The 495,183-nt window shown below is 46.0% G+C and overlaps 32 protein-coding genes and 2 long non-coding RNA genes across 71 annotated transcripts; 9 read left to right on the top strand and 25 right to left on the bottom strand.

The window, feature by feature from the left end:
* Positions 1 to 63,129: 63,129 nt before the first annotated feature.
* LOC121596698 lies at positions 63,130 to 86,060 on the bottom strand. 3 transcript variants are annotated; one of them, XM_041921863.1, is made up of 16 exons: positions 85,816 to 86,060; positions 78,441 to 79,100; positions 74,262 to 74,391; positions 71,604 to 71,718; positions 71,372 to 71,465; positions 71,061 to 71,174; positions 69,059 to 69,262; positions 68,175 to 68,465; positions 67,953 to 68,083; positions 66,804 to 66,966; positions 66,409 to 66,508; positions 66,059 to 66,252; positions 65,532 to 65,670; positions 65,064 to 65,451; positions 64,879 to 64,989; positions 63,130 to 64,619 (listed from the first exon to the last, which is right to left on the bottom strand). In XM_041921863.1, the coding sequence occupies exons 2-16, from the start codon at positions 78,709 to 78,711 to the stop codon at positions 64,317 to 64,319; spliced, it is 2,748 nt and encodes a 915-aa protein (XP_041777797.1). In that variant the 5' UTR covers positions 78,712 to 79,100; positions 85,816 to 86,060; the 3' UTR covers positions 63,130 to 64,316. The 3 variants fall into 3 exon arrangements, with proteins under 3 accessions (XP_041777797.1, XP_041777798.1, XP_041777799.1); XM_041921864.1 differs by having other exon boundaries at positions 85,850 to 86,060; XM_041921865.1 differs by having other exon boundaries at positions 85,944 to 86,060.
* A 51,076-nt stretch (positions 86,061 to 137,136) lies between these two features.
* Positions 137,137 to 139,138, bottom strand: LOC121597252 (vascular endothelial growth factor receptor 1-like). 3 transcript variants are annotated; one of them, XM_041922885.1, is made up of 5 exons: positions 138,818 to 139,138; positions 138,186 to 138,762; positions 138,014 to 138,107; positions 137,409 to 137,949; positions 137,137 to 137,338 (listed from the first exon to the last, which is right to left on the bottom strand). In XM_041922885.1, exons 1-5 carry the CDS (start codon positions 139,136 to 139,138, stop codon positions 137,276 to 137,278), a joined length of 1,596 nt encoding a protein of 531 aa, XP_041778819.1. In that variant the 3' UTR covers positions 137,137 to 137,275. The 3 variants fall into 3 exon arrangements, with proteins under 3 accessions (XP_041778819.1, XP_041778818.1, XP_041778817.1); XM_041922884.1 differs by having other exon boundaries at positions 137,138 to 137,338; positions 137,409 to 137,946; positions 138,014 to 138,128; XM_041922883.1 differs by having other exon boundaries at positions 137,139 to 137,338; positions 138,014 to 138,128.
* A 187-nt stretch (positions 139,139 to 139,325) lies between these two features.
* On the bottom strand, positions 139,326 to 140,635 carry LOC121595457 (outer dense fiber protein 3-like; the record flags this gene model as incomplete). Its single annotated transcript, XM_041919461.1, has 2 exons — positions 139,326 to 139,793; positions 140,303 to 140,635. Coding segments are annotated over 2 exons (438 nt in total), but the record flags the coding sequence as incomplete, so codon positions are not given.
* On the bottom strand, positions 140,625 to 155,463 carry LOC121597250 (proline-rich extensin-like protein EPR1). 4 transcript variants are annotated; one of them, XM_041922870.1, is made up of 12 exons: positions 155,388 to 155,463; positions 155,049 to 155,151; positions 147,463 to 147,604; positions 147,142 to 147,367; positions 145,948 to 146,250; positions 145,008 to 145,106; positions 144,832 to 144,930; positions 144,544 to 144,744; positions 142,055 to 144,331; positions 141,772 to 141,870; positions 141,599 to 141,700; positions 140,625 to 141,369 (listed from the first exon to the last, which is right to left on the bottom strand). In XM_041922870.1, exons 3-12 carry the CDS (start codon positions 147,463 to 147,465, stop codon positions 141,020 to 141,022), a joined length of 3,759 nt encoding a protein of 1,252 aa, XP_041778804.1. In that variant the 5' UTR covers positions 147,466 to 147,604; positions 155,049 to 155,151; positions 155,388 to 155,463; the 3' UTR covers positions 140,625 to 141,019. The 4 variants fall into 4 exon arrangements, with proteins under 4 accessions (XP_041778804.1, XP_041778806.1, XP_041778807.1 ...); XM_041922872.1 differs by having other exon boundaries at positions 140,625 to 141,366; XM_041922873.1 differs by lacking the exon at positions 147,463 to 147,604.
* LOC121597253 lies at positions 154,358 to 173,482 on the top strand. The gene is made up of 3 exons (XR_006005396.1): positions 154,358 to 154,547; positions 155,916 to 155,969; positions 172,720 to 173,482. It is a non-coding gene; the product is annotated as an uncharacterized LOC121597253 (long non-coding RNA).
* Positions 157,688 to 230,091, bottom strand: LOC121597251 (tyrosine-protein kinase Btk29A). Of its 9 annotated transcripts, none has more exons than XM_041922876.1 (15): positions 229,898 to 230,091; positions 226,726 to 227,258; positions 214,866 to 214,961; positions 214,644 to 214,776; positions 214,408 to 214,551; positions 165,534 to 165,964; positions 163,327 to 163,455; positions 162,250 to 162,330; positions 161,922 to 162,181; positions 161,636 to 161,829; positions 161,394 to 161,565; positions 161,152 to 161,320; positions 160,837 to 161,074; positions 160,625 to 160,758; positions 157,688 to 160,551 (listed from the first exon to the last, which is right to left on the bottom strand). In XM_041922876.1, the coding sequence occupies exons 2-15, from the start codon at positions 226,879 to 226,881 to the stop codon at positions 160,453 to 160,455; spliced, it is 2,436 nt and encodes an 811-aa protein (XP_041778810.1). In that variant the 5' UTR covers positions 226,882 to 227,258; positions 229,898 to 230,091; the 3' UTR covers positions 157,688 to 160,452. The 9 variants fall into 9 exon arrangements, with proteins under 9 accessions (XP_041778810.1, XP_041778809.1, XP_041778814.1 ...); XM_041922875.1 differs by having other exon boundaries at positions 226,726 to 227,244; XM_041922880.1 differs by having other exon boundaries at positions 226,726 to 227,244; positions 229,981 to 230,076.
* Positions 230,092 to 230,331: 240 nt separating this feature from the next.
* Positions 230,332 to 231,826, bottom strand: LOC121596053 (dolichyl-phosphate beta-glucosyltransferase). The gene is made up of 3 exons (XM_041920647.1): positions 231,542 to 231,826; positions 231,303 to 231,477; positions 230,332 to 231,230 (listed from the first exon to the last, which is right to left on the bottom strand). The coding sequence occupies exons 1-3, from the start codon at positions 231,611 to 231,613 to the stop codon at positions 230,494 to 230,496; spliced, it is 984 nt and encodes a 327-aa protein (XP_041776581.1). The 5' UTR covers positions 231,614 to 231,826; the 3' UTR covers positions 230,332 to 230,493.
* A 957-nt stretch (positions 231,827 to 232,783) lies between these two features.
* On the bottom strand, positions 232,784 to 237,347 carry LOC121596365 (putative RNA-binding protein Luc7-like 2). 3 transcript variants are annotated; one of them, XM_041921238.1, is made up of 6 exons: positions 237,150 to 237,347; positions 236,883 to 236,977; positions 234,147 to 234,245; positions 233,491 to 234,071; positions 233,380 to 233,424; positions 232,784 to 233,310 (listed from the first exon to the last, which is right to left on the bottom strand). In XM_041921238.1, exons 1-6 carry the CDS (start codon positions 237,208 to 237,210, stop codon positions 233,142 to 233,144), a joined length of 1,050 nt encoding a protein of 349 aa, XP_041777172.1. In that variant the 5' UTR covers positions 237,211 to 237,347; the 3' UTR covers positions 232,784 to 233,141. The 3 variants fall into 3 exon arrangements, with proteins under 3 accessions (XP_041777172.1, XP_041777173.1, XP_041777174.1); XM_041921239.1 differs by lacking the exon at positions 237,150 to 237,347 and having other exon boundaries at positions 234,147 to 236,508; positions 236,883 to 236,976; XM_041921240.1 differs by lacking the exon at positions 237,150 to 237,347 and having other exon boundaries at positions 234,147 to 235,891; positions 235,957 to 236,971.
* Positions 237,348 to 237,616: 269 nt separating this feature from the next.
* LOC121595596 lies at positions 237,617 to 238,590 on the top strand. The gene is made up of 2 exons (XM_041919678.1): positions 237,617 to 237,739; positions 237,819 to 238,590. Exon 2 carries the CDS (start codon positions 237,873 to 237,875, stop codon positions 238,398 to 238,400), a length of 528 nt encoding a protein of 175 aa, XP_041775612.1. The 5' UTR covers positions 237,617 to 237,739; positions 237,819 to 237,872; the 3' UTR covers positions 238,401 to 238,590.
* Positions 238,591 to 238,739: 149 nt separating this feature from the next.
* LOC121595592 (TBC1 domain family member 20) lies at positions 238,740 to 242,024 on the top strand. The gene is made up of 7 exons (XM_041919668.1): positions 238,740 to 239,663; positions 239,751 to 239,870; positions 240,242 to 240,486; positions 240,553 to 240,746; positions 240,816 to 241,032; positions 241,106 to 241,215; positions 241,293 to 242,024. Exons 1-7 carry the CDS (start codon positions 239,252 to 239,254, stop codon positions 241,507 to 241,509), a joined length of 1,515 nt encoding a protein of 504 aa, XP_041775602.1. The 5' UTR covers positions 238,740 to 239,251; the 3' UTR covers positions 241,510 to 242,024.
* A 276-nt stretch (positions 242,025 to 242,300) lies between these two features.
* Positions 242,301 to 300,607, top strand: LOC121595590 (phosphoglucomutase-2). Of its 4 annotated transcripts, XM_041919664.1 has the most exons (9): positions 242,301 to 242,606; positions 242,777 to 242,805; positions 294,759 to 295,138; positions 295,259 to 295,521; positions 296,149 to 296,394; positions 298,073 to 298,483; positions 298,586 to 298,791; positions 299,063 to 299,609; positions 299,775 to 300,607. In XM_041919664.1, the coding sequence occupies exons 3-9, from the start codon at positions 295,073 to 295,075 to the stop codon at positions 299,875 to 299,877; spliced, it is 1,842 nt and encodes a 613-aa protein (XP_041775598.1). In that variant the 5' UTR covers positions 242,301 to 242,606; positions 242,777 to 242,805; positions 294,759 to 295,072; the 3' UTR covers positions 299,878 to 300,607. The 4 variants fall into 4 exon arrangements, with proteins under 4 accessions (XP_041775598.1, XP_041775600.1, XP_041775599.1 ...); XM_041919666.1 differs by lacking the exon at positions 242,777 to 242,805; XM_041919665.1 differs by lacking the exons at positions 242,301 to 242,606; positions 242,777 to 242,805 and adding an exon at positions 288,448 to 288,544.
* LOC121595600 (acylphosphatase-2) lies at positions 242,608 to 246,823 on the bottom strand. Its single transcript, XM_041919681.1, has 3 exons — positions 246,446 to 246,823; positions 244,641 to 244,767; positions 242,608 to 243,397 (listed from the first exon to the last, which is right to left on the bottom strand). Exons 1-3 carry the CDS (start codon positions 246,513 to 246,515, stop codon positions 243,283 to 243,285), a joined length of 312 nt encoding a protein of 103 aa, XP_041775615.1. The 5' UTR covers positions 246,516 to 246,823; the 3' UTR covers positions 242,608 to 243,282.
* On the bottom strand, positions 251,217 to 265,625 carry LOC121595593. Of its 5 annotated transcripts, none has more exons than XM_041919669.1 (5): positions 264,459 to 265,625; positions 262,801 to 262,955; positions 253,050 to 253,202; positions 252,502 to 252,685; positions 251,217 to 252,401 (listed from the first exon to the last, which is right to left on the bottom strand). In XM_041919669.1, exons 1-5 carry the CDS (start codon positions 264,907 to 264,909, stop codon positions 251,953 to 251,955), a joined length of 1,392 nt encoding a protein of 463 aa, XP_041775603.1. In that variant the 5' UTR covers positions 264,910 to 265,625; the 3' UTR covers positions 251,217 to 251,952. The 5 variants fall into 5 exon arrangements, with proteins under 5 accessions (XP_041775603.1, XP_041775604.1, XP_041775606.1 ...); XM_041919670.1 differs by lacking the exons at positions 262,801 to 262,955; positions 264,459 to 265,625 and adding exons at positions 254,149 to 255,212; positions 256,048 to 257,272; XM_041919672.1 differs by lacking the exons at positions 262,801 to 262,955; positions 264,459 to 265,625 and adding exons at positions 254,149 to 255,212; positions 256,107 to 257,272.
* Positions 266,828 to 287,698, bottom strand: LOC121595594 (START domain-containing protein 10-like). The gene is made up of 5 exons (XM_041919675.1): positions 286,584 to 287,698; positions 277,849 to 278,155; positions 269,924 to 270,062; positions 269,536 to 269,806; positions 266,828 to 269,457 (listed from the first exon to the last, which is right to left on the bottom strand). Exons 2-5 carry the CDS (start codon positions 278,138 to 278,140, stop codon positions 268,957 to 268,959), a joined length of 1,203 nt encoding a protein of 400 aa, XP_041775609.1. The 5' UTR covers positions 278,141 to 278,155; positions 286,584 to 287,698; the 3' UTR covers positions 266,828 to 268,956.
* Positions 291,705 to 292,220, bottom strand: LOC121595602. Its single transcript, XM_041919685.1, has 2 exons — positions 292,088 to 292,220; positions 291,705 to 292,018 (listed from the first exon to the last, which is right to left on the bottom strand). The coding sequence occupies exons 1-2, from the start codon at positions 292,158 to 292,160 to the stop codon at positions 291,819 to 291,821; spliced, it is 273 nt and encodes a 90-aa protein (XP_041775619.1). The 5' UTR covers positions 292,161 to 292,220; the 3' UTR covers positions 291,705 to 291,818.
* On the bottom strand, positions 293,302 to 294,238 carry LOC121595601. Its single transcript, XM_041919682.1, has 3 exons — positions 294,149 to 294,238; positions 293,683 to 293,911; positions 293,302 to 293,594 (listed from the first exon to the last, which is right to left on the bottom strand). The coding sequence occupies exons 2-3, from the start codon at positions 293,747 to 293,749 to the stop codon at positions 293,386 to 293,388; spliced, it is 276 nt and encodes a 91-aa protein (XP_041775616.1). The 5' UTR covers positions 293,750 to 293,911; positions 294,149 to 294,238; the 3' UTR covers positions 293,302 to 293,385.
* A 369-nt stretch (positions 300,608 to 300,976) lies between the features above and the next one.
* LOC121595589 (cGMP-dependent 3',5'-cyclic phosphodiesterase-like) lies at positions 300,977 to 344,174 on the bottom strand. 4 transcript variants are annotated; one of them, XM_041919660.1, is made up of 12 exons: positions 342,315 to 344,174; positions 340,251 to 340,367; positions 328,659 to 328,754; positions 321,327 to 321,586; positions 321,102 to 321,211; positions 310,530 to 310,660; positions 308,933 to 309,075; positions 307,790 to 307,856; positions 302,898 to 303,056; positions 302,483 to 302,817; positions 301,991 to 302,408; positions 300,977 to 301,918 (listed from the first exon to the last, which is right to left on the bottom strand). In XM_041919660.1, exons 1-12 carry the CDS (start codon positions 342,624 to 342,626, stop codon positions 301,565 to 301,567), a joined length of 2,502 nt encoding a protein of 833 aa, XP_041775594.1. In that variant the 5' UTR covers positions 342,627 to 344,174; the 3' UTR covers positions 300,977 to 301,564. The 4 variants fall into 4 exon arrangements, with proteins under 4 accessions (XP_041775594.1, XP_041775596.1, XP_041775597.1 ...); XM_041919662.1 differs by lacking the exon at positions 342,315 to 344,174 and adding an exon at positions 340,464 to 340,732; XM_041919663.1 differs by lacking the exon at positions 342,315 to 344,174 and adding an exon at positions 340,531 to 340,731.
* LOC121595603 lies at positions 303,138 to 316,948 on the top strand. 4 transcript variants are annotated; one of them, XR_006005191.1, is made up of 5 exons: positions 303,138 to 303,415; positions 303,492 to 303,620; positions 304,232 to 304,454; positions 315,776 to 316,069; positions 316,171 to 316,948. It is a non-coding gene; the product is annotated as an uncharacterized LOC121595603 (long non-coding RNA). The 4 variants fall into 4 exon arrangements; XR_006005194.1 differs by lacking the exons at positions 315,776 to 316,069; positions 316,171 to 316,948 and adding an exon at positions 315,738 to 315,770 and having other exon boundaries at positions 303,140 to 303,415; XR_006005193.1 differs by lacking the exons at positions 315,776 to 316,069; positions 316,171 to 316,948 and adding an exon at positions 313,077 to 313,198 and having other exon boundaries at positions 303,140 to 303,415.
* Positions 344,175 to 345,009: 835 nt separating the features above from the next.
* Positions 345,010 to 349,658, top strand: LOC121595595 (serine/arginine-rich splicing factor 7). Of its 2 annotated transcripts, none has more exons than XM_041919676.1 (3): positions 345,010 to 345,342; positions 345,588 to 345,991; positions 347,986 to 349,658. In XM_041919676.1, exons 1-3 carry the CDS (start codon positions 345,340 to 345,342, stop codon positions 348,272 to 348,274), a joined length of 696 nt encoding a protein of 231 aa, XP_041775610.1. In that variant the 5' UTR covers positions 345,010 to 345,339; the 3' UTR covers positions 348,275 to 349,658. The 2 variants fall into 2 exon arrangements, with proteins under 2 accessions (XP_041775610.1, XP_041775611.1); XM_041919677.1 differs by having other exon boundaries at positions 345,011 to 345,342; positions 345,466 to 345,991.
* Positions 349,659 to 349,729: 71 nt separating this feature from the next.
* Positions 349,730 to 350,860, bottom strand: LOC121595597 (thyrostimulin beta-5 subunit). Its single transcript, XM_041919679.1, has 2 exons — positions 350,168 to 350,860; positions 349,730 to 350,083 (listed from the first exon to the last, which is right to left on the bottom strand). Exons 1-2 carry the CDS (start codon positions 350,570 to 350,572, stop codon positions 349,973 to 349,975), a joined length of 516 nt encoding a protein of 171 aa, XP_041775613.1. The 5' UTR covers positions 350,573 to 350,860; the 3' UTR covers positions 349,730 to 349,972.
* Positions 350,861 to 352,193: 1,333 nt separating this feature from the next.
* On the top strand, positions 352,194 to 353,150 carry LOC121595599 (thyrostimulin alpha-2 subunit). The gene is made up of 2 exons (XM_041919680.1): positions 352,194 to 352,537; positions 352,619 to 353,150. The coding sequence occupies exons 1-2, from the start codon at positions 352,444 to 352,446 to the stop codon at positions 352,888 to 352,890; spliced, it is 366 nt and encodes a 121-aa protein (XP_041775614.1). The 5' UTR covers positions 352,194 to 352,443; the 3' UTR covers positions 352,891 to 353,150.
* Positions 353,151 to 353,348: 198 nt separating this feature from the next.
* LOC121597200 (elongator complex protein 3) lies at positions 353,349 to 355,249 on the top strand. Its single transcript, XM_041922790.1, has 3 exons — positions 353,349 to 353,442; positions 353,506 to 353,747; positions 353,817 to 355,249. Exons 1-3 carry the CDS (start codon positions 353,421 to 353,423, stop codon positions 355,197 to 355,199), a joined length of 1,647 nt encoding a protein of 548 aa, XP_041778724.1. The 5' UTR covers positions 353,349 to 353,420; the 3' UTR covers positions 355,200 to 355,249.
* Positions 355,250 to 355,252: 3 nt separating this feature from the next.
* LOC121597201 lies at positions 355,253 to 356,604 on the bottom strand. Its single transcript, XM_041922791.1, has 2 exons — positions 355,925 to 356,604; positions 355,253 to 355,842 (listed from the first exon to the last, which is right to left on the bottom strand). Exons 1-2 carry the CDS (start codon positions 356,560 to 356,562, stop codon positions 355,353 to 355,355), a joined length of 1,128 nt encoding a protein of 375 aa, XP_041778725.1. The 5' UTR covers positions 356,563 to 356,604; the 3' UTR covers positions 355,253 to 355,352.
* A 3,883-nt stretch (positions 356,605 to 360,487) lies between these two features.
* Positions 360,488 to 450,178, bottom strand: LOC121596473 (mucin-5AC). Of its 6 annotated transcripts, none has more exons than XM_041921461.1 (7): positions 450,118 to 450,178; positions 448,497 to 449,231; positions 405,836 to 405,879; positions 374,547 to 375,009; positions 371,358 to 371,697; positions 370,162 to 370,611; positions 360,488 to 370,074 (listed from the first exon to the last, which is right to left on the bottom strand). In XM_041921461.1, the coding sequence occupies exons 4-7, from the start codon at positions 374,990 to 374,992 to the stop codon at positions 368,428 to 368,430; spliced, it is 2,883 nt and encodes a 960-aa protein (XP_041777395.1). In that variant the 5' UTR covers positions 374,993 to 375,009; positions 405,836 to 405,879; positions 448,497 to 449,231; positions 450,118 to 450,178; the 3' UTR covers positions 360,488 to 368,427. The 6 variants fall into 6 exon arrangements, with proteins under 6 accessions (XP_041777395.1, XP_041777400.1, XP_041777397.1 ...); XM_041921466.1 differs by having other exon boundaries at positions 371,358 to 371,529; XM_041921463.1 differs by lacking the exon at positions 450,118 to 450,178 and adding an exon at positions 449,746 to 450,103.
* A 7,968-nt stretch (positions 450,179 to 458,146) lies between these two features.
* LOC121596368 (thioredoxin-like protein 4A) lies at positions 458,147 to 458,875 on the bottom strand. Its single transcript, XM_041921244.1, has 2 exons — positions 458,684 to 458,875; positions 458,147 to 458,576 (listed from the first exon to the last, which is right to left on the bottom strand). Exons 1-2 carry the CDS (start codon positions 458,759 to 458,761, stop codon positions 458,226 to 458,228), a joined length of 429 nt encoding a protein of 142 aa, XP_041777178.1. The 5' UTR covers positions 458,762 to 458,875; the 3' UTR covers positions 458,147 to 458,225.
* Positions 458,876 to 459,194: 319 nt separating this feature from the next.
* LOC121596194 (leucine--tRNA ligase, cytoplasmic) lies at positions 459,195 to 463,149 on the bottom strand. The gene is made up of 3 exons (XM_041920917.1): positions 463,041 to 463,149; positions 459,573 to 462,936; positions 459,195 to 459,501 (listed from the first exon to the last, which is right to left on the bottom strand). Exons 1-3 carry the CDS (start codon positions 463,053 to 463,055, stop codon positions 459,293 to 459,295), a joined length of 3,588 nt encoding a protein of 1,195 aa, XP_041776851.1. The 5' UTR covers positions 463,056 to 463,149; the 3' UTR covers positions 459,195 to 459,292.
* A 357-nt stretch (positions 463,150 to 463,506) lies between these two features.
* On the bottom strand, positions 463,507 to 464,469 carry LOC121596196 (trypsin-1). The gene has a single exon (XM_041920919.1). The coding sequence runs from the start codon at positions 464,423 to 464,425 to the stop codon at positions 463,601 to 463,603; it is 825 nt and encodes a 274-aa protein (XP_041776853.1). The 5' UTR covers positions 464,426 to 464,469; the 3' UTR covers positions 463,507 to 463,600.
* A 983-nt stretch (positions 464,470 to 465,452) lies between these two features.
* On the bottom strand, positions 465,453 to 466,373 carry LOC121596195 (trypsin-2). Its single transcript, XM_041920918.1, has one exon. The coding sequence runs from the start codon at positions 466,351 to 466,353 to the stop codon at positions 465,520 to 465,522; it is 834 nt and encodes a 277-aa protein (XP_041776852.1). The 5' UTR covers positions 466,354 to 466,373; the 3' UTR covers positions 465,453 to 465,519.
* Positions 466,374 to 467,425: 1,052 nt separating this feature from the next.
* LOC121596346 (trypsin-3) lies at positions 467,426 to 468,338 on the bottom strand. Its single transcript, XM_041921200.1, has one exon. The coding sequence runs from the start codon at positions 468,319 to 468,321 to the stop codon at positions 467,497 to 467,499; it is 825 nt and encodes a 274-aa protein (XP_041777134.1). The 5' UTR covers positions 468,322 to 468,338; the 3' UTR covers positions 467,426 to 467,496.
* Positions 468,339 to 468,881: 543 nt separating this feature from the next.
* Positions 468,882 to 469,721, top strand: LOC121597404 (trypsin-7). Its single transcript, XM_041923137.1, has one exon. The coding sequence runs from the start codon at positions 468,882 to 468,884 to the stop codon at positions 469,683 to 469,685; it is 804 nt and encodes a 267-aa protein (XP_041779071.1). The 3' UTR covers positions 469,686 to 469,721.
* A 619-nt stretch (positions 469,722 to 470,340) lies between these two features.
* Positions 470,341 to 471,267, bottom strand: LOC121597401 (trypsin-4). Its single transcript, XM_041923133.1, has one exon. The coding sequence runs from the start codon at positions 471,263 to 471,265 to the stop codon at positions 470,438 to 470,440; it is 828 nt and encodes a 275-aa protein (XP_041779067.1). The 5' UTR covers positions 471,266 to 471,267; the 3' UTR covers positions 470,341 to 470,437.
* A 945-nt stretch (positions 471,268 to 472,212) lies between these two features.
* Positions 472,213 to 473,200, bottom strand: LOC121597402 (trypsin-5). Its single transcript, XM_041923135.1, has one exon. The coding sequence runs from the start codon at positions 473,198 to 473,200 to the stop codon at positions 472,379 to 472,381; it is 822 nt and encodes a 273-aa protein (XP_041779069.1). The 3' UTR covers positions 472,213 to 472,378.
* A 350-nt stretch (positions 473,201 to 473,550) lies between these two features.
* LOC121597403 (trypsin-6) lies at positions 473,551 to 474,372 on the bottom strand. Its single transcript, XM_041923136.1, has one exon. The coding sequence runs from the start codon at positions 474,370 to 474,372 to the stop codon at positions 473,551 to 473,553; it is 822 nt and encodes a 273-aa protein (XP_041779070.1).
* A 718-nt stretch (positions 474,373 to 475,090) lies between these two features.
* On the bottom strand, positions 475,091 to 483,785 carry LOC121597400. Of its 2 annotated transcripts, none has more exons than XM_041923131.1 (2): positions 483,268 to 483,785; positions 475,091 to 476,369 (listed from the first exon to the last, which is right to left on the bottom strand). In XM_041923131.1, the coding sequence occupies exons 1-2, from the start codon at positions 483,268 to 483,270 to the stop codon at positions 475,467 to 475,469; spliced, it is 906 nt and encodes a 301-aa protein (XP_041779065.1). In that variant the 5' UTR covers positions 483,271 to 483,785; the 3' UTR covers positions 475,091 to 475,466. The 2 variants fall into 2 exon arrangements, with proteins under 2 accessions (XP_041779065.1, XP_041779066.1); XM_041923132.1 differs by having other exon boundaries at positions 475,091 to 476,366.
* Positions 483,786 to 495,183: the final 11,398 nt, after the last annotated feature.

Below are 495,183 nucleotides of genomic sequence, written 5' to 3'. Positions count from 1 at the left end.
TTGTTTATGAAATCTGTTGTAGCATTTCATTGAATTTTATATGTTATGCGAGAAATAAAAAATTAGAAGTGTATGTGAAAGCGATGTGTTTGGTTGCTGTAAGCTTTTGGGTGGACATGGTGATATTTAGATGTTTGAAGACTGTACTGGTTGAGTAGCACTGGTTGACAGCGCCATCTATCAAACTTCCCTGGACACAAACCAAACGCCTGATTGCATGCAATTTATCATATTCGGTGTACGCCCTTGGACAGTTTCCGTTGACGTAAATTTAAATTTGTTGAAGGATTAGATTAATTTATATTTTTTTAAACGGGCTCAAGAGTTTTTTTCTTATAAGATTTGTTAAATCACCATTTAGTGGTTGCCTACTAAGAAGATTTATTGCATTTTTACGCTTCATTTGTTCAATGATGCAACCATTTCCAGGGTTCGTTGTACTGAACTGCTTAAAGTATTGATTTAAAAAATTCCCACATGCCACACATTCAATTCAATGCTAGACCACTCTCAACAAACAAGTTCATCGCCACTAGCCACTACACACACACACACCCACTCTGGGCAACCAAATTGACTCAATCAGCTCTTCCATCGAACCGGCGCAACCATACCAAAATTCGCTGATTATCCGGTCCGGCCAAGGGCTCCGGGTTCGGGTTCCGATGGGGCTCGTTGTGATAATTAAAGCAATCGATAAATTGAATCGGCATTCAGGTTGCCGGTTCACCGAGCAACCGTAGTTGCAGGAGGATAATTTCAAGAACTTAATTAGAATCCACTTGTTAGTGCTTTGAGACTGGCTGGCCGAGGCCGGGGTTGGAATTTCACGGTCATATGCGAGCTGTGCGTGTTCGTATGGTGTTTGTCTTGCAGCTCTATTGATAATATTAAAGCAACTAAAGATCAATCGCTCATCTTGGGAGTAAATTGTGAGAGCGGGGATTTATGGAATTAAACCAAGCACTGCGCGTTGTGTGGCGGTGATGTGAGCTTAATTGGCAATAAGCTTTTGCATAATGCAATAAGGTACGTACAGCGCAGCGCTACGGCGTATCTGTAGGGAATGCAGCAAAGACAAAAAAGGCAGGATGCTCAAAGTGCGACGGCACCGGGATTTGAAGCGATTCGATCCGGAACCGTTTTTAATCAATTAGCAATCTAATGACACTATAATTTGAGCATGCACTAATGAAACGTGTTCCAGCAGTCCCCGGGGGTACGATCGTGACTGCAATCGGGGTTTCGGGTTGAAATTTCAGTTCCAGTCTTCTAGTTAGAGAACCGAGGCGAGAGAAAGAGCGAATGATTGTGTGGAAAAAATCCACATATTACTCTGCCACTACGGTTGAATATTGAACCAATTTAAACCCCGAAAACAGCGAACCAACCCGTTTGTCCTGCGGCTAGCAAATGTGTCATTTAAACTGTGCTGCCCAGGCAGTGCGACGTTCGGCATTCTCATTGCTCACATATGCGCACGTTCCCATCCGCAACGGGGTTGTATCCATTTCATTGCTCATCTAACGATGAGCGTGTTTTAAAAACGGGCGTTTTTGTTTTGTTTTCCCGAGCTGCAAGATCCGGTTTGCATCACAGCGCAGCACGTATGACATTCCACGTCCAAAGGGGCTCGTGCTCGTTGCAATGATGCTCCTGCAGGGGTGCTACCGACCCGCAGAAAAAAGAAAACCTTTTCCGACACTATTAATTCCCTTTTTCTTGGCACTGGGGGGGTTTTTTGTCCTCTCCCAGCACGGGGTGCAAATGGTACCCGGAAGGGGGGGGGGGAGAAGAAAAGGTTTTCACGGTTCAGACCGCAAAGAGCGAAAGTTGAGAGGTTGCCAGATGACGTCCTCATCACCGGGATGAGGACAAATTCCAAGTGGAACATGAACTCGTCATAGACCGCCTTCCAAGCGAGCGTTTGCGCCTCCTGCTCCCCTCTGTCCGGGATGTCACACCGCGGGGTTTAAGAGGCGTACACCGAGGCGTACCGGCCAAGACCAATGCGATATTTGCTCTAACGCTTTGTTTTGCTCGTTGCGTTTCATGTTTCGTTTCTATGTTTTTCCTTGCCCATTCTCAAGCCTCCGCCGTGCCGCTAGCCTCCGTGCTCTTCTGGCGTCTACCTGGTCATTTTCGCTTGCTCACTTTTTACCCAGGGTGCGCACTTTTATATCATCTAGAGTTTGTGATGGAATTTGGACGGCACGGGACTTTTGAGATGGAAGGTGTTTTTCTTTTTGCCGCTACCGCTCTACCACGGGTGAAGCTCTATAATACGAAACGGGAGTACAGGGTCGGTGCGGAGGCATGGAAAACAAACGGTAGCTTGTTAAGGGTGGGTAAGCGGTAAGTGTGAGTGATGCAAGAGAAAGAGGAGTCAAATGGCTCAATGTCATCACCGACCGAGGGGAACACGGACTATGACGTTCATATCCTGCAGTTGACAGATGAAAGACATCCCGGGACCCGGGTTGGCACCACTTGTGTCGAGCAAAAAAATAGAAAAAAGAGCTCGCAAAAGCTTGAAAAGATGAATTTGAGTGCTGAGAATGTGGCGCGTTCGTTGTGCGTCCTTTTTTTTGTCTATGCTGTTGCTTTGTGGTTTTGCTTGAGCGCGCTCTCCTGCTCTCGGCGGAATGCTTTCAGGTCGCAGAAGGTCTTAATGTCTTGACGATTTCTGTCTATCCTGTGGGAAGGCGTTCAAATTAAGCCCCAGATGTGATGGAGGTGATGGTTTTGTTTTTTTCTCTCTCTCTCTCTCTCTTTCTCTGGGATGAACAGTGAAAAAAAATCGTTCACATTATTAGTAGCGATCGAGCGATTGGCACACAATGAAAAGTCCATTAACGCGGGTGGGAAGAATGTTAAAATTGAGCAGGAGAAAATTGAAATGCTTGACACACGTGTGGATTGTTTGGTTTGCTGTCAAAATGTAAGCAATTGTTCACATCCATTGAGAACAAATGAACAGAAAGTGATTAAATAGCTACTGGAAGTGTAGCGCCTGAAGGTATGCAATATGTTCTTTTTTAAACGTTGACACGATTTTGCGGTGAGCAATGTGACTCAAATTTTAATATTATTTATTGATTAGTTTGTCAAGTATTCTGAACATTAACATGGAAAAGAATTTCAATCATTTCGCAATAAATGGCTATTGTTTTCGAAAACACTCGACTTGACGGTTAATATGTATTTTGTTGTATCGTGTTGTACAGAGAAGAAAGAAGATCCAATCCATTAGCAAACCCTTCCCTAAAACTGTTGTTCAAGCATTAAGAGTAGCTTGTAAAATGTCTACTTAATTCAATTGACAACAAAGAGGCGAGGCTTTTGGACAGCCGATTGCTCTCCGTTTGGTGAAAATGCAAGGAAGCCTTTCACAAATTTAATGAAACGTGAGAGATTTTCTAAGGACTATAGGGACTATAGTATAGAACAGAATTTTAAACTAACACAATCGAAATGCCATTTGAACGAGCTTCAACATTGCAAATAAGACATTGCTCGACATCCAACAGATTTAGAACAAAAATACGCGCAATTAGGAAAAGAGAGTATTCAACCTATATTTATGAGTATCCTTCCGAACAACGGTTTAGCATTTTATCGTCATTCCCATTCCACAATGCCGGAAAACACGTAAATTGTGCAATTTGCATGGTTTTGAATTAATTAGATCTCATTATCATGCCATTTATCTTTGCCCATATCTCTTCGGCGGTAACATTTTGGGCCACGATTTCTTCTGCGCTTAAAGAAGAGCTTTACAACTCCCTTACCTTCTTCTTTGTTTTGTTTGCGGCGCTGTGTTGGGAGAACACAGTTTTTGCCCCGGTTAGGTTTTTGTAGGGAAATAAAACGAAAAGAAAACATGACAACCAGTTTCGGTACCAGTTTCGTAACAGTTTGCTCCAGGGGTTTCCAGCTCCTTCGGTGCAATTATCTTGAGAGCTGCTTGCCGATGACGTGAAAGATGTAGTAATATCTTCGCAGAACAAATGCGAAACGGTGGAAAAGTTCAGCCCGGTTCGGCTGGCTGCGCGGCCACCTCCAAGAAGGGAACGTTCGAACGCTCGATAATAGTCTTTAGTTTCGAGCGACTTCACAAGCGTAAGCGGCTGTACCACGAACCAAGTGCAGGGTAGATTCTTCGTTTGACTTTGAAATCATTTTGTTGTTGCAATCGATGAGGATGGGAAGACTTCATTGGTGCGCGGTCCAGGGTCTAGACAGACACAGTGTGGGTGTTAATTGTGAACCATTGAAGCGTTGCGGTTCACATTTTCCACCCCGCCTAGCAGTGGGGTGGAAACATGGAGTAGATTGAAAAATAAAACCTTTTTTCAATTGTGCTTGAAAGATTGGCAGCAAGTCGGTTGCAGTTTGCTGAAGTTTTCGTGAGTTTTGAAAGCTTTTGTGCAGTCAAGCGATTGCTGGGAAGAGGGCAACCTACAAGGGCTTTTCAGTGGTTGAGTGCACTTACAGCAAGTTCGATCGGAAGTTCGATTTTTGATAAAGTTGCTATGAGATTCTTCATGTAACCTTACATTTGATACACTTATGGGGATCAAATTATTTGCTTCATTTTCTCAGTACGGCACATAACAAACAATCACATCACATTCATTGACATCGGAGAAGTATGATAAATGGGAGCTTTCTTAATTAAGGATTTGCTACGCCACCTTTGATTTCGTTCCGCTCCACAAGCAGCATACTTCACTCGGGTCAAATGCAAGGAATACAAGACGCCATTTGAATATCGCACATAAAAATGATCGCAAAAAAGATGGACGGAGCCGGGATGAGAGAAGATAATAAATTTCAACACCCGATCATCAATCTTCAACCCATCCGAGTAAGACATCTCCACCAATCTCCACCACCCATCCAGGAGGTGGTGGTAGTTCGATTATCCACACCGGCAACGGTTGCAGATTGTTCGAGGTTTCCGGAGGGCGCTTTTCCCAAAAGGCAACCTATCCATTCGTCACCATCAATAATGATATAAATGAATGGTAGGGTAACAATTGGTCGATGGAAGAAAAATGATCTTTACTGTCTGGCAGGGTTTCCGTGATGATGATGATGAGGATGATGGTGGTAGGCAAGGCTTGGGGGAAGTATGCTGCTCGCAATGCTTGGAAACTCGGATTTGGTTCGTTGTCTAGCTGATGGGTTGAGCAGGGTTAGAGGGTTTTCGGTCTAAATTGAGGATTTTGTGGCCCCGAAATTCCCACTTTATTAAATGGCGTTTGTGATGGGATGTGCATGAGAATGGATAGCTTTGGCGGGAGTATATTATTCAACATGACCGGGGGGTCCCTTGTCATTGATAGCAAATTGTCCCAATTTTGGATTGTTTCGATTAAGGACCATGAAGGCTTAAAGGGAGAAAACTTGTCTGAGAATAAAAAGCACATTCAGCTTTCATGCTAGTAATTCACTGTCAATGCCATCGCAAAATGACACCGCAGGAGATTGTTTTCATATTGCTTGAAAATGCTCCCACTGCATCAAGCACTGACTGCGGGAGCCTATTATTCTCCTGGGATCAAACGGCACACGATTCATACGCTTATGGCTGGAACAGTAGGTTTTGGGAGTCGCTCCCTCTGCCCGTCCGAATTATTGCTGAACCCTTCAAATGAACAGTCGAGTCATAATTTGAACGAACTGAAATACCACCCCGGTGCATGGTATTTGAGCAGGAATTTGCAATAAACAGTGCTAGTGGGAAGTACAAAAAAGTACGTGTTATGTTATGGTTGATTAATTCGATGATATTGGCCAACAAAATGGGATGATGAAAATTTAATCTATATTTTGTTGGTTGCACTATATGAACAGCTGAAATGATTTAGTTATGATTAGAAATAGTTGAATCAACTTTACTGCATTAGTATGAATTTTAACTCAAAAAGCTATATTCTATATTTGAGTTTTGTACGCCGAAATGATAAACTGCACCAGCCGTCAAATTTGTGGTGCCTAAATAGCATGCACACAGCAGCGATCCACACGAATTCCTATCCTCAAAAGCATGCATCTATTGGTGCGCTGTTACGCGGTGCAACCATGTCGTGTTGTTTTGGTGGTGAGTCGAACGCTTTCACGGTTAATGCAACCAGCAAGAATGCTCGGAAGATCGGAACATTGCCGGTATAATACCATTTCCAGTAAGATAGAATTGGTTCGCCGAGTTCGAGCGAATTAGTAAGAGCGCATCGGGTGGAACAGTAGAATCGCTAACTAACACCGGTGCGACTCGTGTTAGCAGCAGAAGAGCAAAGCTTTCCCCGTTTTCACAGCACAGTTTCATTGGAATTGGTTTTGTTTGTCGGTAATTTACTAGCAACGGGCAACGCTTCTCGTGTGAGTGTATGTGTGTGTCTGTGTGATGCCCAAACCCCGGAAAGCTCGAATTGGAATTAATGATGCAGTTAAGTTGGCATTTTGGAGTTGGTCGCCAACGGTCGAGTTGGAATATCAGCTTAACCGACGCGGGCTATCAAGTTGATGGGTGTGCCGTTTCCGTGAAGTGAGAAACGCTATCGACGGGTTGTGTTCCGAGGTAACTATTACCGCTCAGACATGGTAAAGTTCTGCGAACTGTGGGGGAACTAAGCTGCACAGCCTGAGTGGTGAATTACATTTCGGTGTTGGGGACGCATATTTGAGTAATTTAGTTGATTGAGAATTCGTGGTGAGTTTTGTCGGTGCACGAAGGCCGCTTTTCAGAGAATGGTACGAAAATCACCTAGATGTGAAAATTTGGACCGTTTTTAACAGTTTTTGATTTGTTGTTGTTTACTTGTTTTAAGTACTCTTCACTCAACAGCAAGTGGCTGTCACTTCAAGTAGCGTTTGTAAACACAGAAAAGAGTGTTTTGAGGTGTATTTCGTGCCATACAACGATAAAACGATTTAATAGTTGAGACATTTCGATTCAGTTTCACGAAATTTTAACGAAATTTAATATGAAGCCATTTTGACATAAACGAGCAGGGATATAAAAGGTTCTGCAATTACGAGACGCAATCTATCAACATGATTAAACACAGCAAATATAACCAGTGACCATCGGTTGGCTTTATCGCTGGTGAAACAATCTCTGACTTTTGTACGGTGATCAAAACCCGCACCGTTGCGTGAAACAATGAGGCGATTAAGTTATGACTGTTTGCCACACTGCAACACATTCCTTCATATTGGAACACCAGCAAACAGCAAAAAACTGGGCCAAAAATGCGCCATTACCCCCAATCGCAATTGACACGGCACCGTTCGGATTGATGTGAAATCAATTTTTATCGATGCCGATCACCGTGATCGCACAACATGAATCATCGATTATTCAGTTAATTGCATAAACCCATTAATGTTCGGTTGACACCAATCGTGACCGATGGTGGGCCGTGCAAAAAGTTTGAACCTTCGTGCAATTAAACAGTGTTCATGATTTGTGACGTGTTTGGGGTGTTTTTTTCTTCCTCTTCGTTGGTTCGCTTCTGTTGATGCAAAAGCGGTCATCAGCATTGCCTGGTAGTTGTAAAGTCAATTGTAAAGTCAATCGGCAGTTCCATCTTAACCTGACAGCAGCTTTCTAATTAATTCCAGCGTCAAGCGGGAAAGTGAAACGTATACAAAAGCTTGCTCGGGAATAAAAATGCGCGGTTTTATTTGTGAATGCTTTCAAGCCCCTGCTAGTCCGTTTCAATGATGAAGTCGTCCGATTTGAACATTGGGGCTTTGACGCTTATCTTTCCAAACGGAAGATTACTTATTGATGTGCTGTCAACGCTGTCACGCGCTGGTCGCGTTGGCTGTGAGAAAAGTTTGTGAGAAAAGGCGCAATCTGTCAGGGTTGCCATGGTAAGGAATGACCTATTTTGGGGTGTTAATCACTGACTGACGCAGAGTGTGGCGGGCGGCCGTTTGGTGATTGAGTTTCCAGTTCGCCCTGGTTGGGGAAGGGATGGGACACAGCAGCCGCAGCTGAGACAAGGGAAAAAGCTCATTATTTCTCGTGTATATAGTGCTAAAAGCGAAGCGTTGAAGTAACGAGCTCATTTAGCACACATTTAGAGTAATAGCTTGGGGAACGGGCGCCCGCCCGCTCTCTGTTTGTTTCGCAACGAAATGAATTAAGCAAACTCTCGTTTACGGTCGAAGCGCGCGAAGAGCGGTGGAGTAAAGAAATTGGAAAGTTTGGGGCGAACGGTCCGCCGTTACTTGGAGGGCTGGCGGTGTAGCACTGTTTGCGCGCGCTAAACAATGCATGAGCTGTACAACCATGCGCCGAGTTGGTTGTGTTGGTCTATTTACGTGCGGAAATTAAATTGTTACTGAAACGAAGGGGGTTTCTTTTTCAGCGAAAAGAGCCGTTTGTACCGTGCGCGTAGCTGGAAGCTATTCGAGATGGGGCTGCATCCGGTTGTGTGTGCGGCTGGAACGAATATGATTGGTCCGAGCAAAAAAAGGGGTATGGAGACGCCTAGTAGTTGGTGAAGATAAGTAACAAATACGATTTTACAGCGAAACGGAAACCACCCATCAGGACGCGCAAAGTTAATACAGTTTGTTGTCAGTTTAGAAAACGCTTTAAGTCAGTTCAGTCACCCGGGCACCGTATCTCGCACGAACAGCAGCACAGTACTTTGCTAGAGTGGCTCTCTGTTGCCTCGCCGTAGAGTGGCTGGATACGCAAGGTAGCCTCGTGTGCGGGTGACAATGTAGCGCGATGCAACCGTCAACCGTCATATTTCATTTTTATGGATGCTACTTCGGAGCACGGTATCACGTGGTCTGGTGCCCTGCTGGAAGCAGATTGCCGCCCGGGTTCACCGTGCACCGGTGTACTAGTGCTGGGGTTGGGAAACAGTGTCTTCACGGTTCACATCGGTTGCATCACGTCGGAGTGTAGATATGAGTGATTGTTACGATTGTAACCAAAGTGTCCTTTGCCAAGCGGGAAAGGGAGCATTTTTCCTGACGTTGGGCATACTGTTGTTTGTTTATTGCTGGACGTGCGTTGTGGGATGGTTGTTTTTTGGATAAGGAACGAAGTGATTTTGAGCTTATTTTTAGCCAAACATAAATGTTGTTGGTATTATTTCCCAAAAAGTATACGTGGAAATAAAGTAGAAATTTGAATCACACAACTGAGTGCACATGGAGCTTTGTATTTAATTCTTTTGAATGTGTTTTTTTGTATTTAATTCTCTTTTCATTGGTTGCTATTTTACCTTTTTTTAAATTGTAATTAACATTCTCTGGTTTATGAGGTTTCACATTCACGTGTACGGTTTATTTTATTCCACCTTTTCTTTCCTCGTGGCTGGTACTGCTTGTTTTTTTTGTTGTTTTATCTTTGGGGAAAATCAATTAGCAAAAAGATAGCAGCTACATCTGTTACCAACAGACGTCCGAGCGTATTACGTTTCAATGCTTTTTGTTCCATCGAGCATTGTTTTACAATTTGTATAGCGGGTTATTTTAATGGTTGTGTAAACTGTTCACTCGTTTTTGTGACTGCTTTTAGTATTGATTTTTGTTTGATTTGTTATTTGTTTTGTTTTCACCAATCGTGTTTAATCGTGCAACAAAACAAGCTCACATGTTATTGTACTTTTGCAAAACAAACATAAAAAAAACTGTTGTTCTAGTGTACCGATGTTGATGTATGCAGCAAAAAAGTATGTACCAGTTATTCAATTTCCTCGCTAATTCCTCGCTTTTTGATGCGTATGTCTGCTGTATGATTATTTGCACTGTTGTATTCCTCGTTGTTTTATCGATCGCTAAGAAAAAAAGCTCAATTGTCTGGATTAGAACGTTAGTAGCAGTATCAATAATCTTTTTCACAAAATATTTAATCTCCTATTTTATGCTATGGAATGAAAATAATGCTAATATCACAATCGTAAAGTATTGCTCAATTGGCGAAAGCTTCTGCAAGCCTCGTTCGCCCTTTCCGAGCTGTGCTGAATTTTATTTAAATGGGTCATTTCTGTTTTTTTGTTGTTTTTGCTATCCCATCCATCCCAAACAAATCAATTCAAGCAAAAAGACAGAACATATTAAAACATTGCTCGGTTCAGATAAAATGAATTTATTGCAACACAAACTATCACGATAGGCTCGTTCCCCACACTGCTGCCTGCAGCCCTCACTCTCTCACTTTGCTTGATCTGAATGCCACAGGAACGATTTTGGTCACTTTTTCACCCCACCACTTCCACCCCCCATTTGAAACATAACATTGCGTATTGGAACATGTTAGAAAGGTGCGGTTCGGTGCCGATGCCTACATTGGTCACGTACCGTGTGATGATGAATAGTTATTGCACTTGCTGATGTTGCGAGTGTGCGACTGGGAATGTTTTATTGATATCAATTAATTCCACAAATGTTTAGCTGTGTGCGTTTTCTTTTTCAATTGGCTGGTAGGAGGGGAAAAAAGTTGCATAAAACAAGCTGGAGTTTAGTTGTTCGATTGTATGGTTGGCTTAGCACAGTTCCCACCGCGTGAGTTTGTATGATATTTTTTGTTTGTGTTTAATAAATAATACATGGACAAATCGATTTTTGGTTGCATGGGAAAGTAAGGAAAATCGTGTCTGCACACATTTCCGACGAATCATTTTACTAGATTATACGGCCCAGCCTCATCCACAGCTCCAAACGAAGAAGCAGAATGCCGGCTCGAAGCAGGGCGAGAGTAAATTCTCGGAAATGTACATGTCACCCGAAGCGCCCTATGCCATCTGTGCCCGAGAAAGGGCAACATACTACACACAGAAAAAAAGCGTAAGAGCAAATTGCAAACGCATTAAAACCGATCGCATGTTTCGAAAATAGAACCAGCGCCTGTGCCTGACACTTTTCATACAACGCTCCAGCACGGTGGCGAGGTGGGGATGGGGCTGTGCGGGAGAGCCAGGGGAGTGCGATGTCGTCGGTGGACCGTTTTCTCACCAATTCAATTGAAAATGTGCCTTATTGAACTCGCGACATTCAATTAGTTTCGTCAAAATGGCCCTCCGGTACGAAATGAGCACAACACGCGCTGCGCAACGAAGGGAAGGGTCTCTCTCTTCATCGCGCCTAAACGGGCACCAGAACCGCTCGCCAGACATTCGATCCCGCTGGAAGGCAACGCACCGCTTCCGGGCCTTTCCGCGTTGAAGGCAGACCGAACGGGCAAGTTAATTGAATTTTACGAACCGTCACGACAAATCCGTGACGAGCACATGAAAGAGGATCTTTTGCCCCGTGCCCCTGGCATCGATGGCTCGCGGGGGCTGGGGGGAACGGGGACGAGTTTTGATTGTATCTCTCGCAATAGCGCACGCAGGGCTGCTGCTTCACGGCATTCCTGGTCTGCGTACATTGTTGCGATGTTGGCAAGAACGCGACGGTCAATATCAGCGTACCGTCAGCTGGTTTCAGTTACCGCTACCGAGGAGGTAGAGAGAGAGAGAGAGGGAGAGAGAGATAGAGGACAGGGAGTGTTACGGGGAAAACCGATGCTTCTCACCCGAAAACAGACACTGTGAATGATTTAATGAGAAAATTAATCGCGATCAGATGAATTACCACGGAAAGGTGAGACGATGGTTTTGGTTGTTTGTGTTTTTTTTGCTTCTTTCGTATTCGATTCGTTGCGTGTTTTCTGATGACGTTAAATGAGAAGCGATGCTGCAGGCTTGGAACGAGCTGGCCCGGAGTTACTTCAACGGGGATGAATGAGGTTACCGGTCCATCTTCAAGGATGGATGGGTGGATGGTGGGCTTTTTGTTTGCGTTGATCGGTGGCAGCCTGAAAGATGAGCCTGTGCAAATGGAGACGAGTGAATGGGAATCGAAACGAATTGAATCGTACCTGCAACGCGAGATTCATTACAAAGGAAACAAAAGCGGGCTGCCGGTGGATCGATCCGATAGATAATTAATGAAAAATGGTGAGTAATGTGAGATGAAGCATGTTTGTGGCATGCACTGTATGGAAGGTAAGTGAAGGTTTGGGCCATTTTTTTTTCTTTCTGAAATTCGAAAGCAATGAAACTGTCACTCTTTTTATTTGTAGAAAGTATCTTTTATTTAAGCAATTATAGTTTAGACTTTTAAAGGGTTCGTTTTGGAGTTGGAATGCTTATGTACAGATATAATACAATATCAACAACAGGATCTAGAACTGATTGCAGGCACTACACATTTTCACATGATTCAACTAGCAATTAAGCAATCATTTGACATCTATATTTAAGCGTCACCATTTATCGTTTGATTGTTAAACCGTTGTGAAAGCCACTTGCGACGACCAGCCGACCAGCTAGCTCCACCGCACAAATCTCAGCCGCACCCAACCACCGTCGCCATCGTAAGGGCGCGCGCAATCTGTGCGAAGCACAATAAAATTCATAGCAAAGCTTAATTGAGTGTTAATTTTTCAAACTGAAAATTGCATTTGGCCAGCACTGAAATGTTCGCTCAGCGCTCAGCTGGTACCCAGTGGCCGCAAAAGCTTGTACCGGACTCGCTCGGACTCGCATACCGGCGCGTATCCGTACGTAGTAATTGCAATGTGGTGTATACGTTACATCCATTTCACTTCCCATTTTTGCCTGGCCAGGCATCGCCGGACGGATGTTGGGGTATTCTTTTTCTTTTTTTTTTTTAAACAACAGTGCGGTTGTTGAGCACGTACGCCGTGGCGCTCGTGGTTTTTGTTTTGGCTTTGTTGCACAGTGGGAAGGAGAAGCAAAGCACAGCGGGCAAAAGGTACTAAACAAAAAGGGGGAAAAATGGGGGCTATAAATTGTTTCTTCGTGTGGAAACTATGAAAGTATGATGCTGGGTTTGGCGCACCACTACTGTGATCATGTTGCTCGGCAGCGTTACGGTCGTACGTGCGGTGGAGAGATAATGTAATTGGTAATTATTTTTGAACCGATTTGCACCGATAGGGTATGCAGGCACAACATTGCGTCTTACGGCAGACGTTGGTTTTATGGGGAGAACCAACCACTCAGCTTCGGCCGTGCATGCTGACATGCAACATCTTACAAAACCTTTAGAGCGTTGTATAGTTTGTTATTTGAACATGAAACTTTATCCAAAAAAGAACCACACCGTACAGCTGTGAGAGGAAAGTTTGTGCGAAACATGTTTAATTACATCAAAACCTTTCCGATTGCTGCAGACCCGATGAAGTGTAGGGAATGTGAGATCCCGAAGCTAGATTGACGGGAATGCCAAAAGTACAGCGCAGAAATAAGGTCTACCAAATAGTTTCGAAAAGGAAAGTTTTGAGGCTGCATAAGATAACTACAGCATCCACTGCACAGCAAAAGATAGCAGCTAAGGGTAAAGAATGTTATAACGTGACGTTTGCTCATGCAAAACCAAGAACATGCTGTTCGAAAACTGGGTGAAAAGTTCTGTCAGTACAAAACCACAGACTTTGTGTTGCAGATTTGAATGGATTTAAGACGTGCAACGTGTCTGTTCGTTTGCAGTTCAGGCAGAAGATTCAAAAGTATAAACAATCTGGGTGGAGTGGTTGGTATAAGTTTCAGTCCTATCTGCATGATGTGGGTTGAATGGGGAAGCTTTGGAGATGCAACGCAAACAATTGACCTGTGGTTTGATTTCATTCTACGTTTCATTAGTCTAAGTGTGAAGTTATAGTACAAAGATGCTACATAGCTTAAGTTTGGAATCGAACTAAAACTTTGTAGTGTAGATTGCTCTAGAAGGATATCCGATATTGGGGCCCTTTCCGTTTTAAGTTCGTAGGATGAAATTCCAGTCTGTCAGTTGCTTGCATTGTATAGCAGTTTTCGAGCAGCTCTCTGAGGACGTGACGTAGGACTGACTATCCTGCTATGGTAACAATAAGTCACTGAAAGCCAAGCTCACTTTACCAGTGGGTACAGGCAGGCCTTGACCGACAACGGTTGTTGTGCCAAAGAAGAAGAAGAAGATCTGAGTGGGTATAATATACAGGTGGTCTTATCCCAAAGTGTATGTTTTTAGAAGGCTGATTTTTAATGTTTCTGCTTCTGAATAAAGATTTTAAGAGTGTTTTGTGCATTTGTCAAGCCTCCAGGAAGCCTATTTGAGCAAAAGTTTTCACCCATCCTGTTAAAAATTGATGTTCAAATTTAGTTATAAAAACATGGTATAAGACCACCTGGATTACATACACTTTGATCCTAGATCCCAACACCTAATTTCTTAAATGCGCCTTGGGCTAAATGAAAACACCACCTTGTTTTGCCATTTTTTTTCGAGCAGGTGCTCGAATCTAATTCTAGTTTTGAGGCTGAAGACTGAAAATCGCATGCTAGATTTGTTAGTGGTTTTGTAAGGAGTGTTTACTTGATTTCAGTCTCCAACTGTCAAACTCCATGTAAAAAAAAAAGCTGACTAGAATCGTGAAGGGCCCCATTATTTCACTTAAAACTTAAACTGTTGATGCAATGCTGCGTGTCACTTTAATATTTTGCTTTGTCACGTGGAATCATGCAACAACAACAACAAAATGCTAAAAATAACAAATAATGTCAAAGCCGAAATTGAAACCTTCGCTAATCGGTACCGTGAAGCTGCTTACCGAAGATTTCAATTAGTTTTTCTTAAGCTCCGTAATTTAAATGTAAAAGTAGCCATTAAATGCGACTTATTGTATTCATTCCAAGCCAACGCGGGTGGGTTAAATTTGCTGTTCACAGGCAAGTAGAGAAATTAATTCCAGCTCCATGTTTTCCTAATCTCGGGCCCGGCCTCGGAAGGCTTTACTTTCGCACTGCTTAATGTAAAAGGTTCCGGGAAAGTGGCTACCGGCTAGCTTAAGCTACTCCCTTTTAAATCCATCCAGTCCCCCCCGCCCCCCCCTTGTGCCCCGCTGTTGGGTGGTCAAGTATTTGTCCTGCCCTTAATCCGGACTTCATACAAACACACAGACCCTCTCGGATAAAACACCCGGCTACAAACAACGGAACGGAAAACGGTGGCTTTCTTAACGCTCCAATCTCCACGAACAGCGGCACTGGTCCTATTTATTAATCAGAGTTTGCATTTACATCCGACGCATGATGGCGTCTAGGTAGGGCCAAGCTTTCACCCACCCACCCACTCGGCACGTATCCAGAAAAGGGCATGTGTGTGTGAGAGTGTGTGTAAGTGTCACGGAGCCTACATAAATGTGGTGGCGTGCTTGTGCTCACGTTTGACCCGGCGAATGTGGGAACATACACGCCCGCGCAAGACTCGCCGACTCGCTCGGAATGAAAGTCGGATGAAAAACGGGACTCACATTTTCACGGGCGCACCGGAATGGAGGGGGGAGAGGGAGGGGGAGCATTATTTATTCATGCCCAGTATAAATATGGTTCCATATTCACGTCCGACACCTACGTCAGGAAGCTGAATGGAGCAAAAGACCGGAAAACTGAGCGAGGGAGTTTTCACCTTTTGTTAGGCGTACGCAAACAACGGGGACACGGGGGGGGGGGGGGGGAGGGGAATTCGAAAAAAGGAGGGAAGAAGAAAACAATATTTTCTTTTTAGCGTAGTAGATTAAACGAGCGGGTGTGTTTGTGTGTGTGTTTTCCTACATACCAGTCGTCATGGGTTTGTTTGGTGCAGTGTTCGTTCATTTTTTTTGCCTAAAAATGTCTCCTTTGAATGTGTGGGCTCGTTTGTACGTGTCGTTTTTATGGTGTATTATCAATTCTAAAATGGTTTCTTGTTTTGGTGGTGTTTTTGTGCGTTAGTAAGCCGATTAGTGTACGGTGGTGACGCGTAAATACGACGAAAGAATGGAGTTAATTCTTCCTTTCTTTCTTTAAAAATGAAAGAGAAGCCCTCAAATGGAATGCCGGAGAAGGAAAGGCAAAAACAGATCAAATGCAAACGAGAGGGCATCACCATAACCAGGACCATCGTTGACTGTATGTCTTCCTCATACTCCTATCTCTTAATTGAAAAGCCATGGAAAAATGTCGACCGCTTTTCCATTTCCGGAAGAACAAAGATAGTAACAAAGGAAAGAGCTTTCAAAGGGTTAGCAGAGGCAATGATTGGATTTAGATAAAGTAGTAAAACCCCCCTTGCACTGAACGCTGTGAGAATCCATCACGCTGTCGTTTAATTAGAAATTTGGAGCACTTTAACCCGGCTCAAAAGAGAGCCTGTTTCCGCTTTTCCAAAGCGTACAATCCAGCCGAAAACTGGCAGCTATCCAGCTGCTTTACACACGCGCCAGCTTGATCTACGTGGAACGAGCCAACACACAACTTTGATTTCCCGTGTTCGTGTTCGTAATCCATTATGAAGAGCCAGCCGGGAAAGTTCCGGGATTGTGTTCGCGGTTGCCGGTTGATTGACTGATGCGGATGGGCGGGCGGTGGAAGCTGTTGCATTATTTGAAACCATCACCGTAATTGTTCGCAGGAAGGGTTGCGATGCTGCTGCTGCTGCTGCTGCACACGATGCGGTGTTATGAGAAGATCTCGCAAGCTGCTACCGCTGAATCGGTCTCAAGAGCCGAGTTCATCTTCAGACAAACTTTGGACGGAACTCTTTCAACTGTCACCGGTGTCACGGGCGGAGGCGCCCGACGCGCAAGTTGACATTTATGAGCAGATGAAGATGCTTTAGAATTGCAGCTGGAACGAGCAGAAAGATCGAGCTGGACTGAAAATCGTCCGGATGACTGGTTTGCGTTGGTTTATTGAATCCTAAAATAAGGAACCATCGTGCCAGTAATGTTCCATATCCCACCCCTAAAAGACGACTCTTAACATTTAAGTGCAGTTTGTACAGTTGCTCTGAAAGTAATTAGCAGCCGTAAAAAGGGGGTTTGGCCCATTACGGGAAGGTTCGTCTTTATCAGCAGCTCTAATTGATTGTGATAATCCTAGTTTTGCATAATGGAGGTACTTTTTGTACCGGGGGCAAGGAAAATGATCTTCACTCTGAGTGCCATGGCCGTGGTGTTGCTAGCGATGACCAACTAATCATAGCGTATTATCATAATGTTCCCACTGTCCAACTTATTGTCCGTTGTATACAACTGAACCTTTAATTCTGACCTCCTCCATTCAGCCGAGAATGGGCCAGTCACTTTGCTTGGGGCTTTTCTGTGCCACACAAAGGAGGGAGGTGGTGCAAAACTTTTAGGCAATTAACATTAATTTCGGTTTGACCAAGGCCCGGTATACCACGATGACAGGGCGTGTGTAGCACAGTTCTTACTGTGTCTCTTTTCCTGTAGTTGGTAAGAACTTTCCTCCTCCACTAAGGATAGCTCTATGTGCTACGATTAGGGATAGCAAAAGCGACAAAGCAGAGCAACGTTTGAAAGCGCCTCACAACGTGAGACTTTTCGTCGGTATCTTCTCGGCTACTTCGATCCCGTCTTGCAGGCTCAAAGCAGCAAAGTAGAGGAGACAGCTCTTTAGCCCACAGAACAATTGGCCACTGTTTTGTACAGCTCGTTTGAAAGCCATTTTAGACCAGGTGTGATATCTCAGTGGATATTCTAACGCAATGTACTGCACGGTAAAAATCCTGTACGCACAACTTTATTGGTTGCGACTTAACTCCTTCGCGTATTTCATCAGACTGACCCACTCCACTCGGTCACAAAATAAGTTCACAATTCCCTCTCTCATTCTCTCCTTCTCTTCTTCCCTCTCTTTTACCCCTTAACTTGGTCCGGCGAACAGCAACACGCTTTGCATCGCTTCTCTGGTCCGTCCGACCACACAAGCCGCCCGCTTGCATTTAACGGTGGGTTTCGCGGAATTCTGGCCGGTGTCGATGTGGTTGAACAATGATTGCTGGTGCCGCCTTTCCAAACAATCGTCGCCAAACCAGAAGCCACTCGGACAGCCTTCCGTTCGTTCCTCAGCCCGCCCTTCTCGCTCGTTCCTCAGACCGCACATCTCGCTCGTTCCATCGGAATGGAACATCCTCCCGGCCAGGTTGATGCTACGAATCTATAACTGGAAGAAGAGCTAATTTATGCACAGGTCGTTTAAACTCACCACCCCTTGTCTTCACATCCGCTACTCGGATCAATCCGTCCTCGCCCGGGAACATCCTTGTAATGCGTCCCAGCTTCCACAATTGCGGGGGCGTGTTATCCTCCTTCATTAGAACCAATGCTCCCTCCTTTACGTTGTCCTTTATTTTGGTCCACTTGTATCTGGTTTGCAGTTCGCACAAATACTCCCTTTGCCATCTGTTCCAGAATTGCTGCCGCAGTTGTTGAATTCTCTGCCATTTATTTAAGCGACCTTCAGGCATATCTAAATATGATGGTTCTGCAACTCCAATCAAGGGACGATCAATTGTAAAGTGAGCTGGAGTAAGGCATTCCAAATCGTTAGGATCATTTGAGTGAGCATACAATGGCCTTGAGTTTAAGATGGCTTCAATTTGACATAGAAGCGTGCTGAAATCAGTTATTGTTAGAGATGCAGATTTATAAATCTTCTTCAGTACACGCTTAACACTCTTGACCCCTGCCTCCCAGATTCCTCCAAAGTGAGGGACAGCAGGTGGTATCATTTTCCATACGATCTCCCTTTCTTGGCAAAACTGGAAAATGCCTTGGCCTGTCGCCTCCTTCCTAAACATCTCATACAGCTCTCGTAGTTCATTTTTTGCTCCAACAAAATTTGTCGCATTATCACTGAAGATTTCTTCAGGTATTCCTCTTCTTGATACAAATCGTCTCAAAGCTGAGAGAAAGGCACCAGTTGATAAGTCCTCTACTGCTTCCAAATGGATCGCTTTTGTCACCATACACACGAATACACATATGTATCCCTTTATTGCCGTAACACGACGTATACCGGATTTCAGCATAATTGGCCCAGCAAAGTCAAGCCCAACTCGTTGAAAGGTAGGAGCAGCTGTTACGCGGTAGCTAGGAAGATCACCCATCTGTTGTTCCAAAGTAGTTGGTTTGCTTCGGAAACAGGTAATGCATTTATGCAGAACCATTCGAACCGTTGATCGCGCATTCACAATCCAAAATTGCTGACGAAGAATCGCAATCACTCCAGATGGCCCGACGTGCAAATTTTCACGGTGAATTGTTGCAATTAAACGATGTGTAATTACATTTCGATTTGGAAGAAGAAGTTGGTGCTTGTTTCCAAAAGCTAGATTTGCGTTTCTTATACGACCTCCTACCCGCAGTAAATCACCGTCCAAAAAAAGGTTAAGGTCTTGATAACGTGGCAACGGTTTGCTATTTTTTACGGCCGACACTACTTCCGGTAACTCTTGATGCTGAATTGCTCTAACTATCCAACGCATCGATTCTCGCAATTCGGGGATAGTAGGATTTGGATCATTAATGCGTTCGCCCTTACGACGCTTTGTGTTTTGTTTGAACCGCACGATGTAAGCAAGTATTCTTTGTGTCCTTCTAAAAGACTCAAATTTCTCCAAAATCGGAAGAACTTTCAGCGGTACGATAACATTGCAGATAACCTCGTTGCGCAATTCCGGAATTTCATCATCATTTAGTTCATCGATGCAAACATTTGGTATCTCACAATTACGTAAAAACTCCGGACCATTCCACCACATATCATTTGAAACCAGTAGCGACGCCGATTGACCCCTTGATATTACATCCGCAGGGTTTTGATGTGTCCGAACATAACGCCAAATGAATGCTCGGTTCTCGTTGATCTCGGCTACACGATTTCGCACAAAAACATTCAGACGATCCATCGGTTTTTTCAACCATGCCAGAACTACTTGGCTATCCGACCACAAGTTTATCGTTTCGAAATTAGAATCCTTTAATGCATCCAGTACCTTTTTCACAAGACGACAAAGCAATAACGCTGCAAGCAGTTCCATTCTTGGAATTGTCACGTTTGATAAAGGGGCAACCCGAGATTTGCTGATCACTAATCTCAATTGCGCTTCACCATTCCTCTTTATTGTTCTTATATAGACGCAGGCTCCATATGCCTTCAAAGAAGCATCCGCAAATCCATGAATCTCTAAGCAAACTGCATCTGTACTCACTATATGTCGAGGAATTCGAACTTGATTTTCTGTTGGTAATGCTTCCAAAAAAGTATCCCATTCCTCTATCAACGGCTCAGAAATTTGATCATCACAGTCCAACTTTGCTAACCACAGCTTTTGCATCAAAATTTTTGCCAACACAACCACTGGAAAAATAAGCCCCAATGGGTCGAATATTTTTGCAATTGCTGACAGGACCTCTCGTTTTGTAGGTATTCTGCCCTTAGACGGTACCTTTGTCAAAAATATAAATTCATCATTCATCGGATTCCACATCAAACCTAACGTTTTGATGATTTCGTTAACTTCACAATCGCCGATTTTTGTTAGAGCATCCCGATCTTCAAATGGTATCGATTTCAAAAGCCTTTCATCATTCGCTGACCATTTATGAAGTGTCATACCTGCCTTTCTAAACACCTCAATGAGTTGCGCTTGCGCAGCATGGACAGTCTCGATATCATTTGCTCCAAACAATCCATCGTCGACATAAAAGTTCTCTTCAATAATGCGACTGGCTAAGGGAAAACCTTCTCGTTCATCTCTCGCTAGCTGCAACAACGTTCGCGTCGCTAGAAAAGGTGCTGCTGCCGTTCCGTAGGTCACCGTGGTAAGCTCAAGCACACGCAGTTGCTCATTCGGCGAAGTTCTCCAAAATACTCGTTGTAGCGGGCTGTCGCAGGGATCCACCTTTATCTGTCGAAACATTTTAGATATATCGGCACTTACCACATATCGAGGCATTCTAAAACGCAGCTTGATGGAAAGTAAGTCGGGTTGTACCTTAGGGCCGGTCATCATAACGTCGTTCAGAGACAAGCCGTTTACTTTCGCCGAAGCATCGAACACCACACGGCACTTGGTAGTGTTCTTGGCCGGGTTCAATACAGCATGATGCGGCAAATACCACCCTTTCACGGAACCATCGTCCTCACTTTCATCAACCACTCTACAATGCCCTAACTCCTCGTATTCACTCATAAACGCTTGATATTGTTCACGTAACGATGGATTTTTCAACAGTTTTGTTTCCAACAAATAAAACCTACGCAGCGCTACACTTCGCGAACAACACAATTGGCTTCTCGATTCCCTTAAAGGCAACTGCACAACATACCTGCCACTGGATTCACGATAATGTGTCTTCACAAAATGTTCTTCACATATCTCGTCTTCCACTTTCACAGAACGCTCACTTGTCACGTCTTCAACTTCCCAAAACCTTTGCACTATTGTTTCCAAATTTTCCTTTGTCACCACATTTGTGTACACCTCACGCTCTTTGTGTATTTCCGCAACACGTCCACCTATCACCCATCCGAACTGAGTGTCTGTCATCATGGGAAGTGTTTTTGCCAATTTCACTGAACCAGATACCATTATTTCCGAAAGACAATCCATTCCCAATAAAATGTCCACACAACTTGGATTGTTGAAATATGGATCGGCCAACATCGATTTATCCGGCAAATTCCACTTCGACGTATCGAAATACACAGAGGGTATTCTTCCCGTTATTTCACGATACACAAAACATGTGACGTCCATAGCAAAGTCACTACACCGAGATTTCACTGTAAAAGTACACTTTTTCTTCACCGAAGATTCAACGTTGCCAATCCCCTTAACCGGTACGTTCACGTTTACCAAATTTACGCCTAATTTCGTTGCAAGCGCTTCAGTCACACAACTGATTTGCGATCCACTGTCCAACATCGCACGACACAACAACACCTCTTTGTTCGGTAATTCCGCGTAAAGCAAGACGGTTTGCAAGAGAACAATACTTCCCGCCGCATCCGTATTGTTCACATGCTGGCTCGCACTCACTTGTTCGGGTTCCCTTGAAACCGGTTCTGGACCGTTGTCCCAATGCAATACCGTGTTGTGTGGTCCGTGGCACGTATTACACTTCAAATGCGATTTGCAACGATTTCGCCAATGTCCCGGTTTTAGGCAAATTAAGCAAAGACGCTTCGATCTAATACAATTTTCCCGATCCTTTCCATGCAGTCGCATCAATTCAGAGCACTTGAACGTTTCATGGGCACCCTTACACAATTCACACACAACTACACTGCACACGGTTGTAGCTGCATTCGATCTCATAGGCGTAACACCACTTGAGCTGGGCCCTTTCGAAACAAAACGTCCCCTTTGCCCCGCTGCAACATTTCCTTGGCACCTTTCTAGAACCGACACTCTTTCTTTTAGGAAGCACAAGGTTTTTTCATAACACGGAAGTTCGTTTCTAGGGACACTCGCTTCCCATAGCTTCTTCGTTTCAATATCTAACGCATTCGCTATCAAATGTATCACCATCGCACACGACAAACCGGTAAACTTTTCACCTAAATATTTTAGATTTTCCACGTGACTTTCAACCGATTCAACCAAACCGCGCAAACCTACATAACTTTCTTCATTCACTTTTTTCAAATTGAAAAGTCCACTAATATGTAAGTCTACCATACGCCGTTTGTTATCATAACGCTCGGATAACAGTTGCCACGCACGTTCGTAATTACCGTCGTTAATCGTTTTCTCATCTATTACCTTGGCAGCCTCACCACTCAAGGCCTTTTCAAGATGATACAACTTGATACGCGAATCTTCATTACTTTTGTCCACAATATCTTTGAATATTGTTTTAAACCGCGCCCACTCCTCATACTTGCCACTGAACGAAGGTATTGGCCGAGGAAGCGGAGCATTTACAATCACTGACGAAACGCTAGGAGCAGGTATCAATGCCCTTGGTGAAATGGACTGTGCCACAAGGGCTTCAGATGCACTTTCTATTTCCAACATCACCTCTTCATGCAATTTCACTGTCTCCTTAAACTTGGCGTCATGCACTTCACTTTCGTCATGTTTTATGATTTCACCATAATGTTTGTTGTGTTCTTCTAAAGCACTATCTGCCTTCTTCCCGAACACTTTGCACTGTACCGCGGTCAGCGCCTTTCCCTCTTCCTTCGCCTGCACAATGTTGTCCCTTATGCGAATCAATTCACCATACGCAAGGTCACGCATGTGTATGTGTGGTCTTACAGCAACAATTACATCCACCCAACCGGGTTGTGACGCCGGCTTTACGGTTGGAGTGCGAGGCGTCCGAGGCGTTCGAGTCATGATGACGCGATTTTTACCGATATCCACAGCACAAAGGGTCAATATCCGAAGTTCGAAGGACCAATGTGATATCTCAGTGGATATTCTAACGCAATGTACTGCACGGTAAAAATCCTGTACGCACAACTTTATTGGTTGCGACTTAACTCCTTCGCGTATTTCATCAGACTGACCCACTCCACTCGGTCACAAAATAAGTTCACAATTCCCTCTCTCATTCTCTCCTTCTCTTCTTCCCTCTCTTTTACCCCTTAACTTGGTCCGGCGAACAGCAACACGCTTTGCATCGCTTCTCTGGTCCGTCCGACCACACAAGCCGCCCGCTTGCATTTAACGGTGGGTTTCGCGGAATTCTGGCCGGTGTCGATGTGGTTGAACAATGATTGCTGGTGCCGCCTTTCCAAACAATCGTCGCCAAACCAGATGCCACTCGGACAGCCTTCCGTTCGTTCCTCAGCCCGCCCTTCTCGCTCGTTCCTCAGACCGCACATCTCGCTCGTTCCATCGGAATGGAACACCAGGGGAAAGGGGAAGGAGGGCAGCAAAGCACCAACCCGCCCAACAAGTACGGTGCGGGCGGCAATGGAATCGACCTAATTTTGTGCAGCGCCCACCTTAGCTCAAACAAGGAGATCAAAGTTTTAACAAAGTTATTCAATTTCATTTTCGGGCACATTCTGCACGCAGACAGGAACGGGAATTTTGGGGGAGGGATGTTCTTAGTCCGCTAACGTGAAAAGGGATAAGAAGTGAAACGATAAAAAAAACTTTTAAGGAAGCAGCATTTAAAGGAACAACGTTTTCCGGTCGGGTAGGTGGAAAGGTACACACGTATACACATACCCATGCTCCGGTTTGCTCAGCTCTTCTCCCAGGTGGACAACACCTTTCTGCAGCCGCTCCGAACGGTGGGCGAACTTTTTCCGTTCCCTTTTACCGCACGTGCACGATCCGGAGATGCTGTCCTTTTTTGTTACTAGCTCGTAGGTTGATGGGCAAAGTTTGATAAAATTTATGACAAAACCCATCGTGTGCGAGTGGTTGTGCGGAAGTATTTCTCAATAAAAGTTTGGTGCCGCGTGAGAGCTTTGTGGCCAGTGTTTTGTGCCAGCGTTCTGTACACGGCGATGTACCGTGGGCTTGGGGCTTTCTGCGTGATCAGTATCGTTTAATGGTGTCTCCGAAATCGCTTAACGGTTAGGAAAAATTAGCGGTGGCTGAATTTGAGGTAGATAGTTTAGTTGGAATTTTCCTTGTCATAGATAATGTGCATGAAATATTCGAAGGTTTTACGTATAGATTATTCGTTTTCTTCTTAATTGAAAACTTCCAGGATAAACATGTTTGGGGGAGGAAAACAATACCTCTTTCCCACATTTTTACGACCACAAGGAAAGATCTAGGTGAAAGACGTGTTCGACTATATTTTAAAACTCACTTTAGCAAACATCAATAATGTAATCACTAGCAGCAGGTGTGAAATAGGAAATTGATCTTAAAAATGGTGATAAACAGGTGGTTTTATCTTCAAAAGTCTAGGGATCATTTTAATTTACTTCTGTTTTTATTAGGACTGTAGCAACTATACTTTGAAAAATGTTGTTTGATGTGTTTGATAAAAATGACGAAAATAAAAAATCAGAAAACGTATCTTTGTAGAAAAGCGATGAAAATGTACTTTAAACTAATGATTTATGGTCAGAGAATTAAGTCATCCTCCTTTTAAGGCTCCCCCCCCGCAAACAATTCGCAGTTAATGAAGTCTAAAATGTAATAAACGATGTGAAGATTTATGAATTTATTAAATTACACTTGAGCGTCCTCTCCGGTTGATCTTGATTTGTGGTCAAAACCAAGACGTACTTGTGGACAGCATGAATATTAATAGCGCTTGAGCGTGAGCATTACGAAACAATAACGGATGCGCACAGTCTGTTTCTTCATCTTTTCAAATGTAATTTGTTTTGGTCCTGTTGTGCTCGTCTCTCTCTCTCTCTCTCTCTCTCTCTCTCTCTCTCTCTGTCTGCTTGCGGCTTTGCATTGTTCTTATAGCGCACACTGGGCCAAATTTAATGTCTACCACTGTCTTGCTGGTAGGCAATGCGAACGATTTGCGACGACTATAAACAAGAAATTATGCCCCGCCTTGGCAGGGTGAATGATAAATCCTTATCCCATTTGATTTCCATTTCCGCCCATTTCCTTACGGTCCGGGTCGGTGGGGACGTTACAATAAACAGCTCACCCAAAGCACGCGAAAGTACAAGGGACATCCTCAGCAATGGTGATAACGATGAATTGTCCCACCGTTTTCGGCGGGTCCTGGTCGTAAGCAAAAGTAGGTCCAACAGGTTCGCTGCGATCATGCTCTCTCTTGGTTATATTAATTCATAAATTACTTGATGGCTTGCACAGGGTGCGGGTGTGGGCAGCACAGTACAGGGAAGGGAGGACAATGTCTGACACTGATGAAGGCGGGCTTCAAACAGTCCCATGTGGTGCACTTTTCTGGTCCTGTTAGGTGACAGAAATGGACGGCGGGCACACACACACACACACACAAACACAGGGCGGAACTCCCAAAATAGCACTTCAGCGTGACCGCTTGAAAAAGTGCGAAGAAGTTAAATAAGCTATAAGTTTTCATCAAAAAAGTGTCCTGGGAGAAAAACGCGACGATGCTGATGGACGGAAATGACTGCTTCTTGAGTGAGGTGGGAAGGCTCCGGGGTTGCTGGAGGGAGGGGTAGTTCCCCAGTTCAACGAGTGTGAGGGCTTGGGCGGGAACCGATGGGAAACTTTTTTATGTGCGCTTTGAAAAGTTTTCCATTTGTGGCCCTGGGAGAGCTGGCGAACATGGCCGGGCCATGTCCCATTCGTTCCCAATTTCGGTGGTCGTAATTCACTTGAAACTTGTTTGGAAGCCCATTTCAGGCTGCGGTCACTAAAAGTGCCACCGGTAAAGTGAAAGTGGAAGCTGTGGGTTCGGTGTGTAGTTTTTCCTAAAAAGGGGACAAACATACGAATGGCTGTTTTGTTGGTTAATGGGACGGGATCTTGGTGGGCCAGCGGGGATGGGGGATGGCTTTCACTTTTAATCGAATAAATCGTAATGGGATAGGCTTGGTGAGTCTTTTGTAAGGTGGTTAGTGTTGGTTGTCAATGGAGTAGTCTTTTAGGGACTTATATTTGGCTTTTTTTTGCAAAAGAGTCTATAATTTACAAAAATAATATAGATAACTGGATTATACAAAAGAAAACATCACATTATATGAGGTGATATAGATTGATTACTTTGTGTCATATTATTGGGATCATATTTGAGTAATGACGCCTTGCAGTTGACAATGTTTGATCCGTATCTGTATAACGCATTGCACTGAAACCCGTTAGTAAACAGCTTTTTGTGTTTGTGTTTACAAAACACGCTTAAGAGTAAGGACCGTTTCTCTACCATTGCTTTTCTTGTCAGATTGTTTGCTTTTTTTCAACATTTGTGTTGACATGAATGTCATCAATCTGCAAGTGACAGTGGAAAAGAACACACAAAGGGGGGAACAAAAAGTTAGCAATAAACCTGGGATAAAAGATCTTTTCTGTCAACAGGAACGACAATAGATTATGATAGTTTTCCAGCAGTGGCACATCTCACTCCCTATCTCTTTTCCCTTTCGTTTCTTTGTCAAACAAACTGTCTCTCTCTCTCTCTCTCCCTCTCTATCTATCTTGTGCTAGAATTAGAAAAGTCTTCATTTCCAATCCATTCCGCCCGAGCCGGAGCCAATCGAAACAGGCGGCTTCCGGCTGCATGGTGGCGTTATTGGATCGACCGGATACATTCCTCCGGGGAATTTGTGCAGCATCCTACTTCCGGCGCTCGAGCTATCTTCTTAGCCAACTTTATCAGAAGCGATTGCTGCAAGTTAAGTACCTCATGCAGAGCGAATCGGAAACGACCGAGAAAAACGAGTCCATTTTTGCCACCGCGTCTTTTCCCGCTTTTCCCCCACCCTATTCCTATGTGAGTAAGCAGTACTTTTGGATTGAGTGAGAGAAGGAGAAAGAGAGAGAGAGAGAGAGAGGGAGGTAGAAAAAAACGGTGGCGACTAAAAAAGGTGAAGATTTATGATTCGAACGCAAACGCGAACGTTGGGAGCTCGGTATAAGTGTATCTCGATTTGATTTATTGATTGGATTTCTCCGGTGGGGCTTGGCTGTTTAGATTGCTACTTCCCTTTTGTTGGGCCAGAACACACACACTCGCACACAGACGCCGATTTGCCACGAGGCGTGCTGAGATTGATTGGTGCGCCCGGATAAGAGGACGCGGGAGCACCTGGGAGCGCAAAAGTTTGCTCGAAGTTCGATTGTTCGCTGCTTATCTGGCAGCGCATTTCATTGCAATAAAGTCGTGGGAAAATTCTGGGAAGTGCGGGTAATTTGATGATGCTTGATTTGGGGTGATTGTTTGGTATGATATTATGGCGCCGATGTGCGTAACGAATGCGATGGTGGGTGTGGGATGGGAAAGCTCAAGGAAAGACAAAACGCCCATACGATTATGATAGCAATGCAATAAAATATACTTACCGATAAAGAAGCAATATAGCTCGAGAGGTGTGTTTGATTTATGTGATTTGCGTAAAGTGAAAGAGCACGGCAGTAAGAGTTTATGCCAAGGGTTTAAAGGGTTGCAGGGATAAGAAATGTTCTATAATGGTTGAAAATGTCCGTTTTGCTATTTGAATTATTTATTAAAGCATATTTAAGCTTATGTTGAGAGATAGGATAAAGCATAAATCATTCTGTAATGGCTTTATATCTCATAGCGTAGTGTTAAGCTGACAGATAAAATATGAGAAAAATACAAAAAGATCTTTATTTTAAATAAAATTACTGTTCAGGTCTTGAAACGAGTCTGTACTTTCCATTCCAACGACTCCCAATTCCTAGATAAACTCTGACACCTCGGTGAAAAGAATAATATTGCCAAAAAAAAAAGCTTTTACCAACACAAAGCTCATTGTCACCAGTCAAACCAAATAATGCTGATGCTTTCGTTTCGTTTCGAATCCATTGGCTGCAGACCCGAAGCACCCGAGATAATCCCTGAGTCTGAAGCTAAGCTGCAGCAGCTCGGAAAGCCAAGCCCCTGTTTAATCATTGCCAGCGGTCATACGCTGCAAAGCTGATTGACTATCTCTGTTCCATGCGCATAGGATGGACACGCATTGCTGCAGTGCAGCCCAGTGGCAGCAGTCTGGTGTGCAGAACGGTCTGCTGATAGGGGATAATGGTTGACCTGGGGGTTAGCAAATGCTCCAAAGCCCAGCGTCAGAGTGTGTGGTCAACTGAAAAGCAATGACTTTGGCAGACTTTGGATTATTGTCTGGTGAAGAAAAGAACTGTCGGTCCTGCAGACGACAAAGGTAGTTAGTTTTTAGTTAAATGGGCGAAGGGTTTGTTTTGTTTGTATAAATATCTTTTGTCTTGTGTGCTGAAAGACACGATAGCTTTAAATAGGACGTTGCATAAATAGGATGCTTTTGTAAGATAAAAAAAACTGTGGCAATGTTTCATGTAATAAAATAATAAAAAACGCCTTCATGCACGTGTCAGAATACAATGGATGAATGTACGGAATTTCATAATAATAGCGCCTATGCTCATTAGCAACAAGTAGGAGTTTAGCTTCGTTCATTAAGTGTGTTTATTTTATATACCAATGCGTATCTTTCAATCCGCTTAAGAAAATGTTAGAAATGTCTACCGATCAGTCGGAAGTGGAAGCGTCTGGTGTTGTGTAAGGAATGTATGACTATGGACCATACATTCCTTTAATGAGAAGGACTGTAGTACGATTCATGAAATATGCACTAAATGTTTCACATACTTTTCAGAATAGCTGCATCACTTAATGTCCGCACATGGTTGGTATGATTAATTTCAATGGTTTAAGCCTCTAGTAATAGTTCAAGCATCCACCTTCCTTCCTTGCTCTTTAAACAAAGATTATTATTATTATTTTTTTTTCTTTTGGCTCAACAACCGTTGCCGGTCAAGGCCTGCCTGCACCACTTGTGGGTTTGGCTTTCAGTGACTAATTGATTTCCTCCCATAGCAGGATAGTCATTCCTACGTATGGCGGCACGGTCCATTTGGGGATTGAACCCATGACGGGCATGTTGTTAAGTCGCACGAGTTGACGACTGTACTACGAGACCGGCCTGATTATTTACTCCTAAAAAAACTCTGTATGTTGTTTTGCCGACATCTATGCAGCCTTTCCTATGAAAATTCTTGTTGAAAGGATCATCTTGTCATCTTGTGATAAAGAAGGATTAAAAGTGTTGCTATGGTATAGAGCACTATTGATCGGTTCCTCTTAAGGGGTTAAGCCTTTCAGTGTTGGGTGTCGTTACAAACTGCTTGTGGGTGTTGATAGGTTCCATCACCTTTACGTCACCTTCAAAATCCTCTCCATGATAAGATATTGTTCTGGGGAATAATGTTACGATTACGATTTTTGGTAAGATTTTATGCGGCTCCTAACCTGCTTTGTGTTTGATGTAAGCAACATGTTCCCAGAAGCGTGTCCAAGTAAAAGGTTTCTATGAATTTTATCTGGTAATTAAAGTAAAGACATAACCAACCAACCCCAACCCATCATCTTAGGCTTTCCGAGATCTCAGGAACCGAACGAGCGAAGCCGAATGAGTGAAGCCTGCAAAACGAAATATTATAAGGATTAAGTCGTAACGTACCGGCCAGGGGTTGGCAGAAAAACGTGTCCCCAAGTCGAACAGTAACAGTGGCAAATGTCATTATGCGATAATGTGCGTCCATCTTCAGACGGAATAATTAATCTCTGCCTCACGTGCGAGAATGGGAGCATCCGTTTATGTGATTACATTTCAACGAGGCAAAACACAGCCAAAAAGCATTTTTGTGTACTTGGTATCGGTGTGGGATGGGGGGTGGAGTGGCTGCTGATATTTAATTTGTCCGGGAAAAGGACACAACGTGTGCACACGAGTGTCGTGTGGAATTAAGCGTAGCACGTGAGAAGATGCAAACAGAATGCAAACAGGGTGTGCGGTACGCGGAGGTCCACAAAATGCTATCCCGTGTTGCACTGTGCCACTGAGGGCGGTAGGATGCTCGGCTTGGCTGGTAATGTTATAATATTCCCGGTAATCAAAAGTGACACACATCGATGCAAAACCCGTTGGTGCTGTAGTGCAGCGAGCGCGAGCGAGTTTGATTCGGGCTGTGCTGACAGGCAGCAGTGCCGAAAGCGAGAAACGCACAAAACATTGGCTTCATAATGAATTTATAGCCTGACACCTGACGTTGAGGTGAGCTTGTTGCTGACGGCTGCTGACGGTGGCAGTGTGGTACGGCAAATGGTACGAAACGTGTTGATTATTGAACGCACGCATCGTACGTAAATAATGCTGTGCGTGTGTATATGGATTTATTTGCGTATCAGGGGCCATAAGCTAAAGCTTTCCAACTTTCGAACTGAATGTTATGAGTAGTAACACATTGGAAGAAAATATCTCGTACAGTATAGTGTTTGTAATAGTTTAATAAATTCAGTATTAAAAACCACTCTGCTACAGTAAGTTCGAGGTTTGTTTTGGAGTGGTTTAGCTTTAAAAGGGCACTCAGTGTAGCGTACATTAAAAGCAATGCCAAATTGAATTCAACTAATTAACATAAACAAGTTTGACAACATTCACTGTCTGACTGTTTGCCAGCATCAGCTCTGCTCTAGTTTCAAGACGATCTTCTGCGCTAACTTTAATAGCATAATAAATAGTTTAGATCCTTCCACTAGCACCGCTTTCTCCCAAGTTCTACCAACCGATTCTTGGCAGAGGTTGTTTTGAAGAGAAACATTTGTGTTGCACCTGTCTAATGGTCGACACTCCTCGGTGCCTCATTCCATCTGGAATACATTCCACCTTCCACTGCCAGTGATTACGAGCAAGCAAAGATGTAGTACACTTCTCCCCACTCACACTCCAATCCCGGGGGTGAGGTTGCAAATGGCTGGTTTTGGGCAATGCGCTCTGCAGAAGGTTGACTTTGGTGAGAAATGTTCACATCACCCGTCATACACTCGTGGTACACTGAACTTAAGCTTTCAGGGAGAGATTTTCGAAACGAAGGAGCAGCAATGATTTGCCCCTTTTTCTTCAGTAGCTGCAGTAACTTGCCCGACCGTTCCCGGTGCTGGATGATGGACACTTTTGTACACAGCGTCTGACGGTGCAAAGTAGTAAACACGTTTCGGCTCCATCAATCAAGAACGGCTACATGTGTGTGTGTGTGTGTGTGTTACTGAGGCTGCTGAATGAGACTCGTTGCCAGTGCTCGGCTGTATTTTGTACAGTCTGACCGTCGTTTTGTGTACGTCGTTGCTTTTAGCGAATGAAAAGAGATTACCCTTGCAGTAGGGGGGGGGGGGGGGGGGGGAGCGAAGAGGGTACAAAAACCGAACGGGTTAAACCTTAGTGAGTTAAATCTTTGTACGGTGCAGCGAAGAGCTACCCAGCGTACGATGGATCATGGTAATGGGTAGAAATGCATAAGTGCAATGCCGTTTTGGGGTTGTGTTCAATTTGATAAATTGATTCCCATTCAGATTTCTGGGAAAGGGGAGGCAATGTAAAGGTAAAGTTTGCATGATTCATGTAAAGAGCATTGAGCTTGACGGCATCTGGATTCGGCAAATCAGCCCACATGTTCGATCTTTTCCATTGAATTGATAATACTGCAATCGACATGTAAAACGAGGTAACGATAATGTAACGTTTGTACTAACTTCTTGGAATGAAATGGTATGAATAGACGGGAGTTGGATTGGATTAATGCGGTGCAACGTTTTAAGTGAGGTTTTGTAGCTCATTTTTGTTTCAAAAATTAGAGCTCAGTTTATATTTGCAGTTAATTGCAGCCCTATTAATAGTAAAAAATGATGATCTCTATCATGAAAAAAACAGTAAAGTGATCCCCAAAGCCAACGGAAAGTTAACGGGAAACGCATAAGCTAAACTCATTCCCTTTTTAATGAACAATCTATGATGATCCGCCGCCCGTAAACTGTTATCATCGGCAGGGTTTCGATGTTTATGCACCTTTTTGCTGCGGGCACTGGTCCCATATTTTCATTAAAAGTGTGCGAGTAAAAGGTTGCCCCAAAGCAGAGGCGAAGAAAGTAATCCAACCAAAACGGTGTTTTACGGCTATATCGACCAGGGACTAGAGTTATTATTTTTTGCTGTTTTTGTTTGCCATCAGGGAAAGCATCTTCACCCGAAGGCACACCTGCCGCCCATCAAAGGCCACGTGGCACAAGTTAACGGGTGAAGAAACAATGGTGCCAGTTTTCGCGGGACTGCGTTGACGGGACGGCGGGTGCGTAACTAGATCACCATCGGAACACTGGAACACCCGGAACACGTTAAATAACGCACCGAAACGACGGACGGACGACACTTTCCCATCAATTAGGTTTAATTGTGATCGAAGATGATGGTGTTGCTTCCAGGAAGGCTCAAGGATATCAGGTGTGATAGGATGACCGTGCTAATGGATAGAGCGACGGGGGCGATTTGGGATGGGAGAAGTTCGGAAGTGAGGTTAATGAAAGGAGAGCTTTTGTTGATGGTGTGAACTAGTCGGACGGCTGAAGCGAGTGAGAGTGAGATAAACGAAACACGAACGAGATGACAAGATGTTCCTTGAGAAAGGATGAGAAGATGCAGCAGCTCCGCATCCGTGCGATGGTGGTCTTGAAGTGGCAAGTGATTAAAAGTTAGTCGCCCGGTACGAGTTATTATTAAGTTCATTAAAGTTTGTTATGGAGTCACTCTTCAAAGGGAAAGGAGATCCATCGGGTCTTTTTTTTTTTTTCGTTACCGTTCGTTCGATTGAAGAAGAAGGGTCGAAAAGACGGAAATAAAACCATCGCATTTTATCACAAGGCAAGAATCATAGGCTTGTATGATGTTTTTATCCTTTATTGATGGATAGTAAACTGGGACGGGGTTACAAAATCGTTCAAATAATACGTAAAAAATAATGGGAAAATGATATAAGATGGCACAGCACAATTTATCAGAATAATTCATCTGCATACTTTAGACCGAAAGCAATGCAAGTAAATTGAAGGGATTGAAAAGAAACATCACAGATTTGACTCATTCTTGTAAAACGAAAACAAAACTGGAATGGCCGATTGATAAATGATCTGGTGGATTATTCAAGTGAAAACGAAAATCCAAATACGTGTGAACATACAATCACACGCAATCCGAACACAGGTTAATGGCTTGGAATGGGTTTTGTTCGGAACGATTTTTCAGTCAACGTTTGAAATAATACACTGTGATGTTATCATGTTGAAACGAAACGCGCATTATTTCCACGTTGCGTATTATTTCATTCCAAATTCCATTTTCATCATCTTTTGACCTTAAAAAATGAGTAATAAAATGTTGTCTGCAATGTTAAACCTTTAAATGGTAGTGAATCCTACTCCTGAGAATTACCTTAAACGAGATATTCACTTAACACACATACGGTTTACGGCTGCAGGGCATGATTTACCTTCGAATTCAATCTGCCCTTCCCCGGAACGTTCTATGCGATGACAAAAAAGTATTATTGAATTCAGAGGGTCATCTAAGCCTATGAGCGTGGGTAAGGCTTTAGTTCGGGGCTTTGTTTGCTGGTGCTGGTTGGAATGATGATGATCGCTCAAATATTTACCCTACGCTCTTTAAGGGCCGGGATGGAATGGGCAAACATTGTGCCTGGGATGTGAATATGATTTTCGCTCCCGACTGGATGTTGATCTGGTCGATATTTTGGTGTGACTTTCCATTTATGCTTCATCCTACCACAGGATAGCATTTCGGTACGATTCGGAAAATACATTCCTTACTGCTGGTGCTGGTGAGGTTTTGCGATACTGTACAAGGGAAGGTTTCGTAACAGGTTGCAGGGGTATCATGGAGATGGGATACCGCCCGAGTGTAACTTTGGCACCCTTAGTTTGTTTACTCTCAACGCCATACACCACATTCACGATCCCGTCTTAGCCTCTTCAAATGTTAGATGTTAGATTAAAGTGGAATGGCTTCCGCAGCCACTTTCGATTTAAGCTGTAACAGTACCACATTGCTTGAATTTAAATCATTCCAATGGAGCTCGATCGGCGCAACCATGCAGCCACCAAAGAGCGGGCCGTAAATGAATTCCTTAGATAATCCTCATTCCTGTATGTACGTCCACACAAGGCAGCCAGTGTTTAGTATTCAACCCAGTGCAAAGAACCACATGAAAAATACCACAAGCAAAACGTGCTTTGGTAGGAAAAGGTTCTTGCAAATACCACCGGACTGTGTACACCACCGGACGAAGGTGAAGCCATTCAACAAGTTTGAAGTCTTTCATCAAATCCGATTGATGCTCTTGACATTGGCAAATCTATTGAATCATCAACTCACTTCATCTTTCCTTTGCTTTTTTGGCGCCGCAAGTTCAACCGGTGGTTTGTGAAGATGCCAGGGTCTGAACTTTTGTTACGTGACTTGGCTGAGTGATGCTGTTTGGAGCGCTTTTGAAACCAGCGCTTGTTGTATTTATTATTCAAAAACACTATCGATGACAGCAATGGGATTTTGGAGTAAAAAGTGATGTAACCTCAATAAGTTCATCTTCAAATCAAACAGCTAATCTCAAAAGTTGCAGAAACTGGTTTTGTTTGTTTCAAGTTTTTAACGTGACATCAATCATTTCAATGCTTCAAAAATACAACAATCATACCGGTCACACGCGGCACGTTTATTGCTATTGTGCGCAGCATCATTCCGCAACGAGTACAAATAAATGGCAAGGTAATGTGTAGGGTGATTGGGCCGTACGCAAGAGCTACTGTTACAGTTACTTCCTCCTCATCCAAGCATGCCATGGATGCAAGATCATTCATCCATGTGTCCCACACGGGGGAAAGCCACTCAAGAGCAGGAAATGAAATCCTTCGGCACGGTGATGGATTTGAGAGTTTATCGGTTGTGAGGCTGTACTGGTGGAAAGTAAGAAAAGTAAGGCTGTGATGGTTGCGAGATCATCTTTCACGACGGTATCCGTGTCGTGTCATCTGTCGACCGTGACAGGTTGTGGTGACGTGTGGGAAGAAAAAGAAAAAGGTAAGACACCAGTCGATATACAGACACATACACATTAATAGAGTCAGTTACCGTTTCCGTTTTCCAGTGCTTGTTGGTGTGAATCGAAAATGAAGAGGACGGAAATCGGAAGTTCACCAAGAAATCGTTAACTTGTCGCTTCATTCTGGTAGAGACAGGGGGAGGGCTGCTGTGGGAGCTTGCAGGTGGGTTGAAAGCTCAGTCAGTGACACCCGGAAGTAATACGAACGGTGAGCAGTTGATCTAGCAGACACCTTTCGGTGAATGGAGCAAATGTTCGAAATCAATTTCCTTCAAATTAGATTGGATCTGATTGGAGCAAGGAGGAGTTCTGTTTCACACAGTCACGAGCAATGATGGCACATGGCTACAAAAGAGAAGTAATAGTGAAGGTTTATTTACCGTTTTCTGAATCACTTTAAAGCTGAACATGAAATTCATACTATTTCTTGACTTTCGTTTTCTTTTAAACCTTAAACCATTGATGATAATTGATGAGTTTTTTTACGCAAGTACAAATAGTACCCTACCGAATGCTTCTTAGAAACGCATTATAATTCAACGTAATTTTGAAATGGATGAAACGCCTGGAAAGTGAAGCGTGAAGTCGGTAAAGAAATCAATCGAAATAATTAGAGCGTAACAGACAGGGATATGTTTTTGCTACGGCCGTTTATTTGGCCGTTTGATGTCTTTTTAACGAGAAAGTAATTACATGATTGTTTTTCGAGTTGCTTTTCTGTTTTGTTGTACCTTTTAATTAATTGAGTTGTTATTGACAGGGGATCAAGGGAGATAGCAAGCGCTGTTAGAGTTTAAAACATAAAAATGAACAAAAAGTACAAAGTATAGCGTAGCAATGAGTAAGCAACAATTTACCGTGCTGTAAGTCAGTTGTTTGAGCCATACATTTGCTGAGCTATGTTAAAAATGTTATATTGAAACGTTGCGATCCATAGAAATGTGCAGGCTTCAAAGATAAATTACAATAGGTTTGTCGTTTAAAAAATCCTCTTTCAGTTCCTTTCAAGCAAATACGCAAGCGGATTTCTTTTATCTTCTCTGTGCGAAGGAAGCATCGGTGCCACCGTCTTTGCCCGTCCAAGGCACCTGGAGAAAAGCTTAAGAAGTTTTATTTTACTTCTCGTTCCTGGAACCAACGTCGTCTCGTCGTCTTGCATACGTTCTATCAATATGGCACTTATATTTCGCTTCCATTATGCGTTTCCGAGAAACGGTGCCGCTTTTCAATCAGTCTAGGATTTGTGTGTAGATTGATTTCGTTTAAATTTGCATTTGCTTAGCTTCGCGAGTTTGACGCACTTGCGTTTGCAAAAGAAGCTGGAGCATTATTTTTGAAAGGTTCTTTGAAAGTGTAAAATAATTATCTTTGGAAATTGTGATGCAAGAATAGATATGTGTAATATTGTACGCATTTTTTCTCTTATTACAAGGTGCAGTTCTTAGGCGTGTTTAGCAGAATTGCAATATAAGTTAATAAATTACTGTACTGATTGATTGAAATCTTTTTCTTAAAATCCGTATTTTTGTTATGCAACACTCACGAACAAGAGTCTGAAACACGAGCCAGATGTATGAAAAGTGAAAAATGACTCACTTCACATTTAAAGCTTTCGCTTACTCGCATACGACTCGCCTTAGCGGAGGTAAACGGCTCAAATGATCCTTCAGTACGATGTTTCCCTCCTCCCTTCCTACTTGCTTCATCCTTACACCATGTGCCTTTTCTGTTATTGCAGACGGTTTCAAGACGTTTACAGCTTTTAGCTTCCCAGTGACCCGTGCATACAAAAAATACGCCCTTATGGCGAGAGCGACGAGACGGCAAGATTGGCTTTAGCCGTAATCTTCCCACCCGTAACATGGTCGTCAAGTATTTGGTCGGCCCTCCCTCTAAACCGGGGGAGTGATGTGGGGATGGAGCTCAAAAAAAAAAAAAGAGAGTGAAAGAAAATATAGAAATATCAGTGTTTTATGGTTACATTTTAGCACCATTCCCTCCCCGAGATGGGAAATGGTTCTGGGCGGCCTTTAAAGGTGCTCGATTGGCAAGCGAATGTTTGCGTGGACTGGCTTGGCCATTCGAGGTCAGATCGGTATGACCGACACCGGGATTAGTGGTGGAACATGGTTTTTCAATTTAATAGACACTTTATAGGGAGATTCGTTTATGGCACGGTTCCTCTTTATTTATGACCCTGGGTCGGTGTTAATTCACCAGCTTTGCCGGGCTGGATGTGTAGCACCATATTGGGACTTTATTTCTGATTGTTTTAAGCACAAATGTTGTTTTGCAGCATTAAAAATTGTTATCGATTTCGGGAAGATCATCAAGGAAAAACATTCATAAAGAGAAATGGTATGGTTTGGGTAATATAAGTGAAATCCATGCAAATATATTCATAGCTCGCAGGAAATGTGCTTGAAATAAAATGTCATGTACCACTTGGGACACACAGGACAGTTTGCTGAATCCATCTTTAATATCATACATTGAAATCAGTTCCACTGAAACACATCCAACAGGTAAGAAAATCAATAAACTACACATTCACGATGATGGTGAAAGCATTGGTACAAGCGTTGATGATGTCCATCAGGATGACGACGAGTGATTTGGGATGCTTAATGATAGTCATGATAGCGTTGGCACCATCTGCAGACCCATGCTGATTTCGTTTTATTAGTTTAATACATGGAGACGTGATATTATTCACATTAAAAGCACATATTTGTGTGTAAGAGCGAAGCGTGATGTAAATCTGACAGCAATCCATGAAACGATAGAGCGATCATAGCCATTTTTTTTATCGAAATATGCGTTGAGATGAGCAGAAAGTGTATGAAAAATGCTTCTAGCATCGTCACATTTAATACCGATTTAACTGGAAACATGTTATGAATGATCAAAGCGTCATCATTTTGTCAGTTTAATTACCGTTTCCGACGTCCTACGCTCGTATTGCTTGAAAGTCCAAATGCTTGTTTTACCAAAAACACAGTGCAAAGATACATTCCCTAAAAAGAAAGTCCTTTCGTTTGATCCATCCTAACCCGTTAGTGTGTAATCTGTTAGGGGAATGTTACGAGATTACTGAGTTAATGAACACGTTGTAATGTGTTTCATCTGGACACGACAAAACGCATGGGCCCGAGGGAACGGTTCCAACGCGGATTTGTTATTGAATAATTGATTATGAGCCAATTTGATTTCTTTTAAGTACACCCGAGTGTTGATTGTTTAAAAACAATTACCCTACAGCGCACCGGGAATATCCATTGGCGAGTGCATTGATTGACATCAATAAACTCGATAAGCCTATGTAATTAGCGAATGCTCGCGTGATTGCTCTGAGCAGGCGCAAATGAGGGCGCAAAGGTGTAACCGATTCCTGGATTATCAGGGTGCGCGTTGGAGGTTGATAATACTGTTAATTATCTCGTTCGATATCAAAGTGTTGTCTATTGTGTGAAACAAAAAAAAATGAAGCGAATTGGATTGATTCGCCCTTATCTCTGAAGTTAATTTGATTTCTACTCTGATCTATTCATGGAGAAATCGGAGAACTTTCATTTAAAAAGGATTTTTTGAAACTAATTTTAAACTTCCAAGCACATGTCACATGGGACTGTTAAGTGTTCAGTCTTTTCTGTTCTTTTCAGTCTCGATTGTGCGGCAATCTCCCTTTGTGTCCCGCTCTTTCTTTTTGAAACTCTTACTCTTCTCCTTATCACTCACAAACACGTACACATGTGCACATTACATTACCGGAAAGGTATTTTGATTGGATTCTGTATCTTCAAAGGAAGCATGGAGCAGAACGAGCAAAGCTCTATTTGCTGGAAAATGTAACGCAATAAAACATACGTTATCGCAAGGACGCACCGGAAGGGCGCATTGATGAAGATGAAACGAGCATATGTTCACTTGACGGGTCATGCCACAAGGGACATCAAGGGATTAGAAGTTGTTAGCAGCTGTCGAGCGTACAACTCAAGGGACACTGATAAAGGTCGAAACGGGACCGCACGGAAGCAAAAGAAAAGTCCCAAAGAATGTGTGGGTGTGTGTGTGTGTGTGTGTGTGTGTGTTCGTGAGTTTTCTTGTCCTTTTTCCTCAATTTGGTAGAAAACACAATTCTGATTCAGTGCACAGTAATGCCACAGAGATGAGGGTAAACGTGTGAGGGATTTGCGACGGAGCGAACTGGACAAAGATGTTAAGTGGTTGATATAAATCAAGGAAATGTTGTGCAGTTAAATAAAAAAAGAAATATACAAAATTAGGAAATGATTATTCAAATGAAAGATTTTTCTGTAAGCTGATTTTTGAATTCATAAGACTCTGGTTAAATTATTGGCTTCGTTATGGTATCATTTTAATTACGTTTGAAACTTGGTCAACCGCAGTGGTGTCAGTTCTGTGTCTGCCCCTCTATTACCTGAAACTGGTGCCATATTATGGCCATGGCCAGGGGGAAAAAATATGTTAAATTAAATCCAACAGGTGGAAATCGTACCATCGGACGTCAGCCCTTGGATTGCTTCCCATTTTTAGGCCTACTCGCCCACCTTATTAGGGATGGAAATATGGTAATTAAATACAGTTTGAAAATCGTTTGCAAAAAGCCGCCGTGGCCGTCGCCCAGAGGTTGGCCGCGCTTACCGATACGCCGATGGCCGATGGTTAACATCGAAATGTAAATGATTTGCCTTGGAAAACGTGCGTCCATTGGGCGGAGATCGGTGACAGGTAGCCAGCGTCGTTTAGCCAGCTGTGTTACAAGCTTGGACAAGCTTGTCTCATTTTTATGCACGGCACACGGCGCCGCGATGGTGTGAAGTTGGTCTTGCGTTCGCATTCGGCCGTGCTGATTGTTGATGTTAAGGTTTTTATTAAAATGCAAAGAAGGGCGTATCGTAAACTTTGCCAATGACAGTCTTGGTGAAGCCCGGTTTTAAAATGATCCTGCTGTTGTTACGAATGATAAACTTTGCTGCCAATCATATGGATCATGATGGATTATTATCGTTCAAGATGGAGCAGGTGGAAGATCAGTTCAAGGCTTAGTTTACTGTTAATTGAATTAAACATCTGCTCGTGCCTCCCTGCTCCAAGGCACCACTGTCTCCACAGGTGCTAAAAACATCCACGCCCCAGCTCTTGCGAATCTAATTTGCAATTTAAAATGATTAAAATCAACCATGTCATCACCACTGCCCTGCAACTGCCCTGTGTTGCAACAAATGCATCACCAGATGATGGTGCAAGTTTTTCGTTGTCCGTTTTGCATCGCTTCTTATTGTACAGAAAGTGTTGGCCGATCACGTGCAGTGATGAGGGTTGCATTTTAAGGGCGAAATAAATGCTGGAAAATACTTCCGGGCGGTTTAGACATTCTGGGATGTAATCATTATACGCGACACGGACCTGTTCAAAACAGTTTTGAATTAAAACACAGAACAGATTACGTCAGTCGACGAAACAGCTTGAGACACTTCATGTTGTGTGACACATGCAATGCGCTGAAAAAATGCCACTGAGTAAGTCAACGAATGGATTTCTTTTTGATGCATTATCATAGAGATAAATACAAGCATGACAGGAATTATGCATAGCTGTAAGATAAGATTTATGATACAGATGCATTTAATAATGGTGATTAATTTCAGAATCTGCGTAAACGAAGAAAAAAACACCATAATATCATCCCAGAAATATGCATCAAAAGCTCCTAAAAGATAAGACTTGTGACCTCAAAACATTCCTCCTTGCAAACAAACACGTTCTTTTGCTTTCACATGATTCAAAACATTCCCTCTACAACGCACCGAACGATGATAAGCATGCTCCTCTCTTGAAGTATTAGAAAATTGAATAAATAAACCCTCTGAGCCGAAAGTGCAACCCACTCGTTAAGTGCGTTTGCTTTCTACCTGTTATTTTTCGGTTGGCCTCGACTCTGGGGCTTGGCGTACTCGTTTGCACACCGTTGCATTAACGCTACCAAGAACTGAAGCTGGGTAGACGCTGTAATGCTGCCGAAAAACATCGGAAAGCAATTTCATGCTCCAGTTGTTTGTGGGTCTCGTTGATTAGTCAGTGAGCGAAGGCAAAGCAAAGGCTTTCATCGGTACGAGTAGTCGGAGATTGTTACCGTCTGCTTCTTTTTTGTTGTTGGTTGGTTGGTAAATTTCCAGCACCGCATCAAGCCCAATCAAGATGAAGCACCAAACGCAATTTTCAGCAGTTTGCTGCAAGGCACAGGCTGGTTGGAAATGATATCGAAGACAGCCCATTATTTATGCATAACTTAAACAAGATGATCGAACCACCTGCTGCTGGTGATAGACTGATAGCGCTATGAGAGTATGTAAACGGTTGAATAATAATACAATATCTGAAACATCTTCTTTAAAGATCTTGGAGAAGAAATTTGGATGTCGTTAAGGGTTCTTGGAAACTGTTTAGATGTCTGGAAGTATTTTGTTATATGACAAAAACACTCCAACTTAGATTTGTTGCTTTTCCTGTGTATGGCTTAGATTTGCTCTTTTTGTGTGTTCATTTCGAAATTCATCGTTGCATTACACGTTCATCCCATGCTCATTCACTACTCAACTGTCACTACAACCCAACGATGAACCTTTCAAATCGACGAACCCATTCGGTTCATTCCGAGCAGTGGAACAGCTGAGAGCATCTCCAACACGAAGGCATTCATCCTTTCGTGCCTTCGCTTTGAAATCGATGAAACTGAGAGCAAAACACAGCACCTTCCGAGTGGCCGGATCCTTCTCAAAACGTTTCCTTGCGCTCCGCGGTAACCTTTCGAATCAGTCCGATGGAATACGCCCGCGTGGTTGGTTGTGGTCGGTGCACGGAGACAACGTTGAACCTTCCCTGAGTGATTGATTTAGTTGCTCGGAGGGTTCCTCTAAGGGGTTTGCTTGTTTGCTGAGGGAGAGGTAGAAGAAATAGAGCTAGAGAAATCACACTGTGCGACACTTTCATTCCCCGCCGAACCCGTCATTAACCGTCAATGGCAGCGACGACCAGTTAGTGAGTAGTGCGGTTGAAGCGAGCTCTTTGACAGGTGAAGCAAATTGTTCGCACGGGTTGGGATTTTTTCTTCACCACGTCGCGCTCGATATTCCAAAGGATTACGCGAATCATACGGTTGCATGGTTTCGTCAATGCAGGAGAGTCAATTGTAGGAGAGAGAACCGGAGGAAGAACTGTAGAAGAAAGAAGAGTGTGGTGTGAAATTATTCAGCCACAATACGCCTCCGTTTGAGACGGATACTTTGACCCTGCTAGGCATGGGGGAAAACATAATAATCCACTGGAAACGGAATGTTTTTCTAGCACGCTTTGCTACGTACATTTTATCGGGATTTTGATCAAGATTTTGTAAAGTTTCATAGTTGATTTCAAGAGAGAAATTATTGGAATACTAGGACATAAGGTACGCTTAAGTAAACTTGTGAAAAGCTGACTAGCTAAAATCTTGATCGCTTGCTTACGTTTAAATATCTCTTCCATGAGAATTTATGCAAGGCTGATGCCATTTTCTTGGATTTAGAGATCCTTGGTGACCAACAATAAACATCGCTGGACGTGATAAATAAACTGCCATGCTCTAAGGCATAATGTGTGGAAAAAAAAGATTTCTTCAAATTGTTTGGGCTTCTCTCTTGAAGGTGTAGGTTTCAATATGGAAATTCTACAAATATAGATTGCAGAAGCAAAACACTTTGGATGAGCAAATATTGGTTGGTCCTTTTTTCTAAAGAAATATTGGGTAAAATTCCTGAAACTTTCCGCTGCCTATTTATTAGAAATGGATATTTTGAATGCCAGAAACATTGTTGTGGCCGTGAAACTATGATATTCTGGGAAATTTATTTTAACATGTTATATTCTAGTATCAATGATGATCCAAGAAATTTTATAATAATAATGCGAGAAGCTGCAAATAAACCCTTAAACTGATAAATTTAACAGCAAATACGGTAGAAATTATCTAAGCAGACCTAATTTGTGCATTTCAAGCCGTCCGAAGCAGACTATCACGTTAAGCAATGCAGACATATCCATAACCATAACCATATGCCTGTCTCTACTACCGTACCTGAAGCACCTTCCAGAAACACACCGAAATCGTGATAAAATAGCATTATTTTGTCATAAGCACCTCCTTTCAACGGCAATCTGGGTAGTATGTTGCCTAATTTTCCGCAGTCCGTTTTAAGTCCTTTGAGAGATTAGGAAACAGCTTAGAACTGGGCGGCAGGCCTACCCTATGCTGGGGGCCACCCTTAACTGAGCACACAGTTTTCATGCCGGTTCGGGCTGTGTTTCGGTTCATTTGAGGCTCGCACTTGAGATAGAGGATAGAGAGTGGGGTAATCATTTTTCTTTTCATGAAGCCCTATTCCACAGACCCAACGGTACCCACCGCCATGTTGTGTTCGTTTGACATGGGGGCGGGGGGGGGGGAGGCAACACCGACCGGAACTTTCACTCACTCTTTCATTCGCAGTCGTAAAGTTTTGTTTTGTTTTTGTTCTGTTTTGCATGGAAAGGAAACAAGGATGAGCTAAGCTGAGGTTCGTGGATAGAAGGAGTTTGAATTAATTTCCCATAACAGACCACTCGATGTCGATTCGATGAGTGGTGGCGATGAGCTAGCCTTGCAGGCTAGCCATAAACCGAAGGTTGTATAAAACTAGTTTAAAGGGCAGTACTTTCGCCGTCTGACCTGCAGGATGGATGATGAAATGAGCATTTTCCTTCAGTTTTATGGACTATGATTGGTTCTTGTGTTTGCATTTAAGAGGAGTGGTATTTATTACTCTAAAGCGTTTATAGCGCAGAATGGGTGTTTACACAATAAAGCTCGACGAAGCTTGATCAATACATCGTTATGATGGAGTGGAATAAACTTGCCCATAATTAATATGCAAATTTACAGATTTTTTGAGACAACGAACAAAACATGCAACCGTTTTACATCAACCTATAGCTCCTTTTTCTGTTTCTTTAACCACGCAAACAAATCACACTGCTGCTGTGGCCGTTTAATTTATAATTAATTTGATACGATAATAAGTGTAACAAAAACAATGCTACGGGTGGTATGAAACCCCCTCGCAGTACGTGTTCATTCACCTCCCGGTTGGTGAGAAAGCAACACGGATCCTAATTGACCCTATTACGGCTGGTTTGTATTTTTTTTCCAACACCGTTTTTGATGCTCGCTTCGCGTTCGGCTTACAACGCTCCGGATCATCCTATATTTTTTCCTCATTATGTGCGGAAGTTGTATCTTTTGTTTTTTTTCCGTGTTATGTTTCTGGGAAAATACTCTCCCCTTTTGAACACACGTGCGTACAAGTGTTGTCTTGTTTGGTGGGCGATGGCCCAGCAGTTAGGAAAATCTGGAGTTTTGTTTTTTTCTTCTCTGGTTTGGGGACTGAAAAACAATCTACCTCATCTGCATCATTATTTCATCGGGCGTAGCTGGGTCGAAACCAATTGGGAAATTGATGGAGTTTTCATGAGGTTAATTTTGTACCTTGCGAAGCAAATGAGACCGGTTCGGCGGTGTATGCACGTGGCCAGCTGTGTTGCGGGCAACAGCGATGCGGATCTTTAAAAGTACACAGCACACACCAACGGAACAAAGGGTTAATGTGGAATGAAAACATTGGGGAAAAATAATGCTGGGCAAAAGGAGGAAAAGTCCTGCGTTGGACCTCGTGTTGGGCACACACGGCCGCCAAGTGGACCGTTTTACGAGGTATGTTTTGGCGAGGAAGGCAAGAAAAACACTACAAACACAAATTGTGTCGTCCTGATTCGGTTGACAAGGGTCTATTGCCCGACAAAAAAGGGAGAAAACTTGAAAAAAGCAACAATACAATCTTTTGCAAGACAGTGATGTGTTTTTGAGTTCACGAGGGTCAAAAATAATTTTGATTGGGACAGGCCTGCCAGTGTGATTTGACATTTGATCAATAGCTTAGAATGGCATTTTAGACCAATAAGACCCTTGTATTGTTGGTTTCCATTAATATTTTATATTATTTATACGCTTTTCTCAATTTACTTCTGAAAGTGCACTTTAAACTCTTACTTTTCACCTACATATTTCACCGGATGGTGCATATATTGCGGCAAAAAAGTGGCATAAAATATGAACAATTACACCGAACGTCACTCATAAATCATATCATAAGCATTTTCTTTCATCCCGCTTTCATTTTCTATCGCGCTTTGTCCATCTAAGCGAACACGGAGGCAAGCAGAGCCATAAATTTTATCTTCCAGCAGCAGCAGCAGCGGTTTCGGCAGCGGTTGTGCTCGCTCGCGCTGCTTCAACCATGTTCGTTCGGTGCGCTGTCGACGGCGCTTTCGACGTCCAGAAATAACATCAGCAGACAGAAACCAACATCAGCAGTGAAGGTGGACAATGAATAACGATGACATATTACCTGGTATAGAGCATGGGTGCTTTGTTGTGAGAGTGGTGGTGCTGCTGCTGCTGCTGTGGTGCAGAAGATCTGAGCTTTCCACAAAACCTTTCCGTACGATTCTGGTACGGCAACGGTTCTTGGCATGCCCGCATGCTGGGCTGAACCTTTTCCGAACTAAGCTCGACCTGGAGCACCTGCTGTCAGTCGACTGGTAGGGTGCCATTATGAAAACAAGATAAAAAGGAGATTGCTCCCACTCCACTAATGATACAATCTATCTGATAGCGTTTGATGAAAGGGAAGGGATCCAAAATTGAATGTTGCGATTAAACAATGACAAAACTGCTGCAGCATGTGTGAGGTGGGAAACAATACAGGACGCTGGAAAAGAAATAACATTAAAATTAAATGCTTATAACACTTACATAAGGAAAAGTTTCGTTGCACAAACAAATATAAGCCAAACAGTAAGCACACCTTATCACACCGAAGAGCAATAACATTCCTCCACAACCGGATAGCTTAACTAGGAAAGTTCAAAAGCTCAAAGGCTGCGTTACAAAGCCCACAAAAATACTTTTTGGTCGATTATCGGCAAGCAACATAAGGACAAGTTTTAAACAACTTCCTCCTGCCGGATGTACCACTACTGTTTGCTTCGCCCTCACTTCGATAGCGGTGGTTGTGGTTGACGGATAATAATTGCTTTTCATCAACCTTAACTCGACGCCGAAACATAACAACAGACTGTAAGATGGGGCGGTGGAGTGGAGTGTGGGTGTTAATTTCGTCAAATTTTGTTTGAAAGTTTGCGATGGTGTCGAAAGGATGATAAATTGGCGCTGATTAGAGTTGACTCGGATGGAAGCGATTGAACGGAGCGTTTCGCACGCCAAACGCGCAAATAGTGTTACATACCGATGCGTGGAGGTATTTCCGCTCTATTTACTTGGAAGATACGGGTAGTCATCACTGTTTATCACAGAAATAGTAAAATAAGTTTGTTGTCAGCTACGTGTAATCAACTGTGGCAAGGCAAGTGTAACGATCAGCAGTTATGCAAATTACATGAGTTGTTATGTTCCATTAGTTTGCGATGAAAAGTTTCGCCCCTCTACCTCCGAAAAGCGAGCCGCCTGGTCGTGAGTAATGCAGTACGTGAAAAACTGAATCTTTCAAATCATTTTTCTTTCGTAAGAAGGTAAACACATTCCTCTCATTCTACTCTTACTGGAACGAGTGAGTGAAACGGCACAACAAACTGCTGCAAAGGAATGATCGAAAAACGCAGCACGCTAATAATTCAGGTTGCGTGTTTGTGATTTATTTTCGGTCCCACCGAATTGCGTCCGCAGGGAACCGTGGTGGAACACGGTGGTAACTGCGGTGACAAAACCTTCTTTTGCCCTTACCCCCATACAATGCTGGACGCCGGTTTGTTTGTCTGGGGATTTGTAGCAGTTTTTCTCGCCAATCATCGACAAGTCATTGGAATAGCGCTGATGATGGGGATTCCTTTTGTCTGCCCTTTAAAGTCACTTCTGGGCAGGCAAATGACCATCATCATCATCATCATCATCAAAGTGTGGATCTAAACAGGTAAAGGTTGTGCACGATGGTCCATCAAATGAAACATTTCTTTTCACACACAAGCAAAGCTAGACGAGAAATCCCAACATCAAACCGTGCCATAGACGCACGGACGAGCATAGAACAAACATGAAACACAATCAATATCCAGACGTGCCGACTCATTCCATTCCATGGCATATCATTCTTCGGTATGATTCGGCGGGTTGCCCAAGGTCCCGGCAGCATGGAAAGTCATTAGATAATCGTAAAGCAAGATTACATTCCCATTATGTCTTTATGATACATTTTTATGCTAATGACTTATCATTGGTGATTGTTGCGGCTTGTTGTTTGATTCCAAGCATACGGAGCAAGGTCAGTGGAAGGTTTTCCGAGAAAAAGGAAATGATTATTCCTGCAAGCAGACAATACTCCGAGCTGTTCGAGGTTGATGTTTCGCTGGAAGTATAATTATGCTTCTAGAATTTCGAGCCCTGGGTGCCGGGATTCGATACGTTTCGTTAAAATGTCTGTGTTATGGCTTTAATATGAACGATACAGGTACTGACTGTCTCAAGAAAATTTGTTTTGCAAATTTACAGCACCTGTATTTGCATACCAAGAGGCAAACATAAATAGAGTGCAATTCATCTCTCTGTCACGCCATGCAAGTACTCGTCGTGACATCTACGCAAACAATGTCATCTTGTGTAGTCTGGTTCAGACTTTACTTCTACTGGTTCGTCACACAACAACATCAATAACAACGACCTTCTTCTTCATTTGTCCCACAGCAAGGAAATCTGTGCCCTGGCAGTCTGAGGCGCTTCTCTTGTATTGAGCTCACGTACACGAAGCAAAGAGCCTAAAGGAGATATCGAACGCAGCCGATCTCTAAAGGAACTGTTCATATTTCACTTTTTACACAAACTTTCCATCACAACATAGAGATAGAGCGTGTCCTATCTCTGCGTGAATGCCACTACTTCTTGGACATGCAAACTGAGACCCCATTGTAATGCCTTTTTCCAACAAACTGTGCACATGGTGTTCAGTTTTCTTGAGGCACTATCGAACGATAAGCTTAAGCCTGCCTTCCGCTCTCGAGCTCCTACCACTTCCCTTGTCACTGTCATTCTTCAATGTTCAATGTTACTGCCATCCTTTCTCCGTCGAAGTGCATAGACCAATCGCCCACGGACACCCACTCGCCGGTTGTTAACGAACGTGTTTACAAAGATGTTGATCGAATGAATACATCCTCACGATATGAATACCGGCAAGAGCTGTCTCGTAGAAATGCAGCGGATGGAAGAAAAAACAAGAAGAGCCCTTTAGAAAGAATAACGTCAACCACAAGACAGAGGAGCGATAAAATGCATACACTGAATGATGGGGCTTACTCCCCGCCTTTCAGGACGTTCCATTGACGCTGCAACGTCAGGTAGGTGGTTTCAATTTGTCACCAACGTCAGTCTAGCCATCCCTGCGCTTCCCTGGTTGGTGGTGAAGGTGGTTATTTGCGTAAAATCTCGCATGAATGAGCCTGAATGCATGGTGCCAGGGGATGTCTTATATGCACAGATGGCTATTAAAAATAGAATGCGGAATGTGTTGAGGCTTTCGCACGATCAGGGGATAACGTTTCAGAGATAGTGATGTGTGTGAGAGACGCCATGTACTGTGTAGATGGCATCAGTGCATTCAATCATTCAAAAGGGGCCATTCAGTTGGTGTTATAATGAATAGTTGCTTATGACCGATTAAAGTAGCAGGTATACAACATACAGCTTAGTTTCTACGTATCTCTAAAATACCTGGATAGGAAAATCAATGTAGTTAATCTTACGTGTAGATTGAATGAAGATCATGGACAAAATTGTCACATTTTTTATAAATACATATGCTACTCTTACTATGTTGTAATTTCGCATATTGAATATTAAGTTCTTCGTATGTTGCCACCATTTCTGAACATTAAAACTTTCCTTTCTTGAGGCCTATTTCGCTTGAGGTCCATCTGTTCCACTGTCTACTCATTTCTAAAGTGCTTTTTCCTCTTTCATTAAGCGCCCGAGTACTTCGTCATACATAAATATTTCCCAACATGTTTTCTCGTATTACTTGCTGTTTATCTTTGTCTTTGGCCCTCCACAAGGAGCAGCGGTAGCAGCAGAACCGAACCGAGCTACCGAACAGGAGAAAAGAATAACAACCTGCGGTGAAAGCGGAGCAAAAACAACTCCGCTCCATGTTCCCATTTCCTTACAATTCTGTCAGGCTTTTTTTCTTACGTTCACTTACTATTACGCTAACAACTCCTTTCGAACGGAAAGGAATAACTCAACATAATAGCTGCAGGAAATAAGGACCTTTCCTTCATGAAGCATGATGCCAGTTTTGTTACATTCTGCCATTCTGTCCTTAACCTTGTCGGTGTGATTACAGAGTCGTTAGGAGGTGAATGCGTCTGTGGCTGAAGTAAAAAAGAAAATGCTAACAGGCAAGGAGTTGGTTAGCTGAAATGGTTGAAGTTGCTTCGCAGTCGTGGGATGTCTTCGCTCACCTCGAGGTTTGCCGCGGGGAGGAGGTAAAGAAAATAATAATATAATAAAAGCAATATTGATTAGGATGGTGGAAAATGTCAACATTTGCGTAGAAGCGAGCGCGTTGTTGGAGGGGTAGGTTACGCATGAGTAGCGCTACAATCATTAGAGAAGTATTTGGCGATGTGTGCAATACAAAGAGCAGGTAATGGAGCAAGCAACCGCAAACACAAGTAACATTCTTATCCTTTTGAATGCTACCTATTCATTTCCTCAAATGTAAGTACAGTGCTCACACTCAAAAAACTTCAAATAATCTCTTCGAGCTCGTGCGCAATGCCGTTGCTGGTGCGCTATTAAAGGTTGTCGAAAATTGCGTTCGATTAATCGATTATAATTTTGAACGGCATACCCGTGGGTGAATGGGGGTGCCATTAGCGCCTAATGTTTGCCGTTGATTACATTTGCATAAACATACGCTCGGGCGCAAACATTACTTTCGCGGCTAGCATTCGCCAGAAATAATTCGTGTGAAACCCATAATGGGTTTTTACGTTTGACGCTCTGGCTACAAGCTGTGCGTGTGTGTGGTACGGTTATCACACTTTCTAAATTTGTTGAACCGAGACTTGATGGATTAGATCGGATAAGTCGTTAGCAGAGCATAAATATTGCACATTAGGGACTGTTATCTGTTTTCATCGTTGTGTTTGTGTGTTCCATTTTGCAAATGCGATGTTTTTCCTTTTCCCTTTTATGAGTCTTCATTGGTAGGAAAAACCGTGCTACTGAACCTGAAGTTGTATACTGTTGGCGTACGTTATTTTTTTAACGTGAAAATCCTACGGCAGATTGCAGTGGTGCGGAATATTTAACGAATTCCAAGAATACAGTCTGGAGTGGGCGCGTAGCTGCCGGTGTACACTTTTGGGCACGATTATTCTCGCTAAACGCTGGCTAAACAAAGGCCCCAGACAACAACTGGCTAATCAAAACAAACTCCTGTCTGAAGGCCTTTCGGTCTGCATTGATGAGAAATAAACAGCACGAAGATGTTAAGGTCAAACCAATGCGAAGTTCATCGTAAGGAAGGTTGGAGATGTGAAGCAGCTTTACCAACGTCGTTAATCAACATCAACACGGCGAAGAGCGCTTAAAAATTATAATTATGCTGATGTATAAAGTTGAGCATTGTTGAACACATAAACAATCGATCAATAATAGCAAACTTCAAGACGTGTAACCGACGCGACCCACGTAAGTAGTGACACGACTCGACTGCATGAATTTTAATGCAGCTAAACCGCGTCATACCCCGTCACTTGCTTGTGTGTGTGTGTGTGTGTGTGTGTGTGTGTGTGTGTGTGTGAGTAGGAAGACGATAATCTTAAAGTTAACGTTTACCGTGGCACGAACAATCCTTTAGCCAACCATTTACCGTACCGTACCGCGTTGCCATCACCCTGTGGTAAAAGCTCGTCGAGATGCTTTGATCGTAAAATAATATAGCACACCGGAAACGTGTTCGCACCGTACACGATGCTGTTCGTGTTGTGCCTATGGTTTCCGTAGTAATTTATGTGCCCACGAGCACACGAGAGTCGCCCTTCTGCTCAAACACGGACGGGCAATCTGTTCGTTTGTGTGTGTGTGTGTGGGGTGTTGCGATAGGATGTAGATTTTACAGTTTTCTATAAATATTTTATGATAATGATGGATTGGAAGGATGGATGCTGGAAAATTGCGATCGCTGCAGAAAGGGTTTTTAGCATATTCGGTTTTGTGTGGCTTTCGCGTGATGGAAATCGGTGTAATGCGATCTAAGGGGTATTGATTTTTTGTTCAGTTCAATGGTTTACAGTGTGATGGAGAAAGGATAAATGAAAGTGTTAAACGACATATTTGAAAGCAAGCGTCTGCTTTTTTAAAATAAATCCTAAATTAATCAACAATATGGTAAGATGATTCTCTACTCATAAAAACCTTAACCGGTTGTTAATGTGTCGTAAAGTGGATAAAATACACTGAAATGAGTTCTCTAAACCCACGCTAACGAACTTATAAAATCCAATTAAATACTCATCAACGTTCAAACAACTTTGCTTTACATTGTGGCATTATGGTAATGTAACGGAACGGCTCTAACATAACTCATTCCTCGCACGATTGTGAATGTACGGAAATTTACCATTAAAACCACGCACATTGCTTGTAATTAGATTTTGTTTTCGGCCCACACATGGTTCTTGGGTGGTAAAACGATCGTTCAAACTGAGCGAAGTGGGAAAAGATTGGATTTTGAGTGGTTTTGATGTTAGGAGGATGTAAACGTTGTGCAAAGATGACTATAAAGATGAGTTGGATTTGGGTTATTCTTAAAAGATGTCTACTTACACGTTGTTCATTGAAAAGCTTCTTTTAGCACCTTGTACCGGTATGTATTACTTTCAAGCCAGCATAATTGGTACATAGAAAGAATGCTATCAATGTCAAACATCAATACGAAGATCGTCTTTTTCCGCAAAGTTAGGAACATAACAAAAAAGCTCAAAACAGCAAAGGTCTCAAAATCACAAAAGAATACCTCAGTTGGTCTCCAAAGCTTCACGCACTTCAACCTGCCGAACCGTGTAATACGCTGAAACTCACATTTCTCTGCTGCTGCTCGCTTTCGCCGAATCTTGTGTGCGGAAAAATAAGCCCGAACCAGAAGCAAATGTGCCCTTAAGCACGGCTTTTGTGGCACACATCGTATTTGTGTTCTCGTTTCTTTGCACGCCCAAGTCCCAGGACACAATCACACTGATACCGGCGCCGTGTGCCGCCACACACCATCGTCACATTCTTTGCATGTTTGTTTTTTTTGTTGTTGTTAGTAGAAAGATCCCCTTAGTAGTGATAGGATTTTGGGAGGATATTGAGTCAGAAGGTGTTTTATTTCTGGCATCGTATGGATGTGTGTGTGTGGGTAGGTTTTTTGTCCTGCTGGTGTATGTTTGCCAGCAAGCATCTCTCTGGTAGCCACTGATGGTATATAGGGCAGATCATTTCCTGTGGCTGACAGATGAAAGGCATTCCAGTCGGTGACTTATGAGATGCCACCAGTGTACGCTGTGTTTGTGTGTGTGTGCTGTTGCGACCCGCTTTGCGGTTTGTTTGAATGTTTTGGTGTTGATTTTGTGAGAGATGGTTTTAATGTCAATAGTACGGCCAATCTCTTGAAAGGTTACATGCTCGCGAGTGAAGCAAAGATTTGTGTTGACCTAACTCTAAAGGTTGGATTGCACGATGAGATAGTCAGGGAAGTTTAAATACTGTTATGGAAGCCTAACTGACAAGCTATTATTTATTATAAGTAAATTATTTGAGTACTACATAACCATACTACACCGTAGTGTAAGTAAAAACGGGAAAATAAATCAAAAGATTATTCATAACGTTTTACGTTAGTTTACAGCAAGAATCATAGCAAAAGCAAACACATTACATACCACATACGATGAGGTGCTAAGTGTAATGAACAGCAGTTCAGAATGGTAAGTAAGTTTGCTGCTTGATTACCAACCACAGAACGTGCATCCAAAGAACTTTGGTCGTCTCATTTGCAATGTAACCTCGTACCGGAAAATTCTCAGAATCTTCAAGGATGTGGTTGTATCGTTTTTGCGGTTCGTTCGTGTGTTTGCCATGGGATGTAGCATAACGAATGCAATAAACGATGCATCTATTTAAGCAGTTTGATCACGTAGTAGGAACGATTTTTTTCTGTATAAAATGTATTTGTTAAGAGCAAACTTTAAGGTTGATATTTTGTTATTGCAGTAGCTAAACTAATAAGAATCTATATTTTAAAATTCGTTATATACTAGCCTTTTTATGTGTAACCTTTCAAATGAGTACATCTCTTTCTTCTGCGAATGTTCATCCACATGAGTTTCGGATGCATTTTACGAGTGACTTCACTAGTACCACTATCGTGGGCAAACCGCTCCATCGCAACAATCAAGTAAACGAACCGTGATTTCCCAAGGCATGGAAATCACCATAAATGTCAAACCAGGACTGCTCACCAGGACACCAAAAACTGCTCGGTACGGTTCGCGTTGCTGCTTTCTAGGGGCTTTGTGTTGGGCCGAGTCAGGAGTAGTTGCGCTCGTCATCGGATGAGTTATGATTTTAATAACCATAATTCATGCAAGTAAAGCAACACAACACAACGCATCCTAGTGGAACCATTTTTGTGCAGAGGTCGCTGGAGTCAGAGGGACATCGGGAGCTAGGAGCGAGCCAGAGTGTTGGTTTGAACGATTGCTGGTACTCCGACACGTCAGAAGATGTGACACAGCACTGGAAAGATTTCATAAAAAAGTGTTTATTGTTCGTAATGAAGAGATGTAATAATGAATTATAGTGGTTTGCATAGTATAACAAAATCCTCTGCATCGAGCGTGATTCATGAGGATTCATGTTGTCGAAGGAAATATCAAATGACAAATAATGAACATGTGGAAACAATGAAATTCAATACATTCATTAAAACATCTCCTCGTAGCCTCCACGCACTGAGCGATCGTAAGCATTCTCAAATTAGTTATATCTTTTGTATACACCCCTGTACACATCCTGATATTGATCTGCCTACTGGAGCCTGCACGCCTGTGCAAACAACAACCTGCCAGGAAAGCCACACTAATTAACCGACGCTTTAGCCACAAGACATCCGGGGCCATGACTGTCAGCCCCAACGGTAACCGCAACACTGCCTCGCAACCCTTTCCACGAATCACACACACACACACACACACACATTGTCCAGATTTCGTAACACGAGCGTGTGTGCTTTGGAAGTTTGTTTTTGCAGTTTTCCGGCAGCTAAAACAAGGTCTTGTCTATCGGAGGAGCATATTAGTATGCTAGAAAGGGCTAGAAGCTATTAGAATATAATAGTAACGGTGAAACACTGAGCTGAATAGAAATTGCTCAGAGCACGTACGAAATCCCGATTGTATCTACCGCTGACCCCGCTGTACCAGTCCCCGGATGTCTCGCCGCACAGGTACGCTCTGTCGACGTTGTCCGAACACTCATCTACCGTAGCACGTAAAACAAGCGCGCACAAGTCCGAACAGCTGCTTTTGTAGCGTAGTATGTTTGATTTTGACCAACGGCTATGCTGTAATGTGATAGAACTGCTGCAGCCAGGAAATGCTAGCATCCCTTTGCGGTAGAGCGGTACGAGGAAACAAAGCTCCTATGTCGAGTGGTTCAGTGGTGCACAAATGCAAAAAAAGAAGTAAAACTTTTGTCACACATACCTTTCGTTTTGTGGATGAAACCACGCCCCACACGTACAGGGCGCGCGTGAGCGTATTGCCCAGCGGGCGGGAGATGCAGAAAAATGAAACATATTTGTTGACAAAAATGGGTGAAGCACTCGCCGGAAGGTAGCGCGTACCGCGCGTGGCTGCACCGTAAAGCTGTCAGCAACAAATGCTGCACGGTAGCGGCGTTACACGTGAAGCTGCAATCCTTTGTATGCCAGATGCATGTGAAAGTCACCGGCAAGCTAATGTGCTAGCTTTTCGTGTGCACGCTTTGAGCACATTTTGACTTCCTTGCATTTGCTTTGCACGGTAAGTGCAACGCTGCCAGCTTGAGTGAGTGAGCAAAGTATCGATTTCCGTTATCAATCGTTCACACGTTTCTCATTTCATCGCACAATAGCATGCGACGGCCGTGCGATGCATTTCGCTCCCCGATCTACTACTACTACTACTGCCCACTCAACACAGCTGTCAGTTGGAGTAGCGTATGTAAACACAGGTATGATTGAAACGCGCTCTTTCAAATAGGCAATCGCGAACCGCTTTCGAACCGGGGCCGTTGAGCCGTGTATTGGCGTGGCGTGGAGTTCGGTGTTTGTGATTGAGTTCGTTGGCGGAAATTGAAAATGTAGCCACATTCGGTAGTGATAGGTGTTTGTGGCAAAATGGGAGAGAGAGAGAGAGAACAATTCAACACGCTAGTAGGTGGCGATGGATGCACCTTTTGCCAAATATGTGCTTCCAGCACGAGTCGGAGGGAAGGTGATTTAAAATGATTGATAGAATGGATTGAGAGTTGAAAAGAGAGAGAGAAAAAAAGCTTTCGCGAAAGTGTTTGCAGAAATGATTTGGCGCGGCGACAGGTATGATTTCAATCGGCCGAACCATGACAGGAAATGGATGCAATTTTGAAACAAAACGGTAGGTGCTTCTTGCATCGACAATGACATTTGGATTGCATTATCGTTTTGAACAACACTTTTTTATCGCGTACATGATTGAATGTTTTATGATATCGATGCTTAGATTATAGTTCGCAGCACTTTTAAAATACACAGAAATCGATACTGAAAATACACTTCCTTAAAGTCGGTTTCTAGCAGCAAACCTCATGAAAGCAGACAGTAAAATTCGACAAACCCCTCAGCGGAAGGAAAAAGTTTTGCGCAACGCTTCACAGCTTTCGCCGGAGCGTATGAAATAAAATCCAATGCATCGCAAGCGACGTAGCTACTCGGAAAAGAATCATCCAACGTGACGTGGAGTTTTGTGGAACTGTTGAAGTCAACCTTGTCTAAAAAACACTCGAAAGTGAAAAAGTTGTACAATCGTACGTTGTTTGGCGTAGATTTTGATGCAAAAGAAAGGTTGAAGAAAGATTGTTTGTACTGTTGAAACTCACCCATGGGAGTTTTCGGGAAGGAAATGGCAGGAGCAAGTTTTGTGGATCAAAAACAATAGAAAAAAGTTCTGTAAAGGGTTTGGATAGAAAGTCGAGCTGCATACGAGTCATTCTCATTTTTGATTGTTGGTTGGTAGTGATTCTTCAATACAACTTCAAACAAACTTGTGTCGATGCAGTGTATTTCAAACAACTGCCTCCCAAATGCACCCATAGCAACTAACCCGATTGGTCAAGGTTTTAATTTGAATATCAGCTCTGCTTTCTATCTCCATCCATCTTACCGAAAGGCCGGGGTGCATCCTTAATAACCCTACCGAAGCATGAATCATGACTCGGCACATTCATGTGGCACATAAATCAAATGATAATCTCAGCCTACGACAAGGAAATTGAATGTGCACCAGATAGGTCCGGTGGATTAATCTCCCTTGTTGCAATCTGTTTTCGGGTGCGGTGCGAGCGAAGGTGCGAGCTGAGATGAATTATGAGGCAGTCAGCGTACAGTTGCAGGTAGAAGCATCAGCTTGTCTGGCTGCCATACCGTGCGTGTCAGCATGACGCCGATCTGATGCTAAATACATTTGCCAAAGGTCGGCTGGAAATAGATTTGTCTGCTGATGGAGGAAGGAGGGAGAAAGGAAGAGATAGGTTTGAATTAAATGTAGCATTAGTTGCAAATCTAGACGGGACAAATGGGAGTTCGGTATGCAGTGGCTTTTGCAAGTGCATAGCAGCCAGTGACAGGTGTAGACAGATGAGAAGATGTGTACGCCTATCGATGGTTTGTGCGGAAATGTAGCCGTGGAAGGTTGATGGCAGCAAATTAATTTCATTTGAAGGAGCACATTGTTGTGTCTTTCTGGGTTTGATGTTTATCACTTATCAACAGTGTTGATGTTAAGTTTAGGAAGACTGCTAAGTTTTGAAATAAATTAACTCGTTTCAAATGTTGAGATCATCTTTAAAATTATATTGTATCTACTTTAGCAACATTCAATGCATGTTAATAACCAACGCAGGATGATTTATAACATATTTCAATGTACAATAATGCCGCTCCTCAGACGGCATAATGAAAATTCTTGAATCATATTTTACATTTTATGTTTATCCCTGTTAACGTTTTGAAGTAGTTGATAATGTCATTCTTCTCGTGGAGTAAAAGATGCTCATGATTGATAGCACAACCGGTCCGAGGGTAAATTAACAAAGTTTAAACATGCAATGATTTAGGAGCGGTATGAACCTGCCGAGTTGTGTTTATTCTAAATGAACCATTATTTGTGTCATTAGCGTTGTGTTAGGGGAAAACTTTGCTCATAATTCATTCAAATTCCAAATGGTGATGGTTTCATACGCTTGGGATAAACATGATAAACATTCTTTTGATCCAATACACTACTAAAATGTGAACAAAAATTCGCTGAAAATACCATTTTACGTACGTACGCGCTTCGTGAAAGTGTTTCAGTTATATTGAAACTGTAAACACACGTACGAAACGCGTCAAAATCAAACGTGACGATCCGTATCGATTTTACACCTTCACACTACCAGCATATGGCATTGTATCGCAAACGGCATTCTCGCAAAGGCCAATGGCAAAGATCAATAACGATGTCGAAATATGAGTGTTAATGTCAATTGGATGAAATGGATTCACGCGAAACATAATAGCATGAAGGGAATGTAGCAGCGTGCGGTAGTTCAATTTTTGTGTTCAATTTTAATGGGAAAATCATTGCGGTTTGTATTGGACTGAAACGTGAGACTCTCGCTATACAAGTATGTGCCATTGGAAGGCATTTAATTTTGTTGATTTGCACGAATAGATTCTTAAATAAAAAAAGCTGTACAAGACGATACACAGATGTTCTGTGTTCACCTTCCCCACGTCATCAGAGATTTGATTAATATTTTCAGTAGCCGTTTGCTTTCCCACGGTAGTTCTAATTGTTGTCAAGGAAAGAATGCAAGCAGCCCCACTGGAAGCCGGAAGCTGCAATAAATACGGATAAAAGCTGCTTTATGCTAACAACAATACGCTTGCAGATTATGATACTTTCACCAAGCACCACTGCTAGACGTCAACTGTTTTGCCTCCGTTCACGGGTTTCCACCGTCCAACACTCATTTCCACAACGCAGTGCCTGCAGTGTTTACATCGCTTCAGCACTTTGGGTTCCGGTTCGTTCGCCGGCGTCATTGGCTGGCGCGGAAGCTCTTCCGGGGAATTATATCTCTACTGCTTCATAAAAAAATAAACAGGAGACAGTGAGCAATACGATACGAGAGTGGTGTGAGATGAGTGCCCATTGAACAAAACGACTGACAATTCCCTTTGTGCTGTTTGCAACGCCCTTTGGTGGAAAAAAGGAGACGCCTGGTGGCGTGTGAAAAAGTAAGATTTATTAAGAGTGCAGGTTGTGGTTAGGGTCTTGTTTGGGGCGAGACAGCAAGCCGGGTAGAACAGAGCTCGATTTGTTGTATTGATTGGACATCTTCGTTGGATTATTGACGCATCGGGTTTGCTGCTATCGTGGTGTAACATTTGTCAAAAATAATAAGATTGATAGCGGCGCTACCTTCGGAGGCAGAGTGAATTGGATGGCGTTATTACTTTGACATGAATTGTACTTCTTTTTAGGAGTAATTTTGAGTCATTGATTTAGTTGGTTTTGATTAGTTGAATGGTGTAAATCGTAAATTAAAGCATCACTTATTTCCCCCGTGCGTTCTGTATTTGCTTCCTTCACTACGGCGAAAATAATTCAATAAAGCTGGAGCTTAATTCCACCGAACAATCCTCCAGCAAATCATCATCCATCTGAATGCCTCTCTGCTAGTTACAGGCATGTACAAATTAGCTACCTCATGTAAGCATTATCAGCCCGGCAAAGCTCTTCGACTACCATGTCGGCCATATCTCAAGGTAATCGTATCTCGGCGTGGTAATTAAAGTCAAGCTTTACCATTCATCATCTTCCCCGAGCTCGACACTGAATCTTCCTCCCAGCTGGAAGTGTTCACGAGATCCATTAAGATAAGGGGAACAGCGGAGGGAGCTGCAGAGCAAGGCACACCAAAAGCGCGAGGTGACATGGTTTGATCTGCTCTGTCGCCTTGATGAATTTCGCAAATTCAACTGTGGCTGCGGTAAATGTCATTAAGAGATAATGTGCGTTCGGCTACAGACGGAATAATTAATCTCTCTGTCGTGCGCGCGTCCCCTGTTCTCTTTCATGTGGCTGGGAGGAATATTCGTTTATGCGATTACATTTCAACCGAAAGCAAAACAACCAAAAGCAACCGTTTTTCGTGCGTGTGAGTAGTGGTGCGTTCGGGAGCGGTGATCGCGAACCAGAGATACTAGAACCCGAGAGTGCAGTGGGTGGAATATGTTTTATCTCGTCGCGGGCTGGAACGGGGTACGTGTTTTGCCGGGTGCCATGAAGTGAAGTGTACTGGAACACGCTCGTTTTCGACACACATACCCGTACACACCTGCTCTAGCAAACATTCACGGTGCACACAGTGTTAGAGCGTGGTTGGAGTGTTCGCGAAATGATGCTGCCCAGCTAATCAAAAGCATCATGCTTCGGTGCACTTAGCTTGCAAGCGAATGGAGAGCAGTTCACTATCCGCACTGTGAAGAAGCTATCAGCACGCGACTGACCCCGAAACGCGCGTGAAAGCTCGGCTCAGATTGACTTCATTATGAATTTATATCAGGCCCGGCTCGGCTTTCAATGTGTTGCTTTGGTTGTCGATTTTACGCGAGCGAGTTGCAGCAGCGGCCGCTGGGAACGTGGATAGTGGGTAGTTGACGAACGGGTATGACGTCACGCGGCAGGTGTTGTACATTAAGCACACATCATGCATTAATCATTTTATGTGCTGATTTCGCACCTCGCACGTATTCGGGTGGGGGCAACGGATATGATGGGATAGTTACAGCTAGGATAGCGCACAATAGCGCACGTTAGCGTAATGTGAGAAACTGTGCAGCCAATGTTACATGATAAGAAGAGTATCATATGACGTCATATGCCGCATTATACGTTGAAGAATATTAGAAAATGGTTTTTTGTTTATTTCTATGCGGTGAGAGCTTTAAGATTGGAAGAAAGTAAGCAGCATGAAGATGAAATCATCTGACATGTTCCTATTTTCGCAGGAAATAAGTTGACAATGTGTTTCTAGGATGATATTCTACGCCATATCGTTTCCTTTCTTACCAAGTAAATGATCTTGATTTTGCAATCTTGCACATTTCCTGGAAGGTCATCGCTTCGCAATCATCTCGGGTGCTGTTTCATCGTACCGCCCTTTGCTGCGTTTCGTTCGTTATCCTGCTTCGCCAAACATTTGCCTTACTTTATTCCTGTTTATTTGATGAATACTAAAGAACGAGAACGACATCCGGACATCCCACGCAACATAACGGATGCTGCCCACAGCATCAACCAGAACACAGCCACAGCCAGGCTTGTTCTCAATCAACAACTTTCGGTGTGAAGGTGAAAGGAATCAACACGTCGCCCACAGCACCCCGAGGCGGTAGGATCGATATCCCCATCTGGTGCTTTAGCCGATCCCTAAATGTTAGCCTAAAAGCTTGTTGAATTAAAATCCCGAAGCAGCAGCAGCAGCAGCAGCAGCAGCAGCATCAGCCCGGTGACAGTGTTTGCCATCAGGGGTCAGTCCTGCTGGAAATGATGGTCAGTCAAATATTTACCCAAATCGTTTGCCCGCAGGACTCGCTCTGGTGGGCAGGATGTGCATATGACTGGGTCGCTTCCGGATCGTGTTGATTCGGAGTGGGTAGATGAGGATAGTGAGCACGAGGGTCGAATATTGCAAAGTGACTTCCCGTTTACGTGGGTGCTATCGCACCATTCACAGTCACTCGGCAATCGTTTGCTTGCAATGGGGGAAAAAAGCACGATGATATCGATATTGTAATGAAGGTGTGATGGGGATGGCCTGAAGGTACCATTTTTTGTGTCACTGTCTTCTCTCTTAGGCAGTTTCCTTTTTCCTGTTGTTTTCTTATTCAAGCATTCTATGCCCAAGGGGCAGATAAGAAGAGGGTTTTGCATGGGGTGGATGAAAATGATCGTATTAATAAATAAAACATGCAATGGCGCTTGGAAGGCAGAAAAGCATAATCGATAAAGCGTTACAATTTGAAGCAGCGTAATGTGAGAACTTTTCACACGATTGAAAAAGAAGGAAACACCTTTTTGGAATTCAATTTGCAGACATTTTTTGTGACACTTGGAATTGGTTCTGTTGGGTGAGAAGTTGCTCAACACTCTCGTCGGTATCAACGATTTTCGTCATGTTGCGAGATATTTACTATGAAGTTATAGTAAACCTATTGTTGCTAAAAAATAATAGCCTTTTCAGATACATTGTTTGAAAAACTACTTTAAAAAATTAGCTCCGACTGAAGAGATAGCGCTCGAATATGATTGGCTTATTTTCAATCGCTTTAGGAATCCTACTTCCGATAGAAAGTACGGGTCTACGGCATTATCTTCCTATCCTTAAGATTTATGTAATTGGGGTATGCGCCGAGGCCCAAACCAACCTCAAAACCCATCCCCACCTATTTACAATAAAGGTAAGCCAACAGAATTGTTTGCCGATTGAATGAGGGTATGTAGAACAAAATAAGCAAATAACCCATAACGTGATCGAGAGTATCCCCCTCTGGTCCCTTGCTTATCCTTTCCCACAATCAACAGGTTCCGGGGGATACCTCTTGCTGAGCAGGGTGTGTTTATGTCTCAAATATCTCCGCTCGCTTTAAGATAATGGAAGGTAAAGTAATGGGACGGACTGCAAACACTTTGCAGGAACAACAAAAATAAAAGGAATAAAAGGTTAGAAATTGGAAAACGATGAGGACGGAAAGTCTGAGTCAAAAGAAAGCGTTCTTGGGAGCTCGAATGAAATGAGTGTGTGGAGAGAGAGGAGAAAGGGTTCACGTTTAAAAAGTTTCCGGGCTTTTGAACTTCTGCGCAAAAGGATACGCAAAGGGTTGCCGTAGGGAATGTCACCTTTTTTGCTCAAGTGCCGTCACTTGCGCTCCAGTCGATCGATAATTTATGGGTTGCGTTTTACGCATGAATTGCAAAGAGGTCGTATGGTTTGGTTGTTTTCCATTAGAGCGCTGTGTTCAGTGCTGAACAAAGTGTGCAATGCTTGGTTAAAATTGTCTCATGTTCATGAACCAATGGAAGTTTAATTAATCGTTGAATAAATGTGATATGATCGTAAATTTTCATTATTTAAGAAAGTTGACTCCATGCACCGGTGTTTTTTTATTGAAAAATTCTTTATTTTACAAACAATGTCACGATACCGCCGTTTTCCTTTCATTACAATAATACAATATTTAGAATATGACCAATAAAAGTAAACATAATAATGAGTTCATCCAGTTCATGAGTTCAATAATGAGTCAATAATGAGTTCATCCACCGCATCCACTCAGTGCTCATTTGTCGCTCCGTAACGAAACTTAACGTTTCAAGCCTAGTTAGGTACACGTCCATATTGTGTTAGAGCTTGTATTAGTTAAGGGATGAACATTATTCTTTCCTCCACATCTATGCCTTACGCTAAACACATTTTTAGTTGGCGCATTATGCTCCATTTCATTCCCCCAAAACGATCGTTTTCGTTGTTTCGAGTCCAACATTGAGTTCAGTTTGCAAAACACGTTGCTTCCGGTTTGCAGCTTAAAGATGCGCTTATTTTTTAGCTACACAGTTTTTGGTTGTTTGCGTTGGATTTCTTTTATACATTGAAGGGTTCCAAGATTATTATTATTATGTATCCAGCTACTGGGAGCTTCGAACACTCCGAGCTCCTACTTAATAGGGAGGGGGTTTGTTGTAAGTTTGTAAGCTTGAACATGAATAGTCACCGAGCGAGCGCTCACACTATTCCTATTCCCCGCTGCTTACGAATCCGATTTGTACAGCTTTAAAAACGGAGAAAGCAATAATCGTTGATTTTTGTTGCAAATTTGTATTTCTTTTTCTGCCCTTGCCTCACTTTTCTCAACTTCCCTAACTCGAGTACTACGAACCATAGGGAAGTGCTTTTACTTTTAGCTACACTCCACTCAGCAACAATCCACAGTGGAGAAAATGAAGAGGAGTTTTGCAAATAACTTTTTGATTTAATGCACTGCCAGTTTGCCCGAAGTTGGTTCGAAACTTTCCCCACTACGGTGGGGGGAAAAAGAGCGATACAACTGCGTACGAAATGAACAACTCCCCACCCAGACAACACACGTACAAAACTGACAAAAAAAAAACAGGAATGATAGACAGCACAAATTGAATCAATCCGAAAACGTACAAAGACGACACTAACTCAGCACCGATTGTGGGAGTGGTTCAGAGACGTCTTTTCTAACTGACCAACACGAGTAGGGAAGGAAATGGCCCTTGCCGTTTCATACAGCAGCTCCCCACCGAACCCTAGCGAACGTCGATCGATATCACACACAGCTTTCCGGCACTCGGTTTGTCATTAGGAAGTCTTCAATTCCTTTCAGGTTGATTTCCGCCTCGGAGATCTCCTCGTCCCGGTACGTCCCGGCGCCCGTCCTGACGGACTGGTGCCCGTGCGGATGGTGGTTGGCCTGATGGTAGAACCGATCCGGACCCTTCTCCCGGCCCGCCTTATCCAGCTCCAGCTCCTGGGGCGAATGGGCGAGCTGCTGGTGCTTGATGGCAAATGCTGAGCTGGTCGAGTTAATCGGAATCAGCTCTTCCTGGTGGATGTCCGTCAGCCGAGGATACTGATTGGTTGGGCGGGGAGAGAAGATAGAGGGGAGAAAACGCAAAGCATACATGTTTTGGGTGGGAAAAGTTTTTCACCAACAGCGTGCAGAATAGGAGCAGGAATAAGGAAATACGGTTTGATAAAAAGCATCGCTCCTGTCAAACAGATATCGGTACCAGCGGGCATGACAGTTTTGGGGCGAAGCCAGCACCAGCCGGTTCACCTAACTTCAACGGAAAACTTTGTACCGTTTGTGCCGGTAGCCCTCTACTTACCGGTATCAGATCGGGATCCTGCTCGTCGTCGATAGTTTCTACCTTGGTTTTCGTCTTGATGCTGCTGCCGACGTTGTTCATCCATTTGGTGGTTTTCGTGGGTTTGTCCTTCTGCAGACAAAACTTCTCATTAGCACACAAACAATCGGTTTTGTGGAAGCGGAAGCGCTCCGGGCGTCCCTTACCTTCGCTATGTCAACCAGCAGAAGCGTATTCTTTGACTCCTCCGTGTATCGCTTTTCTTTATTAATATTTTGTTTAAGTCTTTTCGATTTCAGATAAATTCTAACGATGATGATGACGATGATCAGCAGGATGGTTAGGAACAGACCGATCAGGATGGGCGTCAGCAGGTTGGACTTGGGATCGGGCGACGGAGCCGCCACCTCCGGTGCAGCCGGTATGAGCAGATCGGCGATGAAGATACGTGGACTGTGGCCCTTCTGGTTGACCGAGTAGACGTACAGCTTGAGCGAGTCCGGCTTGTGGTGGCCGGCCGGGGGGAGCTGCTGCCGGAGCTGGTCGAACGATGTGATGCTGAAGATGGGCTCCTCCGCGTTGGTAAGGTTGATGCTGCGGTGTGTGAGAGGGAATTGTGTGCACAGTTCAGTGGAAATTTTCTTCATGAATGGGAACGCGCCTTTTTCCCTTACCTGTGCCCTGGGTAACGGCTGGAAAGCATCTCCAGCACGAACGATTGCTTCAGTCCCCCATCGTAGCCCTGGTGGCAGTTGACCTCGAACGAGTTGGTAAAGTTGCGCCACGAGCAATTGATGACCGAGGTGGGCAAACCTGGTGGCAGGAAAACGGAAACAAAACCCCCCCCCGAACACATCACAATCGAACGGATGGAAATTATCATGAAATTTGCATGATGCAAACAACGCGTAATTTATCGTAACTCTTCCTTCCCCGCTATTATCCCACTTTCTTCTCGCGCAAATGAGGCCAATCAAGCACGTGGACCCTTATTCTACCAATAAAAATGAAGGGAAAATATACGCAAAAAAGCAGATCCCATCCAGTGCGAGCTGCAGTTTTCCTTTCATTATTCATGAGATGCAAACTTGGTGCTGGTACGGAGCGAGTACAGCCAAATAAGGGGAAAAGGGGGAAGCCGGAAGAGCCACACATAACAAAAACAAAACAGTCAAACCGAACTAAGTGGTTGCATCCGTACCGGCAGCAATCAGGTGGAAAATGCACGGTTCCGCCATTGTTCCGATCTCGTTGGTGCCCCAGCAGGACAGGGTGCCGTAGTCCTGTTCGCTCGCGGGCGTGTAGTGCAGCTGGCTCGATGAACCGTTGCTGGAAAATCGATGCTGCTCGATTTCCAGCACCTCTTCCGAGTTTTCAAAGCGCCAGTAGAACTTGCTGCAGGAGAGCGAGAAATCGATGGACAGTGGTGTAGTGGTTGCATCAGGTCCGGGTAGATTGCGTGGAATTGTATCGGTGGGAATGTAGTGTAATGTGTGCGTGTGTTTGCTTCGTGTATGGTCTGTAAGAGTAAGCGCAACACTTCTTACTTACCTCGCTAGTGGGTGTGTGATGATATCACAGCTTACGGTAATCGTTTCGTCCAGCGAGACACCGATGCTGACAATCTTATCCGTTGCACAGAGAGGAACATCTGCAAGTGGTAGAACAGATACATACAACATTTTAAAATTTATGTTAAAGTTCATATTACGATATTGCGAAAAACAAATAAATATGAATAAAGTTTAATAATAGCGCCCTCTAGTTGCAATCATGAAGAAGCTTTTGACAGCTGTCAATGACAATTTGAAGTAGTATTTTTTGCAATGAGCACTCATTCAACACGTTCAAGGTTCTTATCATTAAATGCATAATTGCAAACGGACAGTAAATAGCAAAACCATAAAAAACACATACCACCGTCCAAACAAAACAAATCCACTTACATTTGATGTTGAGCACAATCTCGTTGCTAAGCGTTTCACCCTCCGAGTTGAGTGCGCCACACTGGTACGAACCGCTCGAGTATCGCGTCACCTTCTGTATGACCAGACTCTGGTTCGATCGAACGATTTTGGTCGACGACGAGTTCTGAGGTAGCTGCACTCCCTGGTGATTAAATTGATTAAACAGAAAACGGTTGGCTCATGATGATGATGAAGCTGGTGTTACTGCTGCTGATGGTTTGTAAAATTGATTGGATGGGTGTGTGTGTGTGCGTTGTGTCAACCCCTATCGGCCCCCGACCGATCGATCGATACGTACGCGAAGGGACGGATCGTACCTAGTATCAAGGGGAGACCCAATACTATTCGGAGATAAAACTGTATCCGGAGCAAATTAGTAACTGCACCGCAAAACCCCGGTCGTACATATCGGTACGTAATTGAGACCGGCGGCCAGCCGCCGCTTCAAAACCGCTCTAAGCTCCGATAGCATGACGGGGGGGGGGGGGGGGGGGGGGTGAAGCCACATTCCGGCACAAATCATCACTGTCGATGTTAAGGGCCAGCGGCGAGCTTTGGTGGGCAAAGGCGATAGCGATCGTTTAGTGTACCAGACCGAACCGGTTCGCCAATAAATTTATGCAAATTTGAGCTGTAATTGAGGTTGTTGCGCGATGGGACAGACCTTGGCACGGGTTGTCGTTATGTTTGCTCTTCGGCAAAAAGGGTTTTGCCGGTTGGGGCAACGCTCGATGATCGAGAGCGGAGGGATAGGTGATGGATTGGGATATGTGCTGGAATTCATTCGGAAATTTGTTCGGAAGGAATGTCCACCAGCCAAAGGCAATGGCTTCGGATGGGTATTAGTTGGGCAGAATGATGCGACGAACGTGAGCGAACACAATAATGACCCGTAATTCCCGTAACGACAAGAAGCGAGCAAGGCTTCTTCTTAAAAAGTGCTCCAAAGAGCCCCACTGCTCAATGTACGCAGAGCGATTGCAAAGGAATTCAACATCATTGTCATCAAATTGAATGGATCCGATGATGTGGGATGGTGGGGGGTAGGGCAAACATGGACAATATTTGCGGAAACATTGGAATGCGTCCAATGTGCGGCATCGCCAACCCGGAACCGGGTGTACTTACATTGTGTAACCAGGTTAACCTTCTCCATGACGGGTTGGATTGTATCTTGCACTCGAAGTAGATGTCGTCACCCTCCTTGATATCGTCCATCGCGAGCGTGGAGCCGAGCTGCAGCACCACCACCGGCGGATCTGTTACGGGAATTCATCAAAGAAATAGAAATCATCGTCCGGAGGTAGAGAAGAAGTCCAAAGCAGCCGTCCCGCACAACTCAAAACCTACAGTGTACGCTGATGTTTTGGAAGTGTTCCAGGAACAGGCCCGCCACCTTCGGGTTCTGGGCCCGGCAACCGAGCAGCCGGCCGTCGTCCTCGACCGTCGGCACGAACGTCAGCACCGAGTAGGTGGTGTTGCGGACTGCGTGCTCCTTGACGCGCTTCAGCGTCTTCTTGCCCTTGGTCCACTGGATGACCGCGTTCGGGCGCGCCCCAGTAGACTGACAGACGATCTGGTACTCCTTGTGGGCGGCAAGCGATTCCGTTGCGTTGAGAATGTTCACCGCCAACGGTTTTACTGGGGTATTTGTGTGAGTGTGTGTTTTTGTTGCGTTCAAAGAGAGAGAGAGATGGAAATGCATTTGCGGTTACAGAACTGGAGAAGAGTTATGGCCGGAGCCGTTTTATTCGTTCGTTTGGGTCGTTGGGTTGTGGTTTGCGCTGATGATAAGACAGTTGAAGGGTTGCGTGATTTGAGAAATTTTGATTCTAAATGGAGGGACCTGGTACCATTCCCGGTGGATTGGACGGGTATTTCATCATTCTGACAGTAGAAAGAGCCTAATATGTGGTTCGAGTAACGAGCTGTTATCAGAAGAAAGCGTTTTAATTTTAAAGAGAATCTGAACGAATCTTTAACCTCTGCACAAGGCGCTTCGTCCAGAACGGAGAAGAATGATGAAGATATTCCATTCCTTGTTGCAAATTGCAAACACACATTTTCCGACACATTCAATCATGCGAAAATGTGGCGAACGAAATGTGATCAGTTTCCTGTAGCCGATCAGAGGACTCTTTCCTAGCGCTGGGTGCGTTTACGCTTCCTAGCCAGCCCTAGACGGTGCTGCGGTGGAATTGTCGACCGTCGGCTCGCTTCTCCCTAACACTTACGGTACATATCGAGCACAAACTTGCTCGTCCGGGGCTGCATCAGCTTCGTGTTGGACGCCTGGCAGGTGAAGACCGAGTGCAGATGGTGCCGCTGGACGGATGTCCACAGCAGACGATTCTCGATAATGTTTCCGGTGTTCTGCTCGATCTGATTATCCACTAGATTATCGTTGATGAACCAGAGCACATCGGGCTGCGGTCTGCCTGGGAACGGGCGATAACGTTGTAGCGTGATAATGAGCGTTGTTTGAAGAAAGCGGAAGCACGTGAGAGGAAGAGAAAAAGTGTTGGAGAGTACGATAAGGATGGAGTAATACCAACTCTGACACAGACATTGCACACAAAACAAAAAAAAGATTGATACATTTTGGAGCAAATAGATAGGAAAACCCCCATTGCTGGGCTGTTTTGTGTGAAGCGTGTGCGAAATGGATTGGGAAATGAAATGACTTTCTTTGCCTTGCTTAGTATGTTGCTTTTGCTGATTTTTTGTGTACCAATAGCACGCATTTGTTGAAGTAATGAAATTTAAAATCTATATATTTTTAAATGAAATAAATTCTGTCTCTCTTTTCCCGTTCTTGTGCATAGAAGCACAAGGAAGCACTTTGAACCGTTGCTTCCGTTTCCACTTTCCAGTGATTCATTTTATTCACCGCTGTGTTTTTACCACCGTGTCACTCTTCGTTCGCAACACACCCGTTTTGCTACATTCAATCAATGCTGAATTTGTATGCAAATCCATTGCAGCGTTTAAATTCACATTTCCTGCTTCCGGGAACGTGGGCGAGGGTTTACGCTCCGTACGAAAGATGCATCTTCAATAGAATTATAAAATCGTTAGCATGGTAGTATGTGAGCAGAATTTTACCAACCATGCATACCTTTCGCATCGCTTGCCATCGCTTGCCATTGAACTAGTTCAATAAAGATTTTCCCCTACTGCAGGTGCAAGGAAGGGATGGGTTGTAATAGTTTAAAGTCAGTGCGAGCTTTGCCATTTCTTTCGGTGCCAGTTCAAGCACGAATAGTTACCCACAATTTATCCAGCAGTTTGACGGTAGTTTTTCCACGTAAAAACTCACCAGAAATCCGTACTCAGAGCTGGAATTGAGCAGGAGTACACCTTGCATGCTCACGTGAAACCTTGTGGACTTTTCCACTGCCGCGCTGATATGCAGCGATGGCGCATGGCAACGCGCAAAGCTCAGCTTCGTCCCGTTGGCGTTCGGTGAGAAATATTTCCTGGAACGCACCCTGCACCCACCTCCCCACCTGATTCCACTTGTCGGCCTGAAATAATAGTCAAACAAATATCAGCGAAAGCTTGCCAGACCGTGAAACATCTGCAGTCGACTTTAAACTTTTAAGTACGCTCCAATGAGTACGGGAAAAAGCTCCCCTTCGGGGGACCAGCTTCAGCTGGTGCCAGATCAACTTTTCATTTTACTTTTTGTGTGTGTGTGAGCGCACTTCGGGTTTTTTTATGTATGCCCTATGTGCGCTCTTGCTCAATTTTTATGTTTATGTTTGAAATGAACGGGGTGTAGGAAGATGAGAAGTACAAAAAAAAATCCTAAAGCAGCTTTGCTTTGCTCTATGGGAAGCTTTTCTTCCGTTTCTCTTTGCGCACATTTGACGTCTTGCGGCACTTTTGTGCTCAATTAAAGTTTATCATTTGCTTCACTTTCGCCCTAGATCGGATCTGAGGGCTTTGGGTAAAAGCTGGTTTTTAAGTGATATGTTGACAAAGCCAATTTTATAGTTTAGTTTGCAAGGGATTGTTTAATTGTTTGCTGGACACTTGAGCGGGTTGTGTTGGTTTTGATAAGTAAAAAGTTAAATTAACTTTGCTTTAGCACGACGCCAGTCACTGTATGAACAGTAAGTATGGAAAGAGATTAAGTTTAAAAGGTGAAAAGACAATGACAGAAAGGCATTTATTATTAAAACATAATTGAAGCGGTGCAAAGAGAAGGGTGTGCAAATTAACACAAATTACCTCCAACTACACGGCAGGTCAGCAGTATATCATCTCCTTCCTCCTTTGGTCCTATTATTGTACTATTTATGACACGTCCCCAGCGATCTAGAACTACGGGTTGCGATGGCGGTACTGCAAAAGTTTGTGTGAGACAACAAAGAGAAAGGTAATGTGAAGTACATGGCAATGTGACAGAGAAATGTTGAAAGTTGCCCAGCAGTTAAATGTAGCAGTAGTTGGAACATTTTCTTTTGGTTTATAACAAAAAAAAACATGAAATTTTAGCTCCACTTCAGCTGGCTGATTGTTTTATTGCTTTTAATACTTACTAATCACGGTGAGATTGAAGCGGAAGCTTTGCGTTTGGCTGTTCTGGAAGTCAACTCGACAGCGATAAATTCCCTGATCGTGACGTTTAATTTCCTGTGCAAAGCATACAATGTCATCGTCACGTTAAGGCCAGCATCGATTGCGCAATCGAGATTCCAGTTATGGGGTTACATTTACGCAATAACAGTGTGGGGAGTGGTGACACCCCCAAATGACGGCAAACCTACTTACGTTCAATTCCAAATACGCTGGATCACTTTCGATCACGTAACGGGCACGTGGACCAAACACCTGCGGCGCGGACCAATGTTGAGCATCGTTGAGCGATTTTCCACGTACATCGAGGCTGTTACGTTTGGCAAAGGGGGAAGGGAAAACAGAGGCGGGTAAGATGATAACCAAAAGCTATTACTGGAGGAAAATCGAACCCCTAATGGTACAGGTAGTACGTAACGGTTAACGGATGTTTTAAACCCTTTGCAGTTAATTCTTACGAGCTGGCAGCTTTTTTAAACGCTTCAAATCACATTTGCACCATCTTTAAATACACACACCCTGTTGGCATTAGTTTATCTCGGCAGGGCTGTATCACTCTCAGATGATAATTACTTTCAAAAGGATTGTTCCTCGGTGTCAAAAGGTTCTTTTTTGTGTCTATCTTTAATGCCCTCAATATCGTTTGTTTTGATACGGCGAGCCAATAGAAAATACGTCCAGAGCTTAGCGCTTGATGCGCACATTCACACCGACGATCGTTTTGAAGTTCGGCCACAAAAAGCCACCAACATCTAGATAGCTCCGTTCATGCCCGGATACAACTGCAGGCATCCATATCCGCCTCACTGCCGTGTGTGCGACCATGAGACGAAAGAGATTTACCCCAAACAATGGAGCGCTGGGAAGGAAATGGACGAAAAAAATCTCATTTCTGACTGTCTCATCCACCGTATACGGTCGGTCAGGATATCCCGCCGATAAGCTCGGGGTGATGGCTTCTGAACAATGAAATAATCCCAGTACCAGTTGATAGAGGAGAAAAATATTCTCTGCTGCCTTCAATTGGAATGGGGGAGGGGCGACACTTTATTCGTATCAGCTTGCCCCGGCTCCAAATCAAGCAGAATTCGTTTCAGCAAATGCTATTGTCACAGTAATCTCCGCTCGGTAAGTGACCCAGAACCGTACTACGGCGGCCAGTGCCGGCGGAGTGTCAGTAATAGGTTGCTGACCAAACCCCATTACAGAACCCTTCATATTCTTCTTTTTGCTGCAACCAAACACACACAGACAAAAAACCAGCTCTTTCTTTCAAGCAATCTGCAGATTGCTCAACCAAACACACGCCCTGTAAGTATCATCCTGGGCAATATTTCCCTCCACATGGTCATTCAACCAATCGAGATGCTTACGGGATGGTTATTTCTACACTGCTCTGTGTACCAACCGGAACCGGAGCCCGGATGTAGGAGATGTGGATACACAGGGAGAATCGTTTCTATGCTGCTGGACGGGTTCTAGTGGCCGGACACAGTGCCCGAAACCCCCCCGGTTCGAGCGGTTCTATAACTTCTATCAAGGTTGGTTCGCTTTCGGAATCGTTTCAGGGGGTTCGTTGCAGGAAATCCGAGTGGGAAATTGCGTCCAAGTGATTTTATATAAATTGTTATCTTTTTTATTGTCTCTTCCGCTTACGGGTTTCTGCACGTTGTCGTTGGTCTGCTATCAGATATCGAAATGGGCCAGCAGTGTAAGAGTAAAAGCGTTAATCGTTCTCCCTTGATATGAGCATTTTTTCTGCTATTGCTATAAACTGATAAGGATAACTTGAGTTATAGTTTTTAATATGAAACATTTTATATTTTTTTAAAATTATATAAATCGGTTTATTCCTTAAACAAATTGTCAAAAGGACACTAGTGAAAACATTGACCCAATCGAACGACTTATACACACATGCTATCTTGAGGTTTGTGTACCGATTTGTCGTCAATTTGTTAGCTGGAAGCATTACAAATTGCATACTCAACTATTGCCTGTCCGGGCTATCAATTTTCCATCTTACAGCCGCTGCATTGCTGATGCACGAATGCAAAACGTACCCGGCGGAAGTCACAAAAAGCTTCCCGGGCCTGCTCTGGGTGGTGCTGGAAAATCTTCCTCAAGCTCAACCGAACCGGTCCCTTCGCTTGGTGCACAGGGATGCATTCCACAACTGCATTGCTGAACCGTTCATCCAGGAAAAGAGGCAAAATGAAACTCGAGCGCTAGTGGGAATATTTATGTTCCGTGTATCCCCATCTTCACTCACACACATACATACAGACACTCCAACACTCAACCCATCTCCCGTCGACTGTAAGACATCGGCTAGGGGGTTTTGAAGAGGATTTGCTCTGCCGGGCGTCCCAGTTTTCTTGTGCAGTGCAGTCTCCGTTTTATATTTCATGAAGTGTAAAATGAGGTTCGTTCGCCGCATAATAAAAGAGCAGCGCCGTAAACCCGGGCCCACTGCAGGCTGAAGGATTAGTGCAGGGGACGTTGCATTGAGCGGGCAGCTTTTTCGATTGATTTTCACCCCGAACGGGGGTTGTATTTCAAGGGATAAGAGAGCAGATGGAGCGCTGCACAACAAAGTCAACAAACCGAGGCTGCCATTCGGCCATCAGCGAATCAGCCACTTGCAGGTGATGGGAAAATATTTTTCCCACTCACACCGTGCAACAGAATGCACAGCGACTTCACATTGGACGGCTTTGATCGATGCAGTGCCCCCCCCTACTGGGTGAAGGTGGGAGCGAGCGTTATATTGCAGCGATATTGCATTCTTGAACATAAATAGCTGGATTAGAAAATGGAGCAACTCCAGATGGGCGGAGGGATATCACTTACCTGTACAAAGGAATTCCAGCGTTGTCACGAAACCACAGCACCATATTGATTTTGTCGCGGTTGGACGCTAGAAGCGGACAGTACAGTACAGCTTGCTGGTCCTCGATTGCTTCCACGTCGGTGGTTTTAACTGTGAAGTGGAGGGGCGTTTACATTTAAGGTGAGCAGAATACACAAAACATGTTGAGGTGTCGTTTATCGTTACAATTCGCTTAGCAAAAGATCGCTTTCGTTCGAGCTGTAGGGGTGTAGGTGAGCATTTCGATGCTCATTCTAACAGTAAGCAGTAATTCAATACAGGGGGGGGGGGAAAGCAGTAATTAAAATTCCAATCCACCCGAAGCACCTTTGCCATTGTGCCTGCGTTTGCAGATGTAAATTTTCATCACCATATAAGTCTTACTTTATAAGCATTAAAGTTTATACGGCACAATAAAACATTTTAGGTTGCCCGTGAAGCGACCGTAACTGATGCTGGCGCTGCTTCGCAAGGTAAATAAGTGCAAGGTGGTGTACGGTCTTGGGGGCAAATGGTTCTTCTTCCTCTTAAACACGCTTCAAAAGAACTCCAATGCTCGAGAAACGCAAACGCCCACTGGCTTCCATTCCGTTTTGGCCGGATGGTTAGCGATCTAAATGGGCCGCCGGTCCTGTTTCCGTGACGCCCCTTGTTTCCCGTTGGTCTCGTGTTATTGCTACCCCGCTTTTTTTTAAGACGTTTACGCCTGGTTTCCCAGTTTCTGCAGAACGAAATACGCCGTTTCAGATTGACTTTTAGCGGTAGTAATCTGATGGCCCGACACTGGTCGTCAAGTATTTCTGTCCAGGGGCGACTCGGGACGCAGTGCGTTTGGCTGTGCACGGGGCTGGCAATGCAAAGAAGTCAAAATATAGAAATATCACAGTTTTATGGCCGCCCGGTTTTATTGGTGTTTTGCTTCTGTCCCGGGGGTTGCGACTGGACAGCCCGGCGGCTTACGGTTTTATGTGTGTGTGTCTGTGTTTGCTTACTGGCGGGCGTTTAGGCGTGATGAGCCGGTCAAATCCCTGGACGGGTGTTGGAGCATGATTTTTCAATTTAATAGACTTGAGCGTGGGAAAGCTTTGTGTTTTCCGCCGTATTTTGAGAGTACAAGCAAATTTGATGTTTAAATTTACAGGGGCATGTCGTGTTTATTACACAACCAAAGCCAATGTTAGCGCAGAAATAGTTATGTTATCATACTAAGTATTATCAGTATTATCCTCCGAGTGATTGGACATAGTATAAATTCGATTTATTTACTGCTAAAATCCATTTCATTTGTTTCAGTGCTGCGATGCCTTTCGCTACGGTTGAATTCACTCCATCCGGTACGCCACCAGCAGCGTACAACTGTCACGAGCAAACGCCGCTTTTCCGCTGGCGAAATGCAATTTAATTTGCTTCCATTATTATTATCCACCGCTCCCACAAAGCAGGGAGCTGCTACCCAAATTGTTGCAATTGTTCGTTTAATTTGTAGACCGTTCTGAAAATCCTGGCGAGAAAGTCCCACACTCCCACATCCCAGCGCTGGGGCCGGTTCGAGCCTTCGAGCGGTTTGTTGAAGCAGAAGCGACTTGGTGAAACATATTTTAGGCCCAGGACACGGCGCAGAAGATAGTCGGGCAGGGGGGAGAGAGGGGGTGTAGGGTTTGGGTTGGTTTTAATTTAATTTTTTCCACAAATTCTTCTACGGCCACATCCTTGCGGCTATCCAGCAAAGGAGCAAGGATAGCCAAGAAGCTTCACAGCCTGTCTAAAGTTCGGGGTTTTTCCAGCGAGCCAGCGAAACTTTTGTGGACACGATGTGGCACGCGGTCGCGGTGGATTATGCCTGCAGGGGCTCCGGTGTCTATTCAGCTCACCAGAACGAGGCTTAAAAGTTGCACCCGAAACCGTCCGTGGCACGGGGTTCGATTCCGTTAGATGTGGCGTGTTGCGCGAAGACGAAGTTTTCTTTTTGGGTAGCTTTAGATTGGGTGGCAGAACTTTAAATAAATCGTGATTGCGTAACTTTATGGGGATAATTGAAACCGCGAAAACCATCATCGCGATAAGCGTGGAATGGTCGCTTGATCGGGAGGGTTTTTGTTTTCGTTTTTTTGCTGCACCGAGCCGTCTTTATTGATTAAACTGGGTACGGTTAAAGCAATAGTATTTAATTAAATACATTTCCATCAACTACAATTAGGTAGAGATTAAAAGAAAGCGAAACATTCCACGGTAAGCGTTTGCTCGCTTTGGGAAGCTTTTGATGAAACGCACCGGCGTGAATGCTGTTGATAGTAATAAAACCGTGTAAAGAACGTGATGAAAAACTTTCCCTCGAGTACATGTGCACCTTTCTTGCGAATGATGGATGAACCGTTCTTTCTCAGTGCACAGTACACAGTGGTTCTTACAGTGGTTCTTACTTTCTGCTGCTGCTATTGCTGTTATGATAAAATGTACGGGTTTCTTGCTTTGCCCATGCTCGGGTGGATTGTGCAATCGACAATTAGAATAGAACGGTTTAATTAAACCTGATCATACTGGTAGCGGGGAGGTTTTGATGTTTACAAATTAAACTTCATCAAAGAAACGGGAGCGGAAGAAGCGCAAGCAACAAATTCTAAGCACATGAAGGATAACAAGATTAAAAGTTCTGTGTGGAAGAATTGAAAAAGTTGATTATGAGGTAATATCTTAAGCTTTATCCATAATTTCAAAACTTCTTTAAATTATACCGTTTTCCTAAGTAACAAAATTTAAGTTAGTCTAACACCACTCTGTAAAATAACTAAACTCATATCACACTGTGCAGTCACTTGAACGAAACAATTAAAACTCGTTTACCAAGAAACTAAAACTTCAGCAAGAATCACCCCTCGAATTTCATCACGCCCGCCCAGAAGAGAGCAAGACAACCGCACCGCCAAGTGGCAATAATGTACAGGCGAAGCGAAGCCGTCATGGAGTAGATGAGTGTTCGGTGTGCAAAAAAGCGCACAGTAAAACACACTTTATCATGAGAATCCTTTGAAGTATGGCAACATAAAACACTGCCAGCATCGTACTCGTATGTGGGCAATGTGGGGAATCCCGTTGCCCACGTTTGAGCTCACGCGTCGAAGCGCCATTTTGCCAGCGCTCCGCTTCGCTTCGCTCCATCATGACACAGCTCTCTGCTCATGTAGCGTCAGAAGACGTAGTAGCAAAAATGTTGTTCGGTTGTAATTACAGTGCTCATGACTGTTTTTTCTTCTTCTTTTTCTGCTTTTTTGTTCAGTATGAAGTCAAAAAAGGGAAGCATTTCTTCGGTTGAAACACCGTACGACAGTGCAAGCAGCACTTGGAAGCAGCCGGGAAACCTTATCCGGTGTCGTCCGGGAGAGTTTATTAGATTGAAGTTCATTACCATGGTTGCTAATTCTTATTAAATCATTTTTCTCGTTCACAACTCATTTCCAGCTTTGGTGCTTTGTGCTGGTGGTGGTGGTGATGCAACTTAATGCTAGCGTGAAATTGCTTCCTCTTTGACGGTCGGTGCTCTCGGGAGCGAGTTGAGATCAAGCGCAAATGAGTGGAAGGACTAATGCTTTAGGAATACTTCTGTGCTTATTATTGGATGGAAGGACAATTGTTTGTTTCAAATATGATTTATTTTATATAAAGCTTCCTTTTGGTAGCTTTAACATTATGACCTTTTCTCATGGAAAATGGTCGTTGGAAGAATTTCATGTCTTGTTGAGGTATTTTAAGCAACTTTACCATAAATTACCATTTTTTAACCGTATGGCGTTATGAAGAATCTGAAACTATAATATTTTTTTATTCATTCAGGAGGAGAAACTATAATAATGACATCTGATAAAAGAAAGGAAGGAAAAAAATTATAACTAAAAATATGAGACAAACAAACTAATGAACGGAGCATAAAGAAGGTCACCCAGGACACGGGCACTTTGTGCATATTTTTTTCCATAAAACCTCTTAGTGTGGCGGAAGAAAAGCGAAAAGCAAAACATAATATCCCAAGCACTAACAACCACTCGAAGACACTTTCTAAGTCATTATCATTATCTTGCATCACAACACAATTGCGCTGCCCGCTATCTACCCGGCGCATCGCCTCACCCATCTGTAATAACCGTTATGAAATCTCAATTACTTACCAAAGTTTTCCTTCTCATTGCGTGGATGCGACCGGACAGGGCCGGCAAGCGAACAGAGATGCAGCAGAAAAAGCACAAAAGCAAACGACAACCGGTATTGGTGCCGGAGGGAGTGCAGCCCACCCTGCTGCTGGTGCTGCTGCTGCTGCAGCCGGAACAGACGGTTTCCGGTGCGGGTCGTGTCGTCGTCCTCGTCGTCACAGGCGCTGGCTAGTACCGGTACCGTTGCAGGATGTTGCTGAACATCGCACGCCGGTCGATTAATGGTCATTGTTGGCGCGCTCGGTCATGTTTGCCTTTGTCCTGCAGTCGGTTCAGCATACATTTCGTTGGCTTGGTGAACGGTTCCGGCACTGATTCGGGTGCGTTTCGACGCTGCCGTCCGCTTGTATGGAAGGACATTGATTCGGGTGCATTGTACTAGGCTGCTTTTGATTTAACCTAACTGGGGCGTCGGTGTGGGGTACGGGGGGGAGAATGGGTTGCTTTTCGTGAGCAAATTGAACACTATCTACGTGTAGTCAAACTTTAGCTAAACACTGTCACTGCACTGGATTGAATGCGCGGGATGTTTTATCGTCGTTTCATTCCCACTACACTTAGGTGACTGTTTCACTACACAAACACACATTAGGATGCTTCATAGTTGAACGCTAAGCACTGCCAAAAAAAAAACAACATGCACAAGATTTTATAAATATGGCACTAAACACAAGGAATCACTTTGAAACACTTCAAAAAATTCTCTTTTTTTGCACAACTTCTATTTTTTACGACTTTTTTAACATTGCATTTTGTTTCACATGTGGAAAAACATTTTCTTCGTGTTTTTTTTGTTTTCTATTGAGTTGACGACACTGTTGACGTAAACGGTGAGTTTGTTTTGGTTCGCGAGCTTTCGTCCTGATCTTCGTTCCCACTCCTAGTTATGGCGTTGTTTTGGTAACATTCTGAGAATTCACAAACAGAAATGTCGTCGACTACACACTACCACACTGGCCTTTTTCCTCGAACATTATGAATATTTTATTTCACTTCCTACGGGCGGGATGTTCTGTTTCGTGAACTGCAAAAGAAAAAGAAAAACAACATGTCACAAACATCAATTCTATTACGTAGTACAGTGGAGAGGATTGAAAATAAGTAGTGAATATTTTCCAGTATTAATGTTAGCTAAACGTTCTGCAAATAAAGTTAAGGTTCAATAGAATTTCAAGGAACGAAAGGCTCTGGGTGATTCATTTTTTAGAATCAAGACCATTTCGTGCTGGAGTTCTCTTAACAGCACAGTCGCATTCGCCGGTAACAACATCGACAAGGTTAAGGACAGAGCAGAACGTCCAGCAGAGAGAAGCATCGTGCTTCATGAAGGAAAGGTTCTTATTTCCTGCAGCTATTATGTTGAGTTATTCTCTTCCGTTCGGAAGGAGCTGTTAGCGTAGAGCAAGTGAATAAAAAAGCCTGACAGAATTGTAAGGAAATAAGAGCATCGTGCGGCGTTGTTTTTGCTCCACTTTCACCGCAGGTTGTTATTCTTTCGGTGTTTGAAAGTTCGTTCAGTTCTGCTGCTGCTCGGTTCTGGGGGTCCAAAGATATAGACAAACAGCAAGTAAGCAGGGAACTCACATTTGGACATATTTATGTACGATGAAGTACTTAAGCGCTTGCTGATTGAGGCAGGACTACTTCACAAACGAGTAACCACAACAGATCAAGTGAAAAGGAATGATGCATAGTTGAGAGATTGGATAATATTGGGAGAGTCGATTATTTTGGATTTCAACATAATTAGTTAGCGTAAAACTTTGTATAAAGTTAATCCAAAACCTTAACAACATAAGAACTGTGTTTCGAAAGTCTGTTCCAGATTTCCTGTTTGGTTATTTCTAGTCATAGGCAACTCTTAATACGCACACCTGTGTGGACCATTGTGGACTTTTCTGCCTCGAGGGTCTTTTCATTATGACACCAACTGAATGATTGAATGCACTGATGCCATCTGCAATATGTAGCTCTACTCTTATCCTAGCAATCCATTCCCTTCCATCGTGCGAAAGCCTCGACACATTCCACATTCTATTTTTAATAGCCATCTGTGCATATAAGACATCCCCTGGCACCATGCATTCAGGCTCATTCATGCGAGATTTTACGCAAATAACCACCTTCACCACCAACCAGGGAAGCGCAGGGATGGCTAGACTGACGTTGGTGACAAATTGAAACCACCTACCTGACGTTGCAGCGTCAATGGAACGTCCTGAAAGGCGGGGAGTAAGCCCCATCATTCAGTGTATGCATTTTATCGCTCCTCTGTCTTGTGGTTGACGTTATTCTTTCTAAAGGGCTCTTCTTGTTTTTTCTTCCATCCGCTGCATTTCTACGAGACAGCTCTTGCCGGTATTCATATCGTGAGGATGTATTCATTCGATCAACATCTTTGTAAACACGTTCGTTAACAACCGGCGAGTGGGTGTCCGTGGGCGATTGGTCTATGTACTTCGACGGAGAAAGGATGGCAGTAACATTGAACATTGAAGAATGACAGTGACAAGGAACGTGGTAGGAGCTCGCGAGCGGAAAGCAAGCTTAAGCTTAACGTTCGATAGTGCCTCAAGAAAATTGAACAACATGTGCACAGTTTGTTGGAAAAAGGCATTACATTGGGGTCTCAGTTTGCATGCCTAAGAAGTAGTGGCATTCACGCAGAGATAGGACACGCTCTATCTCTATGTTGTGATGGAAAGTTTGTGTAAAAAGTGAAATATGAACAGTTCCTTTAGAGATCGGCTGCGTTCGATATCTCCTTTAGGCTCTTTGCTTCGTGTACGTGAGCTCAATACAAGAGAAGCTCCTCAGACAACCAGGACACAGATTTCCTTGCTGTGGGACAAATGAAGAAGAAGGTCGTTGTTATTGATGTTGTTGTGTGACGAACCAGTAGAAGTAAAGTCTGAACCAGACTACACAAGATGACATTGTTTGCGTAGATGTCACGACGAGCACTTGCATGGCGTGACAGAGAGATGAATTGCACTCTATTTACGTTTGCCTCATGGTATGCAAATACAGGTGCTGTAAATTTGCAAAACTAATTTTCTTGAGATAGTACCTGTATCGTTCATATTAAAGCTTGGACGGATACATTATAACGAATCATATCGAATCCCGGCACCCAGGGCTCGAAATTCTAGAAGCATAATTATACTTCCAGCAAAACATCCAGCTGTAACAGCTCGGAGTATTGTCTGCTTGCAGGAAAAATTATTTCGTTTTTCTCGGAAAACCTTCCACTGACCTTGCTCCGTATGCTTGGAATCAAACAACAAGCCGCAACAATCGCCAATGATAAGTCATTAGCATAAAAATGTATCATAAAGACATAATGGGAATGTAATCTTGCTTTACGATTATCTAATGACTTTCCATGCTGCCGGGACTTTGGGCAACCCGCCGAATCATACCGAAGAATGATATGGCATGGAATGGAATGAGTCGGCACGTCTGGATATTGATTGTGTTTCATGTTTGTTCTATGCTCGTCCGTGCGTCTATGGCACGGTTTGATGTTGGGATTTCTCTTCTAGCTTTGCTTGTGTGTGAAAAGAAATGTTTCATTTGATGGACCATCGTGCACAGCCTTTACCTGTTTAGATCCACACTTTGATGACGATGATGATGATGATGGTCATTTCCTTACCCAGAAGTGACTTTAAAGGGCAGAAAAAATGAATCCCCATCATCAGCGCTATTCCAATGACTTGTCGATGATTGGCGAGAAAAACTGCTACAAATCCCCAGACAAACAAACCAGCGACAACACCTGGCGTCCAGCATTGTATGGGGGTAAGGGCAAAAGAAGGTTTTGTCACCGCAGTTACCACCGTGTTCCACCACGGTTCCCTGCGGACGCAATTCGGTGGGACCGAAAATAAATCACAAACACGCAACCTGAATTATTAGCGTGCTGCGTTTTTCGATCATTCCTTTGCAGCAGTTTGTTGTTCCGTTTCACTCACTCGTTTCGGTAAGAGTAGAATGAGAGTAATGTGTTTACCTTCTTACGAAAGAAAAATGATTTGAAAGATTCAGTTTTTCCCGTACTGCATTACTCACGACCGGGCGGCTCGTTTTTCGGTAGGTAGGGAGCGAAACTTTTCATCGCAAACTAATGGAACATAACAACTCATGTAATTTGCATAACTGCTGATCGTTACACTTGCCTTGCCACAGTTGATTACGTACGTGAGGGATTTGAAATTGAAATGGGAGTATGGTGACCTATGCCCTGGTTTAGGTTATGAGGAATGTATTTGTGTGAGCAAAACTGCACGATCGATACGGCTTTAAGAAGCATGGCATTGTAGCATTGCATGATGTTTGCATGAAGTGTGGCAAAGTTTGTTGAAAGTGATTTATTAGAAACACTATTTGCAATCATCAAGCTAGTACATTTTATCACACTAGTTGCATTTTTAAACACTGAAAGGAATGGAAATTCATCATCAAACTAACTAAAAAATAAACCTCAATCATAGTTGATGGCAGAGAAATTTAAATTTGAGTGAGATTCATTTGCATTGTAAAATACATGCTTGAAATACTAAGTACATGTTACAAGCAAGCGGAACCAGCTCCCACAGGAAGGACGATATTTTGAAAGTTTCGCCCCACTGTAAGCTGCCGAAGCAAACGCAAAGAGCAAAAAACATACGCCAGCGAAACGCCAGTGAAACCCGTGCAGGTGTTTATCTAGGTGCATCAGGATTTATTGTCCTAATGTAAAATTACTTCCTGCAGGGAAGCTGAAACTGTACTTGGTACCGGAGCTAACGAAAATTGAGTAGTTGGTGCATGCAGCGCAAGGTAGGAAGGTGTTTTCGTATTTGCAGCTAGCAAAGTGTGCTTCACGAAGACAGTTCATTGTGGGAATGAAATGCACATACACACCCACTAGCCAAAAGCCAACGTGCCGTAAATCAAATGGCTTGTGCGGGTGGTTTGCTTTAAGTGTGGCTTAGCAGCTTATTTTAAAGCACATTCACAGCGGTAGGTGCATGATGGGCCCTGTTTAAAAGGTTGTACATGTTTGGCAAAGGTATGCAAAAACGTACCGCAGACCACAACAACTCTGAATAAAACACACACACACAAAAGTAGACAGCGTATACATCATTAACAAAGCATGGACCGCTATTATTTTTGAATCCCTGCCCAACATGTCAACCGCCCTCGAGGCCGGTGGTACTCTAACAAGCCCATTGTTCAAGCGCTTGCCACGAGGAAAAGGAACGTGAACGCCACTAGCTTAAACAACAGCAACGTAAACTTCCTTCCCAGAAGCTCTTGCCCATACCCTTGCTAACCAAATCAAGACAACATAATTCCCCGAACTCGACTTCCCCACATGCTCAATCGCTCGTAAAAGGTTTACATGACCCTGTTGTTATCAACATCAACAAGAGGCATGCATGTACCATCGAGTGCCGGTGATCGAATGTTTTTGTTCTTGGGGTTTGTGTAACCGCCTGTTTTTACCCTTTTTTTTTGGTTGATGTTTTGTAAAATCTTGACGCAGCATCATGAACGTAACCCTTTCGGCGGGTGTTTTTTCCACCCGTTTTGCTCGTTGATGATGTCCATAAATTTGACGTCAACGTGTATGGCGTTTGGTAAATATTTTTGTCATGCCAAACGGTGGGGAAAACAAAACGTGCACAAACATACACACTGGAGAGGGGCTTTTTTTAACGACGCTTGGGATGCATGTAAGTTTGTGTGTGAAGATAAAAAAAATGCCCATAGAAGAAAGAGGAATTAACTTCATGTAAAACTCAATCAACTTCAATGTCACAGTGAGTTCCGTGATATGACATGGTTGTGTGAGGTTGTTTTTTGTATAGAATTTTTTGAATGAACTTTTCAATGATTTACATCGAGAACAAACCCAAAATGTCCTTCTGTACTCACTTACAATCAACAAAAAGTCATCCTATACTTTAACTAGCTCTAAGTGATTATTCAACTACATCTGACAGCCCGAACAGAACGTATGTTCTAGTTCTATCTTACATCAATCCTTCATTTTAACAGCCTCTGTGCAACTCAATCACTTCACATTGTTTGTGTAGGATGAATTGTTTCTACCTCTGCTAAGCATCACCGTAAGCTTCCAGACAAGTTGAGCCTCAGCTAGGTCTAGGTCAAGCAGCCATACATCATGCGTACCAATGGAGGAAGATAAGGCCTGTAGGCTGTATAGAAGACCATCGCGATCTATCATGAAGTTTATTTAGGAGAAAACTATGGCAACAAGCGTAAACGACACCTACGCCATCTAGGCAGTCCTTCACTTTGACTTCTGCAGCGAAGGCGTTACGACTTAAAGGTATATGCCACGGCATTCACAAACTTATGTTATCTCTTAAAGATGATAATCATGAGCTTTTGAATAACTTTGTTTTCGTAAATTGTCACAAATTAGCAATTAATTTGTGACAATTTACGAAAACAAATTTGAACACAAAACTAGATAAAGTAACCTACAATAAACTTACGTCATACCTTTCTTCCACTCAACGCATTTTATCCTTCTAGTCTATGAAACCATTCAGCAATTGTGTCGCGCTCACACTCATATACACTTTCACACACTGCGCATAAACTTGATATCATTCTCCAGTGGAAGGCTCCACTTACACCTGTGTATAGCGAAACACTTTCGATGATGAATGAGCCGCCATGTCATCGAATCACCTTCCTGGCTGATGATTTATTGTGATTACTGATAATCTTTTGCGAGAAGCCTATCGCCTTCTCATCTTGAATTTTACGCTTTCATCAAATGGTTTCACAATTTTCGTTCACATCTTTTTATGTTTTTCTTCGTTTTTGTGCCATTGGAAACACTTTGGCGCTCGCCGGTTTAATTATTTTCAGCATTACTCGGAATTGTGATTATTTACAACTTTTTTACGATTTTTGAACATCTTTCTTTTTTTGATATCAACCGAAAATTACAGCACATAGCTACACTCACAAGCACACGCCACCAAACCACCGCGGCTATACTAAACGTGGACAGCGAACCGTGTAAAAAGAAATTTCCATTTCCAGTGGATTATACTACGTTTTCTTTCGCTTTTCACCACTTCTTGAAGGAGGGCGGAAGCAAACGGGTCGCACAGACGATGTTATGCGGGTTGAATAATTTCACACCATTCTCCTCTTTCTCCGATCATTCTTCAGCCGGTCCTCTCCACTGTAATACCGCATTGACGAAACCATGCAACGGTATGATTCGCGTAATCCTTTGGAACATCGAGCGCGACGTGGTGAAGGAAAAATCCCAACCCGTGCGAACAATTTGCTTCACCTGTCAAAGTGCTCGTTTCAACCGCACTACTCACTAACTGGTCGTCGCTGCCATTGACGGTTAATGACGGGTTCGACGGGGAATGAAAGTGTCGCACAGTGTGATTTCTCTAGCTCTATTTCTTCTACCTCTCCCTCGGCAAACAAGCGAACCCCTTAGAGGAACCCTCCGAGCAACTAAATCAATCACTCTGGGAAGGTTCAATGTTGTCTCCGTGCACCGACCACAACCAACCACGCGGGCGTATTCCATCGGACTGATTCGAAAGGTTGCCACGGAGCGCAAGGAAACGTTTTGAGAAGGAACCGGCCACTCGGAAGGTGCTGTGTTTTGCTCTCAGTTTCATCGATTTCAAAGCGAAGGCACGAAAGGATGAATGCCTTCGTGTTGGAGATGCTCTCAGCTGTTCCACTGCTCGGAATGAACCGAATTCGTTCGTCGATTTGAAAGGTTCATCGTTGGGTTGTAGTGACAGTTGAGTAGTGAATGAGCATGGGATGAACGTGTAATGCAACGATGAATTTCAAAATGAACACACAAAAAGAGCAAATCTAACCCATACACAGCAAAAGCAACAAATCTATGTTGGAGTGTTTTTGTCGTATAAACAAGTACTTTCAGACACCTCAATAGTTTCCAAGAATCCCTAGGGACATCCAAATTTCTTCTCCAAGATTTTAAAGAAGATGTTTCAGATATTGTATTATTATTCAACCGTTTACATACTCTCATAGCGCTATCAGTCTATCACCAGCAGCAGGTGGTTCGATCATCTTGTTTAAGTTATGCATAAATAATGGGCTGTCTTCGATATCATTTCCAACCAGCCCGTGCCTTGCAGCAAACTGTTGAAAATTGCGTTTGGTGCTTCATCTTGATTGGGCTTGATGCGGTGCTGGAAATTTACCAACCAACCAACAACAAAAAAAGAAGCAGACGGTAACAATCTCCGACTACTCGTACCGATGAAGGCCTTTGCTTTGCCTTCGCTCACTGACTAATCAACGAGACCCACAAACAACTGGAGCATGAAATTGCTTTCCGATGTTTTTCGGCAGCATTACAGCGTCTACCCAGCTTCAGCTCTTGGTAGCGTTAATGCAACGGTGTGCAAACGAGTACGCCAAGCCCCAGAGTCGAGGCCAACCAAAAAATAACAGGTAGAAAGCAAACGCACTCAACGAGTGGGTTGCACTTTCGGCTCAGAGGGTTTATTTATTCAATTTTCTAATACTTCAAGAGAGGAGCATGCTTATCTTCGTTGTAGAGGGAATGTTTTGAATCATGTCACAGGCACAGGAGCGTGTTTGTTCGGAAGAAGATAGGGCTATAGAACGGATTTTAGGAGCGCTTTGAGACCACAAGCTGTACAGTGTACCGGTAGGATGTTTTATGAGCTTTATGAAATGCTTTTTGAAGGAAAAAATCCTTCATTTGTTTTATGTATTCTGTAAAAGATTGTGTTTAGAAGCAAACCTTAATGTTTAACAGGTTTTATCTTTTTTAAATTAATAGCGTTTAACAAATTCGGACAATTTGAAGTATTTAAGCAGCTGCTTCCGTTTCTGAACTCATATGCTTTTATTGAAGCTTTCAATAGGCTGTTGATTAAAACTATCATCCTTCCGTTGACTAACCCAAGCATCGTTTCCAGCACATTTTGTGTGTCAAATACCGTACGCTTTTCAAGTGATCATCTGCCGGTTTCGTGTTCTAATGCGAAGCAGTCACAAAAATGCTTCCGCTAAACTGCCAGCGGCATCTCGCGCAGAACATTTTTGACAAACGCTCCGAGCCATACATAAACCCACCCAGTACGTGTTTCGTATAATGATTATGTCTAAAAGGTCTAAAATACGACCGTAAGAGAGAGAGAGAGAGAGAGAGAGAGAGAGAGAGAGAGAGAGAGAAAAGCAAAGTTTTTTCTACCATTTATTTTACCCCCGAAATGGAAACTCTTCGCCACGCAAACGTGATTGCGAGTGGAAGCGATTTGCGAAATGGAAACGGAAAAAGTTGCACCATCATCCCTGCACCTGGCGATGCATGTGTTGCAACGCGGTGGCAGCGGTGGCGTGGTAGATTTTAATCATTTTAAATTGCAAATTAGATCCACGATAGTGGACGTGTTTTGGCACCTGTGGAGACATCGGTGCTATCGCGGCACCGGCATGTTGCTGGTGCTTAATTAAATCAAGAAATTGATGGCTAAATATCACGTCTTGATGCGTCAGTTTGATGCGATGATACGGAGCACCCGGACACGTGCCTTTTGCGCTTAATGGTTCTGACGGGTTAAACGTTGTGTAAAATGGTACAGAAATGATGGAGGAAAAGTGGAGCTGTTGCAATAATCTGTTCATTTGTTGATACTATTATAATCTTTGAAAAAATGTCCCTTTTTACAAGGATACGATTGCATCAGATAAAGCGGCTCCAACAAATGATCAAATTATTTTTCAATTATTCTGTTCACTTATGCTTCATTTTCTTCATTTTTTAGCATGTCTGAGGGACTTCGAACGATCGTGAAATACGAAGGAAACCACACATTCTGCACTTACTCATATTACGGGCGAACACGGTACCCAACCAAGGCACCGCAATTCAGTTCAACGCCTTCATCGAAAGGATCAACTTTCATCCTTTGCCCGCCCATCAACCATCCCCCCTCTGCACCGTCGCCCTCCCTCACCGCATCCCATTAAAATATCTCCTTTTCCCTCTCGGTAGGGCGAACAAGTGCCACGGCTCAATTTGTCACCATCGAACATGTCGAACACGCTGTCATCGTTCAAACATCCCGGAATGCGTTGCACCTTTCCTTGCAGACGCCAATATGCCGCTTCCGGTCCCTCGGACCCGGATAAACGCGCTCGCGCGCGCGCCCGTGTCCTTCCGTGTTGCTCGGGCAGGGCGGATTTTCAATTTATGTAAATTTAATTTGCCCTAATTGAGTTGGTAGTGCTTTAGTTTTTGGTGGTTTCGTCGCAATTTTCTCACCCGAGCGGGCGCAGCTGCGCCTGGCTCAACAACGGTGCCATTCCGACGCCCAAAACCCGTATCCCATTCATTTCCCCGCGCGAATGACGGTGACGCTCGTTAGACGGGACCGGTTGCGGTGCGATTCGGATGAACCTGACTAAATGGCAAACAATCTGGCACTGGTGCTCGCTCGGTGCGTGTTTGTGAAAGTTTTGTTTGAGCGGTAGTTTTGCATAAAATATTGAAACTGCATACAAGCGTGAGCATCCCGATTGTTGGCCGCAATTTCAATGCGAAAATCCGCGTTCAGCGGAAGTTGGAGCGGAAAATACATCGACGAAAGCATCGAAAGCAGCCATTCGGGCAAACTTTTGTTTGCCATCATTAAACACCGTGTGTGTGTTTGCATTGGGATGCAAAATGCATCTAGTTCTGTTGCACATTTTCCACTAACTTTTGTTGTGCTGACTGGACTGATACAGTTTCCTTGCTGCAAGCTGCTTTACAGCATAATATTCTGATTATCAGCCCCTGCCCGAAGCCCCAAAGCAGTCTTACGAGGGATGAGCCGTTTTGGGTGTGTACAACCTACGGGCTCGTGTTCTTCCCACACATCTAATGGTTTGCTGGATTCCCTGCGCTGGAAAGATCTTTTCCCAAATCTCTGTGACAGGTGTCTGACAACGACAGGGTCGTCTGATGGGCGTACAGAAAAGATCTTAAGTTGTCCACCTTTCTGTGAGCAGACATTCTCAGCTGCTTACCGTGACGTTTCAAGCACGAGATTAATGCTTTTTCACACGTTTTGATAAGCGATGGCGGGTTCACAGTGTAGGAGAGCCAAGGCGAAGGACAGCTTCGAGGGGCTGTCTGAATTCAATCCGTCCTTAATAGCATCATGAATAAATAAACGCATTTATCATACTCATTGTGATTTTTGTGAAGTAAAATATGATATCCAAAGGAGAACTAAAGGTGTCTGTTATTTGAAAGAGATTTAAGAAATTGGATAGAACTTGTATGCTAAAGGACACTTTAATGTTTGTTGATTTACCCATTAACTTCAATCATTCCCAGTTGCGCTCCATTTTCTCTAAACATTCCGAGAATATGCCTACCGTGCCGCATTGATGATTCTCCCACGACTTCTCAGCAGTCCGATTGATTTTCACTTCACGCCAACCATTCGAATCAATCCATCCACACATACACAGACACACACACTGGTCCACACACTTTTCCAAACGATCACCCAGCGTACGGCTGGCACGAACCGTAACCCATAAATTATCGAACGATAAGTGGATGGGAAGCGATGCCGCTCGAACGCAAACGGCCACAAACCTTCCAAACCCCTTTTGCCCCGGCAACCTGTGCTCAAATGGCTGGAAACTTTCAGAGTGTACAATTCGTTCCTCCGTTTTTTTTTTTTTTGCTTTTCTCAATCACCACTTCCGGCCCACCCAAATAGATTGAGCAAAAACACCTTGTACAATTCACGTGCAGCCCCTTTACTTTCAGCCTGGGCCTTTCCGTTTTCCCTTCCACGCTCTGCAAAGTGGCGCTCTTTTTACTCACTCCGCAGTTTTCCTTCTACATTTCGTTACATCAAAATGGGATATTCCGAGCCGCTAAGCCTATCCAGCTCATCTCACCCCGAACCTGTTGATTGGGGCAGAAGTGTTTTGGGATCAACTTAAAGGGGTTGCCTGGGCTTGTTTTCGATATTGAATGTGCTAGGGCTTCTCGCACTATTTCCTAGATTTGCTATTCATTGCGAAATTGAAAGTAGAGCACTGTGAAGCTACTTCCAGTAAATGGGCGCTCTATTTTAATTCATTAGTGTGAGCAGGGGAGAGGATGTGATTGAAATAAAACACACAAAATGTTAGTTCTACTGTATATAGCAACTGGAGTTGATGTAGTGACTAAAAAGGTTCAATAATTGACACTTTGAAAACTGTAATGATTCTGTTGTCAAGCATCAAACTTTTATCTGTAATCATTTCTATTACTTGAAACCATATCTTTCAGACACTATGTCTCAAAAAATCATGTGTTCCGACACCTTATCACAGTAGCTGCTGGCAGCAATCAATTGAGATATTTGGGGCACATCGTTGGAACGGCCTTGTGGGCAATCTTCTAGCCTTCTTTTGCTATAAAATTTCCTATCACTTCCAGCTTCCCTTTCCGAACCCTCCGATGCGACATGCGACTCGACTGATATCCGGTGAAAGATGATCCACTCACAAACCAGGAGGAGGCGGCATTCAGGTTCCAATTTCAACCTATACGGTGCTCTCTTAATCCATCACGTATAGGAAGAGGATTTTATTTCCTCCTATTGAGTGGCTTTCCACGCCACGGTGGGAAAGAAAGCATCCATTGAATACTGTTGTAAAAAAAAATCAAAAGAAAAGCACGTTATTCACTTATTCAATAGGGCCGCAAAGAAAGCAGACAACAAAGCAAAGCAAAAAAAGCTCAAAGAAAAACACACGATAGGTGGTTATGCTGGGATGGAATTGTTTACGCCACCACCGCTTGCCATTATTACAAATGATGCGCAATAATGATGTGCGTAACAACAATAAACACACACACACACCCGTGTGTGGAGCGCAGCGTCGACGGTCGTGGTAAATCTAGCCACGTGTACTGACAAACCCCCCCCCCCCCCATCCGAATCACGCTTTCCCGGTGCCTCATGTTTTATGGATGGCATATGATGGATGCTTTTCCGCAAGCAAACAAACAACGTTTAGTAGATTTGTTTGGCTGCACGGAGCCGGCGTGACGTGTACGATAAGAAAACATAAATAGCCATCGATACAGCACCGCGGGATTGGAGGGAAGTTTTGCAAGTTTTGTGGCACATTAGCTTTCTGGAGCACTGGAGCAAATACAACTTTCATAATAGCTCGTAATACGTCCTTGGGTAGGGCTTAACTTTACTTAAACGCATTCAAATGTGTGCGTGTATGTGTTTTATTGCTCGTATTTTTTACACGATTGTGAGCCTACCTTCTTATCCAAATAAATCCTCTCCATTCCTCCCGAGGCAGGGTGTTTTCTATCCCATTTGTAAAATGGTTTGTAAGGCTCGGCGGTCCCTTCTGCAGAAACGATTTCACTTTAATCTGCCCTCAAGCGACGACCTGGGAATGGAAAAGGTAGCCGCCACAGGAATGTTAGTATGCGAGTAAACATTGACCAGCGCAGGCGGGCGTCAATAAGAGCCCATCGAACATTCCTTCCCAGTGTGGCTCAATTTCCATACCCCGATGGTACCCGTCTCTGTAGAGTCCGTGGAGATGGTATGAAAAGAATGTGTTTTATGGTTGGAAAGTAACGCCCACGTTCTCAAACCGATCGAACACTATTTTTGGCAGCAGTTAGGAAAATATTCACTTTTGTCCAGTACAAATGGGATCATTGATTTGCCCGCATGGGTCTTGTTGTGGGTCTTTGCGCAAATATTTCAAACGAACTCATTGCCTCTGAACGAAGTTAAAGCTTTTCCGCTCTGATTTAAGCAGGTTTACTACAATTGCAATGAACTTCTTCCCTCCAAACAAGCTACAAAGCATAATTCTCCTCTTAAAATGGCGTTTCTACAGCCCGTTAGCAGGTGTCAAAATTGGTGCCACAGCACACTGTCCCGTCTTCGGTTGGCTCGCGCTGGCTAATGAACGCTCTACTGCTCACCCTTTTCACGCCACACCTCATCAGTGATCAGATCGGACTGGGCACTCTTTGTTTCGGCTCACTGCGCCCGGGACTATATGGCGTGTAAAATTGTTTTTCACAACCCTTTTTCGTGCCTTGTTTTAAACGCTCCTTCCTTCCTATCAGCGGCGAAAGGGCTTTGCAAGAGTCGTTTTTTTTTTTAATTTATATGATTCGTTTTATCTTTCACTTACGGGAAGTAAGAAAAAAGAAACAAAAAATCGGAAAACGAATTGTTTTCGGTGTTGGTTTTTGTTTATGTTTAAGCCCAGCTTTTTTACAGCTTAGCATCTTTTTGCCCCCTTTCCATCCAGCATCCATTACCGGGGCTTTCACTTTGCAGTTTTCATCTTTTGCATATATTTCAACACTCTTCTCGCTCTTCTTCTTCTGCCCACTGTTCCACTGCCATATGAAAAGTAAATAATCCACCGCTCAGTGGCTCCCTCTGGCTGCCGCTTTTTGCTCTGTGTTATTTTGTTGCGCTACAAAACAACTGTCGCAAAAATGTTTGCTGCCGGGTTTTTGTTTTATACGGAACTGAGCAAAACTGTTTTATTCCGTTTAATATGGCTTTCACATAGTTGTGCTTCTTCACTATTTTAGCGGGGTTTATGCTATTATCCATTGCCTCATCACGACTGTTACCCGTTTGGCAATGCAGTGCGAAGGTATTTTACGTTCACCTTGTTTTTTTGTGTTGTTGCTCAGCTCGCTTTTTTTTTTTGTAGCAACCAAACCGATGTGGAAATTCTTCTGAAAAGTTAAGCCACAACAAATTCAATTTAGCGATAGTGTGTGTGTATGTGAGCGGACCCCCGTTTTTTTTTTGTGTGCGTGAGTGTGTGCACATGTAAGAGCGAGACGCTTGTTCAAACAAATTCAACGCAGCCCACTTTTCGGTGGCCAGAGCTCGTTCAATATTTCACCGATTATCACCGAGCGATTAAGTTCCTTTTGATGCTGAATAATTTACGCACCGTACGCACCGGTGGTGTGCTGGTTGGCATTCCAGCGCCGAATGAATGTGTGGAATTGCTTTTGCTCATGCCACCGCGGCCTGTGTCTGTGCCCATCAAGCGTGGGAGCGTGTTGTCGGGCAGGGGACGGCCGTCAGGTGTGCTAGGCTGGGTGGATTTATGTTCGCTGTTGTTTTGCTGAGCACAAATATTTTCCTGTCCGATCAGCGATCAGCGGGCGCCATTGTTTGAATCCTTTATGTGTTGCATTAAAATTCATTTCATTGTCCATTACGTTGATATGACGCATGGTAAATTGTATTATATTTTATGTTTACACTATAGCGATGGTAGTGAGAATGTTGAAACAGTATTTTTTGGAATTATTATTTGATCGGAGATTGCATGATTCGATCGATTTACAGGACATTTTTTCTCTCTAAACTAGCTTGTTTACTAGTAAGTAAGGCTTTGTTCTTCTTTCCCAGAAAACCCAATCTCCAGAAACCAGGGGGAAAATCCCCTTAAAGCCTACACCTTCTTGCAACGACATATTTTCATAAGTCGAATTATCTTGGATTATTCTTACGAACTGCGCACAAAGCAAACCGTACCGATACCCAAATAAATTGCAAATAAAAGACCTTTCATTACCCAAAACCCATCCCTAAAACGGTATCGCTTAGGCAAACATCCCTTCCCCAAACACATCCACTTGCCCGTAAAACCTAGACAAATAATCCAGCCACCCTAAGAGTCTCTCACTTAAAATACAATCACATAAAGCCCCTGTCGGGCCTCCCATCCCCGGAACCGCTGAACGAACGTCTGCCGACTGAACCGACTGCCATGGCCTGCACACACGGCTCCCCGATAAAGGCGTTGGCTTTTAATTGACCCGAACCGGGGCCGGCCGACGTTTTGCGGGCTTATAGTATTTTCTCGCCTCCAGGTTGACCATAAAGCAGTGGCAGTGGCAGTAGAAGGCTTTGGCAATTCTTATATGCAGCTGCCGGTTCAATTTAGAAGCGGTGCGGGATACTCAATCAGTTTTGTAGCGATTCCCACTGGCAATGATTAAAAGTACCCATCCTTGGAGCTTTCGAGCAGTGGCACCAGCAGCAGCAGCAGCAGCAGCAGTCGGCAGGAGCTGTGGCTGTAGATCGAGCTATCGAGCAGTCGATTATCGGTCCCCCGGGTGGCATCTGGCAGTGCGGTGTGCAGTCGAGTCAATCTATGCTACTACGAGCTTCAGCCGAAACCTCTGGGAAACCTCTAAGGCGGTACAGGAAAAGAAGTAGCACGAGCTTAGACAAGAGCTTGTACTCGTTCTTTCGCTCACACACCGTGGCGCAGTAATCCCAGAAGGTGCGAAGCGAACAAGATGCTTCATAACCAGTACATCATCGGGCTCAATTTGGTCTGATATTATTTTTGAACCATTCGGTGAGCTTTTTTTTTGGGGTGGGCGTCTGAAGTGAAGGAAAATTTATGACCGAATGACTGCAGAGCCAATTGTTTCAACATGTGCAACAAATAACTTGGGGTTTTAAATTATTCTAAATTGCGCTGGCAATTGAATTGGTTTAATGGCTGCGTTTAAACGTTGATTTTATGCGAAGAACGTGCAGTGGGAGCGATGAATCATTCCCAGTGTTTAGGTGAGGATATTAGTATTTGAGGAAGCTTATATGGAAGATAACAATTGAATATTGGACTGTTTGAGCAATTGAAACTCATTTGCCATCATCTAATGTTGACAAAGCAATAAAAAAGAACAATAATCTTGCACGTCACTTGCTTTGATATTTGTTTTCTGGGGAAGCAATGTGAAAAGAAACAACTCTAAGCAATTTCATCTTACAAGAGTTGATTTTGGCTAACGAAGGAGAATAATGCAACAACAGGCCACTAACGACAAAAAGAACATACACTATCCTCTCCCCCTCCATGTGAGTCTGCTTGCGCATTACATACATTACCAACTGTTCAAACATTAAGCTTGTGCATGTAGTCTTAGTCTACAATTGTTTCTTGCATTCGCATCGTTTGTCTTTTCTTGCATGTTTTTTTCTGCTTCTGTAGCTCCTCGCTTACTGCCACCACTTCTACTACAATTCAGCTGTGGTTGTTATGGCAGCTGATGCATCCTCTTGGCTGCTTTTTATCTGCTTCCAAGCACTGCTTGCTGAGATTGTGTACCGAGTCAAGTAGTATACCAAACGAGCCCCGGAACCCGGAACCCGTTGCAGCTGTGGAAATCTGAATGCGATTAAGCCAAACGCCACGGCAAATGGTTGAAAGAAACGCTACGGAAGGGCACCGAACAGCACTGGCAAGATGACGCATCGCGCAGAAAAATTCAAAGCTTTTTAAGTGATTGTACAGTCCACCCGGCTGCGGTTGCGGCGGAACGAAAACCTTGGGACGAAACAATGCCACAGCCAAAACGGGGCAACGGCAAATAAACTGAGTTACAGCAAAATATCGCTTTGGAAATAAAAACCAAAGCCAGGCAACAACGATCCCGCCAGCTGGTCCGGTTCGGAACCGGATGAATATTCAAAAAACTGATGATGATGCAAGATGAATAATGTTTTTCTGTGAATCTGCAGTATTGCGCTGGCAATGGTGTTGTTGTAGGTCAAACTGTACGGGAGGTTGGACGACTGAATTGTTTGCTAACGAGTCGGAGCTTTAATGCAATGTCATATGTTTTCGTCTTGAGGGTTTTTTAGAGGAAGGAAATAAAAACAAAGGATGTGTGTGAGTGAAATAAACAAAACAGAAACATCATTAGGGAGTTGAAACATTTCAGGTGAAATCAATCTTGACATTTCGCACAAATGTTAAACCACGATAGTAGCTGAACTGCCTTTCCTCCCAGAGGGCAAGCCCAATCAAAAAATCAAATCGATACCTGTTTTCTCTACCTATGCATTGCTTTGAATCTTACGCTGTTCACCCCGTTTCGTAAATCTTGCTTTCCTTTCTGGTAAACACAAAGCACCATGCGTCTCCATTCCACGAAGCCGCACAAAGCACTGGGCGTCCATTCCAGCTCCTTTTTTTTATCCCGTTCTTCCCAGAACACAAAATGGAAAGGCGAAATCGATTCGCATTACTAGCCATTTCCGATTTCCTCCTCGTTCATGAGGTGCTAAGCCCCGGGCAACAGTTTCACGATAACAAACGGTGAAAACGGAAACGGAAAAAACCCCGGAATGGAAACGAAAGCATAATTCCCACAGAGACAGAGCGAAAAGGCTTCCGGTGGCGGGGGGCTAATACCGTGGCACAAATCGGAATTTATTCGAATGCGAGGTAAACAAGGCTGGATGAGAAACAGCACGGAAAGAGAATCGCTCTCACCAGCACCAGCCCACCGACGGGTATCGATGACGGGCAGCACGCGAATATTGAGCAAGTATCATAATCTATAAGCGTGTTTGTTGGCATTAAAGCATCTTTTATCCGTATTTATTGCAGCTTCTGGTTTTCAGTGTGTGTGTGAAATTTACACAACGCTGGTTGTGTGAAGTTTTCAGCAGCTCAGCTTTGTTTTTTATAGCAAACGGGCAATGTGAAGAGTTTGCGAGCGCAATAAATCTTTGGTACAATTTTCCGTACGCCTGGCAGGAGAGTGGCGCATGTTCATGAAGTGAGATAAATTGAGTTTATTACTTTTCAATTCCTGTAACGAATGATGATTTTTTGCATTGTTTTAACATGATTTTTAAAATATTGTGCTTAATACACCTCTTCTAAGATCGATACACATTTGAATGATATTAAATTTCAACAAAAAACACCACTTCTATCGATGCGCACGATAACGTTTCAAATCACATTCCCTTCTCATCGTGCTATGTCATCAGACAATAAAGTAATCGTTTCGCATTTCAAACGTCGCCAATACGTCCACCATCGCCGCAGATCGTGATTCTTGCAAAACAGATTCCAAAACGATAACCCCTGCGCCCAGCGTACAATCATCATCCCGCAGGGCACGGGGCCCGTACGTCACAACAGAAACCGTTCCATTATGTTGCGTATGAACCATTTGCCTGATTGACATCAACACCCGCTGCTCTGCAAACGTTGGTCTTCGGCCATCACCCGGACGGCTCGCTCACCTCGTACGCTCGAAGGTTTCGTTTTGCAACGGGCATAATATATCCCTGTTTGTGTAGGGCAGACCACACATCTACCACGGTGCGCAGCAAGCATGACGCGCGAAATCAACGCAAAACGCACACGCAATCGAACGAACGCGCCGTGGCCCGTGCTCTGCGGCAAGCGAGAAGAGTTCAGTGTCCGCTGCTTTGTTTCCTGCTGGACACAGACTGAAAATGGACTCCCGAAAAGTTGATTATCATTTCGGACACCGCTTCGAACACACACACACACACACACACACACACACACGGCCTAACTCGCACACAACAGACAAGCGAGCCCATGCATGAATGCTTCCATTAACCGACTCGTATGGCCAGCTGCCAGCGTTTGCTGCTGCGAAGATATTGGACCCCTTTTGCGTACTATCGTCCTGCCCATGGGGCTTTTCTAATTTATCTTGCTGCTAGGAGTGGGGTATAGTGAAACAAAACCAAAAACCAAAAAAAACCTTGCTCCCCGTGCATTATCTAGCACGCTGAGTTGCGCAGCGTGGACCTTAGTTCGCTCTTTTGGAGAGTTTTAAACGTTTTCGATCCACAATCGTACACCGTGTGCATCTGTTTCCAGCGGTCGGAACTCGGCACCGTCGACTGTCCAGCGGGCGAGGCTGTCCACAGAAACAAACAATAAACAAAAACTGTATACACAAAACCTTTCCACAAACCTCGGCTAACTAAACGGGGCCTACATAAGTGAAACTTTACCGTATGCAGATCGCAGTATCTACACACACATACACTTTTACGAGAGATAATCTGCATTCCGACCAAGAGGTCCGGTCAGGTCTTTTGTGTGCTTTCGGGTGCATTCAGAAGCGTTTCCCATTTCCCGTACAGTTGGCATTGAAAGACATGCTCACTGTATGTGTGTGTGTCCGTACATTGAAAGGCTAGTGCTATCTCGCTACAGCGCTATCTTGGTTACGGACCGCGTGGTCAATGGAAACCATCAACCATCTGCCGCAGCGTCCGATTGCAAACATGAGTGAAAGCACATGTCCAGACCATTAAGCCTATGGCTCGTTGCTGTTAGCTTATTGCCAAAGGGTCAATGCTATGGCTAAGGGCGCTCTAGAGCTGCACCACTTGAAGCATTTTTTTCCTAGAGCCAGTTTAGATTTTGATACAGTAACAGTACTTCATTTTAAATGTTTTTGTTTTGAAACCATCTTGGATGTGGTGTTAGGTATTCGGAAGTATTTTTGGTAGTTATGTATGTATATTAACTCACTTTTGCTGTGAAAATTGCATAAATTTAGGGGGCTTTGATTGACTGGCTGCAAATCTCGCAATGCATTTCACTAATCAAATTACCTTTCAATTTGTCACTCGAAATTACAATGCATATTATTCAACCGACCCGGACATGAAAGACATCAATCGCACGGCAACGGGGATTCCTAAGAATGAAATATTAATGGTCATCCATTAACGCTCTTGAGGGCTGTATCACTTCACCAACTAACCACTGCCACACTTCTCCTAATTAGTGTGATTGTGGCGTAAATCAACTCGACTCGGGGCAGCGTCCATCATCGAAACAACAACGCTCGAAGGATAGCAATTGGGAAAGAGTTAGGCACCAAACTTTCCCATCGCTAGCCTAACGAGCCCCGAACTAGACGCTAATTAAATTTCAATTTAATAAATGCGATGCAATTTCTTGGACTTTTCAATTGATTCTAAGCCCTTCCGTGATGATCATCAATTACTCGTTCTGGGCGTGCTTCTTCTGTGCGTCTTTTGTTATGTGTGTGTGCGCGCGTTTGTGGGGAGCGTTCGTTATGCGCGAACTGAATGCTGATGAGTATCGATGAAGACTAGATCTAGCCATGTTCGAGTGGATATTGTGAGCAAGTTGTCTAATTAAAAGTTTTTAAGTGTCTTACTCGGGCTGGTTATTATGGAATGGATAGCATCACGGGGCCCGTCAGCAAAAGGGGTGGCGTGGTTGGGCAGTAAATCTTACCTTCGCAAGCGGCGCTAAGTGTAGCGTTGCACAATATCAATTGCTCAAGGTTCACCTCAAAATAAGTGCCCCTTTAATACACAACTATCGTCGAAGGGCCGGCCAATCAGGACGATTTCAAGTGGAACCCCGGCAAAGTACAACTCAAACAACCTGTTCACTTACTGGAAATAGGCAACAACCATCCTACCTTGCCTTTTCATTGGCCTTTTAGCCTGAAAATCTATTGCATTCATTCCAAACCGCATTCCTAGCAACGACCACATCGAGAGGCAGAATTTTCAGCAAAAAAGTTCACGAAAAAATAGTAAAAACTCACCAACAACAAAAACATCCTGCGCCGAAAACTATACCAACTTTCACAATACGAACTGTCGAAGTGACCAACCACTCGACTCCTCGCACTTTTCTTACTTTCTCTCTCTTTCTCTCTTTCTTTCTCTCTCGGTACTTCTTTTCAAAGCTAGTGCTTCCCAGTCGATCTCGTAATGGTGAACTTGGAAATAACTTTCAAGTCAATTACGTGTGGAGCCCAAATTGAGCAGCCAACGTAAGGAGAAACAACGAGAAAAGGTGGGAGGGGAACAACTTTCTTTCCCGTGTGTAAAACTTCCCTGCCGGTGGTGGTCACCATCTTTGGGGCCGCAGCCAGTAAGTGGCATTCGACATTCTTCCACCCCGTGTGGCCGAAGTGGCTTCATTTCCGGCCGCACACTGTTCACTTTTATTCCGTTTAGTTTTGCCGTTCGTTATTCGTTTGTTTGATGAAAACATAGTGCTTTCATAACTTTATCCTTGCGTCTGATGCTCTGTTTGATGGCGTCTTTTCGTTAGCCCAATAAAAAGTTGCCATATCACATCATTCCATAACAGATTAAAGGCTTCCCAACACCCAGGTTGCCCGGTTGGGAAGGGTTTAATCTCTTTAAATTTTTTAGTTTTTTCCCCCTGTTTTCGTAATCGATTTTCGCCAGCTTCTCACCAGTTTGTGTATCCTGCTAGCAAGCAATTCACCTTTCACCAGTAGCGCAGCTGGTTCGCATTTAGAGCGACCGTTTAAAGCGTAACACATATCTGTCACTCGTGCGCTCTGCTTTTGAAGCAACAAGGCGGGAACATGCGGGGCTGAACGCACATGTGCCGGAGACACACCTCTTGTCACAAACTTATGAATAAAAAATAAATTTTCGAACCGAATTTCATGAATATCAAATGCATTTTATGCAAATTGTGAACCGCGCAAGACCTGGCTGTGGGGTGTGTGTGTGTGTGCTACAACATCACTCGATGGCTTCACGAACGAAAAAGTGAGTGAAGAAATTGTGAAAATCATTTATGGTTAATAACCGTTTTGGAGCGCTTCATGTCTTGAAGGCCGGCGCGGACTGCAAGACACCTTTCAAGCGGAAACACAGTAGCTGGAACATACTTTAATTGAAGTTTCTGTGGGAAGAAAAGATGAAGGAAATGGTAAAAGTAGGACAGGAAATGAAAATCCTTCCATTTTGCTGGCCGAAAAGTTCGCTCGAACTGCACCTGCAAGAATATTCCTTTCTGGAAGAAAAAAGATGCTCAAATTTCTCGCACTGAAAGTCTTTTATCGTTTGATCCCTCCTTATTTATCTTGTATAAAACACCTCATTTTGAATGTTTCACCTTTTTGATTCCCCTTTTCTTTAATCAAATATATTTTGAAGAGCATTATAATAAACAGATCATTTCTTTTGCTGAGGTTTTGTGTTAAAATCAGGTCAATCCTGGCAATGTCTTCTCTTGCTTTTCTTTGTTTCTCAGTAATTCAAATAAATCTTACAGTGAATGCAAATAAGCTTCTAACTTGAACAACACTTCCAAGTTGATTTCGCTTAAAGCTACTTCCAAATCCAGCGATATGCCGACAACCATGCCAAGAATGCTCTACCAAACGTACAACTATTTCCAACAGGGGTTGTTTCACCACGGAGAAGCGGTAATAGATGTAAATTGCCAAAAGTTTGACAACTCCACACTCTTCAACTCAAACTCTTATCTGCTGTGTAGAGGTATGAATGGAAGTTGGACTTTCAGAAAGAACTTTTCGACAACTCGGACATTTTCAGAAGATTTGGTGTTTGTAGGTCAATTCCTTGACATGAACAAAGCTCTAGTATTATCTACTTAGCGCTGGCAATAACAAGCTTTAACAGTGTTATGAAATAATTATCAAATACTTTAACATTGCTCTCAAAAACTTACACACTCTCATAACTCATAACTCATAACAAAAACTCCCCTTCTTTGCAAAGCAATTACAGATATTAAAACTTTTTGGCAAACAATAAAAACCGGCGGTAATAGAAAGATACTGAAGCAGCTCAAACCAGCCAGAATGAACCGTCCCGGTGCTTGAAAACTTTTACAACTGTTTTGAATTTCTAATTAAATTGTTCCGTTTAGAGCAAACGCTTTCCCGCACACATCCGGTTGAGAGTTTAAAGCAGGGCATTTGTTTAATCTTTGCGCAACGGTCGCTAGCTTTCTTCTATCAGATTCACAATCAATAACTTTCGCTTATCGTTTGCAATTTGACCTTAATTTCTTTTTTGGTGGATATTTTGGACCCTTGAAGGCGTTCGAATGGAAATCCTTTTCTTCAACACTTCACCGGAACTTTGCTCCAGCGAGAAGTGCGTTGTAATTTTAAAGCTTCCGTTTTGTGGCACAAGCACTCACTTTAAGATTACTGGCGAAGCTCAACGTGAGCCAATCAATAGCGTATGTTGATGCCAAGGCACCACGCAACAAACACCTTCCCACGAGCCCTTCCAACTCATCAAAAATCAAAATTTTCATTTGATTAATTGCAGTAATTACACCGCTGTGCGCAGTGTGCTTCAGCCGTACGGCACAGCACACAAGCGCCCTTTTGTGGCACTCTCAAAATGGGCCCAGGAATTTCGAGCAGGGAAGGGTCGTAGTGAGGGCAACACAAAATGTGAAAACACGAGCAATGTGACTCCCAAACAGCCAACACCCAGTACTCGCTCCCCACCCGCGCGCATGTCGGAAGTGAAAGAAACCACATTTATACGTGCATGAATAAATTATGCAGCTTCCGTAGCCCGTAGTTTCATATAAATATCGGCCCCATTTTTCATCCATCTTGCCACCTTTTCCACAGTAGTAGCAGTAGTAGTAGTAGCAGTGCTTGGCGCAGCAGTTTGCGTTACGTGTATCACGTAACGGATGAAACGTGAGCAGTGGGAATGGGTTGGCAGGGTGGCCTTCTCGCTAAGGTTGTAAATGCAAACACTGATTAATAAATAGAGCGCACCCAGTACTCAGTGCTTTCGAAAGGTTCTGATCCCCGGTACAACCCTTTCGCCGGCCGGTTTGTGGGTCGGAACGCAAACGGGACTTGATTCAAATTAAGATTAACAAGCAAATACTACTAGCAAAAGGCAAACAGGGGGGGTGTGCGGTGTGATTATTTCCCCCAGAACAGAAGCAAAGGTTGTGCGAGCAGAAGCGATAGGCCAACGATAGAGAAACGATGTTTTCGACCATAATCTTGAGGTGTACCGGAAATGATGCTGATAAGCTCAAATATGTACGGGGAAGCTTAACATTAATTTTACACGATTTTGTTCGCGGCAACGGGCAGCGAGCGAAAGCCAATGAGCTAACGAAACAATTCAATTAATTACATTTAAAGAATGAATTGTACTTCTGCTGCGTTTAATGTGCTTAACTGTTCGGAAATAAAACTGGGCTTGAGAGACGGAAAGAGAGAGAGAGAGGATTACAAAACCCAAATCTATAGAGGCGGAGTATAATCCCAAACACAGACACAGCGTAAACAGGACACGTGTACCACAACCTGAGCGAAGATCGGAGCAATCCGGTTAGTCTTTTCCAGGAATGCCACCGATGCCTCATCTAATTCATGCCTCTTGTGGAGGGAACAACGTAGGTCACATCAACTTATGTGCGTCCTTAGTAGCTTGATTCCGATTCAATAAGCGCAATTTGCTTCATTTATGGCTGTTTTCACTCCGATATGATGTTGTTGCTGATAAGGCAGGCAAGATTAATCCACCCATCACCCGTGCCCGTCGAGATTGAATTTCCCTGTCATAAACTGAGATTATCTTTGATTTATGCATCACATTCACTGTCATCAACCATGACCATGGCTGCCGGCATCGAACGGAAACGGAACGGAGGCATGCTTAAGACGGTAAGATTAGACTGCAGCCTGAGACACTTCAATGAAACCCCGTACGCTTAATGGCTGGCTGAGAATGGTCGAGTAAATAGATTGATTTAAAGGAAATAGAATGCTTCTCGAGCTGAAAGTTATAATTTTAATATTGTTCGACATTAATAAGCTTTAAAACATCCTGGTGGAAACATGCAAAACTGTCATGGAAACAGTTTTTTTCGGAAATTCAAACACACAAATCATGCATGAAACATGTATTGCACTTTTTGTGAGTGTGTGTGTGTGTGCATGTGCATTTTTCCTGCTTCATCTTTATGCGCAAAAGTTGCAATCAAACTTGTGTCAAAAACCATCCAACCAGTTCACCGTCATGCATCAGCAAACTTATTCTAATAAGTGCCGGTAGTACGTACGTTTTCTCCCCTGGAAGAAAACTCACCGTTCCATGCAGCAGCCAGCGAAACAATCACTAGGCAACTGGGGGAGATGAAACCAGCGCCAGCTTCGTTGCCGTTTTGCGTAGCTGCGTTGTGGGAAAAATTGTTCCCGGAACACGAGGAGCGTCACATTGCACGGTTACGGAACGGGTGGGCAGGGTTTCATAGCTCGTTTTGGAGGGCGTTTCACCGTTCACCGACACATGCTGTGCTGTCATTCAAGGCTGCTGTCGAGCGGAGCCTGCGAAACTTTCGACCGGAGTGTATGAAATGCAATGCAATGTTTTGTAGATATTTTTACTAGCAACCTGTGCATGCCGTCAAGGGAACGAACATGTTTCCACTTCATCGAGTGGAGCAAAAATTATGGAAAATCATTTTTAATCTAAGTGTGCTCCGCTTTCTCTTTTCTTGCACAGTTTTTCCCCAATCTAAATTCCATATGTTGCTGCATGATGAATCCTTTTCAATCTTGCGGCAGAAGAGCAGAAAGAACACAGCTGCTTATAGCGCAATTACACGTCATTTTCTAGCGCGTCTCGATCCATTCCCTTCCATGTTTTTCCTATTGGATCGAGCCATTTCCCGTTTTATCGAATCGTCACCCAGTTCCCGTCATGGTACAGGGCACAAAAAATTCAATTAACACGTGTCTTTGGGCTTCGGTTCGGGCGCGGAAGTGACACATGCCTTCGATATCAGTTGTCAGCAGCAATATCCGGTGCTCCGTTCCTGGCCCCGATGCACAGTTGCGTCATGACGGTGATGACGTGGCAAGCGTTTTCATTGGCGCGAAGCAGTTTGCTGTGGCTTATTAATTTACAAACTGCTTTGTGAGTGTATAATCGTTTACACGTATATTTAATTAAGGTTGAAAAAGAAGTCAACATTTCCTGTGTTAAAAGTGTAATTTTACGAGTACGATTACATTTCAATATTGCTTCATTTTAACCACTGTAGGAACAAACCGGCAGCATTTTTTAATGGTATAGTAAAACAGACTCCTACTCATAATATCATCATCATGACCATCATCCCCATCGTCATCGGTGTGATCTGTGTGATGGCAATAACAATTCATTGCCATTGGCAGCGTGATCGATTGCCGATCAAACGGTGTCGACGTAATGTTTTGCATTCAGTCGGGACTTTGTATAATCCAAACGCGTCTCATACCATAGCCCAGCAAAGTGGGTCAAAGCAGCGGCTGCGAAAGACTCACATTTTGATAGTAGAGCACTGGAAATAAATTCAATGTATCAGCTAACGCGGGCTATATTGTTTTTGTGAGGCTTGAATCAAACTCGTTTGCTGGAGCAGAAGGGCAGCACAAGCGTGTGGGGGTAATGGGAGGTGGTTAAATCAAATTTTGAAACAGAGCAACATTTTTCATGACAGATACATTCATGTTGCTGCTTTTCTGACAACATTTCCGTTATTTTTTGTTGCTATTTTTATCACCAGCTGGGTGGTACGGACGAAATATGAATTATTTTCTGCGAGCCAATTGGGTTAGAGAGTGTGTGCGTATTGTAGCGCAAGCAATTTTCATAGATGAAGGGAAAAATCTAATAAAACCAAATCATGTATTTCATAAAGCTTTATCGCCGCTAGCAATGGTTAATTATTGCATTGCAATGTTTCAAATGGTTTTAAATGAAACGGTCAGTCATTTGTAAGTTGCATGAATAATGTTTTCAGCTTTCAAACATTTCTTTTGCTAACGATTGACAATAGAAATTAGTACAATAAAGGCAATATTTTTTACTGTCAAACAACAGTTCAATAATGATGTTAAACTCATAACACAACATGCTGAATTGTATTTATGAACACCCTCAAAACTAACATTCGATTTACCATTAGATTCGCTTGATAAGACATCCTATCAAAATGATCCTGCCCGGTCTCTCCGAGCGCCACTGTTGCACCCAATAAATAAAGCATAAACAAACAACATTACACCCTCCGTCACGAATTACACCACCACTCGCTTGGAGGGGCACTCCAGCTACAATCATAACAATCATTCATATCTACACCCATACGTGCTCCCGTGTGCGAAAAAGGCACTCTTAGAAGCGAGCCCACACTATTGCAATGTTTTCTCAAGTGTGTGCCCTTTGCGCGCAACGAGATAGGGCAACGTTGTAGCGTTGTGAGCGTTTCTAGTAGCGATTTACTTCCGAACGGTGGCAGCATAACATAACTACTGTGTGTGTGAGATGCTTCGTGCCGCAAAGAGGAGAGGCACATCCATAAAAATGAAATATGACGGTTGACGGTTGCATCCCTGGCCTGTATTACACCCGATACGTTTCGACTTGCCTCGCCCCGTGTACCAAGAAGCAACAGGACACTCGAGCCAAGACACCTTTGTAAGCCTGTGTGAAGTGTCTTATCGTGAAGGGTTGAGAGGTGAGCGTGGCGAGAGGGGAAAAAATGCTGACGTCAGGCCAGTGCGAGGTTGTTATGATTTTATCCTGTTTCATGCGCATCCATGAGTGAAACGAGTAAGATTTCAATTGTAGATTTGCATGCTTGGAACCAGAATGAGGATGGCGAGAAATGTGCAGAGATTGATTAAAATAGCTCCATTTTGGAACTAGCTAGCAGGCGTAAACATGGCGTCTTGTAGACTTACTCACTTAAAGTAAATTCGTATGCTTTAAACCAAATTTCCTTCGTTCAATCAACAAAACAACCGTCCCACTGTACTGTACTGTACCCCCACAATGTGACCGTATCAGCTCATGTAAAACTTTTTCAATACCGAGAGCTTTCCCTTTTTTTTTGTTTTTTACTTTCTGCTGATGTGCTCAACTTGTTGCCTTGGTTTCGTGTCCCACGCGGTTACGTTTGGCCTTGGGGAGAGAAAGAATTTACGATTACCGATGTCCTCCCGGCAGCCGTACCTTTTATGATTAAACTCTTTAATAATGCAATCGGGCAAAACAAAGGATAGATTGGTTCAAGGAAAACGAATGCGCCAGCTAATTTCTGTTGTTTGCTTTCTTCGTTTCGTTTTTAATACACTCCGGGGATGGATTCAAACAGCTGGGCATGTTTGTTAGATAGGGCGCTAAAGGAAAAAGATAGGATGTTTAACAATTTGAATTTTTATAGCCGTAAGGAACAGACCCAACACTTCATAAGAATGGAAATGTGTATTAGCTTGAAAAAAAAGTGAATAAATTACGATTAGTAGTAGTTCCGTTTAGTCGTAAATTTTAGTCACGAAAGTGTTCTAAAGTCATCTTACACAGAGTTCAGCAAAAACAAGACCGCAGCAGTGGAATTGCGTGACAAAATTAATAGTTTTACAGAATGCCATGTAGTAAAACGCTTAAATAGCTTAACATTGACATTCATTTTGACATCTGCCTATTCGTGCTTGAAGAAGTGTTCGCTACAGATTACAGCAAGTCGCAATGGGGAGCTTTCATGATTTTGTCTACCAATTAAATACCATCAATTAAAGCGGAAAACAAACACAAAGAGATTGGTTTGCCGTTCTTCATTGAAGTCAGCAACGGAGAAGTACCTCAAAAGCTCACATAGCTTCCGGCAACTTGACCGTTTATTTATGATCATTTCTTTCACCCTGTGGATAAGCCATTCTCTTGCCACGAGCTAGGGAGTGAATCGATATTTAAGTGTAAATAACTACCGACTCATCATTCAGTTGCCGGTTTTTCATTCACCTCTGGCGAGCGGGCGTTTTGGGTCAAAAATGGGAAAGCATTAAATTAATCAAATTAGTGATAGTACGATCGAATGTCCCAGCGCCATTGATTGCTTTAGCGCAATTAACTAAATAATCGTTTGCAACGAGAAAGAATAGAGCTGATCGGTGAAATTGATTTGCATGCATTTGTTTTGTTTTTTTTTGTTCTTTTTTCACTGAATTTCTCTAATGTGATTGACGAGCCTATGCACAAGGCTTTTCCGATAGCTTTCCTGCATCAAATGATGACCGTGCGTAAATAATTGCTGCAAATTGGAGAATGCACATAGCAAAAATCCATTAGCAGCCATTAGTCGAGACGAGATGGTGGTAAATTGGTTATGTATACCCAGGTTCTCCAGGTCTCAATTAGACATCCATTTTACCTTTTTATATGCAGCTGCGTGAATGGCAATTCACTGTTTTCAACCCCATCTAAAACGGTTTGTTTCAGCATGAAAAGACTTTCTAAATTATTTAAAAAATGTGTTTGAATAATTCATCCTTCAATAGGTGAAATAAAATGTATTCATTGCAAATTTCACCTACCGTGTGTCTATTTGTCGATATGATATTGCTTGTAGATTGCGTTCAAGTATCACAAGCACCTCCAAACAACCCCGCGTACTGGTTCATGCATTTTCTTTCCCATATTTGAATATTTTCGCAATAAAAGTTTGCATTTCCAATTGTCACTATCGCTGCACTTCCGAATTGCATCCATTTCCTGGCACTACCCTACCATCGAATACGATCTACCCGGCAGGGGGGGGGGGGGGGGAGGGAAAAGCACTACGGCAAACACACTCCCGAAAAGCTTCTGCCACACGCGTTCGCTGACTATCAGCGTTCTATCAATCATTCCGATTTCGACATCACCAACGGCTCGTCGTGGAAGCACATGCTTGGCAAAAGGTGCATCCAACGGCATGTTCAGCCACCTTCCGGAGACACTGGCCCGGGGAAAAGGGCCCTTCAAAACACTCCGCGCGCTTACCGAATGTGGCTACATTTTCAATTTCCGCCAACGAACTCAATCACAAACACCGAACTCTACGCCACGCCAATACACGGCTCAACGGCCCCGGTTCGAAAGCGGTTCGCGATTGCCTATTTGAAAGAGCGCGTTTCAATCATACCTGTGTTTACATACGCTACTCCAACTGACAGCTGTGTTGAGTGGGTAGTAGTACTAGATCGGAGAGTGAATTGCATCGCGCGACCATCGCTTGCTATGATGATATGAAACGTGTGGGTACGATTGGATAGAGGCAATCGATGCTTTACTCGCCAAACAGGAAGTGCTGCACTTACTGTAAGTAAATAAAAGTAGATCTAAATGCATTCTACTCCATCTGTATCCATGTTAGCTTTTCTTAGAAGGTAGAATGTTGGTTTTCCTTGTCACTTTTCGATGCAATTGACATTGTGATAAGAATTAATCCGCATAACAATCGAGTTTATATGTAAAACATAATTGCCTGTAACATGGATCAATTTTTAAACATAATAATCCAACTCCTGTTTTCCTTCCTCCCCACCCTGTTCCGGCAACCAATCGCCCCAAAGTGGATTATTTATGATGCAGAACTTTTGTACCAATCAGCAAACCAACATGCTCGAACAATCAGATGAAGAGCAATTTTCGCACACTCCGCTGCATCATTAAAAGTACTGCCCAAACACAACCCCGGAACTCCCCCGGTTCCTCCCTCCCGTGTTACACACACACACACACACACCTCCGTTCGCCTCTGCCGCCACTTCAATAACTCCAAACACCAAAAAACAATACCTTCAATAACGGTGCCTCGATATAATGCACTTTTCGGCAATGAACGCAATGAAAAGCAATAAAAGGAATGAAAAATGGCCAAACCGGGGTGGAGGAGAAAACAGTAGAGGAACCGAGAAAATTTAAATTGCTGCACGATTGAATCCATTCTTGCTTGTTTTCTGCTGGTTTTTTCTCTCTATTTTTCTTCATCTCTCTCTCTCTCTTACTTAGCAGGAAGTGTTGGTTGGGGCGTGAACGTGGACGGAGCCAGCGCAAGCAACACAATCATGAATCATGCGCTTAATGCAGAGGTATTGTTCAAACAAAACGATGGGCATTAACAGCTGGGCGCACTAACGAGTGAACAAGTGAAACGAGACTTCCACTTTAAACTGTGCCTCGATAAATCTGGCCAAACAAGCCAAATTCGCGCACTCGAGGCTCAATAAACCCTTGAAACGACAACAACAACAACAACAGCAGCAAACAGATGTTTGTTGCGAGTAAAATATGACGCGCAATCAGTGGGCTTCTTTTGAATTAACCACCCAAATGGTGATAAATTGTGGCCGGAGCGCATAAGAAGGCTGGATTAAAATTCATCAAATTAAGTCAAGCTTTTCTTGATAAAAAGGGGGATTATTAACAACAGCACCAAGGGAAGCAACCCGAAAAAAACTCGACTCTCAAGCACCCAGCAGTGTCCAGCAGTGCTTAAACCACAGTTGACATTATTTCATCGCTTCATTACGGGGATTATCCTCGGGTTTTTTTTTTATTAAATCTTCACACTGCCCTTGCTTGTCGCATCTTGTGACGTTTCTGGTAGACCAGCAATCATTCAAACCGACACCGACGGTAACGTGCGGGGCCATCCATGCGGGTCCCAAGCGCTTCATCCAACGATCCGACGCTCGCCAAAATCCCACTCCTCCTAGGATGTGTTGTGTGTTGTGTTGCTTTGCTTCATGAATTATGGTTATTAAAATCATAACTCATCCGCTGACGAGCGAAACTACTTCCGACCCCTTAGCAGCTCCCTACCACACTGGCCCATCAGACACCGCCTCGCTAACGAAACGAGCATTGCCGGGAAGCCCTTTGCTGGCTGTGGTTTGACATTTATGGTGACTCCCGTGCCCTGGGAAATCACGGTTCGTTTACTTGATTGTTGTAATGGTGCGGTTGGAAGTGGTGATGCTGGGTGTAGCTGTCTGGCTGTGGCTGTGTCAAGTAAAGTCATCCGGAAAATGCATCCAAAAACGCAACTCATTTGGATGTGGATTTGTGGCCTGGTACGCTGAAACGACCCGTGAAAGCTGTGGCTCCCTGTTTCATCCCTTCAACCCTTCGAAGCCTCATTTTGAGGGGGGGCAAGTAGATACGCTGCTTTAAAGCGTGTAAAAGTTAATGTAAAATATTCATTTCACATGCAACGGCTAACAGCTACCAAAACAATAAAACAGCGCAAAGCTGACTTCAATGAGATCTCTCTCTAACCATTCCCGGTACACTTCCACACTGCATTACACGATAAAACTTCATTACATTTGTTCGGGCGAGCTGTTCAAATGGCTCAGCCGTTCCGCGCGCCGTCAGCGCATCTTTCCACAATCCTTTGCAGCTCAGCGGGAATTAACATGGCTTACCCGCCGTTACAGCTACATCATCATTATGCAACGTGATGCTGCTGCACCTTGGAATGACGCTCACCCTACCGACACTTGCACATTGCACATTGCACCGATATGCTGCCAACCATCCTTAAACTTCACCAACACACTACACCGTCTGCGTGATCACATTACTTAATGAGCTGCAGCAACCAAAGGGGCTCGGATCACTCCGGATCCGGTGGTCGGTTTCCCTTCGGGTGTGCAATGATATACACGCAACTGGTATCGCATCGGGCATCGTTATGAAGGGCAGGGAAGATGAGCAGAATGCAATTAGAAAAAATGGGGGACAGAAAAGAGCGAGAGAGGACAGGAATAATCAAACCTTCCTTTTACCGGATAAGATGCACACCCCGGGCCCAGGAAGATATGGGCAACAGAGAGAAAAAATGAAGCACGATACATGTTTCCGTTGCTCGTTTTGGGAAGGGAAAATGAAGGCCTTGATGGGATGTCCGTGGCCCTTCTATGCAGGATGATCTCGTCACGTCGTTACGTGCAGTGGGTCACTGGTTTTTTGTGTCGTTCTCTGCTCTCTCTCTCTCTTCTCATTATCTCTTCCAATCTGGGTGCCTTTTTAATCACAGCACGGTGCAAGCTGTTGCAACCTTTCTACTCTTCTATATTGCACCTAGTTTTTGTTTTTTCTTCGCCTCACCTGCCAACGAGCAAAACATCAACTGCATATTAAAAGATTACTTTTGTGGCATGGTTATGTGCAGTACAGGTTCAAACGACGCCACTAGGAATAAGTTGTAAATGGAGCCAAGCAGGTGTGCGAGTATGTAATAATATCCACCTAATAAAAGCAAGTGCACTGTCAAAGCTAGCACTTCACAATGCTTAAAATGACATTCAAATTCACCCCCTTGTAAAACCAGATTTTACCGAACTTTACTACCTTCGGGTTGTTAATAGTCACCCCGGAAAACATACGCCAATTACATCCAACACTACACAGAAACCTCACCTCACCCATCGAGCTGTGGGTCCGATCGGTTAAGCTGATTCACACTCGCCCAACACAAACGGCGACCAATTCTAAAAACCCTAGCCACCAAAATGCACTCACAAAACGCCAGCTTAACTGCATCATTAATTCCAATTCGAGAGCTTTCCGGGGCTAGGACACGCTGTTGCACCTGGTGCTGGTGGTGGTGGTGGTGGTGGTGGTGGTGGTGGTGGTAGTCGCGTTGCTAGTAATTTTCCGACAAACAAAACCCATTCATACGAAACAAACCCGAGCAAAGCTTCGTTCGTTCATCCATAACCCTAGCCACATGGTGTCGGTCGCCAGCATTCTACTGTTACGCCCCATTGCGTTCTTACTAATTCACCTCCCCAAAACTCCAAAACCACTGGGCACCTTACCTTACCGTGGGAACGTATTGTACCTGACGATGCTATTGCTGTTATTGTTCGGCCCCATTCTTTGCATCCTAGTAGGCCGGTGCACCGCACCGCAGACCCGTTCATCCCCGATGCGTACGTTCGATACGCATTCGATTTTCCAAAAACGTGGAGGGAAAACACAACACGCTACGCACCAGGGTACACGGTGGCTACTGCGTAACAGAGCAGCGAGCAGACGCATACGTTTGCGGGTATTGGAATTTCGAACGCTGCATCGTTGCGGCGTGAATGCAATTTGCGCACCACAAATCCGGCGAGCTTTCGGGTGCTGCGTTTCGACATGTGCGCCCACCGGTGTCGCGTGAGGTTGAGCCGGGCCAGTGGTTCGCTTTCGGTACGGCAGCGAGGGAAATGGCGTGCGAACAAATGAACGAATGGAACCTGGTACGAGGTAGTGGGATTTAAGCTGGTGTGGAGCAAGTATTTGAAGCTGTATTGTTTTGTGTGTTTTTAGTGGAACAAAATTGAACTAAACATTGATTTTGGTTTTTTTTAATTTGTTAAAAATTATTTCACTTTAAATTCTTAGTGTCTAACAGTTTAAAATACGTATACATTTTTGCCAAGAACTGTGAAAGCAAATTGATGAGGTTTGTATGTTATAAACCTCTTGCTCACAATCTCATTTGAATGGTAAAATTTTACAATGGCCAAACAGAACCAGTATAGGGAAGGCGAACAGTCGTTTAAACTTTTCCTATTGCATCATCATCGTATTCAAAGCTACTCTTGATGCACTATGACTGCAAACAAAAGCATTCTGTTGATGTTATTTACAGGCAAAATTACAGTTCAATTTTAATCATTATATATTAGCAAATGATTTATATTTTTCCTCAACCTGTAATATATTAAACAACGCTTCCAATCACCACTTCTTTGGCCTGCCAATTCATTCCACTGTTTTATTTATCCCCCAGTCCAATAATATGCTATAATCGATTGATTCATTTGCTCTTGAACACAAGACAGGCATGCTTTCAAATCAGGCTGCGGTTTACATTCCCAATCGCAACTATTATCGAACCACACACAAACACACATACACAGCCAAGCGCAAATAAAGCCACACCACAACCGGAACACTTTCTAGCTCATGTGTACGCCCTGCGCCCGCACCAAGCGAAGGGTTAGAGCCCCATCGCCACATCACCGGCACCCAGGTAGCCAAGCGCCCGGGCACGCCGGCAAACACGATCCGATTTATTTCGTGCGCCTGTTAACACGTTACACAAATAGACAGGCACGTATAAAACCGACCAAACAAAACAAAACCGACCGGTCAAGCCGTTCACTAATGAATGTTGTTTTCCTTGCGGTGAATTGCTCTGTCCGTGGCCGGTGTGGTTTTGTGCCGTTACAGTAGGACGCATCACAACACTGTGTTGTTTCTTTTGCCCTGCGCAATGCATTAATGCTTGCACTAAGCAGTGGATTAAATGGAATGCACAGTGCACCGATTTCAGTGCGGAATGGACTGGTTAGAAAAATGCACTTTCCTGCAAAACAATTGCCTCAAAGTGAGAAAGCATTTTAATCAGTCAGTCGAGAAAGTGGCATGATTTGAACCGCATCTTGAGGCGGAAATTTGAGGTTACGGTTAGAGTTCTGCTCTCCTGGCAGTCCCTTCCCAAAATGATGACGGCCTCAGGTTCAGGAAATGATGATGGGTTGTAAACATGTGACATGGTTGACAGTCCCCCGTACATGGGGAATAGGTCAAGCAATCACTCTAATTACCACGACACGTCAACCACAAACCCATTTCCATTTGCCAGGCTGACCTTTTCGAATTGTAAACGCACCTTGATTGTGGAAAGCATTTCCGTTTGATGCTTGTTTTTTGTTTATAGAATTTCCATTTCCTCTCAGCAGTCATTCTAATGCATTAGCAAGATAAGGTCAAACTGACAGGTATGCAAAACAACCACCGCCTGAAGAGCGTTGCCAAAGGTCAGATACAAAACAGTATGTCGTAGAGTAACAGAAGAGTACTTCATGCATTAAGCTTACGGTTACTTGAATCGTGCTATCTCTTGTGCAATTTAGATACAAAGATATTTACATTTCACTTAATTTAGACAAAAATATATTCAGTTATAAATATATCAGTTCATATTTAGGACTCCAATCAAAGCAATAAACCCTTATCTTACCAACCCATTTCCTATAAACCTAACCCACTTTTCCATAAATTAAATCTTCCCTTCAGTTCCAATTGTTTTCCATCGACCTGGAGATTTCTCCCCAAAAGGCGCGCCCCGCCTCCATCGTTTACTGCCAGATGGACTGTTGGACGTAATGATCTTTGGCCGGGTTGACTTCCAGACAGGCACAACACCGATTATAGCTTCGCATTCCGATCGACCGAGAATTGCAATCGAACCATGACAACTTTACCACCCATATGTGGGATTTAATTAAGCACTTTGCTGTTTACCTATGCAACAAAACACAAACACACACAGTTGTGTGTGCGTGTGGCTGTGTGGAAATTCAATTTATCGAGGCGCTCAATTAGCACAACGAAACGATTGGTGGTTGTCGGAATGGATAATTAGAACATTCTGTCGTAGGTTGGCCAAACGTACACAATCCAGTTGCACATACTCTGGCTGCCTGGAGGTGGAACGAGGTGGAATTGATTGAACCAATATGAATCATTTGTGGGTGTTTAATTGTTCGTGCTGGTTGTTGGCTTTTTTTTGTGCTGGATGTTTGCCCTTTTATCGATGAATATTAGTACCTTAAGGATGAGGAAATGAATTTCCGTTCCAAAAGATATATTCCTGTTTCTATTTAACATGTTTTAATTGCCTTTAAATATACTTCAAATCTAAAGTTGAATGTGAGGTTATTTTTTTACATTACACAGTACTCGCAGCCATTGCCTCTTAGTCGAACTTGCATGTGGAACTTTAATTACATCCCCTTAGAGTAGTGGGTAAAGTTTGGTTGAACTTTTCAATCCCGACGCCCTGTATTTCATTACCGCTGACTGTTTTCCCAAGTCAAATTAAGGTTAATGCATAACTCCACCTCAAACTACAGGTGCAAGAGTTGGGCAGAGTGTAATGATGCTTCACTCAATCACACCCGATGTGTGCCAACCGAACGAGCAGCCATATTAATGAAATGTGGAGAGCAACATAAATTACTTGACGTTGCATGCGAACGTTTGAACGTTATTTGTGTTGACATTATTCCTTCATTTATTTTAAATTAGTTTGAAAGTAATGCAGTAAAGGCATAAGAGTCCTAAAAGGCTATTTTTAACCTCTGCAAGCATGTGTCACTCAAATGTGTCAATCGTAGGATGAACTGATGTGATAAGTGTGAGCATACCTCCATTATGAATTGCGTCAACTGAATGTGTCATTTTGAGCTCTTTGTGCCACAATACAAGAGCCAACCCACTTGTTCGTATTTTTAAATAATGGAGCCTTTGGAAATCAAACACAATTCTAAACAAAACGCCTATTTTGAAAAGGGGAAATGATTGAGGCTGTTGATTGAAACAATGGCTTCCTTTTGTTACGGGTGAATGCAGCTGAAAAAGCGATAAGAATGTTTGCATCACAACCATTCCATCCATTGTCTATTTCACCTCCATACCATACATCTACTAATGAGTGTGGCCCTCGTCGAGCGGAACTCCCGCCGTCAATGCTTTCCGTCCGGAAACTCCAGCGCAAATGTTGACATTCTCCACCATCGTAATCAATATTGCTTTTATTATATTATTATTTTCTTTTCCGCCTTTTGCTCCCAGGCCCCAGGCACTTACAATCCTGCGACAATCCTGCAAGTGAGCGACGGCATCCCACATTCAACGTTGAACCATTTTATCTTACCCAAGTCGTCCTTACCTTTGTTTCCCCCGGTACATTCACTTTCTAACGATTCTGTAATCACACCGACAAGGTTAAGGGCAGAATGGCAGGAAAGTGGAACGAGCGCGAGGCATCATACTTCACGAAGGAAAGGTTCTTATTTCCTGCAGCTATTATGTTGAGTTATTCCTTTCCGTTCCAAAAGGAGTTGTTAGCGTAGTAGTAAGTGAAGAGAAGACACAAAAAACTGCCTGCCAGAACGGTACGTGGGACATGGGAACATGGGAGCGGAGTTGTTTTTGCATCGCTTGTACCGCAGGTTGTTATTCTTTTCGCTGTTCGGTAGCTCGGTTCGGTTCTGCTGCTGCTGCTGCTGCTGCTGCTGCTGCTACTTCTGGAGGGCCAAAGACAAAGATAAACAGCAAGTAATACGAGAAAGCATGTCGGGAAATATTTATGCACGACGAATCACTCGGGCGCAGTGCTGAGCAAAGCAAACGGAAGGGAGCAATACTTTGCAAGTGAGTAGGCCCGAAACACTGTACGTCTCATGTAAGGCGAAGAAACACACTGTATGCCTTGTTTTGGTTGTGCTGCTGAAAGGGAAAGGTGGACAAATAAATAACTCTTTTTACAACTATATTACCAGGAAGCGGGAAGTACTCGATCGGAAATTTGGGGTTTCGTTTCCGGTGTTATTTATCGAAGCATTGTTGGCTTTCGTAATTGTTTTTTCTTCTCCTATCGATGTTCATGTTAAGGTCAAATTGAATTTTGCTTACCATAAATACTGTTACTCTCTATGATAATCTTAAGATGGAAATTACTTTATTTAGTTTTAACACCAAAAAATATACAAAACTTCCTTAATTCCCTTTTTCTTTATAATGGTAAGACAATAATCTAATCGCTCGAAGTTATATCCCATCGGCAACTTTCCATTGAAATATGAATGCATTCAATGTGTCTTCACCCCAGCTTACGGAAAAGAGGCTCGTCCAATGAGTAGATTTGGCATTTGCTTCCGAAACACTAACAACGCACAACCATTGTTGATGTTTTGTAACGCGAGAGCTCCACAGAATAGCACCGAGAATGGCAGTGTTTGCGCTGGCTTTATCGAGTGCACTTGTATCAAGTGACAGGAACAACCGAGCGTGATTGCTTTCTCACCAGTCTTAAGCTATCCTTCGATGGGGAGTAATCGCTTTCGATAGCACCAGAGAAGCTTGTGGTGAATAGCTTCTGCAGACGAAAAAACCGAGGAGAAAGGAAAATGGGGTCATCCATGACAGATGATGGATTGAGATGACACCAAAATACAAGTATTGAAGGAGCTTCATCGATCGAAAGAAGGATCATGGCTACCTTGACCAAAGAACTTAGCTTACTGAGTTGGATGAGCATGATGTTTGTGGTAGTGTTGAAGTTTTCTCGTACTGTTCTAATATGATTTTTAACATAAAAAGTATTTCTTATTGGATTTACTTTTTATGCCTTGTCAACGACAGAAAACCTGTGCTTTAATAAGTTTTAAATGGTTCTCCGACCAACAGAACAACACACCTGGCGATAGCGTACGTAAAGGGAAAAGCAACAAATGAAAATAATACCGGAACGCAACGGGTAATGAAACATTAAACACAACCGGCACCTAAACTACACCATAGGTCAAACGTCATCCGGTGCTGATGGCCACTTGCCAAGCCACAAACCTAAACTCACCGTTCACAAACAATAATCGTTGGAATGACATTTCAACAGCACTTCCTACGTGGTCACCGGTGCAAAATATGTGTTGAAATTCCCCCCATTAGACCAAAACCGGCTCTACGTCAACAGCCGGGCTCAGCTCGGACCTAGGAAAAACAAAAAAGATTGAAGGAAAATTGAAATGACCTATTTTTCCAAACCACTTTTCTTGATCGAGCTGAGACAGAACGACAAACAAACCCAAAAAAAACCCCCACTCAACACGTAACCTTAATTATCAGTTCGCCGTGGATCAGTCAGTTGTGACGTGTTTGGGGACATTCTTGCGTTGACGTGACGTGATTTTTTTTCCTTCCATTTACGGGTTTGGGTTTTGTTCTACCCTTAGCCCTTTGCTTTTTTTAATATTTATGATGTTTTTAACCCGCCTTGCTCCATTGACCTTTGCTAACCTGTCATTCGGTGCGACACAGGAGGCTTCCGCGTGGGATGACGTCTGTCCGATACCTTTTCCTCTTTAAATATGCATGCTTCATCATATGTATGGAGATTTCCTGATTGGTTTTGTCGTTGATGGCGTCAAAACAATTATGTTTTAATATTGTTTGAATGCCGGATAAGTGCAGTTGAGCTATTTTTTGTTCTTTCATGACAGGTTAGCTCAAACAATATCTTTAACATAATTCAATAACTCCACATAAAAGTGCAAATTCAAGATAGTAAACTAAGCATGTAAAGTCTTAGGCAAGTTTAGTGGGTAATGTCCTCTTGTACCTTGCGCTGCTACCTCACCAAACACAGCGCCAAATGCCTATTCCCTACACCATGAAGGTGTTTATCGTTGCATCTAGATTTATTGTGTGAATGCTAAATTACTTCCTGCAAACCAACACACAGGGTACAGTGTAGCAGCAGCAGCGCTCTGCTGGGTGTGTCGGCTGGTCCGAGAGGTCACCGGGTGCGAATAGTTGAGCCTTCAAGTCACGTTGGGCAATTGAAACAAATGAAGCAAGTTGAACGTGTGTTGCACATAGTTTCGGGTATGAAATATAACCCGATCGAGTTCATTATGGCCCGCTGCCGTAAACTATAGCCATAAATCAAAGCCCACTCGCCGAGCGGTGGTGCGCTAGCGGTGATGCGGAGGAACACATTCGTGTTCGGAAGGAAGTTTCCATTTGTGTGTTTTGTACCGTGCTGGAAGGGATGTAGCAGCTTATGACCTTTTTTTTGTTGTTGTTGTATTACCCCACGTACATTGCCAGTGAGGTATCGGCGGGAAAGCTGAAAAGCTTGTTTTTAATTCCAGTGGAAGTTGAAACTTTTAAAATAGAGTATCTGGTATTTTAAATATTTAGAACAAAGCAACAACTTCGACACAAAATAGGGTGTTTTTTTTAATAGCAGTCCTTCACACACTAGAAAAAACCATTGGTAGAAGGAACGAATGCAAGGATTATCATTTTTATAAAAAGGGAAAAATATCCTTCAAAACCAGCTGCTGTATTTTAACAACTAAGCGCTACTGCAAGCGCCAGCGCTCTGTACTGTCCTCTACTCTCGTATAATAGATTGGTAGCAAAATTGCGAAAAATGCTAAAAATAAGCAACAGCAGTAGAATCGCCTGCATGTTCATGGTTCAACATTGTGCTGCTTTTGTTGCAAGCAAAGACAGTGTGCGTTTGATGCTTCGTTCGTAGATGAGATGATTAATGAACCATTCGTCCATGGCTTAAGCGATGGAGCCGCCCAGTGTTTTTCACAATAAACTACCGTGCGTCTCCATTTATTATCATGATATTCCCTCAATTGGGCCGTTACTTGTTACAGGTAGAAGCATTTGAATTAAATAATGATTTTAATGTACAAAAAATTCATCCAAATTTGAATCCAAAATAAAGCAAATTTGTTGTATACCACCATCATGTGTGCAATTTCTCGTCAAGAAAAAAAAGCCTTCCCACAACACTGCACCAGTTCATTCCACCCAACCCGATACCGACCGGGAGGGTGCTTGTGCGAAAAGGATACCATACATGTTAACCACCCCGAAGGCCACTCGTTAACGAGTGCGTTGTTGAGCCGCTACTTGAAAAGGAAAGCTTCAAAATCTCCCAAAACCGGCGAGCGGTGCCGTGCATGTTTTTGCGCGTTGCCATGGCCTTTCTGCCCGCACATTCCCCTTTGCGGACCCTTGTCAACCGAATCAAGACAACATAATTTGTGTCGGTACTCTTTTCCACCCATTTCGTGCGCTTCACCACACACGATCATGGCCCCTTGCATAAACGTTCCGCTAAACGGTTTGGCCTGGCCGTACGCTTCATCACTATGTGTACACCACCGCAGCAATGTGTGCAGGGAAAGCCTGACCTCGCTTCGACTGTTTTTGTTTCCCTTTTCGGCAATGGCACGGTTCGAGGAAAGTGGAGGAGCGGGGCTCGTTGGCCCCTGTTTTTTCTCGTGTCGTGTTCTCCCCGAAATGATGTATCTTCTGTCCGGGTAACGCAGCTCACCGGAACCCTTTTTGCAGCAGCTCTCACACGACCTTCCGCTTACACGCTAGCGACGCAGAATGAAAACCAATACGGCGCTCACTAAAGCGCTCACATTTAACGTCATGCTAACCCCCGGTTTTGTACACACACACACACACATACTTCAAGACTCCCACGGCTGGCGACGGCTTCGGGATGGGTGGGAATTAACCTTAGGAAACAGTTCATCAATTCCCCATCGGCTTGCACACCAAACCGTGTCTCCCGCAATGGAATAATGATGTAGATTAGGTTGATCGTCCACAAACAAGGTTGGTGGAGAGTTTTCGTTGGTAAATGGCGTTGAACCATCCCGAGGGAAACTGGGTGGATAATAGGTTGAGGAAAATTTGGCAAAAATTAATATTCGGTCAGTGGAGTGGTTTAAAGCTGTAGCTGACAGAAATGAGAAAAGAAATTTAAAAAAATAAACAAGGCAGTTCATATTATATTTAAACAATTTAAAATATTGAAATCATCCTTCTTTTCATACAATGTCATTATGAAATAAATGTAAATAAATAAACTTCTAATTGACATATATTCCAATAATAAATAAAAATGAAAGCTTCTTTTCGGACACATTCAAACAGTTCCTTTCCATTTCAATACATCGCCCAACTCACCCCTTCAATCGTATGCAAACGAAAGCTTTCAACCATCTTCCCTTAGGCATAACAAATGCACCAATCGCAATCGAGACCGCCCACCACGCACCGAAACCCTTTCAACTTACTATCAATAAATAATAGCCAATTTCGACTTCAACTGCCCCTAGCTTGCCCCTAATAAAACAGCCGACTCTCCCATACCCGCACCACCTGCTCCGGAGCCACCTTTCGCTTTGGTTGTTTATTAATAGCTTTACGCTAACTCATCGCCATCACACACCGCGTTTTGGCCACTTTCGGACCCTCCCTTTGAGTGGTGGTTCTGTGTGATGGGAAATTAATTCAAACGTTTCCTTACCACGTAAAAACTAGCCGAGTCTGTGCTTCATACACACTAGCTTCAAGCTTTTTTCCCCCCTTCCCCCCCCCCTCCCCCACGGGAAACACAACCGCAGCGGGTAAAAGCGAAAGCCAACATGCCGGGGCCAGTATTATTGCTCAGCCGAAAGATAAACGAAACTAACAAAGTGGTTAGCGTAAGTTTCCGCGCGCCTACTTCAAGCTTTTCCAACGCACACCCCTTTTACTCTTTAACGCTGGTCACCCTGCTCCCCCCCCCCTTGTCCCCCTGTATGGAGCGGACCAGTAGCACAGTCACAAAACCGGAACCCCGTGTCGGGAATGTGTGTATGTGTGTGTGTGTGTACGCTAAAAACGGAGGGGCGTAATGTGTTGAGCTGGAGCCCTTTAAACACAACGGACAGCGGTTGGACGGCGAGAAGGGTGAACGGGGGCTGCGAGGAATAATTCCCTGCAGACAAATGGGGCAAATGGGCGATGGGAAAATTAGACGACGTGTACCGTATTACCACCGGAAAAGCGAGGTGCTCATGAAAAGCTAATGCTTCGCTGGCACAGGGCCGTTGTTCGCATGCAAAACCGAGAGGGAGCGATAGAGCAAGCGAGACACCCAGACTCAGGTAAGCTTTCTTTTATGTGCTTTTTTTCTATTAATTTTTCTCGGCCTATTCGAAGCGGGGGGTGGGGGGTGGGGAGGGGGTTAGAAAAAGTTTTTGCAAAGTTTTGTGCCCCGTTGTGTGTTGTGCTGCGTGTAAACATGTACAACGCAGGTGTGTCGAGGTGTGCTGAACGCGTAGCGGTTGGTTGCTTTGTCCGGCAACGGCAGGTCAACGGGGCCTGACCGGCTGACCTTTGAACCCGGAGCTTAATTTTCACCACCATGTTGGCATTCGGCACTGTTCGTAGCACGAAATATTAGATGAATGTTGTTATACAGCAGTGTGAAGCTGTATGTGTTTGTCTGCGTGTGTTGGTATGCGTAAACTCTTTTGATCGATTGTTTTTCGCACATTCACGCCATGATTTGGTGTTAACTGCCAGTGGGAGAACGTTAACAGAACGAATAAATGGACCGAAGATAATTGCGTTTAGATTAGAAAGCATTTTCTTGCAGGAATGCCGAACTGCGATGTGTGATAATAGAGAAGCAAAAAGCTAACTACATCACAACAAAAACGGGGTTCAATCGCAATTCAAACTTACTCTGCACTGATTCGTCTATCACCTTTAAAAAGCTCCCCATCCCAACCCCATTCCCATCCCAAAACGCACCCGCAATAATCCTCCTAATTTACGCCTTTTTTCCTAACACACGTCCACACACTCACGCTCGCTCGCTTGCAGCCCCGGAACCGCCAGCTCAGGGCAGCTAATCGAAACATGGTGATAATCCCGACCGCTTACCAGCAGGACACGTGTCGCTGATTTGATGATTATGTTCCAAGGGAGGAAGTCGGTTAAGCAATAAAGTAAACACCGAGCGCCAGCTCATAAATTATGCAACTCTAACTGCGGGCCAGCGATCCCGCAAGCCAGCGGGCAGCGTAATGATAATGATTAATAAAGCTTTTTTTGTCTGTTTGTTTGTGTGCATAAGTGTCTCGAGGGGGGCGACTGATTTAATCGTCACACATGGTTATTGTTTGTGTTGAAGGTTGGTGGCAAGCATTGACCTACAATTAGGCTTTCAGCTTTTCAATCAATAGGGTGTAAAACGAAGTCGTATTTCGCTGTTGTGATTCGTAAGTAACTCGAAGTAACAGCAACAAACCACACATTCTCACACCTGCCCAACACATTCACCCTCCCGCTTACACATACCACAAACAGGCAGGGTACACATTCCTACGAACTTCATTACACCGCTAGCCCGGTTCCCCTTAAGCTTCCCAGCTGGATGGCCATTGAATTATTACCACTGGGATTCTGGGATGAAGTTAGTCGGTGCCTCGTGTTCCGTGTATCCCTCAAAGGATCGCTATATTCTCCCCCTCTCCTGCTACGGCATGGAATCCAGAGGCACAGAAAGGTTGCGTCCATCCAACCAGCCACCACCAACGCAACAACAACAGGTAGCGGTAGAGGAATGGAAACAATTTTCTCCCCGGGACTCTGGGGCTCCGGGTTGAATCGAATATTCCAAGGTTACTCTCACCTCAAGGCTTCGCGTTCGGCTACATTTTGAACCTTCCCGGTCCGGCAGCTAAGTAAGTAAGTGGTAAAATGAAGAAAGAGACTTCATTTAAAGGCTTACTTTTTCCCCCGCTTTGTGGTGTGAGCAGCTTTGATGAAAGCAACCAGACGGAAGACGGACTATAAAAACGGCGGTAAAGATAGTATCAGCGAACGAGAGACCGGGGCCGGGCTTGAGCAAAAGATGGGATAGCGTCTTTGTGTCGCTTGCCTGTTACATTTGCATAGGAGCGTGCAAGGAAATAGCAAACGGAAGTGCTACGAACGGGCTTGGGTTTCGTTTGAGCGGAAGAAAAAGAAGGCTTTAATTAGATGGGAGAAATGAGTCGCTTAAAGCTGTTTTATACATAGTGAGGAACCAATATTTAAAGTGCAGCTTTTTTACTTTAATATTATCTGTTTTTGCTAAGCAATTTCTCCTTTCATACATGTTGTACGATCATGATTGAAACGTAATGACTTCATCAATTACTTTATTAAACTATCATTACAATGATACGTGCATCGTTTCGGTCTGCTGCAATACCGTGCGCCCGATGCGCATCATCTAATTGGGCCAATTAACATGCCATTTGCCTTGAGCGCCCTTGACCTACCTTCACATGACCGTCTGACCCTGTCTCACTCTACTCATTGCTACTCTGGTCAATCGAGGGAGCATTTTACTAGCTCCTTTTTATACGCTCATATATTTCCATCCAACTGCAATCAATACAAACTGCTCTCGCGAAGCGTTTCGATTAGAGGGAATTAAATGCAACAAACTATGAGACAGCTGTCTATCCCGTGCTAGCTTCCAGCTAGAATTAAGCAAATTACGCTCAATCCACCTCTTAAATTTACTTTTCGTTTCTGGGAAGCTAAACTTTTTCACAACCATCACCTCACCTGAAAGGTAAAATGAGGCAATAAAGTCACACAAAACTACAAAACAATAGAAACGATGTCGTGCTTTTGCTTCACGCGGCATGCCCGTACCGCACAACTGGCAACACACAAATGAGCTTTATCGAACTCAACGACCAGTCAGGATTGCTGTGCCGAGTGCACCAAAATGCTCTTGGGTAAAGAGAGCCAAAAATGCTCTCACACACCGAGAGATGCTGCTGAGAGGCTGCTGAGACAGAGAATCGTTGCTGGGGGAGCTCTCTCTTTCCCGGAGCACGTGAGAGTGAACCCGTTTCGTCGATTTAGTCGAGTGAACCTTCGCCGTTGATGAGCGAATGAACTCATGCGAATGAACAAGGAAGTGTCTTTTGAGGTGGTTGGTTAACTGCTTTTTCTGTCATTTCCTTTGTCGCTAAATAGTTCAAATTCTACTGTTAATGTAAAAAAAACAGGGGAAAAGAAAAAAATCTTTATTATTAAAAGTACATAAAAGATTAAGGGTACTTCGCCTTCTCCTTTTCTATCCCTGCTTTAGCCCCACTGTTCCACGAATCTCTCCACACAATACCAACTCTTGTCCCACGTCTTTATAATTAACAAAAGACGCCTTATTATTTGAGGCTATACGATTTACTCCCTTCGCTTTCACTAGCCACCACCGGCATTGGCATTACAATGGCCACCCCACGATGAGGTCACATTTATGGGTCCCAGCGCTCACATTCCACTACTGGCAGCGTTCTAGTGTTCACGTACCGCAAACCCTTTTTTTTCGTTTGTGCAAAAGTTTCCCAAATTCAGGGTACTTTTCATCAACTCACCAGTCAGCATCAAATGCCGTGGCACACCGGAGTAACAGCGTGGCTATGGAGGCATTGTTTCTGTAAGCCCTAGTCGTTGGTTGGTTAGAGTATGAAGGGAGAGTGGTAGCTCGGTAGAAATGCTCACTAATTAACGCACGCTAGAGCTTCACTATCGAGAGAATATTCGGTGGTGGTGGTGCGTTGTAGGAAGAGCGCTAAAACAATGGAACAGGGAAGAGCGTGCAAGCGTTATTTAGCTTGAGTGATGCGTTGGTTATGAATAGAAGTAGGGAAGCAGTATGGTGAATCGAAAAATGCACTCATTTATGCCGGAACATTAACCAAAAGTATATGCCGAAGTTTAGAACTGAACTCCAACATCGAAACCATGTTGAAAGAACAGCCTTTTTTTAGCATTGAGAAAAGGAGGAATTGAACATGATGCTTCTATTGTGTTGTTTAAGTTCCGCCTAAATAAAGGGCTGTCGTCGCATTCTAAAGGCCGGGCTACATTGATCGTACTCGCAAGTGTAATTTTGATTTTCACTAGCGCATCTGGCGGCGGCTGGTGGAAGCTTTTTTTGGTCGTCGAGGGAATGGTCATGCCGGATCTCAAAATTAAGTAGTTTTTTCATCGTTTTTTGATTCGAAAATGGCTGAAATACTTGCAAAATATGTTTATCTATCAATTACAAAGCTTTCCCAGTCCAGTTAAAGTGAAAAACATGGAAAATAACGTATTTTCTCGAGCAGTCCTAAATTGTTTGGCAAAATGCTTCGGTCAGCCGCCGCCAGATGCGCTAGTGAAAATCGAAATTACACCAGAGAGTACGATCAATGTAGCCCGGCCTTAACAAAAACGCTGAAAATTGCGTTTCGTCCTGCTCGAAGCTTTTCGCTGTAAAAAGCTCACTCCGTGCTTCCCCGTACTGACTAATCAACGAGACCGACAAACAACCGGAGCATGAAATTGCTTTCCGATGCTTTTCGGCAGCGTTACAGCGTCTGCAATGTTCGCTAATGAGCGGTACGATGGTCCCTGCATCGTGCCCCCCCCCCCCACCCCAAACAGGTAAAAAGCAAACGCACCCCAAAGCAAACGGAACGAACGGTGGTGTATTTTCGGTATTTTCAGTTCACGGGGTTTATTTATTCAATTTTCTAATACTTCAAACCGGTTGTGCGCGTCTTATCGTGCGAGGGTTACGATGTGCAGGCGCTGCAAATTGATGCGCCGAGAGTGCAACACATTTCGATGTTTAATGAGTGTTTAATGCAGTCTCGGAGAGGGATTAATTTGCAATTATAACCCCGAGTTGTGCTCTGTGGGGCATTGGAATAGAGGCACGGTGAGAGTTGCCCTTAAGCTTTGGGGTGCAAAACATTGACGATCGTGAACGGATGGATGTGTTTTTCTGCCATTATTGTAAGCGGATTAAAGGCGGAGGACTTGCAACAATTTATAGGAGAGAAGCTGTTTTCGTCTCCTTGCGAAAGGTGTTCTTTCAAGAAACGAAACAATTAAAGTAAAGACAGTAAGAGTAGAGCGGTAGGAGCAAGACGCATTCTAGAGCATAAAAAGTACCGCTTAGTTGCTTCGTGTATACACATATTGCATTGAAAACAAGCTTAATCAATTGCCTTTCCAATAAGAGCTTACAGTGAACAACGTAAATTACTGTTGTACCTAGAATGCAATAAGAAAACAATACAATTACAATCTAACAAGAAAAAATGATGCTTTGAACGCAAGAGCTGCAAGAGCTGTATCTAATTGGGAAATTATTGCTTGAAAGTGTTTTGAAACAATCTGAGGTGATCTGTTTCCAATCTCTAAAACACTCCGGCCAGCTTTACTTCTTTTCAATTATAAACAGAAATAAATAAGTGTATAATCCTTTCCCGGTAGCCGAAAGATGGCCCAATGGCTCTCACTAACATCGGAATGGTTTTATTCGATAGCAAATAATACCAGATACTCACAATAAATTCCGCAGCAACTTTATTCTCCTTCTGCTACTCATAATTTCCTTTTGCTGCGGAGTATTCTGGATTATGTTTATCCTTCTAGTGAACCGAGTGCCGTGCTGCAGCCTTTCTCTCACTCCCGTAAAACTTCTATTGCTTTATCACGGTGGAGTTGCGTTTGCACCGGCCAGCTTTATCACTTTCCGCTCCACCGAAGGTTGCTGCTGGTGGTCGTGCTAGTGCTGCTGCTGCCGGTTATCATCCCGAAGCCATTAGAACCGTTTTATGTTTTCGTTTCGTGGAATTTGCATTTACATTGGCCAGCACTATTTTGTTCCATCGTTTAGCCCCGGGAGCTTGGTCGGGATGGTAGGTGCAGTTATAGTTATTGTACTGTTAATTCTAATGAATTTAACTCTACACTACAGCGGTGGCAAATGGTTTCGTTTTCAATGGAAGAATAAAATACAAAACATGAAAAGGTAAACAGGAACATTTATGATAAATCTGACCTAAAACGGGAACGTTGTCATAATGAAACAAAATAGGCTAAAAATACACTCTCCCTCCAAAACTTTTGCATACATATATACATCAACTGAGCGTTGTTTTGTAATTCGATAACCAGATGGTGATCAAACGGGGGCTCCTCAACCTGTCAACGATCCAAAAAGGGAAAAAGTTTATCATTTTGTAGAGCCAAATAATTTACATCATAGATGGGTGGTATCGACAAACATCGAACATCGGCATCGGCAGAAGCTGGTCAACCTGCTGATACCTGAACGACACCGGCAACCAGTTTTGCCAGCAGCTGAATTTCATTTCCATATTTCCATTCGAAATTGGAGCAAAAATAGAGCCGGACGAACAGGATGGGAGCATTTTGCCAACCTGTTGTTGGATCGTCGCTTCAAATTATGCCAAAGAGTTTGTTGTGAGAAAATGATTTACAATCAGCAGGAGGAAAAGGAATCGAAACAGAGAAACTTTTAATCCTATTTACACCGACAGAAAGATTTGCAACGTTGCTGCTTGCTTGAGGGAAATAAATATAAATAAAAAACGCTCCCCTTTTCCCTTTCGTTTGATCGTTGCGTCACATTGCGTCACGGCTCTTGGTAGGGATCATCAAAGAAGGGAAAGAAAACCGGCCATCATGTGGGTAGCTGCTGATAAATAGCTTCCCATTGCCAACGCAATCCTCCCCACCAAACTCACCTTAATTCGACAGCAGCCGTACGACACCTGGCCGGATTTTGTCTAGCTGCTTCCGATCGCACATTCTAATTCCCGTTGGCGACATGTGAACCGTGACGTGAGCGAGCATGCGGTGCTGCCGCTACATTCCTCCACGCTTCCCAATCATCAACGCGCGCCGAGGGTAAACTTTCCGGCCGGTATGTTTTATGATGTTGCTACATCTATTTCCTCACCTCCATCTGGCTGCACCTTCCAAAGGTTTATTGCCACTGTGCAGCAGAAGCGTACGGAGCCGGCGTTTCCAATCAAAATACCTTTCCACCTTTCATTTGTGTGTTTCGGGGGAGGTTAAAAACATCTCCAAAAACGTGCACACACGTCAAAACAGGGAAACACGTAGAAAAGGGTTCTCCAAGCATGCTCTGTCTCTCGCTCGTTCCCTCCATATCAATGTCTAGACGGAGACCATTAATAATTGAGAGGAAAAGCTCGTGGTGCAGGTGGCAAAACACTAGATTGTGTGACCTTTTTGCGTGGGGGGGGGGGGGGAAGCGAATAAATGAAAGACAGAAATTGGAGAACGGAAAATCTTTTGCTCTTTTGGATGATTGCTCCACTGTGACTGTGTCCGTACGTGTTGTGCCGTTGCAAAACGGAATTGACTGTTTGCCCTTTCTGCACAGCGGCACATTGGAACGCATGATTGAGACATTAAATCATGTAGGAGGTTGAAAAGAAACCTCGCCCATTTTTGGCGCTTGAACGGGGACCGGCTATAATTGAATTAACGGGAGGTTGCCTTCTCTTCTTCCCTCGATCGGGATGTTTTATGGATAGGGTAACATTAACCTTGGAATGTGTGCTATTTTTCAGCATCAGCAAAATAGGTGCCAGAAGTCGTTTCGCTCTATTTAAGAAACCTCCTTTACTCATTAAAACAAATATTTTTGCGGCAAAGCTTGCGCGACTCATCAAAAGCTCAGCAAAGCGTGCGGCAGCAAAGCCGTATCAACACACCACTAATCCTTTCCGCAACGCACATAAAAGTCATCAAAAATGAGGATCAAAAAGGTTTATTGCAAGCAGTAGTCTGTAGATTTGGCGCTTTTTTTCTACTTCTTGTACTACTAGCACGTAACAGCACGTCGTTCGGTTCTAATGACGAAAGACCACGCTGCGCCCGTGCAACGCGCACACACTGGGAACACACTTCATCAAAGGAACCTCTCACGGCGGAAAATGGGTTGCTGCGATGCGGCAGGGTTTGCTCGTGTTCATTATTTTTGCCTGCCCAAGTCTGCCAGCTTAGGACGGCGTGTCCCGAAAAGATCGGCCCATTTCGTGTTCCCAGTGTTACGTTTTTTTTCCCCTTTTTCTATGTCGAATCTCTTTCCGGCGCTCTATCTCGTAAACGTTTTTAAGCCCAAATTCAGCAAAAGATCAAATGTCGAATTGGAGTTCGCATTAAAAGAAGCATCCGCTCGAGAGATTGGATTAGGCGAATAGTGGCGGCAAACGCTTCGCTTTGAACTCTTTTATGCAGCAGCAGTCCCGAGCGTGCCTGAATGCTGTATTATGGTTGCGGCTCCTAACGGTCGAACGGATATTGGAGGCGATTATCTCGCTTCAAACACAGGGCCGGTTGCGCCGTTCGCCTGTGTTGCGTTAAGAAATGGCAGGAACAGAAAATTAAATAAACAGACCTCTACACTTATCAGTGTTATCGAGCAAACAAAAAAGCGATTCGAAATCGCTTAATTTTACACACAGCGCTGCAAAAAAAAGTACCGCCACAGCATAACATCTAGCCCGAAGTAGTACATCGCAGTCGCATTCAGATGAGCGTGCGTCACCGACAGTAATTAAAATGTCACCACATACGTAATCAACGCTTGCTTTGATGTTGTGCTGCGCGACATCTCTATTTAGACAGAAATCATACGTCGTCACAGTGACAGCGCTTCGAGGCATGTGGTATTTTGAACGGCTGTTGTGAGCTTTTTTGCCGACTGCTGTATAAGCGCTATAATACAATAATATAAAAATGTAAAACAAACGTCCATCCTCCACCTCTTCCATCTACATTATTTAAGCAGCGAATTGCTTTAACTACAATCTCTGAAGATAATTAAATTATGTTTTAATTAAACCGTGCAAGGATGTCGTCAGTTTTCCCCCTTTTTGCCAGCACAAATCACTGTCCCAAGTACTAGCCCCCTCACACTATAGGGTCTTGCCTGCTTGTAGTGATGTGTACGACAACGACAGCATTCACTTATTCATAGCAAGACGAAACACACGCTCGGCATATCTTCTTCATTACCGACCTTCGCTTTATCTAAATCGGAGCCGATATCACATCCTGCTTTTCGTCGTGGCCAAACCGTGGCGCTTCAAACGCTCCCTTCCCGTCAGCGCTTTCGGTCGCGCGGATGTGGCAACAGCAGCTCAATTTGTCACCATCGAACGTAGTCGAACCATCGTGTCTTCGGGCATGCATGAATCCGGAGGCAAGCCCGGTAAGCTATCAGCCAGCGGTGAAGGATTTTCAATTTATGTAAATTAAATTTTCCCACTAATTGAGTTGATAGTGTTTTTTCGGAGAGACGAGAGAGCCAGAGAGCAAGAGAGTTTGAGCGGTTATGGGCTCAATTTTCACAACTAAACCACAACTATTTAAATTTTCTGAAACCGTATAAACTACATTAAAGGGATTAAAACTCTCCTATGTAAAAGGAAAACCAAAATTACTACACGCCACTACAATACAGTCGATTAACAAGTTACTCACTTTGGAATGATAACAAAAAGCATCAACTGCAAGCCTTTTATTCCTTTTCCCAACGATCAACGTTGTACAATTGCTGCCGAAAGTTCCCAGAACGGACAGCGTCCAGCTCCACTTCCACAGAACGCTTTTATTCGCCCGAATAGTTTGCTTTCCAACATTTTATTGCCACTTGTTCATCGCTTGATCGCATCAGCTGCCCTCACCCGAGATTAACCGAGCGCATTAAGCTCTCCAAACGCGCTCACACCCGAGCCGAATAGCTGGGAACAATCCCGCTTCATCCCGCTTCCCAGCGAAGCGGCGAAGAATTTTACACAGCCACTTACACCCTCCTGCGGAACGATCTGCCCGCGTCTCCTCAGCAGCAGCCGGAGCTTCATTCCTTCGCACAAAACACGCACGCAACTAATTCCCATCAACCGGTTTTGCAAAACCACCGTGAAAATGTTTCCACCGGCCTGCCCGGTTCCGTGACTGAAATACGGAGAATTTAATACACGGCATATCTCGCGGAACAGCCACACGGGGCGGGGAGGGAGCAGCCAAGGGCATCGAAGAGTGGGTGTGGGCATGATATTGTAACTTCACCAGCAGAAGCAACAAATGGCGCAACTGTTGTAGAAATTCCCCCGGCTTTCCCAAGCCTTAAATCCTTTTTTTTTTTTTTGCTCTCTCTCGGAAGGGGTTTTTGCGTTACTTCACAGTGCCAAAATCCCAACACCCCTCCTCAAAACGGTATAATGTTTCCTTTATCACCGTGTACGCCACCGTCTGGGGGACGGTGTTTGTGGGAAAACGGGTAGGTATGTGTGTCATTTTTCACACAGCTTGCGTAATTAAATTTCCACCTTCTCGGGTGGGAGGCAGCATTTTTCCCAGCACAAATGGCTGCCACTTTTTCTGGCTCGTTGAGCCACCGTACCGGAAAAGAGGAGTACGGGGAGTCGCCAAAAGAATCCTTTTTAAGCTTTCCGAGAGAGAGCGTGCACTGTGTTCGAGAGTGTAGCGATTTTAAGGTGCAAGTGGCGGTATTCTGTTACATTTGGGTGTTAGCGGGTGTGTGTGTGAGTGGGTAATAAAAGCTGACGGGGTGGGGATACCTTACTTTGGCCATGACCGTGCCGTGATTTCGGTGGGCTGCCCGTTTCACCGCGTAAAGGGTAAATTTTACACTTTTTCCGAGAATAGCGGGGGAGACTCTCAAATGCAAATCATTTGAAGATTATTCCGACACATTTTCATTACGGTATGTTAATTTGATAAAGCTAATTCAATTGCAGGAGAACACTGAGCGCCATTTTAGTGTGGGAAAGCATCATAAAAAAAAGGGATCGTGATGGCCACTGTCCATTGGCCGCAGTGCAGAGAGAGTGCAATTATCGTTTGGCAACATTAACAACTCGAACGACTGTCAATGATCGCTGGTCGCTGATCGTCATCTTTAACCCTTTTAAGACATTTTTGTGGATTTTTTTGGCTGAGTGTCTTTGGGTAAATTCCTGACGATTGATTTTAATTGTTAAACTAAATATTATTCTTAAAAAAGCGTCAATTTCCACTCACCACACTACTGGTCTGCAAGTTTGCAAACGAAAACCACACGCTCACACCAATGCGCCAATGCGCAACTTTTTCAATTAATTTTCAAAACCCGGGTTCGCCCGCTTCTCCTCCCACCCAAACCCGGTGCTTACTCGCAGGATTATCGGCTTTTGAAGTTTAACAGGTGTCCAACAATGCCGCACAAATGCTACGCCAGCAAAAGTAAAGTTTCGCCCGGTGGCCACTGCTCTCCCAAGCCTTCTCCCGTACACACACACACACACACACGCACAGAAGGTTTGGAAGGCTCTGGTGAACGAGTGAACGAACCGACACCTTGTTACAAAGCGTCGTCACTGTACACTGTTGTAATCGACTGCCTCTACCCGCCGCCGGGCCAATGGTTGAGGCAGTGCAGCGCGAAGAAAAAGGTCGTTAAAATGTTTACCTAGCCACAAAGTGCGTTTTATGAGGCACAGGGCGTTCGCTCGGCAACAACTTTTCGGCCCAAAAACCACGCACCGTCGACGGTTGACGGCGACGATGATGATCATGGCGACGGTTGCCGTCTCACGGCATTCTTCGATGAAGTGCGTTTGTTAGCAAAAGCAATGTTTGGTGGTGGTTTTTCCCGTGACAAAATACAAAGCGTGGCACGAAGGGAAGGAAAATAGGGTGTTTGTTTTGGTCGTGCTTTATGGCTTAAAGGTGTAGCGACAAATCGATGCGCCAGGAGACTAATAAAGTAACTCAAAAGTCAAACTTCATCCACCACACATTGTAACAAGTGTAGCCAACGAAAACGTTGAATACTGTGATTTAAAAATTACAATAAAAAGCGTGATATCAGTTGGGAAAAGGAAGTTAAATTACACATCGTTACAACACACGTACATGTCATTACTTTATGCTAATTCTTCACCATCGATGGCACACAAAAAAACAACGGCACAATCCGTTCGTTGATATAAACAATTCCGCCTGTCCGTGCCAGGACAGCCACGGCCACTGTAGTGCGGTGGAAAGTGGAAAATTAATATTCCAAACACTTTCCATCGATGCATGCTGCTGCTCGAGATGCTCGTTCCATGGACACGGAGACGCCCATGGTACCCTGTACGTGAGTATGTTGTTTATTTTCCCTCGCACATCCACACGATTGGACGCCCGTTTGTAAGGAACAAATGTGCAATTATACAGTGTTTTTATTCCGTGAAACGTATTGTTGGTTAGCCGTCTTTGTATGGCGATTAGTTTTACGCTTCGCACGAGGCGGCTAATGGACGTGTGCGCACAGTGAAGGCAAAATATAACACAGGATGTAACTAAACATCCCATGGCCGGGCTAATAAAACCTACCAAGCACAAACGGATGCTTGCTGTTCACAAAAAAAAAAAACAAAAAACGATGCAACAATTTTTCACTCCCACAAACTTCCTTCGCATCGTCGAAGGATGCCGGATGTAGAAGCTGTACGTCCGGGTAAAAAGTAACAGGACTTGAACTAGTGTTGGCCGTTCCGGTCCGAACCTAGTAAAAAAGTTCCGTTCTTTATGTAGGCCGTTCCGTTCCGATCCTTTATACAAAATCGTTCCGTTCCGTTCATTCCGTTCTTTCCGTTCATTCCGTTCCGTTCATTCCGTTCATTCCGTTCATTCCGTTCCGTTCCGTTCCGTTCATTCCGTTCATTCCGTTCCGTTCCGTTCATTTCGGTCTTTCCGTTCTTTCCGTTCATTCCGTTCCGTTCAATTCGTTCTTTCCGTTCACTCCGGTCTTTGCCGCTTCAATATTGTTAGCAAGGTGCTATCGTTCGTGCGTTCCGTTCTTTGAAAAAACCGGCTTTGGCCGGCTGTTGCTTGCTGCATGCAAGATACTTGTTCACTCTTTCTCGCACACAGTATGTGTTGCCTGTGCACTCTCCCATGCTCACAGGAATATTCATCGCACTTCGTCGCGTATCGTTTATAAAAATCGTGATAAGCGAAACCAAAAATGGTGTTGCATTTGGTATTATGGTGCAATTTGTAACATCTATTATACTTTTTGTTATAATTTAGCTTATCTTAACTAGACAAATAATTATTATAAAATTTAAATCTGTACTCATATGGCAGAACTGGTTGGAAAAAATGTATTATAATATGTGAGTATGAACAACGAAGAATAAAATGTATTTATTTTTTATGCCACGATATCCACTTGATCCATGATTCCAATATTTAGCCATTCGATTCTAAGCATTCTGTTCCATTCGACAACCGTTTGAGTGCCGTGATGTTGTAAACGATTTATGTAAAAACAAAAACTATTTGTTTTAAGTAGTAAGTGAAATTCAAATAATTAGTCAATCTCGTGATACAATCGTCAACTCGGACCACTCAATAACTTCGGCATGGGTAAAATCCTCGAATGGATCGTGCCCCCATACGCTGGGATGATTATCCTGCTATGGGCATTTAAGTTACTGATTGCCAAGCCTATCAGTGGTACAGGAAGGCTTTGATCGAAAATGGTCGTCGCATCTAAAAAGTTAAAAAATGCTAGATAATAAATGCATGCTTTATATTAGCACAGCTGGTACAGCTTACTGGACATAGATTGAACCCATCTAGATTTGGTGTCAGATATGATTTCAGATTGAAGAAACGCCTTTTTATATCCTGTAACAATTAACAACCCCCCCCCCCCCCCCCCCCCGGGTGACAGTTTGGCTTCTAAGCTCTGGGTCGGTACTTTTGCACCCCAGGTTCACGTTCCGTTCTTTTTGAAAAATGAACTAGTTCCGTTCCGTTCCTTTTTTTAACGAAATTCCCAACACTAACTTGAACCGACACGCTTATAGATACACAAACAAATTTAGGGAACATTCTCGAGCGTCATAATACAGGACAAGTCGTACGCACAACAATTTTCCGGTAAGAATTTCTCAGCATTTTCTAACCGTCTTGGTGATGCATCGAAAAAGCTACAGCCAAATTAATTGCTTCAGTTAACAAATTAACAAACAAAACCCGGCAATAAAAGCGACGGTCCCTTTCGGCAGAAACATAACGCCACGTGTTTCACATTCCGCTTGTGGCATTTGTTCGCGGTACGATTATAAACAATTATCCCCGTCAGCCCGTCACGCGTGGTGGGTAACACGTTTTCAGCCCGGCAGAAGTATTGAGGCAATTTAAAACTTTTATCAATTATCATCCATTCAGATCGGGTCGAATTTTTGCACGGCTGCCCCACCACTGTTCCTTCCCCTCGCACCGTTTGATCTAATGCGTTCCTAAGCGAGTAAAGTCAACTTTTCCCGGAGCGATTAGCGCTGAACGCAAATGAATGTCGGATGCTTATTGTCAACTCCAACCGTTTCAACTCCATTAGCGACGGTCCTAGGGGAAAGAGTATTTTATGAGGAAAGGACAGAAATAGATGTTAAAGCAGGGAAACATAAAATTGACGATCGCTGCGAACAATCATTTAACGTGAGTTGAAAATGAAAGGGAAATTAGTTGTGCTGAGGAAACCCTGTATTGTGTGAATGACAGGATGTTTTGTGAAACATATGTTTTGGGGTCACATTTAAATTCCATTTGAACAAAACATGTAAAAAATAAAATAAAAACAAGCACACAATTTTCCAACAACAACAAAAAACGAATATTAAAGCCCAGCATGCTATAAAATAAAAGCTACCATAAAATTATTACTAGCAAGCCATAATTTCAAAATTTTCTGTGGTGCTCAACTTATTTTGAAACATTATAGCAAAATAATTGCACTTTTTTTTAGTTAAAAATTTTATTTTGTAAATGTGATTTACAACAAATGCATTATTTACTATGATTAAAAGTTGCAAAAACTACTCGTAATGAAAGAAAATACAAATTTGTGGTTATTAAATTTACTTTTCTGGGTAGGTTTCTATCAAATATGTTTCAATATTAATATTCTGTTGAAATAATTTATAAAACTGATTTATGCACTGCATTTATACACGAGTAAAGAAGTTTCAATTCCTCGTAGCTCTGAAAAACAAAGTCAAAGCGATTAATTTTCTTTAATAAAATTAAGCTAACACATACTATACAAACATACCTTCAACATGCTCCTCGGGATCAAACAGTTCAATCGAGAACACAGCTCCACAAAGCTCGGCCTCTCCTGAGGTTCTTGCTTCCAGCAGTGCCGCATAATTTGGTACACTTCATCGTTGGCGTACTTCGGTGTGGGCAGCGTACTCACACACTCAAAACTATCAGCAAACCGCCCGTGTGGTATCAATCCCCAGCAAGGATCACAGCCCAACGAAAACAGCTCCCAGAGTAGTACACCATAAGACCATACGTCTGAGCTGCTAGTGAATGTTCCATCGCTTTGCAAGCATTCTGGTGCTATTCGTTCTAGCGATAGGATGCTTTGCGGAGTCAGCTTATTGAACAGTTGCAGTCGGCAAGGTGATCCAAAGCCACTGAGCTTCACGATGTTGCCCTCACCGAGCAGTACATGGCGAGTGGAGAGATTGCCGTAGACAAAGTCACGAGAAGCGAGGTATTGCAAGCCCCATGCGATCTGGTATGACCAGTAGAGCAAGTCTATTTTACCAAAGGTGTATCGTTGAGGACGTAATCTAACCCTACTGAGAAGGATGAAAGATAATCAAAGAAAGAGTGGAGAAGCTCGGTTGTGTGGCTTAAACTTACCCAATGTTTTCTGCAATTTCATCATCACCTTCCTCACGGTAAGCGTGTCGATGTTTGAGCAAAAAGTCTTTCAAATTACCAAACCGACAGTATTCTGTTATCACAAAGAACTCGCCTAGAAATAAACAACATCAGTGCTTTGATGTAAGACATCAACACCAACATTCCTTACCATGTACCATGTTTTCCGTAACAATCCCAAGAAAATTTAAAACATTCACATGATGCCCCACCTGTACGTAAATCTTGAGCTCTTCCAAAAGATCTTGCGTATCAAAGCGCTTTACTGCTTCCTTCGCCATCACTTGAATTTCCAACGCCGGATCGCCAGCAACTCCCGTTACGATCGCTTTCCAATAGACACCATATTCACCCTGCCGGAGCCTTTCGACAAGTTGTACCTTCTCTCTCGGAAAGTGATGCACTTTTGCTGTCATGTCTGATGTCTTAGGACCCCCATTCGCACTACTGCCGCTGGGAATGGTCTTCCCTTCCCACGATCGTTTATACGCGTGTGCGACGCAAATCACGATCATGAGCACTAAACATATGATGCCAACAACTGTAATGAGCATCATGGCTAGGGTTTTCCTCTGATAATCACTGTACTCTAGATGTTGCAGTGAAATCGCGGTCGATCTGTTGCCTTGATCCGACCAAACATCACAGACAAGTATACCGGGCGCCTTCAGAATCGTGTTCAACCATTGCTTCTTTTCGTCATCTCGCACAATGTCGCTTTCCCCTGCCTGCAAATAATCGTATCGTAAGCAACCATTTCACACAACAAAGCACATGCGTTACAATTTCCAGCCTCAGCTTGACGTTGCTCGTACGACACTCGTTCCACCGTTGCGTTTCACATGGTATGAAGGAAAGGTTAAACTTTGGATTTTCTAGCCCTTCGCCTGCCTGACACAACAACTGCAGGAAGTTCATGTCCTGCTGCAGCTTTGCAACGGTGCTGCAAAGCCCGCTCCCTAAATGACTGCAATTTGCCCACTTTCTTCGTGAATTCGTGCACTGGCTATGTGCATCTTGCGAGGCAGCAATGGAAACTAGCACACCCTGGTGCAATTCGTAAGCACAATTCGTTACCCGTTTTTCGACACGCCAAACCGACATGCAACAACTACAAACGTTCCATTACATCTGTGAGGGTAATTCAAATTGTTATAATGTACACACTATCGATATCAAGATCTTTCTACGCTCACACACACTCAACGTTCAGGCTCACTTACCTCTCATTATCTCAATTTTCGCTTCGTTTCGGATGTCGCATACAACTTTCACACACACATTCTGCAAATACATTTGCTGCATTTTGTGTTGCTCGTTTTCTTCATTCTTTCTTGGAAAATTAGTCATAGTACATCGAACGATTTTAATGCTTGCTCTTTTTTAATAATAATGCTATCGCTACTGGTTCGGCCTGGCAGCGGTTTCGTTAGTGTGTTGTTGTTGTTGTTGCTGTTTGTTGTTTTCTGTCGCGGAAAGGCATTTTGCAACTGTTGTTGGCTTCTCGCCCGCTGGAGCAAGAGCACCAAACGCGGTGTCACAGAGCGATTAGTGTTACGGCAAGGTTGCATTCTTTGTGCATTTCCCAGTGGACGGACGTTACACATTGGCGTTACAGAAGCTTGGAGAATGGGGGAGGAGTTTGTGTGCACGCTTAAATCACCAGCTGGTTGCGGTATCGGGGTGGTTCCGGAAAATCGCCCAAGTATTCCGAGTGCTTGATGCCAAAGCTGTAGGCCGGCACGTGGCCAAGGTTAATCTGTCGATCGTGATGGGAATGTGCATGCAGTATGATGCAGCAAGGATGAGATGATGGCGTCGATGATGATGACGATGATGATGGCCCACATCATCCCCCCGGGGAGCATGTCGTCGAAGCACGTTCGAAGATGAATAAAACAGAACCATGGACAAAAATACCACATGTAGAAAAAGACAATTATAATTGAATGTTCACAGCTAAGTATAGAAAAGCTTGGCGTCTTCTTCACGTCCAAAAGCATGTTTTCAAACTGTTCACATATTTGGGAGCTTTCTGTGCCACATAGTTGGAGTGCCGAATGGAAAAGGAATAGGCAGGTACTTTTTGAAACAGATTCAAAACCTGGGACAAAATAACCAACAACAAAAATCAGTAATTAAAATCATAATGAACAATGAGACAACAAAATCATACATTCGTGAGGAACGCATTGTAGGAGGAAAACAAAAGGGTTGCACAGTTAAAACCAAGGACCTGCTGCGGCACCGAACACAAACGTGGCCTACCTTTTCCGGATAGTGTGCCGCCGGGCCCGGCTTGAGCGCTTCGTCCGTCGGCCGCCGGAACCGGGTGGCCATCGAGAACATGGGCGCCCGTCTTACCAGCGGATCGATCTTCGCATCATAGTGACCGGGACCGGGGAACCCAATGCACTCAGGAAGGGTCTGCTTCTGTCGCCCGGTGATTGTGTAGGCTGGCGCCGAACGGATCGGCCCTTCCTTGCTCGAACCGAGCACGTTCGGGATGTGGTATTCGTTTGGAGCTGTTGGCACCGCCGATGATCGTATTCCGTTCAGTCCGCGGGCAAAGCAAGATGGAAAGAGTCGGAACGAAACGGGTCACGAAATGGGGAAGCTTTACACCGTACCATGGGAGGTCTAGAGGGAATCATGAGATTGAAGACCCCTGGAGGGCTCGTTTCCTCCACACAGTAAGCCAGTAGGATGGGGGGGGGGGAGTATTTTGAGAACTAGACCAACACAGGAAGATGCCGGTGACGGTACCACGATGCACGTAAACATAACTCGGGGTAGCACAGAAAGCGATTAGGAACAAACGAAAGCACAAACTACCTACAGGCAACTTTGCCCTTAAAACACTATCAACGGCAGCGCTACTAACTAAATATGCAAACGACACACGACACTACTGTAACAGGATCGGGCCCACAGTGTGCCCGTAGACATCCCTGGGGAGATACAACATGGGTGGGGGCTTCGGTCCTAGGCCCGGAAGTGACCGGTGCACACCATGCGCTGGTGCTGCACATTGGCCAGCTGCTTCACACCGGCAATGCAGTTCGGTACGAGTCCTTCGCCGATCGCCTCCACCGAAGCGGATGAGTGCTCCTCCGTGGTGGTCTTTCGTTCGCGGACCATCTTCATCGAACCGCCCGCTGTTCTCGTGGTGGTAACGGTCGTGAACGTACTGCCGTCCTGTCCGTTCTGCACCACGGTGGAGCTGGTGGTGGCGTTCTTGCTTTCGCTACGATTGTCAACCGTCGAGCTGGCACCGTTTGTGATCACCATCGCTTTCATGGCGGCTACAGCGGTCGCTTCATCACTCGTCACTACTGTACACGCGCGTGACATGCAACATGCACAGAAACAGAAAGCGTACACAGGGTTCGAATACAAACCAACAGGGAACAACAACGGGAAAAGAAGAAGAAGAAGAAAAAAAACAGATACGAGTATTCGATAACGGTTCATGCAGAGATGAAGGTAACGTGTAGTAACGTAACAATTCGCATGCGCAACACAACGCAACGGATGGGAGAGAAAAGCGCAAAAAAGCATTACCTGGACCGTCGTGAGTGATCGTTTCGTGATTTACCTTCACGCCAAAGCTGTACGCTGGAGAGCAGTCGTTTTTACACTTTTCCGGTTGGTAGGCCGATGGTGCTGGAAGAGGAGCAGAGTTTGAAGATGGTGTCAGATGCAATGGACAAAGCGTTGGTCTTTTGTAGCCTTACCCGGTGTATCTCTCATCGTTTCGCCTTTATGTTTGATGCCAAACGTGTACGCTGGTGAGTGATCAAGCTTCACCTTATCCGGGTTGTAGGAACCGGGTGCTGTGGAGTGTAAAAACAGAGTCATTAAATCATGCTCAGGGACAGTTTAGTAAATGCTGTGCTTGTTACTATAGCTATTCTTAACCACATGAAACTCCTACAATATGAAGCTTGTAGCGATACGTTTAACAAAGAACCCATATTTCTTAAAAGAACTCCTATCTAATCAACCTCAGCAACTTACCTGGGACATCATTCGGCTTCTCGCGGTTCACCTTGATTCCGAACGGATACGCCGGCGAATGGTCCAGCTTTACCTTTTCCACCGAGTACGTGCCCGGGGCAGGCGTCAAGTCCACCTTATCGATCACAGGCTTCACACCGAACGTGTAGGCCGGGCTACTGTCCAGCTTGGCCGCCTCCGGGTTGTACGCTCCGGGCGCGGGAATAATATCAATCTTGTCAATGTGTGGCTTCACACCGAACGTATAGGCCGGATGGTGGATGATGTACTTCTCCGGCGAGTATGCGCCCGGGGCCGGCGTTGGATTCACCTTCGTCGTCTGCGGCTTCACACCGAACGTATAGGCCGGCGTGTGCGAATCGTGCACCTTCTCCGTATCGTACGCTCCCGGGCCCGGTATGATGCTGGGCCTCTCCACATTCGTCTTAATGCCGAAGGAGTACGCTGGGCAGGATGTCTTGTCGATCACTTTGTCCGCATCGTACGCACCCGGTCCGGGAACAATGTGAGGCTTCTCCAGGCTGTGCTTAACGCCGAACGAGTACGCGGGCGAAGATTTGTCGATCACCTTATCCGCATCGTACGCACCCGGTCCCGGGATGATGCTGGGCTTTTCGACGTTCGTTTTAACTCCAAACGAGTACGCGGGCGACGACTTATCAATCGCTTTGTCCGCATCGTACGCGCCCGGTCCGGGAATGATGCTCGGTTTCTCTACGTTCGTCTTCACGCCGAAAGAGTACGCCGGCGAAGACTTGTCATGCAGCTTATCAGCGTCATAAGCCCCTGGTCCAGGAATTGCATTGGGCTTCTCAAGGTTAGGCTTCACTCCAAAGGAATACGCTGGAGTCGATTTGTCGTGCACTTTGTCCGCATCGTACGCTCCAGGTCCGGGAATAGTATTAGGCTTTTCCACATTTGTCTTCACACCGAACGAGTATGCAGGGGAAGACTTATCAATCACTTTTTCGGCATCGTACGCCCCAGGTCCAGGAATGGAGTTCGGCTTCTCGAGGTTAGGCTTCACTCCGAACGAGTACGCGGGAGTAGTTTTGTCGTTCACTTTGTCCGCATCGTACGCTCCAGGGCCGGGAATAGTGTTAGGCTTTTCCACATTCGCCTTCACGCCGAATGAGTACGCTGGGGAAGACTTGTCAATCACTTTGTCAGCGTCATACGCTCCCGGTCCCGGGATGGCGCTGGGTTTCTCCAAATTCGTCTTTACTCCGAACGAGTACGCTGGAGATGATTTGTCGTTCGCTTTGTCGGAATCGTAAGCACCCGGTCCGGGAACAGCATTGGGCTTGTCCGGCATGTGCTTCACTCCGAACGAGTACGCTGGAGTTGATTTGTCGTGCACTTTATCCGCATCGTACGCCCCAGGGCCTGGGATTGCGTTCGGTTTCTCCAAGTTTGTCTTAACTCCAAACGAATAGGCTGGAGACGACTTGTCGTTCACCTTGTCGGAATCGTACGCTCCCGGTCCTGGAACAACGCTAGGCTTATCCACATTCGTCCTTGCACCGAACGAGTACGCCGGTGCGGACTTATCAATAACTTTATCCGCATCGTAGGCTCCAGGGCCAGGAATAGCGTTAGGCTTTTCAGCGTTGCCCTTCACACCGAAGGAATAGGCCGGAGATGATTTGTCGTGCACTTTATCGGCATCGTATGCACCCGGACCGGGCACAAGATTCGGTTTCTGCACGTTGGCCTTCACACCGAACGAGTACGACGGCGTTGCATGATCAACCCGATCCGCATTGTACGCTCCAGGCCCCGGGACTTGGTTCGGTTTAGCAACGTCCGGTCGCAGCCCAAACGAGTACGCCGGGGACTTCCCATCCACCTTGTCTGCATCGTACGCTCCCGGACCAGGATTGGCACTTGGTTTGTCTTGCTTGGTGCGCGAGCCGAAGCTGTACGCAGGGCTACTATCTACTTTGGCCTTCTCGGGAGAGTAAGCACCGGGCGCGGGCACGTTGTCCGGTTTATCGATTGTCGGTCGGATGCCAAAGCTGTACTTCGGCGTTGAGTCTAGGTTTGCCTTCTCCGGGCAGTAGGCGCCGGGCGCCGGCGTCACATTCGGCTTCGCCACCTTCGTGCGCATGCCGAAGCTGTACGCCGGCTGATGGTCCAGGTTCACCTTCTCCACCTGGTAGGCGGACGGGCCGGGCGTATTGTTCGGTTTGTCATGGTTGATGCGCATGCCGAATGCAAATGCGGGTGAGTGATCGATCAGCTTCTTCGCCTTTTCCGGCTCGTAAGCGCCCGGTGCTGTTGAGTGCGGCGATGATGAAACGTGTGCGATGTGATGCGGATGAACGTGCCAAGAGCAAACCAGACCAGCAGGTAATAGGATAGGCAGCCAACAATGGGGATGCAAATGAAACAACAAACGCACGGAAAAGAGGTTCGTTAAGCAATGGTTTCGTACTAGTGCTATGATTTGCAGCTTTGCAACAGTGTGGGTCGTCACCCTTACGTACCAGGATTGGAGTTGGGCTTCTCGATCGCGGGCCGAATGCCGAAGCTGTACGCAGGGGTTGTGTTTAGCTTTACTTTCTCCGGCTCGTATGCACCAGGGGCGGGCGTGTTGTTCGGCTTCTCGACGATCGTCTTCAGGCCGAAACTGTACGCCGGTTTCTTATCCAGCGCGAGTGCCTTTTCCGGCTGGTACGCTCCGGGAGCTGGAAGAAGGAAAAGGATACGATCATGGGGATATTAACACACCTACTTCAGAGTTGCAAAGGCACTACCCACTCGAGGCCACTTACCCGGCGTTTCTTCAATCTTTTCCGGTATAACTTTCAGTCCGAAGCTATACTTGGGTGATTTGTCTTTCAATACTTTCTCCGGTGAGTAGGTACCGGGTGCTGGAGAAGAACAAACACACGCAAAACATCTTCAACTGTTGCCGAAACGAGGACAAGTTCTTCAACCCAAAACTTACCCGGTGTATCGTTGCGGATTTTGCTCTCGGTTTTGATGCCAAAGGAAAACTTCGGGGTGCTATCTAATGCTACACGTTCGGGCTTATAGTCTCCGGGAGCTAAAAAGTATATATGGCACGGCGGGAAGGGCATTTTTCGTGGGTGGGTTTTCATTCTTCTTGCATTTTCTTAACCAAACAAACCAGCAGCTTGGTCGGTTTGAAAAGTTTCTTTGATGGGGTTAGCGCGGTTCTTACGAGCGGTGATGATACGATGGGATGAGAGAGGTTTAGTTTTCATGATTCAGGCTAAGCTACAACCCACAAAACGCTACTCAACACTCTACACTACTCTCCTGTGCCAAAACAAACCGCACACCAATCGCACAAACGAAAAAGGTGCAAAACTCATACACACTACGTTTTGGTTTTGATTTTTCGAACGGGTTAAGGGAACTACACGCTACGGAGATGCAAGCAAAAAGCTGACGACACAAGCCCAAGGAATAGTTCGCATCTGCCTCCTCATCGAGCGGCCCCTTGTGTTAGTTCTAGTTCTCTGTGACTAAAGGCTTATTGTGTGGCAAGAAAGACCTTCGTGGCGTATGAATGATGAGGCGGTGACGCATGAAGATGTTTGATGAGCCTCTCGGATGTGTTTGTATGAGTATGGTCTGATCTATGAAGCAATGAGAGAACATGAAAGCGCTTCTTGGGGATGCACTAAGGTAATGAAGAATGAGATTGATGAAACATGATCAGTATGTAAGTGTGACCCCTGCCGCTGTTGCCCTGCTTTCCAATCGGACCAGTGTGTGTGGATGACCTTTCCGGGATGATAATGATGCGGCATAATGTCAGTTCCCTCTATACCCCCTCACATATACCCCCCCCCCCCTCCCCGGCACGGAAGCAACAAGTGAAGGATGGAAGCAGTCGCTCCTCTCCCCAAGTACGCTACCTGGTGTTTGGCTGGTCGGGTTGGGCGGTTTCTTCACGCCGAACGTGTACTTCGGTGCCGATTTGACCAGCATTTTGTCCGCCTTCTCGATGTTGTACTCGCCCGGCGCCGGCGTCAGATACTTCGGTATCTCTTTCGGGCGGCTCTGCAAGCAGTAGGCCGGCGGTGCATCCTTCCCTTTGCACCCGAGCCCGGTGATGTTGTACAGTGGGCCCGGGCTGAACGACTCCGTGCGGGGTTTGTGTCGCTGGCCGAAGCTGTAGGCGGGTGCGGCTTGCCGTTTCGAGTCTACCACTTTCGTACCTAAAATGGAAGAACCGAAAATGAAGCGGACCGAGTTAGAAACGTTAGCTATAAAACGGGCGGGTTCTCTTTTGGGCCATTCGGGCCGGCTAATCTGGCTCAAAATAACGTTTCGCAAGCAGGCTTTGCCTTTCATGTGTGTGTATCTCGCGGTTGCTATTAAATCTCGCAGCTAATTATTCAATCTTTAGTGCTTTTTTAAGTTTTCTCACTGTGGCACACTCGTAACAGCTGTGTGGGTGCACCGGTTCGCCCGTTAGTCGCACCTAGTTTCACTATTTCCATTAAGTGGTTGATAATTTCACGCAAAACATTCCCCGATCGTTTGCTTTTTTGCCATGCCTCTGTGTATGAATATGGTAGCAAAATAAATATTTATTACCAAATGACCATATAGACAGGAAGCGGGGTGGACGGGCGACGCTGTAAGCCGAAACCGAGATGGGTCACATTGCGTGTGACGCGGTTCTCTTCCGTCGTCGCTCATCGCCTTATAAGGCAATGTGGAACTTTTTTGTCGAGATTGTCGAGATACTGTGGCCGTGCCCGAGAGCGGTATTATTGCGCACTTGTTTGCTTTTTTCAATCAACAACAACAACAACAACAGCCGAGCGCTCCGGTGGCTTCCACACGCTCAGTTCAACGCCCACCAGAACGCTCCGCTCCGAGGTTCCGTTTGCAGTTTGACGCTCAAGAGCACGCGGCCTTCACGTTGCTGCCTCCTGGGTGAGCACAGATTGAAACGCACGGTTTGATCTTAATTCGATCGGACATTACACACCGAGAGAGGCTCCCCACGGTGGCAGACAGCCAACTGGGAGACGCGAAGAAGATGACGGCGAACCCGGTACGAAGCCCACGCATTCCCAACCCTGTTGCCCGTGACTCACCGAGCAGTTGTGGTAGCAGATACTGTGGCCCTGGGCCACGGTGCTCCGCCGCGATCGGTCCCCGCCGCTTCGTCGGCGTCCAGGGGCGCTGCTCGAACCCACCCATCACGCGGTAGGAGGAATCACGATAGTGCCGCTTGATGGTAGTGCTCTTGTGCCGGTAGGTGGTGCTGCTGCTGCTGCTGCTCGCTGTCGTCGACAGATGTTTCGTACTGGCTAGCACAACCTGGTGAAATAGGGCAAAAGGGCGCATTTAGAAATGATGTGCTTCAAAATGTTGTTTGCAGAAATACACGCTCCACATTCACTGCTGTCCATTACCATCTTGCTTGGAACACACGGCACTAATAGGGGGAAAAACACACAATTTTCACCAAAAACCAAATCCTACTGGAATTTCACCCTTTTTCGAATTATAAAAGTGGCTGCAATGAGTTCAAACGGTTGAAATTTCATCAAAAACCTGAAAATGAAATTTTACGAACAGAGAAACGGCGTTATTTTCTTCGCCAAAAACACATCTCCACGCTTCCTGCCCACGTTCAGATTACAGCAAAGTAAGGGCACGAACGGGAGCTGTCAAACGCGCGGGCGCATGGCTTGCTGCGCTATTGTTTGCCAAGTTTAGTCAAAAATCATTTACAGCTTTTGCTTTTGTTATTTATTATTTGTTAAAGCTCCGGCCAGCATTTCGCATTTCCTCGCGGAAGATGATGTTAATAAATGGGTGCAAGCAATGTACGGGGCTCTCGCACTGCAATCAGCCCACAAATCACACAAAAAAAAGGCACGAGGCAAGGGGTTAAATGGATGAAGTTATAATTATGGGAAACAGACGACGGGAAACGGGCCAGGTTTATTGCTTCCTTTGCCCGGAAGAAAGTCCAACGCCGCCCAACTGCTGTGGCCGAAGAGTGTGCATGCACACTCGGGCTGGAAAAACTTTTGCTACGCTACCCCGCTACCACACTCCAACCCGACAGCTCTGATGCTTTCAAGGATATTTAGCCCCTCGCGTAAAAGAAAGCTCCATCATGCAACTCCGTGAACAAGTGCAATGATTAGTGTGTGTGTGTGTGCCGGCGTGCACACGAACTGTCCACGGGCACGAAAGCTGCAGCTATTTGTAGAATGAAGCATTGCTGTCTTGGGTGTTATTATTTCCGAACCGTGCTAAAAACGTAGTTTCTTTGTTTCGAGAGCGTTTTTTGAGCGAACAAAAAAACCAGACCACACGCTGATTGCACCTCATTGCGTTATCTCCAAAGCAGCAGCGAATTCTTGACATTCCAGCCGTATCTGCTTGCAAAGGCCGTGATTTTTCACATGTTTTTAATTAGCAACAGCTCAGCTCATTCCGCACTGCTTGGAGCTTGGTAGTGTATGAATGCATTCGATTATGGCACAGGGGCGGACGACCATCAATAAATAGGTCGCGCAGCGTCGTCTCGCCGTTTGCAAAAGATGCCCTTTTTGCGTGGCGTCACGTCCGTTGCACGTCTTCTGACACGTTTTTTTCTGTACATTTCATACGGAACTGATCCAATCTGACGTGTGCGCATGCGTACTTACGATCAATCTTGCCCCGATGCTTCCCTGCCACTACCTTGGGACTTTGGCTTTGGGTGAATAAATTATTGCACTCTCAGCATAAGATGCAGAGGACGACCGCGTGTTCATGTTTCATGTCGAACGTTGCTGCTGTTGCTGCTGCTGCTGCTGCTTGGGCTATTGATTATGTCACCTTTTCGCGTCTGTTTTCGAACCACCGCACCGGGAGTCTCACCGCGCTCTTGTACACGATCTGGTGGTGGCTGGGAATGAACCCGAACGCGCGTGCTCGGGCATGGACAGAACAGGTCTCGCGATCTGTTCATCTACGTGCACGCAGAGAGGGAGAGATCACCAGCGATCGCCGGCGTTTGTCGGCGTTTGCCCTTCTGCTGGTTCCATAAATGGCGCTACAGCGCGTCGTCGGCCAGCGACTCACCCTCGCTCACACACGCCCCGGCGTGTCCACAATCACTTGGACACAGGCTGTGTCATACGTCCGCACCTTTTGGTCGGGCCCCAAGAGCGTGTGTTTGCGTTGTGTTGCGCTGCTCTTTTGATCTCTTTTCGAGGTTATTCTTGAGCTATTCCTATTTATTCGATATTCTTTCCTTGTACGGCTACGGCAATCCCAGGCTGCAAATAATGGATACCAGCAGCCGAATATAGGCGGTGTGGGTTGCCAGGGTGGTGTTTTATAAATACAAATTCGAAAAGGTTGTTAAAACACAAAGATCATCCCAAAAACAGTAAAAGGTTACAAGCAGCTGCTCGACCGGTGCTGCATGATAAATGGAAGTCAAAAATGGTAAATAAAAGATAGTGGAAAACAAGCAGCCGAGCAACGAGTTGATGAGCAGCGAAGGCAATGAAGACATCTTGAACGAAGTAGTGAAACATTATACTTCTTTTAGTCATCAAATGTATTCTCAACTTCTTCAAACTTGATCCTTCTACCCGTAGTTCTCACGCTCATTGCTTGCATAACACCCAATCCATCCAATTGCATCGATCACAAGACGGCAAGCAAACGCGGCAGTAAAAAGGAAATTCTTCGTACCTCAGATGTGTGCGTGCTGCTTTTGGTGCGTTGATTTTTGATTGAACAACAGCGAACCCCAACGTCCACTGCTTTTCCCCAGGGAACGGGTTGGCTACCCCAAAATGGGCCAAAAGCAATTACCTGGGCGAGAAACAGGTTGCGAGGTATTCTACTCTACTCTGCACCGTTCCATTTCTCTACCCACAAGGCGATCGTGTGTTGCAATCAGTCCAAAAAACGCAACCGACTCAATCTCTCGCCGCCTCACTCACGCCCTGAGGTGGTACAACTCTTTTAGCTTTGCAGGCTTATCAGCAAAGTTTGGGAAGGGTTGTGTGTAAAAATGCTTTTGTGAATGGTTTATTTACAGTATTTCGAAGAAAACAGCCTATTTCAAAATGGCTCTATCTTGCGTTTCAGTGCAAGCTGAAAGCTCGAAAGGAGCTATTTCGATTGCATGGCGACATCTCTTTTATTGGGTAATTACAACGACACATTAGCGGTTGAGTGCGTGTGTCTTATACGCCATAAAAGGAGAAAAGCAATTGAAGACGGGTTGGACACTGTAAAAAAAACCCCGCACCTTTCTTACCGAACGATCCACTGATTATGTTTGCCAGTTTTCTTCGTGCCAAGGTGGCCTATTTCTGGAGGGGAGGACCCCACAGCTCCATACATACAAGTGCTCCCGCCACCGAAGGCCGCCTTGTTTGAGGGCCGAGAAAAGCATTCGCGTTCGGTTTAACAAGCCAGTGCCATTTTCTGGTGCAGTGGAACAAACGGCCCTCCGTGCCCTTACGTATGCACATACGACACTCTGTGTGTATATGCCCCCCCTCAAGCAAGCCCCAAGAAGTCCCAGGTGTTTATTTATGTAAATGAAAACGCTACTCCACTGCTGAGAGGAGGTGAAATACGGCAAGCAAGGAAAAAACAAAGCGAAAGAGAGAGAGCTTTTTTAAACCGAAAGTCCTTGATTGCAGGTCCTTTGGCCGTGGAAAGGCAAAAGGATGGGGGGGGGGAACAAACAAACACACAGGCAGGTTCAATGTCGGGCGTGAAAACAATGCAACCGCACCCCGGCAAGGTTGACGGCGCTGCAGAACCGGAAGCGGGTAATTTATGCCGGGTCCATCGCATAGCCCCGTAACAAAACCACTGCCTACAATGTTCTGTTGGCAAAGGAAGGACATTTGTGGTTTTCCCATTGCGAGGAGAGATTCATAAAATCATAAAGCAACTAGAAACAAGAAAGTAATTGATCTTTGACGTGTGCAAAGCGCAAAGAAAGCTCCGCCCGTGCGTGCCATCGCGGTTAAAAGCCTGCGTTTTTGCGGTGACTTTACGGCCGTCTTCGTGAATCAATTACATCAGTGTTTCTTTTTTTTTTCTTTTGTTTTTTTGGTACATATATACAGCGCCCACCAGCAGCAAAAAACCGAACGAACACGCATGTCGAGGGCGAGCACGACAGATGTTTAGCACGTTTCGGGACCTGGCTGGCAGGCAGGCAGACTGGGTTTTACTTCCCTTTCAGCGATTATTTGCTTACACATTGAACGAATCCATTAAAGCCCACGCAATCGGCCCGGCTGCCTGCGTCCGTCCAGCACACAAACCGTCTGCTAATTACATGGGTTTGTGCTTCCCCAACCAATTCACCACAATTCTCAACCAACCTCCCACAACGCAGGTGGGGAAGCGATGCCGAACCACCAATTTACTCCTTCTTGCTTGCTTACTTTGCAGATTAGTCAATCGAAATTAGTCTCCTTGCCGGATCAGGAACTTCCGCAATGCAGTGGAAGGTACTGGCAGCGATCCTGGTCGTGTGGGCTCACTGCTGCTGTTGTGGCCGGGTTGGACTGTTGTGGGTGGTCAGTTAGCATAAGCACAGGGTTTGGGGGGGGGGGGGTTTGACGACGACGACGACGACGTTGACGCCAACCTGCGCCCACCACCGGGTAACAGAAACGGCTGACATTGATCTTGACGGGCAGGCAGTGCACAATTGCGTGACGGTCGTGCATGTTTGCCATTTTTTTGTTTCGTCTTCCTTACCTCACTTCACTTCGACGGATCCACGGGTGCGATTGGATGGATTTGCTTGATTGCAAATTGATCGGTTGCATTGCAGTGGTTATGAGATGCGTGATCAGGGACGAACGCTTTCCCAACGCTTCGAAAACGGTTTATGTAAATGTGTGGGTTATTTAACAGAGCTGGTGGAGCGGGTGCTAGTCGTGCAACAAAAAATGTCTCAAAAAAGCAAGTTTTACATGTGTCCAGGCTTCATACGACGCCGTGAGAATGTTCTGACCTCTTTAATTGAAACGGCCGGTGGAGCTTTCGGGTGGAGTCGTTACTTAGTTGCAGACGCAAAAGCTGCACGCATGTTTTTATTGCCCACAACGCTCCCACACTGGTACGCCAAACCAGGCGTTTAAAAAGAAGGGAACTCACTCGATAGCCACATGTTAGCAAACGTTTGCCATGTGGCGCAAATTGTGGCACATTAAGCCAGTCTGTCGCTCTCCTTAATGCAATGATTTATTCATATCACGGGTGTGGTGTGGAAGAAATGTGTCACACGTCGAAAGTGCTTTTTTTCGTTCGCTCTCTATATATGATACAAATTTTAAATATAAAAAAGGGCTGACTCCTTAACAGAGATAAATCCATGATACACGTGTGTCGTGAAAGGGGGGCAAAAAATCAAAACAACTATTACACGGAGAGTTCGTTGCTTTAACCGTCGTTGCAGTCATTCGGTCGAAAATCTCGCACGTCGAGAACGATTTACATATTCCACACTCTGTGTTTGTGTGTCTCGCCGTCGCTAGAAGGGTTAATTGGAAACTGGAACTTGTTGTTGTGCGTTAGCGGAACTGGTTTCCACCGCCGCCACTCACTACCGGCCCCAGCAGGAGTGGAGAAACGGTGTCCAATTCTAGAGCAAAACCCACTCCAATGTTTCGAGCGTTCTAGCGTTCTTCCACCCGTTATGCGTAGTTTAAGTCGAAAGGAGCTATCACCCTATCGAGTCTCGTTAGCATCGAGCGATACGAACGAATCGGGGTTTACATTCATTTAGCGTTTGTTTTGTGCTAAAGTATCATCGTGCCCGATTTTTACATGGTTAAAACTTTGTCTAAAAGAGTCCTGTTTTTAAATGCTTTCCACACACAACCTACAGGATGCAGGAGCGCCGGGATTTCACCCAACAAATAAACAAACAAGCACCAAACTTCCCTTCTTTTCTCTTCTTCCCCCGGTGTGCTTATCGGGCAAATATGTTGCGTAGGTTTGCCGTAGGTATCGGTGACCCAGTTTCCCCCCTCTATTCCACCGTGTGCAAAGTGCAAAGACTAACCAGACCGGAAATCGGGAATCCGCAATACCGAAGGTCGGATTGCTTCGGAGCCATCGAGCAGCAAGCGGCCGCCGGAATGGGCAGGATGTCAGGGAAACGGCTGGTAAACAAACAGCAAAGGGGCAGACAAGAAGAGCTCCCCCCAACCCCCCACCCGGTATTATTGAAATGAACCCGAAAGGGTCGACTGAAAGTTGTCTGGTACGCATTTCCATACGAGCAAACTAACTGAAGCAGAGGAGCAAAAATACCAATTGGGGGCTGTAAGACACATTTGCATCTGCTTCTCTGGACAAGCGAAACGCACCAGCGGAAAAGGCAAACCGGTCGCAATAAAACCCCTTTGAAATACGGGGTGAATATTTGCCAAAATTTTAACCAAAAAAAGCAAGGGCTTTGTGGCATTTTTCGGCATTTTTTTTTCTAATTAACCAAACCTGTTCTGAGGAGTGGTCGGACAACTTCATTTGCGGGGCCCAACACGGCCTTTAAAATGTTTATCATATTTATCAACCGATTTGTTTGTTTGCTGCTTTTATTTCATATCACTTTGCATATGCTTGGCTCTTCGCTTTCCTCGCCGTGAGAATCAGTGAGAATCACCAAACGAAAAAAAGCTTATTTTCTGATCACAATCTTCCTTCCTTCGGCAAGGTTAATCGCATCACACGGGTGTCACGGTACACCGTTTGCTGCGAATAAATTGGATTAAGTAACGTTTTATGACACAGCCAAAGAGTCCTGATTGCCAAACGGTCCTCTGCTTGTCGTTCTGGGGAAGGTTTTTTTAGTGTAGCCTTCCCTAATAGCCGTGTTTATAGCACAGCACGCCGGAACGCGTGTTGAGCCACGGTTTAGATCGGTATCATTTTGCATGGGAAATGAGAAAGCTTCGGCAGGCGACTACTTACTTTCACAAGGAAGTAAATAAAGTGGTCAGGGGAAGGAAATTATTCTTTAAAAGTCCCATTAATTATAAAAAAGCAAGAAGCGAGGCTCAAAAATTATAAACCCAGCGATGAAATCGAAACCAAAGTCAGACGGACGACTATGGTCCTCACCATAGTTAAGGTCTTCACCATAGTCGCTCCCCAATAAATAAGGACGCCACTACTAGAACGAACCAAAACGAACCCCACCAACAAACTCCCACTCTACTCTACCCCCAACCCGAAGGTCTGAGAAAGTTCGCGCATTGTAGTAGACTGTGGGTTCCTTTTTTTTGCTCATCAATGTTCCGCTGTCCTAGCAACACGCAGGACGTCTCGGTGTTTTTTCGCCTCACCAGCAGCAGTAGGCCTCGATTTCGTGAGTTTTGGTTTATTTGTGTGTTTGCCGTTTGCTGTTCTGGTGTGTTATTTTTTTTTGCATTAAGCTCGTGTTCCTGTATCCGTGACATCAAGATAAATCGATACGGAATTCCGTTGGTGGAAATGCAGGGTGAGTGTGCAAGGCGGAGTGGTACGGCTATACGGGAATTTCTTTGCCTGCTCGGCAATGTCTCTGCAGGGGGTGTTGGGGCACAAAACTGCACGCAGAGAGTTTTTGAAAGAGAGGGGAGGAAACCACCATTCATTCCTCGTTGCGTGAAAAATGCCTCCAGTTTCATAAGGGGTAGTGCATCAGAATGTGCAACTGTTGGAGGGTGTTTGGTCGTGTTAGGGAAGAGCAGTCCGTGTGAAATCGCGTTGCAGGCGATGTTTTTGGTTAACAATTTGTTGAACACAACAGTAGTAGTAGTAGTAGTAGCACACGAAGGTTTATGGGCAGCTGTTTTGTTACCAGACACGATACTACTGCGCGCCCGCGTTTGCAAGCAAGATGATGATGGTAGAGGTTTTGTTTTAGCAACACACACACAAGTCAGTAAATGGGAAAGATGATGGAAAAGCCTTTCTTTAGTTTTTTATCCTTTTCTTCTAAACACTTGTACACACTTACCGCACTTGATTGCGTTGCGTTTTGGGCAGTTCGTTTCCTTTTCGCTAAAGTTGTGCTTTATTTTCTCAATATTTTGTTCCAACACTTTCACACGTTGCACACTCTGTAAAACGAAAAGCAAGCCATGATCACAAATTAGTAAGCAGCAATTTGACACTGAGCACTTCGAGTCCCTTTTTTTCATCAGTCTTGTTGGAGACTCTTTTCGCAAAACAGTCCCGTTAAAACTATCTTTTAAAATGCACACTATTTTCACTGTTTTTTACACCCTGTATTCCATTAAAAGCATCACACACACACAGCGCTTCTGATATTTCTGATTCAAACCCGTTTACTAACCGTCAGCAACTGGAGCAGCGCGCGGCCGTCTCCGTTCGATTCGTTCGTTTCTGTTCGCTGTTTATTCCGTGAATGAATCGAGGCGACGGTCGGTTGGGTACTAATATACCCTCCCAAGTGAGTGGGTCTCCCCCCTATGTGGGGGGGGGGGGGGATAGCGTGTGTTCATTTTCGGATGAACATTCGGTTGATTTTACCTCCACAGCTGCTTATTTTTTGTTATAAGAATTTGAAGGTGACATATTTTAAAAATAATTTTAATGTTTTTTAGCGATTGTTGCACAGTTATGGCAAATTTTATCGAATTAATTTAAAACCAAATTAAAATGATGGAGTCTCAGGTAGAAACGTAGAATGAAAAAGACTATGGTTGCGAGTGAATGGCTCCCCAGTTTGGCACACGCGTGGTATTGAGTGCCTCGAGCAAAGCGAATGGGTGGATCCAAACGGTCCGGGGTTGTAGTTTTTTTTTTGCTTTCATTATTTATTTATTTTAATTTTTAACTTATTTATCTTTTATGTTTTTAGTGGTAGCCATGGACAATTGTTGTTGTATTAAATAAAGCTAATAGAGAATGTTGGGTAAGTTGTGCAAAAAAAAACAAAATTATTTTGATTTATGTATTATTACTAACGTTTATGTATTCATTTATTATTATAATACTTTTAATGTACCATACTTAATCTAAAAATTACCTGGGCAAGAATGTACCTAATCCAACTAAACTATTCAATCTTAGCCAAAAGCTACACTTGAAACAAATAATAGCTGCTTTACGATCAATCCATAATTCAAGACGGAACACGAAAAATCCCCAAAAAAGTATATATTGTTTGACAGTTAGTAAACTGCTGTACGCTTCCGAAATGGACTCGTTTTTATCTAATCTTAATAATATTTTCGCATTTTGCGGACTTCGAAAGCAAACGGCAGGCTTCCTCACCTAAATAAGTGTGACATTTGAATTGTCATTCTTCAAACCACTCTCTGTATCTTACCTTTTACTTACCGTTAATCCACTCACATTGCGGTCCACTAACTTGTCCACCTTTTAAATTTGTTCTTTTACCGTTTATGGCAAACGTTTCCTAAGTTTCCGATGTTCCAAAACCTTCCCGATTTTGACTATTAAGTGTAGCTCTCTCGTTCTTCCCCCCGAGGCAAGATCGTTTGTTTTGTACCATCGAAGGCAAATGCTGCTTTATGGACACTTCCTACCTCGTCACACCTACACAACCGGGCTAGGCAATAGAACACCTTGAGCACGACGACGACGATGAGTGAAACGAAAAGTTGCCCTGCTGTGTAACGCGATTGAAGTTGATTTAATGATCAAGCGACGACGACGGCGACGACTACCAGTACAACTACCAAAACCGTGTGACACATCCATCGCGCGAGGGTATGCCCGCGGTCAGCAACCCGCTCGGGTCGGGCCGTGTGTATGCAAAAACACCGACACCGTTCCAAGGCACTTCCTTACCCCCGCAGGGTCTCTGTATTCCATCACGTTAAGCGCGGGCGTAGGTGGAGACAATCCGCGGACATACTCACTCGGTTCGCCTACTACTACCGCGCCTAGACGGCGGTGGCCTCCTTCTTCACGCCGCAATTTATACGAGCTGCCCCAATCCAACGGGGTAACGAAGTGCAAACTGGGTAAGCTTTTACGATAATATGGTAGGGTGGATGCTTGCGGGCGCTTCCAGTCATCCCCCAAAATGGATCATCACTGTGAAACTCGATCACGGGACTCAAAACGGACCTCGGATGGGGGTCGGTCGGGAACACCGATTTCTAACCATTTTCGGCAATTCGTTCGATATCCGTAAATCCGTTACATCTCCCGAGTCGTTTCGCAGCAAGAAGAGAGTTGAATTAGAAGCATGATGTCACGCACGTGTGTCGTTGTTTGTGTCGCTCGGGTGCATCCAAAGGGAAACACACAGACGCCTCTGCATCAGACAGGTTCATCTTCCCACTGCTTCGCGTTACACATCATCAGCCTTTGGTGAAGGTTCCGCCTGGTTCCTGGTTAATTGAGCACGGGTGTAGCAAGTATCGGTCGGCGGGTCGATTAAGGTGTGTACTGTACAGAGCTGGCTCTTGGTACATCGTATCTCTTGCCAATACCACCAGCTGGTTGGAGCTTTCTACAAATGGACAGACAATAAATCACTTTCATTAAACCATTTTTCGCGCTGACACACTTACCGATAGAGTTTTAATTGTTTTACGACGCACATCTATTGTGATATTACAACTGTTTCGTTGCTAGTCCAATACAAACACCTTCCTCTTCATTTCATACAAGACATTTTGCTGTTTTGTTTATTTGTAGTGTAAAAAAAATGGATCGACATCTATCCAATAAGATTTCCATCGGTATTCGGCCATATTGCCTGTATCGTTCGCTTACTTCCGTTTTAATGCTTTCGCATTTTTTTTAGCAAATGGAAATGCGCCAAATGTGTCTGGCACTGTGTTGCACTGTTTTGTGCCAGAAATTAACCGTCACAATACACCGAACGACAAACCAGGCGATCAGTCATGTTATTGTTGTGAACGTTCTTATGCGCGCGCCTCCCATTTCTTGGGTTCATTTTTAATCACTCGAATAATTAGATTAGCGTTTTGTTTGTTTGTTTGTTTGCTTGTTTGCTTGTTTTGTTGATATACTTAATCCACTGCATATGTTATGTTTGACCGTTTCTGCCTACCTGCACGAGCTTTGTTCCGGTACACTAACCTCAAAAGAAAACGATTTAACGACTAATTAGCTGATTAGCTGATTTCACGGAAATGTGTTTTTCTTGCTGTTATTGTATTCTTGTGTGTTTTCGACACGTATGCTCGGACATATTTTGATATCTATGCTAACTGTAGTTATTACTACTTTATTCACCAAACCGCGCTTGCACGCTCCATTATTGGGTTTGTTTTGCATTTTCATTGCGCATCGATAATGCTCACTCGGTCTCACACTATTCCAACCGGGTGAATCTGGTTAAATCTTGTACGATTTGCATTTTGATTTCAAATCCATTAAACAACCACATCAGCGGACGTAAGATATATATGTGTGTGTATTTGTGTGTGTATATATACCATTAGATGGATCGTTTGCAGCATACGATTCCTTAGCAGATTCCTTGTTTGACCGCTGCAGATGTATCCTTCCCCCACACTACTGCGCGCGGTCGTGGTCGACATCGGGGACATTTGACTTGAGTTGCATTCTTAATTTGTTGGAAAATAAAATAAAAAACACAAAACCAATGGCATTTGCTGTCGTTCCTCGCGCACGTTCGTTTGATTTGAGATATTAACGCCTTTGCTTAGGTAGTAAAGGTAATAGTAGTTGTAGTAGTTCATAGTAATAGTATCAGTAGAAGCTGAGCTTGCCACTATATCTGCCAGCTACGCAGTAAGATCGTCCATCCACCCACCCATCGCTACTAGTTGAGTTTCATCGGTAATTCGTATCATTCGTTATTCAGGCAAACTGTTGTGAAGCACAGCGTTCGCTTCTAATACGATCGGTTACGGTTAAATAATAAAACATAATGCTATCTATGGTAGTACTACGTGCCATCCTGTTTCGTGGCGCCAAATGTTTGCAAACCTGCCACACAGTTTTTTCCCCTATCGTCTCGACTGATCCGACTCAGGAAGAGTACAATTCACTACAACGGTTCGGTTGAGACACGCACAGAGTGCGGTCACTGCGTTCCGAACAAACAAAAAAAAACCGTCTGCATTAACTAAGTCTGAGGACGAGAAACGGATCCCACTCGATTGGAGTTGCATTATTCGAAAAATAAGAAACTATGTACAATAAAGCAAGGGAAGGATGGGACCGATCCCGTCCAATCCTTCCCAACGTAAAGCGCGCTCACGCAAGGGTTGAGATGGTATTGAGAACGAGAAAAGCAAAACGCGCAACCGGTCTTTAACAGGGAACGTGCGTGTCAATATAATCTTAAATATCACTTAAATACTTTCTCTACCAGATGTTCCCATTGCAGCAGCATTTGTGACGACGCTGCCTTGTCGTTAGTACAATAATCTAACTTAGATTGTACGGCCGCTCACATCCATCTGCAGAGGGAGTAGAGTGCCGTACGTTTTGAATTTATTCGTTCGTAAGATTTCCATGCTTTTGTTTAGCTATAAGAGAACTGGTATGTTACGATAGATTTGTGTATATCGTCTGTGTGTATGTTTATTAGTATGCCTGCATAATCTAATACCACAACGGTTTTGAGGAGGGGGTATTTGGAATGATCGCAGCACGTGATTTAAACCGTGCTCACTTCGCATCACCTTTTATCACTAGCGATATTCCGAAAATGCACTCTGTTCCGTCGTACCATGGGTTTCTGCAGTTTGCTGTTGTTAAATTGTGTTATCGATAGTAGTATTTACCATAGACTTTACGATACAATGATAGTAATGTATGACGGCGCTGCTACTGCTGCACAGGAAGCAAATATTCGCACACGCGGTTTATTGTTACTTTGCTATCGCCTTCGATCGCATCCTCCCTCAATCAAGCGGCAAGCTCTTTGCTTCACTCAGTCCGTTCAATGGTTGCAAGCTTCCCGAATCAACGTTTCGCTTGCCGTCACACCCGATACCGTCGTCACCCGTACAAAACGGAACCCAAACGTATACTAGAACATATAAATCTGGCACTCTGTCTTCTGTGTGTTTTTTTTTCTTCTTCTATCTCTGATCGTGTGTTTCAATTCCTCCACATTCCTCTGCAGAATGGTTCGCTTCAATGTGGCAACTGTAAACTTGCTACATGAAGATTGTTACAACAAAAACCTACCACAAAAATTACCTTACCGGAAAGGAAAAGACAATAAAATATTTCATAATAAAAGTCGGAAGATTTTTGAGAGGAGATTTACACTTGCCATCCGCTAACCCTATCGATTCAGACCGTTTCGAGTGTACGAGAGTTTATCAACTTAGCCTTATACTAATATGCATCATCGTCATCATCGAGAGAAATGTAAAATGCCACTCAATCAAATCAGGAACGACCGAGTTCGTCTAATCGGTGAGTCCTTGGGCGACGGCAGCCAGTTGATCCTTCAGTATTCGGAATCCGGGACGGTCCTCGGGACTGTGGGACCAGCACTTCTTCATGACCTGAAGCAGGGAAAAAGCAATGTAAAAATTAAATGCATTTATTGCAGCAATTATTTGAGCCCAAATAGCTTACATCATAAATTTCCTTTGCGCACGCTTTGGGCTTCTCCAGAATGATTCCCCGCTGGACGCGCTCAACGACTTCGGTATTTTTTAGACGACCGTACGGCATCTTGCCACACGTGAACACTTCCCACATCAATACACCTGTGTAAGCAAATGCAGATATTTGATGTTTAGATATAGATGTAGATAATTGAATCTTCACTAGCCAACCGCTCTTACCGTATGCCCAAACATCGCTTTTGGAGGAGAATCGCGTGTAGTTCAGCACCTCCGGTGGGGCCCATTTGATGGGGAACTTGGTACCGCCGGAGCTGGTGTACTGATCGTCCAGCACGTACCGTGCCAAACCGAAGTCCGCCACCTTGACTGTGTTTTCCGAACCGACCAGACAGTTGCGGGCGGCCAAATCGCGATGAATGTAGTTGTGACGCTCCAGGTAGGACATACCCTTGCAGACCTGCCGATGAGGATGATGGTGATTCTTTAGTGTCCATTCGTTTCCATGAACAATGTCGGTTCAAACCGCATACTTACCTGTATGCACATATCCAGGAGAAGTCCCATGTTGCCAATCAGCGACTGCTCGTGCCTTCGCAGGTAGTTCAACAACGATCCGTGCTTCATGTACTCGGTGATGATGTAGATGGGGCGATGCTTCGAGCAGACACCGTACAGCTGCACCAGATTGGGATGTTGAAGTTTACTGGAATGACAAAAAGGAACAGTCTTTTTTTTCTGTTCTTGCAATGTAACGCGAAGCATTCTCAACGACTTACGTCATCACTTTCGCTTCCTCGATGAAATCATCCTCGGACATGGTGCCAACCTTCATCATCTTGACCGCGGTGTCGATCGATCCACGCCATTTGGCACGCCGTACCACACCGAACTGGCCCGAGCCGAGCTCCTCCAGGATCATCAGCTCCGAGGGATGAATTTCCCATTTGTCTGTAAGAGTGTTATCGGTTAGCTTGGGAACGCTTTGCCACTTGCATGCGCCATGGATTCGATCACCTACCATGAGATAAACCGGCCGTCGGTGGCACTGGACGGTCGCACGGCGACGTCTTAAGGCGACAGGCAAGCCCACCGGAGTTATGGCGATGGTAGTTTATCAAATCCGGAATCGTTTCACAGCAGTGCTTCTCGGACAGGTAAAACTCACTGCGAGCATTCTGTTTGATATGGTAGTGCTTCACGTGCGACTGTGGTCTGTTGTGGGGGGGGGGGGGGGGGGTGGGGAAAATATGGGTTTGAGTATTTTGCGCCGATGTAAATTGCAATGCCTGTACGGCTATACGTACACTTTGGTATGTAGCGATAGTGTGTAGAGACCCTTGGTGGACGATTTGCGCACCACAAAGCAGCCTTCCTTGTCGTTTTGCTTGAGGAGTGACTCGGCACGCTGCCGGGACATGTCGCCCACGTACCAGTCGTACTTCTGCAGTCCCAGCAGCTCCTTCTCCTTGACGTAGTTGCTCGGAATGTAGCCGATCGTACCATGCTGGTCCTTTACCTTCCACCAGTGCTCCTGTGAATCGTCGATCACCTCATATTCGGCATTCTGGAAATACCGGGTTGTTAAGATTAGTACTCGGTGGGCTCTTATATCTTTTGTACTAGTGAAATCACCTTTTCTAGCGAAAGGTCACCACTTTCGATTGCCTTGAAGGGGTAGAGCGCGACGACGATCTTCACCCGTGGTGATACATCCTGTTGAAGAATTCAAATAAGGGCAAATTAAAGAAAGATGTTAATTGTAAAAACCAAAGAAAAACCCCAAACCCACACAATAATCTCATTTCCAGTTGCAGCGCATTAATTGCGCTAAGTAGTGTATCCGGTTGCATAAAAGTCAAGCCTAACGAATTGTTCCGAAACCCGAGAGTGTGTTGAACGGCAAGCGTCTTAAAATGCACGGTTTCGGCCTTGCCACAGGAAATTGCAAATAACGAACGATTAATTAGGAGCCTGAAATTGTTCTTTTTTTTGCTAACGCGCGCTCGTGTTATTTCATCGCAATCTCCTTTTGCATCAACGCAACAACAAAAAAACTGCATCTTAAAAACGGCGCACCCAGAAAAGTTTCGCATCGCAGCCGAAACCGAAACAAGAAAAGGGCATTGGTCGGTGGCGTAAAACTGCACCGTCAGACACGCGTGACGCGATGATGATAGGTCCCCCCCACCCTCCTGCCCCCTTGTCTGTCTTAAAAATGGAAGATGATGATGACAGCCGATAGATGGACATCTTTGGCCAAAAACCTCGGCTCGCGCGCCGCGTTACGTTTGCCGAACCGTGTCCGATTGGGCGTCAGCGTGAGAATCTTCTCATCCGCGCACGAAGTCAATTCAAATGCACATTTTATTTTGCACTAATCTCTAACGCCTTCTTCCTTTTTGCGAAAACAACAAATGGCAAGATCGTTGACTCGCGATAAAGAAGACTTTTTAGAGAGTTGCAAAGCTGTTAACGATGAGAAACTCTTTGTGATGCAAAGAAGCTGAGGGCGTGCCCCAGCGTTGGAGTTTGGAGGACCTCATGTCATGAGGCTGGATCCTGCATTAGGTTGAAAATGTATCACCACCATCACCACCAAACGTCTCGCTGCATGCATATCGCGTGAGTCGTGAAATTGAGACCGGAAATGGATGACTCGCTCGCTCGCAGCAACCGGTCAGTCAGGCATCCCGCTGCTTGCCTACTTACCTTTGCCTTTGTGTTCGGTGTCCCGGGCGTTACCGTTGGACCACCGGGCATATTTAAATCCCCTCCTCCGTTCACGTGCAAACCAACACCGTTGAGGGACGCCGTTTTAAAGGAATTCACAGTCGGAGACTATGGCGCGTATGGAACGAGAAGGGAAAAGAATGAAAACATGAAATGTTAGAATTTAAGAAAAGGGAAGTTTCAAAAACATGTACGATGTGCTCCCCCCGTACTCTCGTGTTCGTTTAGACAACCCCGGTGATTATGAACTTAACCCATCCAACATTAAGCATTTTTCCCACTGGAATATCACAAACACAAAGCCCATTATTTTGTCACTGTGTTTCGGCCTCTGTTCGAAACTATCATCATCTTCGGATGGACGAGATTCGTGCAAGTCACACAACCCGAGCTATCTAACTGCTCCTCTTCACGAACCTGCTCCAGCGGATCAGGCTTTCTCGGCGTGGATGCCACCATAATTGTTACGGTCGGTGCACACAATTTGGGTACGCATATTTGCCGGGACTTTCAACAGCGATAATCGGTGCTAATGGACGTGCCTGGTATGGGTGCGGCGGGGTGCACTACGTATGCGCGTTTGGCTAATTGAAATGGAAGCCAATCGATGATGCAATTCGTATCGAAAAGATAGCATAAAATTAGGCTTAGAAGTGGGGTAAAACACAATTATTAATAATTGGTGGCATTTTCAGTCCATTTAGACCGCTCACGCGAAACTCTTCCTCGCCGCGAAAACGGTTCGGTGACCCAAAACTATTAAACCGACACTTGAAACTGTCGAAACTAATATAATTTCGAATAATAATATTCATCCCCTCCCCACGAAGGACGATATCATTAGAATAAAGAGGAATAATTGAACGTTTTACGATTTGGGCAGTAAAAAAAGGGCTCAATTTTCTTCACTGTGTCTGGTTTTTTGCTAAGAGGTTGTGGGGTAGCAGCAACACACACACACACACACACAATCCCACAACAAAGCGAAGCGATCGAATTAGCGTGGCAGCAGCAGCACCAGCAGCGAGCGAACGCTTCCCATTAAAGGCAGCGAAAAGGCAACGAGTCCCCCAATCGGACGGGAAATAATTTCAAGAGTGTTTCGGTTGCATCGATGCGTGCGATAAAACCATAAGTCATTCTACCAAATTTCCAAATCCCCCCCCCCCCACCCCCCCTCCGCCAACACCAAAAGGGATTTCAAAACGAAGCAAAAAGGCATTAAAGACACGGTATTCTCCCTCCTGCCTGGGTGCGCGCGCGGGAGACCGTCGCGACAAAATGATGGTACAAACAACAGCAACAGCCCGGGCAAAACGGCCCAGCCACTAATAAAATCGTGAGAAAATATTTCCCCCTTCCCGGAGTCTCCCGCGTCCCCCAGCAGAGACCCCGGCAGAGGCCGTTCAAGAAGCGAAAGGGAGAAAATGCGCGACGCAAAAGACGCTCTCGAATTTAACGAATTTAATAACAGAACCTAACCATCTTCGTTTCTCCTGCTGGAAGGAGGGCTCGGCGGAGGGCCAGTCACTGCAAAGGGATGTATTATTTTTTTGTTTTGTTTTGGCTGTAGATTTTTATTGTCTGTCCATCTTTTTTTTAAATTCTTCTTTCAGCAGGAAAGCAGGGGAAACGAACATCACTCCGATTGAAGAATGTAAACACATCAGAACACAGGGCAGAAAGGGGGCACACATGGGCACAAATCTGTATCAGTTTGATGATGGCACGATTGTGCCCGGGCACAAATCGACTGCAATTCAGTGGCCACTCCTACTCCGTTATTTTGTTTTTTGTTTTTTTATGTATCTTCACTCGGGAAATTAGGAGCCTGACTGAATGAGGAATGGCGTGGAAAATCAATCCCAAAAGAACGAGATCGAACAAAGAGGGGACAAGATAACGATCGGGCACATATTGCCCATCCACCACGCTCCGGTTGTTGTGTTGTGTGCGTGTGTATCAAATATCGCCATAAACCCTTTCCGGTGCTTTACTACACAGACACAGCGCAAAAGAAAGAAGGGAAGATGAGCAACCCCGCAACCGTAAGATCATTTGTGATCGTCTAATAACGCGTTCCCGCAACTCCAGCGTCGGTTTATTTTCGCATACGAAGCAGGAATCGCATTATTATTTTAGTAAATGCGCGCCCTGGCACGGGTCCTCGGGGCATCCGAACCTACCTGTGGCTGTGCAACGAAGGTGGGCGTAATGTTGCCTAAGCTGCTCGAGCTGCTATTAAGATGATGGGATGACTGTTGCGATGTTTGCTGCTGCAGTAGGGGCGGTTGCTGCTGCTGCTGGAGGGCCGCCTGCAGGGCGGCCTGTTGCTGCTGAAGGTGCACTTGCTGCTGGGATGCCGCCGGATGCTGCAGCGAGGGCGAATGGGACTGGGAATGCTGCTGCGGTGGGTGCTGCGTGGGCTGGGGTTGCTGCTGCTGCTGCTGGTGCGCCTGTAGCACCGGCACCGTACCGGAGTGGTGCTGCAGTTGCTGCTGCTGTGGCTGCTGCTGGGGATGGACCTGCGATTGCTGCTGGGGCAACGGCAGGTGACCGTTCGGTACGTTGGGGCTGGTACTTCGGGTAGAATTTTGGGCAGGAGAGCTTCCAGTACCTAAAACGAGATACAGAGAGAGAGAAAGGGAAAGCGTGATGTGAATAAGCAGCACACTGTTGATGTTGCATTTTTACGGACTAAACGAAATTAAGCTCTTGCGAGCCCACCGAACGGTTAAATAATTACTCGCTGCACCGCCGTGAAGGTCCATCATCTCGCTAGCAAGCAGCTTCTCAATCGTTTGATGCAGATTTTATGGGTGCAAAATGAAGGGGATGCATGCCACAAAAAAAGGAGAGCCCCAAAGGCACAACACCACGGGAAGACCGATTAATGCTCTTGGTAAAAGTCTGGAATGTTTTAAGTGGCACCTCGTAAAGGCTCGGGAGCAGCAGCAGCAAGGGTATCATAATTCACGATTAGGAAAAGACGGACGTTCCTTCTTACACATCCTGTGCTTCTTCTGTTTGGGTCCATTCATTGCACGTTCATTCATTTCTGTCTCGATTCGGTACTGCAAACCCGAAACGTAGATGTCCCGAGAATGGAGAGCGCGGGAGAAGAAAAGCAATGCAAAAGAAATGTTTAATGCCCGGCGGCAGTGTACAGTTATTGCGCGCTCTTTGCTGCCTGCCTGCCGGGACAGAAGAAGGAAGTTCTTTGTCCGTCGTGATTCCGAGGCACAAATCCGAGGGATTTTTCATTCAGATTTTTACTGCACCACACCGGTAAGCATCCCATTAACCCTCCCTCCCTGCCTCTGCTCCATGTGTGTGCCCAGCCTCACCGTGGGAAGGAGAGGGCGTGGCACACGTTACGCTCCCGTGTTCAATTCCTTCGCGATTTGCGATATGGAAACATTGCCAACAAGCGGTGGACGGTCGTCTTCAGTCGATGCGTAATTGCGTGTGGAATGTTTTGCGGAACACACAAACCCTTGCGGACGGTGATGCTCTTGGCATTTTGTACGTGAGGCAATAGACTCCCGGAGGGCAGGTGTGATTGATCACTCACCAAGCACTCCACTCCAGATACACTGGAACCTGATCGAAGGTTTCACCCTGAACAGGATGAGTCACACACAACGGTGCATCCCTCCAGGGCACTCTCATGGACCCTGTCCGTCCGTACGCAATTGCAATGTCCAGTGCAAATAACGGACCCGCTCACGGCATGCTCGGGAAGAAATCACCCTTTGTGCGTCAGGTCCGTCAGACTCATCGCACCTGAGCGGGCAAGATCCTTCTACACCGAACCCCAGAAGGAAATGCCGGTGCAATTGCATAGTTTTTAAAATAATTGTACACACACACACAGCTCCACGGCTCTACTGGAATGGCACGCAATAACCCTAGTTCTTTGCGAAGAATCTCTTCTCCAAAGCAGCCGCCCCAGGCTGGTTGTTTTGGTCAGCGGGCAATTAAGATCTAATTTATTATCCGCAGGGGCCGAGCAAGAATGTCCACCAGCGCGGTAGTTGAGCGCGTGGGAATATTTCCTCTTCGCTTACCGACTTGCACACCTAGAACAATGACGCTGCGGGGTCGTCGTTTTGGACGGAGCAGTGTGTTCAAACATTGGAGTTAGGTAGCACGCGCTAAGGAACCGCTATGACAAGAAAGGCTCGTTTAGGTGTGATGGATATTTCTCATAAACACCTACGAAGCGATAAACCTAAGCGCGGTAGTTTATCATCCGCCGGTTGTAATAAAGATTGCATTATAAATTTCACCATATATCTTGAAGATCCATAAAAGGGTTGGGTTTTGGAGCGCGAAGCGTTCGTCGACTTTGTTCGCCGAACAGCAGAACTATCGCAATCGGTAAACATTCCGAATTAATGTACCGTGTGCAGTTTCTCGCAAGCAGAAGGCCTCGTTGCCTAAACGGTGCCCTCGGAACTTGCCCCGTTACTGGCAGTAATAGCTGATGCATACCCTGGTGGAATGAATATTCTTGCACGACACCTAGAAAGCAGTACCACCCCGGTCGTCCCACTGTGTCCAACCTGACATGGGGTTCGTCAAACTTTGGTTGAGAAACTAGACGAAGCCTTCCCAACCGGTCAAGAGTAGCAGCGCATATTATTGCTCAAAGTGTACCGACGTTGAAATCACACCGCTTGGGGCTAAACAACACACCAAGTGACTAACCCAAGAAGGTTGGTGTGTGTGTGTGTGTGTGTGTGTGTGTGTGGATGCATTGAAGCATACTAAAACGGGCCCACACCCTTCCTGTGGCTGTCGTGGCTGTTTCTTTGTGAAATGGCTTCGAAACGAAATCGAAGTAAGTGTACTATTCCTACACGCAAGGAGGAAAAAGCCTAAGCGCCACAGAATGAGGCGTTCTCGTCGTGATCGTAACCGATGCAACATCCGCCGCCGGTGTGTCACGTTGATGACCGGATATGTCAAATGGTTTGCAGTGGATGTGTGCGAGCGCGCGCGCGCGCGCATCGAAACTCATTTCTATTTTCACCGAATGGCCTCGTGATTGCTGGTGGTGCACCAATAGGCGCACCGAAGACTCTGTTCATGCATACCGCGACAGAGAGAGGCTTTGAATGAGCAATGGCGTGTTTCCTGCAAAATAGAATCCACACAGAGCACACGCTGCATAATCACGCACCGTGCGCGCATCGTAAATCGACCGTGGCTTCCTGTCGGAAATTGGGCGTACTAAGGCATCGGCGTGCGTTCGAGGCCTATTCTGGCGGAGGTGTGTCACAAGACAAGAATAATATTATTCAATTTAGATGCAAAAAAAAACAAAACAAAAGACAGTTTAAAAATCACTTCGACGAAGCAAGAAGTTGACAAGATGATCGTTAAAAGTGAATTTAATGCCTTATGATTCTTGGAGCGAAGACCATGCCAGGTTAATGATTCTGAACAATTGGAACTTCTTGCTTGCTTGTTTCATGTTTAGCAGCTTTAATATAGCAACGCATTAAGATATCTTGCGCCTGTCATCCATTTCATCCAACGATCTTCAGTGAATTTGAAACATTCACACCTTGCATTTACTCCATGACAAAGAGACAAAGCTACCAAAACTCCCTCCTCATCGCATCTGCCATTTGTACAATCTAACATCCGCTAACAGAAATGCGACCCAAAACAAATACAACTTCCCCAGCGGTAGCGCATCCCTCCGCCGTCCAGGTGACGGTAGACAAAATTGGTTTTAATTGTTTTTTGATTGCATCGGGGGCACCTTCGCTTGGGTCAGACATGCGGGCGTTAATAAATACAGCCACGGCTCGGTGACGCCGGAGAGCTGTGAAAATCTCCCATGGCTAAACAAAAACCCAAACTACACCAAAAACAAAAAAAAAACAGCCAGACACGATCGGAATGCTTGCGGAGCAACTAGAACACCTTTCAAAGGTGACCGTACACAAAAAATGCGAAAGAAAATCCAACAACCAGCGAAGACCCACGACGAAATGAAATAGAATAAACAAAATAAAAAATAAAATCGTCCCGGTTTGCTAGTGGCAACAGCAAACACGAGGATCGTGGATCGCAAGTTAGACGTTTTTGTTGTCATATGCGGATGAATGCCGCGTCTGCAAGATGTCGGGACAACAAAAAACGGAGGTGCAGCCCCGAGACCTGAACCACTGAAGAGACAGAATGGTAATTAAGCTATTGATGGCCGGAAACTGCTATCGCGATGGTTTGATCTTCAAAATTCATTTGTTTCTAATAACGCAACGAAGCGGGAAGACGACTTTGGAACGGAATGTACCGCCGCCACCACCACCACCACCACGAGGTACGTTGTTTTCGGCGATGAGTTTTTGAAATATAGTTTTTCCTCTCGGCCTCACATCCAGAGAGCGGGCGAGCGCGCGGTAGTTTTGATGAAAGCTTCTAAGAATGCCATAAGAAAGTGGGTATTTTAAGGGGAGAGTAACCGAAAAAAAAGAACACGAACGAAGGATAAAACCATCACCCCGTAACCAAATGTCCAATTTCGTAGAGTCGATGAGAAAGTAGCGAAGGACCCGTTCTTTTCGAAAGGGGAAGGCGAATTTAAATGAGCACGATTAGATATGCAACCATTTTTATGCCATGTCGTCACAGGCTGGACAACAAAAGGCGCACTGGTACCAAAACAAAATGAAGCAATTCGGGTGCGCCCCTCCTGGGAATGCTCCGGGTGTGGGTAGAGCCTGATAATTTGAACATCTCTTCATTTAATGCAATGTTTTGGGTATTTCATTTTTTATTAACAAACAGTTCACATGGCGGTGTGGTTTTTACGACAATCTTACAGGCACCAAATCGTTCGTTCCGGGCGAGCGCTTCTGTTTAAGGGGGTGTGTATTTTTTATGAAAATTTCTAACACACAAAAGAAGGCAGATAATTTAAAATGCACTTAAGAAGATCCACACATCCATGACGAAAAGTGGCGGCTATGTTAATCTTGCCTTTTTTTATTTAAAAAACAAATCCTCTCGCTAATCCTCACATGCAGCTCTACCTCAATGTATGTTGACAAGGGTCGAGGGTGCTGGAGGAATTCTTCGTTTTTACAACCCAGCGCAAAGCAGAGGTTGCCAATTTGTCGCAGTGGCAAACGGCTGGGCTGAACCTTTCTGACCCTTGCAAGGGCCATGGTAGAGTGTAAGGTGTGAAACCTTCTGCTACCTTCACACGACAGCAAACGAAGCGCAACCTTGGGTCGTAAAATCACGGCGCACAGGAAACATGACGGACACTCCCTTCTGCCTTTTGCGCGTAGGATTAAAATACCGCTTTCAAAAGATTGCACATTACGATCATTTGTTTCATAATTAAAATTCATACCAGCTGGCACGAACGAGACTGAACGAGCGTCGACCCACTGGGTCGTCACGGGAATACGACCGAAAGAAGTTTACGTTCTTAAATTTCAACAAAAGAATGGAAAACGATCATTTCTTGCACCGCGCATTGAAATGTGTGCCCTCGGTTCGGAGAAATAAATGTGTACGCCGATAATTAACCGAGGCTGGGCAGTGAAAGGGAAATGTGACTGCAGAACAGAGAAGAACAAAAAAACAGAACCCTTTACAAAAACCAAACGCAGGGAAACACACACGAACACGACACACGGTGGCGAGAGATAATTGGTCTGGCACGGTTTCGGTTGGGCGAGAAAGTGAACCACCAAGAGGAGGTTATCCTTGGACAAGTGGCACCAACCCCAACCCCGCGAGGCACCAATGTGGCTGCCGGGTGGGTCTTGCCCAAAAGGCTTGGCAGGTTGGGGCGAATGTAATCATGCAACATCTGAACTCCATCTGCACTCCACTACACAAACGTGTTGTGACACATTAAGCACCCTGAGCGACCGCATTCATCATAGGAAGATCCTGTTTCGGTGGAGAAACTTGTTTGGCTGTGGCACAAAATGGCAAAGGGTGCTGCCGGCTGGCGCATTTCGCGCACTAGATAATCCACCTCTGCCTACTACCCTGGTTCGATCGTTTATTGCAGCCGGTTAACCTCCCATCGATGTGCGGAGTTGGTTGTAAAAAAGGCTAATTCCTGACCATTTCCTTTAGGCTCCCCGGGGGTGGGCATCTCGAAGGAAGATTGCTTCATAAAAACGATGCTTAAGCCATTCAAGGTGATCGTACCGATGCGTGGTACGCAGTTAGATTTCAAACCCTCTTCAATCAATATGCAGCGCATTGAGCGCGGTCTATAGGTTTGAGCCGATTTCAGGGACACGTCAGAATGACACTCATAATTATGCGTTACTACCGTGTGCGGCAACCCAGCCAACCGACGCACGGTGTTGCGCGCTGCAAGATGCAACCTTCGCCACCGGTGATCGTGGTGGCGGTGCTGTTACATTCTAATTTAATACCGTGACGCAAGTGAGACGTGCCAGCAGACAAACCGGTGGCACAAGCACAGCCGAAAAGCTCATGCTACCAGCAAGCAGCAAGAAACCATTCAACAAACAAAGCGGCTAAGATCGGCCGCAGATACAGTAAGTTCTTGATCCTCCCCCCTCTCCTTGAGGCGAGGGTTTGATCGGATATACATGCCTAGTAGCGGTGTAGCGGCTACATTTATTGCCTTCTTAATTGGGATCAGTCTGTTTTTACGATCGTTTTTTTGTGACGTGTTTGTGATCCACAGTACCATCTAGCACTAGGATGATGGTGGGTACGATCTATTGCTTGTGCTAACGAGTTATGTCTTCTTTTCTGGCAAGTTCCAATATTACAGCCTTTCCTTTAAGGCCTCAGGGACAGGACAGTTTGTCTGTTGAGTAGCGCACAATGACGCAACCAATAAACACCAACCTGTCTGGCTCTGGGTTTTGGTGCCTAAAGAAGGTTTAAGGGAGTAAAGTGTGACATTATTTCTTGCATTCTTGACTAAAGTGTGACTGTTATACAACAGTAAACAAATGCTGGAATTCACAGTATAGAACTACTAGATATATAACACCCCCTTTTATCCAGTGTCTTCGTAGCGCCGTGGTAAGACCGCAACCCCGCACAACACCGGCAATGCGATCGAATCCTCTTCAGATCTCTAGAGATCCCTTTTGAATTCTTTTCGGAGATAAGTTACTATAGTATAGTACTATAGTATAACAGTAGCTATAGCAAGCAAGCAGATATGGCAAACGATACTAGTTCTATCCCAACAATCCCAAGTCAATTTTGAGTTGTGTGTTTTTATCATTGAATGATAATCAAATTAATCTCAGCTTCCATACAAAAGCACCTATCAATCGCACGTTTTGTGTATGATGCGTATTTGCATCAATTATATCACAACTCATTTACTTTTTACAGCTCTACCAGCAACAAAAAAAACACTGAAACAAGACGTTATCGATTGTGTTCAAGCGAACCAAGCTAATAAAACTCAAATATCAAAGGTACGGCAGCAACACCACCTGTGTTTTGGCATTATAATTTTTACTGCCCCACAATCAACCGGATCGAAATGTCAGACGGTCATACGGCTGAAGCTTTCCCAACGCCACGCCGCCTGCGCGGTTCAATTCTTCCCGGAATGTGTCACGGACGGATCGGACCGAAGCTGAACCAACTCCGCACACACACTAACCTTAAAAATTAACTAACCGTAATAAAATCGAAAACTATGAAGAAAATGTTGCTCTAATAAGACAGCGGTAAAAAAAGCACCCGCTAGACTTTCTTCCAGCTCGATAAAGCAAGCAACAGCAGCAACCGGCTGGAAGCTACCGTAAACAAACCGCGTCCACTTTACGATTATGTGCGATAATCATTATGCCGAAAAAAAAGACCCTCAGTGGCCGGCTCGTAAAGGTGGCGGGCGTGGTACGTGTGTACGAGCTACCCGGGGGAGCCACATCCGAAGGGCATATCGTACCGTAGAGGCTGAAGGTGACCAGACCTCGCTCGGCATTTACACCAAACCGTTGGAGGCGGGCTTGGGGAGAGAAAAGGAAATCCTTTCCACGAAACGAGCCCACAGTAATCCGCTTAGGCATGGATGGTGTGTGTCAGGGAAGGTGTTGGAAATTTGTTCCCTAAACCTAACGGCACATACTCCTTCATCTTGCGGAGACGTCAGAGCTCACCAGGGCGGCACACATTTGGGAGCGCAGCGTATTTTACAACCGTGGGAATGCAACCGCGTCCGGGTGTTGGTTCCACCTTCAACGGTCTCTGCTGCACTGCAGGGAAGATGCGCTGCCTCGCCCACGGAATTGAGGAATGATTTATCATCCTTACTGTGTTATTGGACAGTAAATAGCTTTACAGAATTGGTTTGCACTCGTTTTTAGCTCGAAAGTGTTGTACAGTTACGGTTTCAATTCGCTTAAAACGAACAGCAGTTTTAGAATTATGTTTGAAAACGCGATCGATATGCAAATTATTGTTTACCTCATTCGTTTACCGTATTTTAGCAAACAAAATTACCCATTCCGACGCCACCATCGCCGAATTAATCCAATTCAATTCACATTGATTGCGTGCTGCGCTAAATTACCATTACACCCCTTACGCCTGCACGTGCCGCAATCGCATTACACAAACATATTAATACCGCGTGCATTGCCAAATCACCGCGTAGGTCAGCTGGAGGTCAGACCCACCTCCGAGAGGGGTACGGCCCCCCGTGCAGAAGGCGGGAACCCACACACACACACACACACATCCACCCCAAACCAAGCCGGAGCGAATTTTCCACCACTTCATTCAATGTAAATGAAAAGCTAAAGCGGCCCCGTCAAGCGAAACCGATACCGAAAGCACACGAGAGAGCCGGGCTGAAAACGGCACACTTAAACTTTAGCAACACCTCCCTTTTTTTAAGCACCTTCGATGGCGTGCTTCTTTAGCATTAACTTTGCCACCATTCAGCTTTGCTGAAGGTCTTCACTGCCGTCCACCGTCACAACAACAAAAAACGCACACACACAAGTGGTTTGGAGTGTTGAATTTTGGAGCTTAATAAAGCGTTTAAAAAGTCCACTCGAAGCCGCCCATTAAAAAAGGACGTCCTTCTGTCCTATCAGCTGGCGATGCACGAGCCGATGGCAGCAGCACAACCAAAGCTGCTGCCCAAGTGTACAGTAGCTCAGGCATGGTGCAAAGAGCTTAACGCTTTATCGCGGACCACTCCGACGGACGGTTTCCTAATGTCCCTGATTTTGTGGCCGATGAGCTCGCGAAGAGAGGAGGGCCCTTCTCACCCGTGGAAGGAAAGTGAGAACTTTCGCAAACATCGCCACCCGGAGCCGCCACCCAGCTAGTGTTAGCGCACGTGTGTGCAGTAGGGGGCCACTTGTTGAAGAGAGCGATGGAATTAAGAGCGGAGAAGTGCACGGCGAGACCAAGCTTAATTCGCGATCGCGCAGGGCGCCGCACCACAGTACTACTTATCGTGATGTGAAAAATGATAATCCAACCGGTTTAAATGAGTACGCAATCGAGCGACGGCATGGACAGGGTGGACATTGTATCGGGTATCTCGAGGTGCTGGAGGGAAAGACGACCCTAAAACTGTGGATGTTACATCACGGCGCGTCTGACGTCACTGGGAAAGGGTGCAGAAAATGGTAATGTTAAACCATCGGGTAACAACCGATGGAGGCTTTGCGGGCTCTAGTTTCGCGAATTTCCCTAATTTTACTACATTAAAACATGACATTAGTACAACTCTCTTGAACATGATTTATATTTTCACCTCATATTCGCCCTCATATATGTGTTAGCAACTACCACAATGATGATGTTAAATGTTAACACGAGCTGCACACGTTGTACTTTTCTAGCAAGCAACATTAAATGTTTGTTTTCTACTGCAATTGGTAGACCGCTGGTGGTTGCAAACATTCCCACATCACTCTGTAGTACAACTTTGGTAGAGCTTGGGGGTTTTGATTCGCATCGCCTGCAACTCAAATGGACGCCACCACCACAGGCAGGTATTCGATTTCGAACCGTTTGGGCGTAAAGTGTTATGTTGGGTGAAAGTGAAAATTAAATGCCACAAAGAGAAGTGGTGAGGTTATGCGTGTGTACTCGCGGCGGCATCCCCTCGGACGCTGTGTGATGCCGGTCAATGCTGGCTGGTTCACCTCCCCGTGGTATCAGGCAATAAACAAACACACCATAAGACCAGCGTCGATCAAACCAGCCACCGCACCCGCCGTTCGGACGCATGAATGAGTAAAAAATTGGAATCAATTTTCCAATGGAAAATTTCTCCCGCCGTTCCGATAGTGACTTTTCTCCCATCCCAAGATGCCAAGACCCGTGATGAACAAGCGGCAGAGAGTGAGAGTGTTGGAGGGAGGAAGAAATCAATTGTTTTCTCCACTCGATCATTCATCCGGATCCGTGCGTGGCTGTGTGATGGATGTTACATGAAATTAACACAACAAGACATTAAACAGCGCACTGCATACAAACGGGACCTCCACAAAGGTGATGTTGTGTTGTAATTGATGCTATCATTATAATGCGGGCGGTATCAAAAGTACCATTTTGCCGACCCCAAAAGCTTCGCAAGCCTTCCCCCTTTTATTACCAGAAGTTAGAATCGTTTAGCAAACACATACAACCCGCGAATTGTAGGCTTCTCTTTCTGATGCGGATTGGCGGACTATACCGCCTAATGCAACACGGTTGGTAGCTACTTATGGCCCCACCTCAACCACATGCGCGGTACATGCGGGAGGGTGTTAGACACACCCGGCCCCCCCACGACTAAACGATGTCACATTATCCTATTATTATTGTGTGTCAGTCACCGGTGTAGCCGTGCGCATTACCGCGGAAACAGCTTCCATTTGTCAGCAATGGCACACCCGAGGTGTATGCAACGAGCCGCGCGGCTCACTTGTCACACTGCTCATTAAGCCAAATTGAATTAATTGTCCGGTCGGTGGTAATGCCCGGGTGCTCCATAAAAGATTCTCTCACCTGCTTTGCCACAACACAGCTGAGCTGCAGCATGATCATGGATGGAGCACAAGGGGAGCGTTTGCACCGCGGCCGGACAGGAGATTAGTTTGGACAGCAAACGTTCGTCGCCTTTTAAGTACAAACCGAACCAAAAACGCGACAAGGACATCGGCATTGGCTGCATCGCTTGGTTGACAGGTGTGTTTTTTTTTTTTTTTATATTCTTCACAGTATCCATCTCCGATCGAGGATCGTTGTTTTGCATCGACAGCATACAGAGCAAGTGTTCGTGTACAAAAGCGAGGATTAACTGTGTTTATGTTGCTCTGTCCTGCGCGACGGGCACTAATTGCTCGTCGTCTCGAAGGTTTCAGGAAGTGTAGGGAGTAAAAAAACACGATCATTAAAACTTGTAGCTGGTGTACAGAAAGGTGCATCACATTCTGAGAGACACCCCAGAGTCGTATGCTCTGAAGGCATTTGCTTCTCCGTGCAGTGTCGCTTTGTTTAACAATTATTTTTCAATCATTAGCACATTGGCAAACGCTTTTTTGCTTTGCTCATAATATTTACCATACCCCATCTCTCATACACAGAGCGAGAGCTTAAATAAACTGCCGCTTACCCGCTACTATTGACCGCGGTTAAGTGTTTCGCTATTGTTGGCGGCCCTTCCTTCCCCAAAGAGGCCCACAATAAATCTTGCATCGCCAACCGATTACCGGAGCCCTTAAAAAGTATCAAACAACCGCTAACGAGACGTGATGGACAGAATCAATTAGGGTAAATTGCACTTCATTAGCCCCGAGAAGAGAGAGAGAGAGAGAGAGAGCGAGAGGGCATAAGTAGAGGGATCGGGCTCACCTCGTGAACCGTACAGATTGATTTACGTAGAGGAGCCGTACCTTACAACAACAACAACAGTATAAAAACCTACACGACACCACCACACCAACATCAATCGAACGGAAAGTGAAACAAACCTAAAATGCCTGCTCGCAAGAAGGCACACTACACTACGTCAGCCGCAACAGCATAACAAATGGGGTGGGTGAACGTTGATGAAATTGCTGGATTTACGGAGATCGTCCAAGACGGCACGAACAAAAAAACAAAGGTTACCAACCACCGTTTCACGTGTACCATCATCATCATCATCGCCGTATGTCGATCGATGCTCGCACAGATCAAACTAGCGGCGCTTAATTTCTCTCTCTCCACGCTGAAAGTGAACCGTTCATCGGGTACGATCTCATGACCCTTACGATCCATCTCTTTCACTAGTGTACACTGGAGCACGATCACGATGATGATGGTGATGAAGCTCTGCCACCAAACGGAAAGGGAACACTCAAAGGGACAGGGAGGAGAAGCAATGATTTTGACCCCACAAAACGCTGGGGTTAGATCAACCGTAGCACAGAGTGCAGTGGGAGGTTCAGAAATTGGCACACTCATAAATCCTATCGAATCTTGAACGACGCGTGTGTAGCGTATGTGTATGTGTGTGTGTAGTACACACGCTCAAAATCTCGGCCACGGAGGACACATCGCAATCGTACAAAGATCGAACAGAGACGAACCCACGACGCGTTAGCCCATCGGAGGTCAAATCGTGGTGGCGATTGCGATGGACTCTGCCTGATGACTTGTGGTCCCCCCGAGAGAGGATCGAGTGGAAGAGGAAGAGACGAAAGGGACACTACTCTTGCCCCGCCGCTGCCTTCTGTGTCGATGATCGGTGTGCAAACATCGCCGATCGAAGGGAGATTATGAAACCACTCGGCTCAACGTAGAGTTGCGGAGTGTATGGTCGAGCAGCGAAGCGAAGTTGTCGTTTTGGCGCTCCGGTCGCGTACAGCGGCTAGAATGAAACTCCACTGCCGCTGTTGCTGGAGAACGAGAGCAGGGCATGCAAAAGGTTAATTCGTGATTTTGGTTGCTCCCCACCTACCTCCCCCGGGGCGCTGGACATCTCTGGAGACGAATGGTTGGAGCGACACTCCTTTACAAAAAAAGTCCGCCAGAGATGAAGCAAAAAAGCTCCCTCCGCTACGCTTGGTGGCAAGAAGTTACCTGCCAGTGGCACCACACGCCACCGTGCACTGAACGTGACGCGTCAAGGACTTTGTGTGTAATTGTGTATGTGTGTGTGAGTGTGTGTGTTTGTGTGCACCCAACATGAACAGGTTGTAAGTTGACTCCTCGTGCTCGTCGTGGGTCTCGCCGTGTACCAACGACACCTTGTGTCGGTTTACACGTTCCGAGATGATGATACCACCCCAAAGCCAGTGCAACGCCAAGTCCAAGGGTTCCCCCGCCGTAGAAGGCTTCGTTCGTGTCAAATGCGGATCGCCGTGAGATCGAGGTGCGACACACAGAGGTTGACATTTTCCTCCCAAAACCTCCTCCCCGTCCGTAAACTGCACCGTAAAACGCTCGAAACAATGGGTCGCGGGCGCAAGTGTCGCTCCCAAAGTTAGGTCCGCCGCCGTGAGGCGTGAAACACCGATCAGTGGAGTACAACAGCGAGCTTTTGTTGGCGAAATTGGTAACATTGTTGCCAATAATAAAACCGACAAAACTGGACACCCTTTTCCATTAGCTGGGGTTTGATGTGGAACGGGCATGAGTGTAGGACTGAGGTGGACTACTGAGCGGTGAGAACCTGTGCTGTGGATACATTTGCATTAATTCGATTTCGAAAACGGCTCGCGGCGGCGGCGAGTATGACATTATGAAGTACTACACCATCTTGCGCCACACACGCCACTCTTACCTAGTCTCCAGACCGACAGTAGCGTCATTGCTTCGTCGAACGCTCCGTGCGCGTTCACGGTGGTTACGCTTGAGCACTAGAGGGCGCCTTCTTGTTCGCCAACGCCGCGGAATCCACCAGCCGGTGTCCTAGTGCCAACGAGACGCGGAACTTCTTCTTCTCCGGTGTGGTTGGGCACAACACCCTCGAGACACACTGCAGAATCGCTTGAATGTTGATATTGCAACAGCACACTACAGTACACCGTTCCACCCTTCACCCAAAAACAAGTCGACGACCACCCACTTTCACAACGTATGTAACTATGTGTGAGGGCTGGCTGTTGTATTCGAAGAGATAAATATAGCACCCACAGACGATTGGACCCAGCTGCCCAAGAATAATGACACCAATAGCATCAATAGCACCACAAACACAAACACTGTTAGGCCCACTTCACTACTGGAGACCTAGGTGTCGGTAATAGAGACCTCCGTCTAGCCGTTATGGTCACGATAATGATTGCCCCGAGGTTGTTGGTGCTGCGGGTGTCTTATCAGTTTGCACCAATTCCTACGGCCGATGTCTAGCAGAGAGAGAGCACTATGTATCTATCGCACGACAGGTGACAACACCAGCTATTGAGGTGCTGAGGAGTTCACAAAACCCTGGGACTAACTTTCCCAATAAAGAATCGCACCATGCAGCACTACTACCGGAACTCGCACACACGCGATGTGTAAACCTAGTAGTACACCAGACGACTAATTTCCGATCTCTGCGAACACACGCTGTTGAACTCCACACACCGTGTTCCAGACCGAGGGGAGGGAGCCTTCATTAGAACATCATCCACACATAGACTGCACACTAAACGGTGATCCCCTTCACTTTTTGAGACGTTCACAGAGACCATCTAACTGGCAGGTTTGGAGTTGGGGAGCTGTTGTGTCTGTTGCACTGGGCACTGCAGGTGTAACAACGCGTGTGCCTCACTGTTCCAATCTCTCTTGAACACCTGATGATGACGTACAACCGTTCAAGAACTTTTATGACATTGTTTTACACAAGCCTCGCTCTCTCTCTCTCGCACACATATATCATGAAGGGGTTATATGAGGAAAATTCTTCCACTCCCTCTAGAAGGCAGCGTGCAATGGCAGCCCAAGGGTAGCAAGTCACCAGCGGGTGACACTGGGCGATCATCTAGGACGGACGGTGCGCGATCGCGAATCGAGATCAATATCTAGATCACTTTCCGGCTTAGAAAAACACGCACACACACACAGACAGAAACTGATACACTAATCAAAACAGTGTACGGAACCAGTTGCTGGAAAAATCTAAACAAAATCACACAGAACACCACGAGAGATAGACCGCACGGTGGAGTCGCTCGATGGAAACTGGCCGACCGTTCGCTCACCCGCTTTTACTTTTCGTCAAGGCATTGTTTCACTCAAACACCCACCCCCACCAACCTCGCAGGGCACCGGAGTTTTCTAGGCTGTCGGGCGCCTGGCTAGATATCTCTCTCTCTTGAGTAGGCGCTTGCCACTCATTCGGTTCCACCACCACCACCACCACCACCTCCATCGCTCCAACGATCACGCGACGCGGCGCGCATCCAAAGTGCAAGATTTGGTTGGAAAATGCTCCAACCGCGGGCGAGTGCGCGCGCGCGCTCGAGCTCACCCGCCGTGTTGTTATGTGTTGTTTCCCTTTCTTGATAGAGGAAGGGGGCGGTGGAGGGGCCCGAAATGTTGCGCACACGGTGCTAACACCACTACAAACAATCGCAACATGAGCGCAACACAATAAGACACACAAGCGAAGAAGAAGAGGAAGAAAACATGCATTGAACAGTCCAAACAGATCGTGATGAGAAAATATCGTGCATTTTTGCGTGGTACAGAGGGGATGGAGACAGTCGTGGGGGGAGGGGGGATAGTAGTGGGTGAGCCAATGCGGGAAGAGGCGAAAACACAACACCCACACTGGATGCATCCATCTGCAGTTCAAGCGCAAACGAATCGAACAACCGCGACTGTTCGGCTGGGAGCTTGAAATAGAGAGCAGTGAGGCTAAAATGATGCCATTAGTATTGGTGGGGCCAGCTACAAGAATAGATTCGATGTTATTGAAATGGGGGGGTTCGCCTTCTGTAATGGTGGTAATGGTAGCGCCATGTTCGTTTAGCGATTCATTTCTTGCGCCGCTGCTGCTGCTACTGCTGCAGAAGATAAGTCATTCGGTAGCGAAATATGGCGCCACATCTCACAAAGTGAAGCAGGGCGGGGGGCTGTGCAATTCCGCGCGGAGATGCGGGTGGGTGGCACTCAGCCAATAGATACACATCGAGTGGGTATTGAACTGAGTGAGTGCGCGCTCGCCCGCATTGCTTCGACAGGGGAGATATGTATGCAAAGCAAACGAAGGTACGGGCCGCTTGAATAGGATGCGACAGCCGCTATCTCCAGCAAATAGACACATATTTGCACACAGACACACTCTGTATGGGTGACGAAAAGGGCACAGACATTTGAGATATCTCGTAGACACGTTGAGTATGCGAGCTGGTGCTAGTGAGGCTTGAGTAGTGGAGGAGTTTTGGAGAGTTTAAATCAAACGGAAATTCAACACTATTTCCTGCTTGCTTCTTCCAGCTTGTTCTCGAGAGAAGATTGTCGAGTGTAGCCCGTCCGTTACTTGCATCGCATTCGATTTCTTTTAAATCGAATTAAAGTATATTAAAGATGCAGCAATCGACCTGTTTCTTCACTAAGGTGTACTAAATTATACTACACGCTGCCTCATCCCATTTTTTCGATCCCATTGCGGATACGGACGCGCGTATACATTGTATCGTTTGACTCTTTTATTTCTGCGAAGCCCACCATCACCACTCTCAGGGGACGGCAGATAAATATCTGCAAACTACACGGCCAATCAAGGGGCCGCAAGGGGTTGAATAAAATACTATTACACACTGGTCTGTTCTCTTCGTTCACAAGTTCTTCCCCTTATCATCACGATCATCACGGGGTACGGTACATCTACTATACAGCAAGATGCAGGTTGTCCGGAAACAGATGGAGAATAAAGGATTCCCGTTTTTTGTTGCCTTCTGATATGCATCACCGTTGGATGGAACGTTACTGGGTGGAAATAATTAAGGCATGCCCTTTTTTCTATGTGTATGTGAGTGTGTTCTTCATATTGTCTGCTAAGGGTGTCTCGTACAAATTGCACTCTCGTTAGGCATTATGATGCACTTGTGCGGGCAACTCATGACCTCAGGAAAGTATGTCACACGTCCACTTGCAAGGGGTTTTTGTTGTTGTTTGAGATGAAGTACGAAGGGATAAAGCAGAATTGAACCACTAGTAACAGCATGGCAGTTATATAGGTCATATTTGCTGATTCATTTCATTGCGACTGAGAAGCTTAGACGCAATTAAATTCCCCAAACGGCTATGTTATGCGCATTAAACTTGGCCTTGTGCAAACAAGACACACTAATGTTTGCGTCGCAGTAAAAACCCGAATAAAAACGCGATATACACATGCTCCACTAATGATACTGCGAAATAGGATTTTCCTTACACGCTGATGAATGTAACCGCCATAGATATGATAAGCGTGACGCAAGACTCCCCACACTTTTCAATTGCTAAACTGTGTGGTGTTTGTGGAAACCGGTGACCCAAAATGAAGGGAAAACACATGCGCGAAAAAAAAACATCCGCCAAACACAACCCCAGCACCCTATAATCATCACTTTCCAGCGCAACATGGAGCACACCAAAATGCTGAAATCCTCCAGCCACCACACAACTTTCCCTTTCATCCATCATGCTCTCTTCCTCGCCAGTTTTTTGGTGGATTTATATGCCAACCGTGAAATCCGACAACAACAACCAAAAGTGCTTCAAATATAGGCTCACATCAGGGGAGAAAAACCTGCCGTGACAGCAGAAGAGAGTTTGGGTAGAAAATTGGCATAAATGAACCGCCACCACCCCACCGCCCACCCCTCGCCTGGGGAGAGATCAAAAGCCTGCATTATCAACCGAATGTCGAAGGCACGGTGACGACGTGCTCCGAAGCTCGTACCAATTTCTGCCCCCAAAACCATCACCATCACACACGACGTTCACACCTCTTCAGAAGAGAGTGTGAGCGCTAATTGGTATCTCGAGTGGGGAGAAGAGTGGGGTCTGTTGGTTTGGTCAAAATGTTTGTTGCTAAACGGTAAAATCGGATCGACCAGTTCATCACCTCCGGATCACGCGGAGTGCAGGCAACCAAGAAAGCAACCAACTCCACACAGCAGCAGCGAGTTCCATCATCGAACGCAAGAGGCAGCTCACCTCGGGGTGAGAAGTGGCTTGTTGTTCAGGTTGCGTTTTTGTTTGGACGCTCGCTGTGTGTTCACGCAACACGACGCGATGCTTTTTTTTGTTCGGTTTGGTTTTGGAGCTCCCGTGAGATGATAATCACCACCCCGAAAGCCCACGAAGTCGACTGCGCGTTGGCCAGAGGTACGACACATGGACACAATGGTCCGAATAGAAGTTACAACACGCTGTGTGCATGGGTGAGTGGTGTATGCCGAGATGCACCCACCAAGGGAGGGGTGTTATCGCTACAGCAATCGAATTTGCAATCAGCATCCATCAACTGTCAATTTAAAGTTTATAAGTCACAAGTGCATGAAAAAAGGTAAGCAAAAGAGAAACTATCACTCAATTACGCGCACATACACACAAGAGGCAGGCTCCTCCAGCGCAAGAGGATTTCATCTTCCAAACACATTACCGTCAATTGACGCGCACAAATGGATCTCGCCGAATGGTGCCTAAACGTCAGCTTTATCCAATCCTAATGCCCCTCACACCGGAGCAGTGCGACCTCCGAAAAGTGCTCGAAGAAATGGCAATGTTAATGTGTGTTTGTGTGCTTGTGCCTTCCCTCTACCTTCTGGCACAGCGCATTGCACTGCAGCACAGATTGCTTACAAATTGAACACCACGAACTCATTTGCGCCTATCAATCTAAATTGCTTCTTTACTGCAGTGCACAGGCAGCCCACAGCCACCCCGGCGGGACAGAGTGCTTCTTCACCACTCGCTGATTCGAATCTGCAATGTGAGAACTGTGTCGCGAACAAGCGGTCGCTTCTTCTCCCCTTCTCATTTGATTGCAATCAGACAACATTACGGATGTTGTGATAACGCGCCGCGCGGGTGCGTCCACCGCCGTGTCATTAGATTCAAATGGTAATTTTCTGCTCAAATTTACTTCAAACTGGTTGGGTGCGGAGGGTTACGCGATACGGGGGATGCTGGTATAGAAGGCGAAGGCGTGGAAAAGAATGTCGCCAGATGAAGATCGATCTTGGCACGGCTCTTATTATGCCCCTAATAGGGGTGCGACCACATAAACCGGGACACCCACCACATTCCAGCGCCCGATGCATTACAAATGACCTAGTCGGATGCATCTAGAACGTAACAGGATTTCGGGGGTGAAACCAGATCCATGTCGAGAACAAATTACCCACTACACTCTTGAATGGGGAAGTTCCTCCGGGTCAGCGAATGAAATCGTCCGGGTAGATAATAATAATTCAAATCCAATTCTGAAATGACGACGCAGTGTGTTGCTTCTTCCGCTCGTCAGCTGTCATCTTGGGGTTGAAATACATTCTTCGTCCTTAAAACATTCACTTCTGAAATCTTCCGAGTTCGTTCTTATGTCTTTCGTTTGTTCCTGGTTTCCATACCGTCTCTATCGTGCATTCGATCCGCCTCACAAATATTGAGGTTGTTCGCTTGCTTCAAGTTAAGCTGACCTTTACACATCAACCTCTGCCCACAAAAAAAAAAACAACAACAACAGCAAGGGCCAGAACGGCAAAGATACATGCTGCTCCGTCCGTCCGTCTGTGCGCGTTTTATGTTACCTCTCCAATTGGAACCGAAAAAGATTCCAAGAACCCGAACCGTCTTCGGATTTCTTCCCGCGATGCATCCATCCCTCGCCGGCCGTATGCGTGTTTGTGTGTGCGTTAATGCCTTTCGGTGTCTGAGATGCGAGACAAGATTGCATCCGCGCTTTCGTTGCGTCCAACGGGCTTTTGTTTGGATTATGCGGAGATAGCTCATATAGCTTCTTTTTAACAACCGCTTTCTTTCACCACCACCACCACCACCACCACCGTTTGTCTGCCGTTTTGTTGCCCACACATTGGCTCACAGCGAAACGCTAACTGCTGTAGCGACGCATTTTATTTTCCATTTCCCAACAGCCGTCACAGATTGAAAGGTGTCGATATCGATCGACCCCGGAGAAGAAGAACGGTGCGCGATCGGGCGACAGGGTGAGAACGAGGGCCCCAATTTTCCACCACCGCTTGGTGAACGCGCACTATCGAACACATGCAGTTGGCGCTGCAGGCGCGTCCGATCGCATCGTTTTACTCACGCTCTGCCTGCGCTACACACGAACCGAAACCCGATGGTCGATGATTGATGGATGAATGGGGTGGTGTTGTTAAATCGAGCACACGGCGCAAAAGGAGGGCAAACCGGGAAGAAGACGTACAATCTGAAACCATTCCTTCATCTCATTTCCGACACGGGGCATTTCTTTTGTGCCCTTCAGCGGGGCTGTTCTTCCAAGCCGAGCGCGTACAGGAGAGGTCAATGCTTGTTCTATGAATTACACGATACTACACGCTTTCGTTGCGAGATTATGAATGATGCAGCCGAGGGAAAGGATACTCTGGCTGACAGACACGAAAAAAGTAGAATATTACAGGACGTTTTCTTTTGTGTTCGGTAGTTCGGGTTCGGTTCCTTTTCCCTTTCGCGGCAAACAATCGGCGACGAAACTAGAGCCTACCCGGCTAGAATGGCATCTCCGACAGCTCGATCTATCCTATCCGGTCAGCTTCTCTTTTAGAGTTCTTTCGCGCGCGTTATATAGATTTTGAAATATCATCATCATTCGAAAGCTCGGAAGAAAGAGCTACACAAAATGGTACATCAAAATTGCAATAAGAAAGGTATAACGCTTCACAAAAAAAACCCTTTCCTATCTTCATTGACTCCGACTGGTACCAACTAAAGACCAATAAATCTCTTCAAATCACTCCACACAATCAACACACAAAAAAAATCAAAAACAAACGATACCGATGTATAAAGTGATAGCCGAACCAGCAAACGTTACATTAGCGCCATACACCACACGGTGCCGTAAAATGATCGATTTATGGTTTTATTGGACGCTTCACCGTCCACGAAACGCTGCTTCGCACACGAAGCCCCCCTCCCATGCTTTTTGAGCCCTCCTGTTGTTATCACGGGTACTTCATCATCATCGTACCACACGACAGCGTACCGGTGTAGGGTGTGGATGTAACTTCACTCAACAAGTCAATCAAAAAATCACCGATTTTACAGTGCCACACGTTCCCTTCAAATCGGAACCGCTTCCGATCAACCGACCCGTCATGCGTATGCACCCACAAAAAGCGGGGTCGGACTCCCTCGTTCGTCATTCAATCCGACGACCCACAACTGTGCCGTCGTGGTACACAAAAACGCTTGCACGGTGTGACATTTTTATTGCTTGCGCAAACGAAGGGGAAGGTTCGTCGCTTCGCTTTTGTTTAATGGAGGGTGAGGCGCGTACCACCACCTGCATGCGTACTGGATGTGGCGTGTGGTAGGTGTCGCTACAGGTGCCACAACCGACAGACACCTGCTAACCACCGTTTGATTGGATTTGCTTCACGCTGCTGTAGGCAGGCAGGTGCAAAAACCCACCAAAACGAAGCCCATGCACGAAAACGGTGCCTACATTTGGGCGTTTTTCACCACACGTCGGTTGGTTGCATCGAAATTTTCACCGATCGGCGGCACCTCACGACGCGTTAGACGCACACACGGACTCATCGTGGTCTGACGTTTGGAATCGCTTGAGGTGGTGGGGCAGAGTGAAGAAATGAAGTGCCACCATGTTCGGCACACGATGTGAACGTTTCAATCGTCTTCACCAAGTGGCGGTGTATGGGGCACCGATTTTTTTACAGCGGTATTGAAAATGCATGGAAACACACAAGCTCTAACGAGCCGGCAAGCATATCACACGAAACGGGTCGGGTCTCCGGACCCCTGGTCTGTGTCATCTATCATACTTGTCCGTCTTGACATATACAGCGCCATTAACAGTAATTACGCGACGAGGCGAATCGGGAATGAACCGATGATAAAAGCGAGCCATTTTACGACCCACCCGGCAGGCGCGCGATCAACCAGCTCATCCTTTCATATTCTTCCGACGCAATATTCCGTTGCATACCATTTTTAGAGAGGGAAGGAAGAAGCGGCTCTCTAGTGAGTTTGGACGCCGGACATTCGGACACTTACCTAAAAAGAGAAAGATCAATAAAAAATAGCGTTAGTAGAGAAGACAACAACAACTTCGTACGGCTATATTGACGTTCAGTTTGATGCCCGCAGTTTCCCAAATGCCCTCCCAAGGCTCTACACTGACTAACATCGTTAAGAACTAATGCCTGCTAACGAGAAGCGCGATGAGCTTCGGGCACGCGCAGATCCCCACGGGCACGAGGATCGTCTGCATACATTAAAAGCTGCGACCCGCAGCCCTTCGCCGATGCAGATGGGAAGTGGAGCCCGTCATTAACCTCACACGTGAAACGTGACAACTGCAAAATGATTCTGCTTTTCCGAGAGCTGCGATCATCTCGCGTTCGTCTGGAGAGCTCTCTTTCTCTCTCTCTCCTGCGTTGCCTTGTCATTTCGATGCGCTGGGACGTGCCAAGCGTTGCTGATTGTACTCTTCATTCACATTTGCATATCTTTGCCGTTGATCCCTCTCCCCGCCCCAAGATAGTAGAGACCGACCGCAAGACAAACCCTAGGGGCGATCTCCTAATGCGATCGATACACCTTTCTCTCTCTCGCGCGCGGGAATGGTGTTGTTAAGTGGTGTGTGCTGGTTAAAAAATAGACACTTCACACCGCAGGTGCATGCATCCAGAGTGGCAATGGAGGGTGCCGGTTGGCCCGCGGGATAAGATGATGGGTGCGATAAATTTACAGCGATTCATAAACCGAACCTAAGCAGCAAATGAATGGCGTTGGGACGCATGTGGGAATCTTTCGGCTTCTGCCGTAGCCCTTCGGATCATAAACGTATCGTCGCCCATACAGGGGGGAGAGAACCTGCACCATCCGAGATTAAGCAGCCTCAATCAAGCTCTCTATTCAAATGAAGTAAGCAGCACACGCTCCACCGTTCTCCAGCACCTCGAAGACACACCAACCTGTCATGGGAAATGAGTTAATTTGCAGTTTGCGCTCTCTTGTGGCTTCTTACAGAGCCGGATCACGATTGCTCGATGTGATTCTTTATTTGTTAACGCACACGCACACACCACCACTCGGTTCAATATTTAATTTTAATGCCACTTCCAAGAACAAGGTTAAAGAACGCTACGCCAAAGCCTGGAACTAATCGTAACACTTCAACCCCCTTTTTTCTTTGCCATACAAACAACGCACACACACACACACACCTGTGCATATCTGGTGAGTTGGCAGGATATGGGAGTGAGCTAGCGCTATCGATTAAACATCGTTTAGCCGGCATTCCAAGCCCTCAGCACTACAGTGGCCTTCCCGTCTGTGTATGAGTAAAGAAAGGAAGGCGCACGCCACGGACATGGTTTTAGGGTTTTGGGAGCAGAAGCACCATCCAACCAACCATCATCAAGGCAAAACGTTCCAAATTGAACCAATTCCACGGGCGTAGGAGCAGACGAAGCTAGGCAAAAGTGCTCCCTATGCCACGCCAGTCGCATGATGACAGGGCATGTTTTAACCTTTACCTCGTTACCAATATGTGCCCCCGTCATTCATTCAACCGAACCGGCCATACACGCTCTCCAGGTACGTTTCCGGTTCTAAGCAGACAGATACTCACACACACACACACCTTCTAATAGCTTTACATTAAGTGGAAATTGTTCTACATTTTGGTTCCGCTACCGGAATCGCTTTAGATACGGGGAATCGATAAAGTTTCACTGGAACAGAATGACTGGTAGTTTATGAAGATCATCCAATCACGTCACGATCTGCTGGAAAATAGAGAGATCTTCATTTTGTGCTCACTGTTCAAGATGAATACAGTTCGTCTAATTTACGTCTTTTTTGAGACAAATTTGAATTATGCTAAAATCAAATGAGTTCTAATTTATCAAAGAGTCCACTTTCTTCATCTTCATCGAGGATCGCTTCTTCGCTTCCCCACCAAAGGTTCATTCCAGTGTCAACCCACTGCAATAACACTTTCCACCTTTCGCACTTCATCGTACGGCGCCATTTGTGCCTAGTGAAGAAATAAAGAAGGGCGAGAACCGATCAACCGAAGCTACACACCACCATTGCGGCCGCGCGCACACAATTCTCCACGGTTCATCGATCGCCGGTGTGGTGTCCGGCCCGACCGGGCGATAGTACCGTTAGCAGGGCCACGATTATGCAAAACATGCCCTCTCAGTCCGGTGCTCATCCGACCAACAGCACCGAATGTGTTTGTGTCAGCTATTAGACAAGACAACAGACGCCCGCCGACAGATTCCGCCAGCACAGGAATATACATATATCTTACCCCATTCGAGGCCTGTACGAGCGCGTCCCGATTCGCCACCATCTAATCTGCCAGGCTCCCTTCTCCATTCTTTCCCTTAGGTCCCGCGGTGTACAGCGAGTGAATCGAATCGACCACCGAGGCACCACTCTCTACACACAGGCCCAGATGTGTACCCCCTGCTTCCATCGATGTGTACCCTACAGAGAGTGTTGTGCCTTAGCGCTCGCCGACCCGATGAAATCGTAAACCATGTTTCCCGATGTCCGCATCGTGAGCATGGGTAATTGATTTCAGATAATTAATGACTGCATCGCACCTCCCCGCCCCGACCTGGCCGCCCGCACGGAGGACCCACGCCGAAGGGCTTACGCCCATGGCTTAACGGGCGTCCAAAAATGGGGCGCGCGACTGGCGGGCGAGGAGGAGAGTTCACTCTACAAACCGAACCTCGTGAAAGATCGATTCGCTTGCGCAATGCAAAGATCGATGAGGAGGATTGAGCAAAAAAAGACATAAACGGAAGGCAGCAAAAAGCGGGCCAGTCTTTCGCCGCAAAAGCTCCCGCAGTTTATGCACTAGCAGGATCGCCCCCCGTTTGGAGCTAGGCGCAATGGTGGGATACACACAAACACTCACTTCATCAGGGCTATTAATATCAGCAATGGTATTTATTTTCTTCCCGTCGATAATTGAAGTTCGCCCGCCGGCGGAGACCCTCGGCGACGGCTGATTCTAAACAGCGGCTTCAGAAGCACATTAAATTAATCCACAATTACCACAGCCGATATGATGATGGTGGGGAGGGAAATGTGCACGTTTATTTTATTGAACGTTCGAACCCATTACTGGACGCGATTATCGCGATTGGCCTAGAATTTGCTGATTCCCGCTCTGGAGCTTAAATAGCGCGTCTTCGCCGCGCGTTATTAAAATCTTTAAAGCGTTCAAACTTCCGCGTTAGAGAATCCCGGGGAGGAACACTTACCCTTATTACTACCGAAGTTCAGCGTTACATTGTTCCAGAAATTCAAGCGACACCCGAACACGCGCATCTCTTTAACGCGTTCTTTCATATTCCCAAGGACACTGCTTTCCGTGAGACTCACGCACGGAATCATCGGAAGTGGGAGTCGGAGTTGCTGCTACTGCTGCTGCGGGTGCCCACAAGACCGCCCGGAGGGCCACACTAAAACAAAGCCACAGCTACAACACAGCTGCTGCTGCTGCAGACTGTAAAACGCACTTTTCAAAAAGCAGATTCCCACTGAAGGTTTTAATGGAAGCTTTCTTGCCACAGCAGAACACACACTTTTCCTCTACGTCCTTCCACACATGCACGATCGTTTCACACGGCACCACTAAACACAAAGTACACAAACACACATACACAATGTGGACACTTTATCCTTCGAAAGCTGCTGCCTATTCCTCTGCAAAAACAAAGCACAAGACGATCAATTCCATGCACCGGCACACAAGAGAAACGGCAAACGGCGAAGTCAGCGAGCGTCAGTTCCTCCGTACGATCTTCCACTTGAGAATTAATGGCCAAAGGAGATCACATGAGGTGCTCCGATTTGGCCACTTATCCTCCGGAGGTGAAGCAGTAGCGTCGTTTCTTCATTCACAGGTCACCGATGTACCCGCACAGATGCACACACACACACGATCACCGCATATAAAACTAGTTTCACGATCGGTCCAAGACACTCCGAGCGAAAAGAGTGGCACACAGCACAGCAAGGAATTGGGCGTCCTTCAGCGCATCATTAACACATTCTCACCGTCTTCGTCGCCGTCGTCGTCACGGTTATTTCGCGCAAAGTTCTTCCGAGCAGCCACCAAGAAAAGGAACAGTGTAGGGAGTGAACGCTCCCGATTTCGCGCGAGTTGCACACGCTAATTATGCGGATGGCGAAACCTAAAACCAGGGGAGAACCAGGCGCACAGAACGTCCACACAACAGTACGGCGAAGGAATACGACCGAGAGGGAAAGGTTTCGGAAAACTGGTTTTACAAAAATTGCTTAATCTGGCAAGCCTTTTCTGCTCCCACTCCACACACATACACGGTACGGTGATCCCGGCGTGACGAAAAGAAGAAGTTGTAATATTGTTTTCCTTTCCACGGGCCACGATCACAACGAGACCTGAGACCTGAACGAGATCGGATCGTATTTTTCTTCTTCTTGTTCTTCTTCTTGCCGAGAGGACGCAAGGAGAGCTCGGGAGCATATCTGTGAAACCACCTTTCACAAATCTCGATCGCCTTGAGAGCGCTTTTGATCCACGGAATCGCTGGACACAGGAGGGTTGTGCGCCTCACCGAACATCGATCGACACCGATCGGGGGATCCGGTTCGATATTCTCTGAACATTTGCTCCACTTGCGATGGTTATGCCCGTCTTAGTGCCCGAACCTCAACTAACAAAACCACCAGCAGCAGAACACACTGCTCGGAAGCTTCCGAGCCGCCCATGGAGTTCTGGAGATCTGTTGCTGCTGCACTGCCAGCTCAATCTAACAAGAAAAAGCGCATTAGGGAGCACACGTTGGCATCAGCTCTCCCCATTCGACATGGAGCTTAAGTGTGCTCCGCTTGCGCCTGCTGTCTCGCTGGCGGGCGGGATTCTAATGATAATGCCCGCACTTCGCACTTCAGTTCAAGCCCTTCTTGACGAAGATGGATTGGATCGCGAGCGGAGGCCCACAGCCACAGCCAACCAGCACCCATCTCGAGTGCCCGCGTGGAGACGCACATGTGGAGCGGATTGCGCGTGCTGCATCACTTCACGCGTGGTGTTTCTATTAGTTCCACATTTCTCGACTTAGTGCGGTCATTAGCTCGTTCAACCGTAGTGCCAGCCAGCAGGGAGTGCAAACAGGCACACAGTGGATGTTGGGAGACGAAAGGGGCAAAAAATACTTGGGACCTAGCGCACGCGATTAGGTTAAACGCTCTTGTGGTTTAGCGGTGACAACCATCGCCCAAGTTCCATTCCGTACCATCCCGAGAGTGTGAATCTATCACCGTTGAAGCTTGGCATGCCCCGAAGCACGAGCCGTACAGAAAGCTATTAGGGCGTAATTTAGGTGGAGTGTTCCGTGTGAATAATGTTTTATTTTTACGTAACGCTTAACACATTACACCAGGTACACCAGAGCTGACGGTACTACACCGGTTGGTTGGTCGATGTGTAGCATGTAAAGATTTAAAGATTGTCTCTCCGAAGGAACATTCCTAATGCTTGTGTTACAGTTATGCAGGCCCCAGCAAGGTGGCAATTAAAAGCTCGTATACGGCTTGCTGGATGATAAGATTGGAGAGAAAGAGAGAAGGAGAGAGCAAGAATGCATGCAAACATTATGTTTTCCACCAAAAAAAAGTGGAGCACTTGGGCAAACATTTCTTATCGAGCAATGACATTTCTGGGCGAGGTCGTTAAATCCCAAAGGAAACATTAAACAACACGTCTGTAAAAGACTAAAACATAGCGATTATGTTCGTGAGGTATATGCACCTGCTGCAAGATCTTTACAAACGAAAGTCACTCCCTTTGCGGTGTGCCGCTCCAGCTGCAATGTATCTTGAAGTCTTCAACATTCTATTACACACTTTTCTAATGAAACGGGCAGGTGGTTTGAAAAAAGGTCAGTCATATACAAAACCATTGCACCATGTTGGAGGTGACGCAGGTGTACCTAGCCGCTTAAGAACACATTTCATCGACGATTATAGTTTGCAGGACGTCTTGCGACAAAACGCGCCAACGAATAACGTACCATGAAACTATCCACCTCTCCCCCACCGAAGAATAATGAATCGCTTTAACCCTGATCGTCAGAGCTGGCCAGTTAAAAAACTTTTCCCACACGACATAATCAAACGGTACATAGCTGCAGATCAATCATTGCAGTTCGCGTCCTGCACCTTCTGAACGTACCCTCGGGGAGTAATCACGAGCGCTTCGTCGTACACCGGGCGGGCACCGGAGCATCCGCCAGCAGCAGCAGCAGCAGCAGCAGCAGAAGTCCAGGCAAGCACCAAGCTTCATTCCCTGTTGAAGTGGGGAGGGACTGTGTTTGTGCCTCACACAGCACTCATCTTGCAGGCGGCCACTCCCCCGTGTAGAGGTGGGCCTGCGATCGTAACCGGTGGCCTACTTTCGGGTCGATCTTCCTAACAAACCCAACCTTCTCTCAGCACGCCGGTACCGGTTTCCGTGCTTCACTGTTGGATTAACCGTTTGCGTGCGTGTGCACGTAGTATACACTGCAGGCGACACGTTGGCGCAGACGTCCTCCAAAGACTCCAAACACCTTCAGCGCACCACACGGTATAATAATAGTAATGATAATTATATTCATTACCCATTAGCTAGCTCCACGGAGCACCCACTCTACCCGAAGCCGAATGTGGCTAACTTTGGAAGCAACACACCAGGCATATGAGACCGTACTGAGGTTCCCAACCCACCCCTCGAAGCCTCGAAGCCAGCAAAACGGCGGTCCGCCGATAGGGCAGCACCACCCGGCCAACTCGGCGACTGCGTAACAGCACCCGCAAGACCTATGTGTGTGTTTGGCGAGACTAGGCCTAATGTCGGCGCAAAAGTTTCGCCTTGGCACGGGGTGCGTAAATTAGTATGCACCGAGAGAGCTGAAGTTGAAGTGAATTATTGACTCTAGCCGCCGGCAGTGTCTCGAGCACAAGCTGGTGGTGATAAAAAAAGAACGATCCGCGTCTTTATCGAGAAGCAGCAGCAGCTGGGTCGCCTATCTTGAAGATTTTAATAGCAAACATGCACGCGCGTTCGCTGCAGGCATCAAGATCGATAGAGTCCGCTTGTAAAACAAGATCTATCTTAACAGCCAATCAAGCGCACCGAAGACTCGGTAGGAAGTTGGTTTTCAAGAACGTAATCTCATCTAACGGGGGAACGGGTGTTGTTGCGGTTTGATGATCTTTGCTTGGAGTTGTTTCCATCTGTTTTACGACAGTTAAAATGCACAAGATGTGCACCATATCTCTAGCGGACTATTATGTGGATCAGTTAAACTCACAAATCATGGCTCTGATTTGGTTCTTTATGGCGTTCTGATGTTCTTGTATGATATGAAATGAAAGACCGTTTTACCCCCCCCCCCCCCCGCCTTTAGAGCAGCTTCCAAAACTAAGTTATGCAAACACCGGTTTTGAGAAAAGGGAGATTTTGTGATGAATGGTAGCTTACATTGTGTGCATAAGCCACAGCTCAGAAAGAGAAATACAAGAAGCACCGGGGAATTAGTGAACGTGATCGAGCAATTATGAAGCGCGTGGTCGACAGTCTGTTGGCCAGTGTCTCAGGGCACAACGATACCGATCACGCACCGAAGAAGCCGGTTTTATTAGACGTCTTTCTCTCTATACCCACATCCATACATCCAGTTCAACTCCTCCGCTCGTGCTCATTTATTTCGAGTCAGAAGCCCCCGTGTGCCATAAAGAACGCACCAGTGCACGCGCGTGCGCGCGCTCGTCGGTTGCATCATCGCATCATCATCGGCGTCACGCGCACAGCATCTAACAACTGCGCTTACTGTGGGCTTGTGGTACGACCCAGTGCTACCTCCAGAGACCGGTGGTCTCATAAAGCCGACGCAATCTTAATTGGAAAGCTCTCGCGGCGAGGCGCGTTTGGGGAGTTTTTATTCCCGCGCACGCCGTCCTGCCCAGCTCTCTTGTCAACACAAAAATCCGCGCGATCAGAGCAAGAATTGTGGCCGAAGGATGCAAGCTCCCTTTAATGCACCACGAATATTTATTACCCTTCACCAAATCGCATTTGCAGTGGTGCCCCTTTTCGTGCACAGCACAGTGCGCTAAAGCAGTACTTCGGTGAGTGTTTTTATTTCAACCGCTTCACCTTTAATCGGCGGGGAGATTTCGCGAGATCTCGCGACAACAACCACCGTTCTTCACCGTCACCATCATTCATCACCGCCAGGGCGCAAGAGTGTGGCTGTGCAAGACAAACGCATGGCTGCAAATAGGGGGTTTTGCTAGATACTGATCAGTTTGTTGCTTCGTTGCGAGTTGGTGAAATGACTTTTCACCAGCCACGAACAAGGGGGGGAGTGATGAGATTGGATCGCGATTACTTCCCAATGAATAATGGGACACGAGGTGCTGTTGCAACATTGTACCGGCAGGCTGATGTTGGTTGAATGCGCGAACAAGGAAGGATGCAATTATGATCGAATTTCTAATTAATCCGTTCTCATTCAGCTCGAATGGTGCAATTAAAGCAAGTGAGGAATGGTTCAATTTGATAATTATACCGCATCCAGTATTGGAAGAACTCTAAAGAGCGACCCTAGACGGGGTGTCGAGTATCATCTGACAGACGGGATTGTGCTTAACAATGACAGACTTAATGCGTCTTAAAAGGGAGTGGCTTTCTTGCAGCTCAAAACCACAAACCATTGGAGTCCTTTTTTTCCACTACATCAACCGCAGTACAGCAACCCGGCCCCATATGGACCCCCGGGTGGTGTGCAATTTACACGCAACTAGCGTATCCTTTCGCACAATGCAATTTAACGATCCGTTTTGCTCTTTACGCCTTTCGTTTCTCTCTGTTTGTTTACAAGTCCAGCCAGCCAGCCAGACCACAACAAAAGAAAACCGCAGAAAACGCACATACATTCAAATTACAGGTTGCATTAACACTCGCTGCCATCGATACTTGATCTCCATTAGGCCAGACCGAACGAGCCGAGGGGTGGGGGATGGGTTCTGGCTTACCACCACCAGGCCACCAGTAATAACCCTTTCGGTGCGATCGCATTTCCGCCACCAAGGTCAAGTGACGCGCGAGCGAATCGATCGGTACGCCGTGCGTACAACGCTCTTGGTCGGGGTACGCAAAAATATTGTTATTATTCTTTCGCATATTTGCTGCTTCACCTTGTATGATCGGTCATGATCCGTCGGTACACAAGACCGCCGCCACACAAGACCGCGCGCCACACAAGCCAGCCTGCCAGCTGCTGCACTTTAACGCCAAAGCATTGCGCCACACACGGTTTTGGTTCTTGTCTGTTTGAGCGGAGCCATCAACAACGAACGAACGTCACTCATCTCAGAACCCGAAGGCTAAATGGGGCGAGGAAAGCACACCAACATCATCATCATCCGAACGTGTGGACGCGCCGAAGGACAAGTGGAACGAATTCTAGTTGCCGCAAAGGAAGAAAGAAACATGCACCAGACACTTCATCATAATGATAGACCCAGCGGCCAATCCCGGGGCCAATGAGACAACGTGGGCCACAAGGTACAACACACAATGCACAATTTTCAAAACGTTCCCTTTTTTGAGAGCGAATTGCAGAGCAGAGGCGCTCTCGAACGAATCCGAGCCAGGTCCGATTGCGAAGGTCGACGGTGCGTTGGTTGGCGTCAGATGTCACGCCAAAACAAAAGACTGCAGATCGGATTTGTGGCGTGCATTTCCGAATCAAACTGAAAGGAAGTACTTATTTGCATACCAGACTTTTGTTCTTTCATGTATGTAACGAGTCTTGGAACGTTTTCTTTTTTTTAATCCCAGCGCAAACAACACACCCAGTAACACTCGTCCCATACATTACATTTCTCACCGAAAATGAAAAACTTGCACTTCACTCCATTAGCCCAAAATAAACAACCGAAGCTAGTCGGGCTAGTCCATAACGACACACCGACACCAAACCTAATCTTCTGTTCCACGAGACGCCTGGTGCCGATGTAAACAAAAATCGCGGACAAAACGACAGAAGGAGAAAGCCGAACAGACGCCATTTCCTTGACGAACTTTCTTTCGATGACGGTTGGGAATTGAAAACGTAAATTACTTTTACTTTCCTTCCTTCCTCCCGTGTCGTTTTTGCGCGGTGCGTTGATACTTCCCCGTACTATTCTTCTTCCCACAACAAACCGAACAGACACAGATCACTACCACCACCATCATCATCATCATCATCATCAACAACATCGGTGTGATTAAGGTGGATCGAACGATCTACCACCGGAATTAGCAAATCCACTAAATCGCCTCCACCCGATTTAGAGTGATACCCGTGGGGATCGGAGCTTTTAGGGGGGTGGCTTTCAATGTAGAAGGGAGTTCAATGTACCTTCCACTGACACTGGCGGAGGCGTTGGCGGAATCGATTTGTGGCCGAGTCTAATTTCCCATCTAATCGCTGTGGTACAACAGAGCGGAAGGGGACGAGTTTGAGAGAGAAACCACGCGAAACGAATTTTTTGGAGCTCCAAAATTAACTCCACCTTCTCCGTCACACTGTGGGCCATCAAATGTGTGGAAAATCCGTAAAATACCCAACTCGGTAGAATTAGCAGCAGAAAAAAACAACAACTAGTCCGGGACGGTGTCGCTTTCGAACCAGTGAAATAGAGAGAAGGGGGAAAAAACTATCCCCAATGGATAGTTGAATGAACGGCGTCGTTGGCCCTGTTTTTCGTGTGTTTTACTTCAGAAGCAATTTTCCATCCCATTCAATGTTTGTATGAACACGCTTTTGCGTTGTTGCGTTGTTTGTTACCGCCAACGCCAAGGTGAATATCCACAGCAACGACCCACTTTAGGGTCGTCAGGAAGGCGAATATCCCCACCCACCCCCCTCTTTCGACATTCTGGCTATCTGGAGCAACAGACAGACAGCAGCAGCACAGGGGGTAGAAGGGTTCCCGAAAACGAAAAATGTGCAACGACCACAGGGGAAGACATTCGGGTCGGGAAGACCACAACTACCTCAACATAAAAGTCCCCCAACAGATTGGAGGACGGTTGAAGAAGTATGATGGAAGTTACTGCAAAAAGAACCTTAATCCCCCTTACCCGTTTCGAAACGGAGAGAGACAAGACAAGTTGTTTAGTCAATGTAGGCACACCACACCACACTTTCGAGTTCGATTCGTTGCAGCGAATATTCGCATGTGTGTACGTAAGCTTCTTTCACCTCGAGATTGCTACTTGAAGGCTTGCTAGAAGCTCCAAAAATCATGTCTCGAAGACACAAAGCCAGAAGACCCAATAGGCTTATAGACACACAAAACACACATACACTGAAGCGGAGGAGGGTTGGTTTTTTTAAGACCTCCGAATCACTGTGCAGAAACCGTTCCACTGTGTAGGAACTGACGACTGGTATTAAAAAAAATCCAAATCGGGTTTCAGGTTTGCGACTCAGCTCCATTGAATTTTGTCAGCCAAGAAATGGGGTCAACAGACATCATTCGGTGAAGACAGTTGGTAGGGATGATTTGATTCTCTCTTTCTCTATTCCTCTCTCTCCCTCTTCTTGCTATTCAATCGTGAAGAACAGTTGGTTCCTTGCAATAATCCACCACTTTATAGCCTTTTAGCGTGTTTATCAATTGCTGGTTTCGCCATTCTCGCGACTTCCTGCGTCCTATCATTGCTACAACTTGAAACTCTGCCGCACTGTCTTGATGCGGTCATCGTTGCTGTGTTTGCTACCACGCTGGCTGTGTGTAACAACTTTCTCTCACTTCCACACGAACGCAAAAACCCCAAAATCCCCCAGAAACCTGAAAGCGACAGTGTCCCAAAAGCGTTGCGGAATGAATGATATGGTGCACCCCCCAAAGAAAAAAGATGCAATCAAAGTCACGCCAAAAAGCGAACCCCCCCCCCCCCCAAATTGCAGCACACAAACAAACCAACTACTTCCGACGAACGGCACAACATCCGCGTAATGTTGATGGTGGTGGCGTGTGTTGTGGTAAACCAGCAAAGTGTGCAGAAAAATCCAATTCCCCAAACGTCATTGGCAAAGCAATGGGGTGGGAGGTAAGTAAGCGATGATAATAGTCCGTGAAGCGTGTCCTATTTTTATCTCCCCTCCCCTCAAAAGCTGCAAGCTTTTCACTCTGTTCACCCTTTCCCATCGCAAAGCCGCTTCCTCGGTTGGTATGATTTTTCATCAAAACAAAACAAACTACCGAATATGAGAAGGCAGTAGCAGCATCGAAGGCTTGCGAAGAGCGCCAACAGGGAGGAACATTTAAAGATTGAGGTTGAATTAAACATGATCGAAACAATCGAAAGTGATTTTCCGCCAAATGTGGTCCACAAAATTACAGCGAGGAAATAAAACCTCGAGCCCGGGCGTATCGGAAGCGAAACAACGGAGGCAGCAAAAACGGGCGAATGATGAAAGCAAAGCTTGTGAGAGTGAGATATGGAATAATTTTTCCAACTTTTCCAACGCACCGCACATCAAGGATAGGAATGGGGGAATTTAGCAAACTGGAAACACGCATCGTGACCGGGGGCCATTTTTAATTTCCACGTGTGCAAACAAACGCTGTTCGCTGATCGCTGTTAATTTCTTCTTATTAAGATGAGTTGTTCGGTACGATTCGGTGGATGTGTTTTACTTTCCTTTTGCTGTGCCAACCCGTTATAAATGAAGTTTCGTTTTCAATTACCCATCCCGGGCTTGCATCATACGAAAGTTTTCGGCGTTTTGTAACGCCAAATTGCTCTTAAACTTAAACTCTTTCCTCCGAGGAGTTGGAGATCGAGAGACGCCAGTCAGCAGCCAGCCAAGCCTAACGAGCCCCACACGACTGGCTAATGACCTTCAGATTTTGCGCATCTACAACGCATCTTCCACTGCCAGAACACAACCAGTTTTCCAATATCGTTATCGAGCAAAATACAGTTTATTTTTTATTTTTTGGTTTGCGTCGTCCAATCGTTGAATGACCGGTTTGGCGAGACATTCGAGAAGATCCACTGGCGAGAAGCGTTGGTTGGCCGCGCAGTTTAGTTTTTTGGAACGTAAAACCTGTCGCACATGTGCCACGCTCGACCAGTTGGTGTTGTTGTTGTTGTGTTTTGGATGCTGCCGTGAAGACGACGCGTGTGGAACGCTTTTTTGCTCAGCATCATCGCAGTCATAAGGTGCGTGACCTTCACACCAAACCACCGGCTTGTGGAGTACGTGATTGGCATCTCGAGGTGAACGAAGGATGGGATTTCCATACGAATAAATCCAATCCAATCCACCAAGCGTACCAAGAGGGTGTCTGGCGTTGGAATGGGTCGGTCAATGAATTGTTAGGTGCGAGATGATCAACACACTATTCCAATAGTTCTTGTATCTCCAAATAGGATGGTGCGTACGGTGATCCAACAGAAGAAAAAAAGTTCAACATTCAGATTCTTCTTGAAGTTTTTTTTTGTGGGGTTAGCTGAGTTTATTGCAACATTCTTCCACCGGACATCAATAACCATACAAATCCAAGGTGACCAGCGTTGAAAGCGAGTTTATTGAAAGCATCTCACCCGTCTCCAGGAGTGCTGCAACCTCACTCCAATAATTCCATCCATTTGCTTATCTCAAAATCGAACTGGACCTACGCTTACTTACGGTGCAATTCGTATCAAAGCTGTCCAAGCACTGACCCTCCTTTCGATCAATTATTGCACCCCGCCCGCGTGCACCACAATCATCCGCCAAATGTCTCGATAAAGTCCACTTGCGTTTGTGGTGTGCACAGAAGAAGAAAAAACGCGACACCTTCGAATGCACTACCCCTGTCTGCACACAGCGCCAAGATATCTCCGCTGGCCACACATTGCTTTATATTGCAGATCGAATCGCAACACACCAACAAAAAAGCACCTTCAATGCTGCACAGCTGGACCCGAACGCAATGTGTCGTACGCAAAACGCCTCCCCCCCACCCACCGCTCTGTTGCAAGGTAGCTCTCGGCCCCTTCTAAGAGCCCGTTAAGGTTTGTCATAGGCTCGGTGGTAAAACTTACGATCGCCGGCGGCAAGATCATTGCTCAAACGAGATATCACACACTGCCCAGCTACGAAGGGAAGGGGAAACTCAACCAGCTCGCCCAGACAGGCTCCTTGCAACAAAAGTGCGCATTGTTTGCCTTCTCGCTAGTTGTCCAGCGCGAAGTGCTGCCCGGGCGTAGTGCTTGGATCATTTCTCAAACACTGCAACCCGCCCGTTGGGTCTCCGGGCAATTGGCACACGAGGGGTAGGCAAAGCAGGGGGAGCAGGGTTCGGTGTAGAAAGAAAGACACCGACGTTAAATGTGCGACACGTACACGTCCACCGGTGCCACGATCTACGGAATCGTTAATCGTCTTATAACCTGCGGAGATCGCGCAATCCAAGGGAATGGTGGAGGAGCACACGGGGAGGTTGGTTTTGCTTACCAGGACAGGAGAAGAAGAAGAAGAGAAACACTCGTATATCTATACTGCATTCGCCACGCTGCACAAAACAAACCACACCAAACCAACAAAAAATGGCACCGACCCATGGGCACCGCTTTTTGCACCCAAGATCACCTCCAATTCCTTCGACAACTCGAAGTTCGAAGTCTGTCAGTGTGTCCAGAAATTGAAACCGCTTCGCGTAACGAAACGGCCGAAAAATGGTAACAAAAACACCAACAAAAAGACACCTTTTAGTCTGCTTGCCCTGGTGGTGGTCAATACGAGCTGACAATTATGAACTGCTACCTACTGCTGCAGCGGTGCACACCATTGCATAATGCAGGCGTAGCTGCTGCTGTGGAGTTGTTTTGCACACACACTTCAACTGCACCTTCGCCGCCACGGCATGGTGTACAGGGGGGATGTGCAAAGCCTTATCACAACGCCCCGTGTCCTCTCTGTTTTGCGACAGCGCCTTATGACATTTTGCCAAAGATCATGCTGTGTGCCGCTGCGTTTGCACGCTGCTTTGGCAAATTTGCATACAGAACTTAGGTACTGTCAACCGGTCTTCCCGCCTATCGGTGGGGCGTGTGCGAGCCTTCGTGTCTAATGCCTTCTTCTTTGGATGCGCTTCGGAAGCGTGTTGTGAGGTGAAGAGAAAAACAGGTAAGGTGGTGTCGATGGCGTGCTTAACTGCGCAACGCAGTGGAGACAGCCATTTGCCTACCAGCGCAGGGACAGCAATCGTACTTATAGATTAACCGGTTTTGTTCTTTTCGATCTTTTTTTGCCAAGCGATGTGAGAGGCAGAGGAGCTCGTGTTCAAATGGAGGAGAGAACGTTGAAGAAGGCTAGAAGTAGGTAGGAAGTGATTGCATTAATAATGCTAATGTAAGCTAGAATAGAAAAACGGTGCTTTGCCTTTCTATTTTTCGTCTTTTTTGTTGTTGTTGAAGAAAGTCGTATGTATCCCCTCATGTTGTTCTTATTCTTCTTATTCCACAAAAAGCTATGAGTTACAGTATGCAACCATTGCCATACAGTAGGTACTAAAACCCCTGCACCAACATCATTTTGTTCGTCACTCAATTTAATGTGATGTGAACAACAGCTGCTCAACTAGAAGATTAATTGCCGGATCTAGTCCGTAGGTACATCGAACCTTGCGACTGATCAGCAAGGATGAAGATAATTAGATACGCGCGAAGAGGAAGCACAGCAACTCCTCTTCTGATGGTAATTACCGTACAGCCGTGTAGGATCAAAGTGCTACAAAGTGGTGCTTTAATTACCCGTATCCACTCTTCTTGCAATTATTTGTCTAACAATACATTCGGCAATAGATATGTATACATTTAGCGCCAGTTCCAAAAATACACGCACAAAATACACTTGTCATAGGAAGCGGACGGGTGACGGTGCGCGTTCCGCTTCTTCTAAACCGCACAGAAACGAAGGAAAGCATTAAAAACAAAACAAAGACGAGTTGACCTGCTGAGAAAACCTGTCCCTGCCTGCGTGTCGATCGAGGGCTGGTGCACTAGGTACACGATGCAGCAGGCCCCGCGCACGCATATCTAACTCACACCAGACACACACACATTCACACCAAAAACCGGCCGTGAAGTGGCTGTGGCATGGCTATACTGCACACATACAACAACAACCCCTTCGTCTCGATCGGAGACAAGTTTTGAAGATCGAACAGCAAGCAACGAACCCCAAAGGCAACACAAAATGAAGAAAACTCAGCGCCCCGGAGTTTGGGTCCTTCTTGAAGTTGGTTTGAAAGGTGGCACAGATAAGCACAGCCAGCGGCGGTAGAATTAGAAACAGTCTCACTCCTCTGGAATACACATACACACACAGAGTGAGGGACACCACACGCAACGCACACTCTTTTCGCTCGGTCACTCGGTTGTACTCGGGCCCGTGATGTCCGCGCACACCGAAAACGAACACCAAACACTACACCGCGACCACTTTCATCTTGAAGAGCGCGCGCGCGCGCGTTTGCACTTTCGAGCCCCTTTTCGCACAACCCTGCAATTAGCTCGCACGGGAAGGAACGACGACTTCAACGCTGCAGCAAGCGACGAAAGCTACCTTGCTCTCTCGCTTCCCCGTTTTCGCGACCGCGTGCACTTGCACGAATGAGGGCGTACCGCGAGATGATCACAATCTCACGCGAATTCAATCTTTCTGTTGCTGCTTCCCGCTTGGGCTTGGAACTTGGCTGCCTTTGTTATGTGACACTGCCTTTTCACTGCGGAACACACGGGAAGGGAAGTAACACTGCGAAGCGAACGAGGGACGGAGGAGATGATGATCAGTCTGTTGTGGCGATCTTAACTTTCGAAATCGAATCCCCAAATTGACCATCTCGCTTCGGGAACACAACTGGGCAGGTGGTGATCAGTCACGATCGAACTCTCCGTTTTACGCTCAATCTACTTTTCTCTGTCCCTCACATGTAATTGCTTGACGTGTCACTGAATTTTACGTGTCACAAGCACACTGTTTGCTTGCTCGTAATAAACGTCAAAACGGTCATTCAATTTTCTTCATGTTTCCACAGTTTTGCAAATGGTTCCTAATACATTCAAAACACACACACATATGCGCACAAACACTGCCAAACACTAACCAAAGTGGGAACAGGACCACCAAACGAAGGGAGAAACACACAACCACGGGTCCGACAAAACTGAACGGTTCACGCGGACGGTACAAACTGTACGTCCGAAGTGTACGACAGAAACGCAACAACTAAGCCCTCCACATCCGAAACCTGTGCCATCAAAACATGGGCACTCTCGCTCGCCTTTTTTCTCTCTCTCTCTCTCTCTCTCTCTCTCTCTCTCTCTCTCTCTCTCTCTCTCTCTCTCTCTCTCTCGCTCGCTCTTACGCTCTCATGCTGGTTCCGTTTCGATCATGCTCGAACATGAACGCGTGCGAACCACGCACACAGCCACAGAGCCGGAGAGCATAAAGATGGTTGGCAACTTCACAACCACAAGCCCGCCGTTGCAGCGACAACAGCCGCAGTCAGATCAACACGGGAGCGAAGAGAGCGATCATCATACTTCCAAAAGTTAAGCTTCTGAAGAGGGTGAACACACCACCAACCAAAGGCAGCAGCAGCTCAACTTCAGACGAACTCCCCGAAGTTCCCGAACTCCAGAGAAGAGAGCTCTTGGGAGGATCAAGAATCGAGACAAATCTCCTGACCCCTCCGCAGCTCGAAGAATCAACTCTTCCTCCTTCGCCGCAACGTCCCGCAGGCTGCAGGTCAGATTAAGGCCCTCCGTCTTGAACAAGTCTTGCTCGATCAAGTCTGATCGTGTGCAGCGTTCGTCTTCTTGGTGGGATATATGTAGCAAAAGGGGATGCTCTCTTTGTCCGCGTGTGAACGACCAGGCAATACACACAACAGGTCGATCGTACCGTTCCCGAAGAGGGTGGCAGTGTTTGGTGCGGCCTAAAGAGGTGCACCAAACACGGCACAGGGTGGCGCGTTCTACCCCTACTACCGCGGGGGATAGGAGGTTTCACCTTCGCACAAACCAAGTAGCTGTAGGCGCAGAAACGGGAGAAAGAGCGAGCGAATGACCGAACTTTACATACGAGTTGGTGAGCTTTGCTCTCGGCTTTTGGAGCAGGCAGCTGGTGTATGCGTGTCTCCGCGGTACTATCTATACCACTTCAAATGGTTTCTCTTCCCCAGCCCGCAGTGCGCACGGTTCCAGTGCTCCCGGGAGCGCATGCTACGAACACATGCAAACGACCCCCACTGGGAACAGGTCTTCTCGAGATGGGCGATGGAAAGCCGCATAAAGAAAAGGTGACGGGAGGCAGCAAGCGAGGACTTGCAGGAAGGGAAATAAAAACCATTCCCCCTATCTCTTTTTCGCATCCGTACCCGTTCGTTTGAGCGCACATTCGTACACAGGGCCACTACCCACCAAAAGGGGGTTTGGTACTTGAGGGAAAGATTACAATAAAAACATGATCTTTCATTGTTGTTACCGCTTACAAACGGAGAACTAAGCGCTTTGCGTAGTTAAGTGTGTGGTACACAAGCATGATTAAGTGATTGTCACAAAAAAAGTGATCATAAGATCAGACGAAAGAGGGAGTTGGGGATGGAAACTAGACACAGAAAGATAAATAGAAGAGCTGGCGGAACGTAGAGTTGAGGGTGGAACCTTCATGATCCATTTATCTTTTTTGTGTGTGTGTATCTTTTTTTTTAGCATGTTGGGGGATTGGACTCAGCTTCAGAAAGGGGTCACTGCACTCCACGCATTAAAGGTGTACAAAACGATCAATGAGTACTATTCCCACCGGAGATTTCGATTACGGTTTTTGTAAGGATTTAATCAGGGGGAATTAACTTACACACTACAACAGAGCTCCCAATGATTTCCATTCGACTTACCTGGAAAGAGATCAAGAACAAGGAAATACATTAATATTATTGAGGAACTCATATAGGAAACGATACTTCTAGAAAGATTATGAAATAAACCACTAAAATGATGCAATCCGATCCCATTTCTCAATGTTGAAAGGCACAAATAGCCGCGAAAAAAAGGGTTCCATCCTTTTTGCCATTTTCTTTGTGTCTGGAGCCAGCAAAACATTCCGTCTGCGAGACAGGCCATTGAACCGATCACAACAACACAAAACCCGCACTCGCTCGCTTGCAGATACATTTGGTTTTAGTTTATTTCCTTTCTTAACACGCTCTTCGCCATAAAAAAACGGAACCCAAATGTGCAAATATTATCAACCCCCGGTACAGCTCCAGAAGGTTCACCGTAAACACACATTCATCCCGATGATCCCGAAACGGTCGCAGTGATTGTTGTTATTAGTACGGGCATCGGTTGGTCCGTGTGAAATGATGACGTGCTGCATAATAAATAATCTTCACCCGTTTTATGCACTGGCTATGACATCTTTACCAAAAATGTTGCCTTTCTGCGAGCAGCGGTGCTGGGCAGGGTATTTTATTAGCACATAAAATTGGATGACATTAAGTCAGTGGAAGTTGTTCATATGTACGATAAGATTAATTTTAAATGAATAGGAGTATATGTGGCTTTAGTGGATGAGTCAAAATCAAACTTGAAGCCATTCTAAGCCATATTTTAACCTTTCACCATGTACAAAGTTCGTTCTTGCTTGTATGTTCTGATGAATTTGCCCACTACTGAGCGACCCAAACGCAGTATGAACACCTGGGCAGGAACTAAGCGCCAAGTTGCACCGCCCGGACCAACCAAAACCGCCAGCAAATCCCATTTCAGTGCCTAACAGCAACATGGAAAACAACCACCAACTGTACCAGCAGGAATTACTCAAACCTAATGACTTGTTGTCTCCTCCAAGGGTGGCTGCCAGCACATACTCCAGAAAGGTTTACAATTCTTTACTTTCAGCTTTCAAGCCTGGGCACCGCGAGAGCTCGCTGCAAAAACAAGCTAAGTAAATTGTTATGAGCTGCTAATTGGGAAGCCAACTGCAGCAAGCAAGCAGACCCGACCACTGAACCCCGCCGGGCGTGATCGCGATGATAAGCCACTTAACGAAAGGGTGGGGTAGGATCAGGAAGGAACTGGACGGTCAACGGTTGATGCAATAATGGTTGCGGCGGAACTGACACAACAACAAAGCATTTGCGGGGTAGATATGGTTTAGTTGCCAGCGCAGCAAACGGCGGAGTTTATAAAGAGATCGGACCCGACCCTGCGAGTGAGATAAGTGCGGCAACACAACCAATGTGTCATAGGTTTTGGTGGTGAAGGGTGGTGATCGTTCTTACGGGCTCACAAAACCTCACCAGCAGGCAGACTATGCCTACAGGAGGTATTTTAATAAAGGTATGGTATTAAGTTAATTAAAAAAGCGTACTCTCGGTATGATTTAATAGTTCGTTCTTACGAAAAGAAAGGTAATTGGAGCTGTGCTGGAACGAATAAGGCGTAGCTAATTATGTGCATGGGTAGCAATGTACTTTCTTTTAGCAGAAACATAAGTTATTACCTTCTCAGAATGTTTTTTTGCGATCAACAACGAATTCTTTTGTAAGTGCTACATTCACTTGTTTGTGTCGCTCGTAAAATCTTCATTGTTATAAGCATCTTTATTGCTGCTTATCGAGGCAAAGGCTACGACGTACCCAACCATAAGAAGTTCTGTATGCATACAATTTAAACATCAGCAAAACCTCGCTGCTTCTTTCTCCTGCTGAACTTCTTGCCCGGTGCACAGAGTTTGCAGCAAACCAACCACTTCACACACAAAATCCTGTTGCTGGCTGACGTCAATATTCAATACACCTTTGCGAACTGCGACAGTCTGGGTAGCCCTTTTGCCTTGGTTCTCTCTCTCTCTCTCTCTCTCTCTCTCTCTCTCTCTCTCTCTCTCTCTCTCTCTCTCTCTCTCTCTCTCTCTCTCTCTCTCTCTCTCTCTGTCCCCTACCCTACCATTCACCTCAAACCGGGTCGCACCAGAAGAACCGGACCGGGAACATCACGACCTCAGCATCTCGGTCGAACCGCTCGGAACTCTCGCAGCATATCTCGGAGAAAAGGAGTATTGGATGATCATTTGAATAATTTATTGAAATTGATTTCACAACACCTTGGGTTCGGGGGAGTTCGGTGCACTGGGTCCCACGCCTTATTGCTATGTGCGCAAAAATGGCACCGAAATGGTTTTGCAGTTTTGTGCCGGGTATCGTGCAAAAGTGCCGCAGGAAGGGAAAGACAAAAAGCATGGCAAACGGCACAATTTTCTCGTCCCAAAGGCTGGAAGGGGGCTTTGATCAAGAAATGGGTTAGTCCCAGGGTTCAGGTTACTCCAAACATTGAGCTAATCTTTATAGATGATGTTCAGAGAATGAGCTTATCGACTTTAGAGCAATTGTAGCAATTTGTTGAATAACTCCAACAATCCAGAACATATCGTCATTTTATTCCAGACACACGAAATCCAAGAAACTTTAAACAAATCGAATGATAAAAGTAGGGAAAAACTGGGAACGACAAGAGGAATAAATTATTTCGAATTCGTCTCTAATTACGCCTATTCACCGAGAACAAGGTCAACGCACCAAGCGAACGACATATGGCTCACACGTGCATTAGAAATAAACTTCATTTCGATTCGTCGGAAATGTCGGTTTCCCTGGTTCGTTGAAAACCAAACAAAAAACGAACGAAGGAAAAAGGTCTCACACGTAAAAGAACAATTTCCATACAGCTTTATTTCACCTCGGTTTCGTTTTGGGGGCAAACTCCCAAAAGCCCAAGGGACGAGACAGACAAAGACGCTTCATCCAGTCCCGAGCGAAGAGTATTCGCCCAACAAAAAGAACCATAAATGTCGATCTTCTTCGATGATGCTGATGATGATGCGCAAGAATGAACTTTCTTCCCCCGATTCGTCAACGCTCTTTTCCGCTCCATCATCTATCATTCTGCTGCTTCTCACTGTGCCGAACGAACTGATAATAATCTTACACCACCACAGTGCCCAGCACCAGAGCTCGAAAAGCTCGACCAATAAAACTTTGCGATGCGTCCGTACCACCGGTGAGTGTGGAATTATCCTCACCAAACAAATCAACTCACCCTCGAAAACGAAACGTGGAGCGAGGAGGTCTTCCGGATAAACGCGCCACCCCGCCAGCAGCTGGGCGCATTTGGCCTTTTGCGGAAGAGGGCAGCAGACAACTCATCAAATATCTGCCCCGATTATGCTCCGTCAGCGAGCTCGAATGGTTCGAGACGGAAAAGTACGCCAAAGCGCGTCACAGCATGCAGCCGGAGCAGGAGTCCTTCAGATTAAACCCTTGGGGAAAGGAACGAAATATGCGTACTGTCTCTCTACTGCTGCTGCCGTTGCTGCTCGTTTTCGTGCAAACCGCAGTGCAAGAGGAGAAAGAATAAAATATATTACCACCGTAAAACGTCTGTTTTCCGCCCCTCTTCCCTGGAGGAGGTATGTAAAAAATAAAGAGGAACAAAGTTAAGAGACCTCAACATTGACCCGTAGAACAATAAATTTAAACGCATGCATCAGCGACGAACCCATCGCCGTAGAAAACGTATACGGGGCGCGCACAACCACAAACGACAGCCGACGGTAGTAAAACTCATCGCATTTAAAATTTTCAATTCCATCACCCACTTCGGCCCCCATCCGGCAGCCGTGAGAGGGGGGCACCTGAACCATCGGCGCGTCCGAAATTCATCGCATTTATGGTCGCACCAGAAAGGTTTCTACCGTTTTTCTCGGAATGATTTTCATGTTTCAATTCCATAAAATACGACACGAAGCGGGAGGGCATCGTGCTGAACTTTGGTACAGCGATCAAGATATCTCCCGATCACGGGTAGAGACACAGCGCACACACAAAAAAAGGTCCAGATTGATTAATAAAAAGCAAAAGGAGAAACATCTGTTATTCTAATAGGGTTTGATTTAGAAGCGATATAAAACTGTGAATGAATGTTAATAATATGCAAATCGTTTACAAATTCATAGAAAATAAATGTAGTTTACAGAGATGGTAGATAAGTTGGCTTCGCAAGGTCTCTCACTTCGGCAACGCAAGCACAAAGCACGGCGCGTAAGCATTGAGCCCTCCTCCAATTACTTCGTCCACAGTACAATTTGCAAACAAATTAACCAAAAACACATAAACACAAGTCAGTGAAGGACATGCTTCATTTGTGCGCTGCATTTAGGGACCGGACGCGTGTCGCGCAAAGTTCGAACCAAATTAACTTCCCAAAAACTCGTTGCTTCCGCCGTCGTATGCGCAAAGCTTCAGAGGAAAAATACTAATTGAAACAACAGGTGCACCTTCTCAAAACTGAAAAAAACACACACACACACACAAACAACATTTCCGGTGGTAAACATTCATCCACGGTCACGGCAAAAGGAACTGGCGGCAGGCGGAAAGGTACCTTTTGCCCGTTCTTTCCCTTTCGCAAATCTCTGCAGCAACGCTGCTGCTCTGTTCTGCATATTTGTCTGACAAAAATAGACATCAACATCAACACATCGCACTGTCCATGATCATTAGACGCGCCGACGGCAGCGGCAGCAGCAGCAGCGTCGAACCTGCGCGCATGGAGGAATCGTTTGTTCGCAAAAGGCTAATGACGCTAATTAGAAACCATGTGGCAGGAGACAGTGTGTTTTTGGCACACGACCCCTTTCCGGTTTTTTTCCCCCGTTCGGTGCTGCTTTTGCATATGCGTCTGCTAAGCACGGTTCCTATCTTACAACGCTTGGAAGGTTTCATGGACGAGGTTAAACTCGTTACGGTTTTTATGGGAGAGAGAGGGAGAGAGAAAGAATGCAATCTACGATAATCGATCGTCCCTTGAAGCTCGAATCGTTTGGCTTCCGCAACTTGATGATCTTGGGGATGTAGTTTTTGTTGTTTGTAATTGTTATTATTTATTATTCTTTCTATCTGTTATAACATAACCCTCTGCACAATGATTAACCAGATCGAAACCAGCTCAGCTCGCGATGAATCACCGCGCATTGCGAAATGTTGAATGAAAGGCACAAACCGAGATAGAAAAGAAAGCAGCAAAAACAAACACTTTCGCCTTTCTCGGCATTGATGTAACGTGCACCTAATCAACAACGCACGCTGATGACTTCCTCTCACGACTCTGCAGCTGACCTGCTTAGCAGACACGGTACGGATTATTATGCCTGTTTTGCTGCCCTCGTCGTCCACTGCCGAAGTTCGAAAGGATATGGCTGATGCACACGATTAAGCTGCAAATTACTGTTCATCGTCGATAAACTACCTATACAGTGCAGTGAGGAGCGAATGATTGGGTGCTGCAGTACTCGCACAGCTCAAACTACTTCCCACTGCCACAAGCGGGGCACGTGTGCGCCCCGTGCGGATCGTGAGTCATTAAGAGGTGCGAACAGAAAGAAAAGAGCACACACAAATGATATTACAAACTCTGGCTGTAGATCAAACTGTGCGAGCTGTACTCGTGCCGAGTGGGAAAGGAGAGACAGAAAGGCTTCAGACTCATCACGAACCAGCCGGAAAATGTGGCATGACGCAGTGGAACATCAGAAAAAAAACAGGTACGAGGAAGAGGAAGTTGCGTCTGGGGCCGTTTTGTTTCAGCCCTCGGCGGCACATTGCATGATGGTGAACAATTTTAAAAAATGTGTGCCATTTTTAGATCCGCACACAGTCCGACTCATCGTTCGTTGATGACGGGGGGTGAGAACACTCTCGCGCACAAGGTTTTGCGGGGCACCGGTTGCATTGTTTTGCCCCGGTACATTATCAATGCAAATGGCGAAGATACGTTAAGTGGTTTATCAGATCGCACGGAATGGTTCTTGATTAGTGAAATGAATATTTCATTCACTGGCTAATGAAAGCAAATGGAATTGTAGCTTCCACAATTATCTTGTTACAGTTTTTCAACTCCATTTGAGCCGTCCGTGTGTTGAGGAATTCTCCCGCTGTGGGCTCTGGGCCCAACGCCACACCCTTATTATCCGCATTCCAGCACTGCATCGTAAAGAAGGACTTTTTTTGTTTGAAAAAGGCACCACCGATTACCATGCAGAATTGAGTTATTCTTCACATTTTCCTCAACACAAAGCCCATCAGCGCAAACAAGCACTCTCCTAAAGCGAAAAAGTAACGAAACGAAATTAGTAATTGATAACACATATGGCTTACAAACCCTGGTCCCAGGATCGCCCTAACCATTTAAAAGAAATTGTTATTTGGGTAACACATTTGTCACGGATCCTCCCCGGGATCTCATTGCAGGTTTGGTGGCATTTCATTAACGAAAAATTAGTTCCGCCTTGGGCGCACAAAACCTACCCACAGTCATTGTACGCCCGAGAGCGGATGGAAAGGAATGCTACAAAGGAATGCATTCTCAGTTGCATTCTATTCCTCAGAGACAACACTGCCTTGTGTGTGTGTGTGTGCCTGTAGCAAAGGCCATTAAAATAAGCTTTCCTTTCACAGCCGAACAAAGCAGCAAAACGGAGGCTGAAAGGATTTCCTACCTGCCCGGGATAAGCGGTTGCAATTGCCGTACGCTGTCCTGAAGCCAGTGCGGCGCAAAAGCTGCCTGTCAGCACAGGCTGCCACCTCCAACCTGCTCACCTGCTGCCCCGTTGACCGATATCCTTCCAGCAGGAAAGTTTTGCCCCGTCAAGAAAGGTGCAGATAAGAAGTCCCGAGTCTAATCCACACCACCCAAACACCGAGAAGCGCCAATGCGGTAAGAAGGCCTACAGCGGATGCCTCCTACTTGAGCACGGTTGCAGCCCGAGAACATCCGGTTAAGTTGCAGTCGTTGCCGAGCAGGGAGCAGGGACACTTTCCTTCCTACTCTAACACACATACAACCATAGCAAGAACCGTTGTGCCACACATAAATTAATCCCTCTCCAGGATGACTGGAAGGCACTAGTAGAGGTATACACAAACACACACACACACTTGGTCTATGGCATACGAAAGGCAAAAAAGGTTTCACAAATAGAAAAGGCAAACAGCTTCTGAAGGCACAAATAAAAAAAAGGGCAACTACGCTTTGAAAGCGGGACAAAACGGGCAATGAAGGGCAGGTAAATGCTGTCATCATAACGCCACCGCCACCAACAAACAAACTGCACACACAAGCACACACAGAGTGTAATAAGGAATTAACCTGTCTTCTTAAAGGTTCCCTTTCCTGCTAACCTTCAAACCATAGCGTTCCATTTTCATATTGGACTGCCCATAAAGCGAGCTTATATCGTACGGGAATGCTTATCTCACTGCAATGACCTTGGGGACAGGTTACACAGGAGGATAGGGATAGCTTGTGGCTTAAAAAAACTAATCTCAGGCAAGCACTTAACAGGTGCTAAAGCAATAGAAACGTCAATTGGATGCAATGCTAGGTGAAAAGAGTAAGAGCTTTAGCGTCCTTAGACTTTCAATTTGTGTACAAAGAACATAAAACGATTCTAGGGGACCTTACCGAGCAAAAAAAAAAGGGCAAGTCATTTGTAGTAATAAAAGACTGTAGGACAGCTTCACTTGCTGCCCTGAAATATTTCCAAGATTCAATAATAAAAAATAATAAATGGCATAGAAACAAGTGTCCACATCTTCTTCTAGTTTCTTTTCTTTTTAGCTGTTGCAAGGTACATCATCTTGAGGTCGCTTTACGAAGTCTAATCGGATCACCACTGACTTCTATACGCTGAAAGAAACCCGTCCCAGTCCCAGACTGGAACCAGTTGGATCCTTTGCCTGGAGCTTACTTACTTGGATTATTGTTGTACTCGGGCCATATCGTTGCCAGCTGACAGCCAAGCGCACGGCGATTCAAACTTCTGCAGCAGGACCACTTCCGGCCCAACCAAAGGCCCAGATGGTAGCTGAACGATTTCGGACTATACTCTTCGCAGACTGTTTGGAGAGAGGAAAGAAAAACATAACATGAAATCGTAACGTCAAACCACTTGACAAGGATGCTCCCGGCCCTCTCCCTCCCTTCCTACCTTTCCGAATCGAGGAGATCCACTCGGTACGTTCCTTCTCGCTGTCCGCCACTAGATACAGAGTGTACTGGGGCAGTGTCGTACCCGGGTAGATGCCGTCACTTTCGCAGTATCCTACTTGAAACGGATAGCCCTGGATGGTGGGAGAAAAAAAGAAACGACGATAGTAAAGAGATGGATGTGCGCTGGTGGTGTGCAGTGTCCCGCCGCCTGAGAACTTACATCCGGTGCCGCTGCATCACCGCCCTCGCCGTGCAGAAGCGCTGGTTCGACGAGCCGCACTCCCTTCACACTGATCCTGCCGCGCTCGCGTCGTTTCTGTGGATGTGGACGCCGGCGGAGCAGAAACCGGGGGAAAAAATAGGACAGAATGGTTTGGTTGAGCAACACAATTAGTAAAAGTTTTTGGTGTAAAAGTTTTGAGCTTTCCTCCACTTCATAATGACGTGCAGCCCATTCCCGTTCCACCCACAGAGACCACAGAAAATGTGTGCAGCATGGTGATATGAAGCGAGCGATACAGACAGACAGAGAGAGAGATTAGCAAAAGTGTTATTTAAAGTGTAAGTGTGAGACGTGCTGGGTTGAGTTTTATTTTATAAGTTGACGTGAGAAGCAGAAAAGTGCAGCATTTGAGGGAAATGATGAAAGTGATGCAAATGCTTGTGGTTCCCCTCTCATAAGTTGCTGATCGGTGCGAAGCAGAACGAGAAGCACGACGATAGAAAACAAACAGCAAAAGCGACCGAATCAAAACAGAGGAAGGCGAAAGTGTAAATAGAGTGTGCTTTTTCAAGTGATGTAAAGAAGAAACAGTTTAAGAACATTTGAACAGGGGAAATAATCATAGAGAAGACACTTACACTTAGTGCAACGAAGGATAATGAGGATGGAAGAAATAGAACAAACAATTTTAGTAGTAAAAACACATGCAGAAGCTCTTTGATTAGATTAGAATAAGTTCATGCAAATTTAAAGCACAAGCAAGGTGAATAAAGGAAGCTACAAATCTAATAAGAATAAGCTGATTTCAAACTACTTTTCCAAAGAAAATCTTGCTTCTGGGAAATATATTACCATATCCTTCCCAAAACACGGACACATCCTGAAATCGCAATGGCGTATTGACGGAGGGGAAATATAGAACCTCCCCCGTGTGCCGGAAATATCACTTTTCTGCAGCGTGCTCGAGCACAACCGATGCCTTATTTCCTGTGGTTCTTCCCAATGTACCCCACCCCAAATGCATGTTGCACTGAGTGATGACGTCCCGTGTGCATTCCCTTTGCGGTCCCATAAGGAGGTGAAGCTTACAGGATGATGGCCGAGGGAGGTGAAAAGCTTCATCATATTTGTAACAAACGATGTACGTCACGTTCCTGCCCTGGTGGCTGTTGCTACTGCTGCTACTCCCATCATCAGCAGCCCGTGTGTTTCGGGTGGAACGAATAAGGTAATATTTTAAACCGCAGCCGCAACACACTATCCGTTCCGGGCAATCTATCTAAATTATTCACCGTGCATAAGGATTAGCGCGCGGGCCCGTACGATGACCTTTTGCCAACGCGTTCATCACATTCCAAAATGTGGTGACCGGGATATTATGGGATGTTTCTGGGAGCTTTACGGCCTGCTGTGCCGCCCTGTCCTGTCTGTTGCATCTTTCCCAGCGTCGGGTCATCAAAAGGCGTATTAATTATGCTGGAAGTACTTCGGCGGTGACCTTTGGAGCTCGAGCGAGCAATATTGGAGCTCCTAGTTATCCCAAAAACCTCAATTTGTCACTCAAAAAGGGGTTTGTGAAGGGGGAGAGAGCTTCTTGTTTGTGCCTGTGTATCCCTTTTGGCCTGTGTACAAGGAAGCTCATAACACATATTCACAAAAATGCTCAATTTCATCACAATCAACCCCTAGAATGCGACAAATACTCGTCATCGTTTCTATTACACCACGAGAAAGATGCATCATTTTACAAAACATAGCGTCCTGTAAAGAAGTCTTCAAGAACTACAAAACATCCCAAATGAAAAGTAAACCTCGTCGTAACAATAGCGTTCTAAATTCAAACTCCAAACAAGAGGGCCCAAGGGTTGACCTCTTCTGCAGGAGCTGCATCACCGTACAAGGGCACACACAATGGACAAGGGGATGTGTCTTGAGAAATGGGACAGACACAAATAAAACGCCGAGGATCGATCGGGACATACTTCGTAGGCTGGTTTTAGTGTTCTCACTTCGCCCATTGAAAGATTAAATTGAAACCGTCCGCGTTTCCTCGCGCTCCTCTGCTAACCCTTTTTCTACAGCAACCGGGGGCCGGTCTCTCTATCAACTTCTATTACATTGTCAAACACACATCCCCCCAAGATTTGTAGCGTTCTATAAATCATCATCCTGCTGCTGCAGTAGTCTTCGTTTACGTCCAACATCCCGGGTCGACCAAACAACGACCCTACTCTACCTCCTACAAAACGCAGTGTCGTGTTACGGACGTACCAATCCCATCGATGTCCAAAAGCTTTCAAGGGTTCCGGCATGGAGGGAGGTGATCGCTTGAGTTTGCTTTCAAAAGACTTGCAGCATTCGACTTGCGCTACCGGCCCGCGAACTTCACCCCGCGACTAGAAGAGACAGTGCGAGAGAGAGAGAGAGAGAGAGAGAGAGAGAGAGAGAGTGTATTGTCAAGGGAAAACTAGGTCCTCACCGAGATGAAGCCATTCAGGAGTCTCGGAGGAAGTTTCTATGTCCAAAAGGAGGGTGAGAAAGAACTTCTGAAGGCTGAATAATGCTGCTGCAACGGCAGCGTCTACTCCCGCCGCTTGTCTACTCCCAGCTGATAGCTGATTTATGTCCGTTCGGTACCATCGGGTCCGGACGAAAGTGGGCCGACAACGGCTACTTTCGATTTCCGATCAAAACTCGACAGTACACTGTCTCACTCGATTTGTTGAGGTTTTTTTTTGTGTGTTTATTGGGGCAGCACAGCATTCAATTAATGCGGCACAGCATCAAACAGGCAGCAGAATGGGTTTGGTAGGAGCTAACTTTCCCTACCGTGTGCGCAAGAAGACGTGTGTACAGTGTACCGGATGCACAATGAGTTCCACTTTCAACTGCAGAAACTGTGATCAACGCACTGCAAGTAACTTGATCAACTCTATACGAAATGACCCAAAAGGAAGTTAGCTGTTTAAAGCAATAGTTTAAAACGTTTAAACACAAATACCCATAATCCCTAAACTATCGATGCTAATGCAGTTTTAAATAACATCTACGGCACATATTGCCCCTTCACACGACACCGTATCTGGGTCGGTGGTCGTCGTTGCTACTCAAAAACACGTCCAAGGTTCTCCGGGTTTTCGGTCGAAACCCCGAGTTCCCCTTGGCTAGCTGCCAAAAAATTCATGAACATTCAGCGAGAGAGAAAGAGAGAGAGAGAGAGAGAGAGACGGAGGAAAAAAAACGAATAGATCTAGTATCTCCCGGCAATATTGGGGTTGGGCAAGTGCAAGCTGCAAACTAAATTATTTGCCTCCCTTTAGGCGGTAGTACGCTTACGAAGCGATCAAAAAAATGTGCCCAGAAGAAGCAAATACAATCCGGAAGCTAAAATATAAATTCAACCGATAAAATAGCATTTAAAGCAGAGATGCTCAGCGAGATGAATTCTCTTTAAGCTGTACAATGATGAATTTAATTCTAGCGAAATTATGCAATAATTGAACAGAAAAATATTTATAAAAAACAAACACAAAGTACATACAAAGCTGTTTTAAATTATTGAACACTGATTTTAAATTTCGCAAACAAATGTTCTTTAGCTTTAATTTAATTAACACGTGACACGTTTTTTTGACGCTCCACGAAGCACCTAACCTACCTCTTCAAAATCCCACGTCTAATCAAGTGCCACCGGAGCACGCCAGGCACGCTCCGTCAACAGTATCCGCCCGTCCCTGTCTTAATCCAAAACTCCTGCGTGTTCTTCCAATCAGGGCGGAGAGGGTTCGTCAAACACGCTTCAAACGCTCAGTGTGTCTAGCCGGTCAAAGACAAACACAAACACGCACACACATACACATACACACGCACTACACTGCCATAATCGGATAGCCGGGGACAGGGGTTGTGTTTGGGCAGGGCTGTCAAAAGGGATTTTTGTATGTCCAGCCAAACAGACACAGCCACACCAACAATACTACTCGCGATGGTCAACACACGCACACGCAAACGATGATTTTTTGCGTTGCGTTCCGAGGGGATGAAACACACGAACGCATGCACGCACGCACGACCACACAAAGGCTAAGCCCCGTCAATCCTGTCAAGCCTTCCGTGGCGTTAGATTCTTTCTTTTTTTTCTCGCGATAAACCGCTTTAGCAAAGACAAGCACGTAGAGGGACGAGAATGCACTGCGTGATGCAAATTTTGCAAAAAACCCACTGCTTCTTCACTTTTATACTTGCGAGTAGCTCATTCATTAAGCATGAGGGGCGAGACGACCATATAACACACCCTTTCCGAATGCTTCCTTCGCAAACATCTGGATTCAATGGGGGGGAAATATGGGAAGCAAAACAGGCTTTTCCACTCCACAAGATACACTTCTTTTAAGAAGAAATTTTCTCTTCCGCTACAGACACAACACACCCACGACGTTTGCCTTTTTCACGGCACACAATTTGCACGCTACCAGACCACCACCTTCACCGGAAAAGCGCACCCCGAAAAGGGCAATTTGCAACCTACGCACTTGCCGCAAATTTGTCGCAACCGTTTTTCCTCGAAGCTCGGCCACAAATTAACGCAACTCTCGATAATGCGTGCACATTAACCTTTCAGATTGTAGCAAATTTTATCAATCGGCTGCGGTACTGCGGTATGTCTGTGTCTACTAGCGCGACGGACCGAACGCGTGTCCTATTCCTTCCCGTGTCAAGCGCAAAAACAGGATTGGGCGGCTCCTTGCTGCGAGCCTGTGCGGTACACGAACATTTTCCGCTGACAAACACACACCACACCAACACCACTGTTCGAACGGACGCAAAAAGGTTTTTCCTCCATGCTGCCCGCGCCACCCTTAAAAAGGAAAATCGGTGCGGAGGCGCGACCGTTACCAATACACTGGCGCTGTACGCTTACGCTGTACTGCAGCACAGCAGCCAGCTGATATGGCACCAATACAAGCGCACGGGCGATAATAGGAGGAGTGTCCCGAAAGACGGATGTGAGCGTGTATGTGTGATGGGTGAGTTTTCCGACCCCGATTGAAAACCCTTAAGGGGTACGGGCCACACAGGGAAAGGAACATTTCGACACGTTCTATCGGAGGGTTTGAGCCTTGCGCCATGCAACAAGGGTTAGCAGAGATAAGTGAAGGTGTGGAAAAGGGGTTGTTTCCATGAAGCATTGAAAAGCAAATAAATTAATTAAAACATTAAAACCACAGTTTTTTAACGAGAGTTACTCTGAGTTTGTTCAATAGGAATTAATTTCAACAATCAAAACAAGAAGCTCTTTGGCTTAAAGGAAAATTTTCCAAATACATTGCCGAAAGGTAAAACAAAACCCAGTAGGGGAAATGATGCTTCCGTTTAGGCTATACCTTTTTGGCCGAAGGGTGTGGTGTGAATCCTAGCGAACCGGCGGCACCATTAATCCCTTACATCAACAATGACGCGCGCTCGCTTGTTCAATCCAGTGGTGCCGCATCCTTAATCAAATTCAGTCACCCTTCGTCGGCGTGGTAGTAGTGGTACTGCCAGTGGCACTCACACATCACATACAAACACACACACATAGACAGTGTGCAGCCCATTTGAAGGTGTAGATAAAGCATACAACATCCCACTGCCACTGCCTATCGTCACCCATATATGGATTGGTACGTGAGTATCCTCTATTGGTAGCGAAAGGATGCGCAATAGTTTAGGTTCGCGTTAGCCGCACGAAATAGGACAAGTGGAAAATCATTGATATAGCTTTCGGAGAGTTTTCCGTTGTTGTGTTTGTAGTTATTTTCTATTACTTTCCAATTGATTCAAGAAAACAAATGAAAAATGATCCTTTTCGCTGTTTTATTTATTTCTTTATTAAATAAAAACTGCTTCTTTTATGAAGTTATTAAACATTAATTTGTAGTCATATTGATACCCATGAGTTTATGAGTTTTGTAACTTTAAAGTGTTGCTATTCTGCAACACCCCCAAGCCCGAACGATCCGTAAAGCAATGCAAAGAATTCCCTTCTTCCTGATGGTGCACTTCCCTGTCCCACTTTCTTCCAAACACCCACCCCCACCCGGCTGATGGGGTGCACAGGGGGATGGGAACACTTCCTTCGCACCTTCACACACTGCAGCACACGGGGTGTGCTGTTGTGTGTGTGTCTTTTATGCTACGCGTTCCCACTGCGCCCTTTTAGCTTGCGCGTCCTCTCGCGCCGTATTGTTTTGTTAGTTTCGTTATGTACGCCACAAACACGGGGGGCGGGGTAGAAGCAGCGAGAGATGGAAACAAGTATGCGACACCTCCCACCATCGCCCTGCCGGCGTCGGCATAAAGACTGTCGACCTCATTTCATTTCGCCTGGTGGACCTGGTGGCTGGTGGAGATAGCTTCCTGGTTGTGCGAACCTGGCCGCGCACCAACCGGCCAAAAAGGGACGACCACTTATCGCATAAATTGCGCAGCCGAGTGTGCCAGCCGCTATTACTGCGGGGGGCTGATGCCGAGGGCGCTTGGGTTTGACGGACTAGCGCCCTGTCACTGTCCCTCCCCCTCCCCCCCCCACCTTCCGATGGGTCGTGGAAATAATGAACAGCGGCACAACAACATTGTGGCGAAGGCACACATTTAACACCCCTTGCCGCCTTGCCGAATGCGCACAGAAAAATTGCGCGCACGCGGTAGGTCAGAAAACGAACGCATTAGTGCGAAAGAATAGATGTTTTCTGTGCGAGTGTTTGAGAACCAAAGTCCGCCTGAGGGCTGACGATGAGAAAGGTGGGAAGATTTTTTTTTTGTTATTCAGGGGGAACGGTCCAAAAAGCCGAAATGCTTAATGGGAAGATTTTGTTATGAAGAGGAAGTACCAGTTGAATAAAATATGAAAGAGGTGAGAAAATAAAATAAAATAAGTTTACATTGTAATAGCCATAAAATTACAAAATAATATAATTACTAAACGCAACAAATAAGCTCACAATACCATGCAATTATTCTACGAACGTATAAAAACGATCATGAAGTCACCAGAAGACATTCTCAGTACCGTCAATCGCATTAACTTTGGAATTAAAAAATGATGTTTTTCTGTTGTTTCTGTTTTTTTATACTTTCCATGAGCATTCTTCAAAAGTTCATGTTTTAATATTTAGTTGCAAAAATAAATCAACGACCTTGCGAGCTGCCGTACACTAGTTATCCGAAATTTGGGTCATGGACCCCCATTCCGCCAGGGCCATGGATGAAGATATGCGTGCAGGCATGATTTTAACATCTATCTCAATTTTTATCAGTTACTCCTCGGGTTTTGCGACAAAATTGTAGGAGTAGAGCTTTTGCATCATGCTGATCTAGAAAATTTCGATAGAACGCAGCTGAGGGATGTTGGAACGGTTCGGGTACTAGGGTATCATATCTAAATACAGCAGAAATTCGCTTGAAATGATCGAAATGATTACTGGCGTTGCTTGAAGCCAATGGACGCGAATTCTGCTTCCTGATATGTTTGTTCATATTCCCCAGGAACTGTTTAACTGTTTAGCCAGTTGCAGTGAATTCCTAGCCCAGCTAACTCAGCAATGTAGCGACATGTCTCTCGGTCTTCATTTTCAGCTCAAATCGCTCGGTGTCGTCACCCATTTAGAACTAGCCCTTCTTCCGATGCTCTGATTGTTGTCTAACAGTTCCAAGATGTTTAAGATGTCGGAACAGACTTATATGACGTCCACAAACTGCCGCACGGTGTCCATTTTAGACACTACCATTTCGGCCATCACGGTAAGAGTTCGTCTGAAAGAGGTCTCAAATTTTGTCTACTGACTCATGGGATACTATTACTATTAATCCATGAAAAATAGACCATTTTTACATATTTTTTTTAATGCAAACGTTAGTACCGAAACTGCAATTTAAATTACAACATGTCCATTAAACATACCCATTACTGATTGGGAAGAGTAAAGCAAACATTGTAAGTGTTTCTATCCCAACATTCAACAAATTTTGCCAAGCTTTAACATGTGATAATGACTGACTCCTTAACTTTATTGGACGACGAAATCTTTTTAATATTATTAACTCCAATTTTCTTAAACTGCATTTAAGTTCCCATAAATCAATGTTTTTTTTGTGACATCATCTGGAACGATTTATAATACATCAAAGCGAACACAATCAATGCGGTTCTTTCAAAAAATGAAAAAAAAACCCAATACAATGCATCATAAATCATTGACCATTTCTCGCTAAAACAACCCTAAAATACTAATTAAATCAAGTTTCGAGAAAATCGCATCAACAAACGCCACATCTTCTTACAGCAAGGCATGTCGTCGGTCGCGGTACCATAAATATTACTAAAATGACATCTCGCTTCCCTATTGTTCCCGACGAAACAATTAAACTCGAGTATGTTAATTAAATTTGCATCGCGTCGTCCACCATCACCCAAACCATTCAAATGAGCTGGCTTGGCTCGTGTGACAATAAACATGTCCACCACATGGCGGGGACCATCATCATCGCACAACACAAAACGCGCAGATGAATCATGGCGGAAGATTCGTAGAAAACTCTCGCCCAACTTCAGCGATGCATTCCCGATGTCTCTCTAACACGTACCCTCCGGCCACGCCGATCATCACACGCCCGCGTAGCGAAACGATCGTAAAAGTCGATCGATGCCGCGGCTTCTTGCTCGCTCGATTCGTGGGAATTTGAACTCGGGATCGAAGCGAAAAGATGACCGATGCTAATGTATCACACCCTAAACGAGACACACGCGCGAGATACTGTTTGAGGAGTGTGTGCTTGATGTCCTTTTGTCCATCCAGTTCAGTTTGCACCGCCAAAAGACAAATGCTTGCAATATATATGTAAAAAAAACATCTAAATTCTTCAATGCAGAAACAATAACAACACAAAAAAGCACGCTTCTTTCTCATTAACTTCTACCTATCGTTCGCCAGAATTATAGAATACAAACTCCCATTTCGTTGGGCGGCAAAAGACAAACGCACGGACAAAGCGAACCGAACAAACCGAACCAAGGCAAAGCGGCATCCGCTAAAATATAATCATCGCTGACACGTTAGATTTGGACCACCGGCGGAACGGAACCGTCAGCAGGATCAGCGAGCAAACGACTCGGCTCGGTTTCCTTTACCTTTTTATCGGTGCGTTACGATCACCGATCATTGGGGAGGTAAATATCAAATTTATTAAGCCGCACTTTTCACAGGCCGGCGCGTCGGTTTTGGCGAATCTTAGCAAGACCCTGGGCGCGTATCAAGATGAATCATTACGCGCCAACAAGGGGGTGCCAACCCAAAGACAGCACACCGAATTTGCAGATTTTGAAGGCAAGGGAGGGAGATGGTTTACCCAAACTCATCACACACATGAAGTAACGTACACAGGGAGGAGGGTTGCATCGATAGTGTGTAGTGTGCTTTGTGCGTGTACGATCAAACGTGCCTGGTTCTCACTGAATGCGGACAACACTGGCGGAAGACGCCAAGTGATCGAAAATGTGTGGATTTCGTTTCGTTGCTGCCCCTCCCCGTCCGTTCATTGGAATAATGTGAATGATTTGTTTGTTTGTTACACGGGGTGTAGAGGTTCGGTTTTGCGCGCCCTAGAGGTACGCGCAGAAGAAAAAAAAAAAGCGAAAACAGTACAACAGCAAACAAAAAATATGCCAACAACGTCAAACGTCTTGTTGTGCGGCGTCTTTAATCAGCTTGTTATAAAGAGCGCACACGCTACTACGCCGCCGGGTGGTCGGCAGTGGCGGCGGTTGCGCGGCGACCGACGGCGTCCGCGATCTATGGGAACCTCCTATCGCGCATTTGTCGGATTGGCTTATTATAAGGCAGGGCATCCGCTTCGCTGATAGGTTGTGGTGGTGTAGGTAGCCGGGCAGAGGCAGCAGCAACATGTGCTAAATTTATTCTCATATGCTTTTAGAAGCGATCGGAGAAAATCCGTAACATAATACTTAGGCGGCGGCGAGCGAGCGATCGATGATAAACTCATCTCTGGAGCCGGAGCGGGGGGGGGGGGGGGCATATTAAAAATCGGACCGAAACCAGAACCGACCAGAAAGAGAAGATGTGGGTCATCTTCAAAGGCGGGAGGGATTTAAATTATTATACGATTAAAGGAATGATATGATATTTTAAAATGAATAATTTGCATGAAATGTGCAAGTATTAAAAGGAGCATTTGAAAAATATATAAACATTCAAACTACATCAAACATGCAGCAAACAATAAAAAACAAACAAAAGAAGACACTCAACAGCCGCCAAACAGTTTCACTAATTTCGATATCATAATTTCAGTTCCTAATTTTAGTCCTTCGAACCGGATCAGACGAACGGAACGTTGTTTGCTGGCAATGATCAGTACAACACAAATCAGTATTAGTGTTACATACCTTAGTAAAACATATCCACAAAAGGGGCTACTTTTGTTAAATCTATTTCTCTATTTCTATTTTCTTGTTTGTATTTTCTCCTTTTGGGAATTTTATTCTCGCAATGCATGCATCTTTTAGCTTTGTTTCATTCACATTCAACACACACGCAGGGACTGTAGAGATGGAAAAATCACTTAAAGTTGTATTGTATTTATTTGCAAAAAGTTCTAAAATTCACTCAAAACATACATAAAACGAAACATAATTACATAACAGTTTCATAACATCTATGGCTGTAGATAAATCTCTAAAAAAATCGGTGTGTTTGGAATGTAACGAACGGCGATGGTTTGCGAATAAACTTGAGGATGAAACAAGGAATGGAAAACAAAAACACGCGACCCGAAAGTAGGAATGCTTTCGGTGCAGTTTTATCTGCGTTTGCGTGTCTCTCCCTTTGCTCCCGACACTCCCGGCGGAAACGTTTGTTTGCAATGGTTTTAGGAAAGAAGAAAAAACACTATCTAGGAAAAAGAAAACACACCAAACAAGCAAACCGCGACGATCCTCCTCAATGACACTGATTGATGACGGTCGGTAGTGTATGGGGTTTTTTTTGTATTCTTCTATAAGTTGAGGCGCTAGGGTGTGCTTATCGGAGATTTAATGTGTATTAGTGAGTGCCAGATTTTCGTCTGCCTCTCTTCTTCCGGTCCAGCGAAACACACAATACCAAAAGCCATAAAGAAGGGAAGGAAGCTTCTTTATGCAGCTCCCCGGCACTTCCAGCACCAATGCGGTAACACTAAACAACACAGCTAGAAACACCAACACACTACTCGCAGGGGTTAATTGAACGGCGACGACATGATTGTTTCCACTGCCGATGACAATGATCGATGGAAAAGCCACCACGAAAAGGGCTGAGAGAGAGAGAGAGCATGATCGCCTGCTATGAGGGTATGGTCAAGCGATTAGTGACGATTTTGGCGGACGATGAGCTTTTGTAGATGATGAAGCGTGATGATGATGATGATGTCAGCAAGCATGATGTGTTGAGTTTGATCGCTCGTGTCTCGTTTGTTGTGTTTTAATTTGTTATAATATGTAGCAATTAGCGTCCAGAACCGCTTGCGTACACTAAAAGGCGCAGTCACTGTAATGTGTAATGTCTATTAGTACTGTTCAACTCGCATGTTAATCGCACACACACACACACACACACACACACACACACACACACACACACACACACACACACACACACACACACACACACACACACACACACAACAAAACGATCACCAGAGTACAGCAGACGCGCACTTCGCTTCGGTTAATATTGTTAGCGTTACATCGGCAACCTGCCAAAGAGCACACATTTGCCTGCGTACCTGAGGCCTGGTGCGCAGCAGCCACCAACCAACTTACCTCCAGATTGCCGATATCATAGTACGAGAGGTAGAAGCGCGTCAGCTCGAACCAGCGCGTCTTGTAGTTGACCGGCGTGAAGCGCTTCTTGTTCTGGGACCGCTTCACCATGTAGCCCGACTTGAGCACGAAATCACTGCGCCGTTCGGTCATCATCTTCGCGCACGTGGACTGGCGGCGTTACCGTTTGCTGCTGCTGCTGCTGCTGCTGCTGCTACTTCTTCTGCTGTACGACTAGTTGCACTTGTTTGCGGCATCGACTAGCTGCGGATGAGGCCGTTCAGGACCTTCGGGAATATATATCTATGGCTACTTCGATTGCTTGCGTTTTGGTTTTTTTTTCTTCTACTTCTGCACACTGCTTAACGCATTATGGCCACCGGGTTTGGATGCTTATAATTTTGCACTTTTTTGTATTATATTTCTACAACCAAAATGACTAAAATTGAACACACTCTTTCACGCTTCATGCCAGCACTGCTTGGTATGTTGTTATCGGCCTGGTTTCATGTTTCTAAACTGTTAGATAAACACTTACGTTAAAAAAAAGCCATCAATCACACTAACTTCTTCTGGTTCTTCGTTTTATCGTACGATTAGGTCTCGTAAACTATGGGATCTATTTTTATGCCACACTTACTATCTAATCGGTAACCCACAGGTTCAAGGATAAGATCGCGATCAATGCACGCTTCACAATGCATTCGTTCTTCCTATGCCACACCGGGCGGCATCTATGAGGGATGGTACAAATGAAGACTTTGAAACCTTTGCTCACGGTTTCAACCCAAGCAGCGACTCATAACAAAATAAACTATCGAAATAAATTGATCAAAGAAACACTTTACCCATAAATGGGCTACCAAAATAATAAAAAAAGAAACAACACTGACCGCTGAACACAAACAAATAGGAAACAAAAAAAAACCTGATATGCGACAACCGAGCCACACCGTGTCGACGCGGTACGGAACCGGTTCATTTGCATACGGGGCATTAGCGCGCGCGAAAAAGGCAATGGTCAAACCCCATGTGGATGTGGTAAGAAAAAGGGGAAAACAGAGAGAGAGAGAGAGAAAAAATCCCCCTAAAGACCCTGAACAGGCGAATGGGCTCGGGACACAGAGAAAGACCGCGTCCGAGTTTTGGGTTGTAGGAGGCAGCACACAGACACACACAGGGGGAAGGTAAAATCGCACAGTGCAACCCACCCGCCCCGGGTTTCCAATATACACAATGGCATAATTAATTCTGGCAGCGTTTCGGACCGCGATCGACCGGACCTGGGGAGCCGATCGGACGCGGCAAACGGACAGACAGACAGACAGACAGAGTCAGAACCGCACCGGGTCCTGGCCCCACAGCGCGAAATGGGGAGAAAACGGAACGATCATTCGTTTTTTTTTGTTCGTTCGATTTTTTGCTAATTCCCGCGCCATCGGATGGTTCTCAGAATCCGACGCGATCGGTGCCGTTTCGATCGGTACAAAACCGGGGTGTGAGGGTGTCTGCCTGTTTTGAGGGATCCGATTAGGAAGTGTCCACTTTTTTTTCAAGCAAAATTGTTGGCGTTCAATCCAACTGATTCCAAACTCTCCCGTCGCCGGGAGCGATGTCGCCACCTAATGCCTAATGGGGAAAGTGGACAGGTTGTTTGAAAGCGTTTAAATAAAATTAAATTTCCCATCGAATACAAACGGCATCGCCGAATGCAATATGAATTGATAAAGCCAAGTGTGTGTGTGGGAGCATAATATGATCATTTAAATCAATACCTAACCCACAGGAAAACCCATTTACAACCCCCAAACACAAAGACAATTCCCAGGTCGTGTATGACTCACGCGGGACCACTTTTTATTGGACCATCCACTCCCGGGAGGAACGTGGCGTGGAATTTATATAACACCACACCTGTGCACCCGTGTCCGGTCCAGGCCATGTGCAGAAAAATGCATTCCATGCTCGTGATATCATGTACATGCCCTTCTCACTAGGGCATCGGGTTCTTCATGGGGGGACCCTTTACGAGCGCATCAATCAAGCAGGGCCAACCGGATCGGTTCGCCGGGGTGAGTCAGCCTTTCCATTATCAAAATCAACCGGGGAAAGCAAGGAGGCTGTTTACGTCCTCCTTCCCGTGTCAAACCGGTCCGCCAGGTGTTAGCCTTCCGGAAATGCTTGCCATTCCTGCTGATGACGAGCCTCCCGGGGCGCTTCACATCGAGCAAACAAAAGGAGCAAATCATACGATCAAGTTGATAGCAGAAAAGAGCCAAAACTACAAAGAGAAGAACGAGTGAAAGTGATGATTTAACCAAATTGGTGCAAACCGGTGCAAGGAAGGTGCAGAGATGTGCAAGTGCAATTTTAGTAATTTCATTATTTACAGCTGATCAACACACGCTCGACCTGATCGGGGTCTGTTCCCGCCCCTGAAGCGGAATCGCTTCAACTCGTTTCTACACTCTCACTCTGTTTCACATCTGTGTTGGCGCTGGGTCTCCCAGGTCGCCGGCCGCTGCTAACTAGATTAAGCTTGCGTGTAGATGGTTCTCCCAGTCTCGAGCACGGACCGCCGATCGTTCTCGTCACAATGAGGCTGATTGTATAAAGGGGAGCCTGTGCACGTCAGCACCCCAAGAACGGCAACTACAGCACACACGCGAAACAAGTGTGCCTTGGCACTTTGCACTACGACCGACCGGGTCGCAACCGTTCGGCCTAACCGGAACACGGGCACGATCGAACGTGACCAGACGCGAACACACTGACACTGTCCGGACGACCGTTCTTTCCCTCTCTCTCGTTAAGGATTTGGTGCGCCCCGTGCTCAACCTACGCAACTACACGCCGCCCCATCACGACTGGAGCGAACCTTTCGAGCGAACTTCAGCGAACCGAAACGAGTTGCTGTATTAGCGGAGCGGTGCGTTGTTCGAATGGCGTCACACTGCCGTTCCCGGCTCACACGATACACCTACAGTGCGGAATTGAGTTTAATTTCACAAAATCACTCTTGTATCACGGGCACGATCACCATGTGAAGGAACTTTACGCACTGGCGGTGTGCAACAGATACACCGTGACCGAGACGAGGAGGGAAGCGTGGTACAGCGTTGGCACACACCATACACACACTGTATCGCACCGCAGCACCGTGCACACTTACACTTGCACACTACATTTGCTGTCCGCGGCGAAGGGAGCAGGTGAAATTCACTAAAAGGAAGTGTTTAAGCGCCGAGCACGAACTTATTGACATCGCAACGGGGCATCTTTGCCGAAAAGTGCACGCAATGGAGAGGGAATTGTTGTTCTTTTCCCTGCGGTTGTTGCCACTTTGGGTCTGCGGTCTGTGTTTTGACAGCTGGCATGAGGGGGATGGGTTTGTTTACGTTTGCGACAAACGTCAAGTCAAGCGTCAATTGCTGACATGGTGCAAAAGGGTTACTTTTGAGTTGGATGTAGAGAAAAGCTGTTAAAATTAAGATTTTACTTTTTTTTAAATTATTTTGTAAATCAATCACATCATGCTTGTTATTGGACTTCCTACAAAAGATTCTCAACATTCCAAAAGAAGTAAATTGTATTCAAAATCCCACCTAAGCTTCCACGTGTTTGCTGCTTCTGACCGTTCGCGTGTGCAGAAAAGCCACAAAATGCCGCTTGCTTTTATTTTATCCGATTATTTGTACCTCTATTCTAACTAAATCATAAGAGAAAATTACTTTTTTTTAACCTATACCTAAACATTCATCCACGGGCTCAATTCGAGTGCTCTTTGCGCAGCTGCCACGCACCGATCGCGTACCGGAACCAGATCAGCATCAAATCCCGCCCCATCTGCAGCCACGACCAGAACGGCGTCAGCTTCGAACCCTCAATCTCCGTCCAGTTCACGGCCACCTCCTCGATCGGAATGTTGTACGACTGCGCGATGAACAGCAGCTCCACATCGAACGCCCACCGCTCCACGTGCATCACCTGGAACAGCTTGCGGGCGGCGGACCGCGTCACCAGCTTAAACCCGCACTGCGTATCCCGTATCTTCTTCACCGCGAACGTCCACACGAGCAAGTGAAATCCGTGCATCAGTATCGTGCGGAAGAAGGTACGCTGTGCCGTGGCTTCCTCCTCCAGATGGGCACGGGATCCGATCGCGAGCGCATCACGCTTCCACTCCGATCCGCTCAGCTCCATCATGCTGCGTTCCAGTTTGCCATAATCGGCAAACTTGGTCGCTCCATCAGCGTCCGCAAACAGCAGAAACTGACCACGACTGCTAAGCATTCCCATGCGTACCGCACCACCCTTGCCACGGTTTTGTACCAGGGCCAGCACGCGCAGCTTCTCTACGCCATACTTTTCCACGTACTTCATCGCAACGTCCACCGTCCGATCGCGGCTACCGTCGCTCACGATAATCACCTCGTACGTGAAGTCTTTCTCCTTCCGGGCCCGCTCCTCCAGATATTCCATGCATTCATCCAGCATGATTGGCACTGGAAGAATGACAAAAGCGAAATGATCGTTTTCACATTTCTAGTTGCCCATTGCGTACACGCGCTGCTTACGTCTTTTTTCCTCGTCAAAGGCGGGTACGATCACACTCAGCTTCAGCGTGGGTTCGTCCTCCAACGATGGGAACGGTCGGTTGTCACCGGTGCTAGGATCTTTGTAGTACTGCTCATCCTTGTAGCGTACAATTTTTGGAAACGCTGTGGTCGTAATCTTTAGCACAATTCCTAGCTGCAGATGGAGAGGAAAGGTTAGTTTTTTTGCCTCTTACGTCCAACACACCAAGCGGCCTTACCACCACGAAGAGGAAAAATACAGATCCGGAGCCGATCAACAGTGCCAGCTGGACAAACTCGGTGGTCAACATTGTTGCGGATAGAAGCACCTTATGTTTTACTGATTGTACAATTTAGCGTTGCATTCTTTCCTGCTAGCGGCACACCCGATACGCGATAAACTCCTGATGAATAGGTGGTGAATCGTTTGTTGCTTGCTCAGCTGCAGAAGTTTGCGTTTTTTATTTGCCACAGCAGCGCAGAAAAATGAAACGCCGACCAAAACATTCAAACGTCAGCTGAAACACGTCAGACACGCCAAAGGTGGCAGTGTTGCCATCGCGTATTGTTGACATGTTTTACAGTGACTAGAACGCAACCTTGTACAATGCATTGTGTGGAGCAATTTGACTAGCACAATAATAATCCTAAAAATCGCATTGATAATGGTTTCGGACAATTCTGGGGAAGGAAAATAAAACTACACAACACACTTTAAATTTTATTTGACACGTAATGCTCGATTTTATTTCTTCTATGCACCTACGAAAAAACCTGTATGGGGATCTTACAGATGGTTGATATAAAACGTTATTTAAATGCTTATGCCTATTTTACTTTCTCCATTTGAATTTTGCTCGAACATGAAAAACGCTCGCAATTGCGCGTTTCAGTTGTGTCCTGTGTGCTTACTTTACAAAGCCCTAATGGGTGATTGGTTGCCAAAATAAAGTAGCCATCCTGCCACAGCAATAGATGCGTTCGCTTTCATGCAAAGATGAAACAGTCATGCTTCCACTTCCCCAAGGATACATTATTTTTAAACGATGGACAATGTGTTTCTGATGATAGGATTACGATTCACGCGTGAGTGAATCGGCTGTGCCAGTTCATAGACGGCAATCAGCTCAAACTAGACGTAACAAAACCACACCCATCCCGGACGATAATTCAAAAACACCAAAAAGCCCCATTTTACTGATCTGATTTGGCTTCAGAATATTATGACTACCCCTACGGACTACGTAAGATTTTTGTTGCTATAATTCTGCATTTACACGCTTTGCAATACATACTCAGAGGTGGTTCGCCAATTCAGTTGATCTCCCTCTCCCTCTCTCTCTCTTTCCGGGTCCGAATCAAAGCGATTTGCGACGACACAGCACGATGCAACGCTACACTCGCAAATTGTTATGCACTAATAACCCATCGATGGGGTTTATTGTACCATTTCTGTGTTAACTTATACATTCACCATCGGGCAATCGACACTATGCAGCGGAACAGAGTGTGTATTTAAATTTTAAACAAGATCAAGATGTTCCATAGCAATTGGTTCCATTTAACAAGAAGTTATTTTTTTAACTAACTGTGATTGTTTCATTTAAACAACACTGTCCAATTAGCACGATTTGCGACGTGTAGGTTAGGAAAAACAAATATCGTAAGGTTGAATAAAAATTATAATGAAGTTAGAACTATGCTTACAAATTAATCGGTGATCCGCGGTCCATCCACAATACAGAGCGCGAGTTTTCCGTTGAACCGTTGAAGCCGTCTGCACGATCATTGCGTACCTGCTTTGTGTGGTTTTTGGGATGTCTACAGAATGATAGATGCTTACCGTCTGGATCGTTCGCGTGACCGGGACCGCCGGCGTCGATCGTTGTGCCGATCGTTGTGGCGGTCGCGCTCACGGCTACGGTCGCGGCTTCTCGATCGACGGCTGCTACGATCGGGCGAACGGCGACGATCGCCTCGGTCACGCTGATCGCGATCTCGATCACGACTGCAACAATAAAGCAAAAGCCGATTAATAATAAATCACAAAATAAGCTGCATTTTGATTATCTCTTACCCTTCATTCCGATCCTTCCGATCATCACCCGGTTTAATTTCACGGCTGAAACAAGAAAAAAGAAGCAAGTTAAATTCATTTCCATTTTGCAAACTCACCAAACAAACTTACTTCGTATCCTTCCGGTCACGGCTGCGGGCCAACGCACGGGAACGCCGATCCAGCTCCCTGCCGCCGACGTACCGCGATCGGCTCCGATCCTCGTGGTCCCGGTCGCGGCCCGTCTTGCGCAGCTCCTTCTGCCGCGGACCGGCCGTCTTCTCCAGCTCTGCCAGCTTTTCGCGAATGGCCAGAAAGCCGAGATGTAGCTTACCGCCAAAGTGATCCGCCAGCCGGATGTCGTTGTCGTGGATGCCCAGATAGGCCGAGCAGACTTCGCAGACGCGCAGCTTCTGCTGCTGGTAGGTGCTGGCCGGTATCGAGCTGCGATACTCCTGCTCGGCGCGCGTCTTCTCCGACCGCAGCTCCTCGATCTCCGACATCAGCTTCATGCTTTCCTCCACCTGTCCCGCCTCACCTAGAGCCTCCGCTTTAGCAAGTTTCTTACCGATTTCCTCCGCCAGCTCGTGCACTGCGTTCGCTTTGGCGGCCACCTCGGCTGTTAGCTCCTCCTGCGTTTCGGCGAGCCGTTTCTTGGCCGCCTCCGTGCGACGATCGCAGTCCGCGATGAAGGCTTGCAGATGTTCCATTGCCTAGCGGAAGCGGAGGGAGGGAGTATGTCAAATTAGGCGTCGTTATACGTATTTCCTCAACAATAAAATACTCACATCAACGTCATAGTAGTAGTCCTTATTCTTTGATGCATTTTCGTAGTCCGCACGCAGGGCCAGATCGTGCACCTTAGGACATTCGCCAAGGTCCATACGCTACAGACACACGGACACACACAGTGACGTCACGTACAAAAGAACGAAGAACGAAGGAAAGATGGAAGAGAAGGAAAGAAACGAAACACTCGATCGTTTAGTACAGGAGGCACAGACAAACACGCAGCCAAAAAGACGAAAAAAAGGAAACTCAACTAAACTTTAAACGCTATATCTTATTGTAAAAAGGCAATACTTTAAACGCAGCATAGAAATGCGTCTTCAGCTGCACTGACCGCACACATCAAACAAAGGAACAATAGGTTAAGATTGAAATTACTATAGGAATTTATAACTTGCTTGATGGAGCAGCGCGCGTGCACACGAGAGAGAGAGAACGCATTCGACAACAAGAAGACCTGAAAATCAAAAATGTTTTGCTTATTTTGGTACAATGTTAGATGATGTCGGTTACCGGATGTTACAGAAAGGGAAACCTAGTTAAAAATATAAATTGGATGATGTTTGTTTGTTACTCACCAAGCAGTTTAAACACCACACACCTAGAGATAATGATAACACGTTCCCAAATGTAAGAGAGCGATCGTTTTTGTTTTAGTCAAATTATACAATTATATACCTTGCTCTTACTTCCCTGCATGTCTAATTCACAGATATAGTAACTGGGAGGGTTTTACTAGTACTTCAATTATCCTTTTAAAATGCTATTCACTTCCTGTTTTTCTGGCAATTACTACATTTTTGTTTTTATTTTTATTTTTAGGAGTCTTGGTTATCTTTCTAATAGCAAACTTCAAAATAAAAAGAAACATAAAACTATATTCTACAAATAAATTAGAAGAGCTTTTTGTCATGGATAAATTGAAATAAAAACTGGGCAATTAATTATGCCCTAAGGTGCTAATGTATTATCCTCCTGTTCAACGCTCCCTATCTGCTTGCCTAAGCGATCTACAACTTTTGTCTCTTATCAAACTTATCAAACGGTAGTATTTGCATTCTCACAAACACAATGTTTACGTACCCGTAAGCGTATCACACACCAGGACAGTACCCAAACGTCGGATGAAGCTATGTACGGGGGGGTTTTGCGCTCGCAAGTGTTTGGATTTATCCTTCATTATTAATACGTACCCAAGACGAACTACACACTAAACGCAGACTAGAGCGGTACGGTGCACCAAACGACAGGCACATTCCCGCGGATCTTTCGTCCACAATGAGCCCCAGTCACCATGACACAAATTTGATTCTCTGTAGACAATTGGGCTTATATTATCGAATGCCGAAGTTTCGTGGGAGAAAGGTAGGACTGATACGCACGAATCGTCAGGCAAATTACAAAACAATCAAAAATAAACATTATCATCTATACACAGCTGGGTCAAAATAGAGGGTACTAGGTGTTGAGAATGGGGTAAGGAATATTGATAATTGTGTTTTTTTTCTCTCTTTTTTCGACGGCAAACATTGTAGGAAACACTTACGGTACCCGGGCCAGGAAGCGTCAGCAGCAGCCACTGTCTCTGAACAAAAGTGCAACCACCAAACCCCCGGACGAGCGGTTTGCCTGCCGCGTACCGCGTGTAGCGCGGGAAAGGTAGGTAGGTAGGACAAATGGGTCGGACAACTAGAAACTGCTTGGCATCGTTGGAGAGCGGGTAATGAGCGGGCGACAGGATGTACTGTTAAAGGATTTCTTTGAGTAGCGGTCAAGAGATGTGAGTTTGGGTACAGTGTTTGTACTTACGACTCGGCTTCAGTCTTATTATCTCCCATCATCATCATCATCATGACTCTCTTATCAATCAGTGCGTTAAAGAAGGATGGTTGCTTTGCGGGCGGACAACAAACGGTTCGCGACCATCTGACTAGTTCGTTTCTTATCATAACGCGAGTGGGTGCAGGCGATTGCGATTTGCTTGCTTGAACGAATCTACAGAGCAACGAGCAACGACGATGGCGGCCGCACGCGATACCGTGTGGTCGCGGGGTGGCCCTCCCCTAAGCGAAAGATGAAAGTTTGCTTTATATGCATATAGGGCAACATGCACACATCTAGTTATTCGACAAATTTGATTGTTTTTTTTTTTAATTATTTTGGTTTGCTTACGGCTTGTGGTTTCCTGCGCTTCGCTGCGAGATAGCACAACTTACCAAATAGAATGCACACGCACCTTCGCTTTCCCTTTTACTCATTTTGCCTGGTATGGGCTATTGTGTGTATCTTGCGTTTTTTGTATTGGGAATGATTTTTATTGCTTGAAATTGTGAGGAAAAAGCGACGTGTTGTGACCGACGTCTGTAAAAAATAGAACAGAACCGAACAAGAGTGGGAAAGATAAAGTAACAGGAGCAGAAACAATCGTACAGCACGCCAAAAACACGCCAGCGCACTCTCCCACAGCAACCACGGCCTTTGCCGCAACCGTCTAAGCTTGCAAGCTCTTGCAAGTGTCAATCTAATTTGTACATTCGCTTCGTTCAGATACATTTGGGCAAATACTTTCCAAAAGACACGGGGAACAATGGGGGGAGAGACGGATGTTACAACATCACAGAGGAAAATGTGGATGGAATTGTAGAGAGCGGGATGGAAGACATTGATATCTAAGCGTACAACATATCACAGATCCCCGTGTGTGAGTGTGTGTGTGTCCCGTTAGCATTACTTACCGTGGAGGCCAGGATCTCGTGCGGGCAGCAGCCTAATAAAAAACTCTTACATACTTTGCTGTCGTAAAACTTGACCGAGTACCGATTGGTTTCGCCTGTAGAGTATAAAGAGAAGAAAGGAATCACTGCCAGCACTACAACTTCCGTGTGAAACACAAAAAACTATCCTATAATCAGCCGACCCAGTGCGGTAGTCCCACAATATGGTTCCGCCGCCTCTCCCCACTGGGACGTCGTGAAGGTCCGCTGGGCAAAATTTCAACTCACCATTTCTAGCTGTTCCCATCAGCTGATCAAGCATTGCCCGCATTTGATCGTGTGCCGACATGTTGCCGCTCGCTTTGGTGCACTTTTTGTGCCGGAAATGTACAATTTCTGCAGGAAAATTCAGGAAAAACTATGCACCACCCAAGCAAAACACACTTTTCTCTTCAGCGCTTGTGAAAATTATGACAGTTGTCATGTACGCTGCCAGCCCTCGTGACAGCTCGTAATTACAGGGTTCGTATCACTGCAATAAATTGAGCAAATGCGGTGCGTGTTTTTCATTGTATCAAATAACATAATGAAAATTGTTGGAATATGTTTTTGTTAAAACTGTTGAGTACACAACATATTCAAAGTTTGACTGATTTCTTAATTATAAATTAATTGGGCAATCCATATGTTTTTATCGAATCGACAATTCTATTACCGTCCTCTAACCCTGCCCTCTCCAGAAGCACAGAGTTGACGTTTGCTGGGCAAAGCAGCAATGTTTACAATATTTTCAGATCATCACTTTTTTCTATTAAATTTTAGCGTTTTTACTTTGTGTGGGCTTTTAAGCCATTAAATGAGTAACTAAAACGTTACAGGTGATATCGTTACTGACAGTAGTCCGATGAACCACACAGCTGATTGAGAAACCCATTTGTTTACACCATGCAAATGCAGCTGGGCGCGATTCCCCCACGATAAGCAACGAAAGTGAAAGTGCCAGCGATAACGATGGCCACCAAGGAATGCGACGATAAAAGTGATATAAAAATCAAGGAAAAGCTTAACCTGCACGTCAAGAAACGTTTGCAGGAAAATGGAAAAGATGCATCGCGAGAGAAAACTGATTCCAAAGACCGGAGCATCCCTGCCAACACGGCAGCAGCCTCCAGCTCGTCCGCTGCTCCTCCGCGCGCTAAAAGGCAGAAAACCACCAAAAGTTCCTCAAAACAGACCACAAACGCATCAGTAGCCGGAACAGGTTCATCGATTGCTTCGACAGCAACTCGATCCAATGATCTGCTCCTTTCGCCCGGAGCGGCCAACAGTAACGATACGACCAACAGCAGTATCAATTCCACCGACCAGGACGGCGAGCTCAATGAGCGGGACACGTGCGACAAAGGTGATAAGGGAGCAGGAAAGTCCAACCAGCGGGTTGATATATTTGCAATGATATTGAATCAAAAGAAAAGCTCCCTGCTGTGCGATCCGGAGGTGATTCAGTTTATGAAAAACCTGACCGAGGGCAAGAAATGAACATCCCAACGTTGACATCCAATTTGTGTTCAGTTTATTCTCGTACTCTAGGGCAAGTTTGCATATTTGCTTAAGTAATGTGCAGTGTGAAATTAGCACTGGACTATGTGAAACATCAAAGCTTAGAGCAGATTAAAATAATAAAAGAAATAGAGCTAAACCAACTAAAAATTCCGATGAAAGAAGTTTTTTATTCAGCAATCAAATGAAGAATGGTTTATGTAAATGTAATAGCTGTATTGATATTTTTACTCTTTATATTTTTAGACTTTTTATACCAGCATATATTGCTTCAATTATCATCAAGCCTTGTTTCATTTTTACTGAAATTTGTAGCTGCAACCTTCGCGCCGGTAAAATCAAATAAAATCCGGCGAAAATTATTGGCTATTTCGCTCGATGGCGAAACCTGTCATTCTTACCCCCTCCATCGACCAAAATTGTTACTTGGGTGCGTTTGCTTTGGAAAGATTTGTTTTGAAAGGTTGTCGCAGACAGCAAAAGCAGCAAAAACAACAACAATATTAACAAACCTACAAAACCAAAGCCAAAAGTGAGCGAAGAAAAGAAAAGAAAAGAAAACAACGTAAAACAACACCACTTCACTATTTTTCTTGGTGGAAAATCGATAAGCGGCGAAGCTGTACATCCCCGTGTGCGATAGTGAGTTTTTCCTTCGCCTTGTGAATTGCTGCTGCTGCTGGTGGTGGTGTATTTCGCGAACTCTGGAGCGGGTGGAGGTGGCACTCGATTACATGACTCACTGCTTCGGATAAGCGTACGGCCGTGTAGTGACACCGATAATTCAATAGCCATACCATCGTCGGGGCCATTGGAATGTGAACTGCACCATGGAGCGAGTGGAACCGATTAATGGCCCGCTGGAAAAGCGTACCCTGCCCTACGGTGATGCGGAGGATAGTGACGAGCAGCCTGAATCTCAATCGATGCCAGACGAATCAGTCGGCCCCATTGTGTCCAAAAGTGGTGATAAGAAATTCGGAATGTCTCGCGAGCTGGCCGACGGCGATGGTGGAAGTGGTGTGCAACGGTGCAGCGACGATGATGAGCGTGATGAAACAACCGAATCAACACGTCTCATCGATGAGGAAGAAGTGAAGAAGGGTGAAAAACAGGAGGAGGGCGAACCCTCGTCCAACGGTGGCACAACATCGCCCGGATTGAATGGGAAAAATATTGCACTGGTACAGCCGAACAATCATCGACGGTCCGATGAACCGACCGAGCTAAGCTTTGAGAAATGTACGTAAAATGCAGCGACTTATTCTCCCCCGCGCGTTTGTTTGCAAACTAATCTCCCCGGTCCCGGGTCCGTGTTGCTCATTTCAGTTCCCGAAAATCATGAAGAAAAGCTAAAGCGCATCAAAATCGAAAACGCACTGGATGATCCGAAGACAACGCTCGAAACCTGGAAGCAGTTTGCCAAATCCGAGTACGGTCTGATCAATGGTGAGTTAGCGTTTCGCCAAGGTCGCTAAGCCATAGCGAGCAAGAGGGAAACTCCGTGGCGGGTGTGAAAGTTAAATTACAACTCCACCAAGGCGGGTGTTCATGCGCGAACATTGAATGCGCGCGTGTGTGTGTGCGTGTTTGTGTTGATGTGTCTGCGTATATGGCGGACGTACGTTTTGCGCGTAAAGAAAATGCGCGCCGCGGGTGGCACACCGCGATTCAACGAGCCGCAACGGACAGCTCTATTGGGGTTCGAATCTTGCAAACGCAGCTTTAACGTGAATATGGCATTGGAATTAATTAGTGTGATAAGGTCTTTTTTAAGTAGAACCCCATTCATTTTCGAACCCATTTCCATCCGCTTGCAGATGACTTGCGACGAAAAATCTGGCCACTGCTGGTCGGTGTTGATCCACAACAGGTCGATCCAGCCCCCTCGCTGGAGGAATTGAACAGCCATCCCGAGTACAATCAGGTGGTGCTGGATGTTAACCGTTCGCTGAAGCGTTTCCCGCCTGGCATTCCGTACGAGCAGCGTGTGGCACTGCAGGATCAGCTAACCGTGCTGATTCTTCGTGTCATCATCAAGTACCCGCATCTGAAGTATTACCAGGTACGCCAAGGCCTTTGTTACAAGCTGTTCAGTTTTAAAATTATCATCTTTTCTATGCTGTTTTAGGGATACCACGATGTAGCAATCACATTTCTGCTCGTCGTGGGCGAAGAGGTTGCATTTCATGTGATGGAAATACTGTCCACCAATCATCTGGTCGAATGTATGCAGGAAACGATGGAACCCACGCAGCGGCGGTTGATGTTCATCTATCCCCTGGTACGCCGGGAGAATGCAGCACTCTGCAGCTACCTGGAGAGGTATGCACTTGATTGCTAGTAACGATCGTACCGTCCGTGCTCTAACGATAATTCACTTTTCCCTTTCAGATCGACGGTAGGAACACTGTTTGCTCTACCCTGGTACCTGACCTGGTTCGGGCACAGTCTCAACTCGTACCGTTCGGTGGTACGCTTGTACGACTACTTTCTGGCGTCCGATTTCCTGCTGCCGATCTACGTGACCTCCGCGATCGTGATCTATCGCCAGAACGAAATATTTCAGGAGGATTGTGATATGGCATCGCTGCATTGTTTACTCTCACAGGTAGGACCACAATTACATGAGTCAAAAAAGGCAGTAAAACACACTAATTATTACTCTTTTATTCCCATTACAGCTACCTGAAGATCTCCCATTTGAATATTTGCTAAAGAGTGCCGAGAATTTGTACCGAAAATATCCCCCACGGGTCATCGAAAAGGATGTCGAAACCATGATCGCCAAAGAGTAAGAAAGATCGCTTTGTTCAGACCAATTTTTTGGTTTACTAATGCCAACTTCATCTTTTTAATTCGCCCTCACAGAAAACAGCAACGACTTAACGAGGAGCGCGAGCGTGAATATCGCAAACGGTACGGCAAGAAACCGCCCCCGGTGCCGAACTCGATCATCAGCCGGTTTCTGCCCCATCTGCAGCTGTCCCGCCGGTCTGTGTTCGTTACGACCGCGTTCTCGATACTGGTCGGCTTCTGTGCGTACTACTACCGGGCGCACTACATACCGCTGGCGGCGGTCAGATGAGTGGAGCTGTTCCGAACGCGACTACCGTCGTCGTTCGTCGTTTGTGCCTCGTTTAATCCACTGGCCGCGCTTGGGCGACCCTGGTGGTGGTGGCATACGGGTGGCAGCGCACAGGTGCAGTAAAACCGAAACCGAAACCGTTTTGCTTTCAATCGGCGAATTGTGATTTATTATTTCTGTCATGCTTCATCATGCTCTGTTTTTTTAACGTGTTTCTTCATCGTACGCCCTGTTTATACGTTCCAGTCACTCTCTGTACTTTTTTGTTGTTGGTACGCTTTTATTTTATTCATTTTTCCCTGTAAATACGTTAGAACATTGGTTGCATGCTTTTGTTATCGTGATGTCGATGTGGCAATATATCGTGTCGGTGAGCTTGACTGGCTGATATCTGGGCGGGCGCAGGATGAACAGAGCAGGGGAGGGAGGGGTTTTCCGTCATCGAATAGTTTAAATATTTCATTTTTTGTTGTGTCGATATTTTTTTGTACCATCGAGATTTATGAATAAAATTATTTCAATTGCTTACAGGCAGAGTTTTGATGATTGATAAATGAGAAAAAAAGGTAATAAAAACAATCCACACCTCAACGTTAAACGTAATGTAAACGTTAATGTATATGTAAATCAAGAAAGAAACAAAAATATAATAAATGTTCTTAATTTAAAAAAAAGCACTATAAAATTGCACTCACTGTGTTTGTGCAACCCACGGTGGCATTTTGCAATTTCGTTCAACGCGCTGGCAACACTGGCCACTGGACCGGCTGTCAAACACGTTGTTTGTTTACAATTCTCTCATTTAGCGCTTCTACAACGCTAATTGCGACTGGGCTTTCCGCTAGTTCGTGCGTTCAGTGCGTTTTTTACAAACCTTACCATTGTCTAATTGTGGTTAAACGTTTTTGGAGGTTTTTCCAATAAAAATCTGGCCTAATTCATCACGAACCGTGTGTGCAAACGTGTATTTAGCTGCATCGAAAACAAACTGCCTCGGGCCACAATCCAAGCACCCATTGCCTCATTGGGACTACAGCAGTCGTGCGTCTCTTTGCAGCGTTTTCTTGCAGCGACACAAAGGAAAAGGAACTTCACAGGTTAGATTTACGCTTTATTGCTCTCCTTCCGCTCCTATCTTCACATCATTCACAGTATTTACACAGTTCTATATAAATATACTTAAACCTATCGAAGAGAGAGTTCGTTCATGGCGGAAGATAAATTGCTGTAGTAATGTGTTTTGTGTGTCATTTTCTTCTGCTTGTAGGTGTGACTCCTCCAACTGATCTGTGTAGCGTAAGTACGTGATTTCTTCTTTGGATGTGGCCTATTTGCACGTTTTACCGGATGGTTGTTGATGCGAATCACAACACACCATCATCATCATCACCAGAACGTGTCTTTCTTCCATGTTCACATTATTTTGCCCTGTCAATTTACCTACTCCTCTCATACCGGTAACTCGAATACAGTGCAGATGCAGCGGCCGATTACGGCGTGCAACGGAACAGACGATAAAACATACACAGAAAACACATAGTAATAATATCATCTAGAAAACAGCTTTCCAGTCGCATTGCATTGCCCCTACCACCGGGTACGTTCTTCTGAAGAAGCGTCCCAGCCCTTCCCTGCTGCTACTGCGCTTCCTTTGCAAGCAGCTCTATCGTAGCATAATTATCCAAATTAAAATAGAATACATCACTGCTTAGTGCTTATTAGGGGGGGGGGGGGGGGGAGGTAATCGCTCGCCATATAGGGTGGATGGGTAGCTTAGAATCTAATCGCAAAGTCAGTAAACGCCAACCGCGAACAGGTGCCCCAGTTGGTGAACTCTGCCTTGTCGATTTTGCATCCAGGCGAGCCGGTTTTCGATAGCCAATCGACCCTGTAAAAGATAGAAATAGAGAAGAAAAGAATTAATGCGGTTTGCGGTATTTCAAATTGCTCGTTTAAAGAATTAAAGAGTGCTAAGATTAGCGTTGTAACAGTTTGAAGAAGAGGGATGTCTAAATACCATTACTGTAAACTATGTCCCTGCGGTCATAGAATTAGGTCGAACTCGCCGTAAACATGCACGGTGTCAAGGTTGAAATTTTCCCCGAATTTTGTGTATTTACTGGCTCGATCGTACACAACAATCGAAAACAACAGACGATCTCACATGATCGCCCCTACGAAACGGGAGATGAAAATCTTTTATCATAAGCATGTGCATACACTGACGGCTAATTTATTGGGCAATATTGGATGTAAAACTGTCTCATCTTCTTCGTTGAAGCATTTTGCAATCCTTTGCCACATCGAGTTGGATGCGCATATAAAAAGGGCATAACGATGAATGGGTGACGAGCGATAAACATTTGTCGAATTGTCGTCGAGTCGGCGACGGATGAAAAGAGAACAAAAAAAAAAGAGCGCCTTTGCGCCTTCTGTCTCCGTCTCAAGTGTCACTGTACGCTGGTAGAAATTGTTGCCCATTCGGTTTGGCGGCGGCGTCGTCCATTCGTTCGATGCCTTTGGGGCACGGGAACGTTGTTGAAAAGATGCCAAAAAGATGGTTTTACAGCACCAATACCATCGAAAGAGCACCGAGAGCGCACAGTGCTGAACCAGACTTGCTTATTATGATTGGTTATTTTTAGAAAAAATAAACCCAAAACGAGATCCTGCCAGTTGTTGGCTCGTTTGGTTTGGTTGTCCTGTGTGTAAGCGAGTGTTTTTACATACGCAACACGAATGCAACCGACCATCGCGTAAAAGGGGAAATCCCTGCCCAGAAGCTAATCACTTTCACTAGAAACCGTTCTGTTTGAATTTTCTTTTTCTTCTGAGAGCTAGTTTTCTTCTAGGTCAATGTGATTTCCGGCACACACAAACAGGGTGAGAGGGAGGTGTTTTGCTGTATTGCTGGTGTGTTAATTAATCTATTCTACAACCTTCACCTAGAAACATTTCTGCAAGCGGTGCTATTCCCGGCCAAACTTGACAATGTGCAACGCGAAGTGTCCTTGCCGCGTTGCGCTACAAGCTATGCTATGTACCGGAAGCCCTTAGTCTGATTGTCTAATTCACGGTTACGCTTGTTAGTGGATGGATGGCTGAAACGGAGTGTCCCGTTTGATACTTACATTTTGCCAACATCGCCCTTGGCTCCCTGCATCTTGCCCATGATGGTGCCCTGCTTGGAGTTTTTCACCCATCCCTTGATGCCCAGCGCCAGACAGTTGTCTCGGCAGCACTTGGTGAACCCACATCCTGTTGGGGAAAGAGAGAAAGGGAACAAATATTAATATTGCTTCATCATTTTAGGTAAACAGTAACCGACTGACACGGAAAAGCAAATTTGATAAACAAACGGGAATGGATATCGCAAAGACGTTCCCTTTCGGGTGTTTGACACGTGCATCCCGCAACGTGCAATGATGCGCATCGAAACCATATTCCTTAACCATAGGGCACGTTGCCCTTTGAACGAGCAAGCACCAACAGCACACGAGACGTGTCGCGCAAAAAGCCAACGACGCGACCAGCGCCGTATGTGAGAGATGGCCATAAATAACGCTCTCGACACAATGCGGCGTCCCAAACACAATTAAGTAATAGGATACTACACACACACACACACACACGACGGACGGGGGCGGGGTTTGAGAGGCAGCAGAAGATCAACACGCGAACCCAGCGCGCTGGGCTAAAACTCGATGCTAAAAATATGCAACCGGTACATGAGTTTCTGGTACGTTCGGTTATCTACTTCAAGACGTTGATGCTGCGGCTGACGGGACGGGACGGGGGGGGGGGGTCCGATGAAGCGTGATAGATTTGTGTGGGACGATTAGTCGTCTCCGTGTGGGTGTATGTGTGTGTGTGCACGCGCCTGTGGTGTTGCAAATTAGTAACCATCAGATTGAAGTCATTCGATTGGACACGCTTCGATTACGATTTCGAGGGGGACGGAATTTTCGGTTTGGGTCATCTACGTCGCCGAATCGAATTGAAACGGACGATTTGTATTGATCTTCGCCACGGGTGTGTAGTGGGCGTCTGAGGAACGTTCTAGAAAGACGATAAAATTCGGTCAAGCGGCTCTTTATTACACGTTGAAGCAAGAGAGCGTCGGCATGGTTGTCTGCTGTCCACGTTGTACAGGATGTTTCTCGTTTCTACAATTTAATTGTACGAGTAATTCATTCTGTTTCTATTCACTTGTTTTAAAGTTTGTTGAGGCTTCAAAGGAATGTTCCAGATAAGAACGTACACATCGTACAGTACGTAGTGCGAGTAAAAATACCACAAAACATGTCAATAAGTTAACAAAGTCATGTCGTAGCTTGTCAACTGAAGCGCATCGTCAACCATGCTGACAGACAATTGACCGATTGGGGGAGTAAAAGTAAACAGCTGACAGAAATAGGACATGGGAGATATTATTAGAGCCACACGTTTCGGATTGTCCTTGCTTGCAGTGGAACTTGTGTGGCATAAAACAAGATAAGCCTGTTCAATGTATTGCTCAATTATTGGTATTACTTAAGCACCATGCTTATGCTCCCTGGTTTTATGGAGGTTTGGTGTTTGAATCTATTAAAATTGCCTTCAAGGATCTTTTGGATACAATAATTTAACCATTTGAGCGGTGATGACGTTGAGCATGATAATAATGTACAAAATGGATGTGTTGACTGCAATCGATAATTGCTTTAATGATAAAATAAGAATGATTAATCCACGATAGATGTAACGTTTTCAGACCCACAATGTTCATTAAATTATTTTCAACGGAAACACCCAACATCATTAAAACAATACTCCTAACCACAAAGAATTCACATTCGCAGATCACTTTCGCAGATCGATCGCACACCCCAATAGCGCACCAAAATGTCCTTAAACCCCGATCACACAACAAAACAACAAGCGAACAAGCACGCACCTTGCACCTGGCCGAAGATTTCGAAGTCACACTGCACCAGCACATGATCCTGCAGATCCTGGACACCCATGATGATTGCTTTTGGTTTCTGTTTCTTCTACTCTTGTAACACTAGCAGCCCTGTTGTTGTTGTTGTAGCTGACACGTTTGTTTTGTTGTCTTCAGCACGATCGATTGAAATCGAACCGCGGGAATCAATCAAAAAGCAGACCAGAAAGATCCCTCCTCTACTCGGACAAGGTCACACTTGTGTCAAGCAGTTTGCAGCACCGCTAAGTTTTCCGCTAGTTCCGAACTGTGGTTTCCGTTCCGTTGGGCAACTCACTGGTTACTGACGGTGGTCGCGTACGAGGATTGCTCATTTAGACTGTGCAAAACTCACGGCTCGCCGGCAAGAAGAAGTGTGTTTGTGTGTGTTGGTGGTGGGTTTTTCGTGCTTCTTCGTGATGCTGCCTTCAATCCCCCGGACGTGTGGGGAACGTGGTCGGAAGTTTGTTGGGTGGCTTTTTTCTCTACTGTCTTTTTTCCATCCCTTTCTCGCACCAATTCTGCTAACCAATTCCCGATAGCTGTTCCGCACGACGCCCTGAGCAATGCGATTGCGCTGAAGGCTCCCACCGTATCGTGTCACCGAGAGAGAGAGTGAGAGGGTTCAGCTTTTTTTTCTTCCCTTTTTCATGCTTTCCCTTCCTTCCGATCGATTGCCCCGTGGGACGAAAATATCCACTTGCACGATCGTCTTCGGCACTCTGGTGGTTGTTATCACCACCACCACTAGCAGTACTAACCCCACCGACCAGTGTCGGAAAGGCCCGCTTGTCGATGTGAGTGAAAATGGATGTGTTGTGTTGTGGCGTTTTGGTTCTTTTTACAATGTCACTATTTGTGTTGTCTCCGTTGCACGTACGCAAGCCAACGACTGGTTGTGCCTCATCCAAGTGGGGGGTGGTGGTTTTTGAGGACCGATGGTCCAATGGGAGGCACTTGAAAATCCATTTTTATGTCAAATCTCTAGCCTGTAGTAGTTTCTAGAGGGCATTGTAAAGTGGCACCGGGGAAAGATGCCGGTCAGATTGGAATTCTTACATTTTTGTGAGTGCTTTTTTTGTTTTGAAAACGGTTCAGAAACACACGAACACATTCATGTTTTTATTCGGCACAACGAGTAAAACGTTTTTATTGTACTATGAATTTGAATACTTGAAAGGAAAACAGACATTGATTTTTCGGATGAATACTTTGACTCTTTTTTCCAAGTTTTTGCAGCATCTTTATTGTATATTTTTGTAGCAAACCTGCTGCTACCTACACCAACGTATATGATGCAACCTGTTAATTGGATTTTTATAAAAGTCGGTGGAGCTGCCTGGTACTTTACATTCAGTTTTGATGGAGACGCATGGTCGGTTAAGACATTTGCTCGCGATTTTGATAGCGGCAGATTGCGTTGTGATGGTCATTTAACGACAGCAGGCAAAAGCATAAAAACGAGCCTGGTTGGGAGTCAATAATTCGTTGAGTTTTGTGAGTAAAACAGAAAACAACATTTGTAGTTTAGTACATGATTATGAAATTTGACACTGTTGGTTTGACGCTGTATATTAAGACGGATAATTTCAACACTTTTATCTATTTATTTATTCTATTTTACAACCTATATTCTAACTACTTAATTTTACCACTTAGCAGCGTTGGAATGTTCATTGTGTGAAGTCGTTAAAGTGTAAATATTTTTAATCAAAATCGTGTCATGTGTTGGAGTGCTAACAATCTGCTTTCTCCTGCTTTTGTGTTAGTGATCGTTTTTTTTACTTCGCGTTTATATTTGAAAACTGTTACACCTATACAGCCGCAACGAAACCAAATTTCAAGTGCCAATCGGGCGGTGTCTGTCTACGTAAAGGAGGAGACCCAGTGTCATTGCGTTACAATTATTGCGTGTTGGCGCTGCAATTAAAGTTCAACGGACGAAAACTAATGTTTGCTGGCACGAGATTGATTCGCGCCCCGTTGCAGGTCACATTAACCTTACGATTGATGTTCTTTGCTGAGCCGTCTTGCGTCTCAGTTGAGTTTAAGATTTATAAAAGCCAGCATTCATTCGACCAATCAACTGTTTATTGACCACATGTACACAAGTAGAACAGCAGTGCAGCAGTGCAGTGCAATAATACGTGTTTTTACGCGTTGTTTGTCCTTGGGCGCGAGCATGGTTCAGGTGCAAACATTCATTCACCCCGAGCGATCTAGAATCTTGGAGTGTGGCCAAACCGAAAATACTTCCCACCTCATCCCGCCACAACCGTATGTTTGCTGCTGGGTGGTAACAATGTTTCTGGTGCGTCCCGCTCGATATGCTATTGCGTGGTATTTCATTAACACACTCGTACACTTCCGCGGCAAGCGCCACCGTTTGCCAGTGCCAAAGTGCCAAACAAACACTTTTACGTTCGCATTTCTGGTACCTTCCCGGTGCGCGGAGATGATTTATCGAGGAAAAGGTCTGTAGTTAGTTCCGGTCGTTGGCTCTAATTGGCTCGTTGGTTTCATAAAGCACCTTATTAACGCGCTGTTTATATTCTTTTGCTGAAATGATTTTGTAACCGATACCCTTCAACCGAACTGTATTGCACCAGTACACGCCTTGTCACATGTTTTACAACGCGTTAGTTTTTCCTCTCTCATACCCCCATCTCGGGGTCAATCCAGGCACACACACACACACACACACACACGCGTATGTGCCCGTCAACATCGTCCGTCTGCGGAAAAGCCATTAACGTTCGAACGTCACCACCGGACGCGCGTCTTTAAACGTGTGATTTGATTTGCGTAAATACGAGACGCTATTTTTATGTTGCGCTTACCGTATCATAGTGCAGCATAGTTTTGTGCTGCGCGTCGTCTTAAACCCCACTCACTGTGTGACGACAGCTGTTTGACGAGAGCTTATTAGCATGGTGATTGTCAAATTTGTCTTGTATTTGTTAATTTGGGTAACGATGGGATTGAGACGGTTTCGGCATGGGCGTAGCTTAAGAATGAGCGAACCCTGCTGAGTGTAATTCAAGACACTTAATGAACTTGATGCGAGAAAGGTCTATGAGAATTAGATATTGTCAAATTATAATCAGCATTAAGTAATTTAATGATGGCGTTCAGATGTTCTTTATACTCTTGAAACATAAGGGATTTTACCATTACATAGAAAGGAGGCCACATACTCTAAAGAAAGAGCATTTCTTTCTTTGCAAAGACAGAACCAAATTTTGCTTATTTTTGCATTTCATTGAATTTGAAATTTGACTGACAAGTCGTGCTGAACAATATTTAGCTTGTAATAAAACGCCCTTCAGCACGGACTGCAAACGGCCCTCATTCTGACCTGCAGATGCAGCTCGTTTGCTGGTTTTAATAGAGCCGTTTCATTCCTTACCCTTCTCGGTAGTGGTTTAAATCCAGCAAACTCCAAAACCGCTCTAATTAAATCAAACTAAATTACCACAAACGGACGCAAACAAATGGCGCTTCCGATGCTGGGATTATGAGCAATAAAAATTAGCTCATTTATGGTCATTCATTTTGTGCTGGCAAGATGCGGAATAACGTCCCTCGCCATAGAGCGAGTGGCGCGCGCGTTACAACGCGCTCAAAATTCCAATCATTAAAATGTACCCCACGGAACGGTGCTACGCTCCCCACGGGCTAGCGGGAAGTCGAATAAATTACAGGAAAACGTCACACTGGAGCAGCTAGAATTAGCGAGGCCCTGCGAGAGGGAGGTACTGATCACTCCTTTACCGCAAACCACCATCGGCAACGGTGGGCCCGGATGTGGCTAATACTTTTCCTGCATTTTTCCATTATCAAAACCACGCGTTACCTCGCGGTACGTGATGCACACACACACGCGCGCGCGCACAGGGGCCGCATGACGGCCGTACGTCAATTTATCAATGAATGCCTGCCAGCATGTTGCCAATAAGTGATTTATATGTTTGGCTCCGCTTCACGGTACCGCGGGGCCTATGGTCGATTCTAATGAACCAGTGCGGTCCAATGGGGGGCATGTGGGCGATGTGCACCAGAACGCGCCGCTTATCCACGAGGTACTACGAATGTGCTCCTAATTGTGTGACATTGAAATGACTATCGCTTATATCCGCCTAGGGAAATGGAAATGGCGTAAGCGCATGATTACGAAATGAGAAGCATCCCGTGTGTTGGGAGGCGGTTGCTTCCCATCCCGCTGCAAGGTCTCGCTGCAACGTTAAGCCGACAAGCCGACAGAAGGTCAAGAACCCACTCAGCACGACGCTGGCACGATCAGATTAATTTGATCTTAGTCGTGCGTTGCGAACGAATTAGTTTGGAGTATGATTGGATAACCGGCTGGAAGAGTTTGCTCCGCTAGAACGCACCACTATTCCTAATCATCATTGCTATTGCTGTTAGATGTCTTGCCGAAAGGGTTCGCCAGCAGAGAAGCACCTTATCAGTATTGAATTCAATTACGTCAATTGATTCGGCTTTTTGTATGCTCTGTCTACTGTTGCGCATGATAGTTTCGAGCGTCTGTTTCTTAGCTCATTAATTAATTTCAAGTACTTTTCCGCGTTTTTTTGGATGTCTACCTTCACAGATAGTCTTTTGGAATGAATAGAGCACGGTGACGGTATTCGATGACTCAAACGAAACCAAACTTCATTGAAGCATTAATCAGTTTTCGGATTCCATTGTGGGAAAGGGGAAACACTACGCAAACGGCTTGTGCGATTTGTGGATGACGATTTCGATTCTGGTATATATTTACAAAACGAATTATGCATATTTTTTGTTGTTTTACTGCCATTTATAAATTATAGGAGCATCGCTGTTGCCCCGGCTTTGTCTTCTCTTTTCATTCGCTAACACACGCAAAACACGACGCAGCAGCGCAACCACACGATCGCAACTTTTGGGTTTTTTTTTGTTTTCCTTCTTTAGCGCGCACGTACTACAATAACGCCCGGCCTAGCGAGTATGAGTCCTTAATTGATTACGATAAAAAAAAAACGATAGTAACACAAATCTAAAAGAAAATATTAATAAAACATCCTAATACGACTAATGGTCACTTACACGGCTACAAACATACATCATCAGTTTTCAAGTATACTGCTACGTTGCCAAGAGACTTTAATGTTTTGTTAAGGAAAGAGGGGACCTATACGAATAACAAACACACTACATGGATTTAATTTGGTGGCTTTAGTTTCGTTTCTGTTGGATTGTTATAGTTTTTTTTTCGTTCAACGTTTTTTGAAAGCACAAATACTGTTACCGTGCTTCTAAGCAGTTTGAATACTTCACGTGGATTATATGTCTATCGAGGGATAGTGGAATGTTCCGGCGCACTACCAAAAATGGGGAATGGAGGAATGTCTCAACGCCTGTTGGCTCTACTGCGGTTGTGCTACAATAGCCCGAAGCTACTGAGCTAACCCTCAGTGCTGCTTCCTAACGGCTTACTTTCTAGTCGGCTGACTACTGTGATCACCGTTGCTCTTTGGATCGTCTATAATGGTAAGGGGTACGGCTTCCAGGTTGCGGATCACCTGATGGTTCTGATCGGCCGCGATATGGTGCTGGTGCGCCTCCTTCTGCTGCTCCTTCTGCTGGGCGGGCTGCTGTGCTGACGTTTGCAGGCTGTGGAGGTGCTTCTTGTCCTGCAGCACACCACCGGTGCTGTTAAGATCAGCCCGCTCGAGCGCATCGAACAGGCGGCGCTGCTTCTTCTTGCGCTCCTTCTGGAAGAACAGCCTAATGTAGTAGACCGGGAAGACAACGCACTGGCCGGCCGGTTCTTCCGCGTCGATGTAAACGCCCCGCACCAGCACCGAGTTGGAGCAGTTCAGCAGGATCAGCAGCAGCAGGGCGGCACCGTGCGTTATCCAGTTGCTAAGGAGAGGATCGTCTGGAGAGTGGGATGAAACAAACATACATGTACAATGAAAGAAGTCATTTATTGTTCACCTTCACCCTGGATTGAAAGGGAACTATTTCGTGCAACTTACCCGGCAGAAAGTATGTATCGAGCGCCTGCCAGATACCTCGCCACACGTTGATTGTGCCAATGAAGCTGAAGAATAGGAACAGATCGGCGACAACGACGCGCCAGAAGCCGGTCAACCGGTCACAGGTCCATCGCATGAGCGGCTGCAGCGAGAAGGTCACCCCAGTAACACCATAGCCGATGATCTATGGAGAAAAGTAAGCGAAGGCAACACAATAAGCCTTTGGTAAAACTCGTCTTTTGTGTCTGGGATGAGGTTTCTTTTGCATTGCAACAGTTAAATGGAATGTGAACTTGGGCCCTAAAAATAGCCCCCGTTTTGCCTTTGATGTGTGGGAATGATTCTGCTCATCAAATGGTGGATGGCTGACTATGATGCCGTTTTATCGCTTTGATTCAATTACGTGCAAATGGTGTACAGTGGCGGTCGATTGGTTTGCTTTTGTCACTTCATTAGCGTGTTTGCTATCATTGCCATTTGCTAGCTTTTGGCATTGTCGTTGCTAATCAACGTCCAGCAGCGTGTCTAATCAACGCAGGTTTACTTACTATTGATGCCCACGCCGATGTACCATGATCCTCGGGGAAGAGCTTCAGATCGAGCAGTACCCAGAGGCCACGCCAAACGAATACTACGAGCGAGCCGATGACCAGCACGCTAAACATGCAGTCCAGTACGTAGAGGCCGGGGTCTTTGGAGCCCTGTTGGGATATAGATAAAATGTACAGAATGAATTAGACGAAATCTTCGCAAGAATCACGATTTGATAAGAATTATCTTTTGAGATCTTGAACAATGTGTACAGCTATAAATGAAGAAGTTGGTAGGAGTTATCGAATGTCTGAGTGTACATTTCAGCAAGCAGTTCTTATCTCAGTAATACTGGGAATAGAATTGAATGATAAGAGCGATACCGTTTAATTGAACGCATCATATTGATAGCATTGACTGACTTAAAATTGATTATTATTGTGATTCTGCTAGATATTAGAAACTTGCTGTGACAGTGGCGTCTGTTTTTCTACAGGAATATCTAATAAGCCTACATGCATGAAACGGTATTCATTCTTTTACTGGTCCTTAAGATGCGTTCTAAATGACCACAGAGTAATCGACGGAGCTACACGGAAAGCTAACATCAGCTCGAAGGACAATTCTATTTGTTTACGAGTGTCCCGGGCACGTGTAGCCGAAGGCCCACACACGCAATGGATGCAACGAAGAGTGCGGCTTAACGGCCGTAAGCGCCCGGAATGCGCGAGCGAAACAATTAAAGGGTCACGATGAGGAAGTAAGCACTTAAAACTTGCTTACGAGATAAGTTATCATCGTGGGGAGTAGATTGCAAAGGATGCAATTTATTTGCAGTTTTGTGTACGGCTCTACCTAAGTCGTTGTACGACATTGGAGTAGAATTGCAGGCACTGTTGACATCGTTCCTATTTTGTACAGGCAGCAGGTATTACAACTGTTTGTGCGACTGTTTTGCACGACAGGAATCTCCCGCCTTGGTATTGGTTATCTCCAGAGTCCCAGCCGTAAACACGATATTATCTTGGAATTATCTAATACAACGAGTTGTTTATAAGATTCTAGACGTGAAGCCGTGGACAGAATGACATGCACACGCGCCCAAACCGGTCTCACCGTTAGCTTGAAGTACGTCGGGACGTCAAAGTACTCCCGGCGCGAGTCGTTGATGATGAGGAACGGCGTCCCCATCACGTTCCGCACGCCCTTAAGACAGGCCAGGATGAACAGACAGCCGAGCGTGATCAGCACCACGTACAGCACGTCATGCGTCGTGTACAGGTCGATCAGCTGCCAGCCACCGCGCCACCCATTAACGCACACCACACCGTAAATGACCGTGTACAGGCGTGACCCGAGATAGTACGCTATCCGGTGCCGGTCTGCGTTCAGATATTGGCGCAGCGTCGCCTGGAAGATGTTGAACACGATATGGCCCACGATGCCGATGGCGAGCGACACTACCAGGCTGGTGGTCAGATCGGACGGGTAGATGTACTCGCCCATCAGGTTCCAGGTCCCCCGCCAGTAGCAGACCACGAGCGGGGCCACCACCAGCGAGGCGTACAGGTAGTCGATCAGCTCGAGCAGCAACCCATGGTAGCTCGGCCGGAACTGGGCGGTGCCGATGATGCCGTCCTCGATCCCGGCGATGCTGCCCCGCATGCTGCCCCCGTCGTTTGCGGTTTTTACGGGACCTTGCTCCTTGATCCTCAAAACTCTACACGAGGTCTACAGCGGCACCAGCGGAATCCCGGGCGCCCGACACTTTGGTAAGCAGCAGTAGCGTGTGGCGGCGCTATCGATACGCCACACCGACGTTCCTTGCGGCCGGGCAGTACATTCACTTTTTTCGTATCCACTTACGCGGCACCGCAGACAAACGGGAGCTTCTGGCGGAGTATTGTGTGATGTGAACCACTCTGTCAAAGATCGCTTTTTTTAGCACTCGTGCACGCTACTACACCTCGCAGATAATCACCGTTCCGTTTGCACCCCTGCCACTGTACAACTCATTTCCAGTTTGTTGTTGTTTGTGCCAGCCAATTGGGCCGTGCCGAGAACGTCACCGTCACAACACCGAGTAGTGCACCAACACTCGCAACGTGTCATCCGAGCGTAACGAGCACACGCACTGCTCGGTGTACACACACACACGCTAGTGACTCACTAGGAACTAGCTGTGGAGAGGGAGTAGAAATGGTTTGAATTTCGTCTGAGGCAAAACCTCATGCTGCACACTTTAGCGGAACTGTGACACTGCTGGGCACGCGGAAGGATGTCCGAGATCGATCTTTACCACCATACACCGACGATAAATGGCACCGTGTGGAAGTGAATGAGTAAGGGAGCGTGTTTCCAAAATATGATAAGCTGATAGAGTGCCTGATAAGACCGCGAACGAGTTCTTCCTGGTGTTGGTAGAGAAACTTCCCACCGAAAAAAACAAAACACCGCAAAGATTGGTTTACCGAAAAAAGGGGCATCTACCTTGTGATCGTCGTTATCAAGATGCACAACATCTAGATCTCCTAGACAACAAAAAGCCTGGATAAGATTCAATTTAAAGATCTTCTCTTGCTACGAAGATATCTACAGAGGCATCTAGTATAATCCGAATAAGACTGGAGGTGCCATTGCTGCCATTAACACTCTTTGATTTTAACGTCCGACGATAGCATCCCACAATAACGTTTGTTGCTGTTGGCAACAAACCAAGCGGCAACCGACTAGAGCCTACCCTAAAGCAGTAACTCCTGATAAGAAGCCAATAAAGCACGATAAATATCGCTGGCAGGCGTGTAATAAAAAGAACCTCCGGCCGATCCATGGCACACTCATTGGTTATTTTCAGCACTGATGGCTGTCAGTCTAATGAAGATAACTTAATCGCCACAACAGGTCACAGGATTTGGTTTTGAAGTTCAGCAATATGGTGGTAAAGATCAAGCTCACGCTCGCCGATATCCGTATCACTCTACGGGCTGTTTGGCTTCCGCTTAGTACACACTCTACCTTAATGCTGGAATTGGCCCTTTCTTGCCTTTTGGCCGAAAAGCTATTTATTCACTCACACCAAACAGTAAACGGCACTTCCCGCGCACCAAAACCTTGGGAACCGCACACCAAACCTTGCGCACACCGAAACACCGGAATCGAGGCACGATCGTTAAGCGGCGACCGTGGAGCGCAACTTTTTGCGGCTCATAATTCGAATAAATCACTTGTAATGGTGGACGCCTCGGCGGGCCACACCGCTGGGGAAGGGCAATGTTTGCGCTAATGTGCTGCGTTCAATTTAATGCCTTTAATCCAATTGATATCCGCGTACGCACGCGGCGGTCACCACTCTGATGTCATCCGTCGGTAACTTTGAATTCTACGCAAGTCGCTAACTGGGCTAAGATATCCTTTTTGTTGCCGATCACACGCACCGCTGTTTTTTTCCCCCAGATTGCTTTTGCGTGTTACTTTTTCGTTTCTCTTTCTTCTCACGCCGCGCTCAGGATCACACTCAACCACGGTGGCACTACAGGATTCACGCGCACGTTCCGACGTTCCGGGAGCGTTCGATGCGGTACCGATCGGCTGGCAGCACGGGAATCGAGTAATCAGATTAGCCCGAATCATCCGAATCAGCCGTCGGATCGGGAATGGACTGTTATCATCCAAATTGTTCTAATCAAACTGGACTGGGCAGTTCGGGCCCGCGGTCCCGTAGTGTGTGCCTTTGCCGCGCGGCTGTACCGATCTGTGCGCTCCGGTGCGCGAGTGTGTAGGACGTTTGTGCGCCACTGCCACACACCAGTGTGCGCGATCGTTGTCGCCAGCTGACGAGCGCACGACACCGCGCCACCGGTGCGCTAAGCAGGGTAGGGATATGCTCGTGCTTTAATGTCCCTGTCGCCCCTGTTCTCCGCTCCAGTCCTCCATATCTAACGATTGTTTATGTGAGGGTGTGTGAGTGAGACGACTTGCATGGATATGACAGATCTGGAGCGAATGTGATAGTCGCGGCACACACAAACTGGAACTGTGGTCTGGTGGTAGTGTCCCTTTCAGCGTGATGTGCGTGATTGATTGCGTCTTGTCGCGCGTACACTGCGTACATATACCGCGCTAGCGACCGCTTGTTGGTCCGGTTTTGTCTGCTACTTCTGTGCTTTCCCTCCGTTCATGTAGTACTACCTAGAGGTTCACGATCACCGTACATAACCCGCCGGTCGCCGAACACCCGCGTTAGGTGTGTGTAGTGGTTGCGCCTGCAACTGCAAACCATGCCCCGGGGCAATGCAGCCATCTCGCTGCATACACAGCGGGACTACTGGCACTGGAGGTAGAGGTAGACGTGCCCCTACTTGTGTTCATGTGTGTAACTTTCCATGCGCGTAGAACATTCTTGCCTGTTGACGTTCCGAAATGTGTTGTGGTTTCGGATCTCCCCAAATCTGACGGGGGCGTCGATGTAGGGGCAACTGATCGCACATAAACACTCACATATGAAGGATCGTTTCTCTCCCTTCCCTTACCTGCCTTAGGAAAGCGGTAAGCTGTTGGATGAGATTTAGGGGAACATCGGTGCAGCTGTATCGTTGCATTTGTGCATTCTTCTTCATTAGAGCACGTCGAAGCTCCCTAGAGCAGAGTTCTTGGTGTTATGTTTTAAACATTTCAAATAAATGGAATCGTCTACTTCAAGGGTCGGCCAACTTTGCGACCAAAAGAACCAAATTCTACAAAAAGGCTTGTAGAGTGAAGAGCCAAATAGATAACCCAAGTGTAAAAATGTTTAAAAGTTCCACGAAATATATGAACGGCAAAGAGCATCCATCTAGACAGCAAAGATCCGCAATGTGGCTTGCGAGTCGTACTTTGCGGACCTCCAGGCTACTTGTGTTTTGCATATTCAGAATTGGTTCTATGTTTGACTAAAACAATATATGTTGATTTGTTTCTTGAATACAATTTAATTTGGATTCCATAAACGATTGTTTTAGATCTCAATTGTCTGACCTAAATGACAATTGGATTTTCAATTTGCTTTTAGAGCATACTTCAGAAGATGTACAGTACACTTCACTTGGCGGTACCCTTAAGAAGATGTGAAAAGTTTTGTAATACCTAACATGTTTTTTTATTTACATGTTCTTCCAGAGAAGTCACAGATGTCTAGATGCACCCAATGTTGTCAACTCTCAATAGTTTCCTCATGACAATTTCATTTCAACAATTGATAAGCCCTTCGCCTTCATGACACAATAGGGCAGCGTTGCGAGAAGAATCTAGACAGCAGATAGTTTGGTTGTCTAAATAGAAAAGAAGATGAAAATTCTAGAATTTCCAGAATTGTAGACAAGTTGTGGGGGATGTTCACAGACATATTGACCCCTTATTTTTTGTGACCTGTTTACAAAATGCGTTTCTATCTCTAGGTCACTTGTTTGCCATTGCTTCAAAATATTTACTACGCACCAATGTGCTCGAGATCTCGTGACCCGCTCGCCAACAACCTTAGAAACATTACCCGCAAAACGGAAGCTTTGATTTGTTTGGCTTCATGAGCGCGCCACACGCACGGGCGGCAGCCGCGATGCTGCGTCCCTGTGCAACGAACGACCGCAGGTTCTCCCCCACCCAGCTGCTGCTGCTGCTGCTGCTACGGCGCGGTACGGCATTCGGATGACTGTGCGCGTGACATCGGCCCGGAGAGTGTGTAGCGAGCGAGAGCGTCCGCGGCTCGGCTTGTGCTCCGATTATCAAACGCATACTGGCGCGTTATCAGGGCAATAAAGCGATCAGGCTCCCGGCTGCACGTCGTCGGTATGATCCGCGTAACTCCGCCGCACTGCTGTGCGGCTGTGCTGTGACACGCACTTTCGCTCGGATGCGTTTCGAGCGCCGCGTTGTTTTGGTGTAGGTCGCAGCGGCGCATCGCATCGGACGCCTCGGCGAATGGGTTTTGTCAGCGGTCGTATCAGCAAAACCCCCGGAGAACGATCCCGGGCGAGATGCCGATAACTGGTGGATGGAAAATTTTCCACATTTGTGTGAGATTACGCGTGAGCGCGGGATGCGCACGCATGGGATTGGATTATGGATTGCATCGCTGGCGGGAGATTAAACACAGGACGCCGCTCAAGGTAAAATTCCATTCAGTTCATTGAATGGATCGTGGATGCGGTGTCGTAATATGTACCAGTCCCTTCAACCCTATCGATTGCCCATTTGCACGGCTTCTGTCTTTTCGTGAAGTTTGTTGTGCATCGGGATCGTGTTGTTCCGTTTCAATGACTGCTTAATGTCACGCTCCAAGGCGACACCGTTTGATTATGGAGCGCGTTTACCAAGATTAGAAGTTTTATAACCCCAGAATAAAAAACACTTGTAACACCACCATTCCAACATACCATCAGACCACAGCCCGGGACAAACAAATCACAAAGTAGATCAAGCAGCCCAGATACGAACCCGTTCGGTAGCAACCAATCGAACGTATTGCAAACCCCCCTTACCCTTACCAATCGAACGTTATTACAAACCGCGACACCCAGCCATTGCTATTCTCCCACATCGAACGGTTGTCACGGAAGACACGGTAGATAAGAGAAAATCCCCCCGTCACGGCTAACATACGGATGGACCGGCAGTTTGGCGTAGTGGCGAACCCAACCGCATGGGCGGACTTACCTTCGATTTGAAGTACGTCGGTACGTCAAAGTAACCGTCCGGTGAATCATTGACAAACGGTGCACCGGCCACGTTGCAGAAGCTCTGCACCGACCCCAGCAGCAGCAGTGCCACCAGGGACGCTTCCATAAAGAACATCAGGCTGGGCGGCGAGTAGCGATCGATCAGTATCCAACCGCCGCGCCACGTCGCCACACACATCGCCCCGTAGATGTAGGTGTACACGCGGGACAGCAGATAGAACGAAACCGGACGCACCTCAACGTCCAACCATCGCTCCAGCGTCGTCTGCAGCAGCATGAAGAACAGATGTCCTCCGAGCCCGAACACCTGCAGCGTGATCATGCGCAGCACCTCATCTTCCGGGAAGAGCAGCATGTCCATCAGGTTCCATGTGCCGCGCCAGAAGCATATTACCAGTGGGCCGATCACGAGTGCCGCATAGATGCTGTTGACGATATCCGGCACCTTCGGCTCATCGTTCGCTAGCGTCTTCCGCGCACTACCGGTCAGTTGATCGAGCCTCAGAAAGCTACCGCGCATACTGTATACCGCTTTGAAGGGTACAGACAGAACACACTCAGAAAGTAAAGAATAAACCTCTCTGGGAGCACCGAAAAACTGTCAGGAGTCGGAATCCTGCGAACGGTACGCGAATGTCCCGAATCTTTCACGCACTCTAGCACTGGTTGGGCGTGTTCGTGGCCGCTTAGTCCTGTTGCTGCACATTCACATGCACGAGGGTAGCCCGATCGCTACGCGAAACCGCCAGACGCACGGGCGTCTCACTCACAACCGTTCGCCAGCGTTTCTAGTGGCAAAACTCTTGTGGCGATGTGCACTTCTTTCACTTCAAACTCGCGGTGCGACACTCTAATCCGTCCGTTTCGCTAGCCCGACTTGTGGATGCGCTTCTTCGGATGCTACTGCTGCGCGCACTCTAATCGCACAATACTGTCGCTCTGTGGACTGCACCCCGGGCCGACACCGATTGGAAGACTGACTGGTCGGAAGTATGTCAATGGCTTTATAGTTTCACCATGGTGTGGCCCGTGGGTTGCTTTGTTTATGTGTGGCCACTGTGGGCACTCACGTCCTCCAGTCCTCCAGTTACTTTGCCCCCCTAGACCCCAAAGCCTCTAGAGCAGAGCTGTCAGTCAGTCGGGCCGGGGTTGAGATGCTGCCACAGGTACCACAGACGCGGAGATGCATCCATCTCACAGATCTGTCCCCTTCGCACGGATCGGTATCGATAAGATTGTTGTGATGCCGTCTTATGGTGCTGGTTTAAGGCTTGTTAGTCGCGGGAGTCTTATCATTGAGTGGCTGTGTGCGTCTTTGCATCCCACGAGCCTACCACGCCCTGAGCGTGACACTTCAGCAAGATCCGGCATTGCGGAGGGAGGGTAAACGCTTACCCGTTTTCTGAGTAACCTGCAATTGTGTTTGGCAGGTATCGGTGATCTTGCCACCACTACTAGCAAGAAGCTTTTCTTTTGGCACGATAAGTTTGGGGGAGCGATAATGAAGGAAGCTTCTTCACTGGACACGACATACCGCTCGGTGCGTCACTACTACAGGACAATTAACCGTTCGGAAGGCTGTATTGCAAATCGATTTATTGAGATATTTGCATTCTCGTCCACTGCCTCGATCATTCTTCATCTGCCACTCCTCCCCTGGTCCAACTGATAAGCTTTCTCGCACGCGAGCATCCGCAATCTGGCGGAGATAGCGTAGGGCCAGACAACTGTCGCATTGTTCCGGGTTATCTAAGCGCTTTGAGTTCGAGATTTCATGCCCAACTGAAACGGCTGCTGGACACGGTATTGCTTGCGAACTCATTGGCGAGACAACAGGGGCCACGGGTGGCAACGAGTGCGAATTTTAACCAATGCAAAAAGGGACACACAGAGTCGACTCCACTCCTCAGTGTTGGAGGCGCGCACAAAGCACAAAGCGCCATCATGGTGCGATCGTGTTGGCTCCGATTGATTTCACGAAGGTTCTGTTTCGGACACTTTCTATCGTTAGCCCGCCGTGGCTTAAGCCTGTCAGTGGGTGTTGTTTTGTTTGATAAGCTAATACCCGCATGATGTGGGCTGTGATAATGAGAAGGTGCGGTACCCATTGGGCACTGGAAAATTTGCAATCAAAGTACAGAGTCATCAGGCTTTCCTGGCAGAGCTGGCACGCTTTTGTACGCGGAAAAGAAGGTTTGAGAAATTGCTACATTATTAGAAATTTCTTCATTACCACACGGCAAAGTCATGGGTTTCACTCGACTGTTTTTGTGTTACAAGATAAAAAAGGAGAAAACAAACAATGGTGCTGTGCTTATAAATACGGCTGACCTTTTTTTGTCGCCGAAAGACACGTGATCAGCGCCTGAAATAGTGGGCGAAATGGTTTCGGTGACAAAGCGCAGTACGCAAAATGATAAGCAGGCCGTTTGATGCACAGTCGGCGGCGCCTTTTAATTTAGCATCATTGTCACAGGTTCCCGTTATCGTGCTACCGGTTATGATCGATTATGTTTCGGTTAATGGTATCAGTAGGGTGCAAAAAGAGAAAGAATGTAAGCTTCTCTACGTTTTGTTTGGTGTCATTATTTCCTGGTATTTAAAGCGATGCTCTTTCGATTTGATTGCTCATTCTACCTTTGTGTTGTTTTATGATTCGCTTATGACCAATCCATCCAATAAGACTCTAAAAACAAATGTATATCTAGTAATCTTAAAATATATAACAGAATTCTCCCAAAATATTATATTAAGCCTTCCCACGTAAGGTGCAACACATGCCCAAAATAGCATTTTTATAGCTCATATAAGCAAACAAACTCAAGGAGTGCTTTCCCTATCAACAGAAGAGCTACAATTTCCTTTACAAAAACCGGTGACACTGATAGCCATCTTCATTTTTCCGCCCCTCCTGATGAGCGTTCTTCACTGTGTTAAAGCAAACGCTTTCGCAGTCGCATACCGTCTGCTTTACTGCCCTCTCAGCCGCTCTAAAAGAAACCAAAACAATGGCCCCGGCCCCGGCGGGTAATCGATTTAATAGACTGCAAATATTTACCTTCATCCTGAAGCGCGTCGGAAAGCTAAACATCGCCTCCTTTCGATCGGTGAGGATGATGAATGGTGGCGCTAGCAAATTTCGGACCGATTTCGACAGCACCAGCCCCACGAGACAGATCGCCGATATGGAGAGCGCGGGCAGGAGATTGAACGCTGCAACAAAACATTAATGATGAAAAAGAATGAGGAAAGGAAGGCTTGCTAGAGTTGGAAGGGACAAACAGCCAATCAAAAATGACCGATGCAGCAAATGTGAATTTCTTCCATCGCGCGTGTGGCCCAATGTGGAATGAGCTAAACAAACTAGAATTGTGTCGCTGGTATAATTAACTTGAAGGGGAAAAACAGAATGAATTCTTTTGCATCACATAACCCGGACGGGATATTATCACCGAGCGCTAACACACACACACACACACCGTTGCGTATTACATATTGGTGATTTAATTTACGATTAAATAATCGATTAGAGATCGCTAGACTTGTGTCTCCGGTGGCGATCACTTGCATCGCTCCTTCCCCCTTTTTTGCATCGACTAAATGCTGCTAATGGTAGCAATTCGCTCGCGGCAGCTACACAATGCCAGCGCGTCGAGTGGCAAGCGACCGGTGTGTAATTACACTATCGTCACGCAGTATCGCGGCGCTAATTGTCGGTACGTAATGTGTGTAGAATGGCCGCAAACAGCGGTTGATTGGCAGCAGGTCGCCTGAACTGTTCCCGCGTTCGATCGTACGTCAGTGTATCGCAAGCGCTCGCGCCAGACTTTGTGTGGCAAGCTGGATAAAATAGCAGCGTGCCCGAAAGCACCCGTCATCACTCGTCCCTGGAGCCTGGAGCCCTTGCTGACGAGTGCCCTCGGGACACAAACCGGGGCCAAAGTGCCACGTGGAGTGGAAATTCGTTTTTATAACTTACGGGGCGAGGAGGTCACTATTTTTAGCACCGAGCGCGCGAAATGCGCTGCGTGGCAGCAGCCATAAAATGGATGTAGCTTTTTACAGGTTAATTTATGATGTCATTGTAGCGGTGGTGCAATATCGCACGGGACTAAAAACGGCGGAAGCGACACGGACAGCCGGCGAAAGGATGATTTGCCGTGGATTTTATCTAGACTGTAAAAACACGCGTTGATAAATGCTCATCAAGTGGCGAGGCTCGGCTGATGGGCTCGCTCGTTATGAGTTATGAATGGTGCGGCAATTATAGATGGTAACGGGTTTTCGCTCTGACTGGGGTGTTGAGCTTCCATTTTGAGTGATATTTTATTTGCAGTGCAAGCGATGGTTGTTAATTTGCACTGCTGGCTCGCAGCCACCACCAAATCGGTACATCCTGATGATGTCAATTACGACGGCTTTGTTTTCATTAAAATTAATGCATTTAAGTTATTCCATGCTTTCATCTTAACACTCTACTTTGTGTACCGGAAACACGATCACTGCTGCTGTTTGTTACCGTTGAAAAGCACGTGCTCTATCACGTGCGGTCGAGCCGTCACAATTAATTGCCTTTAATGATCACGCTCAATTATATTAATGTATACACAAACATACTGACAACATATTAACATTTCCCCCAACCGTAAAGTCACATCATCCATCACTCCCTGTCACCAGGGGCCAGCAAACCGGTTTCGGAAAGCCCCAACTCACCAAAGTACAGCTCCATCACGTTCCAGCCACCGCGCCAATGCATCAGGCACGCCATGCTGAACGCGTACGTGTACATGCGATTGACCAGCCACCGTTTCACGCTGGACCAGCGACTCTTCGGTGCAGCGCGCGCCAGCGTTAGGGCCGCATTCAGCGGCTCCCGGAGCAGCGCGAAGGTGGTGTGCAGCGTGGCGCCCAGCACAAAGCACAGCCAGCCCGGGAAGTGCGAACCGTTCAGATCCATCCAGCCCCAGGTGCCGCGCCAGTGTGCCACCACCACCGGCGTGATCACGAACAGCGAGAACAGACTGTCCCCGAGGTGCAGCAGTCGCTTCCGGCAGTGGCCGGTACGGCGCCGGTGCTCCTCCCGCAGCTCGAACGGCTCCGGCGTCGGCCCGAGCGGCGTCTCTTCCGCAACGCTGACCGACTGCATGCTGGCGGTGGGTGACATTGCAATGGCGCGCTCGGATGTTGGGAACACTTGGGGCAATCAAAATTCACGCTGTGTAAAACACTCGAGACACTAGGTAACTCCCAACCCAAGGGATCTTGGATGGAGCTTTCGGATGGAGCGGAGCTTTAAATTGGTCTACATCTCCGTCGGGAATTAGTTGGTGTGTCTATCGGTTGCATCGACGAAATGAGGCCAAATCTCGGCATGCACACTCGCGCGACCTTCACGCACTGCCAGCGACACGCAAATTAGTTAAGGCAATTGCAAACGACAGCATTTGTCAGCGAATCTAATTATCACACACGGACAGGAGGGGCTCACAGTTTGTCATCACTGATGCACTACTGCACGCTGCCAGTGTAGCGAGGAAACACTTAATGAGACTGTCATTTCACTGTCACCCGGGCGCGAATGCGAATCTTCACGACAAAAAGAAGGGCGAACGCGAGGGCACCACCAGCGGGAAGATCATCTCACAGCAGCAGCTTCGTAGTCACCAGCCCGAAGTCATCCGTCTCCGCTCTCGTGACGTGAATGATAAACTCGTGAAATATGATCCACCATAATCCATATCTCGGGCACTCTGCGTCTTTGGGAAGCACGCGAGAAGATCCGCCGACAGGTTTATCTCGTACGCCGAAAAAAAAGGTCGTCCGGCGCTACTAAACGGCGTCGACACTTCCGCGGGCGTGCTTCGCAAGAACTGGACCTGTTGCTTGCCGGCCGCGTACTGTGCCCGCGGCGTCAGTTTGACACATCGGGAAGGACCACCCTCGTAGGATAGTGTATGATGGGCTCGGGGTGGGTCTGGCTGGCTGGCTGGCGCTCTAGTGCTTCTTGACGGAGTCGCTGTCAGGCCGCTTTTCGCGCCCGCGGTTACTAGGGTTTTCCTCCGAAGCCGGGGAAAGGAAGCGAGAGGTGCAGTTGATATCAGCGCGCAGGCGAAAGATTGGGACGCTCTAGCGTTTGCTTTTTAGTGCTGATTGGGGAGTCGTGTGGTGTGGATCGGGATCGCGGGGGAGTAAGATGACACCATTTTTCAGCCTGCTGTCTCCAGCTGGCAGGGTAGATTCGTAGCCCTGCGCCCCTGAGCGGGCTGAGCGGGTGGAAAACTTGTGGGGTTGCTCGTCGGCCACATTTATTGCTCTGGATAAACGGACGCGCACTCCTGGGGAGAGATAGTGCAGGGATTAGGTTAGGGTTTTTTCTTCCTTTCTCTCTCTCTCTCTCTTTCGTTGATCGTTTTGTGGTGATGTATGATGATATGGAACATGTCGATATGAAACATACGGCTCGCATTGTACCGGGGAATTAAGATATCCTTGGAACGTTTTGCAAAGCGAATGAGCAATTTTGATGTAATTAGTAACTCATCGGAATGCAAATTGTGGAATGTCTCCGCCCGTCTTTTTGCAACAACTTACCCATTTCGCTGAGCCATCCACGACTGGTCATCCATTTTGCATATTAGTCCCCAAAGGCACGTGGCACTTGAGTGAAATAGGGTTGAGCGTAGAATGATTTAACAACATGCGCGGTAATAAATGGCTGTTGCTGACGACGAAAGGTGTATAGCAGCTCTGTGCTGGGTCCCTCAATTGCCACAGTTCTTTCGTGCAGTCACCACCCAGCAAACCAGTTCAGCCGCGCTCTGGAGGCAACGCTTCCGGATGAAATATTCATCCAGCGTTTGTTTGCTTGCCAGCCTTATTTGTGTTTGCTGTGCAGGGTCATTAACAGCGCGACAGCTGGCGTTTCGCATATTTGTTCTGATTGAGGGCGTTCTGTGGCGCTTTGTCCATGGTTGAGGATTATGAGCACATTTCAGATACAATCAGTGTAAGCGAGAGAGCATAATATGTTTCAACAGTCTTGGTCATCATGTCGTGGTAAGCAATCTGAGCACATAACGAAGTTCAATTCAACACAATCGGCTTTTGACTGATTTTATTTCAACAACCTACAACTTCAACGTAATTACACAGCAAATGGGAGTTTCCTTGTTGCGTGCCTAGGATCGAGCCCACCCAAAAAATCCCCCCTTCCGGTGCACACAGGTGCACCCACTGGAGCAATTTACCTACTCGCCTAAACGCTCCACTAATGTCACACACTCTACGGTCAGTCAGTCTGCTGCTGCTGCTAATCAACCATTACAATGAGTGGTGTAAACCCTTCACACGAAAAATACATAACTTTACCAACTGACATACATACAGCACACGCACATACATACACTTACATACACTTACAATTAAAAACTGTGTCCATTGATTGGAAAGAGATAGTTCCAGAGATGGTAGCAAAAAGGGCGGGGAACAATCTGCATGTTGTTGGCTAATGTTAGTGTAGTTCAATGAGGCCTGCACACCTTGCACACCAGCGAATTGGAAGTGCGAATTTGATTGACTCCGTTGCGCTAAGATCATGTAAATGTTGCGAATTTCTATTCCGAGGCAAAGCAAGATGCACTCACATTCGCAACACAATCGGCTCCAGATTAGGCGAAATTATATACAACTTCTTCTGTGTTAGGTTTTGCTCTGACTAATCACAACGCGACAGTAATTGGTTCGTCTTTGATAAAAATCTGTGTGTGTGTGGTTCTTTCTCTCTGCCGCTCTGATTCGCCCCTCCTGTCTGTCTTATACTCTATGTTTTCATCATTGGTTAGCTCCTAGCTAGGGTTTTATTTCCTCCCATATTGTTTTACTTACAGTCTACAAGTCTGATAGGTTTTTGTGTGTGTGTGTTATTCTCATAAAGTTATTTCTTACAATTTGAAGAAAGTGGGAAGAAAGGCCACAGGAAAGGGAGGGGGAGACTTACAGTTTCATTGTAATTTGTATGGTGTAGCGGTAGTGGAAAAGTCTTACGCACTAATTGTCTTTCGCGCCTCGATTTGCTGTTTGGCTATCTATAAACCATCCGCACCGGGCTCTTCTATTCGTCTGCCCTTTAAAGGTTCGTCTTTTTTTTCTTTTTCGTATCATCAACTGCGAATTGTCTCACTCAGTACCACAGTACACAGGTTTAGAAGGTTTAGTACAGTTTTTTTTGTTAGTATATAGCACATATTCGTAACGCGTTCACCCATATGTAACGGTGTAACGGTGTGCGACTAGGCTTTTCTCTAAGTATGTTATCACGTTGTTTCCGATGGCTGTTTATGTTCGTTTGTGGTTCATTTTTCAAACAAGATGTACAGTTTATACTACTACTTTTATTTTATACCTCTATCCTCAACAACACGGTTCTAACAACACATTTACAGTTTACGGTTTACTCCTGTGGAGAAAAGGAAGTTCTTATGTTGTGTTAGATATCTAGTCGCTATTGACCTTTATTTACATCAAAGTTTTGAGAAGCATTGATACTGGAGTTGAGATAATGTTAATGACCAGACGAGCACACTTTGTTTTGCAACATAAAATCGATGCTTTGAAAGAGGATTTTAGTTTAAAGAGTTATCGAAATCATTAAAATCATCATGAAACAAGCAGTAAGGTGCCAAATGTAATGTTTTTTGGTAATAATTTGATGAGTATTACGTACATTGTTTTAAATGAATAAGGAAAGCAGCTAAAATTCTGATACAACTAAGCTGCTCCAAATACTTCTCCATTAGATTAGATCTATTTAATGGTGTAGTGTACGTGCATAAATCTGATCGCAAAAGATGATCGCTAATGTAAAGATACAACCGACCTTGCTTCTGCTGCTCTACCAAGGTAAACACTTCTCTACTCGTTTTCAGTTGTTATTTTAAAAATCTCGTAGATTTGTTTTTCACGAAAGCTTTTAAAACGTTCTTCCGTGCTCGTATCGTTCGATTATTGTATTTTGTTTCATTTTTTTAAACTCCTCTCTTCTCCTGCTTAAGGAAGGAGCGCTTTCACGTCGGGCGATTGATTGATTTTACATTCGATTGTACATACATTCCTCCGTCGTTCCCGTTTCGATGCATAATACTGATAGCCTGCAAATCCATTCCAACAACCCTCAACCCTTCAACATTCTAACCCGCTTTCCAACTACAACTAACTAAAACTTCAAATTCAACAACGACCTCCGCTTGGTGAGACCCTTTTCCTTTTTCTCCTTCTTGGCCAGTGCGCTCTCGGCAGCGGCCGCCTCCTTGGCCGCCGCTTTGCTAAGCTTTTTGCTCTCCTTGGCCGCCGCCTTTGCCTCCTTTTCCAGCTCTTTGCTGCTTTTCAGGCCCTCCTTTCCGTCCTTGCCCTTGGGTTCCTTGGTATCTTTCTGCTTCTTCTTCTCGTCCTTGCGCTTCTCCTCCAGCAGCTCCTTCAGATCGTCTCGCTTGGGGAATTTGGCCTCCTCCACCACGGGCGAGGAGGGTGTCGATTGGGCCTTTTTGTGCAGTATCGGCAGCACGCGACCGTTGGTTTGCGTTTTGAGCTGGGGTAGCTTTCGCTGTGCTGGAGGTTGCGGTGTGATGGGTGACGCCTGTTGGCTGGGAGCACTTTTCGGGCTGGAAACTGTAGCTGCTGGTGGTAGCGCGAGTGGAACTGTTACCGTATCGAGACACTGTGCAGAGGAAACAAAAAGAATAATCATTAATTTACTGTAATGGGACATATTTTTTTGTGTTTTTCTCTCGCTTACATCATCGATCGATATCCGTGGACAGCGAATCTCCTCCGGAAAGCGCCAGGGTTTCCGCAGATGGGGCTGCGTCAGCTTCCAGCCCGGGTACCCGAGGGCCGCCTTCTTGAGATCCTTTACCATGCGCGGTCCGAGCGTGTGCGTTACCTTGTTCACGAGCCAGGGCGGCAGCGTACCTTGCGGGTCACAGTGCGCCACGTACTTAAGTATACAGCCAGTCTTTGAGTTTTCGTTCGTTCGCAGTACGAATCCGGTAATGTACGACATCGCGCTGGGATAGCAAACAGAATGGAAGGGAGGGGAAATTAATTAGCAAAAAGGTGAACCATTAGAACGCGACAGACAACGTAAGAGCGACACGAGCGTTTTGTGCAAATATTGTTCCTACCGTACGTAACCCTTCTTGGGAGGATAGTTCTTGTGGGGGACCGAGCGTGAAAGGAGCATCTGTTCGCCTTGGGGCCCCGTGTCGAGCCACGATCGTTGCAGCACAAAGTCTCGCGGCTTGAGGGGCGGTGGACAGGACACTATCAGGGGGAGAGCAATAACAAAAAAAACGGAAAATTATTCACCATACACGCTTTGTTTTCCTTTTGCTTTCCTCTCTTCCCGCATCCATATCAAAATGATACACCATGTGTAACGGGAGACGCAGTAACAGTTGTGGTACGAGCTTCGTTCATCGAAACAAATTCACTTTGCATCGCAAATGTAGCGTTGTTCTGCTGTTCATACGAAGCGAAGGTAAAACACACCAGAAGAAAGCGTTTCAATTTGCATCCAAATGCAAAATGAGCACGCGTATGAAGGATGGAGTGTGGCGTGTTGGGGAGGCTAAAAATACAAAGCAATGTATATTTAACCATCGGCGATGGCATAAATAAGTGCTTTTGCAGCGCTCGAATAATGGGAACTGCAATAGATTCTCGTTAGAGCGGCAGTGTTTGTTAAATTTGGCCGAAAAGTGCCTGTGAAATATGTACTCAATGTCGTTTTTTAAAACAAACATGTTTTGATGTCCTTTTGGTCGCGTCTGGCCCGTCCATTGAAATTGCTCCATATTCATAAATTCGCAATATTGATATGGTCTTTTTTAACATTCCAGCAGCAAAAAAATCCATCACAGCGTTGCACCACACCATCACAGAAGACTGCATGGGAAGTTTTAGGTGCAACAAAAAGTACAAGCACAACCTATGATGTGAGCCAGAAAGTTCAGACAATCGGTGTGTTTTTTTATGAACCATGAATGAAACATGAATTTACTGTGGCATAGGAACACGTCCCTGCTGTCCCTGTTTGCATTCTCCCATGCTTCCCTGCCGTGTCGTGCATAGGGAAAATGCTAATTCACGTAATTCAATACAGTACACAGAGCATGAGGGAAATGCAAAAAAAGACCACAAAATGCACGTCGAGTGGGGGCCGAAGGTGAAAAGTCAAGTTGCAGAAATAAAACAAAATCGGTTTTTAGCGGCAGAGGGTGGGTTTGAATATTGCAGCGCTTTGAGCGTGCTTTTCACGTGAGCGAATAAACCATACATTCGGGCGAATATTGGGCGGTTTTATTAGCCCTCACCAATGCCGTTTACTGTCGGTAAACATTGCGATGATTTTAATTAACTTTGGGTGTGTGGGTGTGAATGTTTTCCCTTCATTAAAGCTAATTGCATGGTGATCGTCGCTGGTGCAGTATTGATTTTTGAGCTGTGGAGTGTGTACAAAGCTTTGCCAAGTTTGATTATTCGCTGAAGCTTTTTACTTTACGCCTTTCCTAAAACATGCTAAGGTGAACGATAAATTTAGCGAGAAGTATTACAACCCTACCCTGCAAAGCTACATACTTCTTCGATGGCACCATTAAAATGCCAAGTATTTAATGCATGCAATCGGCCTTCACTTCAACATTCTTCACCTTGCCTCACTTGCTGCTCCAGTGGCTGTGGCGAAGACTGGTAAAAAAAGGGAAACTCCCCCTAAGCACAAATAAACACCGACGATAGAGGCCCCAAGGCACCGCAACGCCGAGGCACGCTATATCGAGGTTTAATAAACTCGTAAAATGTTTTTCAAGCCCCCCTGCCTGGTGCTAGAGCCTACCGCGCGCCATTACATTCTACCCAGCAGCAGCTCGTTCGGCGAGTTATTCTTCAAGTGGCTTTCTTCGAAGCATGTCGAAGGGCGCCGCGCATACCGCAGCAGGGTAAATATTGTTAAATGGTTAAAAACATGGTTGAGATTATTTTTTTTTTGGCCAAACCCTGTAAATGAGTGCTGCGGGAGCCTTTTTTTGCAAAGCACGGGAAATGTGGCATAAATACTTGATCACACTAATTTCACAGCGTTGAAGCGTGTTGATAGTGGGTTGAAGGAGGTTTGGACGATTTAAAGAAAGGTGTATTAATGGAGCATTACATCAATTAAGTGCGTGAAATGGCAACGACACCATTAGATAGATGGTTCGTAAAAATCTGTTTTACCATGTTATATATATGAACGTATCATTCTGGAGTCGGAAGTTTCTCTATCGACTACAACGACTCCGTAAGTGCTAAAGTGACTGCTGTCCTGTCTCTGTCACCTCTCGGGGGAAATGGCAAAAGTGTAATGCTTTATTGACAAAGTTTTCAGCGTTATGTTTAAATTACGACATGCGGAAGTTTAACTTTTTTTATTTCAGTTTGAAAAACATCCCGCAGGGAAATGTATATGTTCCTGGGCGGGCTCGTTCGGCTCGTTATTTTGCCGTGATGGGAAACGAACTTCTGGAGGAACCGTACTTCCAACGTTTTGATGATTTGCTGTTGTTAAACTTAAGTTGTAATTCCGGAGCATCAAAAAAGGAGAATAGATTGGGATTTTCTAAGTCTGGAGCAATAATTGCGCCATATAATAAAGCTTATTAGAATTGTATTATTTATGGGAAAATGCAGGAAAAACACACTTGCTCATCTCCTGCTCATGTGTCTTTTTACTATCGCTCGAGCTGGTATGAATAATATCGAGTCATGCGGGGTTTAGTATGCTAATAGAGTAATCAAACGATATTATTCCACATTTTATGCGAAAAGATACCCCGCGCTGTCCCTTTCCCTACCATGGATGATGCATCATCGCCATACACAGAAGAACACGAGAGAAATTCATGAAACCGATGCTAATCCACTGGTGTGCATGAAATATGAGGCCCCCCGGAGCGCGGACGTCTGTGTATCGCACCTCGAAGGATGTTCGAAAGTTCGAAACACAAAAGACGGAGAAACAGTTTTTTTTGTTGCTCCTCTGCTTTTTTTTGGCGAGTGTTTTGTATTAAATAACAGAAACTCCCTGCGGCGGCTTCGGTATTGAAGCGGGCGATCGAGTGTTAAGCAAAAAGTATCAATCTTTATTCGCTTATGTTTGTTAATTTTATTTCGCTGAAAGATTGGCATTTGTTTTTTGTGTTTTTACTTTTTAATATACTCGGATGTACAGTTTGAACTTTGACCTTGAAATCAAGCAGCTACCCAAACCCAGACCCAGATGACAGCTTTATAGTTGTTTTTTCCAGGGTGGAAAGCCGTTTTATCTTGGCAAGAATCTTCCCCCCGAAAGATCAATTAGCACAGTGGAGAGGAAATTTAGTCGTGGTTTTGCATACCGTCCCCAAAAAAGCTCATCTTCTTTTGGTTGCTTCCTTCGTTTATGTCCCTGCGGCACATTTCAAAATGTTGCTACCAAAACCAACAGCATCAGCGGGAAAATTTGAACAGCAGCCACAAACCACCACCGCCTGATTCGCTGTGTAATATAGCGTCGATTGCCCGTCGTACACTGCTGCAATGCTATGTGGCTGTAAATTCAATTTGTGGTTTTCGTTGGGTTTCGCATCCCTTAGCCCTCTCTTTAGCGCCCAGGCCGGACTAGTAGGGTCGGTCGGCTCAGCTCAACCAGAGAAACCTCCTGCTTTTGACCCTACTTCACCCGGGAGGGGGAGGATGATGTTATTAGATTTGAGCGGTTCCAAGAATATTCTGCTCCATTAATCGGTTTACGAGAAACCTTTGCGATGGCCGCTTGATCGAGCGAGAGGGAAAATTGGCTTGAAAGAAGGAAGGAGCGTAAAGTGATGATGCGTGTGTAAGGATTAAATCCACTCGAAATTTTTGTATCATAGTTACTGTGTACGTGTGTCACTGTGATGGAATAAATCGGTGTGTTGCATGGAAAGGCTTCAGGAAGAACAGCTTTTAGGAAAGCCTTCTGATTACTTCCACATACTCATGCGATTCGTTTGATGGAATTAAATCAACTGTAATCGTTATTGTCGCAAACAATATTATCCTTCAAGGTTATATTTGATTAGGAGAAGGTATAAACATGTTGTACCTACTAAAACTGCTTCAACCTGTACAAATACAGTGGAATACTCAGCTTACCAATATCAGTTTCTTTATTTACCACGAGTTACATTCCGAGAAATTGTTTTTCAAAACCTTATTATGACAATCATCCTAGCTTGTTCCTCATTATGTTTTTCTTCTACAGCTTATATTCGTGAACAAAAAACCTTGGCGGTTTGTGAGAATTCCCCGGCACTCTTAAATTGCTTCACAGCCATCAGCAAAAAGCATGTAACGGATCAATCATGCTCAGTTTCTGGCTAACAAGACGAGTAATTTTATACCGTAAATAATGTCCTTTCGGTTCCGCCGTGTGGCGGTCGGCAAACAAACACACGCACAAAAAAAAACAATACCCGCACTCACAAGAAACACTGGCACGCTTGTCCCGGGCACACCAGCAAAAAAGTGCCGTTTCGTGTAGCATTTCCCCGGTACCATATTTCCTAGGCATGATGTTTCATGTTCGCTTGTTAAATCCCTCCCAAAGCGGTAACAATATATAGATTGGAGTGGTGTTGTGCGAAAAGCACAAGACTTACCGCCGCAAGCATTCTTGAAAGTTTCGTTGGATAAAAACAAAATCCAGCCACAGAAGCGGAAGAAGAGAGATAAGCCAAATGGGAGGAAGGATGGGCAAGGCTAAAGTAAACTTCACGCTGGTTCGCGACCGGTAACGAAGCGCACCGCTGGTTTCAATTAAGATCGTGCCTGTGTTTTATCTTTAGCTCTTTTAGCGAAGTGCGGTTAGGTATTGCGTTATTTTTAGACTCCCTTTTTGGGGCGGCGAGGAAATCGCCTTGGTCTAGGAAACCGCCCGAATGCTGGAATGTTTCCCATTTACCCTCGTTTCCTTGTTGAATGTAGTCCAGCTTTGCTCCATTTCCTCTTGCTGCCTATATTTGCTGCACAACCAAACGGGTCGTCGGTCGTTGGATCTACGTTTCACGATTATCCTTCAAAATCAGGGCACACCAAGACGGAGAAGGAAGAGAACATTTTCATCACCCCATTTGTCTCATCGGACGACACGATCGTTTGTGTTCGAAAATAATCAAGCACAACACACCGGTTCGACGGGCACACAGATTAGGGAAGCAAGCGGGTCTACTTTTCCGTGGGCTTGCCCGGATGAAAGCTTACCGGCTACAATATTAAACAATATTCTCAACAACCTTTTTTCCGAGGGCATTGCCCGAACGCTTTGCCGGGTCATCGAAAGATTGCTTCAAAGTAGGGATAAGTGAGGCATCCCAATCAACTTACAAGCGGCCTGCTTGGTCTCAGGGGAAATGATTTTTCAATCGTTTTGGAGGGTTTTGAAGACAGCTTGAACCGCCGTCCCGGATTTGCGTACCATTATGGTGGATTAAAATGGTTAAGGCTTAGTAGGGAAAGGCTTTTTGGGTGGTTTGCAACGTTTTCAATGAAATTGATTCAAAAATCTTCGTTGAAAATTTGGCGATAATTTTGTGTGTGGTAAGATGTTTTCCTTTATGAATAAAAAATAAAAGATTTATTTATTCTTTGCCTTTTTAGTTGGTTGAAATCCCGTTAAACTTGTTCTATACTTCTGGAAAAATACATCAAAATGAAACGTTCTGTTTGGCTGATTATGAGACCTTCGTAATTGGTGACGTGACCAGGATAAAAGACAAGAGCGAAAGAACTTTCCGGTTACCCTGGTTACAAAATAGAATTTCCATCAATTTAACAGCTTGCTTGCTGTCATTACTAGTAGCTTTAGGTCCTTAAGGACATTCCGGCATTATTAATGATTGTAACCAGCCAACGAACCAGCAGAGCGTTAAGACGAACCTTAAGGCTGCTTACAAATCGGAACATTCATCAATTTTCTCCACAAATAATGAAGCACTCTCTACCGGTGTACCAAATGCGAACCATTTCCTGAAATACCTGCCTCGCTCGGGCTGCTTAACGCTGTGCTTTTCACAAAACGTTGTTGTTACAGATGCGTATTATCGGTGTTCACTGATCCGTTCGTTTTTCCGACTGGAAGGAGGGAAGAGGATGCGTCTCGAGAAGCAAAGTAAAATCCCAAGCAGTTTAAACCAATTTACATACTTCAATCTTACACACTCCCGGGGCGTGACAGAAATGGCTGATGGCGGTGGTGGTGGTTGGAACACATTTACACATGCTTCCGGGCACGAGAAGCTGAACCGACTTTGGGACCGAGCCGGTTTTGTTTTACTCCTCGTGTGTGTGTGTGTGTGAATTTCTGATTAGTATCTTTATGCTGAGAAGAAGCAAAATCAAAAGACTTGTAAAAGTACATGTCGGCAGATAAAGTGTGATGCTGCGAGGAGATGTTCGCGGAAGGAATCGAAATCAAAACCTTGCCTTGCACACAACGCTGTGTTTGTATCGTTCGCGTTTGTGTGGGAGATCTTTCGCTGCCTCGTTGTGTAGCGGATGTGCGAGTGGGGTTTTGCAAGTTTTATGCTGGCGCAAGTACAAGTGCAAAAGTTTCGTTCTCGTGCAGCGCTGGTTTTACATTTCTTGTGGTAAATTTCGTTCCGATCGTGAACTTTTCCAGCCTGAAACTTTGCCCGGGAAGCGCTTTTCGGTGATTATGGCTTAGCTCGGGTAATTTCGGCACGATGTAATAATTTCAAATTAATTTAAAGCACAGCTTGAGGGGGGGGGGGTTTGCGTGGTAAATAAAGATCAATTAATTGTGAGTAGTAAGCAGAGCTTGTCTAGGTTCACCTCGCGATGGGTTTCACGTTTCCCGTCAGGTTGTTGGCAAATTATCAGCCCAGGTTAAACCACATCGCACATTAACGTCATCTGTGACGTAGGTCATATTACCTGTCTGTTTGTGGAACGGATTGTGCTAATGTTTTTCCGGCCAAAAAAGCCACACATCCTGCTGATCTTGGGGCGCTGATCTTAAAACCTTCACCCGTGGCTTTCCCGCATTAGCACAACCGGCTGTGCTCGCTTAGAAGCTGCAAATGTTATTACCCTTACGCCAGCTGGGCGAATATGATGAAGATGGAGGAACTCAGCCTGCTAATGGTGTGTAAATCTGCGTTACCCGTGCCCCCGGCCCGTGTCTGGTATGTTTTCCGCAAACACGAGAATGTACAGGTGTTATGAAAAATTAATTTACACAAGTCCCCATTTCGGGTAAAGTCTTCCTCCTTCGCTAGAACCTTCCGCGAATTCGGTACCATTTATGGGTGGAAGCTCTGAGGTGCAGGGAGGTCGGTTTAACTGGTTTGCTACGAACACACTCACACATACAAAGGCTGACGCAAGTTGTGCTACAAGTGAATAAATAAAGCAAAGGTGCGCTTTCGCTTCGCAACCCCAAAGCTCTCGCTTCCCCAGCAAAGTGGCCGGCGGCCCAGGGTCGTCATCGAGTCTGATCATGGTCGGTGAAATTGGGCTTTACGACCTCACCACTCGCGTAATCACCTCTGGGATGGGGAGGCAAAAAGTGGCCCGATAACGCCACCGTCGCTGCGAAGGTGAAAATGGGACTCTCTCATGACGTATTAAAAGCGTTAGGCTTAATGGGACCTTCACTCGGCTAACAAAAAATAAAAAAAATAAAAGAAAACATAGCGTTGGGTGTTGAATGGAAAACACCACCTCCTCCAAACTGCAGAGGATTATGTTCCCCCCCCACCCCCGCCTTGGCCGCACCGTGAAGCTGAAATCAGACAAGCGAAACGAACAGGGCCCGATAAGCGCGTGTTCGGTTTATGGGCCCCATCAAGTACGTTATCGAACGCTTTATCTCGCGTATCCGTGGGCGAATAACAACACCTTTTTCCCGAAACATTTCACCAAAATCTTCCCTCTCTCCCCCCGCAGCACTCCCTTCCCCGCAATCATTAATCAAGCGATTAAATGCGCACAGTGCTGGAAGTGTGTCGACGGGCTCGGTATCACTCACTTGCGTAGTAACCGACGTCATTGTTGACGTTCAGTATGCCGATTTCCTCGCTGGCGAGCATGTGCGAGTCCCACACCTTCCGGTAGTCGGGATCGTGCAGCACGTCGAACACGATGTCGGCGGTGACGTCGGCAAACTCGGTGTGGATCTTGACCATGTTGAAGTTGCAGCCGGGCACGGGGCGCGTGTACACCTCGGTGTCGGATTTGGACAGCTCCAGCGTCCAGCCGTCGTGATTGTCGACCAGTCGTTTCAGCGCTTCGAAGTCACTGTCGTCCGCTATTCGTGCCATTCGGGTGCCCTTTTGCTGTGTGAGAGAGAGACAGAGAGAGAGAGAGAGAGAGAGAGAGAGAGAGAGAGAGAGAGAGAGATGAAAGGAAGAAATGGGAAATTAAAAAAAGAGAACAAGGCGGTACTACTGCTGTCTTGAAAACGTCAACAAGGAAGTAGCGAAGTGGGAACCAAACCCCAACTGGGATGAAAATGATCGCCCACAAATACAATAACCAGTAGTAGCGACACAAAGAAGGAAGTTGAATGACTTCGCCTTACTCCTCTATCCCACCGGTATTGAAACGAAACTTTGGCCGGCAGGCCGTAAATTCCTAATCGAGTTAAGATATTAATTCCTCACGCAGTCTTTAGCCCCATTTCCTCGGCAATCCCCGTAGCGCTTTTGCGATGGAGCAACGTTGGCTGTTGCCACCCGTTTGCCAGTGACGCCGTTGCGTTGGCAGTTGTGTCGCTATTTGGGAGGTGATTTGGTGGAAGCATATTAGACGAAAGCCACGCGCTGGTGAAGCCTTGCGATGCCGATTTTCCGAAAACATCAATGGCACAATAAAGCCTCTGCACAATCAAACTGTAACCTGGCTGGGGAGGGCTGTGGAAGACGGGATGGAATAAATTTTAATTTATTTCATCACACAGTTCAGGGCTCAGGAATGAGGGAACGAACCGTTTGTTGTGCTTAAAATTAGTAAGCCGGCTATTTCTGACTTTGTTAGAGGCTGTGAATCGAATCTCGGGCGCGTTGGAATTAGACACAAATACAGTTGACTTGAGTAAAACATGAATAAAACGATGTCAGTTGCTGGAAAGCTCAAAGGAAACTGGGGGTTTTTCTGTCTTTTACCCACAACACAAGCTGCTCCCGCGAAATGGGATGTTTGCCGAATGTCCGTGAAATGTAATTAGCTTTCATTAAAGATGAAACGGACGAGCGGGCGACAATAACGATTCGTCGAAAATCTAATTGTCCAACATGTTTGTGTCAGACCCGCTAGAAGGGAAAAGTGTGTTTGTTTGTGTGTAAACGTGATTCATGCTCTCTGTGTGCTGTCTGTCCTGTAGATATCCTGAAAGATATCTGTAGTTATCGTCGTTTTGCCCTCGCACGCTCAATTCAATTCGATCCGAATGACACTTTGTCAGCGTGTGTGGCGGCGTCCCCTCCCCGGCGCGAGGATTCATTACTTAAATGGCGTTAATATTGCACGGCACGGAACCAAGGTTTTAGTGAACGCCGTTACAACCGAACGCTTTATATTAAGTTTGACGTGAGCGCAATAAAACGCATTACGCCTGTTTACGGTTATTGCAACATTCATTTTATTCGGTACGATGCGCACCACCACCCAGCGCCACGGCATTCGGGATGCTCTCCAGGCACACTTTAGACGGTAGTGTAAAGCAAGCTTCTCGTAAAGTATAATTAAGGTTCCCCTAGTCGAGTTAGTGTAGTGCAATTCATAAACACTTCCTCCACGCTCCGGCCCAACTATCAACTGGTGGTATAAAAGGAGCACTGAAAAATAACAAAAAATCGCATCTTGCTCTATATAGCAACGGCCACTGGGGTAAAGGCACTACGGGCTGGTGGGAAACTCATTTTCTGGATGGCTCGCCGGAAATGAGAAGAGTAGTAGCGAAGGTCGTACAGAACGATACCACGGGGGTACCGCGGGGTCACGGGTACGCCTGGAATAAAAGCCCCCCCGTTTATGATTATCTGTTTTACCACTCGCGGGGTCCATGGTCCGTTCGTCCGCCGTCCGCTATCTCAAAAGTGGGAAAAAGCTTACGGTGCAAAAATCACAAAACTGTTCCACATGTTCCCCCATGTTCTCTGTCGGTGTGCGTTTAGAGTGCAACGGGCTTCACTACTGACACGGTGCAATTTAGTCCTACACTCAGTTTTACACGGTGTGCTACCTTTTTTGAGCTGAACTTCATAGGTAGGGAAAAGTAACGCTCGCTGCTGCTGCTGCTGCTGCTACTGCCGCTAGTGTGTAATCTAAACCGTATGAACTATGAACGCGAAATCTGCTCGGTGCAATCAACGATGTTACACACAGACTTTAACGGACGAGGCTTTGGACGCTTCGTGGAATCCGCCTGTGATGCTGCATGTGTTTTTGAAGTGGATAAGGTAAATTTCAAAGAATATTCACATCAAACCCTTTTTGGGCTCGGAATTTGCAAGGGTTTTAACAGCAGCAAAAATTTGCGAGAAAATGGTTAAAAACAGTTCAGCTAAAACAGGCAATCAACTAATTATTCTATCTAGGAATTATTTTGTATGAAGTGGATCAAAGGCGCCCAATTTTACGAAAAAAAAGTTGTGTTGGTTTGGATCATTTTATCGATCGCGATTACTTTGAGTAAACTGTATCTAAATGACACTCTGTAGTCACTTTGGCCAGGATAAATAGGGTAAAACTTGTACAAGCTTGCAATTACATTGACTGTTCCGTGGGGCATAAAATAAGGTTATTTATTTTGGTACCATTAAACCGGCACGAAATCATAACGAAATCATTGCGCACCACCACGCTTACCGGGGAGGGTGTTTCCTGTACCAGCGCAGGCAAGCCTAGGTAACGTTTGAACGTTTCCGACAGCAAGCGCAAGAAGCAGGTGCACACGTAGCACAGTGCGTAGCAGCAAATCTTCATCCTGTCAGTGACAGCTTCCTTCGCCCTTGCGAGTACGACGTATTGCACCGCAGGCTCGTAAGGCTGCGTGCGTTGAGGTGGGTCCTTTCCTTTCCAGCACACCTTTGCACACCTTTTGGCATGCCCGCGTGAGATGTGTCATCGTGTTCTTGTGTGTGTTCTTTGCAACGAGAACCTCTCCGTATGGTTTGTTGGCTCTTTCAAAGTGGGGGGCGACGACCGGGTCGGATGAAAATGTTGTTAAATCTCGCCTCTCGCGGCGGTCCGCACCGGAAGCTGCCATACGCACGTTAAAACCTCCGGCACAGACACTCACATACACAACCGAGAGTGTACGTTAACTTTGTGATGTAAGATTTATGTTTCTGCTGCCATCTTTTTTTTCATGTGTGTGTGTTGCTCAGCTAGTAGAAACATACTCTAAACAAACCCATCCCACATGAAAATGCCTTCGCTATCTCAAAGACCTTTTTTCTGAGCCCTGCTGGTGAAGAATGTTTTGTCAAATCCGCCTCCAGTTTCTCTCTGTCCGCCTCAATACTCTCGAGGGGATTTATTGTTAAGCACAGGTGGCAAGAAAAAGGAACACACTTGCCCGCGGTGTGGTTTTACCCTGGTGACATTCGGCACAAAATCATACACCTCGTCCTGCGTCCTTTCTCGACCGGAACCGGAAATCAAAAAAGCTAGCCTTTGCAAAATAAAGCTCTGTAGCAATTCCGGTCGGCCCACGCGAGATTCGTTCACCGTGTGGGTGATGCTGAATACGAAGATGATGATGATGGTGATGATGATGTAGCAGATACATCGATAATGAGCCCGATTATGTTGTCCCGTCAGGCTGAAGGCACGATTTCAATTGGCACAATCAATGGGAAAAGGGTTCACGCCCACGCTGTGTGAATCCATCCGCAGCAACGAACACGACGATGGCGATGGCTTGAAAATTCAATCAAAAGATACGATTGGGTTTCTGTGTCCTGTTGTCTGCAAAACAACATGCCGTGTCTTTTACTGGGCAGAAGTCACACATGGTGTGAAACGTTGCTCATTTGAAAAGAAAAAAAACAGATTGTGAGCAAGAGTTTGCTTGTTTTTCCGCAACCGTAAAGCTGCTAATCAATTCATTCATCAAATTCAATGTGCTACCACTTCAAGTAAGGATGAAGTTTATGTTCACGGCGCCCTCTCCAACCAACGAACAAGCTCTCTTTCGTCCAGCATTAAATGCAGTACGGTCAAGCGTCAACTGTTTGTTATTAATATTGCTCATTTTTTCCCCGCGTTCCTGTCCCCTTCTTAACGTTGCTGGTTAATGGTCCGGTACTGATGCTATTAAAAGCGCCCCGTGCCAACTTCTTCCACTATTTTATGGGTGCCCATTTTCTTCCTAATGCTACCCCGGCACGCAATGTTCGGGCATGATATGATGGATTTAATTTTTGCCAATATTTCACATCCCCCTGCTGTCGCGCGTTCCTTTTGTTTTCCGGTATTTTGCTCCACTCCATTCAGGTGTTTGAAATTTATGAACACGCATCTTAACAATTTCCGTACTGAAAATGAACTGGGAGGAAAAGAACAACAGAAAATCTTTTTGGTGTGTGGTTTTTTGAGGAGGGGGAAAAACAACTCAAGTTCAAGTGATTTAGCTCGCCAAGGGCTAAGTTAAATGTTTGTTCAATGTGCTTTCCTGTTTCGGGTCCTGTTGAGCACATTTATCAAATTCGCTTGATGGTCTCTGCTAGCGATCGTGTAGCATATGCCTACAGACCATTATTTATTGCATCGTTCGATGGACAGAAATACTTGTCGAAACTGGACCAATACACGTTCTCTGTGGTGGTGGTGCTGATCGGCATAAAAATCTCATTATATCCTACAATAAACAATAGAGCACCGGGGAAAAAATGTTTATCCGTGCTGCTTTCCGTTCGCCTCGCGGATTAAGTGCCTTTCCATTCCACCCATCCATGCCGCGCCTCTTTTCAATAGGTTTCGATTTTGCAACTTTTACTACATTTTGATTCATTTGCTACCGAGGGCAAACACTTCCGGGAAGCTGTTACGCGAAAACGTGTCGGAAAAGTATTTTATCGAAGGGCCTCCCGTCCGTCCATTTCGCTCGCTTTTATGTACACTTGTGTTTGTGCACTCGACACATTGTCATTCAAATCGAACGTCACTTCTTGCGCGCCGTGCCCCACTCCTTTTTTGTTGTTTGCAACAGGGAAAGTATGAAACAAAACAAAAAAGGCACAAAACACAAGAAAGTGTAAACTGAATTTTCATACATCCGGCGGGCGGCGGGTTCTTCGTTCAGCTGAGTTCAAAGTTAGCAGTACATGGTTGAACCCCCGGGAGACGCGGCTGTTATGATAAGTTGTGATGAAGTTTTTTGAGTAAGCAATAGAATTAGAAGTTGTGCTACACACACAGCAGCGAGGTGCTGACAGCTCCGTGTGAAGCGCTTCGTCCGCACCGTGGCTCTACGTATGACACAAGTACGGCTTGCACGAGCACAGGTGCAGTACTATTAACGTCAACCACACTTAGGAAAGCAGCACCAGTTCGTACACAGCCCGGCTCGGAAAAGTTCGTCTCGATGGCACTTCTGTTGCGGGGTGTGTGTGTGTGTGTGTGTGTGCATGCGTCGGGTATGCTATAAATGATGCAGAGACGTCTTTCAAGTCGTTGGGCGGGTTATTTTCCCCAGCAACATACACTTAAACACACACAACCCAGCCGTGATAACTCCTGCAGGATAATGTGTCGCCTTTTGTCTGCACGATGCGACGGGATGTGGTGTATAAACTCTTACCCAGAAGCTGCACTGCACTCACGACACACAAGATTCTCATCGTGTCGTGTGTTGGAAATTGTTCTGGAAAATGCTATTATCTCTGCCAGCCGAGACGAACGAACGAACGTGTGGGTAGATGTGGCACAGCTTTGCCAGCACCGGGGCAGTAGGGTTGAGAGGAAACTGATTATCAATTCCGGCCAATGCCAAGCTGATAAGCGGGAAAATCGATAATTTTTCCTTGCCCATGCGTCCTCCCGCCTGGTTTTTCGTTCCCAGTGGTACTTCCCGGAAGATAAACGCCCACGTGGTGATGGTGGTGCTTTCTTGTCTAAAAATTACACTCTTATTCATACGGAACACTGCAAGCCATCGTAGTACCGTTTCACCAGTTGCTCGTACCGGAAGTTTTCCAATTATGGTCAATTTTGCGCACATTTCCTGCTTCATTAATGAACAGAGAAAATGACTGCGATTGCGCTTCGCTTCCCGCTGTCTCTTCGGAAATCAACACACAGCACAGGACGTGGTAATGTGATTCAAGTGAAAACTATATTTATCTACCCATTGAACTGCTTCCACCCGGAACCCGGAACTGTCTTATGAGGCTGTCAACTCACAGTCCTTCTTTTTTTTATTTATGTTTGCTTTAACCTACTTTTCTTCCTGACTTCAATCCATCTCTTGCTGATCATTCATTGGGTTGAAATGCCACTGAAACTCGATGCCACTTGACGGACGGAAATGTTGACAAATCAAGTACAACCTCTCCTGCTCGCTACCACCACCACCACCATCGCTGCCGGGAGAGGAAGCGAATGTGTTTGTTCAGCTGCTTCGGTACCATTTTTCTGGTTCGAGGCAAACAAATATGTGGGATGTAAAAGGGGGGGAGAAAAAGTAAAGCTCCTCCATGATGATGCCAATCTGGCGATGGTCCGACGTTGCTCGGACGGTTGCTTACTCCTCCTACTTCTAGTCGTTTATTTTGCTATAGGTTAATTATTTTGCGATCAGCAGAGCGTATGTGATGCTCCCGTCAATTGGTGCGAAGTAGCTTACCGCTGGCCCAAGTCACACTGCGTTATGGTGGAAACGAGTGATTGGGTGTTTGCTTTTTTTCACGCTTTTGGCCGTTTCTAGTAATGAAAGTATTTTTCTTCCTTTTTTGTAGGGCAAAACACATTAGCTAAAAGCATCTAGTGGAATGTTTTGTGGGCACACTTTCTCTTCTCAGTAACGCTTACTCGCCTGTAAGCAGAAAAGGGGCCTTTCATTTTGCCAGCGAAGCTCATAAATCATCTTATTGGAGGTTTTTTTTTCTTGTGAAAGCTTTTGCCTTTTTTATGGTTTTTGTTTTCAATGTTTCAATGCATGAATGCCTATCTTAGTTTGCCTCTCTCTTCTGAAGTCCGAACAGTTTTTGTATTTATTTAATTAAATTGCCATGTGCTATTATGTTCTGTAACACGATTCTAATAAGATACCAGGTTCAAAGACCTGCTGCAAAACAAGTATCATCACTTACAGGTGGCGTATTGCATGCTTCAATTACATTGTACTGCTCCATGCATGCAAACAAAACAAAAAAAAGCTCCACTGTTTGATATCTGATTCTTGTTGCTCCCTGCATAAAGTACCCGTTTTTTACCTTTTTTCCCCCCTACGATACACACCCTTGGCAGTGACGGAAAGGACGTGTCAAAAGATCGATACTGTTTGAATAGATTGATTGGGATTATGGAGATTCGTGCGATCGTATCGGGGAAACAAAGACAAAGAAAGCTGGTTGGTGTGTGTGTGTGTGTGTTCTTGTCTCGTCTCTACAACGTTCTATCACGTGAAGGAACATCTTTTTTTGTGTTCCATTACCCTCGTTGTCATTCAATCACGTTTTCCCACTTGATTCAACGTTCACATCCTCCTTACGGCTGCTTATAGAAACGATGCAGTATAAGCAGCATATTTTTCCATTTCCAATTGGTGACGTTGTGACACTTCTATTGGCGAATTAGTAACGAAAGCATAAATCATTAAATATTTAGCTGTATTATAGCCGTTATTTCGCTTGCATTATTGCGTGGGCAATTGAAAATCAAAACTCAAAACACGTACTGAGCGACAAACGCAGCGACTTGCCTGCTAAGCGACGCTTAGGGTACGTCCTTCCCTTCGCAATGGAGGCGCCTGGTGCCATGGAGACGCCCCGTAATTTGATTCTCGATACGTTGCGCTCTAACGGACCGGAATCAAGTCTCATTTTCTCACTTATGTTAATCAACGGCAAATAGTGGAGGTGCTGGAGGAGTAGTAGAAAAGTCATCACTCGTGCGAGGGGCAAAATCAGGCCACCATTTTTCCTTAGGGAGAAACTGTTCCGTAAAGGGAAACACGATACTTGAATGGTCTTAGCAGTAAGCGCGCTGCATGTTCGCCGATTGATGGTGATAAGGAAAAAAAAAGTTCTGTTGGGCTTACTCAAACTGGAAAAAGGGAGAAATAATCACACATACAACCTCGCCGCTAGTGTTCTAAAAGAACTCGTGTTACGTTTCGCGTTCACTGTTCGCAAGGGGGGACAGACACGACGCATTCCCCCTCGGGGGAAAGTATAAACCCAGACGACGAGGCCAATGGACTGATGCCAAATGGGGTGTGTGCTGCGGTTCGCGAAACAAAGCAGAAAAAGAAAGAAAGCCCACAAAACGCACACACTGAAGCGGGGCCGCGACTGCAGAAGCAGCCATGTGACGTTGCCGTGGAAAAGTTCTCGACGCGTTAAACACACGCAACAGTGTTGCGGTGTGGTAAGGTTGACCACGTGAGAACGTGCCGTGCTGTAGGCTTGCTGGTGCGCAAAGAAGAACGAACAAGCTATCCCGCTCTCCTTCTCTCACTCTCTATTTCTCGCATTCTATTGCACCCCCTTTTTTGCTTCCTCCAAACCGAACCGAGAACGAAACACCAATACTTACTGTCTGTGGATCCGTTTGCTCTCGTACTAGTTATTCTACGCTATACGCCTTGTTTTTTTTTTTTACTCGGCCTCCTTTTTGTGTTGCCTGCTTGCCGCGATTTCCTCGTGCCTTCTCACTCACTGGCTTTGAACTTTTTCCTTTGCTCACCGCTCACTTTACTCGGCTTTTCGCGACGCTTTTGCACCACAAAATTCGTACATAAACACACAGCGATACACACGCACACGCGCTCACCGCTGCACACGTGGTACGGTTTTGTGGAAGGGTTTTTGTACTTTTTTGTTCCACCTTATCGTCGACGTCGCATCACTTTCGGGCTGCTTTTGTGCTCCGGCTGTTTGCCCACTGCACCATCACACAAAGCGTTGGTGGTTGATCTACTACGCCATCTGCAGACATGGAGTTATCCCGTAGAGTCGCTACCACGCGGTGCAGGTTGATTAAATGCAGTTCGGAAACAAACTTGTCTGCATTACCAGGTGTGGTGTGGTGCCTCACAAGAAACGATGTGTGCTTGGGGTAATGCACGCTATCACTTCCGTTGTTATTTGCAACAGGATTTTGTGGAAATTAATTGGCTGACAGACACTTTGTTTTGGTTATTAATTGAATTAGGTTTTCTGCTTATTATATCATTTTATATAGGCCTCAGTAAAGCTCAAAGTAATGTCAGCGTTACTGACTATCTCTCACTCGAACTAATCCCAAATTATGGCCCAACTGCCCCTTCACTGCAGTAAGCAACCGTTCCGGGCCGAGCGTTCCTATAATCCTCATAAAATAGCACCGCCCAGCTTCACGGTAATCTCTATGGAAACATTCATCCTGCTCCGAAATTATCAGTCACAGCATAAAGCGCGTCCACAAACTTCACAAGACAAACACAAACGAAGCAAAGGAAAAAAAACGGAAAAATCTCACGCACCAAACTGCAGCATTTTCTACGAAAAACGCTACACTTAGAGCACGGGCGGCACACCAACACTATCAAAGAAGAAAGCCTCCTGTTCTGGCACAGCGTGACACGCGACGACACGTCGATGCGGCTAGCGAGACTGTCAGCGGTCAAACAGAAAACTACCGCTCCGATCCGAACGCAATGACGGTTAAACGGTTACTCCGCAAGGGCAGTTTGCTGCAGCATCGAGCGTGCTTTCTGTGAGCGTGCTCCCCTTCCATCACCCCCTGAAAGTATGCTATCCGCGAGCGCGAACGACCGTTTTCGAGCAGTTACGGTTGCGAAAGCTTCGGCGACTGCTCGATCGTGTGCGTTTACTAGGATGGGTGGGAAGAGTGGAGCGAGCGAAGAGAGTTGTGGTTGAGGTTGCTTTGCAGGAAGTAGAAATGGAGCAGTGGTGGCGCTTTGTGAATCGTTGGCTAGAGGGAGACCGCACCATCGTAATCTCTCCGTCTTTCTCCCTGAAACCCCTCGGTGGCTGGTGGTGGTGCCTGTTTGCCATTCATAAACATACGAACGAATCGCTCTTAGGAGTGTGTAGCAGCGCATGCCCGGCAAACCGGAGAGGAAAGCACACGGGTAAACACTGCACTGCACTTTTACTGCGGCCTCTGCAAACAGACGCTAGTTTTCTGGTCCCGTATCTCCCTAGAGGTGTTGTGCAGTGGGTCCGGCTGTGCAGTTTGTTTATCGGAATTGCTTTTCTGCAAAATTGAGTATTTACTTCAGTGTTTAGTTCCTTGTAGGATCTTGACGAATGCATAACAAATTTGAAAACCAATTTGTGTTTAGCTTTGAGCACATTACTCTTCCACAACACCGGGTAAATGAAAAGCATACAGCGAAAATCAATACCCATCGTCGGGTCGGGTGTAGATTAGGCCGAATTGTTTTCGTTGCCCGAGCGCGGCATTTTCGTACCGCGTGATCAGTTGAACGTGCCTTCCTCTGTTCGGTGGTTCGCAGTTTAGGTGATCGCGTGAACTTGAAACCCGGAAAGGTAATGGACCGCACATATGCATTCGTAGCCGTAGTACACGTGTAAATCGTGGCATCGCTGCAATGATGCAAATGGACAGGGGATGTCCACTAAGAACCCAAAGCTGGCCATCTGTCAAAACCGGATACCAGCTGAAACAGCAGACAGCACAGTACGCATATTCGGGTGACAGCCGTTACTGTATACTGTACCGAAACGGGCATGTGTGTGCGTGTTAGTGTGGTCGCGAAAGACCGAGCGAATCGTTTCACCCCGAGGGACGCTCTTCGATGGGTGTTTTGTATGTGTGTGTGAAGGTGGTACGGCCGTTGGGTAAACAAAACATTCAACAAAACGTACGCATTAGTGACACGGGATACGGTGATAGTGTGAGGAGATTAGCGTGGCCCAACAAACACCTACAGTAGAGGTGGTTGTTTTGTTGGGTAGCAAAAACATGGCACCGTGAGCCGGGGTCTCTTTGTGCGTTTGATATTATTGGTTGCCATTTTTCCCTGCCCCTTCTTCCTCTACGCATTGTTTTTTTTTTGGCCGTAGAACGGTAGCAATGATCTCATGTCACGTCGCAAGGATTTGGCCCCATTACCGCCCTCCCATCAGCTGGAAATGGGGCTGGATGGACGACATGGAGGATTTGTGATTTATGACGATGACTGTCCGGGACCGGGTTCTTTATTTAGGACTTTAACTTTTTCTTCCATCCCAGTTGATCCTTGCCGTTGATGATGATACAAAGCAACAGTGAATGACAAAGGCAAGTTTGTGGAAATGGTATCACGCAAATTGATCATTAATTTTCCAGCCCCAAAGGTGGTAATGTTATCGCCGGCAGAGCTAAACTGTCACAAGCCTAATAATAGTGGGGCGCCTGAAGATGTTGGTTTATTTTTGTAACCTTTTGTTCATTTTATTTGTTTCTCTCTTTTCTCTTTTGATCGATCAACCTTGAAGTGTGCTTCCTCTATTCATGGCGTTAAATCATCATTTGATCCTACCTTTAGTGCCCAATTTCCATTTTTATTTGCACCGACACACCGAAACTTCACCTTGTGCCACCTGGAACGGTATCAAGTATTGATTGGAATTGAATTCGAACTCAAGCACTGCTACCACACAGAAGGATCATCACACCAAGGCGTACGGAATGAAAACGTTCACGTACTTCTCAGAACTTCCAATTGAAATTTTATCAAGTGTTCTTTTTCTTGTATTGTAGCTTTGTTTCGCCTATCTTATTTTCGACCTACTTTTGAAACGGCCACAATGTTGCTCAAACGTCTTTCTTGTTGGTTGAACAAAATGCTTGTACCTTGTTCCCTCCTAGAATATTTGCACACTTCGACGGAACGCAATATCGGGACGGTGAAAATAAGCCGTAAGGGAATAAGGGAATTAGATCGTGTGTTTCCCACGAAGCTAACCTTTTGGGGCCGGTAAACGTCACCTTTAAAAGTTGACCGGGTATATCAGAATAAAAGTGTTCGGCTCATCGTTCTGGGAATGGCGTACATTGTAGCCCATTTGCATGATGTTGATCGGCTTTTTTGTCTGCTGTCCTTTTTTCTTCTACCTTAAATGGATGCTTATCACAATGTTCGGCTTAATAACAGTACATGTAACGGAATGAACGTTGTTGCCACATAACATGCGTCTGTATTTACTTGTTTTTTTGCTGTCAAATGTTGCTGTCTCCCTTATCAAATTGTTAGCCCAGTCAAGAGCCTAGTCAAACGGTACAAGAGTTTAGGCTACTTTTTTGTCGTTACTTCGTCATTGCTCAGGAAAGAGGTGGTTTCTGCATGAATAATAGAGCAGGGTCGTTATAGCAGAAGTATCTTCTTCAAATGGATCTCTGGTCGATGCCCGTAGGCCCGTGGTTGAAGATGAAAGAGATAAGTAATATCTTGAGTTTGGTAGTCTCACGGGAAAACGTGTATTAAATTGCCCAAAAACAAAGTGAAAGGAGCCCTGCTGTTTGTGGGTTGTAATTGAGCTAAAGCTCAAATCAATTTCGATCTATTGACTTATTTGAATAAATTCAAATGGCTCACACAGCCGTCTATTTACTCTGATAGAAAGCCAGTCATGTCTTTCTTCAGAGTCACAGTATGTTCGCCAGGAAGAAAACGTTTTCTCTTCTTATCTACCTCAGGGACTCTGCTTTGCTCTGTAAACAGATAAAGTAAAGAGAAACGATTTTTATTTACTTTGACTTAACCTTTCCCGAGTCGCTTGTGCTTGTGTTTTGAATTTTCTTGCCAATTTAGCATTTTATCAACCGTCGGCAGCGCGCATTGCCAAAATCCGTTGGGAATGAAATCACGACCTACGGCCATGAAGGAGGCATGATTTAATCTCTTAAATTCGCTCCATCTTTTCCCAATCTCGAGTGGGCCTGACGCTCCGTGTACATAACAGTAGCGCTTTGTCATCTTTCTAAAGTTAAGCTTTTTCCGGGGGGAGGAGCAGGACGAGTACGAATGAAACCGAAAGCTGTTAAGGCAGTTGCGAGCTGACCTTTAAAAAGAAAACGTCCTGCGTCTGTCGGTGTGCCGTCATCAACTTTGGGACTTTAGGACGTTGCTGGGACGTTTGCTAATGAATGCAAACGAAAGCGCTTGGCTGCATTTTGTTGAGGGTTTAGTGCGAAACAAAGCGGTACCCTGCTTCACGAAGACTGTCTTTTTTACATTACGTCCATTTTGTGGACCTTCTTTCCATTTGTCCTGAAGCCTTCTATGTGTGTTTGTGTTGGCAGAGCTGTCCCTCCTCACTTCAAAAAGCTGTCCGGGTGGAAAATGTTATGATAAATGAGGCCCAAGCCCAGCCCAAGCTCATCCACCCAGTCGGGCCTGTCTGATTAATTGATCAGCTCTTCTCTTTCATCCTTCCTCTGCTCGAGCAGAACATAAGTAATTATGAAACCGTATGGAAGGCGGAGGAGAACGAGCACAAAACGACAGCCGTGAAAACATGAGCAGTGGGCCGTGTTTTACACCGTACAAGACGCCATCCCCCGGCCAATGGTGACGATGAGAAATAATTGGCAGCAGCAGCAGCAGCAGTAATTGAAAAGAAATTAATGAGCGTTTGCTGGTTGATTGATGTGGGCGCACGGCGGCGGATCTTTAGCCGCACGCTCCGTAGAAGCTAATTGACGTTTTGAAAAGTGCGTTGTAGTATTTATTTTTTACTTTTTCGCACCTTTTCTGAGGGCAAATTTTACACGTGTTCGTACTAAGTAGATGATAAAAAGGTTAGCTTTTAAGCATTGCTAGCGAATATCCTTTGTACAGTGGTTGAAGTCAAACAGCCCCTGCTGAAGGTCGCTAATTGCCCGGTGAATACTGTCGCTGCAATCGTAGCCAGGGTTTGACCGCTTACAGACAGCAAATTCTTCAAGCTGAAGGGACAGCCGATTCGCTGCCAGGTGAAACAAAACACTGCCGCAACCTATCAGCTCGGTACGGGGGTCTAAAAGTAAGAACGGGAATTTTATCTTTATTTAACTGAAAGCATTATATCCTTATTTGTAAAATATACCTTCCGCGTTTACGGTTGCAAACACTCCGACCCAAACCAACAGTCCAACAGTCAAGACGGACAAGAATCTCATGATTAGAGACGCTTCTGGTTGTGTTGATGAGTTTCTTTTCCCGGTCGCTGTCGGCTAAGTGCTGGCCGATGGAAAGTAGTGCCATTCATTTTATACGTGCCTTACACACAGAGTTTTGCGCAACATGAAAGTAAAACACTGTACAGCTGGGCACACAGAACAAATGTATTTTTAATCTGAAATTAATTTGTCACTTATTTCTGCTTGTTTTTACTCGATTGCCACCTGTGCGTCATGCACGCTTGTCGCTTGGCCAGTGCAATGTAAATGAAATATGGTTTTTAATGAAATGCGGTTTGTGGATGTAAATTGGCTCTTTTGAACGGGCAAATCGTTGCAAGACTTTAGGTAATCAAGTTTGTTTAAAGTTTATGTGTAAAGGTACTTACTTACTTATCCTGCGCTACAACCGCTTTGCGGTCTTGGCCTGCCTCAGGAGTGTCCGAAATCGCTCACGGTATCGCGCCTTCATGCCATCGAACGCCAGCGGACGCCTCCATGCCATCTTGCCACCTCAATTTGGGCATGCCACGCCTCCTCTGTCCTTGTGATCGGCCTAAATAGACTTTACGGGCTGGGTCGTCCGTTTCCATGCGTACAACATGGTCAGCCCACCGGAGCCTGGCGAGCTTACGCGGCACGAAAGTGAGGTCGCCGTGCATCTCGTATAGCTCCTCATTGTAGCGGATCCTCCATTGTCCTTCCACACATACGGGGCCAAGTATCCTTCTGAGCATCTTCCTCTCGAACGCGGCTAAGAGGGTTTCGTTAAGGTACACGTTTGTTATATTATGTATGATGCATGTTGCACTATGTATGGTTTTGGGTAGACGTGATTTTGTACCATTTTCGTCCAAAGCTCCGTGGGAAAATACGTGTACGGTGGATTACTTTAATTAAGTACCTGTAATTGGCTACATCATTCGAAGAACATTGCACGATAGAGGCCCAGTAAATTGCCTGATATTTAAAATATTATTCTCGATCTTTCAAAATCAAATTGCTGAGTGGATATAACATGCAGAAGTCAATATACGAATAAATTTGTACAACGATGTGATATTGTTCGGTAAATAGGTGAAATCTTAGTGCTATATTGATTATAATATCGTGATTTTCAATAGCATCGGTCCGCAAAGAAAATAATGAAATTTAAAGTAAAATATTCTGGACATAATCGTTTATTACACATCATGTTTTAATAGACTAACAGCAACACCTTCAATTATTGTATATTTTTAGTACAGTAACTGTAATTAACCAACTGCTGCTGCAGATCAACCTTTGCACGCTGTATACTATCGCTGCAATCGTGTTGAGGATCGTTGGCAGTCGCTTCCTGGCACGCTGTAAAGTCCTCGACCATCTGCTGAAGTCGTGTCATAAGCAGACCAAACAAATTACCACTGCAAGCACCCAGTGCATCTTGTGGATCTGTAACGGACGCAACAGGGTTTGTTCTATTAGATATGAGTTTTCCCCGCAGCAACGTTTTCCTCTATCACCCGCACCCCCCACTCACCGTTGGCTATGACGCCCTGCATAGAGCACAACAACAGCCCGATGAGTGCGACGCAGCAGATTCTCATGATTACCAGTTCGTGAGCTGTAGTTTCTCCGTACTAGTCGATAGTTGAAATTAGTTTACTGTACAGCGGGAGAAAAGTTGTACCTTCCTTTTATAGTGGCGGCGTTTTTTTTCGCGAACAAACGATTGGCTCAGCTGGCTGGGCTGGGCATCTGAAAAGCAGCTGTGAGGGAAAAAATTCAATTTAAATTTCAAATCCAACTTCACCGCACACTTTCTTTGCACGTTTGATAGAAAAAGAGTTCCCTGCAGTTACAGATGCTTGAAAAGTGCTTCATTTGCACGCGAGGAATCGCATTTGTTTGGGGTGTAAATTGCACAACTTGCATAGGAAAAATGCATTCAATTGAACAAGTCAGTGAACGTTAGTTGTAAACGATTGTGTATAACCATTGTGTACCATATTTAAGACGCCGTAACGACCTCTCGTGAACTGGTGGCCCTATCGTGGCCGCTCTTGACATTGAATCGTGGCCAGTTGGTATGATTAATCGTTATGCTACCCGTCGTTCGACGGCCTTCTTGAAGGTGATGCGCGTTCATCCCACCGTTCCAAAAGCGGGCACCCCAGGGGACGGTGTGTCGACATAATACCTACGATTGAGGCGCAAATTTGATAAGCGCATTATCGCGCTTAAGCGGAGCAACAAAAAAAACACGGAATTGCCGCCGGTTTATACAACTGTGCCGGGACGAAGTGTCTATATCAATTGTGTCCAGGCAGTAAGACACACACACCGCCCAAAATTGTTTTATGCTCGTTCAGCCTGTGTCCTCCCATAAACGTTTCCATCGCGATCGCGAGCGTCTCATCGTTTTTTGCAATCTGTGAGCGTAAACGAACGTACTATTGATAAGAGAGGAAGAGAGAAGGGGAGCGAATGAGAGGGACAGAGTGAACATCGTTTCAAATTTATTGCCCACCGCCACACGCTGACAGCGACGATCCAAAGACGGACACAATTTCTAATCTGTTCCGATGTGTTTAACTTGACGTTATTTATTTTCAGTTCTGCAAAACACGGCTCTAATCGTGAGTAGCATCGCGCGTCCCCGTGTGTTGAACAAGAAGGCACACATACACCATACCCAAGCGACACTGGTGCTACTGCTGCTGCCGTTGGTCAGATCGAGCCCGAAATTCGTGTGGGATTAACCATCGCCTGACTGCACACAGAGTACCATCGCACGATTCACGAAGCGGACGTGAACGAGCAAATACCCGGGGACCATAATCCATCGGCATATCAAACTTGCTGTGAACGCGGCGAAACCGCACAACCGCTTCTTCCACCGCGCTCGCTTTTCGCCCGTGAACAAAAGGATGGAGTTTGATTCGGGTTCCGCTGAGCTGAACCAACGAATAGCCGAATGGTTGCGCTGGGATAAGGTAAGTGAAGCAGATAGCAGTGCAATGTTCACGCTGGATTTGGATTTGCACTGTGTGTTTTTTTTTAACCGAACAACCAACATTTTATGTCACTTTTTTACCCCCCACACACACACACAGAATGAAAAGACTTTGGAGGAGGTACGCGAGCTGGCACGGCGCAGTGAGTGGAAGGTGCTCGGGGACCGGTTGCTGCAGCGGCTCACCTTCGGTACGGCCGGGCTGCGCGGCGTGATGCAGGCCGGGTTTAATGCGATGAACGATCTGGTGGTCATACAGTCGGCGCAAGGATTGGCCAAGTACTTGCTACAGTGCTACCCGTCGGCGGAGGACCGTTCGCGGGGCGTGGTGCTGGGGTACGACGGGCGGTACAACAGCAAAAGGTACGGAAGTGAACCAGTGTGTGTGTATGTGTGTGAGTGTGTATGTTTAGGAGGATTTGGAAAGGATGGTGGATTTTAGACGTTTCCTGGAAGTTCCTGCAAGTAGATCAGTGACCAAGACGACGCCGACGACGAGGACGTTGTGCTTCTACCATCGTTCCACTAGTAACATCAAACGTGCTAGCAACCGAACAAATGAACTAGTAGAGACGGCTTTGTGAGCTAACTCTGGAAAATTAGCCCACTGAAGCATGCATCCTTTATGTGCTCGGTGAATGTCCTCTTGAGCATTGTGACTATACCGATTCGTTACTAATTTTGTGCCGGGAAAATGGCAGAGTTATGTTGTCATCAGAGACTATTCTAGAAAGAGCTGCAAAGCCACGTGTGTTTAATATTGTGCCGGCTATTTCTTATAGAACAAGAACCCGTTTACCGATTGCTTACTTATCCATGCAAGCCGACTTTCTGCTTCACTCAGAAGCAGAAGCAGCCACAGCAAATAATTAAACATACTAAGTTGTCACTTGTATTTGGTTAGCTGTTTAAAAGTGTCTCCCCATTACGGTCTTGCCACAAACTAAAACTAACCTTACCTAAACGTTATATTCTATGCCCCGATTCTAGATTTGCTGAGCTAAGTGCTTGCGTCTTTCTGCACGAAAACATTCCGGTCTGGCTGTACAGCCGCACGGTCGCGACACCGTTCGTGCCGTTCGCCGTGCTCGAGCTCAAGTGTCTGGCCGGCATCATGGTGACGGCGTCCCACAACCCGAAGGAAGACAACGGCTACAAGGTGTACTGGACGAACAGTGCGCAGATCATACCACCGCACGACAAAAACATACAAACATCAATTATGGAGAATTTGGAGTAAGTAACTGGATGATGATACCAACCTTTCGCCCCTTTTTGAGTGCCACCACTAAAATTGAGGAAGGGTAAACTATTTAAAATGATGATTTATTAAGTGGTGCTTGTAACACATGAAAAACAAGTCTATTATGGAGAGAGTAGGGACGGAAGGGAATGGAGATCGCTTTCGGTGTGCCTGGTTTCTGGACGTAAATCATAGCCCCGAATTAAAGCTAATACTTTAATTGAAATGCAAACGTAATACCCGCTCCCTCTCTCTCGCTCTCGGTGCTTTCGGTGCAAAACCATTAACCGGCCTCGGCAGTAAAAGCACATTCAACAACCACCACCACCATCGTTCATCCCATCTTCAGCCTTTGCTAAGGTGCAGAGTACGTTGTAACTTTTACCAGCTGCTGCCGGTGCTGCTTTTACCTTCCATTCCATTGCTGGTGAGAAGCGTCAAAAAGGACGAAAGTAACTTATGGTACGGCTTGAAGTGAACCGTTTCTTCCCTTTTTTGTATTTTGCTGATGCTAACCAAAGAACAGCTAGCCACCTTTTCTGCCTCTGTTTGCCTTCCGTATCCTGATCCCACGAGTACAACAAAAAAAAGGATCAGCTTTGACAACGTTCTGCCAGGGCAGGCCCACCACGAACGTTGATGGTGGTGGCAGCCCACCATGGCAAAAAGGAAGAGCAGGAAGCAAACGGGGTGGTCACCTCTTTGCGATGACGACGTTCGCCGTAGATCAAACGAAGCGTAAATTTCCTGTGGCTTTCAGCCGCCGCCCGCCGAGATACTGTAGGAACCGAGTAAACCGTAGGAACTAATTGTAGAATGGGATTTTCAGCACTTTGGAAATTAGTTTTGAAATGCTCTGCTCTCTCTCTCTCTCTCTCTCTCTCTCTCTCTCTCTCTCTCTCTCTCTCTCTCTCTCTCTCTCTCTCTCTCTCTCTCTCTCTCTGGTCCAAGGGAAGGCTGTCTGTTCCAAGGTGACAAACGCTGCTGAAAGAGAGAAAGAGTGTCACACGTTTGATAAAAGCTTGTGATGCGGATTGCGTTTGAAATAGTTTTCGCCTGTAAGTATGCAAACAGCACGACAGAGAGGTGTCGTTTGGATCTCGTTTGCTTCGTGTTAGGCAAGGTTGTTGGCTGGGTGGTGGTAATGTCGCCCTCAGAAGCAACGCGTTTGTTTGGAAGGTGTCGGTTTCTATCCAGAATGGCCAACGGCAAGAAAGTTATGTCTGTGAAAGTTGGCCGCAAGCTTTTCCAACTAACGAAGATGTTGAATGATGAGGAATGCAACCATGAGTTTCACTAGTCTCTGTCACAAGCCCATCTATCCCACCACAACGAAGAAAAGTAAATGTCATACGAACTCTATCTTGTGATGGTTTTGTGTGTTGTGTGGTGAACCCTTTCACGAAAAGCACAATTCTAAAGGAGGACTGATTGTTTTCCATTCGGCGAGAAAGTGGTCCATTTAATTGTAATTTTCATGAAAGCATAAATTCCATTCTTTAAGGACTGTGTATCCACTCTTTGTATGGTCTGCGTTGTATCAGAAGGCAAACAGAAAGTAATATAAGTGGTCTTGCTTTCTGGCATCCCTCAAAACCGCCACTCGAACTGTAAACTACACCCCAAATGATTGCAACAAGCTAACGAAAGCTCTTCTCCTACCCGCGCCAGACCGCTCGAATCGTCCTGGAACCTGGAGCTGCTGCTGTCCGACAAACTTAACGATCCGTACGACCAGATGGTGGAGCTGTACTTCCGCAAGCTGCAGGCGAACGTACCGCAACCCTTCATCCGGGACTACAACGCAGCCAGCCCGCTGCGCTTCGTCTACTCGGCCATGCACGGCGTCGGCTACCCGTTCGTTGTGAAAGCGTTCGAGTGTGCCCGGCTGCCGGCAGTCGTAGCGGTGCCGGAGCAGCGCGATCCCGATCCCGAGTTTCGGACGGTAAAGTTCCCCAACCCGGAGGAGGGCAAATCGAGCCTGGTGCTGTCGATGCAGCTCGCTAACGAAACCGGATGCGACGTGATACTGGCTAACGATCCGGACGCGGACCGGTTGGCTTGTGCTGAAAAGGATGCCAAGTAAGTAGGGGAGAAGAAGAAGAAGAAGAAGAAGAAGGGAGTGCAACTGTTTCTTATTGTAATGTTCTCTTTCTTTTCTGTTTTTTTTTCGGGATTCCACAGAGGTGAATGGCGTGTTTTCAGTGGCAATGAGCTGGGCGCACTGCTGGGCTGGTGGGCTATACGATGCTACCGGGAGCAGTACCCGGACCGGAGTCTGTCCGATTGCTATCTAATTGCGAGCACGGTAAGCAGCAAGATGTGCCGCTCGATTGCGAACGTTGATGGACTGAACTTTATCGAAACGCTGACCGGCTTCAAGTGGATGGGTAAGAATGCCTCGTGCCTCTTTGTGTCTTTGTACGATTCGGAGCTAGTGTAGCAAGCTTGAGTGTTTAATTAGATTACGCTTGCTTGATCTGGGGAACGGTTAATGAAAGATAATCGTGCAAGATATATTTCTGCTGCTGCTCATGGGGATTGTAGTTTTAAACTAATTTTATTAGCAGCGCGAGTACGCTCTTGCTCTCCATTAGTCAATTAAGTGCGCTCTGCTGACAAAAGCGCATTTATTCATGCTCTCTTTTTGTTCTTTTGTAGGTAATAAATCGGTGGAACTGCTCTCCCAGGGCAAAACGGTACTGTTTGCGTTCGAGGAAGCGATCGGGTTCATGTTTTCGCCCACCGTACTGGACAAGGATGGCGTCAGTGCGGCCTGCCATCTGGCGACGATGGCGTGCTATCTGCGTGCCACCTCGAACCAATCGCTTGCCGACAAGCTGAACGAACTGTACGACATCTACGGCTTTCACTGTACACTCGCTTCGTATCACTTCTGCTACGAGCCACCGGTGATGGAGCGTATCTTCAAGCGTATCCGCAACATGGGCCCGGCCCGCGATGCGCAACAGGATGAAAACTACCCCCAGACGGTCGGTGCCGGTCGGTTTAAGATAGCGGACGTACGGGATCTGACCACCGGGTACGATTCTTCCCAACCGGATGGCCGTGCGGTGCTGCCGACGAGCAAGAGCTCGCAGATGATAACGTTCTCGTTTGAAAATGGTGCCGTCGTGACGCTGCGTACGAGCGGCACCGAGCCGAAAATTAAGTATTACGCCGAAATGTGTGCACAGCCGGGGCAACGGTAAGTTTGAACGGTTCGGTGGTATTGCTTGCAAGCTGCTGCGCTGGCATGCAACAGCTACTGGAAAGCTCAGGTCGAGGGTGATTCGAGCAGTTTTCGAGCAGCGGTATACATACGCCACAGGGTGCTTCAATGATTGTAATGCGATTTTTCATTATATTTTAGTGACTGGAACGGTTCGAAGGCAACGCTACGCGAGATGGTGGACTGCATCGTGGAGGAGCTGCTGCAGCCGAAGGAAAACAATCTCACCCCGCGCTCGGATTAAACGAGTGCGAACAATCTAACCGTGGCTATGGTACGCTACTCGACTCTGGACGCGTATCTTGACTTGACACAGCTCGCACTAACCGATCCCGACGGTCTGTGTTACTACAATGCTGAACCATTCCTTGACCACTAGTTACACAGATCGCATCACGTACATTGCGGAAGTGTACGTGAATATGCAACCACAACAACAACGAAGATCGTACAGCTGGCTGTAATCTCTAATTGAGGGAGAAAAGAACAGAGACAGACGGAGAAAAGCTCACCGAGGCATGCATTAATTGACAATTATTAACTCTATTACTATCCTTTTGTAAGGATAATCATAACTGAATCTTTCTATAAGACACAACACTCACACACAATAACCACACACTTCGTGACTTAACTATTCCTTAGTGAAGTGATGTTCCATCGTAGTAAGGAATTATAAAACACATATTTATGTTGTTTGTAGCCCAACATCAATGTCTACTTCTGAAAAACGTTGACGAATTACATTTAAATGCGCTCTTATAAATGTGTTAATATTTATTTATGCGTTCCAATAACTAATACGCGACAGGAAAGGAAAATGACCATAACCGGCGGCAGGGTTTTTCAAATCGGGATCAAACCCGGATGAGAAAAGCAGTAACATCTCAATACAATAAGAAACATCTTTGTAAACAGTAGAGTGTGTTTGTGAGGCACAACAAATCCTTGAAAAAAAAAATAAATAAAGAAAATAAAGCACACAGCATCATAACGCTGTATAAAACGGAGCCGCGAAATGTGTTAGTATATTAATTGTGATATTATACTTCCCAAATAATCATGCACAGCAAATTCAAAGCTTAGTGTTTAGTTCGAAGTTATTTTGGTTTATTCTACATCTAAATATTTCCACGAAAACAGTTTTCCTTTTATGCGCCCTCTTCACAATGGCTTTCTTTTTGCTTTGCTTTCCTATCCTGTAGCTAAACACATTTCGAAATCCCTCGGAACATTATTCCTCTTCCCTTTCAACGCGGTTCATCGGTCACAGCACCCAAGAAACATTATGGCCAGGTCGAACCTCCTATAGGTTGTGAGACAACACTGTTTAAATTCTACTCTATCCTGTTGTGCCTGCTGCTTGCACCTGCTCCTACCACCTAAAAGCTAGTTGTTTTTTCCCGCTACTTTTTTGTGTATTTTCGTGACGTCGTACGCAACCGAACAACGAAAGTGTATTGAGAGAGTGATAGAGAGAGAGTGAGAGACACGCGCGGCCGCAGACGAATCCCGTAAATGCTTTGGTATCGTTGTGACGTATCCGGGGGTTTTATTATTGTGCGATTTAAGATTAAAGGTAATTGTGTGTGCGAGCGTTAGTTGTACAAAAGAAAAAAAAAACAAGCATTAACGATCTGTTTGCCAGCAAACAATCTTTAATCTCTCCTGCAAGAAGGAAAGTTATGTATGCGATCTTTCGAGTGAATGTAAGCTATCTGGGATGTGTGGTGTGGTGTGTCCTGCACTTCTGCAAAACCGAACTGTTTCGACGATATCAGGTGACTGTGTGTGTTTGTGTAAAATAACAATGCTAGTACAAATACTGTCAAATAAATTAAAATTGTCTTGCTTTACTCCCCCATTGTACCCATTAGTCTCTCGCGTATTGCTGCTGCAATCCCCGTCCGAGCACGGTCGCTTCCCTCTCCTCAATCGTTCACCTGTGTGTAGCAGGTAAAATCACAACATTCGGCCGTCGCGTTGCACCCATTGCACGGTTCCGATGCACCATTGCCGCCGGTCTCACTCCCATTGCCCTGTTGGGCGGCCCGGTTGCGGACCCTTTCCCACTGTTCGCGATTGCTATCGATCGTGTCCAGGAAGGAACCAGTTTCGGGGAAGATTTGCACCAATATCTCAAACGTCGGCCGTATGACGGTGGTGAGAAACTCGATCTGCAGCATCGGAATGCACGCCTTCTTGCGATCCATCATGGCGTTCGGTCGCAGCCCCATCTGCTTCTCGAGGTCTCCCTCGGCAAAGAACTCCGCGTACACGAGGTGCTATTCAATGGAAAGGTACATATATTATTATACGTCTTAAAGGACAATTTAAAATGCAAAAAAAATACTAACCGCCACATGTTGCACCGTTTTCCAGGATTTGATCTGATCGTTCAGATCGCAGCACGTGATCATGAGCGACAGCAGCAGCCGCTGATTCGAACCCTCCGTCAGATACTCCGCGCGCAGCTTCTTCAGGCGGGGCAGTATGCGGAAATGGTTCGCCAAATCGGTGGCCAGTATCAGCTCGCGCAAATAATCGATACACTCCTTGAACTCGGTCGTCGACAGCCCGTCCAGGATTTTGCTGCTCGAGTCGTTCAGGATGCAGATCGCTTGCGACAGATGGTGGCGCTCGTTCACGCTTCCCTCGCTGCTGTACAGCCGGGCGAGCGGGCTGCTCGTTTGCGTCTGGTACGAGTTGCTAATGCCCCGATGATCCAGATCGTGACAGAAGGCCGCTATCAGAAACGAGAAGCCCTGCATCTTCCTGTAACGGGGCAGCAGATGAAACGGTGGGTTAATGCACTTTGCAAGCAACGCCAACCCAGTCAAATGCCTTACGTGATAATGCCGCGCTCAATCAGCCGTAGATTCATCATGAGCGAGTAGGCAAAGTGCGCAACGGAGAAGGCATGCCACCAGTTGTGGTACGGCGTGTCCCGGTAGCCCTTCTGCACCAGCAGCACAAACCGGGCGAGCTTGTACTCGTGTATCTTGAAGCTGCCGACAAAGTTCAGATCGTAGAACATTCGCATCGCCAGCTGCACCGAAAGGGCATGATCCTTCACATCCCGCGGGCAGAAGTCAAAGCGCGGAAACGTACGGTACAGCTCGTCCTGCTCCCGGTCCGGTTCCTTCACCGCTTCCAGTGTGTGGTTCACCTCCGTATCCGGTACCTGTAGTAAGCAGGATGTAGTGAGAGGATGATGGTGAAATGAGGGGGCACATTGATCTCGGAACGAGATGATGGTTTTACCTTCATGTGGTAGAGAAGCAGCTCCTGGGATAGCTTGTAGCGTGCCTCGGCTTTCTGGACCTGTTTGTGCACCAGCGCGTGCATAATACTGATGCCACAGTACACGGAGAATGCGGTCGCCACCTCTTCGTCACACTTGTCGAAGTGGAATCCGTTCAGCTGGTGGGAGAGCAGAAATAGAAGAAATGGCCAATACGATTTTGTGATTAGTATAGTGCAGCAGAAGAACTCACAGCGCACTGTGTGCCGATTACAAATTTACCAAATGAGAGACAACTGTCAAATTAGTATCATGGACAACTTGATTGAAATTTGGTTCACTGTTGGAATTGAATGGAAAAAGGACCATAACAACTGGCACGACTACCCTACAGTAGCTAACAAACTATCAAATAAACTCACAGTTCGTTTGACTTCCATTGCTTTCAGCCCAAACCCTTCCAACCTTCACCGATAGCAAATCAACAGTTGCTCCAACGGCGAACGAACAAATAGGACAAGTTACTATTGTGTAAAAGGTAAAAAGGTTTTTGTGTTCGATTACGATTGAAATTACCCTTTCTCTATGCGATTTGCCCTTTCATTCGCTTCCAGTGCTACACTTCCGGTCCATGGTGTCGTGCTGCCCAACACACGACGGGCGTGTTGCAGTAATGTCTCTACCTCTATCGAACGAGGCACATGAAGCAGAATCACTAGCAGCAGCAGCAACAGCAGCCAACGGTATGTACCTACAATCCTTTCCTCCGCTTCTTTGCCCTGCAGCCCAAACCCCGATAACCTTTCGAACCGTAAAGTAAGATACCGCCGTATGCAGAACTTCCGCCTTGCAGATGACTCCGGGCGGGGCTCCCATGTCAAACACGGCGCAGCGCTGGTAGCCAATGCAACAGGGCGGGGATTATAGAGCGTGTGCATGGCGAGAGTGAACATGTATGCGAAGGGTTCCCCGGGACCGCTCCCGTTCACTGGTGCTGTTGTGTGTATATTTTGTGGTTTGCCTGTAGCCGAGTGGGAAATCCACAAGATACAAGATAAAACACAGAATCGCAATCCATTCGCCGGTGCGCTCCCTTCGTCCCCACAAAGCTGAACAACATTCTGTGCCCTTAACCCTCCTATTTTCTGTGTAGGAAGTATAGAAGAAAAAAGTGAGGATTATTTAAATCGGGAAACGAACCGGAGGATGTGCAAAGCAGTGGGAAACTCTTTTTATTCAGTTGGATGAGATTTTACAACATCCTTCCCCCCCTCCCCCCTTCTGCCAGGCATGAATGGATGCTATTGAACTAGACTTGTATTTTGTGCAACAATTTCGCTTTTCCATTCCACAGACTTTCGAACAAGTTCGAACACTCCAACCAGCTAATGGAAGGAGAAAATAAAAACTGTTCCCTTCCACGTTCACGTACTTTTCGATTGAGCTTGGCAAACAAAATCACATCACTCCCAAAAGGACCATTTTCGTTGCCGTGCCAGTCCCTTCGGTGGAAGAGGATTTGAAAATTGAACCATCAAATGGATTGGAATCAAAATCTCGCCCATGGTGTGCCACAGGTGGGAATACTGATTTTCCTATTAACATTTATGACACTGTAGGGCAGCAGCTGCAGCCGCTGCAGCAAAGAGGAGTGGGATGTAGGTGGGCCCAATAATCATCATCATCATATCATATGATGCGTCCACCATAATGTGCACACAACCATCGATCTAATCGTACCGTTCGTCCGTATGCATTGATAGTGAAGGGGAACGAGGGAACTAAAAACAAGTCGGGAACGGTAGCTCTCGGGGCAAGTAATTAAAGTGGAATTGTATTCCTGCATCGAACAGCTCGGCGATCCCTTACCCTCCCCGTTCGATCAGTGTTGTAATGGTTTATTTGTGGTACACGTTGATTTCCGACGATGATACACTTTGTTGTGGAGCCAGTCAGCAGTCCTGCCGTCAGTCCTGCTGGTGGGCGAGAAGGTGGTGATGCTGGTGGTAGTGGGGGGGGGGAGTATTCTAGATGCCCTTTCCAGGTGGATTGACACTGAGCGCTTTCTAGAAATTGGAACACCTGGGTTGTGGGTTTATAACGATATGCACATACAGCTTGACAAATTACAGCTGTGAAACGGGATTGGTGGGATAAAATCCCTCAATGTTCAGTAATTGGTGTCTTATTTAAGTGATTTATTGTCATTCCCGGGCATAATGCCGGTTTTCGATGAATCAAATATATTATTAGGATGAGTTTGTTGTGCACTTTGCATACATTTAGGCGCTTCCGAGTGAAGTTCTAGATTTAGATGCAATTTTGTTTTCCAGTTAACCAATTCTTGATGCTTTTAAGCTTTAAAAGAAGTAATTGCATTTTAGATACACACAGATACCTAAACCGAACCTTTACCACACACCTTTAAAGCGGGAATAGCTCTGACGACACACTTTCTACCCAATTTTTCCATTAAAACTCAACCACTCTTCAACACATAAAGCAGTGCTGCGCTTCCGGGTCAGATACCCCCCCCCCGGCAATGGTCTTCTGCCTTCACCTTGCCAAATGGTGCACATCACAACCCGGAAGAGCAGTGATTCGATTCCGATGGTCGCCGGCAAAAGAGACAGCTCAACTTTTACGAACTGTAAAACTGAATAATATTTCATGAGGCATCGAAACTTTTCCAACACACGCTCGGGCATCCTTTACACGTTTGGGGTGCTTTGGCCTGCTGGTGCTATGGTTGCTGCAAAAGGCTGGAGAAAGTTTTAAGTATTGTTGGTTGGCTTCTACTGCGTGCGTATGTGTGGTGACTTTTCAGGAGCTTTTGTTTTACTCGACGCGATCTCGTCGACGAGCTTGCTGTTGAGATTGTTTGTTTTTTTTTGTTTTCCTTCTCTCGGTTCTCTGTGTTTTGGTACAGCCACGTTTGCGGTAAAAGTTTTCGACGATGCTTTTGTTTAGCTTCTTGAAATGGAGCAGGGTAATTGATTTGATTGGGCACGGGAAATGGCAGTAGACGCGCTTTAGAAGCTTGTAAGTACAGTTAAATATAGCACGGAGAAGATTTCTTTTATAGCAACTTATTTTATAGCAAACAGTCATTTAAAGTGCAATCGATCTTACTGCACTTACACGCGGGTTTAAAGAGATATATTGAGCCATTAAGTCTGGCAGGTCTGATTATTAATAGATGCTTTAGGGAAAACAGCTGAGCAGATGGAATCAACTCAATAACAACAACACACCTTTACCACCTGTTCACCTGTATTCAATCGAGACAGTTGCACAAACGGAGACGACCCTATACCGAGACGAAGGGACTTTACTCCAATCCAATCGTCTTTGGTACGGAATACCATTACTGTCAGTGTTGCTTGATTTTAGCACGAAAAGGACCAGGTGTGTCGTGCTTGAAATAAGTTCATTAAATTCACCCAATATGCTACCACTCTGCCAGCTTGAGCGAAAGGAATCGATGGGATGTGTTCAATATTTTTGCAAGATTTTACTTTGAAAAAGTACTCGCACACACACACTCCCCTTTCCATTTCAAACGATTGCTCTTGCTATGCAGTGATCTTTATAAGCTTTGAAGGACGAGCTCAAGAGCTTCAGCTTCTGTGCGTCCGTGCTGCCCTGGCTCGGAAACTGATGGTGCTGGTGATTCGGTTTGCTTGGGAAATCCCGTTCCGAGCTGTACTGTAAATGTAAGGTCAAAGCAAAGAGCATTAGCCGGCGGGTCTTGGGGGCAATCCAAGAAACACGACCCCGGGTGCCCGCAGTGGAAGTGTAGTAAAAAATCATAAACCATCTCAAACGCCAGGCCAGGCCACCACCAAAGGCGAAGCGTTGCACTCGGTATGAGAGTAACCCTAGCGAAATTGAATTACAGCTGCTGAATACAAATCGTTTCAATCATTTCCGCTAGGGAAAAAGGGCACTCAAATTGCCTACCGGTCGGCGCGGCAACACTGTCCTGTGCCGGGGTGCGCCCACCATGAGAGAGAGACGTACGATAATCTCGAGGAACGCAATTTCTGCACAATCTTGTATCTTAATGGTAATCAATTTATGTGCAAAAGTGTAACTGGCAATTTTTCTTGTCCATTTTTTGTAGGATTATATGTTTTTTCTCGCACTATGGGAAAGAACGATTCTTATCGGGACACAATTTGTCAAACATTAAGTAGTCTAGATTATGTTATCCCAAAGAAATCTTAATGTTTTGCTCGTTTTTCCCTTCAGCTTTTCAAGCCATTGTGGAAACGATTCTTTTGAATTACACTTTCTGACCTTCTCGGTTGATTGCATTCACCCAGCGTGGCTGTACCGTGCCGATCCCGATCCTGACGGACGGGAAAAGAGCTCAAGCAATCTACGGTCCTAAGCGGCTCGAAGGCGAAATTGGCATATTAATACTGAGTAGAAATAGTGTCCACTCTGGGCACTTCCCCAGTATCTTCACTGACCACATCACAACGCTGAAGCTGACACTGACGGAGAGCGATTAAATCAATCAATCATTTCATGCTTCTGCTCCCTGCCTGCTCAATGCTGCTGCTGCTGCTGCTGCAAATCTGACACAGGCATCGGGATAAAGCCGTGTTTCTTGTTGCCTTGCTCCTAAGTGAGATTGTCAGCAATTTTACAGCACTTGGATGAAAGATTTGCTTATCGATTGTTTCCTCCCTGGCGCTCGGATTGAGCTCAGATATGCCAACGAGAAAAGCCGACCTTTTTGCCTGTGGTCGTGAATTCGTTCTTTTCCCACGATGGAGACGCCTGATGATTAACAGAAGCTTTTCAACTGCATATGTGCCTGCTGTGTCGTTGATAGCTTGACGAGCGGATAGAAACCCGTTTTTCTATCTCTCTGTGTTTCTTGTATCACACGCCAACTTACCTTATTGCAGAGCTGGGCCACACCGATGACGCCTTCCTCGTCGCAGATCGGAAAACAGAGTATGTTCCTGAAAATGGGAGCAAAAGTGAGCGTATTAAACTGACGGTAGAAAGAAGATTTGCTTCTTGTTTCGTGAAATTTGGTGATTGAAACACACACACACACAAATACACACACACACACACACACACACACACACACACACACACACACACACACACACACACACACAAATGATCCCTCTCCTACAATTCATCATTTGAAATTAGAGAACCAAAGTTATTTGGGGCCTCAAATTTCTCTTGCATGGTACCACGATGACGTCGACAACGTACGAGTCCGTCATTTGATGTGATTTCAGGTCACACGTGGTACAGGGACTTTGGAAAAGCCCTGCTTCCAAATTGTTGGTACCACTAATTGGAAAACTTTGTCAACTGGCTGATTGATAGCTGAAAGACTTTCTAATCCTCTTTGGCGCTACTCGTTGATGCTGTCTGGGAATTTCGGGCTACTAAACGGGCTCAATGGTGGTCTTTCACTGTTTGTGAATGGGTTGGTGAACTCAATTTAAAGCCATTTAGTAATCGTTTCGTGTGAAATTCATTTCACAAGGCAGGGTTGATGTATTGCTATTTTAACTGAATCGTCTCGTTATAAACAAGACAACCTGTGTTAGGAAAATGGGCATTAAAATAAGCTGTACAATAACGATGTACATTTTTTACAACAACATCGCAAGTAAGTCGTTCAAATTAACTAAACCGCTTGCTTTCGTTTAACAGACAAACGCCAGAAGATGATGGTAAACATAATTTGCATTCAATGAACACACTCTTCAACCACCAGCCATCCCATCCATACAGAAAACCATTTTTGTGTGTACCTCATCATCCGTCAGAACTTGCACGCTGCTGGCTTCTTCTGTGATTTGTTTCCATCGACTCTGACTGAGCCGGTCGCACGTCTGGTACCGTGCATCGACGCAACAAGATGAACAAAAAAAAAACACCAGTAGAAAATAGACACATCAACCCTAACGCCCATCAGCGTCTCGTACGCATTCGCTTCACTTTCTCCCAACTCCTTTGCTCCTTTTCCGCTTTGCTTTGCGAACGCTTAGAATAAAGGATGGATGCTTACCTCGTTTTGAAGCCGGTCGACTCGTCGACTCCCTTGTAGAACAGTGGATGCTGGTATGCGTTGCGAATGTTTAGCAGTTTGCCCGTTTGTGCGACGTAGCCGGCGATCCCTTTGCCGCTCTCGATGCGTATCTCCTTCGAGGCCTGCAAAGCACAGCAAGGGTAAAAAAAGGGATACAGTTCTAGATGCCAAGCCAGCATATTGGGTGTGTGAGTGGCATTCTGTGTGCTGTCTGTTTTTCGGCTCGCAAACTCGCAAACATTCCGGCCCAGGCGGAGATCAGAAAAAGAGGCCGAATTTTAGCTTGTCAGTGTTTTACCTGAACCACCGGGTAGCCACAACATCGGGGAAGGATTTGTTTCACCAACATTACCACAACTGCGTTACAGTAAAGTGGAAATAGAAGCTGCCGAAATCACATTTTCGCTGTGTAGCTTACAGTTTTCGCTGAGATTTGCGTGTTTTTTAGGGGCGAGGGAGCGCACTGTTAGCATTAGCCTTTTATTGCTACTACACGGCGCGTTTGGTTGGTGAATCGTTGGTATCAAAGAGTATTGTAGGAGGGAACCGAGTTTACCGAACGGAAACGAAACATGTCATTGGGAACCTAATATTATCCCACGCTGATGACAGATATTCTATATCACGCTTTAGAAGGGCGGTTTGTTGACATTTAAAAAAGCCAAACAGTAATGTCGATTATATACGAATATACAACGGGTAACGGATCAAAACGACAAATGATTCTGGAAATACTTTCGGGCATTACAGGGTTTTCCAGGGGTTCTCATAGCTGTGGGACACTTCCTTGACTCTATTTTATAGGAAGTGAGCTTCATATGATGAAAATTGGACTCTATAGCACCCTTTTTGGACAGGAACCTTAGAAATTCCTATCAGATTTGTCCAACAAGGATGGCATAGGGTCCAATTCCCATTACATTAAGCTCATATCCCGTTAGAAGGAGTCAAAAAAGTGACCCACAGCTATGAGAACTCCTGAAAAACTCTGTATAGCCTAAACGCACGATGATAACAGCTCTTCCAAATGTAATTAATTATTGTCTCAGTTAAATAATGGCATTGTTGACGCTTTTCCCAAAATCCTCCCTATCATCAATTAAATCCTTTGAACTTTGTAACATACGCTTTTGTATAGGCGACACCAAACCAAAGCACATAGATTGTACGTGAGGTTTCGAGGTACTTAGTACGTGGAATTAAACGTGTCACAGCAAACGCAATAACGCTGCAACTATAAATTAAAACAATTCCTGGAATTTATTCACGTTATCGATCGATATAGTTGGGCCTCTGTAAGAGCGGTTTGCAATTTTCGGAACCGCTAAATTAGCATCCCCATTGGTGGGGATGCAAATTTGGAAAACTATTTCCATCCCACTGCTAAATTGCATCCCAAACCAAACCAAACCAGATGTATCGATCCCACATCTTTTGAACGTTAATTTCCAATAATGCACCATCCAAAATAATTGCCCAGCACGACACGCTAACGACATTCGTTATTAAGCGCTTTTAATCAATAGCGCCCCTCTCCCCCCACCCTTTGGTTGATTAAGAGCGGGGAAAAACTCACCTCATTGCCATCGAAAACCTTCGAAACCAGCTCGCCGGTGTGCTTGTCGAGCAGAAATAGAGAGCATCGTTCTGCAGCCGCCAGTTCCTTGGCCTCCGTCATGACGCCCCGCAACAGCTGTCCCAGGTCACCTGCGAAGAAGCGAGACGAGCGACTTAATGTTAAACAGCGACACTTAAATGATGAAATGTTTCTTTAAAAAAAAAAAGGAAGTGTAGAGGAAAGAGTTTAAATGGTACAAAAACGGAACACGAATATGCCACTCGAAGGGACGTTTGGTGGAAAGGATGGGAGGAAAGGAAGAAAAAAAACGAGGTTAATTAAATGGAGTCTTCGAAGCGACAGGTTTGCACGCAGCACCAAGCGTAAACGCTTCGGCCAGTAGTGTATTTATGAATATTTATCTTTTCATCTCTCTCTCTCTATGATATTAGTTTAATTAAATTCTTCTTAAGCCTGCCCGCCGCTGCAGATAGTTTTGCTTTCAAACCGATTGTTGACGCTTGCTGAAATGTGACAGGAACACGTCACTGTGGGCGTAAGCTTACAATAGGCGTTGTGTTGAATATTTCACAAAGGAGCAACTTTCAGAACGTGATAAATCCATGGTTGACGTGCGCCTGAAAGGAGTTACTTTTAATATTCATTCCCTCGTACTGCTGATGGTAATATCATAATCTTCAGATCACTACTATTCCTAAAGGACATTGAGGGCACATGGGCAGAAAAGCAAGAAGAAAAAACACTCACTCTATGGCTCTATGGCTCTATGGCCACAGCAATCGCTCCGGGTTCATCTTAATTGGAAAAAATATTTTCCATCCGCCTCTATCCGCCGTCGACGACGACGAGAGTGGAAAGTGACCGTAGAAGCCAATTTTTATTTTGCCCATAAAACAGGAACGCTCCACAGCGCAATTGCCGCTCCATGGGCCGCTTTACAAAAAACGGTGAAAAAAGGAAAATGGCAACATTATAATGGAGAAACTAATCATTCTAACAAAAAGCTTGATCATGATCGCTTTGGAGATTTTGTTTTCTAATGCACCTTCTTTCTTGCTGCTGGCTGGCTGGCTGCTGGCCCCTGCGGAGTAGCCGTTCGCGCAAACAGGCCGGGCGGACACAGGTGAGCCACGTGCGAAAAAAAAGCTGGCCTGGTTCAAGACAGCGACGAAGAGAGCAAACAGAAGTTTTGGCGGAAGTAGCACGGGGAAGAGCGGCAGCAAGTGACCCCCGGACCGGAACAGGAAGACTGGAACAGGATGCACGGAAGCAGCTGCCTTTTATGTTCCGCACTTCCGACACGGTGTGCTGTATTATTTCAAACAGCTGTGTGTGTGAGTGTGTGTCTTTAACGGAAGGGAGCAACATTGCAACAATGCTCCATTGTTGTAGCTCGCGTTGTGTTACATTGTGCCGGGATCGTTGGTCGTAAAGCAGCGTCGGGTGTCGGTGATGAAATACAAACACACACACCGACACGTATCTCCAACACCACTGCCGAAGGATGCTTTTATACACAAAAGCTCACGGAAAAGCTTCCAAAGGCTTGCCAAAGTAAGGATCAAGGTGTGTGTGTATGTTTGGAGCAGACAAGTGGATCGCGGCAGATATACAAAAGGCTGCCCTTTTGTTTGTAAGTTGCCATTTTTTCTTCTTCTTCTTCTCTGCCTTCCGTTCCGCCCCTTCTGCTATATATCGCTATTATCCTGATTATGAGCACGTCCATGTGTGTGTGTGTGTGTGTGTATTGCGTTCCGTTTGTGTTTCGTTCCACGCCGCGCTTTAGTACACTTTAGTGCTGTTAAACAGTGTGAGCATAATGTTGCAGACAGACCAAACGGTGGTGAGGACAGGACGGACAGAAGGTGGAGCAGCGTGTGTGTGTGTGCAGCGTGAACGAGTGGAGATGCATTTTAAAACAATTCCATTATGATGGCTGACTTTTCTGAACCCATGAAACACTTTGCGCCATCCGCCTTTGTGCAAGTGAAAATGAACACCAAAATAATGTCATACGAATGCGAACTTGGGAAATGGAGAACTTTACTTTGATGGAGAACTGCGGGTTGCCGTGTGGGTTACTACATTGTGCTGCATTTGATAGTGTGGTGTCCCGTTTTACGATGGGAGTTGAAGCAATTAGGTGTGAAGGTTATTTTACAACCAATGGGATGGGATATTTATACCAGTCGATGCTTTATGGGAATTGGAGAAATATTCAAAGGCTTTGATGTAATTATTATTAAAAAAAAAAAACTATTTATCTACTCGAGTAGCCCGATTCTTTACTTGCATCATAATTCTGTGCCCCAAAGTTTTAATATTACATATCAGCCTAAAGCACAAACAACAGACAATCTTTTCTCACTTCCAACTAGAAGCGGCATCCACATTTGGCATCGACTGTTAATCGACGATAAAATGAAAATGGAACACAGAATATCCAAACACGCACTGAAATCTGTTTTCATTACATATGGCTATTCTCTTCTCTCTCACACACACACACACTGGCACGCATTATGTCTCCCTCTTTCGTTCTAGCACATCAAACATGTTGACGAAAATATCGTACGAGAAAATTGTGCCCCTTTTGGCGTGGCCCGATGGCTCCCTTAAGTGCGGAAACGCAATCGCAAGCAGCAGCAGCAGTGGCAAGACAAGGCAAGGGTAAGGCAGCTGATCAAACATTTGCTCAAACAGCCCAGCCGTCTCGAGTACTACGAGTTTGTGTGAAGCGGTAGGATGGGAAGTGGCGTACCTCCGTGCCCACATCTGCTCTAACGATGGGAGCCAAAAGCATCAATAACATCTCTACTGTGCACGCTGTGTAACGCACCGGCAGCAGCAGCAGCAGCAGCAGCACCGGCGGCACTGACCACAACACCACCATTGGCTATCAATCGGAAGGTGTCAATTGGTACAGGGTATAACGTTTGTTTATTTACGCTCTCAAGATCTAATGCCCGAGAACCACTGCACAGACGACTGAGGCGGGAGGAAACGAATTTCTCTGCCGTGCCAGACTGTGACTGTGATCGATCTGGCCTCCAGTAGGATGGGAGGCCTTTTCATGCGATCCATAAACTAACACGAGCATCATCAGCAATCGGTTGGTTGGCTGCTGCCCTGTTGGTGTAGCTTTAAAGTGGCTTCATTTTGCCCCTCTCTTTTCTGCAGATGCTGTGGTTTATCGTTCTGTGATAGTGGAATAAATGAAAAGGTCCTTCTTCAATAAAGACCGAAATGATTGAGATATTGAGACGACGTCGGCCAAATCAAACCGAATCAAGCGTAATCAATCGAACACTATAAAGAAGGGTCTCTTGTTTTCGTACATAAATTAATAAACCGAACGTCAAGCATTAGGTGTCTCTATCAGCGCTCAACTGTTACTGCAGCTACACAGACACAGTCCGACAGACAGACAAACAAACAAACGTACAAATTGTCCCTATCTCATTTCTGCTCCATGCTACAATCAAAACCGAGGGAGAAAAGACAGCTTCGGACCGGGTTTAAGTCCCCTTTACCCTCACGGGCGCACAAAGCGCGGCGTGAAAAGCCGGGCGTCAAATGAAAATGGAGCACAATTTATTATTATTGCGAGGAATAATCGTAAAAATAAATCACAATTTATCACTACGGTCACATGCACTGGGCCAACAGTTGAGGCTGCTTCCTTTTCGGGCACGGATTGCGTTTCCGGAGGACGGACGAGATTTAAGACGTGAGCCGGTTCCGGTTGTCGCATCACCAGAGAAAAAGGGAACCAGAAATTAAATAAACGCACCAAAAAAAGGGCTGCGAGTGTATCTGTCTGTCCCCGGGGCAGCTCCAAAAACACCGAACCATGGGCTTTATGGGCTACTACTCCTAGCCGCAAGAGAATCACACCAAGCCCGTGAACACACGGTGACAAATTTGTAAGCTCATTTATTAAGTGCCAACAACGGCTCGTGCGACAAATCACGGCAAACTGGACGAAGCCGCGATGAAGGATTACGACGTGTGGGGCCATTCGCGCACGAGCCATTCGATGGCCATTAAAAGTGACCGAACCCACGGTAAGCCCTTTTTTCCGCCAAGAAGTGGGAGAGGGGGTTGGGAAATGAAATAAAAACACGCATTTAATATACTGTGCTGCTGTGTGGTGCAAGCGTAGTAAGCGGGGGCAGCCAACCCTAGCCAGAACGGTTCCCATGTGAGCGTCACGTGGAAGCACACACACACTCGCACGTAATGGATTTGTATTTTGCTGAGTCAATTAAATTTATGAGCTTCGCTTTTGATGGCAAAGAGAGGAAGAGAGGAAGCATGAAGCACGCCCGAGCAGGGTGCAAAAACATTCGGCGGTTTGCTTTTTTCGGCATACGGGGGGCGCGCCGGGCGCGTACAATTTAATTGCGATTTCGATCGCTTTTCGACGCGTTGTCATAATAACTCGAACGCTCCCCAGGCGGGGCCGTCAGGGCCGTCGCCGTCATTATTCATCGTTTGGGTCGGTTGGGCCGCGACGAAGTTGCATACTTCGTTTCGTAATAATTGGTAATGGAAGAGAGGGCAGGAGAGTGGGGTGGGTTGCCAGGGGAAGTGGCAGCGAGTTTATTGCGAGCTCCAGATGCAAACAGGCGACGAAATCGTCCTTGCAGTTACGATTAATGTTTAATTAGCAGAGGGGGTGAGGCTATTGATTGCTTTCTATGCGACGCAGCAACGGAAAAGGTGACGTTAAGGGAAAAAAGAATTATACAATGTTTCTTATTACAGCACTGCGTTACGTTTACAATGGTCGTTATTATACAATTGTTGGTTTGAAGATAAGCCTAACAGCTATACCATCTGTTAAGGAATAGGTTTAACCACATTTAATACCAAAAAAGCATGCATAGTCGCTACTATTTTAAAGTAAATTTGACAAAGCGAGCCCTAAAATGGAGATAAACACACCTGAGAGCAAAACAAAAAAATGACAAAAATGGCAAAATTGTGTGTCCTTCAGAAGAAACTATTTTCAAAAAGTCAACTTCATCTGCAGTTCATATTTGTTGTTTTTTTGCCCTACAAACAAACAAAAACTAACTTCACATTCCGATCCTTTTTAAGCACGTTTATTCTATTGCGCACTAGTTGCAAGTCCACAACCGCACACACACACACACACAGTTAACCACAATTGTACAGTTTTAGCATTGCAAATGATAGTTTTTCCCTCCTCTTTCTCTCCCTCTCTTTGTGTGTAGGTCTCCCGGTCACGAAAACTTTCGTCTGTCTCGATGAAAGTGATTTATGATGGCCAGACCCCATACGTAGCAAGCAGGCTGGCAGGCAGGCAGGCAGTGAACGGTGTGAGAAAAAAGGGGGAAAAACCTCCACACCACGGGCTGGCGGAAAAGGTAGCATAGATCGCTTACGCTCCTCTGGGGGAAACATCGAAACATGGGGGGCGAAACTTCAACCACGGCCACCAGTGTACCAGTTGCATGCAAAGATGTGCCACTGTGTCTCCTGTTTCTACTGAAACTATTTTCTTCTCGGTAAGTTTTTTTCCCCGTCTCTCTCGTATTTCGTTTTCGAAAGGCAAAATGACACAAAAAAACCTCTCCAATTTCCTGTGCAACTTATGCTTTGTTGGTAGTTTTTTTCTTTCTATAGTTTAATGGAATTTTTAAATACATCCTGTTGAGGGGCGAACCAGTGGACTAAATGAAACTTTGGGACAACATCCGGCAAAGCAATAGGGCAACGTTTTTGCCACAACACAGCAAAACATTCGATTGACCGTGTGCTGTACAGTTTTTGTGCTGTTTAAATATCAAATCCCTATCTAGAGACGTAAAACTTATCCGATTTTCTTTGCAGGATACATGTTTTGTACAAGTATGCTGGTTGAACTGAACTTTGACCAGCATGATGTTTGCTGTCGGAACTACTACGTCTCTTTTTACCGCGCTATGCTCACCTAACATATGGGCTGTTCCTATTCACTTTAGTTTTCTAATGGTTCCCCCAATCGAGGCACTAGCAAAAAGGTCAACCTCCACAACCTTGCAGTCCCCAGTTTTGACAGGATGCAATTACGCCCTGTCAAATTGGTGCATTAAAAGCTGCATACTTATCGAATCGCCACCGCGCTTCGTTTGCGGTGTGATTTAGTGAGACTGATGATAATGGGGAGGAGGCGGATGATGCTGCCCCTCGTTTATTGCAGCAAATGAACTTGCAGCGTGCAGGCCAATTAAGTCGTTTATCATGCACGGTTTGCCTTTGGAGCAAATATGCTAACGGAGCCACTAATTTGCGTAAATCAAATTTGGAATTGGGGGAGTGCAACTCAATTGGATCGAACTAGATCATGTGAAGTAACAGAAAATTCGTTCATAAAATCTGCTCGATGTATTCCTTTTCTGCTAAAAACCACTCTTCAACTCATCCCAACGAATCAATCCATATCGATCCACTGGGTGCCTGATGGGGCGTCAACCGGCTTCAAAGACCGGGAGGATTGATCGCTCAATCCTCGTCCGAGATGCTGCCTACTAGGCTGCAGGACGCGCTACCTTACTTTGCATGCATCATACATTGCAAGGGTAAGGGCGCAACAAAAAAAAATGCAGCCACACGCTAACGCTTCCCCAGGCGCCGGTGCACGTGCAGTACGTGATATATATCAATCGAGCAGCCAGTTCCCCCGCTAGACAAGGCATATAAATTTCCTCTCCTGCACGAATTGTTGAGCAAACATAAAATAAACCTCTGCTTCATAACAAACAGCGACACATCCGGCTGCCAGCGCCTGCCTGCAATCGGCCATAAAAAGCGTCAAAATCGCGGGAAACGGAGTACTGCACAAGCAAACACGTTCCTAACGAACACACACGCATCAGAGAGCCGAGAGAGAGAGAGCGCGCTGTGCGCATCGTAAATATGATGTTTTATATTAGAAACGTTAAAGTTCCGATAAAAAAATCCCCCAACACACATGTTTGTCGAAGCATGCAAAGAGATTGTGGATTGATTCTAGACACAAAGAGGAGATGTGCACATAAAATTGAGTTGATTTGAAATGTGCGATTGTGTATGCGCTATTCCGGTGGAAATCTGTATTTTTTGTGTAGCTAGAAAATATGCATTCCCCACTCGGAAAGGATATTTTTAAAGGGCGTCCGTGAATTTTTAAAAATTCCATCAGTTGGTTGCTGTGCCCCGTCACACGGTCTCTCCATTCTCTAGCTCCGCTCCAAGCCCGAACAAACCTGTGCTGATAAAACGTTAATTCACCCACATGTAATGGGCAAGAAGAGGGAAAACAAACAAAACGACTGAAACCATCCCTCCCACCTGTGTATGACCGACCTCGGCGGCCATAATTCATACCGAACCCATTGGACCCCTTGCTGACAGGTGGCAAAACCGAGCAGTAGTGATACGAGAGTGCCATTGTTCTACGCTGCCGTGGAACCCGTACTACCCTTCCCGCAACGTACACCCCCCCCCCCCGGCCTGCTCCACATGGTTCAGTTTTATGATCCATCAAAATAGTGTACAACACAGCTACTGGTGTGCAGCGAATGGAGCGCGGTTGATTCGATTCGCTTACCGGGAAGCTTGGTTAGGTAAGTAATTAACCGCACGGTTCATTGTCTTCGCATTAGGGGTGGGTAGGAAATTGAGTTAGTTGAAATAGGAGAGGAGGGGGGGGGGGTGCAAAACGCGCGTGGTCAGGTGGGTGAATCCTGTCCCATTATGTGCTGAAATAGATTGAAACGCTATCATCGCGCCAAGGCTTTCCGAAGTGGGAAAGTTTCGGGGGAGGCCAATTGCATTAGGTTAGGTTAGGACGTAGAACTGACTTTGCAGAACGTCTATTGCAGGTTTAATCTAATTATTTTCATTTTAGAAACAATGGATATTTAACTCCTTGCCATAGATTGGGCAATGTAACACTAAATATTAGTATAAATACTCCCTTACTGTGAATTACTCAAGAAAAATAAACTTCAGTAGTTTGGCAGCTTGAACGTCACTGGTCAAATGATTCGTAATATAATGCTTTGTGAAATGTCAGTGTTTTTCAACACGTATCACGTTATCATTTTTTTCCTTTATAAAGATTCTAATTGAATCCAAAGCCCATCCATCTCCTTAATGGAACGCACTAGAACCACGAAGTAACTACCCATCGAGTAGAAGATAATCAAGTTCCTCCATTTCCATATCAAAATATCCTTTGCTTTTGTAGCGAACACCATGGCACACATTCTGTTCCCGTCTCGGTCCAAAGTACGTCTTCAGCCACGACCGTGAAGAACACGGCGAGAGTTGTACCAGTGATAAAACTAACCCCCTTCTCTTCCTGCCACCTCATCCACCGACACTACCAATGCAAAGGAATTACCACACACACTCACAAACGAAACCACCAAACCATAGTCATCCACATTCAGTGCGGCGACGCGGTTCCGATTGTTAATTAAATCGAATTGAATTAGTTCGCGTATGCAAATGAATCGTTACCCTTGTCTGCTACTGCTACCACATGTCGCACACTCAATTCTATTCCCCCATTACAAACACACACACACGCACACATATGTGGAGGAAATTTCCTGCACACAAACGAACCGCGTAAAATGATTCCTTCTGGTGGTTGGGTTTCGGCATACCATCGGTATTTTGCCAGAGTTCACATTACCGAGCAGTTCATTTTCTTACCGCGACATTATTTCTCACCGATGACCGATCGGGCACATATCTTGTTCGGGCCATAAGCATGGGGCACTAACGCAGGCAAAGAAAAGCGAGCACATGCACACGATTAGATAACCTTTTCCACCGACTCGGCTCACCCGCTGACAGTGGGGAGGGCGATACAACAATAACGGCATTAGCGGGGTTTGATAAGCAAGCGTGATTCCGTTCTGCTGTCACCCTTTGCCAGCGGACTTGTGATGGTTTGAAGGTACATCGAAAGGGGACCCTCCTCCAATTACCCCCATCCACCCAGTTGAGCTGGATGAAGAATGCTAACGAGTAGACTTAATGACGACGACGATTGCCGTGCGATAAACGACGCAATGCTGCCCTCCCGCAAACTTCCCCGAACTCTGGTCCCCGGGGGAGGGTTCTCGGAGCTGCCGTGTCGCATTTGCACGATCACAGCGTCGCACGAAACGTGCCTAATTGCTAGGCAACGTCACCGACCGGCGAGCGAACGTCACCAACCTGGAGCTGGAGCTGCTACCTCACCCTTCCCAGCCTGCGCGTGACTTAAGCCTCATTAGCGATGACGTTTTAACTGGGAATTCAATTTCCGTCTTAAAACAGGATCAAGAACCTGACGACGACAGGTTCGGATGTTCGGAGGGCGCCCCGTCAAGTTCTCCGAACCGAATCAACAGCCATCGACAATGGTGACAGGATTGACACTCTTGACATTTTCGGATAATTTGTTTTGCATTAATGAGCGAGCGTATTGCCTGCCATCGCTTTTTCCCACTGTGCCTTGCGCCCTTTTCATGTGCTTTGCTGTTTGTAGCTTCCCTATCAACGGAGGCATCACACGAGAGGGCTGCGAGGAAGGGACAGGGATCCTAAAGATCCCAAAAAGTTTCGCCTAAATTAAAGTGGAACCCGTTGGAATGCTTGCGGTAAGACGGCACCGCACCCAGCGGCAGCCCGACTAATGACGCGCGACGTAGATGAAAGCGCGTCCGAAATTATCTCTCGCCAAGTTTTATTAAAAGACACAATCAGCCAACGCCGAGTGGGTGGCTGTAATTATGCCCATGAATTAATGGGACCCCCGCCCCCTCCTCCACCGAGAATCGTTCGGTTTGACGGAATTAACCAATTTACACGAAATCGGTGGGACCCCCCCTTACTACCATTAATAATTAAACCGCGGATCGGATCGATGTGGTGATCGTTTAATAGCCTTTAGCCCCTAATCATTCCCTGTGCAATAAAGGGAACCACTGCCGCGTGCATCTGATTAGGAAGCGCAAACATCAGCGCCGCTTTCACGCACGCTTCCATTAAATCCGGAACACGGTGTAAAACGTTATCAAGTGATCAATAGCATATGTTTCCAGGGCCGCCACTCTACAAAAGCCACTCGACCGGTTCCGATGGGCGAGCGGGGAGGAAAGCTGCAGGTATAAGGGTAAAGGTTTGGCCTGGGCAGAGCGGCAATTGATGTGTGAGATTGATTGATTTTTGTCGTTGTTTTCTTCCGCATGAGTGTGAGGGAGGCGGTGAGAGAGTTCGATAAGATAATTGCCGCTGCCGACAAGTGGTTCTGGGGCTTTTATTGCTATCGCTTTAGAGTTACCGTTTTATTTGAATAAAATTGTAAAGCCATCGCCAACGAATGGCTAATTCGGCACAAGATGTGCTAATGTGCAATGATCACATTCTCTTATGAGGATGGCAGCTGACAGCAGCTTCGTGCTTTTAAAAATGGAAATTTCCATCGATCTATTTCCGTTGCAATAGACAACTCTTTCTCGTCTTCCTGATGGTAGCCGCCATACCTCAATTAGCACTTAAAATCTTCACAGCACTTACCTATCTTTCCCAGCAACCGGCGGGCCACTTGTAGCAAATTTTGGCACTGATCGCGCACACGCTTCTCCTCGTACAGCTCGAACGCCGTCACCAGGTGGCCCAGCACGTACCTACAAAATAGAATCCATTATTACACCACACATGTCAAGCCGGCTGGAGAATTTCGTTAAAGCCCCACCACACACCCTTCTCCCCTTTCCAAGCCAGCTCCCGACCCGCACCTACCGGAACGTATCGTCGATGTAGAACTGATACCGCGATCGCGACGAGCTGTCACCGGCAATGCAGACGAACAGTGCGATCTGCTGTTGCGTTGCGCCGTTCTGGCCCTGCTGCTGGAACGCCTGCTGCTGGAACGCGGCATAGTTCAGCTCGTTCAGCGATGACGTCGAGGAGGCCGACGTCGTCGACGTTTGCGTCTGGAGTTTGCTCACCTTCGGGCCTAGGATGTCGTAGATCAGGGTGTTGTGCTTGTTGCCGACGACCTGCAGTGGAAGCGGAAACCAAAACAAACACAAAAACGAAACGCTTGCTGTTAGTGACGAAATTGTAAAGCCGTTACGCATCTGTGCTGCGTGCTCTTAACATGCGTCATGAACGTGTACGGGAAGAGTTGTGAAACACGATGTGTTTCCTCGTGCGCATCGTGACGTCAAACCGTGATGGGGGAACTACGCTTACAAGACGCAATCGCCGCATGACCGGTGGCATCTTTGCCTCACAAGCGGAAGTGTTAATTTGTAGGTTAAGATCGCACTTGGCACTTGGACATGTTTTAGCACCACTCTTCGCTCTTTCCAAAAAAGGCTCGCGGGGCTTCCAAACAAATAGCGACATGCCAACCGATGTCCCCCCTTCCAACAGGAACATTCTCACACTCTGGCGGTTGTTTAGAACTGGCGCTCAAAATGTGGAACGTCGAAACGATTGAAACATTAAACAAAACACCAAAATTAATTACACTTTCAAGGACACTCTGCCGTGTAGAGACGTGCCGTGCGATATTTCTTGCCAATAAGTTTTAACGATCCCTGCTACTGTGGAATCTGGGAGGAAAAACGGCAGCAACGCGAAAGCACACTGTTCTCTGCTTCCGATTATATTTAATTCGAAATAAATTTTCCGCCTCCCGGTGCCTTCAGTTAATGAAGTTAGCGCTGAGTGTATGGTCGATCGATCGTCCGGACGCACTGTTCGGGACACGCTGCGTCGCAGAACGTTTTAGCAAACGAAGCTCATTATGGGTGGAGTGGAGTTATAGCTTACTTTCCCATTTTCCATCTCGTCCGATATCGATTTTTACATCGATGCTATAGCCTTCGATGTCTTCGCATAAGCAGTGATGGCTGGGTAATTAATTGAAAGACATTCCAACCCAAAGAAGGCTTCTACCGGCGATGACGATGTCTTACGGCCAGTGACTTTGCGGTTAGTGAGTTAACCTTGAAGTGTGTGATGACAGAGAAGCATGATGAAACGGTGTAACTGATTACTAAACTGGAGAGGAAGAGGAAAAAATGCTTTAAACCACAGTCGTTTCGTTGGCCGCAGCGCGCCAAATCTACCCGAAAAACCACGCTATTCGAGGGTAAGATAAGATAACAAAAAAGGTTCGTCGGAATTCCCTCTGAACCACTAACGCAATGCAGCAAACAAACCCATTGCGGTGTGTCCAGTCTGGTCACCTGAACGGGAACGGGAGAAGGAATAAAAAAAGGTTGATAATCTCGCCAAACCCCTGGTCAGTGTTGCATCAGCAAGCAGCAGTACCTGTTGGGTGTCAGGGATATGGGGAAATCTAGGTGAGGTGATGGAACCTATCAGCTGCTAATAATTGGAAATGAATTTCACACAAAAAACAACACATCCCGCACATTGATTATTAACGCATCGCTGCAGATATTAGTAGCTTGCGGCAAACAGCGCTCAATTAACGCCCACCTTGAACATTGGACCTTTGAAAAGTGATGGATGATTCACTGGACGGATACTTCACCGGTACAACATCTTCAGTCCCCCAAAAACAACACGTCCAAAAGTGGAGCTGCTTGTTGTTTCAGGTAGCGCTTAAAATAAACATCAGAGCAGAGCAAACTGTGTGTACGGAATTGTGAAATTGGAGCTCGTCGACAGTGATGGCATCAAATGTTTAGAATGTTAGTCATCGTATGTGGAACTGTGAGGAGGGTTTGAGTTATTTGTGATCATCTTAAGGGAATTGCATAGCATTCTACAACAGGATTGATCATTGCGAGTCTTTAAGATATTCCCTCATTCTGAGGACTGATATCTATTTAGTTTTGGAGTTCTCATCACAAAGACCTTGACAAGCCAGAACAGAAAATTCTTCGCAGTAAGACATAAATTACTTTTCCCCCACTTTTCCCAGCAGCAAAACCACACCAGAATCAGGGCAATGTTTCTTCAATGTACAGATGGCATTGAAAAAACACACACACACACACACGCAACAAAAAAACAAAAAAACACGCAACACCACTCCATCTTGCACCGATCGACGTCGAAGGGGCCAAAACTCGGTGGCATCATTTTCGGACAGCGTCAATCGTGACAAGAGATGAATAATAGTACCAGCAGCGACAACAACGAAAAGAAGAAAAAAACCCCTCTGTAACGTCTCTCTTATTCCGGCCCAGATTTCATCCATTCTTCCGCGTGGCAACAGCGCCCCGGTGGGGACTCTCCCGGGCGCTTTTGTGTCTCGGGACGACTTGCAAATTGTTATCATATTTCACGCCACAGCAACATCCCAAAAAGATACAACAGCCCGCTGCCAAAAGAGCGCAAGCAGTTGGCCCACACCCCCCAAAACGCCCCAATCCCCCGTTGGGTGGAGCGATGTGGAGCGAAAGATAGCGCGCGCACCACGGACGAAGGGTGCGCGTCTTGATGGCGGCAAAGTGTGTATGTGTGTGCCTGTGTGCCTGTGTGTGTGCGTGTGTGTGTTATGTAGGGCACGCTGAAGATAGTACGGAAGGGAAAGTTGTTGCAAGAAAATGGTTCGATTAAGCGAATGATAGTTAGAGGAAGACAGAGAGAGAGAGAGAAAGCGAGAGAGATGAAGTCAAGGCTGATTTGGTGTACGAATAATCCCTTTATTCGCTTGCATTAAGGAAGCGCATCACATCCTGGATAAATATGATGCCCATAAGAGCGGCAGAGGCGAAGGACCCTGTGTCCACGCGTTACTGCTTCACCGTCCGAAGGTTGTGACCTACTGATGTGACCAGGGTTATTGCTTCCTTTCCCCCTTTTTTGTGAAGATGAAACAATCTTACTCGATTGCATCCTCAAGGTAACCGGTAAGAGCCGTAAGTGCCCGTTTTGCCAGGTAGTTTAGGGGAACAAACGATAGACCGAGACACTTTGCAGCGAATGCAGCTCTGAAGGGAAGACAGCGGGACCGGACGATGCTACCAAGACGCGAGACCAAGTGGCAATGGCACTTGTTGCAAAGATGATGGCTCTATATAGTGTTTCACCAGGCAGAAGAGGGATGCATTGTAACAACAAGGGGCAGAGTGGTTTCCAAGCTCTTCAAAAGATGCTTCTTACGGTTTGCAGAAGCAATGAAACGGTTGTCGCTTCGTCCGTAATGTCATTGAGGATGCTCCCAGTTTGTTTGGATAATGAAATTGGCAAACATCTCCAACGACCCCCTAGCCACAATATCCATTAAAAGCGTATCGTCGCTTTGTGATCTTTAAAGAACCCGTTATTTTGGATATCCAAAATCGACTGAAACCTCCACACAAAGTGCAAGGGTTTAACAGCGAATATCTGCTTCACATCGTTACATTTGCATAGCGCGCCTGTACTGTAGCGAGCGCTGTGCTGCAAATTATTTACTGCTTCCAGCCCATTAAACGATGAACGCGACGATTTATTCGACGGTTGTTCCTTATTCTGGCGGATGATGATGATGATGATGATGGTGATGGTTGCAGCGATTTCGTGGAGGTGATATAATTTATTAAAATCCTTCTGTTAATGCAGTGCGGCCACCGGGCGGAAGTAAGCTCAAGGCGAACAAAACCCCGCAAAGGGACTGAAGCAATCGTTGGCAGAACGTTTGCGAAATAAAACAGAGCGAAAGAACAATGGAAGCAGCAGCTACAACGAAAAACAAAAAAGAGAGGCTAAGAGGCTTTTATGTTTTTTTAAGGCGACTTTAAGATGCTAAAGTAAATGTTCGCTCTGCTCTGTGTTCTTAATTACTACACCATGCTGCATTCGTTTGCTTTAATGTCGCTTCCCGGCCCTGCCGCTCGGGGCGTTTGTTTGCAGTGCACGCAAACGAACTTTAGTGCACAATCCATTTCCAGCAAACGCGTTCGTGGAAAAGAGCTTAGGAAGCTTTACCATAGAATAATGGGATGCAAAACAAGCTTCCCGGTGCTCGCGGTGGTGAAGATAGGGAAAATGGTATGAATTAAAAAAGAAAAAAACCGACACTACAGAGCTGCTAACCAAATATGGTAGTATCAACTTTACTGTTACTTTGCCACTTTGCCAACCCAGCGTAAGCTAGGGAGATTTAAATTATAAGCCACCTTCCCTTCCACTGCTGCAGTATAAGCTAGGCCAATTTTAGCAAGCTTTATTTCTTGTGACCATCTTCTAAAATTGAACGCCGATAAAGCTGCCCTTCCATTAACGGCCGGATCATCATCGCTGGCCGGGCACGTAGGCGACAATCGCCAATATCTTGCAAGAGATAGACACCAGTTTTGGGGACACCGCACCGCCGCATGTGCAGTGGGCTGGAAAATTATCGAAAAATTCTCCCCCCTTCCCTCCTCCCCGTGTGCCCGGAATCTCATTTCATGGCGGTTGCGTTAATGTGGGATCCAATTTGCGATTAAATTCCTCTCCTAAACTCACTGCCACGAGCGTGCGCTGCCAATAGTAGTGGTTGTCTGTGTGGCTGTCTGTTTGTCTCTCTGTGTGTGTGTGTGTGTGGACAGCAAAAGCAAGAGAACATCGCAAAAGGGGATGAATATTCCCGACGCATGGCATCATGGCTCTGTGTGTGTGTTGCTCCCAGAAGGATTCAAAGCGTCAAGCCTTTAGGACGGTGTGTCTGCCGCTGCTGCTGCTGCTGCTGCTGCTAATACTGCTTCCACGTGTGTTCATCGAAATTCCGTCATTACACGCTGTGGCAATGGCGCATGACACATGGGTGGGAAGGCACGCCTTGTAGAAAGGATTACCACGGGGACAGTGTGTCGCTACAGCACACAGCAGGACCACATGCCCGACATGCCCGCTCCTGTACCACACACAATGACACACTTGAGCGGAAGCAGTGGGTGGTCTTTGTGGGGGGGGGGGGGGAGGGATGGTCATAGAAAATAGTAATAAATATCACATTTCACACAATTTGCTCAGCCACACCAGGCTGAAACCAAATACTGGTGCCTTCACACACACACATACACACCTAGACACCCCCGTGGCGGGTGTATCGAAGCCACTTAGTAACAATAAATGGTTTCCACACCAAAAACCAGTGGCGAAAAAAGGAGTAGTGAGTCGTTTTATAACGATTGCTGGCTCAGGCTCAAGTAACCGATGACAGATGGTGACATTTTTGCTATGCCAAAATGTTTATCTTGGTGTGTACATGATGAAGGATTGCATTTTAGCGTTTTCAATTACTAATATTGCTCCAGTAAAGCTTGTTATTTGTCTTTTGACTTTAGCTTAGCAAATATACAGCGTGAGGGCTCTATCTCCGCCTAAATCTATGCACTGTGCATGGCATTTGAAGCTAAAAACCATCAATTTTGCACACACAGAAAACACTAATCCCAATACTGCAGCCCCAATACTGTCTGTAATTGTTGTAATGAAAATCGATTGCCTGCCACACTGCAGCTACTTCTCTGCAGAAAACATCATTCAAAAGGAATGGAAAAGGCCCCAAAAATAGGTGACCGGACGGTTTTCGCAAGCGCCCGGAGCGTTTGTCTTTCGCAAAAACACGAAAACAATCCTGCACGATTGAACGATAGCATCTTGACCGTTTTATATCGTTCCTCCTCGGTTGGTTTCTGCTCTCTTCGCTACACATCAATTCGATTACCATCGGGAATGGACGGGCCTGTACTGTGTGTGATGTTGTGTTTCTTCCCATCGGCAGCGGGCGCTTTCGCATGTTTTTCTTTCGTTCCCTTCCTTTCGCTGTTTTGTCTCGCTTTCCCATCTATCATGGCACTGCGCAGCGCGCTGTCATAGTGTGTTGTTGTTGTTTGATTTTGTTGATGTTTTTGGCCCGTTCGCACCGGGCAGGGAAAAAGCGGATGACATAAATTAATGACGGTGTCAACCGCCCCTTTTAAAATGCACGCAGCTGCACGGTGTTACCACGAACCGTGTACAATAATGGGGGGACGGCCGCTGGTGTATCGTGTTTCTCAGGACCTGCTCTGCAATCACGTTCGGTACACGAACGACGGAATTTTCGTACCGTGCAAGATCGCTGATAGTGGCCGTATGAAGGGTGAGCAAATCGCCTGTCAGCGTGTGGTGTGTGCCGGGTCTTGCACAGCCCCACAAAAAGGCGAATCAACCCGCTTTCCATAAGCGACCATGCGTCTCCACTGAATTTTGAACGCCGATCATCTCCGTTTTCGAACGAAGGACACACATCGTTTTAGCGCTAACGCGATGACAAAGGAAAAACACGCACACATGCACGCAGAAGGAAACTCGACACGTCTGCGTTGCAGAGAAGATAATATACCCGTTATTTTCTTTCGTAATCGCACCAGTTTTCCACCACCAACCGTTGTCCACACATTTACCACGGTGACTGGGGGCAACGAGTTGCGCGCCAGTGGAATTGCTACAATTTACCCGTGACCGTGAGTCAGCCAGTTTTACAGACCAGAAGATTCACTCTCGCCCAACCGGTCGGTAAGGTTTCTGCCCGTTTTGTTGTTGCACCTCAGAGTACGCGTGTGTGAGTGTGGGAAGGACGCGCTGGTTTGTTTTGCCATCCTTCTGTGAGCGTTCGTTCGGCTGCCGCGTTCCCTGTAATGGCACTTTGCCAAACGCCGGCACGTAGACCTTGAAACTGGGACCGGGTTTCAGACCGTTTCGTCCCTGACATTGAGCGCCAGCCGAATGCTCGGTGGGCATAGATGATCCTATGCCGACTAGCAGAAACGGGGGAAACACATAATGGGGACCGCACCATCGCCCCGCTGGCAGGAATTGTTATTTTATGATCAGCTTTAATAAGTGAATGCCGCCAGTATGCTTCCCATTTTTACTGTGAACAAAAGGGCATAGCCAGCATGTGGGGAGGTAAGTCGATACTGGCCGCGTGTATCCGGTTCGGCGTTCGTTAGTTGATGATGAGCTTTGATCAAATCGATTCTGAAGGTCACAGCTACTGCTGTCGGTAGTGTCGACAATCCATCAAGACGTCAAAAATCGTTATTATTTTTAAACCAATCCTTTGCTTACACATTTCAAGATGTACTGCAATAGTAGGGAGAGAAAGAGAGAGAAAAGGCCAGTACTCACCATTTCAATCACCTCGGAGAAATCCTTGTTAAGGTCATCGATGACGAACGGGTAACCATTGTGTTGCGAACCGCTGCGGAAATGGGTAGAGTTGATCTGTGAAGCAATAAAAAAAGAAAGCACAAAACAAAACGCGTAATAATTAAATTCAATTTCCATTTTTATACCTTCATCGCCCACGTAAACCACGTACTCTACCGACAGGATAAGCCGCAGCTATAAGAGGAGCGCTTGCAAACAACACCACGTATGCGGCAGCAGCACGGGATGGGTTTTAAATTTCAACAAAACCTTCATCATCAATCGATTCTTTGCATGCGTACATCGCCGTGTTTTCAATATTCATATCGCTATCGGCGTTCGGAAGTCGGGCTTTGACATGATCTGCAGCCTCGACGACCACGTTGAACCCCTTTTTTATAACGGAAAATCAGCCTCGTGTCATTGAGCAGCATCGGTAGCGAAACGGGCGTTGCGTTGGAAAGCTTTCGGGTGGATTTTCGTTGGATTTTCACTGATCCGGTACGATGGGATGAAGCGCATTTTCTGCGTGATTTGGTCCTGGCCACCGCATGACACGGAGTTTGGAGATGATTGATGTTGATCTATATGCTCCAACCACGCAGAGCGGGAAAAGTTGATTTAGCTTTTTTTTTCGGCGGAAAATGAGCAGATTAAAAGTGAAGCCATTTAAATGCACGTGCTTTGGCGAGCTTTTATGAAGAATACGTCGCAAATGTTACGCAGTAAATCAAACAAAACGATGAGCAAATTTCATAAGAAATCAATTTCCGTTGCTATTTTACTGGTATTTGAATTGAAAGTTTAATAAATCTGGCTTCGACTCATTCGGGGAATTCCATTTGCTCCCTCTGAACGAAACGCTCGCGCCTTTAGAAGTGCAGGAATGAAATTACGATTAATATGTTCATTATTGAGGACACAAAAAAATGCAATGCAAAACGGAATCTCAATTGTCATGAACCTATCATCGTTCAAATTATGAGTAAATGTAATAAATGAAATATAATTCAAGCGAAACGGACAACTGCGCAACAGAACACAACGTGGGGATTATGAGAAATTCCGCTTGTCATCAACGTGTTGCTTCTATAGCTTTTACGATTCGTAAGATATCTATCCATTTGTATCCAGTTGTCTGCACAACAAAGGAGATGTGAAAAACGCTTTTTCCCTATGTTAAATGTTGTTCCCTCAAGCGAACGATTACTAATTGAACCTCGTCAAAAGCAGCTGTTTCCTGCCTCGTAGCGAATTATTTTATAACGCAACAAATTGGACACTTTTTAACACTTTAAAAACATTCATCAATCTTTTGCAAAATCCTGTCCAACCTGATGATCAAGGTTGCTTGCTGCCGGCACGTCATCCATGGCGAACCTCGTCCCCAAAACAAAAAAAGCTACTCACAAAATAAAGAGCTACTCGCATCCGTCACTCCAACTGTTTGGAGGGATGGCAGCTACTGTTTATCCCGGTTATCACATCGAACTCGCCTTAGTCCGATGCCGGCACTCGAGTACCCTCGTCACCGTAATGAGATGGCACGGTGTTTAGGGTGGGAGGACGTGTCCTTCCCTAAATCCACTCGCCCTTACGCCGACGGCAGCGCAATAAGCCCCCGACGAATAATGCATTTCCCGTTCGGGGGGCTGCGATGGCATTCTGTGCTGTTTGCTAATGGAAAATAATTCACATAAATTGAAAACTTTTTTGAAAGAGATTAAGGTTTGTACCTTTTCCCACCTTCGTTCTTGTTTCTTTTGTGGCTCTCTTTTTGGGAGTGGAGATTTAGCGGCTTGTTTCACACCGGTAGGGGCCATCCTTTATGGCTGGCTTTCCGCTGCTATCATCCAACGGATCTAAAGCGAACGGAGCCGCGCGTAGAATAATGAGCGCCCCAAATCTCCACACCGTTCCGGCGAGCACACAGAAAACAGAAACGCGTAGCGTAATAAAAGCAAGGCACACCCGCTCTTAAAACGGAAACAACATTCCCCAAAATCTCTACAGCCAATGTCCGAGGATGATGGCACATAATGACGGTATTATTAAATGTCTTTATTATTTTTTTTGTTTTTGTTCTCGTTGGGATCTATTCAAGTTCCTTCCGCAGCTTCCCCACCAAAAAAGGTTCTTGTTTGGCCTTGAAAGAGCCGGCGCTTATAACAGCTCATTTCCAATGCACTCACACTCCCTTGTCTACTGTCCTCAAAAGGAAAGAGGGGGAGAAAAATTTCCTTTTTTTCTTTTTGTTTACTCCTCCCTTTGAAATCTGACATATCGATCGAACCGGCTTCCAAAGTTGGAGACAGACTCCATAAGTACGCAATATAATTTCAACCAACCAACCCCCCCAAAGCAGTGCGATGTTGTGCGAAACAGAACATTTTGGATATGCCATGCACGTCTCCTATGCACGACGACAACGAACGAACAAGCCAGTATGTGGTTCTCCGGTTAAGCCACCACCACCATCAGCAACAGTAGCAGCCAAACTTCAGGCAATAAATGCGAAACTGGCAGCTGGTTTCGGTGGTTCGGTGAAAACTCACATCCAAAATCTAGTACGGCATTCATCGATAGTCGTCGATGCCGATGGAATTCATTTTCGGCCACGCACAACCGAACGCTGTGTGTACAAGAGTCTTTTTATGTTGCGCCCTCTTTCTTCTCCTATCACTGCTTTTGTCACAAAATCACTACCCCGGGTCGGTTGTTTAGTCAGCTCGCATCATCCGCACACGGGGTGAAATGTTGTGGAAGAATTGGGTATCGTACCCAATAACTCCTGGGGATCCTGGGTGGGAAAACCCAGTGGCAGGAAGGAGTTTAATTTTTGCCACGTAGGCAAAAGTGACACAGCACACTACTACTCTGACGTCTTCATAGAATTGTGAGTCGACGAGTGAGTCAAGCGAGGCGTACGAGTTGGGCAGGAGAAGCTGTCTATACCGCCGATTGATTTATGGATAGTTTTTGCCGAACCACCCGAACGTTCTGACCTTCCTTGTTCTCTGGCTTGTCGTTGAGTTTGGATCATAATTCAAAATACTGTCCGAACCGAAGGGTTCGGAGTTCGATCCTGTTCGATTGCCTGGGCAAACACAGGAAGCCTGTGCTGATGTTGAGCGATAGAATAGATGTGGAACTCGATACTTTTTTTTAAAGACTGTGAACCACTTTAAAGCATTGCGTTCTATATTCTACGCCATTATACGCACTAGATTGCATCAGCGTTTGTCAAGCTGACTCAACACCATACAAACCCGAGAACTAGAGGTAAATAGTGCAAACAACTATGCAACAACATAGAAATAAAAACATCTACTCATTTTCCAGGAGCAAACGGCAACGCGTTTGTGAGTGAAGAATGCACTGAGTAAAGCAACCATTTGCATTATCCGCGCCTTATAAACTCCCCTTAGCATTTTCCTGCAACAGCGAAGCTTTTGAAATGCGAAACCCCGAATGGAAATTAGAGTTGAGACAGCTTACTGGCAGCGAGCCGAAATTGCTTTCCTGTTTATAGTTGCCAGTTGTGCGGTGTTATCGCTCGATCATCATCTCTTCCCCACCTAGCAAGCTAGCAGAATAAGCAAAAAGATGAAAAGATTGTGCTTGTGGCTAGGTGATGGGTGTGGAAATGGCCAAAAAGCACACATACACACAGAAGGTGGGGAAATGTTTTTGACAACGTTTATGAGAAATTTAGTGCTAACTAGAAAGAGAGAAGCAGAAACTCCTCTGTACTGAACCCAATGTGATGGGGGTTGCTGAGGGGAGAACAGCATTCAATGGAAGCAATGAAGGGAAAGTCATACATTTTCTAAAAACTTTCCCTCCACAGGTACACCTTTTTCCCGTACTTGTGGGGGAACGTTTTCAACGGATGAAATGGGAAGCGAAATGTTGCGGGTACGATAATGAATAATCGTTCGGTGGGGGTTTCGTAGAACGCAAATTGAGGATCCATGCACACGCTCTAGCACGCTCTCTAGCAGCAGTGTAGCACGTGGTTAAACTCGGCAGATACCTTTGAAGCATGAATATTCAATGCCCGTTTGTTGTGTGGTTGGGGGTTTACCTTCATGTTTAAATTTGTCGGTAAGAACGATAAGGAACTGCTCCATTTATTTTAGAACTGAAACAAGCACTCACCCACCAGCTCGATAGAAAATTAAACCCCCGGGTACACCACACCTCTCTGGCAGGTGCTGTCTGCTCTAGCGAAGATTGCATCATACCGGGGTGCATCGTCAACGTCGAGGGGGGGAGCAGCACCAGCGCGGTTATAATTGCACAACGGGTTTTCGATACGCCGTACGCCAATGGCATCATCGTACACAATGAGCATCGAGAAAATGGTTACGAAACGAAGCACGGGGCAAAGCTTCGAAATCGTTCTTACCAGTTGCATGTGTGCCCGAGACAGGCGGGCCGGTAATTTCCTCCAAGCTCGCTATTTATTGGTGCGGAAAATACACACAAACACCCACACACACACACACACACCCACAGTTCAGTCGGTGGACAAAGATTCTATCGTGTTGGTGGGCTCAATACAACGTATCAGTGCACATGCTGCGGTGTAAAACGCCTCACGCGAAGTACTGCGTTTTGTATCATTGGAATACGAGTAATTTAGTATGAATTTATAAAGAAAAATAGCACAGGAATGTTGCGATTTAATTTGACATTATTTTACAGCCTCATTTAGCCCTGTTTGCTATTTTTAATTCCCGCTCAAGCTCCAAAGAAGCGTTACTGTGAGAAAAAAAAGTTTTTAATAATCAACGCATGACATTTCTTCCCACAAATAAAAAACTCCATCTTAGACCTGGTAGTAATAAAAGCATACCTTCTATCCAGTGCGCACACACACACACACACACACACACATTTCACCTGCACCAAAGAATGTTTCCCAATTCCTTTAGCAAAAAGTACACACAGCCTGATATTTCATTTCCCACATTCCGCTAGCTGGCTAGGTGGTAAGCAAATTGGGTAAGCCGCTTTTCCTTTTCGACGAGCGACGAGCGAAGAGTGTGTGCGTTCCGTTTCCCTCTTTTTGCCTCTAAAAAATATACACATCCATCGTTTCATTCAAAGTTCAGCGAATAGACCAAAAAAAAAAAAAATAGAAAAAAAGACGGATCCCTCTCCAATCCGAAAGGGATCTGAAATATTATCATATTATGCATTCACCTTTTGCGTACGTATGCGTGCCGTTCCGTGAACTGTGCCTCGTGCGATGGATGCTTTGCGGTGTGCCAAATCTTGATCGCTTATCTGCTCCGGGGGCGTCTTGGGTAACACGAGCACACACACACTTGGCATGAAAAGAATTTCGTTTTGAGTCGTTCTGAGTAGCGAGGCGAACGATTAAATGCGTAGGAAGCGTTGCTTTTTATCTAACGATTGCGTTAAATTCTTCTTCAACGAAACCGTTGAATGGTTTATGCAAGGCTTTCGCAAGAATTGTAACAAATATTTCATTCACAAATTAATAGACAGTTTTGTTATTCAGCTGAATAATGTCTATCAAACGAAGGTGATTCTTTTTCTCTAACTAAAAGAGATCCGATCCGAATCGAGCAAAGTTATCAATCAGCAATCCGGGGGGTATTCATTCGACCCCACCGTCTTTCCCCCACCGATTGAGGGAGGGCAGCTGTGTCCTTAAGCGGAAAACATTTCCACACACTCTCACATACGTAGACACGAAAAAAACGAACGGAAATTCAATGTAACAAGCTAGTCAGCGATTGAAACGATACCGAAACGACCGTCCAAGCACCTTCCGCTGTAATCTTTCATATGTGTGTGTGTGTGTGTGTGTGTGTGTGTGTGTGTGTGTGTGTGTGTGTGTGTGTGTGTGTGTGTGTGTGAGTGTGTGTGGGGGGGGGGGAAAGGGTAGGAAAAGCAAGAGCTAAAGCAATAAAAAGCAAAAGTATCCGACACGCTTGTAAGCGTGCCTAACGGACCGTTTTTCCACGATACTGTTCCACTCAATCACTCGATTGTGTGTGGCCTACATGAAGGGTGCTTTTCCTAGTAAGTTTCCTTCATTTTTATTGTTGTTGCTGCTTGTTGCCAAGCCCATTTCCTTTGTCTCCCTTATCGGGCTCGCCAATCCGGCCGGGTGCTGCCCGGAAGCTGAAGCACAAAAAGGGATTTGTGTTTAAAAAGAAAAAGGATGCGCTGTATCAGCTGCAAATTGAAGAGCGTTCTTCATTATCGGTGATTGAGATGGAGCTCTCTCTCTCTCTCTCTCTCTCTCTTGAAATAGAAAACAACGCTGCATAATAATTATGACGTAAGCTTTAAGTGAGTTGGAAAGCTTTCTATAGGCATAGGCAATTATGGTGCTTCCCTGCAAAACAACTCCCATCTCCGTCCCTTTGCAGTAATTAAAATCAGAACCTTGCTTAATCACATATTTTGGGAAAATTGCGCTTTCGCCGCTTTCATCACACAAAATATTCGTCCTCCTTCTCCTGTTCGCATTATAATTTTATCAAAAGCACTAAGCCACCCACCCAGAAAACGTTCGTCGAGGCCTCAAACACACACATAAATAGGGCTCACTGTGACTAAAAAGTCAACAAACAAAATAAAATAAAAAAAAGTCGACCAAAATAATTCTTCGCCGTGGCTGTGTGCAATTAAATTTGCATCATGTTCAAGTTTTTCATCTTCCAGCACCATCCCCGCCCGAGACAAGCTTCTTCGTCCTCGGTGAGTTCGGTGAGTACTGCAGATGATCTAATGGACTTTCGAGTACCGCGCGCGGGTGTACTTAAAGCTCCAAAATCAGCAGACGAGCGGCTCCGTTCACCGAACACGAGCTGTAGGGTAAGGTAACAGTGAGTAGCAAAGCAACAACAGCAAAATCATCATTTTGACGGACCAAAAGTCTTTCAATATATAAATAAAAAAAAAGCAACAAGCATGCTCCTAAACTTGCACCTGCAGGAAACAAATAGGAGCAACAACAAAAAAACGTCTAATGGCGGAAGTGCTTGGAGAAACGACTTTGTGGACCAAAAATGGATAAAAAAAAGGCAGCCATCCCATCAAATTATTTTTGCCCGCTGACCGTTAAAGCGACGAGCGAGCAGCGACACGATGATTATTCGTTTCGATAAGCGATTAGAATGGGAATAAAAACAAACCCGGTGAAGCGTACGTATGCCATTACGAACCAATTCAGCATCATACATTGCCCCAACATCCGTGTTGAAAATCAAAGTGCCTTCCCCCTCCAAAAAAAAACTATACAAAAAAGGTAAGGCATTTTAAATTTAAAAAAACCTCCCCAACGTAGCCACCGTCATATTTAGCAATGCGCCCTTTTTTATGCACTTTGGTTTAACCTTTTGTTTGGGTGTGTGTGTGTGTTTTTTTTTCTTCTGTGTCCTCTCCCTTACCCTCTGCGTGCCGATTTCTTGCGCCGACGACGGGTGAAACTTCTGCAACGGTTCCGGCTGACGTCAATGAACGGGCTATTTATTGCGATATGAACAGATGAACCGATGCGATACACACACAAGAAGAGCTGGCAGTCCCCAGTTTTGCTTCCTTCCTCTTTTGGCCGCAAAGAAAAACGTCGCAATCAGGCATTAAGGCAGTCTGTGTGTGAGTGTGTGTATTCTCTCAATATCTTGGAAAAGGGTTACCATCCTCATCGGGACTGCCATCCGCTGTTCCTTCCCTTCTATCCGGCACAGAAAACAAAAATTGTAAAGAAAATCGCTAAGCACACACACATACACACACGATAATACGGTGCTACGTTGCACGCCCATTGGACGTGTCCTGTAAAGGATAAGCCCGTACTACACCATGTGGCGCGATATTAAAACACACAACGGGCCGAATGAGGTTGCTCTTGGAGCTACTGCTGCCGCCTCATCAACCGATGATGGAATGATTCTGGTGCAGAAGCGCGCCAAAGAGGATAAAAGCTTACCGGGTGTACAAAGGGGGGAGAAAAAAAACCAAGCATACATAAACACACGCGCTCAAAGTGAGAGAAAAAGGGAGTTTTATCTTTATCACCAACGGAAGGTCTTTCTTGTGCGATAAGCTTGGGCGAATGGGCCGGCAGTGTTTAGGGGTTTAGCTCACTGGGTGGTATAAAAATGCCGAAAGAAAACGTAAGGTAGCACAAAAGATAAATGTTAACAAACATACGTACACACACACACACATACACGAACTAGCTTGTACGGCAAGCCCATTCGCTACCCCGTCCGTGGAGGCAATTTTGAAAAGATAATATTACCACCACACTGCTTAGCATACGGAATGAGAGGGAAAATCTGCGCAGAAGTAGCTTTTAGTTGTATTGCTTAATTAATCAAGGATGGTTTAAGAGCGCAACAAGACGGCCTTTACGTCCTGAGGCTTGTTAACCGTGCGCGCTCGCTGGGCTCGCATACGAACCGCAGTGGGAGATGCGGCCGACGTGTGTTCGTATCTTGAATATAGTGTGACATTAAATGGTGTTGAGTTGAACGAGAGTTGTGAGCGTGTTTTCTGCAAAGGGATGGAATTGTTCAACTGTTTTGAATAACATTCTTGATGTTGATTTGGCTTAAAAGATTGGCATAACGGTATAAGACGTTTCCTCTATTAACGCTCGTTTCTTCACGTTTTTGTTACCCAAATAGCCTTCCATGGTGTTTGTAAATTGCTATATCCCCAACCAGTCTCAACCCAGACCACCATTTCATTCGAAAATAGGTCAAACTCATCGTATTTCATCAGCTTCCATCCTAAGGCATCCATTGGCCTTAGGAACGAAGCCCACGATAACCCAAGAGCTTCATGCAAGAAATGCAAACGCGGCCCAGTTGTTCAAACAGACTGTTTCGCCGTTTCTGTGCTAACGCGCAATGGCTTTGTGCCCAAGCACTACCGCAATTGAGCCAGCGGAATTCATCTTAAATACATTTAATTCCTACCCAACCCCCTTCCCCCAAAGCTCCCCAACCCAAAAACTTCAATCGATAGGAAATATGTATCCTTATCCGAACCATTCCGACAGCTTACGCGCTTCTCCTCTGCTGTTGTTTGCCCGAGCACATGCCCAAGAATAGCGGAGGGAATTATTTCGTGCCGCGAGTCCGGATCACGATCAACGAAACACAACATTGGCCCGTTGGATTAACACCCAAGCCCATCAAAGCGCGGAATGCGCTCGGCGAAAGGCAAATAAAACCGAAACTTATTGCCCAGCAATTAGCCGAATGGGACCCTCCTGCGGGCGAAAGGAATTAGCGTCAGCATTAGTGCAAAAGCGTCGACGATCGAGCTGGACTGGCACTGGCACACGTTGGAGCGATTGGACGTGGTGGTGGGCATGGTGATTCAGTAATTGCAATAGCATGTTCAGTTTGGCACGCTGGGAAATCAAGCGCTATTTAATGGCATTGATGGAGGATCATAAAGCCATGCTCCCGGTGGAAATCATGCAGCGCGCGCTAGAAGTTCTGCCCCGGGACCGTTTATTGAAGTGGAGGAGCGAGTATAAAGTCGCTCGATGGCAACAAATGCATTGAGTTTGTTTTTATTAATAAATTATATGAAGAGAAATGTTAAGTTAAGGAACAAAAAACAAATCCAACCTAAAATCATGAATATTAATATGAAATACCAGATTCTATGCCATTTCACTTTCATGTGGTTAAACTCTCATCAGCATTCATATAAACCACAAACACACACACACACGGGTGCGCGCGTTTCATGCCAATTTTCCCACCTGTGGTGCTTGGCACGGTTGTCAGTATGCCAAAAACCATGCTGCCAGTACCGTGAAGCCCACAAACCAACTGCCATGTTACAATGGTACAAACGTCATACGCCAAAACGGAAGCGTATCAAAGTAGGCTACGTATCAAGGGAAAACTTCACCCAAAAAAAAAAGAAGAAAACTCCGAAAAGCAGTAGCAGGCAAAGAAAACTCCACACACACACACGCAAACCAACGTTCGCTTCCGAAAATAAATAGCTGCACATTTAGCAAAAACGATTTGTTCACACCCGCCTTCCAGCCACGCTAGGCCACGCGACCAACATGCGGAAGGAAATTCATTCGAGCAAATAGGAATTGATTGGAAAAGTAATTGCACTACACATACACGTACGACGTCCGACGGAGGTGTGAGCGGTGGTGTGGCGTTGGCATTGGACAAATTGCACTGGGCACTGGGTGGGTAAATCACATTTGCGTTTATTATACGCGGTGATGAGATGGGGAGAGAAGTTTCGCCACCAGCGAGCGCGCATTTGGGGTTAAGCTGGATCGGCAGAAATTGGAACTAGTGAATGATAATCTAGAAAATGGATCATTAGTGAAGTTTTGGGGTATACAATTTATGATAAATATTGCTAATAGGATGATATTCGGCTGTTTTAAGAAGTTTACTCCTGGTCACGGCACCAAGGGGCTGATTTTAACCGATCTAAAACTGACTTAATTAAAGCTTATTTAAATGGGTTTTTTATATTTTTCATTCAAACATAATACAAAATGAGCCACTGCTCTCATAGAATGCTTCGTAATCATGTCTTGACTCCTCCGCTTCCGTGACACATTGCTGCATTGTCGTTTCCACACCGATCGTATGTCAACCGTTTCTTCACCAATCAATCTTATCCAGGTTCAAGCCTCCCGTGACATGTACTGTCTTGTTGTTATGCCTGTCTCTCCTGCCTAATGTTATTTTTTCACTTACTCTTTCCTATGTTCCTTTATTCATTTGTATCCCCCTTCCCCGGCATTGTCAACCATCAGTCTGACACGAGAATAATAGACAGACAGTCGAAACGCCACCGTCTGTACAAGGTACATCAGCTGACACGTGCGGGTGTGTGCGGGACCGAGGGGGAGGAAGGGAGACGAGGTAAGAGACACCAGACAAAATACAAAATCTGCGCCATCTAATGACAATATCATTGAGAGTCGGTCACCCATAAAACCATTCCCGGTGCGGGAAAGGCGGGGTAGCGTACCACCATTGGGAAGATGGGTGGTGGCAGGCACAGAAGCACACGCTTCGCTGACATTTACTAGTGCGCGCGGAGGTAGTACGGTAAACCAGAAAACTCGCGGCAGCATACCTCGGCCCATCCAGATACCTTCGGCGGCCGCGAAGGCAGTAGCAGCTTGAGATAACGATCGGGTCTTTAAGCGGTGCTAAGCTGTCGCGGGCGTGTGTGTGACGTAAATTGCGACGTCAATCTCAGCGCGCGCGCGAGAAAGGTGAATCACAAGAATTCGCAGCAGTAGCAGCACCCGATGCCGGATTTGCACAGCAGACGGATCATCATGGGGCCAACAATGAAAAAAACCCCTTTCAAAAAACGATCGATCCGGGTTCGCTGTTTGTCACTTGGAGCACTTTAAAATTGAACCACGGTCGACAGAGGACAGCAAAAAGGCGCACGCTCGCGTCCAAACGGCCTTTCTCTCTCCCACTTCTGCAGCAAGACACGTTAAATGGCGCTAGCGAATAAGGGAAAGAGGGAAATGGAAGCGGTTTGGCGGATACTTACGGAAAAGCGAATCTCCTTCTCGAGCACGTTATCGTTAATGACCTGTATGAGACCTTCCTCGCTGGAGTGCAGGATCGGCACGAGAAAGACGTACGGTGATCTCGTGAGGGCCTTCAGCTGTTTGGGGAAGAGAAGAGGCAAAAAGAAGAAGAAAAAAAATCAGTCAATGGCATTAGAATGGCAGTTCAAGATAAACATTGTCATTCATCCCACCGTTTTGATGGAACACGATTCCCTCTCACTGATGATGCCGAGTTTGCAAAGATAAACACACACGCACCAACAGTTCCACTTGATTGTTTCCATCCAGTAGCGATTCGCTTCGGGTAATGATGTGCCGTTTCCCATACGATTTTTGTGCCATTACTAAACGACACATGTGCCACACAAGCGGTGCTTGGCATACTTAGATGGGGCCGTGCTTCCGAACTGATTAATGTGCGCACCTTTGCTCCGTGTGTGCTCCCGATACTCCACCACCCAGCCTACTGCTGTAATAATGTTTACAGCGTTGAGCTTGGTACACCAATGTGCGTGCAATTTACGCAGATTGCATCTGTTTGCATCTGGTTCTCCCAAACGCCCGAGATGCTCTGTAATGATGATCGTTTCTTGTGTGTGTGGGTGTTTGTATTGGAGTTTCTTTTTCTTTTCACTTCGATGTCGTAAGTGGTGACACTAACGATGTCATTTGTGCGCTATTTCGCAGATGAAAGGCTCGCTGAAGAGTGTGCGATAAGCGAGAAGCGGCTGGCCCCTTCCGCCGGCATACCCATTAGCAGTAAAACGTGGGCCACGCCGGATGGGTTTTTTGCTAAACACGTTTTTACGACCGATTTTGTGCCGACGACGATGCGGGGGGTGGGTAGGAAGGGTAGAAAGGGCGGATTATGATTGAATTGCAAGCTGCCAAGCTCAAGTTCAAAGTGATGATTATCGTCCGGGCGCTTAGGAATGAGGTAAGCTACTGTGTTTGGAGGAGGTTTTAAGACTGTCAAGTAATTTAATTTTTACAAATCACTTCTCCAAATCTTTCCTGACGTCACATCACCTTCTTTTGAGGCCAATCGAACGTTTCTAATTAATTAAATAATAATTGTTAAAAACTAAAAGGTTCTTGGAAGTGCTAATTGCTGCAAAAAGCCTTACATTAACTCAGGACTTTGAATAATAGCTCTTTACCATGGAGTTACTCAGAAGGACATTTTCTCTTTTTTCATTAGCTGTGGTAGGTGACTGACCGGCTAAGTGACATTAGTGTAAAAACGTCTGCAGGCCGTTATGATCGTGGTCTGATTGGGACATGAACATATTCCGTTCTTGTTAGATCCGTCGCGTTGTCTATAAGACCACTCAGCCCACCCGAGTCGGACGCTTAAATCTCGTATTTATGTTGCTCCATAATACGCAGCGCAGACAATCTTCCATCAAATAACCAATAACCCTTGGAGAGAAGCTTGTCGGATATAGAGCATCAACAGGAAAAAGCTAAAATCAGCTACCTTTCCAATGTTTGATCGTTATTTATGTTCTCTTTGCCCTATGTCGGCATTTAATTTGCACATCTTTACAAAAAACTTCATTCCGGAGAAAGAATTACCCTCATTTGACCCTCAACTGTTTAACCACTAAACAAAAATGTACATCATCCAAATGAATGCCTCTGACCAACTTCCCTTTTGATAAACCCATTCATCGTGCCGTACAGACCCGAGCCAGTAGCCAGACAACCTCGCTATCGTATCGCCCATGTAATCAATGCTCGGTTTCAGAATCTGCTCCAAGAGTTAATTAAGTTTACTAGTTCTTCCTCTCTCTTTTTTTTTGTTACGCCTTACAATGCTGCCAAGGGCGGGTGAAATTCAATCGCCCATTCCGAGCCGAACGCACAATCAACCGATTGATGGGCGAGCGCTTGGCCACCCCGAGGATGATGATGGTCACTTTCATGCGTGGCGAGGAAAAATATTACTACAACAACAAAAACGCTACACAAACATGTAAAAAACACACACTACCCCCTGCTCCCTACCCCAACCAAAGCTCTCCAGATCCGTAACTTACGTGAAGATTGATTTTCATCTGCAGCTCCAGCGAGTTGGTGGTGGCGGAAAGGGATTGAAATAGATTCAAGATAATTAGCGGATCGCATGGTTCGTAGCCGGCCATCGACGGTGGGCCGGCGGTCGGGGCCGGATCGCCCCCATCGATGGACCAACCGTCACCGTGCACCACGACCGCGTCCTGCCGCGTCATCCCCGGCGAGGTCGGTGTCGCGCAATTTGATTCGGTCGTGCCGCCACCGCCACTGCTACCTCCTCCTCCGCCTCCAACCACCGTATCGCTATCGGGACAATCATCTGCGTTGTACGACATTTTTTTTTTCGCTTGTTGTGTGCGGTTGTTTGTATATTAACTTATATTTTCTCTGCGTTACACACGCGTGCCCACGATCTGGACCTATCTTTGGGTAGTATCACTCCGCGGGTGCGCTACTGTTGCGCCTATTATTTTATCACCACTTACTACCACCCGTGCCCGTGCCCCGTCTGTTTCCGCTACACGAATACAACCCGCCTTTGGGCAGCTATTTAACGTGACTTTGTGTGTTTATCATTCACCGTTGGTTGCGGTTGCGGTGTCTCACTCACCCAACGGCCACAGTCGCGCGATCACGATCTTCCTGTCCCGCACGACCGAACCTACCAGCGTTTCACACTATCAACAACACAGTAACAACGACAACCTCGTGGAATAAATATCGGTTCACAAACAATATGAGAAGTAACACACACAAAAAAAAAAACTGCAGGCAACCGGCACCAACCGCAAATACACAAATACGCAGCACGAGATAACACCGAGTGATAAAATGTGGCCGATAAGTGCCTAGTATTGCTCGTAAGTAACACCTCTCTCAGCGGGGCAAAAAGGGGTTCAATAAAAAAGCAGAAGAAGGGGTAATTAAATTACACCGCCCCAGCCCTCGTGTCGCTGCAGGGACGCACGAAATTTGATTGCAATCTGTGTGCCAAAATTGTGGTAACAGGATTTTTTTTTCGCACACGCACACACACTCACTTTTCGTTCACTTTTCTTTCACTAGCAGGATGTGCGTTGGGATAGGTTAGAGTTGATACGTTTTTTTGGGAAGGAAATTGATAACAATTTGTTTTGCTTAGATACGTAGAACGAACACACCATGTGACAGGAGTGACATATGAAAGCGCGCGCAAAACACGTTTGGGCGAAAAGCCCGATTACTATGATCGTTTGCAGGGCGAGAGAAAGACAAAAAGCCGTTATTCGGTTACTATGAACCGCAAGCACGCTGTTGTTTTGTTTTCGAACTGTTTGCACCAAATAAACCACCACGAGCCGATAATTGATCGGTGTTCGATCAATTTATGTAACCGTGAACGGTAGGGGCAGCCAAAAAGCAACCACCAAAAAGGAATCACACGCACGAGACAAATAAATAAACTGGGTACAAGTAATGTGATAAATTACTTGCTTGCTGGTTGCCGGCTACTGGCACCACCGACAGAGAACAGTTTTTGCTTTTCTTTCTTTTTTCCCTCGTCAAGTCGCGCTTTGCTTTTGGGCTAGCTTTCGTGCGCACTTGTTTGTTTTGATTTCTTCTCTCTGTGTGTTGTCTTTTCTGCACCTTCAACTACACCGGTAAGGATTCCTGCCTTCGGCCTTCCCGCCGTCGCCCATAAAACTACTACACGTGGCAGTTAAGCAGATGAACCAAAACTAAAACTCATTCACGGTCACGGTCGCAGTTGATACGGCAAACAGTGAGATCCTTTTCGAATGCATGGAGACGCACCGTACAGCGGGCCCCAAGCATGTTCCTACGGGGGCCGGTCGACCAGTACGACCGTAGCGAAAAACCCAACCGAACGGAAACAGTAAACTCGCGAGACTGAAGCTTTGTTTTGGTTTTCCGTGCTCTCTTATCACATCTCGGGAAGTTGTTGCATAAAGTGTGTCGTGCGTCTGAGAGAAAGAGAGCGAGAGAAGGAGCACAAGAGCGGACCAATGCAAACGCGCGTGCAGTTTGCGTGCGCGCTCTCTCTCTCTCTCTCTCTCGCTCTTTTTCTCGGTATGCTCTTTTGCCGCCTTCTCCAGTTGGGGACTGCGTGCTGTCAAGACCGGTTTCTCATCTTGCAAACGTGTTTACGGCGTGCCGTATTTTGGGGGGAATGTATCCGAGGAAACAAGGGGCTTTTTTTGGTGGGTTCGTAAGGATGTGATGGGTGAAATGAAATGTTGCAATGTGTGTCTAATGTGTTGAAACTCATAAAGTTATTTTAGAACATTTTGGGAAGAGTAAATTCGATTTTAAGGAAAAACTTAATTACATAATAATTTAAATGTGTACTTTCTTGGAAAAGTTAAAATTACTTCACATGTAGTAAAGCTACAAATTTTAATGGATTAGTGTTCGAAATAAGGTAATTTATTTTATCATAATTTTTGAGAATTCATGGAAATTTACGGTATTTTCATATTTGATTTTAATACATTTTTGAATTTTTGTTTATTAAATGTATAAATATACCATAATTGTGATCAATAACTCTTTGCTTTTACAAAACAATAAATTCCTTCCTTGAAAATCACGTAACGGCTATTTCAAACGAACTCACCAAACGAACGGCGCCACCACGCGGGCGACCAGCGGCGAAACGGGCTGTCAAATCCGTGGGCGAAACCAGCTGACAGCATCGTCGTGCCATTTTTCTTCCCGTTTCTTGCTCTTTGGGTAGCGGCAAGGCAGACATCTTTTTTGTTTGGTGTGATAGAACAACGACATTTGCCGCGTTTCGGTCGAGCGTGTGAAAAAAAGCGAATTTGGCCAACATTTTCCGCCCGCCAGCTTCCGACTAACCTTTACCGCACAAGAAAACACTCTGACCATCGGTTTGCTGCCCGGAAGTTGCCCATCAGCAGACATCTTGTAGCGAAAATCGGCCCCTCCGATTTCGGTCTGCGCTTGTGGGTTTTTTTCGGCGAGGGAAACGGTAGCGTCGTCGGCCCGCGGTGATACCAGATTATTGGTCGCTTGGCTCTGCAAAGTATGGTATGTTGTGTTACACGCTTTTTTTTTCTTCTTCTCTCTTTTCCATTACCGTTTTCCACAAGCGGAGACAGCTGCCTGTGCAGAGCCCACATTATTTCCGTGTGATTAATTGTAGTTTTGTAGTAAACAGTGCTGTTTGCTGACTATTCTCTTGCCATCCAATTCTCCATACCCGCACCACAACGTACAATACACGCGCGCCCCGGTCCGTACGGACACCATCGCACCGTGCCGTCAACGAGCAGTCAAAGATGTCTCGCTACCCGCACGACGCCAAGGTTTACGTCGGTGAGTTAGGTAACAATGCCAGCAAGCAGGACATCGAGGAAGCGTTCGGGTACTACGGGCCGCTGCGCAACGTGTGGGTTGCCCGCAACCCGCCCGGCTTTGCGTTCGTCGAGTTCGAGGATGCGCGCGACGCGGAGGATGCGGTGCGCGGGCTGGACGGCCGCACCATTTCCGGCCGCCGGGCCCGGGTAGAGCTGTCGACGGGACGGGGCGGTCGCGGTGGCGGTGGCGGTCGTGGTGGGCCACCGCGCGGCGGCGGCAAGGGTGGCCGGTTCCAGTCCGACGACCGCTGCTACGAGTGTGGCGGCCGGGGCCACTTTGCACGCGATTGCGCACGTTCCGGGCGCAGGGGACGCAAAAGGTAGGTACCGATGGGGGAGGGGGATGATATGCACCGAACTATCGAGGGGGACGGGAGAACGGGGTAAATAGATTCTGGGCCACATTCGCTTGATTTTCTACTCGCAGGAGTGAAAGAGGGGATTTCTTTTTCGACATTTGCAAACACGCACTGTGTCGTCATTTCATCCATTTTTCGCCGACCGCCGTTTTTTATCCACACACATGCACACACACACACACACACAATCGAATACAGTTGCTTCCTGTTATTTCGCTTACCTCATATGCATTCCGAAATGAAACCAAAAAAAAAACGCACCACAACTCGCCCCTAATTGCGTTCTTCATACTTAAACATATCCTGATAATCCCCTCTTTATAAAAACCCTCTTCAGAAAAAAACTAAACTCATTCAGAAAAAAACAAAAGAAAACAAAACAATTCCATCCTTATCGCTTCCACCCCTTTCAACAGTAGTCGAACCCGGTACAGCGACAGCGAAGCCACCGCAGGCACCGTTCCGCATCGAAGCGACTTGCTATCCATCGTAGTAGCTACTAGCGCCGACGACGGAAAGATAGGCATCGGTTGAAATGAAACTCGTCTCACGCAAATCGCAAATCAAGGGCAGAAACATACAAACAAACACACACACGAGGCAAAGGCCGACTGAGTTTTGTGCGTCAAATGTCACCAAAAAAAAGTAGCAAAGATCAGCCCCCGTTCCGCTTCCCGGAAGAGATGGTCGGTTTGGTCAGCATGCATATACCGGAGCGGTCCGAGCACATCGGTTCGTTCGGGGTGTTTTCCTCACCGTGATCAGAAAAGAAAGGGGAGAGCGAAAGAGAACAGAGAGTGAGAGAGAGAGAGAGAGCGAGTGTGAGAAAAAGTCTTGAGCCTGTCCGTCGTCGAAGGCAACGCGATCGAACGAAATCTTCTCTGCAATGGTTTTGCTGGTTTGAAAAAAAAAAACGCTGTGCCCACTACGACTTCACTGTTTACTAGACAACTAGAGCTTCTAGAGCGCACATCTCCTTGAATTTCTGCAAGAGAATCGCGTGAGTGTTTCCGTTAGTTAAGCCATTCCAATTTTTTTAACACGTTTCAAACCCCTCAAAAAATCGTATACCGTATTTTCATCCTTTTTATTACACCAACCCACCTCTCCCGGGTTATCGCGCATATCTCATGTACGATCGCAACAAAAGAGACTCCCCACAAAGGGAGGAAGTTGTTCTGTGTTCTGTATTTATGTGCTGGTTTTTAATGCTCCTAAAATCCCCCCATTTAATGTTTCTAAAGTGATCGTTTATTGGAGTCAGGAGTCAGCCTCGTTGGTTGCGTCCAAAAGGTTAAATGTGAGAAACTATTCGGACGGCCCCTTTCATTCCCTTGAAGACTATCCAGAAATGGGTACATAAAGGTCGCGGAACGAGTCAGCGTTTCTAAAACGGGCATTCGGCTTGCCCTCTCTGTCCAATTCTAGTTGTTACTCCAAATGAAAAAAAAGAGAGTTTCAATGAAGAAAGTTTACTGTTTAAACTAATCTGCCGTGACGTGTGACAGAGCCCCCCAAACCTCCCTCATGAACCCGTAAAATGTCTGTATAACTAAGCCTCGCTATAGATTTCAAAACCGAACTTGAAACAATATTTTTTAAACAATCATCACCACTTCACACAATGTTTCTGGTCATCGCATGTAACAACTGTGTGTAAGCTAAAAAAAAAAACAACCAGGGAACTCTCTTACACCTAAACCCCCGAGAAAAAAACGCGCCGTTTTAATAATTCATCGCGTTATAATTTAAGTGAAATATACATTTCGGTTTGTCGCCGCCATGACCACCATCACCACATTCATCACCGTTTAGGCGCATTTTGCAGCAAAGGAATGCCACAACCACCCGGCGTTCCGTTTGTTGACACAGCAGTGCTATTTATTAATTTCACCATTTTTTTTCACCCCATTTTTCGTCCTTCCCTTCTCTCTAAACGCCGCCGCCAACAACAGATCGCGCAGCCCCCGGTCGCGATCGCGCGAGTTGCGTACGCGTTCGCGTAGCTACAGCCGTTCCCGCAGCCGCTCCCGGGATCGTCGCTCGCGGTCCAAGGCAACACCGAAGCGCGGTGCCGCCGCCAACAATCGCTCGCTGAGCCGCGACGTGAGCAAAACGCCCCGGCGCAACGTGTCGCGCAGCCCGTCGCGCAGCAAGTCCCGCTCGATCCGGCGTTCGCTGTCGCGCTCACAGTCCCGGTCGGTGTCACGATCGCGCTCCCGCCATCGCAACGGAGATCACTAGATGATGATGATGACGACGACGACGAGGACGCCGTGTGCTGTAGGACGCTAAGGACTTTAACAACAGAGAAAACCAACAAACAAATAACATCAACAGGTGTAGGGGGGTGATCCTTTTTTGCCTCTGGACGGCTGCTAGCATGAGCGGGGAAGAAGAGATAAGGAAAGATAAACAGGGAAGTAGTAGTGGAGGGGGGCAGAGAATCCGTATCCTTCTTAACAACAAACGTCCAATCGCCTACCCGTGTGCAGCAGCAGCAGCGGTTGGGGTGGCGGTTGAGATGCGGACCAAATGTTTACATGATACTCACAAGGACGAAATGACAGTCAGGAAGAGATTATGAGAGAGAGAGAGAGGGAAAGGATGAAATTGGAAGGAATTACAATTAGTACGTACTTTCAGACCACCGAGCAAAGAAGTCGTAACAAGCAGCAGCAGCAGCAGAAAACACAGGACGAGAGGAGTAGATTTTTTCATCCGTGAAACAAAACAAACAACCCCCCCGCTCTCCTTCTATTGTAAAACAGGGCCACAAACAGTGTGTAGGTGTGTGTGTGTGCGTGTTTGTGTAACCATATTTGAACCAAACCGCGTGTTCCAACCGCCTAAAAGGAAGGAATATCTCTTTCATCATACTAATCGATACACGAGCATAATTACACCGGCGTGTGTTTGTGTTTGTGGGCAAAAAGGGCAAACACACACACACATTCTCTTTAGATACAAGTAATTAGGTACAGGTAGCGCGTGGAAGGTTTTTTGCATTTGCTTTCATTTTTCTCGGACATTCGCGTCAAGCTCTAGACCGCGACAGTTGTAGATTTTTATGTACTAGAAAGAGATACCGGGGAGAAAGGAGGGGGACACGCTGTGTGGGAGACAGAGTAAACCTTTTGACACCTTAGCAGCAATAATACATACGGACGATTAAAGTGGTGGCAACCGAACGCGCGTGTCGTAAGCAGCAAGCACCTCTTTTCCCCCTAACGGTCGCCCTTTATTGTTTTTAAGCGTAAATCATACAATTTTTTCATCCATTTTCGCAAACCCGTATACTACTTGAGAGAGAGAGAGAGGTAGGGAGGGAGAGTAAGCAGAGAGTGTAGGCCATTTAATTGACACCGAATGATTATACTTTTTAAATACAAAACCTCTTAACACCACCACCACCACCAACCTTTACAAGCAAACTTGATTCTCACAGCAGCAAACAAACAGTACAACCGGTGACGGCAGTTGATGAATTTTCCTTTTGTTTTATGATTTGTAATAATTACATTGTATGTGTCTTTTTTTTTCCTCACTTCTCTCATTTGTCTCGCGGCGATTAGATAAGTGTTAAGCAAAGAGTGTATGTGAATAAATTAAAACAAACAAAAACATCGATACAGTGTCTCGAACATCGATCCGCGCGAGTCTGCTTGTTTCGAACAAAAAAAAGTCCCTTTCAGTGAGTCGGTTCAAAAATAACGCATTTATTTAATTCGTTTTAGGCTCTACTGGTTTACATGTATCCGTTTTGTGTTGCTGTATAGTTCCATAGTATCATGCAGAACACACGCCGTCTTCTCGATCGTTGGCAAATCGGTTGGTGTACGGCTTCAATCTACCCTCCGCTCTTCTTCTCCACACGTTGAATGGCTACCAAATACGGGGGACGATGGAATGGGTTAGTTGTAGCTTCCGAAAGCCGACATTCTACGGATATTCTGGGTCCGCATCTTCCTCGTCGATTTGAAATATCTTCGTTACCGCTTCGGTGTTGAGTTGCTTTGGCCCTTCACAGCTGGTATCAGTGCTGGAGCAAGTCTGCACAAAACGAAGGTTAAATGACAGTGAACTAAAACAGATACAATTGTACTTCTTTCAGCCAAGCCACCGCCCCCACCCTACCTGACAGTTGCAAGACTTTGGCTCCATGTACTCGTACTGGCGCGCGGCCGGATCCGCATCCGGATGGCAGTGGCGCAGTAGGGCTACCGCTTTCGTCCTGCCGGCGTGCACGCACACCGGATGGTGGGACCGCTTGTACGGAAACCGCCAGTCGGAGATTTCGTTCGAATCACAACGACCCCAGCAGGACAGCACGCTCACGTGATCCCAGCACTCGCGGCCCTTGCTGTCCGTCTGGGACACGCGGTAAGTGAACAGCCGCTTGTGGCAGCCGAGATATGCCGTCTTGGGGCGATCCGCCGTCAGCTCCCCATCCGGCTCGGACGATGATCCTCCCAGCGTGAGGATCACGCAGAGCGCGGACAGCAGCAGCCGACCGTGCACCGTTCCACCGGTAGCAGCCATCGTCGGTGTCGTCCCACCCTTGGAGGAGCACAGAATTGTGAACAAAACTCAACAGAAAATCACGCACAACAATCGCGCACTTTTTCACATGTACACTGGGCGATGCGGTTCTGGTGCAAAAACGGTTTCAAGAGGGGGAAGGGGGAATTGGGAGATTAGTTGTTCAGGGGAACGATGTAATCCAGATTTAGGAAGCGATAGCAACGGTTTTTAGATTCAACATCACTACCATCAGATCCGCTGCTGCACGGGGGCCGTTTGGTGCGACACTACAGTTGGGTTTGAAAAGGGAGCTCGTTTTTATATTCCTAAACGCGGGGATACGTTGCCGCTTTCCATCTCCTTTCGGGTGGACCATGCGCACAAGCGTTTGTGCTGCCAGTTGAGCAAAGTGACCACTCATGCATGCCGCGTGGGTGTGGACTGTGTGCGTGTGCACTTTATTAAGATGCCCAACCACCACCCATCCTTTCAATCGAGGATTAAATCCACATGTGACCGAGTGTCCTGGACTCTTCAAGGGAAAACAGCTGATTCTCGCCCTTGGCCGGGGGATGCAAATGATGACTTGTGCGCGGGTCGAACGCGTTGACTCAAGTGCCAGAGAGAGAAATGCAAATCTCACTAATCCGATTGCCGCCGACCAGTCAAGTGCGGCAGGAGAATTGGGAAATTATTGAAATTTTTACGAAACTGACTGGGGAAAGAAAAACAATTGCTGAAATTGCGATAACAAAAAACAAGTCCTGCCTGTTGCTGTAAGACGGACAACTACGACGCGCACGTGGACATCACCCTCATTTTATGAGAAGATGATAAATGTATGAAAAAATATAACCAGTCATTCCACGGGAGAATTGATCCATCAGCTCCAACGGAATTTGAACAATTCACTTTCAAAATATTACACTCCCAGGGGGAACAGGCTGTTTTTTTTTTGTGGGGCGACCAAATTGTTGACTCGAGGCGCTGAACTTTGACCGTGATTGAATCAATTCCTGTTGGTAAATAATAGACAGAAAGTGGCGGAGTCATGCTTGCACGTACGTGTGTTGGCCTTTTAAATTGTAGTTGTTTTTAACGATTGAATTTTGTGTCGCCCATGCCGAGTTCTACGAATTTTTGAACTTTTTTCCATGGGTTGTGGAATGGTTTTTAGTGAATTTTCTTAAAAGTTATTGGTCTGTTTTGGATTTTCTCAACAAATCCCAGGAAAAAAGGTGTATTCTTCATATAATCTTGTACTTTCATAAGCAAAGCGGCGTAGAACTGCCAATGTCATTGCCATCAGTTTGTTAAATGAGGTGTCTAGATGAAAATGTCTAATATATGCACCCCTGAGTGTGTCCTCGTGTACTTGCGCAATTGTTTTAATTATTCAAATGATTTTTTATATCTTTCTTTGGTGTAAGGATATCCACCGATAAGGATATTGCTGCAGGATTTACTTACAGTATATTTTTAGCCTACCGATTCGAACACTGATTCGCAGAAGTTTTGTGCACTACCTACCTACCCACTCTCAGCTGATGCGGTTCAGGACAATATAATCCCTTTAAGTTGCGCATGGTCAGTCAGGCAAAGCTCATCCTTTCCCTTTCGGGGAGGACTATAAAACGTTGCGCCATCGCTTTCGGAGGCCATCAGTGGCGTGCCAGTCTGCTTACCGTTAGCACCAGTAACAAGGATGAGTTCGGGCTCCTAACAAGCGCACCAAAGCAACAGAGTTTGCCCGCTGGGCCCATTGCCACCTGCTAGTCGCCATAAGGATAATACTGTACGTTTTCCGCATCAGGTAGAACTCGGTGGCGGTGATCCAACAGAGCGCCGTCGGTTGTGTGGCTGCGGAACTCGGTGGTTTGGAAACGAAAATGTCATGGCTTCGCTTCGTGTCGGTTATGTTCTGTGCGTTCATGCTGGTGAAGGCGCGCGAAACCTGGCAGAAACCGGGATGCCATAAAGTGGGTGAGTGTGCTGGGTGGTGGGTTGTGTTGGTTCCGCACTAGCAGGTGCTGTTAATGTACACGTACGCTTCGCCATTTGCAGGACACACGCGAAAGATAAGCATCCCGGATTGTGTCGAGTTTACTATCACGACCAATGCGTGCCGCGGGTTCTGTGAATCGTTCGCCGTACCCTCGGCACCGTTTGCACTGGTAGGCCACAAACCCCCGCAACCGGTGACATCCGTCGGTCAGTGCTGCAACATCATGGAAACGGAGGACGTGCGGGTGCGAGTGCTGTGCATCAACGGCATCCGGAATCTGACGTTCAAATCGGCTACCAACTGTTCCTGCTACCATTGCAAAAAGGATTAATTAGGGCTGGAGCGGTCCAGGTGGACCGCCAAGCGCTCGCTCGTTGTGAGCATGTGAGCAGCGTGCGTGTTCCCGCGTGCGACACACGTGCGTTTTATTTACCTCTGAGCCACTTGCTTGGAACCGACAAAGGGAAAGGTTTCGCATACAGCTGCTGCTACTAGTGCTCTACTGGATAGTGTACAAAACAATATTACATGATGCTATATACATATACATACTGCTGGATAAAAAAGAAACTATGAGAAAGTTGTAGTTAATCACAAAACCTGGCGTAATCATTGATTCGTCCGAAAAAAGCGACGTTGCTTGCTTTCATAACAGTAACGGTTTTTGTTCGAAATAATTCAACGGTTTGAATTTGACGCTTGTTCGAAACGTCAAAAGCGAGAGAAATTCGCACCGATTGACAGCTTTCTCTTTCTCTCAGCTGTCAGTTCCAATTCTCAGCTGTCAGTTTCACAATAACAAAATAATGCGTGTTATTTTCGGCTGATTGCCGCAGATTGTGCACTAAATTTACTTAAAAAATGACGAAAAAGAAGCCTTTGGGTAAGAGATTGTTCAAAAACTTTTAGAAATAATGAACCTATAAGAACTCATTTCCCATTTTAGGAGTTGGGTTGAGCCGAGATGAGCGAATGCTGATCGTGGTTGGTGAAATCATCCAGGAGCTGCTGAAAGCGCACCATGAAGGCAAGGACGTGAATCTGAACCGGCTGAAAACGCGCATCTCTTCCAACTATGGGTTAGAATCGGCACCGCGGCTGGTCGACATCATAGCGGCCGTTCCGCACGAGGCCAAATCCATTCTTTTGCCGAAGCTACGCGCAAAACCGATCCGGACGGCGAGTGGCGTAAGTGGAGCTGTGGTATGTCGCTCCAAATGGCCTTTTCTCACACAATTTCTTGCCTTGTACCCTCAGATTGCAGTGGTTGCCGTTATGTGCAAACCACACCGCTGTCCGCACATCAACATGACGGGCAACATTTGCGTGTATTGTCCCGGCGGTCCGGACAGTGATTTCGAGTACTCGACGCAAAGCTACACCGGGTACGAACCGACCTCGATGCGGGCGATTCGGGCACGGTACCACCCGTTCCTGCAGACCCGGCACCGGGTGGAGCAGCTTAAGCAGCTGGGTCACTCGGTCGACAAGGTGGAGTTTATTGTGATGGGAGGCACGTTCATGTGCCTGCCGGAGGACTATCGCGATTTCTTCATTCGCAACCTGCATGACGCTCTGTCTGGCCATACCAGCTCGAGTGTGGCGGAAGCGGTCAAGTATTCGGAAAAATCGCACACCAAGTGCATTGGCATCACGATCGAAACGCGGCCGGATTACTGTCTCAAGCGGCATCTGTCCGATTTGCTGTCGTACGGGTGCACCCGGCTCGAGATTGGCGTGCAGTCGGTGTACGAGGATGTGGCGCGGGACACCAACCGCGGTCACACGGTGAAGGCCACGTGCGAAAGTTTCCAGATGTCGAAGGACGCCGGCTTCAAGGTGGTTTCACACATGATGCCAGACCTGCCGAACGTGGACATCGAGCGGGATATTGAGCAGTTTATTGAGTTTTTCGAAAACCCCGACTTCCGCGCGGATGGGCTGAAAATCTATCCCACGCTGGTAATCCGCGGCACGGGCCTTTACGAGCTGTGGAAAACGGGACGGTACAAGAGCTACCCGCCGTCGACGCTGGTCGATTTGGTGGCGAAAATATTGGCCCTGGTGCCACCGTGGACCCGGGTGTACCGTGTGCAGCGTGACATCCCGATGCCGCTCGTTACGTCGGGCGTTGAGCATGGAAATTTGCGCGAGCTGGCTCTAGCGCGCATGAAGGATCTCGGCACGGACTGTCGTGACGTGAGGACGCGCGAGGTTGGTATCCAGGAAATTCACAACAAGGTCCGACCGGATCAGGTTGAGCTGATTCGGCGGGACTACGTGGCGAACGGAGGGTGGGAAACGTTCCTATCGTACGAAGACCCGAAGCAGGACATTCTGGTGGGACTGTTGCGGTTGCGCAAATGCTCACCGGACACGTTCCGCCCGGAGCTGGTCGATAGCTGTTCGATTGTGCGGGAGCTGCACGTGTACGGGTCGGTGGTGCCGGTGAATGCACGTGATCCGACGAAATTCCAGCATCAAGGTTTCGGCATGCTGCTGATGGAGGAAGCGGAACGTATCGCGCGGGAAGAGCACGGCAGTAAGAAGCTGGCGGTTATATCGGGCGTTGGAACGAGGAATTACTATCGCAAGATTGGGTACGAGCTCGATGGACCGTACATGTCTAAGATGCTGTAAGACAGCATTTCCGAAATAAATTCAGGACACAAATAAAGTGTTTCAATTAACATTTTCATACGTGTTTAATTTCACAGTTCAACAGTTTTCAACAATAGTTCATATTTTTTACACAACAGAGGGAGAAAAACGATTTTTATCCCAAGGGGTCGTTCAAAGCAACGCTTTTGGGACGCAAATTGCTTCTACGAAGTTGTCATAGGCGAGATACGCTTGCAACAGTTCCGCCGTGGTCGCACAGGCACCTCCGTTGCTATGGAGCTGTCCCAGCAGCCACAGGAATTCCTTACACACGGGAAGCATATCCTCTTTGGCACAGTCGTTAAAGAGCAGTGAAAGCTTCAGCACGCTCTTCTGCAGCTGATAGCGAAGGATTTCTTCCACCTGCCGTGTGCCGGCGGAAGCCTGGTAAGCAAGTATACGTATCGAGAGTAGAATAGAGGCCGCGTGTGTGGGAAGATGAAGGTCGTGTACGCTGAAAAGAAAGTCCAGACATTGCCGAATAATCGACGAAGACGAGTCATGACAGACCAGCGCCGTGCTGGACAGACCGTAACATTTGTACAGCAATCGTAGACTGCTTGGATGCAGCTGCCTTCCGACGAAGCATTGCACGATTTGTGTGAGTGTTGCAGGTTCAATTCTGAGCGGAAAAGCGAAAAAGATGGATTAGAACACACAAGCAAAAAGGCGAATTGCTCAGGTATGTATCACAGCAAACTTACTCCTGCTCGTAGTTGAGTGCTAATTCTAACGTTAAAATAATATCATCCGCCGCTTCTTGCTCGGTCACTGACGACAGCAATCGGACCAGCACCACCACCAGCCCCTGCGAGAACAGCAGCTTGCTTCCTTTTGGGCTGGAGCCGACGATGTTTTGCAGCGTCCAAAAGCACGTCTCCTGCAATGGCCGACAGTTGGGATTTTCCGCCAGCGCTATCAGGTAGGTGCCGGCAAAGTTGGCTATCTTCTCGCAGCACACATCGTCCCCGAGCGACAGATTGCACAGACACTCGGCCGCCAGCAGTTGCAGGTTGTAGTCGTGCCCGGTCAGCTCTTTCACTATCACGTTGATCGCACCGGTGGTGCGGATAAAGTGGGCAATGTTTTCCCGGCTCTGCTGGAACCCGTAGCTAAGCCGCACCAGGTCTAACGGATCGCAGCGCTTCCGGCGCTTGATACGACCCGCCAGTCCCTTGATTTCCTGCTCCGTAATGTGCTCGATCACACCGATCGAGTGTTCCAGCTCGCCCAGACCGGCCCGGTTGCGATCGAGCTCCTTTTTGCGGTGCGTCTTTTGGCCCCATTTTAGCTCGTACCGCTTCTGGATGCGAATTTGTTCGAGCGGTGACGACTGGTTCATTTTGTGTTCCTGGGCAACTGGTTTTTGCCGCACAAAAGGGCGACTCTGTTTTGCACAGCTGTCAAAAAAAAGACAGCTGCTCGAACCGGAGCTGCTCGAAAGAAAGGATAAGATAGAATTTACAGTGTAGAAAGAACTCGAAAAGTGACATTGAAATGATAGTTTAAAATTGTTTCCGTTTTTTTCAAACTATCATCCGTTTTTAGGTTTTGTAGGTAAATGAAGATTGATTTTTTATTATTAAACACATAGAAAAGTGCATACACCTTAAAAAACTACTTACCCACAGCCCAAATGTAGGACTGAGTCGTATGATATTATAAGAATACCATAAAGCTGGTCAATGGGAGGCTGGCGGGATTAATTTTTGCACGATATGAAGATAGCGAGCACAGTCTTTTGATGCATACATTTTTTTTCAAATCTAGACACATTTGAGTTTCTGAAACAAGTACTGTTCAGATCCATGAGGTACGTTTCAAATTTTACACAGAAGAGTTGTTGTTTTTTAAGTTCCACATCTCGTTGGCAAATCTCCGAGCAATGTATGACTTTTCCGTGTTAATCAGTCGGTCGAACTTTTATGATAAGAATGCTTCTTGGGCAGTTGCAGGCAGTCTGAATCATGGCGAAAATGTTGAACTGAATTCAGCGCAACATTCTTTACTGGTAAGCACTTCTTCCAATGTCTTCTTTGAAATTCCTCTACACCATACAGCCACTGTAAAGCTGTATAAGCTGTTAATTTAATGCTGCTTCGACGAAGCGTTTGGTGCGTGTACACGATGTACATTTAAAAAGTGGTCGTGCTCTTAATGTTTGCGTTGTTTTCAATGTTTTCGTTCTCGGGGTTTGCATATGAAATGTTAGCAACCAAGCTGGAATATCTGCAGAATAAGCTGATCCAGAAAGGTTACGTGAAAGAGCAAGATCGCGAATCCATTGACAAGAAGCTGTCTGGAATTATAATCTACTATAGTCATCAATTAGCTGAGTCGAACGATGGGTAGTAATCACACCACACTGCTGACACAGTCGAATAAAATGCCCGTCGTACAGGCCTGTTTGCGGCTTGGTTGTTTATGACTGATTGGTTCAGCATTTGCTGGAGAGTAATTCCTGAGGATTAAAGGCTCCCTCGATCCGAGATTACAATTCTTGCGGAGGCTGGTTTTTAATGAAACCAGTTAACACTTATTGTTGTGGGCAGCCGTGCCGACCCCTGGACTTGCCGTGGCAGTTGCGCTGCCACCGGTCAACGTCCAGGAGGACGACAGTGTGTCACACACACTGTCGCACACACTAAGCAGCGCAAGGCTTAGTGTGTGCCGAGCGCACAGTTAGAGTGTGTTAGCGAGCCGATCGAGCAGGAGCTCTCGGCAGGGGCGCTCGGTGCGGCTGGTGCGCGGCCACCGTACTATTATATTTTAAAGTGTATTGGATGTTTCGTTTATGTTTTATTTATTATGTACGTTATAAGTGTTTTAATAAAAGTAAAAGTGCAAAACACAACAGTGGCGACGAGGATGGGATCCTCCTGCGTAAGGGGGATCCAACAAGAACCCGCGGACGCCATCGCGATCGGGCCCATCTCGTTTTTGCTGCATCATCGCAGCGGCCATCGCGTTGGCACCGGTCCCCGTGCTTGCGGGACACCGCGAACGGTTTGGGTCGCCACCGCCGCCAACACCGAGGCCCCCGGCTGCCGTCCCATCATTGGCGACCACATGGGCAGCCGAGCACACACTCTCGGCGACAAGGAAGGTCGTCGGGCTGCAGCCCCAGCAACGCCAGCAGCACCAGAGGTGAGGCACCTTTCCGCCTTGCTGCTGGAACATCGGATGGGCGTCACATCCGCCCATGCTGCAGCCCCAGCTTCATCGGGCGAGGACGCATTCCGCCCAGCTGCAGCAGCAGCAGTGCAAGGATCCATCGGCGACGAGCAATACCGCCCCGGCTCGAGCTCAGCACATCATCGGCGAGGCAGCAATTCCGCCGCGGCTCGAGCCCTGCCTCTCACCACGGCGACGTACCATTCCGCCTCGGCAGCACAACAAGGATCGGCAACGCACAAGTTGCATCGGCTGCAACACAGCAGCACACATCGGCGCGAACGCTTTCACCCTGGCTGTAGTTGAACAGGCGTCGCCAATTGCGCCTCGGCTACAGCCACAGTGTCCAGAGGGAACGAGGTAGCATGCCGTCCCGGCTGCAGTCGAACGGGCGTCACCAAATTGCGCTGCGACTGCAGCCACAGCATAAAAGAAGGGCGATGAGCCAACGCATCGTAGGAGGGCGAGGAACAATGCCGCCCGAGTATTTTCATCTCTGCCGCCCGTCATCAGAAAAAAAATACATCGCTGCTGCCCTGGGGCGAGGATCATCATCATCATCGTCATCATCATCGCGGCATCATCATCATCGCGGCACCTTCATCATCGCATCATCATCATCATCATAGTTATCATCATCGTCATCATCATCGCCGTCACACCATCGCCGCCGTCCCAGGGAGCGGCACAGCAGCAGCATCACCGCCGCGTCATCGCCATCGCGGTGTGGCCCGAGAGCAGCAGCCAGCGCTGCTCAGCGCACCAACATCGGGGTCCCCACATCTTGGCAGCATCGGTCGGAAGGGTTCACCACGCCGGTATTCCCTTAGTGGAATACCCCCCGCGTCGGTTCGAGCCCTTCGGTATTAAAAGGGGGAGATGTTGTGGGCAGCCGTGCCGACCCCTGGACTTGCCGTGGCAGTTGCGCTGCCACCGGTCAACGTCCAGGAGGACGACAGTGTGTCACACACACTGTCGCACACACTAAGCAGCGCAAGGCTTAGTGTGTGCCGAGCGCACAGTTAGAGTGTGTTAGCGAGCCGATCGAGCAGGAGCTCTCGGCAGGGGCGCTCGGTGCGGCTGGTGCGCGGCCACCGTACTATTATATTTTAAAGTGTATTGGTTGTTTCGTTTATGTTTTATTTATTATGTACGTTATAAGTGTTTTAATAAAAGTAAAAGTGCAAAACACAACACTTATAAATACGGGTACTCAAACGTCGCACATTAAATGTACAGAAAATATTAAAAACCACTAGTTAAAACTTATATTTAAAGTTAAAACTAAACGCGAGCAGCGCTCCGGAAGCGCCGGACGCTCTGTAAGGGACCTCTTGCTTGGTCGGCTGTAGAACACGCACTGAACCGATGGTGCTTCGTGTGCAGGGCAATGTGTGTAGCGCACAGTAATTCCCATTGGATGAAGTACGAAATTGACAAGCCGATTGATGGAGAGAGTTTGTTGATTAGCAAAAACTGTTGCACAACACACTCTCTGCAACAAATTTTGGAACATTGCAGACCATTTAGAAGGAGATAAGAGAGTGAGCCAGAATCGATGTAATGGATCATTGAACCTGAGATGCAACTGGATGAAGGATCAAATCCGAGTTAGGGCCATTATAAAAAGACCAAACCATACTCAATCAACATGCGTTATCGCGCTGTCTGCATTGATATTTGTAAGATGGAGTAAGACAACATGCTTCCTGAAATTGGAGAGATAACCGTTGATCGTCGAAAACTGTGCTAAAGAGAGATACACGTCACAAAAGTTTGAAATTCGTACTGAGTTTTTAAGAATAGCAGGGATCTACAACATTATCATTACTTTTTGCTCAACCACCTGTCTTGCCACACCCTGATAACCAGTCGCTCTGTTGTTTCTTGTTTTAATCGTTAAGAGAAACAACTAAATGAATAATTGTTTTGCCCTTTTGATGCATTTTAATAGGTACGCGAACAACAAAATCATGGTCAACAGCCCATACTCGATACGGTGATCCCATACCCGTGATACGTTCCACTGCGAAACGACGAACCAGATAAGTCATACATTATCAAAAAAAATTACACCATTTCATTTCATCATCATTGGGCGTTTTATTTTTCACATATCAATTCGTAACACACTTCTCTGTACCGCCTGCCACCACATGCCAATTTAATGATTTACGCGTTCTATATATCGTCATTCCTCAGTTTATGCATCTGTTTTGCGACTTGCAATCGCAACATTCGTTACTTATTGGCCTCTGCCCGTGTTGCTGTTCCGCTTCACGCTTTTCTCTAACGCTAGTTTGAAACTTAAAGTGGGTTTGTTGTTGTTTTTTTTATTTCCTTTTTCTCGCCATTTTTTATACAATTTATACAGCACTAATTATTAAGTTAAACAACGTGGATGTTTTCTTTTTTTTCTGTGTGTTTTGTTTTCTCTGCTTTCGGAATATTCTAAACTTTCCTAAGATTATCATACTCAATATCGGTATTATTTGTTATATTTATGTTTCCGTACGAACTATATGCTCTTTTCGATTCTTTCATTGTTTTTTTTGTTTGTGTGCTAGTTGATGTTTTTGCATGCCATCTTCTCGGCTGGTTGTTTGATTGTTTTCCGTTTTCCGTTTTCCACCATCGCGTGCTACAACATACAATCCTAAAATTATTATTATGATTTGGTTGAATAGATGCTGCGCCCACAGTCCGCCCGGAGTTTTCGTGTTCGCACGTTTGCGGGGTGGCAATTATTTAGCACTACTTAATAATAACTTCAATTAGGTTTCCATTTTTGAACTGCACACCTTAATGCAAGGTGTTAGTTGGGTTTTCTTTGTTTTGGTTTGCCTCACTGGGATGGCGTTGCGAACTTCCAATCCCCATGCATACGATTACACAACTGCTAATTAACGTACTACAATAACATCCGGCTTTATTTGTTGGTTTTGCAAAATTTGAATGTGTTCAACGGCTAAACAATTAGTAGTATTGGTTTGGGATGCCAAACCGGCAAGCAGGCGGGCGCATACGCCCACAAAGACGATGCTGTCTGTTTGGAGTGTTTTGTTGGGGCGTGTCGTGTGTCACGTTTGTTACAATTAGTCGCTTTATCATCCTACTCAATAACGATTCAAGCCTTCATACATAGGAGCTGTGTGGATTTCGGCCTATCGATTGTACCGGGGAGTTGCTGAACGTCTACTTGCTTGTCTATCAATGGTTTGCTTTCCGCATTCCGCATGTTCTATTCACGTAAGCTTCATACACACAAGTAACAATGTCGAGTAATGGGTTGCAGTGTCCGTGCTTTGCGTGGTATTGAGCACTGTTTGCAGTTGTATGCTGAACGAAAAAAAAAAAAAAAACGAAGCCTTTTAACGATTGGGTGTTTTAAGCTAAACGTTCTGCTCCTTAGTCTACTAAATCGTCAACATATATACCGCACATTCCCTGGTACTGTCGTATGCTATCAATTCAATACTTGTTGAGAACTCTACCGACCTATTAATCTTATCATGTTTATGGGCGTCAGGGCGTTTGCTACTGTCTGAGTTTGCTTATTCGTACCATTTTCCCTGGCGAGTGTGTCTATTTAATTGCAAAAGTTTACCCTTTTTTTATTACGTTTTCATTCACTTTTCCCTCTCTGACGGATTGTAAGCTCAGTTGTGTATTGTTACATTTTAGTGCTAGATTCTTTTACACAAATTGTCTGTCACTAATGGTAATTGCAAAGTCCGTCAACTAATTCTGCTGCATTTGAATCAACGTTGAGCGCAAACAGTGGGTTTTGGATGAGAGCTAGAAACATAATGCAAACTGCATAGAAGAAGCGCAGGATGGGGTGGGTCGTGATTAAAATGTCTGACATTTCAACAGTGTTATTTATTGTTTCTCTTTAATATATTGTTATATACTGCGAGATTTGTTTTTTTTTTGTTTTGGGCTTTGCTTCGTTTATCGTTTAACTGATGCGTGAATCTCAAAACGTTCGGAACTGTTTGTCATATAGTAATGACTTACTTTTCCATTATTATAACATCCGTATAACAATTTTACTTAGTGTGTTGTTCCACCGCATCTGTTATACTTATAAACGCGGAACTTCTTCTCTATTAACTGGTAAATGTGTTGAGCTCAGTCAGTAGTAAGTGATTCGCCCCTATCTTCTGTTCAACCTGTGTTTCTGGACAACCTGTGTGTAGTAATGTAGTCGAGTCGAGTGCTAAGACATAAACAGCCTTTTCTTGTTCGGCTGTTCTATACGCTTTTTGGCTACTGTTTGCATGTTTTGTTTTTTGATAGATAATCGGAACGGACAACAAGGAGCGGAACAGAGTAGAGCATGCTGTGCCAAGAGCGGCACCAGAGGTATATATTCATCAGTAGGTTGACAATCGAGTGTTCTCCGTGGTGGATGTACACAGAGCGGCGCTACACGAGGACACGAAGACTACAGACAAACAAAACCGAGTCATTTCTATCACAAATCCTTGTCTAAGACAGGCAGCTCAACCCCTTTTTTCTCCTACGGTTTCTGGCGCGCTGGAGGAGCATTTAGAGAGATACGCTACGGAGTGCTAGAATCCCATTTCCCATCCTTCAAACGGAGCGCTTCAGACCGTTTCATTTTTGCATACGCAAGCCTAGCTCAAAGCATTTGTTACAATTTTATATTGGTATTTTATTCTACACTCTATTTAAAGCTACTGCATTGATTTATTTATGTTTTTTTCTTCTTCTAGTTATCGGTGTGTGTTTTTTCTCCCTCTCCGTTTCTCTTCAATTTAGCATTCAATTTTGGAAATGTTGATGATACAGTTTCGATTTAGCTGAATATACGTCTCAGTAATTAATGTTTTGTCCGAACCAACTTGCTTTTATTCATTTTATTTTTGCATTAGTTGAAATTATTTTGCATTGATTTTCCTGCAAATAATAGCGTATTTATTGAAGTTTAAATAAAATGTCCTTCTTTTATGACAATTATTTCGCACGTAACATTGTCTCTATTCTATTTATGGTTTTGTCTTCGAACACTTCATATTTTGTTTATGAATTCTAGCTAAGTATCAATCGCGTCCTTCGAAGCAGTTAACAATTTTGAAAACATTCCTATCACCAGCTAGCTTTCAACTTATAACTTTTGGTAACAAAAAGAATAATACGAGAAGAATTCACTATCATAATAGATGTGCTTAACAAGACAACACAATTGTTCTAGAAATAACCAACATATTTTCAAGATTAACAAAATATTTTCAAATTTGTTTTTAAACATTCACATTTACAACCATGAAAAATAATAGAATAATAGAAAGACGTATCCTTTAGAAAGAAAAATAACATGATAATTGAATATTCTAGTTCTTGTAACGACAGTAAACACTATCACTGGTATGTTGAATAAAACGCCAACCACTGTTTTTAGTGCAGATGTTTTGCACAGAGATACTGGCTGATCGTTCCGGTAGAAAATCAAAATACAATTTATTACAGTTTTTTTTGTTCGGCTCATCTAATCCGCTCACTAAAAGTCCCATATCAGCAAAGAGAGACTAAGTGTTGTTGTGCAATCATAAGTACAGCACGATGCGCAGCTAAGACAATTGCCACACTACCACTAGCAGAGAAACCAGTAATGATGCACCTAGCAACAATTATAAGGGGCGATAGTGGATCTGTTCCTCGACTCTACCCGTACGAATCTTTCGGGGTGAGTTTTTGAATCCCCGTTTTGAAATCACATTAAAAGTATGACACACGCAGCTGTACTATTGTGCACGTATGGCAGCTACTTCATAGTACACAGTGATCAGTGATAGTAAGTAGTATGCGGTAGCTAGTTGCAGCAGCAGTGCACTACTAACTCACCGCCCAATACACAGCTAGTGTACCTAGAGCTCTAAACGTTACGACGGTAAAATAAGACAAGTGTTATTTGTTGCCACTCTCTCTCTTTCTCTCTCTTCTCTCGCCTGTGTGTGCTTCCTTTAAACTCGAAATTGACATTCTGATTATCGATCGTTACAACGTTTTCTGCTAATTCTCCTATTTCAGCACCTGTTTTTAGATTGAGCTGTCACACTAATCGTTGCGTGTTGCTCTCGCATGACGTTTTTGTAGAGATTAATTTCCTCGACCCCGCATTTCAGCAACATAGATTAATACCCGCACAAACACACACACGCACACAGACACACGCACACAAACATACACACACATTATCTCCTAGCTCAGTTAAAACAGATTTGGTCTTTCACAGTTCAACTCCGAAGGCAACATAGAATTAGTGTATATAGTGTACACCGAGTTTTATTTGCTTTTGTGTATGCTTTCAGCTTTCCACCACCATCCCGCTCCTGCTCCAGATAGTGTGCTTTCCAATTGTAAAATTCTTATCTTTACTCATTACCTTATTGATTGGATTGATTGATTCATTGATTGATTCATTGATTGGTTGGTTGATTGGATGATTGTTTAATTTTCTTCGCTTTTAGTTTTTTTTTGCCATGTTGAAATGTTTTGTTCCGCTCTGTTTTGCTGATCATTTTGTTTCATTTCAAAGTTTCGTTTGGTCTATTTGCTTCCTTCTAAATGATTTGCTTTCCTTAATATCAAGTTCGTCTTGCTTTTAAATTCATCTTCGCTACCTAATTTGATGTTCTTTTCCGTTTTTAACCTTTCCCGTTTGTTATTATTTCAAACCTTTAAATGCATCTGGTATTATTCTTTTCTATTCCCTTTAAATTGTGTCTAAACAGAGAAATTCAAAGAAGAAGCAATTTAACACAAAAAGGATGATATTATATGTAAGGGAAGAAAGTATATGAAATCATTACACTTTTGCTACCACTCGCCAATTCTTCGTTGATTCCTCTGAAAGCCCACAAACGTTGGTGTATACAATGCCTTTCGCAAAAACACAGTGAAAACTAACTCCACACGCTCCTTCCGAAAGCTCTGTTCATCAGGCAGCAAGTAATCGGAAAATAATGTTGTTCTTGGAGGCGACATTCAACTCGTGTCCTTTACCTTCCACAAACTTTGTGGCCGTACCGAACGCGACCGCGACCGGGCTGTGAAGGGTGTTAAAAACCATGAGCACAATTTAATTTTCAATTACCATCTACCCGGAAATGTTTATTTACCACGCTATCAACAGTTACACGAAAATCGTGATTAACTTTCCTGCACGTGTTTTTCTCTTCTCCGCTGTGTAGACAGCTTGACAGCGGGGAGGTAGCGGATAGAAAACAGGGAAATTGTACGAAGCGCCAATGGGGGTGTTGTGGGCATGGGCCGCTCCAGGAAGTACGGACGAGAAAGTTTGGAAAATTCTATGAAAATGCATACCAGTTCCTTCGTTGTCGTCGGTGATTTCGCAGTGCTCATTGCAAGGGAATGATTTTGCCTGAAATTATTCTGCTTTGAGAATTCTACGCTTCTACGGCTTTTCTTTGCATTTTCTAGCATTGTTCTCTTGGTCGCGGTGTGCGCTATTCTGCACACGTATTGCGGAAGCGCTTCAAGGTGCCTATTTGCTGGTTACAGCTGTTGTTCGGTTTTGACCTTTTCCTTCCGAAACGCTCATTTTCTTACCGTTTCGCGCGATTCGGTGTGATTGTTGTTCTGTGCTTACAATTCATTTTTAGACCGAACATCTTACTGTTCCGGCGCGTGGCTTATCCAATCATGCACACATACACACAAACTCATTCAAATGCTTGAACAGCTTTTCCAACCGTAGGACGCAAGTTTGAGGGCCGCTTGCTTACTGCCGACTGGCGCTCACAGTCTCATGAATATTTAAATTGCGTCAAGCTTTCTGACGAGCTTCGGGTTCCTGCTACTTTCCTGCTGCACTGTTTTGTTTTTTTGTTGGTTTGTTCTGTGGTTTCTGTTTTGTCCCGTTCACGTGCAAAATCCTCCTGTTCGTACCGTGTGTCTCTGTTAGTTTTCAATTCCTGCAGCATTTTCTTGGACGCCCCTGCCCCGAAAACCTCGGCCAGAGTTTTCAATTTCACAATTTAGGTTAAACATTTATTCGTTTCTTTACATTCGCACCGGCCTTTTTTCCACCGTCAAATTGTTCTCCACAACCCGCTGCAAGACCATGGAAGAGAGCATGTGTGTATGTTTCGAATGGTGGAAAATCTGGCGACAACCAAGATGTGTAGTGTAAAAAAAAAACACCCAAACCTTTCTCCGAAATGGGGAATAAATGAGCAGTAAAATGAGTGCTTATGGGTGGAAATGATCGGCTAAAGAGGTTCACCATCGCGTTGGCTCAGCTTTAGAGGGGTGACGACGGGTGAAAAAGAGTGTGTATGTGTAGTTTAGATGACATTTTTGCACCACACTGCTGCTTTGCCTTGTAACTCGGTGTACAAGAAGCACAGCGGAAGCGTACGACGGCACGACTCCCGCAACTACTCTGGTAACTGCTGATTGCATTTTGAAGGTGACAGTTGGTTTTTGTATCGACATAAAATTCTTTCGAGCTTGTTTCAAACTCCCCTAAATCGACCTACTCTACGCCCGACCGTTTTTTGATAGTAGATAGATTGTTTGCTGTATTGTATAGATTGTAGAGCTCGTTGACCTGTAGTTTTATTCTCACTAGACTGATGACTATACACGACGCCGCGCTGAAGCTGCGTTTACTAATAGAATAGAACACTACGAATGGGGGTATATAGAGGGTTTGTATAGTAGTAGATGTGTGTTTGGCGTGTGTTTGATCCAAATATTATCCATATTATCCATAGTTTGCCTCCTGCTCCAGAGAATGGAACTTTGGAAGGTAACTCATACACACACGCACACGTACACATTTCTTCAATAGGCACATAATTGCAATTACATATTTCTTTAAATATTCGATCCCATGCGTTGACGTATGTTCTTTGCCCTCCCCGAATTACCGATTATCTTAATTTTGACCAATACATTATTGCTTTCCGCTTGAGACTGTGACACGAGAAATGATACTCAGGCTGCTTATACACAAGAGTGTGTGTGTGTGTGGGTAGAATTATGGGAAACGAATTTGACACCAGTTTGCTGATTATGCGGCACCTATTTCATCTCCGTTTTTGGCAGCTTGTCCTACGAGAGGTTTTATTTCTTTTAGGGGAATTTTCCAAAAAGAAAAATATCTTTCCTTAACTACCAAAACCGGAACAATCCTACACACATGCTACACTAAAAAAACTCGTTGCTCTAAAGAGAGGGTAACACTCCGAGGGTTTGTTTTGCTTCGTTTACGCAAAGAATCATAACTGGAAGGAATGTCCTCTGTCGCTCACTGCCGTCTTGCGGGACCGGATATTGTCATGGGAGAATTATGAGTGTGTGTGCGTTTTTCTTGTTTTCCGTTTGCCACTCTTCCACAAATATATCGTCCCGATTGGTCCATTAGAGTTTTTTTTAACGAGAAAATGGGTGAAGAGATGGAGAATAGTAAGAAGTAAGGAAAATGGTACTAACATCTTCTACCCCAGATGAGTGATATATCTCTGTCAAATCCAAATGTCAACCCAGCAGCCATTGCTTCCTCGCCGCTAATCTAATCTACACCATTGCTGTGTTGGCAGGTTGGAGCCGAAAGTGACAGCTGGTAAACGGAATTTGACAGTTCGCCCTCCCGCCTACACTATTTACTAATCGTCGCTACTAACATCAACAACAAATCAACAGCGTGAGCCCCCGGGTGCGTAGCAGCAGTCGTTTTGGGGGAGGGGGGGGGGGGGTGTTGTTTTTGTTTCAACAAAAGTGGTCAACATCTTCAACGGCACGACTACGCGGTTGTGGGGATAGCTAGCAGCAGTGCGAGAGATGTGCAGTTGCAGAAGAAGTCAGGTGTGCCAGAGAGAGTGAGCCGCCGCAAGCTTGGAGTTTTTCTGGACGGATTGATAGATCGATCGGTGTGGGGGTGTGAGGAGGGTGGTGGTGCGTTGCCGGAAGTAGCTGGTAGATGATGCTGGGTGGCGGCCGTCGTCCACAGACCGGATGCACTGGTGCACGCCCGTGACTAGAAGAGCGTTTCCTTGGACCACTTGCGCGAGGGCCCCGGAATGCAGGGATCGTTCGCCGACAGGGCTGGCGCGGACGAGGACGGATCGTCGTCCTCGTCGATCGCCAGTATCGGTAGCTCCAGAATCACAGAAGGACTTTTAATGGTGGTGTTACTGCTACTGCTACTGTTCTTAATGATAACATTAACCTCAACGCACTGCTGCTGCTGCTGGCGGGCCGACTCGCCGGAACTGCTCGGGCGGGTGCTGCTATCCGATTCTGCGCTCCGTCTGCTGCTGCTCGGCCGATCATCGTCGGGCAGGTGCACCATTACGGTCGGTGGCGGCCCACTCGCCGTCGTCGTCGTTCGCGTCCCTTTGGGAATGGCGCCGAGCGGTGACTGGCGCTGCTGCTGCTGCTGCAGGTTGCTACCGCCGGCGGTGAAGCTGCCACCACGACCGCTGCTGTCATTTGGTTGCTGTCTTTCGATGATTGCTTTCGTTTCGATGCGTTTCCCCACGCCAGGGCCGCTGGTGGCCGCTGGCTGGACGCCCCGCTCACCCGCCCTGCCCTTGCTGCCGGAGCGATTGCTAATTGAAAGACTACTTAAGTAACTAGTATCGGTTGTTGGTTGGTGGTGCAGCTGCTGCTGCTGCTGCTGCCGAACGTCCAGCTCGTGCTCGAGCTCGAACACCGAACGGTCGTTGCCGCAGGGTAGCAGCGTACCGCCGTCTTCCTCCTCCTCCTCCAGCTCGTCGCCCTGCGCCAACGTTGACTGTCGCCGGTAGAGCGAGCCGCGGCCTCCGGTTCGCTGCACGCGCTGCTGGCCACCGTGCGATTCTTCGTCCTCCTCGTACGGCATCGTCAGGCTCAGCTCGTCACTGTCCGTGCTGAACTGCTGCAGATCCTCGTCCGTGTCGGCCCCACTGTCCTCGCCGAACACCGAGTCCGAACCGCCGCTCTTCGGATCCGTGTCCTGGCAGTCGATCGACGACATCTTGAAGGAACTGAGCGATGCTAGCGGGGCACGCCGCACCGCTGTGGTGCTGTGATTAACATTTGCGCCATTACTACTGTTGTTCGTCGCGTGCGCGGTGACGCTGCGAGGCTCGGCCACCGATCGCTGCAGCAGTATGCCGCCATTCGCTAAGCTGACGTCATCGGCCGGTCGTCCGTTGCTGTACGGGCGGGTGCCGGACGTGCTCGGCTGTGCTCGTTGTCGCGTCGGACGGTACCCGAAGCCGTCCTCTAGCCCACTGCCGACCGGATACTCCGAGATGCAGTCGATCGAGCCGTCGTCGTACGCGGGTGCGATCACGCGCGACCCCCCCGAGGAGGTGGAGGGTTGGGGCGTCAGAAACTGGCTCGCCGATCTGCCCCGGCTCGTAGAGGGCCGGTCCGAGTCCGCGCCCTGGTGGTGACCCCGGTGCGTTATCCGCTCGCTTGGGCAGGGCGACGATTTGGGCGTCGCTTCGATGATGTTGATGCCGGGATAGAACGGTTCCCAGTCGGTCGTGTCGTCGCGGCTCTGCTGCCTCGACGGTGACCGCGATATCGGTGGTAGCGAGGAAAGGCCGAGCGTGATGGCGGAGCATCGCCGCTCGAGGAAGGAACTCTCCGTACTGCAGCATGTCATCGCGCTGCTGCGGCGAGATTCGTTGCACTGGAAGCAGAGACAGAGCAGGGGAAACAATTAGCCCGTTTTGTATTAAATATATACACACAAAAGCAGGCGGGATTATAGCTGTACCTTGTTGGGCACGGAAAGATAATTGCTCGGATAGCCAATCTCGGCCGTCGTGGTGAACTGATCGAACTCGTCGTCCGCCTCCTCGCCGTCGCTTTCGAGCACGTAATCGTCCTGGCCGAAGCTGCCGCCCATGTTGTAGGCACTGAGCACGCGCGAGGACACCGACACGCTGTTCCGGTGCCCCCGCGTGCTGCTGTACGAGAAGCGGCGCGAAGGGTTGAGCAGGCTGCTGTAGCCACCGCTGATCGAGGACATGCGGCGGCCGCGGCTCAGCATCGGAGGGGCGCTAATGTTCCCGAGCGATAGTAACCGGTCCCGCTGCAGCCCCGGGTAGTTGATGTTGAGCTCCTCCTGCAGTAACGAGAATGCCGTCGCCTCTATTGCTTCCTGTAGCTCGCGCTCCTCCTCCTCCTGTATGACGGCGGCCGCGACGGCCGCTATCGTTGGATCCTAGGCACAGGGAGAGAGGGGCAGAGATTAATCAAATATTTAAAATAATAATCAAAATATTTCTGTTTTCATGGCTGAGGTTGAGAGTACATTAAAGAGTTAAATTACATCTTCATGAAGCTCCCAGTTGTTTACCCAGAATTGCGTGGAAAACTTCAAGCTCGTTCAAGGAAAAGATTTCAAGAGCTCTTCAACACATTTTTATACATTAAAGTAGCTGTAAACTTCCACTGAAACACTATTAAAAAACTCGCAGCATGGCACAGCTACCAGGCAAAAGGCAACAAGGAGTAAACTTAAACAGAGCGTAATGGTTGAAACTTGCTCCAGCGATCGAGCGACCAGCTCAAGCAAGACTCAACAACAGTGCTGTGGAAACAATATGCTAATTGATGTGGTTTGGCCGACCTTTCGTTGCCCTGTTACTGTCTGTTTACCTTTCAGTTGATCCCGTTTGGCTCTTGGTTCGCTAAAGGATTATATTTTTGCTGCACCAACAGGTCTTCAAACACTCCTTGCCGGAGTTTGCAAATTCATTTCTTTGTTTAGCATGTTTTGCTTTCCCGTTTGCATTTATCCAGCTACTGTTATTGCGCAAAGCACGAGTAAAGAGGGTGTTTTTGAAATCTCAAAACGCAAATTTGGACAGTTTTTCTCCCTCCCATGGACATGAATTTTTGAGCAAATTTTTGAGCTGCAGGTCCAATTAATTATACACAACTGCATATCACCGGCCGGTCACCTACCTTGAGTGCTTTGGCCGTCGACCGCGTGCGGCTCTTGTAGATGACGAGGAACACCATTAGGCCGAAGAAACCGCCGAGCGTGGCCGCTATCCGGACGCCCGTCATCACGTCGTACGTGGCGTAAAACTCCATCCTGAGCCGCTCCCGTTCCCGGTCGACCTGCGTTTGGTTGCTGGAGAGACGAAACGACGGTAACAGGGTGGCTTGGGTGGTGTTGGTGGTGGTGGTGGTGGTGGTAGGGGGGGTAGGCACCGGGGTGACCGGGGGTCCAGTCTTGGTCGGTTCAGCGGGGGCGGCGTAAGTGACCGTCCGGGGCACCGGGCTCGCTTTGGCGGTAGAACTGCCACAAGAAGGGACCCACCGGCGGTACGCGTTGCCGCAACATATTAAGCGGCGGAGGAGCAGTTGAAGAATTACGGGGGAGGGTTTGGTTGGGATGGGAATGATGGTTACATAAACAGCACGAGCACGTAGAACACCGATTTTTTACGGAGCGGGATTTGGCAGGTTTCCGAAAGGAGATTCAGAGTTTCGGAAGGAAATGAGAACCACACAAAGCGGAGGAGAAAGAGAAGAGATTTGGGAAGTGGTGGAAGAGAACAGACAGAGAGCAAGAAAGGGAAAGGAAAGAGAGAGAGAGAGAAAGAAAGAGACAGAGAAAGACATATAGAGACCGAATGACGGACAGATAGATATGGTGCAGATGATGATGAGCGTTGTAAAAGGGTCAACCTCTCTGTTCCAAGAGCTGATGGGATTTTTTTTTTGCATTTTGCTGCAGAGTGAAAGCAATTAAGGTGCGTGGTGGAACGTGAAAGCGGAACTGGCATATGTTTGGGTGTGCGAGAAAGAGAGGAAAGCAAGCGTAATAAGTATGGGATGTTCGTTAGGGGGTAAATATAGCCTTGTATGTGCCGTATCTCACGCCAACCGTTGGATACTTGTCTCAATTCCGAGGTAAGCCGTGTCCGCCCATTCGCCATCTTGCGGCAAAAGATTAACATTGTCATTCAGGTGCAGGGTTTGTTTGGTCCGTCTGTTTCTTTTTTTTTTGGTTTTTCGGTCTCGCCCGTCTCGTTGAAGTACCAGCGGGGAGATAAAAACCGGAATCATACCCTCGTTTCTCGCTTGGACATAAAGATCCGTCCTAGCAGCGCACAGGGCGTGCAGCTACGAAGGATGTCAGGTTGATGCTTTCCGCAAAACCTGACAACGCTTCCAGCTTCTGTGTTTTTTTTAGTGCCATTGTGATGCTTTCTCTCTTAAAAAGCGTAACAAACGTTTCGACGTTGATGATCGGCGAAGCAAACAAACAAACAAAAAAATAAGCGCACAGAGGATCCTCATTTTTTGAAGGATGAAGCCGATTCTGCACCCACTTTTTACAAGCGACCGCGGCGATCTCTCCGGGAGGCGGATTAAAGTGGAAAGATTTATGGGATGGTAGAACGAGCGACAGGTGACGCTGGTGGCCTGAGCCTGAGGAAACAAATAACGCACAGCGCTTGGTGGTTCGGTGCCATTAGGTCAGAGTGCAGAAAAACGAAAGAACGAAGCCGAGCGGAAGGCAGAAGGCTCCCGCAAAAAAAACATAACGAAGCGCAGCCTATTATGGTAATGGGGTATTCGTGGATAAATTTGGAATTTTATTTGGCGACCCGCGGTGGCGGTGGTTGTGCCCGCTGCGGTGGAAAAATTATGATTGTAATGTCTAATTTATTGACCCCAGACGTTTACGAGGCAATACACTTTATATACAGGCAGGCCGTTTTCAGTGTGGTGTTCGGTGCGTTGGTGCCGTTGGTCGCCACAAAAGGGAAGTAAATAAAACATGAAACTAGATGCCGTGCAATGGTCGAAAAAGATAATGGTATAATTCAAAATTGTCTACACCAAAGGTGTGGCGCGGTCGCGAGGAGGGAGCCGTGGGAGCAATAGAACTTAACGGCTTGTACGCAAATTGGTGCACGAAATTAAAAGCGTTTTAAAATAGCGTCAACAAGCCATTATTTATCTGTGAATGAGGGGAGGCAACGTTTTATTTAATAAATTTCATTCCCACATTTTTTGGAGCAATTTTCCACGTATTTAAAACATCACTAGGCGCCTCCATCGGCAAGGACATTCGGAGCACCATGCGTCTCCATTACATTAAAATATTCGTTTAAAAAATTATTTAAAGCAATACATGCTAAAAACATGTAATAACAAACTGGGTTTCGAACGCTTTTTTGTATTACATTCAGCCCACCGATACCCTGTTTGCATGTTTGTGTGTCTAATGGATTGGCACAATCCTCGGCTCGAACTTAAACCACCAAAACCTCAACAGAATTCGAGCGTGCTCAAATGACCTTCACATCTACGGTTGGATGCACAAGAGAGGCTCCAGTAATGAACGCGCAGATAGAGTGCATGCTGCCGATGGCCAGAGATCAGCAACCAATCGACCTCAGGTGGGGTTCAGCGGGGTCAGCCAACAAACAAACATGATAATCCATCCAACTGGCAGCCGCAAATACACGGGGGGCGGGCACAGCGAAGATTAAATTACTAACCATTTGTACCGCCGACAAAGAGCGAAATGCGAGCTGGCTCGATTCTGTCTTGCCCCGAACTGTGTCGGTGTGCACGTGGTTGTTAATTTGTGTGTTTGCAAGGTCATGGCAAGCTATAGGGTTGGTGTGTGTGTGTGTGTGTAAGTTGGAGGTGGTGGTGGTGGTCGTGTTAGTGCTACGCGGCTCGTTAGGTTTCGTGTTGTTGAACGTAACGCGGTAAGGGAAGCACTCGTGCAACAGGCTCGCAACACACGGGAAACGGTGCACAGTGCAGCGTCAATTAAAACCGCACGAACAAATCCATAATTGATGCAGGTGGGGAAAAGCGATGCAATGGAAGATGGCGGATCTCCCGCTAGAAGCAGATGGTATGAATTTAGCTCTATTTGAGAGGTGGTGGTACAGGGAACAAGTTTTTGGGGTATTGATTTCAACGCTTCTGCTTGTGGAGCTTTTTTGGGAAGTTGAATTAAAATGGCAGTAGAGTGAACGTTACATGCAGATGGGGAAGTAGAAGAGCAAAGCTGAGCAAGCAGTTTACGGGAAGCACATGCAGAGGGTGGATCGAAACGGGCTGGGGAAGGGTTACTTGACGTACGTGCACACTACTGCCGGGATGCTGCTTTGTTACCTGAACTCCGGTGCGATGTTGCTGTTGGGTGTGGCCGCGGTAGACGAATGGATGAACAGTTCACTCGCCCCGGACCCGGGCTCGGCCGCTCCGCCCGGTGCAAGCGAGGACGAGCTGTAGCCCGGCGGTGCCGACTGGAGGGTCGCTGTGCGCGGTGCCTGCAGCTGCGGACCGGCGGGAGTCGAGGAGAAGGCAAGCGATGGTATCGGGTAGCCGGAACCGGTGAAACCGGAGTCCGTGAAGGACGACGACGGCGAGGAGGGTGACGAAGGCGTGTAGGAGGAGGGGTAGGACAGGGACGAGGAATAGTACAGGTGATCTTGCTGCTGGTGCACCTGCCGTTGATGGTGTTGTCCCTGCTGCTGCTGCTGCTCTTGCTGGTAGTGGTAGGGTAAGGTCGGCGACGACGGATCTGACGCAACTGACCGTCGCGCGGCTTTTCCCATTGCTATGGAAACATTCTCTGTGAAAGAAGGAGAAACAAAGACAATTAACCAGAGCTGCAGTACACCTTCACACACACGGAGGATGTAGAGTTAATTCCAGAGAGGAATAATTTCCAACGATACAGCAAACACAAAGAGAAAAAAAAACGCACAAGTCAAATGTCAGTCAACACGTGGTTGGTTTGGAGTTTATTTTTTTCTTCTCGCCTTGCCCACCATTCCAGATGCGTTGGTTTATAGGGATGACGTCATGGCGCTCGCTCGCGTGAGCTTGATGTTATGATTAAAAGGTGCACTCGTCCCTCTCGCTCTCTCTCTCTCATTCCCGCTCGGTGCCGTACTGGGATGGGACTTGCCGAAGGCCGAAGTCATAACAATTTTCACCCGTCACATTCCCACAAACACCCGCGGATGCTGACCATGCGTGTGGTGGTTTGTCGGTTGATTAGCTGGGTGGGTTGAGTTTTTCGATCCTGGGTCGGCTTGTTAGGAAAGAGCCGGTTTTTTTCTTCCACCGCCTGTGCCAATTGTGTGCCGTTGCCTATCACTCTCCAATGGTCCGGGCGAGAAGCGGGAGGCAGAGGGCGCACAATCCATTTGGACAGTTGCAGGATGTTGCGGTTCACCTCTACTCGTGCCGAGAACGGACAGTTTGCGGTGTGGATTAACGTTGTTGGGTGTAAAACAGTATGCACGCAGCACACATGGTGTGGAACGAAATTGGTTCAAACCTCACCTCTTATCGTTCCGCCGACCGAAACCGTGCCACACGTCCCTCAGCGCCGTTGATGTAAACAGTGGGGGCAGTGGCTTTTGTTTATATCACCGAAAACTATGTCTATTAACTTTCGGGTAGGAAATGAGCTTTGAAGTGAATATTTTTCCTTGCCCGCTTCTTTTTGTTGTGCGCCCGGGGAGTTGAGTGATCGTGAAAAAAGAAACCACAATGAGAGCTCACGCTGACTGGTCCATGCTGCAGAGTGTAAAGATAAAAACTTTTTTTTTTCGCATTCACTTTAGGAGAAGAACACGGCACTTTCTTGTAGTGGGTTAATCTGCTGTACAAATAAACGTTTGAGAGTAGGATTGTTTATGTCTAAAAACAAAGATACAACAGATATTACATCTCTTTTGGGGTATAAATAATCGCTAAAGGTCATATGCATCTATGTACATTCGAATTGTTTTACTAATGATACCTTCTTGCCTGTATGTATTGCATATTAAATCAAAATTACTGCAGCTGACGAAGTTGTTAAAGTACCTAATTTCTCGGGTCGTACAACCATGTCATTGAAACACGATGCAGCCAATCACAAAACTCCCTTTTATAAAAAAAAAAAAACACAAACTCTTCTACACTTGTTGATGACTTATTTTAATCATGAACAGTGGACAACACAGCGCCCGTCCATTACCGTGCCACTAATTATCAATTCGCTAAAGTGGAACCAATTAGCCAACTGGCAGCAAACAACCTTCCCCTTCGGCAATTTTTTTTTCTTCCTCAACCACTCACAAACTGCTGGACCACACAGTGCCTAGCTTTGCTATCAACGAAACCGGGTCAACATTGTAGCCCATTTTGCGGCAGAATATTCAACTCTCGTGCAAGTGAAGACAAGGTATTTAAATAACCCTCATCTGTGAATGGATTGCAATTCTGGTAAAACATAAACTCCAGGTAAAGGTAGCTACTTCCTGCTCATGGACAAGAACGCAAGAGAGCGAGAGTTGTGGGTTTGTATTCTTCTGCTTTGCCCGGTACTTTACAGCACTTGAATGTCTCCAAACATTTGGGTCACCATTCCCTTCCCCAGAGTAAGCCTTGCACCGTGAGCAGTGATTCGGAATGATGGGGGGGGGGGGGGGGGAAGCCCATACCTTCGGCCCAGCGCCGTAGGATGCACACGCACAAGCGCGCATAGAGAGTGTGCTCATAAATCATGGTTCCGTTCAGTAGTGTGTACAGTTTACTGGCACTACGGTGCGCCGTTCTGCACAAACCACGTTCTACAGCACAAACGGAGTACAGTGCCACATAGTGTAGCTAGTTATCGTCTGCCCGAAACTGTGAGTCAGTTCCGGGAAGGGTCTTTTGTTCTCGTTTTCGATGTCACGCTAAATTACGAACTGAGGAGATGCTGCTGCAGGCTGATAGGGGGTAGACCGGGCCGGGGCAGACACGTAGTAGAATCGTTCTACAGCGCGTACTTCCCCGGGAGAGGAAGGTAGCAGTTATCAGATGCGGTACAGTAAGGACATACGGCAAGTGTGCGGTGCCTCGGTCTTGGTCGGTGTGGCGATGGGGAATGGCTCTTGGATCATCCTGCTCTCCGGTGCGGTTCGAAAGGTCTCTAGGGTGCCTGTTGATTTTTGAAAGTACACCCGATGTACAAATTACTGCACGCTTCTGCACGCCTGCTGCCAACCTGGCCCGGTAATTGTGCCGGAGGGTTTTATTGATTTATATGAATATTCATCACCGTCCCGGCACACGGCTCGGTGTGGTTCTAGCTCCGACCCGGCACAATGGTGTGCAATACTCGGCTATTTTCGTACCCTTACACCCTACCCCACAAGCCTGCGGTTAGGTGGTGCTTGGTTTAAATATTACGCTACACGGTTATTAATTCAATTATTGTGCCCCTATATAAACACACGTGGTGGGTGAGCACGACGGTCAGGTCGGCTCGGTGGCAGGCCCTGGACGGGTCGTATGCTTTTTTTTGGTTTTTAGTAAAACAAGAGCCGGCACGATATAATGCTATTGATTGGCACAAATTAAGGGATATCATCGGTCACGGAATAAGTCAATTAACTGGGGCTCGTGCTTTTTTTTATTGTCCACCGAACGGGAGCTTCGATCGAGCGAAAATAAAGCATGGGAAAGGCAGGGCGAAAAAAAACTGAACAACGCTTAAATTGTTGCAAATTTGATAATGGCGATAAATACACATCGATAAACGTCAGCCACACTGAATTATGCATGGGTCACCATTTTGCCATTTGCAGAAAAATGTCCCACGGTCCAATGGCCGGGTCAATGGAGGGAAATTAATTGCATTAATCAAACACTCGGGTTTTTTTTTGTGTTTTTCCTGTGCTGGTTGGAAACATTTAAACAAGGGAATTTTAAGAGGATATTGTGCTTTTCAAAGGCCTGACAGGGCAAAGGTCAATGTGAGCTGGCGCTTATGTCACGCATGTTGATGGAGTATGCTTTGTTGTTATAACAGCTAGTGTGCGAAGGGGATGCAAACCATGGACCTCTCATGGTGAAGGTGTCAATAACAATTTGTGAACAGATCGCTCTATACCCACCACCGCGTACGTGTGTGTGATAAATCTAAATTCGGTCATACTTTGGTTGTCAAAACCCACCGAAAGAACGGTGCTACAATAGGAGTGTACTGATTTAATTTCCAGATTCCAGATTTCTTACCCCCTTGCAGTGTGCCGGTTTGCCAAGATGGAAAGGCGAGCCTGGCAATAAATCACATCGGTTCGGATTGTGCCAATTGTAGCCAATCACATACTCGGCAACTCGGAAATCCTTCCTTGATGTGGAAACTTCCTTTATGTGTGTGTGTATGTGGTAAAATGGATTGAGAGTAACTTGTTTGCCCCCTTTCGTCGTTACTGGTCCATCAGCCGTCCCTTCCGTAGAGAGATTTTCCACTTACTTTACGCTGCCGACAATCTTCGCCCTGCAACTTGCCGAAAGGAAAGAAACTGGTTTCCCGGGCATGAACACGGATCGAATAGAAAGCAAGTAAACGGCATTCGGCATTATATCGATCAGGTTGGGTGGAATGGATGGGCAAGTGAAAAAAGGGGTAAGTGCAAGCATCAGGAGCGCTTTTCGAAATCGTTCCATTGCGGTAAACGTACACACACATGCACACCGGAAAGCGAACGGATACGAATTGCATTATCTCGCTTTTGGTTAGTGCACAAGGGAGAGACGATGAAATTAAATTTGCCACGAAAATCCTGCCAAGAAAATCGATAATATCCATCACTGAGGAGTAGCCGAAGGTGTAACGAGCATTCATCAATGCAGGTGAAATTGTTGTGTTAACCTTTTTGTGTAATTTTGCCAGCCGGCAGCTTTAAATGTTGAAAAGTATTTAAGTGTATCTCTTCCTTCGTGCTATAAGTTCGACAGAAATCAACTCTCTTTCACAATATTTTGAGTGAAATTATGATAATAGACAAGAAATCTCACAGCACAGTGGAACCACGCGTAACACAAACAGTCAGCAATTGAATTGTGCGTGCCTTTGCTGCCGTGGCTTCATCATTTCAATCATTTATTTAAATCGACTGGAATAAATTTCAAGCGGATAGCGGCACAAAAAAAAAAACGCATCCAACCGACACTTGATCGACACGGTAAAATGAGTCGGAAAACTGGACGTCGGGTGCGCTTGTTGGTTACTGTTTGATTCCGTAACACTACCCCTTCCCCCTGAAGGGGCCAAACCGAAGGCGAGATAATGGGAAAATCGTGTATGCAAAATGTGCATTCGAATTAAGTCTACAATAACAAATGTGTGCTGTCGGAGCCGGTGCAGAATTATTCGCGGCTCTTGAGTACACAGCCAAACGTACATACACACACACAAACAAACTTAATGGTATCACAGGATGTTATTTTTCCTGTTTTTTGGTTTCACTTAACATCCATCCTCCGCTCCCTGGAGGGATTAACGAATTTCACACGCATGACGATAAAGCTGATTGGGCGATGGAATTTCGCAGATTCTTAACATACGAAAACAAACTTTTCATCTCCAGAAAGACAGAGAGAGATAGAGATAGAGAGCAAGAGAAATGGAGGGAAAGGGTAAGAGATGATGAGAAATGTAGGTCAGCTGACTGGCAAACTGTACCGAGAAGAGCTCTGAGCGCGTGGTGTATGCCATTTTGAATAAATCTTGAACGCGAGCCCATTAATCATGCTTCCATCATCAAGCAGATGCGAGAACAGGAGATTCATTATCTTCTCCTTTCTGTCTATTTTCTCTACGATGGTCTCAGCACAAGATGGTTCAACGTTCTTTAGGAAAGGAAAACAAAAGGTGCGGTTTCTCTCATGTGCTCTGATGTCTGCAGTTAACGAGTTCTGCAGATGAAGAATCAGCGGGGAGATGGACGCGAACGCCGCGTCGACTGACATTCATCGGGGAAATCAGGTGTATGATGGGAGACAAATTTCTTTTCTCTTCTTATGTGTGTAAGTGTGTGTGTTAGGTAAAGAATGATGAGCAGTGGTCATATTTTATTAGGAATTATTCGGTTTGGTGAAAGGGCAATCCATCTCGCCTGAAGTGTGTCTGGTCTGATAGTCGTCATAAATCTCCAGAATAGTTCAAGAAACGGAAACCTTCAAAATGATATTGAAGTCTATGCACTTTAGTTGAAGTTGTGTTCAAGTTAACAGTTCTGTGCGAGATGCTGTGAATGTTTTGATTTGAAGTATTAACTCCCTTGTAAAACTGAACCTTACGAAAGCGTCAGCTGTAACCGTCCTGTAACCGAAGCGCTACAATCTGATCGACACTAATCCACTGAAATACAACACCTTATCGATTCGTTTACCTTTGCGCATTTCCATCCCACTGGTGTGTGTACACTGGAGCAACCGTAATCGAACCTCACCGAAAAGACCACAGCGCTAATAGCATCTGTGCCAGTTTTACACCACGATTTACGCGGTCCTACCCAACGTTCAGTCGCAGTGAACGTTGGCACGGGTCGAACGCGCGCGTCTTCCCATTTTCGTGCGGGAGTTGTGCACAGATTAGAAGCGATATATCGAAATCGAATGCGTAAATAGTCGGGTAGGGAGGTGGGATTGAACCGTGTCGTACACGCGAAGGCCCCCCTCAATCCCGACCGCAAAATGCTCTCTCTCTCTCTCTCTCTCCGTACGCCACCATAACGGTTTTATTGTCTGTGGAGCTGGCGAGAACCAGCTGGTTGGCTGATGTGTAAATACACACACAAACACTGGTTGAAACGAAAAGACTCCTACACCGGAGGAGGAGCGGAGATGAAATTGAGATTCGGAAAATCTTCGAATATTTGCACCCATCACAGTTCAGGGAGGCACGGTTTATTCTTTCCCAATCACCATTTCGGCCGATATAATCAATAAATATGGCAAATGGTGTTGTTTGCTGCCGGGGCGGGTAGCGTGTGTCGAAAACCTGTCGTCGCTGTGACCGGCTCACAGTGGCACAGCGTGTCGAATTTACTTTCTTTCTCGAAACACACACACACAGCAGCAGCTTGAATGTTCTGGTTCTGGGTGATGGGAAGGTGTGCTCGATTGGGATCGATTTCTGCCGGACGACAGGCAGGCGGTGAAGCAGAAACACAGCACGAACAGTGTGTAAAGCAAGAGCGTCGTGCAACTCATCCGAGAAAATCCCAACGATGGTGGGATTGATTGAGGACCCCTAAGCAGCAGACTGGAGCTGCAAATAAATGGCAGCAGCTGACAGTGTCTGTGTGTGTGTGTGTGTGTGCCCGCACCAGAAGGATGAACGATCCATCTGGTGGAGGTGTTGGAATTTTCATTTACTTTTAGCAAAACGAATGGGAAGATGCAAAATGGCACAACTTTGCCGGGCGCCAGTCGAAAGGTGAGAAAAACTGAGCAAAACTTTACCTGCCGAAGGAGCGGCATCTGTCATCCAGCTGGGCAGAGTGGGTGGGAAAGTTTGTGCCATCGTACATCAGCGCGGGAAAAATGGCACCAAAGGGCAAACGCGCGGAGCACGGGGTTTATCGAGAAGCAATTTCGCAACTGTGTGGCACTGTGTCGTCGTACTGTTTTCAAAACCGCTTCATCACGTCAGATAATCCTGCCCAAGGGAGAGAGAAAGACTGTGGGCGAACTCGGACGAGTGAACTGTCATCGACAACTTAATCCACCCACGTTATACGTTATACGTTGTGAAACCGATAAGCGAGGGACTGTGGGTGGAACTACTGGAAATTCGTGGAAGACATCTAATCCTGTTTGGGGGTGGATCGAACGCACATTGAATGGGCTATTAGAGGATCCTTTTTTTGAGAAGATACTGCGCTCAATAAAGCTTTTGTCCACAGACTGCCAAACGGGAATAGGCAGACTTGTGTGCTCTAGAGGTGATGGTGAAATTATAAATCATTCATATGGCAAATACTGGAATGAAGGGGATGTCCTTCATCAGGCTGCAGAATAGAATCAGCACATATTCTTTTCATCTATGACCATTAATCACACGCAAAAGGCGCATGAAAAAGATTTCTCACTTTGTGTGATAAGCTTTAAGTGTGCGCCAAGAGCCGCCGAACAGCTGAAAAGAAGATGGAATGAAAATCAATCTTGATGAAAGATACGGCTCACAAAAGGCAAACATCAAGCCGACAGTGTCAAGATTGCGCCAAATCCATAACGTCGTCGCTCCCTGAAGTCGTCGTTGCCGCCGCGCAACGGCAGCTGTCAGCTGGCGGTGGGCATAAAACCCGATGGTAATGAAAATAGTAGAAATAATGATAATAAAGCGAGAATAAATTGCATGAATTTGACAAATGAAGCCCATCGGTTGGGCCCCGTCTCGTTTTGACCCTGCAGGCGACGCATGTGGCTGTCTGGTGGTACACGTCTTACGGTTCCTTCGCCCCAGCACACGCCAGCTGGGAAGTCAAAAGGGAACAGCGCAAAAATCAAATAACGATAGTGACGAACGGCGGCGGCAAACCCACTTGACCCACTTCATTTGTTGGTGAGATGCTGTTTGTCGGTGCTTTTTCTCGTTTTCCCAAAGCCCTGGAAGCTTAACCGGAAGGTAGTAAGAGGCGCTGACAGCTGTCAAACGGTAACTGCGTCTGTGGATATTCGACAGATCATTTACTGTGCTGGCCTCATCACTCGCTCCAACAGCAGCAGCAGCCCAGTTTTGGAAGCTAAAGCGCCCTAAACATCCGGAGTCGTTCGCGTTAACGAGATGATGTAGCCTACGGATAGGTGAGAGTTTGTGTGTGTGTGTGTGTGTGTGTGTGTGTGTGTGTGTGTGTGTGTGAGTGCGTATTTTTTTGTTTGCTATCACCGTCTGTTTTTGTTATTGGTTTACGGCAGCAACTCTGAGATTTAGCTGCCTTCTCCGTCGCCGGAAGATTTGCGTTATTTAATGTGTTTATCCTTTCCGGATTGACAGCGAAAGCAAGGAAAGTTGAAGCAGGACTGTCCCAGTGTAAAAGACTTTTGAAGCATATTGAGGAGTAGGCGAGTGATTTCATTTGCCAAATGAGTTTTTTTTAATAAGAAAGGTAAAACGGGAGTTTATTTTCCTGGCTTGCCAAAATTAATATAGCCACGAGGATTTCGATTCTGAATCATTAACCTCATTAAACCATTCCCACCGGGGCAACTTACTGCTAGGCCCACCAGCAGCTTGATGTAATAGTTTATTAATTTAATTATCCTACGCGAAAACAGTCACTCGCTCCGTGGTTTGGCCCTCATACCTCAAAGAAAGCGTCCAATACTCCCAGTGCGTCACATTAATTTTCTGTGTCCCCGCCATTATGAGTGATACAATGGGGAAGGAAAACGGTAATGATGCTAGAGCAAAGGTGAAGTGTAAGACAACACAAAAGCGCAGAGAAGAAAGAAAAACAAATGCACATAAATCTTACCGCTGCCGGATGTTATTGGATCATTACTCACCAGTTTCGGTGAGATATGGTGATGATGGCGTGTTGGTTCTTCGTTCATGTTTGCTTCTCACGTGACCTTGATGGTCAACGAATGACACTCGCCTCTTGTTGCGTGATAAGGTGCAGTTTTATCGATTTTCAAACCGCTCCATCGTATTCGAGAGAGCCTCCTTTAATCAAAATTGCAGCAATTCAACAATCTATGTCCGTTTTCTATTCCCTTCTCTTGTGAGGGCAAACATAGCAATCGTGCCAGCCACAGTACTACCCAGCACAGGATAAACTTTACAAATTATGAGGAAAGTTTCCCATTCGTCGGACGGATATTGGCCTGCAAGAAGCATCAATCTCGAGTGTTTCGTTTAATAGTGCTGCTGATGCTGCCGGGACCGTACCTTGATACGTAACGCAACGGCAAAAACGTTGAGGTTGGACCGGTAGGAGAGAAGGTGGCAGCTTCATCCATCTTTCCCTATCATCATGGTCGGCCCGTCATGCGTATTAATACAATCTGACAAATTGAACGGATTCATTTCCGGAGCTTCCGGAGCTGCCTGAAGGGCGGAGGCCTTTGTATCGTGAGAAGCAGGTCGTTGCTTTAACCCCCACCCATCCTTTGTGAGAGTGAGCGGTTCGGTACGCGGAACGAGCGTGCTTTGTCTGGGGTGTTATTGTTTCATTTCTCGGCAAATCTTGCGCCCTCCGCAGCGTTGGCGGTTGTGATTTTGCATCATTGAGGCGGTTTTCGGTGCGCAAAATGTGCGCAAAGATTGAGCTCACTTTGGGTTTGAAGTAAAGTTTAAAGCAGCAATCTCAACCCACTAATAAGCACTATCGAAAACGGCTCAACTGTCAGCCCTGTGAGAAGTTCGGGCTAAGCCACGACCTTAAGCGCGCGGCTCCGTACCAAGTGTGTACGCTGGTTTTACGAATTTAGAAGGTTGCTAAGGTTGCGACACTCTTGCGCCAGCAAACTCTGTCGCCGCAGTGAGATTGAGATGTTAAATAAGTAAAACCGGTTGTTTAATGAAATATTAAGTGTGCACTCAATAAGGCGGAGGGCGTTGCTATTACCCCGAAATGTGTCCCGCGTCTGGGCTAGGATTTCCCGAAGCGACAATAGCTTGCCGAAAGTTTTCACCGCCAGACGCCGATTGCTCGGTGCTTGCCACCGTGCGCAAGCGACGAACGGCGAAGATTATCGAATTAAACTTAACGATGATTGGGTTTGGAGTGTGTCTGTGTGTTCGTGTGTGTGTGTGTTGTTGACCACCGTCACCACCACCGACTTCATGATGACGTTTTGCGGGTTTGCGGTTTGTCGCGCGAAGGGATTCAATAATCCGATAAGACTATGTTTCAATATCCGCACAACGGTTTTGAGCTCGTGCGAGCCCGGTCTGGGTGGGGGAGTGGACAGAGCGACCGGGTCCGTTTCCGGTCGATTGAAAACCACACGCCGCACCACCAGCAGGGCAGTCACAAGTCGACTGCAGCGTCTTGACGGCCACTTTAAACGGTGACATTCGCCTGCTGACGCCAAGTCAGCATAATCCTTCTCTAAAGATGCTTCCCACGCTCTCGACGTCGATATTGTGGCCTGCGGAGGTGGCAAGGTTTTAATATCGAGCGTTTACCAGTCATGCTGACGGAGCAACGGGGCACAATCACACCAACCGATACCGGCTCCTAGGGCCCGTGGGTTCACGAGGACCTCAGCCCGATCGGGCCACGTACACGCGACTGCTTCCGGTATTGATTTCCGGGCAAATTAGTGTCAACTCATCCGATGTGCATGGGGACGGAGGGTTGAAACCTGGTTTCTTCAAAGCTGGTGTGGCGTCGCGGGGTTTTGTATCTTGTTATTCCAGTGGTTCAGCAAAGTTTTCTTCCGCTTCGCCCAGCGTACAGCGCGAAGCGTTTTCTTTTCGCACACCGGCACTGTGTCGTGTTTCATCCAGCGCCCTCGGGACTCACGCTCTGCTGGTGCGCGTGGCGGTGCTGCTGAAAGGATACCAGTGGGCGTCCGATTGTATGCAAAAGGAGGAGGTTGAAAATTACACCGAGAAGATTGCTACAGGGTGGGTGGGCCAATAGGGGGAACCAATATAACGGTGGCACCGAACGGTCCTTGCCTTGCTCCTGTCGCCCGTCGGTGGTTGGAAGTTTTCTGCATGTAAAATATCTTTTGTCGGCGCCTTTGCCCGGGCACCGGTACATCGATATTGGAGGAGGAGAATGTCCCCGGTGGCAGGTGGTAGGAGCCGGTACACCGATATTCAATATCAGACCGGCACCCGTAGGGCGTTGGGGAATAGTTTTTAATTGACTGTATCGTCATCGATCAAGCTGCTCGGGCGTGATTCGCTCGTTTTGCGTAATGAGTTAACGGGAAAATGTTGTTAGTGATAGTAGAATTTTGGAGAAATAGCTGTGGGTGGCCGTTGGGGGAGTAGAAAGTTAGATGTTTTATTGGGCTATTTGCTGTAAGTTTCTTGCAATGAGTTGTAATTATTTGCATGAGAAAGCAAGAATCGATCATCGATTTGTGGACTGTATCGTAGGATCGTGTTTATGTTCATAAAATAATGACGATGTGTTCTTTTGATGTCTTGCTTAACAAACGAGTTGTACAATCATCAATAGTTTCTCGTTAACAGAAAGATAACGTATGCCACTGACACAATGTATCGCTGCAGAGCAACAGTTCTCGATGCAAAAACCAATTTCATAATCCTCAAGTGATTACACTGCGATACATACAGTCCAACCCTCCCATATCTCTCATATCGTTCGTGATTCATTTGCACTCGAACGTAGAGTTGACCCGTTTACCATTTTTACCCGGTGCACAAAATAGCCGTACCAGAATATTCTCCATTCCGTGTTCTCGCCTGGCCCGGAAGTGCAAGCATATTAGCTGTACAGTGCCCGAAGGAAATTGACGCAAATCGATCCGGCACGCAGGGCATCGTAAACGCGGCAGCGCCTTATGGCACACCGGGGCGTAGGATTTACGCAACATCAAGCCCCAAACCCCACCCGGTACAAAACATCCAATTGGCAAATGTAAAATCGATTTCCAATTACCGGATGCGGATATGAATCGAAAATTCGACTAACTGACCCAGGGTACGCACAGCGACGACGACGATGGGGAGGGGACACACACACACACACCAAAAGGGGCTCAGCGGTTTTGCCCGGGCTCTGCCAGCAGACGCGAAGACTAATCAGCGGCTATTCATTCGAACCAATCGGGAAAACCGGGAATGCAAATGAGAAGGATATGAACACCCCTTCCCCTGGTCGGTGGGGTCCGGCACCACGAAGAGACATACGGAGGGAGTGTGTTTCCTCTCCATCCATTCGCATGCTAATGGACGATCCGTTCGGTACGAACGATTGGCCCGATTGGCCGGATGTTGGCCTTATGCTTCGTGCGCGCGCTCTGCTTCTTCGATTCTGGGAGAAAACACAAACCACCACCACCACCACCACCTCATGCTCGGACGCAGTGCTCGAACGCACGAATGAAAGGAATTAGTGCAGCGGAATAAATTTGTACACGTTTTCACCACCAAGCAGAGGCAGTTTGCTTTTCTCTGGTTTGACGTTTTATTTTCTCTCCACTGGCCTTAATCTGGCTTTTTAATTTATGCCCCTTGCAGTGGCATCGTTACGAACCTAGTGAAAAGCCGGACACGGATCTAGCTAATTTTATTACGGCGGAGAGCCTGAGTAGTTCGGCCCTTGCAACATAAGTAATTCGCATGCGACGTTAATTCCAGATTTTCATCGCCAAAACAAAATACACAAAAAAGCGCCGGTTTGAATTAACGTTGGGATACTTTTTTTCATTTTCAATTTCATTTTTCAACTTTAAACCCTCATCCCGCGCTCTGCTGTTGCGTTCGCACAATCTATTTGTCTGTTTCGTCGATTTAATTTGCACCATTTCTCGCTGGGCGCGGGCGAACCGGTGCGAACCGGTAGCCCGAATGGTCGATTAATTAAAAATGAAAACATTTCCAATTATCCTTCCTCAATTTTCATCACGTTTGTGCGATCACTCGTGGGGGGAGGCGCAGTTTGCGTTCATTACGGGACGAGGAAAGGGAACGGTTGCTGAATGTAGTGTGCACACACACACACAAAAAAGCATAAATACATTCCGCTACGGTCAATTTGGCGGCAGTGCTAAAAACATGGGAACGAGGATCTTCTGAAATCCTTTTACGACTTCGTGGAAACTCGCCCATCCTTCCCTATTGGCTAGCTTGAAATGTTAATTAACCCACTCGGTACTCGGTGAAATACGGTAAAAGGGAGCTGGCTATTCGCTTCTTTTGTCCGGTGGTGCTTATTTGATACCGCTTTTCTTTACCGACCCAAACACAGTCAGCTTTCAACCAGTTGTGTAAAACGTTCCAGCTTTTTTTTTTATTTAATCCCGACATCCGAGTTTTCAATTCCATCTCCCGTGCTGCCCGTGCACTGAAACTAGAGTCAGCAGGCAGTGTCGGGGTGCGCTTGTGTAGGTGTGTAGGCAAATTGTTTGACGATGCACTTCAGGTGCAGTTTCAGCTGCCAGCAGTGCGATGGCCGCTTTCCGTTGCGCAATAACTCTTCATCTGTCTCGGGCAAACTGAAATATGAAACATTTCATCTTATTCCTGTTTGCTTCGAGCTTTTTTCATTCACCCCGTCATGACCCTTCCGAAACAAAGTTTTTGAGACGAGCTGTCAGGTTTTTTTTCCTCTGCTTGGTTTTATGTTTTTTTCTGCTTTTTATTGAATTGAACAGTGGAACCGGGGGCGATTACCTCCGCTCACTGGTGCGGGGACTTGTGTTGCGGGTGTGAGGTTCAAGTTTTGGAACAAAGTTTGCAGCGCCCGCCCGGGCTTTTCGATGCTATTTTGCTAGTTGGAAATGAAATTCTACCATTTAACACTGCCGGACACTGCTCGTGCCGGGTTGAATAATTTATCATGGAAGTTTAAAAGTGGGCACCTCTAGTGGCGCCGGATCGTTAGCTCGCACTAGTTTTCGAAAGGTTTCGCAATTGATGGAGCGTTCACGTAGATAGGCAACTTTGGTTTCGATGCAACCATGTTGAAAAGATGCACGAACGTTTGTAGGAAAATTTTAAAAGGGGTTAAACATGAATTGCAATTGAAACGGCTGCCAAAATGTTCTTGTTTCGGAGGTATCGTGCCATACAAAAATCCCATTTGAGAGTTCAAAGAATTCACGCTTTAATCTTTACCATCAACGGCAATATAAGCACAAGTTAATGAGAATGGTGACAAAATGGCACCATCCAAACTCCATCCCATAACCACAACAATCTTTTCTCCACTTTCCACGGCGATCTCATTCACTTAGGGTACTCTTTTTTTACGGCCACAATCCGGTGCCATCTCGTACGTGGCCACCGCCTGTTGAAAGCTTCTGTCAGCGTATTGACCTTACTCGCTGCACTTTACCACCTTGGGGACGGCTGGGGCGGCGACTAACGTTTTCAACAAATTTCATCTCCTCTAAAGTGAACCTTTTTTGCATATCATTAGCTCTTTTGCCAGCAAGCAAACAAACAAAAAAAAAAGCAATTCTTGAGCAAGCGTCACCACCATGTACAGTGTGCGGGTACATAAGGCAGCAGCCGCTGCAGCATAAAACACGTGACTCACACACACACACACACACACACTATCCCGTGATGTGTCGTTAAAATTACATGCATTCTCCTGGGTGGATGGAAATGTTTATGATCTTATCATTTTGGCCCAGGTTTGGCTTGGCGAGCGCCCTGTGTCTCCGTGTCTGCACCATCCGGTTGCTGTGTAATGGAAAATTATACATTTTCCACTTTCAAATGCTCGTCGCCTGGTTTTTTCCGCTTCTACCGCTCTGTCACTATATACACTCCACTGCGGATTCTATTTTATGTGCACACTTAGCGAGCCACTTTTATTGCAGCAGTTGCTTAAATCGAGGTTGCTGGTTTTTTGGGAGTCGGGTTCCTTTTTTTTTCCTGTGACCGAATCTGCCAAATATTGTCTCCACTTTGAAGAAAAGCGTTTCCGACTGCTGCCGACATCGTCCCACGCGGGTTTCACCTCGTGGTGCGGGCTTGAGTGGTGGCTGGTTTTGGTCCGAATTAGATTATTTCGCTCTCCGTAGCATAAAACTTTCATTATCATATCCTGCGTTTCCTTTGGTGTGCTGGTTCTGGTGTGCCCGCCCGTCAGGCCGGTGGGTTCATAACGTTTCATTTAATTTCTTTATTTCTCTGCGCACCTGTTCGGTGAGTTGCTAGGCTGGTTTTTTTCTGGCCTTCGTTTTACTCAGTCAATTCCCGCTTTAATGGGCCGTGGTAGTCTCAAAGGTTTTTGTAATATTTATTAATCGTAAGAAGCAGTTTTGGAAACTTTTGGTAAGTTATGTCATAAGAAACTGGCCACATATGGAGTTGGTTGAAATGTTGTTGATAAACCGTTTCACACAACTCATCTTTGAATCCATCCTTCGATTCATTCTTCAACGGTTAAGCCCTCGAAGCGTACGCATCAAAGAAGCAAAACAATACACTTTAAACGCCATTCTAATGCAACGACAAATATGTCTCAAGAGATTGTTATTTTCCAGCCCGATGAAGCAAACAAGGTGCTGGATGTGAATCTTGAGCCAACGCACACAGGTATAATGTTACACTGCTTTAGATGTATTGAAGATTGCGATTAAATCCTCAAGTTGAAGATCCCGCACGAGCAAAAAACGAGAGTGTGTGATTTACCACGTTCCATGGGTTGCGGGTTGCTTACGATGTGTCACTATGGTTTGGACGAACTTCAAAACACCCCCAGCTAACGCAAGTCGTGGTAATTCAACACTCGCCCATACAGTACAGGCTGTTCTGTAAAGAACAGTAAAGACAAGTCAAGTGGTTACGGTCTCTCCCTTTCTCTCTCTCTTGACAAGGGCAAACTTGTCAGCTAATGCCACTCGAACAACGTATTCATCTCGAGGCAGGCTTTGAATGCAAACGAGTCCTCACACAATCCAGCCTCGACAGACGAGCACATGGAAGTCGGCTCTAGCAGAAGTTGATGCGGTTGACCAGAACCGAGCCGTACGCATGCTGGGATTGATGAACCAGCTTGATCGTGGATGACTGCACTCGGTGTTTGTTCGTTAGTATGAGATAGTTCGTTAGTAGAAGTATAATATGGGCTACCTTGTGTAGGCCTTTGGTACGCGGTTTGAAAGAAGAAACTGCCCGTCCTAGGCACTAATGAGGATTCCCGAAGGTCACTCATGCAACGGTGGGTGAATTTCTAATCAAACTGATCATTACTGACAGTGTGCTGAGTGTTGCTTGTACCGATGCCGCTTGTTTGTCGTGTGCTGTGCTATTTGCAGGTCACGAGCCTGTAAACACATTCACGTCAGATTAATGGATCTCTGGGAAATGATTTCATACTTTCATATGTATTATAATAGCCTGCGTGCATCGTTTCAAGTGCCAAAACGAAGAAAGAAATAGTTCTTAAGTAGAGTGAACTTCATCATTCATCCAAGAGGAAGTGCAACGAAAACATAAACTCGCTCGAGCAAACAATCTCCATATTGATGCAGGCGCGACGGGCTGCAACGGTTTATTTACTTCGCTGCATCTCCACCATAATCGTACACGTACCCAATTATCAACGCGATGAATATGAATGGCGCACGGCCAATACTAAAACTGTACTTGTGGGTGTGTGTGTGTTTGCACTGGTCAATTCACTAAGCTGGAGAGTGCATTGTTTACGGTGCAAACGGCAATGTATGTGTGTGTGTGTGCTGAGAGCTGGCGTGGGATTGGTGTAATTGTGCACCGTTGTGCTCCACAGTTCCATCCCTTGTTGAATACCCCTTTGTGTCGTTTTGAAGTGTGTTGATGGCCCCGTTTGTACCGCGGCAGGAGACTGCACTTCACATTCCAGTGCCGCGGCGGACAACGATTGGCTCACAGCCAACAGCGCTGCACTGTTTAAGGGCGATACTGTGCGGTCTCACCGATCGGCTACATCAAATAATCAAACCGTTACCATTTGCTGGCGTCGGGTAGAATGAGCAGAACTGGGCGAGGGATGATTTACTAACCATGCAACACATTTGGCACGAGCACGACGAAGGGGGGAGATCCCAGAGCCAGAGGTGTCATAAAAGTCGTAGTCGGGTGGAAGGATGAATAAAACGGTGATGTATTGGTCTTTAGGAAACCATCCATCTACTGCTCTCCAAAGGCGGGCTAAAGATCTGATGGAAAGTGTCATTAATCAAACGGACGTTTGCTTTTCCACTCACGTTTTAATTTACATTTTTTTTTTATTTATGCTAATGCGCCGTGTGGTAATCGTGCTCTGGCACTCTTGCGAACATGAAGGTTACATCGGCTAAATGTCTTCAACTTGTCAGTGCGCGAAATAAATGTAACTGCATTTTTTATCCATCTTTCTCGCAGCTCATATTTCACCGCTGACCCAGCGTGAGCAGCGCGTTCAATCCGAACACCGAAGCAGTTAATTGAGATCGATGTCTCGTGTCAGGTGGTTTTGGGAAATGCTCCTCGATAGCCACGGAAGCACGTGTCACCGACGAGGTCATTTAATTGGCTTCCCCAGCTATTTATACATCTCACCCGCTGCTCTTTCAAGCGCAACTTGAAGACCCACGCCGAGCCATCTGGTTCGCATCAGGCAGCTTCAATGGCGCTTTCCACGCCGTCCGGCAGCCACTTCGGCAACGTGACGGCCACTCGTCGCGGACATAAAGTGTGTTTTCAAGTAGGGATTAAAAGCCATTCCGCTGCCGAAAACGAAGCCCTTCCAGCTAGCTGCCCCGAAAGTGAGTGAATTAATATGCACGATGATGCTTTCGACACCCGGGGAATAAATTGAGAGCTTATTAACGGGTGTGAATGGGGGGGACGGATAGTCTCGCCCCGGTATCTCATCGTGGACTGTCATCACCCCGAGCCTGGGGCAGAGGGTGCAGGGCGGCAAACGTCAAACGATGAAGAACGAGGGCGCGCTCTGACGCTGCGGTGAGGATAAAATTAACGACCGAATGTCAAACTCGGTGCGGATCAAACGAAGACTCACGCGCCCAGACGAGGAGTAAAGGGGGTGGAAAGCGTTGGGATGCGTTGTCCATGGGAACGACAAGCGGTATGAAGAAATCAATCTTCCTTAGCGCACTTCCGGTGAAGATATTTCGCTCGACGGGAGAGCGCTCCTGTTTACGCCGCCTGACAAATGGTGTTAAAATCATGAGGATGGATAGATTGATAGCAAGAGTGAGTACATAATTTATTTTGGCCATCAAATTTGAAACATTCGGGGCAAGGGAAGTGAGTGAGAGCTGTAATTAAACCGTAGCGCAGGGTTGTTTGCAAGGCCTGGGCGATGTAATGGCGCGTAAAAGAGTTATACCAGGAACAGGGAATTGCTTGACTATTGATATTCTAGTGATAAAGAAGTAGTGATATCCATTTTTTAAAACAGTTCTGATAAGTCAAACGAAGCTAGAATAGACGCTTGTGAAATCTAAATAACTCAGTTTTGTTAAGCAAATTGCATGACTTCAGGCGTTTTGTCTTGCAGATTGTGCACTTTGAGGCGAACTTGTTAATCTGGCCAACAAAGTGTTTAATTTCCAGTGCAAACGACATCAAGTCATGCAATTTTGGATGGGGTGTAATTGTTGTGACCTAGCTTTTATGTTACTTCTTGCTAGCTCTACCGCCTTTCCTCCAACACAATGTTAACATGAACGAATTTAAAGCACGCAGCAAAGATTCGTGTCATTCTATCGCAATGAATGTCAATTTGCTTGTCGTTTTTACACACGTTGTCTCGTTGTCGGCTGCAAGGCAGCACGCGTAGCATGAGAGGCCAACCCGTTGCTACTTGTTGTCGGTACCTACGAGATGGGTTTCCGAAACTAGGCCAGAACATTATCAGCGCTTGTATCGTACTTACTCAACCCCGTTTCTCTCGGCCGTTGTGAGAACGCAGACAAGGGGAGACAACACAGAAAGCGATTACGATCTTTCACTGTCAATCGCGTGCAGGCGGGACCGGGACAAGTACAAGTACAAGTTGTAATATAATATCTTTGCCAGAGCAGAGATAGTGACAAGAAAACGGGGGAGGTCCGGATGTATGAACCAGCTTCCACAATAGTGAACCAGCCCTGCCACGGAAACGGGTGGACACAGGAATCGATGTCCTTGTTTTATGGGTTATTTCGCACGACTCCCACATTGGAGGCGCACTGGTCGAGCACGGTTCGTTGTCTCGTTCTTGAAATTTCACTCCCCGCTGATTTGCAGCGACGCTCGTCGCCTACCATTAGCGTACAATGTCGGACGAGTGGTGATCAGGCGAATGTGCGCTGTGCCGTCGTAAAACAAGCTTCCTAACAATGTCCATAAAATTTACCATCTCCCAAACCAGAACCAAAGCTCTTGCTAACTCTATTAAGAGACAAAGCTGTGCCAGTGACCGGGGAGTGAAACGGTTTGCCTTCTATTGTGTAGGGCGGAGGGGAATGTTTTTTTTTTCGGCGACCCCACTAGTACCGAAGTTGCGTGAGCGGCAGAGATTACAACGAAAACGTTTCAAATGTCTACCGTGGATGGCTTTTGTGTGCGCCCAGACAAAAAACAATCGAATGCCAAAAGCGGAACGGTGAATCAAAAATCGATAAATTTTATTTCTTCATCGTCTGTGCAGATTGGTGTGTGCGGCGCTCGGAAGTACACAGCCACTGCGAGGCCACGGCCAAATTCTTACGACGTCGATTTTTATCGTTGTTTGATTTCAGTCGATTTCGGTAAATGATTTTTTGTTTGGCGTGTTTCTTCGTCCTGCCAGCCGCGGGGAACTTGCTTAGACGATATTGAGCATTTGATTGAGCAAATCCTTATTGGCGTGATTATTTGTGTCTTTTTTCTCCGTCGGGTCGGATTTGCGTTTCGTCCATTGGCGGTGGGAGTATGATTTCATTATCAATGCGCTTGCTTATTTTGTGCTCGTTGCGTTTTATTTGCAATTGATAAAATGACAAACGTTCGTCAGCGGTTGCGAATGCCGTCAGCAGGAACAAATTAAATTTAACAAAAACGTGAACTTTGATGGTTTTCATACATGAAACCCCCGGGTGCATCAGAGAGACAGAGAACCTTGGCAAAACCCACAGCAGCAGCCTACTGTAACTGACCCCATTAGGTTGAGGGTTAGACTGAAAACTGCTGCTGTTGTGCTTGTGCTGCAGCCGTTACTGAATCTCTCACGGGACGTGTTATCTTGTCCGACACACTCCCCGTTTTAGATTCGTGCGAAAAAAATATGTGCAAGGTCAGCACAGAATTTGGGCTCGTTTGTCACACAACGGGGACCGAGATTGTGTCAGCAGCCCGAGCTAAATCCCACCAGCGCGGCTGTGAGCCATTGTGAACGCTGGACCCCACCGGTTCTGGCTGCAGTTTTTGGATGATGATGGCATTTGGGGTAAAATTATTGTTTTTTTTCTTCTCTTGTCTCTTGATGTTCACAGTCTGAGTGGACGTTATTGGATAAGTGGTTTTGCTGAATGGTCAGCTGAATTGTGTCCTTCGACCCCTTAAACAAGGAATCGTGATCAGCGTATGACATCAGCTCATGGGGCTGGGGAGTTTTAACTATGGTTGGAATGGATCACGTCACCTCATGGTCACGTTTTTGACAGGCACTGACCGGCGAGTTGAAATAACTCATTGAATAATGCAATCACAATACAATTTTATTTAGCAATATAGTATTTTTTCAATAAATAAATAATTTTTTCAAACGCTAGAGACATCTAGAGACAACCTCATCCATCCCCAGAATTAGTGAAAATCTTATTGAATTATCGAAAAAAAGGCTCACCCATTTTCCTCGGGCATTACTTAATCACTTGACACACCGTGCGGTTCTCAGACCTTTCCCCCCCCGACTCGGATAGGATTAGGATGAAACCAGACTCGCTCGGTTTTAGCGCTGTGATTCCTCTTAGTTATTCGATCTCCTCGAGGTTTGCAGAGCGCCACACACACACATACACAAAAACACACACACACACACAAATCAACCTTACCGCACCAGACCCGTCAGTCAATCGAGTGAGCCGCGTCAGTCAAGTCAAGTCGGTGCGCGGGTACTGTAAACAGTTTTCACTGTACGGTAAACAATTCGATCAATATTGGCACGCTCGCCTAGTCAAATATTGACAGTAGTTCGGGTATATCGGTTGGCCGAGAATGGTTTCGCAGGGGAGGGGGCGCCCAAGGGTATCTGTTCGCCGTACCGCCGTTTCCGGCGCAATCGATGTTTATCCATTTACGGTAAATTGTGATAAAAAGAGAGCGAACGGTGAAGCCAACGGAGCGCCACTGGGATGGAAAGGTATCCGTCACACCCGGGGAGGGGGGAACAGGAGGAAATGTGTGAGGAAGATAAGAGTTTTTACTTGGTTTTTTTTTCGGGAGGATTTTTTTCTCTCCATCCGGCGGTGGTGCGTGAATTGCGCACGATGGCGGTTTTTTAAGCTCATAACATTAAGAGGCTTTACTGGCCCAGGCTCTGGTTCGGGCTTGTGCTTTTATTTTTCTGCTTCATCGAGTCTCCTGGGGAGGGGGACTTTCGATCAGCTGAAGTGATTTTTGAGTTGACATTCCTCAGCACCAGATTCCGATATTTATAGCAGCGGTGAATGAAAGCGAAAACAACGACCAAAAAATAAAACAAAATTGAAAGCTTTAATGGAAATGTACAAAAAAAGGAAAGTAAATGATTTGTTCGAGAAGTTCAATCTCTTCTTACCACTGCGCGAGCGAGATCGCTTCATCGTGATGGATGGAATTGATGTTTTTTTTCTCATCCAGCGCTGGTTAAAATGTCAACTCGAACGGTGCGCGCCGCGTACTAATGCATTCTTATGCCGCTTAGTGCTGGATAAACTTTAAATCGGATTGTAAGATCGGAAAACGTTCCTTTTCTTTTACCGCCCGCGCTTGCCAAACGGTTGGCACGGAATGCTTTCCGTTTGTTTGTGTTATACATTTGCCGTGGTAGCTAGCTTCCGGCTGTCCGACTGAAAACGAATAACGGGGCAGATCGCTCGGATTGCCGGGCAACGGGAAAACTTGCTGCCGGTTGGTGTTGCGCGTCAATTTTTCAAACCATCGTGTACCCACCGTCAGAACTATTCCGGAACAGCGGTCCACTTCACAACGTTTGGATTTTTTAATTTATCAACACCGGTACCTGTTGTGTGGTGCAGCACACAAAAGCTTTCATCGGATGCCTTTTTCCCGTCCCGGGTGGATATGGAGTGGCGTAAAAGGATGGAGGTGAAAGGGGGGGGGCGGTTGGTAAATTTATTTTTGCTGATTGAGTTTCATTCTGTTTGACAAGCAGCTTTTCCGTTTCCCGGTAACGGGCTGTTGAGGTAGATGCTGAGCTGTTTGTAGTTTTTCAGCATCAAAATGTTGAACGCCGGCAAAAGTAAAATTTAAATCCAAAATAATACTTTCTGTTAATTTCGTTATTCCTAGAAGCGTTGCAATCACACGCAAGCAGCAGACCAAAATACATTATGTCTAAATGTAGTCTCACACAAACAGACATAGAAGGTGCAACGAGTCTCTTTCATCATTATCGCAAACAAAGGCACTGTGCTCGCACAGAAACATAAATGTTTGTTTTCAGCGGTGTTTTATGCTGGCGGTTCTACACGCATTGGGCAAAGGGCTTGTTGATAGCGGCCGAGCGAAACAAAACAAAGTCTTTCACGTCTCTCTGTTGCGCTATGACGCAATAAGGAAGCAAAACCAAACACAAAAAAATGTAAAGGCACACACACACCATTCGAAAGCGTGTTGTGAAAGCGGGCCATACCGGGAGTATAGGGGGAAACTGTTGACCGCTTCAACAATGGCCGGCGTGAGGTGCAGACGCACGACGAAGATGAAAGAACGAGCAAAGGTACCGCCACACAGCAAGGTAGGTTCGAATGAGCTACGGACTAATACACACGGTTAACGAGCTGGAAATGAATTCTTCCGAAATGTGAGGCCGAACAAGCGGGAAATGCAATTCCAGCTGGAGTTGAAATTAATTGACCAAGGTTTGCGTAGTTTGCGCTGGAATGGGTCCAGGTTCGGGGGAATTTATGTTGCAAAACTGATTCGCTTTTGGGATGAGGCTGGGAATTAGTGCTATAATGTTCGTATGTTAGTTTTCTGTCTATATTTTATGACTTTTATCGCAAAAATAGGAAATACTATCCTAAAATGCATTAGAATTTAGTTAGGAATGTATTAAGAACATTCATCCCACGAATTATGCAAAAACCTTTCAACTTTACAAAGCACAATGTGTGCAAAAATCGCATTTGTCAGTTTGAGATATGTTTGCCGGAAACTCTTATCAGCTTTCTGTCTGCCCGCTTACCATTACCTTACGTAAGCGCGGAAGGACCCATTCTTGACAAATAGAAAAGAATTTCATAAGCATACATTCTCGTTTCCGCATTATTATTAGGCGGAATTGTTATGATGGAATGCTGCTACACACGGTTGTTCAAACCATGCAAAACCACGGCAAACGGCAACCGGATGGGAATTGCGTTCCCATGGTCGAAACAGCTGCTGTCATACGACCTTTATGGTAAAACAGCATCACAGCTCAAGCATACCACACACACAATAGCAACCACATAATCCTTGTGTTTCGAGCAGGAAAAGAAAAGAGAAAAAGGAAAGCACAAAATCATGACGGAATCACGCTTATGACGATTCGGGGTGCGTTTTTATCCGTTGCCCGAGTCGCACACCCTCTTGCTGTACTTTATAGCGCATGGGAAGTGGCTCAAGAAGGTTGCTACTTAACTTGCGGCGTTCTATTGTAGGTTATTTATGTTGTTTTCGCTTCCAACTGTTCTTCCGCCCCCCCATTCAACCTCTCTGAACCGTTGGATGCTTGTAGGGATTGCTGTTATTTTACCTACTCAGGAAGAACCAACAAGAACCCATGACGCGGCGAATCCCGGATGTCCACGGCTCGAAAGGTTGAATAGTCTAACATAATAATTCGCCTGCTGGGCGGCGGGCGAGGCCAGTCCAGTTTCAGTGGTTGCTCACGGCACACGGGTGCAGGTGACACGGACACGCCGAACACACCGAACGCACCCCATTGGCACAGCACACAGCAACAACAACGTGAATCGTGCGGATTAGCACCGAGCATTGAATTGTCAGTTCCGTTTGTCAGAATTGTGCCTTCCGGCAGCTGCTAACAAGAAATGCGAAACACGTGATGATGTGCGCATGGGAGCTTTGCACCAGTGGACACAAAACATCTGCCCCTGCTGCCGGAAAATGGAAAATAGCACCGCTCCCGCCGGGGAAAAGCGAAGAAAAATCGATAGCAGGCTGTCGAGCACCGCCCGGGACGATACTTTTCTTCCTCTAATCTGCAGGAAAATAGCACCCTGCTGGGAGGAGAGGTATGGAGGGGAGGAAGTTGTGATTTGATAGCGTGCTTTCGCGACAGTTTGCAACCGCAGGGTAAAATGTGACTTACTGAGCGTAGTGCAAGCAATTTTCCAGCACCGTTCCCCCAAAAACTAAACCAACAATGAACTGTTGTTGCTGTGCGCTTGGCTTTGATTAGTAGTCAGAGCGGAAAAAAGAGAGAGGGAGAAATCAAATCAATGAAATAGAGAGAGAGAGAGAGAGAGAGAGTAGTCTGTAGTCGGAAGGATTAAATTGGAATGTAGATCGATTTCTGCCGCCTGAGGATGAAATGGCCCAGATCAAATCACGCTTCACGATAGAATTTGCACCCAAATGGAGCCATTTTTTAAAAACCAGCATCGTCCGGTTCACGCACCACCACACGAATTGGAACAATATTGTCTCAGCTGATGACACGCAGCCAATTGTGCATGTGCAAGCCCGAAAACCCCCGTATGCGCAATGTGTCCTCTCCCGCACAACGCGGTTTGTTTCTTTGCTTGTTTGCTGTCGATTAGCGGCAAATGAATAGTGACACTGTTTGCCAAACCCAGCCGCGCCTCTCGGCTTCATCAACGCATCGTTCGAGGTTTGATTCTTGTGGCTTTGTTATGGTTTTCATTAGCGTGTCTTCATCCTTGCCGGTCTACTCGATGTGCCGGTGCGCTCTCTGTTGTCTGCTGTCTGCGGAATGAGGGTTTCCCCGTTGCCGGTGGCTTTGACAGAACCGTTTGTCAATGGAACGAGAACCCATATTGAAAAGCAGAACGGGATGAGGAGTTCGTCTTTGTCCCCTTTGTCGCTGTGTGTGCGTGTTCCCAACCGTTTGGAGCGAGTTGCGTGACACGTTGCTTGAAACAGTAGAGTATCTATCGTCCGGCTTTTAGCCCGATAGCAGCAGAGAGAAGTTCCTAATTCTATTAAACCACTGTTAACCATTATCGTGCGGTTTTATAAAGTGCTGCATATGATGGTGGCAAGGGCAAACGTGCAAGGGTCGGATGAACAAAGATCTAACTTTCGCTGCGACAACAAACTTCAAAACAAAACCGACCCTGTTGCACTCGACAGGCACCTTCCCGGAACGGTCGAACGTCCTCCAGTGCAACAGCCCTTTGGCACGAATACGATTCAAATGCACTGCATTCCTGGGCGGCCCTGCAAAGTTGAGAGGGAGTGGAAAACTTTACCAGCGGGTTAAACCTTTCCCACACTTCCGGGCACATCGTCGTAGTCGTCAAAAAAGCGGACGGCCCTTTACGCGGAACGGTGCGTTGTGCGAATATGTACGGGCGCTGCGCAAACAAGTCTGGCTCGAGCGATGAGCACGTCTTCATATCGTGAACGTCTAGCGGGCGTAGGCGGTGTAGGAATGGCTTTCCTTTATGTTACGCTCTGCGGCGAGAAGGAGCTAAGACTCTGTGCCCCCAGTGCCAGGCTCGAGCGGTCTAACGATCGTGGGAAACTCTCTAGTAGACGAGAGTGAATTGTGCCGGATTAATTAGATTGACGTTCGGGGACTCGCCAACTTAATCACACGACACTTGCCAGGATGCAGCCGGCTTGGGCTTAGAGAGTGTGTGTAAGCGTGAGTGCTTACATCGGCCACGAAAGATGGTTTTCCAGTCTAAGACGAGGTTGAAACGAACAGGTCGAGAAATGAGCGGTCGCAAGCTGACATGGCGTGTGGAGTGCATGCAAACGAGGCGATTTTGTTTCTTAAGAGAGAGACTGTTTGTTGGTTGGTGCAACGGTTGGCGTCTTTGAGTGCTGTAGAGAACGAAAGAGAAAATAATTGCGATGGGCGATTGTGAAAGAAAGAACTTGAATGGCAAAGGGGGGCAGTGCGTTGTGTGATTTAATTGAAGAGTTTTCTAAAGCAGCTTGCACATTTGAAGCTTAAGTTTTACATACTAATGGGCACTGGTCTTTGTTGAAATACCAATTAACAAGCAATGGTTTAGGGCAGTGATAAAGCTATTGCGACATCCTTATTGGACCTTTAATTGGTGTACACCCGTTTATCTGTCTTTCTACACAACCCATTAGAAGATGGAGCTATTAAAGCTAAAATTGATAAAATAGAAGACAACAATGATAGCCTTTCCCAGGAGATGTCATTCCATGCGACTCGGCCGGCCACATTATGCATAACTCAATTACGCCACAGTTCTGACTTCGTTAGCATATCCAACGTCGTCTGCGTACCTGCATCCTTTGGAAAGGATGTTGCAAACCCTTGAAAGTTTAAATTTTAAAGCAAACCTCCCCTTGAAGGTTGCATGATGAATCGTTTGCTTCATGCGTGTAACCTAATAATCACCACAATTGTGTGCCATTCAATGCATCACACAGAGCATAACAATAATTGAATAAACGGCTATTTTGCAGTCAGAAAAAGCGGTACAATCGAGTTTCAACTGCACGCACGCTGGAGCACGATAATTTAATAATGCATTCGATTTGACCGGTTAGCAAATAAGCTTGCAACGGCTATGTGATCAGCAATCCATTATTTCCATGTTTAGCTAATCGCGGCACGGCTTGAGCTAGAGCGCATTATTCTACCACCGCTCGTGTGAGTGAACGCGTCTGGAATTTGTTTCGACCCTGCCCCATACCAACGCGACGGGGCCCCTTACCCATCGGTACGAATGGTGTAAGTGCAGGAATAAATCTACCCCGCACTTTCGGTGTGCCCTTGGTGCGCGATGTGTAAAGTAAATAAATCGTTCAGTTTTAGCTTTAGTTCATTAAGATTTTCCATCCGGAAAATCACTTCACGGTCACCAGAACCACATCACCGTCGCCATGTTGATGATTATTTATTCGGTGTGCAGAGCAACTATGAGACGACAGTGTGTGCGCGCGTGTGTGCGTGTGTGTACGCTTTCGCTCGTGCGTTTCAAGCGCTTACGTTTTGCCGCCCTGGGGGCAAAAGAAGTGACTTACCGAAATAAAAGAAAAAAAACCCGGCAGTCTTACAATTTAATGCCCCGACTGGGTACGATTCACACACCGTCGCGTTCAAATTTAATAACATTATTTTGCACCTACTATTTGATGCCTTTTTACCCACGACGCGCAACGGGATGGTGATTCACCATTTTTCTTCCCCCGAACGATGGTGATGAAAATCGACATTCTCGCAACCGCTTGCCGGGGCATGGTGGCTGACTTGGCGGTGGTTGCAATAAAACATAATTTCATTACCACCGTCGAATGGTGGTATTTGGTTGGTTTTTGGTGTTGATGATGTTAGGCGATGGTTCGCGGTCGTCGGTGTTTGGTAAAGATAAATTTCCGTTTCTACTTTTCCGAACCACGCGGCCTCATAGGCAAACGGAAAGAACGTAACGCATGGGCCGGGAGCTTTGAGGTACAACCATTTGTGGTTGCATAGTTTTGTTCTTCTTTTTTATATATTTTTTCCCGCGCGCACACACAAAACAAATTGGCGGTGTGGAATGGTTTCCGCGCATTTGGTGGCCTGGTGTGGGTATGTGAGGGGAATGTGCTGTTGGTTGTGTGGTTTTTTTTCATAATGTTTGAATCACTGCCAACGATTGCCCACATGAGAGGAATTTGAAAGCGCGGGAAAACGAGAGCGAGAAAGAGAGAGAGAGAGGAAGAAAGAGAGGCAAAGCATTGCTAACAGAATTATCCATCCCTTTGGAGCTATTTTTCCACCACTTCTCGTTCTAGAAGGGGCGTTAGGGTCATAAAATGCAGCACGCACCGCAGACCAAGACCAACGCGGGGAGAAAATGATCGATATTCGTCAATCTAGTGGCGTTAGTGGGCAATCAATCGTCCCACGGGAGTATACACGCTGTGGTGGAATTGATTTTGTATTTTTTATTCTCCCGTTTTATTCGATGAGTGTGGCATTCATTACATCCCGTGGGACTTCATTGCCGTGCGCCGGGGATGTGTTTGAGTCGCATTGTTCGAAAGCGTTTATGGGAAACCACCAGCATAGCTATGAGTAACAGCACGGCAGGCGCGGCCAAGTGAAGTACATTTTTATTGACGGTCATAAAAGCTTACTTTGTTGCTGGATGGAAAGTGGAGCAATGTAAGCAATTGTGCATGCAAGTATAATTAAGGGAGTTTTTTTTTTCAATTGGTTTCAAATTGGATGATACCATGACTCAAAAAGGATTCAGTTGGATGTAATGCAATCTGCATGTTGCGAAAAATCGATTATACATATTATAAATATTTTTAATACTTTTCGATATTGATTTGTTATTTTTTTCACTTATGTACGCCCTAGAGCATGTTCTTAAAGGACTTAGTGGTTCGTTGAAAGCATCTTGCAAATCTCAATATTGCGCTGAATGTACATTTTCTTACCTCCATTTCGATACGTTTGGTAAACCACGTGCAAGTAAGTAATGGAGGCGCCTGGTGTTCTACCGATTTTAGGCTACTCATCGAGTAATGGGATTCACACACCCAAGCAGCTCCCTAAGAGCATAATCCACCATAAAAATCACTCTCGAATAGACAGCAAAAAATAGCTATAGATAAGTAGACACGAAACAAATGCTCCCACTGTACGGGTATATCCACCGGTGTGCACCATTAGCACTACGACTTGAAAGGCCATTTTCGTAGCCCGGAAAAAAGAGAGGACCATTTTCTGCTGCCATTCCGGTACCGGCCCGAGTAACTGTCCAAACGCTTAAACACCGACACAGCGATTTTACCGAGGTTAACACAGTATAACAACGAGATACTTCTGCCGCAGTGACTGAGCCAATTGTGTCCCGCTTGACTTTGTTCCGCTGCCAGCTGGAAATAGAAAAGGTGGTAAACCTCATAAAAGGTTTTCGCTGTTGTCGGGTCGGAAAAGGTGTAGGGACAGCTTTTTAGGATGTGTTTTTTCGCTCTCTCTCTCTCTTGCCAGTTTTCTTCCACAATAATGCTGCCAAGTATGGGGAGGTAACATGCAAAAAAGAAAGCTACGCCGCCGTATTGTGCATGCACCAGCGAGGAAGAAATCTCGGCTAGCATTCGTACACTCGGTGGTGCAGAGTGTACGTTGGTAACCTGTGCCCGTGCAATGCCACCGTCCACCAGCAGCACACGTACATCCTGTGGCGCTTCCGCTGCCTTTCCACCGACCGGGTGGCTGCCACTCGGGTGTAGGAAATGTTTTGTGTAAATTGCATTTGACAATTTTATTGTTTGTTATCTATTTCCTGGTGCCGTTACGACGACAACGGCACACACAGACCACGATTGTGCAAGTGTCGGCAGAAGAAGGTTGCATGTTTTCTTGGTATAGGGATTTTTTTTCTCGGCCCGAGAGTTTTTGTAGCGTGGAGAGTTTGTTGGGACAGCGGGTATGAGTTGTATCGGTGGCTGGGCAGTGCGGGAGGGCGATGCTGAACATTGCCACCGAAGCATGGTATTGTGCGCGACATGTTTGGTCCGGATGGGTTGTGTAAATGTTAGTTCAATATTTGTGCATCGCTCCGCTAAGCAAACCGGAAGCGGTTGCAGTTGACGTTAGGGTCTCTTTTTTGTAACGCTTTTCTATTGCTGCCATTAAAGGATACAGCAACTCTGACACCGTTCAAGTAGTGCATGTATCGAACACATTGCAAATAGTATGCTATCAACGTTACAAACAATCGTAAAGTTGCTGTAAAGGAAGCGAACTACCAGAACATTCAGATAAGCAAGAGTATACTTCGTCATGAATATTAATATCTCGCAAGTTGGTTGGGCTCGTGTAATATTGATCATAGTTTGTATTACATCACAACGCTGGCATGTATGTGTGTGTATGTGTTCTAGAGCATCGTGCCGAGTGACCATAATTCGTTCGTAATGATTCGCTCATCACATGCTCATTCATGGTTTGTTAGGACAGCGCTCGGCAAACATCATTTCGGTCACGTTCAAATGTCTGATTTTGCGGTGGCAAGATTTCTTTCTATGCTTGCCCCCTTCTACACACGTGTATCAAGAGCATCCCCATTTTGGCTTCATCACTCCAGAAGGCAGAAGAAAAATTGAATTACTCTACACGAGCACGAGTGACTGTGGCTTGTGGTGGGATGGCTTTATTTATTCAGTCTCAGAATGGTTGGCTGTAATTAGCGCGCCTGCTTGTTATGTGTGTTTGATGATTCTGCATAAGAAGTTGTTCTAAGTGAAACGCATCTGATTGTACGGACGGGAGCGTAGATAGACGAGGAGGCGAATAAATAGCTCATAAAAATACATAAACGATTACAGGCCAAAAGACGTGCAGAATCTTGATCGAGTCATGTTTTTTGGGCGTAGCGCCTCATAAAATTTCATGTCGTGTTTATGAGCCACTGCTTAATGTGATATACGAGCCGATTGTTTTGATTGCTTGGCGTTGGTTAGATGGATTGAATGTTAGTATTTGACTACCAACTCATATAACCAACTCAAATTTGGAAAATTGTTATTTAAAGAATGAAATTCAATACTGTTCCATAAAGTTTGCTACCGACCATTCACAAGCAATTTCTGTGCTGATCCTTACCTCCTTAGAGTCCTTGCAATGGGTTTATTCCTCCGGGAGCATACCTGCAGAAAAACGAGAATGAAAAGCATGCATCAGTATGAAGCTGCAGAACCGGAAGCAGTTTTATTTTCGCTTCTGCCGTACGATGATTAGATTGCTTATAAGGTAATCTATCCTGCTGCTCTCATCACTCCCTTTCGCACCCATCCGCAAACACAGTGGCCCCAATCTCGACGAGTATCCCTGTTCATCCCTTTGGAAGTGAAACTAAAAGCAAAAAAGAACGGCTAAGTAAACCCATTAATATCACTCAAAAAGGTTACACTTTCACGGTCAAAGCCAGCCAACCTGTGCAACGATCAGTCCACGTCATCCGATACGTGTTCTCAGTGCTTTGCAGGAAACTCACCCAAGGGGAACCCAAGGGTGGTGTTGTGCCAAGGGTTGGCACTATTTGTTCTTCATTGTTTTCTGTCTGATAGGCCAGCAAACAAACCCCGTAAGGGAGCTAACCTTTTTTTTTGTCCGGGGTGGAGGAAGACAACAAACGGAAACGAACGGAAAAAAGTGATAGTGGGGAACTTGCCCGAGAGAAAAGCTTTCGATCGGAAGAATTGAGCTGGGAAATTGTGAGGGTGAGGGTAAGGGGTAAACACATTTGACCAAATAAACCCTTCCCCTTCGGTCGGGTCAACAGCAGCTTGTTTTCCCCCCTTTGCTTTGGGGAATTTCTCCAACGGTCAAGCGAATGACCGAATCGAGCCAAGTTGAGAAACGAGTGGCCATAATTCCTGCTCTCCCCACTCATACACCCACACCATTACCATCAGAAATCACCTTTTGCACCATTACGCTTCCGTGTTACCTTTCATCAGCAAAAGCGTGTGAGCTTCCGACGGTAAGTACCCGTTTTATTCGAATGGGGGAAAAATCAATAACGAAAAATCATCTGCGCTTCATGCACGATTCGTGCTCGAGGTGAAAGGAAACAGATTTGTCAGACTTTGTTTTTGCTCTGCATGAAAAGTGTAACGAAATTTCTCAGCAGAAAATGTTTCAATCTAATAAAAAGTAGCACAAAAATAGCTAGCCATGGTTTTGCTTCCGACAGAAGAAGTTTCTCCCTTCGTTCTTTACTTTACTTCTGAAACCCGATATACCTGTCCCGGTCCCGGAGTCTGCCTCCGGTAAGATAAAGCTCCATTCACGGCCGCACGAGCACTGGGGAGCTACACGATTCGGGATTCGGGTGTAAAGAATTGCCCTCGGGTTAGAAAGGTTAGCTCGCTAGCGATGGCAAACGAGCCACTTGGATACACTCTGGAAGGATTTCGCTCGTTGTTGTTCGCAAGGCCCCACTACTTGCACCAATCGATACCGGGGACCTTGGAAGGGAGTGTGGTGTCTTGATCCTTTTGTGCGCTGTACGATCCGACAAGAGCCCCATCACTTGAGCAGAGAGATAGCTCATAATCACGACACAAATCGATTAATCTCATGACGTGACACGGTGCGAGAGGGAGAACGGACCACGGCGCCCGCAAAGGACGCACAGAAACTGACAGTTTATTTAACGACTTTTACCCACATCAAACGGCGATCCCTTCACCATCGGAAGCTTTAGTACTCCGTCAGAAGTTCTCCAACAGCACATTGGCGCTCGGTTTGGGTGGTGGGCGAGCAAAAAATGTCAATATCACCTACGCGCTCACCAAAAAAAAGAGCACCCGAAGCGAAGGGGCACCGATCTCTGAATGGATCGATCCTGAACGGTACAGGGCAAGTTTTCAAGGGAATTCCCTGGCGCGGCTCTTCGGTCGCCGAACTGACGCTCATACGACGCCTCACATTAAGAACCCTCGTGTGGATTGGTGTAATTTACGGTAATATTAATTACCCCTTGCCTGCTGCTTGCTTCTTCAGAAATGTGAAGATGTCGGTCTGCTGGTCCCTCAGGCCTCTCAGACGAATGTCAGTCATTTGACATTGTGACATAACCTTTTCGAGTGTCAGCCAACAACTTCCGGGCTGCTTGGCGGGAGCTACTCCCGGCGAGCGTTAAAAGACCCGAAGAGCCTGTTATTTTTTTAATTGATGTTTCCGGCAACGATACCAATCATGGTGTTTGCTTTTACTTTATTTTCTCAGTAAAATTCCTGTTGGATTGGAGGGAACCGCGCAAGACAACTCTCCTGCCACAACTTTCGTAAGTGAGCAATTAATTAAATTCCCGAAAATCAATAACGCCAAAGCAAATTTAATTTCTTTCCATTCCACCGCTTTGCAGCACACGCGCGCGCGCCCGTGTGTTCAGCGGCTGGGGCGTGTCTCGTACGGAAACGGCTGCAGGTGAAATTTATAATATTCAATTTGCCAACTTTGCCTTCGCTCCTTATCTTCGCCCGCCGAGGTAAACGAGTTGCCCGGAAGCAAGAGGCTAGCGAGGCTTTTGTAGGGCACTTTCCCGAGATTCCGAGGTGCAGCTCGCTCTCTAATCCACACACACACAGAAGAAGCACAAGGTGCCCAAGCCACGAAATTCAGTACCGTCACAAGGGGGCCACCTGCAGTGGTGTGGTGGCTTTATGTTGATCGACATGCACAAAGCAGCAGTGGCTGGCGTTGGCTTAAACTAAACATGAACCCCGGGGAAGAGAAAAATTATTGACCCGGTTGTATTCCTGGTGCTGCCGCGTAAGGTTAGTGCTGCCTAATCTTTTCATTTCAAACCCCGGTGAGTTACGGTGGCTTTTAGCAGTGAAGCAACAAATATGCCCGTTTCGCGACCAGCAGCACCATCACGAGCAGAGCAACAAATGGTTCACGATAATTGGTTGGTTTTGCAGATTACAAAATAAAAGTTGTCCCGCCGAGTACGGTTTGGATTTGGGTGGGTAGGATGAAAAGCGGATGCTTAAAGTACGGCAAGTTGTACTCGTATTGGTTAGACTTGTGGTTTGAGTCGCGCTACGCGTTAGGCTCGTTTCGATCTTCCCACATCGTGGACTACAGCCTAACGAAACCCGAACCTTGCTGCAAATGATTTGTGATTCGTTTCGATCGAAATGATAAACCGTAACCCCGCTGGCCGGCGATTATTTATTCGGATCGGTCTGGTGCGGTTTGGGCAAAGGGAAGCCGTAGCTGCTGGGGTAAGCAGAACTCAGAAAGCAATGAAATAAAGCAAAAAATCAATAACGAATAACTTCTGACCATTTGCGTTAGGCTGATGCCGGCTGAAGCATGAGAGGATGTTGAAGGGGAAATAAATGAAAGTTAGACTGTGGTTTCTTTACAAACCGTATTGATGGCAGCGATGGATGCAAAATTATGATCATTGGCATTCTTGCTGAAAATGAGGTTTATGAGAAATTATTAATTGGCAGTTATTAAGCTTCTATTGAATTGTAGTCGTTGTAGAAAAGATGTTTGATCATGATTAAGGCATCGATTTTAGTACGTATTAAAAAAAAATTTTTGAACAGAGTCAGTCTTTTGGGAAGACTGGCAGATAGTTCTGCTGTTATATCCGTAGTACTAACCAACAATGCCTGTAAATGAATCATCATTTTACAAGCTAATTTCATTATTCACAAGCGTACATGGAAATCTTCCCAAAAAGAACCAGATCGAGCGAATAACATTAGCCAAGTTCATTTGAACGAAAGTGAGAAAATCACTCCGCACATAGCACACAGCAAGACCGTTTCCCTGGAAACGCCTCACCAGTCTACCTTGGCCTTGCATTTCAATGGCCCACAGCGACGTTCCGACGACCTCACAGTCGTCCATCCCGTACACCGGCAGTGCTTGGCAATGCTTCATGGCGCGCACACAGCACACATTTCCCTTCATGCTCAACTTTCGCGGGAAATGGGATCTTCTTGTAAACAAAACCGAGCACCATTAACTTTAATATTCACTCCCTGCGTAGCCATAAAGTTTAACTAACTGAAACATACGATTTTTTATGACTCCGCCTCACTTTGCTCCTAGCTCGGGCTCGGCCGCCTGCTACACCGCCGCTCCATGTCTTGCAGGGGGTGCAAGCTGACAGATGAGATTGCCGAAACGAGCTGCCGGTTTGAGTGAGGCAACGACGAGTCACAGATAAGCGAATCTGATGGTAAGATCTAAAGCAGCGTGCGACAAGCGTGTCCTCTTAGGTACTTTTACGCAGCTCGTGCCCCGTTCCAAAACCGCTTCGGGGTGACTATCAAAGGCCCTGAAGAGAAAGAGTCACTGTCGAAACTGTGTGCGTTACTTTCTTGTTGCGTGGCAAAGGAAGGGAGCGAACGATTTTTTTTTAGTCACTACAGTTTTGTCTGCGAAAAGAAAGGGGGTCAAGCGGATCTGTGTCAGCTGCCGAGTGGTACAAATTGAAATGGTGGCAAATTGAAAACGGCAAATGGAGTGGCATAAATCACTCTCGAGCAAGGATACGGAGTGTATCCCATAAGTTTGGGATGAACTCGAAAACGGGAATGAGATAGTTAATGTCCCTAAAGTAGAACTAAATCACTAAAAACCGGCCTTGAAGTTTTCTTGTTAGAAGTTTTTCAACGAGATGTTGAATTGCCTTTGGAATGTTGGGTTCCAGTTGAAAGAAAGGGTTAAAAGCTAGGTGTTAGTAATGACACTAAGCAGATTCTGAGCTGTTCAACTTGTGAGGACATTCGAGAGCATTCTTCTCGGCACAAAATCGCGAAGTCCAGAGGAGTCTGCAGAGGAGTCTATCGCGAAAATGCAAATGTAGTTTGCCAAGTGCATTTAATCCGTATCCTTCGTTTGAGGCCATTGAATAGTTAAACTTCCCCAAAACTGATTGAGCTTGTGTTGAAGCAAGATAAGCAGTTTGGAATAGGGTGCGAAACCACGGAATAGGCAACGAAGCGTCCGAGAGCAGTGGGAAAGTTTTCACAGCCACAGCTGGCGGATTTTTCCATGTTCCTTTGTAACGAAAGTGGATTGTAGAGGGTCTAATAGTTGTTTGCATAATGGAGATGAGTTTATTTTGAGCCAACTGAATAGTTTTACTAACATTAGAGTAATAAAGACGCGGAGTTGGAGTTGGAACAAGATTTACGAAGGTATGTAGAGAGGTATAATAACTCAACAAAAATGGAACATAACGCAGCAAGCATTACTATGCATGACCATAATAGAGTGCTGAATACTCATGATGGAAGGCTGCAGGGTGTTCTCAGAAAGCAGGAAAAACTTGCTCGGGATATCCGATCGGAAAATGTCCGGACAATCTGCCCGTATTATGATGACACGCACAAGCATTGCAAGGACATCATGGCATCTGTGTCGTATCGTTACTACCTGGAATTGGTAGGCCAGTTAGAAAGACAACAGTTTGGATATGCCAAAAAACATATTTTTCTCGATAGAGTTCATTGTTCGTTTTCGCTACAGAAAACATCACACAGAGGCTTTATCTTGGTGAAACAGGTCTATGGATTTAAGGTATTGGTAAATCCTCAGAGAATATACTGTAGTCCAAATAGAATAGAAAAGCACAGTCAATCAGTTGTGATCTTTCGCTTTACACACACATTTTTAAGCTAGCGTGATCTTAATTGTTTTTAGAACTTGAATTGCCTGATTTGTTCTACATATATCTATAAAGGCAGTTATCTATAACCCTTTTATTACAAAACCAGTAAACGCATTAGAATCGCCTTCAGCAGCAAACCCATTATGTGTAGTGGACACTTATCCGTGCCCAGATAGCGAAAAGCCGGAAGATTACTAACCCCAAAAAAACCAAACCATCCACCCCGAAGTGCCGCACGTCCGAACGGCTTGTGCCCAGTGATACGGTAGAGCAACTTACGATCCGGCAGCTCATTAGCTGACGTTTAAGTACATCCCTTGCAGTGGTACACGGTACAATAGACAAGGACGCCGACAAGGACACTCCGGTGTTCGAAATGTAGCTCCGGCGGTAGTAGACTAGCATGTAGAGAGAGAGAGAGAGAGAGAGAGAGAAGCGTGGTGGAGATAGAGAGCGTGAGCAAAACCAGCAGAAAAAAACAACACATCCCTATTCCGTGCAGAATGCGCTTTAATGGAATGTCCTCCGCCCATCCACGGGATGGACGTGGCTTCTTGTAGCCGACATGACATGCTCTTTTGTTTGCTGTCGCCCAGCAGCAGTAGCAACCGCAGCACCGATCCGGGCTAGCCGATGTCCGGGCATGAAAATCTGGTCTCAATGACGGCAATGGTAGTGAGATACTGAGTGAATCTTGACGTAATGATGTGCTTTATCTTGTAGAGCACCCTTGTACGAGTTCTCTGGTAAGCCGTTGTTCTTGCGATTGTTTTACTAGCCCACGAGTGTACTTGTGGCCAAGGTTGGAGATTTCGATTGGGTATATGTTGAAGGTTTCCATGGAGGTTTGTGACGTTGGAGCTGCGCTTTAAGACTATTCGGAACTAATAATTTGAAAGCATTTTAACATGCTCTAACTTTAATATGAAATTGAACAACTGAAATACGTTTGAAGCATTCAGTTTTTTTTCGGAATAACACTTTTTTGTAAAACAACATTTCTAAACTCCAAAGATTCGCCTATAACATTTGTTTACCCACTCAAAAGACGCTCGCATTTGAAATGCTCATCGATTGGAGAAAGAATCATCAACAGAAACGCAAACAAACACAGTGTCCAGTGGAAAAGTGCATTCGGATGAGTTGAAATGTCCTTCAAAAACTACTCCAACAAGAAGCACAATCTCCAGACAGATAGAAGTGTCAATGCTTTCCTGCTTTCGAGAACTTTATTTCCGTATCAATTCCCCAACTCGCACACACACAGATACAAACGGTCGAGCTCTAAACCGTTTTTACGACGCCAAACATTGAGAGCTTTGACCCATCGGAAAAGAAGGGGTAGTTTGAAGATTTACCGTAGAAAGGTTGAAATGGAACGTCGTCCCCTTGGGAATAACCGGCCCGCCAGAGCCACATCCATTAAGCCTCTATTGCCATTTTGCCAGATGGGTCAACAAAAACATCACCGACGGGTCGTTTGGATGTGGATCCAAAATGAATAATAAAGAAAAACCCGGGGAACGTAAAATGGGCCGAAAAATACAGCCAGCACCTCCGGACATTGTGGAATATTTATAACCCACTGCCACTTCGGAACAGAGCCAAAGGTGTTTGTGTTCCTCCATGCTGCTAACTCGTCAACGCACAGTCGGATGGTATTTTCGTTCATCGATAGATCGCCCATTTCTGGAAGGGAAATAACATCTATCTTACCCGTCCGACAAACGTATGCTCTATAAGTGCTGCATGATTCATAGTAGCGGGGAGTTGAGCTCTGGAAGGGGCGGTTCGTTTGGAGCGAGAAGTCAAGACCCATTTTTGGGTGAAACTTTCACATTTGCTATAAAAATGGTACTTTATTCGTCACCGTTTGGAAGTTTGTGACTCCTTACGGGGGTATTAAAGGCAGCCAAACGTAGAGACGGTCGCCCAGACAAAGTTACAGACCAACTCGTACTCGGAATCTATTTCGATAAACGATTAGACCTTCTGTTATCATCATCATGCCCGATTGAGAAGTTGAACATTTCGGATTTGATGATGGTCCGCATAAAGCAGCAAGCTTGGAATGTGTCTGGTGCGCATTTCTAGCGCAAAAGAACCACCAACAACTGGAAAGGGAAAAAAAAACTCCGTTAACCTAACTTCTCTCTTCACACTTCCCAAGGCGTGCCTGAAACATTTCAGGCATTCGTGTTCGTTTATGCACCATATTTCGGCACGGCATTCCAAGTTAGTGAGGGCGGGAAAGCACACTCCAAGCCGGGAAAGGCACAGCACAGTGACCGTATCATGTCATATTTAATTGAGCGTGTAATACGGAGAAGTTTTCGATCCGCCAGCTCTCTTCCCGCATGGCGGACACGGCTGGATGGAACGTGTGTGTCTCACGGGACCAATATGTTGGGCGTCTTGCCGTGGGAATCGTGCCTCCAACAGCGCTGACTGGGAGCAAAAATTGGAAATTGAAATCCAAAAATCACTTGCCTCTTTTGCCATCTTGCTCGAGGGAATTGGGGAAAGAAATGTGATAAAGGAATGCAAGTAAGCGAACGAACAAAAAAACAGGGCGGAAGGAAGGTGAATAAATATGTTGTTTGCCATTCCTATTGTCCAATTCCCACAAAACGTTTTGCGGCAAGAAAAAAAGTGGGTGAAGTACAAAAGCAATGGAAAACAGATTTTCCTTACCGAAAATGCAATTCACGTACAAACGGGGAATACATTCACTTCCGGGCACGTTCACTGCCAACGACGATGGTCGATCGTTTGTTATCTGTCACTTGCCTGCCGTTCCCTCTGCTAGCCTCGAATGCCGATTGTCCACCACGAAGTACTCGTTTTGTAACAAACGATCCGAGCACTTCGCAAAGGGGGCATCCATACCGTACGTGACCCAAAAGGTAAAGGTCGCACTCGGAAAAGAAGTACCAAGATCACGAACCATTCAATTCACTCCGTTTTGGCTAGGAGCTAGCTGGGTATGGTTTTCTGAAATCTCCGATGACACGGCAAAACACACTCGCACGGTGGTTTTTCCAATCACATTTAAGTTCCCGTTTGCTTCCAATTGGACCGCCACCTGGGAGATTATTCGGTTCCGTGTGTCTGCATCGTGGTTTCGGGCATGCAAGGCACCAGACACTTCTGATGATGATGAACCGACTGTCTTGCTGATGCTGATGCTACTTTTAATCAATGACGCTGCATCATCACTGTAATGTGTTGCAGCGAGGCGCAACTGCGAGCCCCAGACGCCGATCAGCCGATCGAGGATGATGCTGCTGCTTACTATTACCGCCATTCATGATGATGATGATGATGCAGCCACACGGTAGCAGTTCAATCTTTCGCTAGATAAACTACCGAGTGGGAAAAATAAATCTCGTCCTAAAAATAGCATTTGTTTTGACAGATCATATTTTACTCCCGCGTGCCCGCCCGGATTCCACTTCACTTCAACCCGGCGGTTGTTATCTCTCTTCGCCGAACGAGGATGAGGGGTGGATTTCTTGTCCTTTTTCTCTACCATTCTTCACACGAACGGGTTTGTGTGTGTGTGTGTGGTTTAAACATTTGCCAAACGGTGGCCGTTTACGCTCCCAGAATGCAACCCACACCCACAGAATCACCCGCTGCGCTCCTAGTTCCCGGATCGAATCGGTTAGCAATTTCGATTGGGGTTTTTTGCGTGTGTGTGTGTGTGTGTGTGCTTTTTTGTGTATTATCCATTGCCGTTGGCGAATATCGTGTGTTTGTGTCTGTTACAGCAAAATGGAGCAAAAGAAAACATAATTGTTAAATCGGTGAAAGCGATTAGTTTACCGAATGATAAATGATTTTCGATCGCAAGCGGGTGGATTTATAAACGCAGCGTTTTATAGGTCAAGCAGATAGATGTAATGGTAAAAAGGGGCGAAAAGGTATAAAAGCTAAATGTAATAATAGTAAATAAATTGGTGCACATATCCACCCATAGCGATGTAGATTTAACGTTATATCTCATCGTCTTAATCACATTTATCGTGTTCGTTAGGTACTTTTGAAGCAAAGCTACCCGGATTAAGGTTGTTTCCAAAGCCGCCACACAGTATCTCTCCCAAGCTTTTCTACCGATTTGTCTATGGATTATGGTGATGCCTCAATCTCATTTTAATCTTGAACGATTTTCTTCGTATCTACTCGCACACGCAAAGGTGATTATCCTTATTTGCATAAAATCATATTTGTCGGTTGCTTGTGCATGCTTTCGGCGAAAATCCTCCAATCTTTTCGGATAGCGCTTTTAGCATAATCGTTTTACCGAACACGATTGCAAAAGTGTGTTAAATCCGCATTAGTGATGCAATAAACATCATGCAACGAGGTTAACTGCTGGTCGCCTGTAATTGGTGTAAATAAAACCGATACAAACGGGCGACAATCAGATAGTTAACACCTTCATAGTTCGAGGCGAGCGATGATGATTCGAACCAATGGAATGACGATTAACACCGGCCGTCCCACCGGGGGACCGTGAATCATCGTGCGGTGGTGATGTGGTGATCGTAAATCGATGGTCATAATGTGCCTCATCATCGTGCTGACAGCAGTGGCCCCAAATCTAAAACGGTTGCCGCTCTTCTTCTACACCCCCCCCCCCCCCCCCTATCGGACACCGGTCTACCAATCTTCATCAGCACAGCTTTCCATCACCATGGGTGTGGAGCAACGATCCATCATCCCCGAGCAAGACCGTACGTAAACGGTCCCGGTTACTAGGCACCATGTCCAGCTGTCGAAGCTTCTCACCATAGTTACAGCGAGATAGACGCATCGTTCTCGCATCAGATTCATTCTGGCCTCCTTCTTCCCAAGCGGAAACAGTAGCGCAGCGATTGTCTGGCTGTGGGACGTCAATAGTTTTCCAATTTTCACAATCAATCGCACTGCTTGCTGTTGACTTCTGTTGGTGACTGATGCTGGTGACTTTACGAGAGCTAAACACACACGTTACGCTCGAAAGACAGTGGAAGAAAATGGTAGGAAAATGTAATTCCACTCCACCATCACATATTGTTCCACCACCACCTCGGGGTGGGAAATGTCATTAATCGTGGTCCATAAATTTTCCAAACTTCAGAACGTGCGGCAATTTTACTGTAAACATGGGTAAAAATATTTGATTCCGCGCGATCCGTGGCACAGGGAGGTTAAGACAACCGGCCCATTGAGGGTGGTAAATAACAATAACATAATCCGAACCTTGCTTTCCTCTGTGTGTGTGTGTATGTGTGGGTGTGTGAAATGTACGGCGCGACTTTAGCGACTATTTCCGCGCCCGAACGAAAGAACGCACAGTGTGCTCGGGGACGGGAGTAATAGTAGATGCAGGACATAAATTCCAATCATGGTCGGGCCCATGTGTCTGTGTGCGTGTGTGTGTGTAGTTTATTGTTCGGTTTGGCAACGGTTTGGCAGTGCCGGCAGAGGTCGGCTTTGGCACACACTCGCACACATTCCACCGTCGTCGGTAGGGTTAGTAAAATACGCGACCCTCGACCAATTGAGATTGCTTTTCGGTCGATGTATTTTGGAGTATGGTATCGATCAATCTGGCGCACGGTGAGGGAAAACAGGTGCGTTTTTTGTTTGTGTGCATGTGTGTTGTGTTTGGATGCTTGTGTGTTTGCACGGAAACCCGTTCTCCATCTGGTGTTTAATTCCGGTTTCCCGGTATGCTCTGTCGCTGGGCTGTGAAGAAGGTAACCGTGTTTAGGAATACCATCTGTCACTGCACGCTGACAAGGTGATAGTATTTTTAAGCGCTGGGACGACAAATAGCTAACGCACGTGTGCACAATGCATACATTTAGGCGTTACTGGTGCGTACGTAAGCGTAACTGGCTCATAGCTTCTTTTTTTGTTGGAGAAGCGAACACTGAAACTAAAATCACATTATTCACTATCAAACGAAAGGATAGTTCGGGGAAACGCTTTATCATGCGTGCCTTCAATACTCCTTCAAAAATACACCCAAACCCGGCCCATGAACCTAAGGATATTTAGAAGGGATCTAAAACTGACACAAAAACCATTCACAAATGGCCCTCTTCAGCGTTATCTGCCATTCCGAAACAGCTTCCTCGAGCAATACATGCTCAAGAGCACTGCCGACCTTCCCTTTGCGAGCCTAACCCATCGTCATCGAAACGATCGGACGGAAACATCAGCAAAAATATTGCCATCCATTAGGCCGGCAATCGGGAGGTGGGCAAGGGACAGCCTCCCCATGTCAGCTTGTTGCTGCCGGAGGGTATCGTCTCATCGCTTCAAGGGCTCTTAAAATGTGCTCCTACAAAGCAATGAAAAAAATCGCTCCGAAAACAACCCTAGAATTTTGAACAAAAGTTTGACGAAACGAATTTATCCAATGCGGCAAATTGAAATTGTGTCTCACAGAATGGTTCTTCCCCTCTGTCGCCGTGTGTCCTCGGAATGATGATGCTAATCGTCGATGGACCTCCATCAACACTATCCCGGTCGTAATCGTTGCGGCCCTATCGTGATGCTCTCATCGATTTGGGGACGCCGAGGGGGCTGCTGGATGGCCCAGCAACTGGATGGATAAAAATGTAGTCACGTCATCGGAGCTCCGCCCGAAGCCGTTGTCCCTGATCATTATCGTGTGTTTCGGCATTGTGTGCGTTTTGCGCTGACACGCTTGTTTGCTTTTCCGGCAGGCGGCAAGGTACCGTGGTGAAGAGGACGAAAAGCCTACACCGATTGACGGCTGTGCTGCCCGTTTCGATTGGTTCGCTCGTGCGTGTTTTGGGGGTTTTGGCAGACCAAGGCGGCAAGGATAACAAATCCAATAAGTCGAATCTGGACTGGAAAGAACACGCGTACGTTCATGGGGTTCCAATAAAGTTCGGGTAAAAGGGTCTGCGATGCGTCACAGTCACATGTGAAGTTGCGAAAGTGATAACGTTAGACCATCCGAAAGATGGACGTTTCTTGGGCGCTCCTAATGCTTGATGTAGACATGCTCCAGATTAGCCGCATCACATCCCGAGCTGACCAGATGGGGGCACGTGTTTGATTAGGAATCGAACAGTTCTCCTTGGTGGTAGGGATAGGCTTCGTTCTTCTTCAAGGACAATCATTTTGTTCTAGGAAGCAGAGAAATCAGCCGAGCCTCTCCCACTCTAGAAGAGCTTGCCATTATCAGGACAAGATGAACTGACCGCTTTGGTAAATAAAAAAAGCGGAAGTTATTAGGTCGTAAAGCTGCCGTTGCCAGTCGGTTGGGCCGAACTTTGCTCCCCTTCCTCCACACTACATGGAGAACATGTTTGCAAGGGGAAAGGAAACATGAAGCTCCAAATGTCGTCGTCGACGTTCATGGTCTGTTAGCGCTCCGTTAACTGTTTATTAGGAAGATGTTAGATGTGACGACTTTTTCCTCTATCTATTTCCCTCCATCCCATGTGGGTGACATCTCGCTCGCTCGTCTGTCAGGTTTCGGTTTGTCTTTTTGTTGTTGTTGTTGAACTCTATCTCTCTCTCTCGCTCTCTCTCTCTCTCTCGTTCTTGCTTGCATTTCTCTCAGCGAAATCTATTTCCGTTGCGCCTTGCGTTGTCACGGTGGCATGGTGAACCTCCTCCGGGGTCGTGGTGTATGGCAACGACTGACTGGCAAAATACGGCCCAATTTAATAGCCAAATAAACGATGTTTCAACGAGCTGCCCGTTGTTTATGTTCGGCCCCGTTGGATCCGTTTCTGCGGGAGCTACCGCGAACATGTGTTTGCAGGATTTATGACACCATCGTGAATCGGCTTTGGCAATGATGATCATTGTCGCTGTCAGTTAGATTATCGCTCACTGGAACGGTTCCTTTTTTTCTGCTGTGTGCCCGTTGTGATACAGGGTTTCCCACGATTTATTGGTCAGTTCCCATGATTTTTTGGTGCGTTCCCACGATTTTTTGGTCGTATCCCATAGATTTTTGGTTCGTTCCCATAATTTATTGGTATTTTCCGATTGGATATCAATACAATTGGACCAACAAATTCTGGGAAACGACCAAAAAATCGTGGGAACGCACCAAAAAAATATGGGAACCCACCAAAAAATGATGGGAACCAACCAATAAATCGTGGGAAACCCTGTAAGACTCACTGTGCACATGAGTAACTTGATTCCGGTGGGTAAGTTAAGAGCCGCAGGTTTTTTTTTTGTAGCTCTCCAACTCCAAATCCAAGAATTGAGAATACTCTAATTGTAGCGTAGCGTATCACAAACCGGCGTGAGCACATACACACACCGAAAATAGCAGCAACGATTGAGGTCGTTAGCGTGCACCACACACACACACTATGCAAGGCACAGGCACAACGACCTCATCCCGCTCGCTGCCGAAGAATAAGCTAAACAGATTGACGGTTGACATCTCACCGACGGACGCGAAAACGCTATTTCATAAGTAACGAGATTACGGATGCCCGTGCTGTAGGGTGTGGGGCATGAATTTTTCAATGCATGATGCAAATATTCCACCCATTCTGACATGGCTGCCTCCTCCCAGGAGGGGGATTACGAGTGCAAGAACCGAGTGGGGATTTTTTTTTGCGGCTACCGCGCGGCTGCTGCACACAATGCTCGTATTTTGACACACGATCGTCAGTCATACGTCGTTTTGTTGAGCGACTGGCACGTGATCGTGTGTTTGGATGTGTCTGAGTGTTGGTTGTTTTTTTCTTCTTCTACAAAACACTACGGTTGCACATAAATCATTCGAGACGTGTTTTATGATGAATTTCATGCTCGCTGCTCTCTCTCGGTGTGTTGGTGTTTTTCAGTGCAGCGATGCAGTGTGACCGTAAAAATCTTTATTGTTGACTGCACCAGACGCGAATTGGTTAATGAACTGTAGGAGGTATAAATCTTTTTAAAAGTGCAGCACCAAAGAATGGGCGACTCTTGCCGTTGACATGACAGGTTTTATCGGAGATGAAAACAAATAGCGCCGGCGGCGACCTACATTAAGAGCGGTGGGTAATAATGCTTCAACAAACAACATCAGCTCCAGTGTGTTAAGGTTGTTGTGCGCTTTTAATACGCTCGTCAAACACACTTACTCGACAAACATCAGACCCAAAAATCAACACACAACACACTTGATCTATCGACCAAAATCTTCCGACGCGGGAGCCAATTTTTCACGACCCATTATACACCCTCGCCAATAAGGTACGGTTGGGGCGCTCTCCCGTTGATGCATCTTCGCAATTTCACATCCATATCACCGCTAGACAACTTCCTGAAGAATATGGCACCACAACACACTATACACGTTTAAGGTGGGAGATCGCACACGCTAACGAGCCACCGATAAACGGTACCACCAAACCGATACCTCACAACGACGACGACGGCGACGAACGATGATGTTGATGATGATGGCGATGTTGATGTGTTTTCCGATTACTACGCGGTCGTTGTATGTCTCCCATAGCATGCTACAGGAGGCTACGTAAGGAAAGCTAGAAAGACACACACCGACAAATAGCGCCACCCCTGGAACATGTTTTGAAAGGTGGCTTCACCTTTTCGCGAAGGAGGAAACATACACACACACACACACACACACACACACACACACACACACACACACACACACACACACACACGGGCACGTGCAACCCGGATGATATGTTCCTCCTCAAGGAAGAGGTCGTTCCAAAACGCCAGTCGCCAAGAAGTGAGTCGTCGGAAGTCGGGCGTAGGCGAAACTTGACGACGTGTAAGATATAGCCATTTCGTCGTCTCAACGAGGTTTCACTCGATGGTTTTTCGAATAGCTTTCAATTCCATTCCTCTCTCCTGGAGCCCTTCAAAACGTGATGATTTGCATATTTTTATACCACTTGTGCACTACTCGTGTTTCACCCGTTTTACGATCCCATCATAGACTCGTTTTGAGAATCGCATTGCTCTCTGTGTGTCTCTCCCGGCGCAGCGAACGTGCGCGGATACAGTGTTATTTTTCTTTCTCGACATCAAACAACCGGAAATAAGGAGCCCGGACCCGGACGGGCGTAAACGCTACCCACTTCCGATTGGCCGACACACACACAGGGACCCAATGAGATATGAATATCAAATCGAGTTCGAAGCAAATTGGGCCCGAACGTGGCATCGGGATATGGCCCCTTTTTTCGGTGAGTGCAACCGGTGGTAAGCGTACCCCGTAAGAAGTCGTCGAGAAAAGCATCGCATGATTCAATTTCTTACCCTGTTGCTTTTGCCGGCAGTTGCTGCTGGGTGAGCGTGCATAGAATGAGCTACAAAGTGGCAAACTGAGACGTGCAAACTGAGGTGATACTAGCAGAATACGAATTAGCAAAACACCCAATGCCCTTTTTAACGAGTGTGTGTGTGTGTGTGTGTGTGTGTGTCTGTGTTCGTGTTTTTGTTTCATCCTCGGTAGCTCGGTGGAAGGAAACCTTTGCCTAATCTAGGACGGTGGCAACATTTGGTTCAACTTTTTGTCGAACGCTGGATTGTGAAACGACACACTGCTGCCGATGATAACAGATCGACGCTCGTAATCACTTGTGTCAACAGAATGGGTGAAACCGAAAGGTCAGAAAAGTTATTCGATCATGGTTTTTGAAGGGAGGTGGGTGGTTGGGTTTCATTTTTATCCCTCGCCTCCTTCCTGACTTCGTTCTGGGTCAGTGAGAGAGAAAGGGAGCTGAGTGGGGAGTAGCGCATGGAGAGGAAAATCGCCTGTTGCTTTCCTTTTATCAGGAAGTTACAATGGCAAAGTTACTGCCACCGGGTACGGTGAAGAGTTGAAGTTGGAGCAAAGCCCCTATAACTTCCATCCTTGATGTCCCCAGCCATCCGCACACACTCACAAAATGCCATTTAAGTAAGTGTATGTTGCCATCTTCCTCATGTGTGTGTGTACAACACGACATGTAACTTTCCAACCCCCAGTCCGCCCTAACCTACAATCGGGAGGAAATTTAGTGTAACGAACAGCGCGGTAAAGTTTGCGGACAGTTTCCGACCACGCTGTGTCCTCCCGAAAGAGAGAGAGAGAGAGAGAGCTGATGGGACTGGATTGGTAAGGGGACTGAGAAACTTTTGCTGCAAAGATAAGGACGACTCCGCCGGTTCGGGGTATCCTCGGTAGTTTTCCGATAAGTTTTGCTATTCTTCCATTAGAAGTTTTGCTGTTCCGATTGTTGGAGTTTTTCCTACATTTTTTCGCTCTCGGGAAAGTCCTCTCTCCTCAAGACACACAGTAATCTGTCGGTACATTTTGTGGTTTTGCGTTTGATTGTGAGAGCTTACTTCGATATGAGCACGATGCGCATGAGGTAGCGCAGTTCATTCAACTATAATTCCTTCATCTTACTACCGTTTGCATCTGTCTTCTGTTCACGTTCTACCACGTCGTATAATGAGCTTATATTAACTCTAAGTCATCTCATTTCACACCCCGCTGATGGTGCGCCACAAAGCAACAGTGCAAACCAATAAATGGTTCACGGATTAGCGCCTCCCTTTGCTAAGCGGACTAAATAGATCCATCACTTTCGTCAATCACCCGAGCAACAAATCCGAGCAAATGTGGCAAAAGAAAAGTATCATCACCCGCACTAAAGCGGGCACCATTTGCAGCGTTGCTTGCTCCTTGCTCCAACAGCTGTCAATGACCAATCACTCAAACCGTAACCGGATGAAGACCATCACGACCAACGCACTCTTCCTCTTTCTCCTTCTGCTTGTCGCTTTGCTCTTTCTCTCTCGCTCTCTAATGACAGAGTTCGTTGACTAATTGTGCTACCGTAAAACCCATCGGTGAGATGCTATTCATCCTGCTCCTATCCCTTCAGTACGGTTACGCCGGTTCGAAGGTTTTGAAATCTGATCCGGGAATCGGTTCAGCGAGCACACACACACACACACATGTTGGTTGTGGTTGGGGCGTTACATCGAGCTTCAAATGACCGTAACAAACTAAACCTCAAAATGGATGGACAAGATTAAGTGGCGGTCGTGAGTGAGAGAAAATGTCAAATATTTTTTTTTTGTTGGCTTCACGTCCTGCAGCAGGGCCCCGTCCTGATCCCTCGTACCGTGTGCGGTCACTTATTGAATGAAACAGACGGTTCGAAGCGCCACAGATACAAACCCGAGATTGTGAGTGAAGCGAGCGGGAAAGAGTGTGTGAGAGAGAGAGGGAGAATCATTGGACGGCATTTTTCGGTGAGCTTGGCGTTGTTTTTCGTAGCCTCTCTAAAATTTCCTCACATATTCTCTTCCTCTCCCTGGAAACCGACGAACAACGGTTGAGGTTAAACGCATCACTTAAAAAGTTAAACATTCACACACACATTTACACACACTGACACGTGGAAGGTCGTGGCCGGTCAAAGCCGGGCAGCCGGCCGTGTTCGGTTGATGATTTTCGAGGACGGATAAGTTGCTGGAAGCTTAGACACGCCGCTTGACCTACCCGAGGAGGCGTTCCCGGCATTGACTTGTTGAGTGTGTCTGGTTTTTCTCGGCGATTCAAATCTTGTGCACTGTAAGGTTTTTCCGCCCCCCTCCTCCATGTTTAAGCTTTATCGCGATGATACTGATGATCGCGATGATGATGACGGTACACTCTGGAACCAATTTTCTTGTGAAATTCCAAATGTCTACTTTCTCTCTCGCTCTCTGCTAACCTCCATGTCGAAACCAATAGAAACGCTTGTTTTCATTTGGTGGATTATAGCCTTAGTTTTCCTTGCTTTCCCAATTTTATTCCATTCTTTTCACTCACGAAGCGAAGAAAAGGTCTGTCTTGAGCAAAAAATAAGTCTAATGGGTAGAGATTAGACTGAGGTTTCGGATTTTCTCTCGCACTCCAACTGTAGATGGTTTACTTTTTTCTTGTCCCTCACCCACCTCCTCTCCGACCTAAAGGTATTGATAAACACGGCCATTAGCTGATAGCAATTAAAAGTTAATTTTAAATTGAAAACATGAAGCCGGGCAAATACAGCGTCCAAATATTTGTACCCTGCTGCTTCTAGCCAATTCTTTCTTTTTTCCAGTCCAACTTCTCGGTGGAAGTGGCCACCAACGGGCATGATGTTGTGCTAGGTATGCACCGCTTTTGGCCGAATTCTTTTCCTTTCCCTTGGACGCTGCGGCGTATTTTGCTATTTTTAAACTCGCGGCTGGATTTTGTTTTAGTGCTGATTGGTTTCGCTCCGGAGATGCGGGGCCGCGGTAGACTAGAGCGGGACGGGCCCCAAGGTGAACCGATTGTTTGAAGTTCAGAGTTCAGCCGGCCTGCCACTGCTGCACACCAGTGACCCTGCTCTTGGCCCTTTCGGGCCGGGTTTTGGGTCGGTTGAACTAGGCTATTTTAAATCTTCGATCACTACACCATACATCGCCAGAGCTGTGTGGTTTGTTCACAGTTTTGCCACGCGCCAAAACAAAATACGTGTACCGAACAAGATGTACGCATGTTTTGCACCCTCCGCCCTTCCCTTGTCTAACGCTCGATGGAAGAAAAACATACCGGGGTGGTGAGGAAAAATATTTCAAATCTATTTCGGCTCATTGTATTGGTGCGTAAGAATCGTTTCAATCGGTGGTTTTGCGTTTGGATATGAAGAAATCATTTGCATTCCAATTGAAGTAATTTTCTTGAGGATTTTAAATAATATCTTACTGAAAAGTAGCTTTGCATGCTTTACCTTAAACACTCACGCAAAGTGATCATCTTAAAGTAGTGGAATAATAAACAAGATTGTTTCCCGAATGCATTTACTTTTCTTTAATAGGTCACATCAATTTATTTTCATTAAAATATACAACTTTAAACCTGAAGATGGAAAATGTCCATTTCCACTTCAACAGAACGATTTGTTCTAATGAAAAGTCACTCTACACACCATCCACTGGAGGCGGTGAGCGTAGTGTCGTATTTTTCTAAGGAATTGTTTTCCACCTGCAATAATACGATCGTTGGCGATGGCAATGCGATGCTCTCTGCCACCATTTTCCCGTAGCAGAAGGACACGTAAAACCATTTCCATTTAAGCTCTGATTAAAACCGATCCTCTTTCTCACTTCTGCCACTTTTGTCGTCACCGACCGACCGTTGGATGGAAACCACAGCCGCCCAGCCGAGGGCAAAGAAAACATCATGATCCATCCATTATGAAAGCGTTCGGAGAAACTGTTTGGAGTGCACCAACACACACACACACATACACACAGAAAAAAAACAGTCAAAACAAAGATTGACGCAGAAATATCTCTGCACCGCACGTGTTGCGCACTTTCCCACCATTTCAATTTATCAATTTCGTTCATTAATTCGCCTCTTTACGTTATTTTTATCCCCGCACCGTTGGTTTCGTTTCGTTTTTTCTCGCTCCACCCGTCCAATCTGCTGTAGTCGGGTTTGGAGATAGAATCGGTCACCGCACACACTGCTTTCACTCGATGCAATCCACTTGATGGGAAATTCAATTTCTTCAAACTCTGATACCCTCGGCGGGTGATACTCATGGCAAGGAAGCAGAACAAAAAGCAACATCGAAGCAACAGAGCCCTGATGGCAAGCGATGTCTTCCTTCCGTTTCCAATCCCAGCGAGGGGGGGTTTATAATCCTTCGCCGCTGAGAGACTGCTGGGGACTGGCGCGTAACCCATTCACAGGGACAGCGTCGGTGGCGGTGCCGGGCTGATCAAACATAATGACAACTTTGAACAACAATCCAACCGCCCCTAGAAGGTTGGTTAGATCGGAGAGGACAGCAAACGATAAGAAGAATCATTGCACAACAGATAACCCACACACAAACACCGACAAACCATGGAGCCATGGATAAACGGTCCTGGTGGAACCAATTGGAATGACAGAGAGAGAGAGAGGGAGAGAGAGAGAGAGAGAGAGAGAGAGAGAGAGAGAGATAAAAAGAGGGACATTGATTCCCCAGGACAACTCGATCGTCGCTAAGGATGGTGGTTTTCGAAGCAAATAGCGCAAGGAAACCATCGAATTCAATCTTCTGATAAATGATAAATGTGTTTCACCCCGGGAGCAAAGTGGCGAGACGATACAGCAGAGTTGCTGTGTGCTCTTCTGAAGCGTGCTGGAGTAAGAATAGTTTCTGTTTGATGATTGGGTTTAAAGAAGTCCTCTGGAAAGGATCCGATTTCGAATTAAAGTCACAATCTTCAAAGCACTTCATGTGATTTTGAACGTGCGTAAAATTGATTTATTTGCACGCAAGACACGGTGCGATAAATTACAACATGCTCCCGCGTCAAAAGATTGTTACAGATTGAGGCAACTGTAATCGCTTGGTTGAAACAGATGCAAGAGTGAAATTGGTTGAAATGCTTTCAAAAAAACATCTCCGCATCACCGTTGCAGGGTGGAGTGAATAAATAAACATCCAGAGTATACGATTGGCGCACGATGGCACACTCAGCGGTCGTAACGGCAGCGAGGCATTGGCGATCGAGAGCGGCGTATCTATGTGTGTGTTTATTTTCGTTGCAACATTTTTGTTCATTTCGTGTGCGTAACAAAACGCATGTGCGAAATGGAATGTTACGTAGGAGTTGAGTTTTTTTCTTGCCTGTTTCCTTTTTGATAACTTAATACATCGTAAAGCACTTCCGAAAAAAGGAACGCAATTTGTTTTCACAAGTCCCGGAACCTTCGTTAGAGGGAAAAGAAATCACATGATTATGCCTATTTCTAAATTAAACCATTATCGAACTCATTGCGTCCCAATCGAATTGGATCGGATGGATCGGTAAGGCAGCAGAGGACCGGAAATCATCAATTTTTATCCACCCATCAGCGCCACCCATCGAAAGGCAATTGAAGGCGATGAGTTCATCGGCAGACCAAACCGAAGGAAATCGAGTCGGCCGGTATTTTCGAACTTTTATGTTCGTTTTGTGTTTTTTTGTTGCCCTCGACGCCGATTTGCAACAAATGTTCACCATTCGTCTGCAAATTGGAACGAACCATCAATAAACAGCTTGTTCGCTGGGATGGGTTTTCTAGCTGTGTTTTGAGGGGAGGGATTGGAGATAGTACTAATGGCTGTATTTTGCTCCGCAGGTCAACAGATTGTTTCTTTGGGTAATCAAAATGTTTTTTTTTTCTATTTCGGAAAGGGAAACAGATAAACCCTAATTCTGTAGCCATTAATATCTCGTGTTCGTTTGACCTTGAGACTATTCTAATTTAGAAAAAAAACCCGGAATAGACATTATGTTAATGCTGCACAGCCTAAGCCTGAACGATATCGATACGTCTTTCGTAAAAGTTTTCCACCGCGATATCTGCTACTTCGCTTTCGTGTATTAAATCACGCCGTCAAAATGAATGATTTGGCTTCGTAACACGCTCAAAACTGGCTCGTCAAACACAAACATCCTGGAAAACGTCCACAGTTTCGGCTTTGGAACACCTTTTCCCTTTAAACGTTTCTGAGCACGAGCCTGAACCGTCGCGCCGTAAACAAAGAAACAAACTGCCTCCCACGGTGGCGGATCAAACGGTGCGCATGTAGGTTGTACCAACAATCGCCAACTCGAGCATAACACGCAACATGTGGCCCCGCACCGTTAAATATAAACGCGTATATATATGCGTCAAGTGTCACCTAGGGCGAAACAAGTGTGAAAGTTACATTTATGCACGCAACCAAATGGAATTAAAATACAACTTGAGAACGTGGAACGCGTTGAGACCCGTTCTTGTTTGAAAAGGGAAAGGAAGGCGGAACCAAACAACAAAAAACCTCAGCCCGTCAACATTTGATTTTCGTTTCACCCACGTTCGCTCACACGTGTGTGTGTGTGTGTGGGCCTCTTTGTTATGATTGATGGCGCTCAGGTGATTTGAAGCTAATCATTCATAGCCATGCAAACGGTTTTGAACCGCCCACGGTCGACGGTAACATTTGAACGCCCCCTTGCACGGCACATCAAACAATAAGGCACCGTGAGGTGGTGCTGGCTTGTGCTACTGTAACTACTATGTTCCACCAACTAAATTTCACCTTTTTCCAGACACTGTGGGACTAGAAAAATGTTCAAACTCTATGGTCTCGGTGCTGCTTCAAACCACTTGCTCAGGACAAACATCGCGACATATTTCGCGGACGACAGAGAGAGAGAGAGAGACAGAACCCAAATGACACCGTCGAGGCACGATTTGGCACGATTTTCTGATTCGTGCGATGTGATGGCACAAAATAGCGATGGCATGGGAAAGGTGAAAAGGCTCGTCCAACCGGCCTGTGCTGGGTAGATTTTTTTTCTCTTCCATTTGTGCTTTCCTTTCCCATTCGCTTAGCATTTTTCAATTCCAAAGTGTGCATGCTTGGGAACCGATGGTGCTTCGGCCTTTCCCATTGGTATGTGGACGTGCCTGTAAGGTGGTACGGCTATGTGTAACGGGTAAACGTGCAAGCGAGAAGCGTGCAAGCTAAACGTTGAGATTATATTTTAAAGAGGGTTGATCGGAAAGATTCGTCCAATCCTAAGGGGATTAATGTTTTAAACATTAGTATAGGTACTTGTAAATTAATTTAAATGTCTTAGTTTATCATCCCTTGGGAATACTCTCAAAAAGGACAAAGATTTTAGTGCCAAATGCCCTTAAACACTTTAAAATTTATTTAAGAAAATCTCTTCAATAATTAGAGTGTAACGAAGCGCTGAAAAGTTAATTAGTTTCGCTGGTTGCATACATCTAGGCGTTTGGACTAGAATTGGTTAAAACGCCTATATGTATGCAACCTGCAACATAAAACTGGATTTTTTCAAATTTATAATTCAAATTTCCTTTTAAACTTTAGCAACCCGTCGTTGTGGGTAACTTTTCGCCCCGTCGACTTAATGTTCCGCCCTCGGGTTTACGTGATTGTCGTCGCCCTCACGTACACATCCTGACAGCTTGGCAGACCGGCGAAAGGTGGTGGCACCTTCCCAATAGCGTGGTGGTGGTGATGGTGGTGGTAGTAGAACAAAGCAAGCAACTGGTAGCGCTTCCATCCAGGGCTTCCGTTTGATTTATGAAACACTTTCAACAGGTTCCACCTACCCTGGACCCCGGCCCATGACGTCTTCAGCATGGTTTCACATTTGCCCCCTTCTGCTTCATCTCACCAACGGCTCTGTCTATTCCCCGCATGTGGGTGCATGGGATTATATGTGAGCGTTCGTGTTTTTCAGCACTTTCAGCAGCACGGACATTACCTGATACCCCTTTTCGCCTGTTTTCGTCTACCGTAGACGCACCTCGCCATAGCCTTCGGAAGTCGATTGTCAGCCTTTCCACACTGGAGAGCCGCACCGGGTCGGTAGTAGCTTGTGCGAGGCCAAAGGGAGTAATTTATTCGCTCGCGCCAAGGTGAGCCTGTACCGAACCGAGTGCTGTTGAGGCGTTCTGCGAACTGATATGCGAAATAGACTCGTACAAGGAAGGGGAGGAATTCTAAATCTGCAACCATGGGCCATGGGCGCTGCGAATATGATCCACACGCGGAAACGCATATACAATCTTAAAAGTGGAACGGTTTACGATTATTTATACATTCCGTAACCGAACCCGAAGCGTGGTTCGTACAATGGACAGCGTGAGCCCACCTCGAAACGATGCCAGTGAGGGCCTGGCTCACGCAAACACACAAACACACCTCATTTGCATGCCTTTGCTGTTTCCATTTTTTGCTTTTATTATTGAGATGTAAAGGGCACTGCCATTCATTCACCAAAGCAAACCACCAGCGAACGTCTTGTTTTCAATTTCCCAATTTCCCATTGCTTAAAGTTTAATTTCATGCGTAAATGCGTTAAATTAAGTGGAATCGGTTGCTTAAAGAGTTGTCAGGGGTTTTCCGAGAACGTTGTACGAATCTTTCTGCCGACACGGCCGCTTGGATGTTACGCTCCGGCAGGAAATTCCCAGCTACATAAACTGTCTAATAGGATGGTGGTCTGGGTCTGGGCGGCATGGTTGTAGCCAAAGCAGCAGCATTGGCCTGTAATAAATATTCCAACTCGTTGATTATTTATACCAACTTTTTCCGTCTCCGCACCCAAGTGCCACCCCTGGCGCTCGCCGGATGCGGGTTTGCTTTGCAGTTTTTTTGTGGCTCTCGCTCGCCAACGCGCCCAGAGAAGAGCAGTCGAAGAACAATGCTGCAAAGTGTGAAATGTAAAACTTGCAGAAAATAAATGATTCCGTATCGAGGAAGTTTGAACCAATTGCCAAACAGTTGCTCGGGGAAGGACACTCCCGGCCGGCAGCGGAGAAGAAATAAAGCCGGGGTACAGACTTTATTGCCCCTCGGCTTGTGATAGGCCAAGATTAATGTGTTCATTGGAGTGTGCAAATAAGGGAAAGGATTTAACACCACGGCCATGGCAAGCGACACGCGGCACAAACCACCGACCCTCCGTGAAAGCAGGGAAGAAGAGCGTTACATGTTAGAATAAGCTACAGTCAGTGTTGGGAATTCTGCCACGGTATCGCTGCTTTTTATGGCAGAAGCTTTTAAACACCTTTTCCCGGGCGAGGGAGAGGGCAGCTAAAAGGGAAGCGCAAGAGAAATTTTCGCTAAAAGGGACAGATAGCGCTACAAAGAAGGAGCGGGGCGTAGAAAGCTTCACAAAAGGGTTTCGCTTTGAACTTAATTCACGACCTACGTAATCGTGGCGCGGACGAGCGGACAGGACCCGCCCTGTGTAAAAGAACCAACGGCATGTTAATGAAGAGATAAGTTATGCCGGGAATGTTTCGCGCCGGCCTCCCCACGGAGGCGCGGAGGCTTTGGTGCTACCGAGGGACGGTTGCTCTGGACGGGATCGAAGGGAGGGAAGCGTGTTTTTGGGAGTGATTTCAAACCTATGAACTTGCACGCTGGTGGAATAAGGTTCGAACGCGCGCGCCGGTACGGTTTTGATGCAAAGGGACGGGCAGTGGAGCCATTTTCCTAGACCAAACGCACACACACACATACAGGTGTCAAACGCGCAAATGTTTGAGGTTTCGCTTCTTCATGGCGCTTAAAATCAATGCTGCGCTCTTGTTGCCAAACAAGGGGATGGGACCGGTACGGAGAGCGAAAATGAGAAAATCAAGTCAACAATTTTGAGGCTGTTAAGAAGCGTCATCAAATTAAGCCTGCTGTTAGCGGTGCTTTGGGGGGAAAAAGGGATGACAGGGGCTTATTTCTGAGGTTTGGTAGAAAAGATAGAATTATACTTGGACAGGTAATTCAGTTGGACACTGTTCTTTCCGTAGTCATTTATAATAATTATCAATTCATTGCAGAAGCTCTTTTAACGTTTCATTTTATGTAAAAAAATAAACGCAATAGGATTTAGCTATGGTGTGCTTAATTCATTACAGCAACCACTCATCGTCGCTTAGGCACAGTGCCACAAATAAAGCAATAGTTTAACATTCCCGACGTACACAAAACAAAAAAAAACTCATAAGCCACATGAAAAGCTTACATCAAATATTCAATTAATTGATACACGACAGCGATTGTGGGGCACCGTAATATCGTCCTTCCTGTGTCGGTGTAACGCACCAGTTGTTTGCATTTATTTTGCATACACCAAACCCCCACCCGACACCATCGCATAAAGCTTCAGGGACAGGGTTTTCGTGCATGATCATCACCATCGTTTTTTTATCGTTTTTTCCTTTAATATAATATTTACAATCCACTCGTAAAGCCATCGAGTACCTTTCCGAAGAGCATTATCGATTTTACACTCGCATCAAACAAACAAAACCATCAGCACTGTGTGTGCGTGTACCTTTCTCTCCCGTCCTTTCTTACAACCACCAAACAGAAGCCCAACTAGCCCACAGGCACACAAACAAAGGTTTGAAAAGTTGTGGCAAAATAAAAACCGTGCGTTGTGCAGATTCCGGGGGTCCGCCGTGTGGGTCGTGTCATGTTCAGTGGCGGCCAAACAACAGCACACAGGAAACACACACACACACTCCGGTGGCAGAAGAAAAAAAAAAAAAACACCCAATCAACCAAGCGACCAGAAAACAGGCAACAGCAGCAGCAACCAGCAAACCAGTGCTTGGCCGGAGAATCGTTGGTAACATTCCGGAAAACCCATGGCCGGCGGTTATCGTCAAATTTCACCACCACCACCGTACACATATGGGTCGGGTTTTGGCGTGTGATTGATGATGCGGGGTGGAAAACGGGCTAACAAAAGCATTCCCGCGCTGCCATTTTCCCTTCCCAGTGGCGCCCATCCGGGGGAGGAAAGCGCACCCAGATCGGGGTAAAAAACATGGAAAAAAAAAGTTTTACCAAAAATGGACAGCAGAACACATCGCTCAGCGTGCGTGGCCGGAAATCTCTTCTAAAAAGGGAAACCGAAAAGGATACAAAGAACAAAAAAACATGGGAAAACATTGAACAAATGTATAGTAGAAAGAAAGGGAGAGAGAGAGAGAGAGAGAGAGAGAGAGAGAGAGAGAGAGAGAGAGTGAAAGAGAGAAAAAGAGAGAGCTCCAAAACCAACTATTCTCATTCGATCGCACGGCTTTCGGTTTCGGAGCTGTGCATGGTGATTCCCCCTCAAGCAATTAGTCGTGTCTGTATCCCAGTTCTCCGTACTGTACGAAAAGCTCACCCCGAAAAAAGGGGGACGAAAAACACCCACCAGAATGAAAACGACAAAGCCTCTTGTTAACACAGAGCCGGGCGTAAAAAAAAGGCGGAAATTCTTTCCAGGTTTTAGTATCAAAAAAACTCCTGCTATGCAAAACTTTTCCACCCCACAGTGGGAACGGAAACCATCAGCCGAGAGAACGAGAGAGACAAACCAAGCGAAAAAAGCGAATGTGAAGAAATAGCTACAATCTGCTGCACAATGGCACAATTTTCTGGCCGACCGCACGGCACGGAAACCGAACACCGTTGTGCAAATGGTGGCGGCTCACTCACAGATGAGACAGTTACCAAACCACCGCACGAGGATGCAACCTAGCCCAGCCTGCCAACAGATGGTTTGATTGAACATGGCGGCGGGATAGCATAGTTTATGCTGGCACGTTGATATCACAAACACTCGGCAAACACTTTGCGCGAATGCTGTCGAGTCAGCAGCATGCAACGGGTTTGGTTGGTTTGCATAAATCAATCAAAGAAGTTTGATTTATTATTTGAAATGATTTATTACCGTGCGTTAAGTGTGAGAGGGAACGGGTGGATTGGTTCTCAATGAAGCGTGCCGTGGGATGTGAATGAGTTTATTAGAAAATTTTGTTTTGTCAAGAAAAAAAAATGATACAGAGAGTAAATTCATTTCTTTCACACGAGAAAATGTTTGCAGATTACATACTTTCTACTCTCCATTCTATATTCAAACGAAAAAGTATGCAACCCGCATAACAAATCTTCGTTTTAAAGACCATGGTCCCCTTTTTTGTACCATGAGTGAAACAATTTTCGTCCCTTTTTAGGTACAAAATGCATTTTTTAGTTCTTTCAATAAAAAAATCTATTCCATAGCGCTCTCGCAGGTAAAGTTGCGAAATGTTTTTGCTTCTCGTTAAGGGAATACATGGGTAAGCTCATGTAAATTACATTATTAACTGCTCGTTACAGCATTCCGAGCCAGATGTTCGAAAAGAAAGAAAAGAAAAAAAACTTTATAATGAATTAATCCCCAGTTAGTCTATTCGCTTTTCGGAGCTTCTTTAGCACATCGGTACCGTACTGTATCAATGCTTTCAAACGATGCCCAAGTGCAAGGCCGATTGGAATCTATGTAGTAGCAACACGGGTTTTATCTGTTCACGTGTTCCTGCAATTGGTCTCGGGAGAAACAAACAGTAGAATGATTGGGGCGAACAAATGTTGCTTGACTTTCTTCAGCATCCCTCTGCGATCGTTCTAATCAACGACGGAAAGCAACAGCAGCAAGTGTGCAGCAGATTGCTTTTGATTTTTCGCACACACACACACACACACCCACCCGTACACACCTTTATTCGTTGTTACTCAGTGGAGAAGTTTTCTGCACAGCGCTCAAAACCCATAAAAACCGTGGGCGCTTGTTGTGCAGACGCGAAAAACTTCTGCGGCCTATCGGGAACTGCCTTCAACGGCAGTGGCTTTCATTAGCGATGGCCAGTAACGGGAACGTAACAATATGAGGGAAAAAAAAACAAAAAAAAACAAACACTTATAAACAGCAGCACTGGGCAAGTATTGACGGTGCCAGACGTAACCGCAACTGGTTGCAAAACCCGACCGAGCGACAAAGACGGAGCTTTTTACTCCCTTAATATTTTCCCTTCCTAAAACAGCAAAAAAAGAGAAAAAATGAAGCACACACACACACAGGCAACTTCTAGAAAACGCTGCGGTCAACGGAAACGCCACCCGAACGAACACCGCGGGTCCTTTCGTTCGTTCGTTCGGCCAACGTGGTCGTGGGCATGTGGTTTTGGCTGCGCGAGGGAAAGTTTTGCGCTTTAATATTTAATGTTTCTTCTGTAAACAAGCCCGTTTTGTTGGAGCTGGTTGTTAGTTCCACTTTCCTACGGTGCGTTGAGGACGAGCGACGACCATGGGACTTGTTTTGTAAACCTCTCAAAAGTTTTCCCCTACATCCACCCCCCGTAGCGCACCCGTTCTGTTGTGAACGTTGTGAGTGTTGTGTTTTCTTTTTAATCCTTCAAACGCCACCTCTTTCCGTATTGCGCGTATGGACGAATTCGTATGAAGAACGTCCGCGCGCCGTTCCACCGCTTCAGCCACAAAGCAACTGAGAAAGGGGAAGGAACGAGTGTCCATTTTATGACTGCTGGCCCATACACACACATTTGCGTATGGGATTTTGGTTGCATACTCATTTCGCTAGCAGGTAATAAAAGTTGCAATTTTACTGCCACACAGCCTTGCTAAACCGGCTGGGAAAAGTCCGGCTAGAGTCTACAAAACAAATGTCTTGGACTGTGCGAGCCGGGAGGAAGCGGCCTGGAAGTGTGGTACGAGTTGTGAAATCGAGGTAAGGTTTATGTTGCAACTCTTACAACGGGTGGTAAGCGCATGATGAGTGCCAGTTGCGCAATTATTCATGTGAAGAACTGTTTCAAGTTGCGAGCGTGAAATATTGTGAACATTTTTAACCATTTCAGCAGCAAGAGAAAGAGACTGTGAGAAGGAAAAGAACACTTTCTTTTTCATTAACGTGCAAGAGTAATTACTTCACGCGGCGTGGAGTGAAGTGTAGTGGGTGAGTGAGCTATATTAAAGCTATTTAAATCAAACTTATGTTCATACTTTTATAGAATTGGCTTTACAGCTACACGAGAACATGTCTTATTAGCAAAAGATTCAACGCTGAAAGGGTTGTTTAAAGCTACATTCGAAGCTCTAAAGATCGATCCGTTTTCGAAGCGATCCTTCACCCTTTCCCGGCAAACAGTTCTCGGAAAAGCTCGGCTTTTCCCCGGACGCTCGTAAAGCATATGCAAACTTTCACCAAACCATACCAAACCTTACGAGAACCACCCACAATGCATCATCATGAGTTAACCTTTTTTGATCCACCACCACCACATATTACCCAATTAAAAGTTTACGCTTGTACCGCGAAGCAGGCACACACCCGGGATATCCTGATTAATAAGCAGAAAACAGTTGCGTAAACCAGTTCCGGCAGGCAGACAGGCCGTTCCGTTTCTAGGAAATCTGTCCGTGTGGTCTCAATTTAATATTGGCGACGTTCCTTTCCCCTTTTCCAAGTAAAAGTGTGCCTTGAGAGCATCAACAGGCAGCTTCCTGTTCGTTGGTTCTAGCTCAGCTTTTGTACAGCATTAAAACAGGAGCATTGTTCTAGTTTAACGTGTGTTTTTACCTTCCAATCCCGTGAGAGCGGGCAGGCAATTAAATGCGATTCTAACTAGATCAGTTACGGTTGCCATGTGTGCGTCCTTATCGAGAGCTTTGTTTTTCCGTGGCCGTTGTTTTGCTAGATAAGTTTTCAGCTGCTCGTTAGTGGAGCACACTGCAACACACTCGATCTAATATTTCAAACTCGAAGAGGAAAAATTTCGAAAACAAAAAAAAAGGGTAAACAACCAGGCGCCTCCACCGCAGTGCGGAAAACTTTGCGCTGTCACACCGTCGCTCTGGTTGCGCGTTGCACTTTCTCGCTCGCGTTTGTATGTGATGCCAGGTGATTTCGAAACGAAACTTGCAGCCGGCTTCCACCGATGGTGGTACGATGGCGGTGTTTCCGGTTTGTTTGTGCTGTGCGCACTTTCATCCTTTTTCCCTGGGACCGGACTTTGGACTGCGTTTTGGCACCAATGTGTGGTGCCGTAAGCATCGTGTGCTTTTTTTTCTGAAATACAAAGGTATGACACCATTACACCAGGACCTAGTCGCCAGTTAATATGCAAATGGAAGTGTGGCAATGTGTCCCGGGTTTTGGGAGTAACAAGTGTGTAGAAGTGCTCGCAGTTAGCAGCACCATTCCGGGGCGTGACGCGATGGTGTTACTATGCCTTTGATCGGTGGTGTTACAGCATACACACACACATACACACCAGTTGCAGCTATTTATTCGTGTCGTTTCCCCGGCAACGGGGTGTTGATGTGTTTGCGTTCCGCACAAAAGTTGTCACTGTCGGTTCTATGGTACTATGGCCCGTGAATGTGTTAGCGAGAGAATGTGATGATAGTTTGTTGTTTTTGTTCTATATTCCCCCCCTCACCCCCCCCCCCCCTCCCCCCTGTTTGCATTTTAGACAGTAAATGGTGACACCTTTTGCGAGCTACCATGGTGTGAAGCTGCATGGAATTCAGTGTAAGTTTTACATTGCTGCTGCAACATTCCTGAGCTGACGCAAGTTACTTCCCTGCTGCAACAAAGTTTTGCTCCAAACATGAGTATGTGTGTGTGTGTGTGTGTGTGTGTGTTTGGTGTCTGTGTATGCAAAAAGCAAATGCAATTTAACGCTAACTCACCAGTAAGCGGAGCTAGATTACAATGGATGAGCTTAGCGCCGGCTGCATCCGAGGTGCAACAGCTTTCGTTTCATTCGCACTCATTAAATTGCACTTAATGCACAACGACGCCTTGCAGGACAGAAAACATCACACGAAACACGCTCATGCGAAGCACCACTAGGATGCAAATCAGGATTTAATAGATATTCGCTAATCGCTATAAGTGCACACCAGGCGAAAAATCAATCTTCATTAATAATAATTAAACGCCCACAACAACAACAATAATAACGCCCACATTGTCTCCCAACGATTTTCCCTCTTACCCGTTCCACACCATACCAAAAACGCGCTGAGTGTGAGAGAAAAAGCACACGTCACTACTCATACGCGTCAACACCACCACCACCACGCGTCCTTTCGCTCGCTCCGGTGGATGCTTTTGCGAGGGATGTTTTAATTAAATTTTAATTAGCATCACATCACAATCGTCCTCGTTCGCACCGAGAGGCCAGAGACCGGCGTGCGCAACTCGACCAGGTGTCGGTATGGTGTTGTATGGAAAATGAGCGTACGGCACGATTTTGTGATTTCCTCGCAAGTTAAACAAACACACAGGCAAGCCCTGCCAGTGGGAAAATCGGTGTGGCCCTATCACTGTAGCCATTTAGACATTTTGTGTGACACACACACACATACAATTGACCGTGTGGAGTGTTTCACACGCACAGTTCGCGATTCGGGTGCAATCGTGCAGAAATCGAGCCGGGAACCTGGCAACAAGAATCTCGCTGTCCATTCTCATGCATCTTGTATGGATCACGTAAAAGTTGGACGGATGCCAACCCTAAAAACGGTCAGCAGATGCTGTAGGGTAGAGTGTGCTTTTTTGCCTTCAATGTATGTGTATGTGTGTGGAAGAGTAAGACGTGAATTGGTTTTCCTATTTTTCCTGTTTTGCTTTTCCTTTTTTCCTGCAGCTCAAAACCGATTGTCGATGAATTATTTATTCCCGGCAGGATATTTTCTTTCCTATTTCGCTTTTCGGGATGTCATTTCACTTTGGCAGGATACGATACGAAAAGAGAACTTTGGGAAATGAACATTATGATGGTTTCCGTTTTCTCATTTATATTGTCACCATTTATTGATGTTTGGTTCCTTTCCAGCTAGCGCCAAAAAAACGAATTCCTTTTCTACCTTTCGCTCGCTAATTCTGTGCCTTCTCTTCTGTATGCTTATGTTTTTGTTGGTGTCTAAGAACTGGTAAACAAGGAACCAACACTTCAAACACTTCCAATGCTCTGAAGGATTGCTACTTCCAAGAAGAGAATAAGTAAGGAAAAATAGGAATTTCTTTCCACTGTGTTTTTGCATGCCGATTGGGGCTCCTGTTTATTTGATGATGGACAGCAATTAAGCTCGGGGAAAGGAATAAAAAAGGTACAAAAGAAAAAAAAGGGTTTCATCGAAGGCACGGTGAAAGATAATTTATACATCCAAATTAGAATTGACCTCAAGGGAAATAACTAATTACTGCACCAAACAAAAAAAGAGGCAGCAAAGTGTTCGTTTGGCGTTTTTTCGATGTTCACTTCTAAGTCAAACATTATGAAGTGGTTTGAAATTGAAATTTAATATTTACACCACTTTAGTTGAAAACATTCAAGATATATTGTTGGAAAAAAAAGATTTAAATCTCTTAGAGCATTATTCTTACGCTTCAAAAAATACAACTATGCATAATGCTATTTTTGTAACAAAAATCAATATTATACTTCTCACTCCAGAATGGAGCCGTAGCGAGCAAGTACAATAAAAATACAAATAACTCACTCGGCAAGGGAAACAAGGACGAAGATACTGGGGCATCGGGGTTTTATGGACTGGAAAAATGAACACAATCAACGTTTCCTACAACACCCACAACAAAACGTAACCAACTCAACCGAACGGAAAGAAGCGACCGGTTGAAAGATCCTTAAACGTTACTCATTATCGTACCGAGGGGGATGTCAAGGGTGCTAGGGAACACGAGGGCATACGGTATGGCACATTATTTGTGCCTGTGTGTGTATGTTTCTATGTGGAGCACTGTCAGTGTATTCATTGTCAGCATTTTCCTGTCATTACTGTGTCTCTTCTTGATGGTAGCCTTCGTTTCTTTTGCTCCTTTTGCATGGTTAAAGTCCATTTACTCAGCGCCTACGGGGGTGCCGCAAGATGGCTAGCAGCTAGACGAGACATTTATTTTTCCGCTTCGAAGAAACCGACTAAGTCGCCTATCCGTGGTTGTAGTGGTGGTGGAGTGAGCGTGACTTTAGCGGCTTTTCCTCCTATGTTTTGCTGCCTATTCGATGACTAGAAAAGCTGCAACCAAACTGCGATGGGGGGGAAGGGGGTAGTGCACACAACGGCACCCACACCCACTTGGTGTTGCGTGATAGTGCTCATTTTGTTTTCCTTCGTTGCATTTTTGCACCACTTTCTCATTCAGACACACACACACACACACAATAAATAGAAACATTTGCTGACGATATACAGACACATTCCCGCGGCTGGTTTCACTTTTGTCTTACACTTCACTTCCACTTCCGTGCAACACCACCTCCACTAACTACGCCTACTCGCGCACGTCGCGTTACACATTTGGACACTTTGGTGGCGACGGTTTCCTTTCCGGTGATGAGAAAATTTCTTCCATTTTCCGGTTTCCGGCATCCGGCAGCATCGAGCGAACGCTGTCTCGCCTGTGACGCTGCCGCTACACTGCTGTTTCCTGCTATTGTCTCACATTTCAAGCGTGGCCGTGTAGCCGCGTTCGTTTCGTAGTGGGAGAGAGCCGTTTGCGCCTTTTTGTGAAGGCGATCTAGATCTCAGCTGCCAGGCTCACATTGTTTCTGTGTGCGTTTTTCTATCGCTATGTGGATGGTTTGGTCTTGTTTCTTTGTATGTTTGCGCCTACCGCACTGTAATCTCTTCAAGATCAACGCCTGAGGTGTCCGGGATTCCGGCATTTTTTTTTTAAATTGTTCTGTTTTGGGGGAGGCGTTCTTTCCCGGCGAGAGCTATTTGTGTGTTTAGCGGTATGGAAAGGCATTCGCAGCCAAGTTGCGCCGCAGTGTGAAACCATTATTATGCCACCAACTCCATTCTGGGGCAGGATGAGGAGACTGTTTATGAACAATGTTGGCAGGAAAGTGTTTAGTAGTTAGTCGGGAAGTTAGTTTCGCTTGACTTCAACACATTGTTTGCAGTAAAATAGGTAATTATCACATGTACTGTTGCGCATTTGGATTTCTTTCTCAAAAAATACAATGATGCTGTCAACTAAAAATGAGACATCAACACTTAATACTATAGCGCCATCTGGTAGTAAATCGCGGATATAAATATTATTCATGCTGTGTAGTAAACGCTTGATTTATACTTTCTTTCTTATATTTATTGTAGCTGTACATCATGTCCCTTTTTTTAAATTAAAACATTCGTTCTCTGGCTTTTCCGTTAAACAAAATAAAAATAAAAAAATCATTCCCTCCCGACTGACCGAACCAACCTTTCCCGTACAAATGAAGACAAACTCCGTGATGTTATGACAACTTGTTGGATTTTTGTTTCCGAAACAAACGATACACATAATCATAAAGTACGCCCGAAGGAAAACATCGCGGGGGCGTGCGCGTACAACATTCAAACCAAAAAAAAACACCATGACACACCCCGACCTTAAAGCTTGAGACATGGCCCGAAAATGCCAAAAAAATAATATGTTTTCCCGATATCCACCGCCTCCTTCCCAACAGGACGACGACCGGTGGGGAGATGCACAGGTGGATAATTTTCGTTTTCCATCTTTTGCAAACCCGCCAATCTTTACCGTCCGTCCGTCCGGCCGCCCAACCGTTGACTTTTGGAATTACAGCAGCGCGCGGAAGGAGCCGTCCGAATGAAAACAGAAATTAATACAACCGAAATACGAGCCCAGAAAGCAACAGGAGACTCGAGCGTGTGGTAACATTGGAAAAACAAACCAATAGGACCGACCAACGGTCGCTTTTCGAGGGGAATTTTTCCTCGTTTCGCTCTTCTCGATTATGAAAAAGTGTTTTCTTTCCACGGTCGTTAACCGGCCTCCATGCGGCCGGACGGTTGGAGCCATTTTTTGGCTAGGAAAAATCGTACCAGAACGGAACGGACGATAATTTGACAGCTGCTCTGGTGGGGAAGTTCTTCCTTTTTGGTTTAATTTTGTTTCGAACCGACCCCACCGACCAACAACACCCACCAATGAGACGAAAAAAAAAACATAAACCTAGAGCGCTGGCAGGTCGGGACCGTTTCTTGGCGAGTCCTTAATGATTTGGTTTAGTGAAATAAAAGAGAAAAGGTTCAACAAGTTTGCGACTTTTGCGGGGTTTGCTTCCGTTTTTGAGTGGTATCGTTTTGTTGCCGACCGGCCGACCGGCTGGAGCTATTTATATGTGTGCTCGCTGGTTTTACACAAAACGGCGGTTTACAATGGCTTTTATGCGTTTTTGTTGTGGCAAACGGAGTAGATTTGGTGTTGTGGAGAGAGAAAAAAAAACTCTTACCTTTCGAAGCGAGAAGTTTAATATAAGTGGGTTGAATTATCGTACCATCAGCAACTTTTAAAAAGAAGGGGGTGCTAAATGAAGATAACTTTCTTCGTGTGGAATAATCTGACAAAGGGGTTAAATGCAGAGCTTAGAGAGAGACAGAGAGAGAGAGAGAGAGACATAGAGAGAGAGAGATAGACAATTGAATAAAATATGACGTTTTAATCGCTGTTTCAATTCACTCTTCTGAGAATAATTTGAAACACTCCCACGAAACTTGTGACCATTCTATTTATTTATTTATCAGAAATGCTCATAAAATTAATAACAAATAAAACCCCCGTTGCTTTATTAGCCCCCTCACACAATCCAATGAAAGAAGATACAATCCCGAAACAATCCCAATCAGACAGGCAAGTGTTCCTTTCCCCCCAGAGCGACGCATACGAAATCGGGCTGTCAGAATGTAGCAGAAAGGATTCGTTTCACTTTCACTGCACGATCCTGTCAATGTTTTCCACTTGGCAATCGATAAAGAAGCGAGTGTATGTGCGGCACCGCTTCGGCAACCTGGGAAATGGAAATCGCTTTACGTTTTTTTTATTCTTTTTGTGTGATTTTGTGTTTTTATTCTGAACCATCGAAGGACCGGGTTGGCGGGTTGTTTTTGTGCATATTTCACTGTCAATATTTGTTATTTGTGAAAACTCACTCTCTGGGTTTTTGGCTGATGGGATAGAAGCTCCTAGCACCCAGCGAGCAATGTGGTAAGAAAAAGGGTGCTTATCCCTCGAGGGATTTGAACCGCTTGTTCACTTTTTTCGGAAATGTATTGGCCTGGACTGAGAATACCCGAGGATGGAGTGAAATATACTATCGTAACTAGCGTCCAATATGATCAGAAAAGCTGCATTATTATCATATCATCCTATTGATGTCAATTATATTATTACACCAACATTTACAGCCGGCTCTCACTACTGTTTTTTACTTCAATTCATCATTCGCATGCTTTATGTGCCATATTATTCAGACGGGAACGTCTCTGCGGGGAATAAAAATGTAAAGAGGATCACACTCGAGCAAAATCCCACAAAAACCCTATCCGATATCGATCGAAGCCCCGTCCCAAGACGACGGGCGGGGAACAGAATTATTCAAATAAAATAAATTCCACTCCGACAGTCACACATTACCATACAAAGGAGGCAAAAGGAGCTTTGAATGAAACGAAATTCAAATTCATTTGATCGTGTGTGTGTGTGTTAGGTGAACGGTTTGAAATAGTTTGATTTTATGCATTGTCTACATAAGCTTCTGTATCTGTTATCACATAAGCTTCTGTGTCTGTTATCATCCATATGAAGATGCTAGTGGAACATCTGAAAACTGATTTAAAGCGTCATTTCATGCTGCAGTAGCGGGAAATGGGGCTGAATTGAATTAGCTTACTTTTATTCGGCTTCTGAGAAGCATTTGTCTTTCTTTCCGTACATCAAACCGATTGCTCGCTATGCATTCCATGCTGTAGCTCTGAATCGAAAAAGGGAAACAGAAAAAAAACTGATTCGTTCTGCGCGGAATAAATTCCACAAAATCTACTAATGGTTCGGTGGAAAAAGCACACTCCCCGGGACGTTGCTGACAATCACGTATCGCTTGCAAAATCGGGCTAATGTCACGGTGGAGGTTTTGTAACGACACCAAATTTGAGTGTTTCCTTGAAGAAAAGAAACAGACTTCAGTTTTATGACTGCCAGAAAATGCTGCAGTCCCGAGCACGAACTAACCTTTCACGGGTTTGAGTTACCTTTTGTGGATTGTGTTTTGCTTTTACAAGTCACACAAGAGTGATCGCTTTTTTGTTTAAAACGATAAAACAGGACAACCAAGAATGCAATCAAATATTGTTCGGACAAAAAAAATCAAAGTTCGTTCGAAATACATTGCACAGTGTGTTCACTTTAGACGCGAAAGCAATACTTCATTCCTTTCCACCACACAAAAAAGAGGATGTCCTATGAAATCGCGACTAAATGCTGCAACCTTCAAGGAAGCACTGCAAAGACCAAGGACATCCATGGGACGGCAGGAAGTCTGCAAACAGGAAATTGTTTTAATAAACAGCAGCAGTAGCTCGCTTGCAGTGGCAGGATGCAGCCACTGTTGCTTCAGGATGCACCGAGACCTTTACAGAGCGTTTGGTGAAAAGTAAAGATAAACACGTGGACAGCACGACACATCAAATTGTGTTCTTCAGTTTAGCAGGTTCTATTGACAGTGAGGAAGAAGCGTGCAAATACGTTATTTGAATAACCATTTTGGGGTTGCTTTCCTGTGCACTTTGTTTGACATGTAAAATGGAATTAGGTTTGATGAAAACTCAAATCTTTTTTCAATTATTATACATCTCTACCCTTGTAATTTGATAATGTAACACCAATTATGTGTAAAACTGTGGGTAGAAAACTTTTACATCATAATCCTGAAACTCCGCCTCATCACACTGGACTGGGCTGCATGGGTGAATGAGCAAAGAAACTTTCCCAAACACGCTTTATTGGATTGCAGCTTAATGTTTCACCTTTGCAGCAAACAATGCACGGGTTTAACATCCTCGTTCTCCTGGCAACACACACCAATTGAACTTTACTCCGTTTTCCCGGTGTCGTAGTGTTGCTTTTCTGTGTTCTACCTTCCTCTTGGAAACAACATTTTCCTCCCAACAAACTTTGACCACTATACAGCACCGCACTAGCGTTGGAGCATCCAGTTTTTAATTGCCCGCTTGATTACTGGGACCGGGACTGGAGAAAAGGGGGCTCTGTGTCAAGGGCTCCCCACAGTTCAAGAGCAACATTCTTTAATAAAAGCTCATCTTTAATGCCAGCGATAATCCTCGACCTTCGTCTCGCTCTCTCGTTGCTTCTAGATGCCACCCAGTTTTTTTTTATTTGCTTCTTCTTTGCACGTTTTTTCCCCCTTGCATACGAGCAAGATGGGTCCGAATGGATTTACAGACCCATTACCGGAACACTCTGCCTCTCTTTCTTTCTCTTTCGGCTGGCCTACCGGGTAGCCAATTTTTGCTTATCTCTTCCCACACCCGTTCCAAAACTTCGGCTCCTGGTGGAGGCGCCTGGTGCCGCACTGTCTGACCATCTGAGCCCTGACTCGGCCCCGGTCTGTCGGGTCGGGCGAGAGGCTAATTAATGCCGGTGCCCGTACATGGATTTAATTAACATCGAAACTCACTCCCTTTTGCCTCCGCCTAATAACACCCGGTACTACAGAGGGGCACCGGGAGGCGAGTGAACCGTGCGCGGGATCGGGCCAAAAGCCGTGCACCCGAAAGCATCCGAAAACCGATATTATCCAGTGTGGAGTATAAAATATTCACACGCTACTCGAGCACCGCTCTCTCGTCGTTGGGCCTCCGTAAGGCACAGGGAATTAGTGTCGAACGGTGTGTGTGTGTGTGTGTGTGCTACTGCTGCTGCCGTATGTGCTTTCCACTTGGATTAGACTCCCGGTTGAAGCCCGGGCCCGCCATTAACGCGCAACGAGGCCTACACCCTGGTTCCACCAGACACAGAAGATGCTCGCTTTAGAGGCATTGAAACGAACGTACATATGTACGCAGTGGCACATCATTTAAATACACACACACACACACACATACGGTGGCCGAGTAAGCACAGCACAGAAGAGACACGAGATTGCGGGCTCTAAAGTTGGCAATCGGCTCTAAAGAAACAGCTCCAGTCCGCCGGATCCGCAGCTTATGTTCCAGTCAGCGAGCTCTGATGGCACTGGCTCATGCTGCCTGTTTGAAGAACAACAGCAGCAACGACAGCATTGCAATCATCATTGCGCATCGGTTGGGGCGGAGAAAGTTCCGTATTTAAAAAAACCAAATCGCCCACACCAAGCGCGCGCAACCATAAATTATATGGATCATATTTTCCTTCTCGTCCACCGATATGTTGCCAGACTGTGTCTTACTTTACCCCGGTTTGCCTCTTCTTCGGTTTCCGTGGCGTTGTTGCCGGGGGATCAGGACCAGCTCTACCTGCGCATGAAAAACGCGTATCCATTTGTTGGGATGTTTTCTGCTGCGCCTGTTTTCCGGTTTTGCTCCCTGAAGGCAAGGAGTTTTAGCCTTAGCTGCTGCTTTTGTTTACGCGCACGTGGTGACGGAAGAAGGTTCGGATTTTGTGTGAGCTGTGCTTTTTAAGGAGTGAGCTAGAAGCAAGCGGAGTAAGCTACAGATTTGGATTTGAAGGATTGATTTTCTTGTGCGCCACATGTGAATAATGCCACATGGAGAATAAAGCCACATGTGCACGGTGAAATTTGAGTTTTACTTTAACACAGAAAGAACTTTTTAATGACTTTGGCAACGCGCAGAAAAACAAACTCCATCCCGCGAAACAAGAATTCACATCTTTCTTTGAGAAACATTTGAAGAATTGTTACACGAAATAGGAAATTGTTAGAATAACGCTTATAACGCTTCTCACTATTGCCACCAGAGGACGCCACACGCTTCTTAGTAGCATACTGAACAATGACATCATTCTAAACGATTTGTCACTGCTTTCTAGCTGCGTTTTAGTGTGAAAAACAAAGAAGCGCACTCGTGCAAACAGTCCTTTTTGCTCACACACGCTTCAGCCGGAGTCCCCAAACAGAAGTGTTCGGTCGATCGATTGCTTGTCACACACTTCACTCACTTTTATACACTTTTTCACAAACACACCGACACGCACGCACGCTGTTTTTCAGTGGAAGAATCTTCACTTTATACCATCAGAACGGGGAAAGCGAAGTCGACAGAAGAAAGAATAAAAACCGCCTTTTTTATCTTCTTTGCTACGTATGAAAGCGAAAAATATGTTGTTGTTTTTTGTGCTTATCCCTTCAGGTTGACGCTCCAACACCTTTCAACCATCACACCCTGTGTGTATGTGTGCAAGTGTGTCTGTTTGTGTAGCCATATTTTCCATCCACTTTTCCTTGTCGTGTTTTTGCATACCCTCTTAACCATGCACGGTCGTCACCCCATTCTACGGTTACACACTCCGTAACACACAAGCTTCACGCTTCACTATCACTCGCGTGTTTGATCTCACTCTCTTTCTCACACACAGGAGAGACGATTTTGCCTCACACTGCTCCACTCACTTGACCAGCACCAGGCACCAGCAGTGGCATTCTTTGCCGAATGCAACAGTTACTTTACGCTGTCAGCTTCCACTTCACGCCACGCCGTACGCTGTCTTCTTGCCGTAATGTTGTTGGTTTTAGCTGTTGGCCGAGGGGAAAAACTTCAAACGACGCAGGAACTGGACAAGTGAAAGGCAAAGAAAAAATGCTGAACAAAAGAACAAAAAAGAAAAACGATGATGGAAGAAGGTTTGGGGTGGAAATATCATTAAAGGCAGAGGAAAATCTGCTCCAATGTTCACTGTGGGTGTTTTCTCTTCATCTTTCGGGGGGTGGGGGAGGTATTTTACACCAACCCCCTCCGCTACGGCACCGCTTAGCGCTTCGAGACACGATCAGCGTCGATTACCGTCGTCGGTGGAAAGTATCGAAAGCGGTTTGGCACAAAACGACAACTAAAACGTGTCGAACCACAGTTGTGCGGGTTGATTTTTTTTGTCTTTATTTTGCTTCCAAAATGATGGCCATTTTCGCCATCGGAAGAAATTTGCAATGTGCTCGCCCTCCCCCCTTTCTCTTTTCAACGTCAACGTGCGTTGTTGTGCGCTCCGCGCGCCGTGAGGCTCAATGGAGGTGGAATGAAAATTAATATCAACCATAAATTGATGAGTTTTATGACCACTGGCCGCGACCACAAGAGTAGGCTGCTTTTTCTCTTTCTCTCTCTCCCCTCATCGCACGGAAGATGTTTTTTGCTTCTGCTATTCATGAAGCTACTTTTATCTTCTCCGCTCTGGTTTGCGATCGTTTCTATTGCCACTTTTAGCGAGGTAAAACGCCAATAGGGAGGCAGAAAGGGAGGGACTAAAAATTGAAACTCTCTGTAGTTTATTAAGAAATTTACCTCTCTTCCACTGCTTATAAGCGATTATGTTGCTGGTTTCGCCGTCGTTAACAGGCGTACAAGCACAAGCACAAATAAACACGGCAACAAGTGCCAACTTGTGGCCGATGTAACTTTTCCATTTTTCTTTCTTTTGCTTGTTCATAATTTTCCCTGTCCTTTTGCCTTGTCGAACTCGTTCAATCTCAAAACTAATACTCCCACCCAAGACCTAATCCTTTTCCCATGATGGTATACCCCAGTGCACTCCAAACCCGGGACCGAACGCGGGGATATGGTTTTCTGTGTCAAACCGCCTCGTCTCCCCGAGGGAGACCCACCCACCCATAGCGCTCTCGCCCTCCCCGCCCAGCCCCATTTTAATGCATTTTTAATGAAAATTGATCCCGCTTTTTGTTACACTGACTAGTTGCTGCTGCTCCTTGCTAGATGTGCGCTCGTGGCAGATGTGGCGTTGCGTCGTCGTCTGGCCGCTTCTAGTGATCCGCTCAGTAGTGCTATATGCTGCAACTGCGGCTCTCACTTAACCATGCACTCGTGCGGTAATGCTGACGAAACACTGCATCTCAGCACAGCTCAGCTCACAAACAGACACACGCACACACACACACACTTTAACACACTTGTTTAACAAATTAACAATAAATCAAACGGAACAAACTGCACACTTCACTGCACACTTCGCACCGAGGCACAACACTTTAACGCTTTCCCATAATTTTTTCATACCTCATTTTGGCTTCATTTGCCAAACAAAACGAACAACAACAAAATAACGGCACTGAAGGGAAGAAGGTTTTCACTGGCTGAATGAACTAAACACTCACACACTGACACGTGCACACGCTCAGCAAAAACAGGAATGAATCACTTTGCGTCGCTTACGGCGGGTGCGAGGTGCGCAATCATTATCATAAATTTATATATATTTTCCATTCACCGTGAAGACAAACCAAAAAAAAATGAAACAGGTGAATCACCGCACACACATACACACACACACACACACTTCAAACTTTAATTTACGCACTATTGCCAGCCACACGCCAGCTCGTCGACACAATTATTCATCATTTATTTGCACTTCGTTCCGTTTGGGCAGTTTTGCAGAAATGCAGAACACTAGCGCACTACTATCCAGCTATAAAAGGGGGTAAGAAAATGGGATTTTGATTTAATTTTTTCCATAAATCATGTTAAGTAACTTGCGGCAAGGACTCACGGTCTTGCTTTTCTGCACCATTCAACGCATGTCTGAACAGAATTGTTGCAGCTGAATCCGTTGTGCGAAGCAAGCAAAATGCAGTTTTGCCATTTACGTTCCAGCCTTGAATGGGTTGGTGCACTTTCCGTTGATTAAAAGATTTCTGTTTGCTCTGCTGTGTTTTCAAAACCACCCACATCCCGCAGCGGATATAAACTACATTCGTTACTTGTGCATGCTCACTGCTATCATCCAATTTCTGGGTCACATTTCAACTCCATATTTTTCCAACTCCAACTTTTAGCACTGCCAGCCCAAGCGGATTTCGCCCACGTTTTTGGGATGGAATTTCGGGCTCGAACAAGAAGCGGAGTAATTAGAGAACACACCGTTTTTAACGTATCACCCGTACCGCCACCAAATCCATCTGTATCAGGCAATTTTATCTTACTTTCACGTTCACACTTAATCCCACACTTCTAACGACTCTGCATGAACCGTTTTTGCTGCTGCTGACACTGCTGCTGATGCTGAAGTTTGGTGCGCCACTGTGAAAATTACGGAAAACTCAAACTACGACCCTAAAGAAACTGAGCGCTCTGAGGCTGCAGCCGTCACACGACGGAAAAACGTAGCGAAAACGGTCAGCAGCAAGTTGCAATCACACACGCACGAGGTCTGCCAGTCAGTCAGTCAGTCAGTCAGCAAGCGCAGCCAGGCAGCCAGTCCGATTAGACCAGTCCGCGTAGGGGAGCTCTTGCTAGAAACACGCACACATCCACTTGCACACGGACAGGTGCACGCACGCACAGCACCGATTTACCTTGCCTGTTGGCTGCACGAACGAGCACGGCCTGAGCAAAACGGCCAACACGAGGCGAGCTCCAAACGACGGACCGACCAACGACGATAGGACGACTATTCACCACGGCGAATCAACAGCCGTTTTGTGGTGAGTTTGCGCCCTTTTTTGTTGCGAGTGAGAGCGAGAGAGAGCCATGGGAGAGTGATGATAGTGTGAGAGCGCTTTGCAAATGGTAGAGAGTGTCGCTCTTATTTGGAGGGATTTTGAATTCGTTTGACCGTTTTATTGTGAATTATAGTCCACAAAAACAGTATTTTAACTTGGAAAAATGTATGATTCATCTGTCAGAATGAAGTTTCACCATTTTTTATCATCTCTCAATACTTAAACATTCATATTAAAATTATTAATAATTGAAATGCAATCAAAACTCCACTTCAAACCGTTGGCGGGAAAGCGTTCCACCTCTCTGAGCTCGCGAGCTCGAAACTCACCTCATCTTCTCACGCGCTCTGCTCTCGCTCTCTGCTCTCTCGCGCTCCTTTCACCAAAAACCCGAGCTAAAACCCGCTCTCTCGCCGGTACCGTGTTCGGCAGTGCACGGCAAATACCTCGGCCAAGAACTATTTCCCGCCCTGGGAAACTAGGTGCTGTAACGTCGCCATCCATGCTCTCCCGTTGCCTTCCTTTGCGTGACACCTCGTGCACGGGCACGAACATGAGCAACAAGCGAGCTGTCGTCCCGCATCTCGCACACATCTTGCACCACACCGGGATAGAGAGCTGCTGATCGGATACGGACTGATGAGACTCGCTTGCTTCACCTTTACCTGTGTGCCTGTGCGTGTGTGTGTGTGCAAAAGGGAAATTTTCACCTGCTCCCATTTTCCAGGGGGAGCTCTGCAAAATCCGGCCCAGCAGCAGCAACACCGACGGCAGCGGCGGCGGACGTCGAAGGTCATTACTGTAATATTTGACGCAGGAGCTGGGGGGTCGCCGCCGAAACGAAGGGCGCGCTCCCAGCATGCGTTCCGGAGAGCAATTGCAGCAGTTAGCATTCCTGTACAGACACACACTTAAACACACACACACACACGGGTACACTCTTACAGCCCATCCAGTGCTGGCAGTGCGGTGGTAAGGCCGCAGTTATTGACCCAATAACGGTTACGGGTAGCTTAAATGAAGGCATCCAACGGTACCAAACTGCGGGCACCCGAACATTGACATTGGAGTGGCTGACGTTAACGTTAATGGAAAATGATACGCTACTCGAATCGGAAAAAAGGGGAATAGCAGAAGGGGAACAAATTCAACTAACGCCACAGCCAGCCAAGGGCAAACAAAGCCCCGAAATAATTAGCAGTAGGGAGAGTGCGAGAGAGAAACAGAAAAAAAGTGCTCGAACCCTGGCGCTAAACTAATTGCGATAATTAATTTTTACTGCAGTCCCAAAACTCTGCATGCGCTGCTGCTGCTGACGCCCGGAGTGAAGGGGCTAATGTCTTTTTTTGTTTTCCGAAGGACAAGGTTGTGGGAATGGGGGGAGTGGAGCAGAAATTCGCTAAACATGTTGAGCGGTTCCGAGAATTTGCTCGTTGGTCACCGTGTTAGAGTGGTAGATTTTAAATGATTGGTTTGTTTGGTTCCGCCACCGAGTGCTTCGCGGGTCAGCTGGTGCCGTGACCAGGATTTAGTATGTCTGCATACTTTGCTGTCTGGTTAATCGAGGCACTGAAGTTTAAATTAATCACTCTGCAACGTTAATGGTGCGATAATGTTATTAAAGGGAGTTTTTCACACACTCAAATAACACGAACAACTGGTGCCGTGACCAGGATACACTGAGTATTGAATATGCTAAGCTACAGGTTCTCTTTTTTGTTGTTGTGTTTTTTCCCTGCTTTCTCTCGCGCCTGTCAAGGCGAAGGTTCTTCCTTCACTCGCTTCATTTTCCCACCCCGCTTCGGCACACACACACACGCGCAGCCTTCCTAATGTCAACAGCAGAACGGCGCGCAAACATGTATCCGCTCCGAAGCATAACGAATATTTAATCATAACAATACAAATACTCAATATCTAATCACAATCCCATCGAATCGAACCGTTCAATTTCATTCAAATGCCGTGCCGTGGAGTGTGCGGGAGAGAGCGTTTCGTCAAACAAAAAAAGGGAGCTACCAACGTGCTACTACTTCATGCCTCTCGCATCCACGCAGAAGCTGTAGGGAAAAGGTTTCCACTTTGTGATTGCATTACCCGTCCCGTGTTTGTTTTTCCCTGTGAGCCATGTACGTGTTGTTAAAGTTGAAGATCGTTGAAAGTTATTCAACTGTGTGTTTTCTGCTTCGTTTTTTGATTATTGAAATCTGTACCGAGAAATGAAAGGCAAAGTAAGCGCACGCCCCACAACCAGCTCGTTGAAATGGAACACGTCGCGTCATTTCGCAAAATGGCCCATTTTGATGCCCCCTTTTTATCGATCGGCGGAAAAGAGGATGGAGATGCCTTTGGTGTATCGATTCCGGATCGCCTCCAAACCTACCCGGGTAATGATACCGAGAGACACTATCGCCAGAGCCTTTCAGCCAGGGGTGAACATGACTTCCAACTTCTATTAAGAGCAAATAGCGCAAACACTCACCCATGCTACCGCTTGTTGCCGTTTGTTCCTAAACGTTCGCTCTCGAAACCGCGCCAGGAGAGTGGCATCTTCAGTAACAGGACAAACACACACACACACACATACCGTCACATGAAGAAGGGGAAGGGATGCAACACACAAGAAAAAAGGAAAAGCACAAACATCACCACACACACTCTGACCGGGCAAAGGACAGCATCTAGAGGGCGGGAGACAATCAGACGGGCAGGGAGAGTGGTTCCGAAACGAAACTTCAATCACTTAAGAGCTTTCGTAGTCATTATGCCCAAGCAAACAAGCCAACGACATTCGGGTGCGAGAGTAAACAAGCATCATCCCGTGTTTCCCGTGTGCTTCCCGGGCGGACTGTCCTCGGTACTTAAGATGATATTGCTGCCACCATCACCACCACTACTGCCACCGACAGAAGACAGAGGACCCAGTCGTCAAGCCATGTTCCACACTTTTCTTCACTTAGCAGTAGTTTGATGCTGACGCTGGGGCACTGTGCAGATGCTGTGTGAAGGCACACTTTTACCCGTACAGGATTCGCCTAATTTCCAGGACCGCCAGATCCTTCATTAGACTCTGTCTTCCACGCCGCACCGCGCAGCGTTAGTACATCTTAATCAGATAGCTTTTTTGCACAAGCGAAGCGAACGGCGAGACCCATAAGTAGTAACATCTTCTCGACGGTGTACGCCATCGCACGAGCCACATGCTTGCCACGCTTGTAGTCGTCTAATTGTCCAACCTTTCCTCCCCCCCCCTATCCCAACCGACGGCAAAAGAGTGTAAGTTAACGAGTGTGCAGGGGAAGGGGGTTGAAGGACGATGGCAAAACCCCGGAAGAGGTGTTAAGTAGCAACAGCGTAATTACATTCACCCCCTTCAACCGTTGGAGCTCGGCGTAAGTCTCGCAAGAATCCCCGGCAGACGGGAAAAGCCAGGGCAACCCCGTATGGGCGTAGCATGAACGCTTCCTTCGTCTTCGTGGCTTTAGCATGCAACAAGTTCCGCTTAATCAAGTACAAACAAGAGCTTCAATACTTTCAGCGCTGTGAGTGGCGGGGTTTGTGGGGATGAGAGGTTGTGTGTGTGCTTTATGGTTATGCACTTTTAATAATATTTGCTTGATCGTGATAGACTAAACCAATCATTAAATTCGTCCACATTCTGTGGGTGCGAGCGTGCGTGTCGTCTGGGAGGGCTGTTGGGTTTTAATTGAGCCGTTTTAGAGCCATAATGATAATTAGTAATGATTGGAAGAGTAACCAGCTCGAGCTGACATGTGAATTGCATACTTTACGGCGAATTTGTGAAGCTATGCAATTAGCGCCGCAAGACGCCTACAATTATGTAATTTGCACCACGAGGCCACTTCATTGTGAATCGTTTAGCGATTCTTTTGATTATTTTGATGAAATTAACTCCATCAAGGTGTTTACTCTATGAATAGGTAAATTAAATCAATTTAAACACATAATGCTCCTTAACTTTACCATAAATAGTGTTAAGGCTCCTTAGCTTCTTCTCACTATGCCTCCCAAAACGAGTTCTAAACAAATTTAAAGTACCTTAATCTACGTTTAAATGTATTTCTTCTCTTTTCATTCTTATTGGGTAATGTAACGTTGACGGGAAGTACGCAAAAAAAATGAGCACCCGTTATCATCCTTTCCGCCCGTTCACCGACCCCATCCCCAGCTCATGAATGTCATGTTCTTTGATAATACCATTAAAGAAAGTTTGCGCCACCACCATCACCACCACCACCTAGTATTCCCACGCAGTTTTCCGCGTGAAAGCGACCAACCATCGCACACACACCCGCACGCTCTTTTGCTACGTCGTCGCCTACAAGTAAGCCGCCTGCACGTCTTCATTTGGCACAAAGATGTTTCATCTTGGCATATTGAGCCGTGTGTGTGGCGTACGTGCGCCTTCCTCCCCTTTCCTTTAAGAAACTGCCCTCTTTTCTCGCTCTTGCGTTTCCGTTTCCAATCCTTCTTCTTGGTGGGCGAGCCGTGTGGGAGAGCTTCCGGTTGAAAGCAACGAAGCAACAACAACAAAAATGGTAAGAAAAGTCGCAACGTCTTCATGTCTTTCTAAGCTCTTCGGCGGTGGTCGATAATTCTTGCTTCATCCCCAACGGCACTACGTGGGTACGGTTGGTAGTAGTACCTCTTGTTCTTCTTCTTCTTCCCTCTTGAATGGGCCCAATGGCTTACACATGCTCACACACAAGCGAACAGTGAGGATTTGTTTCAATTTGCTCAGTTCTTAAAAAAAAAGAAGAAAAGGCACCACAACAGAATCTACAGCTTCGTGGAGGGGTGGTAAAAAGGCGACGGGCAATTTTAGATGAGTACATGCTGTGGTAGAAAGTACATGACATGCAGACATGAGAAGATGAGGGTTAGTTGACAAGCTTCAGCTTCGGCTGAGCATGAAAACAAGCCGTAAGCAAGCTTAAATGAGTGTGTAAGTACCGCGTAACAGGGTGTGTGTGTGTGTGTGTGTGTGTGTGTGTGTGTGTGTGTGTGTGTGTGTGGTGTGTGTGTGTGTGTGTGTGTGTGTGTGTGTATGTGTGTGGGGGGGGGGAGGGGGGGTGTTCGAATGGCTTTTGGGTTGATTTCCATCATGTTAAAAATCATGTTGAAGTCATTTTGGCCCATCGGGACTTAATGTGTCTGACGGTGTTTTCCTTTAAAAAAAATAAAAATATCCTCTAAAAGTTTCAACTGCGCGTACGGTCACATAACACAAAAAAAAATAAAAAAGAGTAAGTGTGCCATAAAGCGATTGCATACATGTTTTACATACATATCGCGCTACTCACGTAACAGTCATTCAACCGGGACAGGGCATGATGTCGTCGACTCTACGACATAATCCTACGCCTAACGCTTGCCCCAAAAAATTGACTCCAATTTCTGCTACACAAAAGAGGTCACAAATATACCGCGCAGGAAGTAACGCTTCGTTTCGATCGGCACACCACACGTGAGCACCATTATTTGTTCAATTGAGTGTGAAACGCAGAATCAAATCAGTGGAAACACATCGTTAACGGCGTTCAGTTTCGCAATGCTGTTTCACTTTAAAGGGTAAAAAAAAGGAAAAGGTGGTGTGCACAAAAATGGAAAATAGTGCACCACAACGCGTCCTTGAAAGTGGTTGACTTCTCCTCGACGCATGCATAAGATTAGATTAGATTCCTAGTGCTGGTAGCAGCACATTTCTCAAAAACGATTTCTTTACCACTGCCAGTGACATTCTGAATTCACGTTCAATTTCACAAGCTACCAGTGCGCACTGCAATAAACGCTCTCAATCAACCGTCAACGCTTTAAAAAGTGCTTCCAGCACAGAAATCCAACCTACCGGCAAGAATCATTCAAGCTTCCCTTCCTACGAAATGATAAATATTGATTTTCTCCTTTACCCGTTTGCACAAATCGACCCACACGTAGGTGTGTGTAAATGTATGCAATCCTTTCGACACGAACCTCTCTCTCTCTTTTTGTTGTTGCTTCTTTATACATTCCACAACTCTCGTACGCGGTGGTTCTGGTTGATTTAGGTCTCTCCCTCCGCCAGTAACGCCACCGTAACGCCTCGCGCCACGTGCGTCGTCACGTCCATAACGCCCGCGCTGGGCGTCTCCACCGACCTGCTGCAAGATAATAATGATGAGCCTTCGAAACTCGGAAAACGGATAAGCTTTTTGGCCGTAGCAGCATCAGCAGCAGCAGGTATGACTGCATCGAACAGCGTGTAAAACGAGACACACACACACATATCGTTGCTGTGCATACATTTTAAATCGAACCTCCTTCAGCTCCTCCTTTTACCATCGCGCTAACCTGCTATCCAAGCAAGCCGTTAAAGAGAGGGACGGGTTTTGGGTTTAAATGTCTGCTAAAGCGCCCTCGAAACGAACGGGGTGTGTAAGTGTATGTGTGTGTGTGTGTGCGCATTGCGGGTATCATTCATCTGCCTGCCCTACAGGTATTCATTATTCATGGCGAAAATTGCACAAAAGCCATGACATGATTATTTAACTAATGTCATACTACTGTGCGGCACACACGGGTACGGGAACAGGGCTGGGTGCACACACACACACACCCCGTTACATCTCGCCGAGCATATGTGGGACGGCGTTGTTCCACCCCCTACGGCTGCACAGACACAATCATTTGTCCATCTTTGTGCAGCTTCGCGATCCCATTTTCCCGTTTACCGTGTTTACGCGCGCGAGAGAGAGAGAGCGAGAGAGAACGAGGGAGAGTGTATAGTTCCTAGCTTGCTTCGTTCGCGTACCAAGCAAGGCATCAAGACCGAGCACAGAAGCCAGTTTTTCAACTTCCTTTCGGATCCTGCCGACCGTTCACCGTGCTTCCTTCACCAGCGTTCCGGGAACGATGTCGTAAATTGAAACGTCTTCTAACTTAAACAGCACCACCACCCCATTGCCAGATGCTCGGAAGGATAATGTGCCTGTGTGTCTGTGTGTGAGTGTGTGTGTGTGTTCGTGGGAAAAGGGGTTCCCAGCAGCAGAGCGTCGTAGCCTGCTTTGCCGACCCGAACAAATCAAGAATGAAGAAATGAAACCGGTAGCCCGTTGGTGGTGTGTCCTGGGCTGTTTTCTTCCTTTTCTTCTTCTAATTCTTGCCCGAATCCCTTGGCACAAGTAAGCATGACATCCGCATGAACGAATCTGATGGGATGCGAACGGTACGGCACACATGCGACGACGCTTCCAACGACTTGCTTCTATGACTCGATGATTATTTTCTTCTAAATTATTCATCCAGCAGCTTACAGGTGTGTGGACAGGAATGGGCGGGCTGTGGAGGTGGTGGTGGGGGTGCGGTGCACTAGGTGTGCTTTGGGGTGATGCTCGGTCCGAAATCATTTTTATGTTTCTGAGATGGCCGGAGAGAAAGCGTCTTAATAGGTTGGTAGGCAGCAGCGCACCCAGGAAGAAGGAAATGAGCGTATCAATTAATACGTGGGCCGATAGAGCGCGTTGTGGTCAAGGTTGCAGGATAAGCATGAATAAGGAAATATCACCGTGCTGGGTGAGTGGATGGGTTCGTGGAACGACGGTGTCGTTCATTTCTATTGCTTAATTAGGATCAATTATTGAATGTTTCCTGGATGGGACGAAGGTTGAATGTACGCGTAAAACAAGTTTTGGAAAGGACACTTGCGTCTCGTTGAATGGACTTGGAAGTGTTTTGGTGCTCACTTTTAATTCTCCTCAGTCAATGCTTTAAAACCACGTGTTGTAAAATGCCTGGACCGTTACAATTTGAATAAAGTAGGACTAGTGTGACGATGACTTCGGATGAAATCTGAATAATCATTTCGTTCGTTAACTCAGCTCAGTTAATACTTTACAATTAATCTTATTATAATCAGTACCTTAAGCACATGGACACACCTCAACACACCAGCCCTCATCCCTCTAGTATCGATACTTGGTAGAGTAATCCTTTGGCGACACCACCAAACCACGGCCCTTGCGTGCCCCTCGATAAACCGTCTCGACGATATCGATCATCTCCTGCTTGTCCTCCAGCGGCCAGTTGATTTTGTTGTTATTACCCGTCCCCAGATCGATCATGATGTGCTTGTTGCGGAAGAAGAACATCACCGTGCAGGGATCGTACAACTCGTACATCTTGTTAAAGTCCGGCACCGCCGTTATGTCGACCAGATAGATTACCGCAAAGTTTTTCACCTTCTCCGCAATGTTGTACAGCACCTCGTCCATCTTCATGCAGGTCGGGTCCCAATCGTGACCGAATCGAATGACCTAATGGAAAGAAAAACATGCGAACGTTCAATGGTCGGCTGACTGGGGGAAAACGAAAGGTTCGGCGTCTCCGAAATTTCTAGAAAAAGGCTTGCGCTACCACTTACCACAACTCGGTCCTCCTCCGACAGGATGGCTTGATCCACCTGCCATCCATTGTGCAAATGTGCTAACATGTAAGACATCTTGAATTGTGTGTTTTAAGCTGTTTTGCTCAAAGATATTTCACTTTATTTGTGCAGAAAGACTGTAAAAACAGCACCAGAAAAGTAACAACAAACCGTGTGCTGCAGAATGTAAACAAACAATGACAATTCCCGGTTGACAGATGAACAGTGTGCGACTCTTCATAAGCAGATAGGACAAATCGAAAAAAAAAGATCTATAAATAATTAAATACAGATTTTAAGAATTTGCTACCTAAAAATTGTTACTTTATTGCAAAACATTTCCATATTCCATTAAAAAAAATTTTCCTTTACATATTTTGAAGAAAATATCACTCGTTGCCGTATTCGAGCAGAGGAAGGTTCATGTATTGGATGCGCACAATCGAGCAGTTTCCTTTGCAGGGTTCTTCTCACACGATTCGTGCAAAAGAAAGAAGCATTCGTTTTATTTCTTTTGAAGAAAACTGTTTCATGTGCATGTATTTCATGTGTAATTCAAGATAAATTAAAGCGAGCCGTCATCATCACCCCGACGCCGATTTACCATCAATTGATAACGTAGATGAAGCTCGTACCAATGTTCAGGTCCTTGAAACTGCCATTGCTAAGCAGCACTTGTTTCTTTTCCGGTTCGACCTTAAATTCACCCTCCTCGATGGTAACCTTGCCCGACCGGTAGTCCTGGAACGTGGGAAGGCTGCGCGGTCCCATTACCGGGTCCTCGTAGCGCATAATTTCCAGCGCTGACAGATCCGCTACAATCAACGATAAAGGATTTAATATTAGTTTCTATTAAAATCAAATTCCAAATCCTCCAAACACTTACCTTTGAAGCCGATTTGCTTCGCAAGCTTTTCCTTGAGCGTTTTGCTTGTATCGCCATCGGACAGGTTCATTGTGACCGTAAACAGTCCCGACCGTTCGACCGGATTCTCCAGCGTGACCGTCACGAACGGCTTCACCGTAAACACGATGAACGGCACACCCGGCCGCACCTCTTCGCGCATCTTCTCCGGAGCGTCCGGTTCGTCAGTGTACCGCACCGTCAGCGTATCCAGCTCGAGCGTATTGCGCAGATACTCCGCATTCAGCCCCAGCACCTCACGCTCGTCAAAGTCGAGCGTTACGTCCATCGCCTGCTTGCCCGGTCCACCGACCGCTTCCACGCGCTCGCGCACCATCTGCGCGAACGGCATCACGCGCTTCATGTACTTCTTCAGCAGCTCCTTCTTGCCCAGCTCGGTCGCAATGATCTTGTTGTCGGGCAGCTTGTCATCACCCTGCCGCTCGTACAGCTCGCGCATCGTGTCCAGCACGCACGATTGCCACGGTGGGAACGTTTTCGCCACCCAGATCGTACCATCGCTCGGTTTCGCGACGAGCGCCTTGTTTGACGCGCCCTTACCACCGCCGGCCTTCTGCTGGGTGGCGTTCTTCAGCGCCAGCCGGAACGAGTGGGCCGCTTCCATCAGATATTCGGAGCATTTGATTTTCTGCTCATCGATCGGCCCCACCGCCGGCCAGGCAGCGTGCAGGATAGACGTCTTGTTGCCGAGCAGATCGCACCAGATGTGTTCGGCCACGTGCGGACAGATGGGTGCAATCAGCAGCGCCTGTCGCCGGATAAACTCCATCACCAGGCTCGCATGCATACCGTTCGATCCGCACAGCTCGCGGTACTTATCGCGCGCCGTCTGGAACTCGAAGAAGCCCGTGCGCAGCGCCTCCTTGAACAGCATCTTCCGATAGTACTCGTCCGTCTGCTTCGTCAGCAGGTTCATTTCGCTCGAAAACACCTGATCGTTGATGGAGGCATCTTGCGGGCCCTTGCGCAGCAGCGGTTTCGAAGCGAGCGTTTCCTTCACCCACTCGATGAACGTGTACAGCCGCAGAATGCCAGCGTCCGCATTCGTTACGACAAAGTTCGCATCCTCAATGCTGTCGCCCGCGTCCGCCAGACAGAGCCGCGTACCGTCCGCACTGAACTTGGCGATCGATTCGTACAGCGTCAGGAAGTTGCCGTCCGATTTGGACATTTTTGCCGAATTGAGCAGCAGATGGCCGTTACAGCGGACACCCTTCGGCCATTTGGACGAATCCTTCGGCCAGATCGCGACGTGATTGTACAGGAAGAACGTCAGATGGTTCTGGATCAGATCTTTGCCGGACACGCGCAGATCCACCGGATACCAGAAGTTGAACTCACGCTTGAGCTGCTCCCAAGCATCCCGCTTCACACGGCTCTTTGCCGGCGGTTTCGCGTCGGCGAAGAAGATGTAATCCCACACCTCCGGCGTCATGTCCTGGGCGGTAATGCCAAGCGGGCTGGGTTTCTCCCCCCGGAACGAACCGGCCTGCAGCAGATGGGCGACGGTATAGAACGCCATGTAGATGGTGGAATCGGACAGCGATTCGATGAGCCACTGCTGGTCCCACGGCAGCTTCGTACCGAGCCCGTACGTACGGGAACAGGCGTACTCGTGCAGCCAGTCCAGACAGTGCTCGAAGTTGCGCGACACCTCCTCGTGGAACAGTTCCATCGTGCGGAGATGTTCGATCGTTTGCTTCTGCCACACCGCTTCGCCGTAGTTCAGGTACCACTGGTTGCACAGTGCCACCACACAAACGTCCCCGGAGCGTGACATGATCGTTTTCTCCGGCTCGTAGTACACGTCCGCCTCGTTCCGATCGACCAGATACTGCTTCAGATCCTTCTTCACGTCCTGCACCTTCTTGCCCTTGTGCTCGCCGACCAGCATCACGCCGTCGTAGAACCCTTTCAGGTAGACCAGCTCCTTCGCCTCGGTCAGCTTTTCGCGATCGTTCTGGCTCTGGATCTTGAACTTGTCGTACGCGTACACCGCACACAGATTGCCCAAACCGGGCACGTCGATGATCGGGATCGGTTGGTACGGTAGCACCATTTCGTCCGTAATGCCGTACTTCTCCCGGAACGGTTGCTTCTTCTGCAGGTCCACCAGTGCGGCGTAATCGTCCGGCGAATCGGACGGCACGGACGTTACAATGCCCGTTCCCTTGTCTTCCTTGATCGACAGCATCGGCAGCGCGTAGATGACCTTGTTTGAGGTGAGCGGCGCTGACAGCTGCAGCCCCATAATGTCCTGTCCCACCAGTTCGGCCAGCTCCTTGATCTCGCCCTCGACCGCGGTAAACCCTTGGTAGGACATGTTCCGCGCAGCTCGCCGCGTACACACCCACACCTCCTGCTTGGCCGTCTCGAACGCGATGTACTTGATGTCGGGATGGACCCAGCAGTTCGTCTGTCCGTACATGGTTTCCGGACGGAGCGTACCGCACACCAGATAGACCGGCCGCTTGCCTGCTGCGCTCGCCAGCTTGGACGGCATCTTCCCCGTCACCTTCATCTTAATCAGCGTGTACTCCTGCGGTCCAACGCCCTCGCCCGACGAACGGTCGTGATCCATGCACGGTTGTCCGTCCTTCGGCGAGAAGATCGTATGCCGCTTTCCGTACATAATCTTCCCGCGCGCCTTCAGATGATTAAACTGCCAGCGGACGAACGAATCGTAGAACGGGTTCGCATCGGTCGTGATGAACGTACGCCGCCAGTCGATATGCGCACCGAGCTCCTTCAGATCGCGGATGGCCAGCGGAGGGAAGTAATCCAACCAGTGATCCGTGTTGGCAAACTTGGCAATCTCGTCGTCGGTCAGCCCGAGACTCTGCATGATTTGCCACTGAAACTTGGCGGTACCGGCCTTTGCCGTCGCTTTGCTCTTCTTGCCCTTGCTCTTGTCCTTCGGCACCACGTCGCGATCTTCCGGCTTTTCCACCACCGCCAGCGCTTCCTCACGCGGAAACACGGGCGGACAGCCGTACAGCTCAATCTCGCGCTTCAGCTTGTCGGCACACGCCTTTATCGGCATGCCGGTGCAGTGGAAACCGAGCGGAAACAGCACCTTCTTTCCCTTGAGCCGATGATAGCGGACGGCAAACTCCGCCTTCGACAGGGAAAACGCATGCCCCAGGTGGAGCCGTCCGTTCATGTACGGGTAGGGGAAGGTGACCAGGAACTTTTCATCGTCCGCCTTGCGCGGTTCCTTCGGTGCGTCCACATCGTACACTTTGTCCCGCTGCCAGCGTTCCTGGATTTCGCGTTCGATTTTCTGCAGGTACTCCACCTTGAACGTTCCCTTCCGTTCGTTCGCCTAACGCATAGAATGGGGATGGTACGCATAAATTATTACGATCGGAATGCAGCCCATTGCATCATGCAGCGTGGCGGGAGCGCATTGTGTGCACCATTACTCACCATTGTCGTTGCCATCCGTATGCCGCTTTGCGGGTCCGTATTTTGTGTGATTTTTTTTTTCTACACTGTCGCCGCGGCGCCGGCCCACATGGAATAAAACGTAAGCAAACTTTGACAGCTAGTCGAGCAGTTGGCGCTGACAGCGAAATTGTCGAGCTCGAATGGAACTGGCGGAACGGGACGGAATATTCGTGGAAGTGAATTTGAAGAAGTTTTGTGGAGTATTTTTTCTATCTTCATTAGAACCAAAAATATAAATTAAAAATTAAGTCGTGTTTCTTTACGCCTGGATAAATGTAAAAATGTCTAATCTGAAGATCTGTGGGCACCTGCAACGATGACAGAGTTTCGATTCGCAACTGGGTCTTCTTCCCCTAGTGAAGACTGGACATCCTTTCGCGTGATAGTAAACTATCTAGTAGGAATTACTTTTCTCCTTATTTAATTCATTTTAGCCCATCTGTTATGCGTTTTAATTAATGTTCTTTTATTTGTTCTGTTGTAGCGATTGCTTTCGTTTGATTCCAAAATCCAGTACCGTTTTGTAGCCGAGAACCGTTTTAAACTCCACTGTTCTCGCGCACCCAGTCGCGGACGACTGCAACGCGCGAGTACACTCCCGGATAACCGGCCTGAGCGCAACCGTAGCCCCACGAAACCACACCGACCAGTTTGCCATCAGCAACCAGCGGACCGCCGGAATCTCCCTGGCAAGCGTCCTTTCCGCCCTGCTGGTATCCGGCACACAGCATACGATCGGTGACACCTCCGAAGTCACTGTAAGCTTTGTTGCACTCCTTCTGGTTAACGGTCGGCACGTTGGCAGCCCGCAGAACGGCATTCGATTCGGCGGCACTCTGGGTGTTGCCCCAGCCAGACACAGTCGTCATGGTTCCATCCTTCACCGTTTCGTCCTGTTTCGGCAGACCAACCGGCTGGACCGCATCGCTGAAGGTAAGTTCGTCTTCCAGCTCCAGCAGGGAGTAGTCGAAATCGATGCTGCTGCTATCGTAGTTGGGATGCTGCACGACGCGAGCAACGCGCACCACGGTTCCGCCGGAAGCGTGACGCGATGTTCCCAGGCGCACGGTCAAGCTGGAGGTCGAGGCACCGGCGGTGCAGTGAGCAGCCGTAAGCACCCACTTGCTGGACAGGACGGAACCACCGCAGTTGTGGCGCTTGTTGTACTGGAGCGACACCTGATACGGTGCATCCGACACGTCGATCTCGAACCCACCGACGATGCGTTGGCCAACGGCGTACCGGGGTCGCGGGGAGAAACTCGGGCTCGGTCTTACAAGCCGATGGCGCTGGTTGGCCTGCGCCTCCGCGCAAGCAACTACCGCAACCAGCACAGCCAGGAGGATTGCAATCTTGTTCGACATCGTGTCCGGCACTCGTATGATCGATGGGAATGTAGATGCCAACTATATATACAGTACGGTCAGTCCAGGTTCCGTGGCAGTGAACTTGTCCCGTTCGGCGGTATTAATTGATACCGATATCAATTGCTGATCGCCCGAACCCACTCAGACAATTTCTCGGTTCAATGGTGTACTTAAGATGAACACGATAACACTACGGTACAATCTCTCCACTTAACATTGGCTATCGTATAAGACGCCCGTAACTGAGGATGGGCAGCAAACCCTCCGACGCACCTGAAAAGACACTTCAAGAGTGTTTATCGTGTAGTGCAAATATACGATGTCTGACCACTATCAGGCACTTGGTGGAAATAATCCCGTGTTTTGTCGGGTTCTCCACTATTTTGGACAACTTTAGTCATTCTACATGTTTACTCTTAGGATTAGACATATTAGAACAAAGGGATTATTGTCGGCATTGCGGGTTTTTCTGAAAGCACAAGCCTCTCTCGAATGGTCGTGCGCCAGTTTGAACAGTTCCAGGCTAAAGTGGGAGGCTTTTAACGGAATGGAATAGATTTCCAGTACCTAGTTCCATCCATGGATCGTTTAGCCATAGGAAGATCGGCCCCTGATGATATTTCATCTTGAATTAAATGATTTTTTTTATTTCAATTTTTGTTAAAGCTGAACTAACGATCCCTTGGTATATTGGTAAACTTGTGCGACTCAACAACACGTCCGTTATGAGTTTAAGCTCCGAAACATGACCCTACCTCTTATGCGTAAGACTGACTCTCCAGTCCATAGATAATCAATGCCATGTTTATTAATAGTTAAGACGTACTACAGCTGTTGCGAAGAAGAATCAAGATGAATGGAATATTCTGCCTGTCTGTATTAATGGCGTAATTTGATCTACGAGACTCATGCTACCACGTTAATCAGATATACACGACTGCCCATGCTCGAGAAACGTTCCTATATTCTTTCCCTGTAAGTGCTATTTATCTCTCAATTTCTTTGTATCAAAAAGATCATTTCATTATTATGCAGTTTATGTTTATTTATTCATTTTTGTCCGTACACGTATGTTTCCATTTGCCCATGATTTACACTCCACTGTTTTCCCGCACCCAGTCACGAACGCTGGCTACGCGTCCATATACACCTGGATAACCGGCCTGAGCGCAACCGTAGCCCCACGAGACCACACCGACCAGCTTGCCATCAGCAACCAGCGGACCGCCGGAATCTCCCTGGCAAGCGTCCTTTCCACCCTGCTGGTATCCGGCACACAGCATACGATCGGTGATTTCTCCGAACCACATGTAGGCATCGCTACAATCTTCATGGCTCACGGTCGGTACGTTGGCAGCCCGCAGGAAATCGCTAGACTCGACGGGACTCTGGGTGTTGCCCCAGCCGGACACGGTGGCCATGGTTCCTGGCTCGACAGGTTCCTCATGCTCTGGAAGGCTGACAGGTTGAACCACATCGCTGAAGGTAAGCTCAGACTCCAGCTCCATCAGCGAGAAATCGTAGTCGATTGTGTTCCCATCGTACTGCGGGTGCTCGACAGTGCGCAGTACTCCGACAAGAGTACCTCCATTAGCGTGTTCCGATGAGCCCAGGCGCACGGCGAGGCTGCTGGGAGCCAAACCCTGGGTGCAGTGGGCTGCAGTTAGGACCCACTTGTTGTCCAGCACGGAGCCGCCGCAACGGTGGCTGTTGAAGTATTGCAGGGACACCTGATACGGAGCATCCGACACGTCGATCTGGAATCCACCGACGACGCGATGACCGTTGCTGCCGCGATGAAGCCGTGGCAGGAATCTGGGCAGCAGCGGATGGACCAAGTGATGCCGCCGGGATGGTTGTGCTTGCGCACAAGCGACCACCGCAACCAGAACAGCCAGCAGGAGGATTGCAATCTTGTTCGACATCTTGTCAGGCACTCGTATGATTATTGGAAGGAAACTCGACGCCTTAAATACCATGCAGCGGTCCTATTTTTGTAACTAGCGAATTAACTAGATTATTTGATAGCACTATCATATACTGATTGCACTACACGTCTTGCATTAGATTGTTCAACCCAATGATCTGTTAAGAGGATGTTCTTAAAATATTAATTTCTCTCTGTGGAATGTGCTTCAGAATCCGGAATCGTTTGAAATGCAGCTGGGTTGGATCATTGTTGTCATTGTTGTCTCATACAATGATCCAACCAGGGTTGTACGTCTCATGAGTACTTAAGTATGGGGAAGATCCGCATGTCCCAGGAGTACTTCAGATATTAGTCTGAACAACAATGATGTGACGTATTATCAAGCTTTGATAAGGCAAATCAGATGCGTTTTTGCGATAGCCATATGTTATTGCTGTTTTGTATGTTTCTGAAAGGCACGATCTATAAGATAGGCGTCTCCTGCAAGGTCGGATAGGGTTCAACGCCCATCGGAACCTCCTCCCTTCCGTAGTTACAATTAGCAATCTGATTGCATTGTATAATTAAGTCTAGCAGTATTGTATTGGCCGACATGACGATCAGGTAGATAATGTAAGCCAAAAATAAAAAAAAGTATAGTTTCAGTATTCAGTATCCATTGTGATAGCATCCGACTCATGATTAAATTAAAGTCAAACCATTTTTTGTTACCCTGAATTATTCGAAGGAACAGAATGTATAACGGCATGTTTAAGTGTTTGCATGTTATAAGTTTGGAGCCGGACGACCCAAATGCGTGAAATCCTTTAAGGTCGTCCATAAGACCAGAAGGTACTTGATAAACCCAGGTTGAGATGACAACATGGCGTGGAGGAATTTCCATCATTAAATACGATCGCATTCCATCATTCCACACTCCTGGAGCAGAACAAAACCACAAAAAGTTGTTGCGGAACAACTAAGTATGTAAGTATGACTGTACATTATGGGACTTTTTCGGATGTATTATTAATCTGCAACCATTGGTTTTACGGGTCATTTAAACACACCAAAATAATTCATTGTAATTTTACAAGTTTTAATACTTTATTTCTGTTCAGTCTAGTAATGCGAAACCCGTCTACGTTCGGTGTACGATTTAGGCTCCACTGTTCTCACGAACCCAATCGCGGACGACAGCCACGCGTGCGTACACTCCCGGGTATCCGGGCATAGCACAGCCGAAGCCCCACGAAACAACACCGACCAGTTTACCATCAACAACTAGCGGACCACCGGAGTCTCCCTGGCAAGCATCCTTTCCACCGCGCTTGTATCCGGCGCACAGCATGCGATCAGTGATTCCTCCCGAAGAACTGTAGGCGATGGTACATTCCTTCTGATTGACAGTCGGTACGTTAGCCGCACGTAGAATAGCGTTAGACTCGGCTGCACTCTGGGTGTTGCCCCAGCCAGACACGATCGTCATGGTACCATCCTCCACGGCTTCATCCTGCTCTGGAAGGCTGACAGGTTGAACCACATCGCTGAGGGTAAGCTCGGACTCCAGTTCCATCAGGGAGAAATCGTAGTCGATAGTGCTATCATCGTAGTTCGGGTGCTCGAGTACACGGGCAACTCGCACAACGGTTCCTCCAGACGCGTGTCGCGATGATCCGAGCCGTACAGCAAGGCTGCTAGGCTGGACGTTCACTGTGCAGTGAGCGGCAGTTAGGATCCACTTACTGTTCAGCACAGATCCACCGCACCGATGGCTGTTGAAGTACTGCAGCGACACCTGATACGGAGTTTCAGACACGTCGATCTCGAATCCACCGACAATACGATGGCCTACATCGTAGTGGGGTCGCGGCAGGAATCTTGGCAGGGCTTGAACGGAACGATGGTTTTGTGCGACTCGTGCTTGTGCACAAGCCACCGCCACAACCAGCACTGCCAGGAGGATTGCAATCTTGTTCGACATTATCGTCTATCAGATACTCGTATGATCCATCGAAAGTAATGCTCCGGTTTATATATGATTAGAGAAGATTAATTGATAGTATTGTCAGCTGTTGATCGCACGTTGTGCTACGTCAGAGTTGTAAATCTTCGATACTACAACGTGTGTAGTACGCTATAAAATTGTTTACTATTATGTTTGGCTGAGGGTGCTTGAGCTAGTGGAAATCTTCCACTTCATAGTGGCTAGTTTGTAAAATTACTCGCTCGTGCTAGAAAATCCCTGATCACTTCAGATATGATCTGATTGAGAGGTTGAGAGTCATGACGTGGAAAGCGCACTTGATAGAGAAAGCACGAGGATTTTGTTGACGATTTGGTTCTATGGAAGAGGTGCTGATATGTTTTGAATTATATTCCAATTCTGTCTTCTTGAGATTAAGCTACCGCATCAATTACGCCGTTCGAATCATAATTGTTAGTTCTATCAATTAATCCTGTCTAAGTCGATCTAAGGTTCACATTGCATATATATATATAGAGAACTTTACCTCTACAACATCCATACGAGTATTAGACACGATGTCCAACAAGATCGCAATCCTGCTGACTGTTCTGATCGCGGTGGTGGCATGTGCACGAGCACAACCATCGCGACGCCATCCACTGGTTCAGCCCCGATCGCCGCACGGTAGCGGTCATCGTATCGTCGGTGGGTTCGAGATCAATGTGTCCGATACTCCGTATCAGGTATCGCTCCAATACATAAATAGCCATCGGTGCGGAGGATCTGTCCTGAACAGTAAGTGGGTCCTGACTGCCGCTCACTGTACTGATGGTCTGCAGGCGTTCACCCTCACCGTCCGGCTCGGATCATCGCGACACGCCTCTAGTGGTACCGTTGTAAACGTGGCACGCATCGTCGAGCATCCGAAGTACAACGAATATAACACCGACTACGACTACGCGCTTCTGGAGCTGGAGTCAGAGGTTACTTTCAGCGATGTGGTTCAACCGGTGGCACTCCCGGAGCAGGATGAAGCAGTGGATGCCGGAACCATGACCATTGTCTCAGGCTGGGGTAGTACCAAGAGCGCCACCGAGTCCAACGCCATTCTGCGAGCTGCCAACGTACCGACCGTGAGCCAGGAGGAATGTCGCGAGGCATACTCGAACGACGCTATCACCGATCGTATGCTGTGTGCCGGATACCAGCAGGGTGGAAAGGACGCTTGCCAGGGCGACTCCGGTGGTCCGCTGGTTGCTGATGGCAAGCTGATCGGTGTGGTTTCGTGGGGTGCGGGATGTGCTCAGCCAGGCTATCCGGGAGTCTATGCGCGTGTTGCTGTCGTTCGCGACTGGGTGCGCGAGATCAGTGGAGTGTAAAATGTGGACAGACGGACTCGAATGAACTGAAATTAAGCATAATAAATAGTATGAATGTGATAAACGAAATAATAAGTTTTTTCGTATGGCACCTGGTTTTAATGTAAATGAACAGTTGAATTATAAGCTCCCTAAGACACATCAGTTATACAGATCAGTAATATTGCTTAGAAGTTTGCTTAAGTGTAAGAGAATGTTGTAGATCTTTCTAATATTTTATACTTGTTGGAAATGATGCCAGGAGCACTGAAAAGAATTTTTAATTTTAAAGCTATCTAGCCGTCAGTCACAGGAAAAATCCTTTTTCAATTGAGCCGTGTACTGAGTATAATCACACAGTATGAACCTTAAAAATCTGTCAATCTGTTGTGTTATAACTTAAATTAAATTAAATCCGATGAATCCGATTTCGTGGTACAGTAATTGACATGTTTATTATAAGATTGAAATATGAATTTGATATGTTTGATTGTTTCAGCTAGTCTAATTAATATATTTTATTTATATTATAGACTAGTATTTTTTTATTCATGAGTCAGACTAGTATTTTTAAAAGATACAGTAATTTTTATGCCGCAATATGATTGTGTTTCTTCGATTAATTTATGATAAACGACAGTTTCTCTTCCCAGATATAGAAGTAAAACTTCATCAGTCAAAAACATAGCTCAATTTTTAGTTTTAATAGTTGAGTTTTATTAATTCACTCATTTGATTATGACAACAAGGTAGTACCACTCCGAACATCTGCCTTAAACTCCACAGGTCTCACGAATCCAGTCGCGAACGACAGCAACACGCGCATAGACTCCCGGATACCCTGGCTGAGCACATCCGGCACCCCACGAAACGACACCGATCAGCTTGTCTTCAGCAACCAGCGGACCACCGGAGTCTCCCTGGCAAGCGTCCTTTCCACCCTGCTGGTATCCGGCACACAGCATACGATCGGTGATTCCTTCAGATTTGTGATAGGCCTGGCTGCACTCATCCTGGTTCACGGTCGGCACGTTGGCAGCCCGCAGAATGGCGTTAGACTCGGTGGCGCTCTTGGTACTGCCCCAGCCAGACACGATCGTCATGATGCCATCCTCCACCGCTTCATCCTGCTCCGGAAGTGCGATCGGCTGCACCTTATTGCTGAAGGTAAGAACACTTTCCAGCTCCAGCAGGGAGTAGTCGTAGTCGATCGTTTCCTGATCGTAGTCCGGATGCTGCACGATGCGCGCAACGTGGATAACACTTCCGCCCGACGCGTGGCGCGATGATCCCAGACGCACGGTCAAGCTTTCAGGTTGCGAACCGTCAGTGCAGTGGGCAGCCGTTAGGATCCACTTGCCGGACAGAACGGAACCTCCGCAGATGTGGCGTTTGGAGCGCTGGAGAGACACTTGATACGGAGTTTCAGCGACATCGATCTCGAATCCACCCACAATCCGATGATTGCTAACGGTGTGATGGGGCCGAGGCAGGAATCGGGGCAGGGGATAGGGAACTCGCCGTTGGTGTGAAGCGTGTGCCTGGGCACAAGCCACCACCGCAAGCAGAACAGCCAGAAGGATTGTAATCTTGTTCGACATCGTGTCCGATACTCGTATGACTTCTGGGCAGAAATAGTTCTCTATATATATGATACGATAGATTCTGATTTTCTACATGTTTGTGATTCAACAGGATTAACTGATAAGATCGTGAATGATCGTTCTTGACAGCACGTGAATTTTGAAGATTAGGGATTTTCTCGCTGTTTTCATCGCATTGTGCTTAAGTGTGTTGAATCATAACTGTACTACGCTCATCATAATCCCACTTCACTGATCGATTCAAATGGTTCTAAGTTATGGTGGAGAAACCCATCCATTCATGTTTGGAACGGACACTCAAGCCTCGAGCATTATAAATAGTACAAGTGCGTTGTTTTTGTAACCACGTCACGTTTTCAGCGGTAGTACCTGATAAGCATGAAGCTTAGGGTAATTATTGATGTGAAATGTTTATTTCATTTAAGTTTACTCCATTTTTTCCCTGTTCGGTTACTTGACAAACTGTTTACTATATTGATCTATTTTTCTATTGAAATTGCTGAAGAAAGGATGATCCAAAAATGAAATGCACGTGTCTTGTACCTGATACTCGATGGCAAAAGAGTAGATTTTTCTGGCTAGGAGTGTAATGAAAAAGTACTGGTCATGATTATATTTGTAAGCAACACGTGGATAGAAATATAGGATGCAACCCACGAAACAGGTTGAGAAAGGCAGAGTCCTAAATGTAGAGGAAATTCTTAGCTATGAAATCGATACGTTGCCTGGTCTGGTCATGCGTTACATTTTTCCCATTTAGGCCAATACGTCACAAATATCCGTTAAAGCATTGTTCATATACAGACTTATGCGAGTTGTATTTGCCATATCGTCGGGAAACGAACCATCATTAGCACTTGTAGTCCGACCTGAATATGCTGCGTTTGACTTTCTTTCTTTCTTGAATGAAGGAATATTGATAAGTTCAACTAATAATCTTGGTTTAGCAAACATTGTTTTTGGTATTTTATTGATATCGGACTGCATTTTGATTATCTACCAATAACTTTCGTCTACAATTCTTGAAATTCTTATTCATGAGATATCGGTTCTAGGAAAAACGACGACATTCAACAATTAGATCTACGCAATGTGATACTGGATAGGCTCCTACACTCCACTAGTCGTACGAATCCAGTCACGCGCACTTGCCACACGTGCGTACACCCCCGGATAGCCTGCCAGAGCGCATTCGTGACCCCAAGAAATGACGCCGATCAGCTTACCCTCAGCAACGAACGGACCGCCCGAATCTTGTCGACACGTATCTTGACCGCCCTGTTTGTAACCCGCACAAAACATTTGATCCGTAATGCCACCGTACGACTGGTAGGCTTTGTTACATTCCTGCTGGTTAACGGTCGGTACGTTTGTCGCTCGTAGAACATCGTTCGAATCGGCTTCACTCAGTGTCATTCCCCAACCAGAGACGATTCCCATCGTTCCTTCCTCGATCGGTTCATCCTGTTCCGGTAGTGCGATGGGTTGAACTTTTTCGCTAAACGTAAGCTCGTTTTTCAACTCCAGTAGGGCAATGTCGTAGTTGTTCTTGCTTCCGTGCATAGGATGAGGCACAATACGAGCTACACGTACGACCGTTCCGCCGGATGCATGTTCGGACGATCCTACGCGCACGGTTGGCTTCGAGGGTGCGTTATCGTTGATGCAGTGTGCTGCGGTTAGGATCCACTTGCTACTCAGGATAGAGCCTCCACAGTTATGATCGTCGTCGTACTGTAGCGAAATCTGATAGGGTGCATCAGAGATACTGATCACAAATCCACCGACAATCCGTTTGCCAGCCAGGTATGGTCGATTCGGGGCGAATCTGTACGCTGGACGTGTTAGTTTATGGCGTTGCTCTGCTTGTGCCCGTGCACAGGCGAGTAGTGCGATTAGAACGGCCAGCAGGGTTGTAAACTTGATCGACATCGTGTCAATTGTACTTCTGATGGTGAGAAATCATAAACAATATATAGTGGATGATAGATTGGAAACTGTTAATCTGATGTGATTAAATGATAAGGAAACTAAACAAAGAATTGCACAATGCTCCACGTGAAAACGGTAGCCAATCCTCTAGAATCGATGATCTATATTGTTTTGATGCGTTAGAGCTGAAAGGTAGTTCTCAATTGTTCGTTTTGCGATAGAAGATTTGCGATGTATGCGGACGAGATTTAAAGTACTTTATTTGTTAGTGTGAGTAGTTGATTGAATAGTTGAAAAATTGACCGTTTCATCTAACACTTCTTGCTTTGTGTCTATTCCAGGAATCCCTTTTATACTCCACTGGTCTCACGAATCCAGTCTCGTACGCTTGCCACACGTGCGTAAACCCCCGGATAGCCCGCCAGCGCGCATTCATGACTCCACGAAACTACACCAATCAGCTTGCCTTCCGCGACGAAAGGACCACCGGAGTCATTCCGACAAGTGCCTGTACCACCCTGCTTATATCCTGCACAAAACATCTGTTCCGTAATGCCTCCATAAGACTGGTAGGCCTGATTACATTCCTGCTGATTCACTGTCGGTACGTTTGTTGCTCGCAGGATGGCATTCGAATCAGCTGCACTCATTGTCATCCCCCAACCAGAGACGATTCCCATCGTTCCTTCATCGATTGGTTCATCCTGTTCCGGAAGTTCAACGGGTAGAACGTTGTCGTTGAACGTAATTTCACTCTCGAGCTCCAGCAATGCGATATCGTAGTTGTTGGCACTTGAGCTATGCCCGGGATGGGGCACAATACGCACTAAATGCAGCACGGTTCCACCGGCAGCATGCTCCGACGACCCAACCCGTACGGTAGGTTTCACTTCGGAGTAGAGATCGATGCAATGTGCTGCTGTGAGGATCCACTTGCTATTCAGGATCGATCCCCCGCAGTGATGTTTGCCGTTGTACTGTAGCGAAACCTGATAAGGAGCGTCTGCGATATCGATTACAAATCCACCGACGATCCGTTTGCCAGCCGAATAGGGTGCATTGGGATGGAATGCTGGGCGGGTAAGTTTATGGCGTTTTGCAGCCTGTGCCAGTGCACAAGCTAATAGTGCGATAAGCACCGTCAGCAGAATAGTTGTAAACTTGCTCGACATTGTTGTCGAAGGTAGTGCATCATATGCCAAGACCAAAAATCATTTTATAGCTAGCGATAGGAAAGAACTTTCCATCTTTAGTCTGATTAAATGATAACAAAACTATACAAAGATTTACACAACGTGATGCACGTGTGACCGGAATTTGTGTTCTCAAAACCAGTAGCAGTTTACAAGAACCTTTTTTTTCTGTTACGGACAATGATAAGAAGTGCTACGAGTGGAAGAGGGTTGACATTGAAGTGGCTGTGAAGCGTCAAGTTTACCTTTTAAGTCTTCATTCATTCACGCGTTCTGTAAAAAAGTGTCTCTATCATTTGCTCGCAGGTGATAATAGGAATCGATCGGGTTTATCTCACCATTGGCGTCATAAATTGGATTCGTTGGAAACGAGTGAGCTAGAATTATGTTGACACGTGCATGAATGAAACTCGAGTAAAAGCAGATTTCAATACAGATTGTATCAGGGCAAAACACATGAAGAAATGTGAGGAAATTTAATCTTAAATACTTACTTTGCTTTCGCATTCTTCCATTTTTGTCATTCCAGTAAGAATGATTCCAGTAAGAAAGGAAACAAAACGGTGAGATAGGGTGAATTGTTGACGATGGAAAATAATATTTAATACAAATATTATTTATCTCCTTATTCCAGCTGTAGTCTTTCAATCGGATGATTTCTAACGATATTAATGCAACCCCCCTTCTGAGTGGTAAGTTTAAATAGTTAACTTTATTAACAACAGAAAAAGAGTGGGTAATAATTCTCAACTAACCGTGAAGCAAACCACGGGTGTTTGTTTGTTTGTTGCACGCTCCGCACCGGAATAGGAATCGTGGAAGTCGCGCACTTTTCGTTCGTATTTACATTAATGCTCCCTGTGCCCTTTCCTCTCTCTCTCTTTCTCTCTCTCTCTCTCTCTCCGCCTCTTAGTCTCCCTCTGTACACACACCTTTCGGTAATGATACACCGATGCTGCTGCAATAATCATATCATATGGCGCACGGCGCAACGCTCCCTTACAATCCCTTTTGATGAGATGTGTCCCTCCCAAAAGCACACACACACACACACACACCCAACCAAACATCGCTCAGTTATGATTATGGCCAAAGGTTAGCGGGCTCGGTAGGTGCTTTGACTTTTTGCGCTCGATCAGTTCGGCCAGCGTTTCGCGGTGCTGCTGGTGGCTAATGTAGCCCAGCGAGCCCGACCCAACCGTTACGCCGTTCGGCCCGTGGATGTAACCGAGCGAACCGGACCCGAGCGCAATCGGGCCGTGGTTCTTGGTGAGCAGGGGCGACCGCTGCTGATAGTCGGGCTGGTGCTGCACGCCGAACCGTGGATTGAACGTGTCCAGCACGGGCGGCGCAAACTGTGGCTGCTGCGGTGCAAACGACCCGTACAGCGGATCGTACGTCGTCGCCGTCGTGGGGAACTTGCTGCTGAAGTACGTGCTCGTCGGGTACGGGGTGCCGGCGGGTGTACGGAACGCACCGGAACCCTGGAGCAGCTGCTGCTGGTGGTACTGGTTCCGCTCCTGCTCCTCCGCGTGGAACTCCATCACGGCGTACTGCTTGAGGATGCGTCCGTCCGCGATGTACGTTTCCTCGTCGCCCAGGCTGAGATGGTTGCCGGTGAGGAAGGGAAACGGGGAGCCGTAGTTGGAGTACTGGAACAGATTGCCATTGAACAGGGCGGCGGTGGAGGGTTTAAGCGGCGACACTACGCGCCTGAGGCCATGGCTGTACGGGGCGATGGCGCCGTGCTGTGGTCGGTAGAAGGACGGAGGAGCGGGTGGCGAGGAGCCGTACGCCACGGAGGGTACCGTCGGGCGGGGAAAGTAAATGGCGGAGTGGGTGGGATCGGTGACGCTCAGCAAAGGATCTCTCAGATCGATGACGAGCCGCTTCTGCTTGATTCCTTTCGCCGAGACAGCGCCGTGGTAGGCAAGTACCAAAAGGAACAGGAGAAAGCATGTCGCTAACGGTGGCTGCTACCGATGGTGGTGGTGGTGGTGGGAAACAGGGGGAAAAGAAACGTAAAAGGATAAGGGATGAAAATTGGCTCTTCATATTGGAACTTGAAAGATAATGTACAATTAGAAGGAAAAAGTGCAATGGACTGGTAAGAGAAGTGCCATTTATTGGGAATTGATAATGCCGCGGAGGCGGCCATATGCTCGCACAATATAAATTGTCATGACTCATGTCATGTGCTTGAGTTTCATGTGAAAGTGATATGAGTGTTTGCTGTCGGGAAGTACCAACTATAACGACAGAAAATGCGTTGCAGTTGCTGCATTTTGTGAAACTCGTTAACATTGCAAAGCTGATCGACACCGCGGATCAGTGCACAGGAATCTTCGTGAGAGCAAGCATATGTCATATATTCTTGGAAACACTACTAGCCTGGGAAAATTGCATACCGAATCGAGTCATGCGTTGACCTCACATCAACTTCTGATTATTCTGCTTTTCCAATTTCAGCTTTTCCAGTACGCGGAAACTCGCGAAAGCATTTGCAATCACACATCTGCAGCACAGAATATGCGACGAACGATTAAGGATGATACGATTGAATGGATGGGCTGTACAATGTGTCGGATCGATTGCACTATAACACACACACACTATACAAAAAGGCAACACAACGCGTTTCAATGCTCGCGTGTGGCGTATGAAATGCGCGACCGAATGAGGCGTGCTTCCACAACAGCGTAACTAATCTCGTGCCGCCACACGGCGGTTGGAGGACGAATGGGTTGGCGCTCAAACATTCCCCATCAATCGATCTCACTTCGCCCGCTCTGTGAACCATCGATGATTTCGCTGGAAGATACACATCGGTTTCACATCTTCATTTACGACCGCAATCGATGCCGCTAAGGGCGAACCATTCCTGCACTTGACTTTTGCTGCTATCTTTCCATCTAGCTTGTTGTAATGTACCACCGTGCCTGCCTGCCTGCCTGGCACACCCTTCCGTCGACCAACAACGAGCATCGTCGTCGTCGTGTGCTTAGCCTTAAGGGTACGGTACCGGCTTTTGCCACCGCAATTACGTTTAATGAGGTGGCTGCTGCTGCTGTTAAAGAGGCGACGCAAGGCGCAAAGCGATACGGCATCGGATGATGGTGGTCACGATACCAGCGAGGGGGACTATTTATGGAACGTCCGGAATGAAGGAGTGTTTTGCTGAAGAGTGCATCAGTTTGCATCAAACCTTTGCTCTACTTCCCTCTCATCTGGAAGGGGGATTGGAGCTTTAGAGGAAGCTTTTCGTGTGTTTTCCTTATATGGAATGAACAGTTGTCTCTTTCAAAACGGTTTTGTGCTGCTGCATCCAACAAACGGTCATTATGCACCCTGAATGCTGCGCGGATGTCCTTGAAAGCGCTAAGTTGTGTGTATCTCACCTTCGCGAAAAAAGGCTTTATGTGTCCCAAATATCCCCAAATTGCCAAACGATGCTTTGATAGAAAATTAGCCTGGCAGCAATGTTCCAGTTTCAATTACGATCATAAAATTCATTGCAAAAATCGTGCAGCCCTGAAACCCCGGACAGTGTGTCTCCCCATTCACGAACATCCAGCGGGCCACTGGACACGGCGTCCATTGGTCGAGTAACAGTTGTAGCAGTTGTCGCGCAAAATTGCGTACCCGACGACGGTGTGATTAACTTTGATTGAATATTTCATCACGCTTTTGCCAGCCACAACCACACACAAGCACACACGGGTCGTCGCTTTCGCTCGTCCGCGCCGGATGAGAAGCGCCAATCCCGGCTGGTTAGTGCAGGTCCGCAGTAGCCCCCGGGGCACGCACCAGCTCCCGGTGTGTCAATTAAGCGTTTGGAGGGGGGCAAACAAACCATGCTACTTTGTGCAAAATGTGCGTCCAGCTCTTGCGGGACACACACACACACGCGCGCGGCAGATAATTAGAGTGACGCGCGTATTTACCGAGCGTTTGCGGACAGTCGGAGCACGAAGTGTGGCCAGGTGGCACGATTTTCTGGCGGGCCAGAACGGCCGGTGCGTTTTGCGTGATCCCAGTAGCACACTGAAGCGGTCGTGACGCATCGAAAGATGCATCGGTTGCTGTAGCAAAGAAACAACAGCAACCAAAAAGATCGTGCGTTTTCTGTGTGTCGTAATCCGGTTCGTTGGCTTGCTTTCATTCATTAAAAAAAAAAAACAATCCCCCCCGACAAGAGACTACACGGTGGTGGAAGTTCTTGGGACCAAACCCACTTTCCGTTCGTTTGACCCACACCTCCTTGGGGGGGTTAAACCAGTCCCGCAGTTCGAAAGTGATTCAGCCAAGCAAAAGTGGGCCAAACGGCGGGTGCTCGCGCTTTTCGTTTGGTTGCGTAATGGGCGATTCAATTTATCGCTACGCACCACCACCACGCACGCATCAGGAGGCAGTCCAGTTTGGTGCGTTCCCGATCTGTTCGGGCGAAAGCGACCGGCAACCTGCAAACGAGAACGATGAATGGAACAAACGGCACCGCGCCAGGGATAGAGGATGCGTGTGCAGGGGCGTCGTGTGCGCCCCGACAGAGACCGATGACCGATCGAGCAGACTGCGAACAGACTGCGAACAGACGGGTTAATCACCGGTAGAGTACACGTGGTTGACAGCCACCGGTTCTACTGTGACAGACAGCCGCTCCAATCGGGAGCACGATTATTGGTTGGACCGCTCCGTTGTCCCACGGCAGGGGTCAGGTTTTACCTTTCTTCACCGTATGAGTGTGTTTGCTTTTACCGACACCGGTTTTGGGGCTGGGGTTGAGCAGTGCAGTGAAATGCAGCTGTGACGCAAGGCAAACATCCATCCAGTGCACTCTGTCCTCTGACACCCCGGTTGGATGTCGATTTTTTACAAACGGCAAGCATACACGACGAACCCGAGCCCGAAGGGGGGAGGGGGGGGGGGCAAACGAACCGGTGAGAAATGTGTCACGTAAATCACCTCCAGGGGTGGTGTGCTTTCAAAGTGTGTGCGCGCGCGCGCCAACCAGCAGGTCCAGCTGTCCAGATTACGTGATAGTGGCAATAGTGCATGAGCATGAGTTTCTAATTCTTTGTTTTTTTTTAGGGGTTCGCCGCCTGCTGTCGTCCACACCCAAAGCCGAGAGTGTGCCCAGGTTCTATAGCAGCTAGGTCAGTTGTGGTGGTGCGTAAAGATATGGAGCCTGCTCTGCGTACGTTCACAGATGCATTCGCTCGCCACAGCTTGCATCAGCGATCGGGCAGGGAGGTGACTGGCTAGTATCGGGTTTTCGTTTGGATCGGGTTCGGATTGCGAGCTTTAATTATACTTTGTTTGTTTTTCACCTTCCATTGAAGCGAACGCCCTGCTTGTACTGCCCCCCTCCGACAGCAGCTGTGATGCGTGTAGAATCGTGGCGGCGTGTTGAAATAGTGGATTTGAATGCGTATCAATCACTCCATCGAGCCTCGGCCGTTGTCTGGTCGGTTTGTGGTATTACCACCAGTAGTGTGAAGGCAAGGGTCCGGTGCTTTTGGGTGCTGGATTAGTGCAACAATGTTGCAAAGTATGATGGAAAGGTGAAACAGGCAAAAACGAGCGATGTCATTAGACACAGACACGTTTTAATTAGTGACACATGTGTCGGGTTTGCTTTTGATGCTTTCGTGAACAGGGATTTATGATGGATTACAAGCAGATATCAACACACAGTTCCTCGTAGTAATTAATTTTATTTTTTTAAAGCTAACGTGTGCTCCCCATCAACCTAATAGAAGGAGTTGTGCAACAAAGTACTAAGCTCGCCGTGCAAATAGAATCACTTCAAGGCACAGCCAATCCACCAGTTCGATACCGAACGCGTTCAAAATAGGCAAACAAAAGCGGCTAATATTTACGACCTTCAATTATGCGGTCGTTATCCAATGATAGGGACCATGCCCGCCTCACTTTAAACGGTTCGTGCTTGCGCCGTGCCTCAAGAGGCTTAAAATATTGCCGCAAACACGATAATGATACAATGTAATTTAATAGCACAAACACCCAAACGGCAGCAGCCAAACGGGCGACCGAGTTGGATTAAATCCCACGGCGAGGATGATGGAAAATAATCAATATTTTCACGTCCCTTTGCTTCTTCTCTACCCGCGAATAAGGTGGGCTCTTCGCTTGGTCTGACGGTCCTGAAGTCGATCACTTTATCGCGTCATAACAATCAACTCAATCCGGCCTCTGGCGAGCTCTGTGAACGTTCTGTGAAGGAATGAAAAAAAAAAAAAACATTTGCCTGTCTCCCCGTTCCGTGTGCCTCTTCCTCGTCAGCCTTTTGCACTGTTGTTTTTGGTTCAATAAATTTTCATTTATCCGCACTTTATCGCTCCCCTATCGTTTGACCGCAATCAGCGTCCTGCTAGCGGGCAGATCAGATAAAGCCGCAGCTCCCTGCAGCAGCAGCAGCAGCAGCATCGTTTGCATTTTGTTGATTTTTCAATGATTCAATGCTTTTGGGTTGGGGAGCGGCGACTGAATTGCATCGTCGTGCTGTGTGTCTCCCACGGGCGCTGGGCTGCTTTGCGGGGTTCGCCCAGTGAGGCGCGATAAATTGAATTATCCAAAGTACGAAGCGCCGAACCATTGTTTGCTTTGCATTCGATGAACTGTGATGATGCTGCTGCTGCTGGAGCGGCTGCTATGCCACTCACAAAAGTTTTGCCCATTAAGTACAGTAGCATGGCTCCGCGTTGTGTAAATATCGAGTGTTTTTTGTTCACCTTTTTTCGCTCGATGCGACCTTGCCCCCGGGGGGAGAAATTACCAAAGCGTGAACAAATTGGCGAATCGCCCAATTCGTCGCTCGTTTGTCCGCACCGCTATCGTCGTCACATTTTATTACCACCGCTTTAAAGGTTAAATCACCGTGCCCGACCCTCAAAAGATGTGTGGGCTTATTGGAAAGCAAACACGAGAGTATCCGTTTGGTGAAGGGAAAAGAAAGAAAGAAAATAAGTGTGTCATTACACACACACAAAATGAATATACATCAAAAGTTTTTGATATTTTGTCACACAAACACACTCCAAAGTCGAAAGCTGCAAATTGATGCTTAAAGTATCACTAGCTCGTGTCATGCCATGCCCCCCTCGAAACCTCATCTCGGATGTATGGCGCTGTGTATATCCTGTTGAGGTTGTTTGAAGGACTTACTTGGAAATTCCAATAACCTTATAATGTCTGCCGTGCAGTATCAATATCACCAGGCTTATGAAAAGGCACACACCTCCTCCTCCTCCTGCTGGTGCCAACGAGCGGAGCGGATGCGGCACAAACACATCCTTTTTGCGCAAACATCACGCACGCACATCCTGTGTGCGCCCGGAACCAATGGATGTTGAGCTCGTGGAAGGATGCACGCTGGCTGCCACATGCGATGGATATATATGAATAGCTTTTGCTGCGTGTTTGCCGAAGCCCTGCTAATTGGTTGGATTGGTTTGCAGGATCCAAAAAAGGTTTAGTTGATTTGTTTGGGTGAAATGAATAAATTATCCAATTTTTGACATTCTTTGTGGCAAGTGAGTGTAAAAAAAATACAACTTTTGATTCGTTCCGACATTTCCTTCCGGATTTGAACTTTTCCCGGAAAAGAATGTGTAACACCCGGTGCACCCAGCGAATGCTGCAGCATGTGATGTTTTGTGGGGTGGCTGTGGTTCGTAATTGAATTACATGAGCAATCAGGCGGAATGCGTTCGTTTTTCTTTCTTCTTTGCCAAAGAAATCCTGTCCCGTGGATCTTTCAGGAACTTTGAAGTTTTTTCCCGGAATTGAATTACCATTTCCAAGAGAGCAAGTCGTACTTCCTCATCGCGATGCTGCTAGAAGTGACAATTTGCACTGCTTTTGAGAAAAAAACGAATGCCTGGATCTTTAAAGTGACAAATTTAACATCACTTTTCTTGCATCAGATAGCGGACTCTTCGGTTACACGAGTCTCCGGTTGCCATCAAAATTGGAACAACCGTTTACACGTGCAAGAATTAAATATTTCAAACCGCTTGGATATCTTGGCATCGTCATCAGCATCAGAGATAAGTGACGGTGTGGTACGGTTGAAGAAAAAAAAACCATACCCCAGCACCGTGTTTGTGTTTGGTGTACCTTCCAATACTCATACTTCCAATCTTTTGCATCTCCTGTAGTAGGTCCTTTCACTTCGGTTTGGGAAAACCTCCGTCCGTACTAGAAGTTCTGCGTGCGTGGTTCTTTCAAAGCAGGCACACGCACCAGTCAGTAGTGACATCAAATTACACCAGCCGTACCAGCGCGGTTGCCTGTTACACGATCTGAAGTGTCACTCCATAACGTGCAGCGCGGGCACTTGTGTCAGTGGAGAAGATAAAATCCACCCCATGACTCCCTCGTTGCAATAAGGGTGCAATATCGTGATCGGTAATAACCCGAACCTACCCCACGCGAGTCACGACTCCCCTCGAACTTGGAAGCGAAGAAGCACACAAACGGTCGCGATCGACAGCCGCACAATGCTCGCCAACACACGGACAGGCTTATGTCTCAGGTGCCAGGGACGATGCTACCTCGAAAACGGAGCGCGTTGAGTATGATTTATGACACCGGCTTCAGCAGTCAACATTGCTGATGACGCTGATGAGCGATAGCTTTATATGTTTCATATTATGCTATTTGTAGGCATTATTTTTTGCGGTTGTTGCTCATGTTTCACGGTAAAGCATGGCAGCCACCGAACGATCACGAATCCGAGGTGCGATTGAACACATTTTTCATTGACGGGGGGTAGCCGTCATATGATGAAGAGAGCAGCATCATGTTTTGAGCTGTCAGCGGCGAATGAATCAGTCCTTGTTTAAGCGTTACCATTATGAGGTGCCCAGCGAGGGATGGTCAGGATGTTGGAAGGAAGATGACAGGGTCAGCAGCGACAGCAGGGACAGGGAATGCGATCTAGGCCGCCAGGTGGACTCGATCCCAAAGATGGTGTAAGTGTTTTTTGAGAAACTGAACTTTGACACTTTATCACTCGATCATCGGCTGCATTGCATTGCAAGTGCTTAGAACTCGCGCTCAAGATCACACAAGAATTGGGGTTCTATTTGCACCTAGAAGGTTCACTTTCGTCGGAATGATTCTCTCAAGTCACAGCGGTTCATTTTCCAATTGCACATGCACATCCAAACAAATTGGGCCAAAAGAATGATCTTGGGTTGTCACATTTGTCACGCACGATCCACAAACACACTGCCTAGCAGCACCGCTATCCACGTGGGGCGCGCTAAATCCGATCCACTCTCACTGCCTGCTGTCTGGCTGCAACTTCACTTCACTGCACGCGACACACGAGAGCGCCCGCGCTACTAAATGCTGTGACGTACAAATTTGCACTGAAAACATCCGACCGAAACAAGTTCACTTTATAATAGCGTTGCAGCGTGCCCAGGCTCTGTGCCCTCTCGTTTGTAGGCTGTGCGTTTTTTTTTCTCTTGCTTCTTCTTGCTTCTGCATTAAGATTTGTGCTGAACTAGTAGCGCCCCTCCTTTTCGGGGGGAGAACGAACGAACGAACGATCGCGTATAGACGACGAACCCACCCAAACGCGCGCTGCAGGATCGGCACGGAAAGGCTCACGGCATTGACGGAGGAAAGGGAAACCCCCGAGTGGCGGCGGTGGCAGTGGTGGTGGTGGTGGTGGTAGATGTCTTTTGTTTTATTTGCTCTGATCGTGCCTCTGATCTGTGTACGAAAATCCGCCCTAATACCACCTGCCGGTCGCACTGCCTTTGATGCGGTTTGCCTTTTTCGGGGTACGAGGTGGTGCTGGTGGCAACGGTGGTATGTTACGATCAGTCACCGATCGGTTGATGCTTTTGGGTTCGTTGCTGTTCGCGTTCGCTGTCACGGGGTCGGCATCAGAAGAGGCCGAGCTGCTGCTCCGGTGGTGATCGGTACTCGTCGCTCGACCGTGCATTGAAGTCTTTCATTCATTGACCGATCGACAGCGGTCGGTGGCGGGCGGTGGTTGGGCACAGCATTTGGATAGTAAAACTTTTATTTTTGCACAAAACCATTTTGGTGGACAGAAAAAAGGAAGAGGGGAGGTGACAGAAAGCAGTGTAATGCGAAGAAAAATGGGCCACCTTTTCAGCGCGAACCATTTTCATCACACCCGGGCCAATGGACTCGGCGCCTGATTCTTGCCACTCTGCACCCGCTTCCCTCCTCCTGCTCGCCAGGGGATCCTTGTGTGCAGTTGGGAGTTGAAAGACAAATGATGATTATGATTATGCTGTGGCTTTTGTTTTAGACCGCTCTCTACCACGGTCGGAAAGGTTAGTTATGCTTTTTAAGTGTTACAAAATTCACAATTCAGCAATTTTCGTCTGGGCCGGTTTTAAAGGTCAAGCATTTGCGTTAAACCTATCATGGTTGGTTGGTGGCTTCCGAGACCAACTGGTTAAAAGGGCAACCGCGGTACGGAACGGTAAAGGGAGCTTTTTTAAACGATAATATTCAATTTGCTGATCGTTCTGAGTCTGTTGGCGTTTAGTAATTGGTTAATGGGTGACTCGCTGGTTTGCTGTTCCCTTCTCCAGCATGTCGACGATGACAATTTCCAATCGTTTTTAATGCTCTCGTGGACACGATCACCGATACAGAAGCCACCACGGTTGATCTTTATGTCCATCCACACCCATTACCCGTGCTGTCAAGCAGCTAAATCTCATCTCGTACCCGCACACGATAGTGCGATACCTTTGAATAATGACCCATTTATGAACCATAGACGAAGAAAAAAACGGGGCGTCCCCCTGAAAAGCGGTAAAAGGGCCTCGGCTTAAAGCTGCCCTCGAAGAAGAAGAAGAAAAAACAGCCCCAACCCTTCACAATTTATTGCCTCCTTGGGGCGGCGTGCGTCAGCGCTAATCGAAAAAAAGCAGCCACAGACTCTCCTACCCTTTTTTAGTTAATCGTTTCTAAACCATCGAATCGTTGTCGTCGCCAATGACACCGGGCAGGGCAGCGTTTGCCGCCATTCTAAAAAAGGGCGATCTCGGTGCGTGAGAAACATAACGTTCAGCATCACTTCCATCGCCACGTCGACCTGGCTGGATGGAGATGTCACACCGTGTGTTATGTCACGGACGGAAACAGCGAACCACCACGTGGTGGTGGTGGTGGAGGTCAACACCTGTGGAAGCGCCACAGCTTTCGCGCATGCAACATTGCCGCCTCGCAATGGAATGAAATCAAACAATCAATCACTCCGGCGGCATGGCGAGAAGAATGGCGAGAAGAATGTGTGACAGTTTGGTGTGAATTATTTATTGCCAGTGACGAATAGGGTGAACCTCATTGTGCGCAAGGAATTTCACGATCTCAAGGCGAAATGGTTGTGTGCGATCTGAGCAGTGCAGTTGGTCGCGTTTGCAGTTTTAATTAAATTAAAATTGCCGGCGGTTTGCTTTTGTGTCTAATCTCGTCGATGGTGCGATAAGATGTACAATCAGCAGCACAATTGTGGAACTAACGGCCAAACTGAGCTTTGAATTTTGTTGGGACAGTGTAAGATAAACCCAACAAATCCTTGAAATGGTATTATTCCATTTCTTGCTAACTATTTATTCAGTTCAGATGCCAAAACGTTGAATCTTCCCTAATTATTCGAGAGCTTCTCCCTCTCTGTCTTAAGTCTTCATTGATATGCATACACGTGTTTGGGTGTGGAGGGTGAGATGTCAACACACACACACAAAAATCCCGTCCGCCGAAGAAAGCAAGTGCCTTATCATTGCCAAACATTAAATTCTTCCCTTTTGCTCCTCAGATAAAGCCTTTCCGCTTGGTTAAAAGCCATTCAACCGTGGACAAGCTCTCCGCAATGAATATTGATGAAGTTGTAGTAACCCACGCGAAAGGATTTCGATCCCGTCTGCAGGCTTTATGTAAATCATGTTATCGCCACGTTTCCCGAACACGAGGTGGGAAAGTACATTTCCTTAGCATCCCTCCCGTCTATCTGTCCTGCAAACGAAGCATCAACGCGTAGCTTCGTAAACAAACAATATTGAACTAAAGTTAGACTTAGCTAACCTGCTGGGGGCGCCCACCGACGGCAGCTCCGCAGTTGTGTCGCGAAACCTTGCAAAAGCAATTAAAAGTTTGCAGGCGGAACGGAAATGGGGTCGAGGGGTGGGGGGATACTTTTTGGTATCTATCGGAAAATTGGCACTCAAAGTCTCGGTCCCCGACTGTGTGGTGGTCGATTTGTTGCGATTAGCTCCAATGGCACGGGCGAAGGGGGTTTTCAATTGACCGAGCGATAGTGATCATTTCATTGATTGCAGTTTTTTTTTTTATTTCGCCTGCTTGTCTACGTGTGATCGTGTGCGGCCCACTGCTATCTATGCTGCTAGAAGAGTGCATTGTGTGTTAAAGGTCACTGGTCAAATGGATATGGAGCTAAGGTGGTGCCACCGTGTCTCGGGAGAAGTCGCGCGATCCTTTCGCTTGTGAGCGAGCCCCGTCCACTTTGGTCGTCCCGCTTTGGCTACACCCCAGTGCGACGGTGCGTTGAGATGGCCGTGGGCAATATGACCGAATCGGACGTTCGAGTACAAATCGGTCGGTACCAAATTTGTGTGTTCTGGCTGGTCAAGTTTGAGCGGGCAGCACCCGTGAGGTTGTAATCAATAGGAGCGTTCTACAAGCTCTGGCCATTTAGGAGATGATCGTTGCAATTGCGATTGATATGGCCAGCACAGTGGGAATGGTAGCGTGGTTTCGGTGGTCATTATTCAAATGTTGTGTATTTTTAATGATTTTTTCAATCAAATCGGTATGTCTACGACGTCTGACATCATTTGTTACTTCTTAATTTGCTACTCTAAAACATAAATCACACAAACAGTGTAATATGGTAACAATTTGGTCACTGTTACCTATTCCCGTTTCTGGCTACAGTCCTAAGATGATTATCTATTTATGCTTTAAGCCACTTCGCCACTACCAAGATCTTGTCTGTTAGAAAACAAGCTGTGATAACTCTCGAGACAGCAATAATGTTCCATTTTTATCGTGTGATGATGCTGTCCAACATTAATGTTTTCCTACAAAACAATCGCAGCTGAATTTAATTCATTCCAATGAAATACACTCCAATCGACTTTTCTTTCTTTGCACCGCTCACAATTTTCTCCCGCTTGTAAATCATCCCCCCCCCCCTGTGCATAGTATACATTAATCTTCTAAACTCAATTTTCCAGTGCCAGTGCCGGAGGCGTGTCGCTAAGTAAAAAGAGAAAAAAAAGTTTGCCACTTTTGCTTTCAGCTCTCACAGCTGCCCGTGATTGCTGTCTCACGCCCGGCTACAAATCTTCGCTTGTAAACGAAACCGAAAACCGCCGAAACAAGCAAAAGAAAAAAATAAATAAAACGACTCACTTGTGCCGCTAAACCACCTTTAATGTGGAGCACTTATTTGGTATAAAAGGCAAGCGACGAACGTACCACCCCTGCTGCGTCACCCTTGCCGTGTTGGTCTCGCTGGACGTTTTGTGCATCGGTTGGGCTTTTGCATCAGTTTTAGGGCAATAAAAGTAGCCGTACACCACCCTCTGCAGCCTGCTGCCTGTCCCGCTTTGCTGACGGGCGGCGACTACTGCACTTTTGGCGTTTTGCGGAGGGGCCATCCGTTCATGGTATGAAGAATTTATTGCTGCGATGAATCCGACACGACAGGGCCTACCTCCCCGTCTCACCACTGACGGAGGTTGACGGTCCCCGTTTAGCAAGAAGAGTTTTTAAGTTTATTGTCGCTCTGTATGTGCGATGTGTTGCGCTTAATTCTTCTCCAAGTGGGGCAAGCGCGGTGTTGTTGCAGAAGCAGAAGCGTGGTTCATCTTTCGGTCCAGGAGAGCAATCTAATTTAGCCATTGCCATCGTAAACATCTCCTTAAGCCGCAAGCCCCCCCCCCCCCCATGCTACCAACATTAGAACTAAACTGGCCGAACTGGTGGGAAACGAACCCCGAAGCCCCTCTTTTTAAGCTGCGATGTGCTCGAGTGGACCAGTTTTTTTTTGCGCCACACCACGTTGCTTTCGATTCCAGCAAAGGGAATCGATGGTTTTGTTTTGCTGCTTGCTGCGATGCTTTATGCAGGTCACATCACATCCGCGCGGTGTGCTGCAGCAAACCCTCCCAGCGAATGATGACGAGTTGTTGTGTGCCCCCGGGCGGGCGGGCTGGCTAGGTTTTAGTCCGGGGGCCCTATTGGGAGCACCCACACTGCTCCTCCTCGTCCTCCTCCCTGTGGCACTGGTCATGCATATGACCTTTTAAGTCTTTGGCGCGATCCGAATGCGTCCATTCGCGCGAACGATGATGGCAGACAGCCAGGCAGGCAGGGTAATCTCTTACTTCGATCATCGTTCGCGTGCTCTCGCTCTCTCTCTCGCGCACACCACAAACCCATGTAATGATCTTGTAAAAACCCTTTTATTCCACCTCGTAGAAACAGAGCACAGGGGGGGTCCCTTTATAGTAAGGGGTCGAGTGGCTGCGAGCTGGATCTCTGATCCACGCGGGGCCAAAGGGCGTTCACTATAGGGCAGCCTTGCACACCGAGGAAAAAGGGAATTAGAAAGAAATTATGATCTCTCAAGGTAACGCTGTCAATTATAGCCGATCGAAACACAAACATAAGCACACGCGCACACACAAGTGTGTGATGCCCTTCGCTGCCACCCATTGTGATTTTTTTTGTTTCATACATCTGTTCGATTGTATGCGACAAACGGGAGCGACAACATTTTAAAACTAAAACTTGAACCCTTTTGCCCGTGCACCCCGGTCAGCGGGTCAGTGGGCTAAACCCTGCAGCGAGAGCAGCACACAGAGCCAAACACACGGTGAGGTGGTAGGCAAATTTGTACGATTGTGCGCTCCAAAGTGATCGCGCATTGACTTTCCATTTTTGGGGCGCGCGTTCCCGTACCCCCTGGTTTAGCATACGAGACCGACTTGCGCTTGGGAGACACGGCCAATCGGAAAACACAGTTGTGAACACGTGTTTACCTGACCGCACGAGAAGCGCAAAGGGAATGAATGGAAAAAAAGTCTTCTCCACCACGTGATCTATCCCAACCACGCCGCAACCGATCACAGCTGGCCATGCTTCGCTGGTTGAGCATGGTGAAAAATATAGGGAATGACACCTTTCCACAGGGAGTGACAGTTTACAGCTGTGCTGTAAACCAGAAAGCAGGATTAGTGGAGAAACTCACTGTTCGGTGTTGTGGTGTTTTTCGGTGTCGGTGTCCACTTACGCCTGCACGTCAACAGGCTGCAAGCTGAAGACAAAGTTGTGACTAGCGTTCGGTGCTAGTTTGTTATTAGTGTTGCAGTGGAAACGACCGCTGCAGGAGAGCTTAACGGGGAAATAGTTTTCCTGGAGCAGCAGCTTCAAATGGAATGGGAAGCATTCTTGAAATTGGAAAATGCTTGAATACACTGAATGCTGCAATGGACAGCGCTGGAAGGTAATCGTGCAACAGGGCGTAAATCCTGGGTGAGTTGGCAGGAGTAGTACTTTTGCTCTTGGATCCGGACATCCGGACATTCTTGTTCCCGTTGAGGTTGGCTAACCTCACGGTTGACGTATTTGATTTCCTGATAGAAAGTTTTATAATCTCACATTCCCCTGGTCGAAAACGCTGACAGCGGCCACATGCAAGTTTTGTCATGCCATCGCTCCAAAAATGCTCGGTTGAAGGGATTTTTCTATTATTTTTTCCAATTTTTCATGTTCAAATTGAACGCCATTTTAACCTCACGGGGACGCAATACAATTAATGCTCTTGCTGTTTGTTAATTTACTTTTTATTTATCTCTAAATATTACCATTATTTAACAATTGCATCACACCTTCAAACCCGGTGACAAATTATTTATTTGCACAATTTGCATCACTGCCAGACAAAACCCACTGCACTGCCGCTGACGGTTGAGCTGACAGCAGCAGCATACAGCGAGAAGGTAAATAGGCGAAACCGCAAACAAAAACATCCATCCACCCTCCCGAGCTGGCAAAATAAATATCGCCAATTTTCAATTTAGCATCTAATAACAATATTCAATCGGATACTGCAGTGCAGAATCTCGTCAACGCATTCCGCCCGTGGGGAGGCGACTAAGACGTTGAAGTGTGGTTGGGCACGATTTTACGAGTGTGTTTTGCTGCTGCTCTCATCCCAAGCCCTTTTGTCGCTCTTGCACCATCGCTCCGAGGGTGCTAAAGTGCTGAGAGGGCGCAAAAAGGAAAGAAAGAAGCAATACACACGCACACACACACACACACACACACACACACCCGCAAAATAAACACAAACTGTCAGCAGTGCCAGCAGCTTTAAAGAAGAAGGGTTGGATACGCTACCGAGACGGCGTTAAAGAGACATTTATAAAAAAATGGAGAAAAAAAAACATCAAATCATAACACACTCAGGTGTGCCTTTCGGGTCGGGGTGTTGGATGTGAATTTGATTTCCCAAGAATTATGCCCCTCACCCGCATCCTCTCAACTCCCCCCCTTTTAACAAGCTCAATCGGATGGATGCAGCTCGTGTATCGGTATGTTTGCTGCTGCTAAATGGTAACTGTCAGGCTGGTGGAATGAAGAAATAAATTATTAATTTGTCTTTAAACCCTTCACAGGCTGGCGCTCGCATGGCGCTACCGCGCTGCAGGAAAGAAAAAAAGGGCCAAACAACTAGATCAGGCGTGACTGGCGTGAAGCCGGTGGAGGTGTTTGGGCGCCGACAGCAACGGAAATGTGTGTGTGTGTGTGTGTGTGTCGGTGTCTGTGTACTGGAACGGAAGCTGGGCAGATGGGCAGAAGCGACAGACACACACTGATGGCGGTGCAGCAGTGGCCCTTGAACCCTCGTCAGCCACGTTTTGCTGCGCGCGCCTACACATTGCGGAGAAAAAAAAAAGAATTCGACACGATTTTCAACTTTAAGCCGCCGGAACGGAGCCCAGTCTGACATGAGTGTGTCGGAAAAGTCGATGAAAACACACACGGCCGTCGGTGGCAATCGGGTGAACCGACACACGACGGATTGTGTAATAGAAAATCGTTATTGATTTGGGTTACTTGCGTAGGCGCGAATGGGCAAGCACTCGTCCAAATATTAGTAGCTGGTTGGAGTCAACCTAACAAAATGTGTAGAAATGGAAGATAGTCCAAAAAAAGAGCTACCGTTGGAGAGGTTTGATTGGAGGTGATTCAATTTCCTATTTTAAGTGACTGACTGGTATAGTTGACCTTTTTTGGAAGTTACGTTATCGTTTCCAATTCGTCGATTACGGTACATTAATCGCACTTACCATATTTTTTTTTTAAGAATTTAAACAAGCTAGAGGCTAATTTCTGAGAGCTTTTAAAGTTATGACTTTTTCAGTTTAAAAAGGTTTCAAAATGTCCTGTAGGTTTTCGTTGAAGCAAAAAATCCAGAATGAACCTCCAGAAAATCCTCGGTCGGTCCTTCTAAAAGAACAAAACTCCTATAATTAGGCATAGCCTTAAAGGCTACTGTTGCTTTGAATGATACAAAAATGGGTTGAAAAAATCCCGTGCTGGAAAGAACATGCTTGAGGGACACCACTCTAATTTTAATTACTTTTGGAATTGGTTGGAACTGAAACTAATTGAACTTTGGGAAGTTGCCATGTAACAACACACCTGATTTTGAAAGGATGTTATACCTAGAAAAACTCAATTCACTTTCACGCTTATCACACCCAATGCGTGGGAAACATGGGCAAAAGCATCGATGCAAAAACCGTCCACCACCACCCAACCAACCGAGCCACACAGATAGTGGCTGCCTTTGTTCTGGCCATCGCCTTTGCAGTTCATGCAGCATTCATATGTGGTTAGGGGAGATGAGAGAGCATTGGGTAAGCAACCGTGCCAGTGTCATGGTTTTGGAGCTCGAAGCGCCCAGTAATTTGCTGCTTCATTTAATGCGACACCGACGTTCGTGCGTCCAAAGCCACCGCCCTGCGGGATGCTGCAAACACGCGTAAACGATCCGCGAGCGAACTCGCGAGCGCATCATCAAAGGGGTCTGCGTTACCATAAGCACCGAAATGATGTTAATACGGTGCGCGATGGTTGCTTGGTTGCTAGCGCGATAGTTTCTCGACGCCTTTCCGCCGCAGCAACTATTCAACAATCTAACCCGACCCGTCTATCTTGATCTTTGGCTCCGACCGGAACGCGAATATGCAGCATCCCCGCAGCAACGAACATCAAACGCACCAAAAGCAAAAAGCTCTCTTCACGGTTCACGGTAATTTGCAAAAGCGCGCGATTGCTGCGCGTTGATATTATTATGTTTGTCGTGCTGCCAGTTTGCTGTCTTTCCTTGTGCGCCGTCCAACAAACAAAATTAATACCCTCGTAGGTGGTTTGTTTGTGCGTCCTGCGTCGGTCGGTCGGTGTGTGCGGCTTATGATTTATAGAGAGGATGTGAAAAGGCTATTTTCATACGCGAAAAAAGTGGAACGAAAAAAAAAACGTTTTAGCACGCAAAAAAACAAGAGCAACGAGCATGCAAAAGTTGTGTAACAACCTGCGGTAACAATTAGTAATTAAAAATAGCAAACAAGGGGCGAGGTTTATAATGGGGCTATTTTTTTATTATTGTTGGTGCTCGTGTATTTTAAACAATGAACCATGTGTTTGCCCTTTTAAATGGCAATAATTAGCAGAATCAGTTGAACCATTTCATGCGGTACGGCGCTATTTTGATCGCGATGGTTTTTTTGATGTTTGCTGATGTTTTTGCTTTTCATTTGATAGAATTCCATTGTTTCTTTTACTGTGTGTATTTATAATTTAATTTTGATTGATAAACCGATTCCGTAGAATGACGAGAACAAATACCACTCAAACTAATTACACAATTTATGTATTTATATCGTACTGATATTTAACTTCAAACAGCAAAGTCTAAAAACTCACATAACTTTAATTTATTTCCTACAGAGCCATCTGGATAGGATGATAACCGGCAATCGATGTGATTTGAACAGTGGCAAACATACTGGTAAGTGTCGCATTGAATTCTATTTAATTACAAATAAATGTAAAATTGAAAGGGATAACGCTAAGCTAACTAACAACAATAACATACTTAGAAAGGTTCTGAACTCCCGTTCACGTGAGAATACAAATATTAAATGGAAACACAAATAATTAGAGCACTCGCAGCTCCTCAATATCTAGCCCTTCCATCTAAACCCCTTTTGCCAACATTACCCAATTGACGCACCGCATTAGGTGCCATTAAAATTAATAAGCTTCAATAGGAAACCACTCATTTCACCCACCCAAAAGGAACCCACCGGTCCCCTTCTAACAGCACGGTAGCGTCAAACGATTCATAAACTTTTGAACCCAACAACAAACCGGACAAGCCCACCAAACACGGCCTGACGGACTGGACTGGACTGTCACGTCCAGATAATGAGCACATTAGCCCGATGCACGAGATCCGCTGCTTATCGGCTGCTGGCGCGGGGCTTTAGGTATTAATAAAGTGAGCCCTCCCCGAGTGAGCCGGGCTAGGGCCCAACCTACCCGCGGTTGTGCAATTGAGCGTGTGTGTGTGTGTGTGTGTGTATCGACGGCGTTAAAGAGCGACTGGCTAAGACGTTCACTTTAGCGCCGCAAGACTGCCCAAGATCGTGCCAACCCTTCCCATACGCACATACAGCGAGAGGTAGTCCGGAGCCCTTTGGCGACGAGAGCCCCGTCGTGGAAAGTTCGTTGATTTATTCTACTTAATTGTAGCCAACAACGGACCCGTGCGCACGCCGACAGGTTCATAGGTTCTTTCTTGGGCTGCTGCTGCAGCTGCACGCAAGCACGCACGCGATCTCGTGACATCGCACGACCGACGTCACACCTTCTCTCCAAGTGATCGCTCTCTGGTAGTGTTTTGTTTTGTTTGGTTTTTTTTTGGCCGCCGGCACCTTACACCAGCACCTCGAGTGGCCTTCGCCATTGTCAACGTGAGGCCGCGCTTGAAGCGAACACCTTGATCCGTGGCGGTGCCGTGACAATATCCGAAAGCTAGCCCATATTTCAACCGCAGCACTGTTGACGGAATTCTATTGATGGGTGGTAGTGACCGAGCCGTCCGGCCTTACCTAACGGTGGGCGCTCGAAGCGATTCGCCATGGCGCAATCCGGGGCGTGCGGTCAGGATGTTGGGCAGTTAAACTTTGGGCAGTGGAAGAGAAGCTCTCTCGGAACGGCGGAAAAGATGCCGCACAGAAACACACATTGGCACTATTTGCCACCGATCGGTTGATCGTGAACTGAACCGCGTGAGGAGGGCTGTGCTCCGATTACTCACGGCCGGTCGACCGTAACGACCGTGTAGTTCAAGTTCACCCTGCCCTGTCTGCGCTTTCTTTGCAGTGATCCATCCATGCGGGCGGATGTTGTTGTGGATGCCGATTGTGCAACCTGTTACCGAATTTTACGCTCTCCGAACTCGCGATCACGGGATGAATAATGGATGAGAAACACAGTGCACCAGTGGGACGGACAAAGCGTGGAACGAGACGACCGAAACGTTTTTCGGATATGATCTTGATCTTCATTTAATTGCTTTAATATGGTTTGTCGAGGTTATGCGCTTTGTTGGTATCTTTAACCGTCCTTCCGTTGGGTGGGCGTGTAGAAAAAAAAACGATAAAC

Source organism: Anopheles merus, chromosome 3R, assembly GCF_017562075.2.
Source record: "Anopheles merus strain MAF chromosome 3R, AmerM5.1, whole genome shotgun sequence".
NCBI lineage: Eukaryota > Metazoa > Arthropoda > Insecta > Diptera > Culicidae > Anopheles > Anopheles merus.
Note: the sequence above shows the minus strand (reverse complement) of the source record. Positions and strands in the feature narration are given on the sequence as shown.

Excerpts from the sequence above, each read along its gene's own strand:
- LOC121596698 (XM_041921863.1), bottom strand. The coding sequence starts at position 78,711 with ATGACCATTAATCGACCGGCGTGCGATGTTCAGCAACATCCTGCAACG. Across the intron at positions 66,509-66,803 it reads GATTGTGCTCAACATCAAAT|ATGTTCCTCTCTGTGCAACG; the intron begins GTAAGTGGATTT and ends TACCACTTGCAG. Across the intron at positions 64,990-65,063 it reads TGCTGGTTGACATAGCGAAG|AAGGACAAACCCACGAAAAC; the intron begins GTAAGGGACGCC and ends TTTTGTCTGCAG.
- LOC121597252 (XM_041922883.1), bottom strand. The coding sequence starts at position 139,138 with ATGTCGGTTTGGCGTGTCGAAAAACGGGTAACGAATTGTGCTTACGAA. Across the intron at positions 138,763-138,817 it reads TCAAGCTGAGGCTGGAAATT|GCAGGGGAAAGCGACATTGT; the intron begins GTAACGCATGTG and ends GATTATTTGCAG. Across the intron at positions 137,339-137,408 it reads TCCCGAGGAGCATGTTGAAG|AGCTACGAGGAATTGAAACT; the intron begins GTATGTTTGTAT and ends TTTGTTTTTCAG.
- LOC121597250 (XM_041922870.1), bottom strand. Across the intron at positions 144,931-145,007 it reads AATCCGCAACGATACACCGG|CACCCGGTACCTACTCACCG; the intron begins GTAAGTTTTGGG and ends GTTCTTCTCCAG. Across the intron at positions 144,745-144,831 it reads AAAGATTGAAGAAACGCCGG|CTCCCGGAGCGTACCAGCCG; the intron begins GTAAGTGGCCTC and ends TCCTTCTTCCAG.
- LOC121597251 (XM_041922874.1), bottom strand. The coding sequence starts at position 215,993 with ATGATGAAGCTTTTCACCTCCCTCGGCCATCATCCTGTAAGCTTCACC. Across the intron at positions 214,552-214,643 it reads GATCTCCTCGATTCGGAAAG|TCTGCGAAGAGTATAGTCCG; the intron begins GTAGGAAGGGAG and ends CTCTCCAAACAG. Across the intron at positions 165,965-214,407 it reads CGAGTACAACAATAATCCAA|GTACTGGAAGCTCTCCTGCC; the intron begins GTAAGTAAGCTC and ends ATCTCGTTTTAG.
- LOC121596053 (XM_041920647.1), bottom strand. The coding sequence starts at position 231,613 with ATGTTGACCACCGAGTTTGTCCAGCTGGCACTGTTGATCGGCTCCGGA. Across the intron at positions 231,478-231,541 it reads TATTTTTCCTCTTCGTGGTG|CTAGGAATTGTGCTAAAGAT; the intron begins GTAAGGCCGCTT and ends CTCCATCTGCAG. Across the intron at positions 231,231-231,302 it reads CTTTGACGAGGAAAAAAGAC|TGCCAATCATGCTGGATGAA; the intron begins GTAAGCAGCGCG and ends TCATTCTTCCAG.
- LOC121596365 (XM_041921238.1), bottom strand. The coding sequence starts at position 237,210 with ATGTCGGCACACGATCAAATGCGGGCAATGCTTGATCAGCTGATGGGA. Across the intron at positions 234,072-234,146 it reads ACTACTACTATGACGTTGAT|GCAATGGAACATCTGCAAGC; the intron begins GTGAGTATTTTA and ends CGCTTCCGCTAG. Across the intron at positions 233,311-233,379 it reads CGGAAGGATCGGAATGAAGG|TCGTGATCGAGATCGCGATC; the intron begins GTAAGAGATAAT and ends TTATTGTTGCAG.
- LOC121595596 (XM_041919678.1), top strand. The coding sequence starts at position 237,873 with ATGGCCACCAAGGAATGCGACGATAAAAGTGATATAAAAATCAAGGAA.
- LOC121595592 (XM_041919668.1), top strand. The coding sequence starts at position 239,252 with ATGGAGCGAGTGGAACCGATTAATGGCCCGCTGGAAAAGCGTACCCTG. Across the intron at positions 240,487-240,552 it reads CGCATCTGAAGTATTACCAG|GGATACCACGATGTAGCAAT; the intron begins GTACGCCAAGGC and ends ATGCTGTTTTAG. Across the intron at positions 241,033-241,105 it reads TGCATTGTTTACTCTCACAG|CTACCTGAAGATCTCCCATT; the intron begins GTAGGACCACAA and ends TTCCCATTACAG.
- LOC121595600 (XM_041919681.1), bottom strand. The coding sequence starts at position 246,515 with ATGGGTGTCCAGGATCTGCAGGATCATGTGCTGGTGCAGTGTGACTTC. Across the intron at positions 244,768-246,445 it reads AATCTTCGGCCAGGTGCAAG|GATGTGGGTTCACCAAGTGC; the intron begins GTGCGTGCTTGT and ends TTTCCCCAACAG. Across the intron at positions 243,398-244,640 it reads AAGGGCGATGTTGGCAAAAT|GGTCGATTGGCTATCGAAAA; the intron begins GTAAGTATCAAA and ends TATCTTTTACAG.
- LOC121595593 (XM_041919669.1), bottom strand. The coding sequence starts at position 264,909 with ATGTCACCCACCGCCAGCATGCAGTCGGTCAGCGTTGCGGAAGAGACG. Across the intron at positions 253,203-262,800 it reads CGACGCGCTTCAGGATGAAG|GGCTCCAAAGACCCCGGCCT; the intron begins GTAAATATTTGC and ends ATATCCCAACAG. Across the intron at positions 252,402-252,501 it reads CGATACATACTTTCTGCCGG|ACGATCCTCTCCTTAGCAAC; the intron begins GTAAGTTGCACG and ends CCCACTCTCCAG.
- LOC121595594 (XM_041919675.1), bottom strand. The coding sequence starts at position 278,140 with ATGGCACGAATAGCGGACGACAGTGACTTCGAAGCGCTGAAACGACTG. Across the intron at positions 270,063-277,848 it reads TGACGTCGGTTACTACGCAA|TGTCCTGTCCACCGCCCCTC; the intron begins GTGAGTGATACC and ends TCCCCCTGATAG. Across the intron at positions 269,807-269,923 it reads CCCAAGAAGGGTTACGTACG|CGCGATGTCGTACATTACCG; the intron begins GTAGGAACAATA and ends TTGCTATCCCAG.
- LOC121595602 (XM_041919685.1), bottom strand. The coding sequence starts at position 292,160 with ATGAGATTCTTGTCCGTCTTGACTGTTGGACTGTTGGTTTGGGTCGGA. Across the intron at positions 292,019-292,087 it reads TGCAACCGTAAACGCGGAAG|ACCCCCGTACCGAGCTGATA; the intron begins GTATATTTTACA and ends TCTTACTTTTAG.
- LOC121595601 (XM_041919682.1), bottom strand. The coding sequence starts at position 293,749 with ATGAGAATCTGCTGCGTCGCACTCATCGGGCTGTTGTTGTGCTCTATG. Across the intron at positions 293,595-293,682 it reads GCAGGGCGTCATAGCCAACG|ATCCACAAGATGCACTGGGT; the intron begins GTGAGTGGGGGG and ends CGTCCGTTACAG.
- LOC121595590 (XM_041919666.1), top strand. The coding sequence starts at position 295,073 with ATGGAGTTTGATTCGGGTTCCGCTGAGCTGAACCAACGAATAGCCGAA. Across the intron at positions 295,522-296,148 it reads GGGCGGTACAACAGCAAAAG|ATTTGCTGAGCTAAGTGCTT; the intron begins GTACGGAAGTGA and ends CCCCGATTCTAG. Across the intron at positions 298,484-298,585 it reads TGTGCTGAAAAGGATGCCAA|AGGTGAATGGCGTGTTTTCA; the intron begins GTAAGTAGGGGA and ends GGGATTCCACAG.
- LOC121595589 (XM_041919660.1), bottom strand. The coding sequence starts at position 342,626 with ATGTCGTACAACGCAGATGATTGTCCCGATAGCGATACGGTGGTTGGA. Across the intron at positions 309,076-310,529 it reads AGGTTTTCGATGGCAATGAG|GCCTCGAAGGAGATACGCAT; the intron begins GTGAGTTTTTCC and ends TGTGCTTTGCAG. Across the intron at positions 303,057-307,789 it reads TGGCCCAGCTCTGCAATAAG|CTGAACGGATTCCACTTCGA; the intron begins GTAAGTTGGCGT and ends CTCTCCCACCAG.
- LOC121595595 (XM_041919676.1), top strand. Across the intron at positions 345,992-347,985 it reads GGGCGCAGGGGACGCAAAAG|ATCGCGCAGCCCCCGGTCGC; the intron begins GTAGGTACCGAT and ends CGCCAACAACAG.
- LOC121595597 (XM_041919679.1), bottom strand. The coding sequence starts at position 350,572 with ATGGCTGCTACCGGTGGAACGGTGCACGGTCGGCTGCTGCTGTCCGCG. Across the intron at positions 350,084-350,167 it reads CAAAGTCTTGCAACTGTCAG|ACTTGCTCCAGCACTGATAC; the intron begins GTAGGGTGGGGG and ends CGTTTTGTGCAG.
- LOC121595599 (XM_041919680.1), top strand. The coding sequence starts at position 352,444 with ATGTCATGGCTTCGCTTCGTGTCGGTTATGTTCTGTGCGTTCATGCTG. Across the intron at positions 352,538-352,618 it reads ACCGGGATGCCATAAAGTGG|GACACACGCGAAAGATAAGC; the intron begins GTGAGTGTGCTG and ends CGCCATTTGCAG.
- LOC121597200 (XM_041922790.1), top strand. The coding sequence starts at position 353,421 with ATGACGAAAAAGAAGCCTTTGG. Across the intron at positions 353,443-353,505 it reads GACGAAAAAGAAGCCTTTGG|GAGTTGGGTTGAGCCGAGAT; the intron begins GTAAGAGATTGT and ends TTCCCATTTTAG. Across the intron at positions 353,748-353,816 it reads CGATCCGGACGGCGAGTGGC|ATTGCAGTGGTTGCCGTTAT; the intron begins GTAAGTGGAGCT and ends TTGTACCCTCAG.
- LOC121597201 (XM_041922791.1), bottom strand. The coding sequence starts at position 356,562 with ATGAACCAGTCGTCACCGCTCGAACAAATTCGCATCCAGAAGCGGTAC. Across the intron at positions 355,843-355,924 it reads GCACTCAACTACGAGCAGGA|AATTGAACCTGCAACACTCA; the intron begins GTAAGTTTGCTG and ends TTTTCCGCTCAG.
- LOC121596473 (XM_041921461.1), bottom strand. The coding sequence starts at position 374,992 with ATGGGAAAAGCCGCGCGACGGTCAGTTGCGTCAGATCCGTCGTCGCCG. Across the intron at positions 370,612-371,357 it reads CGACGGCCAAAGCACTCAAG|GATCCAACGATAGCGGCCGT; the intron begins GTAGGTGACCGG and ends CCCTGTGCCTAG. Across the intron at positions 370,075-370,161 it reads ATCTTTCCGTGCCCAACAAG|TGCAACGAATCTCGCCGCAG; the intron begins GTACAGCTATAA and ends CTCTGCTTCCAG.
- LOC121596368 (XM_041921244.1), bottom strand. The coding sequence starts at position 458,761 with ATGTCTTACATGTTAGCACATTTGCACAATGGATGGCAGGTGGATCAA. Across the intron at positions 458,577-458,683 it reads CGGAGGAGGACCGAGTTGTG|GTCATTCGATTCGGTCACGA; the intron begins GTAAGTGGTAGC and ends TCTTTCCATTAG.
- LOC121596194 (XM_041920917.1), bottom strand. Across the intron at positions 459,502-459,572 it reads GAAGCAAATCGGCTTCAAAG|CGGATCTGTCAGCGCTGGAA; the intron begins GTAAGTGTTTGG and ends CGTTGATTGTAG.
- LOC121596196 (XM_041920919.1), bottom strand. The coding sequence starts at position 464,425 with ATGTCGAACAAGATTGCAATCCTCCTGGCTGTGCTGGTTGCGGTAGTT.
- LOC121596195 (XM_041920918.1), bottom strand. The coding sequence starts at position 466,353 with ATGTCGAACAAGATTGCAATCCTCCTGCTGGCTGTTCTGGTTGCGGTG.
- LOC121596346 (XM_041921200.1), bottom strand. The coding sequence starts at position 468,321 with ATGTCGAACAAGATTGCAATCCTCCTGGCAGTGCTGGTTGTGGCGGTG.
- LOC121597404 (XM_041923137.1), top strand. The coding sequence starts at position 468,882 with ATGTCCAACAAGATCGCAATCCTGCTGACTGTTCTGATCGCGGTGGTG.
- LOC121597401 (XM_041923133.1), bottom strand. The coding sequence starts at position 471,265 with ATGTCGAACAAGATTACAATCCTTCTGGCTGTTCTGCTTGCGGTGGTG.
- LOC121597402 (XM_041923135.1), bottom strand. The coding sequence starts at position 473,200 with ATGTCGATCAAGTTTACAACCCTGCTGGCCGTTCTAATCGCACTACTC.
- LOC121597403 (XM_041923136.1), bottom strand. The coding sequence starts at position 474,372 with ATGTCGAGCAAGTTTACAACTATTCTGCTGACGGTGCTTATCGCACTA.